The sequence below is a fragment of the Martes martes genome (genome assembly GCF_963455335.1).
Source record: "Martes martes genome assembly, contig: scaffold_65, whole genome shotgun sequence".
In the NCBI taxonomy this organism is placed as follows: Eukaryota; Metazoa; Chordata; class Mammalia; order Carnivora; family Mustelidae; genus Martes; species Martes martes.
The window spans coordinates 1-467,767 of NW_027666628.1; the positions used below are offsets into that span (position 1 = coordinate 1).

Below are 467,767 nucleotides of genomic sequence, written 5' to 3' on the forward strand. Positions count from 1 at the left end.
CACTACTATGGATTTACCCCAAAGATATAAATATATTGATCCAAAGGGGCACCTGAACCCCAACGTTTATACCAGCAATTTTATTGACTTATTTATTTGAGACAGAATGAGAAATAGAGAGCATGGGTGGGGGAAGAGGCAGAGACGGAGGAAGTAGCAGACTTCCCACTTAGCAGACAGCCTGAAGTGGGGCTCTATCCCAGGACCCAGGAATCATGAGCTAAGCTGAGGCAGTCACTTAACCAACTAAGCCACCCAGGCAACCCTCAGTACCCTACATTAGACCCCATTTTGGGCATTCAGTGAGAGGATACCTTTCATGAGAAAGGTCTAAGTAAGAAAATTCTAGATGGGAATATTTGTAATATACAGCTGACCCTTGACCAACGTGGGTTTGAATGATGCAGGTCTACTCTACTTACACATGGACTATTTTTGATACCGTACTTTAGTGTATTTTCTCATGTGTTTTTCTCATTAACATTTTTTTCTCTAGCTTTGTGAGAATATAGTATGTAAACATGTAATGTACAAAACCTGTGTTAATGAACTATTTATGTTATCAGTAAGCCTTCCAGTCACCAGTAGGCTATTAGTAGTTTAGTTTTTTAGATTCCATGCAGAAGTGAAATCATATGGTATATGCCTTTCTCTGCGTTATTTCACTTAGCATAATACTAGGTCTATCAATGTTGTCACAAATGGCAAGATCCCATTCTTTTTTATAGCTGAATAAATATTTCATTGTGTATGTATCACACATCTTCTTTATCTATTCATCTATTGATGGACACTGAGGTTGCTTCCATACTTTGGTTATTGTAAACAATGTTTCAAAAAACATAGGGGTGCATATAACTTTTCAAATTAGTGTTTTCATTTTCTTTGGATAAATACCCAGTAGTATAATTACTGAATGGCACATGGTACTGCATTTCTATTTTTAATTTTTTGAGGGATCATAACACTTTTTGACAATAACATTATATTCAGGCCTTATAAAATTAATAATCTGACAACATTACTAGGCAGCCTTGTAAAACTAATAACTCAATACCACTTGATGGGAGAAACTTTTGTTGAAGCAATTTTATAACACCATTAATAAATACTATGTAAAATATAAAACACTTTTTTATATGACATGACTTAAGGAATTACCAATGTAATGTTACTATCTTCTCCCCAAAACTTTTCCTAAATATTTATTTCTGTGACCTTTATTTCCAGGTGAGAACTGTGTTTAGATGGTAGAAATAGCTTGACGTCCACTAATAAGGAGAAGGCATTTGCAATTTTATTTATACTTTTCCATTTATCAAAAAATTAGGAGGGTAAGAAAATTATACACAGAAATGCAATGTGCAAGGTATCAGCAAATTTTAATTCAAAGAATTATTAACTAGAAGGATTTTCTCATAACTGTTAGTTTTCAAACTATGGCTCATAGAAATCTAAGGTTCCACTGGGACACAGCAGGATTGAGGGACAAGGAAGTCTACAGGTGTAGTCTCATCTCTCTTTTAGCTAAACAGCTCTACTTGTCTCTGTCTTATATAATACAGTTTAATTTTTTAAAAAAAGTTAATTTCTATTCTTTGGAAAAAAAATATTTCCCCAGAGGTATAAAAGTCACTAACTTAGTCAAAGTCCCTAATTTTACATAAGAGACAAAAAGGCCTCTGAGAGATTGTAGTTTACCTGAGGTCAAAAAACCACCTAGTTGCAGGCCAGGAATGTGTTTTAGGTCTTACTGAGCCTAGAGTTTTATGCCAGTTACTTCCTCATATTCAGGAAAAATACATGCATTTTTAACTAGAACTCAGAGAAAATGAATACATAAAACTTTGTCATGTGGCTCAATAAAGTTAAGGCATTAGGCAGAAAACAGCTTTCTAACTAAACTATAAATTTTTATAGTCATGAACAAAAATAAAGGAAGAGAAGTTATCTTAACTCCTATTAGTAACAGTCAATATACTCAATTTATAAGCACAATTTTTTTTAACTTGAAGGGACAGGGAACTTGAAGGAGAAAATCGTTAGTTGAACCAAAGAACCTGAACCTGAGGAAATTCTTCCTTGAAAGAATTATTCATTTCCTTCAAATAAAACTTGGTTTATCAAAATCAATGAACAAATGAGTTACCTATGTTGTGAGTTATTTATAGCGAAATTTAAAACACTGAACAGATTTCTCTTTGCCATCTAGCCTCTCCATTAGTTCATATGTACAAAAGACACAATTAACTTTAATTATAAATTAAATTCACTCAGAAATTACAGGTAAATCTTCATTTCCATGTGAGAACATTTCTCTACCTTCTTCGTGACAGGAAAGGAGATTTACCTAGTGGGTGAATTTGGGAGAAGGCACTCAGCAGTGCCTATGTGCTTCCAGATCTCTTCTCTGAAAAGCTATGCCTGCCATAGTAACATGAATTGAGGTCTGCTTTCATCTTTGTGGGTTGGGCATCAAACACCTCTTCCTTCCATTTACAACTGTGTGTGGAAGTGCCTAATTTGGAATAAAGCATTAGGAAGTTTGCTGTGGCTACATACCTAAGCCACATCCTCCAATTTGCTAGTATGTATTAAAGTCACTAGGCTTATCTCCAACTGCCTGACTCCTGTGTCCTCAACTCAGAAAAAGAAGAGCAATGTCATCTGCCACCTACTCCACCACAGTTCCAACAAGAAAAATGATCAGACAATACTTAGAAAGGGTTTCTTCTTCCTTGACTTGATACCTAACATTCATTGTTCAAAGCAACATACTTTAAAGAGGGAAAAAGTTGAAAAGAACAATTGCAGAAATAAACTCAGAAAGTCAGACAAAATGAGGAGATAGAGGAATATGTTCCAAATGAAAGAACAATACGACACTTCAGAACAATAACTAAATGAAACAGAGATAAGTGATCTATCTGATAAAGAGTTCAAAGTACTGGTCATAAAAATGCTCAGCAAACTTGGGAGAAGAATGCATGGATTCAGTGAGAACTTCAACAAAGAGAAAATATAAAGAAGAACGAATCAGAGCTGAAAAATACAATAACTAAAATGAGAAATACACGAGAGGGACTCAACAGCAGATTAAAAGCTGCAGACGAACAGATCAGTGATCGACAGGGTAGCAGAAATCATCCAAGACAAAAAACAAAAAGATAAATGAATTTTTTAAATGAGGACAGGTTAATTAAGGGACCTCCTAGGATCAAGCCCCACACCAGGCCCCATGCTCAGGGAGTCTGCTTCTCCCTCTCTCTGTGGCCCTCCCCTCCCATCTGTGTTCTCTCTCGCTTGCTCTCCAAAATAGATAGAAAGAAAGAAAGAAGAAAGAAAGAAAAGGCCATAACTAGAAATAAGAAAATTATGAAAGAAAGAGTTTTATTGGTAAAAGCAAACATACAATAAAAGTAATAGATCAAGCACTTTTATAAAGCCAGTATGAATGTTAAAAGACAAAAGTAGTAACAACAATTATATCTACAGTAATTAGTTCAGGGATACACAAAATAGAAAGACGTAAACTAAGACATCAAATACATAAAACAAGGTGGGTGGAAAAATGTAGTGTTTTTAAAATGTGTTTAAACTCAAGTAACCATCAACTTAAAATAGACTTCTATATGCATGGGATGTTATATATGAACTTCATTGTGATCACAAAAATCTATAATATACAAAAAAGAAAAAGAAAGGCAACCAAGCATAACACTAAAGAAAGTCCTCAGATTAGAAGGGAAGAGAGCAAGACAATAAGGAAACCAAATAAAAGAACAAGATTGAGGCCTCATTTACCGTGAGCCTATGCTACCTTTGTCTACCTTAGTAAAACCATGAATATACTTTCAAAACCATAAACCTATGTACATTGATTGAAATGGATATTTTAATAACAATGATACACAATGGAAACCAGCTGCTACTTAAAGACCATCTTAGTCATCAATCATTCAAGTGATGGCACGGTAGATATACGTGAACTTCATTTGAAAAATTCCAATTGTGGGGCACCTGGGTGGCTCAGTCAGTTAAGGATCTGATCTTGACTTTGGTTCAGGTCATGATCTCAGAATTGTTGAGACTGAGCCCTGCATCAGGCTCTGTACTGAGTATGGAGCCTGCTTACCCTCTGCACCTCACCCCCCACCGCCGGCTTGCACACACTCTCTCTCACCCTCTCTCTCTCTCTCTCTCTCTCTCTCTCTAAAAAAAAAGAATCCTGTATTTGCTTGATTTAGCGATTTAGAAAATGCTCTACAATTGCTCAGCAAGACATTTTGTAAAAATTGAAATAGAAGTGTTATAAGTTTTAAAAAATGCTCCAAGTAAGATAACAATTAAGGATGTACTCTCAGGTGAGAAAATGACAACAATTACAACTTAAAAAGAAAAATTAATCTCTTTAGCATTACAAGTTTATTTAAATCATAAAAAGGACTTGTCATGGATTCTTTTAAGTAATAAATATCCATATGTGATTAAGTGTTTGGATTCTTGTTGTTCATTTATACATAGGGGTGGGAAAAATGGGTAATATCAATCTTTAAAATTGTTGTGAACCATTGCCAAACAGGAAATTAGTCAAAACATCTAAGTATAGATTTCATTAGTGAGCAATAATATTTACTTTCTAAAATTGAATTTAGATGTTGGTTTTCAAGAAATTTAAAATGTGTCCATTTTGGGGTACCTGGGTAACTCAGTCAAGTGTCTGACTCTTGTTTTCGGCTCAGGTTCTGATCTTAGGGGTGTGAGACTGGGCCCCATTGTAGGGTTCCACACTCAGCAGGAAGTCTGCTTCAGAGTCTCACACTCTTTCCCCCTCTTGTACACTCTCTCTCTAAAATAAATAAAATCTTGAAAAAATAATAAAATATGTCAGTTTTGTTATATTTATCAAATAAAGGTACTAATAGGTATCTCTTGAAAGTAAGAGCTCCAGGAACTAAGAAAAAAAGTCAAAATTTTTGCCTCATTTCTTTTTCTTTTTTTTTTTTTTTTAAGATTTTATTTATTTATTTGAGAGAGAGGGAGATCACAAGTAAGCAGAGAGGCAGGCAGAGAGAAAGGAGGAAGCAGGCTCCCCGCTGAGCAGAGAGCCTGATGTGGGGCTCGATCCCAGGACTCTGGGATCATGACCTGAGCTGAAGGCAGAGGCTTTAACCCACTGAGCCACCCAGGTGCCCCTGTCTCATTTCTTTATTAGCACAAATAATTATGACTTTTACTTAGTATGTATTGGTTAGCTAAACAACTCAGAATTTTACCAAATTAAAAACAAAATTATATCAGAAATCTGAAACCCAAGGAAAAAAAGGAAAGATAATATAACTAACCTTGGTCAAGAAAGGCCCGATGTCATTACTTGAACGCCGTGAGTTTGAGGTATGAATCACCACGTCTTCTCTTAGAGCAACATTTCTATTGAATAGTGAACTGTTATGATTAACATTTCTACCATAAGGCAGATCTAGGGCTGGCCTCATATTAATAGTGTCAAGCAAAGGTTGCTTCTGCTGCTTCTCCACCAGAAGTTTGGTACTGGTCTCTGCCAGCCTCTCACTAGTCCTGTTCAGATTACAAAACACAGTGCTTAGTATTTCATCTCTCCCCAATCAGTCCTAAGTTACTTGCATTTCTTTAAGTTTCCATAATAGTAAACAGAATGTGCCATTAAATAGTGTTTTAACATGGTAAATGTGACAGAGCAGACCTACTATGTATAATTATAGGTTTAAAACTGTTCTCAAGAAGTACATATATTTCTAGGGTTCCTAACTAACAAGTAATTCAAATTAAGGAGGGAGAGAAATGGCTATCAGTGATGTCCATGGCTTAACAGGTAATACCTGCTGCCTTCTGGAATGGTTGTACTTCAAAGATTCTTGGGGATGCCATGACACATACTTATATTTAGTAAACCAGTTTAGAGCTGCAAAAATAAACCATCCTGGGGGGTCTGGGTGGCTCAGTCAGTTAACCATCTGCCTTCAGCTCAGGTCAGGATCCCAGAGTCCTGGAATTGAGCCCCACACTGGGCTCCCTGCTCAGCGGGAAGCCTGCTTCTCCCTCACCCTCTGCCTGCTGCTCCCCTCTGCTTGTGCTCACTTGCTCTCTCTGTCAAATAAATATGTAAAATCTCTAAAGGAAAATAAAAATAAAAAAACATCCCTCAAAGACATTTTTCAAGCATTGGCTTTCACCACTCTTGCACACTTCACACATTACCTCAGAGAAATTGGGCATTTGGCACTGAGGAATAATTTAGACGAACAACTGCTAGGGGAGAAGTAGATGGCAGAGTTGTGATCAGAAAGAACTGAAACAGCTCCAGAGGCAATTAGGTTATAACACAGATACCAGGGTACTGGAGGTGGAATCTGCCCTTTCTGTCTGGACCTTTTGGGTTAAAGATGCACTCTTCCAAAAATAAACTAACATTAATAAATAAATATTAATAAACTCATTTCCATTTAGAGTAATTCTGACAACTTTATAATAATATGCTGTCTAAATTATAAACCTCCAAACAATTAATTTAAAGACTAGAAGATCAGATTAACTGAAAATACTCAAGGGAAAAAAATAAAATCATTTAAAACCAAAAATAAGAGAAATGCAAACTGTCTTGGACTAACATTTCAACAGTAAGTTCATTTACAAACATCATTTTTCAAAATTATAGTATCTAGTTGGCTTTCACTTACTACTGTTCTCATGAACGTGGCTCCAAAAAAATTATGGTTTAGAGGCAAATTCATAAGCTAACTCTACTTTCCATGATTGTTTTAACTTACTTGTTCAGTTCATTTGTCGATGACATTCGATGTTTTACTTCTTCTAGGTAGAGGTGCTTGTATCTGTCCAATTCTGTTTTAGTAACATCTTGACAAGTTTTCATTTTGGATAATTCAAATTCCAGCTCTTTAATTCTGAGTTCCATTTGACTTCTTACTGAAGCATTATTATTTTCTCTTAACTGTGCTAAGCTTTCTTGAAATGCTACTTGTGTCTAAAGCAAATTAAAAGCATAGTTTTAAAATTGTTACAATCTGGGTTATTACAGTAGATTTCTTTCTTTTAGTTTTGTGTCAATGATTCAGAGAGCATTTTTAAAGTGAAAAAAAAAGTTGAAATGTAAAATATTTATCATTAATGTGAAGCTGAATTAAATGTGAATAATGTTCATTCTTACATGAGAACTCATGCAATCTGATAATTCAAAGAATAATAAAATCATTTAAATTTTTAAAAAGTGAACAATACAACTTAAGAATAATTGAGGTACATGGGGTGCCCGGCTGACTCAGTCATCTGAGTGCCTGACTCTTGGTTTCTGCTCAGATAGTGATATCAGGGTCCTGGGATAAAGCCCTGTGTCGTACTCAGCATGAAGTATGCCTGGAATTTTCTCTCTACCTGTCCATCCCCCACTCGTGCTTTCCAAATAAATAAATTAGATACTTAATATAAAAAAAAGAATAATCCAAACATGGTACCATTTCTTTTATGTAGACATGCCCAGAATGGAGCCCAAACAAGCAACCGAATGAGCCACCCAGGTACTCCATGGTAAAAATTTTTAAAGCACAATTTTTTCTTTTCCTCTCAATAGCCTTATTTTATACTAACTGGTCTTAAAAAATAAAATAACTTTCTACTGTGAATCATTCTGAAAGATCAATTTAGTGTGAATAATGATGAAAACTGAAATTTTGAAAGGGAAGGAACAAATGCTTCCATTAATTTACCAAATTGCTATAAAGGAAGTAGAGGAAAACTCTACACTGCCTATAACCAAAATGTAATTTGCAGTGAAATGAATTAAAGCATTTTATAGACAAATAAATTAACCTCTAAAAATCTATCGACTTCTTTTAATTTTTCTGCTAGGGTCAATCTTGTCCTTTCTTCAAACTCCTGTTTATATTGTTCTATTTTACTGTATTCTATCACGTTGACTTCTACACAACTTCTGAGGTTTACTACTTGTTGTTCCAACTTCTTTTTATTCTTCTCTAGGTTTTCACATTTCATCTGTATTTCTTTCATAGATGATAATTTCTGAGTAAGAATCTGGTTTTTTGAAGACATAGTTTCCAGTTTTGCTGTAAGATCATCAACCTGCATTAATAAAATAATACAGTTTAGATGTAGAGTGAAACGAGTCTAATGCAAAACTAAGGCGCCAAATTTTTTTTTAAAGATTTTAAATCTCTGCACCAAACATGGGGCTTGAACTCACAACCCCAAGATCAAGAGTCACATATGTTACTGCTGCTCCAGCCAGGTGCTCAAATTTTAAAATAAGTTCATTTTCAACAAAATGTTATCTATATTGTACAGTCTTGGAATGTGGAACCTCAAATAACTCAGAAAATCAAGAACAAAATTAAAACCACTAGGAGTTGCTAAAATCAATCTCTGCTGTCATCCTCTTTGCCACACATTTGTATTTGATTCTTATATTTTTATTTTTCTATGATTGTTTCAGATTTTTCCTCCATAAAATAACTGTAAGTCACGTCTTAGTAGAAAGTGTCTGAACCCTTCCCTCACCTTAACACTCCATAATTTTTTTAAGGATTTTATTTATTTATTTGAGAGGGAGAGAGAGCAAGAGAGCGGCGAGAGCACAAGAGCAGGGAGAGGGAGAAACAGACTCCCCACTGATCAGGAAGCCCAGCATGGGGCTCAATGCCAGCATCCCAGGATCACGACCCAAGCCAAAGGCACTTAACTGAGCCACCCAGGTGCCCTCGTACTCCATAATTTTTAAAGAAGTTTTAGGAATACCATATAGACTTATGTAGGTCTGAGCCAATAAATGCTTACCAAAATAAGACTTTGAAAATAAGACTCTAATTAATGAATCTATAAATACTGATTCTAATGCCATCAGCCTTTTTCTGAATTACAAATGTTTTATGCTAATTTGAATTGCATTCTGAGGAGAAATGATTCACAAGGTTAAGAAAGCACATCTCTCAGTAAAAAAAAAATTAGTGGGGAAAAAAATTTAGTGAGATGATCCATATATTTTTCGACAAAAAAAAAAAAAATTCCTTAACTCGACAGTGTTATAGTCCTTTGTTACTTCCCACAAAATAAGAGAATATACTAAGCAATGAAAATAGCCAAAAAACTTGCTGGAGTTTCAGTTTCAACCAAAAAACTTTCTTCCAGTTGGGAAGACCTCCTTTCCTTTAGATATGATTGGAAAGACAAGGTGAGTGGATGTGGTGGTTTTATAAATTGACACTTCTCCCATGACAATCCCTCCCCTTAATGTGCGCTAGCCTTAGTAACTGGTTCCTAGTGAACAGAATATGGCAGAACTGCTGTGTGATTCTTAAGGCTAGGTTAGAAAATGTGATATAGCTTCCATCTGACTTTCTTCTTCTAGGAAACCTCACCCTTAGAATCCAGCTGTTGTGGGAAAGCCCAGGCTACCTAGTGAGTCTTCATGCAAATATTCCAGCTGAGACTGCCCTAGCTAACCACCTAGCCCAAAGCCAGCCTCAACAGCCAAACATGTGCAGGAACAAGGTTTTAGATGATTCTAGTTCCCAGCTTCCAGTCACCCCAGGTGAGGCCAAATGAAGAAGAAATGAGTTGGCCTTCCTCAGCCTTGTCCAAAGATTTGTGAACAAGATAAATGCTGTTTTGAGCCACTAGGTTTTGAGATGGTTTATTATACAGCAATAAATAACTGGCACAGATACTGATATTAAAATGGGGTGCGGCCATTAAAAAAAAAAACCAAAAAACTAAAACTAAACCTTCTTCGAACCAGGAGGTGGGTGGAACCTGAAAGAAGAGTAAGAGTGCGAAGTGGAGAAGAGTAAGAATGAAAACCAAAAGGGCTTCCAAGAGACTGTTAGTGGAAACCTGATGGCCCCTGAAGAGGCTTACAGCAAAGGCTTCTAGACAAGGGAAGAAAAGGACACTAGAGGGAAAAGGAACTCGTGCCACAAACCACTTGAAAGTAAAACTGATAGGAGAGATAAGCTAAAGAAAGACTATTCAATATGAAGGAACCAGGACTTACTGGGTTCATCTATCTGTTCCTCATTTACAGCCTCTCCACATGCTGTATTGTCAAATAACGCTAAAAGAAAGAGATGGTTTCTGGGTTAAAAGCAAATCCAGGAAGACATGGCCTATGGATGAAGCCAAAACTATAAACCCTTTATTAAGACTTGAGAAGGATTTAAGGTGTGCCTCAAATTTCTTTAAGGATCTTAAGAGTAGGAGAATTTGAAACGCATTGTCAAATGAGAGCTGCACAGGAAACCTGAGGTGAAAAGCTTATCTCAAAAAGACCCGGGAGAATGGCTTTTCTAATGGCATGAAATCCAATCATATTCACGGAAAATTCAAAAAACTAAGATAATTACAGTAGCAAAAACACTGTTTGCGAGCTTGGACTAAAAGAGACCAAGATAGTACAAACTAAAAATAGGCCTTTGAGTCTTAGAAGTCCCACCAGGAGGAAGCAAGCTGAGAACGAAGCTACAAACACAGGTCATTCCTTATGAAAAGGACAGAACCAAGAGCTCCAAGAGTAAAGCAAACAGCCATGGAGAAGCATTCCCATGGTTAGGACTAAGTCCTAACTGAAGAACTGACAGCATGCTTCAGGGTGTGTTTCAAAACTGCTGTGGACTAGTGTGCCTCCCATTTTCTTTCAATGGGAGAGTCCTGAGCAGGTTACCAGAGTGTTCCATTTGGAGTGGTAGAGAACTGCCTTCCTTAATTCCCAAGTGCTCGGATGGAGAGGACTTGGACTCAAGGGACTATACTTCAGGTACCTTATCCCTGCTGTACCTGATTAAGATGGTAAGATCTTGGACTCAAGCTTAAACCCAATGCCAGGAGAACTGAGATTTGTGGGAGGTATGGGGGGAAGGTGAGTGTATTTTTCATGTGGGAGGAATACAAAAATTTGTGGCCACTGGGTAAATCATGCTGCTTTTTAAATGTGTCCATAGGTTTTTAAATATTCATTCCATTTAAAAAAAGACCATGGGCCTACCTTCGTGACTTTCTCCTAACAGAATATGGTGAATGTGATGCTCTGTGTATTCCAAGGCTAGATTACAAAAGACAACAGAGCTTCTGCCTTGCTCTGCAGCTCAGGCAGCTTCCTTGGAATTGAGCCCCCCATCTTGTAAGAAAGTTCAGGCCACAAAGAGGCTAGTGTGCCAGTGTAAGTGTTTTGGCTGCCTGCCCCAACTATAGCCCTAGGCAACAGCCAGCATCAACACCACCAGATGTGAGTGAACAAATCTTCAAACAGTTCCAGCCCCAAGACTTTCAGCTGCCCCACCTGAAGCTAGGGGAAGAGAACAACCTGTGCTGGCCACACTTTTCCTAACAGTAGATTTGTGAACGAAATAAATGTTATTTATTTAAGCCACTAAACTTTGGGGAGTTTGTTAAGAAAAAACAAACAGAAAAATGGATGACAAAAAGAGTTAATAAAATACATAATTTATATAGTAGAAATTGGTCTCCATTAAAGTGGGAAGTAGTAAATGTTAAGATTAATTGTTTTAAATTTTTTAAAATTTATTCATTTGGGAGAGATACGGAGAGACAGAGCACAGGCAGGGGGAGAGGCAGAGGGAGAGGGAGAAGCAGACTCCCTGCTGAGCTGGGAGCCTAACATGGGACTCAATCCCAGGGCCTGGAGATCATGACCTGAGCTAAAGGCAGACAAACCATCTGAGCCACCCAGGTGCCCCTAAGATTAATTTAATAATGACAAACAGTGCTAATGAGAAGAAGCCCATAACTAGAAGCAAGATCTAAGAAGTTTTTCTTTCTGTTTTCCCCCATTTAGAATGTCATTACCTGTGCATTTTTTATATATGACCTTTATTATGTTGAAGTACATTCCTTCTAAACCTACTTTGTTGAGGGTTTTTATCATGAATGGATGTTGTACTTTTTTATCATGAATGGATGTTGCACTTTGTCAAATGCTTTTTTTAAAACATTTTATTTATTTATTTGACGGACAGAGATCACAAGTAGGCAGAGAGGCAGGCAGAGAGAGAGAGGGGGAAGCAGGCTCCCCTCTGAGCACAGCACGGAGCCCGATGCGGGGCTAGATCCCAGGACACCGGAATCATGACCTGAGCCAAAGGCAGAGGATTTAACCCACTGAGCCACCCAGGTGCCCCTCAAATGCTTTTTCTACATCTTTTGAAATGATCAGATGATTCTTCTCCTTTTATTAATTTGGTGTATCACAATGATTGATTTGCTGATATTAAAACACCCCCATAACCTAGGAATAAATCCCATTTGATCATGGTGATGATTTTTTTTAATGTACTGTTGGATTCAGTTTGCGAGTATTTTGTTGAGGATTTTTGCATCCATGCTCACCAAAGATACTGGCTTAGAGTTCTTTTTGTGGTGTCTTTGTCTCATTTTGGTATCAGCGTAATACTGGCCTCATAGAATGAATTTGGAGTTTTTCCTTCCTTTTCTGTTTTTTGGAATAGTTTGAGAATGGGTACTAACTCTTCCTTTAAATGCTCGGTAGAATTTGCCTCTGGTCCCGGACTTGTGTTTGATCATAGTTTTTTGATTAATGATTCAATTTCTTCGCTGGTTTTCAGTCTGTTCAAATTTTCTATTCTTGTTTCAGTGCTGGTCATTTATATGTTTCTAGGAATTTATCCATTTCTTCTACATTGTCCAAATTGTTGGCATATAGTTGTTCATAATATTCTTTCATAATTGTCTGCATTTCTGTGGTGTTGGTTGTTATTTCTCCTCTCTCATCTGTGATATTATTTGGGTCCTTCTTCTCTTCTTTCTGATAACTCTGGCTAAAGCCTTATTGGTTTTATTAATTTTTTTTAAAAAACCAGCTCCTGGTTTCATTGATCTCTCCTATTTTTGTCTTTTTTAAGTTTCTATAGTGTTTACTTCTGCTCTAATTTTTAAAAAAAATTTATTTGAGAGAGAGAGAAAGTGGGGAGAGGATCAAATGGAGAGGGAGTGAGAGAACCCTCAAGTAGACTCCCCACTGAGCACAGAGCCAGAAGCAGGGCTCAATCCCAGGTCTCTGAGATCATGACCTGAGCTGAAATCAAGAGTCTGCTGCTTAACCAACTGAGCCACCTACTACTACTACTGCTCTAATTTTTATTATCTCCTTCCTTCTGCTGACTTTAGGCTTCATTTGTTGTTCTTTTTCTAGCTTCTTTAGGTGAAGGTAAGGTTGTTGTAGATTTTTCTGATTTCTTGAGGTAGGCCTGTATTGCTATATACTTCCCTCTTAGAACCATATTTACTGTATCTCAAAAGTTTGGGCAATTGTGTTTTCATTTTCATTTGCTTCCATGTATTTTTTTTAAATTTATTCTTTTATTTCCTTGTTGCTCCATTCATTGTTTAGTAGAATGTTACTTAACCAACATGTATTTGTGGTCTTTCACATTGTTTCCTGTGGCTGACTTCTAATTTAATAGTATTATGATCAGAAAAGGTGCATGGTATGACTTCAATCTTCTTTTATTTATTAAGACCGGTTTTGTGGGTATTATGGAGGGCACGTATTACATGGAGCACTGGGTGTGGTGCATAAACAATGAATTTGGGAACACTGAAAAAAAATAAAATTAAATTTAAAAAGAAAGACTTGTTTTGTGGCCTAATATGTGATCTATTCTACAGAATGTTGCAGAATGTGTATTCTGTTGTTTAAGGATGGAATATTTTGAATATATCTCCTTAGTCCACCCAGTCCAGTGCATCATATAAAGCCACTGTTTCCTTGTTGACTTTCTGATCTGTCCACTGATGTAAGTGGTGTGTTAAAGTGCCTAGCTATTGATTTTTTTTCTTGCTTCCTTTTTTATTTCTTTTTTTACACATTTTATTTTTTTTTAATTTTTTATTTCTTTTCAGCGTAACTCTATTCATTGTTTTTTCACCACACCCAGTGCTCCATGCAATCCGTGCCCTCCTTAATATCCACCACCTGGTTCCCCCAACCTCCCACCCCCCGCCCCTTCAAAACCCTCAGGTTGTTTTTCAGAGTCCATAGTCTCTCATAGTTCACCTCCCCTTCCAATTTCCCTCAACTCCCTTCTCCTCTCCATCTCCCCTTTTCCTCCATGTTATTTGTTATGCTCCACAAATAAGTGAAACCATATGATACTTGACTCTCTCTGCTTGACTTATTTCACTCAGCATAATCTCTTCCAGTCCCGTCCATGTTGCTACAAATGTTGGGTATTCATCCTTTCTAATGGAGGCATAATACTCCATAGTGTATATGGACCACATCTTCGTTATCCATTCATCCGTTGAAGGGCATCTTGGTTCTTTCCACAGTTTGGAGACCGTGGCCATTGCTGCTATAAACATTGGGGTACATATGGCCCTTCTTTTCACTACATCTGTATCTTTTGGGTAAATACCCAGTAGTGCAATTGCAGGGTCAGAGGGAAGCTCTATTTTTAATTTCTTGAGGAATCTCCACACTATTCTCCAAAGTGGCTGCACCAATTTGCATTCCCACCAACAGTGTAACAGGGTTCCCCTTTCTCCACATCCTCTCCAACACATGTTGTTTCCTGTCTTGCTAATTTTGGCCATTCTAACTGGTGTAAGGTGGTATCTCAATGTGGTTTTAATTTGGATCTCCCTGATGGCTAGTGATGATGAACATTTTTTCATGTGTCTGATAGCCATTTGTATGTCTTCATTAGAGAAGTGTCTGTTCATGTCTTCTGCCCATTTTTTGATATGATTGTCCTTTTTGTGTGTGTTGAGTTTGAGGAGTTCTTTATAGATCCTGGATATCAACCTTTTGTCTGTACTGTCATTTGCAAATATCTTCTCCCATTCCGCGGGTTGCCTCTTTGTTTTGTTGACTGTTTCCTTTGCTGTGCAGAAGCTTTTGATCTTGATGAAGTCCCCAAAGTTCATTTTTGCTTTTGTTTCCTTCACCTTTGGAGACATATCTTGAAAGATGTTGCTGTGGCTGATATCAAAGAGGTTACTGCCTATGTTCTCCTCTAGGATTCTGATGGGTTCCTGTCTTACATTGAGGCCTTTTATCCATTTCGAGTTTATCTTTGTGTACGGTGTAAGAGAATGGCCGAGTTTCATTCTTCTACATATAGCTGTCCAGTTTTCCCAGCACCATTTATTGAAGAGACTATCTTTTCTCCACTGGATATTTTTTCCTGTTTTGTCAAAGATTATTTGACCATAGACTTGAGGGTCCATATCTGGGCTCTCTACTCGGTTCCACTGGTCTATATGTCTGTTTTTATGCCAGTACCATGCTGTCTTGGTGATCACAGCTTTGTAGTAAAGCTTGAAATCAGGTAACGTGATGCCGCCAGTTTTATTTTTGTTTTTCAACATTTCCTTAGCGATTCGGGGTCTCTTCTGATTCCATACAAATTTTAGGATTATTTGCTCCAGCTCTTTGAAAAATACCGGTGGAATTTTGATCGGAATGGCATTAAAAGTATAGACTGCTCTAGGCAGTATAGACATTTTAACAATGTTCATTCTTCTTCATAAAATCTATCTATGAAAGACCCACAGCAAATATCATCCTCAATGGGAAAAAGCTTGCAGCCTTCCCGTTGAGATCAGGAACACGACAAGGATGCCCACTCTCACCACTCTTGTTCAACATAGTATTAGAAGTCCTAGCAACAGCAATCAGACAACAAAGAGAAATAAAAGGTATCCGAATTGGCAAGGAAAAAGTCAAACTCCCTGTCTTCACAGATGACATGATTCTTTATATGGAAAACCCAAAAGACTCCACCCCCAAACTACTAGAACTCATACAGCAATTCAGTAACGTGGCAGGATACAAAGTCAATGTACAGAAATCAGTGGCTTTCTTATACATTAACAATGAAAATACAGAAAGGGAAATTAGAGAATCGATTCCATTTATTATAGCACCAAGAACAATAAGATACCTGGGAATAAACCTAACCAAAGAGGTAAAGGATCTGTACTCGAGGAACTACAGAACACTCATTAAAGAAACTGAAGAAGACACAAGAAGATGGAAGACCATTCCATGCTCTTGGATTAGAAGAATAAACTATTGATTATTTCTATTCCTTCCTAAAATATCCAAATTGTACATTGTCTTCATGGATACTTTTGCAATTAGGAATAAAAGCAATGAATTTCATTTAAAACATATATAATAAAATTAAAGGGCCCTAGTATTATTGTATTATTATCAATTAGTTCTTTTATTTTAGTCATTAATTGTTTTATGTACTTGGGTGATCCCATGTTGGGTGCATAAATATTTACAATAGATAGTTCTTCTTCCTGTCAGACTGTCCTCTTTATTATGATATAGTGCTCTTGTCTCTTACTATAGTCGTTCTTTCAGACTCTATTTTGTCCAACATAAGTATTACTATTCTGGCTTTCTTTTGATATCCACTTGCAAGATACATGTTTTTTCCATCCCTTGACTTCCAATCTGCAGGTGTCCTTATGACAAAAAGAAAGCTCTTGCAAGCGGCTTATACATGGGTCTTGTTTTTTCTTCTTCTTCTTCTTTTTTTTTAATCCACTCTGACATCCTATGTCTTTTGATTAGAGCACTTACCCCATTTATATCCAAAGTAATTATTGATAGATATGTATTTCTCATTTTACTACTTGCTTTGTGGTTGTTTCTAGAGATTTTCTCTGACCATTTTTTGTGTCTTCGATGTTTTACTGGTTTTCTTTAGTGATATATTTGGATTTCTTTCTCCTCTTTGAGTGTTTATCAGTGGTTTTGTTTTCTTTTTAGAGATGGCATGAGTGGAGTGGGGAGAGGGAAAGGAATCTTAAGCAGACTCCATGGCTGGAATAGAGAGCAGTGCAGGGCTCAATCTCACAACCCTGAGATTATGACCTGAGCTGAGATCAAGTCAGATGCTTAACCAACTAAGCCACCCAGGCACCACTATTAGTGGTTTTTGATATATAATTTGTATATAACCTCTTCTGCATATAGCAGTCTATATTAAGCTGCTGGTCTTTAAGTTTGAGCCCTTTCTTTTCTCTTCTCCCCATGCTTTAGGTAAGGTATTATATTTTATATCCTTTTTTCCTGAGTTCCTTAACTTAGTTTTTATGTAAATGTTCATTTTTGCTACTTTTGTGCTTCCTGCCCTTATACTGTCACATTTGGTCTCTTCTTTCCACTCAAAGGGTCCCCTTTAATATTTCCTGTGGGGCTAGTTTAGTAGTCACAAACTCATTTAGTTTTTAATCTGGGAAACTCTATCTCTCCTATTCTGAGTAATAGGCTTGATGGATAGAGTATTCTTGGCTACAGATTTTTCCCATTCACCACGTTGAATAGATAATACCACTCCCTTCTGGCTTGCAAAGTTTCTGCTGAAAAAGTTCCTGCTAGCCTTAAGGGGTTTCCCCTGGAAGTTACTGACTTGCTTTCCTGTTTTTAAGATGTTTTCTTGATCAGTATATTTTGCAAATTCAATTCCAATAGGTCTTGGTGTTGGCCTACTATTGTTGATTTTGATAGTTTTCTGTGTCTCCTGGATCTTGATGTCTTTTGCCTTCCCTAGATTAGGGAAGTTTTCTGCTATTATTTCTAGAAACAACTTTTCTTACACCTTTTTTCTCTCTTCTTCTACTGGGACTCCTATAACATGAATGTTATTACATTTGATGGAGTCACTGAGTTCCCTAGGTCTGGTCTCATTTTGCATAATTCTTCTTTCTCTCCCTTCTTTGGCTTCATTGCTTTCCATTACTTTGACTTCTAAGTTGTTAATTTGTTCCTCTGTTTTTTCCAGCCTGCTGTTCATTGCATTAGGTGTGTTTCTTATCTCATTTATTCCACTCTTCATCTCTGATTCTTTTTTAGCTCTTTTATCTCTGTTGTAAGGATCTCACTGATGTTGTCCGTTCTTTTCTCAAGTCCAGTGAGTATCCCTATGATCACTGCTTTAAATCCTCCATCAGGCATGATATTTACATCTGTCTCACTTCAATCTCTGGACCCATGGCCTTATCCTGTTCTTTTGTTTGAGATAAATTCCTCTGTTTTCTCATTTTATCTAAGTCTCTACCAGCTTCTCTGTGTTAAAAAAGCCAGTTACATCATCTGCTCCCGAAAGTAATGGACTTATGAAAAAAGACGTCATGTAGTGCCCAGGGTCTCATGCTTAGGGGAGAATCTCTAGTGTGCGCTGCATGCACTCTGCTGTTGTGTTCTGGCTGCTCTGTCCTTCAGGCCAGACATCTGCAGAGGCTCTCCCTCACTGCTGTGGGCAGTGTTTAGTACCTGGCCTGAAGGTAGCAACTTTTAACTAGGTGTGCTCTGGTGTGCTTGTGAAATGAGACCTGACACCACCTCCACTGGAACTGAGGCCCTCCCGAATCTGGTCAGATGTGGTGTGGGCAGGGACTTGTGCTGATTTTCTGGGGGGAAAGGCCTGCTGTGGTGGAACTGAGGCAAGAATGATTGAGCAGGGCAGTTCCTCTGGAGTGCAAGGGGATGGTGCTCGGTGTAAGCAGATTAGGCAGCCAGTGTCAGAGCTGCACTGTGTCCCACAGATGGCTCTGTGCTTGTGCTGAGGGGCACTGGAGGGAAATGGTACAAGCTGGTTCCTTTGTTCCTAGAGAGGGGTCTCTGTGAACACTGCCTCTCAGGGAAATGCTCTGAGAAGACTGAGTAATTTCCCTACTGTATGCCCCAGACACTGTTCAGATCACTGTTTCCATGCTGCATGTTCCCAGGTGGTTTGCCTGCCTTCTCTCCAAGAGCAGCACAGTGCCCTACAGGCTCTATCCCAGCCAAACCCAGTGACTTTTAGAATTCCAGGTTTTAAGTCCCCCTAGTTGTAAGAACTCATGACATTATACTCCTCTCACTTTCCTGTGTAGTCAGTGGCTACAGGGAAACGTTCTCTTTGTGCAGACCCGTGTCTCGCTCCTGCCCTTCTCCATGACCATGACTCCCCTCCTCTGCAGCCGCCAGGATCTGTTTCTCTCCTAAACCACATCTCTGTACTTCCTACCTTCTTTGATGTGGCCTCTTCTCTCTAATAGTGGACTTTGGTTCTGTTAGTCTTCAGGGATTAGTTGAAACTAGGCTCCTCTTACTCTGCCACCTTCTTCCTTTCTCTTAAGATATTTTTCTAAGATTCCCTTCAATTACAAATTATTACAACTGGCAGGAACACCTTTCCAGAATTTCCAGAATTTCCCCACAAGCTAGGGGAAAAGAAAAACTCGCGAGCAGAGAGACAATATGATTTTAAGTATAATAGCTGAAAAACTAGAAATAGTTTAATAACCAAAATTTGACCTTTTACCTGATTTCCATTAACTGAAATTCTAAAAGAAATAGGCAGATTAGAGTATTTTTTAACCAATCTAATACTCAATCTTTATTCTGCTTTCATCAGTGAGGAAATAAAGAGAACATTATGGAATCATTTTTAATCTTTTCAGTAGAAAATGAAATGTACTATCCTTTGGCATTATTTAAATTGAATATAACTTCTCCTTTATTTTACTCGAAGCTTGTTTATGTGGGGAGGTAAGTAAGACCGTCTCGTCTTTATGTTGTGCCACAAAGCTTTCCTAGATCATACAAACAGGCTTTGAAATTTTTTTTGGAATTTAAACTGATTATCTACTATTTGTCTCTGATAATTCCTTTAAGTAAAACCTGATAATTTATAGCTGTATTCTGGAAATAATGTAATAAATATTTATTCCATTAATTACATATTGAGCTATTAAAGTACATATTATTCTATTTAAACTAAAAGAAGACAGATAAAGACACCTGTGTTTTCTGAGAATGTAGGATCTCTGCCAAGAACAGGATCAATACCAGTGTTATACACAAGAACCAGGTCAAAAGAGTATCTAATTGTGAGTTGCAATTCTGGATTAGCAAGATTTCAAAACAGGAAAGCTGAAGGCCCAGAGTTCATCTTTTCCTTCCTACATGGTGAAATTTATGGATGAGTCTACACTTTATAACAAGTTCATAAAACGTAATGAAGTAAATAGTAGATAGCAGATCCCACAACCAAGATTTGATGAAAATGGATATGCGAGGCACTGAGTGAGAGACTAAAGATATGAATGGAGAAAAGAAACAGGACTCTAGCTTTTTGAGCCTAACTTCTCATTGGATCATGGAGTCAGCAAGGCATAAGTTGGTAAAAGTCTCCTTTTTAAGAAGCAAAAAATGTCTACAGGAGTAAAGATAAGTTCTCCTACAGTGACTTTTTATTATTATATAAGTGAGTGGTAATTTGCAAGATGACTAGGGAAGATGTCTCATAAAATTTGATTGGACAGTGACATAAGGATAGACATATAGATCAATGTATTAGAATTGACAATCTAAAAAGAAATTGCTACATTATGGTGAACCGACATACAACGAGGGTATAAAACAATTAAATGGAATAAGAATAGTCTTTTTAACAAATGGTACTAGGACAAATGGATGTCCGCATGCAAAGTAATAAAATTAAACCTCTACCTCATAGCATATATACAAAATTAACTCAAAACTTAAGAGCTAAAACTATTAAAAAAAACTTAGAAAAAAACATAGGTGTATCATTTGTGACTGGATTTGGCAACAGTTTCTTAGATATGACACCAAAAGACAAAAAAATATTAAGTATATTTCATCAAAATTAAAAACGTCTTTGCTTCAAACGTCACCATCAATAAAGTGAAAAGTCAAGCTACTGAATAAGAGAAAAGATTTGAAAATCTTATATCTGATAAGGGATCTGTATTTAGAATATGCAAATAACTCTTACAATAATGAAAAGACAATCCAATAAAGAAGTGGGCAAAATAATTGATTCAGTCTTTAAGGAAGATATAGAAATGGATAATAACACACATAAAAAGATGAGATGCTCAACATAATTAAGTTTTTGTGGGTTTTTTTTAACATTTTATTTGTTTATTTGACAGACAGAGAGAACACAAGCAGGGGGAGCTGCAAAGGAAGAGGGAGAAGTAGGCCCTCTGCTGAGCAGGGAGCCTAATGCAGGGCTTGATGCCGAAGGCATCACAATTCCAGACTTCAAGCTCTATGACAAAGCTGTCATCATCAAGACAGTGTAGTACTGGCACAAAAACAGACACATAGATCAATGAAACAGAATAGAGAGCCCAGAAATGGACCCTCAAGTCTATGGTCAACTAATCTTCGACAAAGCAAGAAAGAATGTCCAATGGAAAAAAGACAGTCTCTTCAACAAATAGTGTTGGGAAAATTGAACAACCCCAAGCAGAAGAATGCAACTGGACCATCTTCTTATACCACACACAAAAATAGACTCCAAATGGATGAAAGACCTCAATGTGAGAAAGGAATCCATCAAAATCCTTGAGGAGAACACAGACGGCAACCTCTTTGACCTCAGCCACAACAACTTCTTCCTAGAAACATCCCCCAAAGCAAGGGGAGCAAGGGCAAAAATGAGCTATTGGGACTTCATGAAGAGCAAAAGCTCTTTGCACAGCAAAGGAAACAGTCAACACAACCAAAAGACAACTGACAGAATGGGAGAAGATATTTGCAAATGGCATATCAGATAAAGGGCTAGTATCCAAAACCTATAAAGAACTTATCATACTCAACACCCAAAGAACAAATAATCCAATCAGGAAACTGGCAGAGGACATGAACAGACATTCCTGCAAAGAAGACACCCAAATGGCCAACAGACAGATGAAAAAGTGCTCAACATCACTTGGCATCAAGGACATACAAATCAAAACTACACTGAGATACCATCTCCTACTAGTCAGAATGGCTAAAATTAACAAGTCAGGAAACATCAGGTGTTGGCAAGGATGCGAAGAAAGGGGAACCTCCCTACACTGGTGGGAATGGTGGGAATGGTGGGAATGTCAGCTGGTGCAGCCACTCTGGAAAACAGCATGGAGGTTCCTCAAGAAATTGAAAATAGAGCTACCCTATGACCAGCAACCACACTACTGAGTATTTACCCTAAAGATACCAATGTAGGTATCCAAAGGGGCACATGCATCCAAAGGTTTATAACAGCAATGTCTACAATAGCCAAATGATGGAAAGAACCTAGATGTCCATCAACAGATGAATGGATAAAGAATATGTGGTATATATACACTATGGAATACTATGCAGCCATCAAAAGAAATGAAGTCTTGCCATTTGCAATGATGTGGATGGAACTAAAGGGAGGGTATTATGCTGAGCGAAATAAGTCAATCAGAGAAAGACAAATATGATATGAGCTCTCTGATATGAGCAAGTTGAGAGGCAATGTGGGGGGTTTGGGGAGTAGGGAAGGAAAAAATGAAACAAGATGGGACCAGGGAGGGAGACAAACTCTTAATCTCAGGAAACAAACAGGGTTGCTGGAGGGGAGGGAGGTGCAAGGGATGGGGTGCCTGGGTGATGAACATTGGGGAGGGTATATGCTATGCTGAGTGCTGTGAGTTGTGTAAGACTGATGAGTCACAGACCTGTACCCCTGAAAGAAATAATGCATTATATGTTAATTTAAAAAAAATACTGAGAGATGGTGAAATCAACCCAATTAACTGAGAGGATAAAATGTGATAGCAGGGAAATAAAATGAGATGTCCAGACAACAACTAAATGAACATTCACAGCAGCATTATCAATGGCCAAAAAGTGGAAACAACCCAAAGGTGCATCAAATGATGAATGAACAAGGGTTTTAGCCCACAATGGAGTACTGTTTGATAATAAGGAATGGAGCACTGATATATGCTATGACACAGATGAACCCCAAAAACATTAAGCGAAGGAAGCTAGTCACAAAGGACCACACATTGTGTGATTCCCTATATATGAAATATTCAGAATGGGCAACTCTATAGAGGCAGGAAGTAGACTGGTGGTTGCGCCTGGGGGCAAGGATTACGGGTTTCTTTTCAGGGTTATTAAAATGTTCTAGTTGATGGCAATAATGGTTGCACAACTCTATCAATATACTCAGAAACATTGAACTACACATATTAAATGGGTGAAATGTATGGAATGTGTATTCTATCTCAATAAAGCTTTAAAAAAATCCAATGGCAAGACATAGATAATTTTCTTAATTCTCTCTTTTGGGTGTATATAGCATACATGATTTAAATATTTCTGTGCATTTATTATATATTGAAAAGGAAAAGAAAATGAAGGAAATGCCTAAGTTCAACTGGTTTGTGAAATCACTTTTCTGTACAAGTTACCCTGAAATCAGTACAGATTCTGTATCCATTCAAAAAAGTAAAGATGAAAAATAAGATAATTTTCTGAAACATTCTATTAAACATTATCTTCTGCTTTTACATGGTTTAGCTCATCATGGTAACAGAGATATCATTAAAAAACATTGTTTAGCGCACCTGGGTGGCTCAGTTGGTTAAGCAGCCAACTCAGGATTTTAGCTCAGGTCATGACCTTATGGTCATGGAATCAAGCCGGCATGGGGCTCTTGCTGGGCAGGGGTCTGCTTGAAATTCTCTCCGTCTCCCTCTGCCTTTCCAACCCCCCCACCAGACCACAAATAAATAAATAAGTCTTTAAAAAAAATTATTTAGTAGGGAAAAAGTCCCAATTTCTGTGAGGAATGATGTGTAAGTTTCAACTTTCAAGGGTAACTACTATAAGAAAAAAATGTATAACACAAATAACAGAATGACAGTCAAAGTTTAAGAAATAAATACATTGTGAAGATACTAAAATTGTACTAAATTAATTGTAATGAAAATACAGAAGAAAGTGGTCCATGGAAATAAGCATCCTAAAACACTTCATATTATTTAACCAACTACAGATTAACTTGACATGTTACATTTCATACATACCTGATTCCTACTCTGAGCCAGTTTTTTCTTTAAGTCCTGTACCTCATCTTCTAAATTCATACGACAACGTGATGTCACGTCCAGTGAAGACTCTGACATAGATAGTTTTTTTAGGGTATCGGCCAGTTCTTCTTGAAGTTTTCTCACAACTACCTAATAAGACATTTCTGTTACTGGTTTTATAAATCATCTTACTATTAAATTACGTTAACAATATATAACTTTAACCTATGTACTTGGAAAATTTCACTACAAACGTCAATTCATCTCCTTTTCCTAACATGTACACATTATGGCTGTTTAATGAATTTGGTTAAAGACACAAAAAGATGTTATCCTGCCTAGTCAGTATTATGGTACTTAGATAATTAATTCAGCCCCACTATCCATTCCTTGTGGATGAATTTTCCCAAAGCTTCCCAAGCTACTGAAGTCTCAAAAAGAAATGGCTATATAGGTGGAACTAACTTTGGTAAATTCTACAGTATGAAATGTTTTCCCTCTTTTTTATTAGAGGCTTCAATTAATGTCGGAGTTCCTCACAGGTTCAATCCTCTGCTCAAATCCTTTTAACAGATAACTATCTCAGAACATAAGTGAAGTCATTCTAATGGCCTTCAAGACCCTAGATGACTGGCTTTCACCTCTCTCCCTGACCTCCATTCCTGCTACACAAGAATCCTGCCACCCCTCATTAATCTGAAAATGGAGATGCAATGCCCAATTAATAAATTACAGAGATACAATTCTCTTTGTGTTGGACAAACTTATGCCCAAATGATAGTAATTGAGCTTTGAAATGAGCAAATTATTTGTAAAATTGCTTAAAAAATTATAAATAGCAGTGGGAAGATTAAATCAAATATAGTTTTGCTAAAGCTCATTACAGTCGTCCCAAATTATGATTTAATGAAAAGTAAGGGCCTGCAAAAGATTAAAAGGTCATAAGAATACATGATTTCAGACTAAAAATTCAAATTTATATAAATAAGAATAAAATTATGCCAACCTAAAATGTATAAAAAGCTACCATGTATAGCTTGCATAAATGTATAAATGTATAAAAGTATATATGTATGTATATATACACATATATTTATACTTATAAATATATACTTATACTTATGTATGTATGTATAAGAAGTACTGAGATACTGTAATTTTTATTCAGTTCATTTGGGAAATCTGGAGCTAACTGTCAAGTTAACCCACTTAATTGAATCTCAATTTCAAAATATGCATGCTTTAAAAATCCTCTATGCTTGGAGTGTTGGCTTTTAAAATATATATACATATATACATGGAGAAAATATATATATATACAAACACACATATATATACATATATATGTATACATATATATACACATGGAGAAATATATATATGTATATGTACACACACACACGGAGAAAAAACAATAATTTCAGAAAATAAAATATATATACATACAAATACATACACACGTGTACTTCAAAATAACTAAAGAAAATACCCCAGAACTCATTTTGTTATCCATTTCTATCTCTTTTTGTTTGCAAAGGTGATTGTTTAGAATTCCATCTCGTAATATTCTGGCATCCTGTTTTCGACAAAGTTGTTTCTCAGTATCATACCGTTCTTCCACAACCTAAAGACATATTTTCATTAGAATTTTGGATGACACCATTAAAAAAAAAAGTCAAAAGCTTAAGAGAACTTAAAAAAAAAAGTTCAAAAGAAGTAGCCTTTTTAAATACAAGGATTTTTATCCTACACGAATAACTCAAATTTTAATTTAAATGACAGCTATATTTGTCATAGAGTAAAAATACAGGTAGATACAGTATGTGAAATAAAATTTCTTTACAAAGCATTTAACTAATTCCATCATAGTCTCAAGGTGATTTAGCCTGTACTTTAATACAAAAAATCCAAAACTGGGGTGCCTGGGTAGCTCAGTTGGTTAAGTGTCCTAGTCTTGGTTTCAGCTCAGGTCATGATCTCAAGGTTTTAAGATCAACCCTGAGTCAGGCTCTGCACTCAGAGTTGCTTGAGATTCTTATCCCTCCCTTTCCCTCCCCCTCTACACATTCCCCTACTCATGCTCTCTCTCTAAAAATAAATAAAATCTTAAAAAAAAAAAGCCAACATGCATATTTATCTCAATTTATCCTCCATCCCTTCATTCAGAAAATAGACATAGCGTTTATATGAGAAGCCAAGAATTCCAATAAATTAATGATCTTAGCTATAAATATCATAGTTCCTATTAGTATAAAACTAAATTTTTATCTACTTTATACCTAAGTAATATACATTAAATCAAAGGGTATTATAAATAATAGTGATGGAAATATGAAATTTTTATCAAAGACTTACCTGATTGAAATTATTTCTTACAGTCCTCAGTTCCATATCTAGTGCTCTAAGATTAAGTTCAAGTTCTTGTTTCATTTCAACTTCTTTCTTATACTGCTCTTCTTTTCTTGTTAGTTGCTCCCGAATCTTTTCATATAACATTTCAGCAATTGCTCTGTTCTTGTTTTCTTGTTTTAAAGTAAATCTGCAAATAAATGTGCTTATTTTAAAATTTATTTTGTAAGCAATAAAAAGCTCATGTTATGATCTGCTTCCACATATGCTGTTTTTTTATCCAAATGAAATTTCTACATTCTCAATTTTTTTTTCCTTTCTAGGGCTCGTGTTTTTAATTTCTCACTTCAATCTCTTCCAAAAGATATATATAGTTGAAAAGAAGCAATGAAAAAACATTGTGCTGCTTAGTACTAAGTTTTAGTCAGTAATAACTGTGGGAGACATTGTAGGGAAAGGAATTTTGAAATTATTCAAGAAAGAATGGAAAATTATTGTTTTTTCCACATAGTCCTAATTACTCCTCCATTAGAAGAGATAATTTAGTTACTATTTAAAAAAGAGAAGTTGCTGTTTATAAAAAAGTTATAATTCACTACAAGTAAATTGCTACTTCATGAAACATCACAGGTACAGCCGTGTAAGACAGTATCTGCAGATGCATTTACACAACATACACCTGCAGATTACTGTGATCCAGGACCAGGCTAGGGAGTCGAATATTTGTTGCCCTATAATTTTTATGTTTCTTCTTCTGCAATACTCTCAATTTACCTTATTGATTATTATTCATTTCATGTTTTTAAAGATTTTATTTATTTATTTGATAGAGAGAGCACAAAAAGGTGGAGTAGCAGGCAGAGGGAGAAGGAAAAGCAGGCTCCCCGCTGAGCAAGAAACCCAATGGGGGACTCAATCCCAGCACCCTGGGATCATGACCTGAGCCAAAGGCAGACACGTAACCAACTGAGCCATCCAGGTACCCCTTATCAGTTGTTTTTTTTTTTTATTAACATATAATGTATTATTTGTTTCCCCTACTATCCATTTAATAAATCATTTAAAAACCCCTTTTATAACAACACAGGATCTATATTAAGTAAACAATAAAGAGTAATATGCGCTTGCAGCATAGGCTTTTGAATTAATTTTATCAACATATAAGAGAGATGCTGAAAAAACATAGCAGTAGTCATTTTCCATTTTACTTTTTAGTCACACTAAAATTAGTTTTAAAAAAAACTAATTTTAAAAATGTTTTCTGTCTCGAGAAAAATGGCCATTTTATACCTGTTGATGGGTCCAATTTAAAAATACGATCAAAGAACTTTTTTAAAAATTTTTATACTTTAAGTAAACAATAGTACATTGAAGAATTTATTCCAAGTAACCAGAAATGTATAAACAGATTTATATAAAAAAACATTGCTTACAGCATTAATTAAAGTATAGAAAAATGGGGGTAAAAAAACCCAAAATTCAATTTGTTAAATAATGAGGTTTCCACATGGTGGATTTCTATATGATCATTAAAATTATATTTGGAATATTCATTAAATTATTAAAAGCTGTTAAGAACTTGCTGTATTATTTTGAAGAATCTCATACTTCACAATACTAAAGAAGTTTTCTTCCCTATAAAATCCCAGAAGGTAAGTTAGCAATTTTAAAACTTCTACACATCTGTAGTATAAAAGTAAATAATTCAAGGGTGCCTGGCTGGCTCAACTGATAGAGCATGTGACTCTTGATCTCATGGCTGTGAGTTCAAGCCCCACATATATTGGGCGTGGAGCCTATCTTAAAAAAAAAAAAAAGTAAATAGTTCAAGTATTTCCTTAAAACCAAGATATCATACCTCAAACTGTAGAGTTCTTGCTTCCATTCCACTTTTTGAAGCTCTAACTTCGATATCATTTCTTTTGTTTCTAATAGCTCCTTTTGTAGTTCATTAGCCTTATTTTCCATTTTTTTATTTTCTCTTTTAAGTTGTCCACAGTGATATTTTTTAAGTTCTATTAATCTTTCATATGAAAGAACCGCCTCCTGGATTTTCAATAAACTGACAGGATCTACATCAGAGAAAAAACAAAAACAAATAAAATATATAGGGCACCTGGGTGGCTCAGCTGGTTAAGCACCTAACTCTTAGTTTCAGCTCAGGTCAGACATAATCCCAGAGTCGTTGGATCGAGCCCTGCATCGGGCTCCACTCAGCATGGAGTCTGCTTGAGATTCTTTCCACCCTTCCTCCCTACCCCTCTGTTCTTTCCCACACCCCTAGTCATGCTCACTCTCAAATAAATTAATTAAATATTAAAAAAGAAAAAGAATAAAATATATGAGTACTTTTACATATAAAGGACTGTATACTTTCACATTCATTCATTCATACATTAAACAAATATATATTGAAGGATTTCAATATGAAATATATTACTGGGATGCCTGGGTGTCTCAGTTGGTTAAGCATCTGCCTTCAGCTCAGGTCATGATCTCAGGGTCCTGGGATCAAACTCTCCACTGGGCTCCCTACTCAGTGGGGAGTCTGCTTCTCTCCCTGCCCCTGCCCCTCCCCCCGCTTATGCACTCTGTCTCTCAAATAAATAAAATTTTTTAAAAAGCAAAAGATATTACACTAAGCTCTGCAGATCTCTGGCTTGTATTTAGCTTAAAGTCTAGGGAAGGAGAAAACAATTAGGAATTCAGAGAGTTCCTATAATAAAAGAGTTCTATGATCACATAACATAACTTGATCTACGGTAGGAAGGGAAGATTTCCCTGAGAAAGAGATAACTATTCTGAGAAATGAAGGAGGAGCAGGAAACACGTGAGCAAAGGAGGAAGGAGAGCATTAAAGACAGTCTACAGCATGTGCCAAAGTTCTATTGCAATCTGCTTCTGGCCAAGATGGAGTAACAGGTACTGATTTATCTTCCTACCTGAAAAAAGCCAAACAAAAACAGGTAAAATACACTTTAAAATCACTTTCAAGAAAAAGGAATTCAGGCAATGAAGGACAATGATCCCTGAAAACACAAGAAGTTAGCCTAACACATACTGGAACTCACTGCCTTGGCACAATTTCCAGGCCATGACACAGGTGAAAAAACTGAGATAGACTCCACCAGACTCCCTGAGTTGAGGTGATGAAACTGAGTCCGGTGAAACCAAGACAGATGAGATCAGCGGTCAAAGCACTGGCGAGGAGAAAGCAGAAGAACGAACGAACCCCGGAGAACAGAAGAGTAATAACCAATGCATGCACGTAAGGAAATCTCCTGTGACCAGGGGAAAGATCCATCTGGAAAGAGCAGAGGAAACCCTGCCTGGTGCTCACACGGCACCAGGGGCAGTATCTATCCCCATTAGCCATGCTGGAAAAACTCATAACCCGCAGCACAATGAATAGCGTAAGTAGGTCGTGCCTCAGCAGTGGGGAATTATGAGCTCTAGGCTGAACACTACTCTGGATTCACCTAACAATTCATAAGAGCAGGACGGGAAAGGATCAAACTGTTTGTCACTAACTTAGCTAGAACTCCAAAGAAAGCATAAAAAGGTAAGTGGAGGCATAGAAGCTATTTTTTAAAAACTAAATAGCACTTACAGAGATGTAAATTATATCACACATGAAAAACACACTGGATTTTCCAATAAACACATATGAGACAGCTCAAAATAAAAGACTGAAGTTTGACATCTGAAAACTGTGAGAAGCTAATATACAATTTCCCAAAGAGGCAGAGGAAAGGAACTAGAAAAAAATATTCAAAGAAAAAATGAGGGGGGCACCTGAGTGGATTCGTCAGTGGGCGTCTGCCTTCAGCTCAGGTCATGATCTCATGATCTCATGATCTCAGGGTCCTAGGATCAAGCCCAGTGTTGGACTCCCCAATTAGAGGGGAATCTGCTTCTCCCTCTCCTTCTGCCCCTCCCCCCTGGCTTGTGCTTGCACTCTCTCTCTCTCTCTCTCTCTCTCCTTCTCTCTCTCAAATAAATGAATAAAATCTTTAAAAAAAGAAAAGAAAAAATGGCCAAAACCTTTCTAAACTTAATGAAAACTATAAACCCACAGATCCAGAAGGATCTGGCTAGGAGTGAAGAAAAGAAAGTAAACCTTTATAATTTTCTTAAACGACATATGATGTGTTATAACATTACTAGATGGAGGACTATGATGCTTACGTCATATACTTTAGGCCCTAATCACCAAAATAGCAAAACTAAAGAGTTACAGCTAGTAAGCGAAATACATACATACACATAAACACATAAATAAAACTAAATCATAAAAATTACTTGCTTAATCCAAAAGAAATCAGAAAAAGAAGAGAATGGAATGAAGATCGGAAAGGACAAATTGAAGTCAAACAACATGATGACAGATTCAAATCAACTACATCAATAATCACAGTAAATGAAAATGGTCTAAAAGTCTCAATGAAAAGGCAGGCTGTCAAAATGGATAAAAAAGGAAGACCCAGCTATCTGCCACCTATAAAAAAAAATGCACTTTAAATGTAAAAACTACAAATGTGTTAAGAGGCCAGAAATATGATAGACCACACTAACACTTGACAAAAGAAGGCTGAGCCTGAGCGGTTACATTAATACCAGACAAAATCGATTTCAAAGCAAAAACATTAGCAGCAATAAATAAGTTCATTTAATAATGATAAAAGGGTCAACTAAAGGAAGCATAATAAACCTAAATGTTTATGCATCTATTAATAGGTTCAAAATACATAAAGTAAAAATTGACAGAACTTCAGAGAAACAAGCAAATTCACAATTATAGTCTGAGAGTTCAGTAGGCAGAAAATCAGCAAGGACATCGTAGACTTGAACACTACCGTTCTTCTCAAGCATCCGTGGAACACTTACCAAAAGAGACTATATTCTGGGTCATAAAATAAATTCTAATAAAAGGAGTAAGTCAAAAGAACTGAAGTCATAAGAGTGTGTTTTGTGACCACAAAGAGATCAAATTAGAAATCAAGAATAAAAATATCTCTGGAGAATACTCAAATATTTGCAAACTAATTAACGCCCATCTAAATAAACCCTGGGTCAGAGCGCCTGGGTGGCTCAGTTGGTTAAGTGTCTGCCTTCGGCTCAGGTCATGATCTCAGGGTCCTGGGATCAAGCCCCACACTGGGCTCCCTGCTTAGAGGGGAGTCTGCTCTAAGAGTCGCTCGCTCTCGCTCTCTCTCTCTCACTCTCTATCTCTCTCTCTCAAATAAATAAAATCTTTAAATAACCCCTGGGTCAAAGAAGTAAGGAAAAAAGAAATTAGAAAATATTCTGAACTGAATGGGAATGAACATATAACACCTAAGAATTTCTGGAATCCTGCAGTAGCAGCACTCACATGAACATTTATAGCACTGAATGTATATACTAAAAAAGAAGAAAAGTCTCAAACTGATGACCTTTGGCTCCACCTGAAGAAATTAGTAAAATAGTAGTTAAAAAAAGTTTGATAAACTTTGGTTATGTAGAAAAATCTGACAGAATTTTTTAAAAAGCTACTAAAACTAATAAGTAAACTTACCAAGTTCAAGAATGAACCTAGATCCATACCCTGTATCATAAATAAAAAAGAACTCAAAATGGGAGTGCCTGCATGGCTCAGTCAGTTAAGTGGCTGCCTTTGGCTCAGGTCATGATCTCGGGTCCTGGGACTGAGTCCTGTGTCCAGCTCTCTGCTCAGCAGGGAGCCTGCTTCTCTCTCTCCCTCAGCCTGCCATTCCCCCTGCTCACGCTCTCCCTCTCTGTCAAATAAATAAATAAACAAATAAAATCTTAAAAAAAAAAAAAAGACACAAACTGGATCTCATGGATCACGGATCTAAATGTAAGACCTAAAACTATAAAACTTTGTTATTCAACTGCAAAACTTCTAAAAGAAAGCGTGAGAGAAAACCTCTGACCTTGTGCTAGGCATAGATTTCTCAGATAGGAATACCAAAAGCAAAAATCTATAAAAGAACAAAGGTATAAACTGGACTTCATCAAAAAGAAAAACTGCTCTTCAAAAGATACTGCTGAGAGAATGAAAAGTCACAGACTGGGAGAAAATCTTTGCAAAAAAAAATACAGGTGATAAAGGAACTATATCTAGAATATACAAAGAATTCTCTAAACTCAACAGGTAAGAAAACCTAATTTTTTTAAAGGTTTTATTTATTTGTTTGACAGACAGAGATCACAAGTAGGCAGAGAGGCAGGCAGAGAGAGAGGAGGAAGCAGGTTCCCCGCTGAGCAGAGAGCCCGATATCGGGGCTCGATCCCAGGACCCTGGTATCATGACCTGAGCCGAAGGCAGAGGGTTTAACCCACTGAGCCACCCAGGTGCCCCAAGAAAATCTAATTTTTAAAATGACAAAGGATTTGGACAGTTCAAAGAAGATATACAGATGGCAAAGAAGCCCACGAAGATATGCTCAACATTATAAGTTATTAGGGAAATGTATATTAAAACCATAATGATACATATACTACAGACCCATCGGAACATCTAAGACTTAAAAAACTGACAATACTAAGTGTTCATGAATATATAGGGAGAAATCAGAACTCTTACACATTGCTAGTGGGAATTGGAAATGGTGCAACTACTTTAGAAAACCATTCGGCAGTTTCATAATGAGGGAATACAAAGAGACACGAGACTTAAGGGTTATTACCTGCCTGAATTACAGTTAAGGTTTCATATGCATATACATATGTCAAAACTATCAAATTATACACTTCATAATGTGCAGTTGCCCTAACTTAAGCTGTTGAGGGGAAAAAAACCTCTATTATAAGAAAAAATATCTAAAACAGTGGCTGAGACACGGACAGAAGAATATGAAACAATCCAAGATGAAGCTGAGAACTGTGGTTTTTCACCCCAGAACGATGAGACGTAATAACTAAGCTTTAAGCAAGGGGGTCACGTGATGAAATATAAATTTTTAAAAATATATGGTGACTATGGTTGCAGTGTAGACCAAGATTCTGGGAAGTGGAATGCCAGGGAAAACAGTCCTGGGTCGTTTCAGTATTCTAGGACAAATGTAGTGGTAACCTGACCTGACCTTGGGTGAAGGCACAGAAGAGGAGAGTTAACACACATCAGGTGTGCCATTCCTATGACGAAAAACATAGTGGAAATTACAGCTCTTTGGCTAAGAGTATTCAACATTTCTCTATTTTCATATAAAACGTATTTCTGAGATGAGTAGCTCTATAACACATCAGTGTTGTATGGTACAGCACTAGACAAGAAGTGCACATATTACTATAGGAATGTACATACAAAGGCTTCATATTTACACAAGGGTCTTACCTTTACAATCCATGCCATGTTGTTCAATTAGCGACATGCAAATCATATAATTAGAGCAAGGCATGCGGAAACCCTCCGAAATTGTTTCAGATGACAGAGTTAAGTCATCAAAGTCATCCATAGAATCAATTTGCTTTTTAACCTACAAATAAATAATACTACTTCAAAATGTCCCCTAAATGTTGATAAAATATACTAAGTGTAGAGAGATGATAAATACCCGTATCTTTTTACAAGAGTAAAAAAAAGGTACTTTCGAAAGGACTGATTTTTATCAAAATGACCTTTATCAATAACTAGTGTTTCTGAACAACTTTTTCAACGTATATGTCTGTACAACAAAGGCAGATTTTCTCTTTATTCACTATGCCTTTCCTAAAGTAATTTTTTATCATGGAATAATATTTCTGATAAACATTATTTATCAAAATAACGTAATAAAATAAAAATTTAAAAATAAATGAAAAAAATTATATGTATATATTTACCTTTTCCTTGTCACTAGATGTTTCCTTTGCAGATCTAAAAAAAAATCAATTCTTTTCAGGCAAACATTAAATACTTAACATACAAAGAATATCTAAATCATATCTAAACTATATTATGAATCATGTTAACAAAGCATTAAATTTAGATCAAACTGACAAAAAGCAAAGGAAAATCATAACGTTACTTGCATTATTTGACATGAAGAAACATACCACATTTTTTGTCATCATTTTCAATAAAAACAAGCTTTTACTGGTTCTAAAAACTATTCGGAAAGTGCAAGTTAAGTTCTTATATGAAAGAAACCCTTTTTTGATAATCATGATATTAGTGTTTTGAGGATCTACTGTGTAAACACTATGCATTATTATGAAAACTTCACATGTTTTAAGGGTATTTTAAGCCTCACAACAATCTTATAAACGTAGGTAATTATATTGGGTATTTTACACAGGAAGAAAATGAGGCACAGAAAAAAGTAACTTCCCAAAGCTGGTACAGGTGGTCAGGAGTAGACCCAGAATTCAAATCCAGGAAATGTGCCTTCAAAACACGTGTTTTACAGTATATGGTGAAAGTAATATTTAAGTGTTTTTAAGTAATCTGATAGCAAATGAATCTATGCGTATTCCATTTTTAGCTATAATTGTAAATAATAATTCATGAATCTTAACCATTTTTTTAAATAAAAAACTTCATATGTAGGCAATATTGAAAATCTACTTTCAAACAACTCAAGATTTGCTTCTTCTAAATAAGTTGATCAATGCGCATTCATTTATTCATTCAACTGTTTATTCACAAACAGACACTTATTGAGTATACTATGTAGGTGTCAATGACACTGTTGGTACAGGAATCTTCAGCTTTGTAATTTAGAACTTTATAAACCAAAAGTAATAATCTATGATAGATTGATAGTTTTTTTTTCAATTATAAATAAAATCTTTCCCCTTCCCCCAGAATCTAAACAAATATTAAGTAAATATAACCAGATAATTCAAAGTCCCTAATAAAACCATAGCTATTCATGATACTGTCAAAGGCACTGAATATCTGAAATTATCAAGGAATGGGGATGCCTGGGTGGCCCAGTGGGTTAAAGCCTCTGCCTTCAGCTCAGATCATGACCCCAGGGTCCAGGATCAAGCCCCACAACGGGCTCTCTGCTCAGCAGGGAGCCTGCTTCCCTTCGTCTCTCTCTCTGCCTGCCTCTCTGCCTACTTGTGATCTCTGTTTGTCAAATAAATAAATAAAATCTAAAAAAATTATCAAGGAATGATTAGTTCTATTCAGAATGGCCTAAGGTTTGTATATTTACTATTATATGTATAGTTTTAAGTGAATGAATGATAGTATCTGCATATTCAATTATATGAGAATACTCCACGGTGGAACCAATTCTGAATAAACAATTTCTTGACACAAAACTACATGAATAGGAGTACTAAGGACAATTACTATATCATCTTTAAAAGAATGTAATACAATCAATAAGCTTTCTAACATTTGGAAATGTGAAAAAAATTAAATAAAATAGCCATGCCTATCTCCATTGGATCATTTCTGGGAGCATACAAAGGTATTCTAAAAGCTCCCATCTTAAAATTAAAAAATAAAGAAAATTCTTTTGAACTCCACATTCTTTTTCATATCATCCATTTCTCTATTACCTTTCCCTGTAAAAATTCTTTAAGGAGTTCTTTATACTTATTCATTACAGTCCAGCTTCCATGGTGACTGTTGAAACTGCTCCTTGTCAAAGTCACTTGTCCTCATCTTAACCTTTCAAGCAGTGTGTCTGATATACTTGAGTATTTCTTGTCTTCACTTGTACCTACGCTACAGCATTTCATTTCCATAAAAAGTAATCACTGTTAAAATTCCTTCAGAAGGAAATAAAGAATTTGTAGATTTTACCTTCCTTCATCCTGATCCATTCCACTTGAAGTGTTGTCATCATTCATTTGTAGAGGATGAGAAGTTAGAGAAGGGGCTTTCTCAAACCTTGATGTAATCACAGATTCTTTTGATGTTTGTTTTTCTTTATCCCCTTTCCTTACTTCCTTTATATCCAAAGCAGGAGCACTATTTTTCAAAAAAATCCATTTAAAACATCCATTAAAAAGCTAATGTTTTCGGGAACCTGGGTGGCTCAGTTGGTTAAGCCACTTCCTTTGGCTCAGTGGTCTTCTCCCTTCTCATGCTCTTTCTTACTCTCTATCCCTCTCTCTCAAATAAATACTCGACCATTCTCTTATACCATACACAAAGATAAACTCGAAATGGATAAAAGACCTCAATGTGAGGCAGGAATCTATCAAAATCCTAGAGGAGAATATAGGCAGTAACCTCTTCGACATCGGCCACAGCAACTTCTTTCAAGACATGTCTCCAAAGGCAAGGGAAACAAAAGTGAAAATGAACTTTTTGGGACTTCCTCAAGATAAAAAGCTTCTGCACAGCAAAGGAAACAGTCAACAAAACAAAGAGACAACCCATGGAATGGGAGAAGATATTCGCAAATGACACTACAGACAAAAGGCTGATATCCAAGATCTATAAAGAACTCCTCAAACTTAACACACACAAAACAGAAAATCACATCAAAAAATGGGCAGAGACATGAACAGACACTTCTCCAAAGAAGACATACAAATGGCTAATGGACACATGAAAAAATGTTCATCTTCGGTAGCCATCAGGGAGATTCAAACCAAAACCACATTGAGATACCACCTTATACCAGTTAGAATGGCCAAAATCAACAAGACAGTAAACAACAAGTGTTGGAGAAGATGTGGAGAAAGGGCAACTCTCTTACACTGTTGGTGGGAATGCAAGTTGGTGCAGCCACTTTGGAGAACAGTGTGGAGATTCCTCAAGAAATTAAAAATAGAGCTTCCCTCTGACCCTGCAATTGCACTACTGGGTATTTACCACAAAGATACAGATGTAGTGAAAAGAAGGGCCATCTGTACCCCAATGTTCATAGCAGCAACGGCCACAATCCCCAAACTGTGGAAAGAGCCAAGATGCCCTTCAACAGACGAATGGATAAAGAAGATATGGTCCATATATACAACGGAATATTATGCCTCCATCAGAAAGGGTGAATACCCAACTTTTGTATCAACATGGACGGGACTGGAGGAGATTATGCTGAGTGAAATAAGTCAAGCAGAGAGAGTCAATTATCATATGGTTTCACTTACTTGTGGAGCAAGTAATAACATGGAGCACATTGGGAGATGGAGAGGAAAAGTGAGTTGGAGGAAATCGGAGGGGGAGACAAACCACGAGAGTGGTGGACTCTGAGAAACAAACTGAGGGTTTTGGAGGGGTGGGGGTGGGGGGTTGGTTGAGCCTGGTGGTGGGTATTAAGGAGGGCACATATTGCATGGAGCACTGGGTGTGGTCCATAAACAATGAATATTGGAGCACTGGGAAAAAATTAAATTTAATTTAAAAAAATCTTTTAAAAAATTTTTTTAAAGATTTAAAAAGCCAATGTTTTCTAATAATTTCACTGGTCAAGAATTTAAAAAAAAACAATTTTTTGTAAAATGCGGCTACCCATTTCAATTCATTTATTAGTTCACAGAACAGTTATGAAGTCCAACCATATATAAGCAAATACACATCCCTTGCTTCAAAGACTGATCAATATACAACTACAATACAATGTCTTTGTGGTGACAAAGCAGCTGTGGACCTCTTTGTAGGAGCTGTGGAACCAAGCACCATAAACCAAGGGACGTAGGAAAACTCTTGCCTACCCATGCATCAGATAACAGGCACACTCACTACAGTCCCAGCTATGGACCCAGCAATAGCCCATAGACTGGCTCCAGCCCCTTCCTCTCAACCACATCTGGGAGCCCCTGGAAAACACTTAGATAATCACCCATTGACAAAAGAGCTTTTTTAGAAAAACTAGATTTCCTACAGTAAAGTTCCAGCACACCACCAGAGCAAAAACAAAACAAAACAAAACAAAATCAGGTTTGGATACACTGGAAAGGTAGTCATTAAAGACTACTTCAAATGCAAAGACAGCAATGTAAAACTTCAAAGAATATAAAAAGTCAAGGAAATATGATACCACAAAATGATCACAATAATCTTCCAGTAATTGATTTCAAACACATGAAGATCAGTAGTTTATCCAAAAAAGAATTCAAAATAGCAGTTTTAAGTAAACTCAGTGAGCTACAAGAAAACACAAAAAGCCAATTCAGGGGTGTCTGGGTGGCTCAGTCTGTTAAGCACCTGACCTTTGATTTTGTTTCATGATCGCAAGGTCATGAGATCCAGCCCAGCATCAGCCTTATGCTCAGTGTGGAGTCTGCATGTGGCTCCCCCTCTGCTACTTGCCCGGCTCACACACATGCTCTCTCTAAAATAAATAAATAAACAAATAAAATCTTAAAAAACAAAACAAAACCAAAAAAACAGTTCAATAAAATGAGAAAAATACTAGATGAACAAAATGAGAAGTTTAATAAAGAGTTGGAAGGGCACCTGAGTGGCTCAATGGGCTGAGCCTCTGCCTTCAGCTCAGGTCATGATCTCAGGGTCCTGGGATTGAGCCCCACATCGGGCTGTCTGCTCAGTAGGGAGCCTGCTTCCCCCTCTCTTCAGCCTGCCATTCTGCCTACTTGTGATCCCTCTCTCTGTGTCAAATAAATAAAAGCTTAAAAAAAATGCTGAGAGAAAAGAACTGCCAACCAAGAATACTTTATTGAGCAAAATTATCCTATAGAAATCAATCAAATCAAATCAGTAAGTTTGATACACATTAACAGAATGGGAAAAAAATTACATGATCATCTCAATATGTGCAGAAAAAGCATTTGACAAAATTCAACATCTTTTCATGATAAACACTCTCAATAAAGTGGGTACCAAAGTATCATACCTGAACATAACTAAGACCACATATGAAAAACCCACAGCTAACATCATACTCAGTGGCAAAACACTGAAAGTTTTTCCTCTAAGTTCAAGAATAAGACAAAGGCGCCCACCTTACCACTCGTATTAAACATCAGACTAGATAAAGAAATGAAAGGCATCCAGATCAGAAAAGAAGAAATCAAACTGTCTTTGTCTGCAGAGGATATGATCTTACATATAGAAAATGCTGAAGACACCACCAAAAAGCTGTTAGAACTAGCAAAGATGAAGGATACAATATCCACATATACAAATCCGTTACATTTCTATACATTAACCAAAAAAATCTGAAAAAGAAATTTAAAAATACCATTCACAAAAGCATCAAAAAGAACAAAATACTTAGGAATAAACTTAACCAAGGAGGTGAAAGATATGTACACTAAAATCTATGAGACTTTGATAAAAGAAACATCAGACACACAAATAGGAAGATATCTCATTATTCATGGATTAGGAAAATCAACATTAAATATCCACGTGACTCAAAGCCATCTGTAGATTCAATGCAATCCTTGTCAAAATTCCAGTGACATTTTTCAGAGAAATAGGAAAAAGAATACTTAAATTTATATAGAACAAAAAACACCCCAAATAAGCAAATCAGTCCAGGAAAGAACAAAGCTGGAAGCATCACACTTCCTGTTTTCGAACTGTTACAAAGGTACAATAATCAAAATAGGATGACCATTCATAAAAACAAAACAAAAAAAAAAAAACACAAAACGCAAAGAAACAGAATCAAGAACCGGACAATAAACCCATGGATATAGTCAACTAAAATTTGATAAGGGAGCTGAGCACACTCAAGGAAGAAAAGATAATCTCTTCAATAAATGATCCTGAGAAAACTGGATATTCACATGCAGAGAATGAAACCGGACCCCTAACTTACACCACTCACAAAAATTAACCCAAACTGGATTAAAGACTTAAATATATAACCTTAAACCATAAAACTCCTACAAGAAAACGGGGGAAAGCTCCCTGACATTGATGTTGGCAATGATTTTGGATGTGACATCAAAAGTACAAGCAACAAAAGCAGAATCGGTGGAACAAGCAATGTTTCTGCACGGCAAAAGAAACGAGCAACACTCTAGTTCCATTTACGTTGAATATATAGGGGAAGGAAAGGAAAAAATAAGATAAAAACAGAGATGGAAGCAAACCATAAGGGACTCTTAACTAGAGGAAACAAACAGGGTTGCTGGAGGGGAGGTGACGGGAAGATGGTCTAACTGTGCGGTGGGCATTAGGGAGGGCACTTGTGATGAGCACTGGGTGTTACATGCAGGTGATGAATCACTAAAGTCTACCCCTGAAACTAGTAATACAATATATGTTAACTAAGTTGAATTTATCTAAAAAACAAAGCAAATGAAAAAGCAACCTACACAATGGATGAAAATATGTGCAAACCACACTATCTGAAAAAAGGTTAATATGTAAAGTATATAAGAAATTCATAAAATTCAACAGCAAAAAACCAAATACAATTAAAAACTGGGCAAGGCATCTTAATAGACAGCTCTCCTCAGAAGATATTCAAATGGCCAACAGGACCAAAAAATGGGCTCGACATCACTATTCATCAGGGAAATGCAGATCAAAACCATAATGATATATCGATCACCTCACACCTAATAAAATGGCTTACAACAAAAAGGGAAGAGATACCACTGGCAAAGATGTACAGAAAAGGGAATCCTTACACACTGTCACAGGACTGTAAACTGGTACAGCCACTATGCAAAACAGTGTGGAGGTTCCTCAAGAAACTAAAAATAGAACTATCAGAATATCCAGTAATCCTATTTCTGGGAACATTCTGACAGAAATGAATCAGTATCTCAAAGAGGTACCTGCGCCTCTATGTTTACTGCAGCATTATTTACAACAGCCAAGACATGGAAACAACCTACATGCCCATCAGGGGATCCACGGATTTAAAAATGTGGTGTATATATATATAGGAGAAGGGAGTTGAGGGAAATTGGAAGGGGAGGTGAACCATGAGAGACTATGGACTCTGAAAAACAACCTGAGGGTTTTAAAGGGGCGGAGGGGGGGGTGTGAGGTTGGGGGAACCAGGTGGTGGGTATTAGGGAGGGCACAGATTGCATGGAGCACTGGGTGTGGTGAAAAAACAATGAATACTGTTACGCTGAAAATAAATAAAAAATTTAATTAAAAAAATGTGGTATATATTTACAATGGAATATTTTTAGCCACAAAAAAAAGAGGGAAACCCTGCCATCTGCGACAGCATGAATGAACCTTGAGGGAATTAAGCTAAGTGAAGGAAGTCATCCAAAAAGACAAATACTCTATAATCTTACACACGGAATCTTGAAAAAAACACATTTATAGACTTGTGGTTGCCAGGGGTAGGAGGCTGAGGGAAATGGATAGATATTGGCTAAAGGGTACAAACTTCCCATTACAAGATTAGTAAGATCTGAGGGTCTAATGTACAGAATGGTGATTACAGTTAATAATACTGTTACATATTTGAAAGTTACTAAAAGAGTTGCTAAAAAAGAAATGATAATTATGCGAGGTGATAGAGTTATTAACACTATTATCATTTGACAATATAAAAGAGTATTAAAGTAATACAGGTATACCTTACACCTACACAGTTATCTGTCAATTATACCTCAAAAAATCTGGACAAAATTCAACAATACTCACATGTCAAAAATAGCAATAATCTGATTAATTTTGTTTGAAAATAAAATTATTTGAGGGTGCCTGGATGGCTCAGTTGGATAAGGTCTGCCTTCAGCTCAGGTCATGATCTCCAGGTCCTGGGATCGAACCCCAAATCAGGCTCCCCGCTGAGCTTCGCCCTCTCCCTTTGTCCCTCCCTCCTGCTCATACTCTCTCTCACACAAATAATTTCTTCTTAATTTTCTTAAAGAAAATGATTTGGTAACTTTTGTATACTTTTACCTTACTATTTAATCCTAACATAAAAAGCTAGATTTACTAATACAAAATTATAATTACTTTTTCGTGGACTAAATGCATGCAAGAGAATATTATTAGCATATAGCTACCTAAACTCACAAAAAGACTAAATTTCCCACAAGAGATGATTAATTTAGGAATTGAACATGAGCCCCTCAGAGCACTGAAAACAAAAACAAAGCTAGCAATTACTGTTTTAAAACTGTTAAACAGATAACTATTCTAGTTAAAATTTAACATCCAAAAAAGAAGGATCTTCCTGAAAGCAATTATTGAACAATCTCTCTCGACCTAAATTTCAAAAATAAATCTATAATTACAGAATATGAAATAGCTTTCATTTTGAACACAGTTGATAGAAGCAACTTTTAAATAGAAAAAATCTAGTTAAAGTCGCCTCAAACTTAGGGTGGGGGGAACCCAAATAGGAATAGGAAGCCATAGTAACAAGAAGCCACCATATGCAGTTTTAAATGCGTGTAATTGATCAATGCCTACTGGCCTCACTCACCAATCAGGCAATGTCAGCTCCTCCTTTCTAAAAGAAAGCCAGGGGCGCCTGGGTGGCTCAGTGGGTTAAAGCCTCTGCCTTCGGCTCAGGTCATGATCCCAGGTCCTGGGATCGAGCCCCGCATCGGGCTCTCTGCTCAGCAGGGAGCCTGCTTCCTCCTCTCTCTCTCTCTCTGCCTGCCTCTCTGCCTACTTGTGATCTCTGTCTGTCAAATAAATAAATAAAATCTTTAAAAAAAAAAATAAAATAAAAGAAAGCCAATATGGAACAAAATCACTCCAATACACATGCCTCGAGTGCCAACCAACCAACCAACAGTCTCACCCAAATTACCATGGTGTTTCAGATGATGACAAACCACTTAATTCTCTGAAAGCCCCCCAAACCTTAAACTCTACTCTTCCCAAAACCCTATATAAGAATAGCAGACTGCTCTGTCAGAAAAGACTGACCAGCATAGTTCTCTCTTACTAGTAGGCAATAAATTCCAGCTTCATCTTCTTAGTTTACATATTGAGGGCTCATAATCCTTTTGCAAGAATTGTTAAAATCTTATAATAATTTACAATCATATTTCATTTTCCCTAATAAAATATAAATGAAGTTTGTGATTCCTTTGATCCATTTTACTATAATTAAAGCTAACATAAATACCAGTAAAAGAATAAGTAGCAAGTAACCACAATATTGGGCCCCCAAAAAATTAAAAAAAAAATGCATACAACTGACAGGTTAAATTGTCAGAAGGGACCCATGTCAAACTTTCCTTTTGTTTAAGTGAGAATCAGCATTATGTTAAAAACAATACATGCAGGTTAAACCCCATTCACTCAATAAACATTTATTGAATAGAACTATATATGCTAGAACATTTTCTAGGCACTGAGAACATGGCAATGAACAGATAAAAATCCTATTCATGAGTGAAGTAAACACAAAAAACAATAAACTACACAGGCAAAATAGCCAGTAGTAGAGGAGAAAAACTAAAGCAGAGAAATCAAATTTTGATGTGCTATAGGATAACCAAGAAATCAGGATATTTCCCAAAATATAGGATAACCAAGAAATCGGGATAACCAAGAAAGGCCTTAATTTTTTTTAAGATTTTATTTATTTATTTGACAGAGAGAGAGATGACAAGTAGGCAGAGAGGCAGGCGGCGGGGCGGGGGTGGGGGGCGGCGGAGCAGGCCCCCCACCAAGCAGAGAGCCCGATGCAGGGCTTGATCCCAGGACCCCCGCATCATGACCTGAGCTGAAGGCAGAGACTCAACCCACTGAGCCACCCAGGCACTCCGAAAATTTTAATTAATTTAATTAAATTAATTTAATTAATTTTTAAGCAAAAATTAAATTAAAAAAAAAAAAGGAAGGAGCAAGGAGCAAGCAAGCCATAAGAGTATTATTGATGGGAAAAGCACTCCAGACAGAGTCAACAGGAAGTAGAGAGGTAAGCTCAAAGTGTTTATAGTGAGAAAAAAAAAAAAGTGAAACATTCAGTGTACCTCAGCAGAGTGAAAAGGACAGAAAATAGGAGTTCAAATCAAGGAGAGGTAGTAAGCAACAGGGAGAGACCTGAGATGAATAGATCACACAAAGCCTTGTAGGTGTTAGAAAGAACTTCGGCACATACTCTGAGCGAAATGGGAGGCAACTGGGGTTTGAGCAGAGGAAGACATAATCTGACTTATGTTTTAAAAGATCCACTGTGTTTAGAATTAATGGAAAAAGAAAAGGCAAAAGAACAAACAAACAAGAAGACCAATTAGTTAATTATTACACCGATACAGACAACAGATGACAGTGGCTTGGTCATGGAGGATGTGTTTGGCTTCTGATTATATTTTGAAGGAAGACCTGACAAGATTGGCTGACAGATTAGATGGGGTATGTATGAAAAAGAAAAAGACAGGAGTCAAAGATGATACCAAGTTTTTTGGCAGAGCAACTAGAAGAATTGTCATTAACTTAATTAGGAAAGACAAGAAAGGCAGGTATAAGAAAGAATATCAGTAGTTCAATTTTGGGCATGTTAAGTTTGCAATACCCAATAACTATCCCCCAAAATATCAAATAGGTGGTTTTATGTGTAAGTCTGGAATTCCACAGAGAGATGTGGGCTGGAGATACAAACTTGAGGGTCATTAGAATATACAAGATAGTAAAAGTCAATGGGACGCCTGGGTGGCTCAGTTGGTTGGACAGCTGCCTTCGGCTCGGGTCATGATCCCAGCGTCATGGGATCGAGTCCCACATCGGGCTCTTTGCTCCGCAGGGAGCCTGCTTCTCCCTCTGCCTCTGCCTGCCACTCTGTCTGCCTGTGCTCGCTCGCTCTCTCTCTAACAAATAAGTAAATTTAAAAAAAAAAAAAAGATAGTAAAAGTCAAGAGAAAGAAAATCAAGGACTGATTCCTGGAAGGAGAATCAGGAGAATGAGGAGAAAGAAGCAAATCAGGCTGAGATGTACAGACTAGAAAGGCAGGGGGAAACCAGGTGAGTGAGTGATATTCTGAAATCTACATGAAGACAGAATTTTGGAGAAGAGAGTTTTCCAATGGGTCAAATATTGCTGATAGGTTAAAAAAAAAGATCTAAGAAATTATGTCTAGATTTATTAAAATGAAAATCAGTGGTAACCTTTGAAAAATCAATTTTGGAGTAATGGGAGTGAAAATTACTAGTGAGAATTCAAGAGCGAATGGGAGGGAAGTAAGGATCACTGAGTGTATGTGGTTCTTTTAAGGATTTCATAGCAAAGTGGAATGATCACAGATGACTCAATTTTCTTGTTTAGTTCAATCCTTACACAATGATGATGTAGTATTTTTGTAATATTTTGAAATTTTTTAAATTGCATACATGTAGCACTAATTTTTTTTTTATGTGCCTGACCAAGGGGACGCCTGAGTGGCTTAGCCGGTTAAGTCTTCGACTCTTGGTTTTGGCTCAGGCCATGATCTCAGGGTTGTGGGATCAAGCCCTGCACAGGGCTCTGCTCTCAGTGCCAAGCCCGCTTGTCCCTCTCCCCACCACTGCACCTCACCCCCCACTCTCTCTCTAATATAAACAAATAAAATCTTTTTAAAAAGCCAAACCAAAGCATTAAATAATTCAGGAAATTATACAAGCAAAAGACTCCTTAAAAATTTTCTAGATATATAATATTATATAAACTGATTATCATTTTTCTCATGCTTAGAAAGACCACAGAAAAACTCTAAGTTCCAACAGCAGTATTTCATGCTTGATAAAAATCATCTAACTCTAGGATAAATTCTACTATCCAAAATCATTAGTCATATTAAAATTCTGTAAGGAAAGTACAAGGGGTTTAGAATGTAGAAAATATTCCTATTTTGTAAACTGAATTCTCATAAATTCTATAATATGAAGTCACTATTGAAAATTTTGGTGAGGCGCATGTAGAAATAGATTCTCTTTAAAAAGGAAGGATAATATGCTGGGGTGGGGGGAGGGAGAGGGGGGTGGGGTTATGGACATTGGGGAGGGTATGTGCTATGGTGAGTGCGGTGAAGTGTGTAAATCTGGCAATTCACAGACATGTACTCCTGGGGATAAAAATACATTATATGTTTATTTAAAAAATAATAATAAATTAAAAAATTAAAAATAAAATAAATTAATTTTTGTAAAAAAGGAAGGATAATAGCACGCGTGCATGGTACCTTAAGAAGAAGATTCAACGCATTAGCAACATCTTGGTTTATAGCACAGGGATCAAATCAAATGTTTGTATAGAACATGGGAGAAGTTGCTATATGAAATCTCTTGGTAATACTCAGATCAATTTGAGGGTCCAACATTTGAGCACTCATGCATTAGGAACCAAAACAAAAACCTAGTGACTAGCAATTTTGTTGGTAATAAGAGTGCCAGTATAGCAGGTAACTTCCTTTTGCAACACAGCAGATTTTAAAAGTATTCCATTTTTCACAAAACTCGACCATTCTCCTACACCATACACAAAGATAAATTCTAAATGGATGAAAGACCTCAATGTGAGACAGGAATCCATCAAAATCCTAGAGCAGCACATAGGTAGTAACCTCTTCGACATCAGCCACAGCAACTTCTTTCAAGACATGTCTCCAAAGGCAAGGGAAACAAAAGTGAAAATGAACTTTTGGGATTTCCTCAAGATAAAAAGCTTCTGCACAGCAAAGGAAACAGTCAACAAAACAAAGAGACAACCCACGGAATGGGAGAACATATTCGCAACTGACACTACAGATAAAAGGCTGGTATCCAAGATCTATAAAGTACTTTATATCCAAGAGGCTGGTATCCAAGATCTATAAAGTACTTCCCAAACTTCACACCCAAAAAACAAATAATCAAGTCAAAAAATGTGCAGAACAACAGACACATGAAAAAGTGCTCCACATCACTCAGCATCAGGGAAATACAGATCAAAACCACAATGAGATACCACCTCACACCAGTCAGAATGGCTAAAATTAACAAGTCAGGAAATGACAAATCGTGGCGAGGATGCGAAGAGAGGGGGACCCTCCTACACTGTTGGTGGGAATGCAAGCTGGTGCAACCACTCTGGAAAGCAGCATGGAGATTCCTCAAAAAAGTGGAAAAGAGAGCTACCTTATGACCCAGCGATCACACTACGGGGTATTTACCCTAAAGATACATATGTAGTGATCCGAAGGGGCATGGGCACCTGAATGTTTATAGCAGCAATGTCCACAATAGCCAAACAATGGAAAGAACCTCGATGTCCATCAACAGATGAATGGATAAAAATGATGCGGGGTATATATACACACACACACACACACACACACACACACACACATATATATATATACACACAATGTGTGTGTGTGTGTGTGTGTATATATATATATATATAATGGAATAGTATGCAGCCATCAAAAGAAATGAAATCTTGCCATTTGTGATGACATGGATAGAACTAGAGGGTATTATGCTGAGTGAAATAAGTCAATCAGAGAAAGACAACGATCATATGATCTCCCTGATATGAGGAAGTTGAGAGGCAACATGGGGGACTTGCAGGGTAGGAAAGAAATAAATGAAACAAGATGGGATCGGGAGGGAGACAAACCATAAGAGACTCTTAATCTCACAAAACAAAGTGATGGTTGCTGGGGGGAGAGGGGTAGGGAGAGAGTGGTTGGGTTATGGATATTGGGGAAGGTATATGCTATAATGAGTACTATGAAGTGTGTAAACCTGGTGATTCACAGACCTGTACCCCTGGGGCTAATAATACATTATATGTTAATAAAAAAATAAAAAATTATATTAAAAAATGAGCAGAAGACATGAACAGACACTTCTCCAAAGAAGACATACAAATGGCTAATGGACACATGAAAAAATGTTCATCATCATTAGCCATCAGGGAAATTCAAATCAAAACTACATTGAGATACCAACTTATACCAGTTAGAATGGCCAAAATTAACAGGACAGGAAACAACAAGTGTTGGAGAGAATGTGAGAAAGGGGAAACCTGTTACACTGTTGGGAATGCAAGTTGGTGCAGTCGCTTTGGAAAATAGTGTGGAGGTTCTTCAAAAAGTTAAAAACAGGGCGCCTGGGTGGCTCAGTGGGTTGGTCCTCTGCCTTCGGCTCAGGTCATGATCTCAGGGTCCTGGGATCAAGTCCTGCATCGGGCTCCCTGCTCGGCAGGGAGCCTGCTTCCTCCTCTCTCTCTCTGCCTGCCTCTCTGCCTACTTGGGATCTCTCTCTGTCAAATAAATAAATAAAAATCTAAATATATATATATATAATATATATAATATATATATAATCTAAATATATATATAATATATATTTTATATATATATATAAAGTTAAAACAGAGCTATCCTAACACCCAGCAATTGCATTACTGGGTATTTACCCCAAAGATACAGATGTAGTGAAAAGAAGGGCCATATGCATCCCAATGTTCATAGCAGCAATGTCTGCAATAGCCAAACTGTGGAAGGAGCAGAGGTAACCTTCAACAGATGAATGGATAAAGAAGATACGGTCCATATATACAATGGAATATTCCTCAGACATCAAAAAGGATGAATACCAACATCTGCATCAACGTGATGGAACTGAAGGAGATTATGCTGAGTGAAATAAGTCAAGCAGAGAAAGACAATTACGACATGGTTTCACTTATTTGTGGAACATAAGGAATAGCATGGAGGAATTAGAAGGAAGGGAAAAATGAAGGGGGGAAAATAAGAGGGGGAGATGAACCATGAGACACTATGGACTCTGGGAATCAAACTGAGGGTTTTAAAGGGGAATGGGGTGGGGGAGTTGAGTGAGCCCAATGATGGGTATTAAGTAGGGCATGTATTGCATGGAGCACTGGGTGTTATACACAAACAACGAATCACAGAACACTACATCAAAAACTAATGATGTACTGTATGGTGACTACCATAGCGTAATTAAAAAAAAAAGAAAAAGAAAAAGAAATGCTGGGGTAGAAAAATAAATAAGTAAATAAAAGTATTCTAAAATTTGCATAAAACATGACATCAAACCAAAAACTTTAAATATACTTTGTTAAACAATCAGTACCTTGTAGACCTAAACTCATTTTTTCAAACAGTCGCGTACTACATTGTTTTACAGGGGTGAAAGTTTACTTCCCTATTGACAGATACTTAGACTATCTCCAACTTTTTATGTGAAAATAATGCTATAATAAATATCCTTAACATATGTCATATTTTATATATATATATATATAAATGTATAATAAATGTCCTTAGAATGTGTGTGTGTGTGTGTGTGTGTTTACACAAGTCATGTTTTCCTATAGGATCTAGTCCTAGCAATGAAGTTCTTGGGATAAAAGGTCAGAATATTTAAAATTTTTGAAACACACTGCTAAATCACCCTTCGGAAGGGCTTTACCAATTTTATTTAACAACAGTGTATAAGAATGCCTTTTTCTTCACATTTGCTAACTTTGGTTGTTAATTTTTTAATAAAATATGTATCACTATGATAGCAAAAAATGGTATCTCATTATTTAAATTTTTCTGATTAGCACCCAAGATGACATAGCCTTACTAAAAAACATAAAATTTGTTAATCATGAATGTTAGCTCCAACTAGAATTTGTTTTATAGGAAAATAATAATTACCTACTATTTAAGCATTGCTATAGGCTTACCCATCAGATTCTTCATTTTCCATAATAGGACATAGGTTGTTATCAGTTTTTCCACTCCCTCTTTGATGCATTAGTCCAGCAGCAGCAGAAGCATATACGCTTTCTAATACTGCCATTTCATCATTTTGGTGCTTCTCCGTTTCTTCAATCTTTAATGGAAGTTTGATAAGAAGGATAATCGTTACTAGTTTATTCATTAAAATGAACTTTTTTCATTAATTATACATGTTTTAAAGATTTTATTTATTTATTCATCAGAGAGAGAGAGCGCACAAGCAGGAGGAGGTGCCAGCAATGGGAGAAGCAGGCTCCCTCCTGAGCAGGGAGCCCAATGCAGGACCCCATCCCAGGACCCTGGGATCATGACCCAAGCCAAAGGCAGGCTCTTAACCAACTGAGCCACCCAGGCATCCCAGAACTTTTTTCATTAATTATATCATTTGACTCTTAGTTTGTCCTAATTTTAATTGATAAAAATATTTTGTACTTATCATTACAAGTAACTGCAATTTTTATAAATTCTGCTTCATTTCTGTGTCAATAAAAAGAGAGGAATTGGGACACGTGGATACCTTGTTGGCTAAGTATCTGCCTTGGGCTCAGGTCATGATCCCAGAGTCCTGGGACAGAGTTCAGGCCTGCTTCTTCTGCCAGGACGTCCCCCTGCTTGTGTGCACACACTGTCTCTCTCTCTCTCTCTCTCTCTCTCTCTCTCACTCTCTCTCTGACAAGTAAGTAAAATCTTTAAAATAACTAGTTTGATTATACTTTTTGCCATTTGCATGTCAAACTCCTGGTCTTCTTTCCCTTCAAACGTAACCCCTGGGTTCCTTACTTTTTTATTTTCTATGTCACTATCAAAACTGTCATTTTTGTTAAAAATATGCTCAAAGTCTGATTTGTTATCATTTTCAGAGTCTGATTTATTTTCACTTAAGGAAAGATCAGAAGATGACTGGCAACTATGATCTGAGGATGAATGAGAAAGAACGACATTTTCAAGTCTAGACTCTTTCTGTTCAAAGATGCAAATGCATCTTTTTTCTCACAATCAAGTCTATCATTTGTCAAATTAGAAGGTATTTCCATTAAGTTTGCTCCTTCTTTAAAGTGACCATGTAGTGAATCTTCCTTAGGATAAGCAGTAATTTTTTTTTTTCCACAAATTTCACCAAACTTCTGCTTTAACTCTCTGGTGATGAGTTTTAACTTATTTTTCCACTCTAATTTGTCTTGTTTGGTCCACATGTCCTCACACTTTTGAACAGAGGGATGTTCTGAATATAAAAATCTATCATCCTCTCTATCACATTCCTTATTCATTCCTGGTTCTTGAGCCATTTTTGACAGATATAAAAGTTAAATTGCTGTGTTTCATTTTCAGATGTCCTTTCTGTTGGCATACATGTTTGTAAAATAACTTTATCCTTAAGTAATCAAGTATGGACAAAGAAAAAATTAGAAAATAATTAAAATTTAACTGTTAAATGTCTTAATCTATGTTAAGCTGCTCCCAAATCACTGGATTGTAACTAAGAAGCGAAAATAACTTGCCCTAGCCTGAGACAGAAGAAAAACACAAATCCATAAACTTAACTTTGTCAGTTTTTTTAAACTAAACAATTCATTACATGTCACATCTACCAAAAAATGAATTAGATGATTTTCAATGTTATAAACTTAAAACCATTTTATCTTACCATACCTTAAACAGTGACCCCAATAGTGCATTTGAGAATTTTTTTAAAGATTAATAACTAGAGAATAGACAAACTTATTATTAGGAGCCAAAATCAATAAACATCAATCAGAAAGAAAAATAAATTCCTAAATTTTAATTCAAATTATATACTATGATAGTGTTATACATCACTATAAATTATCTGCCTGTATCCAGCTATTGTAACGTCCACTGAGAGTGGATAAGAAAAATGCGAATAATATTTACAGATTCCCTATATGGAAATGAAATAACTGAAAACGTTCCTGTTTATTACCCAAATACAAAGGTCCCATCCTGGAAGGTTTGATTCTACAATAGGCAATTGTGTTCATTTTATGATCCTACTCTCTGAAGTCAACTACACAGAGATCACAAGACAAAATAAATCTTTAATCTTGGCATTAGTGACTGACAATACAGAACTGCACGTTTTGAACCACTGAGAACTGCACATTAAGAACCACTCCTTCTACATGAATCTAAGTCAATAGTCATAATTGTTATACTGCACTTAATTTCAACTGCTTAAACATATGGTTCAGTATTTGATGTCAACTTTTTAGCATGTAAAAACTTACAAAAATGGAAGAAGCAAACAATATTCAGGAATTTTTTTGGTCCAATTCCAAGGATGAAGTTTAACTACAAGCTACTATAAATTCTAACAATATTTTAAATATGGTAACTTGTAAAATTTTAAAAAACTAAATACTAAATTATAATCGATCAACTTCAATACATTTTGTTCAGAAGATAATTTCATTTGAGCTATGTTACATTCTTAAAGCAGGGAAAACAATATAAAATTGGAAATTTAAATTTAAATTTGTATATACCTGCAGGTGTTTATTTTCACTTTCATTAAGACTTTCTTCCTCTTTTTCTGTTGTCATTTCTAAGTCTAGTTCTGCTGAAAAATCTATATATTTTATTAAAATAGACAAATTAGACTGGTTAGATAAAAGCTATAACCTTCATAAAAATAGAAAACAACATCTTATCAATTAAGAGTTTAAATTAAACTTAATCTTTAGCTGGATATTTACTTTAAGAAATACTTTTCATTATCAAAAACTTCAACAAACCATTTGGGAAATACTAAATGTCACTAGGTTAAAGGCATACAAACATCTCAAAGAATCATTCACAAATTCACCCACCTAACACCAATGAACAAAACAATCAGAAACAAATTTTTAAAATGCAGCAGAAAGATATAAAATCACAACAGACTATTCTTTACCTTGTTACAGTACCTCTTAAACGTCACCCTAAGCTTCAACTACAACATTATTCATGGTTTCCAAAATTACTAGTATTTTTTATGCCTTTATCAGTGTACAACCTTCCTATGGGTGTATTTCCCTGATGAATGTAAACATTCCTAAAATGTTTTCCTCTACTTCTTGACAAATTTCTTCACATCTTCTAGGACACAGACTGCTACACAAAGTCATCCTTGATTAAGGCTACCCTTCCCTAGATAAATAGATCTCTTTCTTTGGGGCTACGTTAGTACCACACAGATTTTTCTAGTGCATCTTCACCACCCGAACTGTAAGTTACTTCTTTATGTGTACATATTCCTTTTGTTACTAGACTGTATGGGACAATCTCTCTCTTTCTCTTTTTTTAAGAGAGACGGGGGGAAGGAGAAGAGGGAGAGAGAATTTTGACCAGGCTCCACGCCCAGCACTGAACCCCACTTGGGGCTTGACCTGAGCCAAAATCAAGAGTTGGACACTCAACCGACTGAGCCCCCCAGGGGCCCTGTATGGGACAATCTCTTAAATCATCTCTGTGTAAACAGTCTTTATTCTACTCAGTAATTATTTACTGAGTTCCCAGTAAGTGCTAGGCACCCAGGTTTAAAGCAGCATGTAGATAAAAGGTGTCAGGAATGGTTTTTGTAGAGATAATGCCTGAACTGAGACAGCAACACTGAGGTCAGCCAGAGTCAAAGGGGTTAGAGGGCGCAGTAAGACAAGGGAGAGAAACACACAACAGGGTAAATATCTGTCTAAAATACAGGAATCAAAGAGGAAGACATCAAAAGCAGTTCAGATGCCAGAGAAAAGGGCAGACAGTAGAAAGGGTTAGAGAGCTTAGCAGAACTCAAAATTATGAAAGCCTTATATGTAATTTTAAGATACCTGGACACAAACATATTTTCAACAATGGTTCACAGTCATATTTGCATTCGAGACACATCACTCTAAATGCTGTGGAGAGGGATGAATCTGAGGGGCATTGTAATAAAAGATGGGAGATGAATGAGAAGGCACTGATGCAAAATAAAGATGAAGCACACCTGAACCGACAGAATGGTTCTAGAAATATTGAGGATATAAAATTATCAGGGCCAGTACAGAATAAATCTATATTAAATGAGTAAATACACAATCGTGGGTCCCTAGCAACCAATTTTGCTCGTTACTTTATAAAAGGCATCAAGTGGGAATTATTCTACATGAACTGTTTTAAGTTGAATGTATTTATTTTATAATTTTTCTGTTCCATATCTTCCTATGTTACAGAAGCCTGTGGGTGCTTTGTTTTAAAAGTCCTGCTTCTTGGATCTACCAAGCTCATGAGGAAGTAACAGGAACAAGTCACTTGTATAGGTAAGTAACTTTGAATTTATTGTCTGCATTCACTACTCTAGGAGATAATTGAAAATCTTTTGAAACTATAGTGTTAATTCTACAAGTAAAGAAAGAACATAAAACTACAGGGGTGAAAAAAATACTGTACAATTTATTAGTACCGACCTGATCATATGACTGATGAAAGGCCCTTAGTTAACTGGTACATTAAGTAGAGCACACATTAGATATGGTTAATCAGTAGACTGAGTATATCAGGAGAATGTTATTTTTAAACGGTGTAGTACTCCTTAAAACCAATATTCCACCTATTCATCAAAATTAATGAAGGGGGGCGCCTGGGTGGCTCAGTCAGTTAAGCGGCTGCTTTCAGCTCAGGTCATGACTGGATCCTGGGATGGAGTCCTCCATCGGGCTCCCAGGTCAGTGGGGAGTCTGCTTCTCCCTCTGCCCCTCCTCCCACTTTTTCTCTCAATCTCTCTCAAATAAATAAAATCTTCAAATAATAATAATAATAATAATAATAAGGGGCATCTGGGTGGCTCAGTGAAGTAAGTGTTTGGCTGTTGATTTCATCTCAGGTCATGATCTCAGGGTCGTGAGATCCAGCCCCACATCAGAGCCCGTGCTAAGCGTGAAGCCTGCTGCTTGGGGTTCTCTCCCTCCCTCTCCTTCTGCCTTACCTCCCTCCCTCCCCACCTTCTTGCTCTCTAAAAAAATAAAATAAAAATAATAAAACAAGAACATAGACTATGCATACATAGTTGAGAAGATGATACTATATAGTAAATTCTCAATGATTCCCATTAATGCTGGGAAAGACAACTCTAAAATAAAGTCATAGAGAATATAGGAAATATTTTAATATTTGGTTTGGGAAGCTGCATTTTCTAGTTACATTGAATATAATTGGACCAATACTTGTGAATTTAAAGCTATAAAAATAAAGTTAAGAAACTTTGTTTTCAATAAGCAATCTTTAGACCTCAACCTAGTATCCTTAGCTGAGCACAAACTTCTAAATATAATACTGCCACCCACTCTCAAGTGAATGCTAAAAACAGCCTAAAAGAAATTACAATCTCCAAAATCTTTTTAAAAAAAGATTCTACGGGGGATATGGACATTGGGGAGGGTATGTGCTATGATGACTGCTGTGAAATGTGTAAACGTAGCGATTCACAGACCTGTACCTCCTAGGGATAAAAATACATTATATGTTTATTAAAATTTTAAAAAAATTCTATTTATTAAAATAAAAAATATGTATTTCAGAATTAGTGTCACACTTACTGATAATAACAATTTTAATATTTAGGGAACCAATCCTGTATTTCTATAGTTTCCAAAAGTAGTTTGATTTGGTAGATCATGTCAGTCTTTCAAGGGTTTTTGGAAACAGCTCTCGTACCAAAAAATTACCTATCTTAAAAAAAAAGAAAGCCATAGCTTCCGTATCTCACTTGAGTAATGAAGACCGACGTAACCTGTATCTTTGATGTCCAAAAGACCTGAGGAGGATGGATATGTGGTTCTAGTGCAAATACCCTCGAGCCATCTAAAGTGAATTCTCTGGAGTTTCCTTCTCAACTCCAAGACTTCTAAGCTAACGTAACTTTCCCTTTTCCCTTGTTCCCTTCGCTATGCCCCTTCAAAAAGTAATTTCTGGGAGCACCCGGACGGAACGGCGGGTTGAGCATCTGGCTCCTGATTTCAACTCAGCTCATGAGGACAGAGTCTTCAGATGGAACCCTGCATGGAGGCTCCAGGCGCAGAAGTGAGCCTGTTTAAGGAACCTCTCCCTCTGCCTTTGCCCCTCCCCCTGATCATTCTCTGTCTCTCTCAATCTTGCTCCCTGAAACAAATAAAGAAAAAAAAATCCTAAAAAAAGACTTATTTGTGGATCTATAGTCTTGATTGTTCTGCTTTTACACCCTTTTTATTAGGGATTATCTCCACCACTTCTTTCCTTTTTAGTTAGCACTAGTATCTTACATCTATAACCTCCCTTTCTGCATCTCCTTTCTCCCGTCTAGCTGAAAACATGCTTACAAACAAAAAGGAAATAATGTTTTCCTTGATCCTGTGGTGTCTTGAAGTATCCAGTGGCCTTTCCAGGTGTCTCTACGTGGAAGTCTCCACCCTTGCAATGGAGCACATGACCAATGGACCATTGACATTTGCATCACCTGACAGGTCAGAATGCAGGATCCCAGACCTGCCGCTCACAATGTTCATTATTTTTGAAAGATTGTATTTATCTCTTTGACAGAGAGAGATCACAAGTAGGCAGAGAGGCAGGCAGAGAGAGAGGGGGAAGCAGGCTCCCTGCGGAGCAGAGAGCCGGATGCGGGGCTCGATCCCAGGATCCTGAGGTCATGACCCGAGCCCAAGGCAGAGGCTTAACCCACTGAGCCACCCATGCGCCCCTCACAATGTGCACTTCTTTTTTTTTAAAGATTTCTTTCCTTCTTTCTTTCTTTCTTTCTTGGACAGAGAGATCACAAGTAGGCAGAGAGGAAGGCAGAGAGAGAGAGAGGGGGAAGCAGGCTCCCCGCAGAGCAGAGAGCCTGATGTGGGGCTCGATCCCAGGACCCTGGGATCACGACCTGAGCCGAAGGCAGAGGCTTTAACCCACTGAGCCACCCAGGCGCCCCCACAATGTGCATTTTTAACAAGGTCTCCGAGGATTCAGTAACATTGGAGAAATTCTGGTCCATACTGAGTCTGCTGCCACATTCCTTCACCTTAACTTCACCTTTGAGAAGCAAGCTTCACGTTCGTCACTATCAATTCTTCAAAACTGGAAAAGTCTTAAAAGTCACAAACTTTCTAATAGACTTTTTAGCACGGCTAAGGCTTCCTCAATTTCCCCCAAACTGACCCTGCTCTCTTCTCCTTCCAATACTCTTACTTGGCACTCAATGATACGATTTATGCAGTACCACCATTTCACATGCCATCCAGCCACACATTCTTATAGCTGACTAGAACATAGCTTTGCATCATCAACCACGTCAGTCCTTAATGTCTTCCCAGCAGCGAGGAAAGCAGTAACAGGGGGGAAATTTTGGTATCCGACTCCGACAGGTTTTGGTACCGGAAGCGCCCCTGATACCCTTCCGGCATTTCAAACAGTCGGCTCTTCCTTTTAAAAGAATTGAGCGAAACCTTCCATGTTTCAGAAGCTCTTGTTCTTAGGCTTGTAAATATCTTCTGTTCAAACATAGATATCAGCAATAACATCTACCTTATTTATGTCAGAACCTTCACTGAAGCTTGCCCCCAAAGTTAAATAAATAACTAAATAACTAACTAACTAAATAAAAAGACTTCAGAATAAGAAGACTGTGAGCATTTCAAATATTTTAGTGGACTTCTTTACACCGTTCAATTTGTATTGTAAAATTTACCTGATTGGGATGCTTGAATTTCCTCCATGTCTCTGGGTTGATTCGAAATGAAACCTTTCCCCTCCACAGCAGGCTGGATGGGTATAGAAACAATATGATTAAGACATAATGAACATTTCATGCAATCTGTCGTTAAAGCCTCAAAATAGAAATGTAAGTTTTACCTTCCGGTGAGAATATTTTCCTGCAGAATCTAAAAAGCAAAAGGGTCATCTAGTTAGCTCCATGTACATAGAGAAGCCCACAAACACTCATGCACTTGGTACTAAGCTGAATCCTCATGCCTGGCTCAGATTACAAGTGGGTTTGGGGGTTGTTTCTGCAGACAGGAAGGTGGGTTGGCCAGAAGGGCAATTACTAATGAGAGGAACACATCGTTGACCCTGAGTGGACATACGTGAAAGCCCATGGTAGAATGCTACACCACATCCTTAAGGCAGCACAGCAGAATCATTTATACCATTGGACTCTAAGTATGTATGACCTGCTTCAATTTGTCCTGTCCTGTAGGAGTACACAGTGCTGATGATAGGCCAACTGAATGCATAACTGAGTTTTCATCAAACAAAACCGTAGGAACTGATCAGCTTGGATATACACTTGTGGGATCACAGTTACTAAAAGTACTCATTTTTGTCCGTATCCTTGTGGGCTACCGGTATGCCGACATTTCCTGCATCCACTAGTTTAGCCACCTTAAAGTTTCTTCATTCACTTATACAAGAAGGTGTCTAAAACACATCTAAGAAATAATGTACAATAGCTTTAAATATGGAAATATGACTATGTATATGGAACAAAATCTATTGAATGGCCACAGAAATCCTAGGTACTGAAAATCTTTGGTCACTGTCATACTTATTGATAAAAACAATTCTAGCATTCGGGGAACCAACCCTATAATTTCTTTGGATTCCAAACGTAGTTTGAATTGGTAGATCATGTCAGTCTTTCAAGGGTTTTTGGAAACAGCTCTCGTATCAAAAAATTACCTATCTTAAAAAAAAAGAAAGCCATAGCTTCCGTATCTCACTTGAGTAATGAAGACCGACGTAACCTGTATCTTTGATGTCCAAAAGACCTGAGGAGGATGGATATGTGGTTCTAGTGCAAATACCCTCGAGCCATCTAAAGTGAATTCTCTGGAGTTTCCTTCTCAACTCCAAGACTTCTCAGCTAACGTGCCTTTCCCTTTTCCCTTGTTCCCTTCGCTACGCCCCTTCAAAAAGTAATTTCTGGGAGCACCCGGACGGAACGGCGGATTGAGCATCTGGCTCTTGATTTCGACTCAGCTCATGAGGACAGAGTCTTCAGACGGAACCCTGCATGGAGACTCCAGGCGCAGAAGTGAGCCTGTTTGAGGAACCTCTCCCTCTGCCTTTGCCCCTCCCCCTGATCATTCTCTGTCTCTCTCAATCTTGCTCCCTGAAACAAATAAAGAAAAAAAAATCCTAAAAAAAGACCTATTTGTGGATCTATAGTCTTGATTGTTTTTGTTTACACCCTATTTATTAGGGATTATCTCCACCACTTCTTTCCTTTTTAGTTAGCACTAGTATCTTACATCTATAACCTCCCTTTCTGCATCTCCTTTCTCCCGTCTAGCTGAAAACATGCTTACAAACAAAAAGAAAACAATGTTTTCCTTGATCCTGTGGTGTCTTGAAGTATCCAGTGGCCTTTCCAGGTGTCTCTACGTGGAAGTCTCCACCCTTGCAATGGAGCACATGACCAACGGACCATTGACATTTGCATCACTTGACAGGTCAGAATGCAGGATCCCAGACCTGCCGCTCACAATGTTCATTATTTTTGAAAGATTGTATTTATCTCTTTGACAGAGAGAGATCACAAGTAGGCAGAGAGGCAGGCAGAGAGAGAGGGGGAAGCAGGCTCCCTGCGGAGCAGAGAGCCGGATGCGGGGCTCGATCCCAGGATCCTGAGGTCATGACCCGAGCCCAAGGCAGAGGCTTAACCCACTGAGCCACCCACGCGCCCCTCACAATGTGCACTTCTTTTTTTTAAAGATTTCTTTCTTTCTTTCTTTCTTTCACAGAGAGATCACAAGTAGGCAGAGAGGAAGGCAGAGAGAGAGAGGGGGGGAAGCAGGCTCCCCGCAGAGCAGAGAGCCTGATGTGGGGCTCGATCCCAGGACCCTGGGATCACGACCTGAGCCGAAGGCAGAGGCTTCAACCCACTGAGCCACCCAGGCGCCCCCACAATGTGCATTTTTAACAAGGTCTCCGACGATTCAGTAACATTGGAGAAATTCTGGTCCATACTGAGTCTGCTGCCACATTCCTTCACCTTAACTTCACCTTCTAGAAGCAAGCTTCACGTTCGTCACTATCAATTCTTCAAAACTGGAAAAGTCTTAAAAGTCACAAACTTTCTAATAGACTTTTTAGCACGGCTAAACTTCCTCAATTCCCCCCAAACTGACCCTGCTCTCTTCTCCTTCCAATACTCTTACTTGGCACTCAATGATACTATTTATGAAGTACCACCATTTCACATGCCATCCAGCCACACATTCTTATAGCTGACTAGAACATAGCTTTGCATCATCAACCACGTCAGTCCTTAATATCTTCCCAGCAGCGAGGAAAGCAGTAACAGGGGGGAAATTTTGGTATCCGACTCCGACAGGTTTTGGTACCGGAAGCGCCCCTGATACCCTTCCGGCATTTCAAACAGTCGGCTCTTCCTTTTTAAAGAATTGAGCTAAACCTTCCATGTTTCAGAAGCTCTTGTTCTTAGGCTTGTAAATATCTTCTGTTCAAACATAGATATCAGCAATAACATCTACCTTATTTATGTCAGAACCTTCACTGAAGCTTGCCCCCACAATTAAATAACTAACTAACTAAATAACTAACTAAATAAAAAGACTTCAGAATAAGAAGACTGTGAGCATTTCAAATATTTTAGTGGACTTCTTTACACCGTTCAATTTGTATTGTAAAATTTACCTGATTGGGATGCTTGAATTTCCTCCATGTCTCTGGGTTGATTCGAAATGAAACCTTTCCCCTCGACAGCAGGCTGAATGGGTATTGAAACAATATGATTAAGACATAATGAACATTTCATGCAATCTGTAGTTAAAGCCTCAAAATAGAAATGTAAGTTTTACCTTCCGGTGAGAATATTTTCCTGCAGAATCTAAAAAGCAAAAGGGTCATCTAGTTAGCTCCATGTACATAGAGAAGCCCACAAACACTCATGCACTTCGTACTAAGCTGAATCCTCATGCCTGGCTCAGATGACAAATGGGTTTGGGGGTTGTTTCTGCAGACAGGAAGGTGGGTTGGCCAGAAGGGCAATTTCTAATGAGAGGAACAAATCGTGACTCTGAGTGGACATACGTGAAAGCCCATGGTAGAATGCTACACCACATCCTTAAGGCAGCACAGCAGAATCATTTATACCATTGGACTCTAAGTATGTATGACCTGCTTCAATTTGTCCTGTCCTGTAGGAGTACACAGTGCTGATGATAGGCCAACTGAATGCATAACTGAGTTTTCATCAAACAAAACCGTAGGAACTGATCAGCTTGGATATACACTTGTGGGATCACAGTTACCAAAAGTACTCATTTTTGTCCGTATCCTTGTGGGCTACCGGTATGCCGACATTTCCTGCATCCACTAGTTTAGCCACCTTAAAGTTTCTTCATTCACTTATACAAGAAGGTGTATAAAACACATCTAGGAAATAATGTACAATAGCTTTAAATATGGAAATATGACTATGTATATGGAACAAAATCTATTGAATGGCCACAGAAATCCTAGGTACTGAAAATCTTTGGTCATGTCATACTTATTGATAAAAACAGTTTTAGCATACAGGGAACCAACCCTATAATTTCCATTTTTGTTTTTTTTTAGATTTTTTATTTATTTGACAGACAGAGATCACAAGTAGGCAGAGAGGCAGGCAGAGAGAGAGAGGAGGAAGCAGGCTCCCTGCGGAGCAGAGAGCCGGATGCGGGGCTCGATCCCAGGATCCTGAGGTCATGACCCGAGCCCAAGGCAGAGGCTTAACCCACTGAGCCACCCACGCGCCCCTCACAATGTGCACTTCTTTTTTTTTTAAAGATTTCTTTCTTTCTTTCTTTCTTTCTTTCACAGAGAGATCACAAGTAGGCAGAGAGGAACGCAGAGAGGGGGGGGGGGAAGCAGGCTCCCCGCAGAGCAGAGAGCCTGATGTGGGGCTCGATCCCAGGACCCTGGGATCACGACCTGAGCCGAAGGCAGAGGCTTTAACCCACTGAGCCACCCAGGCGCCCCCACAATGTGCATTTTTAACAAGGTCTCCGAGGATTCAGTAACATTGGAGAAATTCTGGTCCATACTGAGTCTGCTGCCACATTCCTTCACCTTAACTTCACCTTTGAGAAGCAAGCTTCACGTTCGTCACTATCAATTCTTCAAAACTGGAAAAGTCTTAAAAGTCACAAACTTTCTAATAGACTTTTTAGCACGGCTAAGGCTTCCTCAATTTCCCCCAAACTGACCCTGCTCTCTTCTCCTTCCAATACTCTTACTTGGCACTCAATGATACGATTTATGCAGTACCACCATTTCACATGCCATCCAGCCACACATTCTTATAGCTGACTAGAACATAGCTTTGCATCATCAACCACGTCAGTCCTTAATGTCTTCCCAGCAGCGAGGAAAGCAGTAACAGGGGGAAAATTTTGGTATCCGACTCCGACAGGTTTTGGTACCGGAAGCGCCCCTGATGCCCTTCCGGCATTTCAAACAGTCTGCTCTTCCTTTTAAAAGAATTGAGCGAAACCTTCCATGTTTCAGAAGCTCTTGTTCTTAGGCTTGTAAATATCTTCTGTTCAAATATTGTTCAGCAATAACATCTACCTTATTTATGTCAGAACCTTCACTGAAGTTTGTCCCCAAATTAAATAACTAACTAACTAAATAACTAACTAAATAAAAAGACTTCAGAATAAGAAGACTGTGAGCATTTCAAATATTTTAGTGGACTTCTTTACACCGTTCAATTTGTATTGTAAAATTTACCTGATTGGGATGCTTGAATTTCCTCCATGTCTCTGGGTTGATTAGAAATAAAACCTTTCCCCTCCACAGCAGGCTGGATGGGATTAGAAACAGTATGATTAAGACATAATGAACATTTCATGCAATCTGTCGTTAAAGCCTCAAAATAAAAATGTAAGTTTTACCTTCCGGTGAGAGTATTTTCCTGGAGAATCTAAAAAGCAAAAGGGTCATCTAGTTAGCTCCATGTACATAGAGAAGCCCACAAACACTCATGCACTTGGTACTAAGCTGAATCCTCATGCCTGGCTCAGATGACAAATGGGTTTGGGGGTTGTTTCTGCAGACAGGAAGGTGGGTTGGCCAGAAGGGCAATTTCTAATGAGAGGAACAAATCGTGACCCTGAGTGGACATACGTGAAAGCCCATGGTAGAATGCTACACCACATCCTTAAGGCAGCACAGCAGAATCATTTATACCATTGGACTCTAAGTATGTATGACCTGCTTCAATTTGTCCTGTCATGTAGGAGTACACAGTGCTGGGATTAAGCCCCGTGTCAGGCTCCCTGCTCAATGGGGAGTCTCCTTCTCCCTCTCCCTCTGCCCTTCGGCCCCACTTGTGCTCTCTCGCAAATAAATAAAATCTTTTAAAAAGTCTTAAATTAAAAAAATGAGAAAGACATAAGGCCTAGAAAAAGAACAACATTGTAAATTGATTAGTTGGGCTTCCTGACTTTTTCAGTATAGAGGAGTGAACATTTCATAATGGACTGATACTAGACTAAGGAAATAGAAGCGTCCTTTATCTTCCAGTCTCTTTACATGGTTTTTTCCCAATCTATCCTCCACATGAGGGGTGACCAAACTATGGCCACAGGCCAAGTCGGACCAGTCACATGTGACTGTGCTCCCATAAAACTTTATTTACAGGACCAGATGGTTGGTTCTTGCTATTCACCTACGTATTGCTACAGCTGCTTTCACACTATAATGGTAGTTGTAGTTGAGAAACCACAGGGCCTAAAATATTCACTATCTGGCCCTTTAGAGAAAAAGCTTGGTGATCCCTATTTTGTGCCACAACCAGAAGGCCCTAATTCAAATCTAATCTTGTTACCCTTCTGCTTCACATTCTCCAGTGAATCCCTGCATCAAGTACTGCTGGCTCCCTCCCCAATAACCATGCCAGAGTCTTCATTCTTGCTGGAGAACCACAACTTTATTTGGATATTTATTGTCCCAAAGACGAAGAAGGTGGCCTTACCCCAGCTTCAAAAGGAGAAATGATTATTCTAAGCTAATCACAGTACCAGCGGCTGGTTTAGGAACAAGCACGTGATATAACCTAGCTTATAAGATGTTACAGTAAATTTACTGCAAGCTTCTGAGTTTTCTTCCTATTTAAAGAAACATATAGGGATGCCTGGGTGGCTCGGTTGTTAAGCCTCAGCCTTCAGCTTGGGTCATGATTTGAGGGTCCTGGGATCCAGCCCCACGTCAGGCTCCCTGCTCAGCAAGAGGCCTGCTTTTCCCTCTGCCGCTTCCCCCTGCTTGTATTCCCTCTCTGTCTGTCTTCTGTGTCAAATAAATAAATAAAATCTTTAAAAAAAAAAAAAGGAACATATAAAGAAAAACAGTCCTTCCAGTCATTGAATATTGTCATGTGAGAATATGCCTCGAACTGTTGCTAATTAGCCAATCAGGAAAGGAAATATAAAATACCGCCAACCTCAAAGCTAAAAAGAGACAACTGGAATCCTGGTGACATCACTGAACCATCAAAACAATTCTGGTTCCTCCTGTTTTAGTCACTGTTTTGTTTGGTTTGCTTTCTTCAGATTTATTGATTTGAGAGAGAGTGCACGCATGCAAGAGAGAGTACACGAACGGGGGGAACGGCAGAGGAGGAGAATCGTCAAGCAGACTCCATGCTGAGCACGGAGCCCAGTGGGATGTGGGGCTTGATCTCATGACCCATGAGACTGTGACCTGAGCTAAAACTAAGAGTCAATGCATAACTGACTAAGCCACCCAGGTGGCCCCGTTTTAGTCACTATTATAAGTCACCTGTTATTCGCAGCTAAAAGCATTCGACCTGATAAATTTGCCAAGGTCTACAGCCTAAGAGCTACACCTTTCCATGGTACTGAAAAACTTTCATTAGCTTGCCTTAGCTAAGTATTCACTCATTCCAACCATTCCCATAGCACACTTTTTGTACCAGCAAAATTGAACTGCTCGTAAGTGCTCCCAAGTTCACTCGTACATCTGAGCATCTGCACTGCTGTTCCCTGTGCAAAACATGTCATCTTGATGGACGTTTCTCCTGCCAAACATGGTTCTTCTGCCTCTTTACCTGGCAAACTTAATACTCGGTCTGCATACTTACCTTAAATTCTACCCACTCTTCTAAAACTCTAACTTGTCACTATCGGCTTACATATTAAGTACCAATAAAAACATAACAATGATAATTATAAGCACTAGGGGACTCTGGCACATAGTAAGCACGGAATAAAGTAGAGTAAATAATAAAAATAGAGTAGTAAAAACAGAGTAAATAATAAGAATGACAATGATAATAACAAACTCCCGGAGGGAAGGGATTGTGTTTTTTGAATGTTTGTATTCTATATCAGAGTAACACTTAGTGGCTAAAAGACACTTGATAGTTATTTGCTAAGTGAACAAATGAAAATGAGTAAATTGCAAAACCAAACCAACCTACAGATTTTCTTTGATAAAAGTCTACTAAGTTAAAGGTTCCTTCATACATGTCAGATTGTACAATGCACTAGGTGCCACATCTAGGGAGCAGTGGTAGCATTTTTGTTATTGTGAACCATTTTTCTGCTTTTGTTATAATCTGTTGAGCCTCAGAGTTGCCCCATTTGAATTTTTATTATGATAATCTTTTTACTAATGGCAACAGAGTGTCGTGTTCTAACAAAATTACAGTATCATGACAATTATGCAACGAACAGAAGAAAACATTGTTCTAATAAAGTCAACATATCTCATTCTCTTTAACTAATGAGAAATGAAGTTGTTAATGATATCTTATTGATACAACAATATATAAAACCACCTATGATTCTCAAGGCATTTCTTTTCTGATTTCTGTACCACGGACAGTCACCTTTAAAGAAAAAAAAAACAGTCTCACTGGTATTGCTGCATACTAGCTAAGTTTTCCAGTTCTTATTGCTTGCCATTTGTTTATGGTACCAGGAAGGTATTATAGAGTTCCCAGTTTTGAGGATAGCTCCTTTTTTAATGAGACAAATCAGTATGTAATACTTACTAAATGTAATCCACTTGTAAAAACTAAAAGATCCATTTTCATAACAAGTTCAAGTTGTTTTAATATGCTTATAAAGGAAACATAAAACATACTAACTTAAAAATCTCTCTCTTATTTACACAAAGATATAAGGGATTTTAGGGGTCATGACTAAAATAATGAATTTCTTTTCAGACAATAATGTCTCATATGTTAAATTACCTACAATTAACTTCCTTTTTCGTTGTTGTTCACACTGAGGTACCTTTTTTTTTTTTAATTATGGTCAGTTAGCCAGCACATACTACATCGTAAGTTTCTGATGTAGTGTTCAATGATTAATTAGCTGCATATAACACCCAGTGCTCATCACGACACGTGCCCTCCTTAATACTCATCACCCAGTTCCCCCATTCCCCCACTCCATCCTTCCATAACCCTCAGTTTGTTTCCTGGAGTCTGGTCTCTCTCATGGATTTGTTCCTATTGTTCATGACAGTATTTAAAGTCTTAAGTAATTCTGAATACTAGACTATTAAGAAAGAAATTAAGAAAGAAAAAAAAAAATAGAGGCCCCTGGGTGGCTCAGTTGGGTAAGCATCTGCTTTCAGCTCAGGTCAAGATCCCTGGACCCTGGGACTGAGTCCAACATTGGGCTCCCTGCTCAGTGGGAAACCTGCTTCTCCCTGTCCCTCTGCCTGTGCTCTCTCTCTCTCTCTCTGTCAAATAAATAAATAAAATCGAGAGAGAGAGAGAGAGAGAGAAAGAGAAAGAAAGGAAGAAAGCAAGAAAGTGAGCTTATGCAATTTACACATTGGGTTTTTTTTTTTCCTCCCACTGCTCTTTCATAATCAAAACTTCCTTACTCTGCCTTCATCTATGTGACCACCAAAAGTACTTCACTCTGAAAAGTCTTACCTGGATTGTTATTTTGCGAAAAATTTTTAAATCTTTCTTCTCTATGTTGGGCAATTATTTGGCGATTGCTACATATAAAAAGGGGTGATAAACAATGTTACTATTTTAATACTGATATGGAAAACATTTACCAAATATATCAATTCATAAGAGTATTTCGAATAATATCAGAGCTAATATCAAACCTTAAATTACCCCATATACTTTAAAGGAAGGTGAATCAGTCATAAAGTAGTAACTTAGCAATTAGTAGTATTAGCTTGCCATAACGGAACGTGTCTTGAACTCAGTGGTCCTAACTCTGTAACCACAGCTATTTGCTCTTGGACGAGCCACTTCTCTCTGGCTCCAAGTCTTCCTCTATAAAACAGGCATCTTACTGCCTTATTTCACAAGGTTGTTAAGAGGATTTCATGAAATATTAGACCCAAAACATGGCCTCTCGGGAAAGGGGACACCCACCACTCTGGGAAGGGCTGTATGAGACCTTTCATCAGCCCGTAAGAAAAGGCGCTCCTCAGGATTTAAAGCAGGCTTGAGATATAGGCCTAGAAACAAAGGAGAAAGGAAAGTCCAGGCTCTTCCTGTAGCATTACTTGAACCTCTCTAACAGCTTAGAAGGGTCCCAACTGCCATCTGCTAGCAGGATAGAAAAGCAAAATCCTCAAGCGGTACTTCATTATGAAGGTCTGCGCTAACATATGGGCTTCATGTAAGGCTTTTGAGTGCGAAGGGAAGGGTGTGTGTGGCTAAAGCCAGGGGGCCCAGCGGCCAGAACAGGGTGCTGGTGCCGTGGAATAGCAGCTGAGCATACAAGCATATGTCGCAAACTAAAAAATGTTGTAACTTTGAAGTCTCATCGTGGGTCACCACGAAGACTGAGGAATGCGGATCAGCAAGGGCATCCTGGGAGCAAAGGTCAATCATAACCATAACCAAACTGCAGAAAAATAACATTGCCTTCTAGAGGACAGGTCTGCACAAAAAGTTATTTGCAGGGGTGCCTGGGTGGCTCAGTCATTTAAGCATCTGCCTTCAGCTCAGTCACGATCTTGGGGTCCTAGAATTGAGCCCCATGTCTGGCTCCCTGCTCTAACCCCTTCCCCTGCTCATGCTCTCACTCTCTCTCTCAAAAAATAAAATCTTTAGTTTTCTTTCTTTTTTAAAAGATATTTATTTATTTATTTGAGTGAGAGAATGAGAGAGGGAGGGAGAAAACATGAGAGCGGGGAGGGTCAGAGGGAGAAGCAGACTCCCTGCTGAGCAGGGAGCCAGTTGGGGGACTCGATCCTGGGACTCCAGGATCATGACCTGAGCCAAAGACAGTCGCTTAACAGAGTCACCAAGGTACTACACACAGCAATGTTGCAGCAACAGAATCAAAGGAAACAAGGGAATGACAAGAATGTCCTTTTTTCCCTCCAAATGACTTGCGAAAGAGGATGGTCTCTTTGGTCTTAGGGAACTTCTTAGGTTCCTGGAAAATTCAAGGGGGAAAGTATAAGAGATAACCCTCAAGGGAAAGTATAGGGTTTTCTACTAAACTGAACATCTCAAGACCCAAGTAACTAGTTAGGAAAAAAAAAAAAAAAAAAAAAGATGTTGGATGTTGGGGCACCTAGGTGGCTCACTTGGCATTTGGTTAAGCATCTGCATTCAGCTCAGGTCACAGTCTTGGGGGACTGGGGTTGAGCCCCACATCAGGCTCCCTGCTCCCCAGGGAATCTGCTTCTTCCTCTGTCCCTACCCTCTCCCTCTCTGAAATAAATAAATAAAATCTACAAAGAAAGGAAGAGAGGAAGAGAGGAAGAGAGGGAGGGAGGGATGGAGGCAGGAAGGAAAAAAAAAACCACACAAATGTAACGTTCTTTGTACGCCATGCATAAGAGTTATCCTTGGAATGAAACAGATACAGTTAAGATCCCTAAAGACAAAGGTCTCAATAGTCCTGAGATAAAGAATCCTGCACCCGTTGTTATTGCTAACTAGTCTAGCCTTTGTCTTGGTTTCTGGCAAATGATGGGGGCTAACTCACTGCCATCCCAACATTGCCCAAATCAAACTACGAACTCTCAACCACTACATAAGAACTAAGAGTTAAACTATTTTAAACTTCAGTTTAGTGATAACTAACATTTTAATGTACACACTTACACATAAAATCCACAAAAATCAGCATAGTCTTCTGCCGTCCATCCACATTCATCTTGAGAAGAGGTATTAACACCTTGCTGAAGAAGAAGCCTGACTACATCTGGAGATTTAAGAGTTGCAGCAAGCATGAGGGCTGTTCTAAAATAACAGAGACATAACTTCACCCTTAGGAACTCAGAGTTATCTAAACAGCAAATTTCATATACTTTACCAGATTAATATCTTGTCTGTCGGTCCAGAATTGACCATTAACACGTTCAAGTGTTTATCTTTGTAAATTACCTCCATGGCTAAAATTAAAGGACAAAAAAGAAGCCTCTTGTCCCCCCTGGGTATGAGAGTAGAAGTTGCTAATTTAAAGTCACTTGATGAACAAGAAACTATGCTAAATTCTTTTAAAAAAGAATTCCCCATTTCTTCCTTAAGCTGATTCAGTGTACCTCCATGCCTTCTAGAGGACAGGTCTGTATAAAAAGTAATTTGCAGGAGTGCCTGGGTGGCTCAGTCATTTAAGCGTCTGCCTTCAGCTCAGTCATGAACTTAGGGTCCTGGAATTGAGCCCCACATATGGCTCCCTGCTCTAACCCCTTCCCCTGCTCATGCTCTCTCTCTCTCAAAAAATAATAAAATCTTTAAAAATAAAAAAATAAAAAAAAACAAAAAAGCTATTTGCAGGCTTAAAATAACAGTATTCACACTAACAGTAACAAAAGAGTCATAGTTGCAGTTAATGATACTAAGATAAGCATGTGTTAGGCACTAAATTAAATACTATATATGTAAGATATTATTTACACACAACAACGCTTGAAGGATATATTATCCTCCTTTTCATATGAGAGAATGTATCTGGTGATGATAGGTAATGTTTCCAAAGTCACATACCCAGCAAGTAGGAAAGGAATTAAACCTAGTCTTGTGTCTATCTAAAGTCCATCTCTTTTCTCTTTATCACCAACCTATGATTTGTCCTCACTAAAAGAAAAATCTATTCAATTAAAGTTATCTTTCATCCTTCTACCCTTACCAACGAAAACAAAACAAAACAAAACAAAAAATATACTGAACACGAAAAAGGATGATAAGCCCACACTATCTGGTAATACTAATTAATAATCACTTAGGGATCATCTAACATCAGTATTCTTTAAAAAAAAAAGGCAATTTAAAGCAAGGAGTCATTCAAAAGATAAAACAACTCCTATTTATGTTTAATATGCATCTTTTAAAGAAAATATATATGAAGTAGAAGTTTCCAAAAAATACTATAAAAGGGTAAGAAGTTCAGTATTGTGTCATAAAATAAAAGGAGTCCACACTTTATAATAAAACTAATATGAAACCCATTTAGCTAACATAAAATCACATGGCAGAAAAAAAAAGATTGCAAATCACATCAGTTAATGATATGAAGGAATATAAATTCTGCCGTATACTGTTCTTCATATTGCCCCATCAGAATAACTGCTTTCTGCCTAACTGATGACATGTCGACATTTTTCACTATATAATTATAAATTAATCCTCTTCTTATTAAGTTAGTTTGACTTAACTGTTACCATCCTAGAACAATATAAGTTTTAAAAAAAGACAACTACTGTACCTTTTCGACTTATCAACCACATGTACATCTGCTTTTTTTCCAATTAACAATTCCACCATTTGGTGTTTGTTTTCATTTACAGCAAGTAAAAAAGGTGTGAGTTCCAACTGTAAAAGTGTAAAAACAATTTATCATTTACAATTTATAATTTACAAAGTTACATATTTCCATACTGAATTTTAAAACCTATAAAGGATCCTCTAAACTTAAACACATATATAAGTACTCTAACCCCCCCATCCTCCCCATCCCCCCATCCTCCCCACCCCCCGACCCTCCCTCACCCCCCTGCTTTCACCAGCTGCTCCTTCTCTTTACAACAGCCCTCCTCAGGGGGTCTGGGTGGCTCAGTCTGAGCTTCTGCCTTCAGCTCGGGTCATGAGCCCAGTGCCCTGGGATGCAGCCCCATGTCAGGCTCCCTGCTCCGTGGGGAGTCAGCTTCTCCTTCTCCCTCTGCCCCACACCTCTGCTCATGCTCTCTCTCCCACTCTCACTCTCTCAACTTAATAAATATTTTTGAAAAAAATAAAACAAATTAAGTTAAATAGCCCTCCTCCACCTCTTCAACAGATTAACTGTAGTCATTCTCCAAATCTTACTTCAAACATTGGCTGGTTCCAAGAATCTCGGCTTCTATCACAGCATTTAGCATTGTATACTCCAATTATTTTATTGCACCCCATCGAAACCAAGAGCGTTCTGAGGGAAGGGACTATTTTTTATCTCTATATCTCCAAACTCTAAGACATAGCTGTAAAAGTTTAAAGTATTTTTACTGAGTTAACAGCCTAAATGATTATCTCTGGAGTAGTGTTTCTCAAATTATATCCCAAAGAACACACACTTTGCTGGAAGGTGAGGATTGTGCCTCAATAGAAAGAGTCAATGATCCTCTATGTTTGAGAAATATTATAGAACTGCACTATATCTCTCGCACAAAAGAAATCGGTTTAAATTTGCTTATCCCCATTTGACAATACTTTTCACGGCAAACATTAACATTTGAGAAATTAGAGTTTCAGGGATACAGTGTCGAGAGCTTTCCAATAAAGGTGAAGGTTTTCTCCAGGTTATACCAACATGCTTGATTCTCTTCTATCAATGGTATCAGGATCCCAGATGTCAACATAAAGCACTCTTGCTCCAAATGGGTCACTGAGGAGATGCACTCTGAATTAAAAGAGCAGCTCTGGGGCATCTGGGTGGATCGGCCAGTTAAGCGTCTGCCTTCGGCTCAGGCCATGCTCTCGGGGTCCTGGGATCCAGCCCTGCATCAGGCTCCCTTACTTTTCCCTCTCCCTCTGCCCTTCCTCCCTACTCATGTGTGTTGTCTCTCACGCTCTCTCTCAAATACATAAAATCTTTTTTTTTTTTTTAAACTTCATTAAAGTGAAATCTTAAAACTTCGAATAACTGACTTGACAGTTTACAGCACTGTTAGCCAAAGCCGGCCTCTTTCAAAACTTGAAGAAAACCAACACTTGGGTCAACTAAATCTTAGTAACTATAAGCAATTGTAGATAATTGCTGCATTTAAGAATGAAAATGTATCAAAGATTAGTGTTAATATCAACTGAATCATAGAGACATAGATCACTTCTCTATCTCTATAACAAGATCATGGTCTTAGAGCAGAATAAAGCATATTCCATGTAAAATTACTCAGAAGTACTCCTTGGGTTAGAAGCCGAGGCATAAAAATTCTTGCTATGTGAAGAACATGCTTCTCTTCTTACAAGTCTGTATATGTGCTTTCTTCCTGCTTTCTTTCTTTACAGTTCCTACAAAAATGTATTTCCAAAAAGTACGCTCAAGAAAAAAAAATTAAAAAATAAAAATAAAGGGAAATCTTAGACAATTAAGTTATTTCAAAATATTTTCATTCAGGGAATGCTCGAGCTTCTACATATGAAAAATTGACCCTATCTATGTCAACCAACAGTGCTTCCTTAAGGGCAGTGGTAGGAGGTGACGCACGTCAAAGAAATAACAAGTGGAATAGTGAGCGCGGTCCTCCACTACTCCCCATGCACAGCTATACCCCCCCGAGGACCTACACAATGCTGAGCAGGAACTACTCTGTGAAATGGGAGACCCCATTGCGGTACATGGCAGGCAGAGTGGCTATGAGCGCAAGTAGACGCCCCTGTAGGATGTCATGACCCGATCCCCCTGCTCTCATCTTCAGAACCTTGGGGCCTGGAGTGGCCAGGGCCTGCAACCTGCTGCTTTCTCCTCCCACTTGCACTCACTCAAGTTACCCCACTGGGTCATGGTCTCCTACCCATTCCCAGCAGCACCCATTTCCTAAGCCCCTGCACAGCACTCAGCCTCCATCATCACCTCACTCCCCTCCAGGCCTTCAATCCTTTGTGGGCTCTGAGCCCACCATCCACTCCCAAGCACTAATGGGAAGATTCTCCTTCTGGGGTGGAAGAGTGGCTGGGAAACAGAACTCTGCCCTTTCTGTGCGCATCGTCGATCTCTAGTTCTCCCTGCCCTGGCTTTGGAGTTGTTTCCGTGGTGATAGGACTTGATGTATCGAATTCAGTATTTATTATTTATTACATATATAAATAAATACGTAAATAAATGTTTTGTCGCTAAAAAAATTTACATGTATGTTTTAAAATTTCAAATACTTTATCAATAAAGTTGACGTACCTTGTTTCTTGCTTCAATATTTGCATGGTATAAAATCAGCTTCTCTACTATTGACGTGTTGTCACCAGCAACAGCATAGTGGAGGGCAGTATTGCCAAAGTTATCCGTAAGGTGTGGATTAGCACCGTGTTCTAAGAGAATAGTTACACATGTCTCTTCCTGGTATTGTATAGCCTGTCAGTAGTATCCCAAGAAACAGAGTGTAAGTTCTGGGAATTTAAAGCAAGCATGCCACAGTTTTCACCAATTAGTTACATTTAAATGCAATAAAGTTTCATTCTACGTAATTCAATCAAATCCATCTCAGGCAGACACAGCTGCTACCACACACCTTCATTAGAGGAGTCCTACATTCTTTATCACAGAGATTAAGCTGGCATTTCCTCTGTACAAGAAGAGTCACCATGTCGGCATGGCCAATGGTACAGGCCAGATGGAGAGGAGTCCTAGGAAAGTGAAAGAACGTTTTAGGAAATTATAGTGCACTACTTCAAAACATGCAGTTAATTCATGTAATTGTAAACGTTAAATAGCATCTTATTCCTTTGACTCAAAAACAAAGATTTAGTTTTCTTTTGACGAAAGTACAATATGTATTAGTGATTAGTCACCATGCTAGTAAAAGAGCGGGCTATCTGACTAGGTAGAGCGTGACCTCAGGATTCAGCTCAACCTGGGTTTAAATCCTACTTAACTCTGTCACTTAATAGTTATTACTCAGCCTTATCCTCAATTTCCTCCTCAACAAAATGGACATGAAAATAGTTATCTCGTGTCCCCTGCCCTGCTCAGTTTGAAGGTCATGTAACTCTTGATCTCAAGGGTCATGCATTCAAGCCCTGTGTTGGCTATAGAGATTACTAAAAACTAATAAAAATAAAATAAAGAATAGTTATCTCACAAGACCTCGTCACCATGCTTAAATGAGGATCTATGCAAAGTTTGTTACATATTATTATTATAACTATTACTATTGCTACTACTGTACAAAGACAACTCTCCTATTAGGTAAAGTGATACAATTATGCCTACTTCTCAGATATGTTTTAAATATTCACAGGAATACTATATATCAATGATTCTAGGAGGCTCATTTTGTCACCTTTTAGTATCTCTGACATTGGGATGCAATTTATAATTCAAAATGTCTTACAACTATAATTGGCAGAATTTTTTAAGATTTCTTCTTGGTATATAAAATGGTGGGGCATCACACAATCAATGTGCCTTACATTAACTGAAATAATGGTATATACATACAACAGTTCTACTGCAGTTCTAGTCACATGGTTGGCATTTAAATACATTTTAGTTCTTGAAAGCATTATGGGAAAAGAGGGCTAAAATAATGAAGAATTCTTTTTAAGTAATTCTTCACTCTGATTTTCAAGAAATTTAAGCCAAAGGAAGCTCAGGATTCAAATAGACAGGACCAGTTTTATTTTTATAGATTATGTATTTTATATATTTTTATATATTAAATAATATTTTATATATCTTATACATAAATATATCATATATTTATATATGATAGATTTTATATACATTATATTAAATAAAAATGAAATTATTTTCTTCATTTTATTAGATATTTAGATTTATAGATCATATGAAAATCAAGAATTACCAATAATCAATATTAGTATTCAATACTATTATAAAAAATAAATAACAGATATTTCTCCACCACTTATGAATGATTCACCTTTTCCTACTAATATGAAATGTCACCATATTTGGGTGTTTGGCATTTTCTACTCTGCCCCATTCATTCATCTGTCCTTTCAGCTATTAGTAACCGTGTAAATTGTGGAAATTTAAGATACATTTTGATATCTGGAAGGGTAAATTTGTCTGCTTATAAAAATTTAAGTTTTTATTTTAATTCCAGTTAACATGCAGTGTTATATTACTTTCAGGTGTACACTATAGTGATTCCAAAAATTTTCTTAATGTCATCACAATGATAAAAGAGAGCAGGTGTAACCCAAAATTCTTTAAACCATGATGATTTTATTTGCTTTATGGAATGTCGATAAATACAAGAAGAGTACACATTTTCAGAAATATATCTTCCTAATCACAAACAGAACCATCTTCCCAATTCAAAATTTCTTTCGACAGCCAGTCAGTAAATAACATACATACAAAGTGGACACAGATATAAATTATATATTGGATTTTATCGAAAGAATTTGTAGCCCAGAAGTTGACCTATTATGGGAATAGATCTTTTTTTATAACATTATCGTATAAAAAGATGTCCATTAAAAATAACAGACTAACTTTTATAGAGGTAGATTAGCCGGGCTATACACAGGTGACCAGTGAGATTGCAATAGGTCTGCAACACACAGAGAAAACTGCTAGGTTACACATGAGTGGCCAACTGAATTTCAATTTACCCTAGTAGATATATGCACACCCCACTGATTGGATGTCTTCACCTGGCCTGACCCGCCCTTGTAACTGGGCTTTGCAAGTAAGTTCCTCTGGGAGGGGCAGGGTCAATCTAAGTTCACAAAATGACTCCCTCTGGCTAAGCAGGCCCTTACAGCTCTATTACCGTTTTTTCTTGTCTCTTTTATTCACGTCTTTCCCAAGCAGTAGCAACCGCTGCATTTTCAATATGTTGTTCATGACGGCAACTCTGTGGATCTTTTTGAGATCTTTCATTCGGATGTTATACACCCGCTGGGACTCGTTGAATTCTCCCTTCTTAACAAGCGGGGCCCTCAAGTCATTCATCACTTCCCTGCGAAAGGTCACGGATGACGCCCCTTCCCAGTCCCGAAACCAAAAAACTTCTTCATTGCAAAGCCTAGAGGCTTCACCAGCACTTCACCTTCCACTGGGCTTTTCACCGCTTCTACACACCAGCACCAGTGCTAGAGATAAGCCAAACCGACCTCACAATGGTTTGGAATCTTGGAGCACCTAACAACCGTAACCATGACGCCAAGCACAAATGCGCTTGCGCACCTCTGAAACCCGCGTGGCTGCGCCTGCGCATAAAGGGCCAGCGACTAAAGGTGCCCAAAGTGCATGTGCGAGGCCCAAGCCTCTCAAATCTCAGTGCGGCGGCGCGCCGCTCTGACGGGGCAGAGTGGCGGGGGCCCCCACTCGGCTCACCGCCCCGAGGCTATAAATCTGGATAATATTATTTTAAAGACTCTGAAGACCTACAACAAACTAAGAAGGGTTTATTCATGAAGATTACTGAAGTTTGGTTAGAGCTGTGTGAGTCTGTGCTGTGCTCTCACTTCCCATGCCAGAAACTTGTCACTTAGAGAAGGGACTTGCCTGACCTGAGGCAGAGTAAGTCAAAGAGGTGGCCTCCATGCTAAGCACACAGAGTTCTCTAGCCTGAGGTTGCAATGCTGTTTAGGGGAAACAAGAGTAGCAAGGTATTTAACTGTAAGCTCTGAGAGGTCAGAGAGCCATCTGGATGGGATAAGCACTCCACATAAACTCCAGGTTTACCCGAGGCAGGCAGTAGAAACTGAAGCTGGTTCGAGCCACCCACATACCCATGGTTGCTAAGCCACGCGCATACACGCAAAGAAGCAGAAAGCTTGTTAGAAAGCAAAAACCAGGCAGCCTTGAAAATGACCCAAATGTTGCATGGACTTAGAAGCCCACACAGATCATGGTGGCTATCTCTTAACAACTAAATGTCAACTAGGCAATCATGTTATAAATAGGTGTCTCTGTCTGTTTCATAAGTAAGTATTGACAGCTTAGCAAAAATTGACCCCCAGTGGGGGGATACCTTAAAGAACTGAAGAACGATTTCCTGACCATTTAAGGGTACAACTGAACACCATTATTCTCCTACCCTCCAAAGATTTATTCCTGTTTAGTTTTTAACTTTAATCTCACATAACGTGAAATTACCACTGAAAGGGAATAATTCAATGCATTTAGTGCATTCACAAGTCACCATCTCATTCCAAGACATGTCTATCACCCAGAGAAGAAAATCCCCTGTGTATCAGTTTTTCAACCTGTGGAACTCACTGATTTCGTATTTTTCTAAGTTTTTAACAAGATACAAAGAAAGTGAATACAAATTGATGCTTTCTTTTTTTTCTGTCCATTTTTCACCCTTTTCCAATTTTAACAATAAAAGTGACAATACAAATTTTAGTTACCATTTGAATTTGTCATCTCTGCTCTCTTTGTACCATCCTAGAATAACTATAGTTGCTGGCCATGTCATACCCACACTAAGGAGCAATGGGACACAGCTCAACTGCGTCTGGCTGACAGACACTGGGCTAAAACTGCCCATAATCACAGGATTACCATTTTGCCTCATTCCAGCTCTGATATCACTTTTGTACATCACATTTTTCAAGCTGTTTTAATAATTTTCTCACTGTAGACAGAGATACATCTTGTTACATGATACAGATTTAGAACTAAGAGTAATATTTTATTTATTTACATTACTCAATTCTGGCCCACAGAAGTGAAGTGGCCATCTACCGTAATTTGGTTAACATGTAACCTCTTAAATTCATGTGCCCAAAATCCAGACACTGTATTTAATTCAAACTACATATTTTTAAACACACTAAAGCATTATCAACACTCATATTGGCCTAATCCATGTGATTTACACTAAGGCACAAGCGATCAAAACCATCCATACTGACAATTTTATAGGTAAGTCATTCTATTTCTTTTCAAATTAAGTTCTTCTTTTAACCAAGGTATTGCTAATGACACAATAAATAACTTTTATTCACTGAACGATGAATCTTTACTGGACAATTTCAGTGTGAAAGTACTGGAGCAATGATAAAGATAATTTCAGACATATTCTGAGACCTCAAAGAATTTGGCATAAATTCACAAAAGGCTTAACCAAGAAGACAAATAACAACTCAAGAAAATCTGCTAAGTTTTACAAAATGTTAAATGACTGACGAATGTGGATGATATAACTGCACTGGGGTAAAGGAAACCCTCAGACTTTCCAGAGACTACTAAACACTGGCTGTGACCTGACACTAAATCTAGGAGACCCAAAACACCACTGTGGCCCACCAGTCAGAGGAAGGGCTTATGGAGGTCAGCCGGTCAATGGAATATTAGCTCAGGTCTCACAGATGTCCCAGTGGGTCTGCAAACCCGGTCTATGGTCACATGCCCAGTGCCGGAATTCACAAGGAATAGAATTCCTGACAGAATTCCTACTGACAGAATTCCCACTCTGGTGCCCTGACCTGTGTAGTAAGGGCTCCTACAGTGGGAAACACCAAGTGGAAGCCTCCAGAATTGCCTCTAACTAGGAAAATAGTAAACCAAAAGTCATGCCACATCCCCGAAAGAAATGCAGAGATTAGTGCCACCATCAAGGGTTAGAAAGACACAAAAGTGGTGACTCCCACATCCCCAGAACAGACCTTAGGACAATGACAGTTGATTACCATAAGCCTCACTCGATGGTGACCCCCCACTGTTGCTGTTGTTCCAGCTGCTGTTCCAGATGTGGTTTCAATGCTTGAGTAAATTAACACACTGGTACCTGGTGTGTGACTCCTGGCCTCTGTCTCCATCTCTGTCCCTAAGACCCACCGCAAGTTTACTCGCAGCTGCAAGGCCAGCAAAGCGCCCTCACTGTTTTCCCTCAGGGCCCTCCCACCCTTCAGACCTGTGTCACGATTTAATGTGCAGGAATTCTGATGGCCCTTCCCTTCCCCAAAATGTCACAGGGGCCTATTCTAATGATGACATTGTGCTGACCGGATCTAGTGAGTGAGAAGTAGCAAGTATCCAGGCTTATGGGTAAGACATTTTCATGTCAGAGGTGGAGAATCAATCCAAGAATAATTCAGGGGCCTTCTACGTCAGTCAAAGTTCTAGGGGTCTAGTGGTGTGGAGCACATGGAGAGCTCTCAGGAGAAGGATGAGCTGTTGAATCGGGCTCCTCCTACAACCAAGAGAGGAACAACTGTCCACGGGCTTCTTGGGATTTTGGAGGTAACATATTCCTCACCGACCCCTCTGGATGTGTTACTCCAGCTCATTTACCGAGTGACGCCCAGAGCTGCCAGTGTACGGTGGGGTCCAGAACAAAAGAAGGTTCTGCGACAAGTATAGGCTGCTGCGCAAGCTGCTCCCCTCCTCAGGCCACCGGGTCCACAAATCCACTGGTGCCTTAAGTGTCCATGGCAGACAGGGATGCTGGTTGGAGCCTTTGGCAGGCACTAGAGACAGATCACGGCACAGGCCCTTAGGACTTTAGAGCAAAGCCCTACAGCACTACAGCCCCTGCCCCTCTGGGACATACAGGAAGATAACAGATAACCAGTCTCTTTTAAGAAACAGATCTTGGCCTGTTACTGGGCCTTCAAAGAGACTGAACACTTCATCATGAGCCACCAAGTTACCACGTGACTGGAGCTGCCCATCGTGAACAGGGTATTTGTCATCTGACCCACCGAGTCATAACACCGGATGTGCAGCAGCACTCCACCATCCAACAGAAGTGGTACGGACGTGATCAAGCCCAAGCAGGCCCTGAAGGTACGAGTAAGTCACATGAACAAGTGGCCCAAATGCCCATGGTCCCCACTCCTACTCTACTACTTCTCTCCCCCAACTTGCACCTGGGGCCTCATAGGGAGTTCCTTACAGTCAGCTGACAGAGGGAAGACTCCAGCCTGGTTTACAGATGGTTCTGCACAACAGCACCCAGAGTGGACGCCACAGCACTAGGGCCCCCCTGAAACATCCCGGAAGGACAGCAGTGAAGGGAAATCCTCCCGAGGCTCCTGGCCGTTCACTTTTCTTGGGAGGAGAAATGGCCAGACATGGGATTATAAATTCATGCGTTGTGTCCAGTGATGTGCCAGATGGTCAGGAAGAAATGACTAGAAAACTGGTAGCAAGGGAATTTGGGGCAGAGGTATACAGACAGAACTCTCTGAATGGGGAAAAAAATGTGAAGATATACATGTCCCATGTGACTGCTCGTCAAAAGAGGACACTGGCAAAGGAGGAGTTTAATAATCAAGTGGACAGGACACCAGTCAGCCTCTTTCCCCAGCACCCCTGTCCTGGTCCAATGAGCTCATAAACAAAGTGGTCATGATGGCAGGGTGGAGATTAGGCATGGGCTCAGCTATGTGCACCTCTACTCATCGGACTCATCTGGCTACGGTTACCACTGCGTGCCTAATTGCCCGCAGCAAAAACCAACACTGAGACCTCACTATGGCACCACTCCCAGGGGAGATTAGCCAGCTACCTGGTGGTGGGTTCAGTGAAATGGGCCACTCCCATCATGCAGAGGGCAACATTTTGTCCTCACTGGAACAGCCACTTACTCTGGGTACAGATTCACCTTGAACGCAAGGTGAGCTGCTGCCAAAACTACTATCTGCGGACTTTCAGAATGCCTTGTCCACCATCATCACAGGAGTGCTTCTGATCTAGGAAATACCTCACAGCAGAACAACAATGGGCCCATGCCCTTGGAATTCACTGGCCATGCATGTTTCCCGCCGTCCTGAAGCAGCTGGTTCAACAGAATGCCCTTTTGAAGACTCAGTTATGGTACTAGCTAGGAGGTAATACCTCGCAGGGCTGAAGAAAGGTACTCAAGAAGTTGTATTTACCCTGAATCTGTGTTCAATACATGGTGGCATTTCTCCCATAGCCAGGGTTCACAGGCCCAGGAATCAAGGGGCAGAAATGCAAGTGGTAGCACTGACTAGTATCCCTACTGACCCCTAGCAAACCTTCTGCCTCCTATTCCTATAACCTTAGAAACTAGTGCTGCTAGGCTAGAGGTTCTAGCTCCAAAGGGAGGAACACATCCACCAGGAGACACAACAGTGATTCCACGGACCTGGAAGCTCAGACTGCTGCCCAGCACTCTGTGGTCCTCCAGCCTCTCAACCAGCAAGGAAGGGAGTCCTGACCACCAAGTGGAACCTGGACTGCTCCTCCACAATGGAGGTGAGGAAGAGTGTGTCTAGAAAACAGGACATGACTCAGGGCATGTCTTAGTATCACCATAATTTGAGCCCATTAATGATTTTTTAAAAGCCAAGAAGCAAGCATGTCTAAGGCTGAAAAATCATCAACCCAAGACAATCTTAGGGACTAATAATCACTCCCTCGAATGTCATTGACAAGGTTAAAGAAAGCTATGAATTTAGAAGAGAAAGATGAATTTAAAGATTCATGAAATTCACTACATGCAGCAAAGGATACAGACATACCAAAGATTTAACAGAAACAAAGCCAGGGGTCATAAAACCCTCAAGGAAAATTTCCGAGGCTTGCACCCCAGGCCTCCTGAAACCTATTCCCAAGAGTACATTTAGAAGCAGTGACATCATCTAGAAGGTTCTTCCTCTAGTTCCCCGACTTTCAGAGGATGTGGTTTACTGGAGTTCAAAATTATTGCTTATTACATTCTCATTCAACACATTTATTAGGCAATCAACTATGTGGGAATCATTGCTCTAAGCCCTAATTTATAAACAAAATATTCGAGCTTACATGCACACTTTACATCATCATGAGAAAGACTACCAATAAAACAAATATATTTACTTCCAGAGTTAAGGCCTCCAAATATATGGCATGTCATGTGTTAGTAGCTCTTACTTCCAGTCCATAAATAGAATAAAAGAAATGACCTTGATTTAGAGTATGTGAAGGTCATCAAGTATAGCACGCAATTTCTACTCAGCGAAACTGGAAACAAAGGCCAGTTGACCTGTCATACTGGTTAGCCCAGCTTGAAATCACCTGCACTGCTGGTAAAAACACCTGGAGCCCAACCCTGCAAAACATCTGTGCCATAGTACCTACAGCTTTACAGAAAGGTAGGGCCAAGCGGAACCATGCCAAACAGTCCTCCTCAAACATTTTAGACAACACATATAAAAAACGTTTTCTAAATTATATATTATTCACATATTTTTAATAACAAATAACAAGTCATCTAAAAATAACTCACCAAAACATTCATAGCCTTTACTTTCCAGGTTGTTTCCTGCCTTTCATAGTAACAGCGGACTTTTCAGTAGAAGATTTATTTTTTCTATCAATTTCAGTTTGCTTATTTGAGTTTTTTTCAATTGCTAAGCAAAAAGTTAAGTCATTATTAAATTATTCATTTAATAATTAGTTCTAATGTTGCTGAATTCACTTGGTCTTCAGAGCATCATGACTCCATTTGTTTCTACTTTCAAGCACAATGGAAACCACAAAGGCCAAATTCAAATATATGATTAAACTAAAATGTTAAAATTTTTCATGTCAATAAACAGTTTAAGCAGTATTAAAGGACATATGGGAGGAAAGTGTCTGCAATTAACCTGATAAACAACTGATTACTTAAAAAAAAAAAAGCAGGTGTAAAAAGGAATGAAATCTTGCCATCTGCAACAACATGGATGGAGTGAGAATATAATGCTAGGAGAAATAAGTCACTCAGAGAAAGACAAAGATCCTATGATTTCACTCATATGTGGAATTTAAGAAACAAAACATGCACAAGCGAACAAGAGTTGAGGGGCAAACCAGGAAACACAGGAAACAGACTCTTAACTATAGAGAACAAACTGGTGGTTACCAGAAGGGAAGGAGTGGTTGGGGGATGAGTGAGATAGGTGATGGGGATGAAGAAGTACACTTATCGTGATGAGCACGGGGTGGTGTACGGAGTGCTGAATCACTATATCGTACACCTGAAACTAATATCATACTGTATGTTAACAAACAAGAATTAAAAATGTAATTTAAAAAAAGAAAAAGGGGGAAAAAACACTGTAAAAATGGGCAAAGGAAACACAGGCAGGCAGTTTACTAAAAAAGTAACTATGGCGGCTCAGACATTAAGTGTTTGCCTTCGGCTCAGGTCATGATTCCAGGTTCCCGGGATCAAGCCCCGCTTCGGGCTCCCTGCTCAGCGGGGAGCCTGCTTCTCCCTCTCCACTTCCCCCTGTTTCTGTTCCCCCTCTCGCTGTGTGTCTCTCTGTCAAATAAATGAATAAAACCTTTAAAAAAAACAAAAACTATGAATGACCTCCGAGTATGTTTTGTAAATGTTGTAAATGTCTACCATACTAGTAATTAAAGAAATGTACATTTACAAGGAGAAATGTTTCACGTTTTTGAATTGGAATGATTGTTTTAAAGATTTGTTTGGGGGTGGGGCAGAGAGAGAGAATCCAAGTAGATCGCACCGAGCATGGAACCCGATGCTCAAGCTCATGACCCTGAAACCATGACCTGAGCAGAAACCAAGACTCGGACACTTAACTGGCTGTGCCACCCAGGCACCCCTTGAATTGGCACGTTTTAAGTACCGCCCACAGTTGATGAAGATGCATTCTGGGAAGACGAGCCCCTCCCCCATCCCACCCCTGAAAGTGAAACCACTAGTGGAATTCACACAGCTTTTTGGAATCAGGAAATATCTTCTCAAAACTTTTGAAGTGTGCTTACCTGGAAAGTAAACTGCAGAAATTTATCCTAAGGACAAATATTTATTTGTAAAGATGTAGCTTTTTTAGTTAAAAAAAAATGGGAACAATCCATGCTTATAACAGCTTCAGGCACTACTGTAAATTGCACAGAAAAGTAGTTAATGGCATGGAAACCTCCCCCTTATATGCTGATTTAGGAAAATACAAATTATCAGTGAGTCCATGAAGGTTTCCATCTGGTTATGTATCCACAGGAATACACCTTACTGAAGGCTACAGGCCACAGTATTCCCAATAGCTCTGTGAGTTGTAGGGTTCTGGGTAACATTAATTTTCTTCACTGTATATTGTTTTCCAAATATTCTACAGCAAACATAGCATTTCTTTAAACACAAAGGAGTGAGAGAAAAGGTAGCCATCTATATAAATTCCAGATAAAGAGTTATGCACAAAGTCATCTTTAGAAAATGAGGGAGGGGAAGGGATTATTTGTCACATCTCAGGAAGGGAAAGGATCCTCTAAACACAGAACAATTAGAAAAACCAAAGGAAGAAAAAAGACTGCACACTGGGCAAAATACAAATGTTAATAATTTTGTCAATCAAGAAAGCAAATAAAGTTAAAAAGAAAAATAACCAGGACATATTTACAAAAATCTAATAAAAAGCTGATGTTTCGCATATAAAGAAATCATAATTCAATAAGAATAAAAGGGGGGAGGAAATGAAACATATAAAAAAGATCTATGTATTAGATCTTATATTTTATAAATTAAAATTAAAATGTCCTACTTCATCAAAAATTTCTAGAAAATGGTAGAGTCAAGATTGGAATGCAGGTCTACTTGGCCTCCAAGCAATATACCATGTTGCCCACAGCAAGTAAGTCACTTTTTTAACCACGTTAATTTTAAAGTTCATACTTAACAAAAGAGTTTTTTCCCCCTTCAATTACACATTCTTAAATGAAAAAAGTAACTAAGAGAAAATAAATGAAGTAGAAAACTACGGCTAGTGTTTTTAGGTCTTAAATGGAGGTTGAGTTCTTTTGACATATCCAGATAAACCAAAATTCTCTTGATACATATTTAAATGAGAACTTACTTATCAAAATCATTATTAAGTATAAAGACTGGTTCTTGATTAAGTAAAACAGAAAAGGCTGTCACAACTAAGAACAGGAATAGTAAGTAAAATCTGGTTTTCTGATTTTATGAAGGACTCATGGAGGAAGATGCAAATTATGAAGGAAATTAAGAAAAGGCAAATCTAAAAATACAGTGCAGAAAAACATGAAAACATTCATTATTAAGCAATATATACTGACCATGAATCAGGGAGCCATTTAGCCACTGAATGTAGTAGTTTTGAGGAAAAGAAAGCAGGATTTCATTGCTGATTATTGAAAAGGGTAAAAGCAGAACAGCCCCAGCTGAAACTGCCAGGGTGAACGTGCTCAAGAACAACCTGGAAGAGATCATTGTCACCAGCAACTGGAAAAAGCAAGGAATACAGTAGGAATTCAAAAAGGACAAAAACTCTTAAATCTTTTAATCCAAAAGAGTTACATAAGATTTTCATTAAATACGTATAGTTGGGAGACAAATGTTATCTGTATGATACTACAAGTTCAATTAGGTATACTCCAAAACTCCTCACTCTGTGAAAAAGGTCAGTAACTCGAACGAGCAGGCCCTAGAAGAATCACATACAGAAGACAAAGTACTTTGCACATTTTACAAAGAATAAGCCATAGTTTCTCTCCTCTTTTAAATTTAAATATTTATTCCACAATTGCATTTCATTAACAACTGGCAAATACATCCTAACAGCAATGCAAAAACTGATTCAGGTGAAAAAAAAATACTTGTGAAAACAATATGAAAAACCAATTCAAAATGGTTATTTCAAGGAAAAAAACTCAGCAAAGCCATTGGTCAGCTACCTCTTAAAAGAGGTAAAGGTAAAATAAATTAGACTAGCTAACAGTATCTAACTATTAAATATTCTACTATTAAGCTATTTAAAACACTGCCTTGTCATTTTTAAAAATAAGATACTGCTAATAAATACTAATACAGAAAGATGTCAAAAATAAATTAAGTAAAAAAACAAAAACTGAGAAAGCATGGACAATAAATAGAATACATGCTTACACACACACACACACACACACACACACCCAAAAAATGCATTTATATACACAGGAAAACAGAGGTACCAAAAAAAAAAAAAAAAAAAACCTAGCATAATATATAACAATGCCACAGGAGAGTGGGCTTTCACACTCTCACTTATACATGTCTGCAATGTTCAAAAATTTTTTATCTAATTTTTTAAAAAAAAATTTTTAAGACTAAAAGGGAAAGGAAAAGAAAACCTCACCAACATTATAGATGGAACCTTAATTTAATATCCATTCCATTAAAGTCAATATAGGAACAACGTGAAAATAAATGTAAGACGACATAAGGAAAAAATGCATATGAAACGCTGGAAATAAACATCCACTAGAGTAACTTTGAGACCAATGCCATCTTGTGGCAACCAAAAGAAGTGTTTTCCTACTTAAAAGCCAAAACAACCATGAAACCTCTCTGTTCAGTGAATCATTGATAAAGTTCAAATGTAGACCATATCATACATACCAAAAATACAACTCAAATCAGACACAGAAGAAGGCTTAGAAGCTGAGTGGGCACGTTTCCTGGGAAAAGCACTAGGAACAATGTCTACCCCGGTCCACCGCCAACTCTGGCAACTACCAGCCAGTGGCCTGAAGCACGCTTCTCTGGTTTTGTCCTTGCAAGTCAAGTGAGGAACTTACCCCAACCACTACCATTTCTGCCTTCCAATGCTAAAAACAGGATCAAACCCACAAGCTCACCATTCCAGGTCCTGCACAGCTGTTCCAGTATGTGTGCAAGGCTCCTCTCGCCACGACAGACTCCCACATACAGTGCCACGTACCCAGTCTTCTTGTACACCAAACCTCAATGCGTTTCATCGCTCTGTGCTCCAGGGCACAGTCAGCTCTGTCCCTAGGGTCCCCTTTATGTCATTTGCCCTGCGAACCACCACTCTCCACATTCCTCTCAGTAGTCAATCCCTCTCTTCTCAGCTCACATGACACTCACCACACAACCAGCCAGAAGACCAACCATAGTTTCCAAATCAAAAACTGGGTCCTGTAATCTGACAAAAAACTGAGCTTATGAGGACAAATAGGTAAAGTATTTGAAATCAACGATCCAGAAAAGCCTGAATGTATGGTCACCATAACAACGACGCCAACTCTCAACAAAACACTTCCAGAACCTACTGTAAGTATTCCAGGTACCATGACTGGGCTCAGGATGTTCGGACAAGATGCTGTCACCCTCTCGCACTGCCCGTGGGCACCTAGGGTGACAGCTACTCACAGAAGGCCGGAGCAGTGCAGGTCAACGCTGGCAAGGGGTCCCTAAGGTAAGGCCCTGAGTCAAGTCGAAATAGGGCAGTAGTGGCCATGGCTTACAGACCTACTGAAGTGCCCCTCGGATTAAAGCACCGTTTCACAAACGTCACCTTCTGAAACGGAGCAGATTCTGAGGACAGAACCCACAGGACTGCCTGAGGGCGGGGGCAGAGAGGACTCAAGGCCGATCTGAGTTTTAGCCTGAGAACTGGAACGGCAGAGCGGGCACTGCCTGTGGTGGAGAAGGCCGCAGCTGGGGCAGGCTGGCGGGGAAACAGGAACTCAGCTTTGGCCCAGCTTCGTCCGTCACGTCCACAAGGCAGGAGCATCACAGAAGCAATGCTTCACACTTCTCTCTGCAGGCTACCAGGTGGCCTAGACCTTGTCTGCCCCATTGCTGGTCACGTTCCGATGACCACTGGTCAGGATGGTGTCTGCCAGGGCTCTCTGACTCTAACATCACTCTTTTCCCTTTTAACTAATAAGTATTTTGTGGGAAGCTAAGTTTGAAACTAGGGAAAATAGCCTGTTCCTTGCCAAGAAAGATTATTCATCTACGGATTCCTATCAGTTTGGACTCAAGATTGTTCTATTTTATTCTGTGTAGGGTCCACTACAATCATTCTCCGGACACTGAGATTGTCCCTGATTGGTGGGAAAGCCCTCGGAGGCTTCTGGGTCTTTTTGACATGTACCCATCATTCTTGGGGCACTTCCTTGCACTCCGGCAGTACCACACGCACAGAATGAGCCTGGAACTTCCCCTCCCCTACCCTGCAGTCAGCTTCTCCCCCAAGGAGCCTGGGTCCCTATTAGTGGGAAATTGTATTTAGAAATACCGATCTGGTGCTGAATATACTCCCTGCCGCTGGGGTGTCACGCTCCCAACGGACAGGGCAAGGACTGTAAGTGCGCATTATGCATACAGGTACATATACACAGTTACCTACACCCGCCTTTACATCGAGATCTGCTGCGATAACTTTGTGTCAAAAACCATGAGGCCGCACTGATCGTCCACTGGCAAGTCCAACCGCAATGCAACAACCCTGTTCATCTTCATTTTTCTCCCCTTCCTGTAACTGCAAATGGCCCCCATCACCTTCAATGGACCAATCCCCTGGAAATGATCTGACACTCCTACCCTATCCAGAGCCACCCTCCTGCTTAGGTGACTCCCCATTCTGGACTGCCCTACCTCCCTCCCCACTGACTTCTGATACCCATGCCAGGCCATCCCTCCAGGGACACCAGCCTACTTGGGCTCTGTCATCCTGTATGGGTGCCCTCCCCAACCTCTGACACCCTGTGACAGAGCACCCCTAAACACGTGCGGGTGCCCCTCATCACCCCCAAGCTCACACTCCACGCCGGGATTTCCCTCTGCAGGGAAAATTCCCTCCCTCCTCTCAGACCCTGAGAGCCCACACCAGGTCACCCCCCCGGGGCTCTGATACGTCATGCTAGGACCACCTCCTGCAATGGAAACCCTCCTCTCACCTGCAAAGGCTCATAAAAGTCTCACCAGTTAGGCATTCCGATTTCATTCTCAAATCAACTAACTAGCCAACAGTAGCTCGCAGAAAATGTAGTTTTTGGTTGCAAAGTTCATCTGGAGGCACAAGCAGGTACAGGCGAAGAGCAGAACAGAGGAGCAAAGGAGAAAGCAAGCGCAGGGCTAACGGGAGGTGAGGAGGCCGAGGAACAGGCCTTCCATTTTGCCATGCGTGCTGAGCCAGCTGTGGAGACCCCGGAGTGCTGCCAACCACTGCACTTAAGAACCTGTCAAGCCCTTTCCCTTTCTTCTCCCGGTTAGCAGGACTCTCCTCCGCTTCCTCCTCTTCGGTGGAGGGGGCAAGGGAAGGAAAGATGGTGGAGAGAAGAGAGGCAACCCCGAAGTCCCACGTACAATGCCCCAGCACCAAGTCCGGATTACTCTGCAGATGCAACTTAATTCACACAACAGCATGACAGAGTAAGTGGCAGCTCTCCTTCACACAAAGAGAAAACAAATGTTTGTTTCTCAATCTCTTCGGACCTGAACTTAATCTTGAGTTCAGAGTTTGAATCCAGATCTGCCTTCCTCTTCCATTCTCACTCATTCTATCACACAAGGGGGGAAAAAAGCAGTGAAAGCCGGAAGGGTCACTGGGAGGCGGTGGAAGGGAACAGACTAGTCCTGATTCTCCTAGGTGCCCTCACCCCTCCTCCCTCTCCCATCCTTAATGTCAGTGCTCCCCCAGCTGCCTGCCTCCACTCACGGGATGCAGGAACCACCCGCCAGGAGAACCCAAAGCCCTCAGACCCACCGCAACAGCGATGGCAGCAGAACTGGTGAAAGCAGAAGGGGAGGTCAGGGCTCCTGAGCCTCCTCAGAAGGAAACGAGGCACAGCCACCATTTCATAGAATGCATTGCAGGGTAAAGCCTAAGTGCTGTGTTCTGGTCTGTTCGTAAGTGACTGATCCACAAATGCATGTATGGAAATGTACCACCAAGAGTGGAGCGCAGACTAAACAGAGAGGAGAGTGGCACACATCTCACAGGTACTTACTTCATCCCTAGAGGATTTCACTGGGAAGGAATTATATCTGCCCTTTATTCAGTGTGTGATTTGCTGAAGCTTTTTGAGGTAAGTGAATTATCTAGACCAGGAATTTAGACAGAGAAAAATGATAAATCACTGAAGAATTTTCATAAATGTCATGGTCTGAAATAAAACTATAACCCCTAATCCTATAAATTTAAATAAAGTAATAGGCCTAAGTTTTAAATCCACAAAGCAAGAAGAATTCACAATATAAAGTTACAGATGTTTTCCCCAGGGCATTTAAAATAATTTAAATGACCAAACCTAGTAAAGCAAGGTCCATTTAAATTCACTGTTCAGTTATGAATCAAATCAGCCCTATTCAAGTCACTTCTCAGTTGAAAGTATTTTTTTTATTTAAGTGAAATTCACATAACATAAAATTAACCATTTCAAAGTGAACAATCTAGTGGTATTTAGTGTAGTCACAGTGTTGTGCAAACACCACCACTTTCTAGTTCCAGAACATTTCATCACCCCAAAATAAAACCTTGTATTCACTAAGGAGTTGTTCCCCATTCTGCCCTCCCCTTGGTCCCTGGTAACCATCAATATGACATGGATGGATTTACCTTTACTAGTTTATTTCTCATAAATGGAATCACACACTCAACGACCTTTCGGGTCTGGCTTCTTCCACTTAGCATGATGTTTCTGAGGTTCCTGCACGTTGTAGTACCTTATTCCTTTTTACGGCTGAGTAAGAGTACGTGAGAGTATTTGTGTATGTGTGCGTTAAGTGCAGGCAGCCTTTCTCCCTTTCCTCACCTCCGCCCCACCCCAGGCACAAAATGAATAATCTGATACCAAGCATGAAGACACAAATCCGAACAACCGGCCTGCAGTCTTCAGAAGCATCAAGGACAGGGAAGTCAAGAAAACACTGAAGAAGGGTTTCAGTCTGAAGGCAACGAAAGGGACCCGACAACTACAAGCAGCGTGTGATTCTTTTTTTTTTTTTTTAAGATTTGATTTATTCATTTGTCAGAGAGAGTGAGCACAGGCAGACAGAGAGGCAGGCAGAGGCAGAGGGAGACGCAGGCTCCCTGCCGAGCAAGGAGCCCGATGTGGGACTCGATCCCAAGACCCTGGGTCGTGACCTGAGCCGAAGGCAGCCGCTTACCCAACTGAGCCACCCAGGCATCCCGCAGCCTGTGATTCTTAACGGGGTCCTTTCGCAACAAAGGACATGACTGGGACAACTGGTAAATCTGAATGGGGCATGAGTGGTACAGCCTCAATTTCATTATTTTGATGGTTGTATGGTAGATACACAGGAGGACACACTGTTTGTAGGCATTATATACAAAAGTATCCTGAGGAAATGGAGAACCAGGTTGGCAAATTCTCAAACAGTTCTGGGGCAGAAAGGCTCTTTTTTTGTTGTATTTCTAACTTTTCTATAAATTCAGGACTATGCCAAATAAATTTCAAAGTATCGATAAAAAAGAATCCTGGCATAAGAATCTCTCCAATGTAGTTGTATCTGTGTGATTTCAAATTTTAGTCAAGCAAAATCTGATAAAAAGAAACTTATTGCTTCCCATCCAGTTTGACACCTCAAAAATTTAAAGGGCAGAACAATCATATATCAGCATAAATAAGCAGAAAAAGAGCTATAGGGAACCTAAAGAATCATCAGACCGTCCACCTGCTCACAGCAGGTAGATGCTCAGCTGCTACAACAGATGTCTGTTCCTTATTCCAAGACTGTCACAGTCTTCTCAGGAGACCATTAAACAACCCAGAGTTTTCTTTCTTATGGCCCAGCAACTTTCCCACCAGAAGCCCACTTCCTGGCTAAAACCTCTGAAGGTAAAATTTTCAGCTCCTCAAAGAAGCAAATTTTAACAGGAGACAATCAATCCTCATTTTTCCATGTACAGTTGATCCTTGAACAATATGGCTTAGAAATGCACAGGTCCGCTTATAAGTGAATTTTTTAAATTAAATATAATAGAGTATTATAGAGGCACCTGGGTGGCTCCGTCATGAAGTGTCTGCCTTCGGCTTAAGGTCATGATCCCAGGGTCCTAGGATCAAGCCCCACATCAGGCTCCCAGCTTGAGCCCCACATCAGGCTCCCAGCTTGGCAGGAAGCCTGCTTCTCCCTCCCTCACTCCCCCTGCTTGTATTCCCTCTTTCGCTATATCTCTATCAAATAAGTAAAATCTTTTTAAAAATACATGTAGTACTGTAAACGGACTTTCTCTCCCTTATGATCTTCTTTTCTCTAGCTACTTTTTTTTTAATTAAAGATTTTTACTTATTTGACAGAAAGAGAGAGAGCGTGAACAAGCAGGGGGAGCAACAGAGGGAAAAGCAGGTTGCCAGCTGAGCAGGGAGTCCGATGTGGGACTCCATCCCAGGACCAAGGGATCATGACCTGAGCCAAGAGCAGACGCTTAACCAACTGAGCCACCCAGGCACCCCTAAATATAATACAGTATTATAGGGTCCTAGGATCAAACCCCACATTGGGCTCCCTGTTTGGCAGAAGAGGAAGCCTGCTTCTCTCTTTCCCACTCCCCCTGTTTGTGCTCCCTCTTCTGCTGTGTTTCTCTCTGTCAAATAAATAAATAAAATCTTTTTTTAAAAAAATTACAGTACTGTAAATGTATTTTCTCTCCCTTATGATTTTAGTAAGATTTTCTTTTCTCTAGCTACTGTATTGTAGGAATGCAGTATATAATACACATAACATATAAAATATGTGTTAATCAACTGTTTATGTTATCAGTAAGACTTCCAGTCAATAGTAGGCTATTAGTAGTTAAGTTCTGGGGAAGTTAAATATTATACACAATTTCCAACTGCACAGGGCCAGCGTCCCTAACTCTCACGGTGTTTAAGAGTCAACTGTATATTTATATGTTTCTAAAGATAGGGTTAATATCAATAAGAAAGGTGACTGTTTCCCACATTTATGCCCAAAGGTACAAATTAAATTTGAAGAATTTATGACATCGAAATTAGAAACAGAAAAAATGAATTTTAAAATACATACGAAATCCTGTTGACTATGGCATCCTCATCTTCTTGTTCATCTGTAAAAATGGTTACGGTATTAGTTTTTTTATTCTTCAACAAAATGTTTCATTAATTTATTAGAAAATATAAACAAAAATAGAAACTTAAAGAATTACTGAAAAGAACTGATTTTCAAAAAGCACTGTATTTATTTCAGCATGGATCCAAATTTAAATCCTATTAAATTACATATGACAGAATGTAGGTAGAGAAGAGTGTTGTGATTAACCAAAATCCTGATTAACAAAACTAACATATGTAAACTGAGATTTTCCAAATATTTATTGCGCAAGAAAATAAAACTTAGTAAAACCTTAGGACCACTATCAAGTTTACTGTCATACAATATAAGTAAAATTATAATTGCTAATGAATGAAAATTTTTAATTGATAATATCCAACAAAAATCTTTATTATAAAATCATTAGTCGGAATCTTAAAACTCATGTACTTTTCTACAATTTTTGAGTCTGTCATTATTACTGGTAATAAGAAAGACGCTCTTGGACCAGTCTAAACCATTTAGATACCACTGCCTCAATACTTCATAATTATTGTTCAATCTACAGAAGGAAAGTACCAAGTTTTATGTCTTTTACAAGTAGCAGATGCCCTCTGCTCCAATGCTCACTCACCTCCCTCTCTCTCGTGGCTGCTAGCCTTTTCTTTGTCCTCCCACATAAATTACCAGCTAAAGAAAGTGTGATCCAATTACAAGAATATTGCACAACACCCCCTGACCCCTCCTTCTCCTCAATACCTAACTGGGGTTGTCCTCAAAGGCTCTCTCTCTCTAGGTCTCTGTAATTATGAGAGTCTACCTGCTTCCATGTCGATGGTGCATTTGAGCCATTCTCTGACTCCAATCTCCATCCTTAATTACAGGCTGCCAAAATAGCTTTACAACCAAAAGGACAGTCACAATTAATTTTTATACTGTTGTGCATACCCCCAATGAACCATCAACTACTTAAGAATGTTTTAATAGCTCCATATGAATTTCAGTTCTTCTCCCTAAATTCTACTAAATCCAAGGTATTCATCACCCCTCCCTGCTGCCATTACTTTAAAAATCATCTAATGGGTTGTCCCCGTAGCTCAGTCTGTTGGGTATCCAGCTCTTGACTTCCACTAGGGTCACGGTCTCAGGGTCATGGAGCAGGCCTGAGTCAGGCTCTATGCTCAGCCAAAGGGTCAGGGGAGTCTGCTTGGGACTCTCTCTCCCCTTCTGTCTCTGCCCCCCATACATGCTCACACACTCTCAAAATAAATAAATATTTAAAAACCATCTCAATCCTCTCATCTCCAATTTTCCTGCTCATCATACCCTAATTTCCCCTAAAATGATGGATTTATATTCATTAATTCTCTTTCTCCCCCCGCTTCTGTGTCTCTAATCATTAAAACCTGATGCCAAAACATGTGTAAAAACAGCTAAGATACTGTGTTGAATCTGCAGGTCTTCAAATTTTTGAAAGATTATAGATTCCAAAAAGTATTTTAGTGTAATCATAGAGCCAAACTAAAACACTAGAGCAAGTACTATTTCCTAATTGCTTTCAAAAGTCCAACAAGTTTTTTATTATTATAACATGAAGAGTTCCTATTATATGGAATCCTTAAGTAGTCACATGGTACCTACTGCAAGCGCAGCACCACAGGCAGAAAATCCTGTGATTTCTAGAAAAGAGCTGAGATTTAACAGAAGGCAGTAAGGCCATTGTTCAGATCCTTACAAAACCATGGCACAAAAAACTGACTTAATTAGCACAAAGTTCATTTAAAAAAAAAAAGAAAAAGAAGAAGGGATTGGACGCCTGGGTGATTCAGTCAGTCAAGCACCTGCCTTCGGCTCAGGTCATGATCCCAGGGTCCTGGGATCAAGCCCCACACCAGGCTCCCTGCTCAGCAGAGAATCTCTTTGTCCCTCTCCCTCTGCACCTTCCCCCACTCATGCACATGCTCACATATATGAAGATTTTATTCACTGTCATACAGTGAATAGAATAAAATAAAATCTTCAAAAATAATAAATCTTCAAAATAAATAAAATCTTCAAAAGTAATAATAATAGGGTGCCTGGGTGGCTCAGATGGTTGGCATTCGCCTTCAGCTCAGGTCATGGTCTCCAGGTCCTGGGATTGAGCCCCGCTTTTGGCTCCTGGCTCAGGGGGAGTCTATTTCTCCCTCTGCCTCTTCCCCTGCTTGTGTTCTCTCTGTCTCTCTCTCTCTCTCTCTCTCTCTCTCTCAAATTAATAAAATCTTTTTAAAATAATAATAATTTTTAATAAAAAAGGAATAAAGATTTAGTAGTCCCTCTGGTATACAGATTACTTATGAAATAATAAAAAGAAAAATATAAAATTGAATCCTCAATTGATACTAAATGGTATCATGGAGATTCTAAATTCTATATCACTTTAGAGAAAGAAAAGATAGTCTAGTAGTCAGAGTAAGGATGGAAAGTATGCTGTTCAAACTCAGAGCCAGTCACAAGAACACATATATCCTTATAAACTCTAGAACTTCCCAGATACTGAGCAGCCCCACACGACTCTTGGACATTAGAACAATGGTAAACAAGGGTTCAGGTCTAAGAGAATGATGACCCTGCAAGCAGTCAGATTCCTGAAGGTTACTGTTTACTCTCTGTACCAAGCTATTGTGTCCTTCAATCATGGCCATACTGAATATATACACTCCATACTGGCACAGTATGAAGCCCATACATCACAGACCACCTGGCATGATGATCTAAGTTTTAACTACAGTGTTTTTACTTGCCTGATTTTCTCTTGTATCTTCTGATGATGAAATAGGAAACAATGTAGAGAACGGCAAAAAGAAGGAAACATATCTGAAAAATAAAATGAACAATTCACTTACATTTGTTGCATATCTTTTTTAAAATTATAGAAGATACACCTTTGGTATTTATAGGCAAGAATGATTTGATCTATTAAAAAGTAAAAATTTTTAGATATTTTGGAAGTGTAAAGAGCCAGACCAACACCAACAATTCTGAAAACTAAAGTCAATGAGACGCTACTATCCCTTCCAAATATCGAACATACTATAAAACTTCAATAACAATTAAAGAGTGTGATGGCACCAAAACTTGACAGATAAATGAAACATTCTATCATACAAAAAATTATATAAGTTAGTTCTACATACAGGAGGCATCACAAATCAATGTAGGGGGGAATAATTATTCAATAAATACACCACATATCAAAAAAACAGCAGTTGAATGAGAAACTTAATTTTAATATTAAATTCAAATTAAATTCCATCTAATTTTATGGGGATGACAGGCAAAAGAGGATGGGTCAAGGATAGGAGATCTCATTACAGTCCAAGACCAAGTGTGCTAGAAATGGTCTTACTAGGGCTATGGATCAAAGTAAAAATACCCTCAAATGAAAAAATTCCAAGTGATGGTAGTCTAGGGAGCACCCCTACGCATGGATTTCTGAAGGAGGACTGTTGTCCACATGACTGAAAATGACCTTGGATCTGGGTGTGAACCGGCACTATACAATGTCATCCACAAAATGACAAACGGACAATGAAGAGGAAGACCATGAGTCTCATGATATCACAATTCTTCCAATGCAAGTGGAGTGGGAAAGTGACAACTGACAATAAGGACAGTGACCAAAAAGGAGCCAAGAGGGCACCTGGGTGGCTTGGTCATTAAGTGTCTGCCTTCAGCTCAGGTCATGATCCCGGAGTTCTGGGATCTAGCCCGCATCAGGCTCCCCGCTCAGCAGAAGCCTGCTTCTCCCTCTCCCACTTCCCCTGGTTGTATTCACTCTCTCACTGTCTGTGTCAAATAAGTAAATAAAATCTTAAAAAACAAAAACAAAAAGGAGCCAAGAGTCAAAAGCATCAAATTGGCCTGCTGCTGGGAGCCCATTAAGAACTCCAGATGGATGGGTGCCTGGGTGGCTCAGTGGGTTAAAGCCTCTGCCTTCGGCTCAGGTCATGATCCCAGGGTCCTGGGATCAAGCCCCGCATCGGGCTCTCTGCTCAGCAGGGAGCCTGCTTCCCTTCCTCTCTCTCTGCCTGCCTCTCTGCCTGCTTGTGATCTCTGCCTGTCAAATAAATAAACAAAATCTTTAAAAAAAAAAAAAAAAAAAAAAAAAAAAAAAAAAAAAAAAAAAAGAACTCCAGATGGATAAGAGAATATTAACACCATCCCTACTTTCTCCCAAAATCCTTTGGAGTAGGGAAAATGGATCAAAAAGGAAACCAATCACCGGTGAAGAAATGTGAACAGAGGGGGTCTTCTAGGAAGATGTTAAGGGTCAGGGGAGACTGTGTACAAGGGAATGGTGATGTCTGAGTAGGGCTGCAAGAACACTGGAAAGAGGGCAACTGGCCAGAACTCGGCGACTTACAGGGTTAAAGTCAGAGGGATCGAAGGACCAAAGGAATTAATATTTATGACAGAAGCTACCTGAAATTCGATTCATTCAACAATTACTTGTCATGAGCTTCCTGTACACCAGGCACTCTTTTCAGAACTGAGCACACAACAGTGAACAAAACAAAGCTCTTGTACTCACTGAGTTTACATTCCACTAAGAAAACCGTGGATCAATAAGCAGGCGACGATGAGGCAGGTGACGACCGGTGCACGACTAAGGGAACAGGAAGTACGAGCAGGGGAGGGGGCACACCTCACTACTACGGTGGTATCTGAAGAAGGACTTGTGGGAGAAGAAAGAGAAAGACATGCAGAAATCCGGAGGGAGGATACTCAGTGCACAGAGAACAGTCACACCAAGGGTCTGAGACAGGAAAAGCTCTGGTGTGTTCAAACAGCGAGAGGGGAGAAGAGACGAGGTCTCACAGGAGTTTGAACTATGTGTCAGTTCTCACAAACAGTGAAGAGTTCCTTTTTACGCTGAGTGAGGTAAGAATGCACGGTGGGACTCTGAGCAGACGGGTGACAGGATCTGACAGAGGGCAAAAGGCTCACTGTAGGTACAATGTGGAAAGTAACTTAGAAGGGACACAGACTGCAGCAGACAGACCAGCCAGGAGGGTACTGCAATCATCCAGAAGAGAGGTCACTTGGCCCTGTGTAGCAGAAATATCAAAAATTATCAAGTTCTGGGTATGAAAACAGACTTGACAGGGTTTGCAGGGATAAGGCTTGGCCTACAAAACTGGAAAGAGAAAGTGGCCATTTTCTCAGGCAGGAAAGATTATGAGTAGTTATTTTGCTTGGGAGATAAAAAGTACAGGGTACACCGCTGAACATGAAATACCTCTTATTCACTGAGGTAGAGAGGGCAGATAAACTGGTGGATATAAAAATCTGTACAATCCAAGGAAAAGAGCCTGGCTAGATCTTTTTTTCTAAGGTGAGGACCAGGGGGGACGTAATCAGATAGGTATTTAAGGCCCTAAGACCAGATAAGATTTCCATCCTAGGGAGTGATTACATCCAGAGAAGTCTGAGAACCAAGCCTCAAACCTCTCAAATATTTAGAAGTCAACTTAACAGAAGGAATCAGGAAGCGCTAACTGAGAAGCAGCAGTCAGCAGGTAGGAGGCAAGCAAGAGACTGTGATGTCCCGAAAGCCAAATGAAGAAAGTTCATGTAAGAAAAGGGAATTATCAGCCGTGTCAAATGCTGCTGACAGGCCAAGTAAGATGAGCGCTGAGAATTGACAACTGGATTTAGCAACATGGAGGTCATCAGTGACCTTGACAAGAGCTGTTTTTCTGAAGCAGTGAACATAAAACCCTGACTGAAGTAAATTAAGACAGAAGAAGAATTGAAAATAAAATTTACATCGACAGTTCTTTCCAGGAATTTTATAGGAAAGGAAAGCAAAAGAAATGTGAGGGGAACTACGAAGGGGATTTTTTTTTAAGATGAGAAAAGTCACACATAATTGCAATAATAATCAGGTAGAAAGAAAAATTACTAATGCAAGAAAGAAAAAGGAGAAGTGCTAAAGCAATGTGTTCAAGGTAAGGAGCTAGAGATAAATGTATCCCTAGTCAGAAGGAGGAGGAGCCAAAGCAGAAGAGGACAGAACATTTGAGTTTCACTGCAGGTAGGTAAGCAGATGGGTGGTAAAAGCACAAAAATATTCCCTCCTGATGGAAGTTCCTCGAATAGAGTTACATGTGGAGAGTGGAGACAGAATTCACAGGAGGATGACACCATAAATGGAGTAGAGAATAAAAGGGAAATGAGAGCCACAGCAAGACGAAATGGAAGTCCCAGCTCCAGGCGTGCCCAAGCTGAGCCTCTGAGCCAGGCAAGAGGCCCCCTGCCGCTCTGCAACATGACATCCTGGCTCTTAGATGCCGGGGAAGCTGCAGATAAAACAAGCAGAGGTTTGAGGATTCTAACAACTACCCTCTTCTCTCCTCCCCTGGACAGCCTGTACTTGCAGACTTGCGCAGGGTACCACTCACTCACTCCTCCAATCACAGATCTGCCTTCAGGTCCGCTGCCCAACCCAAGTGCTCCCGCAGTGATCCGTCAAGACCTAGCAGCTGAATTCCACTCCCCCGGTTTCACCTGATCTCTGAGCAGTCCCCCCTATATCAGCAACCATCCTCCTCCTCTGATTATGCACCCAGTCTCGATCACTAGCTTCCCTCTTCCTGATACCCTTTAAACATTATTCTTCTAAAACAAACAAAAACAAAACAAAACACACCACACTATTATTCTTCCCTATGATTTCAGGGCTGAGCCAGAACTCTATCCTCAATCCACAAACTCTTCACAGGTAACCTAATCTGCTCCCAGGGTTTTAACCATCAACCCCCAGAAATCCTTGGACCACAGTCTGAAAACCACTGGATTAGGGTATTAGCAGAAGTAAGTTAAGGGCACCTGGGTGGCTCAGTCAATTGGGCATTTCCCTTTGGCTCAGGATGTAATCCCCTGGGATCGAGCCTGGTGTCAGAAAGGAGTCTGCTTCTCCCTCTCCCTCTGCCCTTGCTCCACCCCACTTGTGCTTGTGCTCTCTCACTCTCTCTCTCTCTAAAACATAAATAAAATCTTAAAGAAAAAAAAGTGAGTGAAATGAATGGCCATAAATCCTAAGTAGAGTGAGGGGGGAAAAAAAGAAACTAAGTACAGAGTGATGGGTAAGTAGAGTTGTCTATCAACTGAGGCTCCCAATAAAACTGCAACAGAAGACCAAGGAATGTGGAAGAAGAAAAAGTTATGATTAAAGAATGTTTACAGATCTTTAAACTTAGTATTTAAGTTAGAGAACAAAAGTGTCAGAAATTCCAGAAAGTTCATGCAGAAGCAGAAGATGAGAAGACATGAGAGGTAATGAACAAAAGGAAATTAAGAAACCAAAATGCATGGTATAAAATGAAAAGACTAATGGAAAGTAATTCATTTAAGAATGGAAGTAAGGGGGCACCTGGGTGGCTCAGTGGGTTAAAGCCTCTGCCTTCGGCTCAGGTCGTGGTCCCAGGGTCCTGGGATTGAGCCCCGCATCAGGCTCTCTGCTCAGCGGGGAGCCCGCTTCCCCCTCTCTCTCTTTGCCTGCCTCTCTGCCTACTTGTGATCTCTGTCTGTCAAATAAGTAAATACAATCTTTAATTAAAAAAAAAAACAATGGAAGTAAGGCTAACAATTATAAAAACATAAATATTACTAATTTAAATATAAAAGCCACCCATTAGGAAAATAAAAATACAACTATAACAGATTGAAACAAAACTCACAGAATGGGTTAGACTATTTTTCTAGTTCCAAAGATGGGACTAGGAGCCAATGCTCCTCCCCTAAATGAGTGCACCTTCAACAGACAGCAACCCACAGGGATGAGGGAAATAAAAGCAAACTGCCATAATGCCTCTTATTGTCCCTATATCTGGTGGGAATAAAAGGACATTCCTAACCAAAAAGGAGAAAGTCGGGCACCTGGGTGGCTTAGTCGGTTAAGGGTCTGCCTTTGGCTCAGGTCATGATCCCAGGGTCCTGGCATCTAGCCCTGCACTGGGCTCCCTGCTCTGCAGGGAGTCTGCTTCTTCCTCTCTCTCTGCCGCTCCCCCTGCTTGTGCTCTCTCTCTCTCTATCTCTCTCACTATCTCTAATAAATGAATAAAATCTTAAAAAGAAAAAAAGGAGAAATTCATTACAACTCCTCACCACTAACGGTGAGTAAGATACAGCTGAGAAAAAGGGAGAGGAATAGGCTCTCATCTAAAAAGGATGAACTTTCTCCCCTGGTCAGGGAGGAAGAGCAAGGTTCCCAAACCTCACAAGGAGAAACAATACCAGTTGCACATCCTCTGTGCCAGCTAAACCAGAGAGCAGAAAATTCAGCCACATGAATTTCAGTCCTGAAAATTCAGGGGCCACATGGCTTTAGTCAGTATGCTAATCGAGAGTGGCTATCCTAGAAACACACACTCTTCCAAAACTGAAACAGGAAGAAACAGAAGATTTGAACAGACCAATTTCAAGTAATAAAATTGAACGGGTAATGAAAAACTAGCAACAAACAAAAGTCCAGTACCTAATGGCCTCACAGGTGAATTCTACCAAACGTTTAAAGAACAGTTAATACCTATTCTCCTCAAACTATTCCAAAAAGATAGAAGATGGAGAAAAGCTTCCAAATTCATTCTACAAGACCAGCATTACCCTGATATCAAAATCAGACAAAAACACCGCAGATATATCTGCTGAACACAGAGGCAAAGACTCCTCAACAAAATACTAGCAAACCCAACACAACAATACATTAAAAAAAATCAGTCACCACAATCAAGCAAGATTTATTCCAGGGATTCAAACATGGTTCAATATTCACAAACCAATCAATGTGATATACCATACTAACAAGGGGAAGAATAAAAACAATATGATCATTTCATATATGCAGAAAAAGCAACTGACAACATCCATCCATGAAAAAAACACTCAACAAAGTGAGTTTAGAGGGAATATACCTCAACACAATAAAGGTCATATATGAAAAATCTACAGTTAACATCATACTCAATGATGTAAAACTGAAAACTTCCTCTATGATCAGGAACAAAGGAAGGATGTTCACTCTCACCACTTTATGCAACAAAGTACTGGAAGTCCTAGCTGTAGCAATCAAGCAAGAAAAAGAAATAAAAGGCATATATTGCTAAGGAAGTGGAGTGCCTGGGTGGCTCACTCGATTAAGTGTCCGACTCTTGATCTTAGATCAGGTCTTGATCTCGAGGTCATGAGTTCAAGCCCTGCACTGGATTCTACACTAGGCATGGAGCCTACATTTAAAAAACAAAACAAAACAACAACAACCACCAAAAAACCTGCTCATGAAGAAGTAAAATTGTTACTGTTTGCAGATGACATGATACAATATATAGAAAACCCTAAAGACTCCACCAAAAAACCATTAGAACTGATACTGAATTTGGTGAAGTTGCAGGATACAAAATTAATATGCAGAAAACTGTTGCATTTCTATACACTGATAACAAAGTAGCAGAAAGAGAAATGAAAGTAACAATCCTATTTACAATTGCACCAAAAATAATAAAATATCTAGGAACAAACTTATCAGGGAGGTGAAAGACCTATATTTTGAAAACTGTAAGACATTCATGAAATCAAGATGACACAAACAGATAGAAAGATAAAACATGCTCATGGACTGGAAGAATATTATTAAAATCTCCATACTAAAGCTATCTACAGATGCACTGCAATCCCTACCAAAATACCAATAGCATTTTCCCCAGAACTAGAACAAATAATCCTAAAATTTGCATGGAATCACAAAAGACCTTGAATAACCAGAGTAATCCTGAGAAAGAAGAACAAAACTGGAGGCATCACAATCCCAGACTTAAAAATACTACAAAGCTAAAGTAATCAAAATAGTATGGTACTGGTACAAAAACAAGACACACAGGTCAATGGAACAGGAGAGAAGGATCAGAAATAAACCCATATCTATGTGGTTAATTAATCTATAACAAAGGGGGTAAGAAGATACAATGGAGAAAGACAGTCTTTTAATAAATGGTGCTGGGAAAACTGGACAGCTACATGCAAGAGAATGAAACTGGACCCTTTTTGTACAACATACACAAAAATAAATTCAAAATAGATCAAAGACCTAAATATGAGACCTGAAATCCTAAAACTCCAGAAGAAAACAGAGCCAGTAACCATTTGGAAATCAACCTTAGCAACATACTTGCAGATATGCCTCCTGAGGCAACAGCAACAAAAGCAAACATAAACTATTGGGACTGCACCAAAACAAAAAGCTTTTGCACAGCAAGGAAAACAATCCACAAAACAGTCAACTTAATGACTGGAAGAAGATAGTTGCAGGTGAGATGGATATACATAAATGTGTGTGTATATATATATATATACACACACACATACATACACACACACACACACACACACACATATATATATATATATATATATATGTATCCAGATATATCTGAAAAGGGGTTAATATCCAAAATATATAAAGAACTTACACAACTCAACACCAAAAAAACAACAATCCAATTTAAAAATGGACAGAGGACCTGAATAGACATTTTTCCAAAAAAGACATATATGGAGCCTATGTGAAAAGATGCTCAACATCAGGGAAACGCAAATCAAAATCACCTCACACCAAAAACAAACAAACAAATAAATACCACCTCACACAAGTCAGATGGTTAGTATCAAAAACAAAAAATAACAGATGTTGGTAAGGATGTGGAGAAAGGGAAACGCTGTGCACTGTTAGTGGGAATATAAATTGGTGCAGTCACTTTGTGAAACAATATGGATGTTCCTCAAAAAATTAAAAATAGAAATACCATATGATCCCATATTTCCACTACTGGGTATTTACCCAAAGAAAACAAAAACATTAATTTGAAAAGATGTATGTACTATATGTGTATTGCAGCATTTTTTACATTAGCCAAGATATGGAGACAATCCAAGTGTCCACCAAAGGATGAATTGATAAAGAATATGTGACTTATTCATATATATATAAAATATATAATATAATAATATATATAATATAACACATATCCATATATATCTAATGCATATATATATTAGAATATTACTCAGCAATAAAAAAGAATGATATCTCGCCATTTGCAACAACATAGATGGACCTAAACGGTATGCTAAGTGAAGTTAAGTCAGACAAAGAAAGACAAAATACCATATGATTTCACTTACATGCGGAATCTAAAAAAAAAAAAAAATGAAAAGCAAACAACCAAACAAAATGGACTCTTAAAGACAGAAAATAAACTGGTGGTTGCCAGAGGGAAAGTGGGTGGGAGGATGGGTAAATAGATAAAGGGGATTAAGAGGTACAAACTTCCAGTTATAAAATAAGTAAGTCACTGAGATGAAAAGTACAGCATGGGAAATACAGTCAATAATACTGTAATAATGTTGTATGGTGACAAATGGGGACTGCATTTATTGTGATGAGCACTGTGTAATGTATAGAATTGCTGAATCAATGCGTTGTATACTGAAAACTAAGATAACATTGCATGTTAACTATACTTCAATTAAAATTTTTTTAATTAAAAAAAAGGCTAGGCATTTGAGAGTTGAATTACCCAGTCACAAGTAATCTAATAATACTTTTAAAATACATTGTTAAAGGCTAAAATTCTTAAATTCCAGGTACAAGATATGAACGTAAATTCAAACTGGTGCATTATAATCAAATGGTACTACCTAGCTTTTCATTCAAGGCTGATGGGTTTCAACTATTTTAGGGTAACCAGAGGAAGGAGTTTCATAAAAGAGTCATGGGTGCAAACAGGCTCAAGGACTGCTACCATGAACACATTTCTGACAAAATCTTGGCAGAGAAATGAGGAAATTATATTTGAGCCAAAAATCTCATACCACAGCTGAACGCCAACAGACACTGCTTTATTTTAAGGTCACTAAATCAAAAAACAGAGATGTTAAGTATCCTTCAACATTACAAGCTAACCATTAAAATAAAATTAAAATCCTTCAAGTTATCCTAAGAGCCAGGAAAACAACAATAAAACAAAGAAAAATCCAGACTATGTGGTAAAAGACAGGAAAAGACCAATACTGTGAAAATCATAACAGATTAAAGATGAAACATTAAAAGCAAAATTGTAAATAAGACAAATTATTAAAAGAAAACTCTCACAGATACAGACATATCTAAAATAAAGTAACTTGGGCACCTGGGCATCTGCCTTCAGCTCAGGTCATGATCCTAGACTCCCGGGATGGAGTCCAGCATTGGGCTGCCTGCCCAGCAGGAAGCCTGTTTCTCCCTTTCTTCTCCCCCTCCCTCTTATTTGTGCTCTCTCTCTTGCTCTCACTCTCCCTCTTTCTCTCAAATAAAATCTTTTAAAGAAAATGAAATGAGGGGTGCCTGGGTGGCTCAGTCCTTAAGCATCTGCCTTCAGCTCAGGGTCCTGGGATCCAGCCCCACATCCGGCTCTCTGCTCAGTGGGAAGCCTGCTTCTCCCTCTACCACTCCCTCGGCTTGTGTTCCCTCTCTCCCTGTCTCTCTCTCTCTCTCTCTCCCTGTCAAATAAATAGATAAATATCTTTTTTAAAAAATGAAATTTTTAAAAAGTGACTCAAAAAGATTGAAAACAAAAGGATAAACAGACAAACCAGGCAGATGCTAACAAAGAAGCCATCATTTTTTTTTAAAGGTGTGAAGACAAAATAGGACACTTTATGAACAACAGTATAATCCACAGTGAAGAAAGAATCCTCATGTACCAAAACCACAATACCAAAATAATTTTTTAAAACTGAATATGTGGGGCGCCTGGGTGGCTCCGTTGGTTAAGTGACTGCCTTCGGCTCAGGTCTTGATCCCAGGGTCCTGGGATTGAGCCCCACATCGGGCTCCCTGCTCAGTGGGGAGCCTGCTTCTCCCTCTACCTCTGCTGCTCTGCCTGCTTGTGCTCTCTTGCTCTCTCTGTCAAATAAATAAATAAAACTCTAAAACAAAAAAAACCCTGAATATGCAAGGGAAAATGTCAACCACTACTTTGGTTGGGAGTCTTCACTCACCATGAAAGAAAAAGTAATAACCAAATACATAATACATATGTACATATATGTACATATATTATGTACATAATACATAATAAATGTGAATTTTTTAGAAGTAATAAGATTGCTCTAGTAAATAAATGGGTTTCTCATACTCAATGCTACGTACCCCTACAAATCCACATCCTGCCACCCCAGCCCCTCACAGCTACTAATCTGCTTTCTGCCATTTGCCTATTCCAGATATTTCATATAAAATGAAGACACAGCATGTGCCTTTTTGTGTCTGGCTTTTTTCTCTTAGCATGTTTTCAAGGTTCACACGTGCTATAGCATCATTCTTCTAGACTTTCTACAAGAAAAATAAAACCTTATTTGATTAGAAACACATTGAGTATTTTGTTGCTAGCAGCTGAAAACCTACCTTCCAGATACATTTGCTTATGTTCACTGTTTGTTTATAACTGCAACAAACCACCTTTCAAAGAGATAAGAAAACAAAATCAGCAACACTACCTCCAGAACAATTAACGTGATTTTGAAACACAAGCTGATATCTACCTCTCTGTTATTAGCACCATCATCATATATTGCCCTGTGTCCATCAGTTTGTGCTTCAATAAAGGTAAAACAGTATTTCCTGGCAAACAACTCACAGAGAACTTTAACAAGGAGTAGTCTATTTTTCAAGATCATCAAAGTAAATGTCAAATTCTGTAATGTCATCTACGTTACACTTTATTAGTGAGATTTTTGAGATTCTGTATATTCTTACATTGTACGTCACCAGCCAAAAGTTCTCTAAATCCCTTCTGAGACCCAGACTCCGGCAGAACGTAAAGAAAAGACAGCTTTATTTGAGAGAAGCTGGCATCAGAGCCACCTGCCACTCATTCTTTGTCCTTTATGTTCTACATCCCAAGCACAACTATTCTACCCACAAAGCCCCCCTTTATGAACCCCCACAATACTCCTAGTTCACAATATTTCAGCACAACCGCTGACTGCCATTAAATGTTTCATGTAAATAAAATTTGTCTCCTAAACTTTTTATTCTATATAGTTTAGGCACATTAAAGGTACTACTACAAACAGGAAATATCTTATACATCTCTTGAATCTGCCTGAGTGCCTAGATAAATAATTTTAAAATAAACTGAGTAAATTACACTCCTTCCCACTGCTGGTTCCTTAACCTCCATCAGGCCCAATCAGGGCAAGGGGAAGATACTTTGAATAGGATGAAAGACAGAAGTTTAAATTAGACTGGACTTGATTTTTCAGTATGTGAGAGTGACCATAAAGCCGTGAGATGAACCAAGGGAAAGGAACAGAGATCCAGCAAAGGATCCTTGCAAGCACCAGTGGGAGAAAATGAAACTGCTTTACAACTGTTTCCTACCAAGTTTATCCACACAATAACCAGTTAAGTACTGACATCTGAACGATATTAAGTCTTCCTTCCAGGAGAGGAACAGCTCTCCACTAATTCAGATCTTCTTTGATTTTTTTAAATCAGAGTACAGTTTTCCTCATATAGGTCATGTACATGTTTTGTTAGCTCTATATACAAGAATTTTTTTCTTTGTGCTAATGTTAATGGTATATTTTTTATTTCAAATTCCAATTTTTTATCTTGGTATACAGGACAGCAACAGACTTTTGTATATTAACGCTATATCTTAATGTCTTATTAGTCCCAGGAGTTTTATTATTATTGACTTTCTGGGATTTTCTACCTAGACTATCATGTCATCTAAGAATGAATACAGTTTCCTTTTTCTCTTCCCAATTTGTACACCTATCAGTTCCTTTTTTTCTCACTGCATTAGCTAGGGTTTCCACTGCATTGTTAAAAAGCAATGGTAAGAGAGGACATCCTTCCCTTCTTTCTGATCTTAGTCGGAGAGCTTTTGGTTTCTTCATTATTATGATGTTAACTGTAGATATTGTGTGGATGTTCTTTATCAAGCTGAGGAAGTTCCCCTCTATTCTTGGTTTATTGAGAACTTTTATCATAAATGGGTGTTGGATTTTGTCAAATGCTCTCTCTGGATAGGATATTAATAGGACCATAATATGCTATTTCTTCTTGAGTCTCCTGATGTGATGGTTTACACTAAGTGATTTTTGAATGTAGAACCAGCCTTGCATACTTGGAATAAATCCCACTTGGTCATGGTGTATAATAATTCTTTTGATATGCTGTTGGATTTATTTGCTAATATTTTCTTGCAGAACTGTGCATTTATGCTCACAAGAGATACTGGTCTGTAGTTTTCCTTTATTGCAATGCTTTTGTCCAATTTTAGTATTAAGGTAATGCTAGCCTCCTAGAATAAGCTAGAAGTATTCCCTCTGCTTCTATTTTCTGTTAGAGATTACAGAGAACTGGTATCGCGTCTTCCTTAAACATTTGGTAGAATTCACCAGTGAAACCATCTAGGACTGTTTGGAGGGTCAATTGCTGATTCAATTTCTTTAAAAGATACAGACCTACTCAGATTATGTTTCTATTACACTTTATTTGATTTCTACCATTTCTTGGTTCTTTCTTAAAGTTTCCATCTCTTTGCTTACATAATCCATCCATTTTTGCATGTTGTGCACTATTTCCATTACTGCCCTGGGCATATTAATTAGCTATTTCAAATCTGGCCTTTATAATCCTCAAGTCTCTCTCATACCTAAATCTGCTTCTCATGTTTGCTTTGTCTCTTCCAAGTGTATTTTTTGCCTATTAGTTTGTTTTTAAATTTTTTTGCTAAAAGTCAGACATTATAGGGGCACCTGGGTGGCACAGTCACTTAAGCATTTGCCTTCAGCTCAGGTCATGATCCCAGGGTCCTGGGATCGAGCCCCACGTCGGGCTCCTGGCTCTGCAGGGAGCCTGCTTCTCCCTCTCCCTCTGCCGCTCCCTATGCTTGTACTTTCTCTCTCTGTCAAATAAATAAATAATATCTTAAAAAAAAAAGTCAGACATTATAGATAGGGTAAAAGAACTGGGGTAAACAGGACTTGAGTGAGGTTTGTGTTTAACCTGGCTGTGAGCTAGGCTGTTTACTGTTTGATGGAGCTGTATGAGTCAGAGGCTAGAATGTCCTCCAGTGTGCTTGGTTTTATCTCCCCTGCTGTCTGGTTTTCTGTAGAGATTTCCCCCTTAAAGACAGTCTGAAGAGACTGTCTTTTTTCCATTGGATATCTTTCCTGCTCTGTCAAAGATTATTTGACCGAAGAGTTGAGGGTCCGTATCTGGGCTCTCTACTCTGTTCCATTGGTTTGTGTGTCTGCCAGTAAAGACAGTCTCTTCAATAAATGGTGCTGGGAAAATTGGACAACTATATACAGAAGAATGAAATTTGACCATTCTCTTACACCATACACCAAGAGAAACTCAAAATGAATGAAAGACCTCAATGTGAGACAGGAATCCATCAAAATCCTAGAGGAGGACAGAGGCAGTACCCCTTCGACATCGGCCACAGCAACACCTTTCAAGACACGTCTCCAAAGGCAAAGGAAACAAAAGCGAAAATGAACTTTGGGGACTTAATCAAGATGAAAAGCTTCTGCACAGCAAAGAAAACAGTCAACAAAACAAACTGGCAACCCACAGAATGTCATTTGCAAATGACATTATAGGGGTGCCTGGGTGGCTCATCGGGTTAAGCCTCTGCCTTCGGCTCAGCTCATGATCTCAGGGACCTGAGATCAAGCCCCTCATCGGGCTCTCTGCTCAGCGGGGAGTCTGCTTCCCCCTCTCTCTCTGCCTGTCTCTCTGCCTACTTACGATCTCTGTCTGTCAAATAAATAAATAAGATCTTTTTTAAAAAATGACACTACAAAGGGCTGATATTCAAGATCTATAAGGAACTTCTCAAACTCAACACCCAAAAAACAGAAATAATCAAGTCAAAAAATTGGGCAGACGACATGAGCAGACACTTCTCCAAAGAAGACATGCAAATGGCTAACAGACACATGAAAAAGTGTTCATCATCATTAGACATCAGCAAAATTCAAATCAAAACCACACTGAGATACTACTTTACACCAGTTAGAATGGCCAAAATTAACAGGCCAGGAAACAACAAATGTTGGAGAGGATGTGGAGAAAGGGGAACCCTCTTACACTGTTGGTGGGAATACAGGTTGGTACAGCCACTTTGGAAAACAGTGTGGAGATTCCTCACAAAATTAAAAATAGAGCTACCCTATGACCTAGCAATTGCACTACAGGATATTTACCCCAAAGATACAGATGTAGTGAAGAGTAGGGCCATATGCACCCCAATGTTCATAGCAGCACAACAGCCAAACTGTGGAAAGAGCCAAGATGCCCTTCAACAGATGAATGGATAAAGATGGTGTCCATATATACAATGGAGTATTACTCAGCCATAGAAAGGATGAATACCCAACTTTTGCATCAACATGGATGGGACTAGAAGAGATTATGCTGAATGCAGTAAGTCAAGCAGATAAAGTCCATTATCATATGGTTTCACTTATTTGTGGAACATAAGGAATAGCATAGGGGAGGAGAAGGAAGGGAAAAATGAAGGGGGGATTGAGAGGGGCAGACGAACCATGAGAGACTGTGGACTCAGAGAAACAAACTGCAGATTTTAGAGGGGAGGTGGGTGGGGATTGGCCCAGTGATGGGTATTAAGGAGGGCACATACTCCATGGAGCTCTGGGTGGGATATGTAAACAATGAATCGTGGAACACTACATCAAAATTAATGACCTACTGTATGGTGACTAACATAATAAAAGATAATAATAATAAAAAAAGAGAATCTGAGCTTTGCAGTTTTAGCTGTAATCCCCTGTTATTATACAGAAGCCTGACTGATGTGGTAGAAAGGGGTGGTTCTGGTAAAAACAATTTCCCTTGAGAGAAGGCCTTTTGTCAAGGTGAACAAAATGCTCTGGTTATTTTTCAGAATGGTTACTTCCCCTCTCCCCTGCCAGAAGCACTAGGGGATATTTTTCTTTTTTAACCAGAGAACCTAATAGAACTCCTAGAAGTAAAACTCATCAAAAAGTGTGGGAGCACCCCATAAGAAGCCTGGACCTCTGGAGGGTCAAACTCTCTGGCTAGTCTACACTACGCCTCCACCCATTAATGAATTACAGATGAAGTGTTCCTACCAGTACTAGCTACTCAGCAGGCCCCTGCTCTATAGGCTTCTGTTCTGGGCAAGCTGATTCCAGGTATCCACCTCTCTTTCCAGTTTTCAAGGCAACAATGTGCCTTATGATCTCAATTCTCTGACGAATCTGAGAAGAGCTGCTGATTTTCCAATTCCTCAGCTTTTCTCACTACTGGACATTGGGAATGACGACTTCCAAGCTCTTTTCAAGTTGGACTGGAAACCAGAAGTCACCTGTATGTTTTATGATTTTATCTCTTACCTTTAGGTCTTTGATTTACTTGGAAATCATTTTTTGTGTACGGTGTATATGATGTAAAATACTATTTTAAAAATACTTTATTCCCTGTGGGAAACGCTCTTGGATTCATCATTTGACACCTCCTTGGGATCTTCCTGAGATACGCATTTAATCCAAATGAGTTATGGCAGGGCTTCTCTCTAACTTACTCTGTTTTACTTTTATTTTAAATAAATTTTTACTTTTATTTCAATAAGTTTTTGGTTGACAGAGTAAAAAATTATTTCAATCCTTAAAAAAAAAACACACACAAGGTGTGAGATCATAATAGAAAGTACTTTCTTTCCCATTTTAATACTAAGTAGTTTGGAATGATCTATCCTTTAATCTCTTAAGGTGCCTCCTAATTTTTTTTGAAGAGAAAGGAATTTAGTTATTACAATGTACCAATTAAATTAATATAAGCATTTCCTACTATGGCAACTTACAATAGAAAATAAGCATTACTAGGGCACTTGGGTGGTTCAGTCCATTAAGCACTCTGCCTTCAGCTCAGGTCATGATCTCAGGGTCCTGGGATCAAGCCCCACATCAGTCTCCTTGATCAGCAGGGAGCCTAGTACTCCCTCTCCACCACACTTGTGCCCTCTCTTGCTATGCCTGTCACCAACTCTCTTTCACTCAGATAAATAAATAAAATCTTTTAAAAAAGAAAGAAAGAAAATAAGCATTACTTATAAGAGGCTATTCAAATTGTGTCATATATGTAATTATTTCTGTGCTTATCTTATGTATTTCATGGCAGTTAGTCTAAGAGAGAGTTCTTCCACCCTGGCACTTTGAACATTCTAGGCCATATAATTCCTTACTGCTGTGGGGCTCTCGCATTGTAGGAGTTTAGTATTATCTTGGTCTTCTACCCACTAGATGCCAACACATAATCCAAACCCCCAAGTTGTTATATTGCTACATGTTTTCTGGAGGAACCCAGTTGAGAACCACTGGTCAAAGAAAATGTATACTAAATGTGGAAAAACGAAATAATGTAAAAATTGTATTATTTGGTGTTAATTTTTTCAAATAATGTAAATTTTCAAGTGAAAGAATGGTAGCTAAATCTCTAAGGAATGACTTAAACATCATTGTGTCAGAGATACACATGCATATGATACTCGGACCTCAAGGAAAGACTCCCAGGGGTGCCTGGGTGTCTCAGTCGCTTAAGTGGCTAACTCTTCAGTTTTGGCTCAGGTCATGATCTTGGGGTTGTGAGATCGAGCCCCACGTCAGGCTCTACCTTCAGCAGGGAGTCTGCTTGACATTCTCTCTCCCTCTCCCTCCGCCCCTCCCCCTGCTCACACAAACTCTATCAAAAATAAATAATTTTTTTAAAAGACTCCCATTCAACCTTCCTCCATAAGCAATGTTGTTTTTCTAAGTCATTTCCACAGTACTAGGAAATGTTTCAGTTTACCAACAATATATACTGACTACCCAGTACAGAAGTTCAGAATTTACCTACTAGCTTTCTGATACTGAGGATTTATGCCAATACAATGACTATTACCACTACTACCTGTCTTCCACTTCCTCCTCTGGCATTTATTATAGTATTACTCTTTGCTATACTCTTGGGTAACCCTCTAAGGATTTAAATCTTTACTTCTTGTTTTACCAGTTTATTCACAAAGGTGTAGGCCAACAGATGTTTCCTGTTCTTAAATTCTCTAGTGGCTGTTATTACATTATTGTTATTATTAACATCATCATTAGTAAAAAAAAAAAAAAAAAAAACAAAACCTAATTCTCTAACAATAGATGAATGGTTCTCTTTAGTTTTTCATGGTTTAAGATAATGAGACAACGAAAATTTTAATGCTACAAGCCACCGTTTTGAAATAACTGCAATATAAATTGCCAGGAACAAGATTATTAAATCATAGTGTATAAATACTCCATCATATTGCTTTCCAGCATGGTTATTAGAATCCATTTTATTTTGTTCATATTGAAAATGGTATTATTTTTTCCCAATTATATAAATAAAAATCCTTATGAAAATTTCAATGTATTCAGGGGCACTTGGCTGGCTCAGTGGGTAGACCATGCAACTCTTGATCTCAGGGTTGTAAGTTCAAGCCCCACATTGGGTACAGAGATTACCTAAAAATAAAATCTTTAAAAAACTTGAATGTATTCAAAGGAGTATAAGGAAGAAGGTAAAAATATAAAACTCCACTACTCTGAAACAAGTACCTCTTTCTTTGTATATCTACATAGCTTAAATAATTTTAGTCAGATTATATATGTATTGGTTTTATATAGCAATTTCTTTTAATTTTTCTCTATTATTTCTGGCTTATAATCATACTTTTATTACACACTCTCCCTCTCTGACAACTTTATCATCTCCTCAGGTAGCCAGCAGGAAGAACAGTCTGGTGTGTAGCTTTCCATTCTTACTGGCTCCAAAATATTCCACAACATGTGTAATCGGAAGTATAGGCTAGTTCTCCTAAAAAATTATTTTTACATGTAAGTCTCTAATCCACCTGGAACTTCTTTCTTTTTTTTTTTTTTTTAAGATTTTATTTATTTATTTGACAGAGAGAGATCACAAGTAGGCAGAGAGGCAGGCAGAGAGTGGGGGGGGGGGGGAAGCAGGCTTGCTGCCGAGCAGAGAGCCCGATGCTGGCTCGATCCTGCTCAATCCCGGGACCCTGGGGTCATGACCTGAGCTGAAGGCAGAGGCTTTAACCCACTGAGCCACCCAGGCACCCCTGGAACTTATACTTATTTCTTATGTATGACATGGGAGCTCAAGTTCACATTTTGTTCCTAAATGGTGAGTGATTAGGCCAAAACAATTTATTAAATCAACCATCTTTTCCCACTGTCAATAACTGCTGTTGCTGTAGACTGAATTCCCGAGTACGCTAGGACATGGTTCTTACTCTCCGTTATGTTTCTTTGTTCTCTTTGACAACTCCTATAACAACAACATGAATTTTTAATAATAATGATTAGATAGCTTAATTGCTCTCTGGGCAAACCTCTCTCTAGGAGTTTCATTTTTCATAATTTCCTAGGCTAGTCTCAGATTTGGGGTTTTTTTTGGGGGGGGGAGGCAAAATTTTAAACAATCTTCCATATAAATTTTAAGATCATTTTTATTCAATTCCAAATAAAACTCTGACTCTAAATGCAACTGCATTAAATAGATAATTTTGGAAGAGTTAACATTTGCATGATATTTGCTTGTCTTTCCCTCCAGAAATGTGGACTATCCTTTCATTTGTCAGATCATGTTGCATACCCTTCATAAGATTTTTATGGTTTTCTGCATATAGTCTTTATTCCTTTCGTGTTTAGTTCTGTTTCACAGTTTTTGTTGCTAATGTGAATAAAGTATTTTTACTATTCTGACTTGTGGCTGGTGATTGCTAGTATAGAGAAAAGCTCTTCACTTAGATATAGTTAAATTGTTTCTAGTCAGTTTACCAAACACACTCATAATTTCAGAATCTCGTGGTTTTTCTAGTTATGCAATCATATCACTATTTAAAAGAGATCACCTTCTTTTCTAATAATTATAATCAATATTAATTTTCTTAGCCTTCTGAATTCCCCAGAATCCTGAAAATAATGTCCAATGCTAATAGGAGCAAACATATCTTTTTTCTCTTGATAATGGAAAAGGCTTTTCAGTTTCCACATTTAGTATAATGCTTCCTCTTGGTTTTTTAACAAATATTTAAGTAATTGTCATTAATTTCCATCTTATTTAGCATAAGCCAGCTACAGGAAAGTGATATAGCTATGGAGCACAAAATCTGAACTTTTAGAAGTCTTCTCCAGTGAGAGATGCCCCTGCCTGAAAAGTGCTCAGGTGGCAAAGTGGGGCAGAATCCTAGGTGGGACAGGGTGGTCTCAGGTCACAGGTCACAGAAAGAACAGGGTGCCTGAGCCGGCAGAGTTCCCAAGCATTGGAGCAGGGAAATCAGCTACAGCCAGTGAGCCCAGGAATGGGCTCTCAGCTTGGTTTGTCATGAACCCTGGTATAATCAGGAGACCACTCTCTGTATAGACGCCCTGCAAAGGGCAGAAACACAGTGACCTTCTGCCTTCCCCTTCCCCTGGGGAGCAGCGGTGTGGGTGGGCACTGCGGGAGTCTGCAGAGTTTGGCACACACAAAAGTGAAGATCGCTTCTCCCTGAGGGTTTACTGAAGAGAGGGGCCACAGTCTTTCAGTTCCAGGGCTGGAGATCAGGGTAGGGCCATTTTTATCTTCATCCTCTGAAGTAGCGCACAAAGCCTTCAGGGAACTAAAGTCACATAGAACAACCCCAAGCAGCTTACACTGAGCTCAAGTCCCCTGGCAAGGGGTAGTGCGAAACAAACTTCGCCCAAGCAAAGACACTTGAGAGTCAGTGCAGCAGGCCCCTCCCCCAGAAGACCAGCAGGAACAGCAGGCGAATACCAAGTTTACTGAACACACAGAACTGCAAAACTCTCAATTCGTGGGGTTTTTTCATGATTCTTTTCTTTCCATTTAAAATTTCCTTTTCTTTTTTCTTTTTTCCTTTTCAACTAGCTTCTGATTTTTATCAACTCTGTTTTTAAGTCTTTTTTAAACTTTCACTTTTACATTAGCATTTTATAGATATAGTCTTCATTTTTGGCTTCCCTTCACTGTATTCAATTTTATTTTTGTACAGATATAAGCTATGCTTTCTTTACAACTTTGGGAGTTCGTGCTTTCTAACAGACCAAATACCCCCAGGACCAAGAAGATCACCCTGTTTTGTCCACCTGGGAGATTATATTCTTTTTCCCCACTTTTTCTTTTTCTTTTCTTTTTTGGTTTCCGACCTCCTCAGATTTCTCTAATGTGTATTTCACTTGGGTTGTGGTTGATATGTTTTTTTAAGATTTTATTTAGGGATGCCTGGGTGGCTCAGTCATTAAGCGTCTGCCTTTGGCTCAGGTCATGATCCCAGGGTCCTGGGATTGAGCCCCACATCAGGCTCCCTTCTTGGTGGGAAGCCTGCTCTTCCCTTTCCCACTCCCCATGCTTGTGTTCCCTCTCTCACTGTGTCTCTCTCTCTGTCAAATAAATAAATAAAATCTTAAAATAAAAAAAGATTTTATTTATTTGAGAGTGAGAGAGCAAGTATCAGTGGGGGGGAAGGCCAGCAATACCATAAAGTGAAACAATATTAGAATTATTGGTGTCCCTGAAGAAGAAAAAAGAGAGAAAGGGACAGAAGGTATATTTGAGCAAATCATAGCTGAGAAATTCTCTAATCTGGGGAAGGAAACAGGCATTCAAGTCCACGAGGTAGACTGGACCACTCTCAAAAATCAATAAAAAAAAAAAAAATCCCAACATAATAGTGAAGCTTGCAAATTTCAGAGATAAAAAGAAAAATCCTGAAAGCAGCTCAAGTCAAGGGGATCTTAACCTACAGGGGTAGAAACATTAGGCTGGCAGCAGACCTACCCACAGAGATCTGGCAAGCCAGAAAGGGCTGACATGATATATTCAGGGTACTAAATGAGAAAACTATGCAGCCAAGAATACTTTATTCAGCAAGGCTGTCATTCAGAATGGAAGGAGAGATAAAGAGTTTCCAGTACAAACAGAAACTAAAAGTATTTGGGACACTAAACCAGCCCTGCAAGAAATATTAAAGGGGATCCTGTATGCAAAGAGAGAGCCCACACGTAACACAGATCAGAAAGAAACAGAAACAATCTACAGAAACAGAAACTTTACAGGTAATACAGTGGCACTAAATTCATCTTTCTATACTGACTCTGAATGTAAATGGGCTAAATGCTCCAATCAAAAGACACAGGGCATCAGAATGGATTTAAAAAAAAAAAAAAAAAGGGCAAGACCCATCCATATGCTGTCTACAAGAGACTCATTGTAGACCTAAAGACACCTCCACATTGAAAGTAAGGAGGTGGAGAACCATTCATCATGCCAATGGACCTCAAAAGAAAGCTGGGGTAGCAATCCTCACATTAGACAAATTACATTTTAAACCAAAACTGTAGTAAGGAATGAAGAGGGACATTATTATCATAATAAAGGGTCTATCCAACAAGAAGATCTAATGATTATAAATATTTTCATGTGCCTAATTTGGGAGCAGCCAATGATATAAACCAATTCATAACCAAATTAAAGAAACACACTGATAATAATACAGTAATAGTAGGGGACACTTCAACAGCCCACTCACAGCAATGCACAGATCATCTGAGCAGAAGACCAACGTGGAAACAAGGGCTTTGAATGACACCCTAGACCAAATGGACTTCACAGATATATACAGAGCATTCCATCATAAAGCAACAGAATACACATTCTTTTCAAGTGCACATGGAACCTTCTCCAGAATAGATCACGTACTGGGATACAAATCAGGTCTCAACCAGTACAAAAAGACTGGGATTATCCCCTGCATATTTTCAGATCACAATGTTATGAAACTTGAACTCATTCACAAGAGGAAATTTGGAAAGAACTGAAATACACGGAGGTTAAAGAGCATCCTACCAATGAATGGGGCAACCAGGAAATTAAAGAATTTTAAAAATTTATGGAAACAAATGAAAATGAAAACACAACTGTTCAAAAACTTTGGGATTCAGCCAAGGCAGTCCTAAGAGGGAAGTACATAACAATACAAGCCTTTCTCAAAAAATTAGAAAAGTCTCAAACACACAAGTGACTCTTACACCTAAAGGAGCTGGAGAAAGAACAGCAAATAAAGCCTAAACCAAGCAGGAGGCGAGAAATAATAAAGATTCGAGTAGAAATCAATGAACTAGAAACCAAAAGAACAATAGAACAGATCAATGAAACTAGAGCTAGTTCTTTTAAAGAATGAATAAGATTGATAAACCCCTGGCCAGACTTATCAGAAAGAAAAGAGAAAGGACACAAATACATAAAATCATGAATGAAAGACGAGAAATCACAACCAACACCGAAGAAATATAAACAATTATAAGAACATATTATGAGCAACTATATGCCAACAAAATAGGCGATCTGGAGGAAATGGATGCATTCCTAGATACATGTAAACTACCAAAACTGAACCAGGAAGAAATAGAAAACCTGAACAGATCCATAACCAGCAAGGAAATTGAAGCAGTGATCAAAAATCTCCCAACAAACAAAAGGCCAGGGCCAGATGGCTTCCCAGGGGAATTCTACCAAACAATTTACAGAAGAATTAATACCTATTCTTCTGAAGCTATTTCAAAAATAGAAATGGAATGAAAACTTTCAAACTCTTTCTATGAGGCCACAATTACCTTGATCCAAAAACCAGACAAAGACCCCACCAAAAAGGAGAATTACAGACCAATATCCCTGATGAACATGGATGCAAATATTTTCACCAAAATACTAGCCAATAGGATCCAATAGTACATTAAAAGGATTATTCACCATGACCAAGTGGGATTTATTCCTGGGCTGCAAGGGTGGTTCAACATCCACAAATCAATCAATGTGATATACTACATAAATAAAAAGGACAAGAACCATATGATACTCTCAAGAGAGTATGCAAAATGCAAAAAAAGCATTTGACAAAGTACAGCATCCTTTCTTGATTAAAACTCTTCAGTGTAGGGATAGAGGGAACATACATCAACATCATAAAAACCCACAGCGAATATCATTCTCAGTGGGAAAAAACTGAGAGCTTTTCCTCTAAGTCAGTAACACGGTAGGAATGTCCACTCTCACCACTGCTGTTCAACATAGTACTGGAAGTCCTACCCTCAGCAACCAGACAACAAAAAGAAATCAAAGGCATCCAAATAGGCAAAGAAGAAATCAAACTCCCACTCTTTGCAGATGATATTCTACATGGAAAATCCAAAAGACTCCACTCCAACTTGCTAGAACTCATATAGGAATTAAGCAGAGTTGGCAGGATATAAAATCAAGGCACAGAAATTAGTTCCATTTGTATACACTAACAATGAGACAGAAGAAAGAGAAATTAAGAAGTCTATCCCATTTACAATTGCACCAAAAACCATAAGATACCTAGGAAAAAAACCTAACTGAAGAGGCAAAGGATCTGTATTCAGAAAACTATAGAACACTCATGAAAGAAGTTGAGGAAGACACAAAGAAATGAAAAAACATTCCATGCTCATGGATTGGAAAAACAAATATCGTCAAAATGTTTACACTACCCAGAGCAATGCAATCCCTATCAAGATACCATCAACCTTTTTCACAGAACCGGAACAAATATTCCTAATATTTGTATGGAAACCGAAAAGACCTGAAAAGCTAAAGGAATGTTGAAAAAGAAACAAAACCTGGTGGCTTCACAATTCCAGACTTCAAGCTCTATTACAAAGCTGTCATCATCAAGACAGTATGGTACTGGCACAAAAACAGACACACAGATCAATGGAACAGAATAAAGAACCCAGAAAAGAACCTTCAACTCTATGGTCAACTAATCTTTGACAAAGTAGGAAAGAATATCCAAAGACTCTTCAATAAATGGTGTTGAGGAAATTTCACAGCCACTGCAGAAGAATGAAACTGTACCATTTCTTTAAACCATACACAAAAATAGACTCAAATGGCTAAAAGACCTAACTGTGAGACAGGGATCCATCAAAATCCTGGAGGAGAACACAGGCAGCAACCTCTTCAACCTCGGCTGCAGCAAATTCTTGCTGGACATGTCTTCAAAGGCAAGGGAAACAAAGGCAAAAATGAACTATTGGGACTTCATCAAGATAAAAGGCTTCTGCACAGCAAAGGAAAGAGTCGACAAAACCAAACAACCAACAGAATGGGAGAAGATATTTGCAAACGACATATCAGATAAAAGACTAGTATCCAAAATCTATAAAGAACTTATCAAACTCAACAGCCAAAAGACAAATAATCCAATCAAGAAATGGGCAGAAGACATGAACAGACATTTCTGCAAAGAAGACATCCAAATGGCCAACAGACACATGAAAAAATGCTCCAAATCACTCGGCATATACACTCAGGAAATACATACCAAAACCACAATGAGATACCACCTCACACCAGTCAGAATCGCTAAAATTAACAAGTCAGGAAACAACAAATGTTGGTAAGGATGCAGAGAAAGGGAAACGCTCCTACTCTGTTGGTGGAAATGCCAGCTGGTACAGCCACTTTGGAAAACAGTGTAGAGACTCTTCAAAAAGCTGCAAATAGAGCTATCCTACGACCCAGCAATTGCACTACTGGGCATTTACCCTAAAGATACAAACGTAGTGATCCGAAGGGGCACCTGCACCCCAGTGTTTATAGGAGCAATGTCCATAATAGCCAAACTATGGAAAGAGCGGAGATGTCCACTGACAGATGAAGGGATACAGAAGATATTAGATAGATAGATAGATAGATAGATAGATAAGATATATATACAAACAAAGGAATATTAGCCATTAGGATGAATACTTAACATTTACATCTACATGGGTGGAACTGGAGGGTATTATACTGAGAAATAAATCAATCAGAGAAAGGCAATTGTCATATGGTTTCATTCACATGCGGGACATAAGAAACACCATCAAGGATCACAGGGAAAGAAGGGAAAACTGAATGAGAAGTCATCAGAGAAGGAGAAAAACTATGAGAGACTCTTAACTATAGGAAACAAACTGAGGGTTGCAGGAGGGGAGGTGAGTGGCGGGATGGGGTGACTGGGTGACGGGCATTAAGGAAGGCATGTGATGTGATGAGCACTGTGTTATACATAACTGATGAACTATTGAAAATTACATCTAAAATTATGATATACTATATATGTTTGCTAACTGAATTTATTTAAAATATATATATAAAGAAAATTAATCTAGACACAGACCCTATAACTTTCATGAAAACTAACTCAAAATAGATCAGTCTTAAATGTAAAACATGAAACTGCAAGAAATGCCGGTGATCCTGGGTTTGACAATGACTCTTCAGATACAACTCGAAAAGCATAGTTTATAAAAAAATAATAATAATAAATTGGACAGGATTATAATTAAAAACTTCTGCCCTGTGAAAGACACTGGTTAAGATAAGACAAGCCACAGGCTGGTGGAAATTTGTACAAAACACATAGCCAGTTAAAGAAGTTGAACCCAAAATACAGAAGGAACTCTTAAAACTCAAAAAACAACCCAATTAAAAAGTGAGCTAGAGATCTAAAGAGACAGCTCACCAAAATAGATATGCCCCTTTCTTTACCATACACAAGAATTAACTCAAAGTGAATCACACATATAAATGTGACAGCTAAAATTGTAAAATTTTTGGAAAAAAGGACAAGAGTCTTTATGACCTTTGATTGGCAAGGCTTTCTAAAATATGACTTAAATACAAAAGTGATTAAAAAAATTTATAGGTGAATTGTATTTGAACAAGATTAAAAAACTATTGTTGTGCAATCAAGAAAGTGAAAAGATGACCCACAAAATAGAAGAAAATATATGCAAGTCATATGTTTGATAAGGGCATGATGTCCAAAATATATGAGGATTTCTTACAACTCAGTAAGAAGAACAAAAAAGTACCCAATCTGAAAAAGGACAAAGCTGAATAGACATTCTGCCAAAGAAGATACACAGATAAACAGATGTGAAGATGTTCAACATCCTTAGTCATTAGGGAAGTGCAAATCAAGACCACAATGAGGGGTGGGTGGTTGTCTCAGTCAGAAGAGAGAGCGACTCTTGATCTTGGGGTTGTGAGTTCGAGCCCCACATGGGGTGTAGAGATTACTTAAATAAAACTTTAAAACACACACATACACAATGAGATAACACTTCATACTCACTAGGATGACTGTAATTAAAAATCAAGGGGGGCTCGCCTGGGTGGCTAAGTTGTTAAGCATCTGCCTTGGGCTCAGGTTGTTATCCCAGGGTCCCGGGATCCCTGCTCGGTGGGAAGCCTGCTTCTTCCTCTCCCACTCCCCCTGCTTGTAGTCCCCCTCTGTCTCTCTGTCAAATAAATAAATGAAATCTTAAAAAAAAAAAAAGGGGGGGTGCCTGGGTGGCTCAGTCAATTAAGTGTCTGCCTTCGGCTCAGGTCATGCATGATCCCAGGGTCCTGGAGTCAAGCCCCATGTTGGGCTCTCTGCTCAGCAGGAGCCTACTTCTTCTCCCTCTCCCTCTGCCTCCCTCTCCCTTTGCCTGCCACCCCACCTGCTTGTGCTCTCTCCCTCTCTATGCCAAATAAATAAATAAAATATTTTTTAAAAAATTAAAATGGCAGTTTATAACAAGTGTTAAAGAGGATGCAGAAAAATTGAAATGTTTGTAGATAGAAATGTGAAATGGTGCTCCAACTTTGGAAAACAGTTGACAGTTCCTCAAAATATTAAACACAGAGGTATCAAACAATGCAGCAATTCCATCCAAGAAAAATGAAAACATACATCCACAGCAAAAACTTGTACATCAATGTTCACAGCAGCATTTTTCATAAGAGCCAAAAAGTGGGAAAAAACCTAAAGGTCCATCAACTAAAGAATGAATAAACATAATGTGGCACATCCATACAATGAAATATTATTTGGCCACAAAAAAGAATGAAGTATTGATGCATGCTACGATGCAGATGAATCCTGAAAACATCATGCTAACGGAATGAAGCTAGACACCCCAAAAAAACACACATTGCGTGATTCACTTTATATGAAATACCCAGAATGGGCAAATCCATACAGAAAGTAGATTAGCTGTTGCCAAGGACTGGAGGGAAGAGAATTCAGGGGGAAATGGGGAATGACTGCTAATGTGCATAGGGTTTCTCCTGGAGATAAATAAAAATATTCTAGGATTAGATTGTGGTGATGGCTACACAACTCTTAAATATACTAAAAGCCACTGAATTGGGTGAATTATATGATATGTGAATCACATCTCAATAAAATTTTTAAAAAAACAGTTGAGTTTTTGTGCAGCATTTCCACTGTTCTGGTGAGAACAAAATATATATACATATATGTACTGCTAAATATAAATTGCATAATTTCAGTGATTGCACATGGGTTCAATATTCTTACATTCGCTTTTAAAACTCTACTGCACCTGCCATGTCCACGATAGCCAAATTATGGAAGGAACCTAGATGTCCACTGACAGATGAATGGATAAAGAAGATGTGGTATATATATACAATGGAACACTATGCAGCCATCAAAAGAAATGAAATCTTGCCATTTGCGATGATGTGGATAGAACTAGAGGGTATTATGCTGAGCGAAATAAGTCAATCAGAGAAAGACAATTATCATATGATCTCCCTTATATGAGAAAGTTGAGAGGCAACGTCGGGGGTTTGGGGGATAGGAAAGGAATAAATGAAACAAAATGGGATTGGGAGGGAGACAAACCATAAGAGACTCTTAATCTCACAAAACAAACTAAGGGTTGCCGGGGGGAGGAGGGTAGGGAGAGGGTGGCTGGGTTATGGACACTGGGGAGGGTGTGTGCGATGGTGAGTGCTATGAAGTGTGTAAACCTGGCGATTCACAGACCTGTACCCCTGGGGTTAATAATACATTATATGTTAATTTTAAGTAAATAAATAAATACTGCACCTACCTCCTTAGTGCAGTAGGCAGCACGTCAGTCTCATAAAACTAATACTGCATTATTCTATACACTAATAATGAAACAGCAACAAGAGATTAAGAAAACAGTCCAATTTACAACTGCACCAAAAATAATAAGGTGCTTACCTTATTTTCATAGACAAGAAAATGAAGGTTCCAAAGAGACTAAGGTACTTTCCCAATGTCACACAGCTAGTAAATAGTGAAGATATGACTGGAACCTACACTGCCCCAATCCAAACCCAACAAACGTACCTCCTTGTTCAGCTTTCAGCACTGCTGTGTAATAAGGAAAAGCTCAGGCTCTCAATAAAATAGTTAAAATTTGGGGTTTTGAAGGAAAATATTATACTATGAATAACAACAGTATAGGCCTCAATAATACATCTGATATTCCAATATGCAATATCAACAAACTCATACATCAATCCCAAAGAATCACTACAGAATCATGAATTAGTATGCTAGTGAAACAACCCTGCTTGCAGTCCTAGTTGGTCAACTTTTTGTCAAATTCCATATTTAGTTACGGTGCTCAAATTAATGTCAGATGAATGACTTCGTAAGGCCAAAAGATGTACATTAAAGAGTATGTGGGGGGCACCTAAGTGGCTCAGTTAAGCGTCTGACTCTTGGTCTTGTCTCAGGTCATGATCTCAGGGTCATGAGATCGAGTCCTGTATCAGGCTCTGTGCTGGCATCCTGCTTAAGATTCTTTCTCTCTCTCTGCCTCTGCCCTTCCCCCACACACACTCTCACCCTTTCTCTCTAAAAAAAAAAAAAATTAATTTAGTAAAAGGTATGTGGAATGTTCCTGATGCCTAAGCCCCAAAGAAGGCATGTGAAAAACTGATATAATTAAATATCAGAATACTTTAACAATTCTATCTAGAGAATCCACGGCCTACACAACTGAAACACAAGTTTTATCACCAGTCCTACCACAAAAACATCAACAAAGAAAAGAAAATGATATTATATTCCCTCTCCAACTTCAAGTTCCCCTCACACAATTTGAAGTTCATGCAAATTTAATTCTACAAAGCTTTTTAAAAAACAAAAAAATTCTGGCATCCCTGAATTTCAAGTCACTCCTGGTGGAGATGGGTCAGCAACGCAAAGACAAGTAAAGTGGGACGACAGAGAAATAGTTTCTACAACGTCACCTTGGGAAGGCAAATCTGAGCTGCAGAAGGTACCACACTACCATTCGTGGGGACAGAAGGAAAACAGGAACATAAAAGAGAACAAGTGCTCTGATGCAGAGTCATCACAGACAGAGCTAGGGTTCTATACCCAGCGACCGGGAAAAGGCACCCAAACCATCTCCCACCTCCAGCACACAAGTTATTCTGTGCCAGTGGAATGATAGTCAGGAGCTGGTCCCAGGAGTCAACAACTCTGAGCCAAAAATCAGAAAGCCACCTGGATGGAAAAAGAGACAGAGGAAATACTTCTCATAATGCATATTATTCAAAACAATCCAAAATGCATTACAAGGATCCCAATGAAATTCTAGGGAAGGGGATTCTGAAAATTCTAACACACAAGAGATACGTAAAATTAGAATTTATTGTCTTTATTGTGTGTCCTTTCTGAATCATTTCATCTCAAGTATTAGAACATTTACAAGGGTTTCAAAGATAAATTCTGAACTTTATCGCCTCGTGTGTTTTTTCTTTTAATGCTTTATGTTCTTTGAATTATCTTACCACCAAGGTTTTCAGAAAATTAACCTATACTACTGTATTTATATGTAATCTTCAAAACCTTATCATCATGAGTAAATATCTACAATTACCTTCTACAAATACCGTGCAGAATAAAACAAAAGCATAGAGCTCTCAGAGAATATATAGTCTATCCTACTGTATAAATTAGCTTGGAAACAAAAGGAAAACTAACACGAGAAATCGTGCTGAAATGATATGGCATTCTTTGAAATGTTTATACCTCTCAGGAAATGTACTTCTATTACTTAAGACAGAAAGAATAAAAAGAAAGAAAAAATTTTTACATGCAATTAGAAATTCCTCAGTCTCCTTCAACCCCAAGTACAAAACTAGAGAGAAGTGAGGTAGAGTCACAAGGAGAACAATGAAGGTCAAAGCCTCCTTCCTGATGAAGGATTCTGAGTGGCTGCTGCAACCAATTCTGCAACTCAGTGCTTAACACAAATTTACTACCTCATGGTTCTAAAGGTCACAGACCTAACATGGGTATCACTGGGCTAAAACCAAGATGTCAGCAAGACTAATTCCTTCTATGGACTCTAGGGAGAATCCGTTCCCTTGAATTTTCCAGCTTCTGGAGGCTATTCACTTTCCTTATCTTCAAGGTGCTTCACACTACCCCCTGCTCGTTGTCACATCTCTTTCTCTGACTCTGACTCTCCCACCTCCCTCTTATAGGGATGCTTGTGATTACACTGCACTCACCCAGATAATCTAGGACAATCTCTCCCTTAACTTAATCACATCTGCAAAGTCCCTTCTGCCATGTATGACATACAGGGTTCCAGAGAGTACCACGTGAACATCTTTGTGGGCTACTGTACCACCTACCAGGGGAAGTTCATTTAACCCAGTTAGGCAAAATCAAATACAAACCATCCTCTATACCGCTATCCCATTCCTTTTTGCTCACCTATGTTATAAAATCAATATATGTCAGCTATTGGATTTGCCTCTACTACACCATTCTATACCATACTATACCGTACAAGACTTTATGGACCACACTGAGAAAGAGAAAAGCAGCCCCTGACATCTGGAAGCTGGCTTGCTGCTACCAAGCTAGGCTTTGCTGTCACTACAAACAGAGTGAGGCACTCACAGCTAGGTCTTTTTTTTTTTTTTTCCTTAAGATTTTATTTATTTATTTGACAGACAGAGACCACAAGTAGGCAGAGAGGCAGGCAGAGAGAGAGGGAGGAAACAGGCTCCCCACCGTGCAGAGAGCCCGACGCGGGGCTCGATCCCAGGACCCCGAGACCACGACCCAAGCCGAAGGCAGAGGCTCAACCCACTGAGCCACCCAGGCGCCCCTCACAGCTAGGTCTTGATGATTCTCCTCTTGAAAATAAACAGCTTCAGGAGCGCTTCAGGGGTGCAAATAAATAAATAAAATCTTTTTTTTTAAAAATGACCAAATATCTCCCCACCATGGCTTATATGAATGACTTGCTTCATTTCCAATTAGTTTCAACTTCACCCCACCCAATTTTCTTTCCTTCTATATCAGATTAAGATACTCAATCATAGAATTATCTCTGCTTCCTAACAGCATCCAATACAGATCACAGCCCCATCTCCTTAAATTCTTTCCAAATCACCCAACACAAGCCCAAATCCTATTTTTAAAAGCTCCTTTCAAATGTCTTCTTATTGAAACACCCCACAGTTCCCGGTGGTACGCATTTTCCCTTACTGCAACATGCAATCAACCTAACTTGGCCAACTACAAGTATATTCCTATGGTCTTTGGCTGGAAAACAGTGACAAAGCTCAGAAAAGACTACAGACCTCCAGACACTGCATTTCAAAATTAGATACAAGATTGATCATTGGCTCCCATCTTCTGCCCAACCTCTATTCTCAAGAGGGAAGGGCTAAAGTTTTTATCTGCAGCACATGGAGAGAGCCATGGAGATGAAGGCAAGACCCTGGTACAAAAAGGCAGGTAAACTCACCTACGGAAGAAGTAGAGAGGATGATTCCTGGCATCTCCATTATATCCCCACTCTATTTGGCCCAAAGGAAGCCATGTAGATTAGGGATCCTAAAATCTCCACTGTTGTAAAAGTTCCAGTGAACCCCAGAACTGTTCCCAACAATGCTACAGCCAGAATAAGGAAGAATTTAAATTGTGCAGCTAGACCCCAACATTCCTGGCCAGCTAGTTTCATAGGTTCTCCCTGGTCCTTTCATTAGCCTTACAACAAGCATTTTATGTAACCAACCTAGCTGGATCCCACATAACCCTGTTACAGTGGAGGTTTAAATTTTATAGGACTATAAATATAGTACAGGCTGTGAAATCAGCCTGCCCGGATTCAAACTCTCGTTCCACCACATGCTGACTATGCCACCTTGGCTACATGCTGCAAAATACCTACTTCATGTGCTTGTTATGGGACTCAAATGAGATACCTGGTGAGCACTCAATAAATGTGATTTATTATTAATTTAGTGAAGGTATTACCAGGATTTTGGGGGGTACTGTTATGTATTGATCTGTGACCATTTTAGAGTAATAGCTGTATCAGTGAAAGTAGTATCAACATAAGAAAACCACTTGGAAGATACCATCTAAGTAAATGCACTCAAAGAATAGAGTACAGGGGTGCCTGGGTGGCTCAGTCAGTTAAGCAACCAGCTCTTGATCTCAACTCCGGCTTTGATCTCAGGGTTCTGAGCTCAAGCCCGCTAGGTGTGGAGCCTACTTTAAAAAAAAAAAAAAAAAGAATAGACGGACCAAAAGACAAGCGGTCCTGCGCAGCTATGGCAGGGATAATGAACAAGGACATATAAATTACAGTCCACATTTCACTTCTCCTGCTGGGTATTTAATAAGCTAGAGTCAATGTTTTGGTATTCTGGGTAATAGTTCGTGGGTGCATACTATTTAAAAACAGGTTAATCAAAAGCAGATCACACATGAAACAATGAAAAATTTGTGTATGAACCCAGGATTATAATTAATCCAATTCTGTGAATCTGAAGTTCAAAAGAAAAAGGAAAAAGCGACCAGCAAAAGAAGGAAAGAAAAAAGATCATTACCACCTGGTTAACAGATTTTAGCTACATAATCACTGAAATAATTGACCAGAGAATTCATAAATATTCATAATACTTAAGACAAAACAGAATTATTACATGAGTATTTATAAGTTAAACACCACAGAATACACAAAAATTAACCCAAAATGGATCAAAGACCCAAAATGTAAGAGTTAAAACTCTAACGCTCTAAGAAAACATAGCAAGACATCTTCATGAAACTGAATTTGGTGATGATCTCTTTTTTTTTTTTTTTTTTAATTTATTTGCCAGATGGAGAGTACAAGTAGGCAGAGCAGCAGGCAGAGGGAGAGGGAGAAGCAGACTCCCCGCCGAGCAGGGAGCCTGATGCGGGCCTCGATCCCAGAACTCTGGGATCATGACTCAAGCCAAAGGCAGTCACTTAACCGACTGAGCCACCCAGGTGCCCCATGGTGATGATCTCTTGAATATAACACTAAAAGCACAGGCAAAATAAGAAAAAAATGCATAAAATGAACTTCATCAAAATTAACAACTTTTGTACATCAAAGAACATTATCAATAGAGTAAAAAGGCAACACACAGAATGGGAGAAAATATTTGCAAATCTGACATTTAATAAGGGATTAATATCCAGAATATATAGAGAACTCCTGAAAGTCAACAACAAAACCACCCAATTCAAAACAGGCAAAGGACTCAACAGATATTTCTCCAAAGAAGATATACAAATGTAAATGGCCAGGAAGCACATAAAATAGTGCTCAACAGCACTAATCATCAGGGAGATGCAAATAAAAGCCACAATAAGATACCTCTGCACACCCATTAGAATAACTATTGTATTTTAAAACAACAGAAAACAACACGTGTTGGTGGAGAAACTGGAATCCTGGAGCACCGCTGGTGGGGCTGTGAAAAAGCACAGCCACTACAGAAAACAGCATGGCAGCTCCCCAAAACATTAAACATAGCATTTTTTTATGTGGTCCCACCAATTCCACCTCTGGGTATGCATATATCTAAAAGAACTGAAAGCAAGGTCTTGAAGAGGTATTTGTACACCCATGTTCATAGCAGCACTATTTACAAAGGCCAGGAAACAACCCAAATGTCCAGTGATGAATGAATGGATAAACAAAACGTCCTATGTCAATACGAGTGAATGTCATCTAACGTTAAAAAGGAAAAAAATTCTGACACGTGCTACAAGATGCATGCAACTTGAAAGCCTTATGCAATAAGCCAGACACGAAAGGAAAAATACTGTGTGACTCCACTTACATGAGATACCTGCATGAGCCAGATGCACAGAGACAAAAGTGCAACGGTGGTTGCCAAGAGCTGGACGGAGAAAGGAATGGTAAGTCAATGACTCATGAGGGCCGTTTCAGTTTGGAAGGACAGCAAAGTTCTAGAGATGGGCAGTGGGGATGGTTGCACAAGATGTGAATGCACTTAAAGCCAATGAATTGTACACTTAAAAATGTTAATCACATGCTATGAATATTGTATCAGAAAAAAGCGTAAAACTTACAGCATTACAGGGCAAAACCAAAAAATCGCTAAATAAAAGTATTGGCAGCACGTCTTAGAGAAAACTCAAGTATTTATATTCCCTCTGAATAATCTGAGAAAAAAATGCCAAAGACCGGAAACCCAGTGGGCTTGTTCGCATCTGTACAGCTTCTGCAGAGGATGCATTCACCACCCAGAGGTGCTGGTTCGGAGAAAGCTGGGGTGACAAGTGGCAGAACTAAGGCACTTTGAAATGAGCACCAAAACTAGGCTGTTTCCAGAGTAGCAAAGGTAATAAAGCTCGTGGCTACTACAACGCAAGTCCCCTTCTCAATCCAAATGACAGACTCCGTAATTAATTAAAAAGTAAGGCAAAAAGCAAACAGATCAATGGAACAGCGTGGATTACAAAATTAACCCCCACAATTATAGTTACCTAAGTCATGACAAAGGTCGTAAATGGTGCTAAAGGGACTGGACATCCAGGTGGGGGGAAAAAATAAAGATTCCTACCTCAAAACATACACGAAAAACAAATTCCAGATGAACTGCAGATCGAAATGAGAAGAGCAAATCAGTAAAGCATTTAGAGAAAACAGAGAATGTCCTCCCAATTTTGGAGCGGGCAAAGAGTTCTTAAACAGGACAGAGCCAGGACTGACCGTGAAACAATTTCTGTTAAAGTAACTCTGAAAACTAAGGATTTCTCATCAGAAGATACGTCGTTGAGTGTTAAAGCATCCACAAAATGGAAAAAAAAAAAAACCTGCAATACATATACCTGACGCAATTACCATATTCGGAAAGCATAAAGAAAACTTGCAAATCAGTATTTAAGAGATTACAGGACTAATCTGAAATGGGGAAAGATTTGAAGACGCTTCACGAAAGCGTTCCAAATGACCATACATATAGGAAAAGGTACCCAAATTCGTTCATCATCAGGGAAGCGCATATACAATTTTTTGTGCAAAACAAAGTAAGAAAATAAAAGTATGAGGACGCGCTTCCTGCAGCGGCTGAAATCCAGAACAGAGCACGGCACGCGCTGAGCCGGCTAAAGGGTGCACCCAGCCGCGGCGGCGCCCGGGGCAGAGCGCTCGGAACCCGTCACCGGCCCGCGAGGGGCGCACACGGGCGCCCCAGGCCCCAAGCCCGGGCCCCCGCGCCGCCGTCGCACGGCCGTCGCTCGCGGAACGCGCTTCGCTCCAAGCCAGGGCCTGGCAAGGCGGTTCTCAGTCCCCGAGACCGAGAGCCACACGAGGGCGGCGATTCCGCAGCAGAACTTCTTCCCCGGCTCCCGGCGCTGCGGCTGAACGCGGGGCCCAACGCGGGAGCCGTCGGTCCGAAGAGGGGACGAGTACACCCGCACACACACGCACGCACGCACGTAACACGGTCCCCGCGCGGCCACGGGGACACAGACACGCGCACACCGCGCTGCGCTGCGGGACGGAAGGCGCACACACCGGTGCCCGAGGCCGAGCGCTGGTCGGAACAGGCACCCCCCGCGCGACGGCTCCCGGGAGCGGCCCCCGAGCACGGCGGGCGCGGCCCACATCGCCGGGCGCCCCCGAACCCGCAGGGTCCTGAGCCAACGCCAGCGGGGCCGGAGGGCGGGCTGCGCACGCTCGGCTCCCGGACCCGCCACTGGGCACCGCACGCTCGCGGGTCCGCCGGGCCGGCATCCGCCCCCCGCGACGAGAAGAGCGCCCAGCGGCCGGCGCGGGTACTGCGCCCACCTGAGCTTCCGCGAGGGAGCGCGGGGCGGGGGAAGGGGAGCGTGGGGACGCGGGGTAGGGGGGGGGCACCGGGCGCGGGCCAGGGGGGCAGGGGACACCGGGCACGGAAGGCGGGGGGCGGGGATCGCGGGGCGGCACCGGGCGCAGAGGGCGGGGGGCGCGGGGCGGGGGGGGGGCGCCGGGCGCGGAGGGCGGGGGGCGCGGGGCGGGGGGTCGGGGCACACTGGGCACTGAAGGCGGGGGGCGCGGGGCGGAGGGGGGAGGAGGCGGGGGGCGTGGCCGGGCCCGGGAGATGGAGGCGGCGGGGCCGGGGGCGCGGGGCGCGAGGAGGGCGGAGGCGCCGGGCACTGGGGGCGGCTGGCAGTTCGGCCGCGGCGGGCGCGGGGGACGCGGGGGCGCGGGGACGCGGGGACGCGGGGGGCGGGGCGCGGGCCGGCTCACCGTGGATCCCGCACTTGGCTGTGGAAGTGCTGCTCCCGCACCGACACCTCGTCCTGCCCTTCCATCCTCCCTCATGCCCGCCGCCGCGCCGCCCGCGTCCGCGCGCTCCGCCACACCATCGCCCGCCGCTCCGGGACGGAAGCAGACAGACAGCCGACCGCCGTCCGCAGGGTCGGCCACCGCAGCCCCCGTCACCGTCACCGCCGCCGCCTCAGCCGCCTCAGCCGCCTCCCCAACGGCCGCCTCAGGCGAAGCCGCTCAAGCTGCGGAGGGCGGGCGCGGGGCGGGGCCGGGGCGGGACCTGAAGTCAGAGAAAGGCGCGCTCCTCAGCCGCCGAGGGGCGTGGCCTACTGGTGAGGGGCGGTGGGGCCACGCCCCGAGGAAGTGGAGGCCTGAGCCGGTCGGGGACGCGATCCTGGTGGGGCGGCGGGAGCGGGTTCTTCCTCATTGAAGGATAACGGGGCGGCCGGCCACAGCCTCGGTGCAGTTGCTCCCGGCAGGAGGGGATCTTCGTGGCCCGGCGCGGCCTGCAGGCCAGCAGGTCTCCCGCGGAACTGGCGCTCCGCCACAGCAGGTCAAAGGCCAGGAAGGACCCCCGGAAACCTGGCTCCCTTGGCTCCGATGACGGCGTCTCCCGCCTGGAAAGCGTGGACAGCCCTGAGTGCGAGGCCCTTGCCGAGCCGGTGGAGTCCCCGCCCCCGGGAGGCCCTGGGCAGATGCTCATATTGGGGACCTGTTAGCAGACCAAACACGGTCATTCATCCCCACTTTACCTCAGTGTTCTTTTTTCTGTTTTCGCCGCGAAACTGAGTCAGAAGGAGTATTTATCATTTTACTTCGGGATTTATTTCACTATAAAGAGGTCACTTAAATGCTGCTGGCTGTGCGATTTTGGGGGGCATCTCTAATTGAGAACTCAAAGGAAGTGAGAAGATCTAGAAATTGCTTTCAAATTATTTTAATGATGTATCTGCATCTAGATTTTTCAGTATCTCTTGCAATTTTGAGTTAAAAGTTTGCTCATGACTCAAAAAAAAAAAAAAAAAAAAACAATGTTTTTAAGGTCTCCAAAAAGCGTGTCAACCCCATACACCGTGCCTGTGATGCAGTAGGCTGTAAATTGTGGGTAGTGGGAGGACCAGAACAGGTTTGCTCTGAGGGAGTGCCCCTGCTGCCACAGGCTGATAAGAAACCAGGCATGCTTCCAACTGCTTAAATGCAATGTTCACTTTTATTCTTAAAATGTCTCAGAGACGGAAAGAACTACGGAAAGACAAAGTTTCTGAGTCTGTTTTTCTAGACACCCGGATTCTGAGAGCTGGGTTAAACACTTGTCTGAAATGATCTGCATAATTTCTGGGTTAATTAGAGTAAGCAGATCAGATTTTAAGACTACGGCATTTAGATGTGTTCCGGGAAGTAGATGCATTTCTGCTCTTTCTAGCCCAACCGCCAAGCATCTAGTGCTTTCTGTTTTCTTCAGCCCCTAGCCCAGGGTGGGAGGCTTCAAAAACAGCCAGAAGCTCACCCCTTCCTATACATTCTCCTGTCTGCCTTGTGGCATTGCCCCTCCTTCCATCAAGAAGGGTTTATTTTCCACCTCCTTGAATCTGGGCCTGAACAGGTGACTTGCTTTGGCCAAAAGAACAGTAGAATATATGATGCTACTTTGAAAAGCGCTTGTGCATCAGGGCTTGTCCCTTCTTACCAGCCCTGGGCATCTTCCAACTGCTACTGTGCAAATAAGCCCCGACCAAGTAGAGAGAGGGATCCCAGTCCTCTCTGGATCCCATCTGACACAGTCTTTTCTGCATCCCTCTAAAACAAATCTTCCCGTAACACCGCTTTCCTCCCCTGTTCAGTGCACTGCAATGCAGTTGTTCTCACGAAGTGTGGAATAAAACTAAAATCCTTCACTTGGCTTTCAAGAGCTTGACTTTGGAGCCCGACCCCGTCCTTCCAGACACTGTCCCCACTTCATGCCCTGAAGAGCTCTCGGCTACAACCTGGCTTCTTCCTCTCTCCAATCCCCAAGGCCAAGGCCCAGCCCCTTGACCTATTCCGTATCCTCTTTCCTACTGTTCAGAGTCAGTGCTAACTCCCTTTGGCATTCACACCGAGACCCTCTTCTCGGGAAAGGGAACCTCTTACGCTGCGATGTAATGGGAATGCAAGCTGGGGCAGCCACTACAGTACGGAGGTTCCTCAAAAAGCTAAAAATAGAGCTACCCTACAACCCAGCAATTGCACTACTGGGTATTTATCCAAAGGATACAAACGTAGTGATCTGAAGGGGCACGTGTACCCCAATGTTTATAGCAGCAGTGTCCACAATAGCCAAACTATGGGAAGAGTCCAGATGTCCATGGACAGATGAATGGATAAAGAAGATGTGATATACACAACGGAATAGCATTCGGCCATCAAAAACGATGAAATCTTACCATTTGCAACAACAGAGATGGAACTAGAGGGTATTAGGCTGAGCGAAATAAGTCAACTAGAGAAAGACAATTATCACATGAGTTCACTCATGTGGAAATTAAGAAACAAAACAGATGATCATAGGAGAAGGGAGAGAAAAATAAAATAAGATGAAATCAGAGAGGGACACAAACCATGAGACTCTTAACTCCAGGGAACAAACTGAGGGTTGCTGGAGGGGAGGTGGGGGGGGCGGGGTAACTGGGGGATGGGCATTAAGGACGGCATGTGATGAAGTGAGCACTGGGAGTTATATGCAACCGATGAATCACTGACCTCTGCCCCAGAAACTAATAAAACACTATATGTTAATTAATTGAATTTAAATTAAGTAAATAAATAAAAAGACGTTTCTTCTCCACAGTCTTTCCTGATGATTCCAGATTCTTCATTCACACATTCATCCAAAACTGTGGAGACACAATGGAGAGATTGCTGAGGTGCCCGGGGGGCTCAGTCAGTTAAGCATCTGCCTTCCACTCAGGTCATGATCTCGGGGTCCTGGGATCCAGTCCCGCGTCGGGCTCCCTGCTCAGCGGGAAGTCTGCTTCTCCCTCTCCCTCTGCCACTCTCCCCCTGCTTGTGCTCTTTCTCAAGTTAATACATAAAGCGAAGGAAGGGAGGGAGGAAGGGAGGGTGAAAAGAAAAAGAAAGAAAGAAAACTGCTTCAGTCCCTGCTTTCACAGAGCTTGTAACCCAGGAGTAAAGCAGAAACCTTACAGCCATTCCCTTGACCCTTAGCGTACATGTCCCTGTATCTACTGATAGTCAATGGATAAGCTCTTTAAGGTCTAGGGCATCTTTTCCTCCATCTTGTAAACATCTGTGTACTTCCTACAATACCTAATGGAATGTCTTGCGCAAAGTAGACACCTAACAAATATTCCTTGATCGGTAGGCTGCTTGCCCTGAGAAATTTCCTAGACTTCTTCACACTCCGGTATGTCTTCAAGTTTTATGGATGTAAATAATTGTGTGGGCCTTGCTGGTTCTTCCAAGTTCACAGTTCGGATGTCCGTGACTGAAGGCACTGCTTGTTGCTCCGTCCTCTGCTTCGCTGCCACGTCGTCATGTCTTTGAAACCGTTAGAATTCCAGATAATTCCACTCACTTCACTAGGCTTCGCTTTGGTTTTCTTGGTCACAATGATATCAAAGTTTTGAGATATAAGGTGACAGAAACAATGTTTTTAACCTCTTTATGCCCTATACCAAACCAAGCCAAGCAATATTTAGATGTACCCTGTATTTCTCCCAGCCTCTGCCAGAGGTGAGGATTTTCTTTTTCCCTTAGCCACATAGAACAAGAGATACCAACCAGCAAAGGTCTAGCCACATCCCAGCTATCCCTCCGCAGCGGAATAGGTAAACACACCGGGATGTGCTCATGCAGTGGGATAAGACCCTGGGGGAAAAATCAACGCACTGCGCCCACAGGCGACAATACGGGCAAATCTCTGTAACAGCGTCCAGCGTCCACAAGACAGAACAGCGCGTGCGGTATGAGTCCGTCTGGACGAAGGTCCACACCCTGCAAAACAAGACAAGGTATTATTTCAGGATACAAACATGTAGTGGACCTACAGACAAAGGGGGGAAGGATAACTTCCAGGAAGGATGGTCAGGGCAGACAATGGTGGGAGGTGCTCCGGGGGCCGCAGAGATGACTGAGCTCATTGCAAAGACTTGTCAGATCTGGACCCTGAATGCGGCTGTTTCCACCTGTCAGATGGATCCCACGGAGTCTCCCCATCACGTCACCGCAGTGTGTCCCTCTCATTGGCGGAGCCTGGGTCATGTCGCTACACCTGAGCTGCCAAGGCAGAGCGCATGCGATGTTTTCTGCTTCTTTTGTGGGATAGAGTCCCTGCTTCACAGGTTAGGGGCCTCTCGTCACATGGAAAGGGGTTTCTGATATGGTTCAGCCTAAAGGAATTATTGGGTCCAAACACAAAGTTCTCTGGAGACCCAGGACAAGCAAAGTATAAAATTTAGACTCTCTAAAGAAATACATGGACTTTAGGGCTTTGCTAAGTGATAACCAGCCAGCGCTGTGCTGGAGACCAGTTCTCGAACACCCTGGGTCATGATCCCAGGGTCCTGGGGTCGAGTTCCGCATTGGGTTCCCTGCTCAGCAGGGAGCCTGCTTCTCCCCCCCGCTTGAGCTCACTTGCTTGCTCTCTCTCTCTCTGACAAATAAATAAATAAAATATTTTTTAACAAATTATATTTTTAGGGGTGCCTAGGTGGCTCAGTGGGTTAAAGCCTCTGCCTTCGGCTCAGGTCATGATCTCAGGGTCCTGGGATCGAGCCCCGCATCGGGCTCCCTGCTCAGTGGGGAGCCTGCTTCCTCCTCTCTCTGTCTGCCTCTCTACCTACTTGTGCTATCTCTCTCTGTCAAATAAAGAAATAAAATCTTAAAAAAATTGCCAAGGGAAGGGAAGGACTACTTGGTATAAAATTATCATAGTGACTCCTGATAATTTATTCCCTAATAGTCGAGGCTGTGAAAAATATTTATGCATAGATAAGGAAGAGAGTGTGGAAAGAGTAAGAGCCCTCATTCTGCTCCATATTAAAGTGGCCTTTTGATTGGTCAGCAAACAAGTCAGGCACATTAATTCTCAGCATCTTTGCTCTCTCTCTTCCTCTGGCTAGAAGTGTCCTCTGCTCAAATACATACATGGTTTAGGCACACCTGGCTGGCCAGTGAGTAGAGCATGTGATTTCAGGGTTACAAGTCTGAGCCCCATGTTGGGTGTAGAGGGTTGCAAGTTTAAGCCCCATGTTGGGTGTAGAGATTACTTAAAAATAAAATCTTAAAAAAAAAACACATGCATTTTACTCCATCATCTTCAAATCTTCACTCAAATGTCACCTTCTCAGTCAATCAGAAACTGAACATCCCCATTTAAAACTGTGATCTTTCTCTCAAAACTCCCAATCTTCTTCACGCGGCTCCATATTTTTCCCATAAGATTTCATCACATTTGAACATACTCTATTATTTCCTTATATGCAATATCATGGTTTAGTTTCTGTTAGAAAGGACAGCAGAGATTTATTTCTTCTGTCCCAATACCTAAAAGAGGGTTGGAGAATACGCAGTGAAGCTAAAACTTCCAAGGTTCTAATCATGGCTTCGTTTTATCTAGTGTCCAGCCCCACCCAGGAGCCCACCAGAGTGGCCTCATACAATGACCGTGCCATCGCCCAGGAAATTCCTAGGGATTTAGAAGCCCTGTGTCACACATAAGCTGCAAAGACCAAACTGCAGAAGCAAAGATGCACTTAGTACTCTTGTCATTTAGGGAATTACAAGAGTTTTAGTGCCTCGAACTGGAGGTAGAGACCAATGTATATATTTTCTATTCTATACCTTTAAAATCAAATATTGGCCTTATATAATTAGATAATATTTGAAGAGTGCAGGGTAAACTTTTTAACTTACTCCTTTAACAAGTTCAAAGACGACATTTTTCATCTGGACGGGATCTACTGCAGAGTCAAGCCCTGTTGTTGTCCGGAAGCGGACTAAAGAGAAAAAAAAATAATTGTTTATATATTTGATAGTTTCATAAGATTTCAACCACCCTATTATTCAGATGTAAGAAAGTACAGAAAATTATATTTAAGTTTACATACATTAATTCATAGTGAGGTAAAGAAACTACATCTTCCAGATTCCTAGACCATGTTCAAGGAATAAATGACTCACATTAAAATGACATTTTTTTTAAGATTTTATTTATTTGACAGAGAGAGACACAGCGAAAGAGAGAACACAAGTAGGGGGAGTGGGAGAAGAGGAACAGGCTTCCGCCAAGCAGGGCGTCTGATGCGGGCTCCATCCCAGGACTCTGGGATCATGACCTGAGCTGAAGGCAGACGCTTAACGACTGAGCCACCCAGGTGCCCCTAAAATAACATTTTTACACCTTCCAGTTAAAATAAAAAATTGGGGCACCTGGGTGGCTCAGTGGGTTAAGCCCCTGCCTTCGGCTCAGGTCATGATCTCAGGGTCCTGGGATGGAGTCCAGAATCAGACTCTCTGCTCAGAAAGGGAGCCTGCTTCCCCCTCCCACTCTGCCTGCCTCTCTGCCTACTTCTGATCTCTCTCTCTGTCAAATAAATAAATATTTTAAAATGAAAAATTATTTCCCTCTTCCCCTATCATATCTAAGAGAAATTTAAACCAATCATTCTCAAACTCAACTCTGCATAAAAATCACTTGAGAAATGTATAAATGCAAGTTCCCAGGCCATGGCCCAGAATTTCTGGTTTATAGTTTTAGAAAAAGGCCCAGGACAGTTTGCATTTTTAACAATCACCCTAAATTATCCTGATACAACTGGTCAGGGATGCACACCACAAAATTCATTGCCTTAAAATTAGCATAAAAACTGGCACTAACATTTTTTTTTTAAAAGGGTAAACCTTAAAAGAGATTATTTCACTTTTCACGCAGCCTCCTCCTCTAGCAGCTGTTATTACTTGCCCTCAGATGATATATATCAGTAATGACATCATTAAGAATGACAGTGAAAGCTTGAAAGACAGTAAAATACTTCAGATCAACTACAGGGAACTATCACAAAAGTTTCTTAAAACCTCTCCCCTTTGGTTAAACTTCCCTACTGAACAGAAGTAAGTGAGTAATTAGAGCAATTTCTAATTTCCTCAGAAGAAGACAAAAATATTGTCTTTAAGACAGAAATTTAGATGCAAAAAAAAAAAAATCAGTAAGCAAAACTAGAGTTTTGTTGAAAACACTTAACATACCAAGAATACATAAGTTGGAAGAGTAAATGTAGTGTAGTAATTCTACATTGGATACTAACAGTTTTAGCCCACTACATTGTTTATTTAAGGATTTATACAGAGGGACTTTATAAATTATGCAAATTAAATTTATAGCCAAACCACTTGAACCTTATAAGAAATTATAAGGCAATGCACTTCATATTTTGATACATATTTTTGTTTAATATAAGAAATTAAGAAACATAAAATAATAGCCAGAACTAACCCCACCCCTCCAGTATCAATCATATGGTGTCCCTACACTGGTTGTGTTTTGAAAATGAGGAGACAAAAGAAGGTGACTCTGACTATAAAAAGAATATTCTGGGGGTACCTGGATGGCTCAGTCAGTTAAGCATCTACCTTCCTCTCAGGTCATGATCTCAGGGTCCTGAAACTGAGCCCCACATCCGGCTCCCTGCTCAACGGGGAGCCTGCTTCTCCCTGGGCCTGCTGCTCCCCATGTTTGCAATCACTCTTTGTCAAATAAATAACATCTTAAGAAAAAAAAAGAAAAGGATATTCCTGGATGTATGTTAAAATCTCATCTAAGGTTTGATGATACAAAAACCTTAAAATATCTGGGGTAACATGCAAGTTCTGGGATGAGGTCCTGATCCAAACCAACTGTTATTCTTTTTTTTTTTCTAATTTTATTTATTTATTTGAGAGAGAGAGATGACAAGCAGGCAGAGAGGCAGGCAGAGAGAGAGAGGGGGAAGCAGGCTCCCCGCTGAGCAGAGAGCCCGATGCGGAGCGATCCCAGGACCCTGAGATCATGACCTGGGCGGAAGGCAGAGGCTTAACCCACTGAGCCACCCAGGCGCCCCTGACCAACTGTAATTCTTTAATTGTTATCCGTTTTTCTCTCAAGGTAAACAATCCTAAAGAACATAGAAAACACAAGGTAAAAACTGAATAGCTGAGAAAGCAACAGGAACTACTTAGGATGGGCGTTATTACTTCATTTTAGACTGGCAAACGGAGAACTATGAGAATCGCTTGAGGCAATTCTTAATTGTATACTAAATTTATATATATATATATATAAATTTTTTTTAAGATTTTATTTATTTGAGAGGGGGTGAGAGAAAGCACACAAGTGGGGGAAGGTGCAGGCGCCTCGATCCCAGGACCCTGAGATCATGACCTGAACTGAAGGCAGATGCTTAACCAACTGAGCCACCCAGGAGCCCCAGATTTTTATACACTTATGTATTATATATACATTTTTCATAAATTTATTAGTGTGTCTTTGAAATAGGGGACTATTTCACTTTGTATTGTTATTATAAAATTATTCTACATGTTTTCAAATTTTATAACTGGACAGGTGTAACTTTCTAGAAGTCTGGAAAACCAACCATTACCAGAAGCTAAGCTAACATTTTTGCTATAACATAATCCTTGGAACATTAACAAAATATTAATTATTTTCTCAAAATAAAACTTGAAATTCGTACAGTGTCTGAAGGAACTTTTCTTGTAACCCACAAAGCAATGTAAATATAATGAGCCCTGATAATGCAGTTGGCATGTAACCATAACAGATTAAAACTTTTCTACTTCAATGCAAAAAAACACCTCAAATTGACCCAATCTGTGAACTGTTGACTTAGGAAAGAAAGGCCTAGACACCAGAACAGTAAATGCTGGGGCACCCATGTGGCTCAGTGGATTAAGCCTTTGCCTTTGGCTCAAGTCATGGTCTCAGGGTCCTGGGATCGAGCCCCACATCAGGCTCTCTGCTTAGCAGGGAGCCTGCTTTCCCCGCTCTCTCTGCCTGCCTCTCTGCCTACTTATGATCTTTCTCTCTCTGTGTCAAATAAATAAAATCTTTAAAAAACAAAACAGGAAATGCTTCTTCTCTCCTCTCTAAGGCAGACTATGAAAAATAATCAAGTATTTAAAAGATTAAAAATAAAAGTCAGATAAATAAAAAGAGCCTTTACCAGAAAAACATGGATTTTTTAAGAGTCCATAAATGCCAAACAGCAGCAGAAAGAAGAGAATCAGACGAGTTCGTCTCAGAGAATCTGGAGGAGGAAAAGAAAAGAAAAAAAAAACTTAAATCAGATAACAACAATGACAAATGACACCTTGATGAAAAGCAAGAATTAGGTTATTGACAGTAATCATATTCCATCAAATGCAATTTTGGAACCTGACATTCTTTTGTATAATTGCCATGATTTCCTTTCAGCACCCTATTATCAAAAACCTCACGAAGGCACTCATGCTTCTGTCCTTGACTCTGGTTCTCATTTGAGAAAAGGGAGAGTGTCAACAGGTATTTCCATTTTGACACAGCTTAAGTTACAAATATAATGGAATATAACCAATGAAAAGGTGCATATGTGTTAGAAAAAATATGTGTAATCACTTAAAGGTAGGACTATGGGGGCGCCTGGGTGGCTCAGTGGGTTAAGCCTCTGCCTTCAGCTCAGGTCATGATCTCAGGGTCCTGGGATCGAGCCCCACATCGGGCTCTCTGCTCAGCAGGGAGTCTGCTTCCTCCTCTCTGCCTGCCTCTCTGCCTACTTGTGATCTCTCTCAATAATAAACAATAAACAAAATTTAAAAAAAAAAAAAAAAAAAGGTAGGACTATGACTTCCTTTTAGATATTATTCCCAAATATGGATGGTGTCTAATCAACTTACCATTGGTTTTTTGCATTAGGGCTTGAGCTTTCAGAAAACCCTCTGCAAAACCGGTTTTAAATGCATCTTGGTGAGCTTCAGGTATATTTTTGGTTTTCATGAGTTTGTCCAAACTCTCAACATCTGATCCCCTGTCCCGCAACAGGAACCCCTAAATACACAAACAAGGCATCAGTACTGACTTACTATACAGATAACACTGCCCAATAATATAATGATCACTCACAAAAAAATCCTTTCCAAAATTCTAGAATTTCTAGTTTTTGTTGACCATCAGAAGAATTACACTAAGACTCAAAAATAAATTACTTGATCAATGGCAAGGAAACTAACTCTGGAACTTACACTTCCATCCATTGATTAATAAAGAAACTCTCTGTAAGAACACTATACTGAAAACAGTAGGTCGCATGTGGACTCAGGGTTCCAATGGTTTGATGTTCACACTCCTTTATCTCTACCAGAGGAAAAACGTCATTAATTTATTAAATGTTTACTGAGTACCTTTTACAAACTTGAACTTGTATAGGTTGTGAAAATGTAAAGATAAATAACCACTGATCAGAATGTTTTCAATCTACTGGGGAGAGATAAACAAATAACTAATTTTTTGAAATCATTTTGATATTATGTTAGAAGTTCTAGGTCTGGGAGCACCAGGGTGGCTCAGTCGGTTAAGCACTCAACTTTTGGGTTTTAGGTCAGGTCATCATCTCAGAGTCATGGGATCAAGCCCAACATCAGTCTCTGAGCTCAGCAAGGAGTCTGCCGAAGATTCTTTCCCCTCTCTTTCCCTCCCCCACCCTGCTCCTCCTCTGGTCGCATGCATTTCCTCTCTCAAATAAAGAAGATCTTAAAAAAAAAAAAAAAAAGAGGTTATAGGTCTGGTGGTAAAAAAAAATGCTACCTCAGAAGTCAAGAGAGGCATCACAGTGAATAGGATTTCTAAACCACAGGGAACACAAAGCATAAACAATCTGACAGAGCCATGAAATAACAGGCCTTAGCACTCAGGAATGGCAAGCGATCTTGTATGACAGGACTTTAAATGCCAAGAAACAAGCGGAGTAGAGGTTCAGAGGGGGTGCCATATTTAAAGGTGAGAACAGAAAAATGGTTTGCAGAGGCCAAATGGATACTCCAGCAGGAAACTGACAAGAAAGCAGGGGAATACACTTATTACATTAAAACATTTTAGATGGATGGTGGCTTGGTGGCAGTCTGGAGGCTGGAGCCTTGAGAACTAGCCTGCAGCTCAGAACTTTCTACCTTGCCTCTCTGCCATGCTCAGCATGTGTCTCATCTGCAGACTAGTTCCCATGTCACAAGCTAGCTGCAGCCTTCTCAGGACCCCATTCAGACACAACAGCATTGAGCAGAAGGAGGGGGACTGCTTATCCATGTGCTTCTGATAACAAGAGAAGAGCCTTTTCTCCAAGAACACGAAGGCCTCTCACATGCCGTGGCATGCCTGCATCAGATTCAATAACTGACAAGGAAACTGGGTCACAATGGCTGGCTTAGATCCATTAGAATTTCTTGCTGGGGTCTGGATACTGTATCTTTCTCAAGGCGCATGAGTTAGGGTTACACACTGGAATGCAATAAAGACTCTACATCCCCAGAAAAGGTGGGAACAGTTTTTAGGTAGGCAAACAAGATTTTTATTTCAGGTAACACTTCTGGAAACTTTGACATGCTTCCCAACGTGTATAGAAGAACACCAATTGCAACTGTCCACAGCCAATCTCAGACCACCTTGACTATCCTATAATGCTATCCCATCCCAGGAATAGTGTGAGACTTCATCTGAAACTGTGCTAAATTAACTTGCTCCATTTAGTCTGCTTTTTACGTGGCTAGACAGGAAATGAGGTGGGAGCAACATCTATTTCTTCTGAGAAATTGGGCTCCTCTATCCACAACCTCCTCTGAAAGAACATACACAGTAGCCTGCTACATCCCTTTCATGTATGCCACTGAAGGTTCTGCTGGCCACTTCACAACAATGCTCAAGGCAGCCCAAACCTAACAGTAACCGCACACCGCTTTCTTTTAGATAGAAAAGTAAGTCGTAAAGCAATATAAGCAATCTTTCATCTAACAACTATTCATTGAGCTCCTCTTACATTCTCTTGCCTGGGACTATGGAATTTATGATTGGCAGACATAAGTCATGACCTTGTAGAGCTTGAGTCCAGTAGGGAAGATAGGCATTATTGGCTAACAACAATAATAGAAGCAAATGTAAAATTATCAGTGATAAGTGCCAAGAAAGAGCTGCAAGGCAGGTGCACGAAGGCAGACTTGGAGGAGCTGAAGCTTGAGCTTATATTGTGGGAAGATAGGAGTCCGCTTGGTAAGTAGTGGAGAGGTAGAAGAGTGATCCAGACAGAAGGAGCCTCATGTGAGAAGACTCTGTGGCTAGAGAGAACATGGCCAGAGAGGTTGGAGCATGGAGGAGTGAGGGAGGTGGTGCAGGTGAAAGCCAGAGTCTAAGGGAGGGGCCAGATCATACAGGCACTGGTGACTTATGTTTAGAAATAGTCTTTATCCTAAACATAAAGGGGAATTTCTGAAGTGTCTTGTCTAAGCAGTGGTTATCAACAGATTCATATTTGAAAAGGTTATTCTGCCAGGGTGAAGGTCAGATTGCATACAAGAAAGCCATTTTTAAGGCTAATAATGTAGTATTCCACATTAAAAATAATGGTGTTCAGACTATGGTGGAAAGTGACAGAAGAATTCAAAAGATGTTTTGAAGGTAAAAATTTTAAAATTCAGTGGTTGATGGGATGAGAGATAAACTAACCTGTCCAAATGAAGGGTGGTACCAGTCAATGAAAAGGGAACATAGAAATAGGACTTGGAGTAGAGCTGATATCAAAAATACAAGAAGATCTTCTACAACTCAATAGCCAAACAAAACAAAACACAGTCTGATTTTACAACGAGTAGAGGCTCTGAATAGACATTTTTCCAAAGAAGACATACAGATGGCCAACACGTACTTGAAAAGATGTTCAACATCATTCATCATCAAGGAACTTCCAATATACATGCCAACTTTTCAGATATTGTGCCTCGTTAGCCCACTAACAATGGATTATTGTCTATCTCATTTCCTTAAGACCCATAGGACAATTAACAGGATACAAATTATTCCTTAAAGTCAAGCTTCTTACCTGGTTTTTCATTCATAACCACTGTCAGAACCTTTCTTTCCACAGCTTTGCTGTCAAAGTAAATGTTCAATACTCTGAGAATGCTGTGTAAAATAGTGTAGAAACTGTCATTGTAAGACTATGATCAATTCTCTCAAACTAAACAATCTAGTTTTCAGGGTGGGGGGGGGACAGGGGGACATTTTATTATAAGTCTGTTTCCAAGTTTTCCACAAGGAAAGCACAGTCATCATGCTAATATAATGGGTTGACCCTTTATAAAATAAACTTAGCCTAAAATATATGAGTATATCATTAAACTTCTCAGTATGCTGTTGAGGTCTACAAAAGCTTCTAATACCTGGCACCAAGAACGTTTACCCAGAAGAACTCTTCTTTCCTTATATTCTCCAGATTTGGCAAGAGCCATCTTCCCAGGCACTCACTACAGAACACTTATTACCTTTGTGAGATGGAAATTAATGAAAGTAACTACATCTAGAGCTTTCGTTATTGGCATAATTATATCACCACACATCAGTATAAAGAAACATCTCCAATTCCCTGCTTTGAACACAAAGACTTTAGTCCCAAGATTTCTGTTGGATGTCTCATTTCAGGATTCCAAACGAGTCCTACATACAATGGGGCAAGGGAAATCCAGTCACATTTGATGATGGGGTGGGAAGGTACAGAGGGAGGGATAGAAGGAGGGTGAGGGGAAAAGACTGATTTTAGTTCAGGAGACTCTGAGACCAGAAATTCTTCTCGAGTCAACCTGACCACCATTATACTTACTCATAGAAGTCAATGGCTAAAAAGAACAGGAAATACTCGAGGGTAACAACAGATCAAACCTTTAATTCTCTCTAAGAGACTTTCCTCCTAGGTTGAAGATCTCCAAACTTAGGTCTAGTCCTTATCCATAATTATAAGCTGTGCATTTTCCCTGCACTTAGTAGATTAGTTCTTACTACATTGGGAACATTGGCCTGGGGCCATGTTACTATCCAGATACTTTCTTAGGAAGATATAATGGACATGGGTTACACTTAAAATCTGTCCATAAACCTTTTCTTTTGAGTATTGCACCTTGTGTGGTCCATATAATTCTTATGCCAAGTGGACACACAACCCAGAGCCATCAATGAGGGTCTTTGTAGGAATACTGGGAGAGAAACTAATGGCTTCTGAGATTGATGGCTATGAAAATCATGAAGGTCTAGTGCTGCTGGGGCAGTCTTTCCTGCAACCTGGACAGATGTGAGGAAGGATGAAGACAACAGGGGGAAAAACAACAACAACAGAACCAACAGTGGAACATCTATATGTAACTGTTTGAAGTTATTCAAACCCTGAACTTTTAAGTCTCATGCGTGGATAAATTCCCCTTTGTTTAAGCTACTTTGCACTGGATTTCTACTAACTATAACCCAAAGGGATTGGACTGATGAAGAGAAGGAGAACAGGGAATGGACGGTGAGGACAGGAAGGTCTTATAACTATAGCTAGACAACAGCCTTACAAACAGCATTTATGACAGGAAGGTGGCTGGTTCCCCATTGGTTCCCTTCGTTTGTCTTTTGTAGGCCCAGGACAGTTTGCTAAACCAGGATATGTTAACAGAGTTAGGTCAGAGCTGAGGAGTGGGTGGAATTGCCTTCTACTTTTTGCTTCCGCCTTAGGTATGCTTCTCCTCCTCTGATCTCTTCCTTCTTCCTCAAACACAACCTCAGCACTCCCATCACTTCAAAATATCATTTCTACGAGAGTTCAACTCTCAGCACAGCTGACATTTTTACCCTCCTTCTCCTCCTGCCTATATTCTCTGCCAGCTCATACCCTTGGACCAGACAGGGAACTGCTGGCCAAGACCACTTTACATCTGACTTCTCAGTTTAAGTTGCCCATTGCCCTTTTCACTTACAAAACCCCCAGAGAAACTCCTTTCCCTTGGGCTGAGATTCCAACCATTTAAACCATTTAAATGCCATGCATATGCGATGCATATTATAAATCTTATTCCACCTACAAATTCTTATTTAATACCGTAACTCTAGCCTTATAGTCTATGAGCCTGTATTTGAGGGAAAGTTATAACCAAATGTCCCCAAACATCTGTAATCTTTAAAAAAACGTAAAAAATGAAAAATAGCAGTGTCAAACTTTTAAAAATAGGAAAGTGGTGCCATCTTGTGGTTACAAAGAAGTAAAAATAAAAATTTTATCTCACTCTTTCAATATATTAAAGAATCATTGCCCAAATCTGGCCCACCTTAAGCAATCATTACTCTCAGTGTTCTGAAATTCCCAGATAAAATATTGTTCATGTGGAGAGTTTTCCTTGTCAGTCAAATCCGGCCCACCTTAAGCAATCATTACTCTCAGTGTTCTGAAATTCCCAGATAAAATATTGTTCATGTGGAGAGTTTTCCTTGTCAGTCAGACTTATTGCTATCTCAGCCAGGAAAATCTAATTTCCTGAAAAAATAGTTTCCATGATTATACTTTGATTTTTGAATCAGAGACAGATCTTAATTCTGAATGCTACAGTAATGCATTCATAGAAAAGAGCTCTAAAACCTTTTTTTAGGCACTACCATAGTAATCAGCAAATGTCTTTGAGAGACGATTCCAAGCACTGGAAACAACATACGACTGGATTTTTTCAGAGTCCATGAAAGCATAGGTTGACTTCCAGAAAACGTAATGCTATAAAAAGTGTTAAAATCCTTCTTCCCAGAAACATCTGGATTGACCAAAGAAATAAGATGAGCATGAGCTAAAATGTCCTCCCAAATGCCTCACATCTTATAGACTAAAGGAAAATGCCATGAGTTAACTAACAAGCATCCTTACTTTGAATACAAAATGGTGCCAAGCAGAAACAGGCCTTCTGCATAGTAAAGGCATTCTGGTACTTCACATCTGTCCGTGAAGAATAAAAGGATATCCCCATAAGCAATAATATTTGGGTGGTCTGCATTTATACTAACATATAGGACCTCCTAGTGTAGTTGATATAGTAATTTAAACAGTTTATGTTTAAATTTAATAATATGCCTCAATAAGCAACATGTTTGTGGGCGCCTAGGTGGCTCAGTCATTAAGCATCTGCCTTTGGCTCAGGTCATGAATCCAGGGTCCTGAGATGGAGGCCCTCTTTGGGCTCCCTGCTCTTTGGGAAGCCTGCTTCTCCCTCTCCCACTTCGCCTGCTTGTGTTCCTGCTATTGCTGTCTCTCTCAGTCAAATAAATAAATAAATAAATAAATAAAATCTTAAAAAAAAAAGGAAGAAACACATTTGTACTTTATAGGACTAGAAAGTAAATGTATAGGAGAGCCTGCGTGGCTCAGTTAGTTAAGCATCTGCCTTTAGCTCAGGTCATGATCTCAGGGTCCTAGGATCTAGCCCCACGCTGGGCTCCCTGCTCAACCAGGAGCCTGCTTCTCCCTCTCCCTCAGCCCAAACCCCACCACTCATGTGCTCTCTTTCTCTCTCTCAAATAAATAAATAAAATCTTTTTTTTTTTAAAGTAAACATACAAATCTGCACTATTTGCCTGATGGGAGTTATTGATAGGAACAATGAGGATAGAAATAGTAGCAGACTTAGAGGATGATTGTGGAGCTGACCAGAGCAAGAAGAAAAGAAAAAAAGTGAAGAATGAAAGAGCCAGGGAGGGAAGAGAGAAGGAGAGTAAAAAGGTACTACATAAGCATAGGGTAAAATTGTTGTGTGATGATCACATGTGGCTGAGCAAATTAAAGAGTAGTAACAATAAAAGCCAACATTTGTCGAACACTCACCATATGCCAGGTAGAATGTGAAATTCTGACTGTGTAATATTTAATCATCTTTGAAAAAGAAAAAAAAAAGTAGGTGAGCTTCAGAACACTACTAGAATTAGACGGTTAGATGGGATGTTTTGCAGAATTTTTCTCTAACTTCAAAATTCCAGAGATGGCTTTTAATGTATATGACATTCTGCTTCAGAACCTTACATGGTGTCCATACATTAACTAAACAAATTTGCCAGACTTTTTTTTAAAGGAGACACTGAAACATTTTTAAAAGTTCTAAAGTCAGGATAAAATGGCCATATACGCACACATTTTTGAAATCTCTCTCTTTCTTTAAAGATTTATTTATTTATTTTAGAGAGAGAGCATGCGTGCAAGCAGGAGGAGGGGCAGAAGGAGAGGGAGGAGAGAGAGAATCTCAAGCAGACTTCCCACTGAGCGTGGAGCCTGAAATGGGGCCCAATTCCACAACCCATGAGATCACGACCCATCTGATGACCACCTGAGCCGAAATCAAGAGTCAGATGCTTAACCAGCTGAGCCACTCAGGTGCCCTTCTTGAAATCCCTTTCGAAATCACTCTTGAAAGAGAATGACATGAACTTAAAAAATAAAAACAGTAAAGAACAGGTCTTTCATGATGAAACAAACAAACAAACAAAAGGTCCAATCTTATACCACAACCTTGCACCAAATTAAGATATAATGCCAGGAATGGAAAAGTGACTCCCTTTCCAGAGAAGAGTATGCAAAGTAGCAGCAAGTGGGAAAATTCTGGAAAACCCGCCATGCTGACAGGTCAGGGGCAGAAAGGGCATAGCTGGTTTCCAGCCTCTTTCCCATGCTGGCAGGAAAGGGCTCAAGGCCCACACTTGGAAGAACAGCCAAATTTATCTTCCACTCTGGCCCAAGGAGAAAAAACTGAAGGGCCAAAGTGCAATCACCATTTGTACACTCCTGGCAGTGGAAGTAGCAGTGATTCAGCTAAGAGAGGAAAATCCAGAACTATTTTTTTTTTCCACATTTGAATGTCTCTGTCATCTAACTGCTTAAAAAGCCTACAGCAAAGAAATTTTCCATCTCCCAGATGGAAGAGTAAGTGATAATACAATCATCATTCCCTGTATTTTTCCTTTACCTTTGAATAGAAGAGTTATCTTTGCTGCATTTTTAAAAAATTTTATTCTAAATGTAGGTCTCTGACTGTTTTTAGATATCTTCTAAAAATCAGTCCATGAGGCATTATTAGCATAGAACTAATATGCATTTATCATAGTGAAGAAAATATTTGTTATAAGAAAATAACAGCCCTTCCATATGCATTTGTGGATCTCTCTGGGACTTTCTAGGACCTTTCTTAGAATTAGATTTTGCTCTAAGGTCTGAAATGGGATAGAATGGTATATTAACTGAATGATCTCAGTGGCCATTCTGAATTTAAAGATGAACGTTCACTTCTGTTCTATTTCCTATTCCAAATTTTGCCCAGCTACATTGCCCAACATAGCCTCTCAGAGTTTCTGCAGTGAGGTTAAATAACAACACTAAAACATTAAAATGAAATCAAATCTTCCAAATTAAATTAAAATATTCCAAATATCGGGGCGCCTGGGTGGCTCAGTGGGTTAAGCCGCTGCCTTCGGCTCAGGTCATGATCTCAGGGTCCTGGGATCGAGTCCCGTATCAGGCTCTCTGCTCAGCAGGGAGCCTGCTTCCCTCTCTCTCTCTCTGCCTGCCTCCTGCCTACTTGTGATCTCTCTCTGTCAAATAAATAAATAAAATCTTTAAAATATTCCAAATATCATATATCGACATACTGTGATACTCCTAAATTCAATAAAAAAACCTTCCCATTGTTAATTTCCCATTGATGTAATTAAAAGATAAAAATCTTAAAAAATTAAAATTCAAAATCTTTTAGTTGAAGTCCCAAAGGGCTAACGTGTGAAAAAATTCTGCTGTCCCTGTGCATTACTAATCCAAGAAATTAAAGTCCCCAATTTCAGTTTAAAGTCTAAGTAATCATTTCCCTCAACTGTTCATTCTGCTCAATTTCAGTTAGATGAATTTTTTGTGTCTTCATTCTTTTTTTTTTTAAGATTTATTTATTTATTTTTTTGAGACACAGAGAGAGATCACAAGTAGGCAGAGAGGCAGGCAGATAGAGAGAGGGAAGCAGGCTCCCTGCTGAGCAGATAGCCCGATATGGGACTCGATCCCAGGACCCTGAGATCATGACCTGAGCTGAAGGCAGAGGCTTTAACCCACTGAGCCACCCAGGCACCCCATGTCTTCATTCTTTAAGCAGCTGCAGACTGGACTGTCTTTCTCTAGAGTGGCTGCAGTTCAGGACCTCAGATTTTGTGTCTGTTTGCTTGCCACACAGCTCAGCAGCCTCACTATGAAGGATCTAAAGCATATAAAATTACACAGCAATTGTTTTTCACACCTACACATTAACAAAAATAAAACAATCCCCAAATCTTAGGATAGTTAACCCAAACATAATTATGTTCCAAATCTCAGCACTTAGTGTCATCAAAAGTCATAATAGAAACTCAAAAGTATCTGAAAAATATTTCTTTCAATTTTACTGGCCAACCAATGTTGCTTGTCTGGGGCCCATGATCCTGACCCCAAAAACCAGTTAGGATTGCCCAATAATGTACATAGAAGCCCACCAGGGTAGCTGTTTGTTAGGCGACTGCGTTCGGCTCAGGTCATGACCCTGGAACCCCAGGATTGAGTCCCGCATCAGGCGCACTGTTCGGTGGGGAGTCTGCTTCTCCACTGACCTCTTTCCTTTCATACTCTCTCTCTCTCATTCCTTCTCTCTCTCTCTCAAATGAATAAATGAAATCTTTGAAAAAAAATGTTCATAACATTGTGCATAACAGCCAAAATAAATAAATAAATAAATAAAACAATCCCTCTCCTCTCTGCTAGTGCTCTCACTCTCTCTCTCTTTCAAATAAATAAATAAAATCTTAAAAAAAAATCTTTCAGTGATGTCCTATCATACTTAAAACACACATTTTTAAAGATAGTCTACAAAGCACCCTGTATGATCTAGTTTACAATTTCATCTTCTACTATATATCCATATATTTGATTTTTTTCCTATTTCTTTGTTACCTCAGATCTTGGCACTTTCCCCTTTTACTTTTGTGCTACAACTGAAGACGTTTTAAATAAGTCTTAAGATTCTTTTGATCAAACCAATATTTTAGATAACCTATTGGAGTTGTTTTCAAGCCTTCATAAAAGTATGGCCAATTAAGGATGTATCCAAATTCTTTGGTCCAGATAATAAGCCATGTCTTCCATTGGGAGCTGTAGGGACTTCCTGGAACCGGCAGCCTGTAGAAATGGTTCATTTAGCCTCCTAAGATTCTGGGATTACTGCTTCAAACGTCTAATGACAACATGAACATTGGTTCCCCCCAAATCCAAAATTGTTAACCCTAGCTCCCCTGATAAATTCTTGGGACTCTTTTACAAGCCTCCAGGCTTGCTGGAATGGACAGATTCAACCTCTTAGTGTTTATGCTGTTTACACTGCCTAAATAGTGCAACGATGGAAGGATCTCTATATAGTGCAGCTTAATGAGGCCTACTATTCCCCCTGCAGATTCAGTGTGGCCACTGCTGCCTTTCACTGACCAACCTTCAGAGCAGGAGTCCCCTGTTGCTTATTTCTTCCAATGGTGTTTGCCAAGGTCTCCACTTTAGTGGGATCTCCAGCAGACATTCCCATGCTGTGAGTCTTGTCCTGTACTCTTAATGGGTCAACATGAGTCAAATAGATGCTCTGCAGGGGCCTCTCCTGCTCTTCTGAGATGGTCTGGTGATGACAGTACCTGACTTTGATTGACAGCGATAGCACAGATGACTCCCCAGAAGGTGGTATGGCCTTCTAGAGCTTGGTAAAGAAAATAATAAAAATGTTATATCTTTTATTTCCCAAGTTAATTCTAAGGGTAACAGTGATGATAAGTAAATAATATAAATTTGTAATGACGGTCAATATAAGGAATTGTGCTGACCCGGGATCAATAAAACATGGTACTTGACTTCTCCCTCCTTTACTATCTTGCACAATGATTCACAAATTTTGGAGTGCATTTAAAAATCTGGGAAAGGTGGGAGTGACATCACCAAAACAACGATGTAGGACACCTCCATCCCTTCACAAAGATCAATAATCAGAAAGCTCTCCATGAACAAAAACGGCTCTGGAAGAGCTCAGGAGTCCTCTTAAGAAACCTTAGCAACACAGTGAAACAAAAAAACTTGAGAATAATTGCACAAGAAAAGAAGAACGTTTCATTTTGCCTGCATCATCTCACCCCTCAAGCTGGCACTGCTCAGTGCCAAGAGTCCCCAGCCAGAAGGAGTTCCATTTACTAGAAAAGGAAAAGCAGAGTGAGGGACCAGCTTCTCCAGGTTTTCGGGATACTGCACAAAGGTCCCAATTCAGGTTTACCCTACCCAGAGACCAACAAAAGTGAGATATGCAGAGATGGTTAGGAACAAAAAGAAACACAATAGCTACTAATAGCAGCCACGTAGCAGGACCCCCTACAGTGAAGCCCAGCAGGTTTTGCCAGTGAAGAAATCAATCACCAACTAAGCCTCCATGGAAGTAAGTTTCACTAAATTTCACTAAGGTGAAAACCTGCAGTTTTCACCAGCTTTCAGGTATTGGCATTTGCTGACACCCGTTGTCTGAGTCTCTTCCCTCTAATTCCCCTCTCTGGCTGCAAAAAGAGCCTGGGAACTGCACCAGCAGCCAGCTCAAGCCTCTGTTTTTCCCCAGGTGTAAGATGCCAGTCTAAACCCCCAACGCTGACCCCACCCCCATGGGTGCACTTGGGGCTACCCATCTAGCTGTGCACTTGCACGCTGCAAGCCTGGTAAGCCTGAAAATTGTCACTGGCCTCTGGTGAAGTGTGTAGGCCTTGGAGTAAGACTGTGGCGACATAGGGGAGCACACCAACAGCCAGGGATTCTGTAATTGCTTGTGGGCCTGGATTAGGCCCTGTATTCTGTCATTAGCCCCACCAGCTGTGCACCCACACATCCCAGGTTTGAATCCTGCCAACAGTTTACACTACTGTGAACCCATGGCAATACCCAACAGCCACAGTAGTGCATGCCAGTGAGCCTGTAGCTGGGCCTGTCCTTTGCTGCCTTCCATGACCCCACCACTGCATGATGTGCCCAACTGACACATGACACGACACAGGCACCTGCAGCTGGACTCTGCAGCCAAGTATGCCACCACGAGCTCTGGCCACCATCACTACATGCCTGGGCCCTAGCCATTGTACCTGGAAGTGTCACTGAGGACCCCAACTGCCGTTGAAGCCACTATGGACCCCTTGAATGCTTATCAACGACAACAATGTTGTCAATGCTGTGGATCCTCGTGGCCTTAGCCAAAGAGAACCATGCCACTCACACCCCACACTTGGTGCCCAGCATGCCCCCACTTTGAGGTCAAAGTCTTATATTACCCAAGTCAGGCCATAAAGTTCAGGTGACTACTTCAAATGCACAGACCTACAAAAGGCTATTGGAATCACAAAGAATTAGGGAAAGATGACTCCACCAAAGGAATAGAGTAAACCTCCAGGAACTGGCCCCAAAGAAATGGAGATCCAAGAATTGCTCAACAAATAATTCAAAACAGTTGTTCTAAAGATGTTCAGGAAACTATTTAAAAAAACACATATAAACAACTTAACAAAATCAGGAAGACAATACAAGAGAAAAACGAAAAGTTCAACCAAGAGAAAACACTTTTTAAAAACACCAAACAGAAATTTTGGACCTGTAGAATACAGTAACTGAATAGTTCAATAGAGAGCTTCAATATCAGACTTGACAAAGTAGAATAAGGAACCAGTGATGTAAAAGAGAGATTAACTGAAATTATCCAAATAGGGGAGCAAGAAGGAAAAAGAATGAAAAAGAATAAAGAAATCTTATGAAAATTATGGGGCACCATCAAAACACAACAAAACAAAACAAAACAAAAAACAATGTAAAGATCACTGGAGTCCCAGAAGGAGGAGAGAAAAATGTGGTAAAGAGCTTAGTTAAAGAAATAATGGCTGAGAACTTCCCAAATCTGGGGGAGAGATTTGGAGATCCAAGTTAATGAAGGTAATACGTCACCACAAAATTTCAACCCAAAATGATCTTCTACAAGATGCATTATAATGTAACTCACTAAATCAAAGACAAAGAATGAATTTCAAAAGCAACAAGGGAAAAAAACTCTCTCATACAAGGTAAGCCCCATAAGGCTACAGCAGATTGCTGAGCAGGGACCTTGCAGGCCAGGAGTGAACGGAATGATATATTCAAAATCCTGTGAGAAAGAAACTGCCAACCAAGAATACTTAACCTGGCAAAATTGCCTTCAGAAAAGAAGGCAAAATGAAGACTTTCCCCCCAAAAAGGAAGGTGATGGAGCTCACTACCACTAGAACTGCCTTCCAAGAAATGCTGAAAGGAATACTTGAAATCGAAGTGAAAGGATGATAATTAGAAACATGAAGACACATGAAAATACACAACACTGGCATGTTAACCATTTAACTCTAGTTTAACAGTTAAAGGACAAACGTTTTTAAAAATACAGCTACATATCGCCTGGATCACTGGGTGTGGGGCATAGACAATGAATTTTGGAACACTGAAAAAAAGTGAAATAAAATAAAAAACTACACCTACAATGATTTATTAATGGATACGCAATATAAAAAGAAGTAAACTGTGACATCAAAAATATAAAAGGGTAGTATATAATATAAAATATATATACTATATAAAACATATAGTATATAATATAAAATATATTCTATTTATATGTATTTATATTTATAATATAAACATATAAAAGGGAGTAAAAGGGTAGAGTTTTCATGTGATTGAAGTTGAATTGTTATCAGTATGAAATAGACCGCTATACATATAAGATGTTTCATGTAAGCCTCATGGTAACCAAAAAGCAGAAACCTACAATAGATTCACAAATGATACATGGAAGAGAATCAAAGCCTACCACTACAGAAAATCATCAATTCACAATGGAAGGCAGTCAAAGAGGAAGAAAGGTATAAGAGAACTATAAAACAGCTAGGAAACAATGAGATGGCATAAGTAAATCTTCACCTATCAATAATTACTGTAAATGAAAATGCACTGATTTCTCCCAGGAAGAAAACACAGAGTGGGTGAACAGATAAAATATATAAGACCCACATATATGCTTCCTACAAAAGACTCACCTCAGCTTTAATACACATAGGCTAAAAGTGAATGGATGGAAAAAGATATTCCATGCAAGTGGAAACCAAACGAGAGCAGGAGTAGCTTTACTTACATTAGACAAAAGAGACTTTAAGTCAAAAATAGTAACAAAAGACAAAGAAGGCCACTATAGAATGATGCAAGAGTCAACTGATCAAGAAGGCACAACAATCATAAATACATGTATGCATCCAACACGAGAGCACTGAAATATATTAAGCAAATACTACTAGATCTGAAGAGAGGGGCGCCTGGCTGGCACAGTTGGTAGAGCATCCAGATTTGGGATTTGGCTTAGGTTATGATCAGGGTCATGAGATGGAGCCCCAGATCACGTTCTGCACTCAATGCAGAGTCTGCTTAAGACTCCCTGCCCCGGGTGGAAAACAATTTACCATGCTAATGGACATCAAAAGAAAGCTGGGGTGGCCTTATATCAGATCAATTAGATTTTAAGCCAAAGACTATAATAAGAGATGAGGAAGGACACTATATCATGCTCAAAGGGTCTGTCCAACAAGAAGATCTAACAATTTTAAATACCTATGCCCTTAACATGGGAGCAGCCAACTATGTAAACCAATTAATAATAAAATCAAAGAAACACAATGACAATAATACAATAATAATAGGAAATTTTTACACCCCCCCTCACTGAAATGGACAGATCATCTAAGCAAAAGATCAACAAGGAAATCAAGGCCTTAAATGACACACTGGACCAGATGGACATCACAGCTATATTCAGAACATTCCATCCCAAAGCAACAGAATACACATTCTTCTCTAGTGCACATGGAACATTCTCCAGAATGGATCACATCCTGGTTCATAAATCAGGTCTCAACCAGGATCAAAAGATTGGGATCATTCCCTGCACATTTTCAGACCACAATGCTCTTAAGCTAAAACTCAATCACAAGAGAAAATTTGGAAAGAACCCAAATACATGGAGACTAAACAGTATCCTTCTAAAGAATGCATGAATCAACAAGGAAATAAAGAAGAATTGAAAAATTCAAGGAAACAAATGATAATGAAAACACAACAGTTCAAAATCTGCGGGACACAGCAAAGGCAGTCCTGGGAGGAAAATATACAGCGATACAAGCCTTTCTCAAGAAACAAGAAAGGTCTCAAATACACAACCTAACCCTACACCTAAACGAGCTGGAGAAAAAAACAACAAAGAAAACCTAAACCCAGCAGGAGAAGAGAAATCATAAAGATCAGAGCAGAAATCAATGAAATAGAAACTAAAAAAACAATAGAAGAAATCAATGAAACTAGGAGCTGGTTCTTTGAAAGAATTAATAAGATTGATAAACCCCTGGCCAGACTTATCAAAAAGAAAAGAGAAAGGTCCCAAATAAATGAAATCATGAATGAAAGAGGAGAGATCACAACCAACAACAAAGAAATTCAAACAATTATAAGAACATATTATGAGAAACTCGATGCCCACAAATCTGACAATCTGGAAGAAATGGATGCATTGCTAGAGACATATGAACTACCACAACTGGACCAGGAAGAAATAGAAAACCTGAACAGACCCATAACCAGTATGGAGATTGAAACAGTCATCAAAAATCTCCAAACAAACAAAAGTCCAGGGCCAGATGGCTTCCCAGGGGAATTCTACCAAACATTTAAAGAAGAATTAATTCCTATTCTCCTGAAACTGTTCCAAAAAATAGAAATGGAAGGAAAACTTCCAAACTCATTCTAGGAGGCCAGCATCACCTTGATCCCAAAACCAGACAAGGATCCCACCAAAAAAGAGAATTACAGACACATATCCTTGATGAACACAGATGCGAAAATTCTCACCAAAATACTGGCCAATAGGATCCAACAGTACATTAAAAGGATTATTCACCACGACCAAGTGGGATTTACTCCAGGGCTGCAAGGTTGGTTCAACATCCGCAAATCCATCAATGTGATACAATACATTAATAAAAGAAAGAATAAGAACCATATGATCCTCTCAATAGATGCTGAAAAAGCATTTGACAAAGTGCAGCATCCCTTCCTGATCAAAACTCTTCAAAGTGTAGGGATAGAAGGCACATACCTCAATATTATCAAAGCCATCTATGAAAAACCCACTGCAAATATCATTCTCAATGGAGAAAAAATGAAAGCTTTTCCGCTAAGGTCAGGAACACGGCAAGGGTGTCCGTTATCACCACTGCTGTTCAACATAGTACTAGAAGTCCTAGCCTCAGCAATCAGACAACAAAAAGAAATTAAAGGCATCCAAATTGGCAAAGAAGAAGTCAAACTATCACTCCTTGCAGATGATATGATACTATATGTGGAAAACCCAAAAGACTCCACTCCAAAACTGCTAGAATTTGTACAGGAATTCAGTAAAGTGTCAGGATATAAAGTCAATGCCCAGAAATCAGTTGCATTTCTTTACACTGACAACAAGACAGAAGAAAGAGAAATTGAGGAGTCAGTCCCATTTACCATTGCACCCCAAACCATAAGATACCTAGCAATAAATCTAACCAAAGAGGCAAAGAATCTATACTCAGAAAACTATAAAGTAGGCATGAAAGAAATTGAGGAACACACAAAGAAATGGAAAAATATTCCATGCTCATGGATTGGAAGAACAAATATTGTGAAAATGTCTATTCTACCTAAAGCAATCTACACATTTAATGCAATCCCTATCAAAATCCCATCCATTTTTTTCAAAGAAATGGAACAAATAATGCTAAAATTTATATGGAACCAGAAAAGACCTCAGATATCCAAAGGAATATTGAAAAAGAAAGCCAAAGTTGGTGGTATCACAATTCCAGACTTTAAGCTCTATTACAAAGCTATCATCATCAAGACAGTATGGTACTGGCACAAAAACAGACACATAGATCAATGGAACAGAAGAGAGAGCCCAGAAATAGACCCTCAATTCTATGGTCAACTAATCTTCAACAAAGCAGGAAAGAATGTCCACTGGAAAAAAGACAGCCTCTTTAACAAATGGTGTTGGGAAAATTGGACATCCACATGCAGAAAAATGGAACTGGACCACTTCCTAACATCACACATGAAAATAGACTCGAAATGGATGAAAGACTTCAATGTGAGAAAGGAATCCATCAAAATCCTTGAGGAGAACATAGGCAGCAACCTCTTTGACCTCAACTGCAGCAGCTTCTTCCTAGGAACATCGCCAAAGGCAAGGGAAGCAAGGGCAAAAATGAACTATTGGGACTTCATCGAGATCAAAAGCTTTTGCACAGCAAAGGAAAGAGTAAACAAAACCAAAAGACAACTGACAGAATGGGAGAAATTATTTGCAAAGGACATATCAGATAAAGGGCTAGTATCCAAAATCTATAAAGGGCTCAGCAAACTCAACACCCAAAGAACAAATAATCCAATCAAGAAATGGACAGAGGACATGAACAGACATTTCTGCAAAGAAGCCATCCAGATGGCCAACAGACACATGAAAAAAGGCTCCACATCACTCGGCATCAGGGAAATACAAATCAAAACCACAATGAGATACCACCCACCCCAGTCAGAATGGCTAAAATTAACAAGTCAAGAAATGACAGATGCTGGTGAGGATGCGGAAAAAGGGGAACCCTCCTACACTGTTGGTGGGAATGCAAGCTGGTGCAACCACTCTGGAAAACAGCATGGAGGTTCCTCAAAAAGTTAAAAATAGAGCTACCTTACGACCCAGCAATTGCACTACTGGGTATTTACCCCCAAGATACAAAGGTAGTGATCGGAGGGGCACATGCACCCGAATGTTTATAGCAGCAATATCCACAATAGCCAAACGATGGAAAGAACCTAGATGTCCATCCACAGATGAATGGATAAAGAAGATGTAGTATATATATATACATATATATATATATATATATATATATATATATATATATACACACAATGGACTACTATGCAGCCATCAAAAGAAATGAAATCTTGCCATTTGTGACGATGTGGATGGAACTAGAGGGTATTATGCTTAGCAAAATAAGTCAATCGGAGAAAGACAACTATCATATGATCTCCCTGATATGAGGAAATGGAGATGCAACATGGGGGGCTTGGGTGGTAGGAAAAGAGTAAATGAAACAAGATGGGATCTGGAGGGAGACAAACCATAAGAGACTCTTAATGTCACAAAACAAACTGAGGGGGCTAGAGGGAGGGGGTAGGGAGAGGGTGGTGGGGTTATGGACATTGGGGAGGGTATGTGCTATGGTGAATGCTGTGAAGTGTGTAAGCCTGGAGATTCACAGACCTGTACCCCTGGGGCTAATAATACATTATATGTTTATTAAAAAAAAAAAAAGACTCCCTGTCCCCTCTGCCTTTGCCCCTACCCCATGCTCTCTCTCTAAAATACATAAGTTTTCAAAAAAAAGTCTGAAGAGAGAAACAGACAAAACCATAAGAGTGGAAGACTTTAATACCCTATTTTCCATAGTAGATAAACCATCCAGACAGAAAATCAACAAATGAATAAATTTTGGGGTAAAATGGGCAATAATAAATACCAGAGCAGAAATAATAAAACAGAGACCAGAAAAATAATAGAGAAGATTAACAAAACTAAACCAGGGGTGACTGGGTAGCTCAGAGGGTTAAGCCTCTGCCTTCTGCTCAGATCATGATCCCAGGGTCCTGGGATCGAGCCCTGCATCAGGCTCTCTGCTTGGCAGGGAGCCTGCTCCCCCAGCCCAGCTCTCTGCCTGCCCCTCTGTCTGCTTGTGATCTCTCTCTGTCAAATAAATAAAAATAAAATAAAAATAAAAAACTAAACAAAACTTTGGCTACACTAAGACTGAAAGAGAAGAAGACTCAAATAAATAAAATCAGAAATGATTTTCTATTTCTTCCTGATTCAGTTTTGGAAGATAATATGTTCCTAGGATTTTATCCATTTCTTCTGGTTTGTCCAATTTGTTGGCATATATTTTTTCACAGTATTCTCTTATAATACTTTCTATTTCTGTGGTATCTATTGTTACTTCTCTTCTTCCATTTCTGGTTTTGTTTATTTGGGTCCTTTCTCTTTTTCTCTTGGTCACAAATTACCTCAAATAGACATAGTCATTTTGAGAAAGAAAAACAGAGCTGGAGATATCACCATTCCAGATTTCCATAATCAAACATTATGGTACTGTCACAAAAATAGACACACAGATCAGTGGAACAGAAGAGAGCTCCGAAATAGACCAATACTCATTAGTCAACTAACCTATGACAAAGGAGGCAAGACTACAAAATGGGGAAAAGACAATCTCTTTAATAAATGATATAGGAAAACAGAACAGCTATATAAAAGAATAAAAATGGACCACTTTCTAAAGCCATACACAAAAATAAACTCAGAATGGCTTAAAGTCCTAGATATGAGACCTGAAACCATAAAAATCCTAGAAAGAACACAGGCAGTAATTTCTCCTATATCATTGTGTTAACTCTACTCAACGAGAAAAAAACAATTAAATAAAATCAGAAATGAAAAAGGAGACACAACTGACACCACAACTATACAAATATCATAAAAGATTACTGTGAACCATTATATGGCAATAATTGGAAACCAAAAAGAAATATATAAATTCGTAGAAACATATAACCTATAAAGACTGAATCATGAAGAAACAGAAAATACGAACAGACAAATAATGAGTAAAGACATTGAATCATTAATCAAGAACCTCTCAATGACAAGAAGACCAGGACCAGATAATTATATTCGTTGAATTCTACTAAACATTAAAGAAACATTAACAACAATCCTTATCAAACTCGTCCAATAAATTGAAAAGGAAGGAACACTCCCAAATTCATTTTACATGGCCAGCATTGTCCTGATACCAAAGCCAGATAAGGACACTACAAGGAAAAACAAAACAAAACAACGAAACCAAAAAACCACAGACCAATATCCTCTCTGAACATAGATGAAAAATTCTCAATAAATATTAGCAAACCAAATTCAAATCACAATAAAAGTACCATACACTATGATCAGGCAGGATTCATCCTTGTGATACAGGGATGGTTCAATACATACAAATCAATTAAAAACATAATAATAATAAGAATAGGTAATCAATAACATCTTTAATAGAATAAAAGATAAAAATCATATGATAATCTCAGTAGATGCATAAAAAGCAATTGACACAATTCAACATCCATTCCTGATAAATACCCTCAACAAATTAGATAAAGAAACATACCTCAACATAATAATAAAAGCCATATGGGATAAGCACCCATATATCATATTCAATGAGGAAAGCTTGACAGCTTTTTCTCTAAGATCAGGAACAAGACAAGGATGCCCACTCTCACCACACCAACTCAGTGCAATCAGGCAAGGAAAAAAAAAAAAAGTTTTCTGAATCAGAAAGGAAAAAGTAAGTTCTGTCTATTTGCAGATGACATGATTTTATATATAGAAAATCCTAAACATTCCACCAAAAAAAACTGTTAGATGTAACTAACAAATTCGGGAAAGTTGCAGGATACAATATCAACATACTGATAACAGTAGTGTTTCTATACAATAACAACAAATGATCTGAAAAAGAAATTTAAAATCCCATTTATAATAACATCCAGCATAATAAAATACTTAGAAATATATTTAACTAAGGAGATGAAAATATTGAATAGCCAAAGCAATCTTGAGAAAGAACAAAGCTGGAGACATCATACTTTCTGATTTTAAACTATGTGTAGTAATAGAGCTATAGTAATCACACAGTGCAGTATTGTCATAAAAACGGGCATTTAAATGGAACAGAAAAGAGATCCCAGAAATAAACCCATACACTTAGAGTCAACTAACTTTTGACAAAACATCAAGAATATACAATAGGGAAAAATAGTCTCTTCAATAAATGATACTGGGAAAACTGGATATCCATATGCAAAAGAATGAAATTAGACTCATTTCATCATTCACAAAAATCAACTCAAAAAGTATTGAAGACTTGAAGGTAAGACCTGAAACAACAAAATTTGAGGAAGAAAATATTAGAGGTAAGCTCCTTAATGTCTTGGCAATGACTTTTTCTTTTTCTTTCTTTCTTTCTTTTTTTTTTCTTTTCTTTTCTTTTCTTTTCTTTTCTTTTTTTTTTTTTTTTGGATACTAAAAGCAAAGGCAACAAATGAAAAATATATGTATGGGATGGCATCACACTAAAAAACTCTGTGCAAGGGTGTCTTGCTGGCTTGGTCAGTAGAGCATGCAACTCTTGATCTTGGGGTTGTAGGTTTGAGCCCCATTTTGGGCATAGAGATTACTTAAAAATAAAATCTTGTCTAAAAAATTAAAAAAGAAAATGCTCTATGCAGCACAGAAAACCACAATAAAAGCAAAAGGCAAGCTATGAAACAAGACAAGGATGTCCATTCACCACCTTTATTCCACATATTACTGGAAGTTCTATCTACAGCAATCAGACAACAAAAACATATAAAAGGTATCCAAATTGGTAAGGGAGAAGTAAAACATTCACTATTTGGAGATGACATGATACTATATATAGAAAACCAAAAAGACTCCCCACAAAACTGCTAGCACTGATAAACAAACTCAGTAAAGTTGCAGGATACAAAATTAATGCACAAAAATCTGTTGTATCTCTACATACCAAAAATGAATCAACAGAAAGAGAAATTTAAAAAACAATCCCTTTTACAAGTACAACGAAAATAAGAAGATACCTAGAAATAAACCAAAGAGATGAAAGGTCTGTACTCTGAAAACTATAAAAAACTGAAGAAACAAACTGAAAATGACACAAAGAAATGGAAAGACATCCCATACTCATGGATTAGAAGAATAAATATTGTTAAAAATGCCTTTGAAAAAAAAATGCCTTTGATATCCAAAACAATCTACACATTTAACACAATCCTATCAAAAAACAATAGTATTTTTCACAGAACCAGAACAAACAGGTTTAAAATTCGTATGGGATCACAAAAGACCTCAAAGAGCTAAAGCAATCTTGAAAAAGAAAAGCAAATCTGGAGGCATCACAATTCTGAAATGCAAGTTATATTACAAAGCTGTAGTAATCCAAACAGTATGGTACTGGCACAAAAATAGACACAGAGATCAACTGAACAGAGTAGAAAACACAGACATAAACCCACAATTGTATGGCCAATTAAATTATCTCTGACAAATCAGGAAAGAATATCCAATGGGGAAAAGTTCTTTCAACAAATGGTGTTGGGAAAACTGACAGCAACATGCAAAAGAATGAAATTAGACTACTTTCTTTCAACATACACAAAAATAAATTCAAATTCAAAATGGATTAAAGACCTAAATGTGAGACCGAAAACCACAAAAATCATAGAAAAGAGCAAAGACAATAGTTCCTCTGGCATTGGCTATAGCAATTTTTTTTCTGGATAGGTCCCTGAAAGAAGGGAAACAAAAGCAAAAATAAACTGTGGGAACTACATCAAAATAAAAAGCATCTGTGCAGTGACAGAAACAATCAACAAAACTAAATGGTAAACTATGGAATAGGAGAAATTTACAAATAACACACCTGATAAAGGGTTGACATACCTAATAAAGGGTTAGAATCCAAAATCTATAAAGAACTTATAAAGCTGAACACGCACAAAATGAATAATCCAATTTTAAAATGTGCAGAAGACACAGACATTTTTCCAAAGAAGACTTACAGATGGTCAACACACACATTTGAAAAGATGCTCATTATCATATATCATCAGGGAAATGCAAATCAAAACTACAATAAGATATCACCTCATACCTGTCAGAATGGCTCAAATAAAAAAACACCAGATATCAGGAGTGGTGAGGATGTGGAAAAAAAGGAACTCTTGCAATGTTGGTGGTGGGAATGCAAACTGGTACAGCCACTGTGGAAAACACTATGGAAGTTCCTAAAAAAGTTAAAAATAGAAATACCCGACAATCTAGTAATTGCGCTACTGGGGTTTTTTTTGGGGGGGGTGGCGGGGTTGTTCTTGTTTTTGGTTTTGCTCTACTGAGTTTTTAACCAAAGATTACAAAAACACTAATTCAAAGGGATCCACGCACCCCTATATTTACTGCAGAATTACTTAAACAATAGCCGAGATATGGAAGCAACCCAAGTGACCATTGAGAGATGAATGGATAAAGAAGATGTGGTATATATAAAATGGAATATTTTTCAGCCATAAAAAAAAAGAACAAACATGGTTAAAACTAGAGAGAATAAGGGTGTATAGAGGGAGAAGGAGCAAGATGGCAGAGGAGGAGGAGACCTAATTATCATCGGGTCCCAGGAGTTCAGCTAGATAGTTATCAAACCATTCTGAACACCTACAAACTCAACAGGAGATCGAAGAGAAGAGCAACAATTCTAGGAACAGAAGAGCAACCACTTTCTGGAAGGTAGGATGTATGGAGAAGTGAATCCGAGGTGATGCACAGGAAGATAGACTGTGGGGGAAGGGGCTGGCTCCCAGGAAGTGGTGGAGAAGCAGAGCACAAAATCAGAACTTTTAGAAGTCGACTCCACTGAGGGACCTCTCTCCAGAGGCTAAGCAGGGGTTAGAGCCCTCGCGGGAACAGTGTGGTTACAGAAAGACCAGGGGTGTCTGAGTGTGGCAGAGCTCCCAGGTTTCAGAGCAGGGAAGATGGCAGCAGAGATGGAGCCGAGGAGGGGCTCTCAGCTCGGGGTTACCTTCAACCGTGATCTCAAAGAGCAGGGACCACACAAGTGGCTGATCCGGGGAGACTCACCTTCCTCTTCCGGGAAGAACAGGATGGCAGGAATCTGCTGGGCTTGGAGACTCCAAACAGGGCCCTGCACCAGAGATAGAAACACTCAGACACGGGCTGGGTGAACTTGGAGTGTGGCCAGAGACCAGGGAGACGGGAGAGATTGATGCTTTTCTCTCAGGGCGCACTGAGGAGTGGGGCCCTGAGCTCGTGGCTCCTCCAGCCAGAGATTGGGAGACCGGCATCATTATTCCCGTCCTCCAAAGCTCTACAGAAAGCATTCAGGGAACAAAATCTCCCGAGAACAAAACTGTGCAGATTACTCAGCCTGGCCCCTGGCAAAGGCAGTGCAATTCCGCCTCGGGCAAAGACATTTGAGAATCACACAGGCCCCTCCCCCAGAAGATCAGCAAGAACATCCAGCCGAGGCCACATTAACAGATCAGTGAGAACTGCAGAACTCCAGAGCTAAGGAATACAACACGAAGAATTCATGGCTTTCCCCCCATGATTCTTTAGTCTTTCAAAGTTAAATATTTTTAATTTTATTTTTTTCTTATTCGGTTTTTAAAATTTTTCCTCTTTCCTATTTTAAACTTTTAAAACTATTTTAACTTATCAATACCTTTAAAAAAATTTTTTTTAAATTTTCATTGTTATAGTCTATCCCTTCATTGTATTTAACCTTACTTTTTGTATACATATAGGCTTTTCTTTCTTCTGGGATACAGTTTCTTCTAACAGATCAAAATATACCTTAAATCCTGTGCATGGCTTTGTTTCAGTCTCCAGCCTGCTCACATTCTTTCCTCTTTTTTTTTTCAACCAACTTATCTTATCAATTCTTTTTTTTTAATCGCTCAGCATCAGGGAAATACAAATCAAAACCACAATGAGATACCACCTCACACCAGTCAGAATGGCTAAAATTAATGAGTCAAGAAATGACAGCTGTCGGCGAGGATGTGGAGAAAGGAGAACCCTCCTACACTGTTGGTGGGAATGCGAGCTGGTGCAACCACTCTGGAAAACAGCAGGGAGGTTCCTCAAAAAGTTGAAAATAGAGCTATCCTATGACCCAGCAATCACACTACTGGGTATTTACCCTAAAGGTATAAGTGCAGTGATCTGAAGGGGCACATGCACCCAAATGTTTATAGCAGCAATATCCAAAATAGCCAAACTACAGGAAGAGACTAGATGTCCATCAACAGATGAATGGATAAAGAAGATGAGGTATATACACTGGAATATTATGCAACCATCAAAAGCCCAAAATCCTGCCATTTATGATGATGGAGATGGAACTAGAGAGTATTATGTTAAGCAAAATTAGCCCACCAGAGAAAGACAATTATTATATGATCTATCTGATATGAGGAATTTGAGAGGCAGGGCAGGGGCTCATGGTGGGTAGGAAGGGAAAAAAAGAAACAAGATGGGATTGGGAGGGAGACAAACCATAAGAGACTCTTAGTCTCAGGAAACAAACTGAGGGTTGCTGGTGGATGGAGGGGAGGGATAGGGTAGCTTGGTTATGGACATTGGGGAGGGCATGTGCTATGGTGAGTGCTGTGAATCACGTAAGACTGATGATTCACAGACCTGTACCCCTGAAGCAAATAATACATCATATGTAAAACAAAACAAAACCAAAAAAACTAGAGCATAAAGCTAAGTGAAATAAGTCAGTCAGAGAAAGACAAATGCCATATGATTTTACTCATATTTGGACTTAAGAAATAAAACAAATGAACAAAGAGGGGAAAAAAGAGAGACAGACAAACCAAGAAACAGACTCTTAACTAGAGTAAAGAAACTGATGGTTTCCAGAAGGGAGGTGGGTGGGGAGATGGGTGAAATCGGTGATGGGAATTTAAGAGGGCCCTTGTGATGAGCACTGGGTGATTACATTTTTTTTTTTAAAGGCAACCTATGAAATGGGGAAAACATATTTCCAAACCATAATCAATAAGTCATTAATATCTAAAATATACAAGGAACTCATGCAATTCAATAGATAGCTAGATAACCTAATTGAAATATGGTCAAAAGACCTGAACATTTTTCCAAGACATAAAAACACATCCATGAAAATGTGTTCAACATCACTTATCACCAGAGCAACGAAATCAAAACTATAGTGAGAAATAACTTTATACTTCTTAGAATGTCTAGTACCAAATGAAAAAAAAAAAAAAAAAACAAACCCCAAGAAGTACCAAATGCTGCTGAGAATGTGGAGGAAAGGAACCCTAATATACTCTTGGTGAGAATGTAAACTGGTACAGGTACCACTGAAAACCGTACGGAGGTTCCTCAAGAAGTTAAAAATAGAACTACCGGGACGCCTGGGTGGCTCAGTTGGTTAGGCAGCTGCCTTTGGCTCAGGTCATGATCCCAGCGTCCTGGGATCGAGTCCCACATCCGGCTCCTTGCTCCGCGGGGAGCCTGCTTCTCCCTCTGCCACTCTGTCTGCCTGTGCTCACTCTCTCTCTCTCTCTCTGACAAATAAATAAATAAAATCTTTAAAAAAAAAAAAATAGAACTACCATAGGATCCATGAATCCCACATCTGGTATATGTATCCAAAGAAAATGAAATTATCTCAAAAAGATATCTATCCTCCTATGCTCCCAGCAGTGTTCACAACAGCCAAGGTACAGGAAAAAGCCAGTTTTCATTGATGGATGAGTGGATAAAGTAAAAAAAAAAAAAATAAAAATAAAAATAAAATATATATATATGTGTGTGTGTGTATATATATATACACATATATATGTGTGTGTATATATACACACACACACATATATATATGTAAATTAGCCTTTGAAGTAAGGAAATCCTACCATTTGCAAGAACACGAACGGACTCAGAAGGCATTATGCTAAATAAAGCAAGCAAGAGAAAGATAAATACTGCATGTTACCATGTATATGTGGAATCTACAAAAGTTTTTTTTTTAAGTTGAACTCATATAAACAGAGCAGAATGGTGGTTTCAGAGGCTAGAGAGTGGGGAAAATGTGTAGAGGTTGAGAGAAGGACATAAGCTTTTAGTTATAACATGAATATGGTTTGAAGATCTAATGTGTAACATGGTGACTATAGTTGATAATTCTGTGTTGTATAATTGAAATTTGCTAAGAAACTAAAACAACTGTTCTCACTAAATAAATAAATAAATAAATATGTGGGGGGCAGAATGCATTAATTAACTAGATTTTGAGAATCCTTTCACAATGTATACATATATCAACCCGTCACACTGCACACTTTTTTTTAGAGGTTTTTTTTTTTTTTTTTTGAATTCTAGTTAGTTAACATGCAGTGAAATATTGATTTCAGGAGTAGAATTCAGTGATTTATCACTTACCTAAAACACCCAGTGCTCATCACAACAAGTGCTCTCTTTAATACCCACCATCCATCTAGCCCATCCCCTACGCACCTCCCTCCATCACCACTGTGTTTGTTCTTTATAGTTAAGAGTCTCTTATGGTTCGAGGTGCACCTGGGTGGCTGTCGTTTAAGCAACTGCCTTCAGCTCCAATCATGATCTCAGGGTCCTGGGATGGAGCCCCACATTGGGCTCCCTGCCCAGCGGGGAGCCTGCTTCTCCTTGTCCCTCTCCCTCCTCCCCCCTGCTCATGTTCTGTCTCTCTCTCCCAAAGAAAGAAATAAAATCTTAAAAAAAAAAAAAAAGAGTCTCTTATGGTTTGGTTCCCTCTCTTCTTTCCCCTCCCATATGTTCATCTGTTTTGTTTCCTAAATTCCACATATGAGTGAAATGATCTGGTATTTGTCTTTTTCTGACTGACTTATTTGGCTGAGCATAATACACTCTAGTTCCATCCACATCCGTGCAAAAGGTAAGATTTTATTCTTTTTAATGGCTGAGTAATATTCCATTGTACATATATACTACATCTTCTTTATCCATTCATCATGTCGATGGACATTTGGGTTCTTTCCATAGTTTGCCTATTGTTGATAAAGCTGCTATAAACATCAGGGGAACTATACCTCTTTGAATCTGTAGTTTTGTATCTTTGGGTAAATAACAAGTAGTACAATTGCTGGATCATAGGGTAGTTCTATTTTTAACTTTCTGAGGAAACTCCGTACTGGTTTCCAGAGTAGCTGCACCAGTTTTCATTCCCACCAAAAGTGCAAGGGGGTTCCTCTTTCTCCACATCCTTGCCAACACCTGTTATTTTGTCCATTGTTAATTTTAGCCATTCTGGCAGGCATGAGGTGGTATCTCATTGTGGTTTTGATTTGCATTTCCCTGATGATGAATGATGTTGAATATCTTTTCATGTGTCTGTTAGCCATCCGGATGTCTTCTTTGTAAAGGTGTCTATTCATATCTTCCTCCCATTTCTTAACTGGATTATTTGTTTTCTGGGTGTTGACTTTGGTAAGTTCCTTATAGATTCTGGATACTAACCCTTTATCAGATATGCCATTTGCAAATATCTTCTCCCATTCCATAGACTGCCTTTTACTTTTGTTGTTTCCTTCACTGTGCACAAGCTTCTTATCTTGATGAAGTCCCAATAGTTCATTTTTGGTTTTGTTTATCTTGCCTCTGGTGATGTGTCTAGTAAGAAGCTGCTCTTGTCAAGATCGAAGAGGTTCCTGCCTATGTTCTCCTCCAGGAGTTTGATGGTTTCCTATTTCACATTTCAGTCCTTCAACCATTTTGAATTAACTTTTATGTACGGTGTAAGAAAGTGCTCCAGTTTCATTCTTCTGCATTATGTTATCCAGTTTTTCCAAACCATTTGTTGAATATCCATTGGATATTCTTTCCTGCATTATTAAAGCTTAGTTGACCACGTAGTTGTGGATTCATTTCCGGGTTTTCTCTTCTGTTCCAATTATCTACATATCTGTTTTTGTGCCGGTAGGATACGGTCTTGATGACTACAGTTCTGTAATATAGCTTGATATCTAGGATCACGATGCCTCCACCTTTGCTTTTCCTTGTTCAGGAGTGCTTTGGCTACTCAAGGTCTTTTGTGGTTTCATATGCATTTTAGGATTGTTTGTTCTAGTTCTGTGAAAAACACCGGTGGTATTTTGATAGGAATTGGGTTAAATGTGTAGGTTGCTTTAGTAGCATAGACATTTTAACAACATTTGTTCCAATCCACGAGCGTGGAATGTTTTTCCAATTCTTTTTGTCTTCTTCAATTTCTTTCATAAGTGTTCTGTAGTTTTCTGAATACAGACCTTTTACCTCTTTGTTTAGGTTCATTCCTAAGTATCTAATTACATTTTATGCAATTGCAAGTGGTATCAGTTCCTTGATTTCTTTTTCTGCTGCTTCATTATTGGTGTATAGAAATACAACAGATTTATGTATATTGATTTTATGTCCTATGACTTTGCTGAATTCATGTGTTAGTTCTAACAATGTTTTTGGTGCAGCCTTTCAGGTTTTCTACATAGAGTATCATGTCATCTGCAAAGAGTGAAAGCTTGATTTCTTCCTTGACAATTTGGATGCATTTTATTTCTTTTTGTTGTCTGATTGCTGAGGCTAAGACTGCCAGTACTATGTTAAATAGTAATAGTAATAGTAATGGTGAGAGTGGATATCCATTTTGTTCCTGACCATAGGGGGAAAGCTCTCAGTTTTTCCCAGTTCAGGATGATATTACCTGTGGGTTTTTCTTATACAACTTTTATGACATTGTGGTAGGTTCCATCTATCTCTACTTCATTGTGGGTTTTTATCAAGAACAGATGCTGTAGGGACGCCTGGGTGGCTCAGTGGGTTAAGCCTCTGCCTTCTGCTCATGATTTCATGAAATCATGAGGTCATGATTTCAGGGTCCTGGGATCGAGTCCCGCATCGGGCTCTCTGCTAGGCAGGGAGCCTGCTTCCTCCTCTCTTTCTCTCTGCCTGCCTCTCTGCCTACTTGTGTTCTCTCTCTGTCAAATAAATAAAATCTTCAAAAAAAAAAAAAAGAACAGATGCTGTATTTTGTCAAGTGTTTTTTCTGCCTCCATTTAGAGGATCATATGGTTCTTATCCTTTTATTAATGTGGTGTATCACATTGATTTGTGAATATTGAACCACTCCTGCAACATAGGAATAAAACCCACTTGATCACGGTGAATACTTCTTTTAATGTATTATTCAATTTGATTTGCTAGTCATGTTCATCAGAGACACTGGCCTGTAGTTCTCCTTTTTAGTGGGGTGTCTGTCTGGCTTTCACATTGTACATTTTACAGCTAAACATTTTTTTAAAAAGAACAAAAATGTAGTCATTCCCATTGTCTGATTAGTGGTCCCTAGCCTTAACCTTTATTTCTTTTTAAAAGCAGATCCTCAGGCGCCTGGGTGGCTCAGTCATTGAGCATCTGCCTTCAGCTCAGGTCATGATCCCAGGGTCCTGGGATCAAGTCCCGCATCGGGCTCCCCACTCTGTGGGAAGCCCGCTTCTCCTTCTCCCACTCCCCCTGCTTGTGTTCCCTCTCTCACTGTGTCTCTCTCTGTCAAATAAATATATAAAATCTTAAAAAAAAAGAAAACCCTCAGTTAATGAATAAAAAAACCCATATTCTCAAATAATGAAAAACTAATTATTTTAATACATTTTTTAAAGACCCAAAGAAAATGTATTTAAAAATGCAATTACCCCAATTTAAATTCCTATGGCTAGGTCAGACAGCAGACTGGATATGGCAGAGGTGACAATTAACTAGGAAAAGAGAAGAAATAATTGAAAATATAAGGAGAGAGACCAAAAAACAACCATGGAAACAAGAAAAAGAGGTTAAGAGATATGAAGTTTAGATAAGAAAGCCTGAATATGTTTTGAGATACCAAATCATAGAAGCCAAGTGAAATTTATTATGTAGTTAGACAGGATATAGTACATCATAAGTTTTTGTTGTAGTGGTCAATGATTTAGTAGTTGCATATAACACCCAGTGCTCATCCCAACACGTGCCCGCCTTAATACCCAACACCCAGTTACTCCCTTGTTTGTTTCCTGGAGTCCAGAGTCTCTCATGGTTTGTCTCCCTCTCTGATTTCATCCCATTCCATTTTCCCTCCATTCCCTGTGGACCTCAACTCTATTCTTTATGTTCCACATATGAGTGAAACCATATGGTAATTGTCTTTCTCTGCCTGACTGATTTCACTTAGCACAATCCCCTCCAGCTCCATCCATGTCAATGCAATGGTGGGTATTCATCCTTTCTGATGGCTGAGTAATATTCCATTGTATATATAAACCACATCATCTTTATCCATTCATCTCTTGAAGGGCATCTCGGTTCCTTCCACTGTTTGGCTCTTATGGACATTGCAGCTATGAACATCGGGGTGCTGTGCTCCTTCTTTTTACTACATCCTTATCTTTGGGGTAAAGACCTAATAGTGCAATTTCTGGGTCATAGGGTAGCTCTACTTTTAACGTCTTGAGGAAACTCCACACTGTTTTCCAGAGTGGCTGTACCAGCTTGCATTTCCACCAACAGCACAAGAGGATACCCCTTTCTCCACAGCCTCACCAACACTTGTTTCCTATCTTGTTAATTCTGGCCATTCTAACCGGTGTAAGGTGGCATCTCATTGTGGTGTTAATTTGAATTTCCCTGATGGCTAGTGAAGTTGAATATTTTTTCATGTGTCTGTTAACCATGTGGATGTCTTCTTTGCAGACGTGTCTGTTCATGTCTTCTGCCCATTTCTTGACTGGATTGTTTGTTTTTTGGGTGTTGAATTTGAGAAGTTCTTTATAGATCTAGGATATCAGCCCTTTATCCAAAATGTCATTTGCAAATATCTTCTCTTCTGTGGATCGCCTCTTAGTTTTGTTGACTGTTTCCTTTGCTGTGTAAAAACTTAGATTGATGGAAGTCCCAAAAGTTCATTTTGCTTCTGTTTCCTCTACCTTTAAGGAGGCATCTTGAAAGAAGTTGTGGCCAGTGTCAAAGAGGTTACTGCCTATGTTCTCCTCTAGGATTTTGATGGCTTCCTCTCATGTTGAGGTCTTTCATCCATTTTATCTTTGTGTATGGTGTAAGATAGTGGTCTAGTTTCATTCTTCTGCATGTGGTTGTAGAGTTTTCCAAGCAACATTTATTGAAGAAACTACCTTTTTTCCATTGGATGTTCTTTCTTGCTTTGTCGAAGATTAGTGGAATGTAGAGTCCATTTCTGGGCTCTCTGTTCTGTTCCATTGATCTGTGTGTCTGTTTTTGTGCCAATACGATACTGTCTTGATGACTATGGCTTTGTAATATAGCTTGAAGTCAGGCATTGTGATGCCTCAGTTTCGGTTTTCTTTTTCAACATTCCTTTGGTTATTTGGGGTCTTTTCTGGTTCCACACAGGTTTTAGAATTATTTGTGTTAGCTCTGGGAAAAATGTTTATGGTATTTTGATAGGGATTGTATCGAAAGTGTAAATTGTGCTCTGGGCAGCATAGACATTTTAAGGATGTTTATTCTTCCAATCCATGAGTATGGGATGTGATTTCATCTCCTCAATTTCTTTCATAAGTGTTCTGTAGTTTCTGGAGTACAGATCCTTTGCCTCTTTGGTTAGGTTTATTCCTAGGTATATCGTGGTTTTTGGAGCTGTTGTAAATGCAATTCTAATTATGGAACATTATTAAGATAAATAATAAGACATCCAAATCTAGACACATACGAGTATACCTGCAGTAAACAAACACAAACAAAAAGGGTGTTTACCCCCCCCATGACTAAAATCTTTAAAGTAACCAAAAATTGTGGGGAAAAGGAGCAGAGTGGGGAACAGATTATATTCAAGGGAGAAACAGGTAGTCACCTGATTTCTAAAGAGCATTTATGAAAGACAAAGGACAGTGGAATGACATTTTCTGTATGATCAATGAAAATAACTATTCACCTAGGACTCTCTATGCAGTGAAAATGTATATCAAGAGTAATAGGAAATAAAGACATTTACTTACTTTTAAAAATTTTTTATTCATTTGTAAGAGAGTCAGAGAAGAGGAGAGAAAGAGGGAACACAAGTGGTGGGGAGGGGTAGACAAAGTGAAAGAAGACTCCAGGCTGAGCAGTGAGCCTGAAGTGGGGTTTGATCCCAGGACCCTGGGATCATGACCTGAGCCAAAGCCAGACATTTAATCAACCGAGCCATCCAGGTGCCCAATAAAGACATTTTAAAATAGAGGTTTATTACCTGGCAGTTCTCACTCATGAAAATTTTAAAGTATGTACATAAACAAACAGAAGAAAAATAATCCCAAACAGAAATTCGGAGATGTAAGAAGAGAGGAAAAAAGTTAGATATATAGTTCAATTTAAATGCATATTGAGAGTATGATATGAAAGTTATAAAAATGTCGATTATTTTTTAAAGATACAAGACAGAAAACACAAAGCAACAATACACATAAGTTTGAAGCCAAGTAAATTGAGTTAAACGTATTCAATATCCCTTGTATTAACATTATCCATGGACAGAAGAAAATCCTCACTATGATATTAGCATATCAATAGTAGCAATGTATGAAACAAATGAATGAAATCACAACTTAATTCAGTTTACCTGAGAAATGCAAGGTTGGCTTAACATGAGTACATAATGTAATTCACCATACTGACAAATTAAAAAAATTATCTCAATATATGCAAAATAAACATTCATTCATTCAACATTCATCCATGATAAAACTTAGAAAACTAGTAGTATAAGAGACCTGTTAATATAATTGTAAAATAAAGACCCTAGGTGACCCTATAATAAATGCTCTTTGGTGTTCTCACCTTTTATACTCCTTTCCCTTAAGTGTAGCCAAGATCTGTGACTTGACTCTAGCCATTAGAACCTGGCAACTGTAAAGGAACCTTGCAGGTATAATTAATTGTTCATTTCGAGTTAATCAAAAAGAGATTATTCTATGTAAGCCTGATTGAAGCAGGTGAAATCCTTAAAAGACGACTGAGCCCTCTCTGCAGGGAAATTCTTATTGGCCTCGTGAAGTAAAAAGCCACAGTGGAGAGGTCTACCTGGCAAAGAACAAGGAACAGCCTTGCTATAGACTGAACATTTCTGTCCCCCCAGCTCCCAAATTAGTGTGTTAAATCCTAGTGTTCAATGTAATTGTATTTGGAGATGGAGACTTTGGGAAGTGATTACTCATGAAGGTTGAACCCTCATGAATGGGATTAGTACCCTCACAAAGGAGTCCTGAGAGAGCTCCCATGGCCCTGTGCAGTACGAAGAAACAGGAGGAAGACCACCCTCTATGAACCAGGAAGCAGGCCCTCACTGGACACTGAATCTGCCAGTGCCTGGAATTTGGAGTTCCCAGCCTCCAGAACTGGGAGAAACAATATAATAAAATAGTTTAGCAAGATAGGTGAATCTAAGCTCCATATGCAAAATAATTTTATTTCTATAACCTAGCAACAGGAAATGAAATTGATTTTTTAAAATAATATTTATAGTAGGATCAAAAGTATCAAATAACTGGGAATAAATCTACAAAATATCCACAAGACCTTTACAGGAAATTTTGTAAACATTGAGAGTTAATCAATTAAAATTGTGTTTGGGAAAACTCAGTATTATGAGAGAGAAAACACAAGCAGGGGGAGCAGCAGGCAGAGGGAGAAACAGGCTCCCCAATGAGCTCGGAGCCCAATGCGAGACTCAATCCCAGAACCCTGGGATATTGACCTGAACCACCCAGGCATCCCTGATCTGAATTTTATCATAAGGAAACATAAGAAAAACCTGCACTGAAAGACATTCTACATTACTGGAATTAACTATTCAAAAGATTAAAAGTCATGAAAATCCAGGAAAGACTGACTAAGGAACTGTTCAAAACTGAAAGAGACTAAGAGACACAACATCTGAATTAAATACATGGCTCTGAACAGGAACTTTCTTGCTGTAAAGGATATTACAGACAAGTGACAAAACTTAAAAAGAGCATGAGGACTAAATGATTAAATGATAGAACGTATAGTGTGCTTAGGTGGCTCAGTCGGTTAAGCAGCTGCCTTGGGCTCACGTCATGATCCCAGGGTCCTGGGATGGTGTTCTGTATCAGTGTCTGTTTTCAGCAAGGAGCTTGCTTCTCCATCTCTCTCTGCCTGCCACTCTGCCCACTTGTGCTCTCACTGTCTCTCTGTGTCAAGTAAATAAATGAAATCTTAAAAAAAAAAAAAAAGAATGTATAGTTGACATGGTTTGAATGGGTGCAGTTATATGTAGATTTTTTCAATAAATGCATGACAGTACTATAAGTGTATTTTCTCTTCCTTATGATTTTTTAAAAGATTTTATTTATTTATTTGATAGATCACAAGTAGGCAGAGAGGCAGGCAGAGAGAGAGGGAGAAGCAGGCTCCCCACTGAGCAGAGAGCCCGATGTGGGGCTCGATCCCAGGACCCTGAGATCATGACCTAAGCTGAAGGCAGAGGTTTAACCCACTGAGCCACCCAGGCACCCCCCTTATGATTTTTTAAAAGATTTTTATTTATTTATTTACTTATTTATTTGACAGAGAGCAAGAGAGAGATCACAAGTAGGCAGAGAGGCAGGCAGAGAGAGAGAGGAGGAAGCAGGCTCCTTGCTGAGCAGAGAGCCCAATGTGGGGCTCGATCCCAGGACCCTGGAAACATCACCTGAGTCAAAGGCAGAGGCTTTAACCCACAGAGCCACCCAGGTGCCCCCTCTTCCTTATGATTTTAATAACATTTTCTTTTCTCTAGCTTACTTTATCATAAAAATATAGTACACAGGTTAATTAACTGTTTTTGTACAAGTAAGTTTTCTGGTCAACAGTACTCTTGGGGAGTCAAAAGTTATTCACATATTTTTGACTCCAAAGGGTCAGTGCCCTTAACCCCTGCATTATTCAAAAGTCAACTGTATTAGAATTAATTGTCTGATTGTCAAGGTTGTACCGTAGTTATGTGGAATGTACTGACTTGTAGGATATAAACGCCATGGGAATCAGGCATAATTTAACAATTGTCTTGCAAATGGTTCTGGGGTAAAAGTTCTTTTTTTTTCTTCTAATGTTAAGACTGTTCTCAAAAAGTAAATAAAAAATAAACAGAAAAGGTGAAAAGCCTTAGGCAAATCTTATTTCACCATGGGGGAAGAGCTATGAATCAGTATTTATTTATTTATCGATTTATTTTATTTTTTGAAAAGATTTTATTTATTTATTTGACAGAGAGAGAGAGAGAGATCACAAGTAGGCAGAGAGGTAGATGGAGAGAGAGATGGAAGCAGGCTCCCCTCTGAGCAGAGTGCCTGATGTGGGGCTCGATCCCAGGATCATGAAACCATGATCTGAGCTGAAGGCAGAGGCCCAACCCACTGAGCCACCCAGGTGCCCCAGAATCAGTATTTAAAACTAAAATCATACATAGGTTTTATGGCACTATAAAAATTAGAATACATGCAAACATTGACAATAAACGTAGCAGCAATATATCAAAATAATGTCTGTCTAAATCTCTAGGTTCATATGTAGTAATAAAAATTGGGAAATACCAAAAAGTTATCAATTAACATGACTGAAGTATTCATGAAAACTTGGGTTGGTTGGGTGCTGTTTAGAAAGCTGGTATTTGGGCAGCCTGGAGCATGTAAAACCCATAATGCTGATTTCCACATAAAAAATCTGCTTAAAAGTTAATTAGCTGCCAAGAAACATAGCTTAAAATATTATATAAACTTTCATTACACACATGATCCAAAAAGATGTTCCTTTAATGAAGATTTTTACATATCATCCATTTAATAGGAAACAATTAAAATGTTATATAAACATCCAGTAAATAATTTTTTGCAATTTATCTTTCAGATGCTATACTTTTTCTTCAGAAACTGTGAGTAATCTCTGTATGATTCCAGTACATCATCATAACTTGTATGTCTTTCAAAAGTAGATTCTAAAGAGGTGGCCCCAATAGATGAGTGTGATTCAAATTCAGCATAAGCTGAAAAGGAAAAAAATTAGTCTTTATCTACAATACTTCATTCTTAACTAAAAGTTAGTAAAAAAACAAAGTTGAAGCCTTATGAGTGTTATGAAGAATGAAAAATATCTAATACAACTACAATATAAAATACAAGATTACTTTTAAATGTATTTTGCTCGTGGTTGCCCACTGAGGTAATTGCTATTGTGGATAAATATCAGAGCTTCTGTTTTCCTCATTACAAGATGATAACAGAGCCCACCCGTGAACAATCATATACGACAGACTGAAAAATCAAACAGGCAACTTTCAGAGTTGAACATAAGAACACACAGAAGGAAAATCCTAGTTTTCTATCAATATTGTCTGCTTTTTGGTGGAGGGTATATGTAAGTTGATACCTGAAGGACAGGGAAGAAGTGTGCCAGGTAGAGGGAAGACGCATATACAAAGAACATACACAGAGAGTGAGGAACAACACTTGTGGAATTGCAAGTAGTCGACGCTGAAGAGGTGCGAGAGCAAAGCAGCAGAGTAGGGTAAATGTTAGTGATAGAGAAAGTTTGAAAAATCTGGCTAGAACCAAACTGATTTGGGTGTTTTTATTCCATGTACGGAGCTTGGAATTTTACCCAAGGGCAAAAGGTAAATCAATGAGAAAATCAATGACTGAAGATTTAAATGTCACCTGTCAAGTGACAGCTATTTGAACTATAATTGCTTAACTAAGTATTACCTAAGACAAGACTGTTTTTTTTTTGGGGGGGGGGGCATATCATTAGCAGAAACAAGGATTTGAGAAAGCCCACATATTCAGGTTGACAGTTCCAGAGGGATGGCAGAAGTGAAGGAAGATTACAGCTTGAAATAACAGATAAATAGGCATTTGGAGATTTTTTTTTAAAGTCTGAAACACAATGACTAAATGAGGAATAAGTATATTTCTCATTATGTTTATGTTTTACATTTTTATTAGATATATATTAAAAATTTTTACATAGTACCTATTATCCAAACGATGGAAAGCAATGCCATTTACCATTCATAGTCTATTTCAGAAATCAATGACCATCTTAATTCAGAAATTTGGCAGCATACCTTCCTTTACTCCTCTAGCTATATTTTTTTCCAACTCCTGCTGCATCTGAAATAAGTAAAATATTATTTATAATGTTCAAGTTAAACAAGACATTATTGTAGGAATTATATATAGCTTATGAAGTGTGAACTTAAAATAACACTATTATGTCCTCCATGTTGTTGTGCTCCACAAATAAGTGAAACCATATGATAATTGACTCTCAAGAGAAGAAGGGAGTTGAGGGAAATTGGAAGTGGAGATGAACCATGAGAGACTACAGACTCTGAAAAACAATCCGATGGTTTTGAAGGGGCGGGGGGTGGGAGGTTGGGGGACCCAGGTGGTGGGTATTATGGAGGGCACAAATTGCATGGAGCACTGGGTGTGGTGCATAAACAATGAATTCTGTTACACTGAAAAGAAATTAATTTTAAAAATTTCATATAAAACCACTATTAGAGAATAAAACTAAGTTAGGGATTGCTTAAATAGAAAGATAATCACATAAATAAAATAAATCCCTACTTATTTTAATCTTAGGTAACAGAAGAAATACATGTAATGCTATTTAGATAAATCTGATAAAAAGTACAATTAATATTGGTCTATTAAATATACAAAATTTCTGGAAGAAGAGGAATATGGCAGAGCCATAGGGGACCATAGTTTTGTCCAGTCCCTGGAATTCAGCTAGAGGTTTCAAATCATTCTGAACACCTGTGAACTCAACCTGAGATCTAAGAAAAGAACTGTTATAATTCTACAAATAGAAAAGTGACCACGTCCTGCAAGGTAGGAGGTGTGGCGTGGAGAAATGAATCCAAGATGATATATGGGAAGATAAACTCTTGGTGGGGTGGGGGGCATAAACCGCTTATCAGAAAGTGATATAGCAGTGGCGTGCAAACTGGAACTTTTATAAGTCCAATCTGGTGAGGGACATCCCTGCTTGAAAAGCACTCAGGTGGAGAAGTAGGTCGGAATCCTAGGTAGAACTGCCAGATCTCAGGATCCCCGAGGTCACAGAAAGAATGGGGTGCCTGAGTATGGGAGAGTTCCCAGGTGTTTCAGCAGGGAAGCCAGCTGCAATCAAAGAGCAGAGGAGGGGGCTTTCAGCTCAGTGTTGCCATTAACCACAAACCCCATCCCATTGGGTAACGGCTCTTAGAGCAGGGGCCCAACACACAGAAAATCCAGGGCAAAACCTCCCTCCCTCCCCCTGGAGGAGCGGCATGAATGCATGCCACAGGAGACTGCAAAGTTTGGAAACTCCAAAGGGGGTTGCATGGCTGAAATAAAAATGCTCAAAGGCTGGGCGTATACAGAGTGCATACAGAAACCAGGGAGACAAGAGTGATTGACAGCTTTGCTGTGAGGGCACACTGAAGAGTGGAGGGTGCCCGCTTTCAGCTCTGGGCTGGACACTGGGAGGCTCACATTTTCATTCTAATCCTCTCAAGCACTGCAAAAGCCACAAAGAGGGATCTGGAAGCCCTTACTTAGCCTGGCCCCCTCGCAAGGGCAGTGCAATACCACCAGGGCAAATACCTCTGAGAATCAGCTCAAGCTCAACAGGCCCCTCCTCCAGAAAATCAGCAGCAACTTCCCCCTAGAATCAAGTTTAACCAATCACAGAGAACTGAAAAACTCTAGTGCTGGGGGAAAATACTATATAGGACTCATGGCTCCTTAACCTTTCAAGTTTAATTTTCTTTTTCTTTTTCCATTTCAACCAATTTCTCATTTTATCATCTCAGGTTTTTTAAACTTTTTTAATTTCAATTTTTATAGTTACATTCTATCCTTTCATAGTGTTTAACGTTATTTTCTTCTTTCTTTACAATTTTGGGATGTAGTTCCCTCCAGCAAACAGACCAAAATATACCCAGAATCTAGTGTATTGCTCTGTTCTCAACACCTGTCCGATTATATTCTCTCTCTTTTTACATTTTTCTTTTACTTATTTATTTATTTTGGTTTCTGGTCTCTTCTCATTGGTTTAAGATTATATTTCTCTGGGGTTGTTTTTGTTATTTTAGTATTTTGTTCTCTCATTTTCTATTCTTCTCTAGACAGAATGACTAGATGGAAAAACTCACCTGAAATAAGAGAACAGGAGGTACTACTGACTGGCAGGGACCTAATCAGTATGGATATAAGTAAGATGGCATAATTAGAGTTTGGAATAACAACTATAAAAATACTAGCTGGGCTTGAACAAAGCACAAAAGACACTGGAGAATCCCTTTCCGCAGAAATAGAAGAACAAAAATATTACCAAGTTGAAATCAAAAGGTTATTAAGGAGATGCAATAAAAAAAAAAAATGGAGGCTCTACCTCCGGAAACAATTTGGAAGTTCCTCAAGAAGTTAAAAATATGACCTAGGAATTCTACTGCAAGGTATTTACCCCAAAGATGCAAACATACTGATCTGAAGGGGCACCTGGACACCAATGTTTATAGAAGCAATCTCCACAATAGCCAAACTGTGGAAAGAGCCCAAATGTCCATCAACAGATGAATGGATAAAGAAGATGTGGTGTATATATAAATACAATAGAATATTATGAAGCCATCAAAAAGGATGAACTCTTACCATTTACACTGATGTGGATGGAAACGGAGGGCACTATACTGAGATAAATAAGTCAATCATAGAAAGACAATTATCATATTGTTTCATACATATGGGGAATGTAAGAAACAGTGCATAGAATCATAAGGGAAGGGAGGGAACATTAAATAGAAGAAATCAAAGAGGGAGACAAATCACGAGAGACTCTTAACTATAGGAAAAAAACAGATGTTTGCTGAAGAGGAGGTGGGATGGGGTGGGGTAATTGGGTGATGGGCATGAAGGAGGGCACGTGATGTGTAGAGCACTGGGTATTATATACAACTGATGGTTAACTGAACACTATATCTGAAACTGATATATCATGTATCAGCTAATTGAATAGAAATTTTAAAAATTTCATCACGTACATAATGGGTAATGGTGAAATAAAACACTACTTATCTTTTACAGACTTACTGAGCTGTAATTAACTAATAAATATTAACTATTTCAAATTTTAGAAATTGGAGGCTCTAACTGCTAGGATAAATGACACAGAAAGGAGAAGTAGTGACATAGAAGACAGAATGATGGAGAATAAAGAAGTTGAGAAAAAAGAGAGATAAACAATTATTGGATCACGAGGGGAGAATTCAAGACATAAGTGATACCATAAAGCAAAATAATATTAGAATAACTGGAATCCCAGAAGAGGAGGAAAGGAGGTGTGGCAGAAGGTATATCTGAGAAATTATAGCAGAGAACCTCTGTAATCCGGGGAAGGAAAAAGGCATTCAAATCCAAGAGGCAGAGAGAACCCCCTTCAACGTCAATAAGAATAGGCCAACACCTCGACATATAGTAGTGAAGCTTGCAAATTTCAGAGACAAAGAGAAAAATCCAGAAAGCAGCTCAGGACATGCCAGAAAGGACTGGCATGGTACAGTCAGGGTGCTAAACCAGAACAATATGCAGCCAGGAATACTTTATTCAGCAAGGCTGTCATTCAAAATAGAAGGGGAGATAAAGAATTTCCAGGACAAACAGAAACTAAAAAAATTGTGACCACCAAACCAGCCCTGCAAGAAATACTAAAGGGGATCCTTTAAGCAAAGAGAGAGCCCCAAAGTGAGATAGACTAGAAAGGAACCGAGACAATATACAGAAACAATGACATTACAGGTAATACAATGGCACTCGATTCATATCTTTCGATAGTTACCCTGAAAGTCAATGGGCCACATTCCCCAAGCAAAAGACATAGGGTATCATTGGATAAAAAAGCAAGACCCATCAATATGCTATCTGCAAGAGACTCGTTTTAGACCCAAGGACACCTCCAGATTGAAAGTGAGGGGGTGGAAAAACCATTTACCATGCTAATGGACATCAAAAGAAAACCAGGGTGGCAATCCTTCTATCAGACAAATTAGATTTTGAGCCAAAGGCCATCGTAAGAGATTTGGAAAGACACTGTCATAATTAAAGGGTCTCTCCAAAAAGAAGATCTAACAATTGTCAAGGTTTATGCCTCTAACATGGGAGCAGCCAATTACATAAGCCAACTAATAACAAAATTAATGAAACACATCGAGCATGATACAATAAATAGTAGGGGACTTTTACACTTCACTCACTGCAATGGACAGGTCATCTAAGCAGAAGATCAACAAGGACACAAGGGCTTTGAATGACACACTGGACCAGATGGACTTCACAGATGTATTCAGAGCACTCTATCCCAAAGCCGCAGAATACATATTCTTCTCCAGGGCACATGGAACTTTCTCCAGAAGAGATCACATACTGGGTCACAAATCAGGTCTCAACCGGTACCAAAAGTTTGGGATCATTCCCTCCGTATTTCCAGACCACAGTCCCTTCAAACTTGAACTCGATCACAAGAGGAAATTTGGGAAGAACTCAAATACACGGAGGCTAAAGAGCATCCGACTAAAGAATGAATGGGCCAACCAGGAAATTAACAAGCAAGTAAAAGAATTCATGGAAACAAAGGAAAATGAAAACACAACCCTTCAAAATCTTTGGGATGCAGCCAAGGCAGTCCCGAAGAGGGAAGTATAGAGCAATACAAGCCTTTCTCAAGAAACAAGAAAGGTCCTAAATACACCACCTAACCTTCCCCCTAAAGGACCTGGAGAAACAACAGCAAAGAAAGCCTAAATCCAGCAGGAGAAGAGAATTAATAATGACCAGAGCAGAAATCAATGAAATAGAAACCGAAAGTACAGTAGAACACAGCAACAAAACTAGGAGCTGGCTCTTTGAAAGAAGGAATAGGATCGATAAACCCCCGGCCAGACTTTGCAAAAAGAAAAGAGAAAGGACCCAAATTAATAAAATCATGAATGAAAGAAGAGAGATCACAACCAACACCAAGGAAACACAAACAATTTTAAGAATGTATAATGAACAGCTATTTGCCAACAAATTAGGCAACCTGGAAGAAATGGTAACAGAAAAACTTGAACAGACCCATAACCAGCAAGGAAACTGAAGCAGTCATCAAAAATCTCCCAACAAAGAAAACTCCAGGGCCAGATGGCTTCCCTGGAGAGTTCGACCAAACATTGAAAAAAGGAATTAACATCTATTCTTCTGAAGCTGTCTCCAAAAATAAAAATGGACGGAAAACTTCCAAACTCTCTCTATGAGGCCAGCATTACCTTGATCCCAAAACCAGACAAAGACTCCACAAAAAGGAGAATTACAGACCAATACTGCTGATGACTACAGATGCAAAAATTCTCACCAAGACACTAGCCAACAGGATCCAACAGTACATTAAAAGGATTATTCACCATGACCACGTGGGATTTATTCCTGGTCTGCAAGGGAGGTTTAACATCTGCAAATCAATCAGTGTGACACAATACGTTAATAAAAGAAAGGACAAGAACCATATGATACTCTCAATAGATGCAGAAAAACCATCTGACAAAGTACAACATCCCTTCTTGATTAACACTCTCCATGGTGGAGGGATAGAGGGAACATACCTCAATATCATAAAAGCCCACAGTGAGTATCATTTTCAATGGGGAAAAACTGAAAGCTTTACCCCCTGGGTCAGGAACACGGCAGGGATAGCTACTCCCACCACTGTTGCTCAACATAGTACTAGAAGTCCTAGCCTCAGCAATCAGACAACAAAAAGATATAAAGGCATCTAAATTAGCAAGAAGTCAAACTCTCACTCTTTGCAGATGATGTGATACTCTACGTGGAAAACCCAAAAGACTCCACCCTAAAATTGTTAGAAGTCCTACAGGAATTCAGCAAAGTGGCAGGATATAAAACCAATGCACAGAAATCAGTTGCATCTGTATACACCAACAATGAGATAGAAGAAAGAGAAATTAAGGAGTCAAACCCATTTACAATTGCATCAAAAACCATTAAGATACCTAGGAATAAACCCAACCAAAGAGGCAAGGGATCAGCACTCTGAAAACTATAGAACACTTATGAGAGAAACTGAGGAAGACCCAAAGAAAGGGAAAAACCTTCCATGCTCATGGATTGGAAGAACAAATACAGTTAAAATGTCTATGCTTCCCAGAGCAATCTATACATTCAACACAATCCCTATCAAAATACCATCAACATTTTTTCAGAGCTGGTACAAATAATCCTAAGATTTGTATGGAACCAGGAAAGACCTCAAATAGCCAAAGGAATGTTGAAAAAGAAAACCAAAGCTGGTGGCATCACAATTCCGGACTTCAAGATCTATGACAAAGCTCTCATCATCAAGACAGTATGGTATTGGCACAAAAACACACACAGAGATCCATGGAACAGAATAGAGAGCCCAGAAATGGACCCTCAACGCTATGGTCAACTAATCTGGGACAAAGCAGGAAAGAATGTCCAATGGAACAAAAGATAGTCATTCCAATAAATGGTGTTGGGAAAACTGGACAGCCACAAGCAAGAAGAATTAAACTGGACCATCTTCTTACACCGCACACAAAAATAAGATTCAAAATGGATATAAAACCTACATGTGAGACAGGAACCCATCAAAATCCTAGAACAGAACACAGGTTGTATTCTCTCTGACTTTGGCCAAAACAACTTCTTGCTAGACACGTCTCCAAAGGCAAGGGAAATAAAGACTTCATCAAGATAAAGAGGTTTTGCATAGCAACGAAAGCAACTGACAACACTAAAAGATGACCTACAGAATGGAAAATGGTATTTGCAATTGACATATCAGATAAGGGGCTAGTATCCAAAATCTATAAAGAACTTATCAAACTCAATGCCCAAAGAACAAACAATCCAGTCAAGAAATGGGTAGAAGAAATGAACAGACATTTCTCCAAAAAAGACACACAAATGGGCAACAGACGTGAAAAAAATGCTCAACATCACTTGGCATCAGGGAAATAAATACAAAAGCACAATGAGATATCACCTCACACCTGTCAGAATGGCTAAAATGAACCAGTCAGGAAACAACAGATGTTGTCAGGCATGCAGAGAAAGCAGAACCCTCTTACACTGTTGGTGGGAATGTAAGCTGGTGCAGCCACTCTGGAAAACAGTAGGGTGGTTCCTCAAAGAGCTGAAAATAGAGCTACCCAACGACCCGGCAATTGCACTACTATGGATTTACCCCAAAGATAAAAATATATTGATCCAAAGGGGCACCTGAACCGCAACGTTTATTCCAGCAATTTTATTGACTTATTTATTTGAGACAGAATGAGAAATAGAGAGCATGGGTGGGGGAAGAGGCAGAGACGGAGGAAGTAGCAGACTCCCCACTTAGCAGACAGCCTGAAGTGGGGCTCTATCCCAGGACCCAGGAATCATGAGCTAAGCTGAAGGCAGTCACTTAACCAACTAAGCCACCCAGGCAACCCTCAGTACCCTACATTAGACCCCATTTTGGGCATTCAGTGAGAGGATACCTTTCATGAGAAAGGTCTAAGTAAGAAAATTCTAGATGGGAATATTTGTAATATACAGCTGACCCTTGACCAACGTGGGTTTGAATGATGCAGGTCTACTCTACTTACACATGCACTTTTTTTGATACCGTACTTTAGTGTATTTTCTCTTATGTTTTTCTCATTAACATTTTTTTCTCTAGCTTTATTGTGAGAATATAGTATGTAAACATGTAATGTACAAAACCTGTGTTAATGAACTATTAACAGTAGGCTATTAGTAGTTTAGTTTTTTAGATTCCATGCAGAAGTGAAATCATATGGTATATGACTTTCTCTGAGTTATTTCACTTAGCATAATACTAGGTCTATCAATGTTGTCACAAATGGCAAGATCCCATTCTTTTTTATAGCTGAATAAATATTTCATTGTATATGTATCACACATCTTCGTTATCTATTCATCTATTGATGGACACTGAGGTTGCTTCCATACTTTGGTTATTGTAAACAATGTTTCAAAAAACATAGGGGTGCATATAACTTTTCAAATTAGTGTTTTCATTTTCTTTGGATAAATACCCAGTAGTGTAATTACTGAATGGCACATGGTACTGCATTTCTATTTTTAATTTTTTGAGGGATCATAACACTTTTTGACAATAACATTATATTCAGGCCTTATAAAATTAATAATCTGACAACATTACTAGGCAGCCTTGTAAAACTAATGACTCAATACCACTTGATGGGAGAAACTTTTGTTGAAGCAATTTTATAATACCATTAATAAATACTATGTAAAATATAAAACACTTTTTTATATGACATGACTTAAGGAATTACCAATGTAATGTTACTATCTTTTCCCCAAAACTTTTCCTAAATATTTACTTCTGTGACCTTTATTTCTAGGCGAGAACTGTGTTTAGATGGTAGAAATAGCTTGACGTCCACTAATAAGGAGAAGGCATTTGCAATTTTATTTATACTTTTCCATTTATCAAAAAATTAGGAGGGTAAGAAAATTATACACAGAAAAGCAATGTGCAAGGTATCAGCAAATTTTAATTCAAAGAATTATTAACTAGAAGGATTTTCTCATAACTGTTAGTTTTCAAACTATGGCTCATAGAAATCTAAGGTTCCACTGGGACACAGCAGGATTGAGGGACAAGGAAGTCTACAGGTGTAGTCTCATCTCTCTTTTAGCTAAACAGCTCTACTTGTCTCTGTCTTATATAATACAGTTTAATTTAAAAAAAAAAAAAGTTAATTTCTATTCTTTGGAAAAAAAATATTTCCCCAGAGGTATAAAAGTCACTAACTTAGTCAAAGTCCCTAATTTTACATAAGAGACAAAAAGGCCTCTGAGAGATTGTAGTTTGCCTGAGGTCAAAAAACCACCTGGTTGCAGGCCAGGAATGTGTTTTAGGTCTTACTGAGCCTAGAGTTTTATGCCAGTTACTTCCTCATATTCAGGAAAAATACATGCATTTTTAACTAGAACTCAGAGAAAATGAATACATAAAACTTTGTCATGTGGCTCAATAAAGTTAAGGCATTAGGCAGAAAACAGCTTTCTAACTAAACTATAAATTTTTATAGTCATGAACAAAAATAAAGGAAGAGAACTTATCTTAACTCCTATTAGTAACAGTCAATATACTCAATTTATAAGCACAATTTTTTTTAACTTGAAGGGACAGGGAACTTGAAGGAGAAAATCGTTAGTTGAACCAAAGAACCTGAACCTGAGGAAATTCTTCCTTGAAAGAATTCTTCATTTCCTTCAAATAAAACTTGGTTTATCAAAATCAATCAACAAATGAGTTACCTATGTTGTGAGTTATTTATAGCAAAATTTAAAACACTGAACAGATTTCTCTTTGCCATCTAGCCTCTCCATTAGTTCATATGTACAATAGACACGATTAACTTTAATTATAAATTAAATTCACTCAGAAATTACAGGTAAATCTTCATTTCCATGTGAGAACACTTCTCTACCTTCTTCGTGACAGGAAAGGAGATTTACCTAGTGGGTGAATTTGGGAGAAGGCACTCAGCAGTGCCTATGTGCTTCCAGATCTCTTCTCTGAAAAGCTATGCCTGCCATAGTAACATGAATTGAGGTCTGCTTTCATCTTTGTGGGTTGGGCATCAAACACCTCTTCCTTCCATTTACAACTGTGTGTGGAAGTGCCTAATTTGGAATAAAGCATTAGGAAGTTTGCTGTGGCTACATACCTAAGCCACATCCTCCAATTTGCTAGTATGTATTAAAGTCACTAGGCTTATCTCCAACTGCCTGACTCCTGTGTCCTCAACTCAGAAAAAGAAGAGCAATGTCATCTGCCACCTACTCCACCACAGTTCCAACAAGAAAAATGATCAGACAATACTTAGAAAGGGTTTCTTCTTCCTTGACTTGATACCTAACATTCATTGTTCAAAGCAACATACTTTAAAGAGGGAAAAAGTTGAAAAGAACAATTGCAGAAATAAACTCAGAAAGTCAGACAAAATGAGGAGATAGAGGAATATGTTCCAAATGAAAGAACAATACGACACTTCAGAACAATAACTAAATGAAACAGAGATAAGTGATCTATCTGATAAAGAGTTCAAAGTAATGGTCATAAAAACGCTCAGCAAACTTGGGAGAAGAATGCATGGATTCAGTGAGAACTTCAACAAAGAGAAAATATAAAGAAGAACGAATCAGAGCTGAAAAATACAATAACTAAAATGAGAAATACACGAGAGGGACTCAACAGCAGATTAAAAGCTGCAGACGAACAGATCAGTGATCGACAGGGTAGCAGAAATCATCCAAGACAAAAAACAAAAAGATAAATGAATTTTTTAAATGAGGACAGGTTAATTAAGGGACCTCCTAGGATCAAGCCCCACACCAGGCCCCATGCTCAGGGAGTCTGCTTCTCCCTCTCTCTGTGGCCCTCCCCTCCCATCTGTGTTCTCTCTCACTTGCTCTCCAAAATAGATAGAAAGAAAGAAAGAAGAAAGAAAGAAAAGGCCATAACTAGAAATAAGAAAATTATGAAAGAAAGAGTTTTATTGGTAAAAGCAAACATACAATAAAAGTAATAGATCAAGCACTTTTATAAAGCCAGTATGAATGTTAAAAGACAAAAGTAGTAACAACAATTATATCTACAGTAATTAGTTCAGGGATACACAAAATAGAAAGATGTAAACTAAGACATCAAATACATAAAACAAGGTGGGTGGAAAAATGTGGTGTTTTTAAAATGTGTTTAAACTTAAGTAACCATCAACTTAAAATAGACTTCTATATGCATGGGATGTTATATATGAACTTCATTGTGATCACAAAAATCTATAATATACAAAAAAGAAAAAGAAAGGCAACCAAGCATAACACTAAAGAAAGTCCTCAAATTAGAAGGGAAGAGAGCAAGACAATAAGGAAACCAAATAAAAGAACAAGATTGAGGCCTCATTTACCATGAGCCTATGCTACCTTTGTCTACCTTAGTAAAACCATGAATATACTTTCAAAACCATAAACCTATGTACATTGATTGAAATGGATATTTTAATAACAATGATACACAATGGAAACCAGCTGCTACTTAAAGACCATCTTAGTCATCAATCATTCAAGTGATGGCATGGTAGATATACGTGAACTTCATTTGAAAAATTCCAATTGTGGGGCACCTGGGTGGCTCAGTCAGTTAAGGATCTGATCTTGACTTTGGTTGAGGTCATGATCTCAGAATTGTTGAGACTGAGCCCTGCATCAGGCTCTGTACTGAGTATGGAGCCTGCTTACCCTCTGCACCTCACCCCCCACCGCCAGCTTGCACACACTCTCTCTCACCCTCTCTCTCTCTCTAAAAAAAAAGAATCCTATATTTGCTTGATTTAGCGATTTAGAAAATGCTCTACAATTGCTCAGCAAGACATTTTGTAAAAATTGAAATAGAAGTGTTATAAGTTTTAAAAAATGCTCCAAGTAAGATAACAATTAAGGATGTACTCTCAGGTGAGAAAATGACAACAATTACAACTTAAAAAGAAAAATTAATCTCTTTAGCATTACAAGTTTATTTAAATCATAAAAAGGACTTATCATGGATTCTTTTAAATAATAAATATCCATATGTGATTAAGTGTTTGGATTCTTGTTGTTCATTTATACATAGGGGTGGGAAAAATGGGTAATATCGATCTTTAAAATTGTTATGAACCATTGCCAACCAGGAAATTAGTCAAAACATCTAAGTATAGATTTAATTAGTGAGCAATAATATTTACTTTCTAAAATTGAATTTAGATGTTGGTTTTCAAGAAATTTAAAATGTGTCCATTTTGGGGTACCTGGGTAACTCAGTCAAGTGTCTGACTCTTGTTTTCGGCTCAGGTTCTGATCTTAGGGGTGTGAGACTGGGCCCCATGTAGGGTTCCACACTCAGCAGGAAGTCTGCTTCAGAGTCTCACACTCTTTCCCCCTCTTGTACACTCTCTCTCTAAAATAAATAAAATCTTGAAAAAATAATAAAATATGTCAGTTTAGTTACATTTATCGAATAAAGGTAATAATAGGTAACTCTTGAAAGTAAGAGCTCCAGGAACTAAGAAAAAAAATCAAAATTTCTGTCTAATTTCTTTTTCTTTTTTTTTTTTTAAGATTTTATTTATTTATTTGAGAGAGAGGGAGATCACAAGTAAGCAGAGAGGCAGGCAGAGAGAGAGGAGGAAGCAGGCTCCCTGCTGAGCAGAGAGCCCGATGTGGGGCTCGATCCCAGGACTCTGGGATCATGACCTGAGCTGAAGGCAGAGGCTTTAACCCACTGAGCCACCCAGGTGCCCCTGTCTCATTTCTTTATTAGCACAAATAATTATGACTTTTACTTAGTATGTATTGGTTAGCTAAACAACTCAGAATTTTACCAAATTAAAAACAAAATTATATCAGAAATCTGAAACCCAAGGAAAAAAAGGAAAGATAATATAACTAACCTTGGTCAAGAAAGTCTCGATGTCATTACTTGAACGCCGTGAGTTTGAAGTATGAATCACCACGTCTCCTCTTAGAGCAACATTTCTATTGAATAGTGAACTGTTATTATTAACATTTCTACCATAAGGCAGATCTAGGGCTGGCCTCATATTAATAGTGTCAAGCAAAGTTTGCTTCTGCTGCTTCTCCACCAGAAGTTTGGTACTGGTCTCTGCCAGCCTCTCACTAGTCCTGTTCAGATTACAAAACACAGTGCTTAGTATTTCATTTCTCCCCAATCAGTCCTAAGTTACTTGCGTTTTTTTAAGTTTCCATAATAGTAAACAGAATGTGCCATTAAATAGTGTTTTAACATGGTAAATGTGACAGAGCAGACCTACTATGTATAATTATAGGTTTAAAACTGTTCTCAAGAAGTACATATATTTCTAGGGTTCCTAACTAACAAGTAATTCAAATTAAGGAGGGAGAGAAATGGCTATCAGTGATGTCCATGGCTTAACAGGTAATACCCGCTGCCTTCTGGAATGGTTGTACTTCAAAGATTCTTGGGGATGCCATGACACATACTTATATTTAGTAAACCAGTTTAGAGCTGCAAAAATAAACCATCCTGGGGGGTCTGGGTGGCTCAGTCAGTTAACCATCTGCCTTCAGCTCAGGTCAGGACCCCAGAGTCCTGGAATTGAGCCCCACACTGGGCTCCCTGCTCAGCGGGAAGCCTGCTTCTCCCTCACCCTCTGCCTGCTGCTCCCCTCTGCTTGTGCTCACTTGCTCTCTCTGTCAAATAAATATGTAAAATCTCTAAAGGAAAATAAAAATAAAAAAACATCCCTCAAAGACATTTTTCAAGCATTGGCTTTCACCACTCTTGCACACTTCACACATTACCTCAGAGAAATTGGGCATTTGGCACTGAGGAATAATTTAGATGAACAACTGCTAGGGGAGAAGTAGATGGCAGAGTTGTGATCAGAAAGAACTGAAACAGCTCCAGAGGCAATTAGGTTATAACACAGATACCAGGGTACTGGAGGTGGAATCTGCCCTTTCCGTCTGGACTTTTTGGGTTAAAGATGCACTCTTCCAAAAATAAACTAACATTAATAAATAAATATTAATAAACTCATTTCTATTTAGGGTAATTCTGACAACTTTATAATAATATGCTGTCTAAATTATAAACCTCCAAACAATTAGTTTAAAGACTAGAAGATCAGATTAACTGAAAATACTCAAGGGAAAAAAATAAAATCATTTAAAACCAAAAATAAGAGAAATGCAAACTGTCTTGGACTAACATTTCAACAGTAAGTTCATTTACAAACATCATTTTTCAAAATTATAGTATCTAGTTGGCTTTCACTTACTACTGTTCTCATGAACGTGGCTCCAAAAAAATTATGGTTTAGAGGCAAATTCATAAGCTAACTCTACTTTCCATGATTGTTTTAACTTACTTGTTCAGTTCATTTGTCAATGACATTCGATGTTTTACTTCTTCTAGGTAGAGGTGCTCGTATATGCCCGATTCTGTTTTAGTAACATCTTGACAAGTTTTCATTTTGGATAATTCAGATTCCAGCTCTTTAATTCTGAGTTCCATTTGACTTCTTACTGAAGCATTATTATGTTCTCTTAACTGTGCTCTGCTTTCGTGAAATGCTACTTGTGACTAAAGCAAATTAAAAGCATAGTTTTAAAATTGTTACAATCTGGGTTATTACAGTAGATTTCTTTCTTTTAGTTTTGTGTCAATGATTCAGAGAGCAATTTTTAAAGTGAAAAAAAAAGCTGAAATGTAAAATATTTATCATTAATGTGAAGCTGAATTAAATGTGAATAATGTTCATTCTTACATGAGAACTCATGCAATCTGATAATTCAAAGAATAATAAAATCATTTAAATTTTTAAAATGTGAACAATACAACTTAAGAATAATTGAGGTACATGGGGTGCCCGGCTGACTCAGTCATCTGAGTGCCTGACTCTTGGTTTCTGCTCAGATAGTGATATCAGGGTCCTGGGATAAAGCCCTGTGTCGTACTCAGCATGAAGTATGCCTGGAATTTTCTCTCTACCTGTCCATCCCCCACTCGTGCTTTCCAAATAAATAAATTAGATACTTAATATAAAAAAAGAATAATCCAAGTACGGTACCATTTCTTTTATGCAGACATGCCCAGAATGGAGCCCAAACAAGCAACCGAATGAGCCACCCATGTACTCCATGGTAAAAATTTTTAAAGCACAATTTTTTCTTTTCCTCTCAATAGCCTTATTTTATACTAACTGGTCTTAAAAAATAAAATAACTTTCTACTGTGAATCATTCTGAAAGATCAATTTAGTGTGAATAATGATGAAAACTGAAATTTTGAAAGGGAAGGAACAAATGCTTCCATTAATTTACCAAATTGCTCTAAAGGAAGTAGAGGAAAACTCTACACTGGATATAACTAAAATGTAATTTGCAGTGAAATGAATTAAAGCATTTTATAGACAAATAAATTAACCTCTAAAAATAGATTGACTTCTTTTAATTTTTCTGCTAGGGTCAATCTTGTCCTTTCTTCAAGCTCCTGTTTATATCGTTCTATTTTACTGTATTCTACCACGTTGACTTCCACCCAACTTCTGAGGTTTACTACTTGTTGTTCCAACTTCTTTTTATTCTTCTCTAGGTTTTCACATTTCATCTGTATTTCTTTCATAGATGATAATTTCTGAGTAAGAACCTGGTTTTTTGAAGACATAGTTTCCAGTTTTGCTGTAAGATCATCAACCTGCATTAATAAAATAATACAGTTTAGATGTAGAGTGAAACGAGTCTAATGCAAAACTAAGGCGCCAAATTTTTTTTTAAAGATTTTAAATCTCTGCACCAAACATGGGGCTTGAACTCACAACCCCAAGATCAAGAGTCACATATGTTACTGCTGCTCCAGCCAGGTGCTCAAATTTTAAAATAAGTTCATTTTCAACAAAATGTTATCTATATTGTACAGTCTTGGAATGTGGAACCTCAAATAACTCAGAAAATCAAGAACAAAATTAAAACCACTAGGAGTTGCTAAAATCAATCTCTGCTGTCATCCTCTTTGCCACACATTTGTATTTGATTCTTATATTTTTATTTTTCTATGATTGTTTCAGATTTTTTCCTCCATAAAATAACTGTAAGTCATGTCTTAGTAGAAAGTGTCTGAACCCTTCCCTCACCTTAACACTCCACAATTTTTTTTAAGGATTTTATTTATTTATTTGAGAGGGAGAGAGAGCAAGAGAGCGAGAGCATAAGAGCAGGGAGAGGGAGAAACAGACTCCCCACTGATCAGGAAGCCCAGCATGGGGCTCAATGCCAGCATCCCAGGATCACGACCCAAGCCAAAGGCACTTAACTGAGCCACCCAGGTGCCCTCATACTCCATAATTTTTAAAGAAGTTTTAGGAATACCATATAGACTTATGTAGGTCTGAGCCAATAAATGCTTACCAAAATAAGACTTTGAAAATAAGACTCTAATTAATGAATCTATAAATACTGATTCTAATGCCATCAGCCTTTTTCTGAATTACAAATGTTTTATGCTAATTTGAATTGCATTCTGAGGAGAAATGATTCACAAGGTTAAGAAAGCACATCTCTCAGTAAAAAAAATTAGTGGGGAAAAAAATTTAGTGAGATGATCCATATATTTTTCGACCAAAAAAAAAAAAATTCCTTAACTTGACAGTGTTATAGTCCTTTGTTACTTCCCACAAAATAAGAGAATATACTAAGCAATGAAAACAGCCAAAAAACTTGCTGGAGTTTCAGTTTCAACCAAAAAACTTTCTTCCAGTTGGGAAGAACTCCTTTCCTTTAGATATGATTGGAAAGACAAGGTGAGTGGATGTGGTGGTTTTATAAATTGACACTTCTCCCATGACAATCCCTCCCCTTAATATGCGCTAGCCTTAGTAACTGGTTCCTAGTGAACAGAATATGGCAGAACTGCTGTGTGATTTTTAAGGCTAGGTTAGAAAATGTGATATAGCTTCCATCTGACTTTCTTCTTCTAGGAAACCTCACCCTTAGAATCCAGCTGTTGTGGGAAAGCCCAGGCTACCTAGTGAGTCTTCATGCAAATATTCCAGCTGAGACTGCCCTAGCTAACAACCTAGCCAAAAGCCAGCCTCAACAGCCAAACATGTGCAGGAACAAGGTTTTAGATGATTCTAGTTCCCAGCTTCCAGTCACCCCAGGTGAGGCCAAATGAAGAAGAAATGAGTTGGCCTTCCTCAGCCTTGTCCAAAGATTTGTGAACAAGATAAATGCTGTTTTGAGCCACTAGGTTTTGAGATGGTTTATTATACAGCAATAAATAACTGGCACAGATACTGATATTAAAATGGGGTGCTGCCATTAAAAAAAAAAAAAAAAAACCAAAAAACTAAAACTAAACCTTCTTCGAACCAGGAGGTGGGTGGAACCTGAAAGAAGAGTAAGAGTGCGAAGTGGAGAAGAGTAAGAATGAAAACCAAAAGGGCTTCCAAGAGACTGTTAGTGGAAACCTGATGGCCCCTGAAGAGGCTTACAGCAAAGGCTTCTAGACAAGGGAAGAAAAGGACACTAGAGGGAAAAGGAACTTGTGCCACAAACCACTTGAAAGTAAAACTGATAGGAGAGATAAGCTAAAGAAAGACTATTCAATATGAAGGAACCAGGACTTACTGGGTTCATCTATCTGTTCCTCATTTACAGCCTCTCCACATGCTGTATTGTCAAATAACGCTAAAAGAAAGAGATGGTTTCTGGGTTAAAAGCAAATCCAGGAAGACATGGCCTATGGATGAAGCCAAAACTATAAACCCTTTATTAAGACTTGAGAAGGATTTAAGGTGTGCCTCAAATTTCTTTAAGGATCTTAAGAGTAGGAGAATTTGAAACACATTGTCAAATGAGAGCTGCACAGGAAACCTGAGGTGAAAAGCTTATCTCAAAAAGACCCGGGAGAATGGCTTTTCTAATGGCATGAAATCCAATCATATTCACGGAAAATTCAAAATACTAAGATAATTACAGTAGCAAAAACACTGTTTGCGAGCTTGGACTAAAAGAGACCAAGATAGTACAAACTAAAAATAGGCCTTTGAGTCTTAGAAGTCCCACCAGGAGGAAGCAAGCTGAGAAAGAAGCTACAAACACAGGTCATTCCTTATGAAAAGGACAGAACCAAGAGCTCCAAGAGTAAAGCAAACAGCCATGGAGAAGCATTCCCATGGTTAGGACTAAGTCCTAACTGAAGAACTGACAGCATGCTTCAGGGTGTATTTCAAAACTGCTGTGGACTGGTGTGCCTCCCATCTTCTTTCAATGGGAGAGTCCTGAGCAGGTTACCAGAGTGTTCCATTTGGAGTGGTAGAGAACTGTCTTCCTTAATTCCCAAGTGCTCAGATGGAGAGGACTTGCACTCAAGGGACTATACTTCAGGTACCTTATCCCTGCTGTACCTGATTAAGATGGTAAGATCTTGGACTCAAGCCTAAACCCAATGCCAGGAGAACTGAGATTTGTGGGAGGTATGGGGGGAAGGTGAGTGTATTTTTCATGTGGGAGGAATACAAAAAAATTGTGGCCGGCGGGTAAATCATGCTGCTTTTTAAATGTGTCCATAGGTTTTTAAATATTCATTCCATTAAAAAAAAGACCATGGGCCTACCTTCGTGACTTTCTCCTAACAGAATATGGTGAATGTGATGCTCTGTGTATTCCAAGGCTAGATTACAAAAGACAACAGAGCTTCTGCCTTGCTCTGCAGCTCAGGCAGCTTCCTTGGAATTGAGCCCCCCATCTTGTAAGAAAGTTCAGGCCACAAAGAGGCTAGTGTGCCAGTGTCAGTGTTTTGGCTGCCTGCCCCAACTATAGCCCTAGGCAATAGCCAGCATCAACACCACCAGATGTGAGTGAACAAATCTTCAAACAGTTCCAGCCCCAAGACTTTCAGCTGCCCCACCTGAAGCTAGGGGAAGAGAACAAGCTGTCCTGGCCACACTTTTCCTAACAGTAGATTTGTGAACAAAATAAATGTTATTTATGTAAGCCACTACACTTTGGGGAGTTTGTTAAGAAAAAACAAAGACAGAAAAATGTATGACAAAAAGAGTTAATAAAATACATAATTTATATAGTAGAAATTGGTCTCCATTAAAGTGGGAAGTAGTAAATGTTAAGATTAATTGTTTTAAAATTTTTTAAATTTATTCATTTGGGAGAGATACGGAGAGACAGAGCACAAGCAGGAGGAGAGGCAGAGGGAGAGGGAGAAGCAGACTCCCTGCTGAGCTGGGAGCCTAACATGGGACTCAATCCCAGGGCCTGGAGATCATGACCTGAGCTAAAGGCAGACAAACCATCTGAGCCACCCAGGTGCCCCTAAGATTAATTTAATAATGACAAACAGTGCTAATGAGAAGAAGCCCATAACTAGAAGCAAGATCTAAGAAGTTTTTCTTTCTGTTTTCCCCCATTTAGAATGTCATTACCTGTGCATTTTTTATATATGACCTTTATTATGTTGAAGTATGTTCCTTCTAAACCTACTTTGTTGAGGGTTTTTATCATGAATGGATGTTGTACTTTTTTATCATGAATGGATGTTGCACTTTGTCAAATGTTTTTTTTAAAACATTTTATTTATTTATTTGACGGACAGAGATCACAAGTAGGCAGAGAGGCAGGCAGAGAGAGAGAGGGGGAAGCAGGCCCCCCTCCGAGCACGGAGCCCGATGCGGGGCTAGATCCCAGGACACCGGAATCATGACCTGAGCCAAAGGCAGAGGATTTAACCCACTGAGCCACCCAGGTGCCCCTCAAATGCTTTTTCTACATCTTTTGAAATGATCAGATGATTCTTCTCCTTTTATTAATTTGGTGTATCACAATGATTGATTTGCTGATATTAAAACACCCCCATAACCTAGGAATAAATCCCATTTGATCATGGTGATGATTTTTTTTTAATGTACTGTTGGATTCAGTTTGCGAGTATTTTGTTGAGGATTTTTGCATCCATGTTCACCAAAGATACTGGCTTAGAGTTCTTTTTGTGGTGTCTTTGTCTCATTTTGGTATCAGCGTAATACTGGCCTCATAGAATGAATTTGGAGTTTTTCCTTCCTTTTCTGTTTTTTGGAATAGTTTGAGAATGGGTACTAACTCTTCCTTTAAATGCTTGGTAGAATTTGCCTCTGGTCCCGGACTTGTGTTTGTTCATAGTTTTTAGATTAATGATTCAATTTCTTCGCTGGTTTTCAGTCTGTTCAAATTTTCTATTCTTGTTTCAGTGCTGGTCATTTATATGTTTCTAGGAATTTATCCATTTCTTCTACATTGTCCAAATTGTTGGCATATAGTTGTTCATAATATTCTTTCATAATTATCTGCATTTCTGTGGTGTTGGTTGTTATTTCTCCTCTCTCATCTGTGATATTATTTGGGTCCTTCTTCTCTTCTTTCTGATAACTCTGGCTAAAGCCTTATTGGTTTTATTAATTTTTTTAAAAAATCCAGCTCCTGGTTTCATTGATCTCTCCTATTTTTGTCTTTTTTAAGTTTCTATAGTGTTTACTTCTGCTCTAATTTTTTAAAAAAAATTTATTTGAGAGAGAGAGAAAGTGGGGAGAGGATCAAATGGAGAGGGAGTGAGAGAACCCTCAAGTAGACTCCCCACTGAGCACAGAGCCAGAAGCAGGGCTCAATCCCAGGACTCTGAGATCATGACCTGAGCTGAAATCAAGAGTCTGCTGCTTAACCAACTGAGCCACCTACTACTACTACTGCTCTAATTTTTATTATCTCCTTCCTTCTGCTGACTTTAGGCTTCATTTGTTATTCTTTTTCTAGCTTCTTTAGGTGAAGGTTAGGTTGTTGTAGATTTTTCTGATTTCTTGAGGTAGGCCTGTATTGCTATATACTTCCCTCTTAGAACCATATTTACTGAATCTCAAAAGTTTGGGCAATTGTGTTTTCATTTTCATTTGCTTCCATGTATTTTTTTAAAATTTATTCTTTTATTTCCTTGTTGCTCCATTCATTGTTTAGTAGAATGTTACTTAACCAACATGTATTTGTGGTCTTTCACATTGTTTCCTGTGGCTGACTTCTAATTTAATAGTATTATGATCAGAAAAGGTTCATGGTATGACTTCAATCTTCTTGTATTTATTAAGACCGGTTTTGTGGGTATTATGGAGGGCACGTATTACATGGAGCACTGGGTGTGGTGCATAAACAATGAATTTGGGAACACTGAAAAAAAATAAAATTAAATTTAAAAAGAAAGACTTGTTTTGTGGCCTAATATGTGATCTATTCTACAGAATGTTCCAGAATGTGTATTCTGTTGTTTAAGGAGGGAATATTTTGAATATATCTCCTTAGTCCACCTAGTCCAGTGCATCATATAAAGCCACTGTTTCCTTGTTAACTTTCTGATCTGTCCACTGATGTAAGTGGTGTGTTAAAGTGCCTAGCTATTGATTTTTTTTTCTTGCTTCCTTTTTTATTTCTTTTTTTTACACATTTTATTTTTTTTTTATTTTTTATTTCTTTTCAGCGTAACTGTATTCATTGTTTTTTCACCACACCCAGTGCTCCATGCAATCCGTGCCCTCCTTAATATCCACCACCTGGTTCCCCCAACCTCCCACCCCCCGCCCCTTCAAAACCCTCAGGTTGTTTTTCAGAGTCCATAGTCTCTCATAGTTCACCTCCCCTTCCAATTTCCCTCAACTCCCTTCTCCTCTCCATCTCCCCTTTTCCTCCATGTTATTTGTTATGCTCCACAAATAAGTGAAACCATATGATACTTGACTCTCTCTGCTTGACTTATTTCACTCAGCATAATCTCTTCCAGTCCCATCCATGTTGCTACAAAAGTTGGGTATTCATCCTTTCTAATGGAGGCATAATACTCCATAGTGTATATGGACCACATCTTCGTTATCCATTCATCCGTTGAAGGGCATCTTGGTTCTTTCCACAGTTTGGCGACCGTGGCCATTGCTGCTATAAACATTGGGGTACAGATGGCCCTTCTTTTCACTACATCTGTATCTTTGGGGTAAATACCCAGTAGTGCAATTGCAGGGTCAGAGGGAAGCTCTATTTTTAATTTCTTGAGGAATCTCCACACTATTCTCCAAAGTGGCTGCACCAATTTGCATTCCCACCAACAGTGTAACAGGGTTCCCCTTTCTCCACATCCTCTCCAACACATGTTGTTTCCTGTCTTGCTAATTTTGGCCATTCTAACTGGTGTAAGGTGGTATCTCAATGTGGTTTTAAATTGGATCTCCCTGATGGCTAGTGATGATGAACATTTTTTCATGTGTCTGATAGCCATTTGTATGTCTTCATTAGAGAAGTGTCTGTTCATGTCTTCTGCCCATTTTTTGATATGATTGTCTGTTTTGTGTGTGTTCAGTTTGAGGAGTTCTTTATAGATCCTGGATATCAACCTTTTGTCTGTACCGTCATTTGCAAATATCTTCTCCCATTCCGCGGGTTGCCTCTTTGTTTTGTTGACTGTTTCCTTTGCTGTGCAGAAGCTTTTGATCTTGATGAAGTCCCCAAAGTTCAGTTTTGTTTTTGTTTCCTTCACCTTTGGAGACATATCTTGAAAGAAGTTGCTGTGGCTGATATCAAAGAGGTTACTGCCTATGTTCTCCTCAAGGATTCTGATGGATTCCTGTCTTACGTTGAGGTCTTTTATCCATTTCGAGTTTATCTTTGTGTACGGTGTAAGAGAATAGCCGAGTTTCATTCTTCTACATATAGCTGTCCAGTTTTCCCAGCACCATTTATTGAAGAGACTATCTTTTCTCCACTGGATATTTTTTCCTGTTTTGTCAAAGATTATTTGACCATAGACTTGAGGGTCCATATCTGGGCTCTCTACTCGGTTCCACTGGTCTATATGTCTGTTTTTATGCCAGTACCGTGCTGTCTTGGTGATCACAGCTTTATAGTAAAGCTTGAAATCAGGTAACGTGATGCCGCCAGTTTTATTTTTGTTTTTCAACATTTCCTTAGCGATTCGGGGTCTCTTCTGATTCCACACAAATTTTAGGATTATTTGCTCCAGCTCTTTGAAAAATACCGGTGGAATTTTGATCGGAACGGCATTAAAAGTATAGACTGTTCTAGGCAGTATAGACATTTTAACAATGTTTATTCTTCTTCATAAAATCTATCTATGAAAGACCCACAGCAAATATCATCCTCAATGGGAAAAAGCTTGCAGCCTTCCCGTTGAGATCAGGAACACGACAAGGATGCCCACTCTCACCACTCTTGTTCAACATAGTATTAGAAGTCCTAGCAACAGCAATCAGACAACAAAGAGAAATAAAAGGTATCCGAATTGGCAAGGAAAAAGTCAAACTCCCTCTCTTCACAGATGACATGATTCTTTATATGGAAAACCCAAAAGACTCCACCCCCAAACTACTAGAACTCATACAGCAATTCAGTAACGTGGCAGGATACAAAGTCAATGTACAGAAATCAATGGCTTTCTTATACATTAACAATGAAAATACAGAAAGGGAAATTAGAGAATCGATTCCATTTATTATAGCACCAAGAACAATAAGATACCTGGGAATAAACCCAACCAAAGAGGTAAAGGATCTGTACTGGAGGAACTACAGAACACTCATTAAAGAAACTGAAGAAGACACAAGAAGATGGAAGACCATTCCATGCTCTTGGATTAGAAGAATAAACTATTGATTATTTCTATTCCTTCCTAAAATATCCAAATTGTACATTGTCTTCATGGATACTTTTGCAATTAGGAATAAAAGCAATGAATTTCATTTAAAACATATATAATAAAATTAAAGGGCCCTAGTATTATTGTATTATTATCAATTAGTCCTTTTATTTTAGTCATTAATTGTTTTATGTACTTGGGTGATCCCATGTTGGGTGCATAAATATTTACAATAGATAGTTCTTCTTCCTGTCAGACTGTCCTCTTTATTATGATATAGTGCTCTTGTCTCTTACTATAGTCGTTCTTTCAGACTCTATTTTGTCCAACATAAGTATTACTATTCTGGCTTTCTTTTGATATTCACTTGCAAGATACATGTTTTTTCCATCCCCTGACTTCCAATCTGCAGGTGTCCTTATGACAAAAAGAAAACTCTTGCAAGCGGCTTATACATGGGTCTTGTTTTTCCTTCTTCTTCTTCTTTTTTTTTAATCCACTCTGACATCCTATGTCTTTTGATTAGAGCACTTACCCCATTTATATCCAAAGTAATTATTGATAGATATGTATTTCTCATTTTACTACTTGCTTTGTGGTTGTTTCTAGAGATTTTCTCTGACCATTTTTTGTGTCTTCGATGTTTTACTGGTTTTCTTTAGTGATATATTTGGATTTCTTTCTCCTCTTTGAGTGTTTATCAGTGGTTTTGTTTTCTTTTTAGAGATGGCATGAGTGGAGTGGGGATAGGGAAAGGAATCTTAAGCAGACTCCATGGCTGGAATAGAGTGCAGTGCAGGGCTCAATCTCACAACCCTGAGATTATGACCTGAGCTGAGATCAAGTCAGATGCTTAACCAACTAAGCCACCCAGGCACCACTATTAGTGGTTTTTGATATATAATTTGTATATAACCTCTTCTGCATATAGCAGTCTATATTAAGCTGCTGGTCTTTAAGTTTGAGCCCTTTCTTTTCTCTTCTCCTCATGCTTTAGGTAAGGTATTATATTTTATATCCTTTTTTCCTGAGTTCCTTAACTTATTTTTTATATAAATGTTCATTTTTGCTACTTTTGTGCTTCCTGCCCTTATACTGTCACATTTGGTCTCTTCTTTCCACTCAAAGGGTCCCCTTTAATATTTCCTGTGGGGCTAGTTTAGTAGTCACAAACTCATTTAGTTTTTAATCTGGGAAACTCTATCTCTCCTATGCTGAGTAATAGGCTTGATGGATAGAGTATTCTTGGCTACAGATTTTTCTCATTCACCACGTTGAATAGATAATACCACTCCCTTCTGGCTTGCAAAGTTTCTGCTGAAAAAGTTCCTGCTAGCCTTAAGGGGTTTCCCCTGGAAGTTACTGACTTGCTTTCCTGTTTTTAAGATGTTTTCTTGATCAGTATATTTTGCAAATTCAATTACAATAGGTCTTGGTGTTGGCCTACTATTGTTGATTTTGATAGTTTTCTGTGTCTCCTGGATCTTGATGTCTTTTGCCTTCCCTAGATTAGGGAAGTTTTCTGCTATTATTTCTAGAAACAACTTTTCTTACACCTTTTTTCCTCTCTTCTTCTACTGGGACTCCTATAACATGAATGTTATTATATTTGATGGAGTCACTGAATTCCCTAGGTCTGGTCTCATTTTGCATAATTCTTCTTTCTCTCCCTTCTTTGGCTTCATTGCTTTCCATTACTTTGACTTCTAAGTTGTTAATTTGTTCCTCTGTTTTTTCCAGCCTGCTGTTCATTGCATTAGGTGTGTTTCTTATCTCATTTATTCCACTCTTCATCTCTGATTCTTTTTTAGCTCTTTTATCTCTGTTGTAAGGGTCTCACTGATGTTGTCCGTTCTTTTCTCAAGTCCAGTGAGTATCCCTATGATCACTGCTTTAAATCCTCCATCAGGCATGATATTTACATCTGTCTCACTTCAATCTCTGGACCCATGGCCTTATCCTGTTCTTTTGTTTGAGATAAATTCCTCTGTTTTCTCATTTTATCTAAGTCTCTACCAGCTTCTCTGTGTTAAAAAAGCCAGTTACATCATCTGCTCCCGAAAGTAATGGACTTATGAAAAAAGACGTCATGTAGTGCCCAGGGTCTCGTGCTTAGGGGAGTATCTCTAGTGTGTGCTGCATGCACTCTGCTGTTGTGTTCTGGCTGCTCTGTCCTTCAGGCCAGACATCTGCAGAGGCTCTCCCTCACTGCTGTGGGCAGTGTTTAGTACCTGGCCTGAAGGTAGCAACTTTTAACTAGGTGTGCTCTGGTGTGCTTGTGAAATGAGACCTGTCACCACCTCCACTGGAACTGAGGCCCTCCCGAATCTGGTCAGATGTGGTGTGGGCAGGGGCTTGTGCTGATTTTCTGGGGGAAAGGCCTGCTGTGGTGGGACTGAGGCAAGAATGATTGAGCAGGGCAGTTCCACTGGAGTGCAAGGGGATGGTGCTCGGTGTAAGCAGATTAAGCAGCCAGTGTCAGAGCTGCACTGTGTCCCACAGATGGCTCTGTGCTTGTGCTGAGGGGCACTGGAGGGAAATGGTACAAGCTGGTTTCTTTGTTCCTAGAGAGGGGTCTCTGTGAACACTGCCTCTCAGGGAAATGCTCTGAGAAGACTGAGTAATTTCCCTACTGTATGCCCCAGACACTGTTCAGATCACTGTTTCCATGCTGTATGTTCCCAGGTGGTTTGCCTGCCTTCTCTCCAAGAGCAGCACAGTGCCCTACAGGCTCTATCCCAGCCAAACCCAGTGACTTTTAGAATTCCAGGTTTTAAGTCCCCTTAGTTGTAAGAACTCATGACATTATACTCCTCTCACTTTCCTGTGTAGTCAGTGGCTACAGGGAAACGTTCTCTTTGTGCAGACCCGTGTCTCGCTCCTGCCCTTCTCCATGACCATGACTCCCCTCCTCTGCAGCCGCCAGGATCTGTTTCTCTCCTAAACCACATCTCTGTACTTCCTACCTTCTTTGATGTGGCCTCTTCTCTCTAATAGTGGATTTTGTTCTGTTATTCTTCAGGGATTAGTTGAAACTAGGGTCCTCTTACTCTGCCACCTTCTTCCTTTCTCTTAAGATATTTTTCTAAGATTCCCTTCAATTATAAATTATTACAACTGGCAGAACACCTTTCCAGAATTTCCCCACAAGCTAGGGGAAAAGAAAAATTCGCAAGCAGAGAGACAATATGATTTGAAGTATAATAGCTGAAAAACTAGAAATAGTTTAATAACCAAAATTTGACCTTTTACCTGATCTCCATTAACTGAAATTCTAAAAGAAATAGGCATCTTTGAGTATTTTTTAACCAATCTAATACTCAATCTTTATTCAGCTTTCATCAGTGAGGAAATAAAGAGAACATTATGGAATCATTTTTAATCTTTTCAGTAGAAAACGAAATGTACTATCCTTTGGCATTATTTAAATTGAATATAACTTCTCCTTTATTTTACTCGAAGCTTTTTTATGTGGGGAGGTAAGTAAGACCATCTCGTCTTTATGTTGTGCCACAAAGCTTTCCTATATCATACAAACAGGCTTTGAATTTTTTTTTGGAATTTAAACTGATTATCTACTATTTGTGTCTGATAACGCCTTTAAATAAAACCTGATAATTTACAGCTGTATTCTGGAAATAATGTAATAAATATTTATTCCATTAATTACGTATTGAGCTATTAAAGTACATATCTTTCTATTTAAACTAAAAGAAGACAGGTAAAGACACCTGTGTTTTCTGAGAATGTAGAATCTCTGCCAAGAACAGGATCAATACCAGTGTTATACACAAGAACCAGGTCAAAAGAGTATCTAATTGTGAGTTGCAATTCTGGATTAGCAAGATTTCAAAACAGGAAAGCTGAAGGCCCAGAGTTCATCTTTTCCTTCCTACATGGTGAAATTTATGGATGAGTCTACACTTTATAACAAGTTCATAAAACGTAATGAAGTAAATAGTAGATAGCAGATCCCACAACCAAGATTTGATGAAAATGGATATGCGAGGCACTGAGTGAGAGACTAAAGATATGAATGGAGAAAAGAAACAGGACTCTAGCTTTTTGAGCCTAACTTCTCATTGGATCATGGAGTCAGCAAGGCATAAGTTGGTAAAAGTCTCCTTTTTAAGAAGCAAAAAATGTCTACAGGAGTAAAGTTAAGTTCTCCTACAGTGACTTTTTATTATTACATAAGTGAGTGGTAATTTGTAAGACGACTAGGGAAGATGTCTCATAAAATTTGATTGGACAGTGACATAAGGATAGACATATAGATCAATGTATTAGAATTGACAATCTAAAAAGAAATTGCTACATTACGGTGAACTGACGTACAACGAGGGTATAAAACAATTAAATGGAATAAGAATAGTCTTTTTAACAAATGGTACTAGGACAAATGGATGTCCCCATGCAAAGTAATAAAATTAAACCTCTACCTCATAGCATATATACAAAATTAACTCAAAACTTAAGAGCTAAAAGTATAAAAAAAAAACTTAGAAAAAAACATAGGTGTATCATTTGTGACTGGATTTGGCAACAGTTTCTTAGATATGACACCAAAAGACAAAAAAAATTAAGTATATTTCATCAAAATTAAAAACGTCTTTGCTTCAAACGTCACCATCAATAAAGTGAAAAGTCAAGCTACTGAATAAGAGAAAAGATTTGAAAATCTTATATCTGATAAGGGATCTGTATTTAGGATATGCAAATAACTCTTACAATAATGAAAAGACAATCCAATAAAGAAGTGGGCAAAATAATTGATTCAGTCTTTAAGGAAGATATAGAAATGGATAATAACACACATAAAAAGATGAGATGCTCAACATAATTAAGTTTTTGTGGGATTTTTAACATTTTATTTGTTTATTTGACAGACAGAGAGAACACAAGCAGGGGGAGCTGCAAAGGAAGAGGGAGAAGTAGGCCCTCTGCTGAGCAGGGAGCCTAATGCAGGGCTTGATGCCGAAGGCATCACAATTCCAGACTTCAAGCTCTATGACAAAGCTGTCATCATCAAGACAGTGTAGTACTGGCACAAAAACAGACACATAGATCAATGAAACAGAATAGAGAGCCCAGAAATGGACCCTCAAGTCTATGGTCAACTAATCTTCGACAAAGCAAGAAAGAATGTCCAATGGAAAAAAGACAGTCTCTTCAACAAATAGTGTCGGGAAAATTGAACAACCCCAAGCAGAAGAATGCAACTGGACCATCTTCTTATACCACACACAAAAATAGACTCCAAATGGATGAAAGACCTCAATGTGAGAAAGGAATCCATCAAAATCCTTGAGGAGAACACAGACGGCAACCTCTTTGACCTCAGCCACAACAACTTCTTCCTAGAAACATCCCCCAAAGCAAGGGGAGCAAGGGCAAAAATGAGCTATTGGGACTTCATGAAGAGCAAAAGCTCTTTGCACAGCAAAGGAAACAGTCAACACAACCAAAAGACAACTGACAGAATGGGAGAAGATATTTGCAAATGGCATATCAGATAAAGGGCTAGTATCCAAAACCTATAAAGAACTTATCATACTCAACACCCAAGAACAAATAATCCAATCAGGAAACGGGCAGAGGACATGAACAGACATTCCTGTAAAGAAGACACCCAAATGGCCAACAGACAGATGAAAAAGTGCTCAACATCACTTGGCATCAAGGACATACAAATCAAAACTACACTGAGATACCATCTCCTACTAGTCAGAATGGCTAAAATTAACAAGTCAGGAAACATCAGGTGTTGGCAAGGATGTGAAGAAAGGGGAACCCCCCTACACTGGTGGGAATGGTGGGAATGGTGGGAATGTCAGCTGGTGCAGCCACTCTGGAAAACAGCATGGAGGTTCCTCAAGAAATTGAAAATAGAGCTACCCTATGACCAGCAACCACACTACTGAGTATTTACCCTAAAGATACCAATGTAGGTATCCAAAGGGGCACATGCATCCAAAGGTTTATAACAGCAATGTCTACAATAGCCAAATGATGGAAAGAACCTAGATGTCCATCAACAGATGAATGGATAAAGAATATGTGGTATATATACACTATGGAATACTATGCAGCCATCAAAAGAAATGAAATCTTGCCATTTGCAATGATGTGGATGGAACTAAAGGGAGGGTATTATGCTGAGCGAAATAAGTCAATCAGAGAAAGACAATTATGATATGAGCTCTCTGATATGAGCAAGTTGAGAGGCAATGTGGGGGGTTTGGGGAGTAGGGAAGGAAAAAATGAAACAAGATGGGACCAGGGAGGGAGACAAACTCTTAATCTCAGGAAACAAACAGGGTTGCTGGAGGGGAGGGAGGTGCAAGGGATGGGGTGCCTGGGTGATGAACATTGGGGAGGGTATATGCTATGCTGAGTGCTGTGAGTTGTGTAAGACTGATGAGTCACAGACCTGTACCCCTGAAAGAAATAATGCATTATATGTTAATTTAAAAAAAATACTGAGAGATGGTGAAATCAACCCAATTAACTGAGAGGATAAAATGTGATAGCAGGGAAATAAAATGAGATGTCCAGACAATAACTAAATGAACGTTCACAGCAGCATTATCAACGGCCAAAAAGTGGAAACAACCCAAAGGTGCATCAAATGATGAATGAACAAGGGTTTTAGCCCACAATGGAGTACTGTTTGATAATAAGGAATGGAGCACTGATATATGCTATGACACAGATGAACCCCAAAAACATTAAGCGAAGGAAGCTAGTCACAAAGGACCACACATTGTGTGATTCCCTATATATGAAATATTCAGAATGGGCAACTCTATAGAGGCAGGAAGTAGACTGGTGGTTGCCTGAGCCTGGGGGCAAGGATTACGGGTTTCTTTTCAGGGTTATTAAAATGTTCTAGTTGATGGCAATAATGGTTGCACAACTCTATCAATATACTCAGAAACATTGAACTACACATATTAAATGGGTGAAATGTATGGAATGTGTATTCTATCTCAATAAAGCTTTAAAAAAAATCCAATGGCAAGACATAGATAATTTTCTTAATTCTCTCTTTTGGGTGTATATAGTATACATGATCTAAATATTTCTGTGCATTTATTATATATTGAAAAGGAAAAGAAAATGAAGGAAATGCCTAAGTTCAACTGGTTTGTGAAATCACTTTTCTGTACAAGTTACCCTGAAATCAGTACAGATTCTGTATCCATTCAAAAAAGTAAAGATGAAAAATAAGATAATTTCCTGAAACATTCTATTAAACATTATCTTCTGCTTTTACATGGCTTAGCTCATCATGGTAACAGAGATATCATTAAAAAACATTGTTTAGCGCACCTGGGTGGCTCAGTTGGTTAAGCAGCCAACTCAGGATTTTAGCTCAGGTCATGACCTTATGGTCATGGAATCAAGCCAGCATGGGGCTCTTGCTGGGCAGGGGTCTGCTTGAAATTCTCTCCGTCTCCCTCTGCCTTTCCAACCCCCTCACCGGACCACAAATAAATAAATAAGTCTTTAAAAAAATTATTTAGTAGGGAAAAAGTCCCAATTTCTGTGAGGAATGATGTGTAAATTTCAACTTTCAAGGGTAACTACTATAAGAAAAAAATGTATAACAGAAATAACAGAATGAAAGTCAAAGTTTAAGAAATAAGTACATTGTGAAGATACTAAAATTGTACTAAATTAATTGTAACGAAAATACAGAAGAAAGTGGTCCATGGAAATAAGCATCCTAAAACACTTCATATTATTTAACCAACTACAGATTAACTTGACATGTTACATTTCATACATACCTGATTCCTACTCTGAGCCAGTTTTTTCTTTAAGTCCTGTACCTCATCTTCTAAATTCATACGACAACGTGATGTCACCTCCAGTGAAGACTCTGACATAGATAGTTTTTTTAGGGTATCGGCCAGTTCTTCTTGAAGTTTTCTCACAACTACCTAATAAGACATTTCTGTTACTGGTTTTATAAATCATCTTACTATTAAATTACATTAACAATATATAACTTTAACCTATGTACTTGGAAAATTTCACTACAAACGTCAATTCATCTCCTTTTCCTAACATGTACACATTATGGCTGTTTAATGAATTTGGTTAAAGACACAAAAAGATGTTATCCTGCCTAGTCAGTATTATGGTACTTAGATAATTAATTCAGCCCCACTATCCATTCCTTGTGGATGAATTTTCCCAAAGCTTCCCAAGCTACTGAAGTCTCAGAAAGAAATGGCTATATAGGTGGAACTAACTTTGGTAAATTCTACAGTATGAAATGTTTTCCCTCTTTTTTATTAGAGGCTTCAATTAATGTCGGAGTTCCTCACAGGTTCAATCCTCTGCTCAAATCCTTTTAACAGATAACTATCTCAGAACATAAGTGAAGTCATTCTAATGGCCTTCAAGACCCTAGATGACTGGCTTTCACCTCTCTCCCTGACCTCCATTCCTGCTACACAAGAATCCTGCCACCCCTCATTAATCTGAAAATGGAGATGCAATGCCCAATTAATAAATTACAGAGATACAATTCTCTTTGTGTTGGACAAACTTATGCCCAAATGATAGTAATTGAGCTTTGAAATGAGCAAATTATTTGTGAAATTGCTTAAAAATTATAAATAGCAGTGGGAAGATTAAATCAAATATAGTTTTGCTAAAGCTCATTACAGTCGTCCCAAATTATGATTTAATGAAAAGTAAGGGCCTTCAAAAGATTAAAAGGTCATAAGAATACATGATTTCAGACTAAAAATTCAAATTTATATAAATAAGAATAAAATTATGCCAACCTAAAATGTATAAAAAGCTACCATGTATAGCTTGCATAAATGTATAAATGTATAAAAGTATATATGTATGTATATATATATATTTATACTTATAAATATATACTTATACTTATGTATATATGTATAAAAAGTACTGAGATACTGTACTTTTTATTCAGTTCATTTGGGAAATCTGGAGCTAACTGTCAAGTTAATCCACTTAATTGAATCTCAATTTCAAAATATGCATGCTTTAAAAATCCTCTATGCTTGGAGTGTTGGCTTTTAAATATATATATACATATATACATGGAGAAAATATATATATATACAAACACACATATATATACATATATATGTATACATATATATACACATGGAGAAATATATATATATATGTATATGTACACACACACAGAGAGAAAAAACAATAATTTCAGAAAATAAAATATATATACATACAAATACATACACACGTGTACTTCAAAATAACTAAAGAAAATACCCCAGAACTCATTTTGTTATCCATTTCTATCTCTTTTTGTTTGCAAAGGTGATTGTTTAGAATTCCATCTCGTAATATTCTGGCATCCTGTTTTCGACAAAGTTGTTTCTCAGTATCATACCGTTCTTCCACAACCTAAAGACATATTTTCATTAGAATTTTGGATGACACCATTAAAAAAAAAAGTCAAAAGCTTAAGAGAACTTAAAAAAAAAAGTTCAAAAGAAGTAGCCTTTTTAAATACAAGGATTTTTATCCTACACGAATAACTCAAATTTTAATTTAAATGACAGCTATATTTGTCATAGAGTAAAAATACAGGTAGATACAGTATGTGAAATAAAATTTCTTTACAAAGCATTTAACTAATTCCATCATAGTCTCAAGGTGATTTAGCCTGTACTTTAATATAAAAAATCCAAAACTGGGGTGCCTGGGTAGCTCAGTTGGTTAAGTGTCCCAGTCTTGGTTTCAGCTCAGGTCATGATCTCAAGGTTTTAAGATCAACCCTGAGTCAGGCTCTGCACTCAGAGTTGCTTGAGATTCTTATCCCTCCCTTTCCCTCCCCCTCTACACATTCCCCTACTCATGCTCTCTCTCTAAAAATAAATAAAATCTTAAAAAAAAAAAAGCCAACATGCATATTTATCTCAATTTACCCTCCATCCCTTCATTCAGAAAATAGACATAGCGTTTATACGAGAAGCCAAGAATTCCAATAAATTAATGATCTTAGCTATAAATATCATAGTTCCTATTAGTATAAAACTAAATTTTTATCTACTTTATACCTAAGTAATATACATTAAATCAAAGGGTATTATAAATAATAGTGATGGAAATATGAAATTTTTATCAAAGACTTACCTGATTGAAATTATTTCTTACAGTCCTCAATTCCATATCTAGTGCTCTAAGATTAAGTTCAAGTTCTTGTTTCATTTCAACTTCTTTCTTATACTGCTCTTCTTCTCTTGTTAGTTGCTCCCGAATCTTTTCATGTAACATTTCAGCAATTGCTCTGTTCTCGGTTTCTTGTTTTAAAGTAAACCTGCAAATAAATGTGCTTATTTTAAAATTTGTTTTGTAAGCAATAAAAAACTCATGTTATGATCTGCTTCCACATATGCTGTTTTTTTATCCAAATGAAATTTCTACATTCTCAATTTTTTTTTCCTTTCTAGGGCTCATGTTTTTAATTTCTCACTTCAATCTCTTCCAAAAGATATATATAGTTGAAAAGAAGCAATGAAAAAGCATTGTGCTGCTTAGTACTAAGTTTTAGTCAGTAATAACTGTGGGAGACATTGTAGGGAAAGGAATTTTGAAATTATTCAAGAAAGAATGGAAAATTATTGTTTTTTCTACATAGTCCTAATTACTCCTCCATTAGAAGAGATAATTTAGTTACTATTTAAAAAAGAGAAGTTGCTGTTTATAAAAAAGTTATAATTCACTACAAGTAAATTGCTACTTCATGAAACATCACAGGTACAGCCGTGTAAGACAGTATCTGCAGATGCATTTACACAACATACACCTGCAGATTACTGTGATCCAGGACCAGGCTAGGGAGTCGAATATTTGTTGCCCTATAATTTTTATGTTTCTTCTTCTGCAATACTCTCAATTTACCTTATTGATTATTATTCATTTCATTTTTTTAAAGATTTTATTTATTTATTTGATAGAGAGAGCACAAAAAGGTGGAGTAGCAGACAGAGGGAGAAGGAAAAGCAGGCTCCCCGCTGAGCAAGAAACCCAATGGGGGACTCAATCCCAGCACCCTGGGATCATGACCTGAGTCAAAGGCAGACACGTAACCAACTGAGCCATCCAGGTACCCCTTATCAGTTTTTTTTTTTTATTAACATATAATGTATTATTTGTTTCCCCTACTATCCATTTAATAAATCATTTAAAAACCCCTTTTATAACAACACAGGATCTATATTAAGTAAACAATAAAGAGTAATATGTGCTTGCAGCATAGGCTTTTGAATTAATTTTATCAACATATAAGAGAGATGCTGAAAAAACATAGCAGTAGTCCTTTTCCATTTTACTTTTTAGTCACACTAAAATTAGTTTTAGAAAAACTAATTTTAAAAATGTTTTCTGTCTCGAGAAAAATGGCCATTTTATACCCTGTTGATGGGTCCAATTTAAAAATAGGATGAAAGAACATTTTTAAAAATTTTTATACTTTAAGTAAACAATAGTACATTGAAGAATTTATTCCAAGTAACCAGAAATGTATAAACAGATTTATATAAAAAAACATTGCTTACAGCATTAATTAAAGTATAGAAAAATGGGGGTAAAAAACCCAAAATTCAATTTGTTAAATAATGAGGTTTCCACATGGTGGATTTCTATATGGTCATTAAAATTATATTTGGAATATTCATTAAATTATTAAAAGCTGTTAAGAACTTGCTGTATTATTTTGAAGAATCTCATACTTCACAATACTAAAGAAGTTTTCTTCCCTATAAAATCCCAGAAGGTAAGTTAGCAATTTTAAAACTTCTACACATCTGTAGTATAAAAGTAAATAATTCTAGGGGTGCCTGGCTGGCTCAACTGGTAGAGCATGTGACTCTTGATCTCATGGCTGTGAGTTCAAGCCCCACATATATTGGGTGTGGAGCCTATCTTAAAAAAAAAAAAAAAAAAAGTAAATAGTTCAAGTATTTCCTTAAAACCAAGATATCATACCTCAAACAGTAGAGTTCTTGCTCCCATTCCACTTTTTGAAGCTCTAACTTCGATATCATTTCTTTTGTTTCTAATAGCTCCTTTTGTAGTTCATTAGCCTTATTTTCCATTTTTTTATTTTCTCTTTTAAGTTGTTCACAGTGATATTTTTTAAGATCTATTAATCTTTCATATGAAAGAACCGCCTCCTGGATTTTCAATAAACTGACAGGATCTACATCAGAGAAAAAACAAAAACAAATAAAATATATAGGGCACCTGGGTGGCTCAGCTGGTTAAGCATCTAACACTTGGTTTCAGCTCAGGTCAGACATAATCCCAGAGTCGTTGGATCGAGCCCTGCATCGGGCTCCACTCAGCATGGAGTCTGCTTGAGATTCTTTCCACCCTTCCTCCCTACCCCTCTGTTCTTTACCACACCCCTAGTCATGCTCACTCTCAAATAAATTAATTAAATATTAAAAAAGAAAAAGAATAAAATATATGAGTACTTTTGCATATAAAGGACTGTATGCTTTCACATTCATTCATTCATACATTAAACAAATATATATTGAAGGATTTCAATATGAAATATATTACTGGGATGCCTGGGTGTCTCAGTTGGTTAAGCATCTGCCTTCAGCTCAGGTCATGATCTCAGGGTCCTGGGATCAAACTCTCCATTGGGCTCGCTACTCAGTGGGGAGTCTGCTTCTCTCCCTGCCCCTGCCCCTCTTATGCACTCTGTCTCTCAAATAAATAAAATTTTTTAAAAAGCAAAAGATATTACACTAAGCTCTGCAGATCTCTGGCTTGTATTTAGCTTAAAGTCTAGGGAAGGAGAAAACAATTAGGAATTCAGATAGTTCCTATAATAAAAGAGTTCTAGGATCACATAACATAACTTGATCTACGGTAGGAAGGGAAGATTTCCCTGAGGAAGAGATAACTATTCTGAGAAATGAAGGAGGAGCAGGAAACACGTGAGCAAAGGAGGAAGGAGAGCATTAAAGACAGTCTACAGCATGTGCCAAAGTTCTATTGCAATCTGCTTCTGGCCAAGATGGAGTAACAGGTACTGATTTATCTTCCTACCTGAAAAAAGCCAAACAAAAACAGGTAAAATACACTTTAAAATCACTTTCAAGAAAAAGGAATTCAGGCAATGAAGGACAATGATCCCTGAAAACACAAGAAGTTAGCCTAACACATACTGGAGCTCACTGCCTTGGCACAATTTCCAGGCCATGACACAGGTGAAAAAACTGAGATAGACTCCACCAGACTCCCTGAGTTGAGGTGATGAAACTGAGTCCGGTGAAACCAAGACAGATGAGATCAGCGGTCAAAGCACTGGCGAGGAGAAAGCAGAAAAAAGAACGAACCCCGGAGAACAGAAGAGTAATAACCAATGCATGCACGTAAGGAAATCTCCTGTGACCAGGGGAAAGATCCATCTGGAAAGAGCAGAGGAAACCCTGCCTGGTGCTCACACGGCACCAGGGGCAGTATCTATCCCCATTAGCCATGCTGGAAAAACTCATAACCCGCAGCACAATGAATAGCGTAAGTAGGTCGTGCCTCAGCAGTGGGGAATTATGAGCTCTAGGCTGAACACTACTCTGGATTCACCTAACAATTCATAAGAGCAGGACGGGAAAGGATCAAACTGTTTGTCACTAACTTAGCTAGAACTCCAAAGAAAGCATAAAAAGGTAAGTGGAGGCATAGAAGCTATTTTTTAAAAACTAAATAGCACTTACAGAGATGTAAATTATATCACACATGAAAAACACACTGGATTTTCCAATAAACACATATGAGACAGCTCAAAATAAAAGACTGAAGTTTGACATCTGAAAACTGTGAGAAGCTAATATACAATTTCCCAAAGAGGCAGAGGAAAGGAACTAGAAAAAAATATTCGAAGAAAAAATGAGGGGGGCACCTGAGTGGATTCGTCAGTGGGCGTCTGCCTTCAGCTCAGGTCATGATCTCATGATCTCACGATCTCAGGGTCCTAGGATCAAGCCCAGTGTTGGACTCCCCAATTAGAGGGGAATCTGCTTCTCCCTCTCATTCTGCCCCTCCCCCCTGGCTTGTGCTTGCACTCTCTCTCTCTCTCTCTCTCTCTCCTTCTCTCTCTCAAATAAATGAATAAAATCTTTAAAAAAAGAAAAGAAAAAATGGCCAAAACCTTTCTAAACTTAATGAAAACTCTAAACCCACAGATCCAGAAGGATCTGGCTAGGAGTGAAGAAAAGAAAGTAAACCTTTATAATTTTCTTAAACGACATATGATGTGTTATAACATTACTAGATGGAGGACTATGATGCTTACATCATATACTTTAGGCCCTAATCACCAAAATAGCAAAACTAAAGAGTTACAGCTAGTAAGCGAAATACATACATACACATAAACACATAAATAAAACTAAATCATAAAAATTACTTGCTTAATCCAAAAGAAATCAGAAAAAGAAGAGAATGGAATGAAGATCGGAAAGGACAAATTGAAGTCAAACAACATGATGACAGATTCAAATCAACTACATCAATAATCACAGTAAATGAAAATGGTCTAAAAGTCTCAATGAAAAGGCAGACTGTCAAAATGGATAAAAAAGGAAGACCCAGCTATCTGCCACCTATAAAAAAAATGCACTTTAAATGTAAAAACTACAAATGTGTTAAGGGGCCAGAAATATGATAGACCACACTAACACTTGGCAAAAGAAGGCTGAGCCTGAGCGGTTACATTAATACCAGACAAAATAGATTTCAAAGCAAAAACATTAGCAGCAATAAATAAGTTCATTTAATAATGATAAAAGGGTCAACTAAAGGAAGCATAATAAACCTAAATGTTTATGCATCTATTAATAGGTTCAAAATACATAAAGTAAAAATTGACAGAACTTCAGAGAAACAAGCAAATTCACAATTATAGTCTGAGAGTTCAGTAGGCAGAAAATCAGCAAGGACTTCGTAGACTTGAACACTACCGTTCTTCTCAAGCATCCGTGGAACACTTACCAAAAGAGACTATATTCTGGGTCATAAAATAAATTCTAATAAAAGGAGTAAGTCAAAAGAACTGAAGTCATAAGAGTGTGTTTTGTGACCACAAAGAAATGAAATTAGAAATCAAGAATAAAAATATCTCTGGAGAATACTCAAATATTTGCAAACTAATTAACGCCCATCTAAATAAACCCTGGGTCAGAGCGCCTGGGTGGCTCAGTTGGTTAAGTGTCTCCCTTCGGCTCAGGTCATGATCTCAGGGTCCTGGGATCAAGCCCCACACTGGGCTCCCTGCTTAGAGGGGAGTCTGCTCTAAGACTCGCTCGCTCTCGCTCTCTCTCTCTCACTCTCTATCTCTCTCTCTCAAATAAATAAAATCTTTAAATAACCCCTGGGTCAAAGAAGTAAGGAAAAAAGAAATTAGAAAATATTCTGAACTGAATGGGAATGAACATATAACACCTAAGAATTTCTGGAATCCTGCAGTAGCAGCACTCACATGAACATTTATAGCACTGAATGTATATACTAAAAAAGAAGAAAAGTCTCAAACTGATGACCTTTGGCTCCACCTGAAGAAATTAGTAAAATAGTAGTTAAAAAAAGTTTGATAAACTTTGGTTATATAGAAAAATCTGACAGAATTTTTTAAAAAGCTACTAAAACTAATAAGTAAACTTACCAAGTTCAAGAATGAACCTGGATCCATACCCTGTATCTTAAATAAAAAAGAACTCAAAATGGGAGTGCCTGCATGGCTCAGTCAGTTAAGTGGCTGCCTTTGGCTCAGGTCATGATCTCGGGTCCTGGGACTGAGTCCTGTGTCCAGCTCTCTGCTCAGCAGGGAGCCTGCTTCTCCCTCTCCCTCAGCCTGCCATTCCCCCTGCTCATGCTCTCCCTCTCTGTCAAATAAATAAATAAACAAATAAAATCTTTAAAAAAAAAGTGGATCTCATGGATCACAGATCTAAATGTAAGACCTAAAACTATAAAACTTTGTTATTCAACTGCGAAACTTCTAAAAGAAAGCGTGAGAGAAAACCTCTGACCTTGTGCTAGGCAAAGATTCCTCAGATAGGAACACCAAAAGCAAAAATCCATAAAAGAACAAAGGTATAAACTGGACTTCATCAAAAAGAAAAACTGCTCTTCAAAAGATACTGCTGAGAGAATGAAAAGTCACAGACTGGGAGAAAATGTTTGCAAAAAAAAAAATACAGGTGATAAAGGAACTATATCTAGAATATACAAAGAATTCTCTAAACTCAACAGGTAAGAAAACCTAATTTTTTAAAAGGTTTTATTTATTTGTTTGACAGAGATCAAAAGTAGGCAGAGAGGCAGGCAGAGAGACAGGAGGAAGCAGGTTCCCCGCTGAGCAGAGAGCCCGATATCGGGGCTCGATCCCAGGACCCTGGTATCATGACCTGAGCCGAAGGCAGAGGCTTTAACCCACTGAGCCACCCAGGTGCCCCAAGAAAACCTAATTTTTAAAATGACAAAGGATTTGGACAGTTCAAAGAAGATATACAGATGGCAAATAAGCCCACGAAGATATGCTCAACATTATAAGTTATTAGGGAAATGTATATTAGAACCATAATGATACATATATTACAGACCCATCGGAACATCTAAGACTTAAAAAACTGACAATACTAAGTGTTCATGAATATATAGGGAGAAATCAGAACTCTTACACATTGCTAGTGGGAATTGGAAATGGTGCAACTACTTTAGAAAACCATTCGGCAGTTTCATAATGAGGGAATACAAAGAGACACGAGACTTAAGGGTTATTACCTGCCTGAATTACAGTTAAGGTTTCATATGCATATACATATGTCAAAACTATCAAATTATACACTTCATAATGTGCAGTTGCCCTAACTTAAGCTGTTGAGGGGAAAAAAACCTCTATTATAAGAAAAAATATCTAAAACAGTGGCTGAGACACGGACAGAAGAATATGAAACAATCCAAGATGAAGCTGAGAACTGTGGTTTTTCACCCCAGAACGATGAGACGTAATAACTAAGCTTTAAGCAAGGGGGTCACGTGATGAAATATAAATTTTTAAAAATATATGGTAACTATGGTTGCAGTGTAGACCAAGATTCTGGGAAGTGGAATGCCAGGGAAAACAGTCCTGGGTCGTTTCAGTTTTCTAGGACAAATGTAGTGGTAACCTGACCTGACCTTGGGTGAAGGCACACAAGAGGAGAGTTAACACACATCAGGTGTGCCATTGCCATGACGAAAAACATAGTGGAAATTACAGCTCTTTGGCTAAGAGTATTCAACATTTCTCTATTTTCATATAAAACGTATTTCTGAGATGAGTAGCTCTATAACACATCAGTGTTGTATGGTACAGCACTAGACAAGAAGTGCACATATTACTATAGTAATGTACATACAAAGGCTTCATATTTACACAAGGGTCTTACCTTTACAATCCATGCGATGTTGTTCAATTAGCGACATGCAAGTCATATGATTAGAGCAAGGCATGTGGAAACCCTCCGAAATTGTTTCAGATGACAGAGTTAAGTCATCAAAGTCATCCATAGAATCAATTTGCTTTTTGACCTACAAATAAATAATACTACTTCAAAATGTCCCCTAAATGTTGATAAAATATACTAAGTGTAGAGAGATGATAAATACCCGTATCTTTTTACAAGAGTAAAAAAAAGGTACTTTCAAAAGGACTGATTTTTATCAAAATGACCTTTATCAATAACTAGTGTTTCTGAACAACTTTTTCAACGTATATGTCTGTACAACAAAGGCAGATTTTCTCTTTTTTCACTATGCCTTTCCTAAAGTAATTTTTTATCATGGAATAATATTTCTGATAAACATTATTTATCAAAATAACGTAATAAAATAAAAATTTAAAAATAAATGAAAAAAATTATATGTATATATTTACCTTTTCCTTGTCACTAGATGTTTCCTTTGCAGATCTAAAAAAAAATCAATTCTTTTCAGGCAAATATTAAATACTTAACATACAAAGAATATCTAAATCATATCTAAACTATATTATTAATAATGTTAACAAAGCATTAAATTTAGATCACACTGACAAAAAGCAAAGGAAAATCATAACGTTACTTGCATTATTTGACATGAAGAAACATACCACATTTTTTGTCATCATTTTCAATAAAAACAAGCTTTTACTGGTTCTAAAAACTATTTGGAAAGTGCAAGTTAAGTTCTTATATGAAAGAAACCCTTTTTTGATAATCATGATATTAGTGTTTTGAGGATCTACTGTGTAAATACTATGCATTATTATGAAAACTTCACATGTTTTAAAGGTATTTTAAGCCTCACAACAATCTTATAAACGTAGGTAATTATATTGGGTATTTTACACAGGAAGAAAATGAGGCACAGAAAAAAGTAACTTCCCAAAGCTGGTACAGGTGGTCAGGAGTAGACCCAGAATTCAAATCCAGGAAATGTGCCTTCAAAACACGTGTTTTACAGTATATGGTGAAAGTAATATTTAAGTGTTTTTAAGTAATCTGATAGCAAATGAATCTATGCGTATTCCATTTTTAGCTATAATTGTAAATAATAATTCATGAATCTTAACCATTTTTTTAAATAAAAAACTTCATATGTAGGCAATATTGAAAATCTACTTTCAAACAACTCAAGATTTGCTTCTTCTAAATAAGTTGATCAATGCGCATTCATTTATTCATTCAACTGTTTATTCACAAACAGACACTTATTGAGTATACTATGTAGGTGTCAATGACACTGTTGGTACAGGAATCTTCAGCTTTGTAATTTAGAACTTTATAAACCAAAAGTAATAATCTATGATAGATTGATAGTTTTTTTTTCAATTATAAATAAAATCTTTCCCCTTCCCCCAGAATCTAAACAAATATTAAGTAAATATAACCAGATAATTCAAAGTCCCTAATAAAACCATAGCTATTCATGATACTGTCAAAGGCACTGAATATCTGAAATTATCAAGGAATGGGGACGCCTGGGTGGCCCAGTGGGTTAAAGCCTCTGCCTTCAGCTCAGGTCATGACCCCAGGGTCCAGGATCAAGCCCCACAACGGGCTCTCTGCTCAGCAGGGAGCCTGCTTCCCTTCGTCTCTCTCTCTGCCTGCCTCTCTGCCTACTTGTGATCTCTGTTTGTCAAATAAATAAATAAAATCTAAAAAAATTATCAAGGAATGATTAGTTCTATTCAGAATGGCCTAAGGTTTGTATATTTACTATTATATGTATAGTTTTAAGTGAATGAATGATAGTATCTGCATATTCAATTATATGAGAATACTCCACGGTGGAACCAATTCTGAATAAACAATTTCTTGACACAAAACTACAAGAATAGGAATACTAAGGACAATTACTATATCATCTTTAAAAGAATGTAATACAATCAATAAGCTTTCTAACATTTGGAAATGTGAAAAAAATTAAATAAAATAGCCATGCCTATCTCCATTGGATCATTTCCGGGAGCATACAAAGGTATTCTAAAAGCTCCCATCTTAAAATTAAAAAATAAAGAAAATTCTTTTGAACTCCACATTCTTTTTCATATCATCCATTTCTCTATTACCTTTCCCTGTAAAAATTCTTTAAGGAGTTCTTTAAGTTTATTCATTACAGTCCAGCTTCCATGGTGACTATTGAAACTGCTCCTTGTCAAAGTCACTTGTCCTCATCTTAACCTTTGAAGCAGTGTGTCTGATATACTTGAGTATTTCTTGTCTTCACTTGTACCTACGCTACAGCATTTTATTTCCATAAAAAGTAATCACTGTTAAAATTCCTTCAGAAGGAAATAAAGAATTTGTAGATTTTACCTTCCTTCATCCTGATCCATTCCACTTGAAGTGTTGTCATCATTCATTTGTAGAGGATGAGAAGTTAGAGAAGGGGCTTTCTCAAACCTTGATGTAATCACAGATTCTTTTGATGTTTGTTTTTCTTTATCCCCTTTCCTTACTTCCTTTATATCCAAAGCAGGAGCACTATTTTAAAAAAATCCATTTAAAACATCCATTAAAAAGCTAATGTTTTCGGGAGCCTGGGTGGCTCAGTTGGTTAAGCCACTTCCTTTGGCTCAGTGGTCTTCTCCCTTCTCATGCTATTTCTTACTCTCTATCCCTCTCTCTCAAATAAATACTTGACCATTCTCTTATACCATACACAAAGATAAACTCGAAATGGATAAAAGACCTCAATGTGAGGCAGGAATCTATCAAAATCCTAGAGGAGAACATAGGCAGTAACCTCTTTGACATCGGCCACAGCAACTTCTTTCAAGACATTTCTCCAAAGGCAAAGGAATCAAAAGTGAAAATGAACTTTTTGGGACTTCCTCAAGATAAAAAGCTTCTGCACAGCAAAGGAAACAGTCAACAAAACAAAGAGACAACCCATGGAATGGGAGAAGATATTCGCAAATGACACTACAGACAAAAGGCTGATATCCAAGATCTATAAAGAACTCCTCAAACTTAACACACACAAAACAGAAAATCACATCAAAAAATGGGCAGAGACATGAACAGACACTTCTCCAAAGAAGACATACAAATGGCTAATGGACACATGAAAAAATGTTCATCTTCGGTAGCCATCAGGGAGATTCAAACCAAAACCACATTGAGATACCACCTTATACCAGTTAGAATGGCCAAAATCAACAAGACAGTAAACAACAAGTGTTGGAGAAGATGTGGAGAAAGGGGAACTCTCTTACACTGTTGGTGGGAATGCAAGTTGGTGCAGCCACTTTGGAGAACAGTGTGGAGATTCCTCAAGAAATTAAAAATAGAACTTCCCTCTGACCCTGCAATTACACTACTGGGTATTTACCCCAACGATACAGATGTAGTGAAAAGAAGGGCCATCTGTACCCCAATGTTCATAGCAGCAACGGCCACAATCCCCAAACTGTGGAAAGAGCCAAGATGCCCTTCAATAGACGAATGGATAAAGAAGATATGGTCCATATATACAATGGAATATTATGCCTCCATCAGAAAGGGTGAATACCCAACTTTTGTATCAACATGGACGGGACTGGAGGAGATTATGCTGAGTGAAATAAGTCAAGCAGAGAGAGTCAATTATCATATGGTTTCACTTACTTGTGGAGCAAGTAATAACATGGAGCACATTGGGAGATGGAGAGGAAAAGTGAGTTGGAGGAAATCGGAGGGGAAGACAAACCACGAGAGTGGTGGACTCTGAGAAACAAACTGAGGGTTTTGGAGGGGTGGGGGTGGGGGATTGGTTGAGCCTGGTGGTGGGTATTAAGGAGGGCACATATTGCATGGAGCACTGGGTGTGGTCCATCAACAATGAATATTGGAGCACTGGGAAAAAATTAAATTTAATTTAAAAAAATCTTTTAAAAATTTTTTTTAAAGATTTAAAAAGCCAATGTTTTCTAATAATTTCACTGGTCAAGAATTTAAAAAAACCCAATTTTTTGTAAAATTCTGCTACCCATTTCAATTCATTTATTAGTTCACAGAACAGTTATGAAGTCCAACCATATATAAGCAAATACACATCCCTTGCTTCAAAGACTGATCAATATACAACTACAATACAATGTCTTTGTGGTGACAAAGCAGCTGTGGACCTCTTTGTAGGAGCTGTGGAACCAAGCACCATAAACCAAGGGACGCAGGAAAACTCTTGCCTACCCATGCATCAGATAACAGGCACACTCACTACAGTCCCAGCTATGGACCCAGCAATAGCCCATAGACTGGCTCCAGCCCCTTCCTCTCAACCACATCTGGGAGCCCCTGGAAAACACTTAGATAATCACCCATTGACAAAAGAGCTTTTTTAGAAAAACTAGATTTCCTACAGTAAAGTTCCAGCACACCACCAGAGCAAAAACAAAACAAAACAAAACAAAATCAGGTTTGGATACACTGGAAAGGTAGTCATTAAAGACTACTTCAAATGCAAAGACAGCAATGTAAAACTTCAAAGAATATAAAAAGTCAAGGAAATATGATACCACAAAATGATCACAATAATCTTCCAGTAATTGATTTCAAACACATGAAGATCAGTAGTTTATCCAAAAAAGAATTCAAAATAGCAGTTTTAAGTAAACTCAGTGAGCTACAAGAAAACACAAAAAGCCAATTCAGGGGTGCCTGGGTGGCTCAGTCTGTTAATCACCTGACCTTTGATTTTGTTTCATGATCACAAGGTCATGAGATCCAGCCCAGCATCAGCCTTATGCTCAGTGTGGAGTCTGCATGTCGCTCCCCCTCTGCTACTTGCCCGGCTCACACACGTGCTCTCTCTAAAATAAATAAATAAACAAATAAAATCTTAAAAAACAAAACAAAACAAAAAAACAGTTCAATAAAATGAGAAAAATACTAGATGAACAAAATGAGAAGTTTAATAAAGAGTTGGAAGGGCACCTGAGTGGCTCAATGGGCTGAGCCTCTGCCTTCAGCTCAGGTCATGATCTCAGGGTCCTGGGATTGAGCCCCACATCGGGCTGTCTGCTCAGTAGGGAGCCTGCTTCCCCCTCTCTTCAGCCTGCCATTCTGCCTACTTGTGATCCCTCTCTCTGTGTCAAATAAATAAAAGCTTAAAAAAAAATGCTGAGAGAAAAGAACTGCCAACCAAGAATACTTTATTGAGCAAAATTATCCTATAGAAATCAATCAAATCAAATCAGTAAGTTTGATACACATTAACAGAATGGGAAAAAAATTACAAGGTCATCTCAATATGTGCAGAAAAAGCATTTGACAAAATTCAACATCTTTTCATGATAAACACTCTAAATAAAGTGGGTACCAAAGTATCATACCTGAACATAACTAAGACCACATATGAAAAACCCACAGCTAACATCATACTCAGTGGCAAAACACTGAAAGTTTTTCCTCTAAGTTCAAGAATAAGACAAAGGCACCCACCTTACCACTCGTATTAAACATCAGACTAGATAAAGAAATGAAAGGCATCCAGATCAGAAAAGAAGAAATCAAACTGTCTTTGTCTGCAGAGGATATGATCTTACATACAGAAAATGCTGAAGACACCACCAAAAAGCTGTTAGAACTAGCAAAGATGAAGGATACAATATCCACATATACAAATCCGTTACATTTCTATACATTAACCAAAAAAATCTGAAAAGGAAATTTAAAAATACCATTCACAAAAGCATCAAAAAGAACAAAATACTTAGGAATAAACTTAACCAAGGAGGTGAAAGATATGTACACTAAAATCTATGAGACTTTGATAAAAGAAACATCAGACACACAAATAGGAAGATATCTCATTATTCATGGATTAGAGAAATCAACATTAAATATCCACGTGACTCAAAGCCATCTGTAGATTCAATGCAATCCCCGTCAAAATTCCAGTGACATTTTTCAGAGAAATAGGAAAAAGAATACTTAAATTTATATAGAACAAAAAACACCCCAAATAAGCAAATCAGTCCAGGAAAGAACAAAGCTGGAAGCATCACACTTCCTGTTTTCGAACTGTTACAAAGGTACAATAATCAAAATAGGATGACCATTCATAAAAAAAAAAAAAAAAAACACAAAACGCAAAGAAACAGAATCAAGAACCGGACAATAAACCCATGGATATAGTCAACTAAAATTTGATAAGGGAGCTGAGCACACTCAAGGAAGAAAAGATAATCTCTTCAATAAATGATCCTGAGAAAACTGGATATTCACATGCAGAGAATGAAACCGGACCCCTAACTTACACCACTCACAAAAATTAACCCAAACTGGATTAAAGACTTAAATATATAACCTTAAACCATAAAACTCCTACAAGAAAACGGGGGAAAGCTCCCTGACATTGATGTTGGCAATGATTTTGGATGTGACATCAAAAGTACAAGCAACAAAAGCAGAATCGGTGGAACAAGCAATGTTTCTGCACGGCAAAAGAAACGAGCAACACTCTAGTTCCATTTACGTTGAATATATAGGGGAAGGAAAGGAAAAAATAAGATAAAAACAGAGATGGAAGCAAACCATAAGGGACTCTTAACTAGAGGAAACAAACAGGGTTGCTGGAGGGGAGGTGACGGGAAGATGGTCTAACTGTGCGGTGGGCATTAGGGAGGGCACTTGTGATGAGCACTGGGTGTTACATGCAGGTGATGAATCACTAAAGTCTACCCCTGAAACTAGTAATACAATATATGTTAACTAAGTTGAATTTATCTAAAAAACAAAGCAGAAACAAGTAACATAATGAAAAAGCAACCTACACAATGGATGAAAATATGTGCAAACCACACTATCTGAAAAAAGGTTAATATGTAAAGTATATAAGAAATTCATAAAATTCAACAGCAAAAAACCAAATACAATTAAAAACTGGGCAAGGCATCTTAATAGACAGCTCTCCTCAGAAGATATTCAAATGGCCAACAGGACCAAAAAATGGGCTCGACATCACTATTCATCAGGGAAATGCAGATCAAAACCATAATGATATATCGATCACCTCACACCTAATAAAATGGCTTACAACAAAAAGGGAAGAGATACCACTGGCAAAGATGTACAGAAAAGGGAATCCTTACACACTGTCACAGGACTGTAAACTGGTACAGCCACTATGCAAAACAGTGTGGAGGTTCCTCAAGAAACTAAAAATAGAACTATCAGAATATCCAGTAATCCTATTTCTGGGAACATTCTGACAGAAATGAATCAGTATCTCAAAGAGGTACCTGCGCCTCTATGTTTACTGCAGCATTATTTACAACAGCCAAGACATGGAAACAACCTACATGCCCATCAGGGGATCCACGGATTTAAAAATGTGGTGTATATATATATAGGAGAAGGGAGTTGAGGGAAATTGGAAGGGGAGGTGAACCATGAGAGACTATGGACTCTGAAAAACAACCTGAGGGTTTTAAACGGGCGGGGGGGGGTGTGAGGTTGGGGGAACCAGGTGGTGGGTATTAGGGAGGGCACAGATTGCATGGAGCACTGGGTGTGGTGAAAAAACAATGAATACTGTTACGCTGAAAATAAATAAAAAATTTAATTTAAAAAATGTGGTATATATTTACAATGGAATATTTTTAGCCACAAAAAAAAAGAGGGAAACCCTGCCATCTGTGACAGCATGAATGAACCTTGAGGGAATTAAGCTAAGTGAACGAAGTCATCCAAAAAGACAAATACTCTATAATCTTACACACGGAATCTTGAAAAAAACACATTTATAGACTTGTGGTTGCCAGGGGTAGGAGGCTGAGGGAAATGGATAGATATTGGCTAAAGGGTACAAACTTCCCATTACAAGATTAGTAAGATCTGAGGGTCTAATGTACAGAATGGTGATTACAGTTAATAATACTGTTACATATTTGAAAGTTACTAAAAGAGTTGCTAAAAAAGAAATGATAATTATGCGAGGTGATAGAGTTATTAACACTATTATCATTTGACAATATAAAAGAGTATTAAAGTAATACAGGTATACCTTACACCTACACAGTTATCTGTCAATTATACCTCAAAAAATCTGGACAAAATTCAACAATACTCACATGTCAAAAATAGCAATAATCTGATTAATTTTGTTTGAAAATAAAATTATTTGAGGGTGCCTGGATGGCTCAGTCAGATAAGGTCTGCCTTCAGCTCAGGTCATGATCTCCAGGTCCTGGGATCGAACCCCAAATCAGGCTCCCCGCTGAGCTTCGCCCTCTCCCTTTGCCCCTCCCTCCTGCTCATACTCTCTCTCACACAAATAATTTCTTCTTAATTTTCTTAAAGAAAATGATTTGGTAACTTTTGTATACTTTTACCTTACTATTTAATCCTAACATAAAAAGCTAGATTTACTAATACAAAATTATAATTACTTTTTCATGGACTAAATGCATGCAAGAGAATATTATTAGCATATAGCTACCTAAACTCACAAAAAGACTAAATTTCCCACAAGAGATGATTAATTTAGGAATTGAACATGAGCCCCTCAGAGCACTGAGAACAAAAACAAAGCTAGCAATTACTGTTTTAAAACTGTTAAACAGATAACTATTCTAGTTAAAATTTAACATCCAAAAAAGAAGGATCTTCCTGAAAGCAATTATTGAACAATCTCTCTCGACCTAAATTTCAAAAATAAATCTATAATTACAGAATATGAAATAGCTTTCATTTTGAACACAGTTGATAGAAGCAACTTTTAAATAGAAAAAAATCTAGTTAAAGTCGCCTCAAACTTAGGGTGGGGGGAACCCAAATAGGAATAGGAAGCCATAGTAACAAGAAGCCACCATATGCAGTTTTAAATGCGTGTAATTGATCAATGCCTACTGGCCTCACTCACCAATCAGGCAATGTCAGCTCCTCCTTTCTAAAAGAAAGCCAATATGGAACAAAATCACTCCAATACACATGCCTCGAGTGCCAACCAACCAACCAACAGTCTCACCCAAATTACCATGGTGTTTCAGATGATGACAAACCACTTAATTCTCTGAAAGCCCCCCAAACCTTAAACTCTACTCTTCCCAAAACCCTATATAAGAATAGCAGACTTCTCTGTCAGAAAAGACTGACCAGCATAGTTCTCTCTTACTAGTAGGCAATAAATTCCAGCTTCATCTTCTTAGTTTACATATTGAGGGCTCATAATCCTTTTGCAAGAATTGTTAAAATCTTATAATAATTTACAATCATATTTCATTTTCCCTAATAAAATATAAATGAAGTTTGTGATTCCTTTGATCCATTTTACTATAATTAAAGCTAACATAAATACCAGTAAAAGAATAAGTAGCAAGTAACCACAATATTGGGCCCCCAAAAAATTAAAAAAAAAATGTATACAACTGACAGGTTAAATTGTCAGAAGGGACCCATGTCAAACTTTCCTTTTGTTTAAGTGAGAATCAGTATTATGTTAAAAACAATACATGCAGGTTAAACCCCATTCACTCAATAAACATTTATTGAATAGAACTATATATGCTAGAACATTTTCTAGGCACTGAGAACATGGCAATGAACAGATAAAAATCCTATTCATGAGTGAAGTAAACACAAAAAACAATAAACTACACAGGCAAAATAGCCAGTAGTAGAGGAGAAAAACTAAAGCAGAGAAATCAAATTTTGATGTGCTATAGGATAACCAAGAAATCAGGATATTTCCCAAAATATAGGATAACCAAGAAATCGGGATAACCAAGAAAGGCCTTAATTTTTTTTAAGATTTTATTTATTTATTTGACAGAGAGAGAGATGACAAGTAGGCAGAGAGGCAGGCGGCGGGGCGGGGGTGGGGGGCGGCGGAGCAGGCCCCCCACCAAGCAGAGAGCCCGATGCAGGGCTTGATCCCAGGACCCCCGCATCATGACCTGAGCTGAAGGCAGAGACTCAACCCACTGAGCCACCCAGGCACTCCGAAAATTTTAATTAATTTAATTAAATTAATTTAATTAATTTTTAAGCAAAAATTAAATTAAAAAAAAAAAAGGAAGGAGCAAGGAGCAAGCAAGCCATAAGAGTATTATTGATGGGAAAAGCACTCCAGACAGAGTCAACAGGAAGTAGAGAGGTAAGCTCAAAGTGTTTATAGTGAGAAAAAAAAAAAAAAGTGAAACATTCAGTGTACCTCAGCAGAGTGAAAAGGACAGAAAATAGGAGTTCAAATCAAGGAGAGGTAGTAAGCAATAGGGAGAGACCTGAGATGAATAGATCACACAAGGCCTTGTAGGTGTTAGAAAGAACTTCGGCACATACTCTGAGCGAAATGGGAGGCAACTGGGGTTTGAGCAGAGGAAGACATACTCTGACTTATGTTTTAAAAGATCCACTGTGTTTAGAATTAATGGGAAAAGAAAAGGCAAAAGAACGAACAAACAAGAAGACCAATTAGTTAATTATTACACCGATACAGACAACAGATGACAGTGGCTTGGTCATGGAGGATGTGTTTGGCTTCTGATTATATTTTGAAGGAAGACCTGACAAGATTGGCTGACAGATTAGATGGGGCATGTATGAAAAAGAAAAAGACAGGAGTCAAAGATGATACCAAGTTTTTTGGCAGAGCAACTAGAATTGTCATTAACTTAATTAGGAAAGATAAGAAAGGCAGGTATAAGAAAGAATATCAGTAGTTCAATTTTGGGCATGTTAAGTTTGCAATACCCAATAACTATCCCCCAAAATATCAAATAGGTGGTTTTATATGTAAGTCTGGAATTCCACAGAGAGATGTGGGCTGGAGATACAAACTTGAGGATCATTAGAATATACAAGATAGTAAAAGTCAATGGGACGCCTGGGTGGCTCAGTTGGTTGGGCAGCTGCCTTCGGCTCGGGTCATGATCCCAGCATCCTGGGATCGAGTCCCACATCGGGCTCCTTGCTCCGTGGAGAGCCTGCTTCTCCCTCTGCCTCTGCCTGCCACTCTATCTGCCTGTGCTCGCTCGCTCTCTCTCTAAAAAATAAGTAAATTAAAAAAAAAAAAAAGATAGTAAAAGTCAAGAGAAAGAAAATCAAGGACTGATTCCTGGAAGGAGAATCAGGAGAATGAGGAGAAAGAAGCAAATCAGGCTGAGATGTACAGACTAGAAAGGCAGGGGGAAACCAGGTGAGTGAGTGATATTCTGAAAGCTACATGAAGACAGAATTTTGGAGAAGAGAGTTTTCCAATGGGTCAAATATTGCTGATAGGTTAAAAAAAAAGAGATCTAAGAAATTATGTCTAGACTTATTAAAATGAAAATCAGTGGTAACCTTTGAAAAATCAATTTTGGAGTAATGGGAGTGAAAATTACTAGTGAGAATTCAAGAGCGAATGGGAGGGAAGTAAGGATCACTGAGTGTACGTGGTTCTTTTAAGGATTTCATAGCTAAGTGGAATGATCACAGATGACTCAATTTTCTTGTTTAGTTCAATCCTTACACAATGATGATGTAGTATTTTTGTAATATTTTGAAATTTTTTAAATTGCATACATGTAGCACTAATTTTTTTTTTAATGTGCCTGACCAAGGGGACGCCTGAGTGGCTTAGCCGGTTAAGTCTTCGACTCTTGGTTTTGGTTCAGGCCATGATCTCAGGGTTGTGGGATCAAGCCCTGCACAGGGCTCTGCTCTCAGTGCCAAGCCCGCTTGTCCCTCTCCCCACCACTGCACCTCACCCCCCACTCTCTCTCTAATATAAACAAATAAAATCTTTTTAAAAAGCCAAACCAAAGCATTAAATAATTCAGGAAATTATACAAGCAAAAGACTCCTTAAAAATTTTCTAGATATATAATATTATATAAACTGATTATCATTTTTCTCATGCTTAGAAAGACCACAGAAAAACTCTAAGTTCCAACAGCAGTATTTCATGCTTGATAAAAATCATCTAACTCTAGGATAAATTCTACTATCCAAAATCATTAGTCATATTAAAATTCTGTAAGGAAAGTACAAGGGGTTTAGAATGTAGAAAATATTCCTATTTTGTAAACTGAATTCTCATAAATTCTATAATATGAAGTCACTATTGAAAATTTTGGTGAGGCGCATGTAGAAATAGATACTCTTTAAAAAGGAAGGATGATATGCTGGGGTGGGGGGAGGGAGAGGGGGGTGGGGTTATGGACATTGGGGAGGGTATGTGCTATGGTGAGTGCGGTGAAGTGTGTAAATCTGGCAATTCACAGACATGTACTCCTGGGGATAAAAATACATTATATGTTTATTTAAAAAATAATAATAAATTAAAAAATTAAAAATAAAATAAATTAATTTTTGTAAAAAAGGAAGGATAATAGCACGCGTGCATGGTACCTTAAGAAGAAGATTCAACGCATTAGCAACATCTTGGTTTATAGCACAGGGATCAAATCAAATGTTTGTATAGAACATGGGACAAGTTGCTATATGAAATCTCTTGGTAATACTCAGATCAATTTGAGGGTCCAACATTTGAGCACTCATGCATTAGGAACCAAGACCAAAACCTAGTGACTAGCAATTTTGTTGGTAATAAGAGTGCCAGTATAGCAGGTAACTTCCTTTTGCAACACAGCAGATTTTAAAAGTATTCCATTTTTCACAAAACTCGACCATTCTCCTACACCATACACAAAGATAAATTCTAAATGGATGAAAGACCTCAATGTGAGACAGGAATCCATCAAAATCCTAGAGCAGCACATAGGTAGTAACCTCTTCGACATCAGCCACAGCAACTTCTTTCAAGACATGTCTCCAAAGGCAAGGGAAACAAAAGTGAAAATGAACTTTTGGGATTTCCTCAAGATAAAAAGCTTCTGCACAGCAAAGGAAACAGTCAACAAAACAAAGAGACAACCCACGGAATGGGAGAACATATTCGCAACTGACACTACAGATAAAAGGCTGGTATCCAAGATCTATAAAGTACTTTATATCCAAGAGGCTGGTATCCAAGATCTATAAAGTACTTCCCAAACTTCACACCCAAAAAACAAATAATCAAGTCAAAAAATGTGCAGAACAACAGACACATGAAAAAGTGCTCCACATCACTCAGCATCAGGGAAATACAGATCAAAACCACAATGAGATACCACCTCACACCAGTCAGAATGGCTAAAATTAACAAGTCAGGAAATGACAAATCGTGGCGAGGATGCGAAGAGAGGGGGACCCTCCTACACTGTTGGTGGGAATGCAAGCTGGTGCAACCACTCTGGAAAGCAGCATGGAGATTCCTCAAAAAAGTGGAAAATAGAGCTACCTTATGACCCAGCAATCGCACTATGGGGTATTTACCCTAAAGATACATATGTAGTGATCCGAAGGGGCATGGGCACCTGAATGTTTATAGCAGCAATGTCCACAATAGCCAAACAATGGAAAGAACCTCGATGTCCATCAACAGATGAATGGATAAAGATGATGCGGGGTATATACACACACACACACATATATATATACATATATATACATATACATATATATGTGTGTGTGTGTGTATATATATATATATATATAATGGAATAGTATGCAGCCATCAAAAGAAATGAAATCTTGCCATTTGTGATGACATGGATAGAACTAGAGGGTATTATGCTGAGTGAAATAAGTCAATCAGAGAAAGACAACAATCATATGATCTCCCTGATATGAGGAAGTTGAGAGGCAACATGGGGGACTTGGGGGGTAGGAAAGAAATAAATGAAACAAGATGGGATCGGGAGCGAGACAAACCATAAGAGACTCTTAATCTCACAAAACAAAGTGATTGTTGCTGGGGGGAGAGGGGTAGGGAGAGGGTGGTTGGGTTATGGACATTGGGGAAGGTATATGCTATAGTGAGTACTATGAAGTGTGTAAACCTGGTGATTCACAGACCTGTACCCCTGGGGCTAATAATACATTATATGTTAATAAAAAAATAAAAAATTATATTAAAAAATGGGCAGAAGACATGAACAGACACTTCTCCAAAGAAGACATACAAATGGCTAACGGACACATGAAAAAATGTTCATCATCATTAGCCATCGGGAAATTCAAATCAAAACTACATTGAGATACCAACTTACACCAGTTAGAATGCCCAAAATTAACAGGACAGGAAACAACAAATGTTGGAGAGAATGTGAGAAAGAGGAAACCTGTTACACTGTTGGGAATGCAAGTTGGTGCAGCTGCTTTGGAAAATAGTGTGGAGGTTCCTCAAAAAGTTAAAAACAGGGCGCCTGGGTGGCTCAGTGGGTTGGTCCTCTGCCTTCGCCTCAGGTCATGATCTCAGGGTCCTGGGATCGAGTCCTGCATCGGGCTCCCTGCTCGGCAGGGAGCCTGCTTCCTCCTCTCTCTCTCTGCCTGCCTCTCTGCCTACTTGGGATCTCTCTCTGTCAAATAAATAAATAAAAATCTAAATATATATATATAATATATATATAATATATATAATGTAAATATATATATATATACATATATATATATATATGTATATATATATATATATTAAAACAGAGCTACCCTAAGACCCAGCAATTGCATTACTGGGTATTTACCCCAAAGATACAGATGTAGTGAAAAGAAGGGCCATATGCATCCCAATGTTCATAGCAGCAATGTCTACAATAGCCAAACTGTGGAAGGAGCAGAGGTAACCTTCAACAGATGAATGGATAAAGAAGATACGGTCCATATATACAATGGAATATTCCTCAGCCATCAAAAAGGATGAATACCAACATCTGCATCAACGTGATGGAACTGAAGGAGATTATGCTGAGGGAAATAAGTCAAGCAGAGAAAGACAATTACGACATGGTTTCACTTATTTGTGGAACATAAGGAATAGCATGGAGGAATTAGAAGGAAGGGAAAAATGAAGGGGGGAAAATAAGAGGGGGAGATGAACCATGAGACACTATGGACTCTGGGAATCAAACTGAGGGTTTTAAAGGGGAATGGGGTGGGGGAGTTGAGTGAGCCCAATGATGGGTATTAAGTAGGGCATGTATTGCATGGAGCACTGGGTGTTATACACAAACAACGAATCACAGAACACTACATCAAAAACTAATGATGTACTGTATGGTGACTACCATAGCGTAATTAAAAAAAAAAGAAAAAGAAAAAGAAATGCTGGGGTAGAAAAATAAATAAGTAAATAAAAGTATTCTAAAATTTGCATAAAACATGACATCAAACCAAAAACTTTAAATATACTTTGTTAAACAATCAGTACCTTGTAGACCTAAACTCATTTTTTCAAACAGTCGCGTACTACATTGTTTTACAGGGGTGAAAGTTTACTTCCCTATTGACAGATACTTAGACTATCTCCAACTTTTTATATGAAAATAATGCTAAAATAAATATCCTTAACATATGTCATATTTTATATATATATATAAATGTATAATAAATGTCCTTAGAATGTGTGTGTGTGTGTGTGTGTGTGTTTACACAAGTCATGTTTTCCTATAGGATCTAGTCCTAGCAATGAAGTTCTTGGGATAAGAGGTCAGAATATATAAAATTTTTGAAACACACTGCTAAATCACCCTTCGGAAGGGCTTTACCAATTTTATTTAACAACAGTGTATAAGAATGCCCTTTTCTTCACATTTGCTAACTTTGGTTGTTAATTTTTTAATAAAATATGTATCACTATGATAGCAAAAAATGGTATCTCATTATTTAAATTTTTCTGATTAGCACCCAAGATGAAATAGCCTTACTAAAAAACATAAAATTTGTTAATCATGAATGTTAGCTCCAACTAGAATTTGTTTTATAGGAAAATAATAATTACCTACTATTTAAGCATTGCTATAGGCTTACCCATCAGATTCTTCATTTTCCATAATAGGACATAGGTTGTTATCAGTTTTTCCACTCCCTCTTTGATGCATTAGTCCAGCAGCAGCAGAAGCATATACGCTTTCTAATACTGCCATTTCATCATTTTGGTGCTTCTCCGTTTCTTCAATCTTTAATGGAAGTTTGATAAGAAGGATAATCGTTACTAGTTTATTCATTAAAATGAACTTTTTTCATTAATTATACATGTTTAAAGATTTTATTTATTTATTTATTCATCAGAGAGAGAGAGCGCACAAGCAGGAGGAGGTGCCAGCAATGGGAGAAGCAGGCTCCCTCCTGAGCAGGGAGCCCAATGCAGGACCCCATCCCAGGACCCTGGGATCATGACCCAAGCCAAAGGCAGGCTCCTAACCAACTGAGCCACCCAGGCATCCCAGAACTTTTTTCATTAATTATATCATTTGACTCTTAGTTTGTCCTAATTTTAATTGATAAAAATATTTTGTGCTTATCATTACAAGTAACTGCAATTTTTATAAATTCTGCTTCATTTCTGTGTCAATAAAAAGAGAGGAATTGGGATACGTGGATACCTTGTTGGCTAAGTATCTGCCTTGGGCTCAGGTCATGATCCCAGAGTCCTGGGACAGAGTTCAGGCCTGCTGCTTCTGCCAGGACTTCCCCCTGCTTGTGTGCACATGCTGTCTCTCTCTCTCTCTCTCTCTCTCTCTCTCTCTGACAAGTAAATAAAATCTTTAAAATAACTAGTTTGGTTTATACTTTTTGCCATTTGCATGTCAAACTCCTGGTCTTCTTTCCCTTCAAACGTAACCCCTGGGTTCCTTACTTTTTTATTTTCTATGTCACTATCAAAACTGTCATTTTTGTTAAAAATATGCTCAAAGTCTGATTTGTTATCATTTTCAGAGTCTGATTTATTTTCACTTAAGGAAAGATCAGAAGATGACTGGCAACTATGATCTGAGGATGAATGAGAAAGAACGACATTTTCAAGTCTAGACTCTTTCTGTTCAAAGATGCAAATGCATCTTTTTTCTCACAATCAAGTCTATCATTTGTCAAATTAGAAGGTATTTCCATTAAGTTTGCTCCTTCTTTAAAGTGACCATGTAGTGAATCTTCCTTAGGATAAGCAGTAATTTTTTTTTTTCCACAAATTTCACCAAACTTCTGCTTTAACTCTCTGGTGATGAGTTTTAACTTATTTTTCCACTCTAATTTGTCTTGTTTGGTCCACATGTCCTCACACTTTTGAACAGAGGGATGTTCTGAATATAAAAATCTATCATCCTCTCTATCACATTCCTTATTCATTCCTGGTTCTTGAGCCATTTTTGACAGATATAAAAGTTAAATTGCTGTGTTTCATTTTCAGATGTCCTTTCTGTTGGCATACATGTTTGTAAAATAACTTTATCCTTAAGTAATCAAGTATGGACAAAGAAAAAATTAGAAAATAATTAAAATTTAACTGTTAAATGTCTTAATCTATGTTAAGCTGCTCCCAAATCACTGGATTGTAACTAAGAAGCGAAAATAACTTGCCCTAGCCTGAGACAGAAGAAAAACACAAATCCATAAACTTAACTTTGTCAGTTTTTTTAAACTAAACAATTCATTACATGTCACATCTACCAAAAAATGAATTAGATGATTTTCAATGTTATAAACTTAAAACCATTTTATCTTACCATACCTTAAACAGTGACCCCAATAGTGCATTTGAGAATTTTTTTAAAGATTAATAACTAGAGAATAGACAAACTTATTATTAGGAGCCAAAATCAATAAACATCAATCAGAAAGAAAAATAAATTCCTAAATTTTAATTCAAATTATATACTATGATAGTGTTATACATCACTATAAATTATCTGCCTGTATCCAGCTATTGTAACGTCCACTGAGAGTGGATAAGAAAAATGCGAATAATATTTACAGATTCCCTATATGGAAATGAAATAACTGAAAACGTTCCTGTTTATTACCCAAATACAAAGGTCCCATCCTGGAAGGTTTGATTCTACAATAGGCAATTGTGTTCATTTTATGATCCTACTCTCTGAAGTCAACTACACAGAGATCACAAGACAAAATAAATCTTTAATCTTGGCATTAGTGACTGACAATACAGAACTGCACGTTTTGAACCACTGAGAACTGCACATTAAGAACCACTCCTTCTACATGAATCTAAGTCAATAGTCATAATTGTTATACTGCACTTAATTTCAACTGCTTAAACATATGGTTCAGTATTTGATGTCAACTTTTTAGCATGTAAAAACTTACAAAAATGGAAGAAGCAAACAATATTCAGGAATTTTTTTGGTCCAATTCCAAGGATGAAGTTTAACTACAAGCTACTATAAATTCTAACAATATTTTAAATATGGTAACTTGTAAAATTTTAAAAAACTAAATACTAAATTATAATCGATCAACTTCAATACATTTTGTTCAGAAGATAATTTCATTTGAGCTATGTTACATTCTTAAAGCAGGGAAAACAATATAAAATTGGAAATTTAAATTTAAATTTGTATATACCTGCAGGTGTTTATTTTCACTTTCATTAAGACTTTCTTCCTCTTTTTCTGTTGTCATTTCTAAGTCTAGTTCTGCTGAAAAATCTATATATTTTATTAAAATAGACAAATTAGACTGGTTAGATAAAAGCTATAACCTTCATAAAAATAGAAAACAACATCTTATCAATTAAGAGTTTAAATTAAACTTAATCTTTAGCTGGATATTTACTTTAAGAAATACTTTTCATTATCAAAAACTTCAACAAACCATTTGGGAAATACTAAATGTCACTAGGTTAAAGGCATACAAACATCTCAAAGAATCATTCACAAATTCACCCACCTAACACCAATGAACAAAACAATCAGAAACAAATTTTTAAAATGCAGCAGAAAGATATAAAATCACAACAGACTATTCTTTACCTTGTTACAGTACCTCTTAAACGTCACCCTAAGCTTCAACTACAACATTATTCATGGTTTCCAAAATTACTAGTATTTTTTATGCCTTTATCAGTGTACAACCTTCCTATGGGTGTATTTCCCTGATGAATGTAAACATTCCTAAAATGTTTTCCTCTACTTCTTGACAAATTTCTTCACATCTTCTAGGACACAGACTGCTACACAAAGTCATCCTTGATTAAGGCTACCCTTCCCTAGATAAATAGATCTCTTTCTTTGGGGCTACGTTAGTACCATACAGATTTTTCTAGTGCATCTTCACCACCCGAACTGTAAGTTACTTCTTTATGTGTACATATTCCTTTTGTTACTAGACTGTATGGGACAATCTCTCTCTTTCTCTTTTTTTAAGAGAGAGACGGGGGGAAGGAGAAGAGGGAGAGAGAATTTTGACCAGGCTCCACGCCCAGCACTGAACCCCACTTGGGGCTTGACCTGAGCCAAAATCAAGAGTTGGACACTCAACCGACTGAGCCCCCCAGGGGCCCTGTATGGGACAATCTCTTAAATCATCTCTGTGTAAACAGTCTTTATTCTACTCAGTAATTATTTACTGAGTTCCCAGTAAGTGCTAGGCACCCAGGTTTAAAGCAGCATGTAGATAAAAGGTGTCAGGAATGGTTTTTGTAGAGATAATGCCTGAACTGAGACAGCAACACTGAGGTCAGCCAGAGTCAAAGGGGTTAGAGGGCGCAGTAAGACAAGGGAGAGAAACACACAACAGGGTAAATATCTGTCTAAAATACAGGAATCAAAGAGGAAGACACCAAAAGCAGTTCAGATGCCAGAGAAAAGGGCAGACAGTAGAAAGGGTTAGAGAGCTTAGCAGAACTCAAAATTATGAAAGCCTTATATGTAATTTTAAGATACCTGGACACAAACATATTTTCAACAATGGTTCACAGTCATATTTGCATTCGAGACACATCACTCTAAATGCTGTGGAGAGGGATGAATCTGAGGGGCATTGTAATAAAAGATGGGAGATGAATGAGAAGGCACTGATGCAAAATAAAGATGAAGCACACCTGAACCGACAGAATGGTTCTAGAAATATTGAGGATATAAAATTATCAGGGCCAGTACAGAATAAATCTATATTAAATGAGTAAATACACAATCTTGGGTCCCTAGCAACCAATTTTGCTCGTTACTTTATAAAAGGCATCAAGTGGGAATTATTCTACATGAACTGTTTTAAGTTGAATGTATTTATTTTATAATTTTTCTGTTCCATATCTTCCTATGTTACAGAAGCCTGTGGGTGCTTTGTTTTAAAAGTCCTGCTTCTTGGATCTACCAAGCTCATGAGGAAGTAACAGGAACAAGTCACTTGTATAGGTAAGTAACTTTGAATTTATTGTCTGCATTCACTACTCTAGGAGATAATTGAAAATCTTTTGAAACTATAGTGTTAATTCTACAAGTAAAGAAAGAACATAAAACTACAGGGGTGAAAAAAATACTGTACAATTTATTAGTACCGACCTGATCATATGACTGATGAAAGGCCCTTAGTTAACTGGTACATTAAGTAGAGCACACATTAGATATGGTTAATCAGTAGACTGAGTATATCAGGAGAATGTTATTTTTAAACGGTGTAGTACTCCTTAAAACCAATATTCCACCTATTCATCAAAATTAATGAAGGGGGGCGCCTGGGTGGCTCAGTCAGTTAAGCGGCTGCTTTCAGCTCAGGTCATGACTGGATCCTGGGATGGAGTCCTCCATCGGGCTCCCAGGTCAGTGGGGAGTCTGCTTCTCCCTCTGCCCCTCCTCCCACATTTTCTCTCAATCTCTCTCAAATAAATAAAATCTTCAAATAATAATAATAATAATAATAATAATAAGGGGCATCTGGGTGGCTCAGTGAAGTAAGTGTCTGGCTGTTGATTTCATCTCAGGTCATGATCTCAGGGTCGTGAGATCCAGCCCCACATCAGAGCCCGTGCTAAGCGTGAAGCCTGCTGCTTGGGGTTCTCTCCCTCCCTCTCCTTCTGCCTTACCTCCCTCCCTCCCCACCTTCTTGCTCTCTAAAAAAATAAAATAAAAATAATAAAACAAGAACATAGACTATGCATACATAGTTGAGAAGATGATACTATATAGTAAATTCTCAATGATTCCCATTAATGCTGGGAAAGACAACTCTAAAATAAAGTCATAGAGAATATAGGAAATATTTTAATATTTGGTTTGGGAAGCTGCATTTTCTAGTTACATTGAATATAATTGGACCAATACTTGTGAATTTAAAGCTATAAAAATAAAGTTAAGAAACTTTGTTTTCAATAAGCAATCTTTAGACCTCAACCTAGTATCCTTAGCTGAGCACAAACTTCTAAATATAATACTGCCACCCACTCTCAAGTGAATGCTAAAAACAGCCTAAAAGAAATTACAATCTCCAAAATCTTTTTAAAAAAAGATTCTACGGGGGATATGGACATTGGGGAGGGTATGTGCTATGATGACTGCTGTGAAATGTGTAAACGTAGCGATTCACAGACCTGTACCTCCTAGGGATAAAAATACATTATATGTTTATTAAAATTTTAAAAAAATTCTATTTATTAAAATAAAAAATATGTATTTCAGAATTAGTGTCACACTTACTGATAATAACAATTTTAATATTTAGGGAACCAATCCTGTATTTCTATAGTTTCCAAAAGTAGTTTGATTTGGTAGATCATGTCAGTCTTTCAAGGGTTTTTGGAAACAGCTCTCGTATCAAAAAATTACCTATCTTAAAAAAAAAGAAAGCCATAGCTTCCGTATCTCACTTGAGTAATGAAGACCGACGTAACCTGTATCTTTGATGTCCAAAAGACCTGAGGAGGATGGATATGTGGTTCTAGTGCAAATACCCTCGAGCCATCTAAAGTGAATTCTCTGGAGTTTCCTTCTCAACTCCAAGACTTCTCAGCTAACGTAACTTTCCCTTTTCCCTTGTTCCCTTCGCTACGCCCCTTCAAAAAGTAATTTCTGGGAGCACCCGGACGGAACGGCGGGTTGAGCATCTGGCTCTTGATTTCGACTCAGCTCATGAGGACAGAGTCTTCAGACGGAACCCTGCATGGAGACTCCAGGCGCAGAAGTGAGCCTGTTTGAGGAACCTCTCCCTCTGCCTTTGCCCCTCCCCCTGATCATTCTCTGTCTCTCTCAATCTTGCTCCCTGAAACAAATAAAGAAAAAAAAATCCTAAAAAAAGACCTATTTGTGGATCTATAGTCTTGATTGTTTTTGTTTACACCCTTTTTATTAGGGATTATCTCCACCACTTCTTTCCTTTTTAGTTAGCACTAGTATCTTACATCTATAACCTCCCTTTCTGCATCTCCTTTCTCCCGTCTAGCTGAAAACATGCTTACAAACAAAAAGAAAATAATGTTTTCCTTGATCCTGTGGTGTCTTGAAGTATCCAGTGGCCTTTCCAGGTGTCTCTACGTGGAAGTCTCCACCCTTGCAATGGAGCACATGACCAACGCACCATTGACATTTGCATCACCTGACAGGTCAGAATGCAGGATCCCAGACCTGCCGCTCACAATGTTCATTATTTTTGAAAGATTGTATTTATCTCTTTGACAGAGAGAGATCACAAGTAGGCAGAGAGGCAGGCAGAGAGAGAGGGGGAAGCAGGCTCCCTGCGGAGCAGAGAGCCGGATGCGGGGCTCGATCCCAGGATCCTGAGGTCATGACCCGAGCCCAAGGCAGAGGCTTAACCCACTGAGCCACCCATGCGCCCCTCACAATGTGCACTTCTTTTTTTTTAAAGATTTCTTTCCTTCTTTCATTCTTTCTTTCTTTGACACAGAGATCACAAGTAGGCAGAGAGGAAGGCAGAGAGAGAGAGGGGGGGAAGCAGGCTCCCCGCAGAGCAGAGAGCCTGATGTGGGGCTCGATCCCAGGACCCTGGGATCACGACCTGAGCCGAAGGCAGAGGCTTCAACCCACTGAGCCACCCAGGCGCCCCCACAATGTGCATTTTTAACAAGGTCTCCGACGATTCAGTAACATTGGAGAAATTCTGGTCCATACTGAGTCTGCTGCCACATTCCTTCACCTTAACTTCACCTTCTAGAAGCAAGCTTCACGTTCGTCACTATCAATTCTTCAAAACTGGAAAAGTCTTAAAAGTCACAAACTTTCTAATAGACTTTTTAGCACGGCTAAACTTCCTCAATTCCCCCCAAACTGACCCTGCTCTCTTCTCCTTCCAATACTCTTACTTGGCACTCAATGATACTATTTATGAAGTACCACCATTTCACATGCCATCCAGCCACACATTCTTATAGCTGACTAGAACATAGCTTTGCATCATCAACCACGTCAGTCCTTAATGTCTACCCAACAGCGAGGAAAGCAGTAACAGGGGGGAAATTTTGGTATCCGACTCCGACAGGTTTTGGTACCGGAAGCGCCCCTGATACCCTTCCGGCATTTCAAACAGTCGGCTCTTCCTTTTTAAAGAATTGAGCTAAACCTTCCCTGTTTCAGAAGCTCTTGTTCTTAGGCTTGTAAATATCTTCTGTTCAAACATAGATATCAGCAATAACATCTACCTTATTTATGTCAGAACCTTCACTGAAGCTTGCCCCCACAATTAAATAACTAACTAACTAAATAACTAACTAAATAAAAAGACTTCAGAATAAGAAGACTGTGAGCATTTCAAATATTTTAGTGGACTTCTTTACACCGTTCAATTTGTATTGTAAAATTTACCTGATTGGGATGCTTGAATTTCCTCCATGTCTCTGGGTTGATTCGAAATGAAACCTTTCCCCTCGACAGCAGGCTGAATGGGTATTGAAACAATATGATTAAGACATAATGAACATTTCATGCAATCTGTAGTTAAAGCCTCAAAATAGAAATGTAAGTTTTACCTTCCGGTGAGAATATTTTCCTGGAGTATCTAAAAAGCAAAAGGGTCATCTAGTTAGCTCCATGTACATAGAGAAGCCCACAAACACTCATGCACTTAGTACTAAGCTGAATCCTCATGCCTGGCTCAGATGACAAATGGGTTTGGGGGTTGTTTCTGCAGACAGGAAGGTGGGTTGGCCAGAAGGGCCATTTCTAATGAGAGGAACAAATCGTGACTCTGAGTGGACATACGTGAAAGCCCATGGTAGAATGCTACACCACATCCTTAAGGCAGCACAGCAGAATCATTTATACCATTGGACTCTAAGTATGTATGACCTGCTTCAATTTGTCCTGTCCTGTAGGAGTACACAGTGCTGATGATAGGCCAACTGAATGCATAACTGAGTTTTCATCAAACAAAACCGTAGGAACTGATCAGCTTGGATATACACTTGTGGGATCACAGTTACCAAAAGTACTCATTTTTGTCCGTATCCTTGTGGGCTACCGGTATGCCGACATTTCCTGCATCCACTAGTTTAGCCACCTTAAAGTTTCTTCATTCACTTATACAAGAAGGTGTATAAAACACATCTAGGAAATAATGTACAATAGCTTTAAATATGGAAATATGACTATGTATATGGAACAAAATCTATTGAATGGCCACAGAAATCCTAGGTACTGAAAATCTTTGGTCATGTCATACTTATTGATAAAAACAGTTTTAGCATACAGGGAACCAACCCTATAATTTCTATTTTTGTTTTTTTTTAGATTTTTTATTTATTTGACAGACAGAGATCACAAGTAGGCAGAGAGGCAGGCAGAGAGAGAGAGGAGGAAGCAGGCTCCCTGCGGAGCAGAGAGCCGGATGCGGGGCTCGATCCCAGGATCCTGAGGTCATGACCCGAGACCAAGGCAGAGGCTTAACCCACTGAGCCACCCACGCGCCCCTCACAATGTGCACTTCTTTTTTTTAAAGATTTCTTTCTTTCTTTCTTTCTTTCTTTCTTTCTTTCTTTCACAGAGAGATCACAAGTAGGCAGAGAAGAAGGCAGAGAGAGAGGGGGGGGAAGCAGGCTCCCCGCTTGATCCTAGGATCAAGCCCAGTGTTGGACTCCCCAATTAGAGGGGAATCTGCTTCTCCCTCTCCTTCTGCCCCTCCCCCCTGGCTTGTGCTTGCACTCTCTCTCTCTCTCTCTCTCTCTCTCTCTCTCTCCTTCTCTCTCTCAAATAAATGAATAAAATCTTTAAAAAAAGAAAAGAAAAAATGGCCAAAACCTTTCTAAACTTAATGAAAACTCTAAACCCACAGATCCAGAAGGATCTGGCTAGGAGTGAAGAAAAGAAAGTAAACCTTTATAATTTTCTTAAACGACATATGATGTGTTATAACATTACTAGATGGAGGACTATGATGCTTACGTCATATACTTTAGGCCCTAATCACCAAAATAGCAAAACTAAAGAGTTACAGCTAGTAAGCGAAATACATACATACACATAAACACATAAATAAAACTAAATCATAAAAATTACTTGCTTAATCCAAAAGAAATCAGAAAAAGAAGAGAATGGAATGAAGATCGGAAAGGACAAATTGAAGTCAAACAACATGATGACAGATTCAAATCAACTACATCAATAATCACAGTAAATGAAAATGGTCTAAAAGTCTCAATGAAAAGGCAGACTGTCAAAATGGATAAAAAAGGAAGACCCAGCTATCTGCCACCTATAAAAAAAATGCACTTTAAATGTAAAAACTACAAATGTGTTAAGAGGCCAGAAATATGATAGACCACACTAACACTTGGCAAAAGAAGGCTGAGCCTGAGCGGTTACATTAATACCAGACAAAACAGATTTCAAAGCAAAAACATTAGCAGCAATAAATAAGTTCATTTAATAATGATAAAAGGGTCAACTAAAGGAAGCATAATAAACCTAAATGTTTATGCATCTATTAATAGGTTCAAAATACATAAAGTAAAAATTGACAGAACTTCAGAGAAACAAGCAAATTCACAATTATAGTCTGAGAGTTCAGTAGGCAGAAAATCAGCAAGGACATCGTAGACTTGAACACTACCGTTCTTCTCAAGCATCCGTGGAACACTTACCAAAAGAGACTATATTCTGGGTCATAAAATAAATTCTAATAAAAGGAGTAAGTCAAAAGAACTGAAGTCATAAGAGTGTGTTTTGTGACCACAAAGAAATCAAATTAGAAATCAAGAATAAAAATATCTCTGGAGAATACTCAAATATTTGCAAACTAATTAACGCCCATCTAAATAAACCCTGGGTCAGAGCGCCTGGGTGGCTCAGTTGGTTAAGTGTCTGCCTTCGGCTCAGGTCATGATCTCAGGGTCCTGGGATCAAGCCCCACACTGGGCTCCCTGCTTAGAGGGGAGTCTGCTCTAAGACTCGCTCGCTCTCGCTCTCTCTCTCTCACTCTCTATCTCTCTCTCTCAAATAGATAAAATCTTTAAATAACCCCTGGGTCAAAGAAGTAAGGAAAAAAGAAATTAGAAAATATTCTGAACTGAATGGGAATGAACATATAACACCTAAGAATTTCTGGAATCCTGCAGTAGCAGCACTCACATGAACATTTATAGCACTGAATGTATATACTAAAAAAGAAGAAAAGTCTCAAACTGATGACCTTTGGCTCCACCTGAAGAAATTAGTAAAATAGTAGTTAAAAAAAGTTTGATAAATTTTGGTTATGTAGAAAAATCTGACAGAATTTTTTAAAAAGCTACTAAAACTAATAAGTAAACTTACCAAGTTCAAGAATGAACCTGGATCCATACCCTGTATCATAAATAAAAAAGAACTCAAAATGGGAGTGCCTGCATGGCTCAGTCAGTTAAGTGGCTGCCTTTGGCTCAGGTCATGATCTCGGGTCCTGGGACTGAGTCCTGTGTCCAGCTCTCTGCTCAGCAGGGAGCCTGCTTCTCCCTCTCCCTCAGCCTGCCATTCCCCCTGCTCATGCTCTCCCTCTCTGTCAAATAAATAAATAAACAAATAAAATCTTAAAAAAAAAAAAAGGACACAAACTGGATCTCATGGATCACGGATCTAAATGTAAGACCTAAAACTATAAAACTTTGTTATTCAACTGCGAAACTTCTAAAAGAAAGCGTGAGAGAAAACCTCTGACCTTGTGCTAGGCAAAGATTCCTCAGATAGGAACACCAAAAGCAAAAATCCATAAAAGAACAAAGGTATAAACTGGACTTCATCAAAAAGAAAAACTGCTCTTCAAAAGATACTGCTGAGAGAATGAAAAGTCACAGACTGGGAGAAAATCTTTGCAAAAAAAAAATACAGGTGATAAAGGAACTATATCTAGAATATACAAAGAATTCTCTAAACTCAACAGGTAAGAAAACCTAATTTTTTAAAAGGTTTTATTTATTTGTTTGACAGAGATCAAAAGTAGGCAGAGAGGCAGGCAGAGAGACAGGAGGAAGCAGGTTCCCTGCTGAGCAGAGAGCCCGATATCGGGGCTCGATCCCAGGACCCTGGTATCATGACCTGAGCCGAAGGCAGAGGCTTTAACCCACTGAGCCACCCAGGTGCCCCAAGAAAACCTAATTTTTAGAATGACAAAGGATTTGGACAGTTCAAAGAAGATATACAGATGGCAAATAAGCCCACGAAGATATGCTCAACATTATAAGTTATTAGGGAAATGTATATTAGAACCATAATGATACATATACTACAGACCCATCGGAACATCTAAGACTTAAAAAACTGACAATACTAAGTGTTCATGAATATATAGGGAGAAATCAGAACTCTTACACATTGCTAGTGGGAATTGGAAATGGTGCAACTACTTTAGAAAACCATTCGGCAGTTTCATAATGAGGGAATACAAAGAGACACGAGACTTAAGGGTTATTACCTGCCTGAATTACAGTTAAGGTTTCATATGCATATACATATGTCAAAACTATCAAATTATACACTTCATAATGTGCAGTTGCCCTAACTTAAGCTGTTGAGGGGAAAAAAACCTCTATTATAAGAAAAAATATCTAAAACAGTGGCTGAGACACGGACAGAAGAATATGAAACAATCCAAGATGAAGCTGAGAACTGTGGTTTTTCACCCCAGAACGATGAGACGTAATAACTAAGCTTTAAGCAAGGGGGTCACGTGATGAAATATAAATTTTTAAAAATATATGGTAACTATGGTTGCAGTGTAGACCAAGATTCTGGGAAGTGGAATGCCAGGGAAAACAGTGCTGGGTCGTTTCAGTTTTCTAGGACAAATGTAGTGGTAACCTGACCTGACCTTGGGTGAAGGCACACAAGAGGAGAGTTAACACACATCAGGTGTGCCATTGCCATGACGAAAAACATAGTGGAAATTACAGCTCTTTGGCTAAGAGTATTCAACATTTCTCTATTTTCATATAAAACGTATTTCTGAGATGAGTAGCTCTATAACACATCAGTGTTGTATGGTACAGCACTAGACAAGAAGTGCACATATTACTATAGTAATGTACATACAAAGGCTTCATATTTACACAAGGGTCTTACCTTTACAATCCATGCGATGTTGTTCAATTAGCGACATGCAAGTCATATGATTAGAGCAAGGCATGTGGAAACCCTCCAAAATTGTTTCAGATGACAGAGTTAAGTCATCAAAGTCATCCATAGAATCAATTTGCTTTTTGACCTACAAATAAATAATACTACTTCAAAATGTCCCCTAAATGTTGATAAAATATACTAAGTGTAGAGAGATGATAAATACCCGTATCTTTTTACAAGAGTAAAAAAAAGGTACTTTCAAAAGGACTGATTTTTATCAAAATGACCTTTATCAATAACTAGTGTTTCTGAACAACTTTTTCAACGTATATGTCTGTACAACAAAGGCAGATTTTCTCTTTTTTCACTATGCCTTTCCTAAAGTAATTTTTTATCGTGGAATAATATTTCTGATAAACACTATTTATCAAAATAACGTAATAAAATAAAAATTTAAAAATAAATGAAAAAAATTATATGTATATATTTACCTTTTCCTTGTCACTAGATGTTTCCTTTGCAGATCTAAAAAAAAATCAATTCTTTTCAGGCAAATATTAAATACTTAACATACAAAGAATATCTAAATCATATCTAAACTATATTATTAATAATGTTAACAAAGCATTAAATTTAGATCACACTGACAAAAAGCAAAGGAAAATCATAACGTTACTTGCATTATTTGACATGAAGAAACATACCACATTTTTTGTCATCATTTTCAATAAAAACAAGCTTTTACTGGTTCTAAAAACTATTTGGAAAGTGCAAGTTAAGTTCTTATATGAAAGAAACCCTTTTTTGATAATCATGATATTAGTGTTTTGAGGATCTACTGTGTAAATACTATGCATTATTATGAAAACTTCACATGTTTTAAAGGTATTTTAAGCCTCACAACAATCTTATAAACGTAGGTAATTATATTGGGTATTTTACACAGGAAGAAAATGAGGCACAGAAAAAAGTAACTTCCCAAAGCTGGTACAGGTGGTCAGGAGTAGACCCAGAATTCAAATCCAGGAAATGTGCCTTCAAAACACGTGTTTTACAGTATATGGTGAAAGTAATATTTAAGTGTTTTTAAGTAATCTGATAGCAAATGAATCTATGCGTATTCCATTTTTAGCTATAATTGTAAATAATAATTCATGAATCTTAACCATTTTTTAAATAAAAAACTTCATATGTAGGCAATATTGAAAATCTACTTTCAAACAACTCAAGATTTGCTTCTTCTAAATAAGTTGATCAATGGGCATTCATTTATTCATTCAACTGTTTATTCACAAACAGACACTTATTGAGTATACTATGTAGGTGTCAATGACACTGTTGGTACAGGAATCTTCAGCTTTGTAATTTAGAACTTTATAAACCAAAAGTAATAATCTATGATAGATTGATAGTTTTTTTTTCAATTATAAATAAAATCTTTCCCCTTCCCCCAGAATCTAAACAAATATTAAGTAAATATAACCAGATAATTCAAAGTACCTAATAAAACCATAGCTATTCATGATACTGTCAAAGGCACTGAATATCTGAAATTATCAAGGAATGGGGACGCCTGGGTGGCCCAGTGGGTTAAAGCCTCTGCCTTCAGCTCAGGTCATGACCCCAGGGTCCAGGATCAAGCCCCACAACGGGCTCTCTGCTCAGCAGGGAGCCTGCTTCCCTTCGTCTCTCTCTCTGCCTGCCTCTCTGCCTACTTGTGATCTCTGTTTGTCAAATAAATAAATAAAATCTAAAAAAATTATCAAGGAATGATTAGTTCTATTCAGAATGGCCTAAGGTTTGAATATTTACTATTATATGTATAGTTTTAAGTGAATGAATGATAGTATCTGCATATTCAATTATATGAGAATACTCCACGGTGGAACCAATTCTGAATAAACAATTTCTTGACACAAAACTACATGCATAGGAATACTAAGGACAATTACTATATCATCTTTAAAAGAATGTAATACAATCAATAAGCTTTCTAACATTTGGAAATGTGAAAAAAATTAAATAAAATAACCATGCCTATCTCCATTGGATCATTTCTGGGAGCATACAAAGGTATTCTAAAAGCTCCCATCTTAAAATTAAAAAATAAAGAAAATTCTTTTGAACTCCACATTCTTTTTTATATCATCCATTTCTCTATTACCTTTCCTGTAAAAATTCTTTAAGGAGTTCTTTATACTTATTCATTACAGTCCAGCTTCCATGGTGACTGTTGAAACTGCTCCTTGTCAAAGTCACTTGTCCTCATCTTAACCTTTCAAGCAGTGTGTCTGATATACTTGAGTATTTCTTGTCTTCACTTGTACCTACGCTACAGCATTTCATTTCCATAAAAAGTAATCACTGTTAAAATTCCTTCAGAAGGAAATAAAGAATTTGTAGATTTTACCTTCCTTCATCCTGATCCATTCCACTTGAAGTGTTGTCATCATTCATTTGTAGAGGATGAGAAGTTAGAGAAGGGGCTTTCTCAAACCTTGATGTAATCACAGATTCTTTTGATGTTTGTTTTTCTTTATCCCCTTTCCTTACTTCCTTTATATCCAAAGCAGGAGCACTATTTTTTAAAAATCCATTTAAAACATCCATTAAAAAGCTAATGTTTTCGGGAGCCTGGGTGGCTCAGTTGGTTAAGCCACTTCCTTTGGCTCAGTGGTCTTCTCCCTTCTCATGCTCTTTCTTACTCTCTATCCCTCTCTCTCAAATAAATACTCGACCATTCTCTTATACCATACACAAAGATAAACTCGAAATGGATAAAAGACCTCAATGTGAGGCAGGAATCTATCAAAATCCTAGAGGAGAACATAGGCAGTAACCTCTTCGACATCGGCCACAGCAACTTCTTTCAAGACATGTCTCCAAAGGCAAAGGAATCAAAAGTGAAAATGAACTTTTTGGGACTTCCCCAAGATAAAAAGCTTCTGCATAGCAAAGGAAACAGTCAACAAAACAAAGAGACAACCCATGGAATGGGAGAAGATATTCGCAAATGACACTACAGACAAAAGGCTGATATCCAAGATCTATAAAGAACTCCTCAAACTTAACACACACAAAACAGAAAATCACATCAAAAAATGGGCAGAGACATGAACAGACACTTCTCCAAAGAAGACATACAAATGGCTAATGGACACATGAAAAAATGTTCATCTTCGGTAGCCATCAGGGAGATTCAAACCAAAACCACATTGAGATACCACCTTATACCAGTTACAATGGCCAAAATCAACAAGACAGTAAACAACAAGTGTTGGAGAAGATGTGGAGAAAGGGGAACTCTCTTACACTGTTGGTGGGAATGCAAGTTGGTGCAGCCACTTTGGAGAACAGTGTGGAGATTCCTCAAGAAATTAAAAATAGAGCTTCCCTCTGACCCTGCAATTGCACTACTGGGTATTTACCACAAAGATACAGATGTAGTGAAAAGAAGGGCCATCTGTACCCCAATGTTCATAGCAGCAACGGCCACAATCCCCAAACTGTGGAAAGAGCCAAGATGCCCTTCAACAGACGAATGGATAAAGAAGATATGGTCCATATATACAACGGAATATTATGCCTCCATCAGAAAGGGTGAATACCCAACTTTTGTATCAACATGGACGGGACTGGAGGAGATTATGCTGAGTGAAATAAGTCAAGCAGAGAGAGTCAATTATCATATGGTTTCACTTACTTGTGGAGCAAGTAATAACATGGAGCACATTGGGAGATGGAGAGGAAAAGTGAGTTGGAGGAAATCGGAGGGGGAGACAAACCACGAGAGTGGTGGACTCTGAGAAACAAACTGAGGGTTTTGGAGGGGTGGGGGTGGGGGGTTGGTTGAGCCTGGTGGTGGGTATTAAGGAGGGCACATATTGCATGGAGCACTGGGTGTGGTCCATCAACAATGAATATTGGAGCACTGGGAAAAAATTAAATTTAATTTAAAAAAATCTTTAAAAAAAATTTTTTAAAGATTTAAAAAGCCAATGTTTTCTAATAATTTCACTGGTCAAGAATTTAAAAAAAAACAATTTTTTGTAAAATGCGGCTACCCATTTCAATTCATTTATTAGTTCACAGAACAGTTATGAAGTCCAACCATATATAAGCAAATACACATCCCTTGCTTCAAAGACTGATCAATATACAACTACAATACAATGTCTTTGTGGTGACAAAGCAGCTGTGGACCTCTTTGTAGGAGCTGTGGAACCAAGCACCATAAACCAAGGGACGTAGGAAAACTCTTGCCTACCCATGCATCAGATAACAGGCACACTCACTACAGTCCCAGCTATGGACCCAGCAATAGCCCATAGACTGGCTCCAGCCCCTTCCTCTCAACCACATCTGGGAGCCCCTGGAAAACACTTAGATAATCACCCATTGACAAAAGAGCTTTTTTAGAAAAACTAGATTTCCTACAGTAAAGTTCCAGCACACCACCAGAGCAAAAACAAAACAAAACAAAACAAAATCAGGTTTGGATACACTGGAAAGGTAGTCATTAAAGACTACTTCAAATGCAAAGACAGCAATGTAAAACTTCAAAGAATATAAAAAGTCAAGGAAATATGATACCACAAAATGATCACAATAATCTTCCAGTAATTGATTTCAAACACATGAAGATCAGTAGTTTATCCAAAAAAGAATTCAAAATAGCAGTTTTAAGTAAACTCAGTGAGCTACAAGAAAACACAAAAAGCCAATTCAGGGGTGCCTGGGTGGCTCAGTCTGTTAAGCACCTGACCTTTGATTTTGTTTCATGATCGCAAGGTCATGAGATCCAGCCCAGCATCAGCCTTATGCTCAGTGTGGAGTCTGCATGTCGCTCCCCCTCTGCTACTTGCCCGGCTCACACACGTGCTCTCTCTAAAATAAATAAATAAACAAATAAAATCTTAAAAAACAAAACAAAACAAAAAAACAGTTCAATAAAATGAGAAAAATACTAGATGAACAAAATGAGAAGTTTAATAAAGAGTTGGAAGGGCACCTGAGTGGCTCAATGGGCTGAGCCTCTGCCTTCAGCTCAGGTCATGATCTCAGGGTCCTGGGATTGAGCCCCACATCGGGCTGTCTGCTCAGTAGGGAGCCTGCTTCCCCCTCTCTTCAGCCTGCCATTCTGCCTACTTGTGATCCCTCTCTCTGTGTCAAATAAATAAAAGCTTAAAAAAAAATGCTGAGAGAAAAGAACTGCCAACCAAGAATATTTTATTGAGCAAAATTATCCTATAGAAATCAATCAAATCAAATCAGTAAGTTTGATACACATTAACAGAATGGGAAAAAAATTACAAGATCATCTCAATATGTGCAGAAAAAGCATTTGACAAAATTCAACATCTTTTCATGATAAACACTCTCAATAAAGTGGGTACCAAAGTATCATACCTGAACATAACTAAGACCACATATGAAAAACCCACAGCTAACATCATACTCAGTGGCAAAACACTGAAAGTTTTTCCTCTAAGTTCAAGAATAAGACAAAGGCGCCCACCTTACCACTCGTATTAAACATCAGACTAGATAAAGAAATGAAAGGCATCCAGATCAGAAAAGAAGAAATCAAACTGTCTTTGTCTGCAGAGGATATGATCTTACATATAGAAAATGCTGAAGACACCACCAAAAAGCTGTTAGAACTAGCAAAGATGAAGGATACAATATCCACATATACAAATCCGTTACATTTCTATACATTAACCAAAAAAATCTGAAAAAGAAATTTAAAAATACCATTCACAAAAGCATCAAAAAGAACAAAATACTTAGGAATAAACTTAACCAAGGAGGTGAAAGATATGTACACTAAAATCTATGAGACTTTGATAAAAGAAACATCAGACACACAAATAGGAAGATATCTCATTATTCATGGATTAGAGAAATCAACATTAAATATCCACGTGACTCAAAGCCATCTGTAGATTCAATGCATTCCCCGTCAAAATTCCAGTGACATTTTTCAGAGAAATAGGAAAAAGAATACTTAAATTTATATAGAACAAAAAACACCCCAAATAAGCAAATCAGTCCAGGAAAGAACAAAGCTGGAAGCATCACACTTCCTGTTTTCGAACTGTTACAAAGGTACAATAATCAAAATAGGATGACCATTCATAAAAAAAAAAAAAAAAAACACAAAACGCAAAGAAACAGAATCAAGAACCGGACAATAAACCCATGGATATAGTCAACTAAAATTTGATAAGGGAGCTGAGCACACTCAAGGAAGAAAAGATAATCTCTTCAATAAATGATCCTGAGAAAACTGGATATTCACATGCAGAGAATGAAACCGGACCCCTAACTTACACCACTCACAAAAATTAACCCAAACTGGATTAAAGACTTAAATATATAACCTTAAACCATAAAACTCCTACAAGAAAACGGGGGAAAGCTCCCTGACATTGATGTTGGCAATGATTTTGGATGTGACATCAAAAGTACAAGCAACAAAAGCAGAATCGGTGGAACAAGCAATGTTTCTGCACGGCAAAAGAAACGAGCAACACTCTAGTTCCATTTACGTTGAATATATAGGGGAAGGAAAGGAAAAAACAAGATAAAAACAGAGATGGAAGCAAACCATAAGGGACTCTTAACTAGAGGAAACAAACAGGGTTGCTGGAGGGGAGGTGACGGGAAGATGGTCTAACTGTGCGGTGGGCATTAGGGAGGGCACTTGTGATGAGCACTGGGTGTTACATGCAGGTGATGAATCACTAAAGTCTACCCCTGAAACTAGTAATACAATATATGTTAACTAAGTTGAATTTATCTAAAAAACAAAGCAGAAACAAGTAACATAATGAAAAAGCAACCTACAGAATGGATGAAAATATGTGCAAACCACACTATCTGAAAAAAGGTTAATATGTAAAGTATATAAGAAATTCATAAAATTCAACAGCAAAAAAACAAATACAATTAAAAACTGGGCAAGGCATCTTAATAGACAGCTCTCCTCAGAAGATATTCAAATGGCCAACAGGACCAAAAAATGGGCTCGACATCACTATTCATCAGGGAAATGCAGATCAAAACCATAATGATATATCGATCACCTCACACCTAATAAAATGGCTTACAACAAAAAGGGAAGAGATACCACTGGCAAAGATGTACAGAAAAGGGAATCCTTACACACTGTCACAGGACTGTAAACTGGTACAGCCACTATGCAAAACAGTGTGGAGGTTCCTCAAGAAACTAAAAATAGAACTATCAGAATATCCAGTAATCCTATTTCTGGGAACATTCTGACAGAAATGAATCAGTATCTCAAAGAGGTACCTGCGCCTCTATGTTTACTGCAGCATTATTTACAACAGCCAAGACATGGAAACAACCTACATGCCCATCAGGGGATCCACGGATTTAAAAATGTGGTGTATATATATATAGGAGAAGGGAGTTGAGGGAAATTGGAAGGGGAGGTGAACCATGAGAGACTATGGACTCTGAAAAACAACCTGAGGGTTTTAAACGGGCGGGGGGGGTGTGAGGTTGGGGGAACCAGGTGGTGGGTATTAGGGAGGGCACAGATTGCATGGAGCACTGGGTGTGGTGAAAAAACAATGAATACTGTTACGCTGAAAATAAATAAAAAATTTAATTTAAAAAATGTGGTATATATTTACAATGGAATATTTTTAGCCACAAAAAAAAAGAGGGAAACCCTGCCATCTGTGACAGCATGAATGAACCTTGAGGGAATTAAGCTAAGTGAAGGAAGTCATCCAAAAAGACAAATACTCTATAATCTTACACACGGAATCTTGAAAAAAACACATTTATAGACTTGTGGTTGCCAGGGGTAGGAGGCTGAGGGAAATGGATAGATATTGGCTAAAGGGTACAAACTTCCCATTACAAGATTAGTAAGATCTGAGGGTCTAATGTACAGAATGGTGATTACAGTTAATAATACTGTTACATATTTGAAAGTTACTAAAAGAGTTGCTAAAAAAGAAATGATAATTATGCGAGGTGATAGAGTTATTAACACTATTATCATTTGACAATATAAAAGAGTATTAAAGTAATACAGGTATACCTTACACCTACACAGTTATCTGTCAATTATACCTCAAAAAATCTGGACAAAATTCAACAATACTCACATGTCAAAAATAGCAATAATCTGATTAATTTTGTTTGAAAATAAAATTATTTGAGGGTGCCTGGATGGCTCAGTCAGATAAGGTCTGCCTTCAGCTCAGGTCATGATCTCCAGGTCCTGGGATCGAACCCCAAATCAGGCTCCCCGCTGAGCTTCGCCCTCTCCCTTTGCCCCTCCCTCCTGCTCATACTCTCTCTCACACAAATAATTTCTTCTTAATTTTCTTAAAGAAAATGATTTGGTAACTTTTGTATACTTTTACCTTACTATTTAATCCTAACATAAAAAGCTAGATTTACTAATACAAAATTATAATTACTTTTTCATGGACTAAATGCATGCAAGAGAATATTATTAGCATATAGCTACCTAAACTCACAAAAAGACTAAATTTCCCACAAGAGATGATTAATTTAGGAATTGAACATGAGCCCCTCAGAGCACTGAAAACAAAAACAAAGCTAGCAATTACTGTTTTAAAACTGTTAAACAGATAACTATTCTAGTTAAAATTTAACATCCAAAAAAGAAGGATCTTCCTGAAAGCAATTATTGAACAATCTCTCTCGACCTAAATTTCAAAAATAAATCTATAATTACAGAATATGAAATAGCTTTCATTTTGAACACAGTTGATAGAAGCAACTTTTAAATAGAAAAAAATCTAGTTAAAGTCGCCTCAAACTTAGGGTGGGGGGAACCCAAATAGGAATAGGAAGCCATAGTAACAAGAAGCCACCATATGCAGTTTTAAATGCGTGTAATTGATCAATGCCTACTGGCCTCACTCACCAATCAGGCAATGTCAGCTCCTCCTTTCTAAAAGAAAGCCAATATGGAACAAAATCACTCCAATACACATGCCTCGAGTGCCAACCAACCAACCAACAGTCTCACCCAAATTACCATGGTGTTTCAGATGATGACAAACCACTTAATTCTCTGAAAGCCCCCCAAACCTTAAACTCTACTCTTCCCAAAACCCTATATAAGAATAGCAGACTGCTCTGTCAGAAAAGACTGACCAGCATAGTTCTCTCTTACTAGTAGGCAATAAATTCCAGCTTCATCTTCTTAGTTTACATATTGAGGGCTCATAATCCTTTTGCAAGAATTGTTAAAATCTTATAATAATTTACAATCATATTTCATTTTCCCTAATAAAATATAAATGAAGTTTGTGATTCCTTTGATCCATTTTACTATAATTAAAGCTAACATAAATACCAGTAAAAGAATAAGTAGCAAGTAACCACAATATTGGGCCCCCCAAAAATTAAAAAAAAAATGCATACAACTGACAGGTTAAATTGTCAGAAGGGACCCATGTCAAACTTTCCTTTTGTTTAAGTGAGAATCAGTATTATGTTAAAAACAATACATGCAGGTTAAACCCCATTCACTCAATAAACATTTATTGAATAGAACTATATATGCTAGAACATTTTCTAGGCACTGAGAACATGGCAATGAACAGATAAAAATCCTATTCATGAGTGAAGTAAACACAAAAAACAATAAACTACACAGGCAAAATAGCCAGTAGTAGAGGAGAAAAACTAAAGCAGAGAAATCAAATTTTGATGTGCTATAGGATAACCAAGAAATCAGGATATTTCCCAAAATATAGGATAACCAAGAAATCGGGATAACCGAGAAAGGCCTTAATTTTTTTTAAGATTTTATTTATTTATTTGACAGAGAGAGAGATGACAAGTAGGCAGAGAGGCAGGCGGCGGGGCGGGGGTGGGGGGCGGCAGAGCAGGCCCCCCACCGAGCAGAGAGCCCGATGCAGGGCTTGATCCCAGGACCCCCGCATCATGACCTGAGCTGAAGGCAGAGACTCAACCCACTGAGCCACCGAGGCACCCCGAAAATTTTAATTAATTTAATTAAATTAATTTAATTATTTTTTAAGCAAAAATTAAATTAAAAAAAAAAAAAGGAAGGAGCAAGGAGCAAGCAAGCCATAAGAGTATTATTGATGGGAAAAGCACTCCAGACAGAGTCAACAGGAAGTAGAGAGGTAAGCTCAAAGTGTTTATAGTGAGAAAAAAAAAAAAAAAGTGAAACATTCAGTGTACCTCAGCAGAGTGAAAAGGACAGAAAATAGGAGTTCAAATCAAGGAGAGGTAGTAAGCAATAGGGAGAGACCTGAGATGAATAGATCACACAAGGCCTTGTAGGTGTTAGAAAAAACTTCGGCACATACTCTGAGCGAAATGGGAGGCAACTGGGGTTTGAGCAGAGGAAGACATACTCTGACTTATGTTTTAAAAGATCCACTGTGTTTAGAATTAATGGGAAAAGAAAAGGCAAAAGAACGAACAAACAAGAAGACCAATTAGTTAATTATTACACCGATACAGACAACAGATGACAGTGGCTTGGTCATGGAGGATGTGTTTGGCTTCTGATTATATTTTGAAGGAAGACCTGACAAGATTGGCTGACAGATTAGATGGGGCATGTATGAAAAAGAAAAAGACAGGAGTCAAAGATGATACCAAGTTTTTTGGCAGAGCAACTAGAATTGTCATTAACTTAATTAGGAAAGATAAGAAAGGCAGGTATAAGAAAGAATATCAGTAGTTCAATTTTGGGCATGTTAAGTTTGCAATACCCAATAACTATCCCCCAAAATATCAAATAGGTGGTTTTATATGTAAGTCTGGAATTCCACAGAGAGATGTGGGCTGGAGATACAAACTTGAGGATCATTAGAATATACAAGATAGTAAAAGTCAATGGGACGCCTGGGTGGCTCAGTTGGTTGGGCAGCTGCCTTCGGCTCGGGTCATGATCCCAGCATCCTGGGATCGAGTCCCACATCGGGCTCCTTGCTCCGCGGAGAGCCTGCTTCTCCCTCTGCCTCTGCCTGCCACTCTATCTGCCTGTGCTCGCTCGCTCTCTCTCTAAAAAATAAGTAAATTAAAAAAAAAAAAAGATAGTAAAAGTCAAGAGAAAGAAAATCAAGGACTGATTCCTGGAAGGAGAATCAGGAGAATGAGGAGAAAGAAGCAAATCAGGCTGAGATGTACAGACTAGAAAGGCAGGGGGAAACCAGGTGAGTGAGTGATATTCTGAAAGCTACATGAAGACAGAATTTTGAAGAGAGTTTTCCAATGGGTCAAATATTGCTGATAGGTTAAAAAAAAAGAGATCTAAGAAATTATGTCTAGACTTATTAAAATGAAAATCAGTGGTAACCTTTGAAAAATCAATTTTGGAGTAATGGGAGTGAAAATTACTAGTGAGAATTCAAGAGCGAATGGGAGGGAAGTAAGGATCACTGAGTGTACGTGGTTCTTTTAAGGATTTCATAGCTAAGTGGAATGATCACAGATGACTCAATTTTCTTGTTTAGTTCAATCCTTACACAATGATGATGTAGTATTTTTGTAATATTTTGAAATTTTTTAAATTGCATACATGTAGCACTAATTTTTTTTTTAATGTGCCTGACCAAGGGGACGCCTGAGTGGCTTAGCCGGTTAAGTCTTCGACTCTTGGTTTTGGTTCAGGCCATGATCTCAGGGTTGTGGGATCAAGCCCTGCACAGGGCTCTGCTCTCAGTGCCAAGCCCGCTTGTCCCTCTCCCCACCACTGCACCTCACCCCCCACTCTCTCTCTAATATAAACAAATAAAATCTTTTTAAAAAGCCAAACCAAAGCATTAAATAATTCAGGAAATTATACAAGCAAAAGACTCCTTAAAAATTTTCTAGATATATAATATTATATAAACTGATTATCATTTTTCTCATGCTTAGAAAGACCACAGAAAAACTCTAAGTTCCAACAGCAGTATTTCATGCTTGATAAAAATCATCTAACTCTAGGATAAATTCTACTATCCAAAATCATTAGTCATATTAAAATTCTGTAAGGAAAGTACAAGGGGTTTAGAATGTAGAAAATATTCCTATTTTGTAAACTGAATTCTCATAAATTCTATAATATGAAGTCACTATTGAAAATTTTGGTGAGGCGCATGTAGAAATAGATTCTCTTTAAAAAGGAAGGATAATATGCTGGGGTGGGGGGAGGGAGAGGGGGGTGGGGTTATGGACATTGGGGAGGGTATGTGCTATGGTGACTGCGGTGAAGTGTGTAAATCTGGCAATTCACAGACATGTACTCCTGGGGATAAAAATACATTATATGTTTATTTAAAAAATAATAATAAATTAAAAAATTAAAAATAAAATAAATTAATTTTTGTAAAAAAGGAAGGATAATAGCACGCGTGCATGGTACCTTAAGAAGAAGATTCAACGCATTAGCAACATCTTGGTTTATAGCACAGGGATCAAATCAAATGTTTGTATAGAACATGGGAGAAGTTGCTATATGAAATCTCTTGGTAATACTCAGATCAATTTGAGGGTCCAACATTTGAGCACTCATGCATTAGGAACCAAAACCAAAACCTAGTGACTAGCAATTTTGTTGGTAATAAGAGTGCCAGTATAGCAGGTAACTTCCTTTTGCAACACAGCAGATTTTAAAAGTATTCCATTTTTCACAAAACTCGACCATTCTCCTACACCATACACAAAGATAAATTCTAAATGGATGAAGACCTCAATGTGAGACAGGAATCCATCAAAATCCTAGAGCAGCACATAGGTAGTAACCTCTTCGACATCAGCCACAGCAACTTCTTTCAAGACATGTCTCCAAAGGCAAGGGAAACAAAAGTGAAAATGAACTTTTGGGATTTCCTCAAGATAAAAAGCTTCTGCACAGCAAAGGAAACAGTCAACAAAACAAAGAGACAACCCACGGAATGGGAGAACATATTCGCAACTGACACTACAGATAAAAGGCTGGTATCCAAGATCTATAAAGTACTTTATATCCAAGAGGCTGGTATCCAAGATCTATAAAGTACTTCCCAAACTTCACACCCAAAAAACAAATAATCAAGTCAAAAAATGTGCAGAACAACAGACACATGAAAAAGTGCTCCACATCACTCAGCATCAGGGAAATACAGATCAAAACCACAATGAGATACCACCTCACACCAGTCAGAATGGCTAAAATTAACAAGTCAGGAAATGACAAATCCTGGCGAGGATGCGAAGAGAGGGGAACCCTCCTACACTGTTGGTGGGAATGCAAGCTGGTGCAACCACTCTGGAAAGCAGCATGGAGATTCCTCAAAAAAGTGGAAAATAGAGCTACCTTATGACTCAGCAATCGCACTACGGGGTATTTACCCTAAAGATACATATGTAGTGATCCGAAGGGGCATGGGCACCTGAATGTTTATAGCAGCAATGTCCACAATAGCCAAACAATGGAAAGAACCTCGATGTCCATCAACTGATGAATGGATAAAGATGATGCGGGGTATACACACACACACACACACACACACACACATATATACATATATATACATATACATATATATATGTGTGTGTGTGTGTGTGTATATATATATATATATATATATATATATATAATGGAATAGTATGCAGCCATCAAAAGAAATGAAATCTTGCCATTTGTGATGACATGGATAGAACTAGAGGGTATTATGCTGAGTGAAATAAGTCAATCAGAGAAAGACAACAATCATATGATCTCCCTGATATGAGGAAGTTGAGAGGCAACATGGGGGACTTGGGGGGTAGGAAAGAAATAAATGAAACAAGATGGGATCGGGAGCGAGACAAACCATAAGAGACTCTTAATCTCACAAAACAAAGTGATGGTTGCTGGGGGGAGAGGGGTAGGGAGAGGGTGGTTGGGTTATGGACATTGGGGAAGGTATATGCTATAGTGAGTACTATGAAGTGTGTAAACCTGGTGATTCACAGACCTGTACCCCTGGGGCTAATAATACATTATATGTTAATAAAAAAATAAAAAATTATATTAAAAAATGGGCAGAAGACATGAACAGACACTTCTCCAAAGAAGACATACAAATGGCTAACGGACACATGAAAAAATGTTCATCATCATTAGCCATCGGGAAATTCAAATCAAAACTACATTGAGATACCAACTTACACCAGTTAGAATGCCCAAAATTAACAGGACAGGAAACAACAAATGTTGGAGAGAATGTGAGAAAGAGGAAACCTGTTACACTGTTGGGAATGCAAGTTGGTGCAGCTGCTTTGGAAAATAGTGTGGAGGTTCCTCAAAAAGTTAAAAACAGGGCGCCTGGGTGGCTCAGTGGGTTGGTCCTCTGCCTTCGCCTCAGGTCATGATCTCAGGGTCCTGGGATCGAGTCCTGCATCGGGCTCCCTGCTCGGCAGGGAGCCTGCTTCCTCCTCTCTCTCTCTGCCTGCCTCTCTGCCTACTTGGGATCTCTCTCTGTCAAATAAATAAATAAAAATCTAAATATATATATATAATATATATATAATATATATAATGTAAATATATATATATACATATATATATATATATATGTATGTATATATATATATATATTAAAACAGAGCTACCCTAAGACCCAGCAATTGCATTACTGGGTATTTACCCCAAAGATACAGATGTAGTGAAAAGAAGGGCCATATGCATCCCAATGTTCATAGCAGCAATGTCTACAATAGCCAAACTGTGGAAGGAGCAGAGGTAACCTTCAACAGATGAATGGATAAAGAAGATACGGTCCATATATACAATGGAATATTCCTCAGCCATCAAAAAGGATGAATACCAACATCTGCATCAACGTGATGGAACTGAAGGAGATTATGCTGAGTGAAATAAGTCAAGCAGAGAAAGACAATTATGACATGGTTTCACTTATTTGTGGAACATAAGGAATAGCATGGAGGAATTAGAAGGAAGGGAAAAATGAAGGGGGGAAAATAAGAGGGGGAGATGAACCATGAGACACTATGGACTCTGGGAATCAAACTGAGGGTTTTAAAGGGGAATGGGGTGGGGGAGTTGAGTGAGCCCAATGATGGGTATTAAGTAGGGCATGTATTGCATGGAGCACTGGGTGTTATACACAAACAACGAATCACAGAACACTACATCAAAAACTAATGATGTACTGTATGGTGACTACCATAGCGTAATTAAAAAAAAAAGAAAAAGAAAAAGAAATGCTGGGGTAGAAAAATAAATAAGTAAATAAAAGTATTCTAAAATTTGCATAAAACATGACATCAAACCAAAAACTTTAAATATACTTTGTTAAACAATCAGTACCTTGTAGACCTAAACTCATTTTTTCAAACAGTCGCGTACTACATTGTTTTACAGGGGTGAAAGTTTACTTCCCTATTGACAGATACTTAGACTATCTCCAACTTTTTATATGAAAATAATGCTATAATAAATATCCTTAACATATGTCATATTTTATATATATATATAAATGTATAATAAATGTCCTTAGAATGTGTGTGTGTGTGTGTGTGTGTGTGTGTGTTTACACAAGTCATGTTTTCCTATAGGATCTAGTCCTAGCAATGAAGTTCTTGGGATAAGAGGTCAGAATATATAAAATTTTTGAAACACACTGCTAAATCACCCTTCGGAAGGGCTTTACCAATTTTATTTAACAACAGTGTATAAGAATGCCCTTTTCTTCACATTTGCTAACTTTGGTTGTTAATTTTTTAATAAAATATGTATCACTATGATAGCAAAAAATGGTATCTCATTATTTAAATTTTTCTGATTAGCACCCAAGATGAAATAGCCTTACTAAAAAACATAAAATTTGTTAATCATGAATGTTAGCTCCAACTAGAATTTGTTTTATAGGAAAATAATAATTACCTACTATTTAAGCATTGCTATAGGCTTACCCATCAGATTCTTCATTTTCCATAATAGGACATAGGTTGTTATCAGTTTTTCCACTCCCTCTTTGATGCATTAGTCCAGCAGCAGCAGAAGCATATACGCTTTCTAATACTGCCATTTCATCATTTTGGTGCTTCTCCGTTTCTTCAATCTTTAATGGAAGTTTGATAAGAAGGATAATCGTTACTAGTTTATTCATTAAAATGAACTTTTTTCATTAATTATACATGTTTTAAAGATTTTATTTATTTATTTATTCATCAGAGAGAGAGAGAGCGCACAAGCAGGAGGAGGTGCCAGCAATGGGAGAAGCAGGCTCCCTCCTGAGCAGGGAGCCCAATGCAGGACCCCATCCCAGGACCCTGGGATCATGACCCAAGCCAAAGGCAGGCTCCTAACCAACTGAGCCACCCAGGCATCCCAGAACTTTTTTCATTAATTATATCATTTGACTCTTAGTTTGTCATAATTTTAATTGATAAAAATATTTTGTGCTTATCATTACAAGTAACTGCAATTTTTATAAATTCTGCTTCATTTCTGTGTCAATAAAAAGAGAGGAATTGGGATACGTGGATACCTTGTTGGCTAAGTATCTGCCTTGGGCTCAGGTCATGATCCCAGAGTCCTGGGACAGAGTTCAGGCCTGCTGCTTCTGCCAGGACTTCCCCCTGCTTGTGTGCACATGCTGTCTCTCTCTCTCTCTCTCTCTCTCTCTCTCTCTCTCTGACAAGTAAATAAAATCTTTAAAATAACTAGTTTGGTTTATACTTTTTGCCATTTGCATGTCAAACTCCTGGTCTTCTTTCCCTTCAAACGTAACCCCTGGGTTCCTTACTTTTTTATTTTCTATGTCACTATCAAAACTGTCATTTTTGTTAAAAATATGCTCAAAGTCTGATTTGTTATCATTTTCAGAGTCTGATTTATTTTCACTTAAGGAAAGATCAGAAGATGACTGGCAACTATGATCTGAGGATGAATGAGAAAGAACGACATTTTCAAGTCTAGACTCTTTCTGTTCAAAGATGCAAATGCATCTTTTTTCTCACAATCAAGTCTATCATTTGTCAAATTAGAAGGTATTTCCATTAAGTTTGCTCCTTCTTTAAAGTGACCATGTAGTGAATCTTCCTTAGGATAAGCAGTAATTTTTTTTTTCCACAAATTTCACCAAACTTCTGCTTTAACTCTCTGGTGATGAGTTTTAACTTATTTTTCCACTCTAATTTGTCTTGTTTGGTCCACATGTCCTCACACTTTTGAACTGAGGGATGTTCTGAATATAAAAATCTATCATCCTCTCTATCACATTCCTTATTCATTCCTGGTTCTTGAGCCATTTTTGACAGATATAAAAGTTAAATTGCTGTGTTTCATTTTCAGATGTCCTTTCTGTTGGCATACATGTTTGTAAAATAACTTTATCCTTAAGTAATCAAGTATGGACAAAGAAAAAATTAGAAAATAATTAAAATTTAACTGTTAAATGTCTTAATCTATGTTAAGCTGCTCCCAAGTCACTGGATTGTAACTAAGAAGCGAAAATAACTTGCCCTAGCCTGAGACAGAAGAAAAACACAAATCCATAAACTTAACTTTGTCAGTTTTTTTAAACTAAACAATTCATTACATGTCACATCTACCAAAAAATGAATTAGATGATTTTCAATGTTATAAACTTAAAACCATTTTATCTTACCATACCTTAAACAGTGACCCCAATAGTGCATTTGAGAATTTTTTTAAAGATTAATAACTAGAGAATAGACAAACTTATTATTAGGAGCCAAAATCAATAAACATCAATCAGAAAGAAAAATAAATTCCTAAATTTTAATTCAAATTATATACTATGATAGTGTTATACATCACTATAAATTATCTGCCTGTATCCAGCTATTGTAACGTCCACTGAGAGTGGATAAGAAAAATGCGAATAATATTTACAGATTCCCTATATGGAAATGAAATAACTGAAAACATTCCTGTTTATTACCCAAATACAAAGGTCCCATCCTGGAAGGTTTGATTCTACAATAGGCAATTGTGTTCATTTTATGATCCTACTCTCTGAAGTCAACTACACAGAGATCACAAGACAAAATAAATCTTTAATCTTGGCATTAGTGACTGACAATACAGAACTGCACGTTTTGAACCACTGAGAACTGCACATTAAGAACCACTCCTTCTACATGAATCTAAGTCAATAGTCATAATTGTTATACTGCACTTAATTTCAACTGCTTAAACATATGGTTCAGTATTTGATGTCACCTTTTTAGCATGTAAAAACTTACAAAAATGGAAGAAGCAAACAATATTCAGGATTTTTTTTGGTCCAATTCCAAGGATGAAGTTTAACTACAAGCTACTATAAATTCTAACAATATTTTAAATATGGTAACTTGTAAAATTTTACAAAAACTAAATACTAAATTATAATCGATCAACTTCAATACATTTTGTTCAGAAGATAATTTCATTTGAGCTATGTTACATTCTTAAAGCAGGGAAAACAATATAAAATTGGAAATTTAAATTTAAATTTGTATATACCTGCAGGTGTTTATTTTCACTTTCATTAAGACTTTCTTCCTCTTTTTCTGTTGTCATTTCTAAGTCTAGTTCTGCTGAAAAATCTATATATTTTATTAAAATAGACAAATTAGACTGGTTAGATAAAAGCTATAACCTTCATAAAAATAGAAAACAACATCTTATCAATTAAGAGTTTAAATTAAACTTAATCTTTAGCTGGATATTTACTTTAAGAAATACTTTTCATTATCAAAAACTTCAACAAACCATTTGGGAAATACTAAATGTCACTAGGTTAAAGGCATACAAACATCTCAAAGAATCATTCACAAATTCACCCACCTAACACCAATGAACAAAACAATCAGAAACAAATTTTTAAAATGCAGCAGAAAGATATAAAATCACAACAGACTATTCTTTACCTTGTTACAGTACCTCTTAAACGTCACCCTAAGCTTCAACTACAACATTATTCATGGTTTCCAAAATTACTAGTATTTTTTATGCCTTTATCAGTGTACAACCTTCCTATGGGTGTATTTCCCTGATGAATGTAAACATTCCTAAAATGTTTTCCTCTACTTCTTGACAAATTTCTTCACATCTTCTAGGACACAGACTGCTACACAAAGTCATCCTTGATTAAGGCTACCCTTCCCTAGATAAATAGATCTCTTTCTTTGGGGCTACGTTAGTACCACACAGATTTTTCTAGTGCATCTTCACCACCTGAACTGTAAGTTACTTCTTTATGTGTACATATTCCTTTTGTTACTAGACTGTATGGGACAATCTCTCTCTTTCTCTTTTTTTAAGAGAGAGACGGGGGGAAGGAGAAGAGGGAGAGAGAATTTTGACCAGGCTCCACGCCCAGCACTGAACCCCACTTGGGGCTTGACCTGAGCCAAAATCAAGAGTTGGACACTCAACCGACTGAGCCCCCCAGGGGCCCTGTATGGGACAATCTCTTAAATCATCTCTGTGTAAACAGTCTTTATTCTACTCAGTAATTATTTACTGAGTTCCCAGTAAGTGCTAGGCACCCAGGTTTAAAGCAGCATGTAGATAAAAGGTGTCAGGAATGGTTTTTGTAGAGATAATGCCTGAACTGAGACAGCAACACTGAGGTCAGCCAGAGTCAAAGGGGTTAGAGGGCGCAGTAAGACAAGGGAGAGAAACACACAACAGGGTAAATATCTGTCTAAAATACAGGAATCAAAGAGGAAGACATCAAAAGCAGTTCAGATGCCAGAGAAAAGGGCAGACAGTAGAAAGGGTTAGAGAGCTTAGCAGAACTCAAAATTATGAAAGCCTTATATGTAATTTTAAGATACCTGGACACAAACATATTTTCAACAATGGTTCACAGTCATATTTGCATTCGAGACACATCACTCTAAATGCTGTGGAGAGGGATGAATCTGAGGGGCATTGTAATAAAAGATGGGAGATGAATGAGAAGGCACTGATGCAAAATAAAGATGAAGCACACCTGAACCGACAGAATGGTTCTAGAAATATTGAGGATATAAAATTATCAGGGCCAGTACAGAATAAATCTATATTAAATGAGTAAATACACAATCTTGGGTCCCTAGCAACCAATTTTGCTCGTTACTTTATAAAAGGCATCAAGTGGGAATTATTCTACATGAACTGTTTTAAGTTGAATGTATTTATTTTATAATTTTTCTGTTCCATATCTTCCTATGTTACAGAAGCCTGTGGGTGCTTTGTTTTAAAAGTCCTGCTTCTTGGATCTACCAAGCTCATGAGGAAGTAACAGGAACAAGTCACTTGTATAGGTAAGTAACTTTGAATTTATTGTCTGCATTCACTACTCTAGGAGATAATTGAAAATCTTTTGAAACTATAGTGTTAATTCTACAAGTAAAGAAAGAACATAAAACTACAGGGGTGAAAAAAATACTGTACAATTTATTAGTACCGACCTGATCATATGACTGATGAAAGGCCCTTAGTTAACTGGTACATTAAGTAGAGCACACATTAGATATGGTTAATCAGTAGACTGAGTATATCAGGAGAATGTTATTTTTAAACGGTGTAGTACTCCTTAAAACCAATATTCCACCTATTCATCAAAATTAATGAAGGGGGGCGCCTGGGTGGCTCAGTCAGTTAAGCGGCTGCTTTCAGCTCAGGTCATGACTGGATCCTGGGATGGAGTCCTCCATCGGGCTCCCAGGTCAGTGGGGAGTCTGCTTCTCCCTCTGCCCCTCCTCCCACATTTTCTCTCAATCTCTCTCAAATAAATAAAATCTTCAAATAATAATAATAATAATAATAATAATAATAATAATAATAAGGGGCATCTGGGTGGCTCAGTGAAGTAAGTGTCTGGCTGTTGATTTCATCTCAGGTCATGATCTCAGGGTCGTGAGATCCAGCCCCACATCAGAGCCCGTGCTAAGCGTGAAGCCTGCTGCTTGGGGTTCTCTCCCTCCCTCTCCTTCTGCCTTACCTCCCTCCCTCCCCACCTTCTTGCTCTCTAAAAAAATAAAATAAAAATAATAAAACAAGAACATAGACTATGCATACATAGTTGAGAAGATGATACTATATAGTAAATTCTCAATGATTCCCATTAATGCTGGGAAAGACAACTCTAAAATAAAGTCATAGAGAATATAGGAAATATTTTAATATTTGGTTTGGGAAGCTGCATTTTCTAGTTACATTGAATATAATTGGACCAATACTTGTGAATTTAAAGCTATAAAAATAAAGTTAAGAAACTTTGTTTTCAATAAGCAATCTTTAGACCTCAACCTAGTATCCTTAGCTGAGCACAAACTTCTAAATATAATACTGCCACCCACTCTCAAGTGAATGCTAAAAACAGCCTAAAAGAAATTACAATCTCCAAAATCTTTTTAAAAAAAGATTCTACGGGGGATATGGACATTGGGGAGGGTATGTGCTATGATGACTGCTGTGAAATGTGTAAACGTAGCGATTCACAGACCTGTACCTCCTAGGGATAAAAATACATTATATGTGTATTAAAATTTTAAAAAAATTCTATTTATTAAAATAAAAAATATGTATTTCAGAATTAGTGTCACACTTACTGATAATAACAATTTTAATATTTAGGGAACCAATCCTGTATTTCTATAGTTTCCAAAAGTAGTTTGATTTGGTAGATCATGTCAGTCTTTCAAGGGTTTTTGGAAACAGCTCTCGTATCAAAAAATTACCTATCTTAAAAAAAAAGAAAGCCATAGCTTCCGTATCTCACTTGAGTAATGAAGACCGACGTAACCTGTATCTTTGATGTCCAAAAGACCTGAGGAGGATGGATATGTGGTTCTAGTGCAAATACCCTCGAGCCATCTAAAGTGAATTCTCTGGAGTTTCCTTCTCAACTCCAAGACTTCTCAGCTAACGTAACTTTCCCTTTTCCCTTGTTCCCTTCGCTATGCCCCTTCAAAAAGTAATTTCTGGGAGCACCCGGACGGAACGGCGGGTTGAGCATCTGGCTCCTGATTTCAACTCAGCTCATGAGGACAGAGTCTTCAGATGGAACCCTGCATGGAGGCTCCAGGCGCAGAAGTGAGCCTGTTTAAGGAACCTCTCCCTCTGCCTTTGCCCCTCCCCCTGATCATTCTCTGTCTCTCTCAATCTTGCTCCCTGAAACAAATAAAGAAAAAAAAATCCTAAAAAAAGACTTATTTGTGGATCTATAGTCTTGATTGTTCCGCTTTTACACCCTTTTTATTAGGGATTATCTCCACCACTTCTTTCCTTTTTAGTTAGCACTAGTATCTTACATCTATAACCACCCTTTCTGCATCTCCTTTCTCCCGTCTAGCTGAAAACATGCTTACAAACAAAAAGGAAATAATGTTTTCCTTGATCCTGTGGTGTCTTGAAGTATCCAGTGGCCTTTCCAGGTGTCTCTACGTGGAAGTCTCCACCCTTGCAATGGAGCACATGACCAATGGACCATTGACATTTGCATCACCTGACAGGTCAGAATGCAGGATCCCAGACCTGCCGCTCACAATGTTCATTATTTTTGAAAGATTGTATTTATCTCTTTGACAGAGAGAGATCAAAAGTAGGCAGAGAGGCAGGCAGAGAGAGAGGGGGAAGCAGGCTCCCTGCGGAGCAGAGAGCCGGATGCGGGGCTCGATCCCAGGATCCTGAGGTCATGACCCGAGCCCAAGGCAGAGGCTTAACCCACTGAGCCACCCACGCGCCCCTCACAATGTGCACTTCTTTTTTTTAAAGATTTCTTTCTTTCTTTCTTTCTTTCTTTCTTTCTTTCTTTCTTTCTTTCTTTCACAGAGAGATCACAAGTAGGCAGAGAGGAAGGCAGAGAGAGAGGGTGGGGGGAAGCAGGCTCCCCGCAGAGCAGAGAGCCTGATGTGGGGCTCGATCCCAGGACCCTGGGATCACGACCTGAGCCGAAGGCAGAGGCTTTAACCCACTGAGCCACCCAGGCGCCCCCACAATGTGCATTTTTAACAAGGTCTCCGAGGATTCAGTAACATTGGAGAAATTCTGGTCCATACTGAGTCTGCTGCCACATTCCTTCACCTTAACTTCACCTTCGAGAAGCAAGCTTCACGTTCGTCACTATCAATTCTTCAAAACTGGAAAAGTCTTAAAAGTCACAAACTTTCTAATAGACTTTTTAGCACGGCTAAGGCTTCCTCAATTTCCCCCAAACTGACCCTGCTCTCTTCTCCTTCCAATACTCTTACTTGGCACTCAATGATACGATTTATGCAGTACCACCATTTCACATGCCATCCAGCCACACATTCTTATAGCTGACTAGAACATAGCTTTGCATCATCAACCACGTCAGTCCTTAATGTCTTCCCAGCAGCGAGGAAAGCAGTAACAGGGGGAAAATTTTGGAATCCGACTCCGACAGGTTTTGGTACCGGAAGCGCCCCTGATGCCCTTCCGGCATTTCAAACAGTCGGCTCTTCCTTTTAAAAGAATTGAGCGAAACCTTCCATGTTTCAGAAGCTCTTGTTCTTAGGCTTGTAAATATCTTCTGTTCAAACATAGATATCAGCAATAACATCTACCTTATTTATGTCAGAACCTTCACTGAAGCTTGCCCCCAAAGTTAAATAAATAACTAAATAACTAACTAAATAAAAAGACTTCAGAATAAGAAGACTGTGAGCATTTCAAATATTTTAGTGGACTTCTTTACACCGTTCAATTTGTATTGTAAAATTTACCTGATTGGGATGCTTGAATTTCCTCCATGTCTCTGGGTTGATTCGAAATGAAACCTTTCCCCTCCACAGCAGGCTGGATGGGTATAGAAACAATATGATTAAGACATAATGAACATTTCATGCAATCTGTAGTTAAAGCCTCAAAATAGAAATGTAAGTTTTACCTTCCGGTGAGAATATTTTCCTGCAGAATCTAAAAAGCAAAAGGGTCATCTAGTTAGCTCCATGTACATAGAGAAGCCCACAAACACTCATGCACTTGGTACTAAGCTGAATCCTCATGCCTGGCTCAGATTACAAGTGGGTTTGGGGGTTGTTTCTGCAGACAGGAAGGTGGGTTGGCCAGAAGGGCAATTACTAATGAGAGGAACACATCGTTGACCCTGAGTGGACATACGTGAAAGCCCATGGTAGAATGCTACACCACATCCTTAAGGCAGCACAGCAGAATCATTTATACCATTGGACTCTAAGTATGTATGACCTGCTTCAATTTGTCCTGTCCTGTAGGAGTACACAGTGCTGATGATAGGCCAACTGAATGCATAACTGAGTTTTCATCAAACAAAACCGTAGGAACTGATCAGCTTGGATATACACTTGTGGGATCACAGTTACTAAAAGTACTCATTTTTGTCCATATCCTTGTGGGCTACCGGTATGCCGACATTTCCTGCATCCACTAGTTTAGCCACCTTAAAGTTTCTTCATTCACTTATACAAGAAGGTGTCTAAAACACATCTAAGAAATAATGTACAATAGCTTTAAATATGGAAATATGACTATGTATATGGAACAAAATCTATTGAATGGCCACAGAAATCCTAGGTACTGAAAATCTTTGGTCACTGTCATACTTATTGATAAAAACAATTTTAGCATTCGGGGAACCAACCCTATAATTTCTTTGGATTCCAAACGTAGTTTGAATTGGTAGATCATGTCAGTCTTTCAAGGGTTTTTGGAAACAGCTCTCGTATCAAAAAATTACCTATCTTAAAAAAAAAGAAAGCCATAGCTTCCGTATCTCACTTGAGTAATGAAGACCGACGTAACCTGTATCTTTGATGTCCAAAAGACCTGAGGAGGATGGATATGTGGTTCTAGTGCAAATACCCTCGAGCCATCTAAAGTGAATTCTCTGGAGTTTCCTTCTCAACTCCAAGACTTCTCAGCTAACGTGACTTTCCCTTTTCCCTTGTTCCCTTCGCTACGCCCCTTCAAAAAGTAATTTCTGGGAGCACCCGGACGGAACGGCGGGTTGAGCATCTGGCTCTTGATTTCGACTCAGCTCATGAGGACAGAGTCTTCAGACGGAACCCTGCATGGAGACTCCAGGTGCAGAAATGAGCCTGTTTGAGGAACCTCTCCCTCTGCCTTTGCCCCTCCCCCTGATCATTCTCTGTCTCTCTCAATCTTGCTCCCTGAAACAAATAAAGAAAAAAAAATCCTAAAAAAAGACCTATTTGTGGATCTATAGTCTTGATTGTTTTTGTTTACACCCTTTTTATTAGGGATTATCTCCACCACTTCTTTCCTTTTTAGTTAGCACTAGTATCTTACATCTATAACCTCCCTTTCTGCATCTCCTTTCTCCCGTCTAGCTGAAAACATGCTTACAAACAAAAAGAAAATAATGTTTTCCTTGATCCTGTGGTGTCTTGAAGTATCCAGTGGCCTTTCCAGGTGTCTCTACGTGGAAGTCTCCACCCTTGCAATGGAGCACATGACCAACGGACCATTGACATTTGCATCACCTGACAGGTCAGAATGCAGGATCCCAGACCTGCCGCTCACAATGTTCATTATTTTTGAAAGATTGTATTTATCTCTTTGACAGAGAGAGATCACAAGTAGGCAGAGAGGCAGGCAGAGAGAGAGGGGGAAGCAGGCTCCCTGCGGAGCAGAGAGCCGGATGCGGGGCTCAATCCCAGGATCCTGAGGTCATGACCCGAGCCCAAGGCAGAGGCTTAACCCACTGAGCCACCCACGCGCCCCTCACAATGTGCACTTCTTTTTTTTTTTTAAAGATTTCTTTCCTTCTTTCTTTCTTTCTTTCTTTGACAGAGAGATCACAAGTAGGCAGAGAGGAAGGCAGAGAGAGAGAGGGGGGGAAGCAGGCTCCCCGCAGAGCAGAGAGCCTGATGTGGGGCTCGATCCCAGGACCCTGGGATCACGACCTGAGCCGAAGGCAGAGGCTTTAACCCACTGAGCCACCCAGGCGCCCCCACAATGTGCATTTTTAACAAGGTCTCCGAGGATTCAGTAACATTGGAGAAATTCTGGTCCATACTGAGTCTGCTGCCACATTCCTTCACCTTAACTTCACCTTCGAGAAGCAAGCTTCACGTTCGTCACTATCAATTCTTCAAAACTGGAAAAGTCTTAAAAGTCACAAACTTTCTAATAGACTTTTTAGCACGGCTAAGGCTTCCTCAATTTCCCCCAAACTGACCCTGCTCTCTTCTCCTTCCAATACTCTTACTTGGCACTCAATGATACGATTTATGCAGTACCACCATTTCACATGCCATCCAGCCACACATTCTTATAGCTGACTAGAACATAGCTTTGCATCATCAACCACGTCAGTCCTTAATGTCTTCCCAGCAGCGAGGAAAGCAGTAACAGGGGGAAAATTTTGGTATCCGACTCCGACAGGTTTTGGTACCGGAAGCGCCCCTGATGCCCTTCCGGCATTTCAAACAGTCTGCTCTTCCTTTTAAAAGAATTGAGCGAAACCTTCCATGTTTCAGAAGCTCTTGTTCTTAGGCTTGTAAATATCTTCTGTTCAAATATTGTTCAGCAATAACATCTACCTTATTTATGTCAGAACCTTCACTGAAGTTTGTCCCCAAATTAAATAACTAACTAACTAAATAACTAACTAAATAAAAAGACTTCAGAATAAGAAGACTGTGAGCATTTCAAATATTTTAGTGGACTTCTTTACACCGTTCAATTTGTATTGTAAAATTTACCTGATTGGGATGCTTGAATTTCCTCCATGTCTCTGGGTTGATTAGAAATAAAACCTTTCCCCTCCACAGCAGGCTGGATGGGTATAGAAACAGTATGATTAAGACATAATGAACATTTCATGCAGTCTGTCGTTAAAGCCTCAAAATAAAAATGTAAGTTTTACCTTCCGGTGAGAATATTTTCCTGGAGAATCTAAAAAGCAAAAGGGTCATCTAGTTAGCTCCATGTACATAGAGAAGCCCACAAACACTCATGCACTTAGTACTAAGCTGAATCCTCATGCCTGGCTCAGATGACAAATGGGTTTGGGGGTTGTTTCTGCAGACAGGAAGGTGGGTTGGCCAGAAGGGCAATTTCTAATGAGAGGAACAAATCGTGACCCTGAGTGGACATACATGAAAGCCCATGGTAGAATGCTACACCACATCCTTAAGGCAGCACAGCAGAATCATTTATACCATTGGACTCTAAGTATGTATGACCTGCTTCAATTTGTCCTGTCATGTAGGAGTACACAGTGCTGGGATTAAGCCCCGTGTCAGGCTCCCTGCTCAATGGGGAGTCTCCTTCTCCCTCTCCCTCTGCCCTTCGGCCCCACTTCTGCTCTCTCGCAAATAAATAAAATCTTTTAAAAAGTCTTAAATTAAAAAAATGAGAAAGACATAAGGCCTAGAAAAAGAACAACATTGTAAATTGATTAGTTGGGCTTCCTGACTTTTTCAGTATAGAGGAGTGAACATTTCATAATGGACTGATACTAGACTACGGAAATAGAAGCGTCCTTTATCTTCCAGTCTCTTTACATGGTTTTTTCCCAATCTATCCTCCACATGAGGGGTGACCAAACTATGGCCACAGGCCAAGTCGGACCAGTCACATGTGACTGTGCTCCCATAAAACTTTATTTACAGGACCAGATGGTTGGTTCTTGCTATTCACCTACGTATTGCTACAGCTGCTTTCACACTATAATGGTAGTTGTAGTTGAGAAACCACAGGGCCTAAAATATTCACTATCTGGCCCTTTAGAGAAAAAGCTTGGTGATCCCTATTTTGTGCCACAACCAGAAGGCCCTAATTCAAATCTAATCTTGTTACCCTTCTGCTTCACATTCTCCAGTGAATCCCTGCATCAAGTACTGCTGGCTCCCTCCCCAATAACCATGCCAGAGTCTTCATTCTTGCTGGAGAACCACAACTTTATTTGGATATTTCTTGTCCCAAAGACGAAGAAGGTGGCCTTACCCCAGCTTCAAAAGGAGAAATGATTATTCTAAGCTAATCACAGTACCTGATTTACCAGCGGCTGGTTTAGGAACAAGCACGTGATATAACCTAGCTTATAAGATGTTACAGTAAATTTACTGCAAGCTTCTGAGTTTTCTTCCTATTTAAAGAAACATATAGGGATGCCTGGGTGGCTTGGTTGTTAAGCCTCAGCCTTCAGCTTGGGTCATGATTTGAGGGTCCTGGGATCCAGCCCCACGTCAGGCTCCCTGCTCAGCAAGAGGCCTGCTTTTCCCTCTGCCGCTTCCCCCTGCTTGTATTCCCTCTCTGTCTGTCTTCTGTGTCAAATAAATAAATAAAATCTTTAAAAAAAAAAAGGAACATATAAAGAAAAACAGTCCTTCCAGTCATTGAATATTGTCATGTGAGAATATGCCTCGAACTGTTGCTAATTAGCCAATCAGGAAAGGAAATATAAAATACCGCCAACCTCAAAGCTAAAAAGAGACAACTGGAATCCTGGTGACATCACTGAACCATCAAAACAATTCTGGTTCCTCCTGTTTTAGTCACTGTTTTGTTTGGTTTGCTTTCTTCAGATTTATTGATTTGAGAGAGAGTGCACGCATGCAAGAGAGAGTACACGAACGGGGGGAACGGCAGAGGAGGAGAATCGTCAAGCAGACTCCATGCTGAGCACAGAGCCCAGTGGGATGTGGGGCTTGATCTCATGACCCATGAGACTGTGACCTGAGCTAAAACTAAGAGTCAATGCATAACTGACTAAGCCACCCAGGTGGCCCCGTTTTAGTCACTATTATAAGTCACCTGTTATTCGCAGCTAAAAGCATTCGACCTGATAAATTTGCCAAGGTCTACAGCCTAAGAGCTACACCTTTCCATGGTACTGAAAAACTTTCATTAGCTTGCCTTAGCTAAGTATTCACTCATTCCAACCATTCCCATAGCACACTTTTTGTACCAGCAAAATTGAACTGCTCGTAAGTGCTCCAAAGTTCACTCGTACATCTGAGCATCTGCACTGCTGTTCCCTGTGCAAAACATGTCATCTTGATGGACGTTTCTCCTGCCAAACATGGTTCTTCTGCCTCTTTACCTGGCAAACTTAATACTCGGTCTGCATACTTACCTTAAATTCTACCCACTCTTCTAAAACTCTAACTTGTCACTATCGGCTTACATATTAAGTACCAATAAAAACATAACAATGATAATTATAAGCACTAGGGGACTCTGGCACATAGTAAGCACGGAATAAAGTAGAGTAAATAATAAAAATAGAGTAGTAAAAACAGAGTAAATAATAAGAATGACAATGATAATAACAAACTCCCGGAGGGAAGGGATTGTGTTTTTTGAATGTTTGTATTCTATATCAGAGTAACACTTAGTGGCTAAAAGACACTTGATAGTTATTTGCTAAGTGAACAAATGAAAATGAGTAAATTGCAAAACCAAACCAACCTACAGATTTTCTTTGATAAAAGTCTACTAAGTTAAAGGTTCCTTCATACATGTCAGATTGTACAATGCACTAGGTGCCACATCTAGGGAGCAGTGGTAGCATTTTTGTTATTGTGAACCATTTTTCTGCTTTTGTTATAATCTGTTGAGCCTCAGAGTTGCCCCATTTGAATTTTTATTATGATAATCTTTTTACTAATGGCAACAGAGTGTCGTGTTCTAACAAAATTACAGTATCATGACAATTATGCAACGAACAGAAGAAAACATTGTTCTAATAAAGTCAACATATCTCATTCTCTTTAACTAATGAGAAATGAAGTTGTTAATGATATCTTATTGATACAACAATATATAAAACCACCTATGATTCTCAAGGCATTTCTTTTCTGATTTCTTTACCACGGACAGTCACCTTTAAAGAAAAAAAAAACAGTCTCACTGGTATTGCTGCATACTAGCTAAGTTTTCCAGTTCTTATTGCTTGCCATTTGTTTATGGTACCAGGAAGGTATTATAGAGTTCCCAGTTTTGAGGATAGCTCCTTTTTTAATGAGACAAATCAATATGTAATAATACTTACTAAATGTAATCCACTTGTAAAAACTAAAAGATCCATTTTCATAACAAGTTCAAGTTGTTTTAATATGCTTATAAAGGAAACATAAAACATACTAACTTAAAAATCTCTCTCTTATTTACACAAAGATATAAGGGATTTTAGGGGTCATGACTAAAATAATGAATTTCTTTTCAGACAATAATGTCTCATATGTTAAATTACCTACAATTAACTTCCTTTTTCGTTGTTGTTCACACTGAGGTACCTTTTTTTTTTTTAATTATGGTCAGTTAGCCAGCACATACTACATCGTAAGTTTCTGATGTAGTGTTCAATGATTAATTAGCTGCATATAACACCCAGTGCTCATCACGACACGTGCCCTCCTTAATACTCATCACCCAGTTCCCCCATTCCCCCACTCCATCCTTCCATAACCCTCAGTTTGTTTCCTGGAGTCCGGTCTCTCTCATGGATTTGTTCCTATTGTTCATGACAGTATTTAAAGTCTTAAGTAATTCTGAATACTAGACTATTAAGAAAGAAATTAAGAAAGAAAAAAAAAAAATAGAGGCCCCTGGGTGGCTCAGTTGGGTAAGCATCTGCTTTCAGCTCAGGTCAAGATCCCTGGACTCTAGGACTGAGTCCAACATTGGGCTCCCTGCTCAGTGGGAAACCTGCTTCTCCCTGTCCCTCTGCCTGTGCTCTCTCTCTCTCTCTCTGTCAAATAAATAAATAAAATCGAGAGAGAGAGAGAGAGAGAGAAAGAGAAAGAAAGGAAGAAAGCAAGAAAGTGAGCTTATGCAATTTACACATTGGGTTTTTTTTTTTCCCCCCACTGCTCTTTCATAATCAAAACTTCCTTACTCTGCCTTCATCTATGTGACCACCAAAAGTACTTCACTCTGAAAAGTCTTACCTGGATTGTTATTTTGCGAAAAATTTTTAAATCTTTCTTCTCTATGTTGGGCAATTATTTGGCGATTGCTACATATAAAAAGGGGTGATAAACAATGTTACTATTTTAATACTGATATGGAAAACATTTACCAAATATATCAATTCATAAGAGTATTTCGAATAATATCAGAGCTAATATCAAACCTTAAATTACCCCATATACTTTAAAGGAAGGTGAACCAGTCATAAAGTAGTAACTTAGCAATTAGTAGTATTAGCTTGCCATAACGGAACGTGTCTTGAACTCAGTGGTCCTAACTCTGTAACCACAGCTATTTGCTCTTGGATGAGCCACTTCTCTCTGGCTCCAAGTCTTCCTCTAGAAAACAGGCATCTTACTGCCTTATTTCACAAGGTTGTTAAGAGGATTTCATGAAATATTAGACCCAAAACATGGCCTGTCGGGAAAGGGGACACCCACCACTCTGGGAAGGGCTGTATGAGACCTTTCATCAGCCCATAAGAAAAGGCGCTCCTCAGGATTTAAAGCAGGCTTGAGATATAGGCCTAGAAACAAAGGAGAAAGGAAAGTCCAGGCTCTTCCTGTAGCATTACTTGAACCTCTCTAACAGCTTAGAAGGGTCCCAACTGCCATCTGCTAGCAGGATAGAAAAGCAAAATCCTCAAGCGGTACTTCATTATGAAGGTCTGCGCTAACATGTGGGCTTCATGTAAGGCTTTTGAGTGCGAAGGGAAGGGTGTGTGTGGCTAAAGCCAGGGGGCCCAGCGGCCAGAACAGGGTGCTGGTGCCGTGGAATAGCAGCTGAGCATACAAGCATATGTCGCAAACTAAAAAATGTTGTAACTTTGAAGTCTCATCGTGGGTCACCACGAAGACTGAGGAATGCGGATCAGCAAGGGCATCCTGGGAGCAAAGGTCAATCATAACCATAACCAAACTGCAGAAAAATAACATTGCCTTCTAGAGGACAGGTCTGCACAAAAAGTTATTTGCAGGGGTGCCTGGGTGGCTCAGTTATTTAAGCATCTGCCTTCAGCTCAGTCACGATCTTGGGGTCCTAGAATTGAGCCCCATGTCTGGCTCCCTGCTCTAACCCCTTCCCCTGCTCATGCTCTCACTCTCTCTCTCAAAAAATAAAATCTTTAGTTTTCTTTCTTTTTTTAAAGATATTTAGTTATTTATTTGAGTGAGAGAATGAGAGAGGGAGGGAGAAAACATGAGAGCGGGGAGGGTCAGAGGGAGAAGCAGACTCCCTGCTGAGCAGGGAGCCAGTTGGGGGACTCGATCCTGGGACTCCAGGATCATGACCTGAGCCAAAGACAGTCGCTTAACAGAGTCACCAAGGTACTACACACAGCAATGTTGCAGCAACAGAATCAAAGGAAACAAGGGAATGACAAGAATGTCCTTTTTTCCCTCCAAATGACTTGCGAAAGAGGATGGTCTCTTTGGTCTTAGGGAACTCCTTAGGTTCCTGGAAAATTCAAGGGGGAAAGTATAAGAGATAACCCTCAAGGGAAAGTATAGGGTTTTCTACTAAACTGAAAATCTCAAGACCCAAGTAACTAGTTAGGAAAAAAAAAAAAAAAAAAAAGATGTTGGATGTTGGGGCACCTAGGTGGCTCACTTGGCATTTGGTTAAGCATCTGCATTCAGCTCAGGTCACAGTCTTGGGGGACTGGGGTTGAGCCCCACATCAGGCTCCCTGCTCCCCAGGGAATCTGCTTCTTCCTCTGTCCCTACCCTCTCCCTCTCTGAAATAAATAAATAAAATCTACAAAGAAAGGAAGAGAGGAAGAGAGGAAGAGAGGGAGGGAGGGATGGAGGCAGGAAGGAAAAAAAAAACCACACAAATGTAACGTTCTTTGTACGCCATGCATAAGAGTTATCCTTGGAATGAAACAGATACAGTTAAGATCCCTAAAGACAAAGGTCTCAATAGTCCTGAGATAAAGAATCCTGCACCCGTTGTTATTGCTAACTAGTCTAGCCTTTGTCTTGGTTTCTGGCAAATGATGGGGGCTAACTCACTGCCATCCCAACATTGCCCAAATCAAACTACGAACTCTCAACCACTACATAAGAACTAAGAGTTAAACTATTTTAAACTTCAGTTTAGTGATAACTAACATTTTAATGTACACACTTACACATAAAATCCACAAAAATCAGCATAGTCTTCTGCCGTCCATCCACATTCATCTTGAGAAGAGGTATTAACACCTTGCTGAAGAAGAAGCCTGACTACATCTGGAGATTTAAGAGTTGCAGCAAGCATGAGGGCTGTTCTAAAATAACAGAGACATAACTTCACCCTTAGGAACTCAGAGTTATCTAAACAGCAAATTTCATATACTTTACCAGATTAATATCTTGCCTGTCGGTCCAGAATTGACCATTAACACGTTCAAGTGTTTATCTTTGTAAATTACCTCCATGGCTAAAATTAAAGGACAAAAAAGAAGCCTCTTGTCCCCCCTGGGTATGAGAGTAGAAGTTGCTAATTTAAAGTCACTTGATGAACAAGAAACTATGCTAAATTCTTTTAAAAAAGAATTCCCCATTTCTTCCTTAAGCTGATTCAGAGTACCTCCATGCCTTCTAGAGGACAGGTCTGTATAAAAAGTAATTTGCAGGGGTGCCTGGGTGGCTCAGTCATTTAAGCGTCTGCCTTCAGCTCAGTCATGAACTTAGGGTCCTGGAATTGAGCCCCACATATGGCTCCCTGCTCTAACCCCTTCCCCTGCTCATGCTCTCTCTCTCTCAAAAAAATAATAAAATCTTTAAAAATAAAAAAATAAAAAAAAAACAAAAAAGCTATTTTCAGGCTTAAAATAACAGTATTCACACTAACAGTAACAAGAGTCATAGTTGCAGTTAATGATACTAAGATAAGCATGTGTTAGGCACTAAATTAAATACTATATATGTAAGATATTATTTACACACAACAACGCTTGAAGGATATATTATCCTCCTTTTCATATGAGAGAATGTATCTGGTGATGATAAGTAATGTTTCCAAAGTCACATACCCAGCAAGTAGGAAAGGAATTAAACCTAGTCTTGTGTCTATCTAAAGTCCATCTCTTTTCTCTTTATCACCAACCTATGATTTGTCCTCACTAAAAGAAAAATCTATTCAATTAAAGTTATCTTTCATCCTTCTACCCTTACCAACGAAAACAAAACAAAACAAAACAAAAAATATACTGAACACAAAAAAGGATGATAAGCCCACACTATCTGGTAATACTAATTAATAATCACTTAGGGATCATCTAACATCAGTATTCTTAAAAAAAAAAAAGGCAATTTAAAGCAAGGAGTCATTCAAAAGATAAAACAACTCCTATTTATGTTTAATATGCATCTTTTAAGGAAAATATATATGAAGTAGAAGTTTCCAAAAAATACTATAAAAGGGTAAGAAGTTCAGTATTGTGTCATAAAATAAAAGGAGTCCACACTTTATAATAAAACTAATATGAAACCCATTTAGCTAACATAAAATCATATGGCAGAAAAAAAAAGATTGCAAATCACATCAGTTAATGATATGAAGGAATATAAATTCTGCCGTATACTGTTCTTCATATTGCCCCATCAGAATAACTGCTTTCTGCCTAACTGATGACATGTCGACATTTTTCACTATATAATTATAAATTAATCCTCTTCTTATTAAGTTAGTCTGACTTAACTGTTACCATCCTAGAACAATATAAGGTTTAAAAAAAGACAACTACTGTACCTTTTGGACTTATCAACCACATGTACATCTGCTTTTTTTCCAATTAACAATTCCACCATTTGGTGTTTGTTTTCATTTACAGCAAGTAAAAAAGGTGTGAGTTCCAACTGTAAAAGTGTAAAAACAATTTATCATTTACAATTTATAATTTACAAAGTTACATATTTCCATACTGAATTTTAAAACCTATAAAGGATCCTCTAAACTTAAACACATATATAAGTACTCTAACCCCCCCATCCTCCCCATCCCCCCATCCTCCCCACCCCCCGACCCTCCCTCACCCCCCTGCTTTCACCAGCTGCTCCTTCTCTTTACAACAGCCCGCCTCAGGGGGTCTGGGTGGCTCAGTCTGAGCTTCTGCCTTCAGCTCAGGTCATGAGCCCAGTGCCCTGGGATGCAGCCCCATGTCAGGCTCCCTGCTCCGTGGGGAGTCAGCTTCTCCTTCTCCCTCTGCCCCACACCTCTGCTCATGCTCTCTCTCCCACTCTCACTCTCTCAACTTAATAAATATTTTTGAAAAAAATAAAACAAATTAAGTTAAATAGCCCTCCTCCACCTCTTCAACAGATTAACTGTAGTCATTCTCCAAATCTTACTTCAAACATTGGCTGGTTCCAAGAATCTCGGCTTCTATCACAGCATTTAGCATTGTATACTCCAATTATTTTATTGCACCCCATCGAAACCAAGAGCTTTCTGAGGGAAGGGACTATTTTTTATCTCTATATCTCCAAACTCTAAGACATAGCTGTAAAAGTTTAAAGTATTTTTACTGAGTTAACAGCCTAAATGATTATCTCTGGAGTAGTGTTTCTCAAATTATATCCCAAAGAACACACACTTTGCTGGAAGGTGAGGATTGTGCCTCAATAGAAAGAGTCAATGATCCTCTATGTTTGAGAAATATTACAGAACTGCACTATATCTCTCGCACAAAAGAAATCGGTTTAAATTTGCTTATCCCCATTTGACAATACTTTTCACGGCAAACATTAACATTTGAGAAATTAGAGTTTCAGGGATACAGTGTCGAGAGCTTTCCAATAAAGGTGAAGGTTTTCTCCAGGTTATACCAACATGCTTGATTCTCTTCTATCAATGGTATCAGGATCCCAGATGTCAACATAAAGCACTCTTGCTCCAAATGGGTCACTGAGGAGATGCACTCTGAATTAAAAGAGCAGCTCTGGGGCATCTGGGTGGATCGGCCAGTTAAGCGTCTGCCTTCGGCTCAGGCCGTGCTCTCGGGGTCCTGGGATCCAGCCCTGCATCAGGCTCCCTTACTTTTCCCTCTCCCTCTGCCCTTCCTCCCTACTCATGTGTGTTGTCTCTCACGCTCTCTCTCAAATACATAAAATCTTTTTTTTTTTTTTAAACTTCATTAAAGTGAAATCTTAAAACTTCGAATAACCGACTTGACAGTTTACAGCACTGTTAGCCAAAGCCGGCCTCTTTCAAAACTTGAAGAAAACCAACACTTGGGTCAACTAAATCTTAGTAACTATAAGCAATTGTAGATAATTGCTGCATTTAAGAATGAAAATGTATCAAAGATTAGTGTTAATATCAACTGAATCATAGAGACATAGATCACTTCTCTATCTCTATAACAAGATCATGGTCTTAGAGCAGAATAAAGCATATTCCATGTAAAATTACTCAGAAGTGCTCCTTGGGTTAGAAGCCGAGGCATAAAAATTCTTGCTATGTGAAGAACATGCTTCTCTTCTTACAAGTCTGTATATGTGCTTTCTTCCTGCTTTCTTTCTTTACAGTTCCTACAAAAATGTATTTCCAAAAAGTACGCTCAAGAAAAAAAAATTAAAAAATAAAAATAAAGGGAAATCTTAGACAATTAAGTTATTTCAAAATATTTTCATTCAGGGAATGCTCGAGCTTCTACATATGAAAAATTGACCCTATCTATGTCAACCAACAGTGCTTCCTTAAGGGCAGTGGTAGGAGGTGACGCACGTCAAAGAAATAACAAGTGGAATAGTGAGCGCGGTCCTCCACTACTCCCCATGCACAGCTATACCCCCCCGAGGACCTACACAATGCTGAGCAGGAACTACTCTGTGAAATGGGAGACCCCATTGCGGTACATGGCAGGCAGAGTGGCTATGAGCGCAAGTAGACGCCCCTGTAGGATGTCATGACCCGATTCCCCTGCTCTCATCTTCAGAACCTTGGGGCCTGGAGTGGCCAGGGCCTGCAACCTGCTGCTTTCTCCTCCCACTTGCACTCACTCAAGTTACCCCACTGGGTCATGGACTCCCACCCATTCCCAGCAGCACCCATTTCCTAAGCCCCTGCACAGCACTCAGCCTCCATCATCACCTCACTCCCCTCCAGGCCTTCAATCCTTTGTGGGCTCTGAGCCCACCATCCACTCCCAAGCACTAATGGGAAGATTCTCCTTCTGGGGTGGAAGAGTGGCTGGGAAACAGAACTCTGCCCTTTCTGTGCGCATCGTCGATCTCTAGTTCTCCCTGCCCTGGCTTTGGAGTTGTTTCCGTGGTGATAGGACTTGATGTATCGAATTCAGTATTTATTATTTATTACATATATAAATAAATACGTAAATAAATGTTTTGTCGCTAAAAAAATTTACATGTATGTTTTAAAATTTCAAATACTTTATCAATAAAGTTTACGTACCTTGTTTCTTGCTTCAATATTTGCATGGTATAAAATCAGCTTCTCTACTATTGACGTGTTGTCACCAGCAACAGCATAGTGGAGGGCAGTATTGCCAAAGTTATCCGTAAGGTGTGGATTAGCACCGTGTTCTAAGAGAATAGTTACACATGTCTCTTCCTGGTATTGTATAGCCTGTCAGTAGTATCCCAAGAAACAGAGTGTAAATTCTGGGAATTTAAAGCAAGCATGCCACAGTTTTCACCAATTAGTTACATTTAAATGCAATAAAGTTTCATTCTACGTAATTCAATCAAACCCATCTCAGGCAGACACAGCTGCTACCACACACCTTCATTAGAGGAGTCCTACATTCTTTATCACAGAGATTAAGCTGGCATTTCCTCTGTACAAGAAGAGTCACCATGTCAGCATGGCCAATGGTACAGGCCAGATGGAGAGGAGTCCTAGGAAAGTGAAAGAACGTTTTAGGAAATTATAGTGCACTACTTCAAAACATGCAGTTAATTCATGTAATTGTAAACGTTAAATAGCATCTTATTCCTTTGACTCAAAAACAAAGATTTAGTTTTCTTTTGACGAAAGTACAATATGTATTAGTGATTAGTCACCATGCTAGTAAAAGAGCGGGCTATCTGACTAGGTAGAGCGTGACCTCAGGATTCAGCTCAACCTGGGTTTAAATCCTACTTAACTCTGTCACTTAATAGTTATTACTCAGCCTTATCCTCAATTTCCTCCTCAACAAAATGGACATGAAAATAGTTATCTCGTGTCCCCTGCCCTGCTCAGTTTGAAGGTCATGTAACTCTTGATCTCAAGGGTCATGCATTCAAGCCCCGTGTTGGCTATAGAGATTACTAAAAACTAATAAAAATAAAATAAAGAATAGTTATCTCACAAGACCTCGTCACCATGCTTAAATGAGGATCTATGCAAAGTTTGTTACATATTATTATTATAACTATTACTGTTGCTACTACTGTACAAAGACAACTCTCCTATTAGGTAAAGTGATACAATTATGCCTACTTCTCAGATATGTTTTAAATATTCACAGGAATACTATATATCAATGATTCTAGGAGGCTCATTTTGTCACCTTTTAGTATCTCTGACATTGGGATGCAATTTATAATTCAAAATGTCTTACAACTATAATTGGCAGAATTTTTTAAGATTTCTTATTGGTATATAAAATGGTGGGGCATCACACAATCAATGTGCCTTACATTAACTGAAATAATGGTATATACATACAACAGTTCTACTGCAGTTCTAGTCACATGGTTGGCATTTAAATACATTTTAGTTCTTGAAAGCATTATGGGAAAAGAGGGCTAAAATAATGAAGAATTCTTTTTAAGTAATTCTTCACTCTGATTTTCAAGAAATGTAAGCCAAAGGAAGCTCAGGATTCAAATAGACAGGACCAGTTTTATTTTTATAGATTATGTATTTTATATATTTTTATATATTAAATAATATTTTATATATCTTATACATAAATATATCATATATTTATATATGATAGATTTTATATACATTATATTAAATAAAAATGAAATTATTTTCTTCATTTTATTAGATATTTAGATTTATAGATCATATGAAAATCAAGAATTACCAATAATCAATATTAGTATTCAATACTATTATAAAAAATAAATAACAGATATTTCTCCACCACTTATGAATGATTCACCTTTTCCTACTAATATGAAATGTCACCATATTTGGGTGTTTGGCATTTTCTACTCTGCCCCATTCATTCATCTGTCCTTTCAGCTATTAGTAACCGTGTAAATTGTGGAAATTTAAGATACATTTTGATATCTGGAAGGGTAAATTTGTCTGCTTATAAAAATTTAAGTTTTTATTTTAATTCCAGTTAACATGCAGTGTTATATTACTTTCAGGTGTACACTATAGTGATTCCAAAAATTTTCTTAATGTCATCACAATGATAAAAGAGAGCAGGTGTAACCCAAAATTCTTTAAACCATGATGATTTTATTTGCTTTATGGAATGTCGATAAATACAAGAAGAGTACACATTTTCAGAAATATATCTTCCTAATCACAAACAGAACCATCTTCCCAATTCAAAATTTCTTTCGACAGCCAGTCAGTAAATAACATACATACAAAGTGGACACAGATATAAATTATATATTGGATTTTATCGAAAGAATTTGTAGCCCAGAAGTTGATCTATTATGGGAATAGATCTTTTTTTATAACATTATCGTATAAAAAGATGTCCATTAAAAATAACAGACTAACTTTTATAGAGGTAGATTAGCCGGGCTATACACAGGTGACCAGTGAGATTGCAATAGGTCTGCAACACACAGAGAAAACTGCTAGGTTACACATGAGTGGCCAACGGAATTTCAATTTACCCTAGTAGATATATGCACACCCCACTGATTGGATGTCTTCACCTGGCCTGACCCGCCCTTGTAACTGGGCTTTGCAAGTAAGTTCCTCTGGGAGGGGCAGGGTCAATCTAAGTTCACAAAATGACTCCCTCTGGCTAAGCAGGCCCTTACAGCTCTATTACCGTTTTTTCTTGTCTCTTTTATTCACGTCTTTCCCAAGCAGTAGCAACCGCTGCATTTTCAATATGTTGTTCATGACGGCAACTCTGTGGATCTTTTTGAGATCTTTCATTCGGATGTTATACACCCGCTGGGACTCGTTGAATTCTCCCTTCTTAACAAGCGGGGCCCTCAAGTCATTCATCACTTCCCTGCGAAAGGTCACGGATGACGCCCCTTCCCAGTCCCGAAACCAAAAAACTTCTTCATTGCAAAGCCTAGAGGCTTCACCAGCACTTCACCTTCCACTGGGCTTTTCACCGCTTCTACACACCAGCACCAGTGCTAGAGATAAGCCAAACCGACCTCACAATGGTTTGGAATCTTGGAGCACCTAACAACCGTAACCATGACGCCAAGCACAAATGCGCTTGCGCACCTCTGAAACCCGCGTGGCTGCGCCTGCGCATAAAGGGCCAGCGACTAAAGGTGCCCAAAGTGCATGTGCGAGGCCCAAGCCTCTCAAATCTCAGTGCGGCGGCGCGCCGCTCTGACGGGGCAGAGTGGCGGGGCCCCCGCTCGGCTCACCGCCCCGAGGCTATAAAGCTGGATAATATTATTTTAAAGACTCTGAAGACCTACAACAAACTAAGAAGGGTTTATTCATGAAGATTACTGAAGTTTGGTTAGAGCTGTGTGAGTCTGTGCTGTGCTCTCACTTCCCATGCCAGAAACTTGTCACTTAGAGAAGGGACTTGCCTGACCTGAGGCAGAGTAAGTCAAAGAGGTGGCCTCCATGCTAAGCACACAGAGTTCTCTAGCCTGAGGTTGCAATGCTGTTTAGGGGAAACAAGAGTAGCAAGGTATTTAACTGTAAGCTCTGAGAGGTCAGAGAGCCATCTGGATGGGATAAGCACTCCACATAAACTCCAGGTTTACCCGAGGCAGGCAGTAGAAACTGAAGCTGGTTCGAGCCACCCACATACCCATGGTTGCTAAGCCACGCGCATACACGCAAAGAAGCAGAAAGCTTGTTAGAAAGCAAAAACCAGGCAGCCTTGAAAATGACCCAAATGTTGCATGGACTTAGAAGCCCACACAGATCATGGTGGCTATCTCTTAACAACTAAATGTCAACTAGGCAATCATGTTATAAATAGGTGTCTCTGTCTGTTTCATAAGTAAGTATTGACAGCTTAGCAAAAATTGACCCCCAGTGGGGGGATACCTTAAAGAACTGAAGAACGATTTCCTGACCATTTAAGGGTACAACTGAACACCATTATTCTCCTACCCTCCAAAGATTTATTCCTGTTTAGTTTTTAACTTTAATCTCACATAACATGAAATTACCACTGAAAGGGAATAATTCAATGCATTTAGTGCATTCACAAGTCACCATCTCATTCCAAGACATGTCTATCACCCAGAGAAGAAAATCCCCTGTGTATCAGTTTTTCAACCTGTGGAACTCACTGATTTCGTATTTTTCTAAGTTTTTAACAAGATACAAAGAAAGTGAATACAAATTGATGCTTTCTTTTTTTTCTGTCCATTTTTCACCCTTTTCCAATTTTAACAATAAAAGTGACAATACAAATTTTAGTTACCGTTTGAATTTGTCATCTCTGCTCTCTTTGTACCATCCTAGAATAACTATAGTTGCTGGCCATGTCATACCCACACTAAGGAGCAATGGGACACAGCTCAACTGCGTCTGGCTGACAGACACTGGGCTAAAACTGCCCATAATCACAGGATTACCATTTTGCCTCATTCCAGCTCTGATATCACTTTTGTACATCACATTTTTCAAGCTGTTTTAATAATTTTCTCACTGTAGACAGAGATACATCTTGTTACATGATACAGATTTAGAACTAAGAGTAATATTTTATTTATTTACATTACTCAATTCTGGCCCACAGAAGTGAAGTGGCCATCTACCGTAATTTGGTTAACATGTAACCTCTTAAATTCATGTGCCCAAAATCCAGACACTGTATTTAATTCAAACTACATATTTTTAAACACACTAAAGCATTATCAACACTCATATTGGCCTAATCCATGTGATTTACACTAAGGCACAAGCGATCAAAACCATCCATACTGACAATTTTATAGGTAAGTCATTCTATTTCTTTTCAAATTAAGTTCTTCTTTTAACCAAGGTATTGCTAATGACACAATAAATAACTTTTATTCACTGAACGATGAATCTTTACTGGACAATTTCAGTGTGAAAGTACTGGAGCAATGATAAAGATAATTTCAGACATATTCTGAGACCTCAAAGAATTTGGCATAAATTCACAAAAGGCTTAACCAAGAAGACAAATAACAACTCAAGAAAATCTGCTAAGTTTTACAAAATGTTAAATGACTGACGAATGTGGATGATATAACTGCACTGGGGTAAAGGAAACCCTCAGACTTTCCAGAGACTACTAAACACTGGCTGTGACCTGACACTAAATCTAGGAGACCCAAAACACCACTGTGGCCCACCAGTCAGAGGAAGGGCTTATGGAGGTCAGCCGGTCAATGGAATATTAGCTCAGGTCTCACAGATGTCCCAGTGGGTCTGCAAACCCGGTCTATGGTCACATGCCCAGTGCCGGAATGCACAAGGAATAGAATTCCTGACAGAATTCCTACTGACAGAATTCCCACTCTGGTGCCCTGACCTGTGTAGTAAGGGCTCCTACAGTGGGAAACACCAAGTGGAAGCCTCCAGAATTGCCTCTAACTAGGAAAATAGTAAACCAAAAGTCATGCCACATCCCCGAAAGAAATGCAGAGATTAGTGCCACCATCAAGGGTTAGAAAGACACAAAAGTGGTGACTCCCACATCCCCAGAACAGACCTTAGGACAATGACAGTTGATTACCATAAGCCTCACTCGATGGTGACCCCCCACTGTTGCTGTTGTTCCAGCTGCTGTTCCAGATGTGGTTTCAATGCTTGAGTAAATTAACACACTGGTACCTGGTGTGTGACTCCTGGCCTCTGTCTCCATCTCTGTCCCTAAGACCCACCGCAAGTTTACTCGCAGCTGCAAGGCCAGCAAAGCGCCCTCACTGTTTTCCCTCAGGGCCCTCCCACCCTTCAGACCTGTGTCACGATTTAATGTGCAGGAATTCTGATGGCCCTTCCCTTCCCCAAAATGTCACAGGGGCCTATTCTAATGATGACATTGTGCTGACCGGATCTAGTGAGTGAGAAGTAGCAAGTATCCAGGCTTATGGGTAAGACATTTTCATGTCAGAGGTGGAGAATCAATCCAAGAATAATTCAGGGGCCTTCTACGTCAGTCAAAGTTCTAGGGGTCTAGTGGTGTGGAGCACATGGAGAGCTCTCAGGAGAAGGATGAGCTGTTGAATCGGGCTCCTCCTACAACCAAGAGAGGAACAACTGTCCACGGGCTTCTTGGGATTTTGGAGGTAACATATTCCTCACCGACCCCTCTGGATGTGTTACTCCAGCTCATTTACCGAGTGACGCCCAGAGCTGCCAGTGTACGGTGGGGTCCAGAACAAAAGAAGGTTCTGCGACAAGTATAGGCTGCTGTGCAAGCTGCTCCCCTCCTCAGGCCACCGGGTCCACAAATCCACTGGTGCCTTAAGTGTCCATGGCAGACAGGGATGCTGGTTGGAGCCTTTGGCAGGCACTAGAGACAGATCACGGCACAGGCCCTTAGGACTTTAGAGCAAAGCCCTACAGCACTACAGCCCCTGCCCCTCTGGGACATACAGGAAGATAACAGATAACCAGTCTCTTTTAAGAAACAGATCTTGGCCTGTTACTGGGCCTTCAAAGAGACTGAACACTTCATCATGAGCCACCAAGTTACCACGTGACTGGAGCTGCCCATCGTGAACAGGGTATTTGTCATCTGACCCACCGAGTCATAACACCGGATGTGCAGCAGCACTCCACCATCCAACAGAAGTGGTACGGACGTGATCAAGCCCAAGCAGGCCCTGAAGGTACGAGTAAGTCACATGAACAAGTGGCCCAAATGCCCATGGTCCCCACTCCTACTCTACTACTTCTCTCCCCCAACTTGCACCTGGGGCCTCATAGGGAGTTCCTTACAGTCAGCTGACAGAGGGAAGACTCCAGCCTGGTTTACAGATGGTTCTGCACAACAGCACCCAGAGTGGACGCCGCAGCACTAGGGCCCCCCTGAAACATCCCGGAAGGACAGCAGTGAAGGGAAATCCTCCCGAGGCTCCTGGCCGTTCACTTTGCTTGGGAGGAGAAATGGCCAGACATGGGATTATAAATTCATGCGTTGTGTCCAGTGATGTGCCACATGGTCAGGAAGAAATGACTAGAAAACTGGTAGCAAGGGAATTTGGGGCAGAGGTATACAGACAGAACTCTCTGAATGGGGAAAAAAATGTGAAGATATACATGTCCCATGTGACTGCTCGTCAAAAGAGGACACTGGCAAAGGAGGAGTTTAATAATCAAGTGGACAGGACACCAGTCAGCCTCTTTCCCCAGCACCCCTGTCCTGTTCCAATGAGCTCATAAACAAAGTGGTCATGATGGCAGGGTGGAGATTAGGCATGGGCTCAGCTATGTGCACCTCTACTCATCGGACTCATCTGGCTATGGTTACCACTGCGTGCCTAATTGCCCGCAGCAAAAACCAACACTGAGACCTCACTATGGCACCACTCCCAGGGGAGATTAGCCAGCTACCTGGTGGTGGGTTCAGTGAAATGGGCCACTCCCATCATGCAGAGGGCAACATTTTGTCCTCACTGGAACAGCCACTTACTCTGGGTACAGATTCACCTTGAACGCAAGGTGAGCTGCTGCCAAAACTACTATCTGCGGACTTTCAGAATGCCTTGTCCACCATCATCACAGGAGTGCTTCTGATCTAGGAAATACCTCACAGCAGAACAACAATGGGCCCATGCCCTTGGAATTCACTGGCCATGCATGTTTCCCGCCGTCCTGAAGCAGCTGGTTCAACAGAATGCCCTTTTGAAGACTCAGTTATGGTACTAGCTAGGAGGTAATACCTCGCAGGGCTGAAGAAAGGTACTCAAGAAGTTGTATTTACCCTGAATCTGTGTTCAATACATGGTGGCATTTCTCCCATAGCCAGGGTTCACAGGCCCAGGAATCAAGGGGCAGAAATGCAAGTGGTAGCACTGACTAGTATCCCTACTGACCCCTAGCAAACCTTCTGCCTCCTATTCCTATAACCTTAGAAACTAGTGCTGCTAGGCTAGAGGTTCTAGCTCCAAAGGGAGGAACACATCCACCAGGAGACACAACAGTGATTCCACGGACCTGGAAGCTCAGACTGCTGCCCAGCACTCTGTGGTCCTCCAGCCTCTCAACCAGCAAGGAAGGGAGTCCTGACCACCAAGTGGAACCTGGACTGCTCCTCCACAATGGAGGTGAGGAAGAGTGTGTCTAGAAAACAGGACATGACTCAGGGCATGTCTTAGTATCACCATAATTTGAGCCCATTAATGATTTTTTAAAAGCCAAGAAGCAAGCATGTCTAAGGCTGAAAAATCTTCAACCCAAGACAATCTTAGGGACTAATAATCACTCCCTCGAATGTCATTGACAAGGTTAAAGAAAGCTATGAATTTAGAAGAGAAAGATGAATTTAAAGATTCATGAAATTCACTACATGCAGCAAAGGATACAGACATACCAAAGATTTAACAGAAACAAAGCCAGGGGTCATAAAACCCTCAAGGAAAATTTCCGAGGCTTGCACCCCAGGCCTCCTGAAACCTATTCCCAAGAGTACATTTAGAAGCAGTGACATCATCTAGAAGGTTCTTCCTCTAGTTCCCCGACTTTCAGAGGATGTGGTTTACTGGAGTTCAAAATTATTGCTTATTACATTCTCATTCAACACATTTATTAGGCAATCAACTATGTGGGAATCATTGCTCTAAGCCCTAATTTATAAACAAAATATTCGAGCTTACATGCACACTTTACATCATCATGAGAAAGACTACCAATAAAACAAATATATTTACTTACAGAGTTAAGGCCTCCAAATATATGGCATGTCATGTGTTAGTAGCTCTTACTTCCAGTCCATAAATAGAATAAAAGAAACGACCTTGATTTAGAGTATGTGAAGGTCATCAAGTATAGCACGCAATTTCTACTCAGCGAAACTGGAAACAAAGGCCAGTTGACCTGTCATACCGGTTAGCCCAGCTTGAAATCACCTGCACTGCTGGTAAAAACACCTGGAGCCCAACCCTGCAAAACATCTGTGCCATAGTACCTACAGCTTTACAGAAAGGTAGGGCCAAGCAGAACCATGCCAAACAGTCCTCCTCAAACATTTTAGACAACACATGTAAAAAACGTTTTCTAAATTATATATTATTCACATATTTTTAATAACAAATAACAAGTCATCTAAAAATAACTCACCAAAACATTCATAGAATTTACTTTCCAGGTTGTTTCCTGCCTTTCATAGTAACAGCGGACTTTTCAGTAGAAGATTTATTTTTTCTATCAATTTCAGTTTGCTTATTTGAGTTTTTTTCAATTGCTAAGCAAAAAATTAAGTCATTATTAAATTATTCATTTAATAATTAGTTCTAATGTTGCTGAATTCACTTGGTCTTCAGAGCATCATGACTCCATTTGTTTCTACTTTCAAGCACAATGGAAACCACAAAAGCCAAATTCAAATATATGATTAAACTAAAATGTTAAAATTTTTCATGTCAATAAACAGTTTAAGCAGTATTAAAGGCCATACGGGAGGAAAGTGTCTGCAATTAACCTGATAAACAACTGATTACTTAAAAAAAAAAAGCAGGTGTAAAAAGGAATGAAATCTTGCCATCTGCAACAACATGGATGGAGTGAGAATATAATGCTAGGAGAAATAAGTCACTCAGAGAAAGACAAAGATCCTATGATTTCATTCATATGTGGAATTTAAGAAACAAAACATGCACAAGCGAACAAGAGTTGAGGGGCAAACCAGGAAACACAGGAAACAGACTCTTAACTATAGAGAACAAACTGGTGGTTACCAGAAGGGAAGGAGTGGTTGGGGGATGAGTGAGATAGGTGATGGGGATGAAGAAGTACACTTATCGTGATGAGCACGGGGTGGTGTACGGAGTGCTGAATCACTATATCGTACACCTGAAACTAATATCATACTGTATGTTAACAAACAAGAATTAAAAATGTAATTTAAAAAAAGAAAAAGGGGGAAAAAACACTGTAAAAATGGGCAAAGGAAACACAGGCAGGCAGTTTACTAAAAAAGTAACTATGGCGGCTCAGACATTAAGTGTTTGCCTTCGGCTCAGGTCATGATTCCAGGTTCCCGGGATCAAGCCCCGCTTCGGGCTCCCTGCTCAGCGGGGAGCCTGCTTCTCCCTCTCCACTTCCCCCTGTTTCTGTTCCCCCTCTCGCTGTGTGTCTCTCTGTCAAATAAGTGAATAAAACCTTTAAAAAAAAAAAAAAAACTATGAATGACCTCCGAGTATGTTTTGTAAATGTTGTAAATGTCTACCATACTAGTAATTAAAGAAATGTACATTTACAAGGAGAAATGTTTCACGTTTTTGAATTGGAATGATTGTTTTAAAGATTTGTTTGGGGGTGGGGCAGAGAGAGAGAATCCAAGTAGATCGCACCGAGCATGGAACCCGATGCTCAAGCTCATGACCCTGAAACCATGACCTGAGCAGAAACCAAGACCCGGACACTTAACTGACTGTGCCACCCAGGCACCCCTTGAATTGGCACGTTTTAAGTACCGCCCACAGTTGATGAAGATGCATTCTGGGAAGACGAGCCCCTCCCCCATCCCACCCCTGAAAGTGAAACCACTAGTGGAATTCACACAGCTTTTTGGAATCAGGAAATATCTTCTCAAAACTTTTGAAGTGTGCTTACCTGGAAAGTAAACTGCAGAAATTTATCCTAAGGACAAATATTTATTTGTAAAGATGTAGCTTTTTTAGTTAAAAAAAAAATGGGAACAATCCATGCTTATAACAGCTTCAGGCACTACTGTAAATTGCACAGAAAAGTAGTTAATGGCATGGAAACCTCCCCCTTATATGCTGATTTAGGAAAATACAAATTATCAGTGAGTCCATGAAGGTTTCCATCTGGTTATGTATCCACAGGAATACACCTTACTGAAGGCTACAGGCCACAGTATTCCCAATAGCTCTGTGAGTTGTAGGGTTCTGGGTAACATTAATTTTCTTCACTGTATATTGTTTTCCAAATATTCTACAGCAAACATAGCATTTCTTTAAACACAAAGGAGTGAGAGAAAAGGTAGCCATGTATATAAATTCCAGATAAAGAGTTATGCACAAAGTCATCTTTAGAAAATGAGAGAGGGGAAGGGATTATTTGTCACATCTCAGGAAGGGAAAGGATCCTCTAAACACAGAACAATTAGAAAAACCAAAGGAAGAAAAAAGACTGCACACTGGGCAAAATACAAATGTTAATAATTTTGTCAATCAAGAAAGCAAATAAAGTTAAAAAGAAAAATAACCAGGACATATTTACAAAAATCTAATAAAAAGCTGATGTTTCGCATATAAAGAAATCATAATTCAATAAGAATAAAAGGGGGGAGGAAATGAAACATATAAAAAAGATCTATGTATTAGATCTTATATTTTATAAATTAAAATTAAAATGTCCTACTTCATCAAAAATTTCTAGAAAATGGTAGAGTCAAGATTGGAATGCAGGTCTACTTGGCCTCCAAGCAATATACCATGTTGCCCACAGCAAGTAAGTCACTTTTTTAACCACATTAATTTTAAAGTTCATACTTAACAAAAGAGTTTTTTCCCCCTTCAATTACACATTCTTAAATGAAAAAAGTAACTAAGAGAAAATAAATGAAGTAGAAAACTACGGCTAGTGTTTTTAGGTCTTAAATGGAGGTTGAGTTCTTTTGACATATCCAGATAAACCAAAATTCTCTTGATACATATTTACATGAGAACTTACTTATCAAAATCATTATTAAGTATAAAGACTGGTTCTTGATTAAGTAAAACAGAAAAGACTGTCACAACTAAGAACAGGAATAGTAAGTAAAATCTGGTTTTCTGATTTTATGAAGGACTCATGGAGGAAGATGCAAATTATGAAGGAAATTAAGAAAAGGCAAATCTAAAAATACAGTGCAGAAAAACATGAAAACATTCATTATTAAGCAATATATACTGACCATGAATCAGGGAGCCATTTAGCCACTGAATGTAGTAGTTTTGAGGAAAAGAAAGCAGGATTTCATTGCTGATTATTGAAAAGGGTAAAAGCAGAACAGCCCCAGCTGAAACTGCCAGGGTGAACGTGCTCAAGAACAACCTGGAAGAGATCATTGTCACCAGCAACTGGAAAAAGCAAGGAATACAGTAGGAATTCAAAAAGGACAAAAACTCTTAAATCTTTTAATCCAAAAGAGTTACATAAGATTTTCATTAAATACGTATAGTTGGGAGACAAATGTTATCTGTATGATACTACAAGTTCAATTAGGTATACTCCAAAACTCCTCACTCTGTGAAAAAGGTCAGTAACTCGAACGAGCAGGCCCTAGAAGAATCACATACAGAAGACAAAGTACTTTGCACACTTTACAAAGAATAAGCCATAGTTTCTCTCCTCTTTTAAATTTAAATATTTATTCCACAATTGCATTTCATTAACAACTGGCAAATACATCCTAACAGCAATGCAAAAACTGATTCAGGTGAAAAAAAATACTTGTGAAAACAATATGAAAAAACAATTCAAAATGGTTATTTCAAGGAAAAAAACTCAGCAAAGCCATTGGTCAGCTACCTCTTAAAAGAGGTAAAGGTAAAATAAATTAGACTAGCTAACAGTATCTAACTATTAAATATTCTACTATTAAACTATTTAAAACACTGCCTTGTCATTTTTAAAAATAAGATACTGCTAATAAATACTAATACAGAAAGATGTCAAAAATAAATTAAGTAAAAAAACAAAAACTGAGAAAGCATGGACAATAAATAGAATACATGCTTACACACACACACACACACACCCAAAAAATGCATTTATATACACAGGAAAACAGAGGTACCAAAAAAAAAAAAAAAACCTAGCATAATATATAACAATGCCACAGGAGAGTGGGCTTTCACACTCTCACTTATACATGTCTGCAATGTTCAAAAATTTTTTATCTAATTTTTTAAAGATTTTTTTAAAAAAAATTTTTTAAGACTAAAAGGGAAAGGAAAAGAAAACCTCACCAACATTATAGATGGAACCTTAATTTAATATCCATTCCATTAAAGTCAATATAGGAACAACGTGAAAATAAATGTAAGAAGACATAAGGAAAAAATGCATACTAAACACTGGAAATAAACATCCACTAGAGTAACTTTGAGACCAATGCCATCTTGTGGCAACCAAAAGAAGTGTTTTCCTACTTAAAAGCCAAAACAACCATGAAACCTCTCTGTTCAGTAAATCATTGATAAAGTTCAAATGTAGACCATATCATACATACCAAAAATACAACTCAAATCAGACACAGAAGAAGGCTTAGAAGCTGAGTGGGCACGTTTCCTGGGAAAAGCACTAGGAACAATGTCTACCCCGGTCCACCGCCAACTCTGGCAACTACCAGCCAGTGGCCTGAAGCACGCTTCTCTGGTTTTGTCCTTGCAAGTCAAGTGAGGAACTTACCCCAACCACTACCATTTCTGCCTTCCAATGCTAAAAACAGGATCAAACCCACAAGCTCACCATTCCAGGTCCTGCACAGCTGTTCCAGTATGTGTGCAAGGCTCCTCTCGCCACGACAGACTCCCACATACAGTGCCACGTACCCAGTCTTCTTGTACACCAAACCTCAATGCGTTTCATCGCTCTGTGCTCCAGGGCACAGTCAGCTCTGTCCCTAGGGTCCCCTTTATGTCATTTGCCCTGCGAACCACCACTCTCCACATTCCTCTCAGTAGTCAATCCCTCTCTTCTCAGCTCACATGACACTCACCACACAACCAGCAAGAAGACCAACCATAGTTTCCAAATCAAAAACTGGGTCCTGTAATCTGACAAAAAACTAAGCTTATGAGGACAAATAGGTAAAGTATTTGAAATCAACGATCCAGAAAAGCCTGAATGTATGGTCACCATAACAACGACGCCAACTCTCAACAAAACACTTCCAGAACCTACTGTATGTATTCCAGGTACCATGACTGGGCTCAGGATGTTCGGACAAGATGCTGTCACCCTCTTGCACTGCCTGTGGGCACCTAGGGTGACAGCTACTCACAGAAGGCCGGAGCAGTGCAGGTCAACGCTGGCAAGGGGTCCCTAAGGTAAGGCCCTGAGTCAAGTCGAAATAGGGCAGTAGTGGCCATGGCTTACAGACCTACTGAAGTGCCCCTCGGATTAAAGCACCGTTTCACAAACGTCACCTTCTGAAACGGAGCAGATTCTGAGGACAGAACCCACAGGACTGCCTGAGGGCGGGGGCAGAGAGGACTCAAGGCCGATCTGAGTTTTAGCCTGAGAACTGGAACGGCAGAGCGGGCACTGCCTGTGGTGGAGAAGGCCGCAGCTGGGGCAGGCTGACGGGGAAACAGGAACTCAGCTTTGGCCCAGCTTCGTCTGTCACGTCCACAAGGCAGGAGCATCACAGAAGCAATGCTTCACACTTCTCTCTGCAGGCTACCAGGTGGCCTAGACCTTGTCTGCCCCATTGCTGGTCACGTTCCGATGACCACTGGTCAGGATGGTGTCTGCCAGGGCTCTCTGACTCTAACATCACTCTTTTCCCCTTTAAATAATAAGTATTTTGTGGGAAGCTAAGTTTGAAACTAGGGAAAATAGCCTGTTCCTTGCCAAGAAAGATTATTCATCTACGGATTCCTATCAGTTTGGACTCAAGATTGTTCTATTTTATTCTGTGTAGGGTCCACTACAATCATTCCCCGGACACTGAGATTGTCCCTGATTGGTGGGAAAGCCCTCGGAGGCTTCTGGGTCTTTTTGACATGTACCCATCATTCTTGGGGCACTTCCTTGCACTCCGGCAGTACCACACGCACAGAATGAGCCTGGAACTTCCCCTCCCCTACCCTGCAGTCAGCTTCTCCCCCAAGGAGCCTGGGTCCCTATTAGTTGGAAATTGTATTTAGAAATACCGATCTGGTGCTGAATATACTCCCTGCCGCTGGGGTGTCACGCTCCCAACGGACAGGGCAAGGACTGTAAGTGCGCATTATGCATACAGGTACATATACACAGTTACCTACACCCGCCTTTACATCGAGATCTGCTGCGATAACTTTGTGTCAAAAACCATGAGGCCGCACTGATCGTCCACTGGCAAGTCCAACCGCAATGCAACAACCCTGTTCATCTTCATTTTTCTCCCCTTCCTGTAACTGCAAATGGCCCCCATCACCTTCAATGGACCAATCCCCTGGAAATGATCTGACACTCCTACCCTATCCAGAGCCACCCTCCTGCTTAGGTGACTCCCCATTCTGGACTGCCCTCCCTCCCTCCCCACTGACTTCTGATACCCATGCCAGGCCATCCCTCCAGGGACACCAGCCTACTTGGGCTCTGTCATCCTGTATGGGTGCCCTCCCCAACCTCTGACACCCTGTGACAGAGCACCCCTAAACACGTGCGGGTGCCCCTCATCACCCCCAAGCTCACACTCCACGCCGGGATTTCCCTCTGCAGGGAAAATTCCCTCCCTCCTCTCAGACCCTGAGAGCCCACACCAGGTCACCCCCCCGGGGCTCTGATACGTCATGCTAGGACCACCTCCTGCAATGGAAACCCTCCTCTCACCTGCAAAGGCTCGTAAAAGTCTCACCAGTTAGGCATTCCGATTTCACTCTCAAATCAACTAACTAGCCAACAGTAGCTCGCAGAAAATGTAGTTTTTGGTTGCAAAGTTCATCTGGAGGCACAAGCAGGTACAGGCGAAGAGCAGAACAGAGGAGCAAAGGAGAAAGCAAGCGCAGGGCTAACGGGAGGTGAGGAGGCCGAGGAACAGGCCTTCCATTTTGCCATGGGTGCTGAGCCAGCTGTGGAGACCCCGGAGTGCTGCCAACCACTGCACTTAAGAACCTGTCAAGCCCTTTCCCTTTCTTCTCCCGGTTAGCAGGACTCTCCTCCGCTTCCTCCTCTTCGGTGGAGGGGGCAAGGGAAGGAAAGATGGTGGAGAGAAGAGAGGCAACCCCGAAGTCCCACGTACAATGCCCCAGCACCAAGTCCGGATTACTCTGCAGATGCAACTTAATCCACACAACAGCATGACAGAGTAAGTGGCAGCTCTCCTTCACACAAAGAGAAAACAAATGTTTGTTTCTCAATCTCTTCGGACCTGAACTTAATCTTGAGTTCAGAGTTTGAATCCAGATCTGCCTTCCTCTTCCATTCTCACTCATTCTATCACACAAGGGGGGAAAAAAGCAGTGAAAGCCGGAAGGGTCACTGGGAGGCGGTGGAAGGGAACAGACTAGTCCTGATTCTCCTAGGTGCCCTCACCCCTCCTCCCTCTCCCATCCTTAATGTCAGTGCTCCCCCAGCTGCCTGCCTCCACTCACGGGATGCAGGAACCACCCGCCAGGAGAACCCAAAGCCCTCAGACCCACCGCAACAGCGATGGCAGCAGAACTGGTGAAAGCAGAAGGGGAGGTCAGGGCTCCTGAGCCTCCTCAGAAGGAAACGAGGCACAGCCACCATTTCATAGAATGCATTGCAGGGTAAAGCCTAAGTGCTGTGTTCTGGTCTGTTCGTAAGTGACTGATCCACAAATGCATGTATGGAAATGTACCACCAAGAGTGGAGCGCAGACTAAACAGAGAGGAGAGTGGCACACATCTCACAGGTACTTACTTCATCCCTAGAGGATTTCACTGGGAAGGAATTATATCTGCCCTTTATTCAGTGTGTGATTTGCTGAAGCTTTCTGAGGTAAGTGAATTATCTAGACCAGGAATTTAGACAGAGAAAAATGATAAATCACTGAAGAATTTTCATAAATGTCATGGTCTGAAATAAAACTATAACCCCTAATCCTATAAATTTAAATAAAGTAATAGGCCTAAGTTTTAAATCCACAAAGCAAGAAGAATTCACAATATAAAGTTACAGATGTTTTCCCCAGGGCATTTAAAATAATTTAAATGACCAAACCTAGTAAAGCAAGGTCCATTTAAATTCACTGTTCAGTTATGAATCAAATCAGCCCTATTCAAGTCACTTCTCAGTTGAAAGTATTTTTTTTATTTAAGTGAAATTCACATAACATAAAATTAACCATTTCAAAGTGAACAATCTAGTGGTATTTAGTGTAGTCACAGTGTTGTGCAAACACCACCACTTTCTAGTTCCAGAACATTTCATCACCCCAAAATAAAACCTTGTATTCACTAAGGAGTTGTTCCCCATTCTGCCCTCCCCTTGGTCCCTGGTAACCATCAATATGACATGGATGGATTTACCTTTACTAGTTTATTTCTCATAAATGGAATCACACACTCAACGACCTTTCGGGTCTGGCTTCTTCCACTTAGCATGATGTTTCTGAGGTTCCTGCACGTTGTAGTACCTTATTCCTTTTTACGGCTGAGTAAGAGTACGTGAGAGTATTTGTGTATGTGTGCGTTAAGTGCAGGCAGCCTTTCTCCCTTTCCTCACCTCCGCCCCACCCCAGGCACAAAATGAATAATCTGATACCAAGCATGAAGACACAAATCCGAACAACCGGCCTGCAGTCTTCAGAAGCATCAAGGACAGGGAAGTCAAGAAAACACTGAAGAAGGGTTTCAGTCTGAAGGCAACGAAAGGGACCCGACAACTACAAGCAGCGTGTGATTCTTTTTTTTTTTTTTTTAAGATTTGATTTATTCATTTGTCAGAGAGAGCGAGCACAGGCAGACAGAGAGGCAGGCAGAGGCAGAGGGAGACGCAGGCTCCCTGCCGAGCAAGGAGCCCGATGTGGGACTCGATCCCAAGACCCTGGGTCGTGACCTGAGCCAAAGGCAGCCGCTTACCCAACTGAGCCACCCAGGCATCCCGCAGCCTGTGATTCTTAACGGGGTCCTTTCGCAACAAAGGACATGACTGGGACAACTGGTAAATCTGAATGGGGCATGAGTGGTACAGCCTCAATTTCATTATTTTGATGGTTGTATGGTAGATACACAGGAGGACACACTGTTTGTAGGCATTATATACAAAAGTATCCTGAGGAAATGGAGAACCAGGTTGGCAAATTCTCAAACAGTTCTGGGGCAGAAAGGCTCTTTTTTTGTTGTATTTCTAACTTTTCTATAAATTCACGACTATGCCAAATAATTTTCAAAGTATCGATAAAAAAGAATCCTGGCATAAGAATCTCTCCAATGTAGTTGTATCTGTGTGATTTCAAATTTTAGTCAAGCAAAATCTGATAAAAAGAAACTTATTGCTTCCCATCCAGTTTGACACCTCAAAAAATTTAAAGGGCAGAACAATCATATATCAGCATAAATAAGCAGAAAAAGAGCTATAGGGAACCTAAAGAATCATCAGACCGTCCACCTGCTCACAGCAGGTAGATGCTCAGCTGCTACAACAGATGTCTGTTCCTTATTCCAAGACTGTCACAGTCTTCTCAGGAGACCATTAAACAACCCAGAGTTTTCTTTCTTATGGCCCAGCAACTTTCCCACCAGAAGCCCACTTCCTGGCTAAAACCTCTGAAGGTAAAATTTTCAGCTCCTCAAAGAAGCAAATTTTAACAGGAGACAATCAATCCTCATTTTTCCATGTACAGTTGATCCTTGAACAATATGGCTTAGAAATGCACAGGTCCGCTTATAAGTGAATTTTTTAAATTAAATATAATAGAGTATTATAGAGGCACCTGGGTGGCTCCGTCATGAAGTGTCTGCCTTCGGCTTAAGGTCATGATCCCAGGGTCCTAGGATCAAGACCCACATCAGGCTCCCAGCTTGAGCCCCACATCAGGCTCCCAGCTTGGCAGGAAGCCTGCTTCTCCCTCCCTCACTCCCCCTGCTTGTATTCCCTCTTTCACTATATCTCTATCAAATAAGTAAAATCTTTTAAAAAATATATGTAGTACTGTAAAAGGACTTTCTCTCCCTTATGATCTTCTTTTCTCTAGCTACTTTTTTTTTAATTAAAGATTTTTACTTATTTGACAGAAAGAAAGAGAGCATGAACAAGCAGGGGGAGCAACAGAGGGAAAAGCAGGTTGCCAGCTGAGCAGGGAGTCCGATGTGGGACTCCATCCCAGGACCAAGGGATCATGACCTGAGCCAAGAGCAGACGCTTAACCAACTGAGCCACCCAGGCACCCCTAAATATAATACAGTATTATAGGGTCCTAGGATCAAACCCCACATTGGGCTCCCTGTTTGGCAGAAGAGGAAGCCTGCTTCTCTCTTTCCCACTCCCCCTGTTTGTGCTCCCTCTTCTGCTGTGTTTCTCTCTGTCAAATAAATAAATAAAATCTTTTTTTAAAAAAATTACAGTACTGTAAATGTATTTTCTCTCCCTTATGATTTTAGTAAGATTTTCTTTTCTCTAGCTACTGTATTGTAGGAATGCAGTATATAATACACATAACATATAAAATATGTGTTAATCAACTGTTTATGTTATCAGTAAGACTTCCAGTCAATAGTAGGCTATTAGTAGTTAAGTTCTGGGGAAGTTAAATATTATACACAATTTCCAACTGCACAGGGCCAGCGTCCCTAACTCTCACGGTGTTTAAGAGTCAACTGTATATTTATATGTTTCTAAAGATAGGGTTAATATCAATAAGAAAGGTGACTGTTTCCCACATTTATGCCCAAAGGTACAAATTAAATTTGAAGAATTTATGACATCGAAATTAGAAACAGAAAAAATGAATTTTAAAATACATACGAAATCCTGTTGACTATGGCATCCTCATCTTCTTGTTCATCTGTAAAAATGGTTACGGTATTAGTTTTTTTATTCTTCAACAAAATGTTTCATTAATTTATTAGAAAATATAAACAAAAATAGAAACTTAAAGAATTACTGAAAAGAACTGATTTTCAAAAAGCACTGTATTTATTTCAGCATGGATCCAAATTTAAATCCTATTAAATTACATATGACAGAATGTAGGTAGAGAAGAGTGTTGTGATTAACCAAAATCCTGATTAACAAAACTAACATATGTAAACTGAGATTTTCCAAATATTTATTGCGCAAGAAAATAAAACTTAGTAAAACCTTAGGACCACTATCAAGTTTACTGTCATACAATATAAGTAAAATTATAATTGCTAATGAATGAAAATTTTTAATTGATAATATCCAACAAAAATCTTTATTATAAAATCATTAGTCGGAATCTTAAAACTCATGTACTTTTCTACAATTTTTGAGTCTGTCATTATTACTGGTAATAAGAAAGACGCTCTTGGACCAGTCTAAACCATTTAGATACCACTGCCTCAATACTTCATAATTATTGTTCAATCTACAGAAGGAAAGTACCAAGTTTTATGTCTTTTACAAGTAGCAGATGCCCTCTGCTCCAATGCTCACTCACCTCCCTCTCTCTCGTGGCTGCTAGCCTTTTCTTTGTCCTCCCACATAAATTACCAGCTAAAGAAAGTGTGATCCAATTACAAGAATATTGCACAACACCCCCTGACCCCTCCTTCTCCTCAATACCTAACTGGGGTTGTCCTCAAAGGCTCTCTCTCTCTAGGTCTCTGTAATTATGAGAGTCTACCTGCTTCCATGTCGATGGTGCATTTGAGCCATTCTCTGACTCCAATCTCCATTCTTAATTACAGGCTGCCAAAATAGCTTTACAACCAAAAGGACAGTCACAATTAATTTTTATACTGTTGTGCATACCCCCAATGAACCATCAACTACTTAAGAATGTTTTAATAGCTCCATATGAATTTCAGTTCTTCTCCCTAAATTCTACTAAATCCAAGGTATTCATCACCCCTCCCTGCTGCCATTACTTTAAAAATCATCTAATGGGTTGTCCCCGTAGCTCAGTCTGTTGGGTATCCAGCTCTTGACTTCCACTAGGGTCACGGTCTCAGGGTCATGGAGCAGGCCTGAGTCAGGCTCTATGCTCAGCCAAAGGGTCAGGGGAGTCTGCTTGGGACTCTCTCTCCCCTTCTGTCTCTGCCCCCCATACATGCTCACACACTCTCAAAATAAATAAATATTTAAAAACCATCTCAATCCTCTCATCTCCAATTTTCCTGCTCATCATACCCTAATTTCCCCTAAAATGATGGATTTATATTCATTAATTCTCTTTCTCCCCCTGCTTCTGTGTCTCTAATCATTAAAACCTGATGCCAAAACATGTGTAAAAACAGCTAAGATACTGTGTTGAATCTGCAGGTCTTCAAATTTTTGAAAGATTATAGATTCCAAAAAGTATTTTAGTGTAATCATAGAGCCAAACTAAAACACTAGAGCAAGTACTATTTCCTAATTGCTTTCAAAAGTCCAACAAGTTTTTTATTATTATAACATGAAGAGTTCCTATTATATGGAATCCTTAAGTAGTCACATGGTACCTACTGCAAGCGCAGCACCACAGGCAGAAAATCCTGTGATTTCTAGAAAAGAGCTGAGATTTAACAGAAGGCAGTAAGGCCATTGTTCAGATCCTTACAAAACCATGGCACAAAAAACTGACTTAATTAGCACAAAGTTCATTTAAAAAAAAAAAGAAAAAGAAGAAGGGATTGGACGCCTGGGTGATTCAGTCAGTCAAGCACCTGCCTTCGGCTCAGGTCATGATCCCAGGGTCCTGGGATCAAGCCCCACACCAGGCTCCCTGCTCAGCAGAGAATCTCTTTGTCCCTCTCCCTCTGCACCTCCCCCCACTCATGCACATGCTCACATATATGAAGATTTTATTCACTGTCATACAGTGAATAGAATAAAATAAAATCTTCAAAAATAATAAATCTTCAAAATAAATAAAATCTTCAAAAGTAATAATAATAGGGTGCCTGGGTGGCTCAGATGGTTGGCATTCGCCTTCAGCTCAGGTCATGGTCTCCAGGTCCTGGGATTGAGCCCCGCTTTTGGCTCCTGGCTCAGGGGGAGTCTATTTCTCCCTCTGCCTCTTCCCCTGCTTGTGTTCTCTCTGTCTCTCTCTCTCTCTCTCAAATTAATAAAATCTTTTTAAAATAATAATAATTTTTAATAAAAAAGGAATAAAGATTTAGTAGTCCCTCTGGTATACAGATTACTTATGAAATAATAAAAAGAAAAATATAAAATTGAATCCTCAATTGATACTAAATGGTATCATGGAGATTCTAAATTCTATATCACTTTAGAGAAAGAAAAGATAGTCTAGTAGTCAGAGTAAGGATGGAAAGTATGCTGTTCAAACTCAGAGCCAGTCACAAGAACACATATATCCTTATAAACTCTAGAACTTCCCAGATACTGAGCAGCCCCACACGACTCTTGGACATTAGAACAATGGTAAACAAGGGTTCAGGTCTAAGAGAATGATGACCCTGCAAGCAGTCAGATTCCTGAAGGTTACTGTTTACTCTCTGTACCAAGCTATTGTGTCCTTCAATCATGGCCATACTGAATATATACACTCCATACTGGCACAGTATGAAGCCCATACATCACAGACCACCTGGCATGATGATCTAAGTTTTAACTACAGTGTTTTTACTTGCCTGATTTTCTCTTGTATCTTCTGATGATGAAATAGGAAACAATGTAGAGAACGGCAAAAAGAAGGAAACATATCTGAAAAATAAAATGAACAATTCACTTACATTTGTTGCATATCTTTTTTAAAATTATAGAAGATACACCTTTGGTATTTATAGGCAAGAATGATTTGATCTATTAAAAAGTAAAAATTTTTAGATATTTTGGAAGTGTAAAGAGCCAGACCAACACCAACAATTCTGAAAACTAAAGTCAATGAGACGCTACTATCCCTTCCAAATATCGAACATACTATAAAACTTCAATAACAATTAAAGAGTGTGATGGCACCAAAACTTGACAGATAAATGAAACATTCTATCATACAAAAAATTATATAAGTTAGTTCTACATACAGGAGGCATCACAAATCAATGTAGGGGGGAATAATTATTCAATAAATACACCACATATCAAAAAAACAGCAGTTGAATGAGAAACTTAATTTTAATATTAAATTCAAATTAAATTCCATCTAATTTTATGGGGATGACAGGCAAAAGAGGATGGGTCAAGGATAGGAGATCTCATTACAGTCCAAGACCAAGTGTGCTAGAAATAGTCTTACTAGGGCTATGGATCAAAGTAAAAATACCCTCAAATGAAAAAATTCCAAGTGATGGTAGTCTAGGGAGCACCCCTACGCATGGATTTCTGAAGGAGGACTGTTGTCCACATGACTGAAAATGACCTTGGATCTGGGTGTGAACCGGCACTATACAATGTCATCCACAAAATGACAAACGGACAATGAAGAGGAAGACCATGAGTCTCATGATATCACAATTCTTCCAATGCAAGTGGAGTGGGAAAGTGACAACTGACAATAAGGACAGTGACCAAAAAGGAGCCAAGAGGGCACCTGGGTGGCTTGGTCATTAAGTGTCTGCCTTCAGCTCAGGTCATGATCCCGGAGTTCTGGGATCTAGCCCGCATCAGGCTCCCCGCTCAGCAGAAGCCTGCTTCTCCCTCTCCCACTTCCCCTGGTTGTATTCACTCTCTCACTGTCTGTGTCAAATAAGTAAATAAAATCTTAAAAAACAAAAACAAAAAGGAGCCAAGAGTCAAAAGCATCAAATTGGCCTGCTGCTGGGAGCCCATTAAGAACTCCAGATGGATAAGAGAATATTAACACCATCCCTACTTTCTCCCAAAATCCTTTGGAGTAGGGAAAATGGATCAAAAAGGAAACCAATCACCGGTGAAGAAATGTGAACAGAGGGGGTCTTCTAGGAAGATGTTAAGGGTCAGGGGAGACTGTGTACAAGGGAATGGTGACGTCTGAGTAGGGCTGCAAGAACACTGGAAAGAGGGCAACTGGCCGGAACTCGGCGACTTACAGGGTTAAAGTCAGAGGGATCGAAGGACCAAAGGAATTAATATTTATGACAGAAGCTACCTGAAATTCGATTCATTCAACAATTACTTGTCATGAGCTTCCTGTACACCAGGCACTCTTTTCAGAACTGAGCACACAACAGTGAACAAAACAAAGCTCTTGTACTCACTGAGTTTACATTCCACTAAGAAAACCGTGGATCAATAAGCAGGCGACGACGAGGCAGGTGACGACCGGTGCACGACTAAGGGAACAGGAAGTACGAGCAGGGGAGGGGGCACACCTCACTACTACGGTGGTATCTGAAGAAGGACTTGTGGGAGAAGAAAGAGAAAGACATGCAGAAATCCGGAGGGAGGATACTCAGTGCACAGAGAACAGTCACACCAAGGGTCTGAGACAGGAAAAGCTCTGGTGTGTTCAAACAGCGAGAGGGGAGAAGAGACGAGGTCTCACAGGAGTTTGAACTATGTGTCAGTTCTCACAAACAGTGAAGAGTTCCTTTTTACGCTGAGTGAGGTAAGAATGCACGGTGGGACTCTGAGCAGACGGGTGACAGGATCTGACAGAGGGCAAAAGGCTCACTGTAGGTACAATGTGGAAAGTAACTTAGAAGGGACACAGACTGCAGCAGACAGACCAGCCAGGAGGGTACTGCAATCATCCAGAAGAGAGGTCACTTGGCCCTGTGTAGCAGAAATATCAAAAATTATCAAGTTCTGGGTATGAAAACAGACCTGACAGGGTTTGCAGGGATAAGGCTTGGCCTATAAAACTGGAAAGAGAAAGTGGCCATTTTCTCAGGCAGGAAAGATTATGAGTAGTTATTTTGCTTGGGAGATAAAAAGTACAGGGTACACCGCTGAACATGAAATACCTCTTATTCACTGAGGTAGAGAGGGCAGATAAACTGGTGGATATAAAAATCTGTACAATCCAAGGAAAAGAGCCTGGCTAGATCTTTTTTTCTAAGGTGAGGACCAGGGGGGACGTAATCAGATAGGTATTTAAGGCCCTAAGACCAGATAAGATTTCCATCCTAGGGAGTGATTACATCCAGAGAAGTCTGAGAACCAAGCCTCAAACCTCTCAAATATTTAGAAGTCAACTTAACAGAAGGAATCAGGAAGCGCTAACTGAGAAGCAGCAGTCAGCAGGTAGGAGGCAAGCAAGAGACTGTGATGTCCCGAAAGCCAAATGAAGAAAGTTCATGTAAGAAAAGGGAATTATCAGCCGTGTCAAATGCTGCTGACAGGCCAAGTAAGATGAGCGCTGAGAATTGACAACTGGATTTAGCAACATGGAGGTCATCAGTGACCTTGACAAGAGCTGTTTTTCTGAAGCAGTGAACATAAAACCCTGACTGAAGTAAATTAAGACAGAAGAAGAATTGAAAATAAAATTTACATCGACAGTTCTTTCCAGGAATTTTATAGGAAAGGAAAGCAAAAGAAATGTGAGGGGAACTACGAAGGGGATTTTTTTTTAAGATGAGAAAAGTCACACATAATTGCAATAATAATCAGGTAGAAAGAAAAATTACTAATGCAAGAAAGAAAAAGGAGAAGTGCTAAAGCAATGTGTTCAAGGTAAGGAGCTAGAGATAAATGTATCCCTAGTCAGAAGGAGGAGGAGCCAAAGCAGAAGAGGACAGAACATTTGAGTTCCACTGCAGGTAGGTAAGCAGATGGGTGGTAAAAGCACAAAAATATTCCCTCCTGATGGAAGTTCCTCGAATAGAGTTACATGTGGAGAGTGGAGACAGAATTCACAGGAGGATGACACCATAAATGGAGTAGAGAATAAAAGGGAAATGAGAGCCACAGCAAGACGAAATGGAAGTCCCAGCTCCAGGCGTGCCCAAGCTGAGCCTCTGAGCCAGGCAAGAGGCCCCCTGCCGCTCTGCAACATGACATCCTGGCTCTTAGATGCCGGGGAAGCTGCAGATAAAACAAGCAGAGGTTTGAGGATTCTAACAACTACCCTCTTCTCTCCTCCCCTGGACAGCCTGTACTTGCAGACTTGCGCAGGGTACCACTCACTCACTCCTCCAATCACAGATCTGCCTTCAGGTCCGCTGCCCAACCCAAGTGCTCCCGCAGTGATCCGTCAAGACCTAGCAGCTGAATTCCACTCCCCCGGTTTCACCTGATCTCTGAGCAGTCCCCCCTATATCAGCAACCATCCTCCTCCTCTGATTATGCACCCAGTCTCGATCACTAGCTTCCCTCTTCCTGATACCCTTTAAACATTATTCTTCTAAAACAAACAAAAACAAAACAAAACACACCACACTATTATTCTTCCCTATGATTTCAGGGCTGAGCCAGAACTCTATCCTCAATCCACAAGCTCTTCACAGGTAACCTAATCTGCTCCCAGGGTTTTAACCATCAACCCCCAGAAATCCTTGGACCACAGTCTGAAAACCACTGGATTAGGGTATTAGCAGAAGTAAGTTAAGGGCACCTGGGTGGCTCAGTCAATTGGGCATTTCCCTTTGGCTCAGGATGTAATCCCCTGGGATCGAGCCTGGTGTCAGGCTCCCTGCTCAGAAAGGAGTCTGCTTCTCCCTCTCCCTCTGCCCTTGCTCCACCCCGCTTGTGCTTGTGCTCTCTCACTCTCTCTCTCTCTAAAACATAAATAAAATCTTAAAGAAAAAAAAGTGAGTGAAATGAATGGCCATAAATCCTAAGTAGAGTGAGGGGGGAAAAAAAGAAACTAAGTACAGAGTGATGGGTAAGTAGAGTTGTCTATCAACTGAGGCTCCCAATAAAACTGCAACAGAAGACCAAGGAATGTGGAAGAAGAAAAAGTTATGATTAAAGAATGTTTACAGATCTTTAAACTTAGTATTTAAGTTAGAGAACAAAAGTGTCAGAAATTCCAGAAAGTTCATGCAGAAGCAGAAGATGAGAAGACATGAGAGGTAATGAACAAAAGGCAATTAAGAAACCAAAATGCATGGTATAAAATGAAAAGACTAATGGAAAGTAATTCATTTAAGAATGGAAGTAAGGGGGCACCTGGGTGGCTCAGTGGGTTAAAGCCTCTGCCTTCGGCTCAGGTCGTGGTCCCAGGGTCCTGGGATTGAGCCCCGCATCGGGCTCTCTGCTCAGCGGGGAGCCCGCTTCCCCCTCTCTCTCTTTGCCTGCCTCTCTGCCTACTTGTGATCTCTGTCTGTCAAATAAGTAAATACAATCTTTAATTAAAAAAAAAACAATGGAAGTAAGGCTAACAATTATAAAAACATAAATATTACTAATTTAAATATAAAAGCCACCCATTAGGAAAATAAAAATACAACTATAACAGATTGAAACAAAACTCACAGAATGGGTTAGACTATTTTTCTAGTTCCAAAGATGGGACTAGGAGCCAATGCTCCTCCCCTAAATGAGTGCACCTTCAACAGACAGCAACCCACAGGGATGAGGGAAATAAAAGCAAACTGCCATAATGCCTCTTATTGTCCCTATATCTGGTGGGAATAAAAGGACATTCCTAACCAAAAAGGAGAAAGTCGGGCACCTGGGTGGCTTAGTCGGTTAAGGGTCTGCCTTTGGCTCAGGTCATGATCCCAGGGTCCTGGCATCTAGCCCTGCACTGGGCTCCCTGCTCTGCAGGGAGTCTGCTTCTTCCTCTCTCTCTGCCGCTCCCCCTGCTTGTGCTCTCTCTCTCTCTATCTCTCTCACTATCTCTAATAAATGAATAAAATCTTAAAAAGAAAAAAAGGAGAAATTCATTACAACTCCTCACCACTAACGGTGAGTAAGATACAGCTGAGAAAAAGGGAGAGGAATAGGCTCTCATCTAAAAAGGATGAACTTTCTCCCCTGGTCAGGGAGGAAGAGCAAGGTTCCCAAACCTCACAAGGAGAAACAATACCAGTTGCACATCCTCTGTGCCAGCTAAACCAGAGAGCAGAAAATTCAGCCACATGAATTTCAGTCCTGAAAATTCAGGGGCCACATGGCTTTAGTCAGTATGCTAATCGAGAGTGGCTATCCTAGAAACACACACTCTTCCAAAACTGAAACAGGAAGAAACAGAAGATTTGAACAGACCAATTTCAAGTAATAAAATTGAACGGGTAATGAAAAACTAGCAACAAACAAAAGTCCAGTACCTAATGGCCTCACAGGTGAATTCTACCAAACGTTTAAAGAACAGTTAATACCTATTCTCCTCAAACTATTCCAAAAAGATAGAAGATGGAGAAAAGCTTCCAAATTCATTCTACAAGACCAGCATTACCCTGATATCAAAATCAGACAAAAACACCGCAGATATATCTGCTGAACACAGAGGCAAAGACTCCTCAACAAAATACTAGCAAACCCAACACAACAATACATTAAAAAAAATCAGTCACCACAATCAAGCAAGATTTATTCCAGGGATTCAAACATGGTTCAATATTCACAAACCAATCAATGTGATATACCATACTAACAAGGGGAAGAATAAAAACAATATGATCATTTCATATATGCAGAAAAAGCAACTGACAACATCCATCCATGAAAAAAACACTCAACAAAGTGAGTTTAGAGGGAATATACCTCAACACAATAAAGGTCATATATGAAAAATCTACAGTTAACATCATACTCAATGATGTAAAACTGAAAACTTCCTCTATGATCAGGAACAAAGGAAGGATGTTCACTCTCACCACTTTATGCAACAAAGTACTGGAAGTCCTAGCTGTAGCAATCAAGCAAGAAAAAGAAATAAAAGGCATATATTGCTAAGGAAGTGGAGTGCCTGGGTGGCTCACTCGATTAAGTGTCCGACTCTTGATCTTAGATCAGGTCTTGATCTCGAGGTCATGAGTTCAAGCCCTGCACTGGATTCTACACTAGGCATGGAGCCTACATTTAAAAAACAAAACAAAACAACAACAACCACCAAAAAACCTGCTCATGAAGAAGTAAAATTGTTACTGTTTGCAGATGACATGATACAATATATAGAAAACCCTAAAGACTCCACCAAAAAACCATTAGAACTGATACTGAATTTGGTGAAGTTGCAGGATACAAAATTAATATGCAGAAAACTGTTGCATTTCTATACACTGATAACAAAGTAGCAGAAAGAGAAATGAAAGTAACAATCCTATTTACAATTGCACCAAAAATAATAAAATATCTAGGAACAAACTTATCAGGGAGGTGAAAGACCTATATTTTGAAAACTGTAAGACATTCATGAAATCAAGATGACACAAACAGATAGAAAGATAAAACATGCTCATGGACTGGAAGAATATTATTAAAATCTCCATACTAAAGCTATCTACAGATGCACTGCAATCCCTACCAAAATACCAATAGCATTTTCCCCAGAACTAGAACAAATAATCCTAAAATTTGCATGGAATCACAAAAGACCTTGAATAACCAGAGTAATCCTGAGAAAGAAGAACAAAACTGGAGGCATCACAATCCCAGACTTAAAAATACTACAAAGCTAAAGTAATCAAAATAGTATGGTACTGGTACAAAAACAAGACACACAGGTCAATGGAACAGGAGAGAAGGATCAGAAATAAACCCATATCTATGTGGTTAATTAATCTATAACAAAGGGGGTAAGAAGATACAATGGAGAAAGACAGTCTTTTAATAAATGGTGCTGGGAAAACTGGACAGCTACATGCAAGAGAATGAAACTGGACCCTTTTTGTACAACATACACAAAAATAAATTCAAAATAGATCAAAGACCTAAATATGAGACCTGAAATCCTAAAACTCCAGAAGAAAACAGAGCCAGTAACCATTTGGAAATCAACCTTAGCAACATACTTGCAGATATGCCTCCTGAGGCAACAGCAACAAAAGCAAACATAAACTATTGGGACTGCACCAAAACAAAAAGCTTTTGCACAGCAAGGAAAACAATCCACAAAACAGTCAACTTAATGACTGGAAGAAGATAGTTGCAGGTGAGATGGATATACATAAATGTGTGTGTATATATATATATATACACACACACATACATACACACACACACACACACACACATATATATATATATATATATATATATGTATCCAGATATATCTGAAAAGGGGTTAATATCCAAAATATATAAAGAACTTACACAACTCAACACCAAAAAAACAACAATCCAATTTAAAAATGGACAGAGGACCTGAACAGACATTTTTCCAAAAAAGACATATATGGAGCCTATGTGAAAAGATGCTCAACATCAGGGAAACGCAAATCAAAATCACCTCACACCAAAAACAAACAAACAAATAAATACCACCTCACACAAGTCAGATGGTTAGTATCAAAAACAAAAAATAACAGATGTTGGTAAGGATGTGGAGAAAGGGAAACGCTGTGCACTGTTAGTGGGAATATAAATTGGTGCAGTCACTTTGTGAAACAATATGGATGTTCCTCAAAAAATTAAAAATAGAAACACCATATGATCCCATATTTCCACTACTGGGTATTTACCCAAAGAAAACAAAAACATTAATTTGAAAAGATGTATGTACTATATGTGTATTGCAGCATTTTTTACATTAGCCAAGATATGGAGACAATCCAAGTGTCCACCAAAGGATGAATTGATAAAGAATATGTGACTTATTCATATATATATAAAATATATAATATAATAATATATATAATATAACACATATCCATATATATCTAATGCATATATATATTAGAATATTACTCAGCAATAAAAAAGAATGATATCTCGCCATTTGCAACAACATAGATGGACCTAAACGGTATGCTAAGTGAAGTTAAGTCAGACAAAGAAAGACAAAATACCATATGATTTCACTTACATGCGGAATCTAAAAAAAAAAAAAAATGAAAAGCAAACAACCAAACAAAATGGACTCTTAAAGACAGAAAATAAACTGGTGGTTGCCAGAGGGAAAGTGGGTGGGAGGATGGGTAAATAGATAAAGGGGATTAAGAGGTACAAACTTCCAGTTATAAAATAAGTAAGTCACTGAGATGAAAAGTACAGCATGGGAAATACAGTCAATAATACTGTAATAATGTTGTATGGTGACAAATGGGGACTGCATTTATTGTGATGAGCACTGTGTAATGTATAGAATTGCTGAATCAATGCGTTGTATACTGAAAACTAAGATAACATTGCATGTTAACTATACTTCAATTAAAATTTTTTTAATTAAAAAAAAGGCTAGGCATTTGAGAGTTGAATTACCCAGTCACAAGTAATCTAATAATACTTTTAAAATACATTGTTAAAGGCTAAAATTCTTAAATTCCAGGTACAAGATATGAACGTAAATTCAAACTGGTGCATTATAATCAAATGGTACTACCTAGCTTTTCATTCAAGGCTGATGGGTTTCAACTATTTTAGGGTAACCAGAGGAAGGAGTTTCATAAAAGAGTCATGGGTGCAAACAGGCTCAAGGACTGCTACCATGAACACATTTCTGACAAAATCTTGGCAGAGAAATGAGGAAATTATATTTGAGCCAAAAATCTCATACCACAGCTGAACGCCAACAGACACTGCTTTATTTTAAGGTCACTAAATCAAAAAACAGAGATGTTAAGTATCCTTCAACATTACAAGCTAACCATTAAAATAAAATTAAAATCCTTCAAGTTATCCTAAGAGCCAGGAAAACAACAATAAAACAAAGAAAAATCCAGACTATGTGGTAAAAGACAGGAAAAGACCAATACTGTGAAAATCATAACAGATTAAAGATGAAACATTAAAAGCAAAATTGTAAATAAGACAAATTATTAAAAGAAAACTCTCACAGATACAGACATATCTAAAATAAAGTAACTTGGGCACCTGGGCATCTGCCTTCAGCTCAGGTCATGATCCTAGGCTCCCGGGATGGAGTCCAGCATTGGGCTGCCTGCCCAGCAGGAAGCCTGTTTCTCCCTTTCTTCTCCCCCTCCCTCTTATTTGTGCTCTCTCTCTTGCTCTCACTCTCCCTCTTTCTCTCAAATAAAATCTTTTAAAGAAAATGAAATGAGGGGTGCCTGGGTGGCTCAGTCCTTAAGCATCTGCCTTCAGCTCAGGGTCCTGGGATCCAGCCCCACATCCGGCTCTCTGCTCAGTGGGAAGCCTGCTTCTCCCTCTACCACTCCCTCTGCTTGTGTTCCCTCTCTCCCTGTCTCTCTCTCTCTCTCTCCCTGTCAAATAAATAGATAAATATCTTTTTTAAAAAATGAAATTTTTAAAAAGTGACTCAAAAAGATTGAAAACAAAAGGATAAACAGACAAACCAGGCAGATGCTAACAAAGAAGCCATCATTTTTTTTTTAAAGGTGTGAAGACAAAATAGGACACTTTATGAACAGTATAATCCACAGTGAAGAAAGAATCCTCATGTACCAAAACCACAATACCAAAATAATTTTTTAAAACTGAATATGTGGGGCGCCTGGGTGGCTCCGTTGGTTAAGTGACTGCCTTCGGCTCAGGTCTTGATCCCAGGGTCCTGGGATTGAGCCCCACATGGGGCTCCCTGCTCAGTGGGGAGCCTGCTTCTCCCTCTACCTCTGCTGCTCTGCCTGCTTGTGCTTTCTTGCTCTCTCTGTCAAATAAATAAATAAAACTCTAAAACAAAAAAAAGAAAAAACCCTGAATATGCAAGGGAAAATGTCAACCACTACTTTGGTTGGGAGTCTTCACTCACCATGAAAGAAAAAGTAATAACCAAATACATAATACATATGTACATATTATGTACATATATTATGTACATAATACATAATAAATGTGAATTTTTTAGAAGTAATAAGATTGCTCTAGTAAATAAATGGGTTTCTCATACTCAATGCTACGTACCCCTACAAATCCACATCCTGCCACCCCAGCCCCTCACAGCTACTAATCTGCTTTCTGCCATTTGCCTATTCCAGGTATTTCATATAAAATGAAGACACAGCATGTGCCTTTTTGTGTCTGGCTTTTTTCTCTTAGCATGTTTTCAAGGTTCACACGTGCTATAGCATCATTCTTCTAGACTTTCTACAAGAAAAATAAAACCTTATTTGATTAGAAACACATTGAGTATTTTGTTGCTAGCAGCTGAAAACCTACCTTCCAGATACATTTGCTTATGTTCACTGTTTGTTTATAACTGCAACAAACCACCTTTCAAAGAGATAAGAAAACAAAATCAGCAACACTACCTCCAGAACCATTAACGTGATTTTGAAACACAAGCTGATATCTACCTCTCTGTTATTAGCACCATCATCATATATTGCCCTGTGTCCATCAGTTTGTGCTTCAATAAAGGTAAAACAGTATTTCCCGGCAAACAACTCACAGAGAACTTTAACAAGGAGTAAATAGTCTATTTTTCAAGATCATCAAAGTAAGTGTCAAATTCTGTAATGTCATCTACGTTACACTTTATCAGTGAGATTTTTGAGATTCTGTATATTCTTACATTGTACGTCACCAGCCAAAAGTTCTCTAAATCCCTTCTGAGACCCAGACTCCGGCAGAACGTAAAGAAAAGACAGCTTTATTTGAGAGAAGCTGGCATCAGAGCCACCTGCCACTCATTCTTTGTCCTTTATGTTCTACATCCCAAGCACAACTATTCTACCCACAAAGCCCCCCTTTATGAACCCCCACAATACTCCTAGTTCACAATATTTCAGCACAACCGCTGACTGCCATTAAATGTTTCATGTAAATAAAATTTGTCTCCTAAACTTTTTATTCTATATAGTTTAGGCACATTAAAGGTACTACTACAAACAGGAAATATCTTATACATCTCTTGAATCTGCCTGAGTGCCTAGATAAATAATTTTAAAATAAACTGAGTAAATTACACTCCTTCCCACTGCTGGTTCCTTAACCTCCATCAGGCCCAATCAGGGCAAGGGGAAGATACTTTGAATAGGATGAAAGACAGAAGTTTAAATTAGACTGGACTTGATTTTTCAGTATGTGAGAGTGACCATAAAGCCGTGAGATGAACCAAGGGAAAGGAACAGAGATCCAGCAAAGGATCCTTGCAAGCAGCAGTGGGAGAAAATGAAACTGCTTTACAACTGTTTCCTACCAAGTTTATCCACACAATAACCAGTTAAGTACTGACATCTGAACGATATTAAGTCTTCCTTCCAGGAGAGGAACAGCTCTCCACTAATTCAGATCTTCTTTGATTTTTTTAAATCAGAGTACAGTTTTCCTCATATAGGTCATGTACATGTTTTGTTAGCTCTATATACAAGAATTTTTTTCTTTGTGCTAATGTTAATGGTATATTTTTTATTTCAAATTCCAATTTTTTATCTTGGTATACAGGACAGCAACAGACTTTTGTATATTAATGCTATATCTTAATGTCTTATTAGTCCCAGGAGTTTTATTATTATTGACTTTCTGGGATTTTCTACCTAGACTATCATATCATCTAAGAATGAATACAGTTTGCTTTTTCTCTTCCCAATTTGTACACCTATCAGTTCCTTTTTTTCTCACTGCATTAGCTAGGGTTTCCACTGCATTGTTAAAAAGCAACGGTAAGAGAGGACATCCTTCCCTTCTTTCTGATCTTAGTCGGAGAGCTTTTGGTTTCTTCATTATTATGATGTTAACTGTAGATATTGTGTGGATGTTCTTTATCAAGCTGAGGAAGTTCCCCTCTATTCTTGGTTTATTGAGAACTTTTATCATAAATGGGTGTTGGATTTTGTCAAATGCTCTCTCTGGATAGGATATTAATAGGACCATAATATGCTATTTCTTCTTGAGTCTCCTGATGTGATGGTTTACACTAAGTGATTTTTGAATGCAGAACCAGCCTTGCATACTTGGAATAAATCCCACTTGGTCATGGTGTATAATAATTCTTTTGATATGCTGTTGGATTTAGTTTGCTAATATTTTCTTGCAGAACTGTGCATTTATGCTCCCAAGAGATACTGGTCTGTAGTTTTCCTTTATTGCAATGCTTTTGTCCAATTTTAGTATTAAGGTAATGCTAGCCTCCTAGAATAAGCTAGAAGTATTCCCTCTGCTTCTATTTTCTGTTAGAGATTACAGAGAACTGGTATCGCGTCTTCCTTAAACATTTGGTAGAATTCACCAGTGAAACCATCTAGGACTGTTTGGAGGGTCAATTGCTGATTCAATTTCTTTAAAAGATACAGACCTACTCAGATTATGTTTCTATTACACTTTATTTGATTTCTACCATTCCTTGGTTCTTTCTTAAAGTTTCCATCTCTTTGCTTACATAATCCATCCATTTTTGCATGTTGTGCACTATTTCCATTACTGCCCTGGGCATATTAATTAGCTATTTCAAATCTGGCCTTTATAATCCTCAAGTCTCTCTCATACCTAAATCTGCTTCTGATGTTTGCTTTGTCTCTTCCAAGTGTATTTTTTGCCTATCAGTTTGTTTTTAAATTTTTTTGCTAAAAGTCAGACATTATAGGGGCACCTGGGTGGCACAGTCACTTAAGCATTTGCCTTCAGCTCAGGTCATGATCCCAGGGTCCTGGGATCGAGCCCCACGTCGGGCTCCTGGCTCTGCAGGGAGCCTGCTTCTCCCTCTCCCTCTGCCGCTCCCTATGCTTGTACTTTCTCTCTCTGTCAAATAAATAAATAATATCTTAAAAAAAAAGTTAGACATTATAGATAGGGTAAAAGAACTGGGGTAAACAGGACTTGAGTGAGGTTTGTGTTTAACCTGGCTGTGAGCTAGGCTGTTTACTGTTTGATGGAGCTGTATGAGTCAGAGGCTAGAATGTCCTCCAGTGTGCTTGGTTTTATCTCCCCTGCTGTCTGGTTTTCTGTAGAGATTTCCCCCTTAAAGACAGTCTGAAGAGACTGTCTTTTTTCCATTGGATATCTTTCCTGCTCTGTCAAAGATTATTTGACCGAAGAGTTGAGGGTCCGTATCTGGGCTCTCTACTCTGTTCCATTGGTTTGTGTGTCTGCCAGTAAAGACAGTCTCTTCAATAAATGGTGCTGGGAAAATTGGACAACTATATACAGAAGAATGAAATTTGACCATTCTCTTACACCATACACCAAGAGAAACTCAAAATGAATGAAAGACCTCAATGTGAGACAGGAATCCATCAAAATCCTAGAGGAGGACAGAGGCAGTACCCCTTCGACATCAGCCACAGCAACACCTTTCAAGACACGTCTCCAAAGGCAAAGGAAACAAAAGCGAAAATGAACTTTGGGGACTTAATCAAGATGAAAAGCTTCTGCACAGCAAAGAAAACAGTCAACAAAACAAACTGGCAACCCACAGAATGTCATTTGCAAATGACATTATAGGGGTGCCTGGGTGGCTCATCGGGTTAAGCCTCTGCCTTCGGCTCAGCTCATGATCTCAGGGTCCTGAGATCAAGCCCCTCATCGGGCTCTCTGCTCAGCGGGGAGTCTGCTTCCCCCTCTCTCTCTGCCTGTCTCTCTGCCTACTTACGATCTCTGTCTGTCAAATAAATAAATAAGATCTTTTTTAAAAAATGACACTACAAAGGGCTGATATTCAAGATCTATAAGGAACTTCTCAAACTCAACACCCAAAAAACAGAAATAATCAAGTCAAAAAAATGGGCAGAAGACATGAGCAGACACTTCTCCAAAGAAGACATGCAAATGGCTAACAGACACATGAAAAAGTGTTCATCATCATTAGACATCAGCGAAATTCAAATCAAAACCACACTGAGATACTACTTTACACCAGTTAGAATGGCCAAAATTAACAGGCCAGGAAACAACAAATGTTGGAGAGGATGTGGAGAAAGGGGAACCCTCTTACACTGTTGGTGGGAATACAGGTTGGTACAGCCACTTTGGAAAACAGTGTGGAGATTCCTCACAAAATTAAAAATAGAGCTACCCTATGACCTAGCAATTGTACTACAGGATATTTACCCCAAAGATACAGATGTAGTGAAGAGTAGGGCCATATGCACCCCAATGTTCATAGCAGCACAACAGCCAAACTGTGGAAAGAGCCAAGATGCCCTTCAACAGATGAATGGATAAAGATGGTGTCCATATATACAATGGAGTATTACTCAGCCATCAGAAAGGATGAATACCCAACTTTTGCATCAACATGGATGGGACTAGAAGAGATTATGCTGAATGCAGTAAGTCAAGCAGATAAAGTCCATTATCATATGGTTTCACTTATTTGTGGAACATAAGGAATAGCATAGGGGAGGAGAAGGAAGGGAAAAATGAAGGGGGGATTGAGAGGGGCAGACGAACCATGAGAGACTGTGGACTCAGAGAAACAAACTGCAGATTTTAGAGGGGAGGTGGGTGGGGATTGGCCCAGTGATGGGTATTAAGGAGGGCACATACTCCATGGAGCTCTGGGTGGGATATGTAAACAATGAATCGTGGAACACTACATCAAAATTAATGACCTACTGTATGGTGACTAACATAATAAAAGATAATAATAATAAAAAAAGAGAATCTGAGCTTTGCAGTTTTAGCTGTAATCCCCTGTTATTATACAGAAGCCTGACTGATGTGGTAGAAAGGGGTGGTTCTGGTAAAAACAATTTCCCTTGAGAGAAGGCCTTTTGTCAAGGTGAACAAAATGCTCTGGTTATTTTTCAGAATGGTTACTTCCCCTCTCCCCTGCCAGAAGCACTAGGGGATATTTTTCTTTTTTAACCAGAGAACCTAATAGAACTCCTAGAAGTAAAACTCATCAAAAAGTGTGGGAGCACCCCATAAGAAGCCTGGACCTCTGGAGGGTCAAACTCTCTGGCTAGTCTACACTACGCCTCCACCCATTAATGAATTACAGATGAAGTGTTCCTACCAGTACTAGCTACTCAGCAGGCCCCTGCTCTATAGGCTTCTGTTCTGGGCAAGCTGATTCCAGGTATCCACCTCTCTTTCCAGTTTTCAAGGCAACAATGTGCCTTATGATCTCAATTCTCTGACGAATCTGAGAAGAGCTGCTGATTTTCCAATTCCTCAGCTTTTCTCACTACTGGACATTGGGAATGACGACTTCCAAGCTCTTTTCAAGTTGGACTGGAAACCAGAAGTCACCTGTATGTTTTATGATTTTATCTCTTACCTTTAGGTCTTTGATTTACTTGGAAATCATTTTTTGTGTACGGTGTATATGATGTAAAATACTATTTTAAAAATACTTTATTCCCTGTGGGAAACGCTCTTGGATTCATCATTTGACACCTCCTTGGGATCTTCCTGAGATACGCATTTAATCCAAATGAGTTATGGCAGGGCTTCTCTCTAACTTACTCTGTTTTACTTTTATTTTAAATAACTTTTTACTTTTATTTCAATAAGTTTTTGGTTGACAGAGTAAAAAATTATTTCAATCCTTAAAAAAAAAACACACACAAGGTGTGAGATCATAATAGAAAGTACTTTCTTTCCCATTTTAATACTAAGTAGTTTGGAATGATCTATCCTTTAATCTCTTAAGGTGCCTCCTAATTTTTTTTGAAGAGAAAGGAATTTAGTTATTACAATGTACCAATTAAATTAATATAAGCATTTCCTACTATGGCAACTTACAATAGAAAATAAGCATTACTAGGGCACTTGGGTGGTTCAGTCCATTAAGCACTCTGCCTTCAGCTCAGGTCATGATCTCAGGGTCCTGGGATCAAGCCCCACATCAGTCTCCTTGATCAGCAGGGAGCCTAGTACTCCCTCTCCACCACACTTGTGCCCTCTCTTGCTATGCCTGTCACCAACTCTCTTTCACTCAGATAAATAAATAAAATCTTTTTAAAAAGAAAGAAAGAAAATAAGCATTACTTATAAGAGGCTATTCAAATTGTGTCATATATGTAATTATTTCTGTGCTTATCTTATGTATTTCATGGCAGTTAGTCTAAGAGAGAGTTCTTCCACCCTGGCACTTTGAACATTCTAGGCCATATAATTCCTTACTGCTGTGGGGCTCTCGCATTGTAGGAGTTTAGTATTATCTTGGTCTTCTACCCACTAGATGCCAACACATAATCCAAACCCCCAAGTTGTTATATTGCTACATGTTTTCTGGAGGAACCCAGTTGAGAACCACTGGTCAAAGAAAATGTATACTAAATGTGGAAAAACGAAATAATGTAAAAATTGTATTATTTGGTGTTAATTTTTTCAAATAATGTAAATTTTCAAGTGAAAGAATGGTAGCTAAATCTCTAAGGAATGACTTAAACATCATTGTGTCAGAGATACACATGCATGTGATACTCGGACCTCAAGGAAAGACTCCCAGGGGTGCCTGGGTGTCTCAGTCGCTTAAGTGGCTAACTCTTCAGTTTTGGCTCAGGTCATGATCTTGGGGTTGTGAGATCGAGCCCCACGTCAGGCTCTACCTTCAGCAGGGAGTCTGCTTGACATTCTCTCTCCCTCTCCCTCCGCCCCTCCCCCTGCTCACACAAACTCTATCAAAAATAAATAATTTTTTTAAAAGACTCCCATTCAACCTTCCTCCATAAGCAATGTTGTTTTTCTAAGTCATTTCCACAGTACTAGGAAATGTTTCAGTTTACCAACAATATATACTGACTACCCAGTACAGAAGTTCAGAATTTACCTACTAGCTTTCTGATACTGAGGATTTATGCCAATACAATGACTATTACCACTACTACCTGTCTTCCACTTCCTCCTCTGGCATTTATTATAGTATTACTCTTTGCTATACTCTTGGGTAACCCTCTAAGGATTTAAATCTTTACTTCTTGTTTTACCAGTTTATTCACAAAGGTGTAGGCCAACAGATGTTTCCTGTTCTTAAATTCTCTAGTGGCTGTTATTACATTATTGATATTATTAACATCATCATTAGTAAAAAAAAAAAAAAAACAAAACCTAATTCTCTAACAATAGATGAATGGTTCTCTTTAGTTTTTCATGGTTTAAGATAATGAGACAACGAAAATTTTAATGCTACAAGCCACCGTTTTGAAATAACTGCAATATAAATTGCCAGGAACAAGATTATTAAATCATAGTGTATAAATACTCCATCATATTGCTTTCCAGCATGGTTATTAGAATCCATTTTATTTTGTTCATATTGAAAATAGTATTATTTTTTCCCAATTATATAAATAAAAATCCTTATTAAAATTTCAATGTATTCAGGGGCACTTGGCTGGCTCAGTGGGTAGACCATGCAACTCTTGATCTCAGGGTTGTAAGTTCAGGCCCCACATTGGGTACAGAGATTACCTAAAAATAAAATCTTTAAAAAACTTGAATGTATTCAAAGGAGTATAAGGAAGAAGGTAAAAATATAAAACTCCACTACTCTGAAACAAGTACCTCTTTCTTTGTATATCTACATAGCTTAAATAATTTTAGTCAGATTATATATGTATTGGTTTTATATAGCAATTTCTTTTAATTTTTCTCTATTATTTCTGGCTTATAATCATACTTTTATTACACACTCTCCCTCTCTGACAACTTTATCATCTCCTCAGGTAGCCAGCAGGAAGAACAGTCTGGTGTGTAGCTTTCCATTCTTACTGGCTCCAAAATATTCCACAACATGTGTAATCGGAAGTATAGGCTAGTTCTCCTAAAAAATTATTTTTACATGTAAGTCTCTAATCCACCTGGAACTTCTTTCTTTTTTTTTTTTTTTAAGATTTTATTTATTTATTTGACAGAGAGAGATCACAAGTAGGCAGAGAGGCAGGCAGAGAGTGTGGGGGGGGGGAAGCAGGCTTGCTGCCGAGCAGAGAGCCCAATGCTGGCTCGATCCTGCTCAATCCCGGGACCCTGGGGTCATGACCTGAGCTGAAGGCAGAGGCTTTAACCCACTGAGCCACCCAGGCACCCCTGGAACTTATACTTATTTCTTATGTATGACATGGGAGCTCAAGTTCACATTTTGTTCCTAAATGGTGAGTGATTAGGCCAAAACAATTTATTAAATCAACCATCTTTTCCCACTGTCAATAACTGCTGTTGCTGTAGACTGAATTCCCGAGTACGCTAGGACATGGTTCTTACTCTCCGTTATGTTTCTTTGTTCTCTTTGACAACTCCTATAACAACAACATGAATTTTTAATAATAATGATTAGATAGCTTAATTGCTCTCTGGGCAAACCTCTCTCTAGGAGTTTCATTTTTCATAATTTCCTAGGCTAGTCTCAGATTTGGGGTTTTTTTTGGGGGGGGGAGGCAAAATTTTAAACAATCTTCCATATAAATTTTAAGATCATTTTTATTCAATTCCAAATAAAACTCTGACTCTAAATGCAACTGCATTAAATAGATAATTTTGGAAGAGTTAACATTTGCATGATATTTGCTTGTCTTTCCCTCCAGAAATGTGGACTATCCTTTCATTTGTCAGATCATGTTGCATACCCTTCATAAGATTTTTATGGTTTTCTGCATATAGTCTTTATTCCTTTCATGTTTAGTTCTGTTTCACAGTTTTTGTTGCTAATGTGAATAAAGTATTTTTACTATTCTGACTTGTGGCTGGTGATTGCTAGTATAGAGAAAAGCTCTTCACTTAGATATAGTTAAATTGTTTCTAGTCAGTTTACCAAACACACTCATAATTTCAGAATCTCGTGGTTTTTCTAGTTATGCAATCATATCACTATTTAAAAGAGATCACCTTCTTTTCTAATAATTATAATCAATATTAATTTTCTTAGCCTTCTGAATTCCCCAGAATCCTGAAAATAATGTCCAATGCTAATAGGAGCAAACATATCTTTTTTCTCTTGATAATGGAAAAGGCTTTTCAGTTTCCACATTTAGTATAATGCTTCCTCTTGGTTTTTTAACAAATATTTAAGTAATTGTCATTAATTTCCATCTTATTTAGCATAAGCCAGCTACAGGAAAGTGATATAGCTATGGAGCACAAAATCTGAACTTTTAGAAGTCTTCTCCAGTGAGAGATGCCCCTGCCTGAAAAGTGCTCAGGTGGCAAAGTGGGGGAGAATCCTAGGTGGGACAGGGTGGTCTCAGGTCACAGGTCACAGAAAGAACAGGGTGCCTGAGCCGGCAGAGTTCCCAAGCATTGGAGCAGGGAAATCAGCTACAGCCAGTGAGCCCAGGAATGGGCTCTCAGCTTGGTTTGTCATGAACCCTGGTATAATCAGGAGACCACTCTCTGTATAGATGCCCTGCAAAGGGCAGAAACACAGTGACCTTCTGCCTTCCCCTTCCCCTGGGGAGCAGCGGTGTGGGTGGGCACTGCGGGAGTCTGCAGAGTTTGGCACACACAAAAGTGAAGATCGCTTCTCCCTGAGGGTTTACTGAAGAGAGGGGCCACAGTCTTTCAGTTCCAGGGCTGGAGATCAGGGTAGGGCCATTTTTATCTTCATCCTCTGAAGTAGCGCACAAAGCCTTCAGGGAACTAAAGTCACATAGAACAACCCTAAGCAGCTTACACTGAGCTCAAGTCCCCTGGCAAGGGGTAGTGCGAAACAAACTTCGCCCAAGCAAAGACACTTGAGAGTCAGTGCAGCAGGCCCCTCCCCCAGAAGACCAGCAGGAACAGCAGGCGAATACCAAGTTTACTGAACACACAGAACTGCAAAACTCTCAATTCGTGGGGTTTTTTCATGATTCTTTTCTTTCCATTTAAAATTTCCTTTTCTTTTTTCTTTTTTCCTTTTCAACTAGCTTCTGATTTTTATCAACTCTGTTTTTAAGTCTTTTTTAAACTTTCACTTTTACATTAGCATTTTATAGATATAGTCTTCATTTTTGGCTTCCCTTCACTGTATTCAATTTTATTTTTGTACAGATATAAGCTATGCCTTCTTTACAACTTTGGGAGTTCGTGCTTTCTAACAGACCAAATACCCCCAGGACCAAGAAGATCACCCTGTTTTGTCCACCTGGGAGATTATATTCTTTTTCCCCACTTTTTCTTTTTCTTTTCTTTTTTGGTTTCCGACCTCCTCAGATTTCTCTAATGTGTATTTCACTTGGGTTGTGGTTGATATGTTTTTTTAAGATTTTATTTAGGGATGCCTGGGTGGCTCAGTCATTAAGCGTCTGCCTTTGGCTCAGGTCATGATCCCAGGGTCCTGGGATTGAGCCCCACATCAGGCTCCCTTCTTGGTGGGAAGCCTGCTCTTCCCTCTCCCACTCCCCATGCTTGTGTTCCCTCTCTCACTGTGTCTCTCTCTCTGCCAAATAAATAAATAAAATCTTAAAATAAAAAAAGATTTTATTTATTTGAGAGTGAGAGAGCAAGTATCAGTGGGGGGGAAGGCCAGCAATACCATAAAGTGAAACAATATTAGAATTATTGGTGTCCCTGAAGAAGAAAAAAGAGAGAAAGGGACAGAAGGTATATTTGAGCAAATCATAGCTGAGAAATTCTCTAATCTGGGGAAGGAAACAGGCATTCAAGTCCACGAGGTAGACTGGACCACTCTCAAAAATCAATAAAAAAAAAAAAACATCCCAACATAATAGTGAAGCTTGCAAATTTCAGAGATAAAAAGAAAAATCCTGAAAGCAGCTCAAGTCAAGGGGATCTTAACCTACAGGGGTAGAAACATTAGGCTGGCAGCAGACCTACCCACAGAGATCTGGCAAGCCAGAAAGGGCTGACATGATATATTCAGGGTACTAAATGAGAAAACTATGCAGCCAAGAATACTTTATTCAGCAAGGCTGTCATTCAGAATGGAAGGAGAGATAAAGAGTTTCCAGTACAAACAGAAATTAAAAGTATTTGGGACCACTAAACCAGCCCTGCAAGAAATATTAAAGGGGATCCTGTACGCAAAGAGAGAGCCCACACGTAACACAGATCAGAAAGAAACAGAAACAATCTACAGAAACAGAAACTTTACAGGTAATACAGTGGCACTAAATTCATCTTTCTATACTGACTCTGAATGTAAATGGGCTAAATGCTCCAATCAAAAGACACAGGGCATCAGAATGGATTTAAAAAAAAAAAAAAAGGGCAAGACCCATCCATATGCTGTCTACAAGAGACTCATTGTAGACCTAAAGACACCTCCACATTGAAAGTAAGGAGGTGGAGAACCATTTATCATGCCAATGGACCTCAAAAGAAAGCTGGGGTAGCAATCCTCACATTAGACAAATTAGATTTTAAACCAAAACTGTAGTAAGGAATGAAGAGGGACATTATTATCATAATAAAGGGTCTATCCAACAAGAAGATCTAATGATTATAAATATTTTCATGTGCCTAATTTGGGAGCAGCCAATGATATAAACCAATTCATAACCAAATTAAAGAAACACACTGATAATAATACAGTAATAGTAGGGGACACTTCAACAGCCCACTCACAGCAATGCACAGATCATCTGAGCAGAAGACCAACGTGGAAACAAGGGCTTTGAATGACACCCTAGACCAAATGGACTTCACAGATATATACAGAGCATTCCATCATAAAGCAACAGAATACACATTCTTTTCAAGTGCACATGGAACCTTCTCCAGAATAGATCACGTACTGGGATACAAATCAGGTCTCAACCAGTACAAAAAGACTGGGATTATCCCCTGCATATTTTCAGATCACAATGTTATGAAACTTGAACTCATTCACAAGAGGAAATTTGGAAAGAACTGAAATACATGGAGGTTAAAGAGCATCCTACCAATGAATGGGGCAACCAGGAAATTAAAGAATTTTAAAAATTTATGGAAACAAATGAAAATGAAAACACAACTGTTCAAAAACTTTGGGATTCAGCCAAGGCAGTCCTAAGAGGGAAGTACATAACAACACAAGCCTTTCTCAAAAAATTAGAAAAGTCTCAAACACACAAGTGACTCTTACACCTAAAGGAGCTGGAGAAAGAACAGCAAATAAAGCCTAAACCAAGCAGGAGGCGAGAAATAATAAAGATTCGAGTAGAAATCAATGAACTAGAAACCAAAAGAACAATAGAACAGATCAATGAAACTAGAGCTAGTTCTTTTAAAGAATGAATAAGATTGATAAACCCCTGGCCAGACTTATCAGAAAGAAAAGAGAAAGGACACAAATACATAAAATCATGAATGAAAGACGAGAAATCACAACCAACACCGAAGAAATATAAACAATTATAAGAACATATTATGAGCAACTATATGCCAACAAAATAGGCGATCTGGAGGAAATGGATGCATTCCTAGATACATGTAAACTACCAAAACTGAACCAGGAAGAAATAGAAAACCTGAACAGATCCATAACCAGCAAGGAAATTGAAGCAGTGATCAAAAATCTCCCAACAAACAAAAGGCCAGGGCCAGATGGCTTCCCAGGGGAATTCTACCAAACAATTTACAGAAGAATTAATACCTATTCTTCTGAAGCTATTTCAAAAATAGAAATGGAATGAAAACTTTCAAACTCTTTCTATGAGGCCACAATTACCTTGATCCAAAAACCAGACAAAGACCCCACCAAAAAGGAGAATTACAGACCAATATCCCTGATGAACATGGATGCAAATATTTTCACCAAAATACTAGCCAATAGGATCCAATAGTACATTAAAAGGATTATTCACCATGACCAAGTGGGATTTATTCCTGGGCTGCAAGGGTGGTTCAACATCCACAAATCAATCAATGTGATATACTACATAAATAAAAAGGACAAGAACCATATGATACTCTCAAGAGAGTATGCAAAATGCAAAAAAAGCATTTGACAAAGTACAGCATCCTTTCTTGATTAAAACTCTTCAGTGTAGGGATAGAGGGAACATACATCAACATCATAAAAACCCACAGCGAATATCATTCTCAGTGGGAAAAAACTGAGAGCTTTTCCTCTAAGTCAGTAACACGGTAGGAATGTCCACTCTCACCACTGCTGTTCAACATAGTACTGGAAGTCCTACCCTCAGCAACCAGACAACAAAAAGAAATCAAAGGCATCCAAATAGGCAAAGAAGAAATCAAACTCCCACTCTTTGCAGATGATATTCTACATGGAAAATCCAAAAGACTCCACTCCAACTTGCTAGAACTCATATAGGAATTAAGCAGAGTTGGCAGGATATAAAATCAAGGCACAGAAATTAGTTCCATTTGTATACACTAACAATGAGACAGAAGAAAGAGAAATTAAGAAGTCTATCCCATTTACAATTGCACCAAAAACCATAAGATACCTAGGAAAAAAACCTAACTGAAGAGGCAAAGGATCTGTATTCAGAAAACTATAGAACACTCATGAAAGAAGTTGAGGAAGACACAAAGAAATGAAAAAACATTCCATGCTCATGGATTGGAAAAACAAATATCGTCAAAATGTTTACACTACCCAGAGCAATGCAATCCCTATCAAGATACCATCAACCTTTTTCACAGAACCGGAACAAATATTCCTAATATTTGTATGGAAACCGAAAAGACCTGAAAAGCTAAAGGAATGTTGAAAAAGAAACAAAACCTGGTGGCTTCACAATTCCAGACTTCAAGCTCTATTACAAAGCTGTCATCATCAAGACAGTATGGTACTGGCACAAAAACAGACACACAGATCAATGGAACAGAATAAAGAACCCAGAAAAGAACCTTCAACTCTATGGTCAACTAATCTTTGACAAAGTAGGAAAGAATATCCAAAGACTCTTCAATAAATGGTGTTGAGGAAATTTCACAGCCACTGCAGAAGAATGAAACTGTACCATTTCTTTAAACCATACACAAAAATAGACTCAAATGGCTAAAAGACCTAACTGTGAGACAGGGATCCATCAAAATCCTGGAGGAGAACACAGGCAGCAACCTCTTCAACCTCGGCTGCAGCAAATTCTTGCTGGACATGTCTTCAAAGGCAAGGGAAACAAAGGCAAAAATGAACTATTGGGACTTCATCAAGATAAAAGGCTTCTGCACAGCAAAGGAAAGAGTCGACAAAACCAAACAACCAACAGAATGGGAGAAGATATTTGCAAACGACATATCAGATAAAAGACTAGTATCCAAAATCTATAAAGAACTTATCAAACTCAACAGCCAAAAGACAAATAATCCAATCAAGAAATGGGCAGAAGACATGAACAGACATTTCTGCAAAGAAGACATCCAAATGGCCAACAGACACATGAAAAAATGCTCCAAATCACTCGGCATATACACTCAGGAAATACATACCAAAACCACAATGAGATACCACCTCACACCAGTCAGAATCGCTAAAATTAACAAGTCAGGAAACAACAAATGTTGGTAAGGATGCAGAGAAAGGGAAACGCTCCTACTCTGTTGGTGGAAATGCCAGCTGGTACAGCCACTTTGGAAAACAGTGTAGAGACTCTTCAAAAAGCTGCAAATAGAGCTATCCTACGACCCAGCAATTGCACTACTGGGCATTTACCCTAAAGATACAAACGTAGTGATCCGAAGGGGCACCTGCACCCCAGTGTTTATAGGAGCAATGTCCATAATAGCCAAACTATGGAAAGAGCGGAGATGTCCACTGACAGATGAAGGGATAAAGAAGATATTAGATAGATAGATAGATAGATAAGATATATATACATACAAAGGAATATTAGCCATTAGGATGAATACTTAACATTTACATCTACATGGGTGGAACTGGAGGGTATTATACTGAGAAATAAATCAATCAGAGAAAGGCAATTGTCATATGGTTTCATTCACATGCGGGACATAAGAAACACCATCAAGGATCACAGGGAAAGAAGGGAAAACTGAATGAGAAGTCATCAGAGAAGGAGAAAAACTATGAGAGACTCTTAACTATAGGAAACAAACTGAGGGTTGCAGGAGGGGAGGTGAGTGGGGGGATGGGGTGACTGGGTGACGGGCATTAAGGAAGGCATGTGATGTGATGAGCACTGTGTTATACATAACTGATGAACTATTGAAAATTACATCTAAAATTATGATATACTATATATGTTTGCTAACTGAATTTACTTAAAATATATATATAAAGAAAATTAATCTAGACACAGACCCTATAACTTTCATGAAAATTAACTCAAAATAGATCAGTCTTAAATGTAAAACATGAAACTGCAAGAAATGCCGGTGATCCTGGGTTTGACAATGACTCTTCAGATACAACTCGAAAAGCATAGTTTATAAAAAAATAATAATAATAAATTGGACAGGATTATAATTAAAAACTTCTGCCCTGTGAAAGACACTGGTTAAGATAAGACAAGCCACAGGCTGGTGGAAATTTGTACAAAACACATAGCCAGTTAAAGAAGTTGAACCCAAAATACAGAAGGAACTCTTAAAACTCAAAAAACAACCCAATTAAAAAGTGAGCTAGAGATCTAAAGAGACAGCTCACCAAAATAGATATGCCCCTTTCTTTACCATACACAAGAATTAACTCAAAGTGAATCACACATATAAATGTGACAGCTAAAATTGTAAAATTTTTGGGAAAAAGGACAAGAGTCTTTATGACCTTTGATTGGCAAGGCTTTCTAAAATATGACTTAAATACAAAAGTGATTAAAAAAATTTATAGGTGAATTGTATTTGAACAAGATTAAAAAACTATTGTTGTGCAATCAAGAAAGTGAAAAGATGACCCACAAAATAGAAGAAAATATATGCAAGTCATATGTTTGATAAGGGCATGATGTCCAAAATATATGAGGATTTCTTACAACTCAGTAAGAAGAACAAAAAAGTACCCAATCTGAAAAAGGACAAAGCTGAATAGACATTCTGCCAAAGAAGATACACAGATAAACAGATGTGAAGATGTTCAACATCCTTAGTCATTAGGGAAGTGCAAATCAAGACCACAATGAGGGGTGGGTGGTTGTCTCAGTCAGAAGAGAGAGCGACTCTTGATCTTGGGGTTGTGAGTGCGAGCCCCACATGGGGTGTAGAGATTACTTAAATAAAACTTTAAAACACACACATACACAATGAGATAACACTTCATACTCACTAGGATGACTGTAATTAAAAATCAAGGGGGGCTCGCCTGGGTGGCTAAGTTGTTAAGCATCTGCCTTGGGCTCAGGTTGTTATCCCAGGGTCCCGGGATCCCTGCTCGGTGGGAAGCCTGCTTCTTCCTCTCCCACTCCCCCTGCTTGTAGTCCCCCTCTGTCTCTCTGTCAAATAAATAAATGAAATCTTAAAAAAAAAAGGGGGGGGGTGCCTGGGTGGCTCAGTCATTTAAGTGTCTGCCTTCGGCTCAGGTCATGCATGATCCCAGGGTCCTGGAGTCAAGCCCCATGTTGGGCTCTCTGCTCAGCAGGAGCCTACTTCTTCTCCCTCTCCCTCTGCCTCCCTCTCCCTTTGCCTGCCACCCCACCTGCTTGTGCTCTCTCCCTCTCTATGCCAAATAAATAAATAAAATATTTTTAAAAAAATTAAAATGGCAGTTTATAACAAGTGTTAAAGAGGATGCAGAAAAATTGAAATGTTTGTAGATAGAAATGGGAAATGGTGCTCCAACTTTGGAAAACAGTTGACAGTTCCTCAAAATATTAAACACAGAGGTATCAAACAATGCAGCAATTCCATCCAAAAAAAATGAAGATATACATCCACAGCAAAAACTTGTACATCAATGTTCACAGCAGCATTTTTCATAAGAGCCAAAAAGTGGGAAAAAACCTAAAGGTCCATCAACTAAAGAATGAATAAACATAATGTGGCACATCCATACAATGAAATATTATTTGGCCACAAAAAAGAATGAAGTATTGATGCATGCTACGATGCAGATGAATCCTGAAAACATCATGCTAACGGAATGAAGCTAGACACCCCAAAAAAACACACATTGCGTGATTCACTTTATATGAAATACCCAGAATGGGCAAATCCATACAGAAAGTAGATTAGCTGTTGCCAAGGACTGGAGGGAAGAGAATTCAGGGGGAAATGGGGAATGACTGCTAATGTGCATAGGGTTTCTCCTGGAGATAAATAAAAATATTCTAGGATTAGATTGTGGTGATGGCTACACAACTCTTAAATATACTAAAAGCCACTGAATTGGCTGAATTATATGATATGTGAATCACATCTCAATAACATTTTTAAAAAAACAGTTGAGTTTTTGTGCAGCATTTCCACTGTTCTGGTGAGAACAAAATATATATACATATATGTACTGCTAAATATAAATTGCATAATTTCAGTGATTGCACATGGGTTCAATATTCTTACATTCGCTTTTAAAACTCTACTGCACCTGCCATGTCCACGATAGCCAAATTATGGAAGGAACCTAGATGTCCACTGACAGATGAATGGATAAAGAAGATGTGGTATATATATACAATGGAACACTATGCAGCCATCAAAAGAAATGAAATCTTGCCATTTGCGATGATGTGGATAGAACTAGAGGGTATTATGCTGAGCGAAATAAGTCAATCAGAGAAAGACAATTATCATATGATCTCCCTTATATGAGAAAGTTGAGAGGCAACGTCGGGGGTTTGGGGGATAGGAAAGGAATAAATGAAACAAAATGGGATTGGGAGGGAGACAAACCATAAGAGACTCTTAATCTCACAAAACAAACTAAGGGTTGCCGGGGGGAGGAGGGTAGGGAGAGGGTGGCTGGGTTATGGACACTGGGGAGGGTGTGTGCGATGGTGAGTGCTATGAAGTGTGTAAACCTGGCGATTCACAGACCTGTACCCCTGGGGTTAATAATACATTATATGTTAATTTTAAGTAAATAAATAAATACTGCACCTACCTCCTTAGTGCAGTAGGCAGCACGTCAGTCTCATAAAACTAATACTGCATTATTCTATACACTAATAATGAAACAGCAACAAGAGATTAAGAAAACAGTCCAATTTACAACTGCATCAAAAATAATAAGGTGCTTACCTTATTTTCATAGACAAGAAAATGAAGGTTCCAAAGAGACTAAGGTACTTTCCCAATGTCACACAGCTAGTAAATAGTGAAGATATGACTGGAACCTACACTGCCCCAATCCAAACCCAACAAACGTACCTCCTTGTTCAGCTTTCAGCACTGCTGTGTAATAAGGAAAAGCTCAGGCTCTCAATAAAATAGTTAAAATTTGGGGTTTTGAAGGAAAATATTATACTATGAATAACAACAGTATAGGCCTCAATAATACATCTGATATTCCAATATGCAATATCAACAAACTCATACATCAATCCCAAAGAATCACTACAGAATCATGAATTAGTATGCTAGTGAAACAACCCTGCTTGCAGTCCTAGTTGGTCAACTTTTTGTCAAATTCCATATTTAGTTACGGTGCTCAAATTAATGTCAGATGAATGACTTCGTAAGGCCAAAAGATGTACATTAAAGAGTATGTGGGGGGCACCTAAGTGGCTCAGTTAAGCGTCTGACTCTTGGTCTTGTCTCAGGTCATGATCTCAGGGTCATGAGATCGAGTCCTGTATCAGGCTCTGTGCTGGCATCCTGCTTAAGATTCTTTCTCTCCCTCTGCCTCTGCCCTTCCCCCACACACACTCTCTCCCTTTCTCTCTAAAAAAAAAAAAAAAATTAATTTAGTAAAAGGTATGTGGAATGTTCCTGATGCCTAAGCCCCAAAGAAGGCATGTGAAAAACTGATATAATTAAATATCAGAATACTTTAACAATTCTATCTAGAGAATCCACGGCCTACACAACTGAAACACAAGTTTTATCACCAGTCCTACCACAAAAACATCAACAAAGAAAAGAAAATGATATTATATTCCCTCTCCAACTTCAAGTTCCCCTCACACAATTTGAAGTTCATGCAAATTTAATTCTACAAAGCTTTCTAAAAAACAAAAAATTCTGGCATCCCTGAATTTCAAGTCACTCCTGGTGGAGATGGATCAGCAACGCAAAGACAAGTAAAGTGGGACGACAGAGAAATAGTTTCTACAACGTCACCTTGGGAAGGCAAATCTGAGCTGCAGAAGGTACCCCACTACCATTCGTGGGGACAGAAGGAAAACAGGAACATAAAAGAGAACAAGTGCTCTGACGCAGAGTCATCACAGACAGAGCTAGGGTTCTACACCCAGCGACCGGGAAAAGGCACCCAAACCATCTCCCACCTCCAGCACACAAGTTCTTCTGTGCCAGTGGAATGAGAGTCAGGAGCTGGTCCCAGGAGTCAACAACTCTGAGCCAAAAATCAGAAAGCCACCTGGATGGAAAAAGAGACAGAGGAAATACTTCTCATAATGCATATTATTCAAAACAATCCAAAACGCATTACAAGGATCCCAATGAAATTCTAGGGAAGGGGATTCTGAAAATTCTAACACACAAGAGATACGTAAAATTAGAATTTATTGTCTTTATTGTGTGTCCTTTCTGAATCATTTCATCTCAAGTATTAGAACATTTACAAGGGTTTCAAAGATAAATTCTGAACTTTATCGCCTCGTGTGTTTTTTCTTTTAATGCTTTATGTTCTTTGAATTATCTTACCACCAAGGTTTTCAGAAAATTAACCTATACTACTATATTTATATGTAATCTTCAAAACCTTATCATCATGAGTAAATATCTACAATTACCTTCTACAAATACCATGCAGAATAAAACAAAAGCATGGAGCTCTCAGAGAATATATAGTCTATCCTACTGTATAAATTAGCTTGGAAAAAAAAGGAAAACTAACACGAGAAATCGTGCTGAAACGATATGGCATTCTTTGAAATGTTTATACCTCTCAGGAAATGTACTTCTATTACTTAAGACAGAAAGAATAAAAAGAAAGAAAAAAATTTTGCATGCAATTAGAAATTCCTCAGTCTCCTTCAACCCCAAGTACAAAACTAGAGAGAAGTGAGGTAGAGTCACAAGGAGAACAATGAAGGTCAAAGCCTCCTTCCTGATGAAGGATTCTGAGTGGCTGCTGCAACCAATTCTGCAACTCAGTGCTTAACACAAATTTACTACCTCATGGTTCTAAAGGTCACAGACCTAACATGGGTATCACTGGGCTAAAACCAAGATGTCAGCAAGACTAATTCCTTCTATGGACTCTAGGGAGAATCCGTTCCCTTGAATTTTCCAGCTTCTGGAGGCTATTCACTTTCCTTATCTTCAAGGTGCTTCACACTACCCCCTGCTCGTTGTCACATCTCTTTCTCTGACTCTGACTCTCCCACCTCCCTCTTATAGGGATGCTTGTGATTACACTGCACTCACCCAGATAATCTAGGACAATCTCTCCCTTAACTTAATCACATCTGCAAAGTCCCTTCTGCCATGTATGACATACAGGGTTCCACAGAGTACCACGTGAACATCTTTGTGGGCTACTGTACCACCTACCATGGGAAGTTCATTGAACCCAGTTTGGCAAAATCAAATACAAAGCATCCTCTATACCGCTATCCCATTCCTTTTTGCTCACCTATGTTATAAAATCAATATATGTCAGCTATTGGATTTGCCTCTACTACACCATTCTATACCATACTATACTGTACAAGACTTTATGGACCACACTGAGAAAGAGAAAAGCAGCCCCTGACATCTGGAAGCTGGCCTGCTGCTACCAAGCTAGGCTTTGCTGTCACTACAAACAGAGTGAGGCACTCACAGCTAGGTCTTTTTTTTTTTTTTCTTAAGATTTTATTTATTTATTTGACAGACAGAGACCACAAGTAGGCAGAGAGGCAGGCAGAGAGAGAGGGAGGAAACAGGCTCCCCACCGTGCAGAGAGCCCGACGTGGGGCTCGATCCCAGGACCCCGAGACCACGACCCAAACCGAAGGCAGAGGCTCAACCCACTGAGCCACCCAGGCGCCCCTCACAGCTAGGTCTTGATGATTCTCCTCTTGAAAATCAACAGCTTCAGGAGCGCTTCAGGGGTGCAAATAAATAAATAAAATCTTTTTTTAAAAAAATGACCAAATATCTCCCCACCATGGCTTATATGAATGACTTGCTTCATTTCCAATTAGTTGCAACTTCACCCCACCCAATTTTCTTTCCTTCTATATCAGATTAAGATACTCAATCATAGAATTATCTCTGCTTCCTAACAGCATCCAATACAGATCAAAGCCCCATCTCCTTAAATTCTTTCCAAATCACCCAACACAAGCCCAAATCCTATTTTTAAAAGCTCCTTTCAAATGTCTTCTTATTGAAACACCCCACAGTTCCCGGTGGTACGCATTTTCCCTTACTGCAACATGCAATCAACCTAACTTGGCCAACTACAAGTATATTCCTATGGTCTTTGGCTGGAAAACAGTGACAAAGCTCAGAAAAGACTACAGACCTCCAGACACTGCATTTCAAAATTAGATACAAGATTGATCATTGGCTCCCATGTTCTGCCCAACCTCTATTCTCAAGAGGGAAGGGCTAAAGTTTTTATCTGCAGCACATGGAGAGAGCCATGGAGATGAAGGCAAGACCCTGGTACAAAAAGGCAGGTAAACTCACCTACGGAAGAAGTAGAGAGGATGATTCCTGGCATCTCCATTATATCCCCACTCTATTTGGCCCAAAGGAAGCCATGTAGATTAGGGATCCTAAAATCTCCACTGTTGTAAAAGTTCCAGTGAACCCCAGAACTGTTCCCAACAATGCTACAGCCAGAATAAGCAAGAATTTAAATTGTGCAGCTAGACCCCAACATTCCTGGCCAGCTAGTTTCATAGGTTCTCCCTGGTCCTTTCATTAGCCTTACAACAAGCATTTTATGTAACCAACCTAGCTGGATCCCACATAACCCTGTTACAGTGGAGGTTTAAATTTTATAGGACTATAAATATAGTACAGGCTGTGAAATCAGCCTGCCCGGATTCAAACTCTCGTTCCACCACATGCTGACTATGCCACGTTGGCTACATGCTGCAAAATACCTACTTCATGTGCTTGTTATGGGACTCAAATGAGATACCTGGTGAGCACTCAATAAATGTGATTTATTATTAATTTAGTGAAGGTATTACGAGGATTTTGGGGGGTACTGTTATGTATTGATCTGTGACCATTTTAGAGTAATAGCTGTATCAGTGAAAGTAGTATCAACATAAGAAAACCACTTGGAAGATACCATCTAAGTAAATGCACTCAAAGAATAGAGTACAGGGGTGCCTGGGTGGCTCAGTCAGTTAAGCAACCAGCTCTTGATCTCAACTCCGGCTTTGATCTCAGGGTTCTGAGCTCAAGCCCGCTAGGTGTGGAGCCTACTTTAAAAAAAAAAAAAAAAAAAGAATAGACGGACCAAAAGACAAGCGGTCCTGCGCAGCTATGGCAGGGATAATGAACAAGGACATATAAATTACAGTCCACATTTCACTTCTCCTGCTGGGTATTTAATAAGCTAGAGTCAATGTTTTGGTATCCTGGGTAATAGTTCGTGGGTGCATACTATTTAAAAACAGGTTAATCAAAAGCAGATCACACATGAAACAATGAAAAATTTGTGTATGAACCCAGGATTATAATTAATCCAATTCTGTGAATCTGAAGTTCAAAAGAAAAAGGAAAAAAAGCCAGCAAAAGAAGGAAAGAAAAAAGATCATTACCACCTGGTTAACAGATTTTAGCTACATAATCACTGAAATAATTGACCAGAGAATTCATAAATATTCATAATACTTAAGACAAAACAGAATTATTACATGAGTATTTATAAGTTAAACACCACAGAATACACAAAAATTAACCCAAAATGGATCAAAGACCCAAAATGTAAGAGTTAAAACTCTAACGCTCTAAGAAAACATAGCAAGACATCTTCATGAAACTGAATTTGGTGATGATCTCTCTCTCTCTTTTTTTTTTTTTAATTTATTTGCCAGATGGAGAGTACAAGTAGGCAGAGCAGCAGGCAGAGGGAGAGGGAGAAGCAGACTCCCCGCCGAGCAGGGAGCCTGATGCGGGGCTCGATCCCAGAACTCTGGGATCATGACTCAAGCCAAAGGCAGTCACTTAACCGACTGAGCCACCCAGGGGCCCCATGGTGATGATCTCTTGAATATAACACTAAAAGCACAGGCAAAATAAGAAAAAAATGCATAAAATGAACCTCATCAAAATTAACAACTTTTGTACATCAAAGAACATTATCGATAGAATAAAAAGGCAACACACAGAATGGGAGAAAATATTTGCAAATCTGACATTTAATAAGGGATTAATATCCAGAATATATAGAGAACTCCTGAAAGTCAACAACAAAACCACCCAATTCAAAACAGGCAAAGGACTCAACAGATATTTCTCCAAAGAAGATATACAAATGTAAATGGCCAGGAAGCACATAAAATAGTGCTCAACAGCACTAATCATCAGGGAGATGCAAATAAAAGCCACAATAAGATACCTCTGCACACCCATTAGAATAACTATTGTATTTTAAAACAACAGAAAACAACACGTGTTGGTGGAGAAACTGGAATCCTGGAGCACCGCTGGTGGGACTGTGAAAAAGCACAGCCACTACAGAAAACAGCATGGCAGCTCCCCAAAACATTAAACATAGCATTTTTTTATGTGGTCCCACCAATTCCACCTCTGGGTATGCATATATCTAAAAGAACTGAAAGCAAGGTCTTGAAGAGGTATTTGTACACCCATGTTCATAGCAGCACTATTTACAAAGGCCAGGAAACAACCCAAATGTCCAGTGATGAATGAATGGATAAACAAAACGTCCTATGTCAATACGAGTGAATGTCATCTAACGTTAAAAAGGAAAAAAATTCTGACACGTGCTACAAGATGCATGCAACTTGAAAGCCTTATGCAATAAGCCAGACACGAAAGGAAAAATACTGTGTGACTCCACTTACATGAGATACCTGCATGAGCCAGATGCACAGAGACAAAAGTGCAACGGTGGTTGCCAAGAGCTGGACGGAGAAAGGAATGGTAAGTCAATGACTCATGAGGGCCGTTTCAGTTTGGAAGGACAGCAAAGTTCTAGAGATGGGCAGTGGGGATGGTTGCACAAGATGTGAATGCACTTAAAGCCAATGAATTGTACACTTAAAAATGTTAATCACATGCTATGAATGTTGTATCAGAAAAAAGCGTAAAACTTACAGCATTACAGGGCAAAACCAAAAAATCGCTAAATAAAAGTATTGGCAGCACGTCTTAGAGAAAACTCAAGTATTTATATTCCCTCTGAATAATCTGAGAAAAAAATGCCAAAGACCGGAAACCCAGTGGGCTTGTTCGCATCTGTACAGCTTCTGCAGAGGATGCATTCACCACCTAGAGGTGCTGGTTCGGAGAAAGCTGGGGTGACAAGTGGCAGAACTAAGGCACTTTGAAATGAGCACCAAAACTAGGCTGTTTCCAGAGCAGCAAAGGTAATAAAGCTCGTGGCTACTACAACGCAAGTCCCCTTCTCAATCCAAATGACAGACTCCGTAATTAATCAAAAAGTAAGGCAAAAAGCAAACAGATCAATGGAACAGCGTGGATTACAAAATTAACCCCCACAATTATAGTTACCTAAGTCATGACAAAGGTCGTAAATGGTGCTAAAGGGACTGGACATCCAGGTGGGGGGAAAAAATAAAGATTCCTACCTCAAAACATACACGAAAAACAAATTCCAGATGAACTGCAGATCGAAATGAGAAGAGCAAATCAGTAAAGCATTTAGAGAAAACAGAGAATGTCCTCCCAATTTTGGAGCGGGCAAAGAGTTCTTAAACAGGACAGAGCCAGGACTGACCATGAAACAATTTCTGTTAAAGTAACTCTGAAAATTAAGGATTTCTCATCAGAAGATACGTCGTTGAGTGTTAAAGCATCCACAAAATGGAAAAAAAAAAACCTCCAAACCATATACCTGACGCAATTACCATATTCGGAAAGCATAAAGAAAACTTGCAAATCAGTATTTAAGAGATTACAGGACTAATCTGAAATGGGGAAAGATTTGAAGACGCTTCACGAAAGCGTCCCAAATGACCATAGATATAGGAAAAGGTACCCCAATTCGTTCATCATCAGGGAAGCGCATATACAATTTTTTGTGCAAAACAAAGTAAGAAAATAAAAGTATGAGGACGCGCTTCCAGCAGCGGCTGAAATCCAGAGCACGGCACGCGCTGAGCCGGCGAAGGGGTGCACGGAGCCGCGGCGGCGCCCGGGGCAGAGCGCTCGGAACCCGTCACCGGCCCGCGAGGGGCGCACACGCGCGCCCCAGGCCCCAAGCCCGGGCCCCCGCGCCGCCGTCGCACGGCCGTCGCTCGCGGAATGCGCTTCGCTCCAAGCCAGGGCCTGGCAAGGCGGTTCTCAGTCCCCGAGACCGAGAGCCACACGAGGGCGGCGATTCCGCAGCAGAACTTCTTCCCCGGCTCCCGGCGCTGCGGCTGAACGCGGGGCCCAACGCGGGGCCGAACGCGGGAGCCGTCGGTCCGAAGAGGGGACGAGTACACGCGCACACACACGCACGCACGCACGCACGTAACACGGTCCCCGCGCGGCCACGGGGACACAGACACGCGCACACCGCGCTGCGCTGCGGGACGAAAGGCGCACACACCGGTGCCCGAGGCCGAGCGCTGGTCGGAACAGGCACCCCCCGCGCGACGGCTCCCGGGAGCGGCCCCCGAGCACGGCGGGCGCGGCCCACATCGCCGGGCGCCCCCCAACCCGCAGGATCCTGAGCCAACGCCAGCGGGGCCGGAGGGCGGGCTGCGCACGCTCGGCTCCCGGGCCCGCCACTGGGCACCGCACGCTCGCGGGTCCGCCGGGCCGGCGTCCGCCCCCCGCGACGAGAAGAGCGCCCAGGGGCCCACGCGGGTACTGCGCCCACCTGAGCTTCCGCGAGGGGGCGCGGGGCGGGGGGAGGGGAGCGGGGGGACGCGGGGTAGGGGGGGAACCGGGCGCGGGCCAGGGGGGTAGGGGACACCGGGCACGGAAGGCGGGGGGCGGGGATCGCGGGGCGGCACCGGGCGCAGAGGGCGGGGGGCGCGGGGCGGGGGGGGGCACCGGGCGCGGGGCGGGGGGTTGGGGCACAACGGGCACTGAAGGCGGGGGGCGCGGGGCGTGGCCGGGCCCGGGAGATGGGGGCGGCGGGGCCGGGGGCGCGGGGCGCCAGGAGGGCGGTGGCGCCGGGCACGGGGGGCGGCTGGCAGCTCGGCCGCGGCGGGCGCGGGGGACGCGGGGGCGCGGGGACGCGGGGACGCGGGGGGCGGGGTGCGGGCCGACTCACCGTGGATCCCGCACTTGGCTGTGGAAGTGCTGCTCCCGCACCGACACCTCGTCCTGCCCTTCCATCCTCCCTCATGTCCGCCGCCGCGCCATCGCCCGCCGCTCCGGGACGGAACAGACAGACAGCCGACCGCCGTCCGCAGGGTCGGCCACCGCAGCCCCCGTCACCGCCGCCCCCTCAGCAGCCTCAGCCGCCTCCCCAATGGCCGCCTCAGGCGAAGCCGCTCAAGCTGCGGAGGGCGGGCGCGGGGCGGGGCCGGGGCGGGACCTGACGTCAGAGAAAGGCGCGCTCCGAGGGGCGTGGCCTACTGGAGAGGGGCGGTGGGGCCACGCCCCGAGGAAGTGGAGGCCGGAGCCGGGCTGCCGGGTCCAGTGCCCAAGCCGGTCGGGGACGCGATCCTGGTGGGGCGGCGGGAGCGGGTTCTTCCTCTTTGAAGGATAACGGGGCGGCCGGCCACAGCCTCGGTGCAGTTGCTCCCGGCAGGAGGGGATCTTCGTGGCCCGGCGCGGCCTGCAGGCCAGCAGGTCTCCCGCGGAACTGGCGCTCCGCCAAAGCAGGTCAAAGGCCAGGAAGGACCCCCGGAAACCTGGCTCCCTTGGCTCCGATGACGGCGTCTCCCGCCTGGAAAGCGTGGACAGCCCTGAGTGCGAGGCCCTTGCCGAGCCGGTGGAGTCCCCGCCCCCGGGAGGCCCTGGGCAGATGCTCATATTGGGGACCTGTTAGCACACCAAACACGGTCATTCATCCCCACTGGACTTCAGTGTTCTTTTTTCTGTTTTCGCCGCGAAACTGAGTCAGAAGGAATATTTATCATTTTACTTCGGGATTTATTTCACTATAAAGAGGTCACTTAAATGCTGCTGGCTGTGCGATTTGGGGGGCATCTCTAATTGAGAACTCAAAGGAAGTAAGAAGATCTAGAAATTGCTTTCAAATTATTTTAATGATGTATCTGCATCTAGATTTTTCAGTATCTTTTGCAATTTTGAGTTAAAAGTTTGCTCATGACTCAAAAAAAAAAAATGTTTTTAAGGTCTCCAAAAAGCGTGTCAACCCCATACATCGTGCCTGTGATGCAGTAGGCTGTAAATTGTGGGTAGTGGGAGGACCAGAACAGGTTTGCTCTGAGGGAGTGCCCCTGCTGCCACAGGCTGATAAGAAACCAGGCATGCTTCCAACTGCTTAAATGCAATGTTCACTTTTATTCTTAAAATGTCTCAGAGACGGAAAGAACTACGGAAAGACAAAGTTTCCGAGTCTGTTTTTCTAGACACCCGGATTCTGAGAGCTGGGTTAAACACTTGTCCGAAATGATCTGCATAATTTCTGGGTTAATTAGAGTAAGCAGATCAGATTTTAAGACTACGGCATTTAGATGTGTTCCGGGAAGTAGATGCATTTCTGCTCTTTCTAGCCCAACCCCCAAGCATCTAGTGCTTTCTGTTTTCTTCAGCCCCTAGCCCAGGGTGGGAGGCTTCAAAAACAGCCAGAAGCTCACCCCTTCCTATACATTCTCCTGTCTGCCTTGTGGCATTGCCCCTCCTTCCATCAAGAAGGGTTTATTTTCCACCTCCTTGAATCGGGGCCTGAACAGGTGACTTGCTTTGGCCAAAAGAACAGTAGAATATATGATGCTACTTTGAAAAGCGCTTGTGCATCAGGGCTTGTCCCTTCTTACCAGCCCTGGGCATCTTCCAACTGCTACTGTGCAAATAAGCCCCGACCAAGTAGAGAGAGGGATCCCAGTCCTCTCTGGATCCCATCTGACACAGTCTTTTCTGCATCCCTCTAAAACAAATCTTCCCGTAACACCGCTTTCCTCCCCTGTTCAGTGCACCGCAATGCAGTTGTTCTCACGAAGTGTAGAATAAAACTATAATCCTTCACTTGGCTTTCAAGAGCTTGACTTTGGAGCCCGACCCCGTCCTTCCAGACACTGTCCCCACTTCATGCCCTGAAGAGCTCTCGGCTACAACCTGGCTTCTTCCTCTCTCCAATCCCCAAGGCCAAGGCCCAGCCCCTTGACCTATTCCGTATCCTCTTTCCTACTGTTCAGAGTCAGTGCTAACTCCCTTTGGCATTCACACCGAGACCCTCTTCTCGGGAAAGGGAACCTCTTACGCTGCGATGTAATGGGAATGCAAGCTGGGGCAGCCACTACAGTACGGAGGTTCCTCAAAAAGCTAAAAATAGAGCTACCCTACAACCCAGCAATTGCACTACTGGGTATTTATCCAAAGGATACAAACGTAGTGATCTGAAGGGGCACGTGTACCCCAATGTTTATAGCAGCAGTGTCCACAATAGCCAAACTATGGGAAGAGTCCAGATGTCCATGGACAGATGAATGGATAAAGAAGATGTGATATACACAACGGAATAGCATTCGGCCATCAAAAACGATGAAATCTTACCATTTGCAACAACAGAGATGGAACTAGAGGGTATTAGGCTGAGCGAAATAAGTCAACTAGAGAAAGACAATTATCACATGAGTTCACTCATGTGGAAATTAAGAAACAAAACAGATGATCATAGGAGAAGGGAGAGAAAAATAAAATAAGATGAAATCAGAGAGGGACACAAACCATGAGACTCTTAACTCCAGGGAACAAACTGAGGGTTGCTGGAGGGGAGGTGGGGGGGGCGGGGTAACTGGGGGATGGGCATTAAGGACGGCATGTGATGAAGTGAGCACTGGGAGTTATATGCAACCGATGAATCACTGACCTCTGCCCCAGAAACTAATAAAACACTATATGTTAATTAATTGAATTTAAATTAAGTAAATAAATAAAAAGACGTTTCTTCTCCACAGTCTTTCCTGATGATTCCAGATTCTTCATTCACACATTCATCCAAAACTGTGGAGACACAATGGAGAGATTGCTGAGGTGCCCGGGGGGCTCAGTCAGTTAAGCATCTGCCTTCCACTCAGGTCATGATCTCGGGGTCCTGGGATCCAGTCCCGCGTCGGGCTCCCTGCTCAGTGGGAAGTCTGCTTCTCCCTCTCCCTCTGCCACTCTCCCCCTGCTTGTGCTCTTTCTCAAGTTAATACATAAAGCGAAGGAAGGGAGGGAGGAAGGGAGGGTGAAAAGAAAAAGAAAGAAAGAAAACTGCTTCAGTCCCTGCTTTCACAGAGCTTGTAACCCAGGAGTAAAGCAGAAACCTTACAGCCATTCACTTGACCCTTAGCGTACATGTCCCTGTATCTACTGATAGTCAATGGATAAGCTCTTTAAGGTCTAGGGCATCTTTTCCTCCATCTTGTAAACATCTGTGTACTTCCTACAATACCTAACGGAATGTCTTGCGCAAAGTAGACACCTAACAAATATTCCTTGATCGGTAGGCTGCTTGCCCTGAGAAATTTCCTAGACTTCTTCACACTCCGGTATGTCTTCAAGTTTTATGGATGTAAATAATTGTGTGGGCCTTGCTCGTTCTTCCAAGTTCACAGTTCGGATGTCCGTGACTGAAGGCACTGCTTGTTGCTCCATCCTCTGCTTCGCTGCCACGTCGTCATGTCTTTGAAACCGTTAGAATTCCAGATAATTCCACTCACTTCACTAGGCTTCGCTTTGGTTTTCTTGGTCACAATGATATCAAAGTTTTGAGATATAAGGTGACAGAAACAATGTTTTTAACCTCTTTATGCCCTATACCAAACCAAGCCAAGCAATATTTAGATGTACCCTGTATTTCTCCCAGCCTCTGCCAGAGGTGAGGATTTTCTTTTTCCCTTAGCCACATAGAGCAAGAGATACCAACCAGCAAAGGTCTAGCCACATCCCAGCTATCCCTCCGCAGCGGAATAGGTAAACACACCGGGATGTGCTCATGCAGTGGGATAAGACCCTGGGGGAAAAATCAACGCACTGAGCCCACAGGCGACAATACGGGCAAATCTCTGTAACAGCGTCCAGCGTCCACAAGACAGAACAGCGCGTGCGGTATGAGTCCGTCTGGACGAAGGTCCACACCCTGCAAAACAAGACAAGGTATTATTTCAGGATACAAACATGTAGTGGACCTACAGACAAAGGGGGGAAGGATAACTTCCAGGAAGGATGGTCAGGGCAGACAATGGTGGGAGGTGCTCTGGGGGCCGCAGAGATGACTGAGCTCATTGCAAAGACTTGTCAGATCTGGACCCTGAATGCGGCTGTTTCCACCTGTCAGATGGATCCCACGGAGTCTCCCCATCACGTCACCGCAGTGTGTCCCTCTCATTGGCGGAGCCTGGGTCATGTCACTACACCTGAGCCGCCAAGGCAGAGCGCATGCGATGTTTTCTGCTTCTTTTGTGGGATAGAGTCCCTGCTTCGCAGGTTAGGGGCCTCTCGTCACATGGAAAGGGGTTTCTGATATGGTTCAGCCTAAAGGAATTATTGGTCCAAACACAAAGTTCTCTGGAGACCCAGGACAAGCAAAGTATAAAATTTAGACTCTCTAAAGAAATACATGGACTTTAGGGCTTTGCTAAGTGATAACCAGCCAGCGCTGTGCTGGAGACCAGTTCTCGAACACCCTGGGTCATGATCCCAGGGTCCTGGGGTCGAGTTCCGCATTGGGTTCCCTGCTCAGCAGGGAGCCTGCTTCTCCCCCCCGCTTGAGCTCACTTGCTTGCTCTCTCTCTCTCTCTCTGACAAATAAATAAATAAAATATTTTTTAACAAATTATATTTTTAGGGGTGCCTAGGTGGCTCAGTGGGTTAAAGCCTCTGCCTTCGGCTCAGGTCATGATCTCAGGGTCCTGGGATCGAGCCCCGCATCGGGCTCCCTGCTCAGTGGGGAGCCTGCTTCCTCCTCTCTCTGTCTGCCTCTCTGCCTACTTGTGCTATCTCTCTCTGTCAAATAAAGAAATAAAATCTTTAAAAAAAAGAAATTATATTTTTAAAAAGTAACAAATATTCAAATTCCTTCATGTCTTAATCATTTTGTTACACTTTCCTCTCAGCTGTGTTCCTAAAGTTACTTCACTCCCAGCAGTGTGCTACTCTCCCTCCAATGACCTCACTCTGGCAGCTGGGATGGGCCATAGTGGGAGCATTTACACCATGGGAATCAGCAAATGATGCACACCAGGGCCCTTTCTCCTCCCCCTCGTAGAGCAGTTCTTAGCTGTAGTATACCACGGGAGATGCCAAAGTTTTGAAAAACACCTAAGTGAAGATTTTCTGTATTGGGAGCTAATGTCAAACAGCCAGCTGGTCAAAGTTGGTGTCCTTTGAGGGAAATTGAGGAGAATGAGACACTCACCTGATGGCTGACCACGCCAGGTGTCTGGAGAGGTCAAGGGCTCCCACAGGGAAAATGGGATTTTTTCTCAGGAAAACAGTTCTAATCCCACAAAGGTGCAGCTAGGTTTAGAAACATCCATTATGTCACACTGATCGGACCCCACCAGTGGTTTGTATATTTGTTGATTTTCTAAAGGGACAAAATTAAGTCATTGTTCCCCATCACAGGGGAGGCAGCAAACACGGGTCTGGGTGCAGAGAGGGGACAGACATTGTGAGAGTTTATTGGTCTCCAGGGTAACAGAGTACCCCAGACTGGACAGATGAACAGAATCCTGATTTCTCACAGCTCCGGAGGCTGGAAGTTCGACGTGAAGGCGCCGGCAGGGCTGGCTCTTCCCGAGGCTCTCTCCTCGGCGTGTGGACAGCAGTCTTCTCTGTGTCATCTTCTGTGTGTCTGCGTCTCATCTCTTTTTCTAAGGACACCAGTCACGTTGAACTAGCACCTTCCATAGGACCTCATTTAACTTAATCACCTCTGTGTTTTTGTTTTGTTTTGTTTTGTTGGGGTTTTTCAGAGAGAGAGAGAGAGAGAGCAGGGGTGGAGGTGGTGAGCGGGGGAGGGAGAGAAGAGAACCCCAAGCAGGCTCCACGCCCAGCACAGAGCCCAATGTGAGGCTCGAGCTCACAACCCTGAGATCAGGACCTGAACCGAACTCAAGAGTCAGGCGCTTAACGAGCTGAGCCACCCACGTGCCCCAACTTAATCCCCTCTTTGAAGACCCCCTCCCAGTCAGGGTCACATTCTGAGATCCCGGCATCAGGATGTCCACACGTGAATTTCGAGGGACACACTTCAGCCCGGACAGGGAGTATGTTTAAGTTCTCTTCTGACAGTGCTTCCTCCGGGAAAGAAACAGCAAGATTATCCTCCAGAGGGAGGGGTGCAGTGTGTGGGGTCCCGGGAGAGGAAAAGTATGACATAGTCACCAGGGGGCAGGCAGGAGTGAACATAGTCACCAGTGGTGCTCGCAGGAGTAGACACAGTCACTAGAGGGCAGACGGGGGTGGACACAGTCATAGGGTGCTGGCAGGGGTGGACGGAGTCACCAGGGGACAGGCAGGAGTGGGCAGAGTCACTAGGATACTAGCAGGGGCAGACACAGTAAGGGTTCAGGCAGGGGTAGACAGAGCCCCCGGGGGACAGGGAGGGGTGGAAAGAGCCCCTGGGGGACAGGGAGGGGTGGACAGAGCCCCAGGGGACAAGCAGGGGCAGACAGAGTTCCCAGGGGACATGGAGGAATGGACAGAGCCCCCTGGAGATAGGCAGGGGTGCACAGAGACCCGGGGGACAGGCAGGAGGGGACAGAGCCCCCAGGGGACAGGCAAGGGTGGACAGAGCCCCCAGGGGAGGGCAGGATGAATGAGGAAGGGCATATCATTTCTAGGCAGCACTAAGCTCTAGCTGGGCACCAGCCCCCAGCATCTAACTGCTCCCTCTGCCCAGTAGTGCCCTGGGCCCTGCTCCGCAGTTATTGTGCACAGTGCTGGCCGGCGTTTGTTAACATCAGTAGATGGAACCCTCCTTTGAAAAGGAGATGGGGTAGTGCGCATGACAGTCTCCAACGCCAGAGCACTGGGTTAGAATCCCAGCTTGACCACTTCGGAGTTGTATGGTTTGGGGCAAGTTACTGGCCTGCTTTGTGCCTCTGCTTCCTCACCTGTAAATAACGTGAAATAATGAGGAGGCTTCCCTGGAATGGTCCCTGGGGTGAAATGCCATATCCACGCGGAGCAGAGGCACCCTAAAGTGAGCTGTCATCGTCACCACCATCTGAAAATCCAGGACCTCAGCATGACATTTACATATTGGACTACGTGTCCATGAAATAGTCACAGATTTTGAGGAGATTCATGGCAGACTTGTAACTCCTATACCGGGGATTACAGACGAAAAGGACGCTTCAGATGGAAGAGAGGAGCTCCACTTTGCCAAGACGTGCGACTGTCGCATCCAAGAGCTGGAACATATAAGAACCAGCCAAAGGGAATGAAGGGATGTGAGCCTGGCGTTGGCGGGGGTGGGGGTGATTACAGGGAATCATGGGAAATCTAAGTCCACAGACGGAAAGAGCACCCCCCCCGACTTGCCCTTCAACCCTTGGTGTCAGTTTCTGATTTTGACAAGATTCTGTCCTGGGTGAGGCACGTGGTTTTCGCCTGCCCTGCTGACTCTCACTGAAGTTTGAATAAAGAGAGAATCGAGGCCACTTGCAGAGGAGAGGAGGAGAGGGACATGAGGAATTCATGTGTGGGGAGGACCGGCCTAATTCACCTAGCGTGCTGGCAGCTCAGGGCATCACGGGGCCCCTCACCCTTTCTACAACAATGTTCCAGATGCCGCAGGTTGGGGGGACCCAGTGAATTCCAAGAGAAGACACCTGTACAGACATCGTTAAAGGCTTCCCGCTTGCAGTGTCCCCACAAAAATGCCTGATTTCTGATTCAGATACAACTCTAGAGGGGGCATGCTTTCTCCCCGACGTGTATAGCGGGCGTAGGGAGCAAGACAGCAGCAGGGACGACGGCCTGGGCCAACAGAGCAGGACAATGAGGAGAAGACGGGACACACGGAGGCCGGTCCGGGAGGACTCAGAAGAAGGACAGGCCGTGTTCTCAGACGCATCACAGCCATGGTTTTGTCCTGACTGCCTGTCGGCATGAATATCTCCCACGGCTCAGCGGGGCCTGCTGGGGTGCAGAAGCCACGGTGCAGACACCCCCCGAGAAAATATCCCGGCCTGGGACAGGCCCACTGAGGGTAAGTGAAGTCAGCTGTGCCTAGGAGGGAGGGGTCAGTCGGGTCGGGACTCTCCCTTGCCTATTCCAGTGGCTTTAGAAAACACTATTTAACCCAATGTAAATGTTAACAGCAGGATACAGAACGCCAGGGGGTGGGGGTGGGGGATGTCTGACGCACTGTCACACTGTGCTCCTTTGGGAACTTACGGGCGGGTCAGTGGGGCGTGAGCACGCACGCCGGGGATCCGCTCAGCTGTCATGGGGACACGTCAGGTTGTGTGAGAAACTGCGGTGAGAGGACACAGAAACATTACTCCATTGGCACAGGTCTTGGGCATTCGCGTGCTTGCCTCCTGGGAAGCCTTTTTTGACCATAAAACATCAGGACAAGCACACAAACAAAACATCAGCCCGAGACCCCGCGCTTGCTCGATGGTTCAACGTGATGAAGAGCGCGGCCGGATCCTTGCTGTCACTGATGACGTGTCTGTATGTACGTCTTGTTGGCGTTAGGGTCAGCTCTCCAAGCGGGGGCCGGGCCCCTGTCACTCCTCCGCCTGGCGGGGCTGCCTTCCCCGCGGAGGCTTGCTGGAGACCACGCCTCGGAGGCCGCAGACAGCAACAGACGCCTCGAGAGGCCTTGCTCGCTCACCTTATCCAGAAATCTTCAAATGAGGCCCAGTGCCCTCCAGGCTGAACACTCAGACATTCCCCGCAGGTGCCACACACTCCAGCCCTTGTCCCGAGGGTGCTGCTGGTGGAAAGGCTGTATCCGCTTTGCTGTTGGTGTGACGGGAGCCGAGTGCGCCTGGGCTTGCGGGGGGGAGCTTGGCATCCACCCCGGACAAAGGCTGGCTCCCCCACCCGCCCTTGGCTCCGAGGCCAGCCCGTCTGCCTGCTACCCGCCGTCTCGAGAGAGGGGCCTTGGAGGAGGCGGCCGGGCTGCTCTGGAAGCGGAGCTAGAGGGCAGTCGTGCTGCGTGAGCCACTCAGGATGCGGCCCCCACCGTGTGGCCACTGCTCCTGCCACTGGGGACTTGCAGCCTCCTGACCGACCGGAGGACTCTCTCTCCCGTCCCCGGGCTCCCGGGCTTTGAGCACAGGAGCCCCTCACGAGTCAGACCAAAGAGGACGCTCTTTATCCTGCTGATCTTTACACTTCATTTTTCCTTCATCGTGGACTTAGCCCCGATCTTAGGGCGATGTCTCAGAAAAGAAGCTGAGACTGGGAGGGGTCAGTGCTCAGCACATGGACCTCGGTGCGGTCTTGTCCCAGCACAGACCCAGCGGCCCTGCCCTCCGTCCTCCTGGCTGCCCACCGCCCCCACCCCCAGCTCTCCCATTGGGGGCCCAGCCGGGCCAACTGCGCGCTGCCCTGGGGAATAGGTCTCCCCAGCTGGGCCTGAACAGCCCGCACTAAGAACTTTCTGCTGGTGTGTGGTATTTGGTAGTCCACAAAGCACATGTTCCTCAGTGTTTAAAATCCACAATAACCCACCAAGAAAAACAAACGTTATCATCCCTTTTCGACAGACATGGGCTCTGAAGTTAAGGAGGTGACTCGCACACCCAGGCGGGCACAGCCTCTGTCGCCAGCCCAGAGGCCTCTGTGATGTGCCCCACGGCCATGCCAGGAGAAACGGGGGGAGTGGGGGGAGCACAGGCATGTGGATATAGACACGGCTGTCCTGGAGACCGATATTGCTGTGGACCTAGAGATCATAAACGTAGTGATCGTCATTGGTACGCTACGGTTATGGATGCAGGTAGATATACAGTGAGAGACACTGACAGAGACAGAGGCAGATACAAAGTGCTCCTTTGAGCTGGCCAAATTAAAATTCTTTTTTTTTTAAGGTTTTATTTATTTATTTGACACAGAGAGAGAGAGAGAACATAAGCAGGGGGAGAGGCAGAGGGAGAAGGAGAAGCAGACTCCCCACTATGCAGGGAGCCCAACGTGGGGCTCGATCCCAGGACACCGGGATCAGGACCTGAACCGAAGGCAGATGCTTAACCAACTGAGCCACCCAGGCGCCCCCCAAAGTCGAAATTCTGAAACACAACTAGAAAGCCCGGATCCAGAAACTAGCTCTGGCGTCCTTCAGTCCACAGACCTCCTGGCTGAAGGGAGGCCACACCAGGGAGTGCAAGATGCTGGTTCCATACACAGAAAGGCCTGACAAGATTTCCCTCTCTCTTGTTCATCAAAATCAACATTCTATATAGTTAGAAAATTCTGGAGCTTCCTGGGACAGCGTGGGAGACTAGTTTATAAATAGTTCTACTTTGCCTTTATATATGCAAGGATAGAAGGGAAACTGAAAAAAAAAAGTGGTAAAAATACTTGTTATATGTTTTACTATCATAAAATTAAATTATAATTTAAGAGCTTCGATACCTTTCTAACCGTGGTAGATTTTAAGGTAATTATGTGTCTCTTCAGTAATATATTTGCTATCAACTTATTGCATAAAAGGATTGCTTGTGAATTCAAAATTATTTTTAGATTTATAGCCCTTTCAAGTGAAAAAGGGGTTTTTCAGAAATACTTCCGATTTCCAATATCTGGTGAATCTTCCATTTGCCATCAATAATGCCTCCTACAGAAATCCTCCTTCATATAAATCCAGTCTGACATTCCTATAATGCACACTGCAAGAGAGTGCTCTTAGGGCAAGAAATAATATCCGTGTGAATTATATTAGGCCAGCCTGTGGGAAACATTCATCCCACAATTTACGAATTCAGATGCTCCCAGAACATGCTTTGGTATTCTGAGGAGATGTAGGTGTTTTCATTTTCGTTGGCTTCTTGATAAATGTTTATTGTGGGCACCGTGAGAACTGCTGATCTGGAAAATCATTTTTGTACTCATTTGTTTGCCTGCCTCTAAGGTTTATTACTCACATTATCAAAATTGTACAGCTCTTCTATGCAGTCTAAGGTTGTGTCGTTGTTGTGATGTTTCCAACGTGCAGACTTTGTTAGCGGTGTCAGTGGAAACCCTGCTGTCCAACGCCAGGCTGCACCCCTGCCTGGGCTCAGTCCATCCAGGGGGAACTTGGGGAGGGCAGGGAGCAAGGGTCTGGCTGGAGATACTGGGGTGTTTCATGTCCTCTGACTTTGTGCCACTCTGTGTTGCACAGTGTTGCATTGCGTTGCATTGCCCACAGTGTGTTGTGTCACATTGTCCAGAAACTGTAAAGTCATGGCTGCGATGCAGAAGATAATAATTTGTGTGGGTTGAGGATAGAGTGAGTGTTTGGGCTAAATGACACACTCCGTCCACACTGCCTACCTTCACTGGATAGTTGCTACTCTTTTCACTTTCTGTCCTGTCACTGTATCATTACAACACAGGGTATGATGGGGTGTTGGGGTGGCTCTGTTGGGGAAGGGTCCAACTTTTGATTTCGGCTCAGGTCATGATCTCAAGGTGGTGGGATCCAGCCCCGTGTCAGGTTCTGCATTCAGGGGGGAGTCTGCTTGAGGTTCTTGCTCTCTCCCCCTCTCCCTTCACCCCCCCCCCTGCTTACTCTCTCCCTCAAATAAATAAATACTTTTTTTTTTTTAAATGTGGGGTTTCATTTGTTCATTTGGTTGTTTTAAAAGTTAAAGTCTGGGATCTCAAAACTTACCAGCCTGCTGCCTCTGGGTAAGAGTATGTGCGTGTGCATGTGCGCGTGTGCGTGCGCACATGCACGCAAGATCCCAGGAAACTGGGATGCTACAATTTATCTTCATAACCTGCTCTAATGCCCAAGCTTCTGAGTCAGCAGCCTTCAGTAAAATAAGTGAGGAGGCTCAGTTCCTCTCACGCTACACACTCGGTTCTTACAGCAACGTCTGTCTTGCTTCACTCCTGGCCTGTGCCTGGGAGTGGGATCCAACCTGTTATATGAAGAATATTTATAAGGAAAAGCATGCAAATAAACATGCAGCATTAAATGAAGAATTATTTGTGAAAGCCACTCACTCACTGCCCGCAGTTAGGTCGCTGAAAAGGAAGCATACACTATTCTTTTTCTGAAAGATTTGCCTCAGAAGCATTATAAGTCCAAGTGGAAATAAATCAGATTAATTTTCAAAATGAGCAGGGATAAGCTTTATTCTGAAATCACGAAGTTCTCTTTTAATTAAATTCAAATGAGGTTAATCCCTCTCAGGCATGTTATAATATTAAACAGGAGACTGGTGTGTGGCGAGGGGAGGCAGGGAATATCCTTGATCCCTGTTAACAATTAGACAGGTTGGCTCAGAAAGCATAATGTCCAACATCGTAACAATCCCAATCGTCTACTTCCGTCTCGTCGGCAAAAACAAATAGGCTTGTGCCAGGCACACGCGCCGAAACAGAACTGGGCACCGTTCAAGGACACGCTGAAGGAGGTGCAGAGCCTCCGGTCAGCTGGCGAGGGCTTCCTCAACTTGGGAACCCTCTTCCCAAAAGCGTGTCAAGAAAACCATTAGGTCAGCGGCTCTCACAGTATGCTCAGCCGGGTCACCAGCCTGGGGGTAGGGACAGGAGAGCCACGGGGACACGGCAAAGAGCTCGTTTCTGCTTCCCGGAACCACGAGGGGCCCGACGCGGTGCGGCCGCCCGCCGGCCTGTCCGACGCACCCTCGGCCGGCTCCTCCCGGCAGGGGCAGGCGTGGATCTCACAGACTCACCCACCCGTGCCTGGCCTCGCCGCACGCACACAGTCACGATGGACCTCCTGCCCCCGTGCGGCCTGCGAGCAAGAGGAGACTCCCGCTTGCGCCGCGGGCGACACCGACACCCGCCCACCCCGGCCGAGGAGGTCGACGCCGGTCCCTGTGCCGCGTCGGGTGGGGGAGACCTGGCCTGGGGGGGGGGACGCCTGCAATCACGCTCTTCTCCTCGGTCCCTCGTTCAGTTCACCGGTCCCCGCGTGCTCTGCGCCCGCCACCGACCTACAAGGGACAGAACGTGCACGGGTCGGGTTACAAACGCACCTGGGACGGGACTTGCAGGTCTCGGCTCCGGCGCGTCCACGTGAGGAAAGACACGAGCGCGCGCGACCGTCCCGGTCAGTTCATGAGGACAGCAGGCCGCGACCCGTAAGCGCTCGGGAGCGAGTCACAGCGGGGTCTGGGGGTGGAGCGGACCTGGGGGCGGGAGGTGCAAGGGGGGACTCTGGACGGCGGGCAGGGGACAGCGCACCCGAGGAGCCACGGCAGCAGGACATGATCCACACGCCGGCCCCGGCCGGGCGTCCCCGGCCCACCGGCCTCGGCAGGACGTGGCCCGGGGCGCTCGCCCCCGCCCCGCACCAGCAGGCGCCCGCCGGGAGCCGGTGACCGAGCGCCTGGCCGAGCGCGGAGCCGCCCACAAGCGGGCACGGCGGGCGCGGGCCCTCCCGCACCCGGAGACGCGGGGCGGCCCGGGCTCGGGCAGGAGGACCCAGACGCAGTCGCGACGTCCGGAAGCGGCGGGCGGCGTGGACTGAGGACGGTCCCTCTGCCGCTTCGGGCGACACGAGCAGGAGGCGGCGGGGGTCCCGCCGGAGCCCGACAGAAGCAACGCGGCGCCTCAGAGCCGCCATCGCCCGGGCCGTCGGGGAGCGCCGCTCGCGAAGGCAGGCCCGGGGCCGGCGCCGGCACACGCGCGCCTCCGCCAGCGTCGCGGGCCCGGAGCGAACGTCCGCGGCCGCGGGCTCCTGCCACGCCCCGACCCGCGACGCCCCGAGCGGCCGGAAGTGGCGCCCGCGGCCTCACGGCCCAGCGCAGCCGCCGGCCTGCGCCACGAGGCCTCTGAGGCGGCTGCCGGCGGACACGCCCAGGGAGGCGCCGCATCCCCGGAAACAAACGGGAACTAGAAACCGCAGTGAAGAAGTAAAAGCCGTTTAAAAACACGAACATCCTGACTCCCGCGTCCGGTTCTTTGTTCCAGAAGCTCCTCTCCGAGGCCGGGCGGGGCCGGCGCCATCTCTGGCTGCGTCGCCGCGCGGGTGTCCGCAGCCGGAGCCGGAAGCCGCGGAAGCGACGGGGCGGCCCGCGGCGCTCGTCCCTGGTGCCGGCAGGAGCCCGGGGCGCAGGTGCGCGCGAGCGGCGGGTCGCGGGCCGCGTCGCTGCTGGTGCGCCAGCCGCGGGGACTCCTCCGAAGGTCGGGAAGGCCGCGGGCTCGGGCCACGCTCCTCAAGGCGACGGCGCGCGGCCCCACAGCGCCCCCGGCCGGGAGCGGCGGCCGGAAGCGGCCGGCGCAGGGCGGCTCCCGGGCGCGCACGCGGCGAGTCTTCCGAGGCGTCGTCAGTCGCGAGGGCCGTTAGAGAGAGTCCCCGGTCTTGACGAGCTTCACGTCATTAGCGGATGACAAGGGGCGCGGGCGGTGGTTTTTACCTAAAAAGTAACCAGCGTAAGTGAGGAACGAAAATCACAGAGCCGGAAAGACGCGGTCCCCGGAGTAGAAAACTCGCGGGTGGGCTGCGCGGCGCGGCGGGAAGGACGGACGCGGAGGCCGCGACCGTGAGGACAGGGCGGGAGACTCTATCCCACCTCGGCCAGATGGAGAAGATGACGGGAAAAGAGGCCCCGAGCTGCACGCGCTGGGACAACCACCGGGTCCACATTCGTTTCCTCAGCACCCCGGCGGGAGGGAGGAGCGAGCGGCTGGAGGCGGGTTCCCGGAAACACTGGCCGGGAGCGGGGAGACGGCAAGACGCGGCAGCCTCCGGGTTCCGGTCCGCGTCCCTCTGACTGGACCCCCCCCACCCCGGATTCCAGTCCGGGTCCCTCTGACTGGACCCCCCCCCCCCGGGATTCCAGTCCGGGTTCCTCTGACTGGACCCCCCCTCCGGATTCCGGTCCGCGTCCCTCTGACTGGACACAGCACGCCCCCCCCCCCCCAGTTCACTGAAGACGCATCGAGACTAAACTTCCGGGAACCGCGGGCTGAGGAGAAGGGCTGGGCGGCAGCGGGAGGGCAGCGAGGCGCACGGAGGAGGGGCAGGAGGTCGAGGCGCCGCCGATTGCTCCTCGGAAACCGCGGATGGAGCAGCACGAGGCCTCCCGGGCCCCGCAGTCTCCGCCCTCGTGAAGCTGTCTTGGAGGAGCGCGGGGAGCGCGGAGACGCCCTGAGAGGCCGGCCGAAGCCAAGCCCGCAGCCGCTCGCAGACCTGCCCTCCAGCGGGGCCGCGGCGGTCCCCGGAAGGCGAGGCCCGAGGCAGGCAGGGTCGCGGGGACACCCGCAAGAAGGCGACGGGAAGGTCGGCCCCGGCCGGAAGCCAGAGCCCGCCTTTCCGTCGGGAGTTCTCGGCGCCGTCTTTGACGATGGAAACGAAATGGCCGCCGCACGTCACGTCCGGCCGCGACCTGTGGGGTGAGGAGAGGAACGGCGTCTGCGCGACTCAGGCGCGGCTGCTCCGTGGGAGGAGGGCGGAGCGGTCCTCCGGCGCGTCTCCCCCTAACCCCTGCTCCGAAGAGGCGGGCGGACCGAGCTGGGACACCGCAGGCTCGAAGCCGAGGTCGGGGCGAGCGCGCTGACCTGCGCATCGCTGGCCCCCCGCGCCCGAGACCGCGGCTCGATCGGACGGTCTCTCCGGCGCGCGAGCCCCCAAGCGTGTGGGCGAAGCCGCACTGGCTTAGCGCTCCCTTGGCTCAGCGGCCGTCACGCCCGCAAACGCGCGCGTGAATCCCAGCTGATGACGCGGCGGCGACTTGCTCGGTGGCGGCTCCCTCTGCTTGCGGCCGTGATGTAAGACCGTCGCCCGGCGAGCCACGGCCCCGCAGGGCACACGGCCGGACGGTCTCGTTCGCGCAAGGCGGCTCGGGGCCCCCTGCTGCCGGGACGAGAGACGCAGCGGTACCTGCGGGACTGGGAGCTAGCGGGGCCTCACGGACGGAGGAGGCAGCCCTGAAGCCCAGCACCCCTCCCCGGGTGGACGGTGGCAGAGGGACGGCCCTGTCCTCGGGAGCCAGTGGTCTCGGGAAGAGGGTACTCCCTCCTTGTGTACTCACCCCCTCAGACTGCGGCTTGGCGTTTCGGGGCTCTTCCTCCGAGGCGCAGCCTCGGGGGGCATCCGGGGAGGCCGGACTGGTCTCCACTGCTCTGTTTCTGGGCCCTGCAGCTGGCCGTCACCCCACAGCCTCTCGGACTTCTGCGAGGTCGGGGTTCCATGAACCCCCGACTTGACAGTGTGGCTGGGCCCTGCAGCATGAGTCCCTGACCACTGTGGGCCTTCACCTGCCTCCGCCTCGGGGCCTGCTTCCAGCCCTGCCTCTCCCGCAGGGATCCCGGCTCCGCAGAGTCTAGAGAGTGGCTGCCACTGGGTGCCAGGCGTCTGCTGTGAAAGAAAGAATCTTGACCACAACAAGGGGTGTTCTCATCGGAAGGCTCTCCTGCACTCAGGCGTCTCCTTCCGGCCCGTGGGTGGGGGACCGGCATGGCCCTCCATCACCCCATCCGACATCCGTGATAACAATACAAAGAGCATGGGTCTGTCCCTCACCCTGAGTCAGCTCTAGGTCCTCTGCTGAAATCGAGTTTCTCAACCTGTAAAGCTCAGGGCAAAAGCCTGAACATTGAAAAATTTACTGAGTTAATGAGTCTGACCCTGGAAGACCCTTCCCTGGAGAAACACGCTCTTGACTGAGGCCCAGTGAGACCAAGCGCAGGGTAGGAGCCGGGCCTCAGTCGTGTGAAAGCTCAAGAGGAACAAGCACAGGCGGTTGAAGGAAGGCCATCCGCTGGGGTCGCACTTGCCTCCCCTTGGGGAATCCTGGGGCTCCGGAAGCCTGGGCCCCTGCGGTCTCCCTGGACCACACGATGTGAAGTCTGCTGGCTGCACAGAGAGGCCTGCCCCCGTCGGCCCCAGCCGCCCTCTGCCCCAGCCGCCCTCTGCCGGCACGTGGGACTCTCTCTGCACCCATTTGCACATGGATGTCGTGCCACCTGCAAAAAAAAAGCCTAAATTCCAGTTTTACAGAAAATTCTGAATTCAGAGAAAAAAACAGAATCCAGAATACCAGGAGCTCCTCTGGCAAAGTAGAAGGAACAGTTGTGGAAGTGTTAATATTTATACTGCCTCGAGACGACATTTCAAATGTCAAGTTCCTACGTAATTGTGAGATATACACAAAAATAGAGGAATTATATTCCTGTCATAATTTGCTACTTGACCAAAATCAATAAGATAAATAAATATGGCCTCTTTTGCCCAACTGACTAATATGACCTGAACGGAAATAAAATATTGGATGAGCTGCCAACGCCAAGTTTAGATTCGCAACAGAATCTCAGCGTTCTGTTTCGATATAATTAACGTGATGATTTAATGTGTTTTTCGCTCAGAATCGTCATGAGGAGTTTTTTTGTGATAGCGTAGAAATGAACACACACTCGTCCCAGCATCAGAGGAATAAAAGGTTGTCATATTTTTGAGTGCTGTTGACAGAGCCATCCATCTCGCACGGCACAGGAGAAGGGAGTGTTGTTCTTCCAATCGGTCACGGTCATTATTTAACATGGGGCTACAGCCACGGTCTTCATTAATATATTAACCTACGGCTCAGACAGGCCCTGCAGTGAACCAACCGAGGACTCCTCGGGATGGGTCTACACCTCGGGGCTTGGAGAGATTGACTGTCGGAAACACTGACCTCAGGGGTGAGCCTAACGCTGGCTACGGATGCAAGCGGCCTGCCAGCAAGCAAGGAGGCGGCCACCCCGGCGTGAGAGAGGGCCAGGTAAAAATGTATACCACGCAACCCTGTCATGCAGCACCTTGCAGCTTCAGAAAGGAGGGGTAAAGCCACTGTATCTGCCCGGCCTCGGCCTCTGCTCATTCCACGCCAGCCCCACCAGCCTCCGGGCCTTTGCACAGACGGCACTTCCTGCTCTTCCCTGGGCAACACTTCCTTTAGGGAAACAAGGAGGAGAAAGATCACGACCCTCATGGTTGTGGGGACCATGGCGGAGGCCTCCTCTCGCCATGCTCTAACGGTCGATCGAAGCCCCCACAAGCCCGAGCTGTCCCTTCCGTGCTTCGCTTGGGCCACGGGATGCAGCATTGACATGCAATATCTTACTTATCTTGGTTTTCATTTTTCTCCCCGAAAAGGTGAATTCCATAAGGGCAGGAGGCTGAGGGAGAACCCAAGCAGGAAACAGAGGGGGATCTTTTATTGGTTTGGTTGAGGACAGTTTATTAAAAGAGCCATTTCCCAAGATATGGATGGAGGCAGGGAAGGCTGGAGTGAGTCAACACCCCAGGGCAGGGACTCAGTCTGGAGGGGGATGTTTGTGGGAAGGAGAGCTGGAGGGGGAGCCACCTGACCTTCAGTTCAGGGAAGCCCGGCCAGTGCTAACTGCCCCATGGTGAGGGAGCCTGGGTCCTGTACGCCCTCCCCCCATTTCCACAGCTTCTTCTCATTGCCCGCCCTCACCAGAAACCAGAGGGTGGGGGCTCCACCGAATCAGCCTTCCAGGCCACAAAGCAAAGGGCAAAGGGTCGAGGGGTATCTGCAAGTGACACAGAAGGAAAGTCGGCTTTGCCTGCTGTTGAATTCACACCACTCCCGGCACATAGGAAGTGCGAGTGTCCTGAGGCTGCTGTCACAAAGGACCGCACACTGGGGGCTTACAACAGAAGAAACACATTCTCTCACGGTTCTGCTGGCCAGTAGACTGAAATGAAAATGTCAGCAGTGCCACACTCCCTCGGAATACTCGAGAAGAGAAAATGACCTGTGTGTCTCTGCTAGCTCCTGGTGGATGCAGACACCTCTTGGCATTCCTTCTCTTGCAAACGTGCCCCTCCAGTTGTGGCCTCTGTCCCCACATGGCCATCTCCCTGTGTGTCTGCCTCTGTGTCTGTCCTTATAAGGACACCAGACAAGGGCCCATCCTAACTGAGCATGACCTCAACTTGATGACATGTGGGAAGATCCTATTTCCAAATAAGGTTGCCTTTGCAGGTTTAAGACTTCAAACAATCCAACCCATAATGTGAGTACTCAATGAATCTGTGCGTGAACTGCACTCTCCTGAGAACAAAAAAGAAAGGGGAAGTGAAGTTTGGGGGAAACTCGACCAGGTCCCTACAGGGTCTCATTCCATTTTGTGTTGTTTTTTTCTTTTCTTGATGTGATGTCAGACTGTGGGCAGCAGTAAATCTCCAAAAGAAGCCAAAGGCCAGGATTTAGTGCCAGAAAGAAATCCTAAAAAAAAAAAAAAAATTTTTTAATCAAAATCCCAAGGAGCTAGAAGCAGGAAAGGTGGGGTACAGTCCAGGGAGAGGACCAAGAGACATTCAGAGCTCAGGAGATGGCATTCAGGATGGGAGAGGATGATGTCACCCCCATGCCCCTGCATGCGGGGCCGGAGACCAGCCTCCCCTAGGAGGGCTCTTCTCTAAGAAATGGGATGGCTCCCATTACCGAGCACCCTGGCACGCCCACCCACCCTACGGCGAAGCCAGCAGGGGTAAGCCTCAACAGGGATGCGAAGCCTTCTCTCAACACGCCGGTGCCTCCTTCCTGGCTTGAAGGTCCGCCGGAATGTCTGGACATTTCCAGGGAACCAGAAATAGGAATGAGAGAGAGCAGGATTCAGGAAAGGGGGAACCAAGAAACCATATGTACCTATGGTCCCAATTCAATTAAAAAACACACACACACAGTGTGGGGTGCGTGGCTGGCTAGTCAGAAGAGCGTGTGACTCTTGGTCTCTCGGTCATGAGTCTGAGCCCCACGCTGGGGCACCTCCCTGTGTTTCCAGATGAGTGTGTTCGTGTAGTGTGAGCACATGCAGAGGTGTTTCGTCACTGTTTTAATTAGCTTTCCCTCATGACATAGGACGTGGAGCACGTTCTCACGAGCTTGGTTGTCATCTCCCCATCTTCTTTGATTAGGTGTCTAATCTTTGCCTCACTCTCTGGCATGGCCCATCGCAGAGCGGGAGTCTAGTTTTAATGAGTCCTTTCATGGACCGTGTCTCTGCTGCTGTATCTACAAAGGGACCACAACAGCCAGGGTCGTCTCGGTTCTCTCCTAAGACATCTAACAGCAGTTTCATAGTGGGCTGTGTGTGTGTGTGTGTGTGTGTGTGTGTATGGTTTTTTTTTTTTTTTTTAAGATTTTATTTATTTGACAGACACAACGAGAGAGGGAACAGAAGCAGGGGGAATCAGGGAGGGAGAAGCTGGCTTCCTGCCAAGCTGGGAGCCTGATGTGGGGCTCGATCCCATGACCCTGGGATCATGACCTGAGCCAAAGGCAGACGCTTAACCCACTGAGCCACCCTGGCACCCCAGCGTTGTGGGTTTTACCTTTAGGTCTAGAATCCATCTTGAATCAATTAGCTTCTGACAGTATTTGTATTATAGACAACTGAAAGTTAAAATTGATAAGGATACAAAACCACAATGAGATACCACCTCACACTGTCAGGATAGCTAAAATTAACAATGCTAGAACAACAGATGTTGGCAAGGGTGAGGAGAAAGGGGAACCCTCCTACACTGTTGGTGGGAATGCAAGTTGGTGCAGCCACTCTGGAAAACAGCATGGAGGTTCCTCAAAAAGTTGAAAATAGAGCTACCCTACGACCCAGCAATACTACTGGTTATTTACCCAAAGTATACAGAAATACAGATTCGAAAGGATACATGCACCCCAATATTTGTAGCAGCATTATCAACAATAGCCAAACTATGGAGAGGGCCCAAATGTCCATCGACTGATGAACAGAGAAAGAAGATGTGGTGCATACATACAGTGGAATATTACTTAGTTGTCAAAAATGAAATCTTGGGGGCAGCCTGGGTGGCTCAGTGGGTTAAAGCCTCGGCCTTCGGCTCAGGTCATGATCCCAGGGTCCTGGGATCGAGTCCCGCGTCGGGCTCTCTGCTCAGCGGGGAGCCTGCTTCCCCCTCTCTCTCTGCTTGCCTCTCTGCCTACTTGTGATCTCTGTCTGTCAAATAAATAAATAAAATCTTTAAAAAAAAATGAAATGTTGCCATTTGCAGCAACATGGTTGGACCTCGAGGGTGCTAAATTAAGTGAAATAAGTCAGTCAGAGAAAGACAAATACCATATGATCTCACTCATGTGTGGAATTTAAGAAAGAAAACAGATGAGAATATGGGAAAGGAGGGGGAAAAATGGATAGAGAAACAAACCATAAGAGACTCCTAATGATAGAGAACGTGCTGAGGGTTGATGGGGGAGGGGGTGGGGATGGGCTACACGGGGCATGGGGATCAAGGAGGACACCTGTTAGGACGAGCACTGGGTGTTGTATGTAAGGGATGAATCACTGAGTTCTACCCCAGAAGCCAATAGTGCACTGTATGTTAACTAACAAAATTTAAGTTAAAAAAAATAGAGAAAAATAAATAAATAAAATTGGTAAGGTTAGCTAAGATCTCAAAGAGGTACCAGGACTGACCCCTGTTTCCACAATAGCCAAGATACAGAAACAGCCTAAATGGTCATCAGTAAGTGAACAAATAAAGAAAACGGGATGTAGACATACAGTCAGACCTTATTCGATCTTAAAACAGAATATATGTTACCTCCTGACACCTGCTACAACACGGATGTGCCTGGAGGACACTGTGGCAGCGAAATAAGCCAGACACAGAAGGACAAATGCCGTGTGATCCCACTTACGTGAGGAATCCAAAAGAGTCAAACTCGTAAAAGCAGAGCGTAGAATGAGAGTTGCCAGGGAGAAGGGGTAGGGAGAGAGGTGCAGTTGTTCAGTGAGTATAAAGTTTTGGTTATGCAAGTTAAATAATTTCTAGAGGGATGCCTCCTGGGTGGCTCAGTTGGTTAAGCATCTGTCTTTGGCTCAGGTCATAATCCCAGAGTCCTGGGATCGAGCCCCTCACTGGGCTCTCTGCTCAGCGGGGAGTCTGCTTCTCCCTCTCCCTCTGCCTATCTCCCCCGCACCTCCTCTCCCTCTCTCTCTCTCAAATAAATAAACAAACTCTTTTTTAAAAAAAAGTAAGAAAGAAAGAAGTGTAGATCTCATGGCAAATATTCTTACCAGAAAAGGGGTGGGGGAGGGGGCATGAGGAAAGTTCTGGAGGCGACGGATAAGATTTTTACCTTGATTGTGCTGAATGTATTATAGGTACACACCCAAACTCATCATATTATATACATTAAATATGTTCATTTTTAATATATCAGTTGTATGTTATCTTTTGAGAAGAAATTGATGGGCCTTACATATCAACAAACCAAGTATTGGTATTCAGACAACAAGGCCAGGGTTGTGCTCTTAATGTTAAAAACCCTCATTTAGGGATGCCTGGGTGGCTCAGTGAGTTAAGCAACTGTCTGCAGCTCAGGTCACGATCCCAGGGTCCTGGGATCGAGCCCCGCATCCGGCTCCCTGCTCAGTGGGAAGCCTGCTTCTCCCTCTCCCACTCCCCCTGCTTGCGTTCTCTCTCTCACTGTCTCTCTCTCTCTGTCAAATAAATAAATGAATTCTTTAAAAAAGAAAAAGAAACTACTAATTAAAACCATATACAGAAAATTTGGATCTAAAACAAAACAAAAGAAACCTGATTTATGTTGCCATCCTCAGGAAGGACAGCCAGGTCTTCCCGTAAACTAGGACTACTGAAGTCCCAAAGTATTTTTCAAAAAGTACCTGGAGGTTTATTTAAATACCCAACAAGTACCAGTAACACCGTTAATGGGACCAGTAACATCCCAGAACGTAGAGCCCCAGACACTGGTCACAAGCAGGAGGTTGGACCCAGCGTTCAGCCTTGTAGTCTTATCTTATCAAAGGCTTTGTTCAAGAAAGCTTTAAGGACATCTCTCCCGCCATAAAAGGACTCAGCAAGTCTTCTGGGAATGAGCACTTGGGTGGCGATCGGGTAAGTTAAGCTGCTGCACACGCTCACTTAGCAGGATCAAGCCAGACGCAGGAGTCAGTCGGACAAGAGCGACTGTGCCGACGTCTGCCGTGAGGCCGCTGGGCTGTGTCTTGACTGCAGCCGCCCGGTACCTCCAGGGGCTCCCGAGCCCTGGGGAGGGCACCGCAGGGGCTGGTGCGTCGGCAACAAGGAGGACCATCTCCCGTCGAATGAGGCCACGTGACCAGATAGGCGAGGAACTATTCTAAAATCTTTACGTGCGAGGCGGTGGGAAAAAGAGCCATCCCGACATAATTAAACGTGCACTTTTCTGTCAGAAGACCATTCCGGCCCACTCTGGTTTTCCCAGTGACATTATGATAAAGGCAAAAGGTGCATTAAAAGCTTTGGCTCTATACTGAGGTCGTAAAATCTCGCACATAGACAGTTCCTGTCTCGGGAGTCATATGGCAGAAACAGACCACTAAAAGCTGCAGAAAGTTCTCCAGCAGCTGCCTCCGGCTGCTCTCGGGAGCCCAAGGGAACGCTCGCCCGTCGAACGCTGAAGCACGCCCGTGATGCTACATTAAAGATACACTTTACTCAAACAAAAGAATTTGTTTTCTATTTATTCTCTTGGAAAAATGAATTGAGAAATGAAATATTAGACCTGCCTCATTTTTCAGGATGAAATTCTGATGAGCCTCTGGGTCGACACCAAGCCCAGAAGGCGGCCTCGCCTAGAGCTGTTGCGTCTTGAGCTGTGGGCGTTCGGCTTGACAAAACTCTAGGGGCAGGACAGAGTTTGTCAGGAGGAAAATGTCTTCATCATGGCAAAGTGACCGTGCCAGAAAGAAGGCAAAATGAGGAAATGTGTGTTGGGGTGGACGGTCACCCCTGAAGTCCCGGACAGTTGGGCCTCGGAAGGACAGACCATATGTCAGCTGCCCCGGTGTGAGGGGACTCTCAGAGCCACACTCCGTCCCCGCAGGATGGAGGAAGGACCATTTTCCTGGCAACAGAAAGATTCATCATACATTTCACAAAGGAGACACAAAGTTCGGTAATGCGAGACCTTGATTTACAACGGCCTCCTGATTTATAGTTGTGTATTTTTAAACTATGCTATTTAAAACACAGCTAATTTAAAAGCTAGCGTGTAGGCACCATTTGATTCTTGCTAAAGATTTACTCTGCACTAATACGAAAATTATTCTGTCTACGTTATTCCCACTTCTCCCACACCAGATCCAACCTCCAATAAAATTGCTTGTCAGGTAATAGATATTGGTTTCCTCGGGGTAGTTACTCTCTCTTTGTCTTTTCACTCCACCCCCCCAACCCAAATACAGTTCAAATGCTACAGACACAGCATATGAAAGATGCTTCCTAGCAGCAGCGCTCTGGTGAGTAAAGCAGCGAGTGTTTTTAAGAGGGCCCTTCCCGCTGGCATGACCAGCCTCTGCAAATGCCCTGTTTCAGTCAGAGGGTAGAGAGACACAACAACACACTCCTCTTGCGGATACGGACACTGCCTGCCCACCCTGCCCAGTGAAGCGAGGAGGGCCAGCCAGCCCCTGTTCCGGCTTTGCACCCTCGTCCTGCTGCCTCTGGGATCATAGGCGACTTTAAAAAGCCTGGGAAAGGGCCTGGCTCAGGGCAAACATGCCATAAACGTTAGCCATCCTCACTAGCACAGACACGTGAAATTCTATCCAAGCTCATTATTGTTAGTACAAGACCAGCAGATAATTTTTGGAGAACCCGTTCAAATTCTCCGAAGAGGTGCGTATGTTGCAACTTCTGTTGTAACCCAACCGAAGTGAGCCCACAATCTCCCACAGGAACCTTGAACTCCAAATCACCAGGCCAGGGATCCCAACTCGGTTGCTGTAAAATTTTCAAACATCTCCACTTCAAGCAACCAGCAAACAGGTGCTTGCCAAAGACGATTATGCCAGGCACTGAGAAATCAAAAAAGCGTGACCCTGGTCCCCTTCCTTGGATAAAACCATAGGAACCAGCCACCACGAAGCCTCGACGGTCAGGAGGAACGCTCCAAGAGAGGGCGTGGGGCCTTCTGAGCGAGAGGACCCAAGGTCAATCTCAAAACAGAGGTCATATGTGGCTAGCTGTGCGAAAAGGCGTACCTGGGAGAAAGGGCAGGGGAGGCTGGATAGTAAGCTGGGGGGCAGCGTCACTACTTTTGGGGATGTCTGGGCGGGGTGGTACAGCCGTGCCGCTGGCCTCCAGGGACTCCAGCCTCGGCCTCCGGAGCACATCTCCTGCGACCCGCATGAGCTGTCACCTTCACAGACCCCCGGACGCAGTGAGGATGGAGAAGACCATGCTCACACTGAGTCTGGGATCTGAGCAATATTAAAGGGTTGGTGATTTCAGCCAGCGATGATACTAAGTAGGATTTTAGGCTAATTGAATAATCTATTTCAAAATTCAAATGATGATTAGCTTGCTCTAGTGCAAGCAAGATAGAGCATAAGCTAGACCAAACAGCCATGTAGAAAACGGAGTTTTATGAGTCCACGTAAAAACGGACGTCCTCAGTCTATCCTGGCCCAGAGCACAGTAAACATCAGGACGGACGGTCTCATGCGGGAACGCTGATGGGAAAAACACACGTCCAAGATTGCCCTGCGCGGACACAAGCCCGCCCGACGACCAAGCCCTGCGCAGAAGCAGCAGAGCAATTCGTTCCCGAAGAGAGTGAGAAATCCCGCAGAACTAGTGAAACAGGCAGAACAATGACCGAGAAGGGGAAGGCCCCACGTGGAGACCGGAACTGCCTTGATTCAAGGGCCCTGAGGCAATGCATGCTGCAAGGGAGGGGGGCGCCTCCCGACGGGAGGAAGCCGCTGAGGGGCGCGCGCACAGGAAGAGCAGAAGGACGAGCGAAATCGAACGGCGCGTCTGAAATAGAGCCCGAAGCGGACAGCGCTCTACCGACCGCGGGGCCCGGACCCGGGGACGGAGGTTTCCTACGGACTTCGGGAAGCAGGAAGGAGATTGATCACCGAAAAGAAAGCCGTGGCATTAATAATGAAGGGATCAATGACACAGACAAATATATGTACAGACCATCGCCTCGGCTTGAAGACGGCAAAGGCCCAGCTGCATCACCGCTTTCAGGTTTATTTATAGATCAGTGTCTTCATGTGATAAACAGTTGGCTTGTGAACGAAAAACACTGAAGATCACGACAGACAACTACGACTTCTATTCCTTTTCTTTACTGCACGAGAGATGTCAGCGCAGGTCTGTGCCTCAGGGACAACTCCTTAGTCCTCTGGTGGGCGGTGCCCGAGGCCGGGCACCCTCCGGCCGACCTCTACCAGACACAACACTCAAGGCCCGTGCACGCTCGGCCAGGAGCCAAGGTGCCCTGGTGCTCCTCCCACGGAAACGTCCTTCTCCACGTCCGACCTGCCCCCGGGGGCTGCAGCCGAACGCCGTCCGAGCGCCGTCGAGAGGGAGACCGGACCTTGCGGCTCTGGACCCAGCCTTTCCGTAGCTGATTAACGTAGCGAGGGAAAGACTCTCCAAGTTCTTTCTTGCCCCGGTGTGACTGCACTTGGGCGTTCCAACAAATACTTGAGTGGCCACTGCCAGCCAGGAACAGAAGCAGGTCTGGGGGCAGACACATGGCTGCCGCAAGCAGGAGAAGACAGAAGCTGAGCTCTCCGGCTGGGAGACGGAGGGGAGGGGTCAAGGGAAGCACGAAGCTGTGTCTGGGCGAAGCAGAGGTGATCATGCAGAAGGGGCGCTTCCAGGCAGAGGGCAGTCAAGGAGGTACGAGAGGGAGTGAACTGCCAAACCAGGACACGTGCAGAAGGGAGGCCAGTGGGGGGGCACGGGGGCGGGGACCCAAGTGGGCTGGAAGGCCAGGCTTTGAACTTGGTTCTTCCAGGAGCCACAAAAGATCTTCCGCGGGAGAACGGCAAGGGGAGACTCAGGGGGAGACCGATCACTCTGGCAGCCCATGGACTGGAGAGAGCCAAAGGCAGGAGACGCTGGGGCCTGCCCGGGACAGGGGCCGCCAGGATGGAGAGGAGGAGACTCTGGTCTGGCTGAACGTTCTCCAGCAGGGCACCAGTGTGGATGCCGGGGAAGACGTCTGGGCTGGGTTCAGCAGGCCGGGTGGTGAAGGAGGCAGAAGAAGGGAGGTGTATGTGACCTCGCAGCCAAGGGCCACCGACAAGGTCAGCCACGGGATGGCGAAGATGAAACCCCGGAGGCGCTGTGAAGGAGAGGCTGCGGGGACAGGGGCTCACTCCCACCACTGCAGCACAAACGGGCACGGCTCTGGGGTTCCAAATGTGGCATTATCAATGCATTCAAAAAGTACACGTATCCAGTTCCTGGAAGCAACTTCCAGGATGACGGTGGTGCGAAGCATGTGCCCAGCCCTGCAGACACACACACACGACGCGTGCTAGAGTGTTTGTTAGGAGGGCAAGAGCTGGGTTTTCAAAAGGAAACTGTCAATATTCCTCATTAGCACCCGGCTACAAGAGTGGAGCCCGTCAAGCCACTGGAAAGAGTGGTGGATCCCAAATCAGGCCTCTCCGATGCCCAGAGTCATCCTGGAGGCTGTGGAATGCAGATTCTAACTCAGGGGGTTTGGGGGGGGACTCCGGTGCTGTGTTCCCCATAGGCCTCTGCTCAGCAGTGGTCAGGCCCCAAGCCGCTGACGTGAAAAGCTGTATCTCTCATAGATTGCAAGACAATAGATCCTGTTTTGGTAAAAAATAATAATCACTATCATCACCATCATAATGCAAGTTAGTATACACATTTGATATCCAGAAGGATACGCATCCCTGGAAAAAAGAGCACACGGAGGACGTCCCTTTTACGTTACATGTGTAACCACGATGCTTCCGGTTTGGGGCGCCTGGGCGCTCCGTCAGGCGAGTGTCCACCTGCAGCTCAGGTCCTGATCCCAGGGTCCTGGGATCGAGCCCCGCATCGGGTTCCCTGCTCAGCGGGGAGCCTGTTTCCTCTCCCACTCCCCCTGCTTGTGCTCTCTCTCTTTCTGTCAAATAAATAAAATCTTAAAAAAAAAAAAAAGCTTCCATTTTTTATGATGAGCTGGAATTATTTTGCATCAGAAAAATTTTTTTTTAATTTTTATTTATTTGACAGAGAGAGGGAGAGATCACAAGTAGGCAGAGCGGCAGGCAGAGAGAGAGGGGGAAGCAGGCTCCCCGCTGAGCAGAAAGCCCGATGTGGGGCTCGATCCCAGGACCCTGAGATCAGGACCTGAGCCCAAGGCAGAGGCTCAACCCACTGAGCCACCCAGGTGCCCCAGAAAAAAATTTTTTAATCAACATGTGCACTGAAACAAAAAAAAAATTTGTGAGCCTAAATGTTATGGACAGAATATTTGCGCCCCACCCCCCAAATTCACACGTTCAAGTCTTCCCCCCCCCGTGTGGTAGTGTCTGGAGGGGGGACCTCGGGAGGTGAGTAGGGCGGGAGGGTGGAGCCTCAGGCTGGGATTAGAGCTTTAATAGAAGGGACCCCAAGCCCTCCCTCATCCTTCCACCAAGTGAGGACAGAGCGAGATGTCATTGGTGACCAGTTAGGGGGTCTCACGAGACACTGAGACTACCAGCACCCGACCTTGGACCTTCAGCCTCTGGCCCTGTGAGAGTAAACGTGTGCGCGCAGGCCCCATCTGTGGCGTTCTGTCACAGTCGGACGAAGACATAGTTAAAGGCTACACTTCAAGTCGTATCTCGTATTACTCTTAATAGATCATTCATGCTATTATTTGTAAAACGCTCTCAGGCAAAGCCCCAGCCCGCAATTCTTTCTAGGCTGGGGGACGAGTGTCTGATACAGCGGCCTCATGTCTGCCCTTCCATTCTGACCCGCCTCGGTCAGCCCTGCAGGCAGGTGGGTGAGCTTTTCACCATACAAATCTCTTTAGGTCACCCCCACACACACCAAACACTGAGACCTGAGCTCTCCCTAAAGCATTCCCCTGGTTTCCTTGTGCTCCCAGAATGAAAACGCAGTGGGGGCTGCCAAACTGTCACACCTGGCCCTGCCCCGCACCCAGCTTGTTTTTTGCACGAGCCTACCCACGTGCCCGCGCCAGCATCCGCTGCTACCACTCGCTCAGGGCCCTTGTTGCATGGGCCCTGTGCCATTAAGGGACGGTTTTACGCTTTCATTCCTTGTCTTGGCCACAAGACGGTGAAGCCGCTGCTTGCCCTGCCCCCAGCTGCTCTCACTGGGGAAGAAGAGCCTCCTTTCCGGTGGTGCTGGGGCGGTTTGCAGGTTCGGAACAGAGCTCCTCCAAGTGAGAAGTAGCCAGAAAAAATGCCGAAGGCCTCCCTCACTTTAGGGTTTCAAGATTTACCCACATCAGTCCCTCCTGGAGTCCTAGAATCCGTGGCGTCAGAACAGAACCTCCTCGATAAGGAAGCCAGGGCCAGCCCAGGGCTCAGAATGATTCACAAACACCCGATGATCTGGGAGGTCACGGACACCAACGGCTCAAGTGACGACATGCCCAACCCCCTCCCCAGGACTCTGTATCAGTGAATGGATTTGATTCATTTGGGTCCTGTCAAAATGGGTTAGAAACAAGCGTCTCTGGCTCCCTCTCCCCAGTGAGTATCCGAGAAATTATTCAACAAGGGGGGAGCACGAACCCCAGGCCGTGACAGCAGAAGCTGGAGCCCAGCAGAGCCTGGAGGTGAGGACACGGAGACAAGCTTTCTCATCCCTGCTCTGGCTTTGCCCTTGCGCATGGCCAGGGCCCGGGAGGGCAGGCACCCAGGAAAGCAGCGGTGGGCCAGCACCCCATGCACCTGCTCCTGAGCCCCAGACCCCCAGGACTGGAGCTGCCCCCCGGGGGACCCTGCCTCCCCCGACACTTGCCTCTGGGAGCTTGGTGACCTGCACCAGCCAACAACACAGCGTCTCTCCACCCCTGAAGGCTCCTACCTTCAGCCTTCGACACATTCACTCCCAGTGTCCGTAGCCCAGGAGAACAAGCCCTCACGGGTAGGCGTGGGGAGCACTGCAGCCCCAAAGTAAGATGAGAAAGGAGACCACTGCAGCATGAGGCAAGGACTGAGGATGGGACAGACTGAGAACGGCCTGGCAGAGGCCCTGGGGGACAGCAAGAGGGAAGCAGTGCAAATTGCACCGTGAAAATGAAACGAGGAAGTTATTTTGTAAAACCCCGTTGGTCTTCACAACAGCCCGGTGCCTAGGCACTATCACCCGCCCATTTTGCAGAGAAACTGAGACTCCGCGAGGTCACACAGCTGGGAAGCGGAGAAGTCAGGGTTTGAACCCCAGCCCCAGAGCCCGGGCTGCTGAGCACCCTGAGTTCTGAACTTTTATTTGGTTGTGCCTCTTGTCCTTTCCAAAGCTTTTCTTTCCTGCTCCCCAGCAGGCCCTGGGTGCTCCCACGCGCCTCCTTCCCGTGGCTGTACTAGTTTCCTGAGCAGCAGGAATGCCTCATCCCCGTCCTGACGCTGGACGCGGGAGACCGAGGTGCGGGCCGGGCTGCTTCCTTCCCGGGGCTCCCGCAGAGAGTCTGTTCCAGAACTCCTCCAGCTCCTCCGGTTCCCGCAAATCGTGGCGTTCCCTGGCGTGTAGCGGCTTCTTTGTGACCTTCTCCCTGTGCGCCCCTACTTCCCGCTGGGAAATCCAGGAAAACCTCCTCTTACCTTTCTTTTTTCTAACTGAAGGACAACTAAGATACAATGTTATATTCGTCCCAGGTGTACCCTCCTCTTGATTACAGCTGCCAAGACCCTCTTTCCAGCAAGGTCACACTCCCAGGGTCCGGCGGTCAGGGATGCTTCCCTCCCCAGGCAGGTGTGCGGATAGAGAAACCCGGGAACAGCACCCCAGGAAGCCAGGCCGCCCCACCACACAGTGAGGTGACCGCTGCGCCGCACGTGGGAGATCCGAGGCCTGAGGCTGAGTGAGAGAAGCCAGTTTCAGAACAAGCTCGGCTGAGGTTTCCCGGTAAAACGCACAGACAACAGCGCGCACGTCCTCCCTGCGGATGCGGAGAGGCAAGCACGTCTGGAGCCGCCCCCTGCACAACTACGCCCCCTTCTGTGGCAGGTCACCAAGAGGCCTCTTCACCGCGAGCTGTAAGGGGTCACGCATTAGATGAGCACGTATTTGTGCGCTCCTCACGCGGCCCGAGAGCAGCGGCTGTTCGTTCCCGGGAGGTTCCCTGCGCTGCCGCCCTCCCGCCAGCAGGGGGCGCCCGTCTGCCCTCGCACAGCACCCGCTCTGCCCGGAAGTCCCGCCCCGACCGGAAGTCGGCGTAGGAGCTGCCAGGAAAATGGCGGCGTCCGCGAGCGCTGGAGCGGCGCGCCGGCTCGGCCGCCGGGGGAGGGGACCCCACAGGCAGCGCGGGCGCGGGGTACGCCGCGGGCCGGGGGGCGGCACCGAGGGGGCCCTGAAGCGGCTAAAGCTCGCGGTGGAGGAGTTCGTGCAGGCGAGCTCCGAGGGTGAGATCCCCGGCGGCGCCGCGCGGCCCCCGACGGGCGGGCGCGTGCGGCCGGGCGGGAGGAAAAGCCGCAGGGAGCTGAGGAAGGAGAAGCGGCACCTGAGGAAGGCGCGCCGGCTGCGGAGGACGGCGGGGCTCGTGCAGGGCCCGCGTGCGGGCGGCGGCGGCGGAGCCGGCGGAGCGAGCGGCCCCCGGGCGGCGGGGGCGGGCGGCCGGCCGTCCCCTCGTCGGGCCGCGCCGCAGCCGGAGGGGCTGCGACCTCCGCAGGCCAAGGGCGCCCGGGCCCGCAGCGAGCCCAGAGGGCCCCCCGGGACCCCCAGGCCCTCTGCAGCCGCCGCCGCCGCTCGGAAGCGGGCACTTCTGGCGGCCAACGAGGAGGAGGACTGGGAGATCCGGAAGCTGGAGCGGCGCCTCGGCTTGAACAAGCGCAAGAGGAAGGGCGGCGGGAGCTCCGTGCCGCTCACCTTCGCCCGGGACGGGCTCGACTACCTCCTGGGGGCCCTGGAGCCTGGACACAACGGCGGCTGGTGTGAAGGCGGCCGTGCGGACGAGGAGGACGAGGACGGACAGACGCTCCCCGAGAGCGGCACCGACAGCGGCACCGAGGGCGAAGGGCAGCACGAGGGTGAGGAAGAAGAGGGCCGGCCGGGAGGAGAAGCCGGAGCGGAGACCGAGGAAGCGGACGGTGACGACGACGGCCAGAAAGCAGCGCAAGGGCGGGCCGCGTGCGGAAGGAGGGAAAGGAGCGTCCGTCCCGCCCAAGGAAGGAGGGGGCCTGCCCCGGAGGACTCGGGCGCGGCGGACCAGGTCGGTGGGAGCTCGGTGCTCTGCCCTTCTTCCTGAAGGGAGGGGGGCAAGAGTGGGGCAGAGGCGGCCCGCCGAGGTATTGGCCACTGTCCAGCCGACGTGTGGCGAATCGGGTTGTTGTGTTTGGAATCCCACAAGGAACAGCTCCCGGAGAAAACATCCTTAAAGATCTTTCGTCCCAGAAAGCTGGTGGCCGTCCCCCCGGTTGTGCTAAGGTGGAGTCTCCTTCGTTCGGTGTTTGCTGCCTCGGTGTCCGAACCCAAATCGGACTCCGCCGCCCCTTTGCTCTGGCCACTGAGGTGCGGGGAGGCCTCCGCGGCGCTGCCCTCCCCGAGCCCTCCTTTTCCCGTCCGGCTGCCCCTGCGGCGCATCCGACACAGCCGGTCTGCGGCGCTCCCTGGGGTAGGGTCGTGCCCTGAAGATGAGTCAGGATCCGGGACGGAGCAGCCGAGGCCTTCCCGGGCTGCCCCTCGCTGTTAACACGGTTCCTCTCAGCCGGCACCGGGAGAGGAACGTGGGGACCGCCGCACGGTCTTCCGCTCGTCTCGGGTGACAGCTTTCTGCCCCAAGATACATGCGCTGCTTTCCCCGCACGGTTCTCCCTCGTCCTTTCGCTGCGTGGTGGTCTGCGCACTCACACCTCTCTGGGGGCATCCTCTCCGAGAGCTTTGATCGCGTCCTGACTTTGCTTTCACAGCCTGTGAAGGTCTGTTCGTGCGGCCTGAGCTCATGGGGGTCACGAGGGCCGCGGTTTCTGGGTGCATAAATGTGATTTCCCCAGCCCCGGGTAACTCCCTGACGGCGTGCATTGTGCCCCGTTTGTCTCCCAAAGCCCGCGCGGGGCCGGGGAGTGTGGGTCAGAGTAGTGATGTGTAGCCCTCGGCGTGGTCGAGCTGGGGATAGTGAGCGCCGGACCGATTCTGCCACGTGTCCGTAGGTGCTAGCATTGGACGAGTTTGGAGTGACTTTAGGACACTCTCCCTCCAGACTGGTGATGCACGGGATCGAGGTGTGTGTGTGCTGCTGTGCTGGCCGTCATCGAAGCCTGGGCTCGTGCAGAGTGTAGGGCTCAGGTGCGGCCGGGGCTGAAGTCACAGGGCAGAGAAGAGGCTGACTCTCGCGGCAGCAGTGACCCTGCACTCAGGACTCCCCGGGACGTTCAGCACATTTCTGAGGGGGGTTAAGCCTCCGTGGTCAGTCGTTACAGCTTCTCCCCGTCCTTGGGACTGTACTGCGGAAACGTGAACATAGCAAGCAGAGAAGAGGAACTTGTTCATGTAAAATTTTTGTAATTCTGTCCTTTCAAGCAGAGTCTCTGTGAAAACGAAGGCAAGTACATCCCGCCTCACGTGAGGCAAGCTGAGGAAACAGCGAGTGGTCAGAAAAAGGAGGGCCTGGAGAGACTACAGAAACACGTCAAAGGTCTGATCAACAGGTAACTGGCCCATTGCCATCCCGAGCCGTGCCAAGGGCTCGTCTCTTTCCTAAAGTTACAGAAACTTTCCCGGGAATTAGACTGTAAGTGATGGGGGAGGGGGGCATGGTGGTTGGTCTGCCCCTCTCTGTTCCTGTGATCTGTACCCTGAAAAGCAGGAAGCCCGCTGAGGCAGCTGAGGATTTTGTTTTGTTGCTCAGACAGTCGGCCTGGGCACTAGACCCCATGCTACCCGGCCTCAGGAGGGAAGACCACCAAGCGCCCTCGGTGACAGGAGGGCTCGGCTCCACAGGCTGAGCCTGGGAAGGAGGGCATTTCTCCCGGTCCCCCCACCTTCTCCCCCCCACTCCCCGTCTAGGGTGGCCAGCTTCCAAGTCCCTGTTAGGGTCCATAATCAAAGGAATGAGATTGATACAAAGCGAAGGTCAAGCAAAGCTTTATTTTGAGCCAAGCGTCGAGAATCAAACTGATTGGTCAGGGCCATCTCTTACAAAGAGGCGACCCCTCCCAGCCTCACAGACTAACTTTTATAGAGGTAGTTTAGCCGGGCTATACACAGGTGGCCAGTGAGATTGCAATAGGTCTGCAACACACAGAGAAAACTGCTAGGTTACACCTGGGTGGCCAATTGAATTTCAATTTACCCTAGTAGATATATGCACACCCCACTGATTGGATGTCTTCACCTGGCCTGACCCGCCCTTGTAACTGGGCTTTGCAAGTAAGTTCCTCTGGGAGGGGCAGGGTCAATCTAAGTTCACTGCATAAACACAAAATGACTCCCTCTGGCTAAGCAGGCCCTTACAGCTCTATTACTGTTTTTTCTTGTCTCTTTTATTCACGTCTTTCCCAAGCAATAGCAACCGCTGCATTTTCAATATGTTGTCCATGACGGCAACTCTGTGGATCTTTTTGAGATCTTTCATTCGGATGTTATACACCCGCTGGGACTCGTTGAATTCTCCCTTCTTAACAAGCGGGGCCCTCAAGTCATTCATCACTTCCCTGCGAAAGGTCACGGATGAACGCCCCTTCCCAGTCCCGAAACCAAAACACTTCTTCATTGCAAAGCCTAGAGGCTTCACCAGCACTTCACCTTCCACTGGGCTTTTCACCGCTTCTACACACCAGCACCAGTGCTAGAGATAAGCCAAACCGACCCCACAACGGTTTGGAATCTTGGAGCACCTAACAACCAACCGTAACCATGACGCCAAGCACAAATGCGCTTGTGCACCTCTGAAACCCGCGTGGCTGCGCCTGCGCATAAAGGGCCAGCGACTGAAGGTGCCCAAAGTGCATGTGCGAGGCCCAAGCCTCTCAAATCTCAGTGCGGCGGCGCGCCGCTCTGACGGGGCAGAGCGGCGGGGTCCCCACTTGGCTCGCCGCTGAGGGGCAGCGCGGCAGGGCCCCCACTCGGCTCACCGCCCCGAGGCTATAAATCTGGATAATATTATTTTAAAGACTCTGAAGACCTACAACAAACTAAGGAGGGTTTACTCATGAAGATTACTGAAGTTTGGTTAGAGCTGTGTGAGTCTGTGCTGTGCTCTCACTTCCCATGCCAGAAACTTGTCACTTAGAGAAGGGACTTGCCTGACCTGAGGCAGAGTAAGTCAAAGAGGTGGCCTCCATGCTAAGCACACAGAGTTCTCTAGCCTGAGGTTGCAATGCTGTTTAGGGGAAACAAGAGTAGCAAGGTATTTAACTGTAAGCTCTGAGAGGTCAGAGAGCCATCTGGATGGGATAAGCACTCCACATAAACTCCAGGTTTACCCGAGGCAGGCAGTAGAAACTGAAGCTGGTTCGAGCCACCCACATACCCATGGTTGCTAAGCCACGCGCATACACGCAAAGAAGCAGAAAGCTTTTTAGAAAGCAAAAACCAGGCAGCCTTGAAAATGACCCAAATGTTGCATGGACTTAGAAGCCCACACAGATCCGTCAGCAGAGGAGAAAGCATGAATAATGGGGTCTGCACACAACATCTGCCCAATCTTTGGCTAAATGTTAAAGGATGCAGGCACAGCAGCAACATGTAGGAAGCAAGATGTAAAAATTTAAGAAATGAACAGAGACATCAATGGCTGCACATTGCAGGAGAGACAGACTTCATAAGTTTACTGGAGGCAAGTTACTAAACAAAACAAGACAACCCCCTAGGGAGGAAATCAGAACCCCTAATTGCTACATTACCTGAAATTCAACAAGATTATAAAACAAAGAGACAAGAAAGGTGACCCTTACTACAAAAAGCATTAAGCAGAAACTGTCTGAGTATTTCCAGATGGTAGATTCAGCAAAGATTTAAAAGATTTAAAAGCAGCTACATGGACATGGTCAAAGACTAATGGGAATAGTGTTGAAAACCATGATGAAAATGACACAACACATGAAGAGTCTCAATAAAAAGATACAGGGGTGCCTGGGTGGCTCTGGGTTAAGCCTCTGCCTTCAGCTCAGGTCATGATCTCAGGGTCCTGGGATCCAGGCCCACATCCGGCCCTCTGCTCAGCAGGGAGCCTGCTTCCCCCTCTCTCTGCCTGCCACTCTGCCTACTTGTGATCTCTCTGTCAAATAAATAAAATGTTTAAAAAAGAAAAAGATACAAAGTAAATTAAAGATTTGAATGGAAACTTACAGCTGAAAAATACAGTACCTGAAATGGAAAATTCAACTGATTTGAGATGACAGAAGAATTGGTGAACTTGAAAAATCAACAGAAATTACTCAATCTCAAGCAGAGAGGGAGGAAAAAAAAATGAAGAAAATGAACAAAGCCTGAGACCAGATCAACGATAAGTGTACCAACACATAGGTAAGGAGACCCCCAGAAGGAAGACAGAAAAGGATTAATAAACATATTTGAAGAAGTAATTGCCAAAAATTGCTTAAATTTGATGAAAACCTAATCTGCAGATCCATGAAGCCCAGTAAATCCTAACTAGGAAATAGACAAGCACATCCACACCTAAACACGTTGTCATGGGGTCAAACTGCTAAAAGTCAAGAATAAGCAAACAAAAACAAAACCTTGAAATCTCCAAGAGAAAAAAAACCAACCTATCACAAAAGGAGACCAAAATTATGATTAACAGCTGACTTCTTAAAAAAAATAATGGGAGGGGCTCCTGGGTGGCTCAGTGGGTTAAGCCTCTGCCTTCGGCTGGGGTCGTGATCTCAGGGTCCTGGGATCGAGCCCCGCATCGGGCTCTCGGCTCAGCGGCGAGCCTGCTTTCCCCCCCTTTCTCTGCCTGTCTCTGCCTACTTGTGATCGATCGATCTCTCTCTCTCTCTCTCTCTCTGTCAAATAAATAAAATCTTAAAAAAAAAATAATGGGAGCTAGGAGTCTATGGGATAACATAATCTAAATGATTAAAGATTTTAAAAAAGGCAACCATGTATTCTATATCCAGCAAAACGATTCTGAAAAAAACAAAGGCAAAAATAAATCACATTCCCAGAGAAAGACTGTGGAAATAAGTATATAAAGCACTAGTTATGCCACTATATTGGTGAGTCGCTGTAACATGCACAGATATAACATATGACACTAGGAGCACAGAGAAGAAAATGAGATATACTGAAACAAAATTCCTACATTTGACCAGAATTAGAGTAGACTGATAAGATGCACACAGTCATACCTAGATCAATCACTAAGCTGTAACTCAAAAAAGGAGGAACAGAAGGATCTCTTGAGATATGAGAAAAACAGGAAAGAAAAAGCAAAATGGGAAGTGTAGAAACAAGTATATCGAAACTAAATCTAAATGAACTAAACACTCCACTGAACAGAGATTGTCGATTGGATTTAAAAAAAAGCAAGATTAATAAAGAACTTGTGTTCAGAATATATGATCTCTTACACCACATAATAAGACAACCCAAAAGGGACAGTGAGGGTGCTCTGAATGGATGTTTCTCCAAAGAAAATATACACATGGCCAATAAAACAGGAGAGGATATCACTAGTGTAGATAAATGTATGTTAATCCATGAGATATTATTTCATTCACACCAGAATGACTTTATCAAAAAGACTCTAAGAATATGCTGTAGAAGATACAGAGAATGATGCATTTCATCAGGTCCATAAAAAGGTAAACAGAAACTTACTACATGACCCAGCAATTTCTACCTCAGAAGTCTATCTAGGAAAAATAAAAACATGCATCCACACAAAGACATGTATACACACAGGGAGAAGGAAGGAAGGAGAGGGGGACAGGGAAGGATGAAAGAGAAGAGAAAAGGGAAAGGGTAGTTGGCAATTAAAAAAATGGGACAATGAATCTGGACCAAGGGTATACAGGGGTTCCTTGTATTATTCAAGTAACATTTCTGTAAGTTTGACATTAGATCAAAATTTAAAGCTTAAAAAAAAAAAAAAAAGAGGCAAGATACTGTATAGCAAACTCCCTCTATCAACTTCTTCAATGAAGACCATATACAACTTAAAAGTTATTAGAAAACTGTAGGTAATTTTAATAAAATCACTTCAAGAATATATCTGGTTGTAAAGCCAATACAATGAGCTCTAAAATAATTCTCTATTCAGTTAAATAAAGTCATCTGTAAATCCTGTAACAACATCTTCATATTCACAAAATCCGAATGAAAAGCAAGCATGACTTTCCATAACCAAGAGGTAATTCAAAGTTCACTTTGAAAGGACTGAGATTTGGGGTTAATCTTTCTTTTAATACCAAGCATAATTATATAGTTATTCAGATTTTGAACTGACTCACTTTTTATTTAACAAAATATTTGCTGCTCTGAAATAAATTTCATTAGTAAGAATGATGTTAAAAAAAAAAAAGACCATGAAATGCAAGCTGCATTTCTAAAAGGTTGTAATCATTAAAATTCTGATTAAATCTGTACATTTACAATTCTCTCTTAGATAGACAAAAACAGAACTATTTTATATATGGACAATCTGGAGCACAATAATTAAGTGCATCTTAATGAAGTTTCCACCGACCTATATAGAAATACGCTTCACTTGAGCCAAATGGCAGCATTTCTTCATCAAAGATAAATGGTACTATCTAAAAACAAAGATAATCCTTCGATAATTTTACGTTGCCAAGTAAAAGTACTTCCCAAGAGCTAAAGGCACAATTTTAATTCCCATCTAGTAGAGGAACCAACCATAAAATCATTACTTATTTTCAACTGAATAACTGATTAACATTTCTCAAATAAGCTGTTTCCAATCTTAATTGTTCTTTATTTTCTTTAACATATTTGCTATGGGCTGATAATTTGCCATAGGTGTCGTCATGGGAATAACCAGAATTAGATTAAATGTGACAAAAGAGAGACAAAGTGTTGCACACTCTTGAGTGATACCAAGGCAAGAATGGGAGAAAAGCATCGCAAAAGGAGACTACCGAAATGCTACTTATATATTCCCGCAGCAAAACCAGCAATGCATCCACTTTAAGAGTTATCATCTCACTTCCAATTTCTTTCCCTCAAGAATAATTTGAATCTCTTTGGCATCCAAAGTCTCATAGGTTATTAAAGATTCTGCTAGATTCTTAGCTCTTTTGCATGAGTCTTCAAGATATGTTTTGTTCATTCATATGAGTCCTGAAATGAAAAAAAAGAGGTATCTAAGAGGCAGAAAACTTAGTAGAAGCTAAAATCATAAATAAGAAAAAAAATGTATATGCCTTAAAAATATGAACTATATTCATTTCTATTTATAAAAGATAAAAGCATGAAGCTCTTTTTTAAAAATTAACATAGAATGTATTATTTGCCCCAGGGGTACAGGTCTGTGAATCATCAGGCTTACACATTTCACAGCACTCACCATAGCACATACCCTCCCCAACATCCAGAAACCAGCCACCCCATCCCTCCCCCCCACCTCCCCCCAGCAACCCTCAGTTTGTTTTGTGAGATTAAGAGTCTCTTAAGGCATGGAGATTTTAAACACCCAGCATGGAGCCTACTTGATTGATTGATTGATTGATAGATAAGGCAAGCTTGGTTCTCAAAGATTAGTTTCAAACTTGCAAACACTCTCTTTTTAACTTCAAAATGTATCACATGGATAAGTGAGGCCTACCTAGGCAGCTATACTTAAAGATATACAAGTATATACTATACTTATCTGCTGTTTAAATAAGGTCTGCAAACAAAGAAATCTATTTCTCTATTCAATATACATGTTAAAAAGGAAAGGCAGGTTTGCTCCTTTTGCCTTGTGAGATTTCACCAATTTATTCACTTTCAAGAGTGAGAAAAGATCTACTTTTCTATTCTTATTTGGTAACAACTTACCTGTCAGTCAGTGACTATACCACTGGAAAATGAGTTTACCAACACCAAGAAGCATACGTCATATAAAAATAACATAATTATTAAAAATAAACATCATTAGACATTCTGAACAAAACTGTTATGGTCAAGTGAAATATCAAATTAAAGAGAACACAAAGTATTATAAATATGTCATGGAATATTGAAACTAATAACCTAGGATGAATTAGTATTAACTTTAAAAACTCCATTGGAATGAAACCCTTACACCGTAACATGTAAGACTACGATAAGGTTTTTATATCTTTAAGTTTCATATACATTTGAACCTAAAATGTATACTAACTAATCATCATTTTCCTTAATAACTATGTAAGTGTGCCATCTAGTGCAAAGAGTACCTACCGCCCTCACAAGCTTAACATTTCAGAAAAGTATTAAGAGCAAAGAAAGAGTATTTCCAATGCTCTAATACTAGAAGAGATAATTTACACAAAATAACATAAATAGTAAAAAAAAGAATGAAGATTCAGGCAAGGGAGAGAGAATTCCTCTTCTGAAACACCTTCTAAACCTTTCCATCATATAAGCTTTTCATAAACTTAATGACTTTAAAGCTTTTACTTCTTTGAGTTAATCAAAACCTGGTCCTCCTGGGGAGACTCCGAATCCTTCAACTGACAGCTACTGATTCACTCCTATCCCAGATATTTCAGAGTAAAGAGGTGAGACCTTTGTTCCCCTCACTGCTGACAGACTATTACTCTACCACCCTCTCCTATAAAGCATGATTCCTTTGAAGTTTACACCACCTGACTTCAACATCCTTCATTCTGCCGTCTACAACCCTAATTCCAGTTCTTGTTCACTAGACTTTCTGCCATTTAGCTCAGTCTTTTCCATTCCAAGACCTGCCTTCATGTACATCCAAATGGAATACACATATCCAACCTCTGCACTAAGCACCAGACCCATGTATCCCTCCCAACTTGAAATCGTCACTAAGACCCCTCAAATTCAGGGGTACCTGGGAGGCTCACTTAGTTAAGTGTCTGCCTTCAGCTCAGGTCATGATCCCAGAGTCCAGGGATCGAGCCCCACATCAGGCTCCCTGCTCAACAGGGATATCTGCTTCTCCCTCTGCCCCTCACCCACCCCACTTTATGCTCACGCTCTCTCTCAAATAAACAAATAAAACCTTAAAAAAAGAAAACACTTCAAATTAAATATGTATAAAACTCAGCTTATAATCTACACACTTCCCCACCTTAGGCCATCATCAGTGTTTTCTCAGTCAACGACACACACAACTAGATGGCTGCACCAAGCAGAAATCGAGAACACAGCTTTGTTACTTAATTTAGCTGCTCTCACCCAAACATCAGAAAGGCATTTGATTCCACTAGATCAGTATCTCTTGAATGCATTCATTTTTCTCAATTTCGCCTCTCACTGCCCTAATCCAAACATCTGCTGTGCCTTAAGGAGATTCCACAGAACCTACTAACTCATCTCACTGAATCGACGCTCACGTATTCTGCACTGGACCCTGCAATCAAAAAGACTTTCATTTTCAAAGACCTTTATGCTTCATTCTCAGCATATGTACACAGCGAGGCACAAAGCAACTAATAGTTGTGGAATAAAATATATGTCAGAGTGAAAAACTAATAAAGACTCAAATAATCAAATATCCCCCCTATTCTAACAACACTATGGTTTTACAGATGAAGTAGAATATTTATCATTACTGATATTAACTGTTCCTAGCCTATGGCCAGAATAAAATGAAGATTCAGTCTATGACCAGAGGCTCCCAATTACATACTGAAATCATGGCTGCAATGGTGCACTCACTCTCTTGATTATATACAGCGACAGTTTTAAACAGGGGGTAACCATTACCTTCTGGTAGCACCTAACTATTTAGGCACATTAATGACTAGACAGATGAATAAGCACAGAAAAACAGAATTATTACCCTTAGAAGGATTCTAATTTCTTGTTCAATAGCAGATTGAGTTTCTGGACTCAGTTTCCCAGTATCACTGTAGGTCATAACTCCAAGCTAAAACAAACAAAAAGAAAGAAATTGAACAGAAACACCCCAAACCACTAATAAATGTTAACAGAGGAAGTACTATCCTATACTCAAGGAAACCTCATCAAGGGCAAGGAAGAAATTCAGTATAGAAATTTCTTCATTCTTCTGAAAGTGTAAGACTAAAAAGTATGAACAAGAGAGAAACTTTAAAATCCTAAGTGTGGTTCTGAGTACCTTCTTCGAAAACCTTTGCCACTATTCCAAATCCAGAAATCCACAATGTAGTGTATTAGAAGTGCTGTGTGAAGCCACAGTGATAACATAGGAGAGTGAAATACGTGGGAAGGGGAAAGTAAGCAAGCTCGGCAAACAGAAGTTTTAGGTCATATGAACAGAAACAGAATATCTTATCATTTGCTTAACTCATGACATACTATTATTGTCCAAGCAGCCAGAATGGAAAGTGAATACTATATTCTAGTGGTCAAAAAAAAAAAAAAAAGTTTACTTTAGAATGAGCTGTGACAAATCTAGTCGGAATGAGACAGGGGGAAAGTAAATGTTACCAATTTATAAGGAGAACCCTCTCTCCTACGGTGCCTGGGGTAGCTCAGTGGGTTAAGAGACTGACTTCAGCTCCAGTCACGGTCCGGCATCCTAGGATCAAGTCCTGCACGGGGCTCCCTGCTCAGCTGGGAGTCTGCTTTTCCCTCTGACCATCCCCCCTCTCATGCTCGCTCTCTCCAATAAAAAAATAAAGTCTTAAAAAAAAGAACCCTGTCTCATAAGGAGACACTTGGCAAATCATCATTTGATACATGAGGGAGGGGTAAAATCAGCTATTACGTTTTCACTCATTCCAAATTCGGTAACCATCTGCTTTGCAATTTTAGTTGCATTATCAACATCACTGGAAGCACCTAAAATTTAAAAATATACATAGTCTCAATATTTAAAAATATTTTTAAATCAGCAAGCACAATCTGAACTAAAGCCATTCTTTACAGCCAACCTGTTGTGATATGGTCAGTTCCAAATATAAGCTCCTCAGCCACTGTTCCTCCGATACTAACATCCATCTGCGCAAGCAGCTGAGCTCTAGTTTCATTCCATCTGTCATTCTCAGGCAAGAGGGACACCTAGACAATTGGAAACAAAGAAAAACTCCAGACACAGTTGGAAATATTTACATTAATGATCAGAATTATCATCTGGCTCTTGCTAGAGCACTTAATGTCATGATGCTGACAGCTCAAAGACATTTAGTAGAGATGGTCTCGGGCGACTAATGACAAAACTGGTATTATGCAAAGGAAGAAAAATTCTTTATAAAGCAAAAGCTTATTTTATGTGTCATAGCTATATAATCCTGCAATAGGATAATGCCGCAATAGGATGGACTTGTACCCAGGTGCCAAAAAAGAAAGGCTTAAAATGTCTATCGTTAGAAAGATAAGAAAATGAGGGGCACTTGGGTGGCTCAGGGGGTTAAAGCCTCTGCCTTCAGCTCAGGTCATGATCCCAGGGTCCTGGGATCGAGCCCCGCATCAGGCTCTCTGCTCAGCAGGGAGCCTGCTTCCACCTCTCTCTCTCTGCCTGCCTGTCTGCCTGCTTGTGATCTCTGTCTGTCAAATAAATAGATAAAATCTTAAAAAAAAAAAAAAGAAAGATAAGAAAATGAAACTTGTACTCAGTGAGAAAAATCTTAGAAAGACTATGGAACCACTAACCTAGTTTCTTTGAGGAGGGAAAAGAGCAATGACATATTTAAGAATGATACTTTGTTGTCATTCCAGACTTAAATTTCATCATGTTAATATATAATATTTGAACTATTAGTATTCTTTATTAGCAGATAAGTTTCACGAGTGTAGCTGATCTCACAGTGGTTCAGAACGTTAAAGAAGAAAGTTATTAGCGAGCTTAGAACTTAGTTGAATTTTCTTTTTATTTTCCTCAACAGTTTCCTACAAGAGCTTTTGAAGATTGTTATTTGAAGGAAAAGGAAAAAAAACAAGATACTTACATGTCCAGGTGTTGACCCTCTTGGCATGATTGTAGCTTTGTTGATAGGCATTGCATCCTTACTGTAATATGCAATAATAGCATGACCGGATTCATGATATGCTGTGATGGTTTTGTTTTTATTGTCAATTTCCATGTTTCTACGTTCAGGCCCTAAGGATAAAAATTTAATTGAATAAAATTATTCCGTGAGGAAGGTATATTTAGATGAATGAAACCCACTTGCTTTTAAGTAATTCTTAGAGTGGCATGACTTAATATCACTAATAAGTTATTTTAAACCAAAATAAGTTGCCAACTGACAACCAAAATTGTAAGAGCTGTCCTCTTACTCCTTACTATCAATGAGAAAAGTTTAATTCTATTTCCAGAAAATAAATTTAAACAAGAAATGTCACAACGAAATTGCTCTGAAGCCAATTCAAGATTTAAAATCAAATATTGAAAATTAGCAAAATTTTTCTTTTATCAGTACAATTATTCTTTTATCAGCTATACGAGACAAGAGTAAACACATGGGCACCCCCTTCCCCCAAACTGTATAATCATATAAACTGTATTTGTTCTGTAAAAGGCCCAGTTGTGTGGCTACTTTTGAGTAAATATTTTCTTGCTCCTATACCTTCCTTTCTTATAACATTTTTCTCAAAAAGAATTTATTCTCTAACATAATGAACAGTGTAAGACAGGGAAAACAAAAAAGAGAAAAAACCTATCTGTTAGAATTTTATCTTTGGAAAACTCTAGTTCCTTCATGGTAACCATTTCTTTTCCATCAATAGCTGCCTTTAATGCAGCCTGGTTCACAAGATTCTCCAACTCTGCTCCAGAAAAGCCAACAGTACCTCGAGCTATAATTTCTGGATCCACAGCTATGTAGATAAACACAATATTAAAATTCCAAAACAACTCTTCACAAATGACTCATATTCCAAAAGAAAAAAGAAAACAGCTATCCTGAACTAGAACTTAAAATATTTATATCACTGTAACTACAAAATAAACTTACTTTTTCTAAAGGAAAACCAAAATTGCCATTAAATAGATCATTAAAATCCCATTGGGACACATCACAAAATTTGTAAATTTAAGTAACTTTGTGAAAAGTAAAGAAATGCAGAGTTGCCAGACATGATTTATAAATCTTCAAATTATGACCTAAACTGTTACTAGCCTAAGCACAATTGAGAATGTATACTCCTAGACAACATTTTGTTTTCTGAGTTTCATCTTGAAATACTTTATACTTAAGTATTTAGTATTATATGTACATTTATAAAACTCCCCCATTAGAGGAAACATATCAGGCTTTTTTAAAAAAGATTTTATTTGTTTTTATTTGGGGGAGAGAGAGAGAGAGCGCATGAGAGGGGAGAAGGTCAGAGGGAGAAGCAGACTCCTCATGGAGATGGGAACCTGATGTGGGACTCAATCCTGGGACTCCGGGATTGTGACCTGAGCTGAAGGCAGTCGCTTCACCAACTGAGCCACCCAGGCGACCCACCATATCAGGTTTTAAAATTGATTCACCTATCCTTGAAAATACTACAGCTTAGTTTAATAGCTGCATTTATTACTCAAGTGGGTCCATAATATTTTCATATGTTTTGTTGTAAAGTTTGCTTCTTTGGGGTCCAAAGTGATGATATTTTATGTGCTTTTTCTACTATTTCATATTTTACATTCATCTAAAACCACTTATATTTATCTTCAAGTATTATCTGAATACTGTCAAGAAAACATTCCTTTTTAAAAAAAGGAATTTTGAAAAAACTTTTAAATTTTGTCAATCCCATTTATAATTGCACCCAAAACCATAAGATACGTAGGAATAAACCTAACCAAAGAGGCAAAGAATCTATACTCAGGAAACTATAAAGTACTCATGAAAGAAATTGAGGAACACACAAAGAAATGGAAAAATGTTCCATGCTCATGGATTAGAAGAACAAGTATTGTGAAAATGTCTACATTACCTAAAGCAATCTACACATTTAATTCAATCCCTATCAAAATCCCATCCATTTTTTTTCAAAGAAATAGAACAAATAATCCTAAAATTTATATGGAATCAGAAAAGACCTCGAATAGCCAAAGGAATATTGAAAAAGAAAGCCGAAGTTGGTGGCATCACAATTCCAGACTTGAAGCTCTATTACAAAGCTGTCATCATCAAGACAGTATGGTAATGGTACAAAAACAGACATATAGATCAATGGAACAGAATAGAGAGCCCAGAAATAGACCCTCAACTCTATGGTCAACTAATCTTCAACAAAGCAGGAAAGAATGTCCAATGGAAAAAAGACAGCCTCTTCAACAAACGGTGCTGGGAAAATTGGACAGCCGCATGCAGAAAAATGAAACTGGACCATTTCCTTACACCACACATGAAAATAGACTCAAAATGGATGAAGGACCTCAATGTGAGAAAGGAATCCATCAAAATCCGTGAGGAGAACACAGGCAGCAACCTCTTCGACCTCAGCCGCAGCAACTTCTTCCTAGGAACATCACCAAAGGCAAGGGAAGCAAGGGCAAAAATGAACTATTGGGATTTCATCAAGATCAAAAGCTTTTGCACAGCAAAGGAAACAGGCAACAAAACCAAAAGACAACTGACAGAATGGGAGAAAATATTTGCAAACGACATACCAGACAAAGGGCTAGTATCCAAAATCTATAAAGGGCTCAGCAAACTCAACACCCAAAGAACAAATAATCCAATCAAGAAATGGGCAGAGGACATGAACAGATATTTCTGCAAAGAAGATCTCCAGATGGCCAACAGACATGAAAAAATGCTCCACATCACTCGGCATCAGGGAAATACAAATCAAAACCACAATGAGATACCACCCACACCAGTCAGAATGGCTAAAATTAACAAGTCAGGAAATGACAGATGCTGGCAAGGATACAGAGAAAGGGGAACCCTCCTACACTGTTGGTGGGAATGCAAGCTGGTGCAACCACTCCGGAAAACAGTGTGGAGGTTCCTTTAAAAGCTGAAAATAGAGCTACCCTATGACCCAGCGATTGCACTGCTGGGTATATACCCTAAAGATACAAACATGGTGCTCCAAGGGGGCACGTGCACCCAAATGTTTATAGCAGCAATGTTTATAGTGTTTATAGCACAATAGCCAAACGATGGAAAGAACCTAGATGTCCATCAACAGATGAATGGATAAAGAAGATGTGATATCTATCTATCTATCTATCTATCTATATAGTGGAATATATATATATGTATCGTGGATATCTATCTATCTATCTATCTATCTATCTATATATATATATAGTGGAATACTACGCAGCCATCAAAAGAAATGAAATCTTGCCATTTGCGACGACGTGGATGGAACTAGAGGGTATTGTGCTTAGCGAAATAAGTCAATTGGAGAAAGACATCTATCATATGATCTCCCTGATTTGAGGAAATGGAGAAGCAACGTGGGGGGTTTGAGGGATAGGAAAAGAATAAATGAAAGAAGATGGGATCGGGAGGGAGACAAACCATAAAAGACTCAATCTCACAAAACAGGCTGAGGGTTGCTGGGGGGCGGGGGGGGCAGGAGAGGGTGATGGGGTTATGGACATTTTGGAGGGTATGTGCTATGGTGAGTGCTGTGAAATGTGTAAACCTGGTGATTCACAGACCTGTACCCCTGGGGATAAACATACATTATATGTTTATGAAAAAATTTTAAAAATAAATAAATAAATAGGAGGGAGACAAGATGGCGGGGAAGTAGGAGGAGGCGCCTTTTCAACCTGCACCCTAAAGTGAGCTGATTACCTACCAAAGAACTCCGATCACCCATGAAATCAGCCTGAGATCAGAATTATACACGTCTGGATCTCTACGGGGGCCAGAAGACGCCAGTGGGCAGGTAAAGTGGAGTGGGAACGTCAGACTGATATCGGAAGATAAACAAAAGGGGGAGGGAGCCACCAGAGGCGACCGACTGGAAAATAATACCCCAATACGAGAGTGCCCGGCATCTGGGGACCAGCATTAACTTGGAGTCTTGTTGAAAGCACTCAAAAGAGCAAAGACTCGAGCGGGGAAATTGTGGGAATCGGGGCGGATAGGGATAGGGGCTTAAGTCCCCAGACCCAGGGCAGCTTCCCCTGGCGCTGAGCCAGAGAGTGCGGCGGAGAAACCTGGTCTTTGTCCCGGAGCCGCCAGTGCGCCCGAGAACGGGTGGAGTCCAGCTCCCGTGAGGGGCTGGGAGCCACACCAGACAGCAGAACGCGCACCTTACTGGAGATGCGCGCGTGCCTCAACCTCCTCTGAGAGAGGTGCACGCCCAGCCTGGTGTTCTGGGACCCACGCGGCGATAGACCCACGCGGCGATAGAGCCGATAGAGCTGGAGGCGCCGCGCCCCAAACCATCCCCTGGGAGAGGTGCGCGCAAGCACTGAGCTCTCAGCCCCAGCCAGCGGGAAAATCTCAGTGTGCGATTGCTGCTTGGAACCTCTCTGGCAGTCTGGAGCTGCCCAGACAGCCACAGCTGCCTTGGTTTTGCGGACAAGCAGGAGATCCTGCGTCCCCAGGGACCGTGACTCAGAACCTGCTCTGCCCGCGGCCCAGCGGCTGCAGCACCTGCAGGGGAGCAGACTGAGGCTTCTCTCTGAGAGGGAGGTTGGGGTGCAGTTTTCTTTCCTCTAAACCTCCAAAAACCATCAAAAGCTGTCAAGGCGAGAGAAAAGAAGTGAACAAACATAAAAACCTCCAGAGAACAAAAACCTGAAAAAAAACGTTTTTCTCAGAGCCCACCCCCTTGAGGGGGTCGGGAGGACTTAACTCAGGGAACATCATTGACTGAAAACCCACGTGGCAGCCCCCCCCCCCCAGAAAACAAATCAGGAAAAAAAAAAAAAAAAGACTACAAGAGAACAACCACCACCGCTTCATAGATACAACTTTTATTTTTAATTCTTTCCCACTATTCTGGTTCATTTTTTTCTTTTTTTATATAGATAATTTTTTAACCTATTTACCATCACAGTGAGATGTCCAGTACATCAAATTCCATGATAAACTTCTAACATGAATTTTTTGATAAATACACATGTGTTTTTCTTTTGCTTTTATATTTTCTTAATTTTTAAAAAAAATTTTTAATTTAGTTTAGTCCAGTTTATTCCTTTTTTATTTTTATTTTCTAATATTCATATAGAGTTAAACTTCAAGGTAACCCCCTTTCTCCAAGCAATGCTACCCCTATAGGTGAACCAATTTTTAATCCCCCTTTTTCTTAGGAAAGTTGAGTCCTTTAACAAAGATATCAAGATACATCCAGGAAGAATCAAAATAACCTTCCTCGCCCACACCGAGAATCTATAACCATGCTCCCATCTTTTTCTTCTGCCAGTGTCTCTGTGTATTTATGTTTGTCCGGATAGTATATAAATCTTATACTTGGGGTTCTTCTTGACGAGGCTCCTCCTTTTTTTTGCTTATATATATATATTTTTTCTCTCGTCATATACTTTTATCAGTCTTTTTGTTTGTCTGTTTTTGTTTGTATACGTCATAAACCTTACCCTGGGGCCCATTTGGGCTGAACCTTCACTTTTATCTTCCCTTTTTTCCTGTCTCTCTCTCTCCCTCTTTTTTCTTTTTCTTTTCTTTTTTCTCTCATTTGGGTGGGGAATCCTGAGTGCTCAGAAGCGTTCCAGGGTGCACCTTGACTGCACCACGGTCAATACATCCAGCTACATCTGTCCAGTCATCTCTCACCAAAATGACTAGGAGGAGGAATCCCCAACAGAAGAAAAATACAGAGGATGGGCCTTCTGCAACAGAGCTAACGGCTATCAACATAGACAATATGTCAGAAAGAAAATTCAGGCTAACAATTATCCAGGCAATAGCTAGGTTGGAGAAAGCCATGGATGACTAAACGGAATTGATTAGGGCAGAATTGAAAGCGACCAGAGAGGAGGTTCATAATGTTAGGGCAGAGCTGAAGGCCACCAGGGATGAGGTTCACAACGCTCTCAATGAGTTCCAATCTAATCTAAATTCTCTAAAAGCTAGGGTAACTGAGACAGAAGATAGAATTAGTGATCTGGAGGACAAACAAATAGAGAGAAAGGATCAGGAGGAAGCCTGGAACAAACAGCTTAGAAGCCACGAAAACAGAATCAGGGAAATAAATGATGCCATGAAACGTTCCAACATCAGAATTATTGGAATCCCTGAAGGGGAGGAGAAAGAAAGAAGTCTAGAAGATATAGTGGAACAAGTTTTTCATGAAAATTTTCCCAATCTTGCGAATGGAACAAGTGTTCATGTACTAGAAGTAGAAAGGTCCCCCCCCCAAGATTATAAATTCAAAAAAAACATCCAGGCACCTCATAGTAAAATTGAGGAATCATAATTGTAGATACAATCTCTTGAAAGCCGCTAGGACAAAGAAGCTCCTTACATACAGAGGAAAGCCCATCAGAATAACGTCAGACCTGTCCACAGAGACCTGGCAAGCCAGAAAGGGCTGGCAAGATATATTCAGGGCACTAAATGAGAAGAACATGCAGCCAAGAATACTTTATCCAGCAAGACTGACATTCAAAATGGATGGAGAGATAAAGAGTTTCCAAGACCGGCAAGGCTTGAAAGACTATGCAACCACCAAGCCGACACTGCAGGAAATATTAAGGGGGGTTCTATAAAAGAGGAAAAATCCTAAGAATAGCATTGAACAGAAATATAGAGACAATCGACAGAAAGAAAGACTTCAAAGATAACACAATGTCAATAAAAACGTATCTCTCAATAATCACTCTCAATGTGAATGGCCTAAATGCACCCATAAAACGACACAGGGTTGCAGATTGGATAAAACGACAGGACCCATCCATATGTTGTCTACAAGAGACCCATTTTGAACCTAAAGATACACCCAGACTGAAAGTGAAGGGATGGAGAAGCATCTTTCACGCCAATGGGCCTCAAAAGAAGGCCGGGGTAGCGATTCTCATGTCAGATAAATTAGATTTTAAACTAAAGATGGTAGTCAGGGATACAGAAGGACACTACATCATTCTTAAAGGGACTATCCACCAAGATGATCTAACAATTGTAAATATCTATGCCCCCAATATGGGAGCAGCCAATTACATAAGAAAACTATTAATCAAGATAAAGAGTCATATTGATACGAATACATTAATAGTAGGAGATCTTAACACGCCTCTCTCAGAAATAGACAGATCATCGAAGCAGAAAATCAATAAAGAAATAAGAGCATTGAATGACACATTGGACCAGATGGACCTCATAGATATATACAGAACATTCCACCCTAAAACAACAGAATACTCATTCTTCTCAAGTGCACATGGAACCTTCTCCAGAATAGACCACATACTGGGTCACAAATCAGGGCTCAACCGATACCAAAAGACTGAGATGATTCCCTGCATATTCTCAGATCACAATGCTTTGAAACTGGAGCTCAATCACAAGGAAAAGTTCAGAAGGAACTCAAATACCTGGAAGCTAAAGACCACCTTGCTTAAGAATGCTTGGATCAACCAGGAGATCAAAGAAGAACTTAAACAATTTATGGAAACCAATGAGAACGAAGACACTTCACTCCAAAACCTATGGGATACAGCAAAGGCAGTCCTAAGGGGGAAATTCATAGCCATCCAAGCCTCCCTCAAAAAAATTGAAAAATCCAGAATACACCAGCTGTCTCTACACCTTAAAGAACTGGAGAATCAACAACAAATCAAACCAACTCCACACGTAAGAAGGGAAATAATCAAGATTAGAGCAGAGATCAACGAGGTAGAAACCAGAGATACAGTAGAACGTATCAACGAAACTAGAAGCTGGTTTTTTGAAAGAATCAATAAGATCGATAAACCATTGGCCACACTAATCCAAAAGAAAAGAGAGAAAGCCCAAATTAATAAAATTATGAATGAAAAGGGAGAGATCACAACTAACACCAAGGAAGTAGAAACAATCATCAGAAGCTATTATCAACAGTTATATGCCAATAAGCTAAGCAACCTAGATGAAATGGATGCATTCCTGGAAAACTATAAACTCCCAAAATTGAACCAGGAAGAAATTGACAACCTGAATAGACCGATATCTAGTAACGAGATTGAAGCAGTGATCAAAAACCTCCCAAAAAACAAGAGCCCAGGACCTGACGGATTCCCTGGGGAATTCTATCAAACTTTCAAAGAAGAAATAATACCTATTCTCCTGAAGCTGTTTCAAAAAATTGAAGCAGAAGGAAAACTTCCAGACTCTTTTTATGAAGCCAGCATTACCCTGATCCCCAAACCAGGCAAAGACCCTACCAAAAAGGAGAATTTCAGACCGATATCACTGATGAATATGGATGCTAAGATTCTCAACAAGATCCTAGCAAACAGGATCCAACAGCACATTAAAAAGATTATCCACCATGACCAGGTAGGATTCATCCCTGGGTTACAAGGATGGTTCAACATTCGCAAATCAATCAATGTGATAGAACAAATCAATAAGAGAAGAGAGAAGAACCACATGATCCTCTCCATTGATGCAGAAAAAGCTTTTGACAAAATCCAGCATCCGTTCCTGATTAAAACGCTTCAAAGTATAGGGATAGAGGGAACATTCCTGAACTTCATCAAATCTATCTATGAAAAACCCACAGCAAATATCATCCTCAATGGGAAAAAGCTTGCACCCTTCCCATTGAGATCAGGAACACGACAAGGATGCCCACTCTCACCACTCTTGTTCAACATAGTATTAGAAGTCCTAGCAACAGCAATCAGACAACAAAGAGAAATAAAAGGTATCCAAATTGGCAAGGAAGAAGTCAAACTCTCTCTCTTCGCAGATGACATGATTCTTTATATGGAAAACCCGAAAGACTCCACCTCCAAACTACTAGAACTCATACAGCAATTCAGTAATGTAGCAGGATACAAAGTCAATGTCCAGAAATCAGTGGCTTTCTTATACACTAACAATGAAAATACAGAAAGACAAATTAGAGAATCGATTCCATTTACTATAGCACCAAAAACCATAAGATACCTCGGAATAAACCTAACCAAAGAGGTTAAAGATCTGTACTCGAGGAACTACAGAACACTCCTAAAAGAAATTGAAGAAGACACAAAAAGATGGAAGACCATTCCATGCTCTTGGATGGGAAGAATAAACATCGTTAAAATGTCTATACTGCCCAGAGCAATCTATACTTTTAATGCCATTCCAATCAAAATTCCACCAGTATTTTTCAAAGAGCTGGAGCAAATAATACTAAAATTTGTATGGAATCAGAAGAGACCCCGAATTGCTAAGGAAATGTTGAAAAACAAAAATAAAACTGGTGGCATCACGTTACCTGATTTCAAGCTTTACTACAAAGCTGTGATCACCAAGACAGCATGGTACTGGCATAAAAACAGACACATGGACCAGTGGAACAGAGTAGAGAGCCCAGATATGGACCCTCAACTCTATGGTCAAATAATCTTTGACAAAACAGGAAAAAATATCCAGTGGAAAAAAGACAGTCTCTTCAATAAATGGTGCTGGGAAAACTGGACAGCTATATGTAGAAGAATGAAACTTGACCATTCTCTTACACCGTACACAAAGATAAACTCGAAATGGATAAAAGACCTCAACGTGAGACAGGAATCCATCAGAATCCTCGAGGAGAACATAGGGAGTAACCTCTTTGATATCAGCCACAGCAACTTCTTTCAAGATATGTCTCCAAAGGCGAAGGAAACAAAGGCAAAGATGAACTTCTGGGACTTCATCAAGATAAAAAGCTTCTGCACAGCAAAAGAAACAGTCATCAAAACAAAGAGGCAACCCACGGAATGGGAGAAGATATTTGCAAATGACAGTACAGATAAAAGGTTGATATCCAGGATCTATAAAGAACTCCTCAAACTCAACACACACAAAACAGATGATCATATTAAAAAATGGGCAGAAGATATGAACAGACACTTCTCCAATGAAGACATACAAATGGCTACCAGACACATGAAAAAATGTTCATCATCACTAGCCATCAGGGAGATTCAAATCAAAACCATATTGAGATACCACCTTACACCAGTTAGAATGGCCAAAATTAGCAAGACAGGAAACAACGTGTGTTGGAGAGGATGTGGAGAAAGGGGAACCCTCTTACACTGTTGGTGGGAATGCAAACTGGTGCAGCCACTTTGGAGAACAGTGTGGAGATTCCTCAGGAAATTAAAAATAGATCTTCCCTATGACCCTGCAATTGCACTGCTGGGTATTTACCCCAAAGATACAGATGTAGTGAAAAGAAGGGCCATCTGTACCCCAATGTTTATAGCAGCAATGGCCACAGTCGCCAAACTGTGGAAAGAACCAAGATGCCCTTCAACGGATGAATGGATAAGGAAGATGTGGTCCATATACACTATGGAGTATTATGCCTCCATCAGAAAGGACGAATACCCAACTTTTGTAGCAACATGGACAGGACTGGAAGAGATTATGCTGAGTGAAATAAGTCAAACAGAGAAAGTCAAGTATCATATGGTTTCACTTATTGGTGGAGCATAACAAATAATATAGAGGACAAGGGTAGATGGAGAGGAGAAGCTAGTTGAGGGAAATTGGAAGGGGAGGTGAACCATGAGAGACTATGGACTCTGAAAAACAACCTGAGGGTTTTGAAGGGGCGGGGTGGGAGGGTGGGGGAACCAGGTGGTGGGTATTAGGGAGGGCACAGATTGCATGGAGCACTGGGTGTGGTGAAAAAACAATGAATACTGTTACGCTGAAAATAAATAAAAAATTTAAAAAACAAAAAAAACAAAAAAAAAAACAAAAAAAAATTAAAAATAAAAAAAATAAAAAATTAAAGTTCTAGTATTATTTGATAGATATTTTCATGTTTGGAAGAGTAAATGTGATTAAATGTTGTAAGTTAATGCCTCTCATATCCATTAACATTAAATATTTGTGAAGGATTATTATCTTGGATGGAGTTTTGTTTCTTATTTCAAATCCAGGACAGCTAACATACAGTGCTATGTTAGTTTCAGGTGTATAGTACAGTGATTCGACAATTCCACACGTCACCCACCGCTCATCACAAGTGCGCTCCTTAATCCCCATCACCTATTCCACCCTACACTGGAATTCTGAATATAAATATTCAGAGAACTCCTTGTAAAACATGGCTCAAGTAACAGTTTCGATAACCAGAAGGCAGAACAAAGGTTGATAGAGATAGATAGTAGGCAACCCTCATAAACAAAAACACGCAAGCTAATCACTCTAGGAACAATAATTCTACAGCAGTCTATTATGAAGCCACACTGTGATAGCTTCCTATCACAACTGCTCTAAGTACAGAATGTTAAACCACAGACTTAGGCAAAGATTTTAAAAAAACTATTAGATCAAATTAAAAGATGAATAACTTCTTTGATAAAATAAAAAATTTAAAACTGTAATAAATTTTATTTTAAACATGCTCTCCACCCTCCCCAAACTTTTGGGATATAAAGTTGTCAGAAGGTTCTTTTAACAACTTTACTGAAACTCAATTCACACATCACAGATTTCAAAGTAGATAATCCAGTGGTTTTTAATATAGCCAGAGTTGTGCAATTACCAACAACCTAACTTAAGAATATTTTTATTCCCCCACTCCAAAAAGAAACCCCATAGCCACCAACAGTCACTCTCCATTCTTCCCTCCTTCTGCCAGACACTTATCTACTCTCTGTTGCCACCGATTTGCTTATTCTGGACATTTCACATAAACAGAATCATATGTGATGTTTGGTGATGGGCTTCCTTCTCTTTTAAAGTTCATCCACATTTCAGTATGTATCAGTACTTGTAAAAACAGTCTTTTAATATGTACTTATCTAACACCTCCGGGAAACTCGTGGCTCCTATGATAACTCCTGCACTGGGTTTAAAGCTAGTAAAAAAGAAGGAAAGTTACATTTCACTGAAAATTAAAACAATACACATATAGAAATGCTCTACACGAAACTATCATTAAATTTAGTAACAGTAAAGAAAAGGGACTGATCCTTTTTATACCCAAAGTGATAAGACATCCCTATTATTTTTTAAAAAGAACAAATGTTACTAGGCCAGTACACTTCAATAAAACTGCTAACAATACATCACAAAGTCATCTATGATTACATGCCTTCATGGTATTTGTTCTACTTAGGAAGACATGACCTAACAGAAAAGGCTACGGAACCTAATTTGTGAAAAATTATTCTCAAGCTTACCAATTCAAATTATTTGCTCCGAGACTTCCTGTTTGGTTCCAAAAAGTCATACATGGTTTTAAGAAGTCCTTCCTTCTTCCAAAGCAACCCCACTTCTTGCTCTTTATATTATAAAAACTGATGCAAACTTTTAATTTACCACAACACTAAAAGCAAGTCACAAATTGTGCAGGAACCAGCAAACACTCTTTACGTCTCCAAACAGACTAGTATTCTCAATGGGAATCATCACTTTCCTGTCATGATACAATCAATGAAAAAAGGTATAGAGATCACCAATTAAGAGTTGATACCTCAGTCACCCCATTAGTAATGGAAAGAACACAATGCAGAGAATGCAGCTTGTCTTGACTTCATGCACAGGGACTACTCTGTTGCCTACATTTTTTCCTCTTTCTTTCTATTTTTTTTTTAAGATTTTATTTTTAAGTAATCTCTATACTCCACGTGGGGCTCAAATGCACAACTCCGAGAGGAAGAGCTGCATGCTCCACTGACTTAGCCAGATGCCCCGCTATTTCTCGAATGTTCCCAAATATGTTACCATATCCCAAAGACAGACGAAGATTCAATTACCCATCCATTTCAGCGAGAAGCTGATTTATAGTCTGCCTTGAATATGGATGCACTGGAGACTCAATTCGCTTCCCACCAACAGAATCTAATTCATCAATAAATATAACACAGGGAGCATTTGCTTTTGCTTCCCCTAGGAAAAGAGAAAAGATACAAATAAGTTTAATGAAATCAATGTTTTTTGAACAAAATCATGTAAGTATTAAAAACCTGTAAGACTGTCAAAGGCAACAAAAGACATTCATTAAGGAGAAAGTACATAAAATGAGATCTCTTTCTTTCTTTAAAATTGATTTAAGAACGGTAGCCCCAGGAAAAAAACTGTACCATACAAAATGATATATAATAAAAACAACCAAGTATTCATTCTTCTGACTGTACAAGCCACAGTCAGATTTGAGGCTATTTCTTAATTACATACTACTGAATTAATGAATAAGATAAAAAGGACAACAACAACAGAAAACCCAGCTTTTCAACAGGCCCCAACCTCACCTAACACTTCTAGCTCCTCTATTTGGGAAAGTACAGTTCTGTTTTAGTTCACACATTAAATTACCTAAAACCAAAACCCCACAATGGTGAGGTCAGCTATCAGTGATAATTGAATAGGAAATAAAGGGTAAGAATCCCTCTTCCCCTAAAATTAACAAAATTTCGTATTATATGAAAGATACATTAAAATGTACTAAATAGATTTCTGATATGGCTGGCTCCCACACCCACAAACATTTCATCAAATTCTGATCCACAAGCATAATAAAAAGGAACATCAGCTTCTCCAGCCACAGCTCGAGCAAGAAGCGTCTTTCCTGTCCCTGGTGGTCCAACTAAAAGTATTCCTAAAAGAGAAACAAATTCACTGATTCAACTTAAAAAATAAAAATAAAACCTGATGTGAACCTATGAAACAAATAGTTTTAATTAATGCATACATAGTTTTGAGGTTGAAAGCACATGAGTATTATTTTGAAACAAAGCAAAACATATGTCTCTAGTAATGATTCACTTCAGGAGCTTCTTTAAAACTAATTTCCCTCTACCATTCATATCTTGAGAGAATGGAACATAATAAACTTGTCTGTCATTAAACAAGTAAGATCAAATTCACATAAGCACAGATTAAAAGATTAAACAACCAAATGTGACACATGAACCCTTGACTTCATGTTCGTCCATAAAAAACACATTTCAGAAACTCTGATGAAAATTTGATTTGGACAGCTGATGAAAATTTGAAAAAATTCCGGAATACAAGATATTAAGGAAACAGTATTTCATTTTATTTGGTAGAATAAATTATTCTCTTTAGGATAATGTCCTTAGTCTTAGGTGACACATAACAAAGTATGTAGAGGTAAAGTAGTTCATGTCTCCAGCTTTGTAACTTTTCCTATGTTAGAAAACTTCCATAACAGCAGTACCTTTTCATAAGTTGGAATAACAGATTTCTCTGGTTTCCACAACTTTCCATTTTTCATTTAAAAAGGCAAAAAACCCTTTATTAATGCTATATTTTAACATAAAAAACTATTTTTAAAGGAAAGTTGTTGAAGAATACCCTTAAGACCACCCCTTGTATTGCCATGTTATTGTTATTCTTAACTGGTTTAAATGGTAGAATGGGGGCACCTGGGCGGCTCAGTGGGTTAAAGCCTCTGCCTTCGGCTCAGGTCATGATCCCAGGGTCCTGGGATCCAGCCCTGCATCAGGCTCTCTGCTCAGCAGGGAGCCTGCTTCCTCCTCTCTCTCTCTTCTTGCCTCTCTGCCTACTTGTGATCTCTGTCTGTCAAGTAAATAAATAAAATCTTAAAAAAAAATGGTAGAATGTATTCTTGTAACTGAGAATTTTCCCACAATTTTGTAAAATATCTCTTGTGATTAGAAAGAAAAGTGTTTAACTATTCTATGACTTTAAACTTTAAACTTTCTGATGTTATAGTACTGATTTTAATAAATGAATCCTAAATTAGCAGAGATTCATACCAACACTTTTATATACTGCTGAGCACTGTCAGTAGAGATAGTGGGCGGTATAGAAACAAACCTTAAATATGAGTGCCCCATTTAACTGACCAATTCCATTTCTAGAATTAGAACCCAGAATAATGAATAAATAAGTGAGTAAGTCTAGAATTTATTCTAAAGAGATAATTAAGGATGTAGGCAAAGCCTTGAGATAATAAGATGATCATCACAGTGCTGATTTTATTATTTTAATTAAAAATGTCTGAGTATAGTTGACCCACGGTTATGTTAGTTTCAGGTGTACAACATAGTGATTTGACAAGTTTAAACATTATGCTGTGCTCACAAGTGTAGCTACCCTCTGTCACTGTACAACACTATTACAGCATCACTGACTGTATTTCCTATGCCTTTTACTCCCCTGACTTACTCATTCGACAACTGAAAGCATGGTTCTCTCTTTCCTCTTCATACATTTTGCCCAGCCCTCACACTGCTAATTTTAACCACAAGACACTGGAAACCATAAAAGTTTAATGTAAGTGATTACAGCATAGCATGATCATATAGTCCAAGGACACCACAAAGTCATTACAATCTTGTACCCAATTCTAGCAGATGGTTTTCCCTCACACCAACAAACAATTCTCCAACACCAGTCGGGCACCCTAACATTCAAATCAATTCTGATGCTACCCACCTGGAGATAGCATCAAATACCATAAGTTAAGGACTTCATTCCAAAAGACTGCACAATACATACTAACTTGTGGAAAGTTCCAGCCCTCTTATCACATGGTTGATTCTCCTGGCAACCAGCTGCGAACCTTAGGTGTGCCCTAAAAGTTGACTCATTAACAGAAGACAAATCTATTCCTGTCATCACTATAAAACTACAAGAAATGGGACTAAGACATATGTATTTCCTTTCTTTTTTTAAGATTTTATTTATTTATTTGACAGACAGAGATCACAAGTAGGCAGAGAGGCAGGCAGAGAGAGAGGAAGGGAAGCAGGCTCCCCGGTGAGCAGAGAGCCCGATGCGGGTCTCGATCCCAGGATCCTGGGATCATGACCTAAGCCAAAGGCAGAGGCTTTAACCCACTGAGCCACCCAGGAACTCCTAAATATATATTTCTAATTATAAATCACAACAGTCATTAAAAGAGAAAACGTCAAAGACAAACAGGACTATTCCACAAATTAGTATGTATACTGCACAAATTTTAAGGTCATGAAAGATCCACACCCACTCCCATAATAACAGAGTGAGGAGGGGAGCCTGGGTGGCTCAGCCAGTTAAACATTAGACTTGGGCTCACCTCGTGATAGGGTCGTGGGCCTGATCCCTGCACGGGACTCTACACTCAGTGCACAGTCTGCTTCAGATTCTCTCCCTCTGCCCTCCCCCTGACCGGCTCCTGCACTTGCATGTGTGCTTACTCTCTCTCTCTCTCTCTCTCTCTCAAATAAATAAATAAATAAATAAGCTAAAGAACTTTTTCAGATTGAAGAAAAATCAAGGGGTGCCTGCATGGCTCAGTCAGTTAGGCAGCAACTCTTGATTCTGGTTCAGGTCATGATCCGTCTGCTTGAAGATTCTCATTCTCTCTCTCCCTCTGCCCCTCCCCACTGCCTGCTCTCCCTCTCTCTCTCTTTCTCTAAAATAATTTTTTAAAAATGATTAAAGGAAAATCTTAATGTGTAAACCTGGATTGAGTCCTAAACCTGGATTTGAGGTGGGGGATGGGAGGACCTCACTACAAAAGGTATTAATAAGAGAAATGCAGAAATTTGAATATAACTAAATTTCATAATTAGTTCTGGAAGCGTGTGAAATTTCCTGACTTTAATAACTATACTGGAGTTATGTAATAGAATATTCTTATTTTTTAGGAGATACATAATGAGGTATTTAGGGTTAAAGGAGCATGATATCTATAATTTACTCTTAAACAGTTTAAAAATACATTTATGTAAAGAATGTGAGCAAATGGGACAAAGTGCTAAAAAACTACTGAGTTTGGTTAAGAGTACAGAGAGTTCTCTGCACTATTCTCACCACTTAAAATCTGAAATTGTAATAAAATTCAAAATCCCCTTCCTCTCAAAAAAAGTTTATACAATGGTAGGTTCAGAATGAAGACTTATTTGTAAAATAGCCATTAAGAACTAAACCTTAAACTTTTAAATCGGTAAAAACTAAATTAGCAATGGATTATTGTTTTGTTTTGTTTTTTAATGTCAAGTCATGGTAAAGGGAAGGAACCTTACCTTTTGGAGGTTTACCTCCAAGCATAGTAAATTTTTGTGGACTTGTCAAGAATTCAATAGACATCATTAAAAATGTTAGCTATCAATTTAAATTAGAAGCGCATTTATGTGTGTACTTTTATGTATTTATTTTAAATTACACTGGTCTAATAATACATTTGCAGCCAATTTGCAACCCTGTATTAGACAACTTTAAAGAGTTCTCAGTGGGGAAAAAAAGAACTCAAGTACATTGGTCAGGGTTAAAAAGAAACTACCTGACAAGAAGTGTACTAAAACATGAAACATCTCTGGGCTGAAAGGCATTATGAAAATGTAGAATTAAACTCATGACTCTCTTAGATTCCTAGATCATTTTCTAGGACTTTCTCTAGGAAGTATACAATCGTTACAGAGTAAATGAGTTTTTTAATTAGGCTTAGAATGGTCTTCACAAGTTACTGATTAAATTATTAAAACTTAATAAAATGTTGGTAAAGTTAACAGTTGTAAGTAAAACTCTGTCCACCCCTAAGGAGAAATGCATACATATGTTCACCAAGAAACATAAGAGATATTCACAAGAGCACTCTTTAGGCCAAAACTAGAAACAACCCAATGTCTACCTTATGGAGAATACACACTATTGTGATTTATAGAATAATCTGCAATGGGGATGAATGAGGTAAAACTTCATGTAAAAACATGGATGGATCTCATAAACATCACGTTGAATGAAAGAAGCCATATACACTACATGTATTATGTTTATGTAAAATTCAAACTCAGGCCAATTAATGTATGTTATGAGTCAGACCAATGATATGCTTGCAGTAGGAAGAAAGGGACACTAGGAAGTTTCTGGTAATATTTCACTTCTTGAGCTGGGTGCCAATAATATACTGAGTGCACTGTGTGAAAACTTACTGAGGTACAGATTTGTGATTTGTACAGTTTTGTGTGAATGCTAAGCTTCGAAATTTATGTTTATAAAGAGATCTGGGGATATCTGGGGGGCTCAGTCAGTAAAACAGCTACCTTCGGCTCAGGTCATGATCTCAGGATCCTGGGATCAAGCTCTCCATCAGGCTCTCTGCTCAGCGGGGAGCCTGCGCCTCCCTCTCCCTCTGCCACTCCCTCTGCTTGTGCTCTCTGGCACGCTCTCTCTCTTGAATAAATAAATAAAATCTTTAAAAAAATAGCATCCCCCCCAAAATAAAAAAAATTATGTATATAAAAAGAGATCTAGCCCTTTATCTATTAAAATACATTTTTAAAATATTCAAAGATATCCATATACTGAAAGAAGGCCAAAAGTCAAGGTAATCAATAACTTTAAACTGTAGGAAAAAGGGAAACAGATTAGATGTCATGTACTACTAAAGCTACATTTCCTCTGCCCAAACTTTCTGTCATGAAAATTCCCAACTGAGGTATATAAAATCTATATAGAATGGAGTCTAGGGATCAAGACAATGAATGAAGTTATAAAAGCCCTTATTAGTATTTTTATGGCAATTATATGTAAAATTATTCCTACAGAACCAGAAATTCTAGGCAAGGAAATGAAATTCCTATACTAGCTCTTTAAGAGTTGGTAAAACTGATCACAGGTACCACCTACTGACCCACCTATTTTGGTAAATGTTATAAATTTATAATGTTATAAATGTTATAAATTATATAAATTTATATATGTTATATATAATATATAATAAGTGTTATATATATTATATATGTTATAAATTATATAAATTTATATATTATATTATATTATTATATATAATAATTTATATATAAATTTAGATTCTATAGCGATGGTGGTAATATGGAATTGTAACATTAATTATAATATTTGTTTAGATTAGCACAGAAAACTTTGTGATAATCTACAAACTTTGTGATGACCTCTTTCTAATATTATCAATACGTCTTCTTTAGCTTCATAATCAGAATTGGACTCATTCCAAAAGAAGTGTAGTCTATTGAGTACTGAAGTATATACACTGCAGGGAGAAAGGAAGAACGCCTTGCTGACCATAATCTCAGCACAGGTTCAATGTAGAGCAGGCTGACTGCGCAACTTAAAATGGGCAGGGCCCTCTGCACTAATCAGTTTTCAAATACTCACCGCACCAACCTCTTCCTCAATTATTCTCTTTTCGCAAATCTGACAGGGTTCACAGCTGTTTAAATTGCCAAGGGAGAGGAGTCTGGGTGGCTCAATTGGTTAAGCCTCTGCCTTTGGCTCAGGTCATGATCCCAGGGTCCTGGGACTGAGCCCCACGTCGGGCTCTCTGCTCAGCGGGGAGCCTGCTTCCCCCTCTCTCTCTGCCTGCCTCTCTGCCTACTGTGATCTCTCTCTCTCTGTGTCAAATAAATAAATAAAATCTTTAAAAAAATTGCCAAGGGAAGGGAAGGACTACTTGGTATAAAATTATCATAGTGACTCCTGATAATTTATTCCCTAATAGTCGAGGCTGTGAAAAAATATTTATGCATAGATAGGGAACAGAGTGTGAAAAGAGTAAGAGCCCTCATTCTGCTGCATATTAAAGTGGCCTTTTGATTGGTTAGCAAACAAGTCAGGCACATTAATTCTCAGGATCTTTGCTCTCTCTCTTCCTCTGGCTAGAACTGTCCTTTGCTCAAATACATACATGGTTTAGGCACACCTGGCTGGCCAGTCAGTAGAGCATGTGATTCTTGATCTCAGGGTTGCAAGTTTGAGCCCCATGTTGGGTGTAGAGATTACTTAAAAATAAAATCTTAAAAAAAAAACATGCATTTTACTCCATCATCTTCAAATCTTCACTCAAATGTCACCTTCTCAGTCAACCAGACACTGAACATCCCCATTTAAAACTGTGATCTTTCTCTCAAAACTCCCAATCTTCTTCACGCCGCTCCATATTTTTCCCATAAGACTTCATCACATTTGAACATACTCTATTATTTCCTTATATGCAATATCATGGTTTAGTTTCTGTTAGAAAGGACAGTAGAGATTTATTTCTTCTGTCCCAATACCTAAAAGAGGGCTGGAGAATACGCAGTGAAGCTAAAACTTCCAAGGTTCTAATCATGGCTTCGTTTTTTCTAGTGTCCAGCCCCACCCAGGAGCCCACCAGAGTGGCCTCATACAATGACAGTGCCATCGCCCAGGAAATTCCTAGGGATTTAGAAGCCCTGTGTCAGACATCAGCATCAAAGACCAAACTGCAGAAGCAAAGATGCACTTAGTACTCTTGTCATTTAGGGAATTACAAGAGTTTTAGCACCTGGAACTGGAAGTAGAGACCAATATATATATTTTCTATTTTATACCTTTAAAATCAAATATTGGCCTTATATAATTAGATAATATTTGAAGAGTGCAGGGTAAACTTTTTAACTTACTCCTTTAACATGTTCAAAGGCGACATTTTTCATCTGGACAGGATCTACTGCAGATTCAAGCCCTGTTGTTGTCCGGAAGCGGACTAAAGAGAAAAAAAAATAATTGTTTATATATTTGATAGTTTCATAAGATTTCAACCACCCTATTATTCAGATGTAAGCAAGTACAGAAAATTATATTTAAGTTTACATACATTAATTCATAGTGAAGTAAAGAAACTACATCTTCCAGATTCCTAGACCATGTTCAAGGAATAAATGACTCACATTAAAATGACATTTTTTTTTTAAGATTTTATTTATTTGACAGAGAGAGACACAGCGAGAGAGAGAACACAAGTAGGAGGAGTGGGAGAAGAGGAACAGGCTTCCGCCAAGCAGGGCGTCTGATGTGGTCTCGATCCCAGGACTCTGGGATCATGACCTGAGCTGAAGGCAGACACTTAATGACTGAGCCACCCAGGTGCCCCTAAAATAACATTTTTACACCTTCCAATTAAAATAAAAAATTGGGGCACCTGGGTGGCTCAGTGGGTTAAGCCTCTGCCTTTGGCTCAGGTCATGATCTCAGGGTCCTGGGATGGAGTCCAGAATCAGACTCTCTGCTCAGAAAAGGAGCCTGCTTCCCCCTCCCACTCTGCCTGCCTCTCTGCCTACTTCTGATCTCTCTCTCTGTCAAATAAAAAAATATTTTAAAATGAAAAATTATTTCCCTCTTCCCCTATCATATCTAAGAGAAATTTAAACCAATCATTCTCAAACTCAACTCTGCATAAAAATCACTTGAGAAATGTATAAATGCAAGTTCCCAGGCCATGGCCCAGAATTTCTGGTTTATAGTTTTAGAAAAAGGCCCAGGACAGTTTGCATTTTTAACAATCACCCTAACTTATCCTGATACAACTGGTCAGGGATGCACACCACAAAATACATTGCCTTAAAATTAGCATAAAAACTGGCACTAGCACTTTTTTTTAAAAAAAGGGTAAACCTTAAAAGAGATTATTTCACTTTTCATGCAGCCTCCTCCTCTAGCAGCTGTTATTACTTGCCCTCAGATGATATATATCAGTAATGACATCATTAAGAATGACAGTGAAAGCTTGGAAAGACAGTAAAATACTTCAGATCAACTACAGGGAACTATCACAAAAGTTTCTTAAAACCTCTCCCCTTTGGTTAAACTTCCCTACTGAACAGAAGTAAGTGAGTAATTAGAGCAATTTCTAATTTCCTCAGAAGAAGACAAAAATATTGTCTTTAAGACAGAAATTTAGATGCAAAAAAAAAAAAATCAGTAAGCAAAACTAGAGTTTTGTTGAAAACACTTAACATACCAAGAATACACAAGTTGGAAGAGTAAATGTAGTGTAGTAATTCTACATTGGATACTAACAGTTTTAGCCCACTACATTGTTTATTTAAGGATTTATACAGAGGGACTTTATAAATTATGCAAATTAAATTTATAGCCAAACCACTTGAACCTTATAAGAAATTATAAGGCAATGCACTTCATATTTTGATACATATTTTTGTTTAATATAAGAAATTAAGAAACATAAAATAATAGCCAGAACTAACCCCACCCCTCCAGTATCAATCATATGGTGTCCCTACACTGGTTGTGTTTTGAAAATGAGGAGACAAAAGAAGGTGACTCTGGCTATAAAAAGAATATTCTGGGGGCGCCTGGATGGCTCAGTCAGTTAAGCATCTGCCTTCCTCTCAGGTCATGATCTCAGGGTCTTGAAACTGAGCCCCACATCTGGCTCCCTGCTCAACGGGGAGCCTGCTTCTCCCTGGGCCTGGTGCTCCCCATGTTTGCACTCACTCTCTGTCAAATAAATAACATCTTAAGAAAAAAAAAAAAAAAAGAAAAGGATATTCCTGGATGTTAAAATCTCATCTAAGGTTTGATGATACAAAAACCTTAAAATATCTGGGGTAACATGCAAGTTCTGGGATGAGGTCCTGATCCAAACCAACTGTTATTCTTTTTTTTTTTAATTTTATTTATTTATTTGAGAGAGAGAGATGACAAGCAGACAGAGAGGCAGGCAGAGAGAGAGGGGGAAGCAGGCTCCCTGCTGAGCAGAGAGCCCGACGTGGGGCTCAGTCCCAGGACCCTGAGATCATGACCTGGGCGGAAGGCAGAGGCTTAACCCACTGAGCCACCCAGGCGCCCCTGACCAACTGTAATTCTTTAATTGTTATCCGGTTTTTCTCTCAAGGTAACCAATCCTAAAGAACATAGAAAACACAAGGTAAAAACTGAATAGCTGAGAAAGCAACAGGAACTACTTAGGATGGGCGTTATTACTTCATTTTAGACTGGCAAACGGAGAACTATGAGAATCGCTTGAGGCAATTCTTAATTGTATACTAAATTTTTATATATATTTTAAGATTTTATTTATTTGAGAGGGGGTGAGAGAAAGCACACAAGTGGGGGAAGGTGCAGACGCCTCGATCCCAGGACCCTGAGATCATGACCTGAACTGAAGGCAGATGCTTAACCAACTGAGCCACCCAGGAGCCCCAGATTTTTATACACTTATGTATTATATATACATTTTTCATAAATTTATTAGTGTGTCTTTAAAATAGGGGACTATTTCACTTTGTATTGTTATTATAAAATTATTCTACATGTTTTCAAATTTTATAACTGGACAGGTGTAACTTTCTAGAAGTCTGGAAAACCAACCATTACCAGAAGCTAAGCTAACATTTTTGCTATAACATAATCCTTGGAACATTAACAAAATATTAATTATTTTCTCAAAATAAAACTTGAAATTCGTACAGTGTCTGAAGGAACTTTTCTTGTAACCCACAAAGCAATGTAAATATAATGAGCCCTGATAATGCAGTTGGCATGTAACCATAACAGATTAAAACTTTTCTACTTCAATGCAAAAAAACACCTCAAATTGACCCAATCTGTGAACTGTTGACTTAGGAAAGAAAGGCCTAGACACCAGAACAGTAAATGCTGGGGCACCCAGGTGGCTCAGTGGATTAAGCCTTTGCCTTCGGCTCAAGTCATGGTCTCAGGGTCCTGGGATCGAGCCCCACATCAGGCTCTCTGCTTAGCAGGGAGCCTGCTTTCCCCGCTCTCTCTGCCTACTTATGATCTTTCTCTCTCTGTGTCAAATAAATAAAATCTTTAAAAAACAAAACAGGAAATGCTTCTTCTCTCCTGTCTAAGGCAGACTATGAAAAATAGTCAAGTATTTAAAAGATTAAAAATAAAAGTCAGATAAATAAAAAGAGCCTTCACCAGAAAAACATGGATTTTTTAAGAGTCCATAAATGCCAAACAGCAGCAGAAAGAAGAGAATCAGACGAGTTCGTCTCAGAGAATCTGGAGGAGGAAAAGAAAAGAAAAAAAAAAAACTTAAATAACAACAATGACAAATGACACCTTGATGAAAAGCAAGAATTAGGTTATTGACAGTAATCATATTCCATCAAATGCAATTTTGGAACCTGACATTCTTTTCTATAATTGCCATGATTTCCTTTCAGCACCCTATTATCAAAAACCTCACGAAGGCACTCATGCTTCTGTCCTTGACTCTGGTTCTCATTTGAGAAAAGGGAGAGTGTCAACAGGTATTTCCATTTTGACACAGCTTAAATTACAAATATAATGGAATATAACCAATGAAAAGGTGCATATGTGTTAGAAAAAATATGTGTAATCACTTAAAGGTAGGACTATGACTTCCTTTTAGATATTATTCCCAAATATGGATGGTGTCTAATCAACTTACCATTGGTTTTTTGCGTTAGGGCTTGAGCTTTCAGAAAACCCTCTGCAAAACCGGTTTTAAATGCATCTTGGTGAGCTTCAGGTAAATTTTTGGTTTTCATGAGTTTGTCCAAACTCTCAACATCTGATCCCCTGTCCCGCAACAGGAACCCCTAAATACACAAACAAGGCATCAGTACTGACTTACTATACAGATAACACTGCCCAATAATATAATGATCACTCACAAAAAAATCCTTTCCAAAATTCTAGAATTTCTAGTTTTTGTTAACCATCAGAAGAATTACACTAAGACTCAAAAATAAATTACTTGATCAATGGCAAGGAAACTAACTCTGGAACTTACACTTCCATCCATAATAAAGAAACTCTCTGTAAGAACACTATACTGAAAACAGTAGGTCGCATGTGGACTCAGGGTTCCAATGGTTTGATGTTCACACTCCTTTATCTCTACCAGAGGAAAAACGTCATTAATTTATTAAATGTTTACTGAGTACCTTTTACAAACTTGAACTTGTATAGGTTGTGAAAATGTAAAGATAAATAACCACTGATCAGAATGTTTTCAATCTACTGGGGAGAGATAAACAAATAACTAATTTTTTGAAATCATTTTGATATTATGTTAGAAGTTCTAGGTCTGGGAGCACCAGGGTGGCTCAGTCGGTTAAGCACTCAACTTTTGGGTTTTAGGTCAGGTCATCATCTCAGAGTCATGGGATCAAGCCCAACATCAGTCTCTGAGCTCAGCAAGGAGTCTGCCGAAGATTCTTTCCCCTCTCTTTCCCTCCCCCACCCTGCTCCTCCTCTGGTCGCATGCATTTCCTCTCTCAAATAAAGAAGATCTTAAAAAAAAAAAAAAAGAGGTTATAGGTCTGGTGGTAAAAAAAAAATGCTACCTCAGAAGTCAAGAGAGGCATCACAGCGAATAGGATTTCTAAACCACAGGGAACACAAAGCATAAACAATCTGACAGAGCCATGAAATAACAGGCCTTAGCACTCAGGAATGGCAAGCGATCTTGTATGACAGGACTTTAAATGCCAAGAAACAAGCAGAGAAGAGGTTCAGAGGGGGGGCCATATTTAAAGGTGAGAACAGAAAAATGGTTTGCAGAGGCCAAATGGATACTCCAGCAGGAAACTGACAAGAAAGCAGGGGAATACAATTATTACATTAAAACATTTTAGATGGATGGTGGCTTGGTGGCAGTCTGGAGGCTGGAGCCTGGAGAACTAGCCTGCAGCTCAGAACTTTCTACCTTGCCTCTCTGCCATGCTCAGCATGTGTCTCATCTGCAGACTAGTTCCCATGTCACAAGCTGGCTGCAGCCTTCTCAGGACCCCATTCACCCACAACAGCATTGAGCAGAAGGAGGGGGACTGCTTATCCATGTGCTTCTGATAACAAGAGAAGAGCCTTTTCTCCAAGAACACGAAGGCCTCTCACATGCCGTGGCATGCCTGCATCAGATTCAATAACTGACAAGGAAACTGGGTCACAATGGCTGGCTTAGATCCATTAGAATTTCTTGCTGGGGTCTGGATACTGTATCTTTCTCAAGGCGCATGAGTTAGGGTTACACACTGGAATGCAATAAAGACTCTACATCCCCAGAAAAGGTGGGAACAGTTTTTAGGTAGGCAAACAAGATTTTTATTTCAGGTAACACTTCTGGAAACTTTGACATGCTTCCCAACGTGTATAGAAGAACACCAATTGCAACTGTCCACAGCCAATCTCAGACCACCTTGACTATCCTATAATGCTATCCCATCCCAGGAATAGTGTGAGACTTCATCTGAAACTGTGCTAAATTAACTTGCTTCATTTAGGCTGCTTTTTACGTGGCTAGACAGGAAGTGAGGTGGGAGCAACATCTATTTCTTCTGAGAAATTGGGCTCCTCTATCCACAACCTCCTCTGAAAGAACATACACAGTAGCCTGCTACATCCCTTTCATGTATGCCAATGAAGGTTCTGCTGGCCACTTCACAACAGTGCTCAAGGCAGCCCAAACCTAACAGTAACCACACACCGCTTTCTTTTAGATAGAAAAGTAAGTCGTAAAGCAATATAAGCAATCTTTCATCTAACAACTATTCATTGAGCTCCTCTTACATTCTCTTGCCTGGGACTATGGAATTAATGATTGGCAGACATAAGTCATGACCTTGTAGAGCTTGAGTCCAGTAGGGAAGATAGGCATTATTGGCTAACAATAATAATAGAAGCAAATGTAAAATTATCAGTGATAAGTGCCAAGAAAGAGCTGCAAGGCAGGTGCACGAAGGCAGACTTGAGGAGCTGAAGCTTGAGCTTATATTGTGGGAAGATAGGAGTCCACTTGGTAAGTAGTGGAGAGGTAGAAGAGTGATCCAGACAGAAGGAGCCTCATGTGAGAAGACTCTGTGGCTAGAGAGAACATGGCCAGAGGGGTTGGAGCATGGAGGAGTGAGGGAGGTGGTGCAGGTGAAAGCCAGAGTCTAAGGGAGGGGCCAGATCATACAGGCACTGGTGACTTATGTTTAGAAATAGTCTTTATCCTAAACATAAAGGGGAATTTCTGAAGTGTCTTGTCTAAGCGGTGGTTATCAACAGATTCATATTTGAAAAGGTTATTCTACCAGGGTGAAGGTCAGATTGCATACAAGAAAGCCATTTTTAAGGCTAATAATGTAGTATTCCACATTAAAAAAAATGGTGTTCAGACTATGGTGGAAAGTGACAGAAGAATTCAAAAGATGTTTTGAAGTTAAAAATTTTAAAATTCAGTGGTTGATGGGATGAGAGATAAACTAACCTGTCCAAATGAAGGGTGGTGCCAGTCAATGAAAAGGGAACATAGAAATAGGACTTGGAGTAGAGCTGATATCAAAAATACAAGAAGATCTTCTACAACTCAATAGCAAAACAAAACAAAACACAGTCTGATTTTACAACGAGTAGAGGCTCTGAATAGACATTTTTCCAAAGAAGACATACAGATGGCCAACAGGTACTTGAAAAGATGTTCAACATCATTCATCATCAAGGAACTTCCAATATACATGCCAACTTTTCAGATATTGTGCCTCGTTAGCCCACTAACAATGGATTATTGTCTATCTCATTTCCTTAAGACCCATAGGACAATTAACAGGATACAAATTATTCCTTAAAGTCAAGCTTCTTACCTGGTTTTTCATTCATAACCACTGTCAGAACCTTTCTTTCCACAGCTTTGCTGTCAAAGTAAATGTTCAATACTCTGAGAATGCTGTGTAAAATAGTGTAGAAACTGTCATTGTAAGACTATGATCAATTCTCTCAAACTAAACAATCTAGTTTTCAGGGTGGGGGGGGACAGGGGGACATTTTATTATAAGTCTGTTTCCAAGTTTTCCACAAGGAAAGCACAGTCATCATGCTAATATAATGGGTTGACCCTTTATAAAATAAACTTAGCCTAAAATATATGAGTATATCATTAAACTTCTCAGTATGCTGTTGAGGTCTACAAAAGCTTCTAATACCTGGCACCAAGAACGTTTACCCAGAAGAACTCTTCTTTTCTTATATTCTCCAGATTTGGCAAGAGCCATCTTCCCAGGCACTCACTACAGAACCCTTATTACCTTTGTGAGATGGAAATTAATGAAAGTAACTACATCTAGAGCTTTCGTTATTGGCATAATTATATCACCACACATCAGTATAAAGAAACATCTCCAATTCCCTGCTTTGAACACAAAGATTTTAGTCCCAAGATTTCTGTTGGATGTCTCATTTCAGGATTCCAAACGAGTCCTACATACAATGGGGCAAGGGAAATCCAGTCACATTTGATGATGGGGTGGGAAGGTACAGAGGGAGGGATAGAAGGAGGGTGAGGGGAAAAGACTGATTTTAGTTCAGGAGACTCTGAGACCAGAAATTCTTCTCGAGTCAACCTGACCACCATTATACTTACTCATAGAAGTCAATGGCTAAAAAGAACAGGAAATACTCGAGGGTAACAACAGATCAAACCTTTAATTCTCTCTAAGAGACTTTCCTCCTAGGTTGAAGATCTCCAAACTTAGGTCTAGTCCTTATCCATAATTATAAGCTGTGCATTTTCCCTGCACTTAGTAGATCAGTTCTTACTACATTGGGAACATTGGCCTGGGGCCATGTTACTATCCAGATACTTTCTTAGGAAGATATAATGGACATGGGTTACACTTAAAATCTGTCCATAAACCTTTTCTTTTGAGTATTGCACCTTGTGTGGTCCATATAATTCTTATGCCAAGTGGACACACAACCCAGAGCCATCAATGAGGGTCTTTGTAGGAATACTGGGAGAGAAACTAATGGCTTCTGAGATTGATGGCTATGAAAATCATGAAGGTCTAGTGCTGCTGGGGCAGTCTTTACTGCAACCCGGACAGATGTGAGGAAGGATGAAGACAACAGGGGAAAAACAACAACAACAACAACAACAACAACAACAGAACCAACAGTGGAACATCTATATGTAACTGTTTGAAGTTATTCAAACCCTGAACTTTTAAGTCTCATGCGTGGATAAATTCCCCTTTGTTTAAGCTACTTTACACTGGGTTTCTACTAACTATAACCAAAAGGGATTGGACTGATGAAGAGAAGGAGAACAGGGAATGAAGGGACGGTGAGGACAGGAAGGTCTTATAACTATAGCTAGACAACAGCCTTACAACAGCATTTATGACAGGAAGGTGGCTGGTTCCCCATTGGTTCCCTTTGTTTGTCTTTTGTAGGCCCAGGACAGTTTGCTAAACCAGGATATGTTAACAGAGTTAGGTCAGAGCTGAGGAGTGGGTGGAATTGCCTTCTACTTTTTGCTTCCGCCTTAGGTATGCTTCTCCTCCTCTGATCTCTTCCTTCTTCCTCAAACACAACCTCAGCACTCCCATCACTTCAAAATATCATTTCTACGAGAGTTCAACTCTCAGCACAGCTGACATTTTTACCCTCCTTCTCCTCCTGCCTATATTCTCTGCCAGCTCATACCCTTGGACCAGACAGGGAACTGCTGGCCAAGACCACTTTACATCTGACTTCTCAGTTTAAGTTGCCCATTGCCCTTTTCACTTACAAAACCCCCAGAGAAACTCCTTTCCCTTGGGCTGAGATTCCAACCATTTAAACCATTTAAATGCCATGCATATGCGATGCATATTATAAATCTTATTCCACCTACAAATTCTTATTTAATACCGTAACTCTAGCCTTATAGTCTATGAGCCTGTATTTGAGGGAAAGTTATAACCAAATGTCCCCAAACATCTGTAATCTTTAAAAAAACGTAAAAAATGAAAAATAGCAGTGTCAAACTTTTAAAAATAGGAAAGTGGTGCCATCTTGTGGTTACAAAGAAGTAAAAATAAAAATTTTATCTCACTTTTTCAATATATTAAAGAATCATTGCCCAAATCAGGCCCACCTTAAGCAATCATTTCTCTCAGTGTTCTGAAATTCCCAGATAAAACCTCTTTATTCCTCCTTTACAATATTGTTCATGTGGAGAGTTTTCCTTGTCAGTCAGACTTATTGCTATCTCAGCCAGGAAAATCTAATTTCCTGAAAAAATAGTTTCCATGATTATACTTTGATTTTTGAATCAGAGACAGATCTTAATTCTGAATGCTACAGTAATGCATTCATAGAAAAGAGCTCTAAAACCTTTTTTTAGGCACTACCATAGTAATCAGCAAATGTCTTTGAGAGACGATTCCAAGCACTGGAAACAACATACGACTGGATTTTTTCAGAGTCCATGAAAGCATAGGTTGACTTCCAGAAAACATAATGCTATAAAAAGTGTTAAAATCCTTCTTCCCAGAAACATCTGGATTGACCAAAGAAATAAGATGAGCATGAGCTAAAATGTCCTCCCAAAGGCCTCACATCTTATAGACTAAAGGAAAATGCCATGAGTTAACTAACAAGCATCCTTACTTTGAATACAAAATGGTGCCAAGCAGAAGCGGGCCTTCTGCATAGTAAAGGCATTCTGGTACTTCACATCTGTCCGTGAAGAAAAAAAGGATATCCCCATAAGCAATAATATTTGGGTGGTCTGCATTTATACTAACATATAGGACCTCCTAGTGTAGTTGATATAGTAATTTAAACAGTTTATGTTTAAATTTAATAATATGCCTCAATAAGCAACATGTTTGTGGGCGCCTAGGTGGCTCAGTCATTAAGCATCTGCCTTTGGCTCAGGTCATGAATCCAGGGTCCTGAGATGGAGGCCCTCTTTGGGCTCCCTGCTCTTTGGGAAGCCTGCTTCTCCCTCTCCCACTTCGCCTGCTTGTGTTCCTGCTATTGCTGTCTCTCTCAGTCAAATGAATAAATAAATAAATAAATAAAATCTTAAAAAAAAAAAAGGAAGAAACACATTTGTACTTTATAGGACTAGAAAGTAAATGTATAGGAGAGCCTGCGTGGCTCAGTTAGTTAAGCATCTGCCTTTAGCTCAGGTCATGATCTCAGGGTCCTAGGATTTAGCCCCACGCTGGGCTCCCTGCTCAACCAGGAGCCTGCTTCTCCTTCTCCCTCAGCCCAACCCCCACCACTCATGTGCTCTCTTTCTCTCTCTCAAATAAATAAATAAAATCTTTTTTTTTTTTTAAAGTAAACATACAAATCTGCACTATTTGCCTGATGGGAGTTATTGATAGGAACAATGAGGATAGAAATAGTAGCAGACTTAGAGGATGATTGTGGAGCTGACCAGAGCAAGAAGAAAAGAAAAAAAGTGAAGAATGAAAGAGCCAGGGAGGGAAGAGAGAAGGAGAGTAAAAAGGTACTACATAAGCATAGGGTAAAATTGTTGTGTGATGATCACATGTGGCTGAGCAAATTAAAGAGTAGTAACAATAAAAGCCAACATTTGTTGAACACTCACCATATGCCAGGTAGAATGTGAAATTCTGACTGTGTAATATTTAATCATCTTTGAAAAAGAAAAAAAAAAGTAGGTGAGCTTCAGAACACTACTAGAATTAGACGGTTAGATGGGATGTTTTGCAGAATTTTTCTCTAACTTCAAAATTCCAGAGATGGCTTTTAATGTATATGACATTCTGCTTCAGAACCTTACATGGTGTCCATACATTAACTAAACAAATTTGCCAGACTTTTTTTTAAAGGAGACACTGAAACATTTTTAAAAGTTCTAAAGTCAGGATAAAATGGCCATATACGCACACATTTTTGAAATCTCTCTCTTTCTTTAAAGATTTATTTATTTATTTTAGAGAGAGAGCATGCGTGCAAGCAGGAGGAGGGGCAGAAGGAGAGGGAGGAGAGAGAGAATCTCAAGCAGACTTCCCACTGAGCGTGGAGCCTGAAATGGGGCCCAATTCCACAACCCATGAGATCACGACCCATCTGATGACCACCTGAGCCGAAATCAAGAGTCAGATGCTTAACCAGCTGAGCCACTCAGGTGCCCTTCTTGAAATCCCTTTCGAAATCACTCTTGAAAGTGAATGACATGAACTTAAAAAATAAAAACGGTAAAGAACAGGTCTTTCATGATGAAACAAACAAACAAACAAAAGGTCCAATCTTATACCACAACCTTGCACCAAATTAAGATATAATGCCAGGAATGGAAAAGTGACTCCCTTTCCAGAGAAGAGTATGCAAAGTAGCAGCAAGTGGGAAAATTCTGGAAAACCCGCCGTGCTGACAGGTCAGGGGCAGAAAGGGCATAGCTGGTTTCCAGCCTCTTTCCCATGCTGGCAGGAAAGGGCTCAAGGCCCACACTTGGAAGAACAGCCAAATTTATCTTCCACTCTGGCCCAAGGAGAAAAAACTGAAGGGCCAAAGTGCAATCACCATTTGTACACTCCTGGCAGTGGAAGTAGCAGTGATTCAGCTAAGAGAGGAAAATCCAGAACTATTTTTTTTTTCCACATTTGAATGTCTCTGTCATCTAACTGCTTAAAAAGCCTACAGCAAAGAAATTTTCCATCTCCCAGATGGAAGAGTAAGTGATAATACAATCATCATTCCCTGTATTTTTCCTTTACCTTTGAATAGAAGAGTTATCTTTGCTGCATTTTTAAAAAATTTTATTCTAAATGTAGGTCTCTGACTTTTTTTAGATATCTTCTAAAAATCAGTCCATGAGGCATTATTAGCATAGAACTAATATGCATTTATCATAGTGAAGAAAATATTTGTTATAAGAAAATAACAGCCCTTCCATATGCATTTGTGGATCTCTCTGGGACTTTCTAGGACCTTTCTTACTGCTAATAGAATTAGATTTTGCTCTAAGGTCTGAAATGGGATAGAATGGTACATTAACTGAATGATCTCAGTGGCCATTCTGAATTTAAAGATGAACGTTCACTTCTGTTCTATTTCCTATTCCAAATTTTGCCCAGCTACATTGCCCAACATAGCCTCTCAGAGTTTCTGCAGTGAGGTTAAATAACAACACTAAAACATTAAAATGAAATCAAATCTTCCAAATTAAATTAAAATATTCCAAATATCGGGGCGCCTGGGTGGCTCAGTGGGTTAAGCCGCTGCCTTCGGCTCAGGTCATGATCTCAGGGTCCTGGGATCGAGTCCCGCATCGGGCTCTCTGCTCAGCAGGGAGCCTGCTTCCCTCTCTCTCTCTCTGCCTGCCTCCTGCCTACTTGTGATCTCTCTCTGTCAAATAAATAAATAAAATCTTTAAAATATTCCAAATATCATATATCGACATACTGTGATACTCCTAAATTCAATAAAAAAACCTTCCCATTGTTAATTTCCCATTGATGTAATTAAAAGATAAAAATCTTAAAAAATTAAAATTCAAAATCTTTTAGTTGAAGTCCCAAAGGGCTAACGTGTGAAAAAATTCTGCTGTCCCTGTGCATTACTAATCCAAGAAATTAAAGTCCCCAATTTCAGTTTAAAGTCTAAATAATCATTTCCCTCAACTGTTCATTCTGCTCAATTTCAGTTAGATGAATTTTTTGTGTCTTCATTCTTTTTTTTTTTTTAAGATTTATTTATTTTTTTTTGAGACACAGAGAGAGATCACAAGTAGGCAGAGAGGCAGGCAGATAGAGAGAGGGAAGCAGGCTCCCTGCTGAGCAGATAGCCCGATATGGGACTCGATCCCAGGACCCTGAGATCATGACCTGAGCTGAAGGCAGAGGCTTTAACCCACTGAGCCACCCAGGCACCCCATGTCTTCATTCTTTAAGCAGCTGCAGACTGGACTGTCTTTCTCTAGAGTGGCTGCAGTTTAGGACCTCAGATTTTGTGTCTGTTTGCTTGCCACACAGCTCAGCAGCCTCACTATGAAGGATCTAAAGCATATAAAATTACACAGCAATTGTTTTTCACACCTACACATTAACAAAAATAAAACAATCCCCAAATCTTAGGATAGTTAACCCAAACATAATTATGTTCCAAATCTCAGCATTTAGTGTCGTCAAAAGTCATAATAGAAACTCAAAAGTATCTGAAAAATATTTCTTTCAATTTTACTGGCCAACCTATGTTGCTTGTCTGGGGCCCATGATCCTGACCCCAAAAACCAGTTAGGATTGCCCAATAATGTACATAGAAGCCCACCTGGGTAGCTGTTTGTTAGGCGACTGCGTTCGGCTCAGGTCATGACCCTGGAACCCCAAGATTGAGTCCCGCATCAGGCTCACTGTTCGGTGGGGAGTCTGCTTCTCCACTGACCTCTTTCCTTTCATACTCTCTCTCTCTCTCATTCCTTCTCTCTCTCTCTCAAATGAATAAATGAAATCTTTGAAAAAAAAATGTTCATAACATTGTGCATAACAGCCAAAATAAATAAATAAATAAAACAATCCCTCTCCTCTCTGCTAGTGCTCTCACTCTCTCTCTCTTTCAAATAAATAAATAAAATCTTAAAAAAAATCTTTCAGTGATGTCCTCTCATACTTAAAACACACATTTTTAAAGATAGTCTACAAAGCACCCTGTATGATCTAGTCTACAATTTCATCTTCTACTATATATCCATATATTTGATTTTTTTCCTATTTCTTTGTTACCTCAGATCTTGGCACTTTCCCCTTTTACTTTTGTGCTACAACTGAAGACGTTTTAAATAAGTCTTAAGATTCTTTTGATCAAACCAATATTTTAGATAACCTATTGGAGTTGTTTTCAAGCCTTTATAAAAGTATGGCCAATTAAGGATGTATCCAAATTCTTTGGTCCAGATAATAAGCCATGTTTTCCATTGGGAGCTGTAGGGACTTCCTGGAACCTGCAGCCTGTAGAAATGGTTCATTTAGCCTCCTAAGATTCTGGGATTACTGCTTCAAACGTCTAATGACAACATGAACATTGGTTCCCCCCAAATCCAAAATTGTTAACCCTAGCTCCCCTGATAAATTCTTGGGACTCTTTTACAAGCCTCCAGGCTTGCTGGAATGGACAGATTCAACCTCTTAGTGTTTATGCTGTTTACACTGTCTAAATAGTGCAACGATGGAAGGATCTCTATATAGTGCAGCTTAATGAGGCCTACTATTCCCCCTGCAGATTCAGTGTGGCCACTGCTGCCTTTCACTGACCAACCTTCAGAGCAGGAGTCCCCTGTTGCTTATTTCTTCCAATGGTGTTTGCCAAGGTCTCCACTTTAGTGGGATCTCCAGCAGACATTCCCATGCTGTGAGTCTTGTCCTGTACTCTTAATGGGTCAACATGAGCCAAATAGATGCTCTGCAGGGGCCTCTCCTGCTCTTCTGAGATGGTCTGGTGATGACAGTACCTGACTTTGATTGACAGCGATAGCACTGATGACTCCCCAGAAGGTGGTATGGCCTTCTAGAGCTTGGTAAAGAAAATAATAAAAATGTTATATCTTTTATTTCCCAAGTTAATTCTAAGGGTAACAGTGATGATAAGTAAATAATATAAATTTGTAATGACGGTCAACATAAGGAATTGTGCTGACCCGGGATCAATAAAACATGGTACTTGACTTCTCCCTCCTTTACTATCTTGCACAATGATTCACAAATTTTGGAGTGCATTTAAAAATCTGGGAAAGGTGGGAGTGACATCACCAAACAACGATGTAGGGACACCTCCATCCCTTCACAAAGATCAATAATCAGAAAGCTCTCCATGAACAAAAACGGCTCTGGAAGAGCTCAGGAGTCCTCTTAAGGAACCTTAGCAACACAGTGAAACAAAAAAACTTGAGAATAATTGCACAAGAAAAGAAGAACGTTTCATTTTGCCTGCATCATCTCACCCCTCAAGCTGGCACTGCTCAGTGCCAAGAGTCCCCAGCCAGAAGGAGTTCCATTTACTAGAAAAGGAAAAGCAGAGTGAGGGACCAGCTTCTCCAGGTTTTCGGGATACTGCACAAAGGTCCCAATTCAGGTTTACCCTACCCAGAGACCAACAAAAGTGAGATATGCAGAGATGGTTAGGAAAAAAAGAAACACAATAGCTACTAATAGCAGCCACGTAGCAGGACCCCCTACAGTGAAGCCCAGCAGGTTTTGCCAGTGAAGAAATCAATCACCAACTAAGCCTCCATGGAAATAAGTTTCACTAAATTTCACTAAGGTGAAAACCTGCAGTTTTCACCAGCTTTCAGGTATTGGCATTTGCTGACACCCGTTGTCTGAGTCTCTTCCCTCTAATTCCCCTCTCTGGCTGCAAAAAGAGCCTGGGAACTGCACCAGCAGCCAGCTCAAGCCTCTGTTTTTCCCCAGGTGTAAGATGCCAGTCTAAACCCCCAACGCTGACCCCACCCCCATGGGTGCACTTGGGGCTACCCATCTAGCTGTGCACTTGCACGCTGCAAGCCTGGTAAGCCTGAAAATTGTCACTGGCCTCTGGTGAAGTGTGTAGGCCTTGGAGTAAGACTGTGGCGACATAGGGGAGCACACCAACAGCCTGGGATTCTGTAATTGCTTGTGGGCCTGGATTAGGCCCTGTATTCTGTCATTAGCCCCACCAGCTGTGCACCCACACATCCCAGGTTTGAATCCTGCCAACAGTTTACACTACTGTGAACCCATGGCAATACCCAACAGCCACAGTAGTGCATGCCAGTGAGCCTGTAGCTGGGCCTGTCTTTGCTGCCTTCCATGACCCCACCACTGCATGATGTGCCCAACTGACACATGACACGACACAGGCACCTGCAGCTGGACTCTGCAGCCAAGTATGCCACCACGAGCTCTGGCCACCATCACTACATGCCTGGGCCCTAGCCATTGTACCTGGAAGTGTCACTGAGGACCCCAACTGCCGTTGAAGCCACTATGGACCCCTTGAATGCTTATCAAGGACAACAGTGTTGTCAATGCTGTGGATCCTAGTGGCCTTGGCCAAAGAGAACCATGCCACTCACACCCCACACTTGGTGCCCAGCATGCCCCCACTTTGAGGTCAAAGTCTTATATTACCCAAGTCAGGCCATAAAATTCAGGAGACTACTTCAAATGCACAGACCTACAAAAGGCTATTGGAATCACAAAGAATTAGGGAAAGATGACTCCACCAAAGGAATAGAGTAAACCTCCAGGAACTGGCCCCAAAGAAATGGAGATCCAAGAATTGCTCAACAGATAATTCAAAACAGTTGTTCTAAAGATGTTCAGGAAACTATTTAAAAAAACACATATAAACAACTTAACAAAATCAGAAAGACAATACAAGAGAAAAACGAAAAGTTCAACCAAGAGAAAACACTTTTTAAAAACACCAAACAGAAATTTTGGACCTGTAGAATACAGTAACTGAATAGTTCAATAGAGAGCTTCGATATCAGACTTGACAAAGCAGAATAAGGAACCAGTGATGTAAAAGAGAGATTAACGGAAATTATCCAAATAGGGGAGCAAGAAGGAAAAAGAATGAAAAAGAATAAAGAAATCTTATGAAAATTATGGGGCACCATCAAAACACAACAAAACAAAACAAAATAAAAAACAATGTAAAGATCACTGGAGTCCCAGAAGGAGGAGAGAAAAATGTGGTAAAGAGCTTAGTTAAAGAAATAATGGCTGAGAACTTCCCAAACCTGGGGGAGAGATTTGGAGATCCAAGTTAATGAAGGTAATACGTCACCACAAAATTTCAACCCAAAATGATCTTCTACAAGATGCATTATAATGTAACTCACTAAATCAAAGACAAAGAAAGAATTTCAAAAGCAACAAGGGAAAAAAACTCTCTCATACAAGGTAAGCCCCATAAGGCTACAGCAGATTGCTGAGCAGGGACCTTGCAGGCCAGGAGTGAACGGAATGATATATTCAAAATCCTGTGAGAAAGAAACTGCCAACCAAGAATACTTAACCTGGCAAAATTGCCTTCAGAAAAGAAGGCAAAATGAAGACTTTCCCCCCAAAAAGGAAGGTGATGGAGCTCACTACCACTAGAACTGCCTTCCAAGAAATGCTGAAAGGAGTACTTGAAATTGAAGTGAAAGGATGATAATTAGAAACATGAAGACACATGAAAATACACAACACTGGCATGTTAACCATTTAACTCTAGTTTAACAGTTAAAGGACAAAAGTTTTTAAAAATACAGCTACATATCGCCTGGATCACTGGGTATGGGGCATAGACAATGAATTTTGGAACACTGAAAAAAAGTGAAATAAAATAAAAAACTACACCTACAATGATTTATTAATGGATACGCAATATAAAAAGAAGTAAACTGTGACATCAAAAATATAAAAGGGTAGTATATAATATAAAATATATATACTATATAAAACATATATAGTATATAATATAAAATATATTCTATTTATATGTATTTATATTTATAATATAAACATATAAAAGGGAGTAAAAGGGTAGAGTTTTCATGTGATTGAAGTTGAATTGTTATCAGTATGAAATAGACCGCTATACATATAAGATGTTTCATGTAAGCCTCATGGTAACCAAAAAGCAGAAACCTACAATAGATTCACAAATGATACATGGAAGAGAATCAAAGCCTACCACTACAGAAAATCATCAATTCATAATGGAAGGCAGTCAAAGAGGAAGAAAGGTATAAGAGAACTATAAAACAGCTAGGAAACAATGAGATGGCATAAGTAAATCTTTACCTATCAATAATTACTGTAAATGAAAATGCACTGATTTCTCCCAGGAAGAAAACACAGAGTGGGTGAACAGATAAAATATATAAGACCCACATATATGCTTCCTACAAAAGACTCACCTCAGCTTTAATACACATAGGCTAAAAGTGAATGGATGGAAAAAGATATTCCATGCAAGTGGAAACCAAACGAGAGCAGGAGTAGCTTTACTTACATTAGACAAAAGAGACTTTAAGTCAAAAATAGTAACAAAAGACAAAGAAGGCCACTATAGAATGATGCAAGAGTCAACTGATCAAGAAGGCACAACAATCATAAATACATGTATGCATCCAACACGAGAGCACTGAAATATATTAAGCAAATACTACTAGATCTGAAGAGAGGGGCGCCTGGCTGGCACAGTTGGTAGAGCATCCAGATTTGGGATTTGGCTTAGGTCATGATCAGGGTCATGAGATGGAGCCCCGGATCACGTTCTGCACTAATGCAGAGTCTGCTTAAGACTCCCTGCCCCGGGTGGAAAACAATTTACCATGCTAATGGACATCAAAAGAAAGCTGGGGTGGCCTTATATCAGATCAATCAGATTTTAAGCCAAAGACTATAATAAGAGATGAGGAAGGACACTATATCATGCTCAAAGGGTCTGTCCAACAAGAAGATCTAACAATTTTAAATACCTATGCCCTTAACATGGGAGCAGCCAACTATGTAAACCAATTAATAATAAAATCAAAGAAACACAATGACAATAATACAATAATAATAGGAAATTTTTACACCCCCCCCTCACTGAAATGGACAGATCATCTAAGCAAAAGATCAACAAGGAAATCAAGGCCTTAAATGACACACTGGACCAGATGGACATCACAGCTATATTCAGAACATTCCATCCCAAAGCAACAGAATACACATTCTTCTTTAGTGCACATGGAACATTCTCCAGAATGGATCACATCCTGGTTCATAAATCAGGTATCAACCAGGATCAAAAGATTGGGATCATTCCCTGCACATTTTCAGACCACAATGCTCTTAAGCTAAAACTCAATCACAAGAGAAAATTTGGAAAGAACCCAAATACATGGAGACTAAACAGTATCCTTCTAAAGAATGAATGAATCAACAAGGAAATAAAGAAGAATTGAAAAATTCAAGGAAACAAATGATAATGAAAACACAACAGTTCAAAATCTGTGGGACACAGCAAAGGCAGTCCTGGGAGGAAAATATACAGCGATACAAGCCTTTCTCAAGAAACAAGAAAGGTCTCAAATACACAACCTAACCCTACACCTAAAGGAGCTGGAGAAAAAAACAACAAAGAAAACCTAAACCCAGCAGGAGAAGAGAAATCATAAAGATCAGAGCAGAAATCAATGAAATAGAAACTAAAAAAACAATAGAACAAATCAATGAAACTAGGAGCTGGTTCTTTGAAAGAATTAATAAGATTGATAAACCCCTGGCCAGACTTATCAAAAAGAAAAGAGAAAGGTCCCAAATAAATGAAATCATGAATGAAAGAGGAGAGATCACAACCAACAACAAAGAAATTCAAACAATTATAAGAACATATTATGAGAAACTCTATGCCCACAAATCTGACAATCTGGAAGAAATGGATGCATTGCTAGAGACATATGAACTACCACAACTGAACCAGGAAGAAATAGAAAACCTGAACAGACCCATAACCAATATGGAGATTGAAACAGTCATCAAAAATCTCCAAACAAACAAAAGTCCAGGGCCAGATGGCTTCCCAGGGGAATTCTACCAAACATTTAAAGAAGAATTAATTCCTATTCTCCTGAAACTGTTCCAAAAAATAGAAATGGAAGGAAAACTTCCAAACTCATTCTAGGAGGCCAGCATCACCTTGATCCCAAAACCAGACAAGGATCCCACCAAAAAAGAGAATTACAGACCCATATCCTTGATGAACACAGATGCGAAAATTCTCACCAAAATACTGGCCAATAGGATCCAACAGTACATTAAAAGGATTATTCACCACGACCAAGTGGGATTTACTCCAAGGCTGCAAGGTTGGTTCAACATCCGCAAATCCATCAATGTGATACAATACATTAATAAAAGAAAGAATAAGAACCATATGATACTCTCAATAGATGCTGAAAAAGCATTTGACAAAGTGCAGCATCCCTTCCTGATCAAAACTCTTCAAAGTGTAGCGATAGAAGGCACATACCTCAATATTATCAAAGCCATCTATGAAAAACCCACTGCAAATATCATTCTCAATGGAGAAAAAATGAAAGCTTTTCCGCTAAGGTCAGGAACATGGCAAGGATGTCCGTTATCACCACTGCTGTTCAACATAGTACTAGAAGTCCTAGCCTCAGCAATCAGACAACAAAAAGAAATTAAAGGCATCCAAATTGGCAAAGAAGAAGTCAAACTATCACTCCTTGCAGATGATATGATACTATATGTGGAAAACCCAAAAGACTCCACTCCAAAACTGCTAGAATTTGTACAGGAATTCAGTAAAGTGTCAGGATATAAAGTCAATGCCCAGAAATCAGTCGCATTTCTTTACACTAACAACAAGACAGAAGAAAGAGAAATTGAGGAGTCAGTCCCATTTACCATTGCACCCCAAACCATAAGATACCTAGCAATAAATCTAACCAAAGAGGCAAAGAATCTATACTCAGAAAACTATAAAGTAGGCATGAAAGAAATTGAGGAACACACAAAGAAATGGAAAAATATTCCATGCTCATGGATTGGAAGAACAAATATTGTGAAAATGTCTATTCTACCTAAAGCAATCTACACATTTAATGCAATCCCTATCAAAATCCCATCCATTTTTTTCAAAGAAATGGAACAAATAATGCTAAAATTTATATGGAACCAGAAAAGACCTCAGATATCCAAAGGAATATTGAAAAAGAAAGCCAAAGTTGGTGGTATCACAATTCCAGACTTTAAGCTCTATTACAAAGCTATCATCATCAAGACAGTATGGTACTGGCACAAAAACAGACACATAGATCAATGGAACAGAAGAGAGAGCCCAGAAATAGACCCTCAATTCTATGGTCAACTAATCTTCAACAAAGCAGGAAAGAATGTCCACTGGAAAAAAGACAGCCTCTTTAACAAATGGCGTTGGGAAAATTGGACATCCACATGCAGAAAAATGGAACTGGACCACTTCCTAACACCACACATGAAAATAGACTCGAAATGGATGAAAGACCTCAAGTGAGAAAGGAATCCATCAAAATCCTTGAGGAGAACATAGGCAGCAACCTCTTCGACCTCAACTGCAGCAGATTCTTCCTAGGAACATCGCCAAAGGCAAGGGAAGCAAGGGCAAAAATGAACTATTGGGACTTCATCGAGATCAAAAGCTTTTGCACAGCAAAGGAAAGAGTAAACAAAACCAAAAGACAACTGACAGAATGGGAGAAATTATTTGCAAAGGACATATCAGATAAAGGGCTAGTATCCAAAATCTATAAAGGGCTCAGCAAACTCAACACCCAAAGAACAAATAACCCAATCAAGAAATGGACAGAGGACATGAACAGACATTTCTGCAAAGAAGCCATCCAGATGGCCAACAGACACATGAAAAAAGGCTCCACATCACTCAGCATCAGGGAAATACAAATCAAAACCACAATGAGATACCACCCACCCCAGTCAGAATGGCTAAAATTAACAAGTCAAGAAATGATAGATGCTGGTGAGGATGCAGAGAAAGGGGAACCCTCCTACACTGTTGGTGGGAATGCAAGCTGGTGCAACCACTCTGGAAAACAGCATGGAGGTTCCTCAAAAAGTTAAAAATAGAGCTACCTTACGACCCAGCAATTGCACTACTGGGTATTTACCCTCAAGATACAAAGGTAGTGATCGGAGGGGCACGTGCACCCGAATGTTTATAGCAGCAATATCCACAATAGCCAAACGATGGAAAGAACCTAGATGTCCATCCACAGATGAATGGATAAAGAAGATGTAGTATATATATATATATACATATATATATATATATATATATATTTATACAATGGACTACTATGCAGCCATCAAAAGAAATGAAATCTTGCCATTTGTGACGATGTGGATGGAACTAGAGGGTATTATGCTTAGCAAAATATGTCAATCGGAGAAAGACAACTATCATATGATCTCCCTGATATGAGGAAATGGAGATGCAACATGGGGGGCTTGGGTGGTACGAAAAGAGTAAATGAAACAAGATGGGATCTGGAGGGAGACAAACCATAAGAGACTCTTAATGTCACAAAACAAACTGAGGGGGCTAGAGGGAGGGGGGTAGGGAGAGGGTGGTGGGGTTATGGACATTGGGGAGGGTATGTGCTATGGTGAATGCTGTGAAGTGTGTAAACCTGGAGATTCACAGACCTGTACCCCTGGGGCTAATAATACATTATATGTTTATTAAAAAAAAAAGACTCCCTGTCCCCTCTGCCTTTGCCCCTACCCCATGCTCTCTCTCTAAAATAAATAAGTTTTCAAAAAAAACTCTGAAGAGGGAAACAGACAAAACCATAAGAGTGGAAGACTTTAATACCCTATTTTCCATAGTAGATAAACCATCCAGACAGAAAATCAACAAATGAATAAATTTTGGGGTAAAATGGGCAATAATAAATACCAGAGCAGAAATAATAAAACAGAGACCAGAAAAATAATAGAGAAGATTAACAAAACTAAACCAGGGGTGACTGGGTAGCTCAGAGGGTTAAGCCTCTGCCTTCTGCTCAGATCATGATCCCAGGGTCCTGGGATCGAGCCCTGCATCAGGCTCTCTGCTTGGCAGGGAGCCTGCTCCCCCAGCCCAGCTCTCTGCCTGCCCCTCTGTCTGCTTGTGATCTCTCTCTGTCAAATAAATAAAAATAAAAAACTAAACAAAACTTTGGCTACACTAAGACTGAAAGAGAAGAAGACTCAAATAAATAAAATCAGAAATGATTTTCTATTTCTTCCTGATTCAGTTTTGGAAGATAATATGTTCCTAGGATTTTATCCATTTCTTCTGGTTTGTCCAATTTGTTGGCATATATTTTTTCACAGTATTCTCTTATAATACTTTCTATTTCTGTGGTATCTATTGTTACTTCTCTTCTTCCATTTCTGGTTTTGTTTATTTGGGTCCTTTCTCTTTTTCTCTTGGTCACAAATTACCTCAAATAGACATAGTCATTTTGAGAAAGAAAAACAGAGCTGGAGATATCACCATTCCAGATTTCCATAATCAAACATTATGGTACTGTCACAAAAATAGACACACAGATCAGTGGAACAGAAGAGAGCTCCGAAATAGACCAATACTCATTAGTCAACTAACCTATGACAAAGGAGGCAAGACTACAAAGTGGGGAGAAGACAATCTCTTTAATAAATGATACAGGAAAACAGAACAGCTATATAAAAGAATAAAAATGGACCACTTTCTAAAGCCATACACAAAAATAAACTCAGAATGGCTTAAAGTCCTAGATATGAGACCTGAAACCATAAAAATCCTAGAAAGAACACAGGCAGTAATTTCTCCTATATCATTGTGTTAACTCTACTCAACGAGAAAAAAACAATTAAATAAAATCAGAAATGAAAAAGGAGACACAACTGACACCACAACTGTACAAATATCATAAAAGATTACTGTGAACCATTATATGGCAATAATTGGAAACCAAAAAGAAATATATAAATTCGTAGAAACATATAACCTATAAAGATTGAATCATGAAGAAACAGAAAATACGAACAGACAAATAATGAGTAAAGACATTGAATCATTAATCAAGAACCTCTCAATGACAAGAAGACCAGGACCAGATAATTATATTCGTTGAATTCTACTAAACATTAAAGAAACATTAACAACAATCCTTATCAAACTCGTCCAATAAATTGAAAAGGAAGGAACACTCCCAAATTCATTTTACATGGCCAGCATTGTCCTGATACCAAAGCCAGATAAGGACACTACAAGGAAAAACAAAACAAAACAACGAAATCAAAAAACCACAGACCAATATCCTCTCTGAACATAGATGAAAAATTCTCAATAAATATTAGCAAACCAAATTCAAATCACAATAAAAGTACCATACACTATGATCAGGCAGGATTCATCCTTGTGATACAGGGATGGTTCAATACATACAAATCAATTAAAAACATAATAATAATAAGAATAGGTAATCAATAACATCTTTAATAGAATAAAAGATAAAAATCATATGATAATCTCAGTAGATGCATAAAAAGCAATTGACACAATTCAACATCCATTCCTGATAAATACCCTCAACAAATTAGATAAAGAAACATACCTCAACATAATAATAAAAGCCATATGGGATAAGCACCCATATATCATATTCAATGAGGAAAGTTTGACAGCTTTTTCTCTAAGATCAGGAACAAGACAAGGATGCCCACTCTCACCACACCAACTCAGTGCAATCAGGCAAGGAAAAAAAAAAAAGTTTTCTGAATCAGAAAGGAAAAAGTAAGTTCTGTCTATTTGCAGATGACATGATTTTATATATAGAAAATCCTAAACATTCCACCAAAAAAAAACTGTTAGATGTAACTAACAAATTCGGGAAAGTTGCAGGATACAATATCAACATACTGATAACAGTAGTGTTTCTATACAATAACAACAAATGATCTGAAAAAGAAATTTAAAATCCCATTTATAATAACATCCAGCACAATAAAATACTTAGAAATATATTTAACTAAGGAGATGAAAAGATTGTGAATAGCCAAAGCAATCTTGAGAAAGAACAAAGCTGGAGACATCATACTTTCTGATTTTAAACTATGTGTAGTAATAGAGCTATAGTAATCACACAGTGCAGTATTGTCATAAAAACGGGCATTTAAATGGAACAGAAAAGAGATCCCAGAAATAAACCCATACACTTAGAGTCAACTAACTTTTGACAAAACATCAAGAGTATAAAATAGGGAAAAATAGTCTCTTCAATAAATGATACTGGGAAAACTGGATATCCATATGCAAAAGAATGAAACTAGACTCATTTCATCATTCACAAAAATCAACTCAAAAAGTATTGAGGACTTGAAGGTAAGACCTGAAACAACAAAATTCTAGGAAGAAAATATTAGAGGTAAGCTCCTTAATGTCTTGGCAATGACTTTTTCTTTTTCTTTCTTTCTTTCTTTTTTTTTTCTTTTCTTTTTTTTTTTTTTTTTTTGGATACTAAAAGCAAAGGCAACAAATGAAAAATATATGTATGGGATGGCATCACACTAAAAAACTCTGTGCAAGGGTGTCTTGCTGGCTTGGTCAGTAGAGCATGCAACTCTTGATCTTGGGGTTGTAGGTTTGAGCCCCATTTTGGGCATAGAGATTACTTAAAAATAAAATCTTGTCTAAAAAATTAAAAAAGAAAAAGCTCTATGCAGCACAGAAAACCACAATAAAAGCAAAAGGCAAGCTATGAAACAAGACAAGGATGTCCATTCACCACCTTTATTCCACATATTACTGGAAGTTCTATCCACAGCAATCAGACAACAAAAACATATAAAAGGTATCCAAATTGGTATGGGAGAAGTAAAACATTCACTATTTGGAGATGACATGATACTATATATAGAAAACCAAAAAGACTCCCCACAAAACTGCTAGCACTGATAAACAAACTCAGTAAAGTTGCAGGATACAAAATTAATGCACAAAAATCTGTTGTATCTCTACATACCAAAAATGAATCAACAGAAAGAGAAATTTAAAAAACAATCCCTTTTACAAGTACAACGAAAATAAGAAGATACCTAGAAATAAACCAAAGAGATGAAAGGTCTGTACTCTGAAAACTATAAAAAACTGAAGAAACAAACTGAAAATGACACAAAGAAATGGAAAGACATCCCATACTCATGGATTAGAAGAATAAATATTGTTAAAAATGCCTTTGAAAAAAAAATGCCTTTGATATCCAAAACAATCTACACATTTAACACAATCCTATCAAAAAACAATAGTATTTTTCACAGAACCAGAACAAACAGGTTTAAAATTCGTATGGGATCACAAAAGACCTCAAAGAGCTAAAGCAATCTTGAAAAAGAAAAGCAAATCTGGAGGCATCACAATTCTGAAATGCAAGTTATATTACAAAGCTGTAGTAATCCAAACAGTATGGTACTGGCACAAAAATAGACACAGAGATCAACTGAACAGAGTAGAAAACACAGACATAAACCCACAATTGTATGGCCAATTAAATTATCTCTGACAAATCAGGAAAGAATATCCAATGGGGAAAAGTTCTTTCAACAAATGGTGTTGGGAAAACTGACAGCAACATGCAAAAGAATGAAATTAGACTACTTTCTTTCAACATACACAAAAATAAATTCAAATTCAAAATGGATTAAAGACCTAAATGTGAGACCGAAAACCACAAAAATCATAGAAAAGAGCAAAGACAATAGTACCTCTGGCATTGGCTATAGCAATTTTTTTTCTGGATAGGTCCCTGAAAGAAGGGAAACAAAAGCAAAAATAAACTGTGGGAACTACATCAAAATAAAAAGCATCTGTGCAGTGACAGAAACAATCAACAAAACTAAATGGTAAACTATGGAATAGGAGAAATTTACAAATAACACACCTGATAAAGGGTTGACATACCTAATAAAGGGTTAGAATCCAAAATCTATAAAGAACTTATAAAGCTGAACACACACAAAATGAATAATCCAATTTTAAAATGTGCAGAAGACACAGACATTTTTCCAAAGAAGACTTACAGATGGTCAACACACACATTTGAAAAGATGCTCATTATCATATATCATCAGGGAAATGCAAATCAAAACTACAATAAGATATCACCTCATACCTGTCAGAATGGCTCAAATAAAAAAACACCGGATATCAGGAGTGGTGAGGATGTGGAAAAAAAGGAACACTTGCAATGTTGGTGGTGGGAATGCAAACTGGTACAGCCACTGTGGAAAACACTATGGAAGTTCCTAAAAAAGTTAAAAATAGAAATACCCGACAATCTAGTAATTGCGCTACTGGGGTTTTTTTTGGGGGGGGGTGGCGGGGTTGTTCTTGTTTTTGGTTTTGCTCTACTGAGTTTTTAACCAAAGATTACAAAAACACTAATTCAAAGGGATCCACGCACCCCTATATTTACTGCAGAATTACTTAAACAATAGCCGAGATATGGAAGCAACCCAAGTGACCATTGAGAGATGAATGGATAAAGAAGATGTGGTATATATAAAATGGAATATTTTTCAGCCATAAAAAAAAGAACAAACATGGTTAAAACTAGAGAGTATAAGGGTGTATAGAGGGAGAAGGAGCAAGATGGCAGAGGAGGAGGAGACCTAATTATCATCGGGTCCCAGGAGTTCAGCTAGATAGTTATCAAACCATTCTGAACACCTACAAACTCAACAGGAGATCGAAGAGAAGAGCAACAATTCTAGGAACAGAAGAGCAACCACTTTCTGGAAGGTAGGATGTATGGAGAAGTGAATCCGAGGTGATGCACAGGAAGATAGACTGTGGGGGAAGGGGCTGGCTCCCAGGAAGTGGTGGAGAAGCAGAGCACAAAATCAGAACTTTTAGAAGTCGACTCCACTGAGGGACCTCTCTCCAGAGGCTAAGCAGGGGTTAGAGCCCTCTCGGGAACAGTGTGGTTACAGAAAGACCAGGGGTGTCTGAGTGTGGCAGAGCTCCCAGGTTTCAGAGCAGGGAAGATGGCAGCAGAGATGGAGCCGAGGAGGGGCTCTCAGCTCGGGGTTACCTTCAACCGTGATCTCAAAGAGCAGGGACCACACAAGTGGCTGATCCGGGGAGACTCACCTTCCTCTTCCGGGAAGAACAGGATGGCAGGAATCTGCTGGGCTTGGAGACTCCAAACAGGGCCCTGCACCAGAGATAGAAACACTCAGACACAGGCTGGGTGAACTTGGAGTGTGGCCAGAGACCAGGGAGACGGGAGAGATTGACGCTTTTCTCTCAGGGCGCACTGAGGAGTGGGGCCCTGAGCTCGTGGCTCCTCCAGCCAGAGATTGGGAGACCGGCATCATTATTCCCGTCCTCCAAAGCTCTACAGAAAGCATTCAGGGAACAAAATCTCCCGAGAACAAAACTGTGCAGATTACTCAGCCTGGCCCCTGGCAAAGGCAGTGCAATTCCGCCTCGGGCAAAGACATTTGAGAATCACACAGGCCCCTCCCCCAGAAGATCAGCAAGAACATCCAGCTGAGGCCACGTTAACAGATCAGTGAGAACTGCAGAACTCCAGAGCTAAGGAATACAACACATAGAATTCATGGCTTTCCCCCCATGATTCTTTAGTCTTTCAAAGTTAAATATTTTTAATTTTATTTTTTTCTTATTCGGTTTTTAAAATTTTTCCTCTTTCCTATTTTAAACTTTTAAAACTATTTTAACTTATCAATACCTTTAAACAATTTTTTTTTAATTTTCATTGTTATAGTCTATCCCTTCATTGTATTTAACCTTACTTTTTGTATACATATAGGCTTTTCTTTCTTCTGGGATACAGTTTCTTCTAACAGATCAAAATATACCTTAAATCCTGTGCATGGCTTTGTTTCAGTCTCCAGCCTGCTCACATTCTTTCCTCTTTTTTTTCAACCAACTTATCTTATCAATTCTTTTTTTTTAATCGCTCAGCATCAGGGAAATACAAATCAAAACCACAATGAGATACCACCTCACACCAGTCAGAATGGCTAAAATTAATGAGTCAAGAAATGACAGCTGTCGGCGAGGATGTGGAGAAAGGAGAACCCTCCTACACTGTTGGTGGGAATGCGAGCTGGTGCAACCACTCTGGAAAACAGCAGGGAGGTTCCTCAAAAAGTTGAAAATAGAGCTATCCTATGACCCAGCAATCACACTACTGGGTATTTACCCTAAAGGTATAAGTGCAGTGATCTGAAGGGGCACATGCACCCAAATGTTTATAGCAGCAATATCCAAAATAGCCAAACTACAGGAAGAGACTAGATGTCCATCAACAGATGAATGGATAAAGAAGATGAGGTATATACACTGGAATATTATGCAACCATCAAAAGCCCAAAATCCTGCCATTTATGATGATGCAGATGGAACTAGAGAGTATTATGTTAAGCAAAATTAGCCCACCAGAGAAAGACAATTATTATATGATCTATCTGATATGAGGAATTTGAGAGGCAGGGCAGGGGGTCATGGTGGGTAGGAAGGGAAAAAAAGAAACAAGATGGGATTGGGAGGGAGACAAACCCTAAGAGACTCTTAGTCTCAGGAAACAAACTGAGGGTTGCTGGTGGATGGAGGGGAGGGATAGGGTAGCTTGATTATGGACATTGGGGAGGGCATGTGCTATGGTGAGTGCTGTGAATCACGTAAGACTGATGATTCACAGACCTGTACCCCTGAAGCAAATAATACATCATATGTAAAACAAAACAAAACCAAAAAAACTAGAGCATAAAGCTAAGTGAAATAAGTCAGTCAGAGAAAGACAAATACCATATGATTTTACTCATATTTGGACTTAAGAAATAAAACAAATGAACAAAGAGGGGAAAAAAGAGAGACAGACAAACCAAGAAACAGACTCTTAACTAGAGTAAAGAAACTGATGGTTTCCAGATGGGAGGTGGGTGGGGAGATGGGTGAAATCAGTGATGGGAATTTAAGAGGGCCCTTGTGATGAGCACTGGGTGATTACATTTTTTTTTAAAGGCAACCTATGAAATGGGGAAAACATATTTCCAAACCATAATCAATAAGTCATTAATATCTAAAATATACAAGGAACTCATGCAATTCAATAGATAGCTAGATAACCTAATTGAAATATGGTCAAAAGACCTGAACATTTTTCCAAGACATAAAAACACATCCATGAAAATGTGTTCAACATCACTTATCACCAGAGCAACGAAATCAAAACTATAGTGAGAAATAACTTTATACTTCTTAGAATGTCTAGTACCAAATGAAAAAAAAAAAAAAAAACCCAAGAAGTACCAAATGCTGCTGAGAATGTGGAGGAAAGGAACCCTAATATACTCTTGGTGAGAATGTAAACTGGTACAGGTACCACTGAAAACCGTACGGAAGTTCCTCAAGAAGTTAAAAATAGAACTACCATAGGATCCATGAATCCCACATCTGGTATATGTATCCAAAGAAAATGAAATTATCTCAAAAAGATATCTATCCTCCTATGCTCCCAGCAGTGTTCACAACAGCCAAGGTACAGGAAAAGCCAGTTTTCATTGATGGATGAGTGGATAAAGTAAAAAAAAAAATAAAAATAAAAATAAAAATAAAAAATATATATATGTCTGTGTGTGTATATATATACACATATATATGTATATATATATATACACATATATATACACATATATATGTGTGTGTATATATACACACACACATTTATATATGTAAATTAGCCTTTGAAGTAAGGAAATCCTACCATTTGCAAGAACACGAACGGACTCAGAAGGCATTATGCTAAATAAAGCAAGCAAGAGAAAGATAAATACTGCATGTTACCATGTATATGTGGAATCTACAAAAGTTTTTTTTTTTTAAGTTGAACTCATATAAACAGAGCAGAATGGTGGTTTCAGAGGCTAGAGAGTGGGGAAAATGTGTAGAGGTTGAGAGAAGGACATAAGCTTTTAGTTATAGCATGAATATGGTTTGAAGATCTAATGTGTAACATGGTGACTATAGTTGATAATTCTGTGTTGTATAATTGAAATTTGCTAAGAAACTAAAACCACTGTTCTCACTAAATAAATAAATAAATATGTGGGGGGCAGAATGCATTAACTAACTAGATTTTGAGAATCCTTTCACAATGTATACATATATCAACCCGTCACACTGCACACTTTTTTTTAGAGGTTTTTTTTTTTTTTTTTGAATTCTAGTTAGTTAACATGCAGTGCAATATTGATTTCAGGAGTAGAATTCGGTGATTTATCACTTACATAAAACACCCAGTGCTCATCACAACAAGTGCTCTCTTTAATACCCACCATCCATCTAGCCCATCCCCTACGCACCTCCCTCCATCACCACTGTGTTTGTTCTTTATAGTTAAGAGTCTCTTATGGTTCGAGGTGCACCTGGGTGGCTGTCGTTTAAGCAACTGCCTTCAGCTCCAATCATGATCTCAGGGTCCTGGGATGGAGCCCCACATTGGGCTCCCTGCCCAGGGGGGAGCCTGCTTCTCCTTGTCCCTCTCCCTTCTCCCCCCTGCTCATGTTCTGTCTCTCTCTCCCAAAGAAAGAAATAAAATCTTAAAAAAAAAAAAAAAAGAGTCTCTTATGGTTTGGTTCCCTCTCTTCTTTCCCCTCCCATATGTTCATCTGTTTTGTTTCCTAAATTCCACATATGAGTGAAATGATCTGGTATTTGTCTTTTTCTGACTGACTTATTTTGCTGAGCATAATACACTCTAGTTCCATCCACATCCGTGCAAAAGGTAAGATTTTATTCTTTTTAATGGCTGAGTAATATTCCATTGTACATATATACTACATCTTCTTTATCCATTCATCATGTCGATGGACATTTGGGTTCTTTCCATAGTTTGCCTATTGTTGATAAAGCTGCTATAAACATCAGGGGAACTATACCTCTTTGAATCTGTAGTTTTGTATCTTTGGGTAAATAACAAGTAGTACAATTGCTGGATCATAGGGTAGTTCTATTTTTAACTTTCTGAGGAAACTCCATACTGGTTTCCAGAGTAGCTGCACCAGTTTTCATTCCCACCAAAAGTGCAAGGGGGTTCCTCTTTCTCCACATCCTTGCCAACACCTGTTATTTTGTCCATTGTTAATTTTAGCCATTCTGGCAGGCATGAGGTGGTATCTCATTGTGGTTTTGATTTGCATTTCCCTGATGATGAATGATGTTGAATATCTTTTCATGTGTCTGTTAGCCATCCGGATGTCTTCTTTGTAAAGGTGTCTATTCATATCTTCCTCCCATTTCTTAACTGGATTATTTGTTTTCTGGGTGTTGACTTTGGTAAGTTCCTTATAGATTCTGGATACTAACCCTTTATCAGATATGCCATTTGCAAATATCTTCTCCCATTCCATAGACTGCCTTTTACTTTTGTTGTTTCCTTCACTGTGCACAAGCTTCTTATCTTGATGAAGTCCCAATAGTTCATTTTTGGTTTTGTTTACCTTGCCTCTGGTGATGCGTCTAGTAAGAAGCTGCTCTTGTCAAGATCGAAGAGGTTCCTGCCTATGTTCTCCTCCAGGAGTTTGATGGTTTCCTATTTCACATTTCAGTCCTTCAACCATTTTGAATTAACTCTTATGTACGGTGTACGAAAGTGCTCCAGTTTCATTCTTCTGCATTATGTTATCCAGTTTTTCCAAACCATTTGTTGAATATCCATTGGATATTCTTTCCTGCATTATTAAAGCTTAGTTGACCACGTAGTTGTGGATTCATTTCCGGGTTTTCTCTTCTGTTCCAATTATCTACATATCTGTTTTTGTGCCAGTAGGATACGGTCTTGATGACTACAGTTCTGTAATATAGCTTGATATCTAGGATCACAATGCCTCCAGCTTTGCTTTTCCTTGTTCAGGAGTGCTTTGGCTACTCAAGGTCTTTTGTGGTTTCATATGCATTTTAGGATTGTTTGTTCTAGTTCTGTGAAAAACACCGGTGGTATTTTGATAGGAATTGGGTTAAATGTGTAGGTTGCTTTAGTAGCATAGACATTTTAACAACATTTGTTCCAATCCACGAGCATGGAATGTTTTTCCAATTCTTTTTGTCTTCTTCAATTTCTTTCATAAGTGTTCTGTAGTTTTCTGAATACAGACCTTTTACCTCTTTGTTTAGGTTCATTCCTAAGTATCTAATTACATTTTATGCAATTGCAAGTGGTATCAGTTCCTTGATTTCTTTTTCTGCTGCTTCATTATTGGTGTATAGAAATACAACAGATTTATGTATATTGATTTTATGTCCTATGACTTTGCTGAATTCATGTGTTAGTTCTAACAATGTTTTTGGTGCAGCCTTTCAGGTTTTCTACATAGAGTATCATGTCATCTGCAAAGAGTGAAAGCTTGATTTCTTCCTTGACAATTTGGATGCATTTTATTTCTTTTTGTTGTCTGATTGCTGAGGCTAAGACTGCCAGTACTATGTTAAATAGTAACAGTAATAGTAATGGTGAGAGTGGATATCCATCTTGTTCCTGACCATAGGGGGAAAGCTCTCAGTTTTTCCCAGTTCAGGATGATATTACCTGTGGGTTTTTCTTATACAACTTTTATGACATTGTGGTAGGTTCCATCTATCTCTACTTCATTGTGGGTTTTTATCAAGAACAGATGCTGTAGGGACGCCTGGGTGGCTCAGTGGGTTAAGCCTCTGCCTTCTGCTCATGATTTCATGAAATCATGAGGTCATGATTTCAGGGTCCTGGGATCGAGTCCCGCATCGGGCTCTCTGCTAGGCAGGGAGCCTGCTTCCTCCTCTCTTTCTCTCTGCCTGCCTCTCTGCCTACTTGTGTTCTCTCTCTGTCAAATAAATAAAATCTTTAAAAAAAAAAAAAAAGAACAGATGCTGTATTTTCTCAAGTGTTTTTTCTGCCTCCATTTAGAGGATCATATGGTTCTTATCCTTTTATTAATGTGGTGTATCACATTGATTTGTGAATATTGAACCACTCCTGCAACATAGGAATAAAACCCACTCGATCACGGTGAATACTTCTTTTAATGTATTATTCAATTTGATTTGCTAGTCATGTTCATCAGAGACACTGGCCTGTAGTTCTCCTTTTTAGTGGGGTGTCTGTCTGGCTTTCACATTGTACATTTTACAGCTAAACATTTTTTTTAAAAGAACAAAAATGTAGTCATTCCCATTGTCTGATTAGTGGTCCCTAGCCTTAACCTTTATTTCTTTTTAAAAGCAGATCCTCGGGCGCCTGGGTGGCTCAGTCATTGAGCATCTGCCTTCAGCTCAGGTCATGATCCCAGGGTCCTGGGATCAAGTCCCGCATCGGGCTCCTCACTCTGTGGGAAGCCCGCTTCTCCTTCTCCCACTCCCCCTGCTTGTGTTCCCTCTCTCACTGTGTCTCTCTCTGTCAAATAAATATATAAAATCTTAAAAAAAAAGAAAACCCTCAGTTAATGAATAAAAAAAACCATATTCTCAAATAATGAAAAACTAATTATTTTAATACATTTTTTAAAGACCCAAAGAAAATGTATTTAAAAATGCAATTACCCCAATTTAAATTCCTATGGCTAGGTCAGACAGCAGACTGGATATGGCAGAGGTGACAATTAACTAGGAAAAGAGAAGAAATAATTGAAAATATAAGGAGAGAGACCAAAAAACAACCATGGAAACAAGAAAAAGAGGTTAAGAGATATGAAGTTTAGATAAGAAAGCCTGAATATGTTTTGAGATACCAAATCATAGAAGCCAAGTGAAATTTATTATGTAGTTAGACAGGATATAGTACATCATAAGTTTTTGTTGTAGTGGTCAATGATTTAGTAGTTGCATATAACACCCAGTGCTCATCCCAACACGTGCCCGCCTTAATACCCAACACCCAGTTACTCCCTTGTTTGTTTCCTGGAGTCCAGAGTCTCTCATGGTTTGTCTCCCTCTCTGATTTCATCCCATTCCATTTTCCCTCCATTCCCTGTGGACCTCAACTCTATTCTTTATGTTCCACATATGAGTGAAACCATATGGTAATTGTCTTTCTCTGCCTGACTGATTTCACTTAGCACAATCCCCTCCAGCTCCATCCATGTCAATGCAATGGTGGGTATTCATCCTTTCTGATGGCTGAGTAATATTCCATTGTATATATAAACCACATCATCTTTATCCATTCATCTCTTGAAGGGCATCTCGGTTCCTTCCACTGTTTGGCTCTTATGGACATTGCAGCTATGAACATCGGGGTGCTGTGCTCCTTCTTTTTACTACATCCTTATCTTTGGGGTAAAGACCTAATAGTGCAATTTCTGGGTCATAGGGTAGCTCTACTTTTAACGTCTTGAGGAAACTCCACACTGTTTTCCAGAGTGGCTGTACCAGCTTGCATTTCCACCAACAGCACAAGAGGATACCCCTTTCTCCACAGCCTCACCAACACTTGTTTCCTATCTTGTTAATTCTGGCCATTCTAACCGGTGTAAGGTGGCATCTCATTGTGGTTTTGATTTGAATTTCCCTGATGGCTAGTGAAGTTGAATATTTTTTCATGTGTCTGTTAGCCATGTGGATGTCTTCTTTGCAGACGTGTCTGTTCATGTCTTCTGCCCATTTCTTGACTGGATTGTTTGTTTTTTGGGTGTTGAATTTGAGAAGTTCTTTATAGATCTAGGATATCAGCCCTTTATCCAAAATGTCATTTGCAAATATCTTCTCCTAGTCTGTGGATCGCCTCTTAGTTTTGTTGACTGTTTCCTTTGCTGTGTAAAAACTTAGATTGATGGAAGTCCCAAAAATTCATTTTGCTTCTGTTTCCTCTACCTTTAAGGAGGCATCTTGAAAGAAGTTGTGGCCAGTGTCAAAGAGGTTACTGCCTATGTTCTCCTCTAGGATTTTGATGGCTTCCTCTCATGTTGAGGTCTTTCATCCATTTTATCTTTGTGTATGGTGTAAGATAGTGGTCTAGTTTCATTCTTCTGCATGTGGTTGTAGAGTTTTCCAAGCAACATTTATTGAAGAAACTACCTTTTTTCCATTGGATGTTCTTTCTTGCTTTGTCGAAGATTAGTGGAATGTAGAGTCCATTTCTGGGCTCTCTGTTCTGTTCCATTGATCTGTGTGTCTGTTTTTGTGCCAATACGATACTGTCTTGATGACTATGGCTTTGTAATATAGCTTGAAGTCAGGCATTGTGATGCCTCAGTTTCGGTTTTCTTTTTCAACATTCCTTTGGTTATTTGGGGTCTTTTCTGGTTCCACACAGGTTTTAGAATTATTTGTGTTAGCTCTGGGAAAAATGTCTATGGTATTTTGATAGGGATTGTATCGAAAGTGTAAATTGTGCTCTGGGCAGCATAGACATTTTAAGGATGTTTATTCTTCCAATCCATGAGTATGGGATGTGATTTCATCTCCTCAATTTCTTTCATAAGTGTTCTGTAGTTTCTGGAGTACAGATACTTTGCCTCTTTGGTTAGGTTTATTCCTAGGTATATCGTGGTTTTTGGAGCTGTTGTGAATGCAATTCTAATTATGGAACATTATTAAGATAAATAATAAGACATCCAAATCTAGACACATACGAGTATACCTGCAGTAAACAAACACAAACAAAAAAGGTGTTTCCCCCCCCCCATGACTAAAATCTTTAAAGTAACCAAAAATTGTGGGGAAAAGGAGCAGAGTGGGGAACAGATTATACTCAAGGGAGAAACAGGTAGTCACCTGATTTCTAAAGAGCATTTATGAAAGACAAAGGACAGTGGAATGACATTTTCTGTATGATCAATGAAAATAACTATTCACCTAGGACTCTCTGTGCAGTGAAAATGTATATCAAGAGTAATAGGAAATAAAGACATTTACTTACTTTTAAAAATTTTTTATTCATTTGTAAGAGAGTCAGAGAAGAGGAGAGAAAGAGGGAACACAAGTGGTGGGTAGGGGTAGACAGAGTGAAAGAAGACTCCAGGCTGAGCAGTGAGCCTGAAGTGGGGTTTGATCCCAGGACCCTGGGATCATGACCTGAGCCAAAGCCAGACATTTAATCAACCGAGCCATCCAGGTGCCCAATAAAGACATTTAAAATAGAGGTTTATTACCTGGCAGTTCTCACTCATGAAAATTTTATGAGACTGACGCGCTACCTACTGCGCTAACGAGGCACCTTCATGAAAATTTTAAAGTGTGTACATAAACAAACAAAAGAAAAATAATCCCAAATAGAAATTCTGAGATGTAAGAAGAGAGGAAAAAAGTTAAATATATAGTTCAATTTAAATGCATATTGAGAGCATGATATGAAAGTTATAAAAATGTCGATTATTTTTTAAAGATACAAGACAGAAAACACAAAGCAACAATACACATAAGTTTGAAGCCAAGTAAATTGAGTTAAACGTATTCAATATCCCTTGTATTAACATTATCCATAGACAGAAGAAAATCCTCACTATGATATTAGCATATCAATAGTAGCAATGTATGAAACAAATGAATGAAATCACAACTTAATTCAGTTTACCTGAGAAATGCAAGATTGGCTTAACATGAGCACATAATGTAATTCACCACACTGACAAATTAAAAAAATTATCTCAATATATGCAAAATAAACATTCATTCATTCAACATTCATCCATGATAAAACTTAGAAAACTAGTAGTATAAGAGATCTGTTAATATAATTGTAAAATAAAGACCCTAGGTGACCCTATAATAAATGCTCTTTGGTGTTCTCACCTTTTATAATCCTTTTCCCTTAAGTGTAGCCAAGATCTGTGACTTGACTCTAGTCATTAGAACATGGCAACTGTAAAGGACCCTTGCAGGTATAATTAATTGTTCATTTCGAGTTAATCAAAAAGAGATTATTCTATGTAAGCCTGATTGAAGCAGGTGAAATCCTTAAAAGACGACTGAGCCCTCTCTGCAGGGAAATTCTTATTGGCCTCGTGAAGTAAAAAGCCACAGTGGAGAGGTCTACCTGGCAAAGAACAAGGAACAGCCTTGCTATAGACTGAACATTTCTGTCCCCCCGGCTCCCAAATTAGTATGTTAAATCCTAGTGTTCAATGTAATTCTATTTGGAGATGGAGACTTTGGGAAGTGATTACTCATGAAGGTTGAACCCTCATGAATGGGATTAGTGCCCTCACAAAGGAGTCCTGAGAGAGCTCCCATGGCCCTGTGTAGTACGAAGAAACAGGAGGAAGACCACCCTCTATGAACCAGGAAGCAGGCCCTCACTGGACACTGAATCTGTCAGTGCCTGGAATTTGGACTTCCCAGCCTCCAGAACTGGGAGAAACAATATAATAAAATAGTTTAGCAAGATAGGTGAATCTAAGCTCCATATGCAAAATAATTTTATTTCTATAACCTAGCAACAGGAAATGAAATTGATTTTTTAAAATAATATTTATAGTAGGATCAAAAGTATCAAATAACTGGGAATAAATCTAAAAAATATCCACAAGACCTTTATAGGAAATTTTGTAAACATTGAGAGTTAATCAATTAAAATTGTGTTTGGGAAAACTCAGTATTAGGAGAGAGAAAACACAAGCAGGGGGAGCAGCAGGCAGAGGGAGAACAGGCTCTCCAATGAGCTCGGAGCCCAATGCGAGATTCAATCCCAGAACCCTGGGATATTGACCTGAACCACCCAGGCATCCCTGATCTGAATTTTATCATAAGGAAACATAAGAAAAACCTGCACTGAAAGACATTCTACATTACTGGAATTAACTATTCAAAAGATTAAAAGTCATGAAAATCCGGGAAAGACTGACTAAGGAACTGTTCAAAACTGAAAGAGACTAAGAGACGCAACATCTGAATTAAATACATGGCTCTGAACAGGAACTTTCTTGCTGTAAAGGATATTACAGACAAGTGACAAAACTTAAAAAGAGCATGAGGACTAAATGATTAAATGATAGAACGTATAGTGTGCTTAGGTGGCTCAGTCGGTTAAGCAGCTGCCTTGGGCTCACGTCATGATCCCAGGGTCCTGGGATGGTGTTCTGTATCAGTGTCTGTTTTCAGCAAGGAGCTTGCTTCTCCATCTCTCTCTGCCTGCCACTCTGCCTACTTGTGCTCTCACTGTCTCTCTGTCAAATAAATAAATGAAATCTTAAAAAAATAAAAAGAATGTATAGTTGACATGGTTTGAATGGGTGCAGTTATATGAAGATTTTTTCAATAAATGCATGACAGTACTACAAGTGTATTTTCTCTTCCTTATGATTTTTTTTAAAGATTTTATTTATCTATTTGATAGATCACAAGTAGGCAGAGAGGCAGGCAGAGAGAGAGGGAGAAGCAGGCTCCCCACTGAGCAGAGAGCCCGATGTGGGGCTCGATCCCAGGACCCTGAGATCATGACCTAAGCTGAAGGCAGAGGTTTAACCCACTGAGCCACCCAGGCACCCCCCTTATGATTTTTTAAAAGATTTTTATTTATTTACTTATTTATTTGACAGAGAGCGAGAGAGAGATCACAAGTAGGCAGAGAGGCAGGCAGAGAGAGAGAGGAGGAAGCGGGCTCCTTGCTGAGCAGAGAGCCCAATGTGGGGCTCGATCCCAGGACCCTGGAATCATCACCTGAGTCAAAGGCAGAGGCTTTAACCCACAGAGCCACTCAGGTGCCCCCTCTTCCTTATGATTTTAATAACATTTTCTTCTCTCTAGCTTACTTTATCGTAAAAATATAGTACACAGGTTAATTAACTGTTTTTGTACAAGTAAGTTTTCTGGTCAACAGTACTCTTGGGGAGTCAAAAGTTATTCACATATTTTTGACTGCAAAGGGTCAGTGCCCTTAACCCCTGCATTATTTAAAGGTCAACTGTATTAGAATTAATTGTCTGATTGTCAAGGTTGTACCGTAGTTATGTGGAATGTACTGACTTGTAGGATATAAATGCTATGAGAATCAGGCATAATTTAACAATTGTCTTGCAAATGGTTCTGGGGTAAAAGTTCTTTTTTTTCTTCTAATGTTAAGACTGTTCTCAAAAAGTAAATAAAAAATAAACAGAAAAGGTGAAAAGCCTTAGGCAAATCTTATTTCACCATGAGGGAAGAGCTATGAATCACTATTTATTTATTTATCCATTTATTTTATTTTTTGAAAAGATTTTATTTATCTATTTGACAGAGAGAGAGAGATCACAAGTAGGCAGAGAGGTAGATGGAGAGAGAGATGGAAGCAGGCTCCCCGCTGAGCAGAGACCCTGATGTGGGACTCGATCCCAGGATCATGAAACCATGATCTGAGCTGAAGGCAGGGGCCCAACCCACTGCGCCACCCAGGCGCCCCAGAATCAGTATTTAAAACTAAAATCATACATAGGTTTTATGGCACTATAAAAATTAGAATACATGCAAACATTGACAATAAACTTAGCAGCAATATATCAAAATAATGTCTGTCTAAATCTCTAGGTTCATATGTAGTAATAAAAATTGGGAAATACCAAAAAGTTATCAATTAACATAACTGAAGTGTTCATGAAAACTTGGTTGGTTGGGTGCTGTTTAGAAAGCTGGTATTTGGGCAGCCTGGAGCATGTAAAACCCATAATGCTGATTTCCACATAAAAAATCTGCTTAAAAGTTAATTAGCTGCCAAGAAACATAGCTTAAAATATTATATAAACGTTCATTACACACATGATCCAAAAATATATTCCTTTAATAAAGATTTTTACATATCATCCATTTAATAGGAAACAATTAAAATGTTGTATAAACATCCAGTAAATAAATTTTTACTATTTATCTTTCAGATGCTATACTTTTTCTTCAGAAACTGTGAGTAATCTCTGTATGATTTCAGTACATCATCCTAATTTGAATGTCTTTCAAAAGTAGATTCTAAAGAGGTGGCCCCAACAGATGAGTGTGATTCAAATTCAGCAGCAGCTGAAAAGGAAAAAAAATTAGTCTTTATCTACAATACTTCATTCTTAACTAAAAGTTAGTAAAAAAACAAAGTTGAAGCCTTATGAGTGTTATGAAGAACGAAAAATATCTAATACAACTACAATATAAAATACAAGATTACTTTTAAATGCATTTTGCTCATGGTTGCCCACTGAGGTAATTGCTATTGTGGATAAATATCAGAGCTTCTGTTTTCCTCATTACAAGATGATAACAGAGCCCACCCATGAACAATCATATACGACAGACTGAAAAATCAAACAGGCAACTTTCAGAGTTGAACATAAGAACACAGAAGGAAAATGCTAGTTTTCTATCAATATTGTCTGCTTTTTGGTGGAGGGTATATGTAAGTTGATACCTGAAGGACAGGGAAGAAGTGTGCCAGGTAGAGGGAAGACGCATATACAAAGAACATACACAGAGAGTGAGGAACAACACTTGTGGAATTGCAAGTAGTCGACGCTGAAGAGGTGCGAGAGCAAAGCAGCAGAGTAGGGTAAATGTTAGTGATAGAGAAAGTTTGAAAAATATGGCTAGAACCAAACTGATTTGGGTGTTTTTATTCCATGTACGGAGCTTGGAATTTTACCCAAGGGCAAAAGGTAAATCAATGAGAAAATCAATGACTGAAGATTTAAATGTCACCTGTCAAGTGACAGCTATTTGAACTATAATTGCTTAACTAAGTATTACCTAAGACAAGACTGTTTTTTGGGGGGGGGGCATATCATTAGCAGAAACAAGGATTTGAGAAAGCCCACATATTCAGGTTGACAGTTCCAAAGGGATGGCAGAAGTGAAGGAAGATTACAGCTTGAAATAACAGATAAATAGGCATTTGGAGATTTTCTTTTTTAAAGTCTGAAACACAATGACTAAATGAGGAATAAATATATTTCTCATTATGTTTATATTTTACATTTTATTAGATATATATTAAAAATTTTAACATACTACCTATTATCCAAACAATGGAAAGCAATGCCATTTACCATTCATAGTCTATTTCAGAAATCAATGACCATCTTAATTCAGAAATTTGGCAACATACCTTCCTCTACTTCTCTAGCTATATTTTTTTCCAACTCCTGCTGCATCTGAAATAAGTAAAATATTATTTACAATGTTCAAGTTAAACAAGAGACATTATTGTAGGAATTATATATAGCTTATGAAGTGTGAACTTAAAATAACACTATTATGTCCTCCATGTTGTTATGCTCCACAAATAAGTGAAACCATATGATAATTGACTCTCAAGAGAAGAAGGGAGTTGAGGGAAATTGGAAGTGGAGAGGAACCATGAGAGACTACAGACTCTGAAAAACAATCCGATGGTTTTGAAGGGGCGGGGGGTGGGAGGTTGGGGGACCCAGGTGGTGGGTATTATGGAGGGCACAAATTGCATGGAGCACTGGGTGTGGTGCATAGACAATGAATTCTGTTACACTGAAAAGAAATTAATTTTAAAAATTTCATATAAAACCACTATTAGAGAATAAAAGTAAGTTAGGGATTGCTTAAATAGAAAGATAATCACATAAATAAAATAAATCCCTACTTATTTTAATCTTAGGTAACAGAAGAAATACATGTAATGCTATTTAGATAAATCTGATAAAAAGTACAATTAATATTGGTCTATTAAATATACAAAATTTCTGGAAGAAGAGGAATATGGCAGAGCCATAGGGGACCATAGTTTTGTCCAGTCCCTGGAATTCAGCTAGAGGTTTCAAATCATTCTGAACACCTGTGAACTCAACCTGAGATCTAAGAAAAGAACTGTTATAATTCTACAAATAGAAAAGTGACCACGTCCTGCAAGGTAGGAGGTGTGGCGTGGAGAAATGAATCCAAGATGATATATGGGAAGATAAACTCTTGGTGGGGTGGGGGGCATAAACCGCTTATCAGAAAGTGATATAGCAGTGGCGTGCAAACTGGAACTTTTATAAGTCCAATCTGGTGAGGGACATCCCTGCTTGAAAAGCACTCAGGTGGAGAAGTAGGTCGGAATCCTAGGTAGAACTGCCAGATCTCAGGATCCCCGAGGTCACAGAAAGAATGGGGTGCCTGAGTATGGGAGAGTTCCCAGGTGTTTCAGCAGGGAAGCCAGCTGCAATCAAAGAGCAGAGGAGGGGGCTTTCAGCTCAGTGTTGCCATTAACCACAAACCCCATCCCATTGGGTAACGGCTCTTAGAGCAGGGGCCCAACACACAGAAAATCCAGGGCAAAACCTCCCTCCCTCCCCCTGGAGGAGCGGCATGAATGCATGCCACAGGAGACTGCAAAGTTTGGAAACTCCAAAGGGGGTTGCATGGCTGAAATAAAAATGCTCAAAGGCTGGGCGTATACAGAGTGCATACAGAAACCAGGGAGACAAGAGTGATTGACAGCTTTGCTGTGAGGGCACACTGAAGAGTGGAGGGTGCCCGCTTTCAGCTCTGGGCTGGACACTGGGAGGCTCACATTTTCATTCTAATCCTCTCAAGCACTGCAAAAGCCACAAAGAGGGATCTGGAAGCCCTTACTTAGCCTGGCCCCCTCGCAAGGGCAGTGCAATACCACCAGGGCAAATACCTCTGAGAATCAGCTCAAGCTCAACAGGCCCCTCCTCCAGAAAATCAGCAGCAACTTCCCCCTAGAATCAAGTTTAACCAATCACAGAGAACTGAAAAACTCTAGTGCTGGGGGAAAATACTATATAGGACTCATGGCTCCTTAACCTTTCAAGTTTAATTTTCTTTTTCTTTTTCCATTTCAACCAATTTCTCATTTTATCATCTCAGGTTTTTTAAACTTTTTTAATTTCAATTTTTATAGTTACATTCTATCCTTTCATAGTGTTTAACGTTATTTTCTTCTTTCTTTACAATTTTGGGATGTAGTTCCCTCCAGCAAACAGACCAAAATATACCCAGAATCTAGTGTATTGCTCTGTTCTCAACACCTGTCCGATTATATTCTCTCTCTTTTTAAATTTTTCTTTTATTTATTTATTTATTTTGGTTTCTGGTCTCTTCTCATCGGTTTAAGATTATATTTCTCTGGGGTTGTTTTTGTTATTTTAGTATTTTGTTCTCTCATTTTCTATTCTTCTCTAGACAGAATGACTAGATGGAAAAACTCACCTGAAATAAGAGAACAGGAGGTACTACTGACTGGCAGGGACCTAATCAGTATGGATATAAGTAAGATGGCAGAATTAGAGTTTGGAATAACAACTATGAAAATACTAGCTGGGCTTGAACAAAGCACAAAAGACACTGGAGAATCCCTTTCCGCAGAAATAAAAGAACAAAAATATTACCAAGTTGAAATCAAAAGGTTATTAAGGAGATGCAATAAAAAAAAAATGGAGGCTCTACCTCCGGAAACAGTTTGGAGGTTCCTCAAGAAGTTAAAAATATGACCTAGGAATTCTACTGCAAGGTATTTACCCCAAAGATGCAAACATACTGATCTGAAGGGGCACCTGGACACCAATGTTTATAGAAGCAATCTCCACAATAGCCAAACTGTGGAAAGACCCCAAATGTCCATCAACAGATGAATGGATAAAGAAGATGTGGTGTATATATAAATACAATAGAATATTATGAAGCCATCAAAAAGGATGAACTCTTACCATTTACACTGATGTGGATGGAAACAGAGGGCACTATACTGAGATAAATAAGTCAATCATAGAAAGACAATTATCATATTGTTTCATACATATGGGGAACGTAAGAAACAGTGTATAGAATCATAAGGGAAGGGAGGGAACATTAAATAGAAGAAATCAAAGAGGGAGACAAATCACGAGAGACTCTTAACTATAGGAAAAAAACAGATGTTTGCTGAAGAGGAGGTGGGATGGGGTGGGGTAATTGGGTGATGGGCATGAAGGAGGGCACGTGATGTGTAGAGCACTGGGTATTATATACAACTGATGGTTAACTGAACACTATATCTGAAACTGATATATCATGTATCAGCTAATTGAATAGAAATTTTAAAAAATTCATCACGTACATAATGGGTAATGGTGAAATAAAACACTACTTATCTTTTACAGACTTACTGAGCTGTAATTAACTAATAAATATTAACTATTTCAAATTTTAGAAATTGGAGGCTCTAACTGCTAGACTAAATGACACAGAAAGGAGAAGTAGTGACATAGAAGACAAAATGATGGAGAATAAAGAAGTTGAGAAAAAAGAGAGATAAACAATTATTGGATCACGAGGGGAGAATTCAAGACATAAGTGATACCATAAAGCAAAACAATATTAGAATAACTGGAATCCCAGAAGAGGAGGAAAGGAGGTGTGGCAGAAGGTATATCTGAGAAATTATAGCAGAGAACCTCTGTAATCCGGGGAAGGAAAAAGGCATTCAAATCCAAGAGGCAGAGAGAACCCCCTTCAACATCAATAAGAATAGGCCAACACCTCGACATATAGTAGTGAAGCTTGCAAATTTCAGAGACAAAGAGAAAAATCCAGAAAGCAGCTCAGGACATGCCAGAAAGGACTGGCATGGTACAGTCAGGGTGCTAAACCAGAACAATATGCAGCCAGGAATACTTTATTCAGCAAGGCTGTCATTCAAAATAGAAGGGGAGATAAAGAATTTCCAGGACAAACAGAAACTAAAAAAATTGTGACCACCAAACCAGCCCTGCAAGAAATACTAAAGGGGATCCTTTAAGCAAAGAGAGAGCCCCAAAGTGAGATAGACTAGAAAGGAACCGAGACAATATACAGAAACAATGACATTACAGGTAATACAATGGCACTCGATTCATATCTTTCGATAGTTACCCTGAAAGGCAATGGGCCACATTCCCCAAGCAAAAGACATAGGGTATCATTGGATAAAAAAGCAAGACCCATCAATATGCTATCTGCAAGAGACTCGTTTTAGACCCAAGGACACCTCCAGATTGAAAGTGAGGGGGTGGAAAAACCATTTACCATGCTAATGGACATCAAAAGAAAACCAGGGTGGCAATCCTTCTATCAGACAAATTAGATTTTGAGCCAAAGGCCGTCGTAAGAGATTTGGAAAGACACTGTCATAATTAAAGGGTCTCTCCAAAAAGAAGATCTAACAATTGTCAAGGTTTATGCCTCTAACATGGGAGCAGCCAATTACATAAGCCAACTAATAACAAAATTAATGAAACACATCGAGCATGATACAATAAATAGTAGGGGACTTTTACACTTCACTCACTGCAATGGACAGGTCATCTAAGCAGAAGATCAACAAGGACACAAGGGCTTTGAATGACACACTGGACCAGATGGACTTCACAGATGTATTCAGAGCACTCTATCCCAAAGCCGCAGAATACATATTCTTCTCCAGGGCACATGGAACTTTCTCCAGAAGAGATCACATACTGGGTCACAAAGCAGGTCTCAACCGGTACCAAAAGTTTGGGATCATTCCCTCCGTATTTCCAGACCACAGTCCCTTCAAACTTGAACTCGATCACAAGAGGAAATTTGGGAAGAACTCAAATACACGGAGGCTAAAGAGCATCCGACTAAAGAATGAATGGGCCAACCAGGAAATTAACAAGCAAGTAAAAGAATTCATGGAAACAAAGGAAAATGAAAACACAACCCTTCAAAATCTTTGGGATGCAGCCAAGGCAGTCCTGAAGAGGGAAGTATAGAGCAATACAAGCCTTTCTCAAGAAACAAGAAAGGTCCTAAATACACCACCTAACCTTCCCCCTAAAGGACCTGGAGAAACAACAGCAAAGAAAGCCTAAATCCAGCAGGAGAAGAGAATTAATAATGACCAGAGCAGAAATCAATGAAATAGAAACTGAAAGTACAGTAGAACACAGCAACAAAACTAGGAGCTGGCTCTTTGAAAGAAGGAATAGGATCGATAAACCCCCGGCCAGACTTTGCAAAAAGAAAAGAGAAAGGACCCAAATTAATAAAATCATGAATGAAAGAAGAGAGATCACAACCAACACCAAGGAAACACAAACAATTTTAAGAATGTATAATGAACAGCTATTTGCCAACAAATTAGGCAACCTGGAAGAAATGGTAACAGAAAAACTTGAACAGACCCATAACCAGCAAGGAAACTGAAGCAGTCATCAAAAATCTCCCAACAAAGAAAACTCCAGGGCCAGATGGCTTCCCTGGAGAGTTCGACCAAACATTGAAAAAAGGAATTAACATCTATTCTTCTGAAGCTGTCTCCAAAAATAAAAATGGACGGAAAACTTCCAAACTCTCTCTATGAGGCCAGCATTACCTTGATCCCAAAACCAGACAAAGACTCCACAAAAAGGAGAATTACAGACCAATACTGCTGATGACTACAGATGCAAAAATTCTCACCAAGACACTAGCCAACAGGATCCAACAGTACATTAAAAGGATTATTCACCATGACCACGTGGGATTTATTCCTGGTCTGCAAGGGAGGTTTAACATCTGCAAATCAATCAGTGTGACACAATACGTTAATAAAAGAAAGGACAAGAACCATATGATACTCTCAATAGATGCAGAAAAACCATCTGACAAAGTACAACATCCCTTCTTGATTAACACTCTCCATGGTGGAGGGATAGAGGGAACATACCTCAATATCATAAAAGCCCACAGTGAGTATCATTTTCAATGGGGAAAAACTGAAAGCTTTAACCCCTGGGTCAGGAACACGGCAGGGATAGCTACTCCCACCACTGTTGCTCAACATAGTACTAGAAGTCCTAGCCTCAGCAATCAGACAACAAAAAGATATAAAGGCATCTAAATTAGCAAGAAGTCAAACTCTCACTCTTTGCAGATGATGTGATACTCTACGTGGAAAACCCAAAAGACTCCACCCTAAAATTGTTAGAAGTCCTACAGGAATTCAGCAAAGTGGCAGGATATAAAACCAATGCACAGAAATCAGTTGCATCTGTATACACCAACAATGAGATAGAAGAAAGAGAAATTAAGGAGTCAAACCCATTTACAATTGCATCAAAAACCATTAAGATACCTAGGAATAAACCCAACCAAAGAGGCAAGGGATCAGCACTCTGAAAACTATAGAACACTTATGAGAGAAACTGAGGAAGACCCAAAGAAATGGAAAAACCTTCCATGCTCATGGATTGGAAGAACAAATACTGTTAAAATGTCTATGCTTCCCAGAGCAATCTATACATTCAACACAATCCCTATCAAAATACCATCAACATTTTTTCAGAGCTGGTACAAATAATCCTAAGATTTGTATGGAACCAGGAAAGACCTCAAATAGCCAAAGGAATGTTGAAAAAGAAAACCAAAGCTGGTGGCATCACAATTCCGGACTTCAAGCTCTATGACAAAGCTCTCATCATCAAGACAGTATGGTATTGGCACAAAAACACACACAGAGATCCATGGAACAGAATAGAGAGCCCAGAAATGGACCCTCAACGCTATGGTCAACTAATCTGGGACAAAGCAGGAAAGAATGTCCAATGGAACAAAAGATAGTCATTCCAATAAATGGTGTTGGGAAAACTGGACAGCCACAAGCAAGAAGAATTAAACTGGACCATCTTCTTACACCGCACACAAAAATAAGATTCAAAATGGATATAAGACCTACATGTGAGACAGGAACCCATCAAAATCCTAGAACAGAACACAGGTTGTATTCTCTCTGACTTTGGCCAAAACAACTTCTTGCTAGACACGTCTCCAAAGGCAAGGGAAATAAAGACTTCATCAAGATAAAGAGGTTTTGCATAGCAACGAAAGCAACTGACAACACTGAAAGATGACCTACAGAATGGAAAATGGTATTTGCAATTGACATATCAGATAAGGGGCTAGTATCCAAAATCTATAAAGAACTTATCAAACTCAACGCCCAAAGAACAAACAATCCAGTCAAGAAATGGGTAGAAGAAATGAACAGACATTTCTCCAAAAAAGACACACAAATGGGCAACAGACGTGAAAAAAATGCTCAACATCACTTGGCATCAGGGAAATAAATACAAAAGCACAATGAGATATCACCTCACACCTGTCAGAATGGCTAGAATGAACCAGTCAGGAAACAACAGATGTTGTCAGGCATGCAGAGAAAGCAGAACCCTCTTACACTGTTGGTGGGAATGTAAGCTGGTGCAGCCACTCTGGAAAACAGTAGGGTGGTTCCTCAAAGAGCTGAAAATAGAGCTACCCAACGACCCGGCAATTGCACTACTATGGATTTACCCCAAAGATATAAATATATTGATCCAAAGGGGCACCTGAACCCCAACGTTTATACCAGCAATTTTATTGACTTATTTATTTGAGACAGAATGAGAAATAGAGAGCATGGGTGGGGGAAGAGGCAGAGACGGAGGAAGTAGCAGACTCCCCACTTAGCAGACAGCCTGAAGTGGGGCTCTATCCCAGGACCCAGGAATCATGAGCTAAGCTGAAGGCAGTCACTTAACCAACTAAGCCACCCAGGCAACCCTCAGTACCCTACATTAGACCCCATTTTGAGCATTCAGTGAGAGGATACCTTTCATGAGAAAGGTCTAAGTAAGAAAATTCTAGATGGGAATATTTGTAATATACAGCTGACCCTTGACCAACGTGGGTTTGAATGATGCAGGTCTACTCTACTTACACATGCACTTTTTTTGATACCGTACTTTAGTGTATTTTCTCTTGTGTTTTTCTCATTAACATTTTTTTCTCTAGCTTTATTGTGAGAATATAGTATGTAATACATGTAATGTACAAAACCTGTGTTATTGAACTATTTATGTTATCAGTAAGCCTTCCAGTCACCAGTAGGCTATTAGTAGTTTAGTTTTTTAGATTCCATGCAGAAGTGAAATCATATGGTATATGCCTTTCTCTGCATTATTTCACTTAGCATAATACTAGGTCTATCAATGTTGTCACAAATGGCAAGATCCCATTCTTTTTTATAGCTGAATAAATATTTCATTGTATATGTATCACACATCTTCTTTATCTATTCATCTATTGATGGACACTGAGGTTGCTTCCATACTTTGGTTATTGTAAACAATGTTTCAAAAAACATAGGGGTGCATATAACTTTTCAAATTAGTGTTTTCATTTTCTTTGGATAAATACCCAGTAGTGTAATTACTGAATGGCACATGGTACTGCATTTCTATTTTTAATTTTTTGAGGGATCATAACACTTTTTGACAATAACATTATATTCAGGCCTTATAAAATTAATAATCTGACAACATTACTAGGCAGCCTTGTAAAACTAATAACTCAATACCACTTGATGGGAGAAACTTTTGTTGAACCAATTTTATAACACCATTAATAAATACTATGTAAAATATAAAACACTTTTTTATATGACATGACTTAAGGAATTACCAATGTAATGTTACTATCTTCCCAAAACTTTTCCTAAATATTTATTTCTGTGACCTTTATTTCCAGTTGAGAACTGTGTTTAGATGGTAGAAATAGCTTGACGTCCACTAATAAGGAGAACGCATTTGCAATTTTATTTATACTTTTCCATTTATCAAAAAATTAGGAGGGTAAGAAAATTATACACAGAAAAGCAATGTGCAAGGTATCAGCAAATTTTAATTCAAAGAATTATTAACTAGAAGGATTTTCTCATAACTGTTAGTTTTCAAACTATGGCTCATAGAAATCTAAGGTTCCACTGGGACACAGCAGGATTGAGGGACAAGGAAGTCTACAGGTGTAGTCTCATCTCTCTTTTAGCTAAACAGCTCTACTTGTCTCTGTCTTATATAATACAGTTTAATTAAAAAAAAAAAGTTAATTTCAATTCTTTGGAAAAAAAATATTTCCCCAGAGGTATAAAAGTCACTAACTTAGTCAAAGTCCCTAATTTTACATAAGAGACAAAAAGGCCTCTGAGAGATTGTAGTTTGCCTGAGGTCAAAAAACCACCTAGTTGCAGGCCAGGAATGTGTTTTAGGTCTTACTGAGCCTAGAGTTTTATGCCAGTTACTTCCTCATATTCAGGAAAAATACATGCATTTTTAACTAGAACTCAGAGGAAATGAATACATAAAACTTTGTCATGTGGCTCAATAAAGTTAAGGCATTAGGCAGAAAACAGCTTTCTAACTAAACTATAAATTTTTATAGTCATGAACAAAAATAAAGGAAGAGAAGTTATCTTAACTCCTATTAGTAACAGTCAATATACTCAATTTATAAGCACAATTTTTTTTTTTAACTTGAAGGGACAGGGAACTTGAAGGAGAAAATCGTTAGTTGAACCAAAGAACCTGACCCTGAGGAAATTCTTCCTTGAAAGAATTATTCATTTCCTTCAAATAAAACTTGGTTTATCAAAATCAATCAACAAATGAGTTACCTATGTTGTGAGTTATTTATAGCAAAATTTAAAACACTGAACAGATTTCTCTTTGCCATTTAGCCTCTCCATTAGTTCATATGTACAAAAGACACGATTAACTTTAATTATAAATTAAATTCACTCAGAAATTACAGGTAAATCTTCATTTCCATGTGAGAACATTTCTCTACCTTCTTCGTGACAGGAAAGGAGATTTACCTAGTGGGTGAATTTGGGAGAAGGCACTCAGCAGTGCCTATGTGCTTCCAGATCTCTTCTTTGAAAAGCTATGCCTGCCATAGTAACATGAATTGAGGTCTGCTTTCATCTTTGTGGGTTGGGCATCAAACACCTCTTCCTTCCATTTACAACTGTGTGTGGAAGTGCCTAATTTGGAATAAAGCATTAGGAAGTTTGCTGTGGCTACATACCTAAGCCACATCCTCTAATTTGCTAGTATGTATTAAAGTCACTAGGCTTATCTCCAACTGCCTGACTCCTGTGTCCTCAACTCAGAAAAAGAAGAGCAATGTCATCTGCCACCTACTCCACCACAGTTCCAACAAGAAAAATGATCAGACAATACTTAGAAAGGGTTTCTTCTTCCTTGACTTGATACCTAACATTCATTGTTCAAAGCAACATACCTTAAAGAGGGAAAAAGTTGAAAAGAACAATTGCAGAAATAAACTCAGGAAGTCAGACAAAATGAGGAGATAGAGGAATATGTTCCAAATGAAAGAACAATACGACACTTCAGAACAATAACTAAATGAAACAGAGATAAGTGATCTATCTGATAAAGAGTTCAAAGTACTGGTCATAAAAACGCTCAGCAAACTTGGGAGAAGAATGCATGGATTCAGTGAGAACTTCAACAAAGAGAAAATATAAAGAAGAACGAATCAGAGCTGAAAAATACAATAACTAAAATGAGAAATACACGAGAGGGACTCAACAGCAGATTAAAAGCTGCAGACGAACAGATCAGTGATCGACAGGGTAGCAGAAATCATCCAAGACAAAAAACAAAAAGATAAATGAATTTTTTAAATGAGGACAGGTTAATTAAGGGACCTCCTAGGATCAAGCCCCACACCAGGCCCCATGCTCAGGGAGTCTGCTTCTCCCTCTCTCTGTGGCCCTCCCCTCCCATCTGTGTTCTCTCTCGCTTGCTCTCCAAAATAGATAGAAAGAAAGAAAGAAGAAAGAAAGAAAAGGCCATAACTAGAAATAAGAAAATTATGAAAGAAAGAGTTTTATTGGTAAAAGCAAACATACAATAAAAGTAATAGATCAAGCACTTTTATAAAGCCAGTATGAATGTTAAAAGACAAAAGTAGTAACAACAATTATATCTACAGTAATTAGTTCAGGGATACACAAAATAAAAAGATGTAAACTAAGACATCAAATACATAAAACAAGGTGGGTGGAAAAATGTGGTGTTTTTAAAATGTGTTTAAACTTAAGTAACCATCAACTTAAAATAGACTTCTATATGCATGGGATGTTATATATGAACTTCATTGTGATCACAAAAATCTATAATATACAAAAAAGAAAAAGAAAGGCAACCAAGCATAACACTAAAGAAAGTCCTCAAATTAGAAGGGAAGAGAGCAAGACAATAAGGAAACCAAATAAAAGAACAAGATTGAGGCCTCATTTACCATGAGCCTATGCTACCTTTGTCTACCTTAGTAAAACCATGAATATACTTTCAAAACCATAAACCTATGTACATTGATTGAAATGGATATTTTAATAACAATGATACACAATGGAAACCAGCTGCTACTTAAAGACCATCTTAGTCATCAATCATTCAAGTGATGGCACGGTAGATATACGTGAACTTCATTTGAAAAATTCCAATTGTGGGGCACCTGGGTGGCTCAGTCAGTTAAGGATCTGATCTTGACTTTGGTTCAGGTCATGATCTCAGAATTGTTGAGACTGAGCCCTGCATCAGGCTCTGTACTGAGTATGGAGCCTGCTTACCCTCTGCACCTCACCCCCCACCGCCGGCTTGCACACACTCTCTCTCACCCTCTCTCTCTCTCTCTCTCTCTAAAAAAAAAGAATCCTGTATTTGCTTGATTTAGCGATTTAGAAAATGCTCTACAATTGCTCAGCAAGACATTTTGTAAAAATTGAAATAGAAGTGTTATAAGTTTTAAAAAATGCTCCAAGTAAGATAACAATTAAGGATGTACTCTCAGGTGAGAAAATGACAACAATTACAACTTAAAAAGAAAAATTAATCTCTTTAGCATTACAAGTTTATTTAAATCATAAAAAGGACTTATCATGGATTCTTTTAAGTAATAAATATCCATATGTGATTAAGTGTTTGGATTCTTGTTGTTCATTTATACATAGGGGTGGGAAAAATGGGTAATATCAATTGTTATGAACCATTGCCAAACAGGAAATTAGTCAAAACATCTAAGTATAGATTTCATTAGTGAGCAATAATATTTACTTTCTAAAATTGAATTTAGATGTTGGTTTTCAAGAAATTTAAAATGTGTCCATTTTGGGGTACCTGGGTAACTCAGTCAAGTGTCTGACTCTTGTTTTCGGCTCAGGTTCTGATCTTAGGGGTGTGAGACTGGGCCCCATGTAGGGTTCCACACTCAGCAGGAAGTCTGCTTCAGAGTCTCACACTCTTTCCCCCTCTTGTACACTCTCTCTCTAAAATAAATAAAATCTTGAAAAAATAATAAAATATGTCAGTTTTGTTATATTTATCAAATAAAGGTACTAATAGGTATCTCTTGAAAGTAAGAGCTCCAGGAACTAAGAAAAAAAGTCAAAATTTTTGCCTCATTTCTTTTTCTTTTTTTTTTTTTAAGATTTTATTTATTTATTTGAGAGAGAGGGAGATCACAAGTAAGCAGAGAGGCAGGCAGAGAGAAAGGAGGGAGCAGGCTCCCCGCTGAGCAGAGAGCCTGATGTGGGGCTCGATCCCAGGACTCTGGGATCATGACCTGAGCTGAAGGCAGAGGCTTTAACCCACTGAGCCACCCAGGTGCCCCTGTCTCATTTCTTTATTAGCACAAATAATTATGACTTTTACTTAGTATGTATTGGTTAGCTAAACAACTCAGAATTTTACCAAATTAAAAACAAAATTATATCAGAAATCTGAAACCCAAGGAAAAAAAGGAAAGATAATATAACTAACCTTGGTCAAGAAAGGCCCGATGTCATTACTTGAACGCCGTGAGTTTGAGGTATGAATCACCACGTCTTCTCTTAGAGCAACATTTCTATTGAATAGTGAACTGTTATGATTAACATTTCTACCATAAGGCAGATCTAGGGCTGGCCTCATATTAATAGTGTCAAGCAAAGGTTGCTTCTGCTGCTTCTCCACCAGAAGTTTGGTACTGGTCTCTGCCAGCCTCTCACTAGTCCTGTTCAGATTACAAAACACAGTGCTTAGTATTTCATCTCTCCCCAATCAGTCCTACGTTACTTGCATTTCTTTAAGTTTCCATAATAGTAAACAGAATGTGCCATTAAATAGTGTTTTAACATGGTAAATGTGACAGAGCAGACCTACTATGTATAATTATAGGTTTAAAACTGTTCTCAAGAAGTACATATATTTCTAGGGTTCCTAACTAACAAGTAATTCAAATTAAGGAGGGAGAGAAATGGCTATCAGTGATGTCCATGGCTTAACAGGTAATACCCGCTGCCTTCTGGAATGGTTGTACTTCAAAGATTCTTGGGGATGCCATGACACATACTTATATTTAGTAAACCAGTTTAGAGCTGCAAAAATAAACCATCCTGGGGGGTCTGGGTGGCTCAGTCAGTTAACCATCTGCCTTCAGCTCAGGTCAGGACCCCAGAGTCCTGGAATTGAGCCCCACACTGGGCTCCCTGCTCAGCGGGAAGCCTGCTTCTCCCTCACCCTCTGCCTGCTGCTCCCCTCTGCTTGTGCTCACTTGCTCTCTCTGTCAAATACATATGTAAAATCTCTAAAGGAAAATACAAATAAAAAAACATCCCTCAAAGACATTTTTCAAGCATTGGCTTTCACCACTCTTGCACACTTCACACATTACTTCAGAGAAATTGGGCATTTGGCACTGAGGAATAATTTAGACGAACAACTGCTAGGGGAGAAGTAGATGGCAGAGTTGTGATCAGAAAGAACTGAAACAGCTCCAGAGGCAATTAGGTTATAACACAGATACCAGGGTACTGGAGGTGGAATCTGCCCTTTCCGTCTGGACCTTTTGGGTTAAAGATGCACTCTTCCAAAAATAAACTAACATTAATAAATAAATATTAATAAACTCATTTCCATTTAGGGTAATTCTGACAATTTTATAATAATATGCTGTCTAAATTATAAACCTTCAGACAATTAGTTTAAAGACTAGAAGATCAGATTAACTGAAAATACTCAAGGGAAAAAAAAAATCATTTAAAACCAAAAATGAGAGAAATGCAAACTGTCTTGGACTAACATTTCAACAGTAAGTTCATTTACAAACATCATTTTTCAAAATTATAGTATCTAGTTGGCTTTCACTTACTACTGTTCTCATGAACGTGGCTCCAAAAAAATTATGGTTTAGAGGCAAATTCATAAGCTAACTCTACTTTCCATGATTGTTTTAACTTACTTGTTCAGTTCATTTGTCGATGACATTCGATGTTTTACTTCTTCTAGGTAGAGGTGCTTGTATCTGTCCAATTCTGTTTTAGTAACATCTTGACAAGTTTTCATTTTGGATAATTCAAATTCCAGCTCTTTAATTCTGAGTTCCATTTGACTTCTTACTGAAGCATTATTATTTTCTCTTAACTGTGCTAAGCTTTCTTGAAATGCTACTTGTGTCTAAAGCAAATTAAAAGCATAGTTTTAAAATTGTTACAATCTGGGTTATTACAGTAGATTTCTTTCTTTTAGTTTTGTGTCAATGATTCAGAGAGCAATTTTTAAAGTGAAAAAAAAGCTGAAATGTAAAATATTTATCATTAATGTGAAGCTGAATTAAATGTGAATAATGTTCATTCTTACATGAGAACTCATGCAATCTGATAACTCAAAGAATAATAAAATCATTTAAATTTTTAAAAAGTGAACAATACAACTTAAGAATAATTGAGGTACATGGGGTGCCCGGCTGACTCAGTCATCTGAGTGCCTGACTCTTGGTTTCTGCTCAGATAGTGATATCAGGGTCCTGGGATAAAGCCCTGTGTCATACTCAGCATGAAGTATGCCTGGAATTTTCTCTCTACCTGTCCATCCCCCACTCGTGCTTTCCAAATAAATAAATTAGATACTTAATATAAAAAAAAGAATAATCCAAACATGGTACCATTTCTTTTATGTAGACATGCCCAGAATGGAGCCCAAACAAGCAACCGAATGAGCCACCCAGGTACTCCATGGTAAAAATTTTTAAAGCACAATTTTTTCTTTTCCTCTCAATAGCCTTATTTTATACTAACTGGTCTTAAAAAATAAAATAACTTTCTACTGTGAATCATTCTGAAAGATCAATTTAGTGTGAATAATGATGAAAACTGAAATTTTGAAAGGGAAGGAACAAATGCTTCCATTAATTTACCAAATTGCTCTAAAGGAAGTAGAGGAAAACTCTACACTGGATATAACTAAAATGTAATTTGCAGTGAAATGAATTAAAGCATTTTATAGACAAATAAATTAACCTCTAAAAAGAGATTGACTTCTTTTAATTTTTCTGCTAGGGTCAATCTTGTCCTTTCTTCAAGCTCCTGTTTATATCGTTCTATTTTACTGTATTCTACCACGTTGACTTCCACCCAACTTCTGAGGTTTACTACTTGTTGTTCCAACTTCTTTTTATTCTTCTCTAGGTTTTCACATTTCATCTGTATTTCTTTCATAGATGATAATTTCTGAGTAAGAACCTGGTTTTTTGAAGACATAGTTTCCAGTTTTGCTGTAAGATCATCAACCTGCATTAATAAAATAATACAGTTTAGATGTAGAGTGAAACGAGTCTAATGCAAAACTAAGGCGCCAAATATTTTTTTAAAGATTTTAAATCTCTGCACCAAACATGGGGCTTGAACTCACAACCCCAAGATCAAGAGTCACATATGTTACTGCTGCTCCAGCCAGGTGCTCAAATTTTAAAATAAGTTCATTTTCAACAAAATGTTATCTATATTGTACAGTCTTGGAATGTGGAACCTCAAATAACTCAGAAAATCAAGAACAAAATTAAAACCACTAGGAGTTGCTAAAATCAATCTCTGCTGTCATCCTCTTTGCCACACATTTGTATTTGATTCTTATATTTTTATTTTTCTATGATTGTTTCAGATTTTTCCTCCATAAAATAACTGTAAGTCACGTCTTAATAGAAAGTGTCTGAACCCTTCCCTCACGTTAACACTCCATAATTTTTTTAAGGATTTTATTTATTTATTTGAGAGGGAGAGAGAGCAAGAGAGCGGCGAGAGCACAAGAGCAGGGAGAGGGAGAAACAGACTCCCCACTGATCAGGAAGCCCAGCAGGGGGCTCAATGCCAGCATCCCAGGATCACGACCCAAGCCAAAGGCACTTAACTGAGCCACCCAGGTGCCCTCGTACTCCATAATTTTTAAAGAAGTTTTAGGAATACCATATAGACTTATGTAGGTCTGAGCCAATAAATGCTTACCAAAATAAGACTTTGAAAATAAGACTCTAATTAATGAATCTATAAATACTGATTCT

At 39.9% G+C, this 467,767-nt stretch overlaps 5 protein-coding genes across 8 annotated transcripts; 1 reads left to right on the forward strand and 4 right to left on the reverse strand.

Annotated features, from left to right (window-relative positions):
- Window positions 1-5,036: 5,036 nt before the first annotated feature.
- On the reverse strand, window positions 5,037-345,786 carry LOC308337872 (ankyrin repeat domain-containing protein 26-like). Its single transcript, XM_080831416.1, has 53 exons — window positions 345,561-345,786; window positions 309,034-309,106; window positions 306,239-306,278; window positions 287,055-287,169; window positions 286,724-286,897; window positions 284,060-284,166; window positions 282,456-282,593; window positions 280,303-280,370; window positions 276,273-276,301; window positions 276,109-276,181; window positions 273,291-273,319; window positions 273,127-273,199; window positions 267,911-267,993; window positions 265,351-265,499; window positions 251,816-251,983; window positions 249,897-249,930; window positions 249,409-249,550; window positions 244,851-244,879; window positions 244,687-244,759; window positions 239,501-239,583; window positions 236,948-237,096; window positions 223,445-223,612; window positions 221,524-221,557; window positions 221,036-221,177; window positions 215,577-215,790; window positions 213,723-213,906; window positions 212,856-212,990; window positions 211,364-211,516; window positions 95,448-95,520; window positions 92,641-92,680; window positions 73,459-73,573; window positions 73,128-73,301; window positions 70,464-70,570; window positions 68,861-68,998; window positions 66,707-66,774; window positions 62,688-62,716; window positions 62,524-62,596; window positions 60,609-60,637; window positions 60,445-60,517; window positions 57,637-57,665; window positions 57,473-57,545; window positions 52,290-52,372; window positions 49,731-49,879; window positions 36,011-36,178; window positions 34,090-34,123; window positions 33,602-33,743; window positions 28,121-28,334; window positions 26,269-26,452; window positions 25,403-25,537; window positions 23,911-24,063; window positions 7,864-8,133; window positions 6,807-7,021; window positions 5,037-5,577 (listed from the first exon to the last, which is right to left on the reverse strand). The coding sequence occupies exons 1-53, from the start codon at window positions 345,633-345,635 to the stop codon at window positions 5,298-5,300; spliced, it is 5,982 nt and encodes a 1,993-aa protein (XP_080687542.1). The 5' UTR covers window positions 345,636-345,786; the 3' UTR covers window positions 5,037-5,297.
- Window positions 135,045-154,487, reverse strand: LOC308337871 (uncharacterized protein; the record flags this gene model as incomplete). The annotated part of the gene is made up of 6 exons (XM_080831415.1): window positions 135,045-136,257; window positions 138,178-138,260; window positions 141,483-141,566; window positions 142,192-142,342; window positions 152,827-153,075; window positions 154,296-154,487. The coding sequence occupies 6 exons, from the start codon at window positions 154,485-154,487 to the stop codon at window positions 136,144-136,146; spliced, it is 873 nt and encodes a 290-aa protein (XP_080687541.1). The 3' UTR covers window positions 135,045-136,143.
- A 30,999-nt stretch (window positions 345,787-376,785) lies between the features above and the next one.
- LOC308337876 (nucleolar MIF4G domain-containing protein 1-like) lies at window positions 376,786-382,519 on the forward strand (the record flags this gene model as incomplete). Its single annotated transcript, XM_080831422.1, has 3 exons — window positions 376,786-377,760; window positions 379,068-379,195; window positions 380,050-382,519. The coding sequence occupies 3 exons, from the start codon at window positions 376,786-376,788 to the stop codon at window positions 380,336-380,338; spliced, it is 1,392 nt and encodes a 463-aa protein (XP_080687548.1). The 3' UTR covers window positions 380,339-382,519.
- A 1,146-nt stretch (window positions 382,520-383,665) lies between these two features.
- LOC308337875 (ATP-dependent zinc metalloprotease YME1L1-like) lies at window positions 383,666-390,538 on the reverse strand. Its single transcript, XM_080831421.1, has 5 exons — window positions 389,546-390,538; window positions 388,532-388,658; window positions 388,366-388,439; window positions 387,457-387,543; window positions 383,666-384,797 (listed from the first exon to the last, which is right to left on the reverse strand). Exons 1-5 carry the CDS (start codon window positions 389,678-389,680, stop codon window positions 384,783-384,785), a joined length of 438 nt encoding a protein of 145 aa, XP_080687547.1. The 5' UTR covers window positions 389,681-390,538; the 3' UTR covers window positions 383,666-384,782.
- An 11,710-nt stretch (window positions 390,539-402,248) lies between these two features.
- Window positions 402,249-466,997, reverse strand: LOC308337873 (ATP-dependent zinc metalloprotease YME1L1-like). 4 transcript variants are annotated; one of them, XM_080831420.1, is made up of 6 exons: window positions 464,215-464,337; window positions 437,810-437,873; window positions 413,814-413,964; window positions 413,318-413,401; window positions 410,032-410,114; window positions 402,249-402,544 (listed from the first exon to the last, which is right to left on the reverse strand). In XM_080831420.1, exons 3-6 carry the CDS (start codon window positions 413,911-413,913, stop codon window positions 402,497-402,499), a joined length of 315 nt encoding a protein of 104 aa, XP_080687546.1. In that variant the 5' UTR covers window positions 413,914-413,964; window positions 437,810-437,873; window positions 464,215-464,337; the 3' UTR covers window positions 402,249-402,496. The 4 variants fall into 4 exon arrangements, with proteins under 4 accessions (XP_080687546.1, XP_080687543.1, XP_080687545.1 ...); XM_080831417.1 differs by lacking the exons at window positions 402,249-402,544; window positions 410,032-410,114; window positions 413,318-413,401; window positions 413,814-413,964; window positions 437,810-437,873 and adding exons at window positions 450,060-450,640; window positions 451,716-451,761; window positions 465,674-465,888; window positions 466,731-466,997 and having other exon boundaries at window positions 464,215-464,446; XM_080831419.1 differs by lacking the exons at window positions 402,249-402,544; window positions 410,032-410,114; window positions 413,318-413,401; window positions 413,814-413,964; window positions 437,810-437,873 and adding exons at window positions 450,060-450,640; window positions 451,716-451,761; window positions 465,674-465,888; window positions 466,953-466,979 and having other exon boundaries at window positions 464,215-464,446.
- Window positions 466,998-467,767: the final 770 nt, after the last annotated feature.

Bases quoted from the DNA above. Each gene is read 5' to 3' on its own strand.
- LOC308337872 (XM_080831416.1), bottom strand. From the start codon at position 345,635: ATGAGGGAGGATGGAAGGGCAGGACGAGGTGTCGGTGCGGGAGCAGCA. The intron at 251,984-265,350 runs GTAAGCCTATAG...TTTAAAAAATAG, and splicing joins GAAAATGAAGAATCTGATGG to TGCTCCTGCTTTGGATATAA. The intron at 60,518-60,608 runs GTAAAACTTACA...ATACCCATTCAG, and splicing joins GAAAATATTCTCACCGGAAG to CCTGCTGTCGAGGGGAAAGG.
- LOC308337875 (XM_080831421.1), bottom strand. From the start codon at position 389,680: ATGGAAATTGACAATAAAAACAAAACCATCACAGCATATCATGAATCC. The intron at 388,659-389,545 runs GTAAGTATCTTG...CCAATTGTCTAG, and splicing joins GAGGGTCAACACCTGGACAT to GTGTCCCTCTTGCCTGAGAA. The intron at 387,544-388,365 runs GTAATAGCTGAT...TGTTTGTTTTAG, and splicing joins AATTTGGAATGAGTGAAAAC to CTTGGAGTTATGACCTACAG.
- LOC308337873 (XM_080831417.1), bottom strand. From the start codon at position 466,970: ATGTCTTCAAAAAACCAGGTTCTTACTCAGAAATTATCATCTATGAAA. The intron at 464,447-465,673 runs GTAAGTTAAAAC...TAATCTGAACAG, and splicing joins TCGACAAATGAACTGAACAA to GACTAGTGAGAGGCTGGCAG. The intron at 450,641-451,715 runs GTATGTTGCCAA...TTTCCTTTTCAG, and splicing joins AGCTAGAGAAGTAGAGGAAG to CTGCTGCTGAATTTGAATCA.